Source organism: Microcaecilia unicolor, chromosome 11, assembly GCF_901765095.1.
Source record: "Microcaecilia unicolor chromosome 11, aMicUni1.1, whole genome shotgun sequence".
In the NCBI taxonomy this organism is placed as follows: Eukaryota; Metazoa; Chordata; class Amphibia; order Gymnophiona; family Siphonopidae; genus Microcaecilia; species Microcaecilia unicolor.
In genome coordinates this window covers 28,239,642-28,722,130 of record NC_044041.1, presented here as the reverse complement: position 1 = coordinate 28,722,130, position 482,489 = coordinate 28,239,642, and the positions used below count along the sequence as shown (strand labels likewise).

Here is a 482,489-nt window from a genome sequence, read left to right as displayed (position 1 = left end):
ACTTTGCGGTTTGCAGCTTAAAACTCAAAACAGTTTATTCTTTGACTTGAAAGTACAGGAACATTTCATCTGCATAAACTCTCCATCAGTCGGTACAATCATTGAAATAAGTAATTATGATATTCCTTGGGGGAAATCCTGTATTCTTCCCCCTTAGCGTGTATTTTATAAAGTACTCTGAACAGGATTGTTTACACTTTGTACAGCTCCAGTCTGTGCCTATCCCCAAAGACAGTGCACCTCTTTGTACCTCCGGTTCCAGACCCTTGTGGTCTGACCTCCAGCCAGGGTGCCCTTTGTGTTGGCTCACCTTGGCTATTGGATGAGTACTCCCTGGTTGGGTCTCTCCACTGCCCATCCAGCGCTCTCCTTCACAGTTGCTGTTTTTCTTAGCAGCAACTCCTTGGCTTCAGCCAATGGATTAATTTCTTTTAAGTGGTATCCCCCTTCTCTGGTCATTTGGCATGGTCTTGCAGGCAACCAAGGAACCAATAAAGCCAACATGTCAGTCCACCTGCCTAAAGGGCAACTAACTCTTAAGACCTAACTCCACCCCCCTTCCCCATCACTCTTCAGAACTAGGGCACGTTCTCTGCATTTTATTTCCAAACTACCCCTTGGGCTGGGCTTCCTCCCACCCAAGGACCTCCCAGTCACTCCCCAGTGACTTTTCAAGAGGGATTTACAAATCCCAAACTAACAGTGGATTACAATTGAATATAATAAATAGATAATTAACTTATTTTTTTTAAATGAAAATACAGGAATACAAATTATGAAAGAAAGGGAAGAAAGCGTGCCAATAAATAAGCACATGGTTATTTTGAAGTGAAGCCTATTTCGGAACTAGGATCTCTACTACATTGAGCCTAATTATAACCTGTTTGGTTCGGTTTCTGCCAGTACTAGGTGTGTTGTTATCGTCAATTATCTCACTTCAATTATTTTTTTTTGGTCATATAGTTTATTAGTTTTATTGAATGTGCGATTATAAACGCCAAAAAACAGGACCTGTTTCTTAGGGCTGTAAAACTGTGCAGCAAAAGTACTAGTGCAGACACTAGGCAGCAACCGTATTAAATACTAGCATTTCTTCCTTTACAATACGGGCATATATTGCACAAAACAAAAAAAGAACCAGAAAAAACCAGATACGCGCACGCCTTGTTGTAACCGTAAGCTATTGGGAGGGGGGGAGGAACAGGCGGCGAGGCGCTGTATCTTAAAGGACGCCTGCGCGGACTACTTAGCTAGTTTAACTACGTGATAAACCTCCTTGAATAGAGCCAAAAAGGAGGCTACATTGGATAGAGGCAGTTATCAAGAAAGCATTCTTGGATAGAACGGAGGTTTGCGCGTGACAGACAGTCCGCGCTTGGGGGCGTCACTTTGGCAACGACGACTGGCCCATTGTTACGCGGTCGCTCCCCTCCCCGCCTCCTTAGTTGCTCGGCGGTTTGTGGGCGGGGCTGGGCTGTAGTAAAAGTTCGCTTGTCAGGGAGGGAGGGCCTCAGGCCTGGAGTTGCCCGCTGTGCTCGTGGCCTCTTATTCTGTCATCACAGTCATGTGGACAGCTTAGTCTTAGAGCCATGGCCAGGTAAGGAGCTGGACTGGGGGGGGGGGGGGGAGGAGGAATCCCTGGGGAAACACCTCCCTGCCCTTCCATTGTGGCAGGAAGGAGGGAGTGGGAGAAATGAATGCGTGGCGCTCGGACCTTGCGGAGAACATCAGATAGGAACGATTAAGTTGCTCCCCTTCAAACACAGACAGACTCTCTATTTAACTGCATGCTGTTGTCAGTAATGCCCCCTCCCTCCCTCCCTCCCTGGTGCATTTCACTGACTGACATGTCCTTCATCCTTTCTTCTCCGAAAGGATGCTTCCCATTTAAAAAGAGAAAGACGCTTCTATTTCCTTCCTCTGTGTCTGCCTTCTCGCCTCCCCCCCCCCCCGCCCCCATTCTTCCCGTTAATTCTCACCCATGCTTATTAACCAGTAAGTGACAAAACGTCATGCACATGCCAGGGACCGGGAGTTGCCTCATTCCTCTGGTACTTGCAGTTTGGTGTACACCTGTTCTGTCCCAGGAGTGTCCTCCTGAGCATCCTTGGTCTCTAGCTAGACGTGGTGCTGCAGGTTCAAGTTCAAGTTCATTTTGATGTACCACAAATACAATAGTATCTGCATGGCTCAAACGCTTAATTCAGCTCTGTTACTTGGATCAGGACCATCAGGGTGCAAGGGAAGTACATGGAAGTCTTTACAGCTTATCTTATAAATAGCATGAAAGAAAATACGCAACTTTTTTTTTTTGTAATTCTCCCCCTAAAAAATAGATCCATACTTTCACGGGAAAACTTTTTTTTATTTTCAATTTTGGGCTAGATGTACAAGTTTTCTGGGGAAGCATTACTTTTTTTTTTTTTTTTTTAGCTGTTACCTGATTTAATATTTGCTATAACTGACCATTGCACCTTATGGGGATACAAAAATACTGTATCTAAATGTGACTCATCTTGAAGCATGACCTAAGTAAAACTAGTTACTGTATGTTGAATGGGTCAATAGGGAATGTAGAGACAAGGGTGAGAAAGCAAACAAGCAATTTTGTTTTCTTTTGAGGAGTAAAAGACTAAAAACGAAGACACACCAGGCCTGTACCTAAAAACTTAATAGTGTCATTTGCACAGCTTACTCGGAATGTATCTTTAAAATCCTTGCCCTTCTTCCCTTGAATGTGATTATTTATTCTTAACATGGCCAAGTTTGAGGCATGGGTTATAGTAAGCCAAGTGCTCCTTCAGTTCTATTAGTCTTGGAGGAAATAAAATCCTTTTTAGATTGACAGTTTTAGTTGGCACAACGTCAGAATTATTTAAAGATGTGAACTTTTGAAATGGCATAGGTCCTTTCTTTGGAGGCAGCACGTGGGGAGTGAAGTAGAACACTACTAAATGTTATTTTTCATAGAACACATTTCCATATTATGCAGCTTAAATGTACTTGCAAACCTGCTTTTTAGGCTGGTCTGCCTTTGGAAGAATTTGAAGCAGTGCACTAAACATTATTTTAGAGCAATTTACACTGTATGTTTACAAATTTTAACACCTTGTGGTTCTGTAACCTGTCTCAGGACAATATTGGAGTAAGTGTGGAATGAGAGGGAACACTTATTGTAGGACTGTCCAGTTGCCCAACAGTAATGGCAATGGGTATGGAATAAGGTTCGCCTTTGGACATAGGAAGATTGGTCCCAAAATAAAAAGGCCTGTTTGTTAGGCCTTACACTGGAGGGTGGACCCCCCCAAGGGAGTCTCTCACCTTCTGATCTTAGCTGCAAAGATGGGTAGTATAGCAAGATCTTAGAGAGTTGAATTGAGCCCTTTTCTGTCTACTAGAGAGTTTCACGAGGACAGCAATCTTATCCATCCCTGCCCATCCCCGCTGGAATCGTATCCATCCCTACCCGTCCCCCACCCCCGCAAGACTTTAATCTGGCCCCACTCAGTCCTGCAAGAATTTTATGGTACATATGAAAATATTCTGGTTGGCTCTCTGTCTCTCTCTGGGTTCAAGCTGCAGCACTACAGGCAAGGAAGGAACAGAAGTTGGAACGTGGTGTGCACATGTAAGGCTTGTGTCTGATCCCTTGGCATTGTGTGGTAAGAGGTCACCGCATGCACACTAAGTAGGTCAGGTGACATCTGATGCTTGTGCCTGTGTCAGAGCTGAGGTCTACGCACATCAGCCCGGGAGCAGAGAGAATTAATAGTAACATAGTAAGTGACAGCAAATAAAAAACTTGAACAGTCCATCCAGTCTGCCCGATAGTCACACCCATTATCAGTTCATGATTAAATCAACAATGAACGTGATATATACTTGATTATGGTCTTTCGTTGGCGTTTCTGAGACAAAGACCATAGAAGTCCGCTCGGCCCTATCCCTTATGTTCCAACTGCTGGAGTTGCCGTTGAAGCCCACTCTAGCCTATTTGTCTTCTCATTTACGGGACACAGACCGTAAAAGTCCATCCAGCACTCTCCTCATGTTCCAGCCACTAAAGTTGTTTTTTTTTTTTTTTTTTGTAACATTTGTACCCCGCGCTTTCCCACTCATGGCAGGCTCAATGCGGCTTACATGGGGCAATGGGGAGGGTTAAGTGACTTGCCCAGAGTCACAAGGAGCTGCCTGTGCCTGAAGTGGGAATCGAACACTAAGTCCTTTCCAGCCCATCCTAAACTAGATTGCCATATATGAGAGACAGACATTACAAGTCTGCCCATTATCAGGCCTAGTTTATCACAGCCGGAGTCACCATCTAAGCGTCACTTGACACATCCACACACACATGCAGCCATTTAAGTTTAGTATTTTTATAACTTCCATTTTCTAATTAGAGGTTCTCTGTGTTCATCCCACGCCTTTTTGAATTTCATCACCATTTGTGTCTCTACCACCTCCTTAATGGAGGTGCATCTGTGCTGTTAAAACGAGGAGGAGGAGACGGCACTCAAAGAATTTGGTACTTGGTAGGTGAGAGGCTGGCAGAAGTGCAGTGTATACTTCGGGAACCCCACGGGATCCCCGTAGAACTTCAGTCCCCATGGGAACCCCGTTCCTGTCAAGTCTCTATACATTGCGGTCTACCATTAGAGAACTTCATATCCTATATAATAATTTGCACCTCCAACGTTCCATCGCTGACTGGCTGCCTGGGTTCGTAACATCTTATGACGTCAGCCAGCCTCCAGCGTTCCATTCCCCCTCACTTCCCCACCCTCACGTCAAAACATAATGACATCAGAGGGCAGAACAGTGAGAGGGAACGCTGGAGGCGCGCTGACGTCAGGATTTTTTTTTTTTTGTTACATTTGTACCCCGCACTTTCCCACTAATGCCAGGCTCAATGCGGCTTACATGGGGCAATGGAGGGTTAAGTGACTTGTCCAGAGTCACAAGGAGCTGCCTGAAGTGGGAATCGAACTCAGTCCGCTGCTTTTGACACTGTCGATCACAGCATACTTCTTGATACCCTGTCCTCACTTAGATTCCAGGGCTCTGTCCTTTCCTGGTTTTCTTCCTATCTCTCCCTCCGCACCTTTAGTGTTCACTCTGGCGGATCCTCTTCTACTTCTATCCCTCTGCCTGTCGGCGTACCTCAGGGTTTTGTTCTTGGTCCCCTCCTCTTTTCTATCTACACTTCTTCCCTTGGTTCATTAATCTCATCTCATGGCTTTTCCTACCATCTCTATGCTGATGACTCCCAAATCTACCTTTCTACCCCTGATGTCACGCCTTGCATCCAAACCAAAGTTTCAGCGTGCTTGTCTGACATTGCTGTCTGGATGTCTCAACGCCACCTGAAATTAAATATGACCAAAACCGAGCTTCTCATTTTCCCCCCCAAACCCACCTCCCCGCTCCCCCCGTTTTCTGTTTCTGTTGATGGCTCTCTCATTCTCCATGTCTCCTCAGCTCAGAACCTTGGGGTCATATTTGACTCTTCTCTCTCCTTCTCTGCTCATATCCAGCAGATTGCCAAGACCTGTCGTTTCTTTCTTTACAACATCTGTAAAATCCGCCCCTTTCTTTCCGAGCACTCTACCAAAACCCTCATCCACACCCTTGTCACCTCTCGTTTAGACTACTGCAATCTGCTTTTTGCTGGCCTCCCACTTAGTCACCTCTCCCCTCTCCAGTCGGTTCAAAACTCTGCTGCCCGTCTCATCTTCCGCCAGGGTCGCTTTACTCATACTACCCCTCTCCTCAAGACCCTTCACTGGCTCCCTATCCGTTTTCGCATCCTGTTCAAACTTCTTCTACTAACCTATAAATGTACTCACTCTGCTGCTCCCCAGTATCTCTCCACACTCGTCCTTCCCGTGCACTCCGCTCCATGGATAAATCCTTCTTATCTGTTCCCTTCTCCACTACTGCCAACTCCAGACTTCGCGCCTTCTGTCTCGCTGCACCCTACGCCTGGAATAAACTTCTTGAGCCCCTACGTCTTGCCCCTTCCTTGGCCACCTTTAAATCTAGACTGAAAGCCCACCTCTTTAACATTGCTTTTGACTCGTAACCACTTGTAACCACTCGCCTCCACCTACCCTCCTCTCTTCCTTCCCGTTCACATTAATTGATTTGATTTGCTTACTTTATTTATTTTTTGTCTATTAGATTGTAAGCTCTTTGAACAGGGACTGTCTTTCTTCTATGTTTGTGCAGTGCTCCATATGCCTTGTAGCGCTATAGAAGTGCTAAATAGTAGTAGTAGTTCCTCAGTTTCCTAGGACCAAGGTCCAGCACCCTAACCACTAGGCCACTCCTCCACTCCAACGGAAGGGAAGCCAGCTAGGCCAGCCAGAAAACGAGGTACAAAGGAAGAGAGAATCGCGGCACATTGAGGGGACAGCAGAGCAGAATCGATGGATGGGAGGAGAGGACAAGCGAGAAGAGAATCGCGGGACATGGATGGGAGGGCAGGGAAGAGGAAAATCGCTGGATATGGAGGGGAGGGCAAGGGAGAGAAAAAATTGCTTACAAGAGAGCCTTTCTAGGGCCCGTTTCATTGTTGAGGAAACAGGCTGGGTTCCACTTGTCCTATATAATAATTCTCACCTCCAACAGGATGTGCTTGGGACCGTGCCTGCCGGAAGTGGTCTGCTAGGCAGGCATGCACTGACCTCAGTGACATCAGTGACAGACAATTTGGCAAAGCAAAACAATCTGAGTGCTGGCCATTAGGAGACAGGGTTGATAGGAGAGTTTTAAAAGACTGAAGGAACTGAAAGTGTTAAATGGGGGGAGGGGGAGTTCTGAACTACTGAAAGACATGAACATTTGGGAAAGGAAAACAATCTGAATACTGGCCATTAGGACACAGGTTAGATAGGAGAGTTTTAAAAGACTGAAGGAAACGAAAGTGTTAAACTGGAGAAGGGGGGTGGGGGGGGTTGTGAATGACTGAAAGACATGCAAATTTGGGACAGGACAATTTGGCAAAGCAAAACAATCTGAGTGCTGGCCATTAGGAGACAGGGTTGATAGGAGAGTTTTAAAAGACTGAAGGAACCGAAAGTGTTAAATGGGGGGAGGGGGAGTTCTGAACTACTGAAAGACATGAACATTTGGGAAAGGAAAACAATCTCAATGCTGGCCATTAGCACACAGGGTACATAGGAGAGTTTTAAAAGACTGAAGGAACCAAAAGTGTTGGGGGGGGGGGCAAGTTCTGCATGAATGAAAGAAATGAAAATTTACGAGAGGAACACAATCTGAATGCCGGGCATTTGTACACAGGGTAGATAGGACACTTTAAAAAAAAAAATGAAGGACATGAAAGTATTACATCTTGGGGGAGGGGTGAGGAGGAAAGCGGTGGGGTATCTGCATACTGGGCGTTAGGGCCAAGGGGGTACATAGACTTTTGAAAACCTTAAGGAACCCAAAGTGTGGGAAGGAGGAGGAAAAGGAGGGGAGGGAACGGGGTGAGGGGCATTAGGAACAGGGGAGGGGGCCCTGTCACTCACTCTCATTCTCACACACACACACTGTCACACAGACAGTCTCACTCTGTCACAAACCCGCACATTCACACTGGCTCTCTCAAACATACACACTCCCAGGAAAACCTTGCTAGCGCCCATTTCATTCGTCCCAGAAACGGGCCTTTTTTACTAGTATTTGATAAGATCGTTAGAGTTGTGTAGAAAAGGGGCAAGATCACATTCGGTTATGTTGAACGTTAAGGTCAAACTTACCTGTATATTTTTTGATACCAGAGCGAGAGAAACTTGATTTGCCCACTCAGAATAAATTGCTTTTGTGTATTTGTACTTTGTTGTGCAAATTGATTTGCTTTTGTGTATTTGTACTTTGTTGTGCAAATTGATTTGCTTTTGTTCGGTTTTTGGTATTTAGGCAAACTTGTGCAAGTTTTAACTCGGTACAAAACTTTTCACTGCACTGTTTACAGCTGGGATGCTACTTGTGACTGAATGTTTGTAGACAAATAGGAGAACAGCCCGGACACGGTTCACTCTGGGTGAGAGCTGACCTTTGTCCCACATTGGTGTACTTGCTCCAACGGAACACTCTGCAAATGACTAGCATGCCAAATCTGGGACTCATGCTATGGGTATAATCAGCCTCTGGCAGTGGGCAGTGGAAGCTGAAAGTACGCTGTATGCTTGATTTCTTCATTGCAAATAAGTTGATTACGGAAAGGGGTACGTCCTTGTGGCCAATGACATTTCACTAATGTTAAATTGGTGTTTATCTTCTGACAGTAATTTTCCTAAGCAGAAGCATTTGAGTGTTTTTTTCAGTTTCTTTAAGGGAAATACAAGGTAAGCAGTCTTTTCTTTTAGTATTTTTGTGAATACTTGATGGAAGTGCTGTCAGCTAGACTAAAAACAGTGCTGTACTCTCATTATGAAATAAATCCTGTGAGTGTTATTTTGTAGTCCGTGTTTATAGAATTCAACCTACAAAATTCTCCCGTGCCATGTAATATTGAATCGAGGCGTGCCCTCAGTTGAGAACAGCAGCTGCCTTTTTTAAATTGGGAAAATGTTTTATTCTTAAAACATGCAGTTTTCTCAAGTAATGCATGCACACACTATATTGAATTTCTTTACTATGGCTGGACTCATGATGCCAATAACATAAGCATTTCCATATTGGGACAGACCGAAGGTCATCAAGCCCAGTGTCCTGTTTCCAATTCCTGTTTCCAACAGTGACCAATCCAGATCCAAAAACCTGGCAAGATCCCAAAAGAATAATATAGATTTTTTTTAAGCGCCTCTTTAAAAACTGTCTCATGGCTTATGTGCAGCTACAAAATATTGTTTCTGGGGATGGGGTTTTGGTATTCCAGGGGAGGAGATGTGTATTGGCATTTCTGCACTATTGGTTCTGGGTGCATGTTTTGTAGTGACACATAGATTTTCTGTTATAAAATGAGGCCCATAATGCCCTTTGTCTTCCCATAAACCTGCTTCTGAACATGTCACATGGAGCAGTTATTGTATCATGTATCAAATAGTACTTGTCCAGAGGTTTGAATTGACACCCTAAGCATTTTGGAATTTGTAGTAAAAACATTTTGTCATCCAGGTAGACTGACTCCTAGTGGGGCATCCTGATGCACTGCCATGGGCAACCTACCAAATAAGGCAATGCTAGGTGTCGGGTGCCGCCATTTTGAATGATGTTAGTGCTGGAGGCTGGAACAAATGTGCATAGCTCCTGCCTTTTGACTTTTGAGGCAGGTGGTGAGGGTCTGGGAGGGGGGTACACTACAGTACCAGGGACTGGTCGGGAAGAAGGAAGGGGCTGCCAGATTACCAGATTTTTTTTTTAAGTTGGGGGGGGGGCGGGAAGAGATCATGTTAGGAGGCCCTTAGACTATTAGGGATTTAATTTGTACGTTGAGTATAGGGAGGGAAGGGGGGGGGTCCATGACTACCAGGTAATTTTGTGGTGGTAGTGATGCAGACCAATGGCTTTTTTTAATGGTGCCCCTTCCTATATCAGTGCATGAGCCAATTGCCGGTCATGGATGGCCATTTTTGTAATGAGCTGTAGATTACTGCCAGGATGTGCCGTGTTTTCTGATAGTGCACATGGCAGTTATTTGCATGCTCATTGATGACTTCATTGACACGTGGCTCTCTACCATATGGCTTTCTGCATATGCCCCTCTATCTCTTGCTGAGCTGCCACATAAAAGTAGTTGGTGTCCTAGCACAAATGTTTGGAGGTGTAAGATTAATTCAGGAAGCTGATAAGACACCTAGTTTGTGATACAGAAGTGAAGTTTTTATTTTATAGTACATTTTCTGCATGTCCCAACTGCTCTAAAAAGGTTTCTCTACAACAAATTACGTACAAAGGGCCTGATATTCATGTTTTAAGCTGCTGACACTGTACTGAATTAATCCAGAGATATTCAATGCTGGGCTATATCTGGACTCCAGCATTGAATATCCGGGTAAGCGCGGTCGCTTGGAAGGTAACTGGGCATTGGCTAGTTTTTGACCGGTGCACAGTTAACTCAGTGGATAAAGTTAGGACATCCTTTCTGCTGTCCTAACCTTGTGCACTTAACTGGTTAGCAAACTTATCACCGCTAACTGGTTAAGTACTAAGCTCGACTCCTGCAGTAACTGGACAGTGCTGTGGCAATCTGAGAAATATTCAGCAACATTACCCATTTAAGTGCTGTTGAATATTAGTGGCAGCGGGGTTTAACTATTTTGAATATTGGGCCCAAAGAGTCCTTACCCAGAAGAGCTTAATTCTTAAGTAGGTACTTGAAGCAGAAGATATGGAAAAAAGTTATTTGATAATTTCCTTTCTTTCCTTTAGCCCCAAAGAATTAGTCCATTAGCTCATCTACCAGCATATGGAGATAGCATAAATTAGAACTTTGCTACATAAGGCTGCTGTGCAATAGGTTCCATTTGGTATTCGAATAGCCAAGCAGTGAGAAGTTAATGGAAAGAAGTAGAACTTCTTCCTCCTTTTAAAATGTTTTATAAACTTTGAGGAACAAACGCCACTAACCTTGTGCCTAAGAAACAAGAAAATCAACACGTAATCAAACAGAAGAAGAGAAGGGTTGTTATGGACTAATCATTTGGAACTAACGGAAGGAAAATTTATCAGGTAAGAACTAATTTTTCCTTCCTTAGCGCCTCCAAAGGATTAGCCCATACTTGTGAGATGTACAAAAGCAGCCCCCAAGTTGGGAGGGAAGGGGACGTGATTTAGGCGATAGTGCTTAGAAAATGTGTGGACTGTGGCGGCCCTTAAATTTTCATCTACAGAAACAGTATGGGCTTCCACAAAGGATGTAGTTGGTGACCTCGTAGAATGAGTTTTAAGATGGAAGGGCGTTAGTTTTAGACTTCATTATTTATAATCTGCCTTTATCCAGAGCTACATACAATATACAGTCATAAAAATATATAAAACGTACCAAACAAAATTAAAACGTAAACTGACATAAAAATTCATACAGTTCTTTTCCCTGCTAACAAATAAGCCAAGGAGAGAGTGCACTTTAAACAATAAATTATAGTTGATTTAGCAGCGCTCAAACCCTTTTTGGGTCCCAAGAGAAGAAAGAAAATAGTGCCTAAAATCATTAGTGACCTCTAAATAGCGTAAAACTTATTCTTATCCACAACCATCTTCAGAAAAAGAGTGTAAATACAGAGTTTGATTAACATGAAAAGCAGAAACCACCTTAGGTAAAAAGGAAAAGACTGTATGGTAAGACACCCCAGCTTCAGTAAAACACAGAAAAGGGTCTGTACAAGATGAGGCTGAGGCTCTGAGAGACTTCTGGTTGAAGACATACAGTGGGGGAAATAAGTATTTGATCCCTTGCTGATTTTGTAAGTTTGCCCACTGACAAAGACATGAGCAGCCCATAATTGAAGGGTAGGTTATTGGTAACAGTGAGAGATAGCACATCACAAATTAAATCCGGAAAATCACATTGTGGAAAGTATATGAATTTATTTGCATTCTGCAGAGGGAAATAAGTATTTAATCCCTCTGGCAAACAAGACCTAATACTTGGTGGCAAAACCCTTGTTGGCAAGCACAGCGGTCAGACGTCTTCTGTAGTTGATGATGAGGTTTGCACACATGTCAGGAGGAATTTTGGTCCACTCCTCTTTGCAGATCATCTCTAAATCATTAAGAGTTCTGGGCTGTCGCTTGGCAACTCGCAGCTTCAGCTCCCTCCATAAGTTTTCAATGGGATTAAGGTCTGGTGACTGGCTAGGCCACTCCATGACCCTAATGTGCTTCTTCCTGAGCCACTCCTTTGTTGCCTTGGCTGTATGTTTTGGGTCATTGTCGTGCTGGAAGACCCAGCCACGACCCATTTTTAAGGCCCTGGCGGAGGGAAGGAGGTTGTCACTCAGAATTGTACGGTACATGGCCCCATCCATTCTCCCATTGATGCGGTGAAGTAGTCCTGTGCCCTTAGCAGAGAAACACCCCCAAAACATAACATTTCCACCTCCATGCTTGACAGTGGGGACGGTGTTCTTTGGGTCATAGGCAGCATTTCTCTTCCTCCAAACACGGCGAGTTGAGTTCATGCCAAAGAGCTCAATTTTTGTCTCATCTGACCACAGCACCTTCTCCCAATCACTCTCGGCATCATCCAGGTGTTCACTGGCAAACTTCAGACGGGCCGTCACATGTGCCTTCCGGAGCAGGGGGACCTTGCGGGCACTGCAGGATTGCAATCCGTTATGTCGTAATGTGTTACCAATGGTTTTCGTGGTGACAGTGGTCCCAGCTGCCTTGAGATCATTGACAAGTTCCCCCCTTGTAGTTGTAGGCTGATTTCTAACCTTCCTCATGATCAAGGATACCCCACGAGGTGAGATTTTGCGTGGAGCCCCAGATCTTTGTCGATTGACAGTCATTTTGTACTTCTTCCATTTTCTTACTGTGGCACCAACAGTTGTCTCCTTCTCGCCCAGCGTCTTACTGATGGTTTTGTAGCCCATTCCAGCCTTGTGCAGGTGTATGATCTTGTCCCTGACATCCTTAGACAGCTCCTTGCTCTTGGCCATTTTGTAGAGGTTAGAGTCTGACTGATTCACTGAGTCTGTGGACAGGTGTCTTTCATACAGGTGACCATTGCCGACAGCTGTCTGTCATGCAGGTAACGAGTTGATTTGGAGCATCTACCTGGTCTGTAGGGGCCAGATCTCTTACTGGTTGGTGGGGGATCAAATACTTATTTCCCTCTGCAGAATGCAAATAAATTCATATACTTTCCACAATGTGATTTTCCGGATTTAATTTGTGATGTGCTATCTCTCACTGTTACCAATAACCTACCCTTCAATTATGGGCTGCTCATGTCTTTGTCAGTGGGCAAACTTACAAAATCAGCAAGGGATCAAATACTTATTTCCCCCACTGTAGCTACTAAAAACTGTTTTCAAAGTAAGATCCTTAACAGTAGCATTGTGTAGGGGTTCAAAATGGAGCTTTTTTGAAGGACCTTAAAAACATGATTGATTCCATTCAGGACAGACCTGTCTAGATGGAGGCCTAAGCTAATTGACACCCCTCAAACAACACACATCATCTGAATGTGCTGCTAGAGAAGGCTGTTAGATATGACCACAAAAGAGCTGCTACCTTAACTTTTAAGGAGTTTAAGACCTTCTTGAATAAAGGCTAGACTTTGTGGCAGATATGCTTTAGATGAGTTTCTGAACATCAAGGCTGAAAGATTCATACCTGAGCATATGTAGCAGAAGTAGATCTTTTTCAGGCTTGCAGAAGAGTAGCAATAACTTCCTCCAAGTAACCATTCTTCCTTAGGCATGTCCTTTCAACAGCCAAATGGGGAGGGATCGTCCATTGGAATTGAACCCTGAATCAGAAGATCTCAGTAATTGGGTAGAGACAATGGAGTAGCAACCTTCAACCGCATCAGATCTGCATACCAAGGACATCTGAGCCACGAGGATCGTTTTCTCTGGACGACAAGCAATGCGAAGAAGATTTCTGCTTAACATTGGCTATGGAGGAAAAACATATAGGTGGTCTGTTTGCCACTGTTGTAGAAGAGCATCCAGATTCTCCGTATTGGGGTCCTTCCAATGGCTGAAGAATCTCTGGATTTGAGCATTCTTCCTGGATGCCTTTAGATCTATGCTGGGACTCTCCAACATAATGTAATCAGATGGAATGGTTTTGTCAATAACTACTTCCCCAGATCCAGAGAAAGTTTGCTGAGTAAATCTGCTTGAGTATTCGGCGTTCCTGCAGCAGCAGCTGCTGAAATTAGCCCAGTAGAAAATAATCTGTGCTGCTGTGGCTAGATGAACACTCCTGGCTCCCCACTCCCTAGTGACATAGGAAACTGCTGTCGTGCTGTCTGAGATTCTTCACTGGCTTCCCTCAAAGATGAGCAAATGAAAGCAAGGCTTTTCGAATGGCTCTAAAATCTAGACACTTGATGTACCAAGAGGCTTTGATTGGAGACCATCGACCTAGGACTGACAGAAGCAGACAGAGTTCCTCAGCCCAATAAGCTGGCATCTGTTTTGACTACAAACCAATTCTGAATTATTAGAGGAAGGCTGTGCTGAATCCATCAGTTGAGGCTGAGTTTGGCTTGGAAGTTCCAAGAGAGATGGAGATGAACCACTGAAGTGGTCTGATGTGGAATCTGGCCCATGGAAGAATGTCCAAGGTAGAGGCCATTGTGCTCAGAACTTGAACATAGTCCCAGGAAGGGAAAGTAGATACTGACTTGAGTGTGAATTGCTGATGAGCAACAGGAAGAAATGCCTTCTCTAAGCTTATGTTGAATGTCACTTCCAGATACTCCAATTTACGTTGGAAACAACCAGCTGTTGGTGAAATTGATTATGAATCCTAAGGACTAAAGAAGAGTAGCTACCTTGGATGAAACTTGCAGAGGTGCACATCAGCCAATCGTTGAGGTATGGGTAAACCTGAATTCCGACCTTGCAAAGGAAGTTTGCCACTACTACCATGACCTTGGGAAAATGTCCTTGATGAAAGGCTGAATGGCATGACCATAAATTAATACTATTTTCTCCAAGGAGTGCAAATCACAGAAATCTTCGGGGGGGGGGGGGGGCAAATGGGAATAAGGAAGTACACTTCCTTGAGATTAAGGGAGGTTAGAAACTCTCCCTGCTAGTCTGAAAGTATTAGACTGTAATATTGCCATTGTGAAACGTTGAACCTTTTAATACTGATTCTTTTGCGGTCCAAACCCAGGTGGAAGGAATCCTCCTCCTTTGGAACTACAAAGTAAATTGGAATAATTTCCCGTTTCCCAGTCACATCTGGGTATAAGCTCTACTTTGCTTAAATGAAGAAGTGTTTGCAAGGTGTTTTGAACTGCTTGACATTTGGCTGGCGCTTTGCATGGAGATTCCAAGAAAAAAATCTGCAATGGAATGGGAGAACTCCCAGTTTATAGCCCTGCTTTATTATTTCCAAGACACATTAGTCTGAGATAATTTTGGTCCACTTCTCATGGAACCTGGAGAGGCGTCCTGAGCTATGAGGAAATCTGAGTCACGGAAGGCCTTGGTAAACCTGAAGTTTGAAGCAGAGTGCTTTCTCTCAGCATGAAAGAAGGCTTGTCTTTGTTGGAAGTGGGAACACTGAAAGTTAGATCTGCCTGGTCTGTAGCACTTGGCCTCACGAAACGTGAGATGAGACTGAGAGAAACTAAAATAATCTTTAGGCTTGTCCTTTGACAATGTCTGAGACTTGGAGTCACCCTAGGTCTTTTAACCAACTTTACATCTTCTCCAAACAGAAATTTAGCTCTAACAGGTAGCTTTATTAAACATGACTTAGAAGCCACATCAGCTGTCCAATGACAGAGCCATCTTGTAGCTGAGAGTGTCAAGAGCTGGCCAGCTTGGCTGTGCACTACTGGTGGCTAAAATTCTATAATATCACTAGCTGTCCAATACAGTTCAAGGTGGAAAAGTGCAATAGAGGCATTGAGATGCTATGGCGTACAGCTAGTAGTGCCACTTAACAGTGGTGGCTGGAGCTGGTATGCAGTAGTTTTGGCCACTGTCAGTGTGTAATACCAGAGAGTAGAATTGCTATGGAAAGCCAACATAGCTAACCTGGTTAGTGTAGCGGACTTTGATCCTGGGGAACTGGGTTTGATTCTCACTGCAGCTCCTTGTAACTCTGAGCAAGGCACGTAACCCTTCATTGCCCCAGGTACAAATAAGTACTTGCATATACTACATAAACAGCTTTGAATGTAGTTGAAAAAAAACACAGAGAGTCAGTATCAAGTCCCATTTCCCTTTTCCTTTAGCACTGTAGCATAGTGTTAGCTGTCCCAACCATGCAATGAATTGCTTGTCAAGACAAGCAACATGGGAGAGTGAAGTAAAATATGCTCCATTTGGAACAGAACTGAGTTCCACAGCTTCTATTATGATGCACAAACTAGCCTTGAACCTTTGACCTTCAGGTCCAGAATAAACCATTCTGCCTTTCAAAGAACTGTAACATTGCACCTGCAGAAAATCCCACCATGGCAGCACAAAGCAGCATGGGAATAGAGCACTACCTTCAGAAAAAAAAATTCATGATGTAAAACTTCTCACAGAAATGTGGAACCAATAGCACTAAGCTTGATCTTTGTAATGTAAAGGTGTTGAAAGAAGGAATACTTGTAGTTCCAATATAAAGAAAATGAAACTTTCAGGGGGTGTTAGTTTTTTTTGTTGTTGTTGTTGCTAGTAACTGTCCTCTGTCAAAAGACTCAAGCCCTCTAAATGAAAGGTATATAAGAATATGGGAACACTAAATAAACAGCTTCAGAGGACCTAACGCACATGGTTTACTGCTCTGATGCTGCTCGTTGGCTTTCACACTGGAAACGGCATTTATTCAACTCTGTAACCATAAGTAAAATCTAAATAACTCACCACGGTGAAGAAAGGAGAAATCAGGTCTTACCTTCTAAGTTGTTTTCCTTTAGTCCCTCTGGACCAGTCCAGACTATGACTGATGGGTTGTTCACGCCTTCCAGCAGGTGGAGACTGGCTAGCTAGAGAGAGTTTCACTATGACATTAATAAAACAATACAAAAGCAGAAAGAATAATGCCTGTGCAACCGGCAAACTTGAACAGGCACCATAGGACACTGACACCTACCCTTAGTAGGTGAATCACTTTGAATAATGTGTGTCTGGAAATCATGTCTTTTTGTCTTCATTTATTTTTTTAAACTGCAGATAAAACACAAACACTAGAAGCAGCTGTATGCAAAATCAAAAGAATCTGAACAACATGAAACGAATGAACCAGAAACAAAAAAACACAGAATCTCATGGAGGGATCTGGGCTGGTCTGGAGGGACTAAAGGAAAGCAAATTAGTAGGTAAGACCTAATTTCTCCTTCCTTAGCGTCCCTTTAGACTGGCCCAGAATATGACTGATGGGAAGTAACAGAACAGTGCATTCAAGGGAGAGACCCTAATAACCCCGCTGCAAGCATAGTCCCACTGAAAAACGCATCCTGACGACACTACATCAATTCAGTAATGCTTGGAAAAAGCATGCAAGGAAGACCATGTCGCCGCTCCAAAGGAGGCACCAAAAAACGCTCAGCCCAGAACGCAGACTATCCCTTAGTAGAGTTTGTTTTCACACCTTCTTTAACAGATTTACCAGAAAGCAGAGGCAATCATCTCCTTAAACCACCTAGAAATGGTGGATTTAGGCACCACCAGTCCTTTTTGGGAGCCACCAAGAAACAGAAAAAGACGATCTGATAGTGTAAAGTTATGCAAACGCCGCTGTTCTTCAGATCCTGAAGAAGATCCAAGCACTGACAAAACCACTGCATAGTTTAAATGAAATCGCAACAAGGAAAGAAAATATGGGGCATAAACTTCCCGCTGTTTAGAAAACTCCAGAAAAGGAGAATTGCAGAAAAATGCTTGCAATTCCAATACTTGCCTGGCAGAGGCCAAGTAAGGACCGAAAGTAACCAAATTGAGATCCTAGGCTGGGAACACGGATCTAGAAGGAGGACGGATCAGACCCACTCCTTGAAGAAAATGATCTACATCTGGATGACTAGCTAGGGACTTTTCTTTTGATACATCGATGAAAATAGGACAGCGCTAAGCCTTTGTCAAAACTGGTCTTCAAAAAATCCAATACCTGAACCACTGAAGCTCGAAGCGGAAAAACAGCTTGATTGGCACGCCAAGTTCAAATACGGTTTAGAGAAGTGGATTGACAGTGCGAGCGAAGCATTGTGACTTAGATTTGCTGAATAACCTGTGTTCGTCAAGCGTGCCCTTTCAAGAGCCAAGCCATAAGACAAAATTGAGCAGGCTGTGGGTGAACTACCAGCCCCTGGACCAGGAGCCCTGGAGACTGTTGTAGCTTTAGAGGAGTGTTCACTAGAAGATGCATGATATTGGCGTACCAAGGCAATCCCCATTCCCGTCTAGCTGTCTAGTCGGGGGCAGCAACTGTCAACTGGACATAACAGTGTAAATAAGATTCAATACAGTTTCACCGAATGGACTAAATAAAGAATCAGACTTAGGTTTTTGTTTTTTTGTAATATCAAGTATTTGACAGTGGCATGTCACTTTTTGAATGTACAGTCAGTATGCATGAGATAGACTTGCATACAATGGAGGTAGTATACATGCAGATCTTTCGTGTGCATATTAGGGGGATCCTGAAAACCTTTTGAATATAGCCATTAACATACCATACTATTTCACATTTATATGGTCAAGATCACATATGGCGGTGTTTCTGCTGGCAAGAAAGAGTAGGGTAAGCTGGCTGTTTCCAAACAGTGAGGGAGACATATGTATAGTTCCAGATCTTTATTGAAAAACACTAAACAACTTGACACAGCTGCTGTGTTTCGTCGCCAAAGCACCTGCCTCAGGAGTCTTCTAATATAGTCAGATGAAGTTTCCTTGTTTCAGGTTATTAATGCAAGAAACAAAGCTAATGTCGAAAATCCAAAAATCATTCGATATACTTCTGGGGTCCGTCGTCAAGGAGGTCTGATTGAAGTATAAAAAGCGTGTTTCGGCTGATCATAGCATCACGGATCCCCATCTTTGTTCTGTTCCCCTTAAGCTTTCTCCTTTCTTATGGAGATGCATCTAGCCATTCAGGTTTTTCAGGATTATCACACAGTATGCATGAAAAATTTGCATATTTTGGAGGTTTGCTGTATGTATATTGTTTTTCAGGATTACCACGTTTAATCTCTTGCATATTCAAACTGGTTGCCTTTGCCTTTAGGAGAGGCTTCGAAACACACTGCATCTAACCACCAGTACGGTGGTTCTCAACCCAGTCCTCAGCACATACAGATAGTTGGGCTATTAGGATATCCACAATGACTATGCATGAGAGATATGTGGCATGCACTGCCTTCTTAGGATGCAAATCTGTATAATGCATATTAATTGTCAATCTCATGCATATTCATTGTCGATGTCCTGAAAACCTGACTGACTGGATGTGTCTTGAGGACTGGGTTGAGAAGAATTGCACTAGAACACCCTTTCTCCCACAGTTGCTGGAGCAGGACGAAATACCGTGACGTCAGATCACCAGGGATGAAGGTTGAGCGAAGTAGAGACCAAAGGGGTGATAAGGTAGTATTACTGTCTCCTGCTCCTCTGTAAAGGGTCCCAGTATCTTAATCTACACCTCAAAAGCCATTAAATAATGGGGTCTGCAATAAAACAAAAGGGATGCTAGCCAGGATTTTAAAATTACACAGTAATGTAGTATATAGTAACAGATAAAAACTGAAATTGCCTTTTGCTGTGAAATTTCAATTGCCAGATTTTCCAGTTTTTTTGGGCTTCTAGCTCAGTTGTTACCAAGGCTGGGATCTGGTGCCATGAGTATTAATTTGTAGCTTTTAAGGGATTTTTTTCCCAACTTATGCTAAAAGCAGCCATTGTTGTAATGGTACTTGACTGGAGGGTAGTGGAGACCCAAGGCTGCTTCTGGGACCCTAAATCTGGCAGTTGTATGAAGACTCCCTCCACCATCAAGCTTTACTTCAAAATGTGTAGCATTCCCAGCCCCAAATCAGGAATGGAACCCAGATCCATTCACATGGGAGTGCATAGTACTGCCTCCGAGTCAGCCTTGCTGTGAAATATCTAAAGGATGGACATACAGGACCAGATTCAGCAAATGGTGCCCTAAGAGCAGATTCTCATGCCCAACTTGGGTGTGAGGACTTAGCCTACTGAAACCTGGTATAAATCCTTCCACTGAACTGATGGCAGTTGGGTGCTGAAATCCAGGTATGCTATAATATGGTGCCCATGCCCCTCCCATGGCCATACCCCTTTTGAGCTGCACGCTATCAGGCTTATTTTCGAAAGAGAAGGGTGCCCATCTTCTGACACAAATCGGGAGATGGGCGTCCTTCTCTCAGGGTTGCCCAAATCAGCATAATCGAAAGCTGATTTTGGGTGTCCTCAACTGCTTCCCATTGTGGGGACGACCAAAGTTCACAGGGGCGTGTCTGCACCGTAGCGAAGGTGGGACTGGGGCATGATTTAAGAGATGGGCGGCCTCAGCCAATAATGGAAAAATGAAGGGCATCCCTGACGAACACTTGTCCGACTTGGTCCATTTTTTTTCTTGCGACCAAGCCGTGAAAAGGTGGCCGAACTGACCAGATGACCACCAGAGGGTATCGGGGATGACCTCCCCCTACTCCCCCAGTGGTCACCAACCCACCCTAAAAAAAAAACCTAATTGGCAGCCTCAAATGTCCTACCCAGCTCCATGACAGCAGTATGCAGGTCCCTGGAGCAGTTTTAGTGGGTGCAGTGCACTTCAGGCAGGCGGACCCAGGCCCCCCCACCTGTTACACTTGTGGTGGTAAATGTGAGCCCTCCAAAACCCACCCGAAACCCACTGTACCCACATGTAGGTGCCCCCCTTCTACCCTTAGGGCTATGGTATTGGTATACAGTTGTGGGGAGTGGGTTTTTTGGGGGGGCTCAGCACCCAAGGTAAGGGAGCTATGCACCTGGGAGCAATTTGTGAAGTCCACTGCAGTGCCCCCTAGGGTGCTTGGTTGGTGTCCTGGCATGCGAGGGGGACCAGTGCACTACGAATTCTGGCTCCTCCCACAACCAAAGGGCTTGGAGTTGGTTGTTTTTGAGATGGGCATCCTCGGTTTCCATTATGGCTGAAAACCGGGGACAACCATCTCTAAGGTCGACCATCTCTAGTGGAGTGGAGGAGTAGCCAAGTGGTTAGTGCCGTGGACTTTGATCCTGGGGAACTGAGTTCGATTCCCACTGCAGCTCCTTGTGACTCTGGGTAAGTCACTTAAACCTCCATTGCCCTTGGTACAAAATAAGCACTTGAATATTCGTAAACCGCTTTGAATGTAGTTGCAAAAACCTCAGAAAGGCGGTATATCAAGTCCCATTTCCCTTTCCCTAAGGTCGACCTAAATGTTGAGATTTGAGCATCCCCAACCATATTATCGAAACGAAAGATGGACGCCCATCTTTATTCGATAATAGTGGTTTCCCCACACTTTCGTGGGACTTGTTCGATTATGCCCCTCCACAAGATTTAGGCGCCCATGATATAGAATAGGATGTAGGGCAGATGAGTGCAACTGTGCCAATTACCTCCAGTTATTGGCACCTAATTGTCTAGTTTCTGCACACATCTGGGCTCCATGCCCAAATTTGGGTGCTCAACTTTAAGCAACCTTTATAGAATCTGGGGGACAGTGTGAGATCTTTTTAATATTATGCTAGGTGTTTTGGAGCTTGGGCAAAGCTCCTCCTCTAAAGCACCTGCTCTCCTTTCTGCCAGGCATAACTACTCACTAGAAAAGGGCGGACAAATAACACCACTTTCAAGATGTATATAGTAATCATGCCTGTTTTCTTTGTGTCTTGAAACCAGTGCGAGTATCCCCGATGACCTTGTTTATAGTGTGTGTGTTCAGATCTTGATGCATGAAGTGAAAGATATTTGTCACATGGCCAAAACCAGAATGATTCTGACCTTGGATGAGTACTATGAATGACTTGCTGGCCTGTAACAACAAAATTCCTTTTGCATAAAGAACAAATATCTTATTCAATGCAATGATAAACCTATTCAGAGAGAACTGAGCCCTTTTTTTTTTTTTTCTTGTTCATAGTTGGTTGTATAGCAGTATTTGGCACAGTAGGCTGACCAAAAGTTTGTTATTTACATCCCTGGCTAGATGAGTTTTTTTTTTTGTTTTTTGTTTTTTTTAGCAAAACATGCAGTACTGGAATGCAGTCTTGAGATTATTATTTTTGTTTCAATGGGATTTACTTGAGTCCATCTACTTTATAGTGGAAAGAACTTTAGTTTATTTGGTGTTTGATTATGTTTTCTCAAAGGTGGTGTCTGAAAGCATTTTACAATAAAATTAACAAGAAATGTATAAGAACATAAGAGTAGCCATACTGGGTCAGACCAATGATCTATCTAGCTCAGAATCTTGTTTTCCAAACAGTGGCTAAGCCAGGTCACAAGTACCTGGCAGAAAACCAAATTTGTGGTAACATTCCATACTACAAATCCCAGGACAAGCAGTTGCTTTCCATGTCTGTCTCAATAGCAGACTATGGACTTTTCCTTCAGGAATTTGTCCAAACCTTTTTTAAAACCCAGATACATTACTATTATCCTCCAGCAAAGAGTTCCAGAGCTTAACTATTCATTGAGTGAAAAAATAAATTCTTTCTATTTGTTTTTAAAAGTATTTCCATGTAACTTCCTCTAGTGTCCACTAGTCCTTGTACTTTTGGAACGAGTAAAAAAAATTGATTTACTTCTACTCATTCTACACCACTCAGGATTTTGTAGACTTCAATCATATCTCCCCTCATCTGTCTCTTTTCCAATCTGAAGAGCCGTAACCTCTTTAGCCTTTCTTCATATGAGAGGAATTCCATCTCCTTTATCATTTTGGTTGCTCTTCTTTGAACCTTTTCTAACTCCGCTATATCTTTTTTTTTTTTTTTTTTTTTTTTTTGAGAAATGTTGACCAGAACTGAACGCAATACTCTAGGTGCGGACGCATCATGGAGCAATACAAAGGCATTATAGTATTTTCGGTCTTATTCACCATCTCTTTCCTAATAATTCCTAGCATCCTATTTGCTTTTTTGGCTGCTGCCACACACTGAGCAAAAGATTTCAGCGTATTATCTACAACGACACCCATATATTTTTCTTGAGTGCTGACCCCCAAGGTGGACCCTAGTATCAGGTAACTATGATTTGGATTATTCTTTGCAGTGTGCATCACCTCGCATTTGTCCACATGAAATTTCATCTGCCATTTGAAAAGTGAAAAGAACTACAAAATCTTAAAGGATAGGGGGCATGCTAGGGAGAAAAGCAATACAAAAGAGCTAAAATAACATGTACTAAGTAAAAGCTGACTGCTGAGCGCCCTTCCTCCTAAAAATTGGGAAAAGCTAAGGACACCAAGTGGGTCTTAAAGCAGCGGTAGGAGTGAAGTTCAGTGGGGAGGGAATAAAAACATTTGGAAACTCTGCTTAGTCCCATGAATTATCACTGAGCTGTTTTCAGGTGAAGTGTGAACATGCCTTTAAAAAAAAAACTTTTTTTGGGAGGGGGGCGGGGAACGGGGCTTTTATTCAGAAAAATCAACAAGAGAACACAAACATTGCATCCTGTGCATACCATGATCTAGGAGTGGCCATCCAAAGTTGAACTGTCAGCTATATAATACAAACTCAGAAATGGACCCCAAATCCGCTTATATTCGGCCCTTAACTCTTGCAGTCAAATGTTCAGTGTCTGCAATTGTAGCTAGTGGGCCTTTCTAGGAGTTCCCTTACTATAGTGATTCTCAAACTGGGTTCCACATAAAATGAAATTGCAGAATATGCTTACATAAATTGAGGCTTCCTCAGTGTATGACAATATATTTTAGGGGTTTTGCCATAGTAAATAGCTTAGGAGTCACTGCTTTAGTAGCTGGCATTTGTGAAATATTTTGTTTAGAAAAAAACTAGACTCTTGGGGTCTTGGTAGGTCCTCACTTTCAACTTGAATAACTTAGCTGTATTTCTACTATGAAACTTTTAAACCAGTGGCCATAATGGGGTAGATATTCTGTGGAATGTAACCGGTTAGGAAGGCTCCTATGTGATTAAATGCCTCTGGCCTGCTTTGTGCTAACATTCAGTAGCACTTAATTGGACATGACTGCTGAATATTGGCACAGACTGCCACAACACGCCCCAGTTAGTGCTAGGGTGGTCCATAGGCAGAGCTGGGACTTAAATGGCTAGTGGTGACTTTTCAGTCCGCTAACCAGGTAAGTGCTGGATAAAGTTAAGACAACCTTTCTGAATATCGGCCGGCAACCAGAGACCTGGATATTTAATGCTAGTGCCTGGATTAGCACTGACAACTGGGTTATTTTCTGCTGGAGTGGAGTGGAGGAGTAGCCTAGTGGTTAGTGCAGTGGACTTTGATCCTGGGGAACTGAGTTCGACTCCCACTGCAGCTCCTTGTGACTCTGGGCAAGTCACTTAACCCTCCATTGCCCCTGGTACAAAATATGTACCTGAATATATGTAAACTGCTTTGAATGTAGTTGTAAAAACCTCAGAAAGGCGGTATATCAAGTCCCATTTCCCTTTCCCTTTACATTATAAACCATACATGTTACATTTCTCTGCTAAGTATTGCCCAGTTTTATTTTGGCTTAGTACCTATGACTACGGTGGTTGTATTGGCTTTTTCTTTTTTTAATAAGTCTAACGAAAAAAAACCTTAAGAATACACTTGAATTAGAAATGTGTTCCAGATTAATACTTGAAAAACTATATGTCAAAAGAACAAAAAAAAAGTATTATGGTGCAGTCATTAGACTGACTAAACAGAGAGGGAGTAAAAAATAAAATGGTGGTATATTATAGAAGGAGAACGTGAAAAAGAAAGGTGTAATCATGACACTAAAGGGAATTTACCACAGTCATGAACATTCTTAATTCAGAGAAGAAGTCTGTGAGACATGGCTTTGGGCCCTTATTTACCTCCTGCCCTGTGGCATTTTCGGGGCCTTCAGTGGGCTGTCTGCACAGCCATCTGGTGCCCTGTGGCTCTTCTTTGGCCAGGCAGCGCACTCTCGTGCTGCCTTTCCAGCGCTGGATGATTTTTGGCTTCCTTAGGCATGCATGTGTGTGCTGCTGTAGATTGTTCTTAAAGGGGCAATAGCCCAACAGTTCCAGGGACGCTGGTGGACGTTTTACTTCTTGTCTGGGGTATTATTTCCTCTCCAGTGCCTTTGCAACAGGTCTCCTAAGTGTGGTGTTTCCCAAGTCCGGTCCTGGAAAATACCCCTTGCCATTCAGGTGTTCAGGATATTCACAATGAATATGCATGAAGAGATCTGCATAATTGAGACAGTGCATGTAGATCAAGTTCATGCATATTAATTGTGGATATCCTGAAAACCTGACTGGCAAGGGGTACTTCAGGACTGGACTAGTATGTAAGTGGCAGCCTCAACCCCTGCCCTGCCTGGCTCCCTCTATCCTTGATTCTTGCCTTGCTCCAGCCTTGATCCCTGCCCGATAGTGCATAGGGTTGGCCAGATGGCCTCAACTCGGCTGTGGCCAACCCTCCTGAACGGTTGCACACAGAAGATGTCCCCGGAATTACTTTCTTTAAATCCAGAAAGCAACGTAGTTCTGGGTCAAAGAACATTTATTAACTCTCAAGTACTTAATACATTTGCACAGATTTGTTAGCACCTAAAGATAGTTTCCTGCCTCGAGGAATACTTTTTGCTTCTCTCGGTTAGCCCGAGCTACATCAGGAAATATCCAAACTTTGTCCAAAAATTGAAATTATGCATTTGTATTTCTTCAACTTACAATCACATTGAAGTCCTGCTCAAAAACAAAATGAGCAGGGTTGTTGAGCATTTCAGGATGTGTAGGCTCATAAGAGGTGGATGCCAGTTTGAATGGTAGTGCTAATGAGTTCATGGTTAGGGGAGGAAGTGACGTCACCAACCTGAATGGCAGCTTGAGTATGGAGCTCCCGATCTCTGCTAATTGTTGGCATCCTCTGCAGTCCTCCTCGATAGCAAAATAGCAAAATCTTAAAGCTTAAGCAGTGGGAGAGTGGAACTGGTTTTGACAATGGCAGTGCCCTGCTCTAAGGCAGTAGATTTACACTTTTATGCATATCAGCAAAGGGCAGTGGCCCTAGGTTTGGACCGGGAGGACCCCTGTGGACATGCAACAGAGGTGCAGTAGACGATGGGAAAGCCCCCGCTTATGGACTCCAGGCCAATATTATCACAACAAGACTTGATGGCAACAATCTGCTCTTGGCTTCAAGATATTAAATCTGATCTTAAAGCTGTTCGCCAGGAGTTTGTGGTGTTGGATGCGGATCTCCACGGTGAAATAATAGAGCTGGGACAACGCGTGGCTGAAGCGGAAGTAGGCCTGGAAGAAAGCTGTAGAGTACCAACAGAAGAGGGCACTTTACATTCTTTCTTGTTTTGACAGTGAAAATTTATCATATATAGAGTTCCTGAAGAAGTTTTTCGAAACCCTGCAGAGTCGGACTCATGATTTCACTTTGAAAGTACTGTTACATCTAAGAAGATTGGAAAAAACGCTGAAAACTTCGGACTCGTGTTTTCGTTTTGAGAATTTCATTGTACCTGGAAGTGAGAGGAATACGCTCGATATTTTGCTACAGCTCTATTAACATATATTTTTTTGCAGCGAGTTGGGACTGCTTTGGGGCTGTTGGACACACCTGTATATGGCGTTGGTGACATTACACGGACCAAAATTGTATCCAGTGAGAACGTGGTATCCTGAATTACACAACGCTAAGTGCCTTTAAGATTTCTTTACATTTGTTTAGTAGAGTTACTCTTTTATAGTAACAGCATACAGTGGTGGAAATAAGTATTTGATCCCTTGCTGATTTTGTAAGTTTGCCCACTGACAAAGACATGAGCAGCCCATAATTGAAGGGTAGGTTATTAGTAACAGTGAGAGATAGCACATCACAAATTAAATCCGGAAAATCACATTGTGGAAAGTATATGAATTTATTTGCATTCTGCAGAGGGAAATAAGTATTTAATCCCTCTGGCAAACAAGACCTAATACTTGGTGGCAAAACCCTTGTTGGCAAGCACAGCGGTCAGACGTCTTCTGTAGTTGATGATGAGGTTTGCACACATGTCAGGAGGAATTTTGGTCCACTCCTCTTTGCAGATCATCTCTAAATCATTAAGAGTTCTGGGCTGTCGCTTGGCAACTCGCAGCTTCAGCTCCCTCCATAAGTTTTCAATGGGATTAAGGTCTGGTGACTGGCTAGGCCACTCCATGACCCTAATGTGCTTCTTCCTGAGCCACTCCTTTGTTGCCTTGGCTGTATGTTTTGGGTCATTGTCGTGCTGGAAGACCCAGCCACGACCCATTTTTAAGGCCCTGGCGGAGGGAAGGAGGTTGTCACTCAGAATTGTACGGTACATGGCCCCATCCATTCTCCCATTGATGCGGTGAAGTAGTCCTGTGCCCTTAGCAGAGAAACACCCCCAAAACATAACATTTCCACCTCCATGCTTGACAGTGGGGACGGTGTTCTTTGGGTCATAGGCAGCATTTCTCTTCCTCCAAACACGGCGAGTTGAGTTCATGCCAAAGAGCTCAATTTTTGTCTCATCTGACCACAGCACCTTCTCCCAATCACTCTCGGCATCATCCAGGTGTTCACTGGCAAACTTCAGACGGGCCGTCACATGTGCCTTCCGGAGCAGGGGGACCTTGCGGGCACTGCAGGATTGCAATCCGTTATGTCGTAATGTGTTACCAATGGTTTTCGTGGTGACAGTGGTCCCAGCTGCCTTGAGATCATTGACAAGTTCCCCCCTTGTAGTTGTAGGCTGATTTCTAACCTTCCTCATGATCAAGGATACCCCACGAGGTGAGATTTTGCGTGGAGCCCCAGATCTTTGTCGATTGACAGTCATTTTGTACTTCTTCCATTTTCTTACTATGGCACCAACAGTTGTCTCCTTCTCGCCCAGCGTCTTACTGATGGTTTTGTAGCCCATTCCAGCCTTGTGCAGGTGTATGATCTTGTCCCTGACATCCTTAGACAGCTCCTTGCTCTTGGCCATTTTGTAGAGGTTAGAGTCTGACTGATTCACTGAGTCTGTGGACAGGTGTCTTTCATACAGGTGACCATTGCCGACAGCTGTCTGTCATGCAGGTAACGAGTTGATTTGGAGCATCTACCTGGTCTGTAGGGGCCAGATCTCTTACTGGTTGGTGGGGGATCAAATACTTATTTCCCTCTGCAGAATGCAAATAAATTCATATACTTTCCACAATGTGATTTTCCGGATTTAATTTGTGATGTGCTATCTCTCACTGTTACCAATAACCTACCCTTCAATTATGGGCTGCTCATGTCTTTGTCAGTGGGCAAACTTACAAAATCAGCAAGGGATCAAATACTTATTTCCACCACTGTATATAAGAGTTTTTGATTATCATACTTTTTACGCAGGAGGTTTGTTGGAGTCAGTGAGAGGATTGACTCATTTCATATTCAGTGATTAAGAGAGCATTCATGATTATTATTTTTGTCAACTGGGAATTATTTACAGCACATGGGTGCATTTTATAACTAAAAAATAGAGAGGTTCCATGATCGAAAAACTTGTCCACCCTTAGAGACGTCAATCACTTCGGTGTAGCCTCGCTTGGGTGAGTTTATACTCTGAGAACTTCTCATGATCCTCATATATTAACAACTTATATATATAGAAAAACGTTTTCAAAAAATTTATTGTAGAACATCTTTTGGGTCAGTCCTTTCACTGGTTGTAGTCTCCACTATATTATGCCCTACACAAGTCAACCAGAGAATATCTGGAGGTCGGAGATCTTCTGCAGGTCAACTGTTACCACCAGTGTATTGGATATGGAAACTAATATAGCAGCAGTGCTAGCAAAAAACCACAGGCATCACATGCTGCCAGCTGACGATTATGTGAAGCTTCCTGGAGCCACGCTGGTATGACTTAATGTAGCAGAGGAGGAAGAAAGGCCTATTGTAAGGATCTTGTGTGAGTAGAAGTTGCCAAGCTAGATGAGTTTGAAGGACTATATCCTAGCAGTAAAAACTGCAAGAATGTTATTTTCCTTTGTGTAGCTTCTCACTATTCCAGAACTTGTCTGGGATAGTTATGTTCAATGAACCAGCAGGTGGAGATAGAGAACTGAAAAACTGAGCTGAGACATACTGCTCTTGTCATCCAGCTCAGTTCCTCAGTATTTTCTATGTCTAGCAGGTGGATGGACACACGTTTTTCAGCTTCTGGTTCCGGGTGCTTTGCTCCTGGTCCCTGGTAAAGCTTTGCGGGTGGCTTGCATCTGCAGAGTCGTATGCGGAAGTCTTCAGATACCTGTCTTTAGTGACCCAGTAATTTACTTCTTCCCTCCCTTCACCTCTCCCCTGTTTCCTGTGGAGCTCTCCTTTTACAGTACAACAACCTAAAAATAAAAAGAAAAGAGGTTTACTGGAGAGCGTGGGACAGAGTATCAGTCTGATTCTTCCACATCTGGGGTAAGATTTGTGGAGACAAAGTTTGGTGGGGAGCAGCTGACAGTGGTAAGTTCGACTAAAGTTTGACTCTGAACCGCTTGGAGGGCTGCAGGTGCATGGGGAGGGATCCTGACTCACCACTTGGGACTGCGTTGTGCTGCACTTGTGCCAGTCAGGGTGAATGGCAACTCCTGTGGAGGCAGTTTTCCTGCTGTGAGATCTGGCTGTCTTCGGGGCGTTGCAGTGTGTGGAAGCTGGGAATCCTGCAACACATCTTCGGATTTGGCGCAGCATTTGAATATGCTGGGACTTTGGAGCCATCGTCAAAGGAGCTTTTGAGGAGGAAGAGCTCCCTCCTGTGGAGGGGGATGACCTGAATGTGATGTAGTTGTTTCATAGAAGACCTCGGTACTCTTCTTTCTGAGGCATTGGTGGTGGTTTCCATTAAGGAGCATTCTGCTTCGGCTCAAGGAGTTCCATCTTGGTTGATCATGTGGGCTTAAAAGACCTTCTAAGGCCTTCCTGATGTATACAGACATTCAAGACCTGATTACAGCAGACTGGGTTTCACCGGATGCGAGGCTGAGAGTGGGAAGAGCCATGGCTCACTTCTACCTGTTGGTTCTTGAGAAGAAAAAGAAATTGCAGCTTCAATGAGTGAACTCCCTTACTGTTGGAAGCTACAGGATAGGAAGCTAGAAGGCTTGCTGAAACAAGCCTTTCAAGTGGCCTGTTTGGGCCTTCAAGCAACAGTGTGCAGCTCATTTGCAGCTAGAGCATGCCTGAAGTGCCATCGGTGGTCAGCAACACAAGACGGGCGCCATAAAGCCCAGCTGGAAGTGAGGTTGGTGTACTTGGCATGTGCTGTTTGACATGTTACAGGTTATGGCCCACAGTATGTCTTTTGGCTGTCACGGCACGTCGGCAACTTTGGTTGCTACATTAGGCAGTGGGTGCAGTGTCAGTTGCATCAAGTTAAACTGCCTTTCGGGGCAAATTGCTTTTTGGAGAAGAAGTCAGTAACTTGGTGAAAGAACTGGGGGAAATTAAGCCAGAGTGGTTACCACAGGATAAGCTGAAAAGCCTCTGGTCATCCATCTTCAAGGGGCTCTTAATCTCTATTTCGGGACAGCAGATGGTACTGGCCTGGTCATCAGCAATGTGGTCAAAAGCTCTGCTGTCAGGCATGCCAAGCTTCCTTTTGTGTGAGCAGGAAGTCCTCCTCTGACGAGAGTGCCCAATGCCTCCCTAGATTCGCAGTGATGTGAGGCTGGTCCACGCTTCTCTTGCTCTGGTAGACTTTTTCAGAATTTTGGAAGGTGTGGGTCAAAATCGCATCAGACCAGTGGGTTCAGGATATTCTTACAGAAGGTTAGAAGTTGGAGTTTCCTGCCAAGTCACTCCTCTTCTTGAAGTCTCCTTGTTGACAGGAGGAAGGCACCTTTTCATCTGGTCTTAGATCTCAAAGGTCTAAACTGCTGCCTCTGAGTATCCTGCTTTTGCATGGAAACACTAGGAGCAGTCATAGCCATAGTTCAAGTGGGAGACTTTCTCATGACCCTGATCTCAAGGAGACGTACTTGCATATACCCATGTAGCCACCATGTCAGAGGTTTCTACGCTTTGTGGCACTGGGCTGTCATTTCCAGTTCGGGGCTTTGCCCTTCCGTCTCGCCATGGCACCAAAAATATTTACTGGACTAGTCCAACATTGTGGAACACCCCTCCTTTGATAATTTGATCAGAGGACTCTCTTTGCATTTAAAACTCAATTGAAGACTCATCTGTTTTGTGTTGCTTTTTAGTCCCGAACTTAGGATAAAGTGGTAAGCCACTTAGTCTCCGGTGTGCTATTGGGGTTCAGCAAACATGTTATATTTGGTAAAACTTGTTGGTATTTTTGAGAACTGTATTTGCTATGTTTGTGCTTTTGTATTAGAATATTTTTTTATAATTTGTATTTTAATTGTATTACTATATTGATTTTATATGTACACCACTTTGATGGTATGTCCTTAGGTGGTTAAATCAAATTAATGTACCTTTGTATCTCTGTACTAAGGTTATGGTGGTGGTGCTTTCCTTTGGCGCCAGGGAGTCACCCATATCTTGATGACTAACTCATTCATGTGTTGATGGACAAAGTTGTCGGTCTTCTGCAGTCGGGTTGGGTGATTAATTTTGAGAAGCGCAGACCAACTCCATCGCAAAGCTGGAGTATCAGCGTTCTATTCAACACAGCAAGGAGAGGATCTTCCTCACCGTATACAGGAGGTAAAAGCTGGTTCAACAGATTTGTCTTCTCAGTCAAGTCAAGCCCAGGTTCTGGGGTCAATGGTGATGGTAGTGCCATATGAACCCATGCCCATGCGGCCATTACCGGAGTCTCTTCTCAGCTGCTGATCTCCAGTGATGCAGAAGTATAACCTTTATCTTCCTTGGACTTTGGTTGCCAGTATGCAGTGGTTGCCGCCCAGGAATTTGACCATTGGAGCTCCCTTTCCAATAGGAGTGGAAAAGTGGCCTCTAATGGTTAGAGCACCAGTCTTGCAATCCAGAGGTGGCCGGTTCAAATCCCACTGCTGCTCCTTGTGATCTTGGGCAAGTCACTTAAAACTCCATTGCCTCAGGTACAAACTTAGATTGTGAGCCCTCCTGGGATAGAGAAATATCCAGAGTACCTGAATGTAACTTACCTTGAGCTACTACTGAAAAAGGTGTGAGCAAAAATCTAAAAAAAAAAAAAAAAAATACAATGGGAGGTACATAAGCATCGCCATGCTGGGACAGACCAAGGGTCCATCGAGCCCAGCAACCTGTCACCAACAGCGGCCAAAAGAACAAGCAATTTGTCCCGCCCATCCTAGAAATACTGTATTCCCTCATTCATTCAATAACATTCTATGGCTTTTTCCTCCACTAAGCCGTCCAACCCTTTTTTGAAGTCCGCTAAGTTAACCGCCTTAACCACCTTTTCCGGCAGCGAATTCCAGAGTTTAACTACGTGTTGAGTGAAGAAAAATTTCCTCCGACAGATGCCAGCAAGTCGGCTTGGGGAGCTTATTACAAGTTGCACAGGGTACCTGGATGAAACAGTCTTGGTGGTCAGTAAATTGCTTGGAGCTAAAGGAGGTTTAGAATTCCTTAAGAGACTTTGCTCCCTTTCTTGCGGGGGCACCGGACTGAGTTTTCTCAGACAATGCAATGGTGGTGGCTTATTTCAACAAGCAAGGTGGGACCTGCAGCCGTCCGATACCAGTGGAGGTGGCCTCCCTCAAGAACTGGGTGGAGAAAAATCTCTGCTTGTTGATGGCTCACATTGCTGGCTCCTTGAAGATGGAGGTCACTTTTCTCAGCAGGCACTCCTTGGACCGGGAGGATGAGAACTATCCAGCCATGCATGGTAACATTTGTTATTTGACCCATTACTTTGCACGGACTAAGGCCCAGATGCACTAAACGTTTTTCATTGTTAAATGAGCCCTTAAGGAAGAATTTCCTATCCTTTCCATGCACTAAAGCCTATTTTCCGACGACAGTAGCAGCTAACGAAAACTGAATGCAGATGAGCAATTCTTCTACAAATCCGATTGAAATGACATGCACTAACCTTTTCCGATTCGTTTAACGCAGGAAAACACCGTGAAATCTAACGAGAGTCTGTACCTCTCGTTAGGGCTGTCTGCTAGAAGTTTACAAAATCCATTAAAAAAAAAAAATAACTGGGGGGGGGGGGCGAAAACGCGTCAGGGGCGTCCTTTATTGACGCCCCAGGTCGCCGCTGCTCCCCTCTCCCTTAGCACCAAAAAAGAAAAAAAAAAAAGGATCGGGAGGGGGCAAGGGCGCTCGCCATGAGCGTTCTGAATGGACGCCTTGGCCCCCCCCCCCCCGCTGCTCCCCGCTTCCCCCCGCACGAAAAAACTCCAATTTTAGTAGCCCCATCCCCGGGCCGGCCCTCCTCCCTTCCTGTGTATTCTCCCACACTAGCTCCGCCTCCTGCCATGCTCCGGTCCCGCCCCCGCTGGCCCCCCCTTTGGTCGTGGCTGCCGCTCCCCCCTCCAACGACCCCCCCCCCCTTTGCCTTACCGGCCCGTGCAGCGCCTCTCACCTCTGCTGCACGGGCAAGAACAGCTGATCGGCGATTCTGAAGGCCTCCTCAGACGTCCCTTCTTTCTCCTGGGCCCGCCCTCCTCTGACGTAGTTTTTTCGTGCGGGGGGGGGGAGCGGGGAGCAGCGGGGGGAGGGCAAGGCGTCCATACAGGACGCTCATGACGAGCGCCTTTGCCCCCTCCCGAAACACACGTGTTGGTTTTTTTTGTTTGTTTTGACAGCTGGGCCTTTGTGGCATGCACAGAGCAGCCAGCATAACGCTTGGCTGCTCTGCGCATGCTTTAGGCGCTGATTAACGACGGGTTTAACGATTCTGTGATACATCCTACTTTGCAATACCGATCCGAACATTTCTGGAGTGTTTTTGTAGTGCATTCCTCGTTTTAAAAAAATCGTTAAGCACTTTTACGTTTCTTATTTTTTAACGTTTGGTTGATGCATCTTGGCCTAAATCTTAGAAACCTCAGGTGGGCCTCTGAAATAGTAGGAAGGACAATTATCACCTTTAAGTACGTTAACAGATTGCAATTGTTATCATACATTTTGACTTTGTTTTTCTTTCTGTAGGATCTAGCTCTTGTCAAGCTTTATTATGAATAAACAAGGACATCAAGTGGTGAGCTCAGGGTATAACACAGGCTCCTAAACCAAGATCCTTGAAACTCACTCAAACATGTCTTGTTTTATTTCTATTTATTAATTTTTGATAGGCACCCTGAAAACCAAAGAGGAAAATAAGCTAGTTCCTTTTTTATTGGAATAACCTTTTAATAATTTTTTGACAAGCTTTTAAAGGCACATCTGCCTTCAGGTCAGTTATGAGCAAAAGATGATAAACAGAAGATATATATAGTGAAACATGAGACCTTTTGAAGTTTAAACTGATGAAACTGACATCCACCAGACTCCAAGGATCCGGGTTTCCTAAGTCCTATCACATTACAAACCATAAAATTATACTTCTTTGTCATCTTCTGATAACCCATCCACCCCTCCCTGTTTTCTCACTGTTTTTCCTCCCCACCAGCCCTCCCTCTCCTTCAATACTGTCATTGGAATGCTTTTCATGTTTCATTATTTATATATATATATATATATATATATATATATATATATACACACACTTTTTTTCTTATAATTGACCTGAAGGCAGCTGTGCCTTCAAAAGCTCATTAAAAATAATGTATTTAAGTTAGTTGGTTTTCTCCTATTTATTACCTTTAAAGTAGATTAGCATGGCAGCCATACTACTTTTTACCAAAAGATTATGCATGGTATATATTTGCATACATTTGGCCCAATGGCGTAGCCAAATGTGCCAATTTGTGTGGGCCAGAGCAGGACCTTTTCAACTGGTGGAGCTTGGGGATCCCCACCAGCCTTAATAAGGGTATCACAATTTTTGGTGGGCCTAAGCTCAAAGTGGGTGGCCCACTGATTTGGCCAAAGAATTGGATTAAAGTGTATAGTTTAAGTAACCTGCACTTTTGACCTCTTGAGCTCTCACAGATCAAATGTAGGAAGTACTAAGCACTTGTCCTATGACTTCTGACCATTGCTATCATCTTGGTGCAGTGCCCTCTGCTGACTTGCTCCACATCATTTGCCCTATGCTTTGATAGTCACCTCATCAGGGTACTTTTTCATAATGCATGGATGCTTTGTTCTAGATATAACCAGTAGTTCCTGGAATCTTTTAATATAATCTGTGTAACTATAAAATGACAGCAGATAAAGGCCACATAGTCTATTCAGTCTGCCCATTCATACTATCTACTATCTCTTCCTCTCCTTAAGAGATCCCATCCTGCACGGAAGAGAGGATTTCGGCTGGCGGGGGCTTGGGGTCCCCCGCCAGCAAAGATCGGCGACGGGTTGGTGGCGGGCGGGCGGGAGGTGGAGAGGGTCGGTGGTAGGGGGGTCCAGGGCGAAATCTGCGGGGGCCCAGGCCCCTGTGGCCCCACGCAGATACGCCCCTGCTTGGGTTTCTGCAGCCCAAATGCATGACCTGCATTTTTTAAGCATTAAATCTTAGCTGCCAATTTCTGGACCATTCTTCATACTTTGCTAGATCCCTCCTCGTGCTGTCCACACCGCCAAGGGTGTCTACCCTATTAGAGTTTGATTTAATTTGCAAAAAGGTAAACCTTACCAGACACCTCTTTCGCAATATCACTCTCAATGTTAAAAGAGCTGGTGCAAAGACCGATCCCTGTGGCACAACACTGGTAACTTCTTTTTCTTCAGATTGAACTCTATTTGCTACCACTCTGTCTTATTCCACGCACTCAGTTTATTTCAGTTGACTATGAGGAACCCTGCCAAAGGCTTTGCTAAAATCTAAGTGCACCACATCTAGTGCTCTTCCTCCTTGAATTTGTCACATAGTCAAAGAAATTTAATCAAATTTGTCCGACAAAACCTACCTCCAGTAAAACCATGCTGCTTCATGTCATGCAATCCATTTTATCCCAGAAACCTCACTATCCTCTGTTTTTAGAAGCATTTTCATTAATTTACTCACCACAGAGGTCAGACTAACTGGTCTTTACTTCCACTTTTGTGGAGATGGACCACATCCACCCTTCTCCAGTTCTTTGGGACTACTTCCAACTGTAAAGCATTGAAAAGATCAGATGGTGAAATTGCCAGAGCTTTCTTATGTTTAAATCTGTTTTATTGGTAGTAATAGTAGATAACAAACAGTTTTATCAGAGGAACAACATTGTTACCGAATACAACATATACACGTACATCAGTATACATTTTCACATTTTCTCCCTGTCTCCCTCCCCCCTTCATCCTTTTTCCCTACCTCCTTTCTATTTCTTAGTCCCATCTATGTGACTTGGTCGTGTATTAGGAAACTATTTATTTGTGTTCAACCCATAACAACAATCAGCCAAAATATGAACCAACCAATAACAGTGAGACAGAGTAGCCATCTGCCTAATCGCCTCTAGGGCCTTGTGCCAGAGCTTTCTTAAGTTCCTTTATTATCCTTGGATTTATGCCATCCGGCCCCATGTTTTTTAGTAGTTAGCACTTGAAACAGCCTTCTGAAAATCAGTCAAGGTCTCAAATCCATTCCTATTTGTATTTGTCATCTGTGGTCCTGCTCCCGGCTCTTCATCTGTGGACACAACAAATATTTGTTAAGTAATTCTGCTTTATCCTTACCAGCTTCTATGTATTGCTCCCATTCACCTTTGAGCCTCACAATACCACTTTTGCACTTCTATCACATATCTAAAAAAAAGTCTCCCCAATTTTACCTTATTGACTAGTTTTCCTTCTATTTGCATATTTGCCTTGCAAACTACTTTGCCAGTTTTTGTTGGTATTGTAACCTGTTTTCCTCCTTTCTGTGATGTCTGCTAATTTATGAATGCCAACCCCTTTTTTCCCCACTTTCCAGCTACTACTTTTGAGAACCAAAGTGGCCTCCTTTTTCTCTTCAGTTACTTTTCTAACAAAAAAAGGTTTGTTGCTTTTAAAATGTTTATTCATTTTTGCCCACTGCTTCTGGCTGCTAACTACTTTAGGTATTCCCCATCTTGACAAAGTTGGTTCTTTTGAAGTTTTAGAACCTTCAGTTTTGAATAAATCCTCTCCATGTGTGCCTTAATATTGAACCAAACCATCCAGTGATTACTAGATGCCAAATGATAACCCACTATTACATCAGAAACACTCTCCATTCGTAAGTATCAGGTCTAGTATGGCCCCATTCCGTGTGGCTTCCATTACCACCTGCTGGAACAGTTCTCCCTGTATAGAATTCAAGATCTCCCTACTTCTAGAAGACCCTGCAATAGGGACTCCCCAATCAACATTGGCATATTGAAATCACCTATTAGTATTACCTCCCCTTTCATTGCTATCTTATGAATGTTTTCAATTAAATAAATGCAGAATGATACACATTGGGAAGAATAATCTAAATCATAGTTACTTGATGTTAAGGTCCACCTTAGGAGTCTGCACTCAAGAAAAGGGTCTAGGTGTTATTGTAGACAATATTCTGAAATCTTCTGCCCAGTGAGTAGTGGCAGCCAAAAAACCAAATGGGATGCTAGGAGTTATTAGGAAAGGGGATACAAAATAAGACCTAGAATATTATAATATCTCTGTGCAACTTCACCTTGAGTATTGTGTTCAATTCTGGTCACCATATCTCAAAAAAAGATATAGTGGAATTAGAAAGGCTCAAAGATGAGCGACTAAAATGATAAAAGGGATGGAACTCCTCCCATATGAGGAAAGGCTCTTCAGCTTGGAAAAAAGACAGCTGAGGGAAAATATGATTGAGGTCTATAAAATCCTGAATGCTGTAAAACTGGTAAAAATGAATCCATTTTCACTCTTTCAAAAAGTACAAAGACCAGGAGACACTCAATGAAATTACATGGAAATACTCTTAACAAATAGGAGGAAATATTTTTTAATTCAAAGAATAGTTAAGGTCTGGAACTTGTTGTCAGAGGATGTGGCAACAGCGGTTAGTGTATCAAGGACATGGCAACAGCGGTTAGTGTATCTGGGTTTAAAAAAGGGTTGGACAAGTTCCTGGAAGAAAAGTCCATGGTCTGTTATTGAGATGGACAAGAGGGAAGCCACTGGTTGCCCTGGGATTGGTAACATGAAATGTTGCTACTAATTGGGTTTCTAATAGGTACTTGTGTCCTGGATTGGCTACTGTGGGAAACAGGATACTGGGCTAGGCCATTGGTCTGACCCAGTGTGGCTATTCTTATGTAAATCTTGATACTTCTGACTGTGAGGGAGGGAGGCCTGTATATCACAGGAATGTAAATAAGTTGTCTGTTTGCTGTTTCCAGATTAACTCGTTGCCTTTTCCTTTCCTACCATGTTTCTGTGACCACCACTAAATCCAAGTCAGCCTCTTCAATTACAGCTTCTAGATGTAGAACGTGTATTCCCCTACTGAGGCATTGGTATACAAAACTCTACAGATATTGCCCATTTCTCCCCATTTCTCTAATACAGTAAATGATGTAAAGATAATTGAATGGATTGGCTAGGCCAGCTGATTCTTCCCTTCCTTATTAGTTCTGTACCACCCAGGTAGATGAATATATAGGGGATGATTTTGTAAAATAATTTGTGTGTAGGTGACAATATAAGTGTGTAAATTGGCTCTTACAGCACCAGGTGTAAAACTATGCACAGTAGCATGAACACACATTCTTCTAGCATAGGCATTTCTGGGGTGAGGTTTGGACAGTTTGTGCAAGTATGTACATTAATTATAAAAATGTTGATTTATACAGATACTTCTGAACTCCACACACAAATATTTACACTCCCACCCCCCACTCAAGTATTTGTATGATGGGTCTGAGCCCACATTCAAGATGAAGTTTCTGTGATCTTAATGTTTTTCTGTGTCTTTTTAAAATGGTGCTCAAGTAGGCATCTACTTGGCCTTTTAACCTAGGTGTTCATAAAATTATCCTCATAACATCTCCTATTAAAACCAATGCCACTGTCTCATGCTTTTACCTAACTTCTCAACCCTATTTCTGTTGCTGCCATCTGTTGGTTGATATGGTTATTGAAGCAAGATGTAGTAGAAATACTGTTTGAAATGCCAACAACTTTTGGTTCTTTTCTTTTTTAGTGTTACTGAATGATACTCGTGTTTGCCTCTCTTGTGACTTTGCTATGGTTGATTTGGAAAGCCATGAAGAAGATTCAGCTAGCAAACCAGGAGTCCAAGTGCACAAGTCAAACCTCAATTCCAGCCCCCCAAAATGTAATACCCGAAGAACTGCCCCACTCACAGGATAAAATAGATGATGGGTCACCATCAGTAAGCCCCCACAAAGCGGCCACTGTTCGATGCAAGTGTCGGCGAGCAGACCCCGACTTGCCTCCTACCTCAGTGCCCTTACAGCAACAGGAAAATCAGGCTGTAGGTGCAGCTGCATCTCTGTCTCAGACTAAGCCTTCGTCTTCAAGCCATTTGCAGCAGGTTATGTCCAGTCCCGTAAATAACGAGTGTCCAGGCAAAACAGCGACGACAACAACAACGTCAAAACAGTTACTATCAAGATTTATTATAGGCTCCTCAGAAGATAACTCTTCAGATGATGAGGGATTGTATAGAGCAGCATCCAACTGCAGATATTCTCCATCCTCTTCATCTGTTTCGCTGCCGGAATCAGGGGGCTCTGCTTTGAGTATGAGGTAAGATGCATGGATACATATTACCCCAGTGCAAACACAAAACATCCATATTTGTTACTAGTTCCCCAGCTCAAACTCAACCTGCAGTTCTGCAGTAAGATTTACTGGCTGCTGATTGACAGGTAACAGCTGTTCTCCAAGGACAAGCAGGCCAGTTGTATTCTCACAGTTGGGTGACGTCATCCAACGGAACCTGTTGCAGACAATGACTAGTGAGAAAATTGTAGATGTTTCTGGCAGTGTCCCACAGAGCATGCGCTTTTGCCATCACGCCTGATAGAGTGCAGGTTCCCCAGTCTTTGTTTTTCAAAGGAGCAGGGAGGACACATCATTGTGCTTTCCTCACTTTGTGTGTTATTTGTAGTACCTGCCCTTGTGGTTTGCTTTATTTTTGTTTTTATTTTAACGGTATTTTTATGTATCTCTCCTGGGATGGGGAGCTCATGTAGTTGGGCTTCACACTCAAGGAGTTTGATCCTCCCAGGAAACGAATCTTCAGATCAGCTTCTGGCGATCTGGAACGCTGTAAAGGCTTTCACAGATCGGCTGTGTTTACTATACTACTTATTATTTCTATAGTGCTACTAGACATATGCAGTGCTGTACACTGGACACAAAGAGACAGTCTCTGCTTGAAAGAGCTTACAATCTGAGTAGGACAGACAAACAGGACAAATAAGGGAATTACAAAGGTGAGAATGATGAAAATGGATGCTGAACAAGTGAGTAAGGGTTAGGCGTTAAAAGCAACATAAAAAAAATGGGCTTTTAGCCTAGATTTGAAGACAGCCAGAGATGGAGCTTGACCTACAGGCTCAGGAAGTCTATTCCAGGCATATGGTAAAGCAAGATAAAAGGAATGGAATCTGGAGTTAGTGGAGGAGAAGGGTGCAGATAAGAGAGATTTACCCAGTGAACGGAGTTCCCGGGGAGGAGTGTAGGGAGAGATAAGAGTGAGAGTGGAGAGGTACTGAGAAGCTGTAGAGTGAATGCACTTGTAAGTCAATAAGAGGCGTTTGAACTGTATGCGGAAATGGATAGAGAGGAGAGGGCTAATATGAGCATAGCGACACTGGCAGAATATAAGGCGTGCAGCAGAATTTTGAACAGATTGAAGGGGAGAGAGATGGCTGAATGGGAGACCTGTGAGAAGCAAGTTGCAATAGTCTAAGCGAGAGGTGATAAGAGTGTGGATAAGGGTTCTGGTAGTGTGCTCAGAAAGGAAAAGATGAATTTTGGTGATATAAAGAAATGAAAGGTTTTAGCAGTCGGTTGAATATGTGCAGAGAGGAAGAGAGAGGAGTCGAAGAAGATGACCCCAAGGTTACGAGCTGATGAGACAGGGAGGATGAGAGTGTTATCCACAGAGAAAATGGGGGAAGAGGAGAGGTTGGTTTAGGGGGAAAGATAGGAAGTGCAGTCTTGGTCATATTTGATTTCAGATGGCGGTGAGACATCCAGGCAGCAATGTCAGACGGGCAGGCTGATACTTTGGTCTGGGTTCCTGCTGAAATTTCTGGTGTGGAAAGGTAGATCTGGGAGTCATCAGCGTAAAGGTGATACTGAAAACCATGGGATGAGATCAGAGTACCAAAGGAAGAAGTATAGATGGAGAAAAGAAGAGGTCCCATGATGGATCCCTGAGGTACACCAACTGATAGTGGGCTAGAAGTGGAGGTGGATCCACCAGAGTATACACTAAAAGTACGATGGGAGAGATGATAAAACCAGGAAAGAACATAGCCCTGAAATCCAAGTGAGGACAGCATTTCAAGGAGTAGGCAGTGATCAATAGTGTCAAAAGCAGTAGATATGTCGAGAAGACTGAGGATAGAATAGAGACCTTTGGATCTGGCCAGGAACAGTTCATTGGAGACTTTAGCAAGTGCTGTTTCAGTTGAATGAAGAGGGTGAAAGCCAGATTGAAATGGATCAAGAATAGCTATGGATGAAAGAAAGTCAAGACAACGGCGGTGAACAGCATGTTTAAGTATCTTGGATGGGAAAGGGAGGAGGGAGATGGGGCGATAGTTGGAAGGACAATGAAGGTTTTCTGAGGAGTGGTGTGACTATGGCATGTTTGAAGGCATCAGGAACAGTCACAATGGAAAGTGAAAGATTGAAGATATGACGGATAAAAGGGGTGACAGTAGTAGAGATCGTGCTAAGTAGTTGGATGGGAATAGGATTAGAGGAACAGGTAGAGAGCTGCATGAGAATGGGGATTGTGGGAATTCCGTGGAACCCGTGGGATTCCTACGGAGATGAAAGAAGTTGACTTGGGATTTCCACGGGATCTGTGTTGACTAGAGAATGAGGTTTGGAACACAGAGAGGTATTTGGAGCACCAGAATGAGGCTTGGAACGTATGGAAAAAAGCAGTTGGAGTGCTAGAATGAGCCTTGGAATGCCAAGAGGTGCAGCTGGACCACCAGACTGAGGCTTAGAACATTTATTGGTTGAATAGTGAATACCATCCAAAAACCACAGGAGGCTGTTGAGGTTGGGAGGAAACAGAGGACTGTGAGGAAATACATAGTATTGACTCTTTTGGGTACGGGTGGGGAGATTAATTGTGGGGATGGAATGGATCTTAGCGGGTACAGGTGGGTATGGGTTAGATTCCATTGGGAATGGGCGGGAATGGGTGAAATTTCTATCCCTGTGCAACCTGTTGTTCCTCAGAATCAGTTTAATTTGGTATACTTAGTTGGCCACTGTGGACAGTCATGAAACCTTGTTGCCTCCTTGTGCTTTTGCTGTCTTTATTTCTCAGAGGGCAGGCAGGATGTAGATATTCCCACTAGTGTGTGTGACGTCATCTGATGGAGCCTGCTGTGGTAAGCGCTCCCCAGCAGTCTCAAAGCCTTCAGAAGTGGTCTGGCGTCATTGGGCCAGGACCAGCTCGGTCTTGGTTTTTTTGTTGTTGTTTTTTGTTCCTGCACAGTAGTAAGGATGCATTTCTCACTTTCTCTCCACAGCGTGTCTTACTTTTTTTTTTATTTTTTATTTTTAACTGCAGTTCACGGTATTACTCCAGAGTGCCTTTTTATTTTTTTTTTTTGACATGCCTATTCTGTGGAATGCTTTGCCTGCCTTAGGGGCCCTTTTACTAAGCTTCGGTAAAAAGTGGCCTTAACACATGCTTACGTCGTGTTTTTCCTGCGCACCAAAGCCATTTTTATTGCATGGATAAAATGGCCGATTTTCCAGCATTAATGGCCACCTGCTAATTTTTCTGTTAGTGCGTAAGCACTTACCAACATCTATTTTGTAGGCAATAAGGGCTCACACTCTAATCGGTTAGCATGTGGTGATGTAGCTGTGCTGACCAATTAGTGCAGTACACACCTACTCTCTGTCCCCTGACCCGCCCCCAGTGTTTAATAAATTTAATTTTTTAGTGGGTGGCTAGCATGTGTACATGTAGAAGTTACCGTGGGAAGCTTGAGTGTGCCCCGTGGTAAGCATCTTAGTAAAAGGGCCTCTATATTAGGTTAGTGGGTCCTTGCAGAAATTTAAAGCATTATTGGAAGCTGTATATTTTATGAAAGCTACTACTACTACTACTACTATTTAGCATTTCTATAGCGCTACAAGGCATACGCAGCGCTGCACAAACATAGAAGAAAGACAGTCCCTGCTCAAAGAGCTTACAATCTAATAGACAAAAAATAAATAAAGTAATCAAATCAATTAATGTGGACGGGAAGGAAGAGAGGAGGGTAGGTGGAGGCGAGTGGTTACGAGTCAAAAGCAATGTTAAAGAGGTGGGCTTTCAGTCTAGATTTAAAGGTGGCCAAGGATGGGGTAAGACGTAGGGGCTCAGGAAGTTTATTCCAGGCGTAGGGTGCAGCGAGACAGAAGGCGCGAAGTCTGGAGTTGGCAGTAGTGGAGAAGGGAACAGATAAGAAGGATTTATCCATGGAGCGGAGTGCACGGGAAGGGGTGTAGGGAAGGACGAGTGTGGAGAGATACTGGGGAGCAGCAGAGTGAATACATTTATAGGTTAGTAGAAGAAGTTTGAACAGGATGCGAAAACGGATAGGGAGCCAGTGAAAGGTCTTGAGGAGAGGGGTAGTATGAGTAAAGCGACCCTGGCGGAAGATGAGACGGGCAGCAGAGTTTTGAACCGACTGGAGAGGGGAGAGGTGACTAAGTGGGAGGCCAGCAAGAAGCAGATTGCAGTAGTCTAAACGAGAGGTGACAAGGGTGTGGATGAGGGTTTTGGTAGAGTGCTCGGAAAGAAAGGGGCGGATTTTACGGATGTTGTAAAGAAAGAAACGACAGGTCTTGGCAATCTGCTGGATATGAGCAGAGAAGGAGAGAGAAGAGTCAAAGATGACCCCAAGGTTTCGAGCTGAGGAGACAGGGAGAATGAGAGAGCCATCAACAGAAATAGAAAACGGGGGAAGGTGGGTTTGGGGGGGGGGGGGGGGGGAAATGAGAAGCTCGGTTTTGGTCATATTTAATTTCAGGTGGCGTTGAGACATCCAGACAGCAATGTCAGACAAGCACGCTGAAACTTTGGTTTGGATGCAAGGTGAGATATCAGGGGTAGAAAGGTAGATTTGGGAGTCATCAGCATAGAGATGGTAGGAAAAGCCATGGGATGAGATTAATGAGCCAAGGGAAGAAGTGTAGATAGAAAAGAGGAGGGGACCAAGAACAGAACCCTGAGGTACGCCGACAGGCAGAGGGATAGAAGTAGATCCACCAGAGTGAACACTAAAGGTGCGGAGGGAGAGGTAGGAAGAGACCCAGGAAAGGACAGAGCCCTGGAATCCAAGTGAGGACAGGGTATCGAGAAGTATGCTGTGATCGACAGTGTCAAATGCAGCGGAAAGATCAAGAAGAATGAGGATGGAATATTGACCTCTGGATTTAGCCAGTAATAGGTCATTGGAGACTTTAGTAAGCGCAGTTTCGGTTGAGTGGAGAGGGCGAAAACCAGATTGTAGTGGGTCAAGAATAGCATGTGAGGAGAGAAAATCAAGGCAGCGGCGGTGAACAGCACGCTCAAGTAATTTGGAGAGAAAAGGAAGGAGGGAGATGGGTCGGTAATTAGAGGGACAAGTAGGGTCGAGTGAAGGCTTCTTAAGGAGAGGTGTGACCACAGCATGTTTAAAGGCAGCAGGGACAGTCGCAGTGGAAAGTGAGAGGTTGAGAATGTGACAGATAAAAGGAATAAGAGTAGGAGAGATGGCATTAAGAAGGTGGGTGGGAATGGGATCAGAGGAACAGGTGGTACATTTTGAGGAAGAAAGGAGAAGTGTAGTTTCCTCAATAGTAACTTCAGGAAAGGAGGAAAGGGAATGAGGGGAAGGAGAGAGAGGGGAACGGACTAGTGGAGGGAGAGCTGGTGAGGTAGAGAAAGCAAGGTTTATCTTTTGAACCTTGTTGTGAAAGAATTCAGCAAGGGTCTGAGGAGATAATGAAGGGGGAGTTGGGGGAGGGGGCACCTTGAGGAGAGAGTTCAATGTGGTGAAGAGAAGTCGAGGATTAGAGCCAAGAGAGTTGGTCAGTTGGATATAATAATCCTGTTTGGCACGTAAAAGAGCAGATTGGAAGGAGGTCAGCATGAACTTAAAGTGTAAGAAATCAGCAAGGGCCCGAGATTTCCGCCAGAGGCGTTCGGCGGAGCAGGTACAGGAACGTAGGTAGCGGATATTAGAAGTCAGCCTAGGTTGGGGTTTTGTACGCCTTACAGGGCGGGTCATCAAAGGTGCAAGAGTGTCTAAGGCAGAGGATAGAGTATTGTAAGAAGAAACAGCCTCGTTGACAGATGTGGATGGTGCCACAGAAGAGAGGAGGTTTGAAACATGGGAGGATAGAGATGAAGGGTCAATATCGTGAAGATTCCTAGATAAATTAGATAGGATAGGACGGGACTGGGAGGGAGGAGATTTAAGTGTGAAAGTTATAAGATGGTGATCAGAGGCAAGGAAACTAGAAGGTGAACAGTTGGAGGAGAAGATGAGATCAAGGGGGCTGGGTTGAGGGGATGAGTTAGAGGGTGCTCCAGGAGGTGCCTTGGGGTTGGTTTAATTGCAGCTGGGGGTGTTTTTAGTGGTGGTCTAAGTGGTGTTCTGAGGTGTTTTATGTGATCTATTCCATTTTTAATGGAGTTCCAGTCTTTATTTGTTTGTTTTTTTGGTTATTTTAATGTAAACTGTGATCTATTTTTAGCTTTTGTGGTATAGCAAATTTGTTAAACCATACTTGGCTTACATGTTCTATGTAGGTGTCGTCTTGTGCGGGGCCAGTGCTCCTCTACTCATTTTATTTCTTTGTATCTGGCACTTTGGAGGAGTAGCCTAGTGGTTAGTGCAGTGGACTTTGATCCTGGGGAACTGGGTTCAATTCCCACTGCAGCTCCTTATGACTCTGGGCAAGTCACTTAACCCTCCATTGCCCCTGGTACAAAATAAGTACCTGAATATATGTAAACCGCTTTGAATGTAGTTGGAAAAAACCTCAGAAAGGCGGTATATCAAGCCCCGGTTCCCTTTCCCTCCCTTCTGTTTCTTCATGGTTAAACACTGAAATACTTAATCTCCATCTCTCCCTGCCAATTTGGGATAGAAAACGTAGAAGTCTGTCCAGCACTTTTCCTGCTTCTAGTGTTAATTGATTTTTACTGCCTTATTAACTTCACCAAAGCGGTGTATAGCAAGAATAATCTGGCAAAAACATTTATGATGGTTTCTCTGGTCTGGGCACCCTACTCCCAATGATTCAGGAACAAGATTGGCTATGCGCTCTGAAGGAAACTTATACCCACATACAGATGCTTCCCAATCACAGAAGTATGTGAGATTTTGATTGGGAAAACACTACCACCAGTATCACATACTGCCCTTTGGCTTTGCTTCAGCACCCAGGGTTCTGGGTGGCAGTTGCAGCATTGTTATGTAGATTGGGGGTGCACTTCTTCCCCTACCTGGACAATTGGCTAGTTAAGAGCACATCATAGGAAGATACAAAAGAATCAATGTGCATAACTTTTCAGATGCTGGAGTTACTAGGGTTGGTGATCAATTATCAAATGTCCCATCCCAGCAATTGGATTTCAAAGGAGCCCTGAAACCGAGCAAAAGGCTTTCAAATAATAGATGCTCTCATCTCGGTGGCCCAGTAGTTCAAGAGTCAACAAGTATCAGGTCTGCAAATGTTGAGATTGCTAGACCACATGGCCTCCACCATTCAAACTGTACTCATGGCACATTTCAATCTGAGAACAGCTCAATGATCCCCGACCAAGTGGTCTCAGGCCAAAGGGGATCTTTAGGATGTCATCATTGTCGTGCCTTCCCTCAAGAGCGCGCCATCTTGGTGGCTAATTTGAAGCAATTTACATAAGAGACTCCCATTTCAAATCCCTCAACACCAGAAGACACTGATGATAGGTGCATCTAACAGGGTGGAGAGCTCATGAGGAGAGGTTTCACACTCGGGGTCAGTGTTCTGCTCAGAGAGAGGCAGCACCAGATCAATTACTTAAGAGCTATGTGGAATGCTTTAAAGGCTTTCGTAGTTGGTTGGAGAACCAAATTATTCTAATCCAAACAAATTGGGTTACAGGGTTCTGTCTTACAGGGTTCTGTCTTGGGCTTCTCTAACCTATGGCCCGCTGGACAGAACCTGGCCCACCAAGTGTTTTTTTTTCCTGGCTCTCGGAAGCTTGGCAATGATTAGAGCAGAATTCCTTCTTCTCCACCACAACTCAGCTCTCTGTGAGCACGAACTGTATAGTGCCAGAAGTTTTGATTAATCTCACGGTTTTAAGTCTTGCAAGACTTGAAACTTTGAGATCAACCCAAGCTTTCAGTATGGCTTAGCTCAAGATTGCAGAGAGCCAAGGCGTGATGGGGAAGCAGGAACCCCACCGTTTCTTCTGCAGCTGAAGATAGGTGAGAGAAAAGAAACTGGGTGAAGGCTGAGGGTAACATGAACAAGAGAGACTGGGTGAAGGCTGGGGAGTTACATAAGCAAGAGCGAGATTTAATGAAAGCTGGGGAGGGGGACGATGCACTGTCATATTCTACTAGTATTTGACAAAACATGTGGTAAAATACGATGGTTCATGTTTTGGCCCTCCGAATGTTACAAAATATAAAATGTGGCCCCTGATAGAAAAAGGTTGGACAAACCTGTTCTATGTCATTCTATGTCATCAAACAAGAGGCATGGGTTCCTACTTTCTTTGTCCAGGAAATGGTAAGGATGTGGCAATGGGCCGTCTCACATGAGATGGTGCTCAGTCACTTAATTGGCAGGGAAAAAGAACTATCTGGCAGACAAACTGAGTTGGGTCATGCAACTGCATGAGTGGTCCTTGAACATGGGTTTGTCCACAAGATCTTCTGAAAGTGAGGCACCCTCTTTTGGCTACTCAGTCAAAAGGTTTTGCTCCAGACTAAGCTCACATGGCAGACTAACATCGGATTCTTTCTGTCTTGATTGGGAGATAGGACTTCTATCATTTAATGCCTTTCATAGAGAAAATTCTCATGAAACTCGAGCAGGACTAGGGAACCATGATTCTCATTGTGCGTTATTGGCCAAGATATTGTTCCATGATTCCCTCTATTTCTGGAGTTATCCTCTGAAGATCCATTGAGACTGGAGTGTCTTCTGATCCTCATCACTCAGAATGAAGGGTCCCTTTTGCATCCTGATATCCAGTCTCTGGCCCTCGTGGCTTGAATGTCGAGAGGTTAAAAGTGGATTCCTTGAACGTACTGGAGGGTGTCTCAGGGCCCTACTTGCTTCCAGAAGAGATTCCATTAAGAGGTTGTACAGTTGCCATGAATTGCGAGGCTAAGACCCTAGACCATTTCTCCTGTCCTACACAAAAACTGCTTGAATAACTTCTGCAGTTGTCCAAGTCAGGTCTTGAGACTAAATCTGTAAGGGTTCACCTCGGTGCAATTGGAGTTTATCATCACTGTGCAAATGGTAAACTCATCTCTGCTTAGCTTTTAGTTCACTTCATAAGGGGGCTTGCTTTTACTGAATTCCCTGGTGCCGAGATTCAGGATGTAGCAGAAAGTTTACCGAAACTCATCAAACCTACTGACCGCTACTCTGTGTTGCTCATCTGTGTTGGCACAATTGATAGGTATCCTGCTGAACATATCAAATGTGACTTCATGGCTTTGACTGAGGGTGAAGCAGTTATGTGCACAGGCGGTGTTTTCATCAATCCTTCCTGTTGAGGGTAAATGAGGGAAGCTCACATCCTGGTGCTGAACGTGTGGCTGTGTGAATGGTGCCAGCACAAGTGCTTTTGTTTCCTTGACCATTGGCTGCTTTTCCAAGACCTACTGAGCAGAGATGGCATCCATCTATCATAGAAGGGATGAAGTGTGTTCCGTAACATACTGGCTAATGTACTATAGAGAGCTTTAAACTAGATTCGATGGGTATGAGTGAGAAAAGCCATTAACAATGCTCAGGAATGTAAAATATCTAATACTTCATAGCAATGGGGAAAAAAGAGCAATATCTATAGAGCTGTGTATACTAATGCCTGCCTGTAGTATGGGAAACAAATTTCTAGATCTAGAGGCGGTATTAGTAGAAGCCGACTTAAATTTGGTGACTGTCACAGGGGTGGTGTGGTTCACGGAGAGCCATGACTGGGATTTAGCTATACCTGGCTATAATCTATTCAGGAAAGACGGGGTAGGATAAAAGGGTGGAGTAGCATTATATGTTAGGATTAATATTAGTGCTAGAATTGTAGGACAAATGGGGTAAGGAAGAAGCTCTGTGGGTTAATCTTGAAAGAGACAATGGAAAAAGTATTTACACTGGTGTGATATACAGGCCTTCCTTATAATAAAAAGAAATGGATACAGATTAATTGAAGACTTATGAAAGGTGAAGTACTACTGATAGGTGATTTTGATATGCCAGACATTGATTGGGGCATCCCTGCTATGGGGTCATCTAGAAGCAAGGGAATCTTTGATTCTCTACAAGAAGAATTGTTCTGGCAGTTGGTAATGGAACCTACACGGAATGAAGCTATTCTGGACCTGGTGCTTACAAATGGGGATAGTGTGTCTGGTGTTACAGTGGGTGATCATTTGGCATCTAGCGATCATCGGATGGTGTGGTTCAGTATTATGAGGGAACTTATTTAAGATGGAACGATGGGGGAATATCTTGAGGAAGAGTTAGTTGGATGGGAACAGCTGAAGGAAGTACAAACGGCAGTAAGCAAAACTGAAAGGAACTCTTTTTTTTAAAGGAGAAAAACCTTCATGTTAGAAAAGTATGTAAAAGTAAGAGGAAAAGACAAGCTGCATTGGTTCTCAAATGTATTAGCTAAAAAGGTAAGAGAGAAATGTTTAGACTTCATAAGTTAAAGATGATGCAGAAAGAGGAAGACAGGCATAGCTAGAAAAACTGTCAGAAAACCAAAGATACAAATGGAAGAAAAGATGGCCAGTACGATAAAACCGGGAACAAGACATCTTTTAGATCTGTAAGTGATAGGAGGAAGTGCCAAAATGGCATAGTGAGGCTCAAGGGTGAAGGGGGGGGGGGGGGGGGAATATATAGAGGCTGATAAGGATGAAGCTGAACTGCTTAACAATTATTTCTGTTCTGTGTTCATGGATGAAAGACTGGGGGTAGGACTACAGAAATCAAATACTAATGGGAATGGACGTTCGGTAGATCAGGACCGATTCTCCGAAGACTGTGTTCGTCTAGCTGAACTAAAAATAGACAAAGTGATGGGGGTCTGATGCGATACATCTAAGGTTGCTCAAAGAACTCAGGGATGTTTTGGTGGCTCCGTTGATGACCTCTTCAATGCTTACTTAGAATCTGGAGTGGTCCTAGAGAACTGGAGAAAGGGCGATGTGAACCCTCTTCTCAAGAGTGGTAGTAAGAACATAAGAATAGCCATACTGGGTCAGACCAGTGGTCCATCTATCCCAGTATCCTATTTCCAGCAGTGGCCAATCTAGGTCACAAGTACCTGGCAGAAACCCAATTAGTAGCACTATTTCATGCTGCTCATCTCAGTGGTGAGTAAACTAATGGAAATGCTTCGAAAGCAGAGTATTGTGAGGTTTCTAGAACTGAATGGACTGCAGGACCTGGGACAGCATAGCAGGTCTTGTCGGTCAAATCTGATTTCTGTGACTGGGTGACCAAACAGTTGGATGTGGGAGGGGCGCTAGGTGTGGTTTACTTGGATTTTAGCAGAGCTTTTCACACTGTTCCGCACAGGTGACTGATAAACTGAGTGCCCTCATTATTGGCGTTAAAGTGACTGATTGGATTAAAGACTGGTTGAGTGTCAGGAAGGTAGTGGTACATGGAATTTTCTCTGAGGAAAAAGGTTATCAGTGGCGTACCGCAGGGCATCTTTGAGAGTGATATTGCAGAATGACTGGTAAGGTTTCTCTTTTGAGGACGATACCAAACTTTGTAATAGGGTAGACACCACGGAGGGTGTGGATAGCATGTGGAGGGATCTGGCGAAGCTTGAAGAATGGTCCAGCAATTGGCAACTCAGATTTAATGCTAAAAAATGCAGGGTCATACACTTAGGTTGCAAAAATTCAAGGGAAAGGTATAATATAGGGTGTGAAGTACTTGTGTGTATGAAAGAACAGCGAGGCTTGGGGCTGATTGTGTCTGATGATCTCAAGGTGGCCAAACAGGTAGAAAAGGTGATGGTCAAAGCCAGAAGGATACTCGGGCGCATAGAGCGAGGAATGGTGAGTAGGAAAAAAGAGGCGATGATGACTCTGGTGAGACCTCATTTAGAACACTGTGTGCAATTCTAGAGACCGCAGCTACAAAAAGACAAACAGGATGGAGTCTGTCCAAAGGGTGCCAGCAAAACTGGTCAGTGGTCTTTCATAAAGCTTATGACTTAAGGCTTTCAATATTTACTCTTGAAGAAAGACAGGAGTGAGGGAATATGATATATAATCTAAGGAAATTTTTTCACAGAAAAAGTGGTGGACACGTGGGGTCACCTCACAGTGGAGGTGGTGAAGGCAAGGACTGTCTGAATTTAAGAAAGTGTGGGACAGGCACATGGGATCTCTTAAGGAAAGGAGGAGATAGTGGTTGCAGTGGGTGGGCCATTTGGTTCATATCTGTTGTCATGTTTCTATTCAATTTCTAACCTTTTATGGCTGCTGCAAAATACTTGTCAACATGGATCTTGAGGATGAAAAAGTTACCAAACCAGATGCTTATTCCTGATTTCAGCTGAGATGGAGAGAAGTCAGAATTTATCCCCTTTTACTCTGTCTCCCACATTCAGCCCCATTTGCTGTACTTCCCCTGCACCCATCCCTCTTTTTTTCACCCTGTTTTGAGCTTCACCTTCCTTAGGAGGTTGGTGCCCTGGCTGAGAACCTGGGTTTAATTCCCACTGCAGCTCCTTGTTGTGACCCCTGGCAGGTCACTGTCTGTCGCGTAACTCTCCATTGCTTTGGGTATAATAGACTGTGAGCCCACTAGGGACAAAGTACCTGACTATACTATGTGAACTGCTTTGGTTGTACCACAGAAAGGCGGTATATCAAATCCAAATAACTTACAGGAATCACAGCTGTAACAGGGCGTTTACTAATCATATTCTGTCCCCTGGCTGTCCTGTGGCAGCAAGAAAAAGGAGATGGCGCTGGAGCTGATTTGATAGAAAACTGCTTGCACTCTATTCCAGCTCTTCGTTTATATCTGTGTCCCCTTTGTCCAGGAGGAGGGGAAGAGGACAGTGGAAAAGGCAGACAGACTGGTGCTGCTCTTTGCTTGCAATTTCTGCACTAGCCACAGGGCTTCCCAATGAGGAGGGAAGGGCTAGTGGCTTTTAGAGTTCTACCGTTTGTTTCATGCAAACAAGCAGGGGCTGTTCTGTGCTGCTGCTTGAGATCTCGCCAATCTAATAGGTTGGGGCAGGACTTCTATGGTTCTTTGTTTGTTTGTCTTGAATATGTATTTGTCTCTACTACGGGTAACTTGGGGTCACGATGCAGTCTTCCAGCCTTGAACCGCGCGCTCCGCCTCTTGGGCTGGAACAGGGTGTTTCCAGACCTTATCTAGACAGCGCGCTGGTATCAGGTCCGGCCCTGGGGGAGGGGAGGACAGAAGGAAAGAAATGGAGGCAAGTCAGTTCTTTAGAGCAATGGAAATTCAATCTCAAACTTTCTAACAGCAACACAAGACGCATACACACGTAGATCGGTAGCGACCAAGATGAGTTTGCTAAGAGGTTAGCATTCTTTTTTTTTTTTGTAAGGACTACCTTGGAGGGAGGGGGGGAGTGTAATGCGACTTTCCTGAGTTCCTGCAAGTTTAACTTCAGACCCGCTGCTTCCTGTGACTGATCGCTTGGCTTCTATTTGCTCAGAAAAAGTACACCTCGGCGGGTTTTGAGGAGTTTTTTTTTTTATTATTATTTTTGCAATGGCCCTTAAATTTAGGTGACCGACCGTCAGCTCGTTTGCAAAAAACAGAGCGGTGCATGCTGAGTTCACTACCCTAGAAAGCTGCAAACCCGCGCCGTGAGTGCAGATGACCGTCGCTTGGTAGTTTTTCTCCTTTGCAAAACTTGACTGCCAGTATATAGGGTTTCTTTTTGATGCAGTTTCAGATGCAAAATTAAAAAAAAAAGTTAAAGGCTGGAGTTTTTTTTAATCGCTAGAGCAAAATGCAAATTGAACAGGGTAACAAGGTGACTGGGAACAACAACGGCAAAATAAAGAGGTAGGTGGTGCAGTTGTTTTTTCTAATTTCGGGACGGAAATAAAGGGCATTGAAATTATTACTTTTTCTTCTATTAAACTTAGGGTTTCCATTGAAATTTGGTTTAAAACGATACCTTGGTTCTGTAGCCAAATGTATTTCCACAAGTGGTGTAAGAACTTTCCCACGCTTCCACCCTCCTCCCGCACTTCCTATAGTTGTCTCTTATGGGCAGCCTTGCCCACTTTTCAGGAATAACAATATAATATCTTGTTGCATCCTCTGCCTCTACTTGTCAGTGTTTACCAAATGTCCGCACAGGGTGCCAGCATGCTTGAGATTACCAAAGCCCACCAGTAGATGTATTTTCTTCAGATTTAGTCAGGCCTGGGAGCCTCCTGGCAGCCTGAGGTTGATCTTGCTGCTGCCATTCCTTAACTTTTCCTGACCCACACAATTTTTTTTTTTTTTTGAACTAATATTCACTTATACAGAGGAACAGACCTCTTGTAAACTTGGACTTCAAGCTCTGCACTGGCTGAAAACTTTAAGGCTAGAAGCTTAACTGTTTGTTACTGTGGCTTGAAGTTTTAAGGCGGTGTTAATCATACGGATAAGTTAGTCTGGATAAAGTTTTTTTTTTTTTTTTTGTCAGAGAATGCGAAAATGTTAGTTGTAGACCTTCAGTGTTTTTTTTTTTTTTTTTTAAATTGGGCTATCGTTTTAAAAATACACTTGTTGATGAACTTTCCAGAGCTGGCATTCCCTTACTCAACATAATAAACTTGGGTTCAAAGTAATTTATCTTTTTTTTATATATGCACTTTAAAATGCTATAAATATTATAAAGTGTTTTAAATGTGCTCAGACCACACCATTTACACCCATTATATCCCCAAGAGGAATATGTGGTGGTGTCACAATCAGTGGCGTAGCCAGTCAGCCAGTTTTGGGTGGGCCTGAGCCCAAAGTGGGTGGGCACAAAATTTTCTCTGCTCCGCCCTACCTCCACCTCAAAATATAAATACTTTAGCTAATGAGGATCCTCAAGCTCAGTCAGCCGAAGACTTTCTCTGAAGGTGGCCAGAACTCTCTTTTACCAAGCTTGGCAGGCAGCAGCAATGACCCTAAGCCACTGATGCCAGCACCCCACACATGCTTAGCTGTCGATGGCTCAAGGATGCTGTTGCCAGAGCTTGGTAGAAGGGAGTTCTGGCTGCCTTTGGAGGAGGTCCTTAGCTGGGGATGCCTGGGAATCCTCACCAGCTATACAGCAAGGGTTAGGACTGTTGTTAGACCTACTTGGCCCAGGTCAGAAAATAAAGGAGGGCTCCCCTCCCCGATTCCCTCTCCTCTTTGCCTCCCTTCCAATTTTCCACCTGCCATTACTATCACACCAACAGAACCTCACCAAACACAGAACAAGGGATCACAAATTAGAAATAAAAATATTTAGACAAAAATTGAAAAGGAACCCCAAGAAGTTAAACATAGCATTACTGCAACACTGGAGACACAAAACATGCATTTCCTTTTCTACAGAACACAATACAAAGACATTTCCAATGCACATTTCCAAAAGCTAACATATTCTATTTAAAACATTTGAAATAAAATGCTTTGTTTCTACCTTTGTTGTCTGGACATTTTATTTTTCCATCTTGCTGGTTCCAATTTCTCTTTTCTGCTTTCCTCTCTGCCGTCTGCTAATTCTTCTTCAAGCGGCTGTAGTCCATTTGTCTTGTCTCCTCTCTCCTGTCTGTTCCCTCAATATTCCTGCCTCTGACATGTTGGTCATTCCTTTGTAGCTCTTTTCTGCCTCTCTCTCACCCTTCTTTGTCTCCTTTTTACTTTTCAACTACCTATCAAATTTTCATCTTCTTCTTTCACCCACTAGCTCTCCCATTCCTCATCTTACTCCTCCCCATCCCTACTTTCTCTTTTATCTTTAATCTACTCCCCATTACCATATTTCTACCCTCTGTAATCACTATCTCTCATTCATTTCCTTGCCACCCCCTCTTGCCCTCTCCCACAGGGTTCCACCATTCCCATCATCTTCTCCCTCCACCCTTCTAACCAGCATCTGATCCCCTCCCCACCCCACCATGGTAGCCTTATATTTTCCTGCCCCTTCTCTCTTCATTCCTGTTAAATAGTAATAGTAGTAGTCCTCTCCCCCATGGCCCAGCATTTCCCCCCTCACCACCTACTGTGTACCTCTCATCCACCTCCATGTCTATCTCCCCCTCTCATTCCCACTGTCCAACGTTTCTCTCTCCTTCCCATACAGCATATCTACCTTCCTCCCCTCTACCAGCATGTCTAACATTTCGCCCTCCTCTCCACCCCTATGTTTAACATTTCTCCCCCTCTCACCACCTATCCCCTCTCTATGCAGCATGTCTCCCTCTCCTCCACCTCATATGCAGCCAAGACTTCTCCCTTCCTGACCCCTCCACCCCTTTACTGGATCTCTCCCTTCTTCCCCATGCAGCTTCTCCCCCACCCACCATGCCTCATCATTCCATCTTCCCTCCCCCATTCCAACATCTTTTCCCCATCTTCCCTCACCCTCGCAGGCCCGCCCAGCAGTGATTCCGATCGCAGGCAGCTCCTTCGACTCGCACACGCTGCCTGCCGGCTGCCGCTCAAACCTCCTTGCAGCTACTAGCAGCGCTAACCTGGAAGCTCAGAGGAGAGGCTTCTGGGTTAGCGCTGCTAGTAGCTGCAAGGAGATTTGAGCGGCAGCCGGCAGGCAGCGTGTGCGAGCCGAAGGAGCTGCCTGCGATCGAAATCGCTGCTGGGCGGGCCTGCGAGGGTGAGGGTGAGGGAAGATGGGGATGAAAGTTGCGGCACGCCACGGGGGAATGGATGATGATGGGGACCGGAGCCTCCGGTATCGCTGTGCTGCTGGGCGGGCCTGACCCCAAATTGGGTGGGCCCAGGCCCACCCGGGCCCACCCGTGGCTACGCCCCTGGTCACAATGGAACCATCATTGCACATACGATGTTCCGCCTCCTAATATTTGTGTATGTACATAGGGAGCAGTTATTGTGATGGCAAGATTGGAATGGATGAATGATATGTGATTTTAATGAAGCACGAGCGCAATATACCCCAAGGGAAGTGAAATAACTGTGTGAATATATGTGTATATCGCATTGTGGGTTGGTTTATGTAAGATATGTGGGGGAAGTGAGATCAGGGTGTCATGAATTAACATATACCTCCTTTAGGTTCAAACAAATGTTGTGTTGTATGTTCTATTATCTATGTATCGGATGGTAATATGGATTGCACCATAATGTATGGGCAGAGGTTTGAGCTCAAGCCTAATAGTATTTAATGTGAGTAGTCTATGACCTATACATATTTATTATAGATATATGCATACACTGGTGATAAAGATCTACTTGGGCTCAGCTGTATGTACATAAACAAATATTAGGAGGCGGAACATCGTATGTGCAATGATGGTTCCATTGTGACACCATCACATATTCCTCTTGGGGATATAATGGGTGTAAATGGTATGGTCTGAGCACATTTAAAATACTTTATTTATAGCATTTTAAAGTGCATATATAAAAAAAGATAAATTATTTTGAACCCAAGTTTATTATAGTGAGTTTATGGTTTAACGTGGTTTGTTGGATTTGTTCTTCCTGATTTTTTGTAATTCCCTTACTCAAGTCAAAACATCTTGAGCAAAAAAATTGACATCAGAAAATGTGAATCTCAAAATGCATTCTGGTGGTAGTGTGAAGGGTAAGGGGCTGATAAACAAACATATAGATGAGAAGGTGGCAAGCTGTGGAAATTTATGGTTCATAGTATGTAAAGAAATCTACATCTGAGACCTTGGTCTCTTACTAATGAGCCAAATTCTGAAATCTGAACCCCAGCTTTATCAAAAATTTCCTAACAATATCCCAAATATGGATTCAGAATCTCAAGTTTTTCAGAATAAATTTAATTGAAAATGTTTTCAGAATTGTTTAAATCTTTTTGTTGAAAGTGTTAATATTGAAACAAATACCACAGATGAAACACGGATAACCATACTCATTAAGTAGTGGGTCAGTCAGAACAGCTACACTTTGAAAACTTGAAATTATACTCGTACAACATTTTATCATCCCCACCAACCTATTTTCATGATTGACTGACTGCAAAAAATGAATTCCGAGTCTCAATGTGATTTAAATGTTCAAAAAGACTGTGTGCCAAAGGAGTGAGAGTGGCTCAAAAATGTTCCCGTTGAAATAAGACACTAGGGCAAGATTCCAAAGCTTGTACTGCCATCCACTCCATTCATATTTAAAGAATCATGTGAGAGCGCAGGCAGAAGTCCTACCATCGAAATAGTTTTTATGGCCAATAAAAAAGCTCTTCCAAAATATAGTGCCCAAAGAGCAGCATGGGATCCGAAGGGTGTGTTTAAGACCAGAGATGCGATGCAGCAGCTAGTAGCCAATTCCAAAACAAATGGCCTAAAGCTGCATCTTCATCTTTGCACTTAGGACAGACGCTAGAGCTGGAAAAGCCCAAGCCCACCTAGTCCACTCACCGGAGCAAATTTCTAAGGTGTTTCCCGGTGAAGTACATGAACCGTTGTTATAATAGATGTTACGAGCACCTGTAACTGTGTGCTTTGCATTGCGGTTTGTAATTCCCTAAGCCTAGCATAGTTAATATCTGTAGTAGATTCCTGAAGCTACTTGTGGTGATAAGACAAAGGCACTTTCATTTGTAAACCCATTGTTTAGGCTGTAGACAAGATATCCTGAAAGACTAAGGAGGCTAGGCCTTTTCAGCTTGGAGAAGAGCCGGCTGAGGGGAGTCATGATAGAGGTATATAAAATGAGTGGAGTGGAACAGGTGGATGTGAAGCGTCTGTTCACGCTTTCCAAAAATACTAGGACTAGGGGGCATTCGATGAAACTACAGTGTAGTAAATTTAAAACAAATAGGAGAAAATGTTTCTTCACCCAACGCATAAACTCTGGAATTCGTTGCCGGGTAACGTGGTGAAGGCGGTTGGCTTGGCAGAGTTTATAAAGGGGTTGGATGGTTTCCTAAAGGACAAGTCCATAGACCGCTACTAAATGGACTTGGGAAAAATCCACAATTTCGGGAATAACATGTATAAAATGTTTGTACGTTTGGGTAACTTGCCAGGTGCCCTTGACCTGGATTGGCTGCTGTCGGGGACAGGATGCTGGGCTTGATGGACCCTTGGTCTTTTCCCAGTATGGCATTACTTATGTACTTGCCTTCGTACAAATCCTCCTATGGCAAACTGGACACACAGTGATGAAATTGCATGTATGCAAAATTGCCTGCAACAGTGAGTGAAAATTCCTGCTGTAAGTCTGCAGAAGACTTCACCTTTCCTTTTGTCGGTCACTAAATTAAGTATATACTTGATTCCCCAGGATACTACACAGATTTCTGCAGTGGAGCTAGAAAGGAAAGTAAGATAAGTAGAGAGTCACTTTAGCCAAAAAATGGTGTCTTAATCTACTGCCGTACTGCTCTATAGGGCTGTAAGAAAGGGTATGCCTTGATGATTGTAGAAGGGACCCCCCCCCCCCCCCCCCCCCCCCCCCAAGAAGAATGCAGTAGACAAGTGAAATGCACTTTGGGTGCCAGTTGTATTTTAATGTCTAACAGAGAAGTAGTGAGAATTGTGGAACCAATTGTTTGTGTCTCATATCACACACTTTAGTTGGGTACCTCATATCTGGTAGGCCCATACCTCTGAGCCACCAGGGTTTGTATTATATTAATCGCCAGGTGAGCTCTCTTCCCTCCCCACAAATAGAGCTGCAGGGCCCGGTGTAGAGCCCTCTCATCTCTCAATTTAAAGCAAGAGGAGCGTTTTGAAAACATAAAGCCAACGGGGTACTTGACTCATGTTATACAGATGTATTCTCCTCAAGAGATAGTGGATATGCCTGTCAGGCATTTAACTTCAAGAAAGTGTCTGTCAGTAAAGGTCTCACATTTTTATCATATAGAGTGGATAGGTCTGCCAGAATATAGATACCGAAATATGTAAGAACTCCATCCTCTCAGGTCAAGGGGAAGTCTCCCTCCCAGTGTGTTCGCACCTGTGGAAGTACTTTTTATTTTGCTAGATTGAGGCTGAAACCAAATAGGCAACCAAATTCTGCTATTGGAGTCCATGATCGTTTTTGGATCTGTTAAAATGACAAGCGAGTCATCTGTAAAGGCCCAAGGCTTTAATTTGGTGTGTCTGAATGACCACCTCAGTTACCTCATTTGCCGCTTCAGAGGACAACCTTGCCGTGTACCACACTGAACCTAAAAGGATGGAGTCCTCACCCCATTCATCAACAGTTGAGCCATAGGATTAGAGTATAAAGTTTATAGCACTCATAAACCATCCCTTAAAAACCAAATATAGTACCTGAAATAAAAAGCCTTCTCTGCATGTGGACTGACATTCAGAGAAAGAACTCCACAGGATTGACAATAAGACATAACCAACAAAGTTTTTTTTTTTCTTAATTTAGTACAGATTGTCTATTTTTAACAAATCCCACTTGCTCTTCTGCCACCAGCACTGGCAAATGTTCAGCCATGTGGTCTGCCAATACTCTAGACAGAAGCTTTAACGTCTGTGGATTATGTATGTTCTAAATTGTAAACCGCTTAGGTTTAAGTGGTGTATACATTTTATTATATAAATACATTAATGAGGGAGATGGTAGGAATCTGCCAACTCCTGAGGCCAACAAGGTTTAGGCAGAACACCAGATTTACATGTGTGTGTGTGGGGGGTGGGGGGGGACCCTGGTCTATGACCTCTGAATAATATGAGAGTAGAGGGATGATGGACTTGCACTAATTTATAAAATTCTCCAGAATATCCATCTGATCCTGGGGCACAGAAGGACATTAGAGCTTTGGCTTGCTGGAGCTCTTTAGCCTGCAGAGGTTTAAGGCTGCCAATGCCTCAGGGCACGTGGGTGATGGCCCAGACTGTTGCAGATAGGAAATGTTTGATTCTTGTGGTAAGTGTCCCCCTGCATACAGCTGCTGGAAGTAACCTAAAAAGATGTGTTCTATCTCCTCACTTTTATTCGCAACTATCCCTTTGGAATTTTTAAATGTAGAGAGCACGGGAACCCCCCCCCCCCCCACATCTTTACCATTTGGGCCAAGAGCTTTCCAGATTTGTTGCCATAGCTGTAAAATTTATACTTCCGGTAGAGCAACATCCTGGATGTTTGCTTGTGAATTAGAGTATTTAGAGTTGCTTTAGCAAGCCGGGTGGGCTTTTTATATAAGCACATTTGGCTTTTTTCAATTGTGCTTCCATATGTATAGTTTCTGCTGTTAACTTCTTTTTCCTAGTATTAGTATATGCAATAACATCTATCCGCAATACAGCTTTAACTATGCTCCAAAATAGAAAGGAGTAATCCAAATGCTGCTGCTAGTTATAAGTCACAAATGATTCCCACTTAGCCATTAAGTACGCAATAAAATCCTGATTTTGAGCAAGGTAAGCGGGAATCTTCACCCCTCAGAAGATCTATAATATGCAGAGGCCTCTAAATCCACCTATACAATCGAGTGGTGTGACGCCTCTCCAGGACCAATAGCAGCTGATGAGATGCTGAGAAACGATGATTGCTGGACTGATATGTAATCTGAGTACAGCAGTGCTTCATGTGTCTTGGAGAGGGAAAGGAAAATGGGACTTGATATACCGACTTTCTGAGGTTTTTGCAACTACATTCAAAGCGGTTTACATATATTCAGGTCCTTATTTTGTACCAGGGGCAATGGAGGGTTAAGTGACTTACCCAGAGTCACAAGGAGCTGCAGTGGGAATCAAACTCAGTTCCCCAGAATCAAAGTCCACTGCACTAACCACTAGTCTCTCTTGGTGGGGTGAAGTAAGCGCTAGGGATCCGCTAGGTCTAGAATAGTGGCAAAGGTGTTAAGCGCACCCTCCCTGATGCCCGGTGCCCAGCCCCCTACTTGAGGAACAGTCCATACCATGGTCCATCACTAGGTTCGTGTCTTCCACCAGCAACAGCTCAGAGAGCAATAAAAACACTCATCACAGGGTATGGGACCCATACACCACCAGGAGCATAAACTCTCTACTTCAATAAAATGCCCCTTTTCATCCATAAAGATGACCTGGGCCCTATATTGCAGTGCCTCTTGGAAAAGCACTGCTACTTCACCCCAACATCCCTCTGATGAGCAGGAGTAAAATCTCACCCACCCAAGTTTGCTTAAGCTTCAGATGTTTTATGTCCATTAGACTGGGGAGAGGTCTAAGAGAATGCTGAATAATATTTATTGTATTTGTTTCCCACATTTTCCCACCCATTGGTAGGTTCAATGTGGCTTACATGTTACAAGGGGGGCAGTTATAGAATTCAATTCCATTGACATTTAGTTCTAATGCAATGGATATCATAACTTAGACTGTGTTTACAGGTATTGTTTAGGAATGGGTAAAGTTTGTGAAAGTGATGCATGCTTCGTTGTTTCCTGTACTGAGGTTCATGTTGGCAAGATTCAGTGTTTGTTTGAAATTAGCCTGAGCTGGTGGGCAAGAATTTTGTAAACAGGTGTGTTTTTAGGTGTTTCCTGAAGTTTAGGTAGTTATTCTTGAGTTTCAGGTCCCCTTTGGCAGCGAGTTCCAGAGTTGGGTGCCTATAAAGGAGAAGCTGGTGGCGTAGGCAAATTTTTATTTCAATCCTTTGCATTTGAGATCGTGGAGGATTAAGTATGATCTGTTTCTATAGGGGAAGTGTGCCCTGAATCTAAGACCTACACCCCCCCCCTTTCTCCCTCCTCCCCCATCTGAATTCCTCCTTCATGGGCTGTGGACTGGAGTTTCCTCCTGCAGCTCTGGGATTGGCTGTTTTCCCCACTGGTGGGAATCTGGCTGCAAAAGAAATACCAATTACCCAGCAGCACAGTAAGAAGAGAGACCAGCTCTTTTCACAGCACGGTGTCAGCGGGCAATTTAACTGCAGCCAACTTTTATTTTTCAATGGCATGCTAATTATGTGACCTCAAGAGTGGGGAAGGGCTCTTTTTGCCTGCTTGTGGTCAAATGTCAATGGTGCAAGTGCTCAAAACAGATTACTGAAAACCCAATATGTGAAGACTCTCAGTATCTCCAACATGCCTTTGATTAACCCCGAGCCTACTGCACTGCAAAAGGGTGTTTACCCAGCCTCACTGCCCTCCTATACCAACACAAATACCCAAAAATGAGAAGGAAGCTGGTGGCACCTCAAACTAAATGAGTTATTGAGGCGTGAGCTGTGATGACGAGAGTCCTCAGCAATTCCTGTTGTTTTCATAGACCAGAAGTAGCACAGTCAGGTTTGGAAGCTGTTTATTTTGGATAATACTCGGACATCAAGCTTTGTCCTGGTTTAGAGAGACCTGCATGGAACGTGTAAAGTTCTGTAATGGAGAAAGGAAGGACAAGTCTGGCCAATTGTGATATTCATTGCTATCAATTTAAGAATTATGTATTTACTTCAGAGCATTTATAAACCAAAAACCTGAAAATTCATTCAATGTGGTTTACAATAAACAAAATCATATCAGCAAAATCCATTAAAAGCAAGATACCACCTTGACATATCATCTGCTTTGGAAAAGGGGCATACAAGCAGTGACTTTTCTCTTCAGTACTGAAGATAGGTGGGTAATCTGCATGGCATAGCAGGTATAACCCTAACCACCTTACAGAGCAGACTACACTAGCAATTTTGGTCTTAAGTGGCATCATCTGCTCTGCTCTTATATTACTACTAGTAAAAAAGGCCCATTTCTGACACAAATGAAACGGGCGCTAGCAAGGTTTTCCTCGGAGTGTGTATGTGAGAGTGACTGTGCGAGTGTGTGTGTGTGACAGAGAGAGAGTGAGACTGGGTGCGAGTGTGTGTGTGAGAATGACTGTGTGCGTGTGTGACAGAGAGAGTGTGTTTCACACACACTGTGTGTGAGAGAGAGCGATTGTGAGAGTGTGTGCGATACACAGACTCTTTGTGAGACCGAGAGTGTATGAGACCGAAAGTTTGCAGAACCCCCCTTCCATCCCTGTCCGAGTTCCAGGACCCCCTCCCACTTCTTCCCAATCCCCCTCTTCCCTTCCTGCTCCGCCTCTCCCCCTCTCCGAGTTCCAGGACCCCCTCCCCTTCCAGTGGATTTCCAGTAATCCCCTCCCCCCCGTGTTGTTTCAGGACCCCCTTCCCCCCCTTTGTAGTTTCAGGACTCCCCGTGTCGTTCTTGACCCCTCCCCCTTTTGTTTCAGGACTCCCCTCCCACTCCCCACCTGTCTGGCCCTCCCCTTCGTAAGAGCTGTCTGCTTAAAAGTTTTTACCTCCTGCACGCAGGGACGCCGCTTCCCACAGCTTTTTCTTTCGCTTGTGTTTCAAGAGCGGGACCACAGGAACAGCTGACACATTTCCAAGAATCCTTCTCTTCATTTTGTGTCTATTTTGAAACATATGACCATCATTTTAGTTTACAGGGTTGCAGGTTCATTTGAACAATTGTTGTGGGGCTTTCTGAGGGAAAGACAAGGGTGAGGCACACTTGTTTCGCAAAATGAGTCTTGTTGCAAGGAAATACAGTGGGGGAAATAAGTATTTGATCCCTTGCTGATTTTGTAAGTGTGCCCACTGACAAAGACATGAGCAGCCCATAATTGAAGGGTAGGTTATTGGTAACAGTGAGAGATAGCACATCACAAATTAAATCCGGAAAATCACATTGTGGAAAGTATATGAATTTATTTGCATTCTGCAGAGGGAAATAAGTATTTGATCCCCCACCAACCAGTAAGAGATCTGGCCCCTACAGACCAGGTAGATGCTCCAAATCAACTCGTTACCTGCATGACAGACAGCTGTCGGCAATGGTCACCTGTATGAAAGACACCTGTCCACAGACTCAGTGAATCAGTCAGACTCTAACCTCTACAAAATGGCCAAGAGCAAGGAGCTGTCTAAGGATGTCAGGGACAAGATCATACACCTGCACAAGGCTGGAATGGGCTACAAAACCATCAGTAAGACGCTGGGCGAGAAGGAGACAACTGTTGGTGTCATAGTAAGAAAATGGAAGAAGTACAAAATGACTGTCAATCGACAAAGATCTGGGGCTCCATGCAAAATCTCACCTCGTGGGGTATCCTTGATCATGAGGAAGGTTAGAAATCAGCCTACAACTACAAGGGGGGAACTTGTCAATGATCTCAAGGCAGCTGGGACCACTGTCACCACGAAAACCATTGGTAACACATTACGACATAACGGATTGCAATCCTGCAGTGCCCGCAAGGTCCCCCTGCTCCGGAAGGCACATGTGACGGCCCGTCTGAAGTTTGCCAGTGAACACCTGGATGATGCCGAGAGTGATTGGGAGAAGGTGCTGTGGTCAGATGAGACAAAAATTGAGCTCTTTGGCATGAACTCAACTCGCCGTGTTTGGAGGAAGAGAAATGCTGCCTATGACCCAAAGAACACCGTCCCCACTGTCAAGCATGGAGGTGGAAATGTTATGTTTTGGGGGTGTTTCTCTGCTAAGGGCACAGGACTACTTCACCGCATCAATGGGAGAATGGATGGGGCCATGTACCGTACAATTCTGAGTGACAACCTCCTTCCCTCCGCCAGGGCCTTAAAAATGGGTCGTGGCTGGGTCTTCCAGCACGACAATGACCCAAAACATACAGCCAAGGCAACAAAGGAGTGGCTCAGGAAGAAGCACATTAGGGTCATGGAGTGGCCTAGCCAGTCACCAGACCTTAATCCCATTGAAAACTTATGGAGGGAGCTGAAGCTGCGAGTTGCCAAGCGACAGCCCAGAACTCTTAATGATTTAGAGATGATCTGCAAAGAGGAGTGGACCAAAATTCCTCCTGACATGTGTGCAAACCTCATCATCAACTACAGAAGACGTCTGACCGCTGTGCTTGCCAACAAGGGTTTTGCCACCAAGTATTAGGTCTTGTTTGCCAGAGGGATTAAATACTTATTTCCCTCTGCAGAATGCAAATAAATTCATATACTTTCCACAATGTGATTTTCCGGATTTAATTTGTGATGTGCTATCTCTCACTGTTACCAATAACTTACCCTTCAATTATGGGCTGCTCATGTCTTTGTCAGTGGGCACACTTACAAAATCAGCAAGGGATCAAATACTTATTTCCCCCACTGTATATTTTGCAGTCTTGGACAGTACCTGAGCCCCCAGCCTATTGGCAATGGAGAAATCAGTTTCATTTGTTGCTCCCCTGGGAGGAGAGGGAGGCACGTGCCCCTCCTCCCCCCAACCAAATGTAAAAAACAATTTTTAATGATATGAGAATCTTGTATGCAAAACCTGAACCCAAAAGGGAGAAGTTTAATTTGGATGGAACAGATCTAAATAAGTAATCAAAGATGCCTCACCTAGGTGCTGTACACATGGGAGGCAGGGTGATGGGGATGTGTGCTCAGTATTTCATAGTTTCAGGGGGCCTTAAGAACAAAAGCCACTTGGCAGATGATGGGTTTCTGTGGGAATTATAATGATAATTGATGTAAATATTTTTTTTTCTGTCTTTATGGGCTATATTTCAATAAAAATGTTTGCACCACAATAACCAAAAAATGATGGGTAAAGCTATTCCAATATAGCTGTACAATTTTCAAAGATACCTCACTGATCACAGCTATGTGCAATTCATTTTTTTTATTAATCCACTTATAACATACAATACAATTTTTGGTGTTATAAGTGGATTAAATTTTTTTTAATTGCACATAGCTGTGATCAATAAAAATGTTTGAACATAAATGACCTTGAAGATGTGCAGGACCATTTTCCCCTGTGTGTGTGGTTGGGAGCTCTTCTGGTCACACCTAGGAAGTTACGTGGTGGTGGTGGGTTTTGACCAGCAGAGTTAGCAGTGGCACACGCAGGCAGGGCCGGTCTTAGCAAGTGCGGGGCCCTGTGCAGACCAATTTGGTGGGGCTCCGCCCCCCACCCTAGATCTACCCCATTCATAAGATTATTCCATTTTTAGAAATTTTTTTTTATTTATGAAATTTCAAATAAAGACAAATGAAGCTAAACTTGTACAAAAAAACTGATTGAAATAATAAGCACAATGTTATCATCATGAAACCTCCCCTCCCCAGAAATTATTCAGTTCAAGTCCACTACAATTAGTAGTTTCAATTCTCTTAACAAAGGAGAAAATAAGGAAAAATATTAAGAAAAGATCCAGCACAGTGCTACAGTGTACAAGGTATGTGTAAATTTACGTAGTAATACAGGGTCCCTCTCTACGTCCCGGGGAAATTCTTTTCCACGGAAGTGTAAAGAGGGTCTGTGTTTTTACTACCTGTTGGAACGCCTCCCTGAATTCCATTGATATTCCTTGCCAGGGATATCTCTGTTGTGGAGGCATCAGAAGGCGAAGTTCAAAAGTCATTCCCATAATCACGGCTTTCTGTCTATTAGGATCTAGGTGAATCTTTGGCCATTTATGTTCCCACATAAGACCTATTAAGAATCTACCTAAGTTTGTTCAAAGAGTGAGTGTCACTTGTATGTGATCTGCCTTGTAGGATAAATGATAGGTAAAGAGTAAATAGAATAAATAGAAATAAAGACAAAGATAGTTTCCAGGAATAAAGTATTTATTCTCACCAATATAAGATCTTCAGTACATTTATCAGACTCAAGGTTCAACAGCACAGAGTTCTGCGTCCGGTCAAGTGTTGGGGTGACTACCAAATTTCTGTCTAAATCTCATCCCTTTTATAGTAGTTGGTCTTAATAGAAGTCTATGGCAGGCTTAATATTGCACAACCTCTGAGGTGCCCATCTGTGCTTCCGTTTTTGTAAACAACTTGTTCCTTAATACCAAAAATATCTGTTCTAGCTATTGCAAATTATTGTGCAACTTCCCTTTTTGTAAATGTTTCCTTAGATACGGGTATCCAAACATCCAAACATGAACAAAACAACTTTTTTATGAAGATATCTAAATTTGGATATATCAAGTTCATATTATCTTGTGATCTGACTTAGCATTTTAGCCATCAATTCCTTGATCTTGGCTTTTGCACTACTTTTGAATGTCACACCAAATTCTAATGAGGCCTAGTCAGTGCCTTTTAGCAGTTTAAGCTGTTTAAGGTATGTAAATTGACCCACCACTATTCCAGTGGATGGATCCCAAGCGGGGACACATATTAACTTACAGGAAAAGCAAGTCCTTGCTCAGCCAGTCATAGATCTTTAAACCTAGCTGGTATTTTTACAGCCTGAGTCCTAAAATCTGGTCTTCCACCCTTCCGGTGGGCATCCAGTGAGGGCCTCTTGCTGTAGTATAATTATACATATGCCAGGAATGCTTTATCTGCCTATGGCTGGAGAGAGGTTGAGTGACTCGATGCGGTCCCGGTCCGGGTCGGAGCGGAGGCACGAGGCAGAGTTGAGGCACGCTGAGCGGGGCCCCCTTAGGCGCGGGGCCCTATGCGTCTACCTTGGTCGCCTTTGCCTAAGACCGGCCCTGCACGCAGGGAAATGGTCCTGTGCATATTCATATTCCTGACACAGTTTTGTTTGGGGAGGCTGACTTCCCAAGCCTCTTATATGGGGCTTCTGTGATGACAGACTGTGGAATGGAGGAATAGGGAATGATCTGGGAGTGACTACTACTACTTTATCATTTCTATAGCGCTACTAGACGTACGCAGCGCTGTACCAGCAGTGGCACAAAATGGCATGCCCTTTGGCTGTTTTCTACCAGGGGGTTCTGCATACCCCCTGCTGATGTTTTGCAGACCTTTTGGGGTACGTGACCCACATGTTGGGAACCTATGATGTTGAATACTGTGTACGCTTTTGGAGATCGCACCTTCAAAAAGATGTAAACAAGATGGAGTTCAGATTGCGGTTACTAAAATAGTTTGTCATAAAGCATATGAGGATAGACTTAAAGGCGGAGAAAAAAGAGAAACATTTAAATACCTCCAAGGTATAAATGCACAGGAGGCAGACCTTTTTCAGCTTAGAGGAGGCTCTGTAATGAGTCATAGAATGAGAGTGAAAAGAGTAATCTAAGAAAATATTTACAAAAAGAATAGTAACTGCATAGATAGAACAGCCTCCCAATGGATGTGATGGAGATAAAAGCTTGGGTTAAGTAAAGAGGAACTGTGGGGGAGAGGACAAGATTGTAGAACTGAGCAGATGGTTTGGCTGGGCAGATTAGATCAATAGGCTGTATGCCTTTTTTCTCCAATTTTTTTTGTTTCTGATAATCGTATATTGTGTACTGTTCTGGACACATCCTAGCTTTGCCTTGGAAAACAGTATATTAAAGGGTAAAATATGTTTGGATTCTGATCTTAAGAGAATAGTCTGTTCTTGGTCCTTTAGCTGTGATTGGGAACCTCTACAACATGGGGGGTGGAGAAGAGGAGTTCTGGCAATCGTCCCCAATGGAAATATGAATGACTATTGCCAAAGCGAGAAGATCAAAGCTCAACTGCCCTTTTGCTCATATCTGCTAAGTTTCTGCTTAAAAAAAAAATAGAAAATATGGGCATTAAGTACAATAAGGCCTCTTGAAGTCCATATTACTTCCTAGTGTAATGCCATTGACCCTTGGTCTTCACTCCCAGCCCTTGAGGGCCACCAACAGGCCAGGGTTTCCCTGATGAATATGCATGAAAGATTTGAATACATTGGGATTAGTAGGCATACAGATCTCACATGTTTTTTCATTCCTGAAAACCTGGCTTGTTGGCCCTCGAGGAGTGGCAATGAAAACAAAGGTGGATCCAAGTTGATCTGACTTCACCTATGCTTATTCAAAGTTTATTTAAAATTTGATATACCGCCCAATCGTTTACAAAATCTAAGGTTAAAAGAAGTGAAAGGAACTCCCCAATTCTATATAAGACAGAAGAAAGTGTTAATAAAGCATACAAGCATATATCCAGTGATGTTCAACCCAATGCCCCGACAGTTGGGGACCCAAAATTTTCCTGCATCATGATAAAATCAGGCTCTGAACACATCTTGGAATAGGAATGATTTTAGTTAAAATTATGCAAGATTCCTGCAGACAAAGTGATAATGAAATAATGTTTCAAAGAGGAACTAACATATCATAATAAGTTCATAATTCTGAACTGTGAATTATCTTCTAGTGGACAGTAATTGGGGGGGGGGGGGGTAGCAAACTCAGCAGACAATGAAACTGAACAGAGGCAATCCGAACATCTTTCACAACATGATGAAATGTCAACATGCAATTATCAAAAGTTATACATAAAAATGTAATGAAGTCAAAATATGATGTATAGGGAACCTTAAATGATTTTGAATGCTTGATGTAGTGGAGTCTTTACTTTTTCTGGCTCAGGCATGTCTGGTAGAATACCAGTATTTTAGCTGTTCCCAAGAGTTTGGTTTTTTTTTTCTTAACTCTCCCAGGGTGTGAAGGTTTGTTAGTTTCCTGGCATTAATATTTGAATGGGTCTCTTTCTTTTTGGTGACCTTTTTGATTTAGGTATTTTTTGTGGTGTTAGATTTGAATTAAAAATCAAATTGTACACCAGTTTATTATGATGTTTATGGGTGGTTTCCAGTGTCTTCTAAATGAGTGTTCCTAATGAGTGCATATTTTTTTAGGACTTATGCAAGAGTCTGTTTTTATTTTGGCAGAGAATAACTTTCTCAGTTTTTGATTATTTTGGTCGTGGGGCCTCCCTTGAAGAGGTCATGGTTGCTGTATCTCAAAAAAGATATAGCGGAATTAGAAAAGGTTTACAGTAGAAGTGTTTTATCAACATGGGCTACCATTAAGATGTGTTATTTTGTGCAGCATTTTAGAAAGGTTCAAGGAGGAGCGACCAAAACGATAAAAGGGATGGAACTCCTCCCATATCAGGAAAGTCTAAAGAGATTAGGGCTGTTCAGCGTGGAAAAGAGATGGCTGAGAAGGGATATGATTGTGGTCCATGAAATCCTGAGTGGTGTAGAACGGGTAGAAGTGAATTGATTTTTCATTGTTTCAAAAAGTATAGAGACCAGGGGACACTCGGAAGTTACATGGAAATACTTTTTAAACAAATAGGAGGAAATAATGTTTTATTCAAAGAATAGTTAAGCTCTGGAACTTGATGCTGGAAAGTGTATTAACAGCGGTTAGCATATCTGGGTTTAAAAAGGTTTGGACAAATTCCTGGAGGAAAAGTCTATAGTCTGTTGTTGAGATGGACATGGGGGAAGCCACTGCTTGCCCTGGGATTGGTAGCATGGAATGTTGCCACTATTTGGGTTTCTGCCAGGTACGTATGACCTGGATTGGTCACTGTTGGAAGCAGGATACTGGGCTAGATGGACCATTGGTCTGACCCAGTATGACTATTCTTGTGTTCTTAATTTCACCCTTGTCTGGATCATTGCTTTCTTCAGTTTTTCTATTATCTATCAAAAAACATACTCTCTCTCTCTCTTTCTCTGCTCCTTTGGCCACAATCAATGCTAACAGAATAGAGGCCATAGTTAGCGATGAGAGTTTATGCAGCTTTCCTTAAAAGGGTCAGATCTTGGTATAGGGGGAAAAAAAAATTAAGGACTACGCTAGACCAGGTGGAGCCAATACAGTTCGTCCAAGTTCAGTTTCTTAAACAAGTTTGTCTAGTTTTACTCCAACTTACCAGTATTAAATTACTAAACCTGTCAAATCAAGCGTATATGGAGAGGATTTCAATTTGTTTGGTATGCTGCCCATAAATATCTGAGAAGTTTGATCTCACACTACTTTATCAGATCAAATGCTGCAAAAAGAGAAGTTGACTCAAAAGCCTTTCCTATTCCTTTCCAAAGGAAAGGAATGCTGTTGTAGCTCAAGACAAGTTACATTCAGTTATAATAAATATGTTCCTGTCCCTGGAGGGCTTGCAATTAAGTTTGTACCTTAGGTAATGGAGGGTTAAGTGACTTGCCCAAGATCATAGGGAGTGGTGGTGAGATTTGAATTGGCCTTCTTGGATTCTCTGCTTCTGCTCTAACCATTATGCTACTCTACTCACAAGATAGACTTTACCACTTCTAACAAGGCTGCCGAGACAGTTTCCTTGCTAAATGTCTTTCCAATCCGGATTATGTGGGATCTAAAAACTTCTGTAAGAAAATAAGAGTAGCCATACTGGGTCAGTCCAGCGGTCTATCTAGCCTAATATCCTGTTTTCCAGACAGTGGCCAAGCCAGGTCACAAGTACCTGGCAAAAACCCAAATTGTGGCAACACTCCATACTACAAATCCCAGGGCAAGCAATTGCTTCCCATGTCTGTCTCAATGTCAGACTATGGATTTTTCATCCAGAAATTTGTCCAAATCTTTTTTTTTTTTTTTTTAATCCACATACGCTAACCATTGTTACCACATCCTCCAGCAAAGAGTTCCACAGCTTAACTATTCATTGCGTGAAAAAATATTTCCTCTTATTTAAAAGTAGTTCTATGTAACTTCCTCAAGTGTCCCCTAGTCTTTGTACTTTTGGAACGAGTAAAAAATTGATTTACTTCTACTCACTCTACACCACTCAAGATTTTGTAGATCTCGATCATATCTTCCCTCATCCGTCTCTTTTCCAAGCTGAAGAGCCCTAATCTCTTTAGCCTTTCCTTATTCGAGAGGAGTTCTATCCCCTTTATCGTTTTGGTGTCTCTTCTTTTGAACCTTTTCTAATTCCGCTATATATTTTTGAGATATGGCAACAGAACTGAACACACTACTCAAGGTGTGGACTCGCCATGGATCGATACGAAGGCGTTATAGTATTTTCGGTCTTATTCACCATCCCTTTCCTAATAATTCCTAGCATCCTGTTTGCTTCTTTGGCCGCCACCGCACACTGAGCAGAAGATTTCAGCATATTATCTACAACGACATGCAGATCTTTTTCTTGAGTTCTAACTCCCAAGGTGGACCCTAGCATCGGGTAACTATGGTTTGGATTATTCTTTACAATGTGATCACCTTGCATTTGTTCACATTAAATTTCATCTGCCATTTGGATGCCCAGTCTTCCAATTTCCTAAGGTCTTCCTGCAATATTTCACAAACTGCATGTGTTTTAACAACCTTGAATAGTTTTGTATCATCTGCAAATTTGATCACTTCACTTGTCGTTCCAATTTCCATATCATTTATAAATATGTTGAATAGTACTGGTCTCAGTACAGATCCCTACAGCCCACCACTGTTCACCCTCGTCCATTGAGAGAAATGTCCATTTAACCCTGCCCTCTGTTTTCTGTCTGATAACCAATTCCTAATCTGCTCCAGAACCTTGCCTCCTTTCCCATGACTTTCTAGTTTTCTCAGGAGTCTCTCATGAGGAACTTTATCGAAAGCTTTCTGAAAATCTAGATACATTACATCAACTGGCTCATCTTTATCCACATGTTTAAGACTTCCCTCGGCTGAACCCATTCTGACTCTGTTCCATTATGCCATGTTTGTCTGTGTTCTGTAACTTTTATTCTTTATAATAGTTTCCATTATTTTGCCTGTCACCTACATCAGGTTTGTCAGGCTTTCACACGGAAACACTGGGTTTGTGAGCCCTTGGACCACTGCCGTGGAGCGGCAGTGGCAGGCAAAACCACCCCCAAACCAGAGGCAAGGCAGAACAGGACTGGAACCCCGGACTGGAGTTGCAACAGAGGCAAACACGCTGGGACAGGCAGAGCAGGAACAGCTAAACTTCACCTGCGCTTGACCGCCGTTTCCCAGGAGTTGAGCCCCTGGGTGCAGGCGGCCGGCAGGACTTACAGGACAGGGCAGGAACTGGATACCAACAGGAAATGCACAACAGAGTCAGGACTAAAAGCTGCCAGGCAGCCACTAAGACAGAAGCACAGACAGGTGAGAGTCAGGACAGAAAGCTGACAAACAGCAACTAAAAAGGAACACAGACAAAAGACAAGGAAATGCAGACCAGAAACAAGACTAGGAACTAAGCAATAAAACCAAAGCTAAACTACACACAAACTAACTAGAACCAGACAAGGAACTCAGACTAGAAACTGGACTAGGCAGAAGTGCACAGAGCACACCCACATACCAGGGACCTTAGACGATGCAAAGGCAAACACAGAAGTTTCCAGGTGGCTAATAAAGCCCATCAGCAGCTGAAGTTCAGCTGCAGGAATCACAAGGCAGCTACGGGTGCTGTTCCGGCACAAACAAGAAAAGCAAGTCTGGCAGCCTGGAAGATCCGGACTGGACTGGGCTGAAGTCTGGAACGTGTGACAGTTCATAGCAGCCACCGGTTCAGGCCACCAGAGGGCGAGGTGAGCACAGACAAGGAAACAGTCACCATCGTGACAAGGTTTACCAGTCTATAATTTCCTGGATCACCCCTAGAACCCTTTTTAAAAATCGGCATCACATTGGCCACTTTCCAATCTTCACGTACTACGGACGATTTTGATTGGTACATATTACTAACAAGCAGATCAGCAATCTTTTTAAAGAGCTTTTTAGCTTGTGTTGAAATGAAAAAAAAAAAAAAAAAGCTTTTTTTTTTTTTTTTTGTCATTTGAAAGCACATCCCTACAACGTATTTGTTACAGCCTGACAAATATTACTACATGCACCCATAAAGTTGATTCATTGTTGACACTCCATTAAAATGCCTTTCAGGCACAAATATTCTCAGAAATACACAAATACTGTCTATTCACTTCCAGGAACCTTCAGACACGTAAACTAAAGGCCAACCAAATTTCAGTTTTGCTGCCAGAACTTGGACTAAAATTCAAATTCAGCCATGTTTTGATTTCAGCTGAAAATGCACTATTATTTTCAGCTGATACCAAAACTCCCCCTCCCTCCAAACAAGTGTGGCCCCTCTCCCTCCCACCCCCAGAAATAAAGCAGGCCCTACTTCCAACCCCCTTGAACAAAATCCACCCCCCCCACCTCCAGGCCTATCTTACAAAACCTAGTGGCCTGTTCAGGGCAGGAGCGATCCCAGTTGCACCTGCCCATGCCGGCCCCGCAGTGTAAGTGGCTGTCACAATTTTGTTCAGGGAGGTCAGGAGTGGGAACCACTTTTGTTCCTACTCCTGTTTTGTGTAAGCTGGCCACATCCCTCCACAGATGTAAAACATTTGACACTAAGGAAAACTAAGAAATTTAACTGTAACAAGCCCTAGTCTTGACTCTTTCATGCAACATCTCCAAAAACTTTAGCAGCCTTCCCAGATTCCAGTTCTGTCTGAAATAGTTGTGATGCTTGTTATTTTTAAAGCTGGTTCGTCACATACAAGCAGCTTGAGCTTTTAAGTGTATGGAAAGCAAGGGCAAGGGTTTGTAAAGAAGCAATTGTTAGTCCCCCTCCCCCAAATGCAAGAAATCATAGGAAGCTGTGAATAACTCTGTTTATTTCTACCAGTGTTAGACTTTTGTTTCAGTGTTTTTTTTGTTGTTGTTTTATACTGTTTCTATCAATAGGTGGGATCAAAGTGGCTTAGATATAAATATTCATACTAAACCATATCATAAAACATACCATACATATCAAAACAGATAAAACTACTTAACCATAGGCTAATAAAAGATGAATATATTGTAATTTTCTTCCTAAAGGTAGCAGTCTAGCTACATCTGAATCTCAACAGGAAAATCTCAGTTCCTTAATGTCAGCAGCAAATGAATCCCGGAACACATGGATTATGGCTATCTACCAGAGGAAAGCACACTGAACTCTGCTGTATAGGACAAGATGCATCCTGGCCAGTCAGTATTTTTCTCTTCAGGTAGTGGATGGTCTCTCTGGTGCTCCTGTCCCTGGTTGCCTGGTTCAGTTGAGCATGGAGGTATTAGGCTAATCTTGGGGTGAGCCTTGGGGGGGGGGGGGTACACATGTTGGTGCCAGGTTCCTCCCACTTTTTCCTTCCTGCCACCTCTTTCCCTTATTTTCCTTACTCATATTAAAAAAAAAAATCTTGGGAAGAGAGCAGTTTTTGCTTGTGGTAGTTTGCAGTGAGGATTCCAGCACAGTTGTTGCTGCCTGAGATCGACAGCCCGGTCAGAGTGCCGTTGTTATGGGGGTCCTGATAGTGCTGGTTTTGGGGTGAGTGCACCTTTAAGTTTCTTCCTTTGTCGGGCCGTTGGGCTTTCCATGGGGTTCCCTGCAAGTGCATGGTGGCAGAGACTGTGAAGCGATGCCCGCACTGTTGGGTGTGCAGAACAGCTTTAGGGCAGTGCACAGCTTGTTCGGCAGCACAGGCAGCTTCAGAATTCAGTGGAGATGGCGGGTGGTCTTTGCATGGGTGAATTTTTGGCATATTCACTTCTGCCTTCCTGCGCTGCAGTGTGTCATCAGCTGTGGCATGTTTGATTTGGCTGCTGTGGGGCTGGATGTGTCAGGAGCACCTCTGTCTTTGGGGGCACCATCAAGGGCAATGCCTTTGTGCCTGGTTGGTGCTGAATCTGCGCCCTTCTGTGACTGAGCCCCAGAATGCTGTGCAAGCAGCTGCAGCAGGACTCTTAATGACAGAGAATGCATCCCCCCCCCCCCCCAAAAAAAAAAAAAAAACAACTACTTTGTTCACCAAGAACCCTGCCCCCTAAATCCCCAGTACATCCATCTTCCCAAAGATCCACATGCAGTCGCTGACCCAGTATTGACCTAGATAATGAAATATGTCATGGAGAGTTGGTTTTTAAAACTCCCTCTCTTCCGGGATGGCTGTTGCAAGTTCAAAATCTAAGCACACAGTGGTGTGGCCTGTTTTACAGCAATGATGTCAGAACTGTTCTATTGTGGTTTATTTTGATTTGATGTAGTTCCAATCCAAAAACGGGTCAAGGTGGTTTACAATCAAGAACAAAAAAAGAGAAATAAAAACAGAAAAGCGCAATTGCATTCATCCTGAAACATCCAAGTAGGTCAATCATATTCAGTCATAAAATCATACAATCCTTGAGTCATATAATCATACACGCAACTACCCCCTTAAATAACTCAAAGGCCCTTCACCCCCCCCCCCCCAAGGCATCATGAAAAAAATGGGTCTTCAGAAGGGACCTAAACTTCTTGCAAGACTTACTCTTGAATCTGGAAGGGTAACTTCTTCCAGAGAACTGGGCCAGCTAAAAAAAAAAATGCATTCCCCCTTCCCCCCCGGGTAGAAGCTAATCGAGCTGGTTGGTGACCTTACTGAAAAGCAACAACAGAAGAAACACAGTAGGCTTTAGGAATGGATGTGAAAAGCAGCATTTAATTCAAGACCAGACACCAGCGTTATGCCTGTGGTGGGAGTTTAAAAAAATTAAAAAATAAGAAAAAAAAATTATGACATTATAACGTGCATAAATGTACTATAGAAACAAATTCTTTAAATAAGCTTCATATTAAAGCATAAAAACGTGATACCAAAAAACTTCACACACAAGTCAAAGTCATGATGGCAGCGGCTCTCAGAAAAGAGGGCTATTCTAATACATCCTTACATGGATGATTGGTTGTTCAGGGTGAATTTGTATCAGGAGAGCTTGGACATCACGGCTCAAGTGGTCCAGTTTTTTCAGCCCCGCGATTGGGTGGTGAACTCTCTCAAGAGCTGCTTAGTACTGTCCCAGACTCTCAGACTCTCACCCTGTCTTGGAGTCTCCTTCGATACCCTTCAAGGTTGGGTGTTTCTTCCACAGGTCAGGGTTGACAAACTTCAGAATCAGATTTGTGCTCTGTTACTTCCTATCAGTCATATTCTGGGCTGGTCTGGAGGGATGCTAAGGAAGGAGAAATTACATCTTATCTGCTAATTTGCTTTCCTTTAGTCCCTCTGGACTGGCCCAGATCCCTCCCACTATGAGATTCTGTGTTTGTTTGTTTCCGGTTTGTTCATTTCGTGTCGTTCAGATAGATTTCACATAGAGTTGCTTCGAGTGTTTGTGTTTTATCTGCAATTTTAAAATTAATAATAATAATTAAATAAAATGAAGACAAAAAGACTTGATTTCCAGACACACATTATTCAAAGTGATTCACCTACTAAGAGTAGGTGTCAGTGTCCTATGGTGGCTGTTCAAGTTTGCCGATTGCACAGGCCTTATTCTTTCTGCTTTTTTATCCTGCTTTGTTAATGTCATACTGAAACTATTTTTAGCTAGCCAGGGCTCTTATTGGCTCTCATGAGAGTCAGAGTGCTCAGTCTCCATCTGCTGGAAGGCGTGCACAACCCATCAACCATATTCTGGGCCGGTCCAGAGGGACTAAACGAAAGCAAACTAGCAGGTAAAACCTAATTTCTCCATATATGCCATCCCTAATGTGGTCACACTCTTTTAAAGGCAAATTTCTCACAGTGGGACTTATAGTGACACAATTCGAAATTCTATCTCATACCAACCAACTTTTTAAAAAAACGTTTTCTCTGAAAACCTCAGCGGTGTTACTTGCCAGCAGTTTTTCAGTGCTGCAAGACTTTACAACACCAACCTCTTCATTGGTATTCAGATATTTTTCTAAACAAAACTTTGTTATATATATTTACATTCTAATCTTAATAAATATTACTTTTTTCCAAATATTTTAGCAAAGTAAGATATCAGTCAGATTGGGGACTCAACGTCCAACATGATCATGTTTCACCTATCCAGGCTGTCTCAAGGACCGTCCCCTGAATCGCCTTAAGCGCCAGCTTACCTCATAAATAATAATGATTCCTCCTGCCAAGGTCACCTCTAATGTGGTGTCGCCTCCATTTGCACACACAATTTCTGCATGGAGAGAATGATACAACATAGCACCCAAACTATGCCCCTTCTCTAGTATGTGCCCTGGGGCAATTAGCTGAAATTGGGCAATGCTGTCAGTATTTTCTGATAACATTTTTGCAGTGATTCTAGCTGCCCACTTCAGACTTCAAAATGAAAAGTTGGGTTTCCACAGAAGCGCTTGGGCTTATCATTAGATATTATCCTACATGTGCAAAGTACAGTGTAGCTCTGAGGGTGGCATGCCATCTCTCAGATGAGACTTTAAACTTTGGCCTGCTTAAGTAGTTAGTGTTAAAGAACTCTTTCACTTTTGCAGAATTAGAGAGGGTACAAAACTCATGATCATGGCCAGAGTGTACCAACTCTGATATTAGTCTCTTCATGCAGAGTGGAATTTATCTCTTAAAGCATGTTGCGTATTGTACCTGTAGAGGTGGGAGCTTTCATGTTATATGGTGCTGTTTCTGTTTTTTTGAATTGGCAAACGCCTTTACGGTACTATGTAAGCCACATTGAGCCTGCAAATAGGGTGGGAAAATGTGGGATACAAATGTAACAAATAAAACAATTTTTTTTGTATGATGGTCATTTTTTATATAGCATAGCAGATGTCCATAGTGCTGTGCAGTGATTAACTAACAGACAGTCCCTGTTTCTTGGAACATAGTCTGGTCAAGATGGTTAGATGGATGAGGCTTTGGCTTTTATGGGAGATTTTGGGTAGGAATAAACCAGGTTGGGCTTCTGACTTTGGGTTTTAATCAGTAAATGCCAATAAAACACCTTGATGCAAGAAATAAAATGATGGATAAGTAGAAGAAAAGCACCACTTCCTCTCCATAGTCTCTGAGCTCTCCCCTGGCTTGTCTTATACCCTGCACTCACTCATGTTTATTCCTTGTCTGCAGTTGACAACTCCTTAAGTGACCAAACATACATGTTTGATTCTACTGGAACTGTGACACAAAAATGCTGATAAAACTTGTTTTTTTGTTATAGCTCGAAAAATAAACACCTAAATTTTATAGCTGTGTTAAACACCTAAGAACAGAAGGTCCTAATTTATAGGTGGGTCTGCTTAGAGGCTGACTGAAACTGCTTTTCCATTATGTAGCTTTCCACTATTCCAGAATCTGTGGGACAAGGCAGATAACTCCATCCACTTCATTGTCTCAAAGAAGGAAAGCATCTTTTTGCCCAGTCTTGGATCTTAAAGGTCTAAACTGCTGCCTCTGAGTGTCCAGCTTTCTTATGGAAACACTAAGAGCAGTCATAGCCTCTATTCAAGCAGGAGAATTTCTCACCTCCTTTGATCTCAAAGAGGCATATTTACTTATACCCATATGGCCACCACATCAGAGGTTTTATGTTTTGTGGTGCTGGGCTGTCACGTCAAGTTCAAGGCTTTGCCCTTCAGTCTTGCCATGACACCTAGAACGTTTGCCAAGGTTATGGTGATAGTGGTGGTGGTGGCGGGCTTTCTTTGGTACCGGGGAATCAGAGTGTGTCATTTGTGTGTCCTATTTTTACACGTGGTGTGTTCTGCAGTTGGGTGATCAATTTTTAGAAGAGCAGATCAACTCCATTGCAGATGCTGGAGTATCTGGGCATTCATTTGTACACAGCAGGGGAGAGGATCTTCCTCACAGAATGTAGGAGATTGAAGATGGTTCAACACAATTCAACAGATTTTGTCTTATCCATACTCAAGGCAGGCCCAGGATCTTGGACCATGTCCAGATTTTGAGGTCAATGACTGGCGATGGAAGTGGTGCCATGGGCAATGGCTGATATGTGGCCATTATAGGAGGCTTTTCTCAGCCATTGGTCTATGGTATCACAGAAGTACAACCTTCATCCTCTGCACAATGGTTACCAGACTGAGTGTGCAGTGGTGATTGCTGCCCAGGAATTTGACCTTCTGAGGTCCCTTTCCGATAACACAATAGGAGGTGGTGACAATGGATGCCAGCAGGTCGGGTTGGGGAGCTCATTACAAGTTGGATCTGGCAGAGGGCACTTGGAAGAACAGTGGTTGACAAACCACTTGATACTCAGGGCTCTGCAGAATGCCTTAAGAGACTTTGCTTTCTTTTGGGGGGGGGGGGGGGGGGGGGGGGCTGGTCTAAGTTTTCTCCAACAATGTGATAGTGGTGTTTTATATCAACAGGCAAGGTGAGACCCGCAGCCATTCAGTGGTGGTGGAGGCGGCCTGTTTCATGAGTTGGGCAGAGAAAAATCATCTCTGCTAGTTGGCTGCTCACATCACTGGGTCTTTGAATGTGGAGGTGCACTTTCTCAACAGGCACTCCTTGGACCTGTGGAATGGGACTATCCAGCCAGTGTTTTTAACTGATGGTGGATCGATGGGGTTATCTGCTTCTGGACTTGATGGTGATGAAAAAGAATGCCAATGCCAAAAGTGGCCAGCTGTTTGGAAGAACTGGGCTTGATAGGGATTGATACCCTACTGTAGCTGCAGTCCTGGCCGGAGACATATCTATTGTATGTCTTTCCTCCTTGACCCATGGTAAGCAGTGTGTTGAAAAGGATCATATTGCACCAGAGTCGAATAGTACTGGATTGGCCATGGAGGCAGTGGTACACTTACCTGGTTCGACTGCTGGATGGGGATCCCCTCCATCTTCCGCAGGTACACAGCTTCTTGAAGGAAGTTCTGGTGTCTGTGGATTATCTGTGCCTCGTTGGTCTTATGGCTTGGCCATTGAAAGGCTCGGTTGAGACTAAATGGCTATTGTAATTTGGTCATTACTACCTTGCTTCAGGCTCAGAAATGCTCTACATCTATGGCATATGTGGAGTGTGGAGGATGTTCAATGGCTGGTGTTCTGAACGTGTACTTTGTCCCTTCTGCTCAGATTACGCACATCCTAGTGATTCTCCAGGCAAGTCTTCAGAAAGGCTTGGTGTTTGGTTGTCTTTGGCCTGTTTCAGAGGTCAACTACAGAAGACATTTCTTGTGGCTCACTGGAATATCATTCGATTCTTTCGGGGAGAGGGCACCCGACAAAAGAGCCTGAGTCTCCGAAACCTTACATGCCGAAGCCTCCTTTTGAGCCACTCCAGAAGGTCAGCTTAAAAGATCTTATGGTAAAGACAGAGTTCTTGGTGGCATTTAAGCTTTCGGAGATTCAGGCTCTCTTGTTGGGTTCCCATTCTCCACTTTTCAGAGGTGGGGGGTCTCCCTGTGCATGGTTTCTTCTTTCTTCTGAAAGTGATAACAGCATTTCATTTCAGATCTGTAGAGCTTCCGGCCTTTCTTGGAGAGGATGAGGAGGCTCGGTATTCTTCCTTGAAGCGTAGAGTCCTCATTAGATACCTGGAAGTCACAAATGAGTTTTACAAATCGGACATACTGTTTGTGCTTTTTGGTAAGCAGAGACTTGGCCTCATGGCTTCCAAGCCCACAATTGCTAGATGGCAGAAGAAGATTATCACATCAGCTTATTTACTTGCGGGGAAGCAGGCTCCTAGAAATGAGAGAGGTCAACACATGTTTGCTCGTCTGGTTAGTGTTCGGTTAGCGAGTTGTTTAATTTTGTTGTCTTTATTCTGAGTTTCTCCTTAACTGCTTGTTTACATAAATAGTGAGGAGCTGGACTCTTCATCTCCATGTGTTGGTTGATGGACACAAGTATCCCACAGGTTCTGGAGTAACGGTAAGGACAAATGGGAAGAAAATTATCAGGTTAGACACAATTTCTCTTTTCAGTTTTGTCCAAAGCCGAAACTGCAATCAAAACTGAAACCAAAAACTCAAGCTTTGGTTGTGGGAATGCGGACCAGTGAGGGCCACTAGGGGATTCTTGGAGCTTGCAGTCTGCTAAACCCATAGTATCCAACTCAGAATATAATTTAAATAATGAAAGACCATATTTTACCTCCAAGAAAAATAGTATGCTTGCACATGGACTGCAGGTAATGAAAACTGAAACTAAAAGCCACAGTGCTTTTACACTGAGTAACTTTTGCACCATACTCAAAGTGACAGCTGATGACCTAACTCCACAGAGACAAGTTTTTACATAACTATTTCCTACTAAAATTTTGTATCAGAAGCATTTATTTGGAGCACTATATTTACAATATAAGCTATTGTGTAAGATCAGAACTGTGAGACTTGCAATTGCAGTACCAGAAAAAGCAGCCATGTTTAGGGCAGAGCCAGAATGGGTAGGAGTAACTGGGATTGCTCTTGTCCCAACTACACCTTTAGAGTACCAGGTTTTATATGACAGGCCCAAGAGGGCCTACTGGTGGAAGGGGGGGGGGGGGGATCTGGGAGGAGGGTAACTGTTTGAGGGAGGGAGAGAAAACACACATTTTTGTTTTCCAGTAGAAAATTAAAACAATCTCAGCTGAAACTGGGCAGAAAAAGGATTTTGGGCAGATTTCAGCACCGTAACCGCAGTTTGGTTGGCCTTTAGGTCTATGAAGTGACTTATAAAGTCAAGCCATATGAAACTTTGTCATGAACCATGTTAAACAGTACTATAGACAGTATTGCTGTGGGTAGACAGAGGCTGGTTTACCTGAGGTGCTGGTGCTGTACACAGCGCTTCTATTCTGCTCCCTAGAGAAGGGAGAGTAGAACCTAACCTAAAATTGGGAGATAGCAAAGCAAAAATAAAATGAAAATTGAAAGTCTTTAGGATGTAGGGTCTTTTTTTCTAATTCTTATCATGCTGGTGTGAGACTGTCTATCATATATTGCAGCCTCCCAAGCCAGTTCCCACCACTGGCCTCTGGATGTCTCACAGTACTGTGTTTTGCTATCTCTGCTAATAGGCTTACACTGAACTCCCCCCCCCCCCCCCCCCAAAAAAAAAAAAAAAATAACTAAGTGGAAAAGGAACAGTCGGACACAGAGCCACCGTCACAAGAAAGAGATTAAACTCTTTCAGAATTGTCAGTCGTAAGTCCCAAGAAATTTGCAAATACTCACATGCAGGGTCTGCAGTGTTTTATGTATGTGATAAGCCATTTGTTGAAGGAAACTCTACTATATCTGTTATTTCATAAGAGGGGTCAGTGAATGTGGGTTCCTGAGGCAGTATCTACGAAACTAGGTATCTTGTTGGACTGTATAGCATTCCTAGATTGTACATTGTTTTTATACCAGATAAATGAATTTTCACTTTTTTTTTGTTTAAACTGGGAAACTGGAACAAGATGGACTGTTAGATTCTTACACAGATACCACATACCAGCTTAGAATCCTTCATCTCTGTTGCAGATGCAGAACATACCTGGTACAAAGTAGGGAACCGCCAAAAACATGCAGACAAAAACGAAAGCAGATACACCAGACTCTGCATGCTGTATAACGCCAGAGAAATAAAGACATGTATATCCTCTGTACAGTGCAAAATAAAGCTGAAAGATGTAAATTCTTCACACCCTGATACAATTCAATCACTAAACTGAAAATAAAATCATTTTGCCCACATCTTGTTCCCAATCTTTGGTTCTGCTTTCACCTTTGTGTTCTCAACTTTGTTTCCAGGGTCTCCTTTCTGTTTGCTATTTCTTTTCTCAACTCCTGCTCTGTCTTTTTGACACTGATTTTTAACATTCAGCTTTCTTCAATTTCTCTGCTGCCTCCTCAAATCTCTCTTGTTTTCTCTTTCTTCCCTTCATGTGCGGCGTCTCCTCCCTTCACTTCCCTGTGTGTGCAGTCAGTCTCCCCCTTCTCTTCCCTGTATGTGCAACATTTCACTTAATATGTGCAACATTTCACTAGGCCTGGAGGAGTGGCCTAGTGGTTAGGGTGGTGGACTTTGGTCCTGGGGAACTGAGGAACTGAGTTCAATTCCCACTTCAGGCACAGGCAGCTCCTTGTGACTCTGGGCAAGTCACTTAACCCTCCATTGCCCCATGTAAGCCGCATTGAGCCTGCCATGAGTGGGAAAGCGGGGGCTACAAATGTAACAAAAATAAATAAAAAATTTCCTCTTGTATTGTCTCGCCATCTCTTTTCCCTACAGGTCCTGGCACCTCTTCCCTGTCAGTGCCCCCTCTCTTTCTCACCCACCTCATTGGAGATCTCTCTTCCCTAACTGACCTCCCTGTCCAGCACTTCTGTTCCTCCTTGCCCTAGTACAGAATCTCTCTCTCCTTTTTTGACCCGCAGAACCCCCTCTCCTTCATTCTCACACTTCTCCTCATTGTCAAACCTCCAGCCCCAGTCCAGCACCTTCCAACTTGTCTTCAATGTCGCCCACGACAGCCCCCACAGTTTCCTTTCTTCCGCATCCCCCCACCATGATGCAATTTCCTGTTGTTGCTGTCAGGGCAGGACACTGTCGAGGGAGAGAAGTTGTGTCAGAGGGGGTGGGACTTTGGATGAGGAATGCTGCGGGGGACCTCGGTCATGAGTTTGATGAAGGTAGGATGGGTGGGTGGGGGGGGGAGTTTGAGATTGAGGGGAGAGGTGCCAGATCGTGGATGGGGAGGAGAGAGGGAGATGTGGCAGACCACGGGGAGGGTACTGGTCTCCGAATGTGTGTGAAGAGGGATGTTCAGTGTGTGAGGGCAATTGAACGCTTGTTGACTTGGTGGAGGGGATTCCCGCAGCACACTGGTTGAAAAACACTAGAGATTACAGCTTGTTTCCCAATAGCACCTTTATTAAAAGTTAGTGAACTTCTGTGTCTCTAGCTGCTCTTTAATTGCCAGGGGTATGTTGTTGATAGAGCTATGAGCACCCCTCTAGATTTTCTGTGTACTCGATTGGATGATTTTTGTGCGTATGTTACATTCTTTTGTAAATTGGAGAATGCTTTAATACTGTACTCCAGTGGTTCCCAAACCTGATCCTGGAGACATCCCAACTGGTTAGGTTTTCATGATATCCACAATGAATATTCATGAGAGAGATCTGCATGCAGTGGAGTGACTATTCATTGTGGATATCCTGAAATCTGACTGGCTGGGGTGCCTCCAAGACTAGGTTTGGGAACCACTGCTTTACTCTCTCCTTGTAATAACTCCCCCAACACCTCCTTGTTGAACTTGGGCATTGTGGGTATATTTTGGTGTAAGTGAGCTTAAGGAACTCTGGTCATTGAGGTCCAGATAAGGTGACTAACTCTGGTTCTCTTACTAGCTGTACCAATCTGATGAGTTCAGTTGGATTATGGGTGATAGCTAATAGGTCAGTAAGGGTATCTCGTTGTTACAGTGTAGTGTGTTAATCTAGCCAGCCCAGGGGAGTCCCCATTTCCTAACTCATCTTCTTTGCTGTGTTGTGTACAGACCCAGTATGTCCGGATTACACCTGATGAAGAAAGGAAGGGATCAAAAGAAGATGGATCTGCACAGGGACTTCACTGTTGCTTCTCCTGCTGAGTTTGTCACTCGGTTTGGAGGAAATCGTGTAATTGAAAAGGTAATAAATGCAGATCTACCCAGACTGCTCTTATTAGAGATAACAGCAGCTGAACTGTTGACTAAATAGCTTAGGAAAGCAAATCCTTATCACAAATACTTTCACTGATCTTAAAAGCTTTCATTGTTTTGAAGAACAGCAGTTGAAATGTTAACATTCTGTCTTTATAACTTAAATAACTTTTGAATTTGAACAACAAGTGTAATTATGCTGTCATTGGTTTTATGTGATTGCTGGACACTTAGCATTCTTTGCCAGAGAATGTGGTAAAGGCAGTTAGCATAGAGGGGTTTTAAAAAAGGTTTGGCCGGCTTCCTAAAGGAAAAGTCCATAGACCATTATTAAAACAGACTTGGGGAAAATCCACTTCTTGTTTCTGGGATAAGCAGCATAAAATGTTTTGTACATTTTTGGGATCTTGCCAGGTATTTGTGACCTGGATTGGCCACTGTTAGAAACAGGATGCTGGACTTGATGGACCTTTGATCTGTGTCAGTATGGCAATACTTATGTACTTTACCATCCCACCAGCAAGTGAAAATAATTTACTGCAAAAAGTATTACCCCCCCCCCCAAAAAAAACAAAACAAAAACAAAAGACAACAAAACAAAAAAATTCAGCATAGACCATCTACTGTTTTGCATCCTTGAGCTTCCCTTAGATCTATATTCAGTTCTGTTTCAGCCAAAAATGCTAGTGTGTGTTTTACTGAAATGAAAACTTCTGTATCCCTCAAACAGGAGCAGACCCCACTCCCCCCAGATCTACCCATACCTTGTAGGTCCCTGGGCCTACCTTTAAGTTTGTTGGTGGTCTAGTGGTGCAGTTGGGGCAGGAGCGATCCTGAGTCACTCCTGCCCATGCTGGCTCTGTTTTCTAAATGGCTACACTGAAAGGCAGGGGAGGGAAAATATGATAGAGATGTTTAAATACCTCAATAGCATAAATGCACATTAGGCGAGTCTTTCAATTGAAAGCAAACTCTGGAATGAGGGCGCATAGGATGAAGGTCAAAGGGGACAGACTCAGAAGTAACCTAAGGAAATTCTTCATGGAAAGGGTGCTAAATTTGTGCAGTGGCTTCCCAGTTAAGGTGGTGGAGATGAAAACTATCTAAATTCAAGAAAGCTTTGAGACAAGTACATAGGATCTCAAAGGGATGATAGATGACATGGATTGGCAGACTGGATAGACCATATGGCCTTTATCTGCCTTTCTTATTCTATATTTCTATGACATGGAACAGGCACGGGCAGGAGCAACTGGGGATCACTTCTGCCCTTACTGTACCACTGGACCACCAACGATCATAAGGCAGGCCCAGGGGAAGCTACTCCTATTTGAAGGGGGGCAGGAGGGCAGCTGCTCTTGTATGGGGGGGGGGGGAGGCCATAGTACTGATTAGGAGTGGGCGATTTCGGTTTCATTTGAAACCGATTGACAAAATTTGGTCACAGATTTTGTTTCAGCCAAAACTGTAAAAAGGGGTTTTTAGCTTCTGTTGCCATACACTTCTGACTAACAAAAACCCTGCTTGAGTTTGTCATTTTGAGCATCTTTGCTTGTCCTTCTGCCAACAAAAGTTTCATTTCTCTGAGTGGAAAATTTAAAGTCCTGTTCTAGATGTTGAGTACATGAAACGTTTCTTTTACATCTTTCTGGTCATTTCATGCAGCTGTTTATCTGGTTTCCAGGTTTTGATTGCTAACAATGGTATTGCAGCTGTGAAGTGCATGCGGTCGATCCGTCGCTGGTCCTATGAAATGTTCAGAAATGAAAGGGCAATTAGGTTTGTTGTCATGGTCACACCTGAGGATCTCAAAGCAAATGCAGGTGAGTACAGTCTTTATTAACCAGTGTGTATCTGGATTGGCCTCTTGATCCCCCAGTTTGACCTTTCAGGTCAGGTCTTCTACTCAACCAGCTGGTGTAATTAAAAATTTGGTCTTTTTACCACCATCCCAATAATCATACATACTATTGGAATGATTGAAAAGATTGGAATGATAAAAGACCAGGCCACGTAACGTATGAGAAAAGTAATTTATGAACTTACCAATAGAGTATACAGGAATAAATTTTCTCATAGGAGTACAGTTCTGCTTTTACAAAAGTATTGGCTAGGAACTGTCTCAAACATTCACTAATCATGCTGCTTCTTATATGCTGTTTCTACACAAAGCCTTTTCATAAAAGACATTACTTCATTTTTTTCACTTATCAACTTTTTCTCTTATGTTGTACAGCCAAAAACTTCCTGCTACTTTATTACCTCATGTTTTGTTTCCTGAACTCCTGTTCACATATCATACTTAACTACAGTCATGTCTGTTAGTTTCGTCAGCCTTCACCTTTAACAACATCCCTTGATCCATAACCGTGCTGCTATCTCTTCATCTCCCCCCTGGAAGGGCTTCCTGGAAGGGCTTCACATTGAACTTGGGAAGTGGTCCTTGCTCCCTCTGGCTATGCAAAGAAACCCAATTTTGTTATCTGTGTTTGGTAAAAAGTTGCGACTTGTAAGTCGCCGGAAACATGAACCACAGCCTAGTCCTGCACCTAGTATCTCTCTCGCCTCTGTTTCTGTACTGGACTGTACCAGTTACCATATTAACAAGATATGGTATTAGTGTCCCGGTAGTAGGCTGTCTTAGGTGATAGGCCACTCAAGTCCCATAAACAGGGTCCCATAAACAGGATGGGCATCGGACCCTATCTAACCCGTCATCGCCATACTACCTCATGAGCACTCAATATGGCGAGTTCAGTTTCCTGCATAAATGGTGTATAGCTGGACAAATTTAAATATACAGAGTCAGAATGAATAAGGTGGGCAGAAACAACTAACACGGTCAGGCACATATCTGGATGTTCGTAATACATTAATGCTATAGTATACCTAAACTAAATATCCAAAAATGTTTAAAACACATGTGAACAACATCTTTAATTATCTACGAGTGTGCAATGGTTAAATAGTTGTTAGTGATGATATCTCTGTATAATGTAACTATCAGTAGCTCTAACATTTAAATGCTCATACAATACATAAGCAGGTTCTGCAGTCATTTTCTTGGTTAATGCAACTTCAATAAGGCGTTGCACTAAACTATGTACACATGGTGTGATATAACAGCTGAATAGAACAAAAATAGCAAGGACAATAATAATAGTGGTTAAACCAGACAAAATAAAGTTTTTCCATTTTCCAAATGCATTGTCCATCAAAACGTTGTTGATTATAATATATATAACTAATCCAATAAACATTTTTATTTATGGTTGACCACCAAAACAGTGAGGATTCAAATCCTGCAGCAATCTGGTTTCTAGCTTTAAACTCATCTGGCACCCCCCTTGAGACTCCTATAGCATCAATATAGTATTAATAATAGGTGAGTTGCTGAAAAGTGATAGAATACAAAGCATGCCATTAGGATTGTTATGCCATGGAAGTGGAAAGGGAACAACATGAGGTGGTACATATATAACAATCAGAAAGGTTTAAAGAATGAGTGGTACATCTAACCCAATCTAACCAACTGTTCGTGTCTCCATAGCCTGTTACTAAAAAGATTGTCTCCTTTAAAGTAGTTACATTAGGAGGTCACGTGACGCTGTGATGGAGAGAGGTCACGGGTGAACTCCTCTCTGTCACCAACCCGCTGGTTTTAGAATCTGCAAGTGAATAAACTCCCAATATCGAAGGAATCCATAGAGCGAGAACTGGAGAGCTAGGCTGATAGTTTCAACGACTCCAAAGTTGGTATGGCGGCGTCGCCTCCAGCTACTGGGCCCTCGGTATCCTCTGCATGGGTGGCAGAGATCACGTCGGAACTCTCAGTCGTGATTGAGGAGCTACTGGATTGGAGACTGGGGCCGATAGAGCAAAAGCTCGACTGTAAGCTGGAACAGCTAAATACTAAACTTGAAGATCTGACAAAAGAGTGTGTAGCGTTTCAGACGCGAACTAGTGAGGTAGAAGAACGAATGGCGATCATGGAGGGTACTCAGAAGGACATCAAGAAAACTGTGCTAGAATTGGAAAGCAAAATTGAGGACTTGGAGAATCGATCCAGGCGGAATAATATCCGTCTGGTGGGATTACCTGAAGCTCTGGGTGGACGACTGGAAAAAGTTTTGGAGCAATGGTTTTCGAAATTGATTTGATTTTCTAACAACTTTGGGGCCTCTGCGAATAGAGCGCGCTCATTGTCTGGTGATGCGGCAGCCGGAAAATAATAAACCAAGAGTTGTGATAATGCAGGATATTAAACTTTATGCATAAGCAATACATCCTGCAGGCAGCACGATCCACTACAGCATTAACTTACAAGAATAAGAAGATATTATGTTTTCAGGACTATTCAGCTGGCATTGCAGCAAAGAGGCGGGTGTTCTCGCCAGTGTGCTCTAAATTATTTGCTTTGAGGATCCGATTTTCCCTCCAATATCCCGCCACGTTAAAAATAACCCATAATGGAGAACTGAGATCTTTCACCTCAGAGAAAGAAGCAAGAGCATATGTGAATAAGCTGGAGCGTCTTGAGACACCAGAAGCAGCCGAGACAGAGCCGGTATGAAACGGCATCGAGGGAGTCAAAGAGCTGGAGTGATTCGTAGTGGAGGGGTGCTGATAACATGGAGGATGAGAGATGGCGGAGGCTGCAGAAACTCGAAGGAAGTTCCACGTTACAGGTTTTTGAGGAACTGATCTAAGCAGCAGCTGTTGAACTTTAATTTGAAAGTTGATCGTTGGTTAAATATGTTGTTAGGAACTCGGGTGAGGTATAAATGGGGAGATTAAAGGCTATGAGTGATTGGACAAATGGAGAAATAAATAAGGGACTCAGTAATGTGAGCATGACTGAGTGGGAGTGTGGAAGATATATAATACTTGATGTTGGCAGGTTATAAGGGGAGAATGTGGTATATTGGGTGAGACTGAGCAGTGGGTGGGTCAGCGTTGTGGAAGTGACTAACCAAATGGGGGGATGGTTTGGTGGGATGGAATTGGGGGGATGGGGGAGGGGGGGAGGTAAATTCACAGTCTTGCACATATCAGAGCATATTCAAAATACAAGGACGATAAGACACATTCAATATGTACACAGGCTGATACTATATGGTGGGAGTATTGGAGTTGTGGGGCTGCTGCAGCTGGGGTGACAGTCCGATGAAGGTTTGCAATATATTCTACTATTAGGAAGCAAAACAGGAGGGATGATGAGGGGGATATGATCATATATTCTTGGAATGTGGGAGGCATTGGATCACCTATTGGGCGAAATGGGACCCCAGGAGTAACAGATAAGTGTTCCTGATGTTTGGAGTACATATGTTTTAATTATATAAAAAGAAATAAAGAAACTTACTAAAATATGGGCTGAGATGTTTCACAGAAGGTGTAATTAAATGGACATATTGAAATATTTGGAGTTTTTTTTTTTTTTTTTTTGTGTGGCCAGTGATGGAATCTGGGATGTGTTCATGATTGTACTGAATGCATTGATGAACCTCAGACAGTGCATGAGGCCTTTTTCCTTGATTTCAGGTGAAGCCAAAACTAAAACCAGCCCAGCCTCTGCTTCTGTTCCCCCACCAATTCCCACCCCACTCTGGTGGTTTAGTGGCTTATAGGGGCAGGAGTGATTTTCATTTGCTTCTACTCATGCTGTCTCTGCAGTCAAAATGGTTGTTGCATGGGATTGGAGCTGGCAAGGAAGTTGAGCTTCGTCAGTTCCTGGGAGGGAGGGGGAAGGTAAGGTCCTTCGGTTCTGCTGGAGTGGAAGAGAGCCACGGGCATAGGTCCAAAAGCTTTGTACATTAGTATTGCCATACTGGGACAGACCGAAGGTCCATCAAGCCCAGCATCCTGTTTCTAACAGTGGCCAATCCAGGTCACAAGTACCTACCAAGATCCCCAAAAAGTATAATACATTTTATGCTGCTTATCTTGGAAATAAGCAGTGGATTTTCCCCAAGTTAATGGTCTATGGACTTTTCCTTTTAGGAAGCCATCCAAACCTTTTTTAAACCCCATTAAGCTAACTGCTTTTACTACATTCTCTGGCAATGAATTCCAGAGCTTAATTACACATACATTTTCTCTGATAAGTACATAAGTATAAAAAGCAGATCCCTTATTTATTTATTTTTTGCTCACAGGTTTTTCAGTAAATAGTGCAAGGTGAATTACATTTAGGTACACTAGATATTTCTCTGTACCTGGCGAGCCAATGGAGGGTTAAGTGACTTGCCCAAAATTATAAGGAGCAGTAGCGGGATTCAAACTGGCCACCTCTGAATGTCAAGACTGGTGCTCAAACCACTAGGCTACTCCTCCACTCCTTTGGTTTCAGCGAAAAATTCAGTGACCTTTTTGGCTGAAACAGAAACAATGCTGAATTCAAATTTTGGCCGATTTTTGGTGCCAAAACCAAAATTGGGTCAGTCTCTACCCTGTACTGCCAATCATAGTACTGAGAAAAACAGTCAGAAAAGTGGCAAGAGATGTGTGCACACAGTTCTGAGAACAGCTTAGTGTAAAGTGGTGACTGAGATGGCAGTTAAGTACATAAGTACATAAGTAGTGCCATACTGGGAAAGACCAAAGGTCCATCTAGCCCAGCATCCTGTCACCGACAGTGGCCAATCCAGGTCAAGGGCACCTGGCACGCTCTCCAAACGTAAAAACATTCCAGACAAGTTATACCTAAAAATGCGGAATTTTTCCAAGTCCATTTAATAGCGGTCTATGGACTTGTCCTTTAGGAATCTACTACAGTAGGTTCTGTCATTTTGTGCATAGACAAATAGTGTCTCCCCCCACCCCCCCATATAGGTAGTTTTTCATACAGGTAGTATACGGAGAATTTTTGTCCATATCTGGGGGAAAAGGAAATTTGATATAGTCTTAAGGGTCCAGTCTTGAGTCATTTCAAGACTAGCATAATCCCTGATAATCCGATCTGGACCTTTATCATTCTGATTGAAGTGCATTTTCCCTGTTGTGTTTCATCTCTTTCCCTTTTTCTCAATCCATGTGTGTTCTTGCATTTTAGAATTGTGCCAGCTAGGTCTCTTCAATCAGCTTTTGATGTTCTTTTATATGCTTCTTCCCCAAGCATGGTTAAGTGCATAATCATGAAGAGTACTTTTTTTTTTAATTTTTTTATTATTGGGCTGTCCCAAGTTTATGAAATTTGATTCTAGAGGAGCTGTGTTTTTGATGGATTTGCAGTGTTCAAAAGGAATACAAATGAGGCATATTTTCAAAGCACTTAGCCTTCCAAAGTTCCATAGGTTTCTATGGAACTTTGGAAGGCTAAGTGCTTTGAAAATATAAAGTGTTTTGCCAAATGTTTTATATGTGAATTTTTTTGTTTTGGTCAAGTTGCTTTTAAGTGTGTTATTGTAAATCATTTTGAGTCTAACTGGATTGGTGGTTAAAAATCAAAATAGCAAAAAAAGCTGGCAGTCACTAAAAAGGGTATTCAGATGTTGGATGCTGAGAGCATGCTCAACATCTGACCATGCCATTTTCTCACTGTTGCGTAGCTCTTCCTCCTGGGAGTGTTTGGAGCAAGCCACTTGAAGGTTTCCCACCTTGCTGTTTCCTGAACTTATTTTCCGCCCCCCCTCCTTTTTTTAATTCAGAATACATCAAAATGGCAGACCACTACGTGCCTGTCCCTGGAGGACCTAACAACAACAATTATGCCAATGTGGAGCTGATAGTGGACATTGCCAAGCGCAGACCTGTGCAGGTACAGTGATTACTGAAGAACTCCATTTTTTGTTCTGGAAACTTAAAAAAAAAAAAACTCCTGGCAGAATTGCATTAACAATGATGCCAAGAGAGCCCCTAATTTCTTCTTTAATACCAGTAGCTCTAAGTCTTTGTTGCAGTACTAGGGATGTAACTGCAAATGGGATATTAGAATATCTGATGACTCACTTGTTCTCGTAACCTTCAGTGATCTGTCAGTTGCCCCATCTAATATAATGATATTTTGTACAGTGTTCATTTGCCAATAAGTACTAGTGTCTTATATTACTGTGCTTAATGCAAGAAAGACATCACTTCCCAAGTATGGAGAGACCCAGTCAGGCCTGTTGCATGTGTATAAGTAAAAAGACTTGGAGAAGATGCTGGTTTAACACTTTTAAACGTCTGGTTACTTTTGTTATGGAACAGTTACATTATTGAAAGAATAAGTTCACTTGTTGCATAGCAGGGAGAGACATTTCAGCCTTTACCGGCATGATATTTTACTTGCGGATATACAGAAATAGACCTGCTTATCTAACTGATTTCACAGTTTGGGAGGGGGAAACTTAGAATAGCTTGCAAGTGCTACACAGTGGGAATGTTAAAGAATTACCAGAATTTGCTACTTTTGTTGTTAATGCTTTATTTATAATACTGGCATATGCATAGAAGACACAGTAATTCTGATGATACTGTAAAATCTTGCATTAAAGCTGGGCAGAGGAAAGATGTGTCAGAGTATGTAGTGCCGTTCAGACTGCTTAAGATGTTTTCACCTTTATTTGATTTTTATACCAGGCGGTTTGGGCAGGCTGGGGGCATGCATCAGAAAACCCCAAGCTTCCAGAGTTGCTGCGGAAACATGGAATTGCTTTCTTGGGTAATACTTTTGCTGTTTTTGAACATAAATGGAAGAACAACGTAACCTGCTTGTCTGCACAACAACATAAAATGACACCAGTTTTCAAAATATAAGCATGCACATATATTCCCTTTGAAAAATACCCCGAGGAAAGTATACACATGCACATTTTACACCTGTTCTTTGGTACACATGCATTTCCTGTTTTATTTTGCAAGCATAAGTCCAATCCTTGCCCCTAGGACCATCTCTACTCAAGTTAGTTAAACTTCCATTTCATCTTTCTAGACCAGTCAGTTGTGTCCCCATGCCAGCAGATGGAGGTAGAGAAACTGGAAGAGCCATTATATTCTGGAACTCTAAATATTTCTCTACCTCTATCCAATGGTGCAGGTTGGACTGGTGGAGCAGGTTTTTCTTTGGATAGGCCTGATTTTCTGGGATGCAATCCATGTCCCACATCCTTAGTGGTCAGGTCCTTGACCAAGTCTAGTTCCTGGGCCATAGGCCTGACCATCATAACCTTCTTTGCCCCACTGGCTCTCTCGCATAGTGAGGCTTGCTGGCAGAGGTCTTCATGGGGTGAAATTCATACCTGTTAATTTCCTTTCCTTGCATCCTGCTACATCCTGAAAGACTACATAATTGAAGAATGTCCTCTGTACTCTTCTCTCTTGCTTATTCCCTAAATTGAAAAGTTCTATAACTGCTGCTGTTTCAACAGTTACAAACCAAGGATGAATCACTTGTATGAAAATACAGAAATAATGAATATAACAGGAAATAATTACTTACATCTAAGTCCACGACGTGGGGAAGAGGATCAGTTGTAAATTAAACGTATTAGAGATAATTAAAAGACATCATCTTGATCTAAGAAAAAGCGGCAAATGTTAAGGTGTTCTTGTCTAAACTTATTAAGGGGGTCAGTTCTGCTGCCTGTTCCAATGGATTGGTCACAATGAACATTGCGAGTTGAGAAGGCTCAAAGAAAACACACTTCAGACTTCAACTTAATGGTACATTTACAAGAGTATTTTAAGAAAAAAAAAACACTCTCAACTGGAGAACTCCAGGTTTAAGAAGCAAAAAAACATTGTCCTTTTTTTCTGACTCTTTAGTCGGGTCTGGAAACATCCTGAACTGGGAACCAAGAAAAGGGTACATCCCTCTTCTTGAAAAACACTTGAAGCACCCAGTCGTGATCTGAAGGAAGTAATAAGTTCTGTCTCTGATGTGTCCAGTATTTCTGCAACATTCGAAGCATCAACATGAGTTCCCAAGTCCCCTTGAGTTATCAAAGTTTTGTTTTTTTTTCCATGAAGGCAAATAAATCTCTGCATTGGAGGAAATGTCTCTTCAGGGACTTGGAGTATTTCTTTCATTTATCGCTTAAACATATCTCTAGCAGCGGTGACTTGAGCTTTCAGAAAATTTATTATATGAAGGTTAGAGTAACCATATTTTCCAGGTTCCCAACCTTGTCTCAATAATTTATTCTCCAATATCAAGGAAGAATTAACTGATTAAATTTACCATTTGAGCCTGGATTACCTATATATTAGAAGCATTACTTTGTATATTCTGATTCATTACACTTCAACTATAGTGCTCTTTAAGATTCTAACAATTAATACCACTAAGGCACTTTATTATTGTCAACACAGTCTTTTAAATCGATCTAATAATCAAGACTTCAGATTTCCGGTGTGTTTATTTTATTTCATAAACTGCACCTCTCCGCCGTATCCGTTATTTTAACAGCGGGAATCCTCATTAGTCATGATTGATGATTTTTTTGCTTTTTCACTTTTTTAACTTAGCACTTATCTTATTTTCCCGGCTTTCACCCTGGTTAGCTCTACAGTGCGCTTCTGTTTCGTAACGTCTTCTTCTGAAGCTATGACTTTTAAATGCCAGTTCTTGTACCAGTTATGTCTTTTCGCTACTTAGCTTTTCCGTCTCTTTCTTTGCATGTATAAAGAGACGGAAAAGCTAAGTAGTGAAAAGACATAACTGGCACAAGAACTGGCATTTAAAAGGCATAGCTCCAGAAGAAGACGTTACGAAACAGAAGCGCACTGTAGAGCTAACCAGGGTGAAAGCCGGGAAAATAAGATAAGTGCTAAGTTAAAAAAGTGAAAAAGCAAAAAAATCATCAATCATGACTAATGAGGATTCCCGCTGTTAAAATAATGGATACGGCGGAGAGGTGCAGTTTATGAAATAAAATAAACACACCGGAAATCTGAAGTCTTGATTATTAGATCGATTTAAAAGACTGTGTTGACAATAATAAAGTGCCTTAGTGGTATTAAATATTCTGATTCATTGTAGTAAATTGGGCAGAAAGCCCTTTACCTAGCTCAGAGACTGCTGCCTATATTGACTCAAGTGTAAAAACCAGAGGATGCTGTAGGGTGAACGTGGCAACTCCTGAATTTGGTAGAGTCATCCCTCAGCGTTCAGCAGGTCTTGCCTCCAGCCCTGCAGTAGTCATGGGGTTGGTTCCACATGTTGGGGGACAAAGATCTCTGAGCTGAAGTCAAATGTCACTCCTCCTGGCAGCGACGTAGAGACTACCAGCAACTCCCCAACTTCTGATGAACTGTGCTGGACAAAAGTATCCATGGTCCAACAACCAAAGTTGAAGGTGTAGACTGGGGTTCAGAAGGATAAACCCATAGTTTTCCTTTCTTTATCAGCCCCCAGAAAAACACTTTATCTTGATTTCTTGTCATCTTTTTGTTCAGCCCGAAAACCCCCCATTAGTTTTTTCTTTCTTTATCATAATCAACAGCAAATGGGAGCTATTCTTCACACTGCCGCCATCTTGATTCCTTCCGGATTTTGAGCTGAGCGTTGTACTTTTCCCATTGAGCTGCTTTGGCAATGGTCAACTGAAGCATTTCAGGCTGCACCGGTTTTTTCTACCAGTGATTTACTGAAACGTAGAAACAGAGAAAAATGTAAGCAGACAAAGACCATATGGCCCATCTAGTCTGCCTATCCATTCCATCTATTCTTCCTTAGAGATCCTGTGTACTTGTCCCAGCTCTTTTGAATTTCAATACTGTTTTCGTCTCCACCACTTCCACTGGGAGGCCGTTCTACAAATTCACTACCACCCTTTCCTTGAAGTACAGTGCAATCTGCTTAAGTGCAGGGGTCTGGGACCAAAGAAATGCATGCAGTTAACCGGAGCGTGCATTTAACTGTTGTGACCCAAAGAAGCTTGACATCTGATAAATATATGTACAGTACTGTTTATACGTACAGTATACAGTCTCCGTTAACTGACGTTAGGCTTACTTGAAGTAATCAGTTATAGTCCTCTGTACATTATTGGGTCTGTGAGTTCCATAGACTATGTCTGCCAGACGGTAAAAACTGTCATAGCAGTGACATCCAGTGGCCTCCAGATAGGCTTACATGGTGTTGACTCTCCAGCACTGTTGCAAAAGTGACAGGAGGAGGTTGTTGAATTTCGTCAGCACGTGCGTCGCTGCTCATTTCATCCTCTGTTTCATCATCAGCCGTTGTTGCCTGCGTGTAGGCGCATATCTCTACATCAGTGCTGTTGTCAGCTGTTTGTAGATCGTAATCAACAGCTACGTAGCGATGAAATTCCTCTTTAGTAACACGGCTGGGATGTCAATAACCTTGTTCATCTGACGTGTTTGCAACAGCTGCATCTGTTTCGTCCCTCTCCACATCCTTAACAATGTTTGCCCGCTTGTAGCAGTTCACAATGGTTGCCTGTGTAACATGATTCCAGGCTTCTTCCTGCATATGTAGGGAATCCAACAGTGATAGATTATGAGCCAGTTCAACAGCACGTTTATCCTTGCCAGTCTGGCCATCCATAACGCTCATCAGATGACGTAACACAAGAGCCCGATAAAGTTGTTTGAAATTGGCTATTATGCCCTGATCCATAGGTTAGATCACAGAGGTAGTGTTTGTGGGCAGGAAGACCACCTTGACGTTAGACAGCCTGAGATCATGCCTGTGTGCAGCACAATTATCACAAAGCAACAAAATTTGACGCTTTTGAGCCCACATTCTAGTGTCTAACTTCTTTAGCCACTGCTTCCAAATTTCCCCAGTCATCCATGAATTTGCGTTAGCCTCGTATGACACAGGGAAGTCGCTTAACTTTCTTGAAGCAATGGGGCTGTTTGCTGTTTCCAATGATGAGGGGTTCCAACTTCTCACTTCCAAGACCTACTCCTCACTTCATACCGCTGCTTGATGCACCCTCCCTGGCTCCTACCCTGCTAGTTCACCCTGTTAGAGGCTTCTCCCCCTGCATACTCCTTGTATACTCTTCTAAGTTTTCCTATTCTTTATTTTATTTAATGTTTGCAAGCCACAATGTGCCTGCATGAGTGGGAAAATGTGGGATATAAGTGAACAATAAATAAATAAATAAAATTAAATAAATATTGCAGCAAAGGCGGATCATCAGTCGGTCCTTCGATGTTTTACCTCCAGTAGTTTTGGCATGTTTGAATGCAAGTGTTCCACCAGGAACTGCTCGCCAGTAGAGACCGTTTTCGTCAGCATTGAAAATGTCACGAGGTGCAAACTCGTTCAAGATGGTAGGAAGAACTGAAACAACCCAATTTTCAGCACCAAAGTCATCAGCGTCTTTTCACCATGCTGTTTCTTGAATTTTATGTTGTTCCTCTCCTTCCATCTTACAACCATCCAACAGTAGCTTTGAATTCAATTAGTCCAAGACTTTCAGCTAACTGGTTAGCTTTCTCCATAAGCAGTGGACCACTGACAGGAAACTGTCTGCTCCTGACTCGACAAAACCACCGAAGAAGAGCATCTTCTACCTCCTTAACTTTTCCTGCCCTTTTACGTTTCCGTTGTGGATTTGTATTGTTTTGCCAGTCTTCCAGAAGGTGATCTTTCTGCTTCAAGACACGTGAAATTTGACTGGGATTGACACCATATTCTTTAGCAATAGATGCTTGACTTTGTTTTCTAATTTTTTAATAACTTCTATTCATTCAGCCAGTGTTAGCCTTACAGTTGCACGACGACGACGACTCCTCCAGTGTACACTCTAGCAACATTCTTTCACTTATTCTACCTGTGGCAGTTAAAGGGGTGGTAAATTTGAAATCTCGGTTGTCACGCGTCAGTCGGCTTCCATATTCCATGCAAGCGCTTATGCGGAGTCTTTCCTGCAGAGGAGCGGTCTTAAACCATGCATATAAGTGAATCTTGTATTTATCAGTGGTGCGCTAAACCGAAGTTTGTCCCCATAGAAATTGATGGGGCCAAAAACGGGACCGAAGTACGGCATGCAGTTAAACAGAGCATGCGCTTATCCGACATGCACTTAAATGGAGTGCAGTGTATTTCCTCAGGTCACTTCTGTGTCTTATCTTTCACCTTCATCCTATGCCCCCTTGTTCCAGAGCTTCTTTCAGTTGAAAGAGACATGCCTCCTTTGCATTTGTGCCGCTTAGGTATTTAAACGTCTTGATCATTTCTCCCCTTTCCTGTCTTTCTTCAAAAGTATACATATTGAGATCTTTGAGTCTGTCCCCCACGTGCTTTATGACAAAGACCATTGATCATTTTAATAGCTGCCCTCTGGAGCGACTTCGTCCAGGTTTATATCTTTTTGAAGGTGTGGTCTCTAAAACTGCAGACTATTCTAAATGAGGTCTTACCAGAGTCTTATACAGGGGCATCACCTTCTTCTTCTTTCCTACTGGCCATTCCTCTCCCTATGCACCGAAACATCCTTCTAGCTTGTGCAGTCACCTTTTCTACCTGTTTGGCCACCTTAAGATCATCACATACGATTACACACAAGTCCTGCTCTTTTTGTGCACAAAAGTTCTTCACCTCCTAAACTGTACCATTCCGTCAGGTTTTTGCAGCCCAAATGCATGACCCTGCATTTTTTAAGCATTAAATCTAGGCTGCCAAACTCCAGACCAGTTCTCTAGCTTCACTAAGTCCTTCCTCATGTTGTTCATACCAACAGGGGTGTCTACTGGCTTGCTTAATACATAAATCTGCATGGAGATAATTCTAGCCATTTTGTCCATTATCTTGATTTCTTGTCATCTTTTTGTTCAGCCCGAAAAAAACCTCTAAAGTTAAATTACCTATTTGTTAGGAAGATTCAGAAGAAATCTTAGTCATCTTTTCTATATCGGGGAATGAAAACTTGGAACACCTTTTGAGGATTCAGAAAATTCAGACATATATTTCTTTTCAAAAAGTCTTAGACTTATTTGTTTTCTGAAAACGTATGAGCTCTTATGAGACAATGCAGATTAAGTGTTGTTCTGTTACGTGGGATCTCTTTTTGTGCAATCCACTTTGAATCTAATTGGAATTTAGTGGACTATAAGAAACATATAGCATAGCATATGGTGTTGCAGAGTTTGGTATCATCCGCAGAGAGGCAAACCTTCAGCAATATTGCTTAAAAAATGTTAAAAAGAACCGAAGCTTGTGGCACACCACTGGTAACTTTTCCTTAGAATGAGCTCCATTTACCACTAACCTCTCGTCTTCTACTCAACCAGTTCCTAACCCAATCGGTCACTTTAGGGCCCATACTGAGAGTTTATTTATTAGTCTATGCAGAACTGTGACTGGAAGAGTTCAGTTTCTCTATCTCCATCTGCTGATAGGGGGACTCAACACATTGGTGTAGACTGGTCTAGCAGGATTCAAGGAAAGGAAATATAATAGGTATGTGTTATCATTCAATTTATTCTAGGGCTGTTCACCGATTAAAATTTGTAATCACATGATCAATCACTATTAAAATTCTTAATCGTACGATTGAAAGCTTAAAGTGTCCCCCTCACATTTTTGCCTGTATAGTGCGAAATATAGACTGCAGACTGACATATTGTATTCAGTTACTAAACTGAAAATAAAATCATTTCTCTTACCTTTGTTGTCCGATGATTTTATTTTTCTAGTCATCTTATTCCCTGTCTCTGGTTCTGTTACTCTGTCTGTGCTCTGAACTCTTTTCAGGGCCTCCTCTCTCCTCACCATTTCTTTTCTCTCTTCCTTTCTTCTTCACTTTTTCCCCTATAACATCTTTCACATCTGACTTTCTGCTATTCTTCCTCCTTATATCTGTCTTGTTTCTATCCCTTCCCTTCCCCTTCATCCATGGGCACCATCTCCTTCCATCTGTCCTCCCCTCCTCGCCTCTCCATGGGAACCATCTCCTCGGGTCTCTCCTCCCACCCCATGGGCATTGTGTCCTCTCTTCCCTTCCTCTCTATGGGCACCATCTCTCTTCTCTTCCTCTGAATAGGCAGCATCTCATCTCATTCCTTCCCTTCCTCTCCTCTTCACTGGCACAATCTCATTTCTTCCCCTCCCACCCCCCCACCCCCCCAGGAGCTCCTTTAGCTTTTTCTCTGCAGCTGCCCCGCATTCTCTCCTACCCCCACCCACCGACAACCTTCTCTCTTTCTTTCTTTTCTTTCCTACCATCCCGTGACTCTCTGACTCCCCTTCCTCTCTGTGAGCACCATCTCTATTCTCTTCTCATCCCTTTCTTGCTATAGGAAGCATCTCATCTCATTTCTTTCCTTTCTCTCCTCTCCACTAGCACAATCTCATTTCCCATCCCCCCGGGAGTTCCTGCAGCTTTTTCTCTCCAACTACCCTGCATTCTGTCCTAACCGCCCCCCCCCCCCCCCGACAGCCTTTTCCTTTCCTATAACCCTGTGACTCTCTGACGCTTCCTCCCTTCATATATTTTTTTCTCTCCTACCGCTGTCCCCTCCCTCCCTGACGCTCCTGCAGTATGTTCACTCCTGTCTGCCGCTCACCCTCCTACCACACACTTGGCAGCCTTTTTCTCTGCTTCCACCATGCTCTCTGGCATCTCATCCCACCCCTCACCCCCACCGCACGTGGCTCTCCAACCTTGCCTTGTACACATGGTGGCATTAACCACATGCTGCTCCGCTCCTCTCTTTAACCGGAGCCCTCCCTCTCTAGTGTCCGACTTCTGCAGCAGGAAATAGAAAGTTTCATCAGAGAAGGTGGGACGCTAGAGAGGGAGAACTATGGTGACAGAGGAGCGGAGCAGCATGTGCTTAATGCCACCATGTCTACAGGGCAAGTTCGGAGGGTGGTGGGCGAGTGGAATGAGGTGGCAGGAGAGAAAAGGCTGCCGGTGTATGGCGGCGGGTAGGAGAGAACAAGCTGCAGGAGCACCGGGGAGGGAGGGGGAGCAGCATGATGCAATTAATTGCATTAAAATTATTAGCGCAAGTTAAAAATTTTAATGCATTAATTTCATTAAAACGCGTTAAATGAACAGCCTTTAATTCATAACAGTATGCCATTGACAATTTTAGAAAAGTTTGGTTCTGCATGTAAAACACTGTTTATCTTTAGAAATATATTTTTAACGGGAAAGGATGACAGCTGGGCAGACTGGATGGACAACTTTGTCTATGTGTACTGTTGTTTACTATGTGTCACTGTGAACTACAGAAGTCTATTGTGTGGCTGTTTTCAACCTTCCTGTTGGTGTTTTTCATTGTTTGAATAAATAGTAACCTGGCACTTACATTCTGATTTACTTAAAAGGTCCTCCGGCTGAGGCTATGTGGGCATTAGGAGATAAAGTGGCTTCCACCATTGTAGCTCAGACTATCCAGATTCCAACGTTGTCCTGGAGTGGAAGTGGTACGTTACTGTCTCTTTTGAGTCTTGGGTTACTTTTGTTGCTGGGTAATGTGCTGCTGTTTCCATTTGTATTCCTCCATACACTCTTTCCATTAGCACTGTATTATTTTTGATCAGACATTGGCACAATTGGTCCCTGACATGTTTCTTCTGTGGACGGTGAAAATCCTATTAAGTCGCTGGGAGCTCCTGGTAAGTCCAGTAGAAGAAAATCCAGGAGCAAATGATCTTTTGACACCAAGAACCTGTTACCGGAAAATGACATAAGTTTTTTTTTTTTTTCCTCTCCTTTTAAGTGTGTTGAATATAAATATTTCAAGTGTTTCTTTCAAAATAATGCCCTGAAAATGATTGGATTGATCTGTTTAAAAACTAAAGGGATTAATATTCAACTTGTAAGCCGCTCACAGCCATGGACAGAGTTAATCCTGGATATTCAATTCTCTGAGGACAAGCAAGCCATTAATATTCTTACATCTGGGTGAAGTCATCCAGCAGAGCATGGTGCGGGTGCTGCCCAGCATTTACAGCAAGTAGAAAATTCTAGCAGCATTGCACCGTGCATGTGCAGGTGCCCTTCTGCCCAACACACCAAGCACAGGTTCCTCAGTCTGTTTTTCTTCGTGGAGCTGAGAGGTCATGTCTTCACGGTCTGTCTTCAGTGCCTTCCTGTGTGGTTTTTTCCTTAATTTCTTTCATTTTCTGAATAGTTTTTATTTTCAGTACCTTCCTCTTTATTAGGTTTTTCGGCTTTTCAGGTTTTCTTTATTGCACACACCTCTTTAGGCCTCTTTTAGGCCTGAGCATTGAGCTCAGTTTGAGCCTTGTCCCTTTTTAATGCTTAAGATTGAGGAATTCAATTGGCTGCAGTTTTTTTTTTTGTGATGTCTAGAAAGACCCCCCAGTGGCTTCAAAAGATGTGCGCAATGTGCCATGGACCCACAAAATTGGTGCATCAGGTGCTTTGGGCCTGACCACAAGCCTGGTTCTTGTTCTCTCTGTTTACAAATGCAGCTGAGGACACAGAGAGCACGTCAGGTCCAGCAGGAGAAACTTTTTGGCTCCTTGATAGCTGGTCCATTAACATTGGCACTGGCAGCATCAACCTCAGTGGCTGCTTAGACTTTATCTACCACTGGAAGTGCACAGCCATTGAGGAGGTCTCCACCTCCCTCAACATTGGGTGCCGATTAGTAGGCCTTGGGACTGGTCAGCATCGGACCCGACACTGAGGACATGTATGGGTTCAACGTTTTCCTCATTTGCACCAAGGGACAGTGATGCTGAGCATTGAGAAAAGCCAAAAGCACAAGCATTGGGCCCCTTTTGAAGCACGGTGCTGGGAGCGCCAAGGCATTAACATCGCTGGTGCCTGAGAAGATAGCCCCCCACTTTGGTGGAGGTGCGCCAGTCTTCAAGCAGTCAGGTTCCTGCTTCTGGTGTGACACTGGCTGTTTCTCATGTGTTTGTGTACAAGCTGCCTAGTCTTTGTCAATGCCTGCCCTCGATGAGTGGTACCGCTCCATGCTCAGGGAGGAGCTGGCACAGATGTTTCAGCTGCATATCACTCAAGCATAGAGGGTGCTTGTGCCAGCTGCCAACTCCTTCTTGAGTCCCCTAGTCTGCCTGTGGAGTGGTCTTCGGTGCCGCGACAGATATCAATATTGACCCCATGTGTTATTGCTCTCCATCGGGAGGAGGAAGTTTCTCCAGAGTCTGAGAGTAGAGCTCTACCTTGGTGCCCTCTGGGTTGTGGATATGGTTCCACTGAGCTTGGGACAGACAGAGACTCTCGCTGCCCAGTTGGAGTATGGCAAAGAGTCTACAATGACATCTAGATCTCTTCCTTGAGAGCTGACTCCCAAAGTGGACCCTAGCATCAGGTTTTATGATTTGGATTATTCTTCCCAATGTGCATCACTTTGTTTTTGTCCACATTAAACTTCTCCTGCCATTTGGATGTCCAATCTTCCAACTTCCTAAGATCTTCCTGCAATTTTTCACAGCCTCCATGTGTTTTTAACAACTTTGAATAGTTTTGTCATTTGCAAATGTAATCACCTTGCTCGTTCTGATTTCCAGACTGAACTAGGCCCTGATGTGCCTTCTAGAGGCTATCTATTAATGCTGTAGGCAGGACATAGTAACATAGTAGATGACGGCAGAAAAAGACTTGCACGGTCCATCCAGTCTGCCCAACAAGACAAACATATGTGTAAACCTTACCTTGATTTGTACCTGCCTTATTCAGGGCACAGACCGTACAAGTCTGCGCAGCCTAGCAACCTTCTCGCTACAGCCACTGCCTTGTCACACTGTTTCGCCTTCAGATCCTCGGATACTATCACCCCAAGATCCCTCTCCCCCTCAGTACCTATCAGACTCTCACCGCCTAACACATAAGTCTCTCTTGGGTTTCTACTCCCTAAGTGCATCACTTTGCATTTCTTCGCATTGAATTTTAATTGCCAAACCTTAGACCATTCTTCTAGCTTCCTCGGATCCTTTTTCATGCTTTCCACTCCCTCCTGGGTGTCCACTCTGTTGCAAATCTTAGTATCATCCGCAAATAGGCAAACTTTACCTTCTAACCCTACGGCAATGTCACTCACAAATATATTGAACAGAATTGGCCCCAGCACCGATCCCTGAGGCACTCCACTACTCACCTTTCCCTCCTCCGAGCGAACTCCATTTACCACCACCCTCTGTCGTCTGTCCGTCAACCAGTTCCTAATCCAGTTCACCACTTCGGGACCTATCTTCAGCCCATCGAGTTTATTTAAGAGCCTCCTGTGGGGAACCGTGTCAAAAGCTTTGCTAAAATCTAAGTAGATTACGTCTATAGCACGTCGATGATTTAATTCTCCAGTTACCCAATCAAAGAATTCAATGAGATTCGTTTTTGGCACGATTTCCCTCTGGTAAAACCATGTTGTCTCGGATCTTGCAACTTATTGGCTTCCAGGAAATTCACTATCCTTTCCTTCAGCATTGCTTCCATTACTTTTCCAATAACCAAAGTGAGGCTTACCGGCCTGTAGTTTCCAGCTTCTTCCCTATCACCACTTTTGTGAAGAGGGACCACATCCGCCGTTCTCCAATCCCTCGGAACCTCTCTCGTCTCCAAGGATTTATTAAACAAATCTTTAAGAGGGACCCGCCAGAACCTCTCTGAGCTCCCTCAATATTCTGGGGTGGATCCCGTCCGGTCCCATGGCTTTGTCCACCTTTAGCTTTCCAAGTTGTTGATACACACTCTCTTCCGTGAACGGTGCTCTATTCACTCCATTCTTAGGTGTACTTTTGCCAGTCCCTCTCGGTCCTTCTCCAGGATTTTCTTCAGTGAAAACAGAACAAAAGTATCTATTTAGCAAATTGGCTTTTTCTTCATCATTATCTACATAATGGGGCAAGTTTAAAACTATGAGGAAAAGGGTTTTACACTGTGGAAACTAGTTAATAAAGTTTGCTTTTCTATATTCAAATTGTTATTATTAATAAACCTACAATTCCTCTTATGGCTTCTTGTCTTATAGTTATGCAGATGACATCACAGTACTTACTTCTTTGAGTTCTAGTTCAGAGATTGATTCCCCTAGGATTCAAAGTGAAGGAAGCTATTAGAGCTAAAAGAAAATCCTTCAGAACATGGAAGAAGGATCTGACTGAAAATAATAAGAAACTGCACAAAGAATGGCAAGTCAAATGCAGAGCGCTGATAAGGCAAAGAGACTGAAAAGAAGATGGCGTTGGAGGCAAAAGTGCATAGTAAAAACTTTTTTTAGGTATATTAAAAGAAAGAAAGGGGAGAGGGAGAAAATGTTTAAAAAATTTGATGACGACATTATAGTTGAAAATTGTTAGTATGAAAGTTATATCAGAATGACTTATTTGTAACATGCGAATGTTGTTTGGATATGAAATATCAACAGTAAAAATTATTAACCATAAAAGAAAGAAACCGGCAAACAAATCGGGTTGACCATTAGATGACCAAAGGTAAAAGGGGCACTCAGGAAAGACAAGGCATAGCAGAGAGAAAAATGAATTCTTTTCTTCGATGTTCACCGAGGAAGATGTGGGAGAGATACCAGTGCCAGAAATAGTATTCAGTGCTGATGAGTCAGAGAAACTGAATCAAGTATTTGTAAACCTGGAAGATGTAATGGGGCAATTTGACAAATTGTAGAGTAGCAAATCGCCAAGACCGGATGGTATACATCCCAGAGTATTGATAGAATTGAAAAATGAACTTACAGAGCTATTAGTAATATGTAATTTATCTTTAAATTAAGCATGGTACCGAAAGATTGGAGGGTGACCGATGTAACTCCGATTTAAAAAATAAAAAAAATAAAAAAGAGTTACAGAGGTGATCCGGGAAATTACAGACCGGTGAGCCTGATGTCTGTGCTGGGCAAAATGGTACAAACTATTTTATAAAGAGCAAAATTACAGAGCATATTCCAAAGCATGGATTAATGAGACAAAGCCAACATGGATTTAGTGAAGGGAAATCTTGCTTGAAGGGTTGAACAAACATGTGGATAAAGGTGAACTGGTTGATATTGAGGGGCATAATCGAATGCGAACGCCCATCTCCATGGGCGTCTATGTCCGAGAATGGGTACGTGAAGGGGCGGGACAGACCGTATTTTCGAAAAAAAATGGGCGCCCATCTTTTTTTTCGATAATACGGTTTGTGCTGGGCAAATGCATCGGATATGTGTGGATTTGAGCTGGGCGGTTTAGTTTTTCAGCGATAATGGAAACCGAAGGTGTCCAGCTCAAAAACGAACAAATCCAAGGCATTGGGTCATGGGAGGGGCCAGGATTCGTAGTGCACTGGTCCCCCTCACGTGCCAGGACACCAACTGGGCACCATAGGGGACACTTCTAAAAATTAAAAAAAAAAAAAAAAAAGTAAAATACCTCCCAAGTCCATAGCTCCCTTACCTTGGGTGCTGAGCCCCCCCAAACCCCTCCCAAAACCCACTCCCCATAAATGTACTACACTACCATAGTCCTTATGGCTGAAGGGGGGCACCTGCATGTGGGTACAGTGGGTTTTGGGGGCGGTTTGGAGAGCTCCCATTTACCACCACAAGTATAATAGGTGGGGGGGGGGGGGGGGGAGGGATGGGCCTGGGTCCAGCTGCCTGAAGTCCACTGCACCCACTACCAACTATTCCAGGGACCTGCATACTGCTGTCATGGAGCTGGGTATGGCGTTTGAGGTTGGCATACAGGCTGGAAAACAAAGTTGTTAAAGTTGTTTTTTTTTTTGGTGGGAGGGGGTTAGTGACCACTGGGGGAGTCAGGGGTGGTCATCACCGATTCCCTCCTGTGGTCATCTGGTCATTTAGGGCACTTTTTTGGGACTTGTTCGTGAAAAAGGTCCAAGAAAAGTGACCTAAATTCGCGCTAAAAACGCCTTTCTATTTTTGATTATCGGCCGAAGGCACCCATCTCTCTTCGGCCGATAACACGCCCCAGTCCTGCCTTCACCATGCCTCCGACACGCCCCCGTCAACTTTGTTCATTCCCGCGACGGAGTGCAGTTGAAGACGCCTAAAATCGGCTTTCGATTATATTGATTTGGGTGCCTTTGCGAGATGGGCGCCTGTCTCCCAATTTGGGTCGAAATCTGGGCGCCCATCACTTTTGAAAATAAGGCTGATTGTGTGTCATGATTTTCAAAAGATATTTGACAAAGTACACTATGGAGACAGCGAAGGTGACACAATAAAACGATGATGCTGTATTGTCTAGACAATTTATTGGTCAGCAAGAATAACTCGACACGCCTTGTTTCGGCCCAGTGGCCTGCCTCAGGAGTCTTATGTCGTATAGATAAGTCTGCCTCCCACCTTTTTTATGAACGATAAGAGTTTGAAATTCTCTTATCACAAGTGATACTGGCAGACTTATCTATACGCCATACGACTCCTGAGGCAGGCCATTGGGCCGAAACATGGCTGTGTTGAATTATTCTTGCTGACCATCTTCTAGACTATATAGCATCATCGCTTTATTGTGTCACCTTCGCTGTCTCCCAAACTTGAGAAAGTACCCCACGAAAGAATCAGACAAAATTGGAAAGTCATGGGATAGGAGGTGGTGTTCTATTGTGGATTAAAAAAACTGGTTAAAGGATAAAAAGCCAGAGTAGGGTTAAATGGTCAGTATTCTCAATGGAGAAGGGTAGATAGTGGGGTTCTCCAGGGGTCTATGCTGGGAGCGCTGCCTTTTAACATTCATAAATGATCTAGATATGGGACTGAGAAGTGAGGTAATTAAATTTGCCAATGATACAAAGTTATTCAAAGTTGTTAAATTTGTAAGAGGATTGTGAAAAATTGCAAGAGGACCTTATGAGACTGGGTAGCCAAGTGGCAGATGACATTGAATGTGAACAAATGAAAGGGATGCATGTGGGAAAGAGGAACTTGAGCTATAGCTATGTGATGCAAGGTTCCGCTTTAGGAGTCGCTAATCAGTAAAATGATCGTTGATGATACTTTGAAACCCTCTGCTCAGTGTGCTGCAGTAGTAAAGAAAGCAAATAGAATGTTAGGTATTATTAGGAAAGGAATGGGAATACTGCGTGCAATTCTGGTCACCGCATCTCAAAAAAGTTACAGTGGAATTAGAAAAGGTATAGAGAAGTTTTTTTTTTTTTTTTTTTTTTTTTTAATTTTGCAAAATTTTTCCATTAGTATACAAAGTGAATACTTAAAGCAAAACAGACATATATTTTCTGTATTTAAACAGCAATTAGTGGAATAAAGCAATAGGGAAAAAAACATTAATAGTCTTCTTTAGACCACAAAAATGGAGGAGGGGTTAACAATTGTTCAGAAGATTTTTTTTTTTTTTTTTTTTTTTTTACATTTGTACCCCGCGCTTTCCCACTCATGGCAGGCTCAATGCGGCTTACATGGGGCAATGGAGGGTTAAGTGACTTGCCCAGAGTCACAAGGAGCTGCCTGTGCCTGAAGTGGGAATTGAACTCAGTTCCTCAGTTCCAAAGTCCACCACCCTAACCACTTGGCCACTTCTCCACTGTTGCTGCTATTTGAGATTCTACATGGATCACCAATGTGGCCGCGCAGGCTTCTGCTTCTGTGTACGTGCAGGACGTCAGACTCACAGAAACAGAAGCCTGCGCAGCCTTCTACATGGAATGTTGCTAGTGGAATAGCAACATTCCATGTAGAATCTCCAATAGTAGCAACATTCCATGTAGAATCTCCAATAGTATCTATTTTATTTTTGTTACATTTGTACCCCATGCTTTCCCACTCACGGCAGGCTCAATGTGGCTTACATGGGGCAATGGAGGGTTAAGTGACTTGCCCAGAGTCCCACTAGCAACATTCCATGTAGAAGTCGGCCCTTGCAGATCACCAATGTGGCCGCGCAGGCTTCTGCTTCTGTGAGTCTGACGTCCTGCACGTACGTGCAGGACGTCAGACTCACAGAAACAGAAGCCTGCGCAGCCTTCTACATGGAATGTTGCTAGTGGAATAGCAACATTCCATGTAGAATCTCCAATAGTAGCAACATTCCATGTAGAATCTCCAATAGTATCTATTTTATTTTTGTTACATTTGTACCCTGCGCTTTCCCACTCATGGCAGGCTCAATGCAGCTTACATGGGGCAATGGAGGGTTAAGTGACTTGCCCAGAGTCACAAGGAGCTGCCTGTGCCTGAAGTGGGAATTGAACTCAGTTCCTCAGTTCCCCAGGACCAAAGTCCACCACCCTAACCACTAGGCCATTCCTCCACCCATTGGAGTTAAACATGTTAAACTACCAAATAATATTCTTAAGCATATATAGCTTTGCACAATTTATCCAGACCTTAATTTCATAATCTCAATCACTGACGTCAAGGTGTCACCAATTTCTTGGATTCTACAAAAATTCTTAATTGATCAGGATTGAAGAAGATATATTTAATTCCTAAGTATTTTATAGCACATTTACAGGGATAGTTTAGAAAAAATGAGACACCTAATGCCAAAAAATCTTTCCTAATAGCAAGAAAAGCTCTTTCCTGTGTTTGTTTAGTTATAGCCATATACATCCAGATCTTTTCACCATAGAATAGGGATTGAGAATTTCTAAAGAATAAGCGTTTGACCGCTTCTAGGTCTTGTTCAAATATAAAAGAAACAAATAGTCATACGATCAGAAGCCTCTGACATAGATAATTCTAACAATTGAGTTACATCCAGATTTAATTGTTCTTTTCTTTGTTTTTGAATTTCTGCTTCAGAATCTGCACCCGTTTTTTTCTTTTTTTGGAATGTAATATATTCTAAGTGGTGGAATATGTTCAGGGGAGTACTTCAATTAGGTATTTCTTAAATGCATCCAGGGGAGAAATCCCCAAAGATTTAGGGAAATTTAAGAGACGCAAGTTCAGTCTGCGGTTATAGTTTTCCATCTGTTCTATTTTCCTATGAATCAAGTGTTTGTCTTATAGTGATAGTGGAAAATTCTTGCAATTTTTTAACTTCTTTCTTAATCTCTAACATTTGGTTATCCGAATTTTTCTTAATTCCATCTAAAGATTTGGAAAGTGTATCGATAGTACTCACTAATGCAGCAATTTCTCCAGTTGAACTAGTGAGCTTGGCGTCCAGATGTTGGAGAGCTTCCCATATGCTCTCAAGTGTAACCTGCTCCGGTTTTGTTAACAAAGCTCCTGGCTGTGTTTGGTAAACAACTTGTCCCAAACTTCCGCTGGCTCAATTTCCCTCAACGTCTCCTTCCTGTGTTCCCCCTCCTTCGATTTTCATAAGGGGAGTTCCCCCCTGAGAGAGCCAACGGGTGGAGGCAGTGGATTGAGCTCCGGGGGTGACAGAGTAATATTCAGCTCTAAATCTTGGAGGTCTCCTCCCTCCGAGATAGCAGGGCCCCTCCCGGAGTCTTTGGCGTTTTCACGAAAACTGCTCGATGGATTGTTGCATAGGAGAGGAAGTTCTGGGTGCGGAGGCTACACCTCTGACTGAACCTTTATGCTTGGTATGTGGCATTGTGGAATCAAGTTTAGTACGCTTCTCCTCGAGGTAAGTTAAGCGTGATCACATCGTGCCGCCATCTTGAAACTCCTCCTTCGTCAAGGTACAGAGAAGTTCAGCGAAAATGGTAAAGGACATGGAACGACTTCCCTGTGAGGAAAGGCTAAAGCTGCTAGGGCTCTTCAGCTTGGAGAAGAGATGGCTGAGGGGAGATATGATAGAGGTCTGTAAAATAATGTGTGGAATGGAACGGGTAAACATGAATCGCTTGTTTACTCCTTCCAAAAGTACTAGGACTAGGGGGCACGCAATGAAGCTACTAAGTAGTAAATTTAAAATGAATCAGAGAAAATATTTCTTCCCTCAACATGTAATTAAACTCTGGAATTTGTTTCCAGATAATATGATAAAAGCAGTTAACTTAGCAGGGTTTAAAAAAGGTTTGGATAGCTTTGTAAAAGACAAGTCCATAAGCCATTATTAAAATGACGTTGGAAAATCCACTGCTTATTTCTAGGATAAGCAGCATAAAATGTACTGTTTTGGGATCTTTCCAGGTATTTGTGACCTGGATTGGCCACTGTTGGAAACAGGATGCTGGGCTTGACGGACCTTCAGTCTGTCCCTGTATGGCAGCACTTATGTATTTATATAACTTGTTTGATAATTGACAAGCCTAAATTTCAGCTGATTGATAACAAATCAGATCTCATTTCTAAATCTATTTGTATCGGTCAAGCAAAATATAAACTTTAATGGTTAAATTTTAGGTGTCCTGGTTGTTACATCTGTTTCCATGGAAGCTCAAATTGCCTCTTAAGTGAAGACATCGTTTCTGCTGATGAGAAAAACTTTTGCTGTATTTGTAATTATGGTGTCAAATGTTTAGCCTCCCACCTGGGGTTACCCCGCAGCCACTTAGAGGTCTGTGCCCAGCACAACTCAGGTCCACCTGCACCTGCCACTCATGCTCTACACTAGCACCCTCCTCTCACCAACTGGGTCACAGCCATCTCTGGACAAGTTTCCCACTTTCAAATTATCCCCAGTGATTTCTAGGTTACTGGACCCACACTCCCAGTGGTCCCACAGTTCCCAGAAAGCACTCACCGACTCAACACAGAAACCACCAAGATTATTTATCAGTCCAGATAGGCAGAATGAAGAAACAAATGTTTATTCTTAGAACTTGGAACAGTGGACAAAAAAAAAAGTGCAAATAGCAAACAGTAGCAAGTAACTGAAAAATGGATCAGTTAGAAAACTAACTAAACATTTGCATACTTCTTAGAAAGTATCTGGGGAGATCAGGGCATATATCTGTTCAGCAAAGAGATATCTCTCTCTTCTCCCAGGCTGAAACTGAATCAACAGCCAGCAACAACTGCTGGGTAATTTGAAACTCCAGGCCAATCAGAGCCCAGTCAACAAGTTTTCAGATGTGCACTGCTTCTTGCTTCCTGATTGTGTTAAAAGAAAAGAACAAACATTCAGTTTCCTATAAACAACTTTACAGCAAAGAAACACCACCTGCTGGCCAAATAGGAAAAATACACTTCAGAACATGATCAATGCAGGAAAATATCAAATACGTTTTACATTCTTAAAACACACTGTTTCTTCACATATGGTATTTTGAATTAAGATCAACTTAGACAAGTTTTACTGCTGGCACAATTAAATTACTGTAATTTGGCTAGTTAGTTTGTACTAGGCATCGGTGAAAAAGGCTGTAGACTGTACGAAACATGGTAGTTTGTTTGATTATTGGTTTGACTGACAGTTTCATCTTTTTATGTCAGACTTCATTGGCTTCTTGTTGAGGGAAGAGTTTTATTTATATTAGCTTGGTTTTTTTTTAATATAAAATGTTGTATGATTTTGCACCAAAATACTTATATTATCGCCTCATCTAGAAATAGAAGGCCAAATTGTACTACTTTATTACGTTTCCTTCATCAAGAGCCAGGAGAGGTTAATATTGGAGCTGATACTGGCGTTTCAGGCTGTGAAACACTGGAAGGACTTCTCTGGAGTATTTTGGTCCTCCTACTCTTACCTAATTTTTAGAAAGAATATTAAGGCTTTGCTCATTTAGAAATTTGTAGTACACAATGATCTATAAGTTATAATCTTTATGGTTTTTATATATCGTTTTCCTAGAGGATTGTTCTGGCTCTTGATGATTTTGTAACCCGTTCTATACTACAAGGTGTTAGAGTGGGCTGTAAGACAAGATGTTATGTTACCCCAGATCTTTAAATCACCAAAGCACAGAGCAAAATAATGTTCGCTTACCCAGAGAAATGTCCTCTTCGCTTAGAACTTTTCACCCATCTTTTTGTTGTTTGACCCAAATAGGATGAGGGTAGCCATAGGCAAACGCACTATTTTCGAGTTGGCTAGCAGATTGCATCTCCTGTACTTATGCCCAGGCTGGGCTGAATCTAGAGGGTCATGTTGAGGCTCATAATGTCAGAGCCATTGAGGTCGGCCTCCATCGAGGAGATTTGCAAGGCTGCATTGTGGTCTTTGGTCCACACATTCTCATCTCACTACTGCCTTGAGCAGGATACCTGACAGGATAGCTAGTTCGGTCAGACAATTTTGCAGAATTTAGTGTCTAGAATCTAATTCCACCCTCCTAGGCTCAATTTTGATGTGTTCCAGGCTGCATCTTCAGGACTAGCTTCTATATAGTTAAAAGTTTGTATGACTTCATGGCCTGAATGTTTCGAGTCTCTTGATGTAGCATTGTTGTTTTTGGTTAGCCTGGTAGCTAGGGACTGTTATGAAATGCCTAGCACCCACCTAGGATTAACCCTACAGTCATCTGTAGGGTCTGTCCCCAGCACTGCACAGGCCCGCCTGCACCTGGGCACATGCTTTCTACTAGCGCCCTCCTCCCACTGACTGGGTCCCACTTGCCTCTGGGCTAGTCTCCCACTCAGATTATTCCCCAGTGATTTCTAGGACACTGGAACCACACTCCAGGGGTCCAAGAGCTCCCAGAAAGCACCCACGGAACCAAAATCACAAACCAGGATTCTTAGTCCAGCACAGCTGAGTCAATAAACTAAACAAGATTTATTGTCACAGAACGAACAGTGAAGAGAAAAAGGTGAGATCAGAAAACAATAATAGGTAACTGAATATGGATCAATTATGAAACTTATCTAAACATTTTGTTTACTACCTCGGCAGTTCAGGAAATATAGCTACTCAGGTGATAAAATATAACTGCTCATAGGGCCTCAGTAACGAGATCTTTCTTTGCTTCCTGGTTGAGACTGGGGAAAATCCAGTACCTTCAGGCTAGATTTGAAATCCAGGGCCAGTCAGAGCCCAGGGCATCAATTTTGAAAGTAGCTGCTTAATGGTACTGAAGATTGCCTTTCCATAAGCTTAAACTGGAAGAGAGAGAATCTTTTTCTGCAACAGCTTTAAAACTAAAACAAGTGCCATTTGCTGGCCAATTAGGAGAAATATATGTCATGAAATAATTCAGTTTTCAGGCCTAGAAACCCAGTTTCGTCACAGGGATTCCTAGATGTGAGAATATTAATGGCCTGCTTGTCCTCTGAGAAAGTGAAGTTACTCACCTGTAACACGTGTTCTCCGAGGACAGCAGGCCAAGTATTTTCATGTACCCTCTCACCTCTGTTCCTTCAGCTATGTTCTACTGAGGAACATGTGTTCGCATATCGGGCGGGAAGGCACCCATGTATGCGCAGGGGGACACTGCTAGAATTTTCTACTTGCTGTATACTCTGGCTAGCGTCCTCATTGGGCTTAGATGTCGTCACCCAGATGTGAAAATACTTGGCCTGTTGTCCTTGGAGAACAAGTAACTTGCATGTTTGGCCTCTGGCATTGAATATCCAGGTTAGTGCAGCAACCCAGAAGTTAACCTGGCAACTGGTGCCCAGTTAACTTGGTGGATAAATTTTCAGCTGCCCTAACTTTATCTGCTTACTTAACCAGTGAGAGGGCTGCATATTACTGAAGCCAGCATTTAACTGGTTAGCACTCAGTCTCTGAACCCAGACCTCCCTTAACCTGGCCAGTTGATGCTTTGGTGATCCGAGGAGGATATTCAGCAGCACTTAACTGGTTAAGTGCTGCTGAATATCCAGGCATGGCCAGTTCTGCAGGGTTTAACCAGGCAGGAGCCTCTTCTGCCTGGCCCCTTTTGAATATCGACTCCTTAACTGCTTAATTATTGCATTAATTTATTGCTTACTTTATTTTTTGTCTATTAGATTGTAAGCTCTTTGAGCAGGGACTGTCTTTCTTCTATGTTTGTGCAGCGCTGCGTATGCCTTGAAGCGCTATAGAAATGCTAAATAGTAGTAGTAGTAGTAGTAGTAGTAGTAATATCAATAGTTATAGAACTGGACTAGTGATGACGTAGTATATATTAAATGAATCATGTGCAGTGTTTGAAATAGTCCTCCAGGATTTAATTGACATGTAATGTACTCCCACTTCTGCCATTAAATTAGGGTTGTTTTTAAAAATTTTGAGTATATTTTTCTTGTACACCTATAAGCCCGAAAGCTATTGAAGTGGTGTATATTCAATTGCATTAGGTATTTTTCTGTCCCTGAAGGTTTCACATTCTGAGTTTGTATCTGAGGCAATGGAAGGTTAAATGACTTGCCTAAGATCACAAGGAGCTGCAGTGGGATTTGAACCTGGCTTCCATGGTTCTCATCCTGCTGCTCTAATTATTAAGCAGCTACTCCTCGCCAGGGTGGCAGGATTATGTATAGTGAGTGCATTTTTCCTTGAAATACACACAACTCTTGACCATCTCCTCCCCAGGCAGACCCCTTTCTCTCACCTCCTCTGCTAAGTGCATCCCACTTAAATATAGTCTTTCCTCTTCTGTCACCCCCCCCCCCCAAAAAAAAAAAAAAATCTCATTCTCTGCTTGTTATCTTTTGTCAGTCCCAATTGAGTTCCTAGACAATTCATTCTGCTCCTGGCTGCTTGGGGGTAGGAGGGCCTGCTGCTGCATGTCTGCTTTTTAACAGTTGTTTGCAGCTACTGGGAACCTGGCTTTTTGGTACCATGCCTACTTATTTCTTGACTTGGACATGTTCCATGTAGCCCATCCTTCTGTGTTGCTGCTTCCTGGTAACATTGATGAAAGGGTTATGCTACCTGAGTCTAATTCACTGCCCAATTGATTTTGAGCTGTGGCAGGGGGGTGCATGTTGATTTCACCACCTACCTTCTGGTTCTGCCTCTGTTCATGTCGGCATTGAAAATTGGCTCTTCTGAGATGAGTAGGTGGTTTAAAAAAATTTTTTTTAAACCATAATCGTATGATAGCAGTGACCTTGCCCCCAAAGAACTACATTTAGGCAAAGGGTTGTTAAGTGACATATTCCAATTTTAAGGAATAAGGGGTGAATAATGATCAAAATGGATTCTTGTGGTTTGTTCTGTGCTATAAGCACTAAGCTACTACTACTACTTATCATTTCTAAAGCGCTACTAGATGTATTCAGTGTTGTACACTTGAACATGAAGAGACAGTCCCTGCTCGACAGAGCTTACAATCTAATTAGGACAGACAAACAAGAGATAAGGAAATATTAAAGTGAGGATGATAAAATAAGGGTTCTGAACAAGTGAATAAGGGTTAGGAGTTAAAAGCAGCATCAAAAAGGTGGGCTTTTAGCTTAGATTTGAAGATGGCCAGAGATGGAGCTTGATGTACCGGCTCAGGAAGTCTATTCCAGTCATATGGTGCAGCAAAATAAAAGGAACGGAGTCTGGAGTTAGCGGTGGAGGAGAAGGGTGCAGATAAGAGAGATTTACTCAGTGAACGGAGTTCCCAGGGAGGAATGTAGGGAGAGATGAGTGGAGAGGTACTGAGGATCTGCAGAGTGAATGCACTTATAGGTCAATAAGAGGAGTTTGAATTGTATGCGGAAACAGATGGGAAGCCAGTGAAGTGACTTGAGGAGAGGGCTAATATGAGCATAATGACACTGGCGGAATATTAGTCATGCAGCAGAATTTTGAACAGATTGAAGAGGTGAGAGATAGCTAAGTGGGAGACCTATGAGAAGCACGTTGCAAAGCAAGAGGTGATAAGAGTGTGGATGAGGGTTCTGGTAGTGTGCTCAGAAAGGAAAGGGCGAATTTTGCTGATATGATAGAGAAACGACAGGTTTTAGCAGTCTGTTGAATATGTGCAGAGAAGGAGAGGGAGGAGTCGAAGATGACCCCAAGGTTACGAGCTGATGAGACAGGAAGGATGAGAGTGTTATCCACAGAAATAGAGAATGGGGGAGGAGGAGAGGTTGGTTTAGGGGGAAAGATGAGAATCTCAGTCTTGGTCATGTTTAGTTTCAGATGGCGCTGAGACATCCAGGCAGCAATGTCAGACAGGCAGGCTGATACTTTGGCTTGGATTTCGGCTGAGATTTCTGGTGTGGAGAGGTAGATTTGGGAGTCATCAGCGTAAAGATGATACTGAAAACCAGGGGATGAGATCAGAGTACCAAGGGAAGAAGTATAGATGGAGAAAAGAAGAGGTCCCAGGACAGATCCCTGAGGTACACCAACTGACAGTGGGATAGAAGTAGAGGAGGATCCACTAGAGTATACACTAAAGGTACGCTGGGAGAGATAAGAAGAAAACCAGGAATGAACAGAGCCCTGAAATCCAAGTGAGGACAGCGTATCGAGGAGTAGGCTGTGACCAACAGTGTCAAAAGCAGCAGATAGATCGAGAAGGATGAGGATAGAATAGATACCTTTGGATCTGGCCAGGAACAGATCATTGGAGACTTTAGCAAGCACTGTTTCAGTTGAATAAAGGGGGCGAAAGCCAGATTGAAGTGGATCAAGAATAGTTTGAGATGAAAGAAAGTCAAGGCAACGGCGGTGAACAAGCAGGGAGATCTTTAGTTCCCTGTTTTATGGAAAAGGTTTGGTGTTCAGATTATTTTTAATTGTTCAGGGGGACTGTTTAGGTGGCATGGTGTTCTGGCTTTTCCTGTACTGCTGTCTTCATGAATACAAGCTTTACCTCTTATGATTTTGTTCCAGTACAGTGAAAATTCTGCACATAGGACAGTCAGGGCCTCCTTACATGGGAGGAAAAGCAAATAATTTTGTTTATGTATCATCTTGAACACAAATGTGTTCCAAAATAATGTAATCTGGTAAAGGGTAATAGGATTTGATATACTGCTTTTCTGTGGTACAATCAAAGCAGTTTACATTTATTATATGCAGGTAATTTCTCTGGCCCTACCTGCGGCAGTGGGTTAAGTGACTTGCTCAGAATCACAGGGAGCTGCAATGGGGATCAAACCCAGTTCCCCAGGTTCTCAGCCAACCACATTAACCATTAGGTGGTTGTTCCACTCCTGCATGCATGCATTACAAGGCCAAAGAAAAGCCAAGGATATAAAATGAAATGTTAAACTATGTTTTTAAGGTCTTAGTGTATATCTGAATCCTGGGATTCCAGTACAGGTCTCAGATATACATATTTGTCCCATTTTATTTACCTTGTTAGCCTTAATGATGAAACTACCATCAAATTTCTCAAACTTTTATCTATTTGCATATCCTGTCCAAATAAGAACCCACTCAGATGTGTACATCATTATTTTTAGTGTTTTGTGGGTTCAGTATCATACACAGATCAAGGGATGTTTTAATGTAAAACACGTTACTTCCTAACAATACAGACTGTTTTCTGAGACAAAAGACATCCTATGTTTGCTTTTTCCATGTGTGCTCTTTCTTTCAAAGCCACTAGGCCACTAATTTTGACTTCTCGGGGTGAAGCAAAAAAATAATAAATAAATAAAAAGGTACTGATAATTTCTGTGGAATTCCCATGTCATGAGGGAATTTTCTCTGTCACATATTTTTAAATTTATTTTAATGTATTTATTTATTTAGATTTTGCTCACACCTTTTTCAGTAGTAGCTCAAGGTGAGTTACATTCAGGTACTCTGGATATTTCTCTGTCCCAGGAGGGCTCACAATCTAAGTTTGTACCTGAGGCAATGGAGGGTTAAGTGATTTGCCCAAGATCACAAGGAGCAGCAGTGGGATTTGAACCGGCCACCTCTGGATTGCAAGACTGGTGCTCTAACCACTAGGCCAGTCCTCCACTCCATATGCCTAATTATTTTCTGAAATATTTGATGCATAATTTTGGAACCTTTGGACTTTTAGCAGCTTGATAGGATAAATCTTTATGAAAACTATAGACCTGTCTTTTGGGTTTGACGCACTGTGTATTAGATCATTTCACAAATATAAGTACATAAGTATTGCCATACTGGGACAGACCAAAAGTCCATCAAGCCCAGCATCCTGTTTCCAACAGTGGCCAATCCAGGTCACAAATACCTGGCAAGATCCTAAAAAAATACAGTACATTTTATGCTGCTTATCTCAGAAATAAGCAGTGGATTTTTCCCCCAAGTATATTTTAATAATGGTCTATGGACTTTTCTTTTAGGAAAATATCCAAACTTTTTTTAAACCCCACTAAGCTAACTGCCTTCACCAAATTTTTCTCTGATTGGGATCTTTTACTAAACTGCAGCAGAATTTGGATTTAGTGCGTACTAATGTGGGACTTTCTCGTGCTCGAGGTCCAAATTTACCGCTGTATAAAAGTTGGATATATATATATATATATATATATATATATATTATTTTTTTTTTTTTTGGTTCATGTGCTCATCTTCACGTTAGCACGTGGTGCTAGCATTTATCATCCTATTTAGGAGGTGCTAAGAGTTCCTGTGTTATCCAGTTAGCACGCACTACTGTGAATGCATTAGCTTGGATAACACTTCCACGCTCATTGTCGACCCATTGACATGCCCCCTGCAAAAAAATATGTTTAAAAAAATTAATACGTGATTAGCGTGTGGAAAAGGGGAAATTGCTGTAAAATGCTTTAATGTGTTTTCTGGTAAGTGTTTTACCGCATATTAAGTCCGCATTAGGGCTTAACGCCCTTTAGTAAAAGGGCCTCTTTGATTGGTGTGATAGGAAACAATTGAATTCTGTTGTAGCACAGAAAATTCTCAGTTTCAGGGACTTAAGAAATGAAGCTGCTTTTTGTTTTTTTGCATTTGCTTGAATTGTAGCTGCTCCTCTGCTGCATATACAGTAGTTAATTGTTTAATATGATTATGTAGGTTTGACAGTGGACTGGACCAAAGAAGATCATAAGCAAGATAAACTTATCAGTGTTCCGTCTGAGGTGTATGAACAAGGTTGTTTGAAAGATGTGGATGAAGGTTTAGAGGTAATACAGGTGTTGGTGTTTTAAAACCTGGCCTTATTTCACGTGTTAAGACATGAAAATCAATTGAAGGGGGTTGAATCTTGTCCTTTCATGTGTTGTGTATTCAGGCGGCAGAAAGAATTGGCTACCCTGTGATGATAAAAGCATCTGAAGGGGGTGGGGGCAAAGGCATACGACGAGCTGACGGTGCAGAGGACTTCCCCAACCTCTTCAGGCAGGTAAGTTGCTGCTCCCGTTGGGAAAGTATTTCTCTCTTACTCCTTCATTCCTATTAGACCATGGGTTCTCAACCCAATCTTTGAAACACATCCAGCCAGTCAGGTTTTCAGGATATCCACAATGAAGAGATATGCATACAGTGGAAGCATTGAATACAAATCTATTTCATGTATATTCACTGTGGATATCCTGAAAACCGGAATGTGTTGAGAGCCCCTGTGCTAGACTGATTGTCTTGAGTACTACGGTTGTGATGGTATAATTGAGTTAATCTTGTTGCTTCAAAATTTAGTCCAATTATTTCTAGTCACCTATTCACATTACTAGGTGGAATATGATGTTAACGTGAGAAATAATGGAACAAATAAGATAAAGTAAACACAACACATGATAAAGCAATAGCCAATAAAACAGTTTATCAGATCCCATCATGACTTGCACCACTGCATATAAAAACCACTTAAAACCCATAAAATAAGACAACACAGTATCACTCCAGTCATCACAAGAGGAGTAACCTAGCGGTTAGTGCAGCGGCCTGAGAACTTGGGGAACTGGGTTTGAATCCCACTGCAGCTCCCTGTGACTTTGGTTAAGTCACTTAACCCTCCATTGCCCCAGGTACAAAATAAGTACCTGTATATAATATGTAAACCACTTTGATTCTAACCACAGAAAGGGGGTATATCATGTCCCATCCCCTTTCACCTACATCAGCAACCACATACATACTGTAAAGCAACATCCAACAAACAGCAAATCATATGGACTGCTCTTATCTGTTGAAGCTCCCAAAAAGAACAGGGCTTAAAGTGCATCAAAGGTCAGTGCAAACAAGTGAGCCTTTACCAGTTTTTCCAACTGATGGTTGAAATGAGAGAAGTGTTCCAGTGCTATAGGAGAATTCTTGGCTAGTCCCAGGATCCCTGAAGATTTTACTACCATTTATTTGCTGACACTCCGTTGCAAATTTTAGTTTCCACTTCTTACCCCTATAGCACTGCATCCCACTAATTATTTACTGAACATGCTGTACTTTTGCACAGTGACTTCATTCCTGTGCATGTCTGCTAGAGCACTGATTACAGTTAAAAGAAATTTCTCTGAATACCACATCCCAGGCACCATAGTAAGTGACATTTCGCTCTAATCCAGTGGTGTTCGACTTGGTCCTCGGGACACACCAAACCAGTCTAGTTTTTCAGAATATCCACAACAAATATGCAAAACAGACGTCTGTACACACTGGCGGCAGTGAACGCAGATCTATCTCATATGTTCCTTGTGGATATCTTGAAATGCAGACTGGCCAGGTTTGCCCTTTAGAAAGGGAAGGGATTTTGGATTTAGCTCATACCTTTTTCAGTAGTAGCTGAAGGCATTACTTTAGGTACAGTAGGTATTTTTCCTTTCTCTTGGTGGATCACAGTCTGTCTTAACCTAAGGAAATAAAGGGTTAAATGTCTTGCCCAAGACAACAAGGAGAAGCAGTGGGATTTGAACTGGGCTCCCCTGGCTCTAAGCCCGCTGCTCTATCCATTAGGACTGGGTTGATAAACCATTACTTTAAACAACATATGTTACTAGAATGTTTTTGTTTTCTCCCCTCTTACATTTAACAACCACTCATAAAACAGCAAGAGAGAAGACCCTAGGAGTACTGTTCTTAGTAGTTCCCTGGGAAAACATTGGTTAACTACATTTGACAATATGCTTTATCCTCATTTTACTTTATGAAAACACTTATATCCCTGGGTTTTCTAAGAAGCAGTCCACTAGTGTAGACTTGATATTTGGTTAGTTGACTACCCCTTTTCTCTGGGTTAATGTTGATACAGTTTGATGTTGTATAGCGTAGTAGCAGATGTGGGGGAGATAATGAGTTGATTTCTGGTTTCTGATCTTTCTTTCCCCACTACTATCAACCCAGGTTCTGACAGAAACCCCAGGGTCGCCAGTCTTTGTGATGAAACTTGCACAGCATGCCAGACACTTAGAAGTGCAGATCCTGGCTGACCAGTATGGGAATGCAGTTTCTCTCTTTGGTCGTGACTGTTCTATTCAACGGCGCCATCAGAAGATCATTGAGGAGGCCCCAGCAACAGTAGCAGCCCCCTCCATATTTGAATATATGGAACAGGTAGATACTATGCTTCTGAGAAGTTGTGCACCTTGTTTTCCTTTTGCAATCTTTTCCAGTTCAGACTGCAGTCCTTCCAGGAGCCTAACATTGCCCATTACTAAATGAGACCAGGGAAGTGTACATCATTTCTGTGTAGTTTTCTCTATGCATAGATGCTACCTTGTTTTACTGGTCTTCTGAAGGTCTGAATTGCAAAGACTATATTTGGAAAGAGCAGCACTGTATGAAAAGTGAACAGCAGATTCTGTAACCCTAACAGGTGTGAAGGACAACAGCCCAAGCAAAGATACTGCACAAATCCAGGCCTCTTGTGTCATGGTAAATAGCCCTGGTGATGTGTTCTTTCCTTCTGTTCAGTGCCTCATTAAGTTGCCAGGTTGTTCTTAATGGTTGAAGGTTTGTTGTATATCTGTGTGTGTTGACAAACCTCTTGGTCTTTGTCATGATCTGAATTGGATAAGATGTTTATGGCAGTAATAATTTATTGCATACACACTGTACAAAAAATCTTACCTGCCTACTCTGCATATGTTTTTAAATGTATTTGAGAAATGTTACTTGTTTTGATTTTAGTATAGGTTTTGTTTTCAATCTGGAATACAGACTGGTAAAATTTCAGGCTTCTTAAGCTGAAGATGTGACAGTTGCCGTTCTGTTGCAAACATTAAGAGAATGAAAATACATCATACTGTGTGTTCTAAACCGTGCACGGTAGTATAGGATCAGTGTATAGCATGAGTTCATTACAAAAAGTTTCAGGAGAGAGTGCACAATCTTCCCCCCCCCCCCACCCCCTGCTGTGTGGCAGTACATGAGCTTTGAGCACTTCCTTTTTGGTGCTGGCATTTCAGCACTGCTGTCAGGGTGCAGAACTATTGGGCACTGGAATTTTGGATGTCCAAATAATGACATCTTAAGGCCTCCCCCCTCCCCAACGCAGTGACCTTTGGTACTTGGGAGCAGGGCCCGTGCCTTCTCACTGCTACAGCTTAGGGTTCTTGAGCAGAAGGGAAATATGGACTACCCCAAGTGTTGCCTGTGAGGAAGGACAGAACAGACTTCCTGAAGAACTGCCCTTCCTCACAGGCACCACTTGGGGCAGAGCAGGCATGGACCCTGCTCCTGAGTACCAGACGTCAGTGCATTGAAGGGAGGAGGGGAACTTTAGGGCATCCAAAATTCAAGCGCCCAAAAGTTCTGCAATCTGGCAGCAATGCTGAAATGCCAGTGCCAAAAGTCTTGCTTTGCTTAAGGAGCGCTGCCACCTTGGTACATTTTCAGAATTGCTGTTTGGCTGGAAGCAGCCATCACAATAGTGGCATGTGTCTGGTTTCCTTTTCTGGGTCTAAGTGAACCACCCTTTTGTGCACAGGCCTGACTGGCCCTGATGGATCCAAACCCACCATTTCCTCCTCCACTGTATTGCGGTGTGCAACCATATGACCGAAGCCACAGGACCAGTGTGTACAAACTTGTAAGCATTTTATTTTAGGTATATTTGAAATTCAAAGCTATATGTTGTTTTAAGTGTGCAGTGTGTCTTGCGAAGATGGTGGGCTATGTGAGTGCAGGAACCGTTGAATACCTTTATAGTGAAGATGGTGACTTCCACTTTCTGGAATTAAATCCCCGTCTCCAAGTGGAACATCCCTGTACGGAAATGATTTGTGATGTGAATTTACCAGCTGCCCAGTTACAGGTATGTCCAAGTTCATGATAACTGTTTATACATAGTAAGTAGAAATTCTTACCTGATAATTTTCTTTCCTTTTCTCCTACCAGACCATACCACTGGCATAGTTGTGTCCGTTGAATGGCTAATAGAGACAGAAAAACAAAGAAAGTAGTTCTTAGCAAGTCATTTCTTAAGAGTGTCGTGCAGCCATGGAATGTTCAGTATGTCGAATACCCAAGCAATGCTGCTCATGATTACTTGCCATCAACCAGCAAGTGGAGATAGAGAACTAAAAACTGAGCTGAGACATGTCTCTTGGCATCCGATCTGCCTCAGCCACACTAAACAAAACCAATGCACCCCCACAGAGAATACTGCAGCCAACGAACGTAGGGCTACAAGGTAGTCCCAGATGTGTCTCACCACCACGTAGTCAGGGGACAGAATTATAATTCTTGTTTCTTGGTTTTTCTTTTTCTTTTTTTTGTTTGTAAGTTATCGCTGGAGAAAGAAATGTACTATGGAAGACCATAGTCAAATTCGTGCTCCTTACCTGGAGCGAATACCGTGGTGGACTGACAGGACAGAGTATGGACTACAAAGCACAGCATATATAAAAAAGGAGATTTTCACTTCCATACCTTCCCCTGACTGCAGCAGAATGAGCAGCTACCCGCTTCCATGAAGGAAAGCCAAAATTTCCACCTGTACATGAGGGTAGAATGAAATAGTCAAGCCCAGTGGTGACAATATCCCTCAGAATGCAGACAAATAAGACCTCGAATAGTAAGCATGTTCCCCGACTCAAACCAAGAGCCCTGGAAACAGTAAAAATGATACCGTGGTGAAATACTGCAAGCCGGCGATAATGAAAACCAATTGAGTCGCAAGTAACATCTGCCAAAAAGGGCGCCAGAAATAGGGAGAAATTTGCTGCAGCAGACAATATGCACTCTTATCCGTGAAGGGAGCCTGAAAAAGACTCGCCTGGAAAAGTGGCTCCTGCAGTTATGTTGACTGTTCAGGGACAGAACTCCACAACTCCCTCCGAGTGGAGCAGAACTTAGTTTCATTAAATAAGACAAACATGAAGCAGCAAGTCTTGCCATAAAAATGTCTGACTTGCAGAAAGGTATTTAACCTTAACTTCTGCAGCACCTGGAAGGGGAGGGGCAGTGGAGGAGGAACTCAGCACCACTGTCACCCTGGCTCAGGTATATTTTAAGGATTAAGCCAAAAAGGAGCCAAATCAGATCTGCATGAAACCCCACCTGCTCTACTGACATCCAGGTACCATCTGGGACAAGAGCTGACTAAGAACACCAAAGAAGAGCTGCACAGGTAGTAACCATTTTTTTGGAGATTTAAAAAAAAAAAAAAAAAAAGTACTCAACATTCCATGGCTGCACAATACCCTTAAGGGGTGACTCACTAGGAACTACTTCCTTTGTTTTTCTATTTCCATCCACTAGTCCATGGACATAACTATTCCTATGATCTGGACTGACCTAGTATGGACACGAAGGAATGAGCAGTGACTGTGTTAACCATAAAATCTGTATTTTTCAAAACTGCTGAGCATTGGAACAGTGACTTCCCATTCAGTGAACCACTGTGGTGTTGAAAGCCCTGATGGCATTCTCATTTCCCAACTAGCAAAGGGGACATGCTCAGAGAAAAGTCATCTGGCCAGCATAACACATTTTGTTTGGGTTGCCTGCATTTGACTTTCAGGTCAGGCCTGTTCAGCTTACTGTTTTTAAGTCATCTTTCCTTAGCGTCCCTCCGGACCAGGATTGGACTCTTGGGTTGTGCTCGCCTACCAGCAGGTCCGGTCCGGAGGGACTAAAGGAAAGCAAATTAGCAGATAAGGTCTAATTTCTCCTTTAGCATTTCTATTTTGCTGATTTGAAATCTTCGTCTTCAGTGGCCTGTAATATATGTAAGACTAGAGGCGGTGCTTTTTTTTCGGGGGGGGGGGGGGGGGGGGGGGGTTGTTGTCCTTCTTGAGCTCTGCTTTCCCTTGCACCAGAAGAGCTTTGTAAATGTCCCTCAAAATGACAGTTTATTGCTGACAGCTATTGTCACTCTATACGTAGTAATATTGGTGTTAGACTAGCACTAGAAGAGTGCCATACTTTAATGGTGTCTTGTTTAACAATCGAGTATCTTCTTACCCCGAGTTTTCTTCCGAAAACTTCACTAACGTATTGCCATGTTTGATATTCTCTAAGTAGTTTGCTTTTCAGGCCCTATAGCAGCGGTTTGTTATGCTATTAAATGCATGCTTAATTTCGCAAAACCTGAACAATAACTAACTGAGAACCACTGTTACTGGCATTTCTCCCAATTTGGCGGCTGGCTTTCCAGTGAGAAATCCAGCTTTAGATAGGTTTGTACTTAGAAGAGGGGGGTGGAGAAGGGGTACTCATGGCTATTTTTAACCTACTCAGCCTTTCATTAGAAAATGAAATGGTAAGTCTTAAATTTACGTATTAGATCTGTCTGTCTGGACATCTAAAAGATTTCCCATGCTACTTGCTAATGAATTGCATTCTCTGAGAGCTCAAAAATCTATTTGATGCTAAAACCTTTTTTTTTTTTTTTTTGAAGCTTTCAGAACTGTATGTGTTAGCTCTCTGAGCATTGTAAAACTGTAGCATAGGCACTATAAGTTGGCTTCAGCTCACCCCCTTTAGACCACTGCTATTCATGTGTAGTAGAAAGTAAAATGGCCACAGCTTTATTAACTTAATGTGACACTGTAAATTAAACATCCTACACTAACTCCCAGGTTCAGCTTTATGATACAGTTAAGAAACTTCGCTTCCTGACTTGCTTGATTGGAATTGTAACAGGAGTTCTCCATAGACAGCAGGGAAGTGCAGCCACATTTGTGGTGACATCCTGATCCACTGTGCTGGAACTCTCCTTAAGCTCAAGAGAAGCTTTTTGGCTGCTTCTGTGCCCCCCCCCCCCTTTTTCCCCGCACTGGCAAAGGTTCCTCCTCCCGTCAGTCAGTATTACAGCATGCAGAGTTGTTCTTCAAAAGTTGAGGGGTTGGAGGTATGTTAAATGTGGCCATATTTCCCTGATGTCTATGGAGAACCTCTGTTACAGGTAAGCAACTCTGCTTTTTCCACAGACAAGCAGGGAACTTGCATGCATACTTATGGTGATTACTCAGCTGAGGGTCACCAGACTCCATAGAGTGTGTGTTGCAGGTGAGCGACCCTAAAAGGATGAGTGGAGGGAACTAGTAGGCAGAGATTGCGGAGAATGGCTTGCCCCATATACACTGTCCCTTGTGGTTAATATGTGGATGGAGGTCCATGTGCAGCTTTGCAAATGTTTATGATTAAAGGTGGAGCAGAAGTAAGCTGCAGATGTCGACTGATCTAATGCATTGTGGTGAGGGTTCTTTTGGTCAGACAGTAACAGAATGAAATACAGTCAGAAACCCAAGAAGAGAGCGCACTTGGAGGCTGTTAATGCCAGGATAGTTGGGTTATATGTGACAAAAAGTTGAGAAACGTGGCAGAAGTCTTGTGTAGCTCCATGGTAGAAGAGCAGGGCCCTCTTGCAGTTCAGCTGGTGATGTGTGGGGAAAAATGTGCGCAGCACGATGGATAATGAAGGTGAAAGTTGGAGACAACTTTTGGAAGGAATTGAGGATGTGTGTAGGCCATTATCTTGATCTTATCCTCTTCTCAAACTGCTCACTCTCCAGTTTCTGTGCCTCAACTCTTCCCTTCTCTGACCATCATCTGATAACTTTCACACTTAAACACCCTCCTCCCCAGTCCCATCCAATTTTAACCAATGCATTTAGGAATCTTCAGGCTATTGACCCTTCAGCTCTGTCCTCCAGTGTTTCAAATTTCTTCTCTACCATTATGCTATCCAAGTCTGTCAATGAAGCTGTCTCTTCCTATAATACTATTCTCTCCTCTGCTCTGGATACTCTCGCTCCTCCCATTCCCCGTTCTGTAAAACGTACCAATCCCCAGCCTTGGCTGACCTCTAGAATAAGCTACCTATGTTCCCGTGCCCGGTCTGCCGAACACCTTTGGCTGAAATCCTGTGCCCATGCTGACTTCATTCATTTCAAATTCTTGCAGACCTCCTTCCGGTCTGCTCTTTTACTTGCCAACAAGACTGTTACATCCAGTTAACATATTCTCTTGGCTCAAACCCTCGACATCTCTTTGACACACTGAACTCTCTCCTCAAAGTGCCTTCACCTCCAACTCCCCCTTCATTTCCCCCCCAGGCTCTGGCTGAGTACTTTCACGATAAGGTTCACAGGATTAAACTTGAATTCTCAACCAGGTCACCTCCACCTCTCCTTCCCTTAGTCCATTCTCTCAACCCTCCAACCCCTTCCTCCTTTTCTTCATTTTCTGAAATCACTGAAGAGGAAATTACACATCTTCTTTCCTCCTCGAAACTACCTACCTGTTCCTCTGATCCTATTACCACCCATCTACTTAACACTATCTCTCTTACTGTCATCCCTTTTATCTGTGATATCAATCTTTCACTTTCCACTGCGACTGTTCCTGATGCCTTCAAACATGCCGTAGTCACACCACTCCTTAAAAAAACCTTCATTGGACCCTACCTGTCCTTCCAATTATCGCCCCATCTCTCTCCTCCCTTTCCTATCCAAGATACTTGAACGGTGCTGTTCACCGCTGTTGCCTTGACTTTCTTTCATCTCAAGCTATTCTTGATCCACTTCAATCTGGCTTTCACCCCCTTCATTCAACTGAAACAGCGCTTGCTAAAGTCTCCAATGATCTGTTCCTGGCCAGATGCAAAGGTCTCTATTCTATCCTCATCCTTCTCGATCTATCTGCTGCTTTTGACACTGTTGGTCACAGTCTACTCCTTGATACACTGTCCTCACTTGGATTTCAGGGCTCTGTTCCTTCCTGGTTTTCTTCTTATCTCTCCCAGCGTACCTTTAGTGTATACTCTAGTGCATCCTCCTCTACTTCTATCCCATTGTCAGTTGGTGTACCTCAGGGATCTGTCCTGGGACCTCTTTTTTTTCCTCCATCTATACTTCTTCCCTTGGTACTCTGATCTCATCCCCTGGTTTTCAGTATCATCTTTACGCTGATGACTCCCAGATCTACCTCTCCACACCAGAAATCTCAGCCAAAATCCAGGCCAAAGTATCAGCCTGCCTGTCTGACATTGCTGCCTGGATGTCTCAGCACCATCTGAAACTAAACATGACCAAGACTGAGCTTCTTACCTTTCCCCATAAACCAACCTCTTCTCCTCCCCCATTCTCTATTTCTGTGGATAACACTCTCATCCTTCCTGTCTCATCAGCTTGTAATCTTGGGATCATCTTCGACTCCTCCCTCTCTTTCTCTGCACATATTCAGCAGACTGCTAAAACCTGTTGTTTCTTTCTCTATAATATCACCAAACTTTGCCCTTTCCTTTCTGAGCACACTACCAGAACCCTCATCCACACTCTTATCACCTCTTGCTTAGACTATTGCAACTTGCTTCTCACAGGTCTCCCACTTAGCCATCTCTCTCCTCTTCAATCTGTTCAAAATTCTGCTGCACGACTAATATTCCGCCAGTGTAGTTATGCTCATATTAGCCCTCTCCTCAAGTCACTTCACTGGCTTCCTATCCGTTTCTGCTTACAGTTCAGACTCCTCTTGTTGACTTATAAGTGCATTCACTCTGCAGCTCTTCAGTACTTCTCCACTCTCATCTCTCCCTACATTCCTCCCCGGGAACTCCGTTCACTGGGTAAATCTGTCTTATCTGCACCCTTCTCCTCCATCGCTAACTCCAGACCTGTTCCTTTTATCTTGCTGCACCATATGCCTGGAATAGACTTCCTGAGCCGGTACGTCAAGCTCCATCTCTGGCCGTCTTCAAATCTAAGCTAAAAGCCCACCTTTTTGATGCAGCTTTTAACTCCTAACCCTTATTCACTTGTTCAGAACCCTTATTTTATCATCCTCACTTTAATATTCCCTTATCTCTTGTTTGTCCTAATTAGATTGTAAGCTCTGTCGAGCAGGGACCGTCTCTCCATGTTCAAGTGTACAGTGCTGCGTACATCTAGTAGTGCTATAGAAATAAGTAGTAGTAGATCCAACTTTGTTCCTCTGTTTGATATTCCTGTGCAATCGCTTGCTTGACCTGGCTATTTTTGCTGCCCTAACACTTAACCCTTTCTGGTTGAATTGAACAAAGGCAGAATATATTGTCGTGGTTGGATAGGATGGTGCATGCATTGTTACAGTTGCTGAAACATGAGGCAGAAGGCAGCCTGGGTGTTGTGTTTAGTCATCTGCTGGCATGCACTTCCTTCTGGCCTGTTGCTTCCTGCACCTATCTCTACTCCTTCTATTGATCTCCCACCCTCTACTATTCTCTGGAGCTCTGAACTTCACTATGTGGCCATATTATAGCTGCCTTGCTTGAGTGCTGGAGATTCATCTTTCTTTTTTAAATTTACTTTTCTGTATTTTCCTTCATCTGTATAGATCGCTATGGGAATTCCCTTGCACAGGATTAAGGATATTCGTGTCCTCTTTGGAGAAAAGCCCTGGGGTGATTCCCTAATATGTTTTCAGAATCCAGTAAATGCTCCAAGCCCCAGAGGCCATGTTATTGCTGCGAGGATCACCAGTGAAAATCCTGATGAGGCAAGTTGTTGGAATTTTAATTTAAGTTTATACTGCTGGAGAAGTTTGGCAGGTATGGTAGAAACATTTATGTTTCAACATTTTTTATTGATGAAATTGAAAGTAAATAACCAACAAGCTCTACAAATTGCATATTACAGAGCCAAATCTTCCAAACATGAACATAAGAACAATCATATCATCAACAGTTTTTTTTTCCTTCCTACCCGTACCCCTCCCTACCTTCCACTTCTAATTATCAACAATTTTATTGATGACACATCATAAGAAACAGCCACCCAATTCAATATACAATGAAAAGAGACAGCATAAGCTAAGTACAAACGAAATACTAGGTTTGTCGTCAAGCGCTGTTTGACCGTTTTCTCCCCCCCCCCCCCCCCAACTTACCACCCAATCCCTCTTCTATACACCATTCTTCAAACAGATCAACAACAAACAAACAAACAAAAAAGGTGCAGGGCATGTGTTATCCAATCATACTTCTTTGCTCATATCCAAAAACCTCAAGAAACATCCAACCCATTCTGAGAAGAGTCTCCTCGCACCACCCAACACATCATATATAGTCAATTTGAATTGAGAATCAGGCTCCTGGCCCTATGCGGCAGAGAACGAATGTACACATCCCACACTTCACGAAACACCTTCAAGCGTTTGGGGGAGCCCCGGGCATCTTGACGCTCCAGAAGCATCAATGCATGCATACGATTTTTCCAAGCCCAAAAGGAGGGGCGGGGGGTAGAAACATTTAAATATCTGTCAAGCTTCCTTTAGGGACGGGGAACTTTTGGACTAGGTTATAGACAAAGTATGACTCAGATTAAATGTGAGGAAGTATTTACTGATGTGGGTAACTGAAATAGTGTACCTGATGTGCTATCAACCAAAACCATGACTGAACTTGAGCATTTTGTGGACAGATACAGAGAGCAGTGGTAAGAGCCAGAGAGGGAATAGATGCAGGTTTGGATAACTAGAAAATCTCAGTCTGCTGACAATTACTAAATTTCTGTGCTTTTACTGTATGATATGATATACAAACAATATCTGGTCATTTACTGATTTAAAGCAACCTGGTATTGTACTACTTATTTCTATAGCGCTACTAGATGTACGCTGTGGGTCCATATAATTAAAAAAAAATCTGTAGATAAGACAATTAGATGTTTGCCAACTGCCAGTGAAAGCAAAATTAACTTTTGAATATCAGCTTCTATAGATGGGCTGGGTTAAGGGCAGGACAAAAGAGGCCCAAAATATCTGGATAACAGCTATATTCAGCAGCTGTCTGGATAAGTTGGTAGTCCTGACATAACCACACTGCTAACCTATATGGATAGCAGTGCTGAATATATATACTAAAGTGCTAGACCTTAGAACAGCCTTCCTTGGTTGAATATTGACCCTATTGTCAGAGTGGAAGATATCAAAGGGCCTGATTGCCTAGGCACTGCCCAGTTAGGGCCAGGTCAGTCTGGAGGCAGAGCTAAAACTGGTTAGCGGCGATGCGATAGTAAGTGGATAAAGTTAGGACAGCAAAAAGGTTGTCCTAACTTTTTCTGCCAAGCGAGCCGGGCACCAGTCTGAATATTGACTGGGTCCTGGTTAACTTCCAGGTGGCCACACATACTCAGATATTCAATGCTGGAGCCTGGTCATGGCCTGACATTGAACATTTGGGGTTAATTCAATGTAAGTGGCTTAAACTCTGGGTGCTGCAGGCTGAATATCTACCTCAAAATGTGTTGAGCATGTTGAGAGTAATCACTGAGATGATTCTCAGAAAACTCCTTTTAATTGACATTGTTTAATATGTACATGAACACTCTTTCAGAGTCATTTAAAAAACTAGTGAAGTTTCAGCAAAGTTTCAGTAAGCTTCCTTTTGGCATACACGTGGACACTGCTTCCTCTGTGTGGCTTTATTATCAGATTATATACAAGTATGAAAGAGCCTCGGGCATAGTTGCCAGCTCTGTGGGTGCTTGGTGAAGAAGCCACATCCAGTGTTGAGCAAATTCCTTCACTGTGCCCAAGGAGGGGAAATTCAAGTTTAGCACTCCCAATCATTTTGAAAAAGTTGGTTCCTATGGTCTCAGGTTGGTGGTATCTCAAGTTGTACCATATCTCACAACTATAAAAGTTTAACATTACTTGCCTTCGAAGTCTTCACGTTTGTATGCATTTCCCTTCTTCCTCTCCAGGGTTTCAAGCCAAGCTCAGGGACTGTTCAGGAGCTGAATTTTCGTAGCAGTAAAAATGTCTGGGGTTATTTCAGCGTAGCAGCTGCTGGCGGCCTGCATGAGTTTGCCGATTCTCAGTTTGGACACTGCTTCTCCTGGGGAGAAAACCGTGAGGAGGCAATCTCGTCAGTATTCCTCTCTGTTATTTATAATTTTTCCACCACCTCCCCCCCCCCCCCCCCCCCCCCCCACAACCCTGTGTGTCTGCATGATTTTGCTTTTTTGAGGAATGGGCAAAGAAAATAAATCCCAGGTGCCACCATAGATGAGGAGTTGTGTGAAGCCTCATATACCATTGAGATTTGGTAATTTGGACTTCTTGTTTCGTTATTACACTGTTTTTCTGTGAATTATTTTTCTTTTTATGCTTTTGGGAGATTTCTGAATGCAGTTGCAAGCACACACACAGCTCTGTCTTGCTGACAGTGTGTTTTTGTGTATATCTTTTAAAGGAATATGGTGGTGGCCCTGAAGGAACTGTCCATTCGTGGGGATTTCAGAACCACAGTGGAGTACCTCATCAAATTGCTAGAGACGGAGAGTTTTCAGAATAATGATATCGACACTGGATGGCTGGATCTTCTTATTGCGGAGAAAGTGCAGGTAACAACATTGGCCTAGTTTGTTCAAACCTGTGGGGGCTTTTTAAATCCAGTTTTCTTCTCTGCTGACCCATAAATTCGTTTCCAGGCTGAGAAACCGGATACCATGCTTGGGGTGGTCTGTGGTGCTTTGAATGTAGCTGATGCACTATTCAGAACCTGCATGACGGATTTCTTACACTCTCTTGAAAGGTAAGTCATGGATTGGTATCGGTGGGTCTGGGTCATAGTGCTACATTTGGAGAGTCTGTAGCATCCTTGCAAGTGTTTTGTTTACTGTTTCTTAAAGGTATCATTTAGGTGCTCATTTTCAAAGCACATAGACTTAGAAAGTTACATAACAATTTATGTAATATTGTAAGTCTGTGCTTTGAAAATGAGCCTCCAAGTCTTAAGAATGCAGAAAAGCTATAGGAATGTAGACTGGCATGTAGATTAATGTTTTTCTATATGTTGCCATTCTGTGCAGTCAGCAGAAAGATAGAGGTGCTTGAAAAAAGCATTACTTCAAACTTTTGACTGAAATGTCTTCAATTCAGGGCTTTTTTTTTCAGGTGGTACTGAGTACCTCACCTTTTCCATTGCATACTAAAGTTGACCCATTGTCCCTAATGAAAAAGCCCAGGCTCTGCATTTAAATTCTGCCTTTTCATAGATTCTTGTGTCTGGTTGCAGGACGCCTGGTAATCATGGTGTAGGTCCTTTTGTGATTGCCCCACTCCTAAATGGTAGCCTGGCATTTGGGTACTGGCACTTTTTTTGCTAGAAACAAATGCACTGCTTAAATTCATTTATGTTTAAATCTGTTTTGTTGATGGAGTTAATCAGATACAACAGTTGAAATCACGATATAACATTCCTTAAACATGTAGCTCCATACAATTTTCCCCCCCCTCTTTCCTCCCCCCAACCCTTCCCTTCCCCGTACCCCATTCCCATTCCAACCCCAACTTTATGCAATAACTCCAACAAGTGCTTACCAATATTAAATCTCCAACCTGCTTATTCCTTTATATAGCATAAGGTCACCCCCATAACAAACACCACAATGTCATCAGTAAGCTCCCAACAGTACCCCACTCATTTAATATCATGCAAACAATGATGCGCAAGGGGCTTTGGCTCTTATAGCCCCCCGTCGCAGTATGTCACCACTGTGGAGTACATGTTCAGGGGTCCCTTGTTAAAGTTTGCTATTAGGATTTACGCATATTATAACGTATACTTGCAACAAATCAAGCTCAAAGCATAAACATACCTTACGATAGCACTCCCAATGCCAACTAAACATTATCCCGTATCTTTTCAGCCTTTTCTTCCCCCCATATGCTTAAATTCATTTAAAAATTATATATAACTTTAAGAAGGCGAGAAAGTATAATCCCCATTTCCTGGAAGTAACCAGCATTTCTTGAGCATCACCTTCAGTTGAGGGGATTGACAGGAGTGATGATAAATGAGTGAGTACAGTGGCCTGCTCTTTACTCCAGTGACAGCCTCTCCCCTCTTTTCTCTTGAAGGGGGCAGGAGGTGAGATGAGCTTGGAGAAAAAAAAAGACGATCACACATTCAAAGAATGGAAACAATCGCAAAGAAAATACAAAATCAGACAAACCAAAAGAACGCACTACAGAACTATAATAGGTCCAAACTACAAGGACACGCATAAACTCTTTTCACTTGTAAACAATCTCCTAAATACCACACCGGTCACCTCAAATAGTACAGAAACCGCATCGGCAACTAACCTAGCGAACTATTTCAGGGAAAAAATCATAAAGCTCCGACGCATGATACCAAGCAATACAACTGAGTACACAAGCATCCTTGAATGCTTAGATCCGAAACCTGGGGAATATCCAGCTGATCGATCATGGACCAACTTTGACCTGATTTCAGTAGACGAATTCACACACTGGCTCGGAAAATACGCCAAATCTCAATGCAAACTTGACATCTGCCCCATTAGCCTATTAAAAGCTGCCCCCAAACAATTCAAAAAAGACCTCATGAACCAAGTAAATTATAGACTCTTAAATGGTCTCTTCCCCACGGACAAAGGAAATATCCTTCTCACACCGCTGCCAAAAGATGCCAAGAAAAGCACAATGGACCTAACAAACTACCGACCAGTCGCTTCTGTCCCGCTCATAACAAAACTGATGGAGGGCATAGTGACAAAACAACTCACGGACTACCTAACCAAACACTCAATTCTACATGAGTCTCAATCAGGATTTAGATCAAATCATAGCACTGAAACTGTACTTGTGTCTGCAATGAATTCATTCAAAAAAACAATTGCAACCGGTAAAAACATACTCATACTACAATTTGACATGTCTAGTGCCTTCGACATGGTAGACCACGGAATATTACTACACCTGTTAGAATACTTTGGAATCGGAGGCCCAGTTCTCAACTGGTTCAAAGGCTTCCTCACCACCAGGTCCTACCAAGTAACAACGAACAATGATAGATCACCACCCTGGACACCGGAATGTGGAGTTCCTCAGGGATCCCCCCTTTCATCAACTATTTTCAACCTAATGATGATACCACTAGCCAAACTACTAGCCAATCAGAACCTTAACCCCTACATATATGCGGACAATGTTACGATCCACATCCCGTTCAAAAGTAACCTAAACGAAATAACCAACGAGATCAATCAGAGCCTCCAAATCATGCACTCTTGGGCGGACTCATTCCAGCTAAAACTGAACGCGGAAAAAACTCAATGTCTAGTTCTCACTTCCCAATACAACACAAACTACCCTACCATAACCACACCTTTCTGCCCTCTCCCCATCTCAGAAAATCTAAAAATTATTGGAGTCACTATTGATCGAAACCTCACACTTGATACCCACGTGAAGAACACAACGAAAAAAATGTTCCACTCGATGTGGAAACTCAAAAGAATAAAACCTTTTTTCCCCAAGATACGTCTTCCGCACCCTAGTACAGTCACTAGTGATAAGTCACCTGGACTACTGCAACGCTCTGTACGTAGGATGCAAAGAACAGACCATTAAAAAACTCCAAACAGCCCAGAACACTGCAGCCCGACTCATTTTTGGAAAAACCAAATACGAGAGCGCAATGCCCCTAAGAGAGAAACTGCATTGGCTCCCACTCAAGGAACGAATTGAGTTCAAGTTCTGCACGACCGTACACAAAATTATTCATGCAGATGCCCCACTCTACATGCTAAACCTAATAGACTTACCACCCACAAATGCTAGAAGATCAGCCCGCAAGTTCCTCCATTTGAACTTCCCCAACTGTAAAGGAATTAAATACAAACAGGCATACGCTACTACCTTTGCATACAAAAGAACGCACTACCCATGACCCTGAAAACCACAGACAACTTAACCAGCTTTCGCAAATCTATGAAAACACATCTCTTCAACAAGGCATACAAAAATAATCCTTAATGAAACAAATCACTCCTTACACCACCCAAATGCTTTAAACACCCCTCACACAACCTTACCTAACACCTTCTAACTAATTATTCTTTTACCTCCAGCCTATTACCGAATGTATCTAAGATTATGTAATATTGATATCATATTAACACCATGTAAGCCACATTGAGCCTGCAAAAAGGTGGGATAATGTGGGGTACAAATGCAATAAATAAATGCTAAGAAGGGGAGGGATTGGATTACGGAACAGAGTAGCTCTTTGCTGTGCTCTGTGTTCGATTTACTCTAGCCTCACCCCTTCCCTTCTGTAACCTATTCACTTGAGCAGTGGAAGGCATTTAGTTAATTGGCTTTTTTAAACATTATCTGGTGTTGCATATTTTCTGTACATACAGGATAATGGGGATTTTACTGTATATTGAAGAGGATCACAAAACTAACATGCAAATTGTTGTTCTCCACTGGAATATCCTTTGGTAGGATGTGGGATTTAGGTGCCACCATCATCTAAGGAAGGTCATAAATGTTTTTTAATGACCGGACTTGACTGTGCTGCGGTATGGTGCCTTATAGTGTAAGAGACTTGATCTGTGTACTAAGCTTAGTGGGGCGTAGGTATTTCACAGGAGTATAAATAAAAGCACTCTTTCAATAGATGCTTCAGAGATTTTTTTTTCTGTTATATAAACCAAATGGCTGTGGCTTTTCACTAGAGTTAACGTTACTCTGTAATAACATCTGTTGCAGCTTATCTTACTGTTCAGTTGATGTGTGTCAGGAAATCTTCATGTTAGGGGGGAAATCCAGTTGGTGGTGCTCGTATAACAATGGTATTTCTTTTTGTAACATGAATGCCTGGCTCCTAGCTTTGTAGAATGTAATCACAAAAGGTTTGGTATTTCTTTAGAAAGCTAACAGACATTTTAAAATTAAATGCTTTCTTGCCCCCTTCTCCCCCAGCCTCAGTAACTCCTGTGATGACATTGAGGGATGACTGTCGGTTTCTAATCCTTTTTGCTTTTTGGGTTCTAATTGTCTTCCAGAGGTCAGGTTCTACCAGCAGATACTTTGTTGAACATTGTAGATGTGGAACTCATTGCCGAGAGCATTAAATTTTCTCTCAAGGTAGGAACTGATTTGGAAGGGGTGGATGGGTGCTTAGACCTACCTTTTTCATCTCTTATTTTTCCCCTTTGTGTCCAAGCCACTTGCCTCCCCCCCCCCCCTCACCTTATCAGTGATCTTGGCCATCTTCTGCCTTTTCCTAAATTCTTTATTCTTGACCTTGTCATTTCTTTGTCATCCTGAGCATGTATCTTCTATCTGTCACACCCATTTCTATAGAAACATAGAAAATGATGGCAGATAAAGACCATATGGCCTATCCATTCTGCTCATCCATACCATCTACTTATCCTTTCCCTTGGAGATCCTCTGTGCTTATCCCATGGTTTCATCAGTTCAGATGGTCTTCATCTCCACCACCTCCGCTGCGAGGCTGTTCCACGAAGCCGTCACCCACCACCCTTTCTGTGAAAGTATTTCCTTAGATTATTCCTTACTCTATCCCCTCATCCTACACCACTCATTCCAGAGCTTTCTTTGTTGAAAGAGGTACACTTGTATGTTTATGCCATGGAGGTATTTAAATACATCTCAGATCTTCTCCTCTGCCACCTTCCGTTATTCATTCTTTTCTGTTCTGTTGACTAGATGGTCTTTAGTCCCCTGTTTTTTTTTTTAGAAAATTGATTCCCTTATTACAGATACCATTTACAGCTCATTACCATATATTTTAAGTCTTTTGAGGTTTTATTTGATGGGGGGGATGACTTCATTTTGCATCATTTTCCCCTTCCTTCCCCCCCCCCCAAAAAAACCAAAAAGGCCAGGAATGTGTGTACTTCTGTGAAATAAACCCTTTATGAGAGGGGTGTAAAAGGCTACATCTGTATTTTTTCACCAGGTGGCTCGTCAGTCCCTCACTACATATGTGATCATCATGAACCACTCTCACATAGAGATTGACGTTCACAGACTGAGTGATGGGGGTCTTTTACTGTCCTATGATGGAAACAGCTACACTACCTATTTGAAAGAAGAAGTTGATAAGTATGCTATGTGTTTTTCCTCTCTTGCCCTTCCATGGTTTAAAAATAAATCTTTAGTCTTGTCTGACTTCTGGCCACTCTTCTTTTCATTGTCCTCTTGAGGCCAGGGAATAAATTTAGACATCTGACAGATTCCTCCTCAGTGTGAAGGTCATAATGTGTTGGCACACACACAAGGTAGGCATTCTTTCCCAAGGCCTGAAGTGATCACGGGAGAGCATAGGGGGAGAGGGAACCTGCTCAGCAGCAGCCATGGGGACAGAGAGGAGAGCGAGAGAAGGGAGGACTAGGGATCGTTAGGATAGAAGGAACATTTTTGTAAGACTTAGAGCAAAGAGCACACAAAAATGAAATTTGGTGAAAGTTAATAAATGATTCTGATGTAAATGATGGGAAGGGAGACAAAGGCAATTGGAGGGATGAAAAATGAGGGAGAAACAGGACAGAGTAAAGAAAAGTGAAATAGGTTAATAAGTGTGAGAAGGTAGAAAGTGGCATAATGAAAAAAAAGGGGAAAGAGTAGCTAAATTATATAATAATTGGGGGGACATTTTCTGATATTTGGTGTGCCTGGGCTGTTCCTATCCACTATAGAGTCCATGTTTTGTTTTGTTTTTTAAATTTACTGGGCAAAGGAGCTTGGGGGGAGGGGAGGAAATGCAGAGGCCAGGAAACATCTGGTGTGGCATTAATGCAAAATTTCAGCTGGAGGAGAGTGTGATTTCCCCCCCCCCTCCCCCCCACACACACACTTACATTGGCTTAGCATTAACACCAGGAAGCAACTGTTCTAGATTTTGTATTTTAATTGGAAGTTGCCTTCTTTGACTTAATGAATGTTAAATAACAGTACGAACTTCTGAGGGTGGTGCTTGTGACGTTTTAAGTTCTATAGGTTTGTATAGCCAGAACTGATTTTGTTTACCCTGTGACTTTCATATAGAGTGCTTATTCCTTTTGTCCATACCAGACTGTCCAGACCAATGGGCTATGTCCATCAACCAGCAGATGTAGACAGAAAAAATGTAGTTCCAAGTAATTTGCACTAAAGGGTATTATGCAACCATAGGATTTTTCAGTATTCTCCGTCTCCAAGCAGATGGTTGATGGACTCTGCAGCTCTTACTTAGTGCTTCTTAGCCAGCTCATGACCCAGTGTTATCTGGATGTCAGTTGAACCAGCTCCTAACCTAGTACTATCTGGGCATCAGTTGAGCAGGGAGTGTCCTCATAGGTAGTTTTAACTCCTTTTTAAAGATTTGGCTGGACCTTGGGTGACACTCAGTGGCACGGTTGACAGTTGGAAGGAGGAGGAAGGGAATAGTTACCGGTCTGTATAGGGTGGGAGGGGGGAGTAGAAAGATGCCGCACCTGATAGGGCAGTATGACTTACAGAACTTGGATTGCTCCTCTTTCAAAGAGTCTTTTTAAAGACTATTTTATTTACTTGATGTTCAGAATCACAAGGTTGTTTACTATATACAATCCAATAAGACTCCTGATTCAGGCACATTAGCCAAAACACGGTGGCATGTCGAGTTCATTTATGCGGGAAACTTGTGTAGAGATATTATTGTCCACATGTCTTCTTCTGGAAGTGGCCCGCTGTTGCTCAGATGACATGAGAATCGGAATATATTTTGTTTAGTCACTTCCAAGGAGAAATGTTCTACCTGTTGGGAACAGATTGGATTTTTGTGGATACAGAGCAGGGTTGCCAGATTTAAATAATTTTTCCCACCCCCAAACCAGTTGTAAAGCTGCCCAAAACCGCACAGCCCCGCCCCTGCCATCATAAGCTCCACCCCTATGTTAACAGCTCCACCCCCCAACGTCAACAGCTCCTCCCCCTACGTCATTAACCACGTCCCCGCGGGGCGAAAACCACAGCCGGAGAAGGAAAAAAACCCGCCCAACCGAAAGTGAAGCCGCCCAAAAAACCGCGACCCGCAGCGGTCAAACATTTCCCACAGCGGGTCACGGAAAGCTGCCCAATTGGGCGGGAAAACCGCCCATCTGGCAACAATGATACAGAGCAGAGCATGTTTACATTACTCATAAAAACTGTTATACTGTGTCAGACCAAAGGTTTTTGGAAATTTAAGCATTCCTCTGCCCCAACCCAGCTACTCTACCTTGCAATGGCAAAAGGAAGCAAGTGCTCCAGTAAAAATAGACACTTAATTCCTTTTTTCATTGTAGGGCACTACTCTCTCATGCCGAGAGCCTCAGCTCCTCTTCTCAGGACCCTTTCATTTCTCTACAGTAGGCGTTTGCAGTCTTGACTACAAGCTCTCGAGGAGGGGTATTTTTTTGGCTTAAATTTTGAGCCCTTCCCTTGTTGGACAGTGCTTTGCTACATCCCATTAGTGTGGACTGGTCTGGTATGGACAAAAGGGAAGGAAAAATTATGCCTTACCTGATGTTTTTTTTTTTCCTTTAGTCCTATACGAGACCAGTCTAGAAACCTTCCCTGTTCTTTTGTATGATTGACAGTCATTGTTGCCCTTCTTTTCCTTTTGCAGATATCAGTTGTGGCGAGCAGGGGATTAATGTCTGTGATTTCTTATGTAAATGTATGACATTTGTTCCAAGTGCAATTCCCTTGTTTGACTTTGCTTGTAAAGCTGTTTCAGAAGTAACAGTATTGTTCCCGCTAAGCTCTGAGGAAAAAGTAATCTGCTGCTGTTGGCCAGAGGCCCCTCAGTTTTTATGCTCTGGGCTCTGTCTGATTGAATCTTCTGGAAATCTTTAGTCTGAGTGGGAGTGTGGCAGGTATAGACCTCTATACTGAGACCCTATTCAAAACCTGTGAGCAGTTAATTTTCCTGAGCTCCTCAGGTACTACTCAGGTAGTGAATCAGTATTAATCTGTTGTTGCTGGTTACACCTTTTTTTTTTTTCCACTGTTCTATTTTTCCATGATAATAAATCCATTTATTGGCTCTGTTTGTTCTGTATTAACTAAGAATCCTGGTGTTTGTGTGCTTGGTCTGTGGGTGCTTTCTGGTAATTGTGGGACCCCCAAGATTGTGGCTCCATTGTCCGTATAAACCAGAGCTTGAGAGACAGAAGGGAAGGCCGAAGGCGTGCCGAGCAAAGAACACGCGAACACACTTTTAGCTGCTGACGCTGCCTTAACCCGGTGGTATGCCTTTTAAATTTCGGAGGGGGGGGGGCCTTGGTGCTGGGAGGGAGGGAGCGCGGGCGGGCGGCCTGGTGCTTCCTTAGTTGGTTGGAGGGAGGGCGGGAGGGCAGGCGGCCTGGTGCTTGGTTGGTGGGAGGGAGGCCGGCCTGGTGCTCGGAGGGAGGGAGTGTGGGCGGACCAGCGATGGCGCGCGTTCCAACAGAGAGGGCTCTGCGTGCCCTGTCTGGCACATGTGCCATAGGTTCGCCATCACTGGTCTAGAGGAAAGAAAATTAGCAGGTAAGGCCTAATTTCACCTTTCAGTTTATATAGTGATTCATAAGCTTTTTCTTCTCATGCACGCAAAGGGCCTGATCTACTAAAGTTTTTGTTTCCCATAGAGACAAAATGGGGAAAAAAGTTTGTTAGTAAATTTAGGCCAGGAAGGGGAAAAGGTCTTTGTAGATCAGACCCATAATGAGTTTACGAACCAGTACTTTAATATTGATCAGTATACAGTACTGCTTTCACCTTAAAAGAACATGCACCCAGTGTATTTAAAAAGTTATTTTTTTTCCTTTAGGTATCGGATTACTATAGGTAATAAAACCTGCGTCTTTGAGAAAGAGAAAGATCCCACTGTGTTGAGATCCCCCTCAGCTGGTAAACTACTTCAGTATGTAGTGGAAGATGGGTCCCATGTCTATGCTGGACAGTGCTTTGCAGAGATCGAGGTAATGTTTGCAGAAATACAGGTTATGAGTAATGTGTGCTTTGTTCTGTGCTGTTACTTTAATTCCAGTATATACCTTGCACAATGTGCTTTCATACAAGTGAATGCTTTGTGCCATCTCTTAGTAATGCAGTGGCCAGGTGTGGTAGTTCAGGAATGTTTGGACTTACCTGTTTTCTTTCCTTGATTCCTACCAGACCAGTACAGATGATTGAATTCTGCTCCCCTGCTAGCAGATGGACATAGAACAAACATTTGTGCAACCTGTCCAATATAGGGCACCATATAGCCACACACCACTTAGGTTTTTCTATAACAGAAAAGGTAGAGCTGCCACTAAAACCCCTACTGCCAGGAGGATAGAGTCCCCTTAATCCTCAAGGGAGAGCTTCATCAGGCAGAAAGAACCAAATACTAAATGTCCTAGTTGCTGGTTTTAATATGTCCTATGTTCATGCTGGAAACAAGAGCCTGTCATGGGTGGGAGATTGGACTGGCTTGGTAGGACTTGAGGAAAGAAACCTAGCAGGTAAGGCCAAATTATACCTTCCTTACCATCTCGTAGACCAGTCCAGACAAACGAGATGTAATAAAGTACCCCTTAGATTGGGCAAGTAGGAGTCATTTCTGTTCTGAGAATGTCAGCCCCAAAGGATTGGTCCACCCTGGCTTGGATTTAAATCTGTAATGTCTCAAAATGAACACAAGGAAGACTACGCAGGTACCATGCAAATCTCCACAAGAGAAATGCATAAGCCTCAATCCATGAAGTCACCACACGTCTTGTCAAATGCGGTCTTAGCCTCTGGGGTATAGGGTGCCTTTTGAGATTATACACTGATGCTATTGTCTCCTTTGAGGTGGTATCCCCTCTTTTTTTGGCCTCCAAAGAGGACAAACAGCCTATCAGACTGCTGACACATGTTTGTAATTTCCAGATAATGGCACAGTTCCCTGCACACATCTAGGGAATATAAAATCCTGAAATCTTTCCTTCCTATGAAAGGAAGGCATGGAAAAACGCCTGATTCTCATGAAATGGTGAAACCACTTTTGACAGAGACAACTTGTCTGTACTAAAAGGGGGACTTTGTTGGTCCTTGTCTAGGGGTTTGTGATATTTGGGAGTGGGGTGAGGGGGGTGGGATTATGAGTAAAGTAAGGGGGGTTTGGGGGGGGGGTCTTTGAAATGGGTGGGAGGGGTTGTTTTCTTTTCCCCTTTTCTTCTCTGTTGCTTTTCCTCACCTTTCAACTGCTGGGTGGATCTGTGGTTTTATGCTATGATTGGGCCTCACATTATGTGGTATGTGCAATAAATGAGTGTTGATCTTAAGTTTTTGACATAACATCAAGGGTCTCAACTCCCCTCAAAGGCGTCAAAAGTTATTTAAGGAATTGCTGTTACATACTCCTCACATGATATTTTTGCAGGAGACCCACTTTAGGAGGGAACACGAAAAATTTCTGTTCCATCATCAGTACCCTAATGTTTTTTTGTGCTTCTGATGCTAGTGCCTCGAACAAACGGGGGGTTGCGATCTTGCTTCAGTCTTCCCTGCAGGTTCAGGTGCAGAAAGTTAAGCGTGACCCTGGGGGTCGTTTTTTGCATTTGCATGCGCTTTTGAATAATTCAGATTTTTCTCTAGTTGCTGTCTATGCGCCTAATGAATCTCAGGGGGAATTTTATGTTCTGCTTGGAAAAGTGGTGCAAGCTGACCCGTTTGGTGTGTTGGGGGCGGGGGGTGACTTTAATGCAGTGTTTGATCTGGTCATGGATAAGTCAGGTGCAGTCTCGAGGATTGACGTTAAAAATTCTAAGGCTTTGGTTGCTCTAGCCCACTCTTTAGCTGTATGTGATGTGTGGCATCTACATCATCCTAGGAAAAGAGATTACTCTTTTTATTCTCATTCACATGACTCTTTCTCTCGTATTGACCATCTACTCCTTGATGTATCTCTGACTAAGGGCGGAAGTACTTCAGGTATTGGATCAATTACCATTTCGGATCATTCCCCAATTTGGTTTCATCTTTCTGTGAGGCTGATAAGGATATTAGGTGGACTCTAAATGTCTCCTTGCTAAGGGACGAGAAGTTGTTAGCTGCATATCGCACTCTCCTGAGGGAATATCTTGATATCAATTTGGATTCCGGTCCTCCTATGGGGGGATTATTTGGGACGCTTTGAAGGCTGTAACGAGGGTTTTTTTTTTTTTTTTTTAAACAGGCTAGTTTCCAGGCCAGGGCTCGGCGACAAGAGGTGGCTATGTGTATGTCACAGTTATCTTGTTTGGAGGCCCGGCATAAGTCCTCGCACTCGGTGTCTATTTTGAGGCTAATCCAAGCTCTTCACCTTAGATTGGACAATATATTACTGTATTATATTGTATTAGTACTAATCAACATTGAACTCCTTAATCTGACTACTTTAATTTCACTATTATCATCTGTTACTCTTGATCCTACATTTTACATACCTAATATGTATTGATTATTTCTTTACTTCTAATTTTTCGATATCTTATGTACCTTAATTGTATATTATTCTGTTCTCTCATTCCGTAATTGGTGACATGCCATTACGGCATAATGTAAGCCACATTGAGCCTGCAAAGAGGTGGGAAAATGTGGGATACAAATGCATCAAATAAATAAATAGAACAATTACAGTTTATAAGAGGTCAGCAACAGCTACATCAGTACTGTACTCAGAATAAGCGTGGTCACTCTTTAGCTCTTAGATTGAGGCAGCAGAGATTTGACCGTACCATTCTGTGGATTGGAGATGGTAAGAATAAGGTGTTGACTCAGTCTTTGATCCGTCAGCGCTTTCAGTCCTTAAGTCCCTATACTTGGCAGACTCTAATATTCATCATGATGCTATTGAGGCCTTTCTTTCCTCACAGAGCCTTCCCTCTTTGTCAGATGAGCAGCGCTCCTTACTTGATAGTGACATCAAGGTAGATGAAATTGTTTCAGTTATTAAGGATTTGCCAACAGGAAAGGCTCCTGGACTAGATGGTTTGCCGAATGATTTTTATAGGGTGTTTAGGGGAGAATTGGCTCCTCACCTAGCTGAGATTCTTAATGGTGTTCAGGAACGGGAAGCTCTTCCTCCATCTATGATGGAGGCTTGGATAGCAGTGATTCCAAAGCCGGTTAAGGACAAGGTGGACTGTGCCTCATATTGCCCCATCTCCATTCTTAACTCTGATGTTAAAATTATAGCTAAGGTTTTAGCGAATCGATTAGCTAAAGTCCTTCCTGACCAAGTTGGGTTTGTTCCCCAAAGGCAAGCTAAAGATAATGTGCGTCATATGGTCAATGTGTTGCATGTAGCTACCAAGTCAGTCCTCATTATGTCGTTTGGGTTTGGATGCTGAGAAGGCCTTTGAATCGTGTTCATTGGCCTTTTATGATCAGTGTTATGGAGAAGCTGGGGATTGGGTAGGGCCTTAGAGGCTGGGCTGAAGGTCTTTATAATTCTCCTAGAGCATGTATGCGTATTAATGGGGGTAACTCTCCTATGTTCCCTTTATCTAGGGAGACTAGGCAGGGGTTTTCCCTTTCGCCTATGCTATTTGCACTGGTCATGGAGCCTCTTGCTAATGCTATTCGTGCTAACCCTAATATCTCGGGGCTTCTGGTTGCTGGCCAGGAATATAAACTGGCAATGTTAGCTGACGATATATTGCTCTCTCTAACTAAAATTTTAATTTCATTGCCTAATCTGATTCAGCTTTTAGTGGAATATTCCTCTGTCTCTGGTTTTAAACTTAATATGTCTAAATCGGAGGCCATGGCAGTGGGTATTCCTGGCCCGATTTTAGCGTCATTACAAAAAAGCCTTTTCATGCTGGGTGACCTGAGGCATTAAATATTTGGGGATTACTCTTACTAGCATATTCTTTGATTTATTCTCAGCTAACTATCCTCCCCTTTTGAAGGATTTATATAAAGATTTGGAGGCTTGGGGCCCCGTTGAGTTATTGTGGTTTGGAAGGATTGCTACATTGAATATGAACATGATGCCACGCTTGATGTACCTCTTCCAAGTCCTTCCTCTACGTTTGCCTCGCTCCTTTCGGGTATCCAGAATCCCCTTTTTTGTTTCATCTGGTCCAATAAAAAGCCGCATCTTTCTAGAACGTTGTTATATAGGGACCAAAAAGAGGGAGGGTTAGGTGTTCCAAATGTGTACTGGTACTACAAAGCTGCTCAGGCACAGGTGACCATTGAGTGGTATCATGTGAGCCCCCATAAGAGGTGGATTGGTTTGGAACAGGATTCGGTTGGAGCATGTCAGTTGCATTCTTTGATATGGCTTCCTCGGAGGTATAGAATGATGGATAAGGAGATTTGTCCCTCAATTTTGACAACTTTTCATTATTGGGACATCTTATTTGTTACACCAGTAATTAACAATCCACTTTTCCCTCCTGGCCTTGAATCTGGGACTTTTACGAATTGGTTCTCAGTGGGCCTGGAGTCCTGGGACCAATTTTTTGATGAGGGTGCATTTATTCCGTTTCATAGATTGACCGAAAACTATGCAATTTCACCTAAGGATATTTTTGCTTATACACAAGTGAAGCACTTTCTTTCTGCTGGGGAGATTAAGGCAAACGTTTTGCGAGAAGATTCTTTCTTGGAAGACTTGTGTGAGGATTCTAAAGGGACGAGGGGTTTGATCTCTTGTTTGTATTCCTTTCAGCGTCAGCGGGTCCCTGTTGAGTATCGAGTGCGTTGGCATCGGGAGCTGGGGGTGACTTTGGGTGATGATGATTGGAACTTTATGGAATGTGCTTTGTCTAGGATTTCTATCTCTGTACCGTTTAAAGAAAATGCACTAAAAGTCTTGTACAGATGGTACCTGACTCCTGCACGCCTTCATCATATGTTCCCGCAGGTGTCTTCGTTGTGGTGGAAGAGACTGCAAGGAGACCTCCAGGTTCATGCCCCCACCCCGCTTGAGCTATAGTTTAGATACAAGAGGAATGCTTTGTGCAGAAGATGGTACAGACTGAAATGGAAAAACAAATCCCCTATGGCCCCCTTCATTTTTATCCACCTTCTCCCACCTCTTTCTGGAGCCAGGCATGAAGTATAGGAGAGGTCAACATTGCCAGTGTTCCCATGCTTTTAACTGCCTCTGTTAGTGGTCACAGTGTTCCTTCTTCTCTCCCATGGTCAGAAATTGAAATTGCATTGCCGGAACATGTTCTGCATCATCCCGAGCTGTTTTTGCGGCTTCCACATCAGGGACAGTGGTTGATGTACTTGGCAGCAGCCACCACAATTACCACATGATGCTGCTACTGCTAACCACCCCAGTGTCCACTTGCTGCTTTTGTGTGCCACTCCCAGTGGTCACTCCATTGCTACCACTGGCCGAACCTTGAGAGCTTCTGTCGGCTCGCGGCTAGCCTTACCCTACAGCCCTTGACCCTAGACAGATATTGTGTACCTCATCCTGCTGTCCACTCCAGACCCTTGAAGCTCTGGCTTTTTAATATAGGTGGTCCATCAAATATAGGCTTCTCTACTCCTTTCTTTTCTTGTTTCTTTAACTAGAACAAACTTTATTAAACAAACCAAAAAGAAAATCTCCACAAATCTAACTGCGTAAAAAAACTGAGCCTGGCTAAGAGAAGGCTGCCACTTTGGGGGTTGCTAGGGAGGGACCTAGACTCCTTCAGGTATCTCTCCTGGTGCCATGCATAGACTCTGAGGGCCCAGGTCTTCCCCTGTCTGCCAGTGCTCAACAAGGTAAATGGTTCTCCTACTGGGACCAGGAGCCAGTACTAGAAATCCAGTGCTATACGGTGCTGTATATCGGTCAGATTGTATGAATGCTTGTCCTGAGTCTCTTATCTGCTGGTGGAGGGCAGAATCTATTTGTCTGGAGTGGTCCTTCAATTGGACATACACAAACGAACCTGACTGCATTCCTTCTAACAGAAAAAGTCTGTAAACATGCTTCCTGGAGCTTCTTTCTCCCTCTTTTACATAAATGCTATCCCAAAGTGGCAAGCCCTCCTTTAACCAGAGGTTTCTGTTTCCTGTCTGCTAGCTCACATCCACTTCCTTTTCCTCATAAACAGGTAATGAAGATGGTTATGACTCTGAATGTGCAAGAATGTGGCTACATACATTATCTGAAGAGGCCGGGGGCTGTATTAGAGGCAGGCTGCATAATAGCCAGATTGGACCTAGATGATCCCACTAAGCTGCACCCAGTAAGTAGCACTACAGGATAAGTATTGTGGGCATCTACAGTGTTGTTTTTCAGAGTTACAAGCAGATTATCCAGCCTCCCGCAGGGATCATATGACCCTTGTGTAACTGGTGGTTGGTTGTGTTCAGAGATCACCTGTTAGAGGTAAGTAATTTTGCTTTACATGACTCTGTTGTTGATATTCATGGACAGGTAATACCTGGCCGTAGCATGTGGCATAGAGAGATAGATGATGTACACCTTGGCTGGGAGTGTCTGTCTTTGCAGTAAATAGGAGGTAATTCTGTGAAGGTCAGCTAAAGTTGGGTGCTAGGGTGATGTGCACTAAGCACGAATTCTATATCAGTTAAATATGTAATTGCTGTTATAGAATATTAGAAGTTTGTATTTTTAGGTGTGACCACTTAATGCCATGTCAAAGGGTGGTGTAAATGATTTCACCTAAATGCCATCAATTTATGCATGCAAGAGACAGTATTCTAAGAGGTTAGCATGTAAGAGCCATGGCAAGACCTTAACCCACCCATACCCCTCGCATATATACACCCCCCACAGTTATGTGCTGTAGCACTTAGGAACTAAGTGCAGTTACATATGTAACTGCAAATTAGGGCCAATTAACTCCAATTGCTGATTATTGGTGGTTAGTGTCAATTCACACCTATTTAGCCAAGCTATATGTGTAACTGGCACTGTTCTGTAACTTGCATGCAAGATTATAGAGTGATGGGATTTGTGTGAAATGTATTGTACAATAATTGTTTTCATAAAATCACTCTTTTGGCATGATAAAGGTTATGCTTCTTTGTCTGTTTTGGTATTTATTCCATATCCAGTGGAATGGATCTGTCATATGAATAAACTTTTCTTTTTAATTTTCACTGTCATTGGACTAGTTGAAAGAGAAGAGAGAGTGTTAGTTCAAAGTTCCTATGAAAGCACCAGATTAAGCGAAGGATTTGTTTAACTGTTAATGTCTACTTGTCCCTGTTTGGCAGTCCAGGTATTCTGAAGTACAGAATAACAATTGGGGTTCTGGATTGGTAATATTTCTTTAGAAAATTGCTCTTGTTTTTGTAGGGAATTTATGAGCAAGTGATGGATTCAACTTGATGTTTCTTCCTTTTGTTATAATTGTTGACTGCTCTTTTTTTATTATTATTATTATATTTGTTTATCTTTGTTGCTAGGCTCAGTTACACCTAGGTGAGCTTCCTTCCCAGCAGACCTTGCCGGTCATTGGTGAAAAACTGCACCAGGTGTTTCATAATGTCTTGGAAAACTTGATCAACATCATGAATGGTTACTGTCTTCCAGAGCCTTATTTCAGTACAAAGGTAACATACATAGTAACTGTACAGAGGACACTCTCTTTTAAAAAGGTGATTTACAGAGACCATGTCAATTGGTCTGAAAATTGCCCACTCTTAGTGTGGCAGTAAGGCCCAGTGCACAAAACCTAACGAGCCAGCAGTGTGGTTTTTACACTGGTTCTAGCAGGTTTAGTGAGACATGCACAAAAGGGTTCTCTGAGCTCTTTTTCTATCAAAGTAGCAGCTAACGAAAACGGAATGCAAAGCTATTATAATGAGCTAATTACTATACAGATGTGCATGCAAAGTGATGCACGTCCAAGCAGTCCCTACCTTTACGGTGGAAAAGTTAATGGGTGGTCAGAAGCTGCTGGTATTGCCTGGTGGCTGACTGAGGAGAGCTGTCAGAGCTGCGGACTGGCCAATCCTGCCAGGGAAATGTACTATCCCCCCAAAAAGATAGGATGCTAGTAGGGTTCTTGAGGCTGGCGAGGTGTGCTCATAAGATCTCTGCTGATTTGTCAGTACACAGCTACAAATTCCCCTCCCCCCCCCCCCCCCCCCCCCGGAACTCTCTGCTTAAGCTGTTCCAGTCTGGTCACACTGACCAGCTTTTCATGTGCAGATCTCTGTTGATTTGTCACTACACGCAACTACAAATCCCCCTCCCCAGGAGCTCTGCTTATCACAATGTGATTGGCAGGCAGGCACTTCTGTGGCAATTGATTAGCAATTGGAGACTTCCTGGGAAAGGAGGTGGAGTGTGGCTGGAGGAACAAGCGTCTTGCTGAAGTGTTTATTAATCGTGGCTTGAATGTAGACAAAGGCTGTAGACTGCTTTTATACACGCAGCTTATCTGCGTGTATGAGGCCATCTGTGGCATGCGCAGCTGACCGACTTGCTTCCCCCATGAAGGAAATCACAGGCAAATGAGCGAGCAGCTGATTTGCATGCTGTTTCCTTCATGCATGCTGGCTTTTTCAAAATCGGTAAGCGGCAACGAGGATTGGTAAGGGCTGTTGGCATGTTTAGTGCTTCTGGGTCTAAATCTGCACATTGTTCAACAATATGCCATGCATTTCTGGATGCATGGTTAGGTTAGGAGAGGGGAGAGTGCATGCATAAATTTCATGTTCAAATCTGTACACGCATTTTTTTTCCCAAACAATTTTCTACCCACATAAAAAGCAGCTGTAAATGGCTATTCATACTTTGCACCTGGTTTATTGCTGCGGACACAGACTGGGGGCCTTGGTGCATACAGTTTGAAAATTGCCCCACAGTGCATAATGTGGTGTTCTCTGTGGTGAGCCATTTTGTGCATTTCTACATGGATGAAATCTGATTTTTTTTTTCTACCATTCTAACTGAGCAGCAACTGTTGCATATGTACTGTCTTAGTTGGAGGAGAAAGAGCATTTCAGGTTGGGCCCTAAATTATCCTAGTACTGGATGCATTCCCTCAAGCCATGTGACTCATATTTGTGTGCCCAGTGATGGATACTTTTGCTGAGATGCAATAATGAGCGATGTATCAGGAAATATAATTTCTCTACTTATTTAGGTCAAAGAGTGGGTGAACACATTGATGATGACCCTTCGAGACCCCTCCTTGCCACTGTTAGAGCTGCAAGAGATCATGACCAGTGTGTCTGGACGAATCCCAGCGCCAGTAGAGAAATCAATCAGAAAAGTAATGGCACAGTATGCCAGCAATATTACCTCTGTGCTCTGCCAGTTCCCTAGTCAGCAGGTGAGCAATCACTAATGCAACAAGTTAACCTAACTATACTTTGTATATATTTTTGAATACTTTTACTGTAAGTTGTTTATATCGACAAACTACTGTTTATTTCAAAATTTGTATCCCACATTGGCTGAAAACTGTAAGTAGATAATGACAAAACCTACACAATTTTAAGAAATATATGTAAAATACAACACACAAAAAAAATGAAATTCACATACAGTCAATTCTATTCTATATGGAGATTTATAAGCCGCATTTGAGCCCTAAGATGCAAAGCGGAGAACAAAATCAGAAATTTCCCAATTGGAAGGAATTTCCCCCTTGAAGTCAATCTGCAGGTTTCATTCAAAAAGAAAAGCTTGTAAAAATGCTTTCAGTTGTCTGCAAAACATCCCAAATTCATGATTTGACTTAACTCATTAGATAGGGTGTTCCATAACAGTGGTGCTACAACGACAACAACAACAACAATATGTGTGAGTGAACGATTCTCTTCCATTCTACTCTGCTGGACGGAGGAACCTTGGTGTCCTCATCAAACCAGTCCAGGACCTGCAGCTCCACTCAGTTACACCTATCTCCACCTGCTGGTAAATGGTCATAGATTTACTGTGAAAGTGGAGCTGCACAGTGCCCTCAAGGTAAACAGAGAAAAATGAAGGCAGATAAAGATCATATGGCCTATCCAGTCTTGCCCATTCATGCCATTTACTTTCCCTTCCTTTCCCTTAGAGATCCTATTTACTGGTCCCAGGCTTTCTTGAATTCAGATAGCTTTTGTTTCCACCACCCCCACCAGGAGGCCATTCCACAAATTCGCCATCCTTTTCTTTGAAGAAGTATTTCCTCAGGTTACTTTTGAGTCTGTCCTCTTTGGAGTGGAGGAGTAGCCTAGTGGTTAGTGCAGCAGATTTTGATCCTGGGGAACTGGGTTCGATTCCCACTGCAGCTCCTTGTGACTGTGGGCAAGTCACTTAACCCTCCGTTGCCCCAGGTACAAAATAAGTACCTGTATATATGTAAACCGCTTTGAATGTAGTTGCAAAATACCACAGAAAGGCGGTATGTCAAGTCCCATTTCCCTTTCACCTTCATCCTGTACCCCCTCATTCAAGTGAAGGACTCGCCTCCTGTGCATTTATGCCACATAGGTATTTAAACATCTCTATCATATCTCCCCTCTCCTGCCTTTCTTCCAAAGTACACATATTGAGATGTTTGTCCCCATACGCTTTAATGCAAAGACCACTGACCATTTTAGTAGCTGTTCTGTGGATTAGCTGCATCCTGTTTATCTTTTTGAAGGTGCGATCGCCACAAGTCTACACAATATTCTAAATGAGGTCTCACCAGAGTCTTATACAGGGCATCATCACCTCCTTTTTTCCTACTGGCCTTTCTTCTCCCTATGCACCCAAGCATCCTTCTAGCTTTTGCCGTCAACATTTCTACCTGTTTGGCTACCTTAGGGTCGTATTACTTTTCAAATGTATCAAGAACTCAACCACCTGGATCTAAGAACTAGTCACAACTAATCAGTAGTTTTTCTGCTATGTAGCTTTATTGTAGGTTCTTCTTAAATTCTTCTGTAAAAACGGAGATTAAAAAAAAAGTTTAATTTTTAATTCATAATTTTACCTATTCTCTTGAGGAAATGAGATTTCAAAGAGGGAAAATGCCTCGGTCGGTGGTCTGAATGTTATTGCATTTACAGACTTGCTAAACAGCCTCTCTTCATTGGCAAAAATCCCTCTATTTTGGTTTTTTTTTCTCTTGTCTTTAAAAATCAATGTGTATAGCGTATACAGTGCAATCCACTTAAGTGCAAGGGTCTGGGACCAAAGAAGTGCATGCAGTTAACCGGAGCGTGCACTTAACTGTTGTGACCCAAAGAAGCTTGACATCTGATAAACAAATGTATAGTACTGTTTATTTTATACATACAGTATACAATCTCCGTTAACTGACGTTACGCTTACTTGAAGTAATCAGTTATAGTCCTCTGTACACTATTGGGTCTGTGAGTACCATAGACTACGTCTGCCAAACGGTAAAAACTGTCATAGCACTGACATCCAGTGGCCTCCAGATAGGCCCGCACGGTGTTGAGACTCTCCAATGCTCTTGCAAAAGTGACAGGAGGAGGTTGTTGAATTTTGTCAGCATGTGCCTCGCAGTTCATTTCATCCTCTTTCATCATCAGCCATTGTTGCCTGCGTGTAGGCGCATATCTTGACATCAGTGCTGTCGACAGCTGTTTGTAGATCGTAATCAACAGCTACGTAGCGATGAAACTCCTCTTCAGTAACACCGGCTGGGATGTCAATAACCTGTTCATCTGACGCGTTTGCAACAGCTGCATCTGTTTTATCCCTCTCCACATCCTTAACAAAGTTTGCCTGCTTGTAGCAGTTCACAATGGTTGCCTGTGTAACATGATTCCAGGCTTCTTTCTACATATGTAGGGAATCCAACAGTGATAGATTACGAGCCAGTTCAGCAGCACGTTTATCCTTGCCAGTCTGGTCATCCATAACGCTCATCAGATGACGTAGCACAAGAGCCCGATAATGTTGTTTGAAATTGGCTATTATGCCCTGATCCATAGGTTGGATCAGAGAGGTAGTGTTTGGTGGCAGGAAGACCACCTTGACATTAGACTGCTTGACATCATCCCTGTGTGCAGCACAATTATCACAAAGCAACAAAATCTGACGCCTTTGTGCCTGCATTCTAGTGTCTAACTTCTTTATCCACTGCTTCCAAATTTCCCCAGTCATCCATGAATTTGCGTTAGCCTCATATGACACAGGAAGTCGCTTAACTTTTTTGAAACAAAGGGGCTGTTTGCTCTTTCCAATGATGAGGGGTTCCAACTTCTCACTCCCATCCATATTGCAGCAAAGGCGGATCATCAGTCGGTCCTTCGATGTTTTACCTCCAGTACTTTTGGCATGTTTGAATGCAAGTGTTCCATCAGGAATCGCTCGCCAGTAGAGACCGTTTTCGTCAGCATTGAAAATGTCACAAGGTGCAAACTCGTTCAAGATGGTAGGAAGAACTGAAACAACCCAAATTTCAGCACTAATGTCATCAGTGTCTTGTTTCTCACCATGCTGTTTCTTGAATTTTATGTTGTTCCTCTCCTTCCATCTTTCCAACCATCCAACAGTGGCTTTGAATTCAGTTAGTCCAAGACTTTCAGCTAGCTGGTTAGCTTTCTCCATAAGCAGTGGACCACTGACAGGAAACTGTCTGCTCCTGACTCGAGAAATCCACCGAAGAAGAGCATCTTCTACCTCCTCAGCTTTTCCCGCCTGTTTTTGTTTCAGTTGTGGATTTGTATTGTTTTGCCAGTCTTCCAGAAGCTAGTCTTTCTGCTTCAAGACACCATGTTATTTAGCAATAGATGCTTGACTTTGTTTTCTAATTTTTTAAGAACTTCGTTCAGCCAGTGTTAAAGTCTTACGGTTCCGCCATGACGACGGCGAAGACCCCATTGTACGCTGTAATAACATTCTTTCACTTATTCTGCTTGTGGCAGTTAAAGGGGCGGTAAATTTGAAATCTCGTTGGTTGTCACGCACCAATCGGCTTCCATATTCTGTGCGCGCGCTTATGCGGAGTCTTTCCTGCAGAAGAGCGGTCTTGAGCCATGCATATAAGCGACTCTTGCTCTTACCAGTGGTGTGCTAAACCGAAGTTTGTCCCCCATAGAAATTGATGGTGCCAAAAACGGGACCGAAGTACGGCATGCAGTTAAAACAGAGCATGCGCTTATCCGACTTGCACTTAAATGGAGTGCTATATATGTGTGTGTGTGTATATATATATATACAGTGGGGGAAATAAGTATTTGATCCCTTGCTGATTTTGTAAGTTTGCCCACTGACAAAGACATGAGCAGCCCATAATTGAAGGGTAGGTTATTGGTAACAGTGAGAGATAGCACATCACAAATTAAATCCGGAAAATCACATTGTGGAAAGTATATGAATTTATTTGCATTCTGCAGAGGGAAATAAGTATTTGATCCCCCACCAACCAGTAAGAGATCTGGCCCCTACAGACCAGGTAGATGCTCCAAATCAACTCGTTACCTGCATGACAGACAGCTGTCGGCAATGGTCACCTGTATGAAAGACACCTGTCCACAGACTCAGTGAATCAGTCAGACTCTAACCTCTACAAAATGGCCAAGAGCAAGGAGCTGTCTAAGGATGTCAGGGACAAGATCATACACCTGCACAAGGCTGGAATGGGCTACAAAACCATCAGTAAGACGCTGGGCGAGAAGGAGACAACTGTTGGTGCCATAGTAAGAAAATGGAAGAAGTACAAAATGACTGTCAATCGACAAAGATCTGGGGCTCCACGCAAAATCTCACCTCGTGGGGTATCCTTGATCATGAGGAAGGTTAGAAATCAGCCTACAACTACAAGGGGGGAACTTGTCAATGATCTCAAGGCAGCTGGGACCACTGTCACCACGAAAACCATTGGTAACACATTACGACATAACGGATTGCAATCCTGCAGTGCCCGCAAGGTCCCCCTGCTCCAGAAGGCACATGTGACGGCCCGTCTGAAGTTTGCCAGTGAACACCTGGATGATGCCGAGAGTGATAGGGAGAAGGTGCTGTGGTCAGATGAGACAAAAATTGAGCTCTTTGGCATGAACTCAACTCGCTGTGTTTGGAGGAAGAGAAATGCTGCCTATGACCCAAAGAACACCGTCCCCACTGTCAAGCATGGAGGTGGAAATGTTATGTTTTGGGGGTGTTTCTCTGCTAAGGGCACAGGACTACTTCACCGCATCAATGGGAGAATGGATGGGGCCATGTACCGTACAATTCTGAGTGACAACCTCCTTCCCTCCGCCAGGGCCTTAAAAATGGGTCGTGGCTGGGTCTTCCAGCACGACAATGACCCAAAACATACAGCCAAGGCAACAAAGGAGTGGCTCAGGAAGAAGCACATTAGGGTCATGGAGTGGCCTAGCCAGTCACCAGACCTTAATCCCATTGAAAACTTATGGAGGGAGCTGAAGCTGCGAGTTGCCAAGCGACAGCCCAGAACTCTTAATGATTTAGAGATGATCTGCAAAGAGGAGTGGACCAAAATTCCTCCTGACATGTGTGCAAACCTCATCATCAACTACAGAAGACGTCTGACCGCTGTGCTTGCCAACAAGGGTTTTGCCACCAAGTATTAGGTCTTGTTTGCCAGAGGGATTAAATACTTATTTCCCTCTGCAGAATGCAAATAAATTCATATACTTTCCACAATGTGATTTTCCGGATTTAATTTGTGATGTGCTATCTCTCACTGTTACCAATAACCTACCCTTCAATTATGGGCTGCTCATGTCTTTGTCAGTGGGCAAACTTACAAAATCAGCAAGGGATCAAATACTTATTTCCCCCACTGTATATGTATATATATAATATAATATGAATAAAATCACATGGTATGTGTCTTGATATGATTGAATTAGGTACTATGTAATTGTGCACCCACAGTGTCAGTTTTATTCACTTAACTCTTACAGTTTGAGTGCAATAACCTGGCAAATATTGCTGATGTGTACTACAGGTTTTACAGTACTTGTCCTAGTGACCCTGTGCCAGTCTGGTTTTCAGGATATCCACAATGAATACATATCATTACATATCATCATCACCACCAGGGACCCTGACCTGCGGGGTACTACAAGGATACTGTCACCTATTCTGTTCAATATCTACCTCAAGCCACTAGCTGAGCTGATTCGGTCAATGGACACTCAGTTCTACATCTATGCAGATGACGTGCAGCTACTCATACCCATTGAACCTGACTTACCTACAGCCCTGAATAAACTATTTACCTGTCTAACATCAATTCAAGAATGGGCTAAACACAACAAACTTTGCCTGAACCCAAGTAAAACTGAGCTTCTATGGGTCCCTAACACAAGTGGATACATACCTGACATCAAAATCCTTTTTGGGAAGTACGAATTCCCCCCTCAAATCACAATTCAGGAACCTTGGAATAGAGTTAGATTCAGCACTTACTCTGATTCCCCAAATCCAAGCAACCTTCAAGAGCTGCTTCTACTATTTGCGACAGCTATGCTGCTTCTCCCTTATGTCAAGAAGGTAAATCTTATCCCAGTTGTATATGAAATGATAACATCAAGACTGGATTACTGCAATGCACTATACAATGGTCTGACTACAAATGACCTGCACCAGCTCCAGTTGATTCAGAATGCAGCAGCAAGACTCAGAAGTTTGCAAGCGACTTGACCACATCACACCATTTTTTTTTCAAAAACATCATTGGCTACCAGTACAATACAGGGCTAAATTTAAAACTCTATGATCTTCAAGACCCTGAAAGGAAATGGCCCTGAGTACCTGAAAAATAGGATGAACCGCCACACCACCGCCAAGGACACTAAGGTCCTCCCAAGGACTTTCACTAACCACACCCTCACCAAAAGACATTACACGAGGTGATACCCGCAAGCGAGCCTTCTCCGGAGTAGCCCCCACACTCTGGAATGCACTGCCTGAAAGGTTCCACCTAACACAAGACTATCTGTACCTCAGAAAGCAGGTGAAAGCTTGGCTCTTCAACCAGGCCTTTAACGGAAGAACTAACTGACTTCTTATTCTCACTCACATACACAAGGAATGAGTCGGGCTGCATATACTGCAGCAGGACATGTTTATCCACTCCTACCCTTGCTGAGATAATATTTAACCCTCTCTGACCTCATGCGCAACTTTCTTTAAATCAGTCACCTTACTTTCTAACTCTTCCTACTTTCTTACCTATCTATATGTTACATCTTTGCTTTACCCTTCACTGTCAATTATAGTGTTCTATTATGTATTGTGTTGACATTGTGAGTAGTATACCATGCCATACTTTGTATTGTTTTTGAATATTTTTTACTGCTCTAATTGCCTATTGCTCATGTTTGATCTATGCTTACTGTACACCGCCTTGAGTGAATTTCTTCTAAAAGGCGGTAAATAAATCCAAATAAATAAATATGATACATCTACGTACGCTGGAGATTGTCAAGTTTGCAGGATATCCATCGTGAATAACTATAGGGCTGCTAGGATGTTTCTGAGGAAGCCCTATACTATATTGTATTTATAGCCAGCCTTCTTACAGAATACTCTGGAGAATAATATCTTTCATATCAAACATAGAGTTCTGTTTTGCAAGTTAATGCATTAGATGTTAAATGATATGAAGCAGTGTTTGCTTTACAGTTTCAGTACCAGTATGTGGAATGGAGGAATAGCCTAATGGTTTGTGTGTTTCATATTTCTGTCTGCTTAGATAGCCAATATCTTGGATAGTCATGCTGCCACGCTGCAGAGGAAGGCAGACCGAGAGGTGTTCTTTATGAATACCCAGAGCATTGTGCAGTTGGTGCAACGGTGAGTACTCAAATATCTGTGGCCAGCTACAGTTTGTACTTCTTTTTTCATGTGGTGCTGAGTTCCCCACAAGCAAGCAGGGGATATATGTAGCCACACAAGTGATGGTGATCTGACAGATCAGAATACGGACTTCTCTCCCAGAGCCCAGGAAAAGCTTTCCTGAGCATGCATGGCAGTTTGTATGCTGATGCAGCTACTTGTGCTCCTCTGTAATCTTCAGGCATAAAACAGAGAACCAAAGAAGAACCTCTCGCATATGGTGTTCAAAACAAAAACTTCTTTATTACAATAATCTTCAGAAACAATAAAGGTTATTGTAATAAAGAAATTTTTGGACACCATCTGTGAGAGGTTCTTCTTTGGTTCTCTACTGTTTTATGCCTGGCGTCTCCATCCATGGAGTTTTTCCTTATGTTTGTGACTGACCTCTGTAATCTTCATCAGCTTGGAGTGAATGGATATGATTTGCTCTTCTCACACAGACCCTCCAAAAAACCTAAAATCTTCATTCCTTTTCAGCTGACCTTTGGGTTATGCTCACCTACCAGCAGATGGAGTCTGAGAACACTAAAATTCTCAGACCCGTATATTAGTATTGTGCCAACCTTCAGCCATCCAGTATGTTGTCAGTCTCCAGCAGATGATGGTCGAGCAGCCTGAAGGGGGGATTGCCCGGAGGAAAAGATCCTAGTCCTTATTTTAATATGGCTTTACATGAAGGAAAAAAAAAACAAGGTGGCAGTCTAGGGCTTTCAGTAGTTACTTGCCTGGCTGTTCTCTGCTTTATTGAGATTTGCTTGGGGTTGTTGGCCTGCAAGGGCCACAATTACTCCTGGGGTGCACACCTGGGTGGCCGGGTCCCTCTCTCTGTACCACTGACTGGTGGGAGGATCTTGGTTCCTCGGCCCTGGTTTCCGCACTTAGCAGCAACCGTTCCTAAAAAGACAAAAAAAAAGAAAATGGAGCAAGTAGCTTAAGGGGTGCCTTTATTTTGTGACTGCTGCTGCTCCTTTGCGTCCTCTGTGTTCTCCTTACCTTTGGTGCAGGCCGTTTGGAGAGCATTTGTGCACTGGAGCTCTTCGCGGTTGGTAGTGCGGCATGACTTCCCTGTTGCACCTGTGTCAGGCATATGGGCATTGAGGTCTGGAGACTCTTGGTACGAGGTGCAAACTTTGAAGGGAAACCAAATCGCCTGTTCTGCGGGAGTCAGAGGGCCTCACTAAGGATTGCCCTGGTGGCTCCATTTCCCTTCCAGGCACTGATGAGGGAACGAGTACAATGACGGTTACTTTTTTGGAAGGAAATGCCACCATTGACGGGCCATCATGCACCTCAGACCAACCACCTCATTTGAACACAGAAAATCCCCTCTTGGGATCGTCTGCGGGAGACTGGCAGGTTTTGGGGGGCTACAGGTTTTCCTCCAGATTTTATTTGGACCCTGTACCAAGCTTGGAGGTCAGGGAATGCCACAGAGGCATTCTGCAAGAGTTGCCCCTGCAAGAGTTGCCCCTGGGCCTCTCAGAACCTGCTGCCGAGCTTCCTTAGTGGCCCAGGTTGAACTGCAGAGAGGATGATATTGAGGACTTTGTTTCCAGATTTTCTGAGGAGAATTTCTGCGATCCAGAGGATGAGTCTCCCTCCTAGATTTTAGGGACGAGCAACTTCCCCCTGGTGGAGGATCCTGCTGTGGTTCGTATTTTCCATAGAGAGGAGCGCTCAACTCTGTTCTTAAGTTTGAAGGTGAGTCTCTTATGGTAGGTAATATTCAAAAGATGGATCCCTTTGTTAATGGGATTAGGCGGTCGCCTAAAACATTTCCCATGAATCAAGATCTCCGAGAGATGGTTTATGCCGAATGGGACTCATCTGATACACCCTATAAGGTGATTTGGGCGATGATTAAGGTTTACCCTATTCCTCCCGCAGACAGGGAGTTCTTATACCCGCCTACTGTGGATACCTTGGTAACAGCGGTCACCAAGAAGGTCACTATTCCAGTGGACAGCAGTGCGGCTCTGTAAAGTCCCCAAGATAGAAAAATTGAATCTCTGTTGAAGTTTTGATCTCTTTGCGTTTGTTCTGCATTCAGCCTTTTATGACAGTCTTGTGGATAGGGCATGTTTCCATTGGTCGGAGAAAGGTGCTGGATGACCCCTCCGGGGAAAGAGGTTTGGTGGACCAGGAAGTTTGAAAGTTAGAGATGGGTTTTTCCTTCTTGGTTGATGCCCTTGATGATTTACTTAAGGCTTTAGCCAAGAATATGGCCTTGTTTGTTGTTGCCCAGAGAGCCCTTTGGCTTTGTGGTTTGGGTGGCAAATGCAGCTTCTATATCTAAGCTCTCCTGCTTTACTTTTTGGGGCTCCATGCTGTTTGGTGAGGAGCTGGATAAGCTAGTTAAACGTTTGGGGAAGCCAAGGTTCCACGATTACAGGAGGATAGAGCCAAAGGAATGGGATGTGGTTTGTCTGTGCAAGTTAGGCTTTGAGATGCATGGTGCTATATGCTGGGCAGATCTGGTAGAAATCAGTATGGTTACATTGTCCAGAGGACGCAAACCTTTTGGTGTAATCACCGGGGGGAGGGAATTCCAATTCACTTAATACGGGTCAGTCCTGCTCCTCTGAGAGTTGCACGGGAACAGGGATAGTGGGGATCCCACAGGGATGGTCTGTGGACAGAAAGATCTCTTTACTGAGGCTTTGCGAGCAGTTACATTTATTTTACAACCTGTGAACAGCTATGTTTCCTGAGCGCCTCAGGGTACTACTCAGGTAGTAAACAAATATTTAGTTTTATAACTGATTTATTCAGTTTTGCTGATTTCACCTTTTTCTGTTCACTGTTTAAGTTCTGTCAGAGTAAACATTATTAGTTTATTGGCTCTGCTGTCCTGGACTGATTAAGAATCCTGGTTTGTGTTTTTGGGTCTGGGTGTGCTTTCTAGGAACTGTGGGAACCCTGCAGTGTGGCCTCAGTGTCCTAGAAATCACTGGGGAATAACTCGAGAGTGGGATAGCCCAGAGGCAGTTGGGACCCAGTTGGTGGGAGGAGGGTGCTAGTATAGAGCATGTGCCCAGGCTTCAGGTGGGCCTGACCAGTGCTGGGGAGTAGATCCTCCAGGTGGCCGCAGGGTTAACTCCAGGCGGGTGCTAGGCGTTTCATGACGCATCCGCTATGCCATCTTCTCTATCCTTCCCTTTTGCCCACTGTGTTCCCACCATGCTCCTCATTGCTGTTCTTTCTCACATCTTTATATACACTAAACATGAGCCGACAAGGACTTCTGAGAATATTGAAATACCTCAGAGCTTCCACTTAATAGATTTATGCACTAACAGCAGGGGGTGACCACTGGAAGCTGTAGCTGAGGTAGGATCAAGCTGTAATAGGATAGGGAAGGTAGTTTTGGAAAGGCAGTTGTGCACTGGGTAGGGGGATGGGATTTGGAGAGAGGTTAGCTGAGTGTTATGCCTTAAAGAGCAGTGACCAGAGCAGTAGTTTTAAACCCAGTCCTTGAAGCACACTGTCCTCCTCATACATAGTCATTGTGTATATCCTGAATACCTGACTTGACTGGGTGTGCCCCAGGGACTGGGTTGAGAACCACTGGACTAGAGGATATGAGGGTTGTGGATTATTGACTTTGGATAGCTGTCAAAAGGAGCCAGTTTGCAAGTTTTGCAGAAGGTGGATTCCTCGGCAATATTTGCAGATTTGCAACAATTCTGTGGCCCTGAGTTTGAGCCTGATAAAAATGACAATTACACAACAAGAATATAGTACTGCATGAATATCAATGTGAAGTCCCAGGTCTGCTGCCTTTATAAACACTGAATAGCAGTCCAGAAAGCATGCATTGTCTGAAAACTCAATGAGATATTGGGAAGAGTTGCCCAACTTAAAATTTGTAGCAAGATGACCAAGCCTCATTAGACACATGTGAATAATTCTACAATGTAGGCACTAACATTTACATGTTAGTGTAAATGCTTGGCTCTCTGTTTTTCTTGAACCCTCATCTCCGTCCCTCATTCTCGGAGACTTTAACATTCATGCTGATGATCCATCCGACCCTCACGCTTCTAAGTTCCTCACCCTAACATCCTCCTTCAACCTCCAGCTGTGCTCTACCACCCCTACTCACCGTGACGGCCATTGTCTTGACCTCGTCCTCTCCTCCTCTGGCTCACCCTCCAATTTCCAAGCTTCAGCTCTTCCTCTCTCCGACCACCACCTGATCACATTCACACTTCTTCACCCCCCCCTCTGCCCTGTCCAACTTTAACCACCACCTCCAGGAATCTCCAGGCCATTGACCCCCCCCCCCCCCCACCTTATCCTCTAGTATCTCTAATCTCGTCCCATCCATCATGTCCTCCGAGACTGTCGACAAAGCGGTCCGCTTACAATGCCACTCTCTCTCCTCTGCTCTGGACACCCTCGTACCATCCACCTCCCGTCCCACAAAGCGTACTAATCCCCAGCCTTGGCTGACCCCTTGCATCCGTTACCTTCGCTCACACGATCTGCTGAACGCCTCTGGAGGAAATCTCGTACTCATTCAGACTTCCTTCACTACAAATTCATGCTATCCTCCTTCCACTCCTCCCTATTCCTTGCAAAACAAGACTATTACACCCAATTGACCAATTCTCTCAGCTCCAACCCTCGTTGTCTCTTCGCCACCCTTAACTCTCTCCTCAAGGTGCCCCCCGCTCCCACTCCCCCCTCACTCTCTCCTCAATCACTGGCTGATTACTTCCGCGACAAGGTGCAAAAGATCAACCTTCAGTTCACTACCAAGCCATCACCTCCTCTTCACCCATTAACCCTCTCCCTCAACCAACCAACCCAGGCCTCCTTCTCCTCCTCTCCTGAGATCACCGAGGATGAAACCTCCCGCCTTCTTTCCTCCTCGAAATGCATCACCTGTTCCTCTGATCCCATCCCCACCTACCTACTTAACACCATCGCCCATACTGTCAACCCCTCCATCTGTCGCATCCTTAACCTCTCTCTCTGCACTGCAACTGTCCCTGACACCTTCAAGCACGCTGTAGTCACACCTCTCCTCAAAAAACCATCACTTGACCCTACCTGCCCCTCCAACTATCGCCCCATCTCTCTCTTACCCTTCCTCTCCAAAATACTTGAGCGCGCCATTCACAGCCGCTGCCTCGATTTTCTATCCTCTCATGCCATCCTCGATCCACTCCAATCCGGCTTTCGCCCTCTCCACTCGACAGAAACAGCACTCTCTAAAGTCTGCAATGACCTGCTCCTGGCCAAATCCAGAGGCCACTACTCCATCTTCATCCTCCTCGATCTTTCCGCCGCTTTTGACACTGTCAATCACGATTTACTTCTTGCCATTCTGGCCTCATTTGGGTTCCAGGGCTCTGTCCTCTCCTGGTTCTCCTCCTATCTCTCCCACCGCACCTTCAGGGTATACTCTCATGGATCTTCCTCCACTCCCATCCCGCTATCTGTTGGAGTTCCCCAGGGATCTGTCCTTGGACCCCTTCTCTTCTCTATCTACACCTCTTCCCTAGGCTCACTGATGTCATCTCATGGTTTCCAGTATCATCTTTATGCTGATGACACCCAGCTCTATCTCTCCACACCAGACATCACCGCAGAGACCCAGGCCAAGGTATCGGCCTGCCTATGCGACATTGCTGCCTGGATGTCCAACCGCCACTTGAAGCTGAACATGTCCAAGACCGAGCTCCTCGTCTTTCCACCTAAACCCACTTCTCCTCTTCCTCCACTCTCTATCTCAGTTGATAACACCCTCATCCTCCCCGTCTCATCTGCCCGCAACCTCGGAGTCATCTTCGACTCCTCCCTCTCCTTCTCTGTGCATATCCAGCAGACTGCCAAAACCTGTCGCTTCTTCCTCTTCAACATCAACAAAATTCGCCCTTTCCTCACTGAGCGCACCACCCGAACTCTCGTCCACGCTCTCATTACCTCTCGCCTTGACTACTGCAACCTACTCCTCACTGGCCTCCCACTCAGCCATCTATCCCCCCTTCAATCCGTTCAGAACTCTGCCGCACGTCTTATATTCCGCCAAAACTGTTGTTCTCATATCACCCCTCTCCTCAGGTCACTTCACTGGCTTCCGATAAGATACCGCATACAATTCAAGCTTTTCCTCCTTACTTACAAATGCACTCAGTCTGCTGCTCCTCACTACCTCTCTACCCTCATCTCCCCCTACCTACGTTCCTGCCCGTAACCTCTGCTCACATGACAAATCCCTCCTCTCAGTACCCTTCTCCACCACTGCCAACTCCAGGCTCCGCCCATTTTGCCTTGCCTCACCCTATGCCTGGAACAATCTTCCTGAACCCCTGCGCCAAGCCCCCTCCCTACCCATCTTCAAATCCTTGCTTAAAGCTCACCTCTTCAATGCTGCTTTCGGAACCTAACCTTTCGAACATATAGGCTGCCCCAATCTGTCTGACCTATCAGATTGACTGTACATTTTGTCTTTTAGACTGTAAGCTCCTTGAGCAGGGACTGTCCTTCCATGTTAAATTGTACAGCGCTGCGTAACCCTAGTAGCGCTTTAGAAATGTTAAGTAGTAGTAGTAGTAACTATGTTCATAAACGTTTAGAATACCAGCATATGCGTGTGTCTGTGTTCACATATAATACAGATGTAAAAGTTGAAAATCTGCCAGAGTGCAATTCTTTAGCTACACATATCTAATATAGCATATATTTTTCAAGTAGACATAAACATAGGTAGAGTCTGAATGGGACTCGCATGTACACATATAATTTATAGAATACCTAAGTTACTTGTATATCTTCAGCAGTTAGGTGTGAGCACTTACATTATCTCTATGGCTGGTGTAAGTGTTTGTGTCTAACTGCATGTACACCAATATAACTGGTAGGAAAGTAGGCATCTGTTCTATAGAATGTGCTCCTATCAGGTGCCCTCTAGGCGCCTACTTTATAGGTGCACTTTAATAGAATTACCCCCATGATGGTGCTGAATAAGGTGACCTGGCCAGTTGGGTTTTCAGGATATCCACAATGAATATATATGAGAGATTTCTATACCAAGAAGGCAGTGCGTGCAAATCTCTCTCATGTATATTCATTGTGGATATCCTGAAAACCCGACTGCCCAGGTGGTCCCTGAGGACTGGGTTGAAAACTACTGCTTTAATGTGTGCAACAGCAGGGCCGGTCTTAGCAAGTGCGGGGCCCTATGCAGACCAATTTGGTGGGGCCCCATCCTATCCCCGCCTACCCTATCCCCGCCCCCACCCTAGCTCCACCCCAGTGATACGATTATTCCATTTTTAGAACATTTTTTTTATTTACGAAATTTCAAATAAAGACAAATGAAGCTAAACTTGTACAAAAAAAACTAACTGAAATAATAAGCACAATGCTATCATGAAACCTCCCCTCCCCAGAAATTATTCAGTTCAAGTCCACTACAATTAGTAGCGGACCCAAGCCGGGGGTGGATGCCGCGCCGTGGGGTGGCGGGGAGCGGAGTGGCCGAGCCGCAGGAATGGGGATCATCTCAGACGACTAAGGCGAGCAGCGGCGGAGGTCGGAGCGGAGGCACAAGTGAGGCAGAGTTGAGGCGCCGTGCGGGGCCCCCTTAGGTGCGGGGCCCTATGCGGTCGCCTTGGTCGCCTCTGCCTAAGACTGGCCCTGTGTGCAAGCATGTTCTACCTTGCCATTAGCTAATACCTGCTTGGACCTATTGATCTGTTTTCATGGTTCTTGCCAGTGTGGTTTTCTTAAAAGTCCATCTGTAAAGAAAGAGTTGCCTTTGAATACTAATCATTTAATACATTTATAGACCACTTTCCTGGTCATAAGGCCATTCAAAGCAGTGAATAAAGTTAATGCACCGCTCTATGGCACTTAACGTAGGATTTTTCTTTTATGGTACATTTATACAGTACTTCCAGCAGCGAGAACAGAAAGGAAGGGCAGTCTGCTAATAGAAAAGAGAGGCAAATGTCAAACACTTTACTGTGAGTCACAGAAACTTTTGTAGACAAGAGTCTAGTCCTGTTTAATTAAAGCATTGGTTTGACCATTTACGTATGGAATCTTTATTAAATGCATTTGGCCCAAGTTGAGGTTCCTGGTTGCACTGAAAGTCTTCTATAAGTTCAGTCTGCATAAAATACGCCTGAATAAAATATGCAAAATTGCAGATACTAAAACTTCTTTTCCTAGATGCTCAAACTACTTGCTGTGATAGTGTTTTTGTGTTTCCTAGGCTTAGTTGTTAGTATTGTTCTGCTCTGTGTTTTTAGTTAATATCTTCTGTGAAAGCAGTGATGACTTCCCTCATGTAAGCTATGGGTTGTTTTAGTTTTGTTCACTAATAGAAGGGATTTCTTTTTAAGCATCCCATTGAACCACACCAGCCTTTACTAACAAACTACATTCCTGGCTGGGATAGCCTTATGCTCTCTTGAAGCTCCTAGTGAAGGCTGGAATGACTCAAAAGGGGGGGAGGGGGGAGCATTAAAGAATTTTATTTCACAGACTGAACCCTTGGTGTGTATGCCAGAAGGCTGTGGTTTTTTTTTTTTTTTTAATGATGATGCAGGCATGAAATTCTTGCAGTGGTACCTGTGCAGGATTAATGCACTGCAGTAATATGAGCAGCTAAGTTCCCCTTTTCACATTATAGCAAGAAGGTCCATATAGAACTAATGGAGTTCTGCTTTCCAACACATGTATAAATGTGTGTCTCCCCTTCTACATGCCCTCTTCCTCTCTTCCCCCCCCCCCCAAAAAAAAATCTGTCTTGAAATGCTGTTGGATCCCCTGACATGCCCTGGAAATCTTGGGTGAGGAGAGCACTAAAAAGTAATTAGAGAGACTTGTTCACCTATCCCAGTCCCTTCTGAAGATCAGCTAAAAAGGTGGAGTAGCATCCTAGAGGTTGGAACAGCAGTCTGAAAACTACGACAGCCAGGGTTCAAATCCCAGTGATTTGACTGCTCCAGGGCACAATAACTACCACCATCCACTGCTTCAGGTACAACTAACTTCAATTGTAAGCTGTCATGTGAATATATAATAGTATAACTTACCTTTAGCTTGGCTTTGAAAAAAAGTGAGTAAATATTAAAAAAAAAGAACAAGAAAATTAAATGAATGTAGTTTCCAAAATCACAGCCTTCTACAGTATCAGTGATAGGTGTGTGTTCACAGTAGTGCCGTTACCTGTGCCAAATTTTTTGTTTTTTTGTGATTTGGGCATCTGTCCACTCTGAACTGGACAGAGACCACAGACTCGTTTCACTTAAGCCCAGAGGTGTAGTGAGAAGTAAATTGGGGGAGGGGGGACCACACATTTCCTCTCTGCCACCCCTTCTTCCTGGGGGGGATCACCAAGCCTTGCCAGCTGCAAACATCCTCTGTCCCTTGGGTTAGAGAAGTCAGTGGCACGTTTTCACTTGCCGATATTGGTACCTCCTCCCATACATGCTCAGTTCATGCACATGAACTGAGCATACGTGAGGGGAAGGGGGGAGGATGAGGAGTACCGGTGTCGGCAGCTAGTCAGAAAGCCTGGATGGCTCGCAGATAATGTCTTCAGCTGATAGGGCTTGGGGATCCTCACTAGCAGTGCCAATGTGTGCTACTGCTGGGTGGGCTCCTGCCCACTCATGATGTGCTGCTGCCTAAACCACCAAATTATTTTTAAGATGGTAATGACTTTGCCATTACCAGACTGAGCCTGGATTTGAACTGGTGATCCAAAGTTCAGACACTGAGCAATGAATTTATAGATGTATTATCTGATTAAGGTTGCTGTGTATACAGTGATCATTTCTTAGTTTTCTCCGTGTAAACAGTTATGAAGAAAATTTCAAAGTAATTGAACTGCTGTGGTTGAAGTGCTAAACAGATCACCTTGCAAAGAGTGTAGCTCTTGTTAAGAGGTTAAAAAAATTTTTTTTTCTACTTCTCCAGATTTCGGAGTGGAATTCGGGGCTATACGAAATCGGTGGTTCTGGATCTATTAAGAAGATATCTACAAGTGGAAACACAGTTTCAGCAAGGCAAGATATATAGAAAATGAATCATTTCAACATGTCAAATCCAGTGAATGTGACATGATGGGATTCAGAAGCAGTAGCAGTGGTTTGGAGGCACTCAGTGATAATTTTTGGAATTGGCACGTGGCGAATATTCTGCACAGGTCAAGCGTTCTTCTAAAGCTTCCATGAAAAATGAAAGCTGTGTTCTGTTTTGTTCTTTCATTAGCTCACTATGATAAATGCGTGATAAACCTACGCGAGCGGTATAAACCAGATATGACACCAGTGCTGGAGTGCATCTTCTCTCATGCTCAGGTGGCAAAGAAGAACGCCCTGGTGACCATGCTGATTGTAAGTAATTATTGTAGGGTTGGTGGAGTATGCCATAAATTGAGGGAAGCTTACAGGAATGCTGACTGCAAAAACAAAAACGGGGGGGGGGGGGGGGGGGGGGGGGGTGTTATTCGTGATGATAAAAAGGGAGGATTTTGCTGACTCAGTCACGTTTGGGATTAAATAACATGCTGGTGGTTGTGCCTAGACTTTTAAGCATATGCACTACTGTGGGCATAGTGATAGTTACCATCTGACTCCAAACTATCAAGGACTTTTTTTTTGCCCTATTATGTGTGTTGTGAGGCTTGTTCTTTTTGTTGTTTTTTTTTTTTTTTTTTTTGGGGGGGGGGGGGGGTGTTCTGTTTTGGAGAAACTAACCAAAAGTCCAGAGACATGGTGGGACAAGTAGGGAAGCAAAATATTTGGTAACTAAATATTCCTTAGCATCTCTCAAGGCCTCTCTAGACCAGTGTTCCTCAAGTCTGGTCCTGGAGTATCCCTTGCCATTCAGGTTTTCAGGATATCCACAATGAATATGCGTGAAATAGATTTACATATATTGGAGGCAGTATATTCAAGCCAAGTTCATCTATATTCATTGTGGACATCCTGATTTCCTGACTGGCAATGGTGCTCCAGGACTGGACTTGAGAAACACTGGTCTAGATGCTTGGGTTTATGCACTCCTACCAGCAGATGGAGACAGAGAACTGATTTCAGAACGAGTCTTCAGCAAATGGTAGATGTAAGCCTGTGCAGCTGAGTTTGTCCAGGTAGGCCAGCTAGTTGTAGGGATCTGTTTAGAGGTCCAGGGGAAGAAGATGACCCCCCCCCCCCCTTTTTGTGTTTTATCCTGTTTTTTCTAGTGTGGCAAGGGTTCTCTAGGCTCTATAGCTTTACTCTGGGGTGTTAATACCCAGATAGCTGGGTCTGTCCCTCATGCCCTCCTCCCATGCTCCCAGTTCTCTCTTAGGAGCTGCTGTTTAGTGATAATTTGTGCTTTGGCTTCCCCACCTGGTGCAGGAGAGAACAACTGAATGCTGTTTGAACCTAGACTTAACAGACAAGAAAAAAAAAATAACTGTTAATATTTGCTGACGAGTTCAAGACATGACTTCAGATTTTCCTTTCTCAGCATGCCATGTGTATCCTCATGTTGGGCTAGCTAACATAGTAACATAGTAGATGACGGCAGAAAAAGACCTGCATGGTCCATCCAGTCTGCCCAAGACAAACTCATATGTGTATACCTTACCTTGAATTTGTACCTGTCCTTTTCAGGGCACAGACCATATAAGTCTGCCCAGCAGTATTTCCTGCCTCCCAACCATCAGTCCCGCCTCCCATCAGCGACTCTGGTACAGACCGTATAAGTCTGCCCTCCCCTATCCTCGCCTCCCAACCACCACCCCCTCTCCCATCAGTGGCTCTGGTACAGACCGTATAAGTCTGCCCTCCCCTATCCTCGCCTCCCAACCACCACCCCCTCTTCCCCCAACTGCTCCGCCACCCAATTTCAGCTAAGCTTCTGAGGATCCATTCCTTCTGCACAGGATTCCTCTGTGCATATCCCACGCATGTTTGAACTCCGTTACCGTTTTCATCTCCACCACCTCCCGTGGGAGGGCATTCCAAGCGTCCACCACCCTCTCCGTGAAAAAATACTTCCTGACATCTTTCCTGAGTCTGCCCCCCTTCAATCTCATTTCATGTCCTCTCGTTCTACCGCCTTCCCATCTCCGGAAAAGATTCGTTTGCGGATTAATACCTTTCAAATATTTGAACGTCTGTATCATATCACCCCTGTTCCTCCTTTCCTCCAGGGTGTACATGTTCAGGTCAGCAAGCCTCTCTTCATACGTCTTGGAACGTAAATCCCATACCATCCTCGTAGCTTTTCTTTGCACCGCTTCCATTTTTTTAACATCCTTCGCAAGATACGGCCTCCAAAACTGAACACAATACTCCAGGTGGGGCCTCACCAACGTCTTATACAGGGCATTAAAACCTTCTTTCTTCTGCTGGTCACTCCTCTCTCTATACAGCCTAGCAATCTTCTAGCTACTGCCACCGCCTTGTCGCACTGTTTCGTCGCCTTCAGGTCCTCAGATACTATCACCCCAAGATCCCTCTCCCCGTCCGTGCCTATCAGACTCTCCCCGCCTAACACATACGTCTCCCTTGGATTTCTACTCCCCAAGTGCATCACTTTGCATTTCTTCGCATTGAATTTTAATTGCCAAACGTTAGACCATTCTTCTAGCTTCTTCAGATCTTTTTTCATGTTTTCCACACCCTCCGGGGTGTCCACTCTGTTGGAAATCTTGGTGTCATCCGCAAAAAGGCAAACCTTACCTTGTAACCCCTCGGCAATATCACTCACAAATATATTGAACAGAATCGGCCCCAGCACCGATCCCTGAGGCACTCAGCTAAGATGCTATTGGCCAGTCTAGAGGGCAAAAATGTGTGGGCATCTGAGATCCCCACCATGCACCACATTCTGAAGCTGCAGGTGGCGCTTCCACATATTTAGCCTTCAAATAATTAAATAGTTGAATTTCAGTAGTTTAAATTATTTTTTTCCATTACGTAGCATCCCACTATTCCAGAACCTGTGGGATATTTGTGGGATAATTGTCCATCAGTCATCAGGTGGAGATAGTGAACTGAAAACAGAGCTGAGACATCTCTCAGCCTCCAGTCCAGATCCTCAGTATTTTCTATCTTCAGCAGGTAGATGGGGACACTTTTGTTTTGTTCAGCCTCTGGTTCTGAGTGGTTAGTTGGTTCTCATTTAAGCTTTGCAGGTGACTTGAGTCTGCAGTGTCATATCTGAAAGTCTTTATATCCCTGTTTGTGGTGCCCTGCGGATTTGCTGCTTCTGTCCCTTCACCTCTCCCCAGTTTCCTGTGGAGCTCTCTGTCAGGAGTGCTGGACATACTTAAATTAATATGAAACCAGCTTCCAGCTTCTGATAACTCCCCCTCCCTCAGGAAGCTCTGAGGATGGCAAATGGATCTTTGATAACTCCCCCCTCCCTCAGGAAGCACTGAGGATGGCAAATGGACCAAATGCTTCCCTGCTCCCAGATGCCCAGAGAGGACAATCAGCAATCATTGTCTAGGTATGGTCCTGGGTCCAGTTCACAGAGGCAGTGGGTTCCCAAAGAATACACAATCCACACAGGTTTGGATATATATAGAAAGTATATTGTATTTACATATATAGGCTCACAGCACTTAGTACAGGTAAATAGTACAATGCTGTATCTGTGTGTGTGTGTGTGTGGGGGGGTTTAGATGGGAATCAATGAGAGAAAAGTAAGAATGGGGGGGGTGTGCAGAGAAAGAGAGAAGCCTTGAGTTAGGGCTGAAGGTATGTGTGTGCAGAGAGTAGGGCTGAAGGTATGTGTGTGCAGAGAAAGAGCCTAAGAAAGCAGAGCCATGTGCTCTGAGTAGGGGTGAAGGAGAAAGGGGGGGGTGTCAGGGGCTCACTCTGGTGGCTGAAGATGTGTGTGTGTGTGTGTGTGTGTAGAGAAAGAAAGAAGAAGCAGAGCTGCCCAGAGCCATGTGCTTCTCCTTTTTATACCTCAGGAACAGAAAGGGATCAGATAACTTCTTTCCTTCCCAGCCAAACTCCAGTTTAATTTCCTTGATGCAAGGAGGGTGACCATTTTCACAGGTTCTACTCTTTGAAGTCCCTAGTTTTGGAGCCTATCTGTCTGGCTGTCTTTGTTCTCACAGAGAGCCCTGCTCCCAGATGCCCAGAGAGGACAAAAGGTATGTTAATTGAGAAACAAAAGGGCTAGCAGGCAGCTGGGCAGCATTTGGTCCATTTGCCATCCTCAGTGCTTCCTGAGGGAGGGGGGAGTTATCAGAGGTCCATTTGCCATCCTCAGAGCTTCCTGAGGGAGGGGGGAGATATCAGAAGCAGGAAGCTGGTTTCATATTAATTTAAGTATATCCAGCACTCCTGACATCTCCACCAGTTTTTTTTTTTTTTTTTTGTGCATGGAAGCAAGATGGAAGCAAACCTAGATACCTGATCTGTCACCGTAGTGACGACTGTTCATGTTCCCATACCTCCAGTTATATTGCTCCTGCTAGTTCTAGCAGGTCCCCTGTCCTGCCTATTCATATCTCCACAATAGTGAGATGTTTAAGACCCCTTATGCCTTACGAGCCCAAGCCTCGTGCCTTAGGTTGGGCAGTCACTAGTGGGTGGGGATAACCCAATATGCCACCTCTTACCCATCTTGGAGAATGGACAGTGTATATGGGATGCAGGCATTTTTGGAGGTTAAGGCCTACAGGTACCAGGATACCTGGAGACGACAAAAACATAGTAACATAGTAAATGACGGCAGAAAAAGACCTGCCTGGTCCATCTAGTCTGCCCAACAAGACAAACTCATATGTGCTACTTTTTGTGTATACCCTACTTTGATTTGTACCTGTGCTCTTCAGGGCACAGACCGTATAAGTCTGTCCAGCACTATCCCCGCTTCCCAACCACCAGCCCCGCCTCCCACCACTGGCTCTGGCACAGACCGTATAAGTCTGCCCAGCACTATCCTCACCTCCCACCACCGGCTGGCTCTGCCACCCAATCTCGGCTAAGCTCCTTAGGATCCATTCCTTAGGAGCTTAGCCGAGATTGGGTGGCAGAGCCAGCCGGTGGTGGGAGGTTAATTGAGAAACAAAAGGGCTAGCAGGCAGCTGGGCAGCATTTGGTTCATTTGCCATCCTCAGTGCTTCCTGAGGGAGGGGGGAGTTATCAGAAGCTGGAAGCTGGTTTCATATTAATTTAAGTATGTCCAGCACTCCTGACACTCTCCTTTTCCAGGACAACAAAAAAAAAAAATGAAGAGGTTGTCATGAAACGCCTAGCCACCTGCCTGGGATTACCCTGCAGCTACTTAGAGGGTCAGTGCCCAGCACAGCTGAGGTGCCACCTGCACCTGTCACTTGTACTCTACATTAGCACAGCTGCCTTCTGTGGTGATCTTGAACATGTTCCCTCAGCTCTGAATGACAACGCTGAAGAAACTGCTGCAGGATCATCAGGTTTTGGCAGTCCTCCAGGGTTTTAACCAGTAGTGTGCTGGAGCTGGTTCGCACTGGCTCGCCAGAGCCGTTTTATTTTTTTCCCAAAATTTGGGCTGGGGTGGATCAGGTCCCTTCCTGGCAGAGTCAGCTGCAGCTGTCCTGTGGCTGGATGTCTCACTCTGAGTCCGGCCCTTGCGGCAGAACAAAAAAAAAGCACAAAACTGTGTGCAGGGCCGTAGCCCTGCCCGCTCCCTTCCTCCTCCCTCTCCAAAACAGGAAGTTACATCCTGAGGGGAGGGAGAGGAAGGAAGCCGGCAGCGGCGTGTGCAGGGCTACCCTGTGCACAGTTTCATGCTGTTTTTTGTTTTGCCTGCCGCAAGCATGAGGATCGCAGCTCATGGTTCTTGCTTCAGGCTGCTGAAGTACCAGCCTGGGAGGAGAAAGGAAGCTGGCAACAGCGCATGCAGGGCTGCAGCTCAAAGAGGTTAGATTTAGAAGAGAAGATGCTTTAAGTCAAGAATCCTCGGAGGTTTGTCTCTTTCCCCTACCCCGTGTAGTCATCATCCCAAACAAAGTAAACAGTCCTTTGAGCTGCTGCATCCATGTTGTCATTCTTTAATATGGTAGCATTTTTATTTAATCTCACTTATATGTTCAAATATGCCAGCTTTTCATAAATAGAGTAGTAATTTGTTATAAATCATAATTAGGGTGCCATTTGGAGGAGGGGCTGTTAATAGGGACACTCTAGCACGTGTTGTATTCATGCAGAGATTTTTTTCTCCTGGTAAAGAGCCACTAAAACAGGCATCATGTTATGAGAATCAGGTGCTCAACATCCAGAGCTTCTATCAATTTATTTACTTATTTTAAGTTGTTCATGACATTTATATCCCACATTAAACATGAATTAGGTTGAAACCTGGGATCATTTAAAATCTTTCTCTTTTGATCTAGGCACAGGGGGAAAAAATAGTCAGTATCCTTCCAGCAAAGGTATGCCTAGCATGCCCGCATGGGGGGCGGAGGGGAGGGTGAGGAGTGCGTTGGTACGAAGAAGAAACAGCTCTGTAACAAATTAACAAACAGTCACCATCTGCTGGCCAAACAAAGGAAATGCACATCATAATCAATAGCTATACAATTTACAAGCAGGAATATTCCCTGTTTTGCTACAAACTATTATTAAGATGGACTTATCCACTGCTGTTGTCAAGAGCTAAGTGGAATGGATATAAACAATGTGGGAGCAATACCAGTACAGTGAGCAAGATCTTAGGTATGTGGTTCTTACTTGGGTGAACATGAATGAAGGGGGTAACGTGAGTGCAGTATTATTATGAAAAGAACAGCGTTTTATCTTCAAATGGCAAACTTTAGTACCTAAGGGTTTAAACAGAGAGAATGGCTGTTACAGACATGCACCCTGAAGGGCTTTAAAAATGCAACGGAGCTCTGATAGGGGAGTTTACAGCGCATGCGCCGGCGTTCTGCCAATGTTTGAGGAAGAGAGATGGTAGCAATCACCGTCACAGGTCAGACGATTTTATATTTGATAATTATTGTTAAGGATAGGAATTTAACGTATTAAGAATGTAGTGGATACTAAAATGATTATAATTATTTTTAGTTTGTTCTCCTGATGACATCTTTATGGTGAAACATGCCAGCATGTAGAGAACAAGAGGACTTTCACGGACTGAGCACATAACAATTTTGGGGGATTTTATTGGAGAGCTAGTAAACCCATGATTGATGAATGATAATACGGAAGCATTCAGTTTATGCCAAAGGGCTAATCTGCTGTACAGATAAGTTGACTGTTTTGTATTAGAAAATTCAATCAAAAGTAAGAGAACCAACAAGCTCATTGCACCCCAGGAGCGTATTGAAAGAGTTAAAATTTAATGCCAAGAAGTGCAGAGTGATACACTTGGGATTCAGAGACCCAAAAGAGAGATAACGGATAGGAGGGGAGAGAATAGTAAGCTCGACTCGGGAGAGAGAGACCTTGGGGTGTTGGTGTCCGAGGATATGAAGGTTAAGAAACAAGGTGTCGGCCGTGGCCAGAAGGATGCTAGCCTGCATAGAGAGGGGTATAACCACAGAAGAAAAGGAGGTGTTGATGGCCCTCTATAAGTCATCGGTGAGACCCCATTTGGAGTATTGTGTTCAGTTTTGGAGTCCGTATCTTGCTAAAGCTGTAAAAAGACTGGAAGCGGTGCAAAGAAAAGCTACAAAAATGGTATAGGATTTGCATTGCAGACCGTATGAGGAGAGACTTGCTGACCTGAACAAGTGTACCTTGGAGGAAAGGAGAAACAGGGGTGACATGATACAGATGTTCAGGTATTTGAAAGGTATTAATCTGCAAACAAAACCTTTTCAGGAGACAGGAAGGTAGTAGAGCCAGAGGACATGATTTGAGGTTGAAGGGGGAGCAGACACATGAGTAATGTCGGGAGGTATTTTTCACGGAAAGGTTGTTGGATACATGGAATGCCCTCCTGCAGGAGGTGGTGGAGATGAAAACGATAAAGAAATTCAAACATGCATGGGAATCCTGTTTAGAAGGAGTGGATTCACGGAGTCTTAGTGGAGATTGAGTGGCAACACCGGTAATGAGGAAGCTAAACCAGTGCTGGGCTGACTTCTACTGTTTGTTCCTTGATCATGACTGAATAGATATGGATGGGCAGGAGTGTAAATTTTAAGGGGTTTTGACGTTAGTTTCAGAACTTTTAGTACAAGAACAGGGCTGGGCAGACTTCTATGGTCTGCGCCCTGAAAATGGCAAGTACAAATCAAACTCGGGTATACATATAAAGTTATCGCATACCATGTAAAATGAGGTTTATCTTGTTGGGCAGACTGGATGGACCATACAGGTCTTTATCTGCCATCATTTATTATGTTACTATGTTTGTACTATTTAAACATATGGCATTAGTGGAATAGTGCTCTATGGTGCATTGCATAGGTAAAATGGGGGTAATAGAAGCATTGCCCCGTATAGTGACTAAATTATATGGTGCATACTTGAAATGGCTCATCGCAAAAAGTGTGGCGTATTGGGAAACATATAAATGCAGTGAGGACTGGAAACATGCAGGTGAGTGGTGGTAAACTGTTAAAACTGAAAATACATTTAAAACTTTAGTGCATCTACTCCTCTTTTTTTATAGTTTAAATACAGCTAACAGTACAAATTGTATATCTCTCTGGCTTTCGTTGTACACATCACTAGCTGAGAGATTAGTTTAATTCATATACACTACTATAATTCATCATTAGATCTGTCCCCAATTCAAAGAGACAGATTCCTTGCAGGCTTTGATACATTCATACTTTACTCGCTCACATCAAAGCATCTCTCAAGCTAGATTCTACACATTTTACGTTTGTTTTTAAAATAGTGTGTGTGTGTTGCTTTGACAATGTTTTAGACATATTTTCCTTCTGTTAAATATGTACTGATATATCTAGTGATATGCAGACGTTTCTATTACATTTGTCCATTTATCTTTTTGTTTACACAGTTTCTTTTGGAAATGCATGCTTTCACCTTTTTTTAATGCGATGATTATACAGCTCTTCCGAAGTCATGCATAAGTACCTCTTCACATACAGTGCATTTCATTTTTATATTGTACCAATGATTACTGTTTTTCAGCATAATCGGTATGACACAATTTGCTGTATCCCCATATCTGTCGTTCCCTCACCTTCCTCATACTTTCCTATAACTCTCATCATTCATTTCCCACCTCCGCTTACTTAGCACCTTTATTTCTCATGCATTCCTATTCATTCATTTTCTCTACATTTTATCACTTACAGAACGACCATAAATTTTATACTGTCCATGCAGCAGCTTTTTGCCTCCTTTTAACCATATCGCCTTAATGCCACCCTCTATGTTTTAGGCACCTTTTTCCGTTTCAAATACACTTTACATCACACCCACCACTCATTTCTGCCAACAGCAGAGTTCTGTGTTTCGCATCTACGGGTTACCACCCAGCCTAATTGATCTAATGACATTTAGCACTGTTCAGCTAATAGTTTTAAATGTATTTTTAGCTTTGTTTAACAGTTTACCACTGCTCACCTGCATAGAGAACTGCTTCTATTACCCCCTTTTCACCTACGTGATTCACCGTAGAGCACTATTCCGCTAAGCCGTATGTTTAAATAGTACAACCATTTGTGCACTCACTTCTGTGAAACCGCAGTGTTTCCCTTCTTTATAGTGTTTCTTTCTAGAAGACAGTTGTATATCCTTTTTGCAAGTAATAATCGTCCTCTTTGGGTGTTCACTCATTATTTATCCTAAATGCCTTTAGCCTTTTATTGCTCTTTCAATTTGGCTTCTTTTGCATCACTGTTGTTGCTCCAACCCTCTTTGACATCGTTAGTCTTTTTAAAAAAGTATGTTGCATATTCCATTCCTATTTCAAGATGCACGTTTGTTCACAATCACAGGATATTATTTCCTCTCTCACATTATATGTAACCCTCTTTATAATGTTATCCCTCACATACTACTCTTTCCTGGTGCTCCCTTTTTCAACACCGATACACGTAGCACACTTTTTCAGTTACTACTTTAGATTTTCTTTCCTTTCTCTCCTCATCCAGTTTAGGATGCACAGTGATACTCTTCTTTTGCTATTCATCAGTTTCAACTACTTTCTTGTTTCGACACCATCACTTTACAGTCTTGTTTGCAATCATTTTTCTTCTCACTTTGACATTTCAATCCAGCCCTTCCATTTCTATCATGTCGACATAAATCCAAATGCATCTGCAATGCTTTTATCTATAGATGCTGCTATTATGTTTTATTCCTTTGTTGTAGACTTGATTCTGTTTATTGCCTTTTGTACAATTCCACAGTTAAACTTGAAGTTATAACAATATAAAGGTCAGCTTTCCATCCAGTTTTTTTGTGTCAGCAATTCAGATTTTCATATACATGTTTCTCTGTATCTAATATATTTTAGATAAATATATTTTTAGCTTTTTTTGTATTTTCTAATCTATTTTGTGACTAATGTTGGCTTAATCATGACTCCTTGTCACATAAAATATCTTTTTAATATATTTTTTAATCTTCATTTTTAATTTGTTAATATATTTTTGTATAACTGTATTAGTTTTTTAAAATGTATGTTAATATATTTTTGTGTAGTATTAGTTTTTATTGTAGTTTTTAGATGCCCGAGACAGACAGGCACTTTCGCCAAAACACAGTTCTGTATCTAGTCCTACTCTAACATAGAATAACATATTTCTTCATTCCGTCTCCCTGGCTTTTTGGAAGAGTCTTGTTGATCACGCTACTCCCCTGTCTTAGAATATTATATATAGCAATTTTGTACAACTTTTTTTAACTACATTACAAAATGTCTTTGTTGAAAGTTTAATTGTATGTTGTGTGTTAGGGATATTGTGAAGGCGAACCTAGCTAGAAAGATTTCAAAGTGCCTAGAATGCAGATACACAAACCTGACAAATGTAACAAATGTTATGGACAGGCTGACCCTTGTTTCTTAAAAAGGATCAGCTGTGTGGTCGTGATCCCACCCTGACTGATGAGCTGATGGCGATTTTGAATGAACTGACGCAGTTGAGCAAAACAGAACACTCTAAAGTGGCGCTGAGGGCAAGACAGGTAAAATGTTTAAATTGTTTCTTTGTCATACAGACCTATTTATGCTGCAAGTCACACACGAGGTATTAATGTCTCGGTCCTACAGAGACAAAATCAACAGATGTCGACTTGTTAAAATATGTGAGGACTCTGTTCCACCTTGATTAGTATATAAATTTGCAGTGATGATTTTAATATTTAGTATAGTCTTTCAGAATGCTTTTCTGTATTCTTTTGCATGTTAATGGGGCAGTTTTATAGCTGAGGACTTGTATAAATAGTGTATGCGACTATACTGTTTTGAAAATTACCCCAAGAAATGTATATACAAATTTTCCGGGTCATTTTACGTGTTTCTGTATGTATTTTTAGAATGTTATACATAAATCATATCCCTCTCTAGCCCTGCTCCCAGGAATATTTTTGCTTAGTTCAGATAGTTATGCATATATAGGCTATAGGTACAGTTTTTATAAGTGCTTATTTCCATACATAAAGCCCTGCTTAATGCACAGAAATGGCTTAGCCAGTGCTCTCTTCATGTGTAACTCTTACATGCATCTTGGTGTTATATGCATCATTAAGATCTGGGCTTTTGACTTACGCATGCCAGTTTAAAACATTAAGAGGGTTATTTTATAGATGTCTAACTTGTTTAGTAAGTATGCACATATTTTCTATAGGGTAACTTTTAAAAGGGAACATACCTGCACATGTGCAAACTAGCTATTTAGTATACCCAAATTTTCCTGGCTGCTTATGTTTGTATACAGTGGGGGAAATAAGTATTTGATCCCTTGCTGATTTTGTAAGTTTGCCCACTGACAAAGACATGAGCAGCCCATAATTGAAGGGTAGGTTATTGGTAACAGTGAGAGATAGCACATCACAAATTAAATCCGAAAATCACATTGTGGAAAGTATATGAATTTATTTGCATTCTGCAGAGGGAAATAAGTATTTGATCCCCCACCAACCAGTAAGAGATCTGGCCCCTACAGACCAGGTAGATGCTCCAAATCAACTCGTTACCTGCATGACAGACAGCTGTCGGCAATGGTCACCTGTATGAAAGACACCTGTCCACAGACTCAGTGAATCAGTCAGACTCTAACCTCTACAAAATGGCCAAGAGCAAGGAGCTGTCTAAGGATGTCAGGAACAAGATCATACACCTGCACAAGGATGGAATGGGCTACAAAACCATCAGTAAGACGCTGGGCGAGAAGGAGACAACTGTTGGTGCCATAGTAAGAAAATGGAAGAAGTACAAAATGACTGTCAATCGACAAAGATCTGGGGCTCCACGCAAAATCTCACCTCGTGGGGTATCCTTGATCATGAGGAAGGTTAGAAATCAGCCTACAACTACAAGGGGGGAACTTGTCAATGATCTCAAGGCAGCTGGGACCACTGTCACCACGAAAACCATTGGTAACACATTACGACATAACGGATTGCAATCCTGCAGTGCCCGCAAGGTCCCCCTGCTCCGGAAGGCACATGTGACGGCCCGTCTGAAGTTTGCCAGTGAACACCTGGATGATGCCGAGAGTGATTGGGAGAAGGTGCTGTGGTCAGATGAGACAAAAATTGAGCTCTTTGGCATGAACTCAACTCGCCGTGTTTGGAGGAAGAGAAATGCTGCCTATGACCCAAAGAACACCGTCCCCACTGTCAAGCATGGAGGTGGAAATGTTATGTTTTGGGGGTGTTTCTCTGCTAAGGGCACAGGACTACTTCACCGCATCAATGGGAGAATGGATGGGGCCATGTACCGTACAATTCTGAGTGACAACCTCCTTCCCTCCGCCAGGGCCTTAAAAATGGGTCGTGGCTGGGTCTTCCAGCACGACAATGACCCAAAACATACAGCCAAGGCAACAAAGGAGTGGCTCAGGAAGAAGCACATTAGGGTCATGGAGTGGCCTAGCCAGTCACCAGACCTTAATCCCATTGAAAACTTATGGAGGGAGCTGAAGCTGCGAGTTGCCAAGCGACAGCCCAGAACTCTTAATGATTTAGAGATGATCTGCAAAGAGGAGTGGACCAAAATTCCTCCTGACATGTGTGCAAACCTCATCATCAACTACAGAAGACGTCTGACCGCTGTGCTTGCCAACAAGGGTTTTGCCACCAAGTATTAGGTCTTGTTTGCCAGAGGGATTAAATACTTATTTCCCTCTGCAGAATGCAAATAAATTCATATACTTTCCACAATGTGATTTTCCGGATTTAATTTGTGATGTGCTATCTCTCACTGTTACCAATAACCTACCCTTCAATTATGGGCTGCTCATGTCTTTGTCAGTGGGCAAACTTACAAAATCAGCAAGGGATCAAATACTTATTTCCCCCACTGTATAAAATATATGGAATGCTAACCCCACTCTCTTCAAACCCTGAGAACATATTTGCTCATTTTTGGTTTGCTTACATGCATACTTTTATCTGAGCAATTTTAAAAGAAGCCATTCTGCACTTAAACTTCCTTTTTTATATGTGGAATCCGCTTTCAGAATTACCCTTTAAACGCCATACTTAAGATTATATGTATTTCTTTTTATGCATTTAAATTTCTGCACATGGCTGGTTGAACATATAAAAAGGACAATAAGAGAAACCTATTCATTTAGGCTCCTAGTAAAATTTGGTATAACTTAAACAGTAATAAAGTGTTCTCTACAGGAACTTGGCAAAGCATGTAGTAGAATTGCTCAACTCAAGAAGACTGTCGCACCTCACAGAATGTACATCTTTGTCATGCAAGGTCTTAGCTCTAAAGAGGTTTGCGTTTTAAATGTGGCACTTTTAAATTATTGGTGTGTTTCTCCAGCATGCACTTCATTATTTGTCATTTAATTTTTAGGTTCTGATAGCATCACATCTTCCTTCCTATGAACTCCGGCACAACCAGGTGGAATCTATATTCTTGTCTGCCATTGACATGTATGGCCATCAGTTCTGCCCCGAGAATCTCAAGGTTTGAATTGTTTCTTGAAAAATAACTTGAAAAACTGTTTTGTTTCTGAAACATGTTGTCTGTGGACCATGTTGCTTGAAGTTCGTAATGCATTTAAGTTGCATTCCATAGCCAATACTGAGTCATTTTAGTAAGGGTTTTTTTTCTGCATATAAAGTGTGTTTTACATGTGTAAAAATGGCTATTGGAAAATTGCGCTGAGGTATACACTGCATAGTGTTGACCCAGTGCTAAGTTTTACATATGTGATAATTCCTGGGGTTGTAGTTCAGAACAGAGACAGAGTTGGAGGTATGTGCAGTGCTTTATTAAGTATCTACATGCATACTTAGGGCCAGATTCAGCAAAGCACGGGAAAAATCTGTGCTTTAAAGGGTGCTCTGGGCTGTGCTTCTTTTATAATATAGTGCTTAGTTCGGATTCCTGCGCCCTTGGTGTGAGGACTTACGCCTGCTGAAACCTGGTGTAACTCGTGGTGCGCAAGTTGGGCGTGTAAACCCAGTATTCTATAACACTGTACCTCAATTTTTGGAACACCCCTGACCCACCCATGGACATACCTCTTTTGGATTATGTGCGAGACACTTTGGGTGCACTGTGTTATAGATTAGCACGTAAGTCCAAATTAGTGCCAGTTAACTGCAATAATTGATTAATGGCTCGTTAACTAATTTGCACGTGGATCTCAGATCTGTGCCCACATTTGGACAACCTGTACAGAATCCGGAGGATAGAGTACACACATTCTTGAACCTGCCTGGGAATAAGTGTGAATTTGTGGGAGCATTTGTGTACTGTTAGGGAGCTTTTTTTTTTTTTTTTTTGTAAAAGCACATAGGCCTATGTTGCCTTTCTAAAATATAACTGAAAAAGTCCTGTATCTTCTCAGGTGTGTAATTATATAAACCAGTCAATTAGCCAGCACAGTATGATTGGGGTGCGGGATGGGGGCAGGGAAAATTGAAGAGGAAAGAGGTGAGTGCTGGGAAGTGCATCTGCTGCAGGGCCTGAGGCATGCACATCTTAATGTCTAGTAAACTGTCTGCAGGGCCTGAGGCATGCACATCTTAATGTCTAGCAAGAGTGGTATAAACACTGAAATTGTTTAGTGTCCCTCCAGACAGAAATAGAAGAATGGGTTATGCACTCCTACCAGCAGGTGGAGACTAAGAACCACTGAATTCTAAGTAACCTACCGTGTTTCCCCGAATATAAGACACTGCCTTATATTAATTTTTGCGCCCAAAAAGGCGCTAGGTCTTATTTTCAGGGGATGTCTTAATATTTCGGGGAAACACGGTTGGCCCGCCCACCTTCCCTCCGTCGCTCCTGCAACTACCGGTAACCCCCCCCCCCAGGTCGCCCCCCCCCCCCCCCCACCCGAGATGGCGCTCCCACCCGAAGTCGCCGGACCCCATCCCCCTCCGTCGCTCAGAAACTAACCTGAACTTAAGCCTCCTTTCACTTTCCTTCCAGTTCGCAGGAGCAGCAGGGCAGGGCAGGCCTCTCCTTCCTTCCGAGCCCCACCCTCGCCTGACGTTACGTTACGTCAGGCGAGGGCGGGACACGGAAGGAAGGAGTGGCCTGCCCTCCTACTGCTGCTGCTTGCTGCGAACTGGAAGGAAAGTGAAAGGAGGCTTAAGTGCAGGTTAGTTTCGGAGCGACAGAGGGGGTTGGGGTCCGGCGACTTCGGGTGGGGGCGCCATCTCGGGTGGGGGGGGGGACGACCTCGGGTGGGGGGTTAGTTTCAGAACGACGGAGGGGGGCCCGGCGATCTCAGGGGGGGGGGACCCTACTTACCGGGAAAAACAAAACTTTGCTAGGCCTTACTTTCGGGGGAGGCCTTATATTTTCTAAGGGCACCAAAAACCTCGGTAGGTCTTATTTTATGGGGATGCCCTATTTTCGGGGAAACACGGTATAAGTGGGCTGTGAAATCCCCTAGAGCCAGCAGATGGTAGAGATGGTAAGTGTGCATTTTTTTCTGGTAGTGATGCCTTGGGTTGGGGGGGGGGGAATCTTTGTTTGCCTGGTGAATTGATTCCTTTTTCTGGCTTTAACAAAAAATAAAAAAAGAGAACAAGCTGGTTCTGCCTTTTCTCAAGACTTGTTCCACACAGGGCCAAGCTTCCTTGTGAGCGGAATGTTCTCTGGTTCCACCTCAGGAAATTTGTAAAGAGGCAGTGTGATCATCCTTGCATACCTTTTTGCATCACTACCGGATAGATGTGCAGGTGTGTCAGGATGAGACTTTTGGGGCATGAGATGGTCACTACTTTGGTAGGTATGTCCTCCTACGTCTGTGCCAGTCTGGAGGGATGGTAATTTTCTTTTTCTTAAGTCCACCCTTAGTCGAATCTTTTTTGTATGGGCGAGGCTGAAGTAGAAGTGGAAGAAGAAGTGTGTGTTTATGCTGGTGGTCTAGGCTGTGAGTTGTAGATGTTAAGGTCTGTTAGTGTTTGGTTTAAAAACAAAACCTAGAGATACGAAGAAACAGGCCTCAGTAGATTATGTTGTAGGTCTGGGGAGGCTTGGTTTCATATTAAGGACAGCAGTAGCACATGATCCTCTGGGTTAGCTGGTGGGTGGTCAGCGCTTAGAAGGTAGCGGTGTACACAGTAGGATTCTTTATGGGGACATCTGCTTGGCTATTTGAGGACTGACTTTAGGGGGGACTACACACCCCACTTATAAATTACTTAGAATTTAATGGTTCTCAGTCTCTTATCTGCTGGTAGGAATGCATAACCCATTCATCTATGCCAGTCTGGAGGGACTAAAAAAAGAAAATTAGCCCTAATTTCTCCTTAAATAATGTATAACCTATAATGTTCGCTTAATGAACTGTTTTTCAAATCTTGTTCAAAGATTGAGAGGAAAGAAAAATCATAAATGACCAAAACACATTTCTCATGCTTCATTTGCTGAATCTTTAGAAAGCAGTACAGTAGCAAGTGGTTTCAAATCCCATAACATTTATTTTATTGGGATTTATCAGCCGCCTTTATGAAGAGATTCACCCAAGGTGGTTAAACTAGGTACAGTTTAACATAAAACTTATAATTTTGTTAACAGCATAACAGTAGTAAAATAACCAAGATTAAACATATATACAATAAATGAGGTAAACTTGAAAACAGTAAATTTAAACCTAATAATAGAACTACTGTGAAACAGTATCAAAATGTTACACATTTAACAGCACTGGAATTCAAATAAGTACATAAGTATTGCCATACTGGAACAGATCGCAGGTCCATTAAGCCCAGAATCCTGTTTTCAACAGTGGCCAATCCAGGTTAAAAGTACCTGGCAAGATCCCAAACAGTACAATACATTTTGTGCTGATTATCCTAGAAATAAGCAGTGAATTTTCCCCCAGGTCCGTTTTAATAATGGCTTATGGACTTTTCTTTTAGGAAGCTATCCAAACCTTTTTTAAACTCCGCTATCAGAGATATAATACAATGTTAGCATAATAATGCTGATACACCTAATAAACATGCATTAAAACATTCAACTAACATAGATATGATGCTAAAGAGTTTCTACAATTCATCTTACCATATAGCTGAAGGACGAAGAGCAGATATATGATGGGAACAAGATGCATGGTACAGAGTCAGTTGGACTAATTTGATGGTTAATTAAACTCAAGGCAATTTTGTTGCATAGTTAATTAAGATCTAAGTTACAGTGTGTTTCAAGCTAGTCCAGGTGCAGAATGAGTGTATAGTCAGTCACCCTATGTATTAAAGGCTTGGGAGATGAGCCAGACTTTCACCTGCTTCCTGAAGTAGAGGTAGTCTCGAGTTATACGTAGCCCCTCTGGAAGTAAATTCCAGAGTGTAGGGGCTACTCAGAAGGCTCACTGGAGGGTATCGCATTGTACAGTTTCTTTTGATGAAGGTATGGATAGTGATGATCCTTGAGAGGACCTTAGAGGTCTTTAAAGGTGTGTAAAGGTCTAACATATTCTTTAAGTACTCTGGCTCATTTTGTCTGAGGACCTTGAAAATCAAACATAATTAAATTTGTGTTAAGTGGAGCCTTTCAGGCAGTGCATTTCAGAGTGTGGGGGCTACTCCGGAGAAGGCTCGCTTACTGATATCACATCATGTAATGTCTTTTGGAGAGGGTGTGGTTAGGGATACCTCTTGCGAGGACCTTAGTGTCCATGGAGGTGTGTAGAGGGTCATCCTGTACTTCAAGTACTTGGGGCCATTTCCTTTAAGGGCCTTGATCAGACATAAAGTTTTACATTTAGCCCTGTATTGTAGTGGTAGCCAATGAAGTTTTTGCAAAAATGGTGTGGTGTGGTCACGTCGCTTGCAGCCTTCTATGAGTCTTGCTGCAGCATTCTGAATCTATTTTCGGAAAGCACTAAAGACAGACCTGTTCAGAAGAGCATACCCCACCGACTCAACATAAAAATACTTGGTCACTTGTGATACAATATAGCCAAAGACCGTAATGGACATTACCTGACTCTTCCCCATTTCCCTGTCTAAGTTTTCCCCCAACTGTTCCTACCATACATGTACCTCATTATACCACAATATCACTTTATATTCATTCATACCATGTATTTGTTCAGACCGTAATCAGCTAACACAGTTAACGGTTATATGTAAGCCACATTGAACCTGCAAAAGGTGGGAAAATGTGGGATACAAATGTAACAAATAATAATAATAATATAAATTAGAACATAAGAATAGCCATACTGGAGCAGATCAATGGTCTATCTAGCCCAGTATCCTTCTGGCCAATCCAGGTCACAAGTACCTAGCAGAATCCCAAATAGTAGTAAGATTCTAACTCCGGGGCATTAAGGCAACGCAAAAACATCGGAATAGCATTCACTTAACATTCATGAAATACTTTCTCCGAGGACAAGCAGACTATATTCTCACATGGTCATCCACATATGGAATCCTTAAAAAAGCGTAATACAGCTTTAAACACACATGACAGCATCCCTACTGTGCATGCACATGTCTTTCCGCCCACTGTGAGAGCGTTGGGAGCAACAGTCGTCTTCCATCTGCTGTGAGAAGATGTGCTGCTTCGCGGCTTCCTCACTGCACCTGGTGCAGTTTGATTTCTCCTTTTGAGAGTTTTTCTCTCCGCTTACTTTTTAGTTCATTTTTTCTCACTTTTTTTTTTTTTTTGTGCTCAGTAGGCCCTCTTAAGTCTGTGCTCTGATTGGGCTTTCTTCTTTATTTTTCTTGCGCATCACAAGTTACACCATTGAGTCATTTGATTTGGCCATGGCTGTTTTCCCTTTCATGTCATCGAAGGTGTCCAGTGACTTTTTGTGCTGTGGCTGGTGCAGTCGGACCATCTCTGGTAAGGACACCCATTCTTGTTGCCTCCAGTGTTTGTGGCCTGAACATACTCCTTCCAGCTGTATTCTTTGAAGGACCCAGTTGGCCAGAGAGAGAGAGAGAAACTTTTTTGGAGTCTAGTCCAAATCCTCAACATCAGCATCAACGTCAAGTCTTTCACCAGCATAGGGTGCATCAGTCCCTATGGCTACTAGGCCCCTATCAGACACTGGGAGTGAGTGTGCATTGAGCAGGTCTTCACCTGCCTCAGTGCTGACTTCTGTGCAGGGTCATCGTGACCAGTCAGCATTGGACCCAACACTGAGGAGATGGGAGATTTGACATCATCCTCTTCAGCACTGAGGAGTATCGATGACCAGCATCGGGTGAAGGCCAAGAAGCATCCACATCAATCCTCCTTGATGCATTGGGGGGGGGGGGCACTGAGGGATCTGGTCAGCATTGGACCCGACACTGAGAAGATGGGGGATTTGACATAATCCTCTTCAGCACTGAAGAGTATCGATGACCAGCATTGGGTGAAGGCCAAGAAGCATCCGCATCAATCCTCCTTGATGCATGGTGTGGGGAGAAGCGACGGCACTTAGAGAACCACTCTCCCTCCATTGTGGAGGTACCAACGTGTGGTTTTCCATGCAGCCAGGACCAGGCACCTGCACCAACCCCGACAATTCAGCAGGCTGTTTCTTTCCTGATGCCCCAGCCTTTCCCAATGAGCGCATCCAGGCTGTGCTCCATGAGCATTTGGCGGGGCTCCTTCAGCAGATTACATCAGCATCTGGGGTGTTTGCACCAGCCATGCTTCTTCCTGCTGTACCACAAGGCCCTTTGCTTGCAGTGAGGTGTCTGTCCCTGGTTCAGAGTGTGGTAACAGTATTGACAGCCTCCTATCCTGGCACCCCCTCAACATTGGTGGAGGAAGCTTTGCCGGAGTCGCAGGTGGAGCCTGCATCTTCATGTCCCTCCAGACAAGGACGTAGTTCCTCTTTCTTGAGACAGGCTCAGTCTCGGACGTCTCATGAGGAGCTTTTTGCTGACACCAATGAGGAGCACTCATGGACATCTGAGGACCCTAGATACTTTTCCATTCAAAATTATTTGTGATTGAGTCTTCTGTAAAAAGCATCTTCAGTAAGTGATAATGGTAATTTTACTTTAATATTATATTTAAATCTTTTTATTGATAAACGGCATCAGAAATACTTAGCTACAATGCTCATCATGAATTACAAAACCATATGCCCTTCGAGAGGCTAACATCGTGTAGACAGCACAGTTATATAAAATTCTTCCCCTTCTCCCTTCCGCTTCCCAATACTATACATTGTGTTCCGATATGCTGTAATGATTATCAAATTAGTTAACTAAATAGAACTCTTTCAACAAAAAACCTACACAATAGCAAAACCGCCAATCCCTCCCTAATTCCCCCCCTAAATCCCCCCCTCTATCCTCTCCAATTTCCAAAAGTTCCTCAACAGTCAGTAAACCAGAAGATAACACAATCTGAAACATGAAAAATATTTGGACTCTATGGCAGAGACCCATTGGTCTATATATCATGTATATTATACCCGATATAGGAGCCCCCCATCCTATCATATTCCCGGCCAGGCCAGAAGCCTTGTCTCTTATAACCTCCAGCCTGCCCTCCAAATCACCGACCATAAATGGCTGGTTCCTAATGACTAAAGCCCGCGGCATACTTCTATCCCCAATACCGAGGGCACCCAGCATCAACCAAGTGCTCTAGAGAGAGCCCAGAGCCCGATATTCCCTAAACCCAACCTATCCCTCCCCTCCCCCTCCGAAGCCCCCCCCCCTCTAAACAAATATAACGCTATGCCTCACCCACCCTATCTCGTACTACCCAACCCCCCCTCCCCACCCTACATGTGTGATAACTAAATGTTCAAAATGTAACTTCTTCCTTTCGGGGGTAATGTCATCCACAATGGCTCCCACATTTCCCGAAGCCGGGTTCCCCGGATACTGTCCATTTTCTGAACCCCACACCTATCTAGTCTCATTTGTTGGATTAACTGCGTTCTCCACAGCAAAATATTAGGGCCCTGAGACGTTAACCAGGAAGTCAAAATTGTGTTGATCCCGAAATAAATGGCCAAAGGCATAAATCTCTTAAATCCCACTGGAGGTCGTGTCGTAAATTTAAGACTATTAAATAACATCAAGGGGTCACAGGTCAGAGTACATCCCCACCACGAGTCTATAGTCCTAAGCACTTCCATCCAGAAGCTCTTCACTTGCGGGCAGAGCCAGAACATATGCCCTAAGGTAGCCATGGCCCCTCCACACTTTGGGCATGCTCCTGAGCTAGAAATCTTTGCTTTAAATGCGCGACGTGGAGAGATGTGTAATCTTAATAGGAATCTATATAGTTTTTCACGCTGTATTACCGACAAACGCCGCTTATATAAACCTTTTAGGTATGCTTTACACACCTCCTCTGTTACCTCACAGTTTAAATCTTTTGACCAGTCTGCTGCCAAAGACGCACAGTGGAGCTCCGTGGTCGTATCCTTTAACTGCTGATGATGAAATTTTAAAGGCACACACAGCTGAGCTCCCAACGTATAAGCCTCAGAAAGAATATCAGTGACATCCTCCGTCAAGTCCGTCCAGGTTAGAGTCTTGACATAATGTCTTAATTGGAGGTAAGCAAAGAATTGTCCCGCTGGAATCCCATACTGTTGTTGCAAATGAACAAAGGGGCGAACCTGTCCTTCCTCATTTATGACATGCACCAAGTATATAATACCCCTCTTTTCCCATAGCTTGAATACGCTAGCTCCCTGGCCCGGTGGGAAATCCGGATTATTACAAATAGAAAGATACGGCGTGGCTTTAGCGGATAACTGATGACAACGGCATAACCATCTCCAAGTCGCCCTTAAAGAGCCCAGCAATGGATGGCGTTTCAAAGCATCCCTCGGCAGTCTACCCCCTGAGTGCAACAAATGGCTAAAATGGATCCCCGGGAAAAGAGAAGTCTCCACGGCTGTCAAAGAGAAGTCCGAGGAGCCTCTGAACCAGTCGTTTATGTGCCTCATGGAACACGCCGCTGTTAACGACCGAAGATCTAAAAGTCCCATACCACCATGTTCTCTAGGGGTGGAGATCATCGACAGCTTGAGCCTTGGGCGTTTCCCTCTCCACAGGTATGTCTGCAACATCTTCCCCAGCCTCCTCTCATCCCTCCTTTTAAGAAACAGAGGGAGTTGTTGAAAAACATATACCCACTTCGGTACAACCATCATGTTGAACAGCGCTATCCTTCCCCATAGCGATAAAGGCAACGCTTGCCACACCGTCAACTGCTTTTCCGTCATCTCCAAGAGCACCTTAACATTACGTTCGTATAGTGAAGCTAAGTCTCTAGGGATAAATATCCCCAAATATTTTAACGCTTCAGCTTCCCATCGGAGCGGAAATTGACTGTCCCATGCCTGCATCACCTCATCCTCCAACGCCAGTGCACACGATTTTTGAAGATTAAGTGAGAACCCAGACAATGCACCATATTGCGCCATCTCCGTTAAAACATGCTCTAGGGAAGACTGAGGCTCCGCAAGCAGCAGCATGATGTCATCCGCATATGCCAGTGCTCTAAGCTCCTCCCCGCCAACATTAACACCCCGGATCTCCGGTATCTTGTTGATGATCAGCAACAAGGGTTCCAAGGAAAGGTCAAATAAAAGTGGTGATAAGGGACAGCCCTGCCGTGTGCCACGTTGCACTACAAACGATGCTGACCGACTCCCATTTGCCACAACCTGCGCCCTCATGCCAGAATAAAGCGCCTGTATAGCCCTGAGAAACCCTTTAGGGAATCCCACCCATTCTAAGACATGAAACAAGTACCCCCAGTCTACCTGATCGAAAGCTTTAGCAGCATCCAAGCTGGCCACTAACAAAGGTGACTGAGTATACTTGCTATGTGCCATAGCCAGTAGAATTCTGCGGACGTGTATAACCGACTGCCTACGAGGAATAAACCCCACCTGTGCGGCACCAACCACCTCTGTGACCAACCCAGCCAATCTAGTGGCCATCATCTTCGAGAGGAGTTTAATGTCTACATTGATCAGAGAGATTGGTCTGTACGAGGCCGGATCATCTGAGGGTCTGCCCGGCTTTAGTATAAGCGAGATAAGAGCCGTGTTTTCCCTTCCTGGGATTGCACCCGCCTGTATAATCGCCTGTAAGTAATCAAGCAACGCGCCTCCAACATGAGCCTGCATCAGTTTGAAGAATTCTCCCGAAAAACCATCTTCTCCAGGCGCAGTATGAGGTCACAATCCCTTAATTGCTCTCTGTAGCTCTCTCATCTGAAACGGCATATCCAACTCTGCCACCGCCTGCGCTGACAATTGGGGCATCCCCGCCCGAGCCAAGAATTCCTTCACTTTATCTTTATCCACTGGCTCTCCCTCCCTATAGACAGTCTGAAAATGCTCCTGCAATATCTGAAGTAATCGCTCAGGTCGGTTTACCACCACTCCCGTGGCATCCCTCAGGGCCGTGATAGTCCGGGAGCCCCCCTTGGTCTTAACCAAGCGTGCCAACAATCCACCCGTGCGATTCCCAAATCTGTGGAAACGATATTTTTGATATAGCCATCCACGCTGTGTGTGCTCTTGCAGTAAAGTGTTAATAGACACTTGCAGTGCCACATATGCGTCTTTGTTAGCTTGAGTCGGAGAATGAAGACTTAAAAACTTGGCCTTTCTCAATTGCCCCTGTAAATTTATGAGGCTAGCCGTGACCTTCTTACGCCGCGCAGCCATATAGGATATTATCTCGCCTCGCAAAACAGCCTTAGCCGCACACCAAAACAATTGAGGCTTAGTTTTGTGCTGCTCATTGTGGGAGACGTACTCCCCCCACCGCCCCCTTACAAACTCCTGAAACTCTGTGTCCCTAACCAGGTAACCCGGGAATCGCCAGTTCAGAACAGGTCTAAAGTTACCAGGCGATTCCAATTCTACCCAAACAGGGGCGTGATCTGCAACCACCACTTCCTCCAAGTGAGATTTCAAAACAAAGGGAAAAAGCGATGTAGATGTAAAAATATAATCCAGTCTTGCCCAAGATCCATGAGCCCGAGACCTGTGAGAGAAGTCTCGCTCCCCAGGATGTAGGACCCTCCAGGCATCCACTAGATCTAGTGTAGCCGCAAACTCCTGCAATACCCCCCGCTCCGGTCCTCCCACATTCCCGGAGCTGCGAGCACCCGTACAGTCCAGTTCGGGATCAAGCAGTGTATTCATGTCCCCCGTAAGAATAAGGTTTTTACCCTGATATGGTAGAAGGGCCCTTAATAACTCCGGGAATAATTTCTTATCATAGGGGGTTGGGGCATATATGGTCAGTAGATACACTTCCCTGCCTTGCAACCACAACTTTAGTAAAATATATCTACCCATGGGATCCTGCAATAGTACCTCCGATGTTACTACCAACTTCTTGTGAAATAAGATAACCACACCGCTCCTTCTACCTCCTGATGATACAGAGTGAACTTGCCCCACCCAGGATCTGCACAACTTGGCATGTTCTTCCCCAGACAGTCTGGTCTCTTGAAGACAGGCTATGTCTGCCTTAAGGCGCTTTAAATGAGACAGTATTTTAGTTCTTTTGGTCGGAGATGTGATGCCCCCCACATTCCAGGTGACTATTTTACAGTTAGACATCCCAGCCCATGAAGTGTTAGATAGCCACAACCATTCATTTCGGTGAATCCAGGGGCCCAGCCTCCCCCCGGATCCCATCTAAAGAACATATTCAAGCCCATTGGTAACCTAAAACTGACCCAACGACCAGCCTGTACAACTTCCCCCTGAGAAGCACAACACACACATGTTCCTCTACCCACCCCCAACCCCCACAAATGAACTCCCCACATCCATAGTACAGTAATCCCTTTACACTCATCCCCATAGCCCCCCCTCCAGCCAGCCCCCCCGCCCAGCCACATCCTTCCCATTCCCCCTCCCCCCTCCTCCCACCCTCCCTCCGCCCCCCCAAACCCCCATGACTACCACCCATAACTGGAATGAGACACTCATCCAGAAGAGTCACAAAATGCTGAAGTCCCCACCCCATCCCCCGCCATACTAGATCCTTCAGATCCCCGTTCGCTCAAGAACTGTTCATAGTTCATGTAGTGTGAGCTCCCATTAGTTGCAAATACTTATCGTTCGTGCACATTACTGCCAAAATTGTCAAGGCACTCCCAGTTCATCTCTTGATTGCATCCTCCGGTGCAGCCACCTTCCCAGTACAATTGAGAAACTCCGTTGCTCCCTGCACCGAATCAAATGAGGACCATGTGCCTTCATGCAGCACCTTTAATGTGGCAGGGTAAAGCAGCATAAATCTGATTTTCTTTTCCACCAGAGAGGTGCAGAGAGGGTGGAAGCAGCGTCTCCTCTCCTGCACCCCCGCCGAGTAGTCCTGAAAAATACGGATCTGCGCACCATCATACCTCAGTGTGTCTCTTTTTGCTCTGTATCCAAGCAATATCTCTTCTTTGTGGGAGTAGTTGTGAATCTTAATAATCACAACGCGTGGCTTTGTACTCTCCAGCTTCAGTCGGCCCAGTCTGTGCGCTCTCTCAATGCACAGTGGACCGTAACTATCTGACAGGGCAAACTCTTTAATGAGCCACTGCTCTAACAGAAAACTTAAGTTCTTCTCTGGTAGCTTTTCTGGCAAACCCACAATTCTTAAATTACTCCTGCGAGCTCGGTTCTCTAGATCCTCTATCTTGTCTTGCTGTGTCTGCAGTTTCTCTTTCAAGTGGACGAGTTCCGGCGCCACGCGGGTCCAGGTGTCTTCCATGTCAGAGACTCTCCGCTCCACCTCTGTCAGCCGCTTGTTAGATTCTAGCAGCATGGTATCCAGCTTTTCAAATCGCCCATTCAGCTCTGTAAATCTCGGCTCCAGCGCTGCTCCCATTGCAGCTGTAATCTGCTCCATTTGTTTAGCCGAGAATTCATCTCCCGCACACGCGGCGCCGCTCGCCATCTTGGATTCTCCTCCCGCCAACGCCACCTTCTCCCTCTCCGCTTTCACAGTCTTTTTTTGAGCTCCCTGCAGGCATCGATATCATGTATTTGTCCATACGCTGTTCCCACAGCGCATCGGAAGAAAAAATCCTTCGCTACAGGCAGCAATCAGTCACAAATGGCAGTAAACGGAGCGGGGACCTCGGAGCGAAGCAGCGCTACACCCTTCACTCGCAACGCATCCTTTACTTTAATATTAAACTTGAATGCGCTGCTGCCAGCAATATAATAGAAATTCATTTGCCCAAGTGAAATCTCCAGGTATTGGTCTCTTAGTTTGAAAGGACATCTATTTATTTATAAAAATGTGTAGTCTTCAATGGCATCACAAAATGCCAATCAAGATGGTGTATAATCATAAAATATCAAAAGCGCCATAACATCAAGGAAACAGCAGCCCTTTCACTGCTTTACTGAATTGCAAGCCAGACTCCTTCCCCCTAAGTATATCAGGCAATTTATACAACTCCCAACACAGCCCTTATCCAAATTCCTCCTTTTTCCATACTTCCTTTCTCATAACAGCTGCATTAGGAAGCACCATAAGACCTCTAGAAGAGGACCGAAGAGGATACAAAGGCACATACTGCACTAATCGAGATGCCTGCAACCATGGCCGATCACCGTTCACATGCTTAAATGCCCAATAGCTACTCACACTGAAGCAAAAGGCTCCTTTAAATAGTGCAAAATGTACACACATTTTATCAGTAAAGCTTTAAATGAGAACTGATCCAAAACCAGCCTTGTATGAATCTTCTGCAGTGTTTTGTGCATAGGATGTTTTCTGTACTCATACAGCTACCTTTCCTTCTAATGTTTTTCTTTGAACAGAAGCTCATCATATCAGAAACCTCCATCTTTGATGTTCTACCCACTTTCTTCTATCACAGTAACCAGGTGGTGCGCAGAGCGGCTCTGGAGGTAAGGAGTTTGGAGAACACCTATATGGTTTACATTCACAATATACAGTAGTGTCAGGGCTATGCACAATAACTGGCATTTTGCCATTGACATTTCTGAGACAGCCGCCCCCTCACCCAACACTGGAAATCTTGTGTTAATGCAATTACCCCCAAGCCTGGACACCTCTGTGCTCCCCCTCACCCCCAGAAACTTCTTTGCCTGGAGGCACAGATACTTGCTCAAAATCACAGAGAAAAGTCTAAATGATGTCCCAGTCCAACCTTTCTACTGTTAGGCTGAGCTGCTGAGCAACAGTTCTGGCTAAGCAAGATAGAATAAGACCCATTCCAAACTGTGCCAGTTGAAAATCTTATAAACTGCTGTATTGCATCAATGATTCCCGAAAACATGGTGTACAAAAATACTGCAGATGCAATATGATCAATGTAATTATTTTTTAAAGTAGTGATTTGTAATAGCCTACAATACCCAATAAAATGGTTAGTGCCCAAAAGAGGCTGCTGAACACAGAATATAGTGTGTTGGTTTTTAAAAATGTTTATTTATAGCTCACTTTATTTGAGGTGTGTAACAAACCAACATAATCTGAAATACAGAATACAAACTCACCAAAATACAATAAAAAAAAACCCAAAAAACTAATACAGCACAAAAAAGAGCAGTCCAGATTTCGTAAAGCATTACAACTCAGTTTATTGACGCAACAAAAAAATGCTTCAGTATTAGCTTGAACAATGCAATATTCTGCTTGGACTTCAGCTCCAGGGGTAATTTATTCCATTCCAAAAGTCCAGCCATAGATAAAACGTAAGTGGTAAAAGTATGGCCGGTTATCCTGCTTGCCACATTCTACAGCCTTCCTCATCTCGGCAGCCTGATATTCAGCGGCACGTATCTGATTAGCAGGTGATGTTACCTGGATAAGTGTCACTGACCAGGGCCATACCCAGATTTTAAGTGGTATTATCTGGATAATATTACTGAAAACCACTACCACCCTGGTGCTATCTGGATAACATCAGGGCAGTCTGGAGGCGATGCCAGAAGAGAGATGGTGCTGGGAGTTACCCGATACCATTATCTGAATAATTTAGGATAGCAAAAAATCTGTCCTACGTTATCCAGATGGTTATCAGAGTAGAGGTCAACCAAATTTTGGATTCGGCACCAAAACTGACCTGACATACGGGTTCAGGTTTCTGCTGAAAATGCCACATCATTTTCGGCAGAAAGCAATGCTCTCTGTGGCCTCTGGGGGCAGGAACGAATCCACTCGTTCCTGCCTGGTGCTGCTTCTGAATCAGAATGACTGTTGATACTTTCCTTGGCAGCATTTTGGTTTAGCAGTAGCAACAGGCAGGAACGACTGGGCTTTGTCCGTGCTCCCAAAGAGGCCATTAGACCACCAGGGCTTGTTAAGGTACACCCGGGGGAAGGCGGTGGCAGCCGAGAGACCTGGAGGGTCCCATTTTTCTGTGGCGGGTGGGTGACTGTTTGGCTCAGGCCGGGATAGAGGCAGGCATGGTGCTTTCAGTTTCAGCTTCAGTTCTGGCCGAAACAAGAGTGGTGCTGACCTCTATATCAGAGTAATGGTGCTGAATATTGCTGCTGTTTCGGTAGCTCCTGGTGCTACCTGTTATACCCGCATATCCAGCGTTGACAAATACCGTGTCGCTGAATATCCTGTTACAACTTAAGTATTGTGTCTAGTGTTTAAAACACAGTTTGACTGAATATCCAAAATGTTTCTTGATCGAGCTTCCTAGTAAACTCGCAATGTCATCCTGCTGTCAGTAATTGATGCTTTGGTTTTAACGTGTGAGAATGTGGCCTGTGAGCTGAGGACTCAGCCAGTTTGTAACCCTCTAGGCCTGAAGGAAAAAATGTCAACCTATGCTGTTTGAGACCTGTTGTAACTCTTTTGCCTCCTTTTAGGTTTATGTGAGGAGAGGGTATATTGCATATGATTTAAACAGTTTACAGCACACTCAGCTGCAAGACAGCACTTGCGTGGTGGAGTTCCAGTTCATGCTGCCCTCTTCTCACCCCAACAGGTATTCACTACTGGGAAGCATTAAATAACTACAGCAATCTTCTGGGTTTTGTTTCTGAGGGCAGTTCTGTAAAGGGGCACATATGCAGAATTTGGAAAGTATTGCATTATTCTTAGTTTACTACTATTTTTCTTCTCTGGTTATATAGCCATTTTGTTTATGCTACTGATTTGACCTGCCCTGCATCTCCTTTATGTTTTGGGATTGGGGGGGGGGGGGCTGCTTTGGTGTTAGAATGTATAGTTTTGGAGGTGTATTAAAAATGGGGGGGAAAGCCTTTCTATTTAGAGGTTTGGAGAGCCTTCTCCTGGTTTTCTTGTTCATTGTCTCTTTATTAATACTTGGGAGCGGAAGTTGGTAACTTTATGCCTGTATTATGCAAAAGTGTTTTATTTTTATGATACTGTCGCTGTTGAACTGTGCTTGTTTGGTTCTGGCATATTGTTTAATAAAGACCTGTATAAAGTATTTAAAAAATGTGTGTATGTGGAGGGGGGTACCTGTATAGAGCCTATGCTGTAAAAGTAGGCACCCACTTTAAATTTTCATAGAATACTAGCCTAACTGGGTATATATGTACATATGTACTTAGTTGTAAGCACTCATACCAGCCAATAGTTGGTGTAAATGCACTTAGTAGCCTAACTGGGTATATATGTACATATGTACTTAGTTGTAAGCACTCATACCAGCCAATAGTTTGTGTAAGTGCACTTAGATTTGGGAAATACGCATATAACTTGAGTAGCCCTGGGATAAAACGTATTATAATTCCGGTCCTTGAAGTCCACAGGCAGACCAGGTTTTCAGGATATCCCCAATGAATATGCATGAGATTTACATGCACTGCCTCCTTGGTATGCAAATCTTTCTCGTGCTTATTTATTATAGATATCCAGAAAACATGGCCTGACTGTGAACCTTGAGGACCAGAATTGAGTAGCCCTGCTGCATCTGAATCTTCCCATATAAACACTGTAGAAGATGTGTGTATTTACAGAGTAGTGCGTTCTTTTATTTGTGTCCATATATGTGCATGTATTCTAGTCGCTCACATATGTGCTGTGTAAATGTTAGCTTTTTGGCTTTGTGTGTGGATCTTTTCATGTGTGTGCTTTTGAAGAAGATACTTTTGCTAGCTTGTAATTGCAGTCTTAATAAGGTCCAAATAAAATAGAAATGACTTTGATTCTAAAAAGTAGTTTTTACAAATCTGGGACAGACATTGCCTTGTTAATATTCTTTAACTTTGGCATCTGTTCTGCAGAAGTTGGAGAAGATACAAAGAAATTTGTATGCAGGGGTAAATCTGTACGTCACAGAGGCTGTTAATCCACTTTGCCAGCTAAGAAAGTCTTTAATTTTGCAGTAGCAGAAAATATACCTTTTGGTCATATACCTCCGTATGTTGTTTGTGTAGCTTAGCAATTTTGCAAAGTAGATGTCTGAGATTTTAAGAGAACTTTCCAAAAAAAAAAAAATCAGCGTTTCCAGATTGAAAAGTTGTCAATTTGGTTGACTGTAATTTCTATGTAATACATTCTCACTGTCCTGTTGTCTAATAATTTGTTTTCAGAAGGAGCAGCCTTACCCTGAGCAGGTAGCGTGGTGTGTTTTTGTATCTGAAGCATGAGAGCCAGTTTTCATGATTAATTCTTTGCTTCTTATTTTTTTTACTTGGATCCAAATGCAAGCTCTGAGCCATATTCTGAAGCTAATCTTTTTTTGGCCTTTTGAATGAGATTAAGAGCCTATGCAGTATGTGGGGAAAGCAGGTGGTTAATTCTTTTGCCCACCCATTCCCACCATGGACTTGATGCATGACCAGTGCCAAAGCAGGAAGATTTCGGGGCATATTTATGAATGTGTGCTACTGGTAAGAAGTGCTGTCCTACACACATCCCATTTTTTGGAGTGAGACTTAGTTATTAATAACTGGGGTTGACAATAGAATACATCATAATGGTAGCCTATGTTGATAACTTGTTCCCTTTATACCTTGTTAAAAATGTGCATATATTCATAAATTTGCATCTGTTCATTGCGAGGTTATCACATTTATGTTCTAATTGGCTGTTGGCTTCTGTGATGCCTATTACGTGTTAACTCTTGCTTTGAGTGGAGGAGTGGCCTAATGGTTAGTGCAGGGGGCTTTGATCCCAGCATCCTGGGTTCAATTCCCACTGCAGCTCCTTGTGATCCTGGGAAAGTCACCTAACCCTCCATTGCCTTGGGTAGAAAACCCAAGATTGCGAGACCTCTAGGGACAGAGAATCTGCTTATAATGTTTCCTCCTCCTTCAACAAATTGATGGTTAAGTGGATTATAAGTGCCAGTTTTAAATTAAAAGGTGGCAGCTATCTCTGGAGCTTACATATTTGGTGCTCTAGAGACAGAGACGTATCTGCTTATAATGTGCAGTTGGCTTCCTCCTTGAACTTGAATAGTGGCATCTATCTCTGGAACGTATATATTTGATGCTTTCTGTAGCTGCTGATAGACTATCTTGTAATACAAGTAGAGTAAATTCCCTCCATAGCACCAAAGTCTGGAAATCTAAGTTGCTGAGCAATTGAAACTTTGTGGTTAAGTAGCTGTGAATTACATTAACTGGTTGTCGTTTTTTTTTTTTTATAAGGTTGTTTATTATTGCAGAAAACCACAGATAGACTAGGTGAATAATGACCCTAGGAAGCAAAATTAACAACTCAGTATTTTGTTACTAGACTGCTAAAGTAGTTTTTTGTCAACTCAGCCAGTTTTACATTTTGCATCTATAAATTTTAATTTGATGATGTTAATTTGGATTGAGGGCTGCTTTCCTTGAAGCATAAGCTTCCCCTGTCCTGATCAACAGCTAAAGTTGCACTGAGTTTTAGTTACCATAACTGCACCCCCCCACCCAAAAAAAACAACAACAAACTTCTTTTTTGGCCTCCCTTGCCTCAAACACTTAGACTTTTATATTGTACCTCGACACTTTCTCTTGTGCTTACAAACTTTGTAACCGTTCAATTTGACCCTTCTTTCCAGCAGTTAAGGATAATAGAACTCCAGGTTGTGATCACTTTGCTTTTTGGTAGATTCAGGTACCAAATATACCAGTGATCTTTTCTATTTTTCAAGCAGAGGCCACACTGGCACAAAGTTTGGTGTGAGAGCCAGAATTGTTGCCAGACAATGGTGTCCAGTGCTTCAGGCCGGCCCCACGCAGTGAAGCAAAAGTGAGGTCCCCCTGCAAAAATGCATCCATTCTGGCTTTTGAAGCACTACCATCTCAACATAAGTAACTAAAATGAAGTTCAATTCCCCAGACTTTCTCGTCTGAGCTCATCTCCTCTCCCCCAACATACTATTCCTCCCCCCCCCCCCCCCCCCCAAAATTTTTTTTTTTTTTTCCCAAATACAATCTCCCAACCACTACTACTACTACTTAACATTTCTAGAGCGCTACTAGGGTTACGCAGCGCTGTACAATTTAACAAAGAGAGACAGTCCCTGCTCAAAGAGCTTACAATCTAATAGACAAGTGAACGGTCGGTCCGATAGGGGCAGTCAAATTGGGGCAGTCTGGATTCACTGAACGGTAAGGGTTAGGTGCCGAACGCAGCATTGAAGAGGTGGGCTTTAAGCAAAGACTTGAAGACGGGCAGGGAGGGGGCTTGGCGTAAGGGTTCAGGAAGGTTGTTCCAAGCATAGGGTGAGGCGAGGCAGAATGAGCGGAGCCTGGAGTTGGCGGTGGTGGAGAAGGGCACTGAGAGGAGGGATTTATCCTGTGAACGGAGGTTACGGGCGGGAACGTAAGGGGAGATGAGGGTAGAGAGGTAGTGAGGGGCAGCAGACTGAGTGCATTTGTAGGTAAGAAGGAGAAGCTTGAATTGAATGCGGTATCTGATCGGAAGCCAGTGAAGTGACCTGAGGAGAGGGGTGATATGAGTATATCGGTTCTGGCGGAATATGAGACGTGCAGCAGAGTTCTGAACAGACTGAAGGGGGGATAGATGGCTAAGTGGGAGGCCGGTGAGGAGTAAGTTGCAGTAGTCCAGGCGAGAGGTAATGAGAGCGTGGACGAGAGTTCGGGTGGTGTGTTCAGAGAGGAAAGGGCGAATTTTGCTGATGTTAAAGAGGAAGAAGCGACAGGTCTTGGCTATCTGCTGGATATGCGCAGAGAAGGAGAGAGAGGAGTCAAAGATGACTCCGAGGTTGCGGGCAGATGAGACGGGGAGGATGAGGGTGTTATCAACTGAGATAGAAAGTGGAGGAAGAGGAGAAGTGGGTTTTGGTGGAAAGACGATAAGCTCGGTCTTGGACATGTTCAGTTTCAGGTGGCGGTTGGACATCCAGGCAGCAATGTCGGATAAGCAGGCCGATACCTTTGCCTGGGTCTCCGCGGTGATGTCTGGTGTGGAGATATACAGTTGGGTGTCATCAGCATAGAGATGATATTGGAAACCATGAGATGAGATCAGGGAGCCCAGGGAAGAGGTGTAGATTGTCTTAGTTTGTCTCAGCCAGTCTTAACTCCCACGTCCTGTCTTCTTTCTTCTTCAAGCCTGATCTCCACCCACTTTAATGTTCTTTCATCTTCTGTGGAGTCTTGCTGCTGGTGCCTCTTTTGAGACAGCTACTCTGTTTTCTTTCAGCATCATGTTGCTCTAGGTGAGTTTGAACCATGCTTCATGGTTCACAACGTCTCCTGAGAATAATATGGGCATTTGGATGCTATATGCCTCAAATTCACTGAGAAATCCACTTAACAGGTAAAGATCCACTGCTGGACTCATGAAACATTATATAAACTCCCAGCACTAGTCACATATAATTTATTTTATCACAGTGGCAAATTATATACATATATTCCTGAAAGTAGGGGACAGGCATGTGAGATCTCTTAGGCGAAGGAGGAGTTAGCAGTTACTGAGGGTGGGCCATTTGGCCCTTATCTGCCATCATGTTCCTCTGTTTCTAACTCACTGTGGATGGTTTATAGGAGGTCATAGTAACATAGTAAATGACGGCAGAAAAAGACCTGCGTGGTCCATCCAGTCTGCCCTACAAGATAAACTCATATGTGCTACTTTTTGTGTATACCTTACCTTGATTTGTACCTGTCCTTTTCAGGGCACAGACCGTGTAAGTCTGCCCAGCACTATAGTAACATAGTAAATGACGGCAGAAAAAGACCTGCTTGGTCCATCCAGTTTGCCCAACAAGTCAAACTCATATGTGCTACTTTTTGTGTATACCCTACTTTGATTTGTACCTGTCCTCTTCAGGGCACAGACCGTATAAGTCTGCCCAGCACTATCCCCGCCTCCCAACCACCAGCCCCACCTCCCACCACTGGCTCTGGCACAGACCGTATAAGTCTGCCCAGTACTATCCTCGCCTCCCACCACCGGCTGGCTCTGCCACCCAATCTCGGCTAAGCTCCTTAGGATCCATTCCTTCTGAACAGGATTCCTTTATGTTTATCCCACGTGTGTTTGAATTCTATTACTGTTTTCATTTCCACCACCTCCCGCGGGTGGGCATTCCAAGCATCCACTACTCTCTCCGTGAAAAAATACTTCCTGACATTTTTCTTGAGTCTGCCCCCCTTCAATCTCATTTCATGTCCTCTCGTTCTACTGCCTTCGCACCTCCGGAAAAGGTTCGTTTGCGGATTAATACTTTTCAAATATTTGAACGTCTGTATCATATCACCCCTGTTTCTCCTTTCTTCCAGAGTATACATGTTCAGGTCATCAAGTCTCTCCTCATACGTCTTGTAACGCAAATCCTTTACCATTCTCGTAGCTTTTCTATCCCCGCCTCCCAACCACCAGCCCCGCCTCCCACCACCGGCTCTGGCACAGACCGTATAAGTCTGCCCAGCACTATCCCCGCCACCGGCTCTGCCACCCAATCTCGGCTAAGCTCCTTAGGATCCATTCTTTCTGAACAGGATTCCTTTATGTTTATCCCATGTGTGTTTCAATTCTGTTACCGTTTTCATTTGCACCATCTCCCGCGGGAGGGCATTCCAAGCATCCACTACTCTCTCCGTGAAAAAATACTTCATGACATTTCTCTTGAGTCTGCCCCTCTTCAATCTCATTTCATGTCCTCTCGTTCTACCGCCTTCGCACCTCCGGAAAAGGTTCATTTGCAGATTAATACCTTTCAAATATTTGAACGTCTGTATCATATCACCCCTGTTTCTCCTTTCTTCCAGAGTATACATGTTCAGGTCATCAAGTCTCTGCTCATACGTCTTGTAACGCAAATCCCTTACCATTCTCGTAGCTTTTCTTTGCACCGCTTCAATTCTTTTTACATCCTTCGCAAGGTACGGCCTCCAAAACTGAACACAATACTCTAGGTGGGGCTTCACCAACGACTTATACAGGGGCATCAACACCTCCTTTCTTCTGCTGGTCACACCTCTCTCTATACAGCCTAACAACCTTCTAGCTATGGCCACCGCCTTGTCACACTGTTTCGTCGCCTTCAGATCCCTCTCCCCATCCGTACCTATCAGATTCTCCCCGCCTAACACATACGTCTCCCGAGGATTTCTATTCCCTAAGTGCATCACTTTGCATTTCTTCACAAAGGTCGATATCAAGAATGAGGAGTGTTTTTTTTTTTTTTTTCATAAGTTTTTATTATTTTCCAAAATAACCAATGCATATGGATTTACAGTAAAGAATGACAACAAAGTGCTTCAATACAGATAACCAGAATTCAGCAAATACAATTTCCCATCTACCCCATACCTCCCAAAATCAAGCCCAATGCAGGGTCCTACCTTAAAAACTATAACATCTATGTTGATCCATCGTGCCATGTTGTATAAACATCCCAAATTTTGTGATATTGCAGGGCATGGCCATACCTCTTAGCCTAGGTGGGACATTAAATAACAGTGGCCAACCTTTTTAAAAACATTCTTCAAGGGCTGAATTGTAGATTCTTTCCAATGTTTTGCCAAAGAATCAGGGCAGCCGTATAAATGTGAATCAAAAGCTGTTGAAGTTCTTTTTTGACTCCTACTGTCTGGTAATTCAGTTGACAGCTAGCAGCCTGGAGAATCTGTAGCCTCAAAAATCTGTACCTTAGGACAGGTCACCATATATGATAAAAAAAATGCCCACTTCCCCACATTGTTGCCAAAACTGGGCTGACCCTGTTTTAGATATCTGCAATAATTTTTGAGGAGTATAGTACCATTGATAGACTGTTGTCCACTGTTGAGTTTCACAGTGGAGATTTAAGGCTGATTCCCCTTGCCACTTTAGAGGATATGGGTCAGTCTCTATGCAATAACGCTTTATATATCCTAGAAATCCCTCCCTGTTCTGTGCCTGAACATGTTTCACACTCCAGTTCTGTTTTTGCAAGGCTCAACTCACTTTTGGCTCTACGAGAGATAAAATCCTTCAATTGGCTATATTGAAAAACATCTCTTATCAAGTAGCCCACATTCATCTGAGAGAGAAATTCTTCCTCTTCCCACAAGTGTCCCAACGTAGATAAGCAATATCATATCCTCCAGGTGTAAACCTAGAGGTGTGTAAAATAGGTTTATGTAGATGATACTGTTGATCAGGAAACATGAGTATCTTCTTGAGTAGGTCAAATGATAGAATGAACTCAAGACACAAAGTGTGAGAAAAAAAATCTTATTTGGAAGGGGAGCACAGCTGTATTTAGTTGTGTGTGCCACCAAAGGTGCAAGAGTTTTCGTCATAGCCTCTGCTTCCTCTCAGCAACATTGTCTCCTTGTTTTGCTTCCCCAGTTCTAAGAACAAAGCAGGATATAAACATTAAATCATGGAATCTTGCTACTCTTTAGGTTTCTGCCAGGTACTTCTGCCCTGGATTGACGCCTGTTGGAAATAGGATACCAGGCTAGATGGAGTATTGGTTTGACCCACTATGGCTGTTCTTATGATCTAGCATGGAATCTTACGATATGTAAGCGATGTGCTGAGGAAAAAGGTTAAGGATAATTTAGCAGTGGATCAGAAAATACTTTGTCTATAAGTGACCCTCTGTCCTGCCTTTCTGGGGTTGGGAATACAAGAGAGTTCTTCCCATGTTGTCCGTGGAGGTGTATAGAATTGACACCACTTAAGTGTAGTTGGTGACAAAATAAGAGAGAGGAGTATCCTCATGGTTTTCTAACCCACTAGCCTCATAGTGACCTTAACAATAATGAAGATCAACTCCCGGGGGGGTGGGGGGGGGTTACATAATACAAAAGTCAAAGAGAAAAGAAGCAGCCATTGAACCTTCTTGGTGGTGTGTGTGCTGCAGAAATCCATAACCACTTAAAGAACAAATATCTGAAAAATTTTGGCCTGGCCAGACCAGCCTGATGTTATTTTGGTACTTGTGAACTGCTATACGGAAAATCTAGATTTTCTGAGGCCAGAAAATTCTATGGAAGGAATCTTGGCTCTTGCTTAGCAGTGACACCAGGTGACCAGACACAAGGTCCATATTAACCTGATTCTAAAAAGAGGCATGGTTAATGCATATGATTTTAGTAACCCATGCATCTGGATTGAATTAGCATAACTTTGAACCTTGAGAGTAGTAGCATCCAGATTTCAATTCTGACTAATGTCTTGTATTTTAGCATATTTTATGTCGCTGAATACTTAATAAATGAATTGTTTGATTTAATGAAAGAGCCAGTCCTAACACAATGAGCTTAAAGATTTGTCTTTTATGCAGACGTTCTAGTACAAGCTGACACCCTTTTTATTTGTCATTGTGATTACTTTTGTTATCTTGTTAGTATAAAAGAGAGCTATTTTGCAGTTTTGCAATGTTACCAATACTGAATACTGTAAGTTGGGTTAAAGTGTAATGTAAGTATAAATACACAAGGCTAACTATACTTTACCTTCTATTCTTCTCATTTTGAGGAATTTAATGTGTACCAGACAGGTACTATAGCAAGGGAGAGTGAAACAACTTAACTTGCCTTTTCAGTAGGTTGCTACCAGAATGCAAGAGATGAAAAGTTATGTTGACTAGAATCTTGTGCAAAAATCTTGGAAAAAAGGAAGATCCAGTATTTTTGCTTGCATAGCATGCCGTGTCTTGGTTCCTCTTTATAACCAGCAAGTGAAAGCCCCAGAATAATTTGGCTGCTATAGGAGTATAGTGTAGAAACATTGCTTTAAGGGGCAAGATTTCAGTTTTGTCCTTACAACTGCCTTCTTGGTTGTAGCATACTGTAATCGCAGTCTAGAAGCTCTTTTCATAATTGCATTACATGACAGCATGGATAAACCTTGTCTTACCGTGTTGTTCTATTTATTTTATATAGAATGTCTCTACCCATCAGTGCGTTGAGTATAGAGTTAAGTCGCCAGAGCACTGAGCTGTTCATGGACAGTGCCTTCTCCCCACTGTGTCAGAGAATGGGTGCCATGGTTGCATTTGACAAGTTTGAAGACTTCACTAGGTATGGAAAATACTGCTGAGATGTAATGCAACTCCTTGGGATCCTGTGCTTTATGCAGTCGAGCTTGCCAGAGAGAATGGAGCTCTGACAGCTAAATGTAAAATGAACAGGCGCTGTAGGCTGCCTGAGACTGTTCCCTTTGGAACAAATCAGCCGATTAAGTAGAACATTCTCTTTGTCTGTTCCAGGGAGTCACTCCTGCATCTTGTCAAATCTTTGTTTTATTATGTATTCTAATGGTTTATAGTTATTTATATACTCTGAGCAATTAGGTGGGTGTTCAAGCATAGCAGGAGCTTGACCTTCTCAGTACCTCTGTTATCTATTGCATTTCATTTTCCAGTCATACAATGTGTCAGATATTGGTCAACAGATGTTGATTAAAATGGTGGTGTGATCTTTCATCCCTTAGCTGCTGCTTCTAGCCAAAAAAAAAAATAAAAAATCCTAAGAGCTGGGCATGTGAGCTTTACATTCTTTTTTGGTTCAGTTTTTTACTGATAGAAGTACTAAAGATTTCCTTTTCACTGGAGCTGCGTTGGCCGCATCATTAATGACTTACCTTTGGATTGTAAACCGCTTTGACTGCTTGTTGAAAGGCAGTATATAAATACAGCAATATCCATAAAGTATGGGCCTAGTTGCCCTGCCACTTTGAAAGCACTACAGTAGCGGGTCTGTTGTATATCAGGTTTCCTTATCAGTTCATTACTGTGTAGGTACATCCCCGTCTAGTACACCAGTTGAAACAACTTTTGTGACACTGTAAATTGCTGAGCTTTTCATAGTGTTGGTCAAACAAATACATTCTTGCACAGAACCTACCCTAACTAATGCAATATATGTTTGCCAGAAACTTTGATGAAGTGATGCTCTGTTTTGCTGACCCGCCCTCAGACAGCCCACTCTTCAGTGAGGCCAGATCCACGTTCTATGATGAAGAGGACAACAAGGTTGGATATTCCATGTGTGCTTTTTTGATAAGGTGACTTCAGAAAACTTGAAAGCATTGAGGTCTGACCAGAGAACGTTGTTTTCAGAGCATGAGGGACGAACCTATTCACATTCTCAACGTTGCCATCAAGTTAGCTGATCACTTGGAAGATGAGCGGCTGGCAGCAGATTTCAGGGCATTTGCTCAGTCAAAGGTTTGTACTGTAATTTTGTTTATACTCCAGCTTGTAGGGATCATCACTGTCAGAATGATAGAGGTCAATTGTGACCGTCTCTAGGAAAGCATGACTAAAGGTTTCAATAAATACTATTACAGTGAACAATTTGTAATAGAACAGTCCAAACCTCATCCTCTTAGGTGAAAAAAGTTACGGAAGATCAAGCACATGACTGCTTAGTCATTTTTTAAGAAATTGAGCGTTATCCAAATGGATCCGTGACTTTAGTCATGTTTTCCCCAAGGAGGTTGTCACAATTTTCAGGACTCAGAGGTTGATATAATAAAACAGGAGTAAAAACTGCTAAAATGTAGCATGCTTTTTTTTTTTTTTTTTAATGTGCGTAATACAACAAGCAAATAGTATGCAAATACATGATGAGTTAAACATAAAATCACACTAATAAGAAAATGTGCACAGAAGAATGAGTCGAAAGGTACACTGAACTTAGTGAACATTTCCTCAATCAGAAGAGATTATAAAAATGGTAGTAAAGTTTCCTAACTTTGCTAATTTTTTTATTTAAATTTAACGTTTTATTGACAATCAGCAAACATACATCATAGTTCAGCATACCAACCATCCCTCAAACTTAACTCTCCATCTCCTCCCCCTCTTGATATCGCCAAAGTGTTACATAATTCCCTCCTCCTCCTCTCATACAGTGCAACTTGTGAAAGCCTTAACCATCAACAGAGCCTCCAGATTCCTCCTCAGGAGATTTGCTCAACTGCCATACCCTATTTTTATCCGATATCTTATGAAAAGAGTTCAGTTGGCCATCAGTTCTGCCATAAGGTGAAGGTTAATCCAGTTTCTTAAGATAGATGTAGAGGGAAGCAATGTTCTCTTCCAAGCAGCGGCCAAAGCCAAGCAGGCTGCTGTAAACAATTGTATAGCCCAACAATGATATTCTAATTTTATACCAAAAGGTCTGTGGTGCAATAAGCAATGTTCTGCCTGCAGGGGATATGACACCCCAAGTACCTGCTGTGTCAAAAGGTTAATATCCTGCCAATATTTCTGCACAGCAGGACATGTCCACTATATATGGTACATATCTCCTGACATCCCACACTGTCTCCAACATAATCCCGTTCCTGCTTGAAACATATGAAACAATCGTTGTGGGGTATAATACCATCTATATAACATCTTATGACCATTTTCTATTAGTGTGCTACTAATAGAGGATTTAAGTAAATATTTAAAGCCCATCTCCCATTTCTTTACCTCTATTACCTTCCTCCAATTTTTTTTCCCAACGTTGCATATAGGGAGCTGTGGGTGAATAAAAAGTAAAGCCTGATATATTTGTGACACACATCCCTTACCCCCCCCTCCCCCCCCCCAATTGCTCTTTCTAAAAGTGTCTCGGGTAAGTTAAGTTCCTCCTTAGCTTTACGTACTATATAATCACTTATTTGTCTATAATGAAAATTATGGTGTGATGGGATACCGTATTACCCTTGTAAGTCGGTGTATGAATGTAGCACACCCGCCTCCCGTATTTGTCCTAAAGACCATTACCTCCCATTGTTTGTAGACTGTCGCCTCCCATTGTGCTTGAAAGCCCGGGGCATAAGAAATCATAGTATGGAGAAAGTATGATCTAGTAGGGAAGAATTTTTTTTCTAACCATATGCCAAATATGGAGTGGGGCCCTGTACCCCCAAGGGTATTTGCTTCATACAACTCAAAAGTCCAGTCCTTGGCAGCCAAGGTATCGCTCTCAGTGGCACCGGGTTTAGCCATTTTTGCTCCATCCGGACCCACACCCTCTCTGAGTTAGTTACCCATGCTGCCAAAATACAAAGTTGTGAAGCCTGATAATATAACAAAAATGTTTGGTACTGCCATACCTCCTAGGTTTCAAGGATGACTCATTGCCCAAACTTGGACTCTTGGTGGACGTTTGTTCCAGATGTAATGAAAAACCCTTCTTTTAAGCCTTAAAAAAAATTCTGGTATTTGAAGAAGCAAGGCCATAAACAGATATAACAGTTTGGGTAGTAGCATCATTTTAATGCCATTATTCCTTAGCATCCCTGTGGATTGGCCCAGAATGACTGTTGGGTTATGTACGCCTACCAGCAGGTGGCGACTGAGAAGACTGATTTTGAGTCAGCCAATAAGAACCATGCTCAGCCCCTTGGAAACCTCAGTATTCTCAGTCTCCAGCAGGTGGTAGATGTGGTGAGCCCCTTCAGGATACCTATTCTGTTGTTTTTTTGTTTCTTTTGTTCTAATTTCTGCTAGCTCAGGTAGAAGTATCTAATACATTTTACAGGCTTAAAACACACTGTTTCTTCACACCTTACTTTTAAATTCCACTATGGGGACTAAACACATTTATCACCAAATCCAAAATGGAATTGGTATGGATGAGAGGAATAAGGTATTTTTAGTACTCTGGAAATTAATCTAACTTACCTCTCCCTTCAGTCTGAACTCACAGTCCACAATTATTATTATGCACACTTATACCTATACCTTATACTGAGAGTAAGACACAAGGCTCAGATGTTATAAAAGGAAAAGCTGTTTATTGTACCATATTGGCAGCAGATAATTGTAGATGTACTCAGAGACAATGAATTATGCTAACCCAACATGATAGTAAAGGGTCTCAGTGAAGCCAAGATAGCGCACACTCAACCTAATCCTAAAATTAGGATATCTAACAACCCCAAGCACTCATAGGCACTAAGGAGATAACAGTTTAGACCTGATAGATGGTATCGCTCACAAACACTGGATCTGCAAGCATCATAGGCACTGATGGTCGATCAGGATCACCGGTACATGATGATGAGTCAGGATTTGGAATTCAGGCAGTAGGTGGACTTCCTAGCCGGGAAGACTCGGGCAGCAATGCCACAGATCAATGAGCCTTCATTGGGGTGGCAGGGCTTGGAGCCAGCTCATGGCTGTTATTGAGGTTCCAAGAGAACAGCTTGCATGCCAGCTAACTGATAACACCTTCAAAGAAGGGGTCTTTATACCTTTTGTTAGTGCCAGATGGTCTGGAACATGATGACCTGAAGTCCCTGTAGTGACGTTCATGCTGATAACAATATAAATAAAAGTTGTTAATGTCCAAGTTGTTTTGCTTATATCAGACTGGATGGCTCCTTATGCACCTCGAGGCCTTTACACAGTACCAAGTCCCTGCATTAAGTCTGAAAATGGTCAAGTCTGTAAAAGCCAGCAGGCCAGTGCTGAATTGTAGTGCCTTGATTCAGAGTTTTAGCCCTACACCACCACATTTTTTGGAGGGGGGGATGGGGTCACTAGAACTGCACAAAATACTCAATGTAGCCACACTGTGGATTGATAGAGGCATCATGATTTTCTTTTAGAGGTAGATAATTCAGCCAGTGGCAGTGAGCATTGTTCTTATCGTCCACCAGCGTTATCCCCTGATATTCAGTGCCTGGCCATGTTGGGGCATTGACATTGAATATCTGGGTTTATGCAGCTGGCTATCTTATGTGGTTAAATGTGATATTAGCACTTAACCGCCTAAGTGACACTGCATAAAGCTAGGACTGATGCATATGCAGTCTGATTTGGCCGCTTAACTTAGGCGGTTAAGTACTGAATATTGGCTTTCCTTTTATAGGGTATTAGATAACTCTTGTGAGGAACATTACTTGGAGCCTTCTTTGTGTTTTTGTTTGGTTTGCGTAAAGAAAACTGTACATTAAGTCCTGAACTACAGTTTTTGAGGACTCCTGATGCAGGCGTTAGAGCAACACTGCCTGTGTTGAATCCACATTGACACTTGGGAGCTCCTACATGTGGGGGTGTTCATACTGTTTTACCATAGAGCGGGCGTTAACCCAGTCCCAAGCCAGTCAGGTGTTTGATATCCATAGTAAATATGCATGAGATTAACTGTATGTACTTCCTGCATTGTATGTAAACTTCTCTCGTGCTTATTTGTTGTGGGTATCCTAAAAACTTGACTGGCTGAGAGTATCTTAAGGACTCATGGAAACAAAATTTTAATTACCAGTATACTTGTGCTATCTGTGGCAATCAGAGTAAGTAGTTTCATGTACCCATCGACCTACCCTCCCTTAGATTTCAAACATAGCTATACTATGACTGAAGACACTTCACCTACAGCTGCTTCATTTCTGCAATAGCTTTCTGGGCTTTGTATTCAATGCTAGGACATCATTCATATATGGCTCCATATGGTCACATCATTCACATGTAATACTGATCATTCTGCTGTCCTCAGAACACTAGCTACAGCTCTATCAAGTTTTCACAAGGGCTGATTTAGAAATTTAACTCTATAAACTAAGACCCAGATTTTGTTGCAAAGGAGAGAAAACAGAATCATGCAGTCATTTTCTATTGGTACTTTTGTGTGTTAATCATTTATAGATCACTTGTTTCCCAAAGTGCATGGCTTATTCGGGTAAATATTATACATACGCAACTGACAAGCACAGTCCAGACATACAATCAGCTAAATTTGAAGGGTGTTTTCACTCTCAAAATGTTATATTTATCACAAATATTTGTATTGTGGATTCTAGTAGTGCAATTAAGGGCTTTTTTTCTGAATTTTTAAATGCAGAAAACAATTTTGGTTGACTACGGATTACGGAGAATCACGTTTCTGATAGCACAGCAGGTTGGTAGAAACACTTGATGACAGTATGTATCATTTTCAACACACCCGGATGAAGGTACAGTGAATGAACTATAGTAAAACACATCAGTTTACATTTTCAGTACGGTGCAGGCAGTTTAGAATATCATAACCTAAACAGCTGCCCTCCTCTAGGGTGCTCTTAATTTTTAAGCTTTGTTATTGAAAAGGCCTCTGAAACTAGTTTTCAAGAGAGAGCTATCTAATGTAGATATAAAGTGAGGCCTAGTGGGACTGGCCTAATGGCTTTATGGGAGTACTGCTTCATGTCATGTCAGAAACCTGACTTCGTATTCTGGAATTTGGGTCTCACTCATTAGAGCAGGAGTGGGCAACCATGGTCCTCAATGGCTGCAACCCAATCGGGGTTTCAAGATTTCTACAGTGAATATGTACGAGATTGATTTGCATGTACTGCTCCCATTTTATGAAATAAATCTCATACATATTCATTGTAAAAATCTTGAGAATCCATCTGGGTTGTGGCCCCTTGCTCATCCCTGCTTTAGAGGGTTGGAGTTTCTGCAGGGATAGCACTTACAGCTCCTAAGGAGTAGAAGTCTGCTCACAACAGTGACAGTAACCAGATGTGTGACATACATCTGTACCAGGTTGTTGAGGGAGCCACTACTGGTAGCCCCTGATAGAGATCTAATTCAGCCATCACACTGATAGTTAAAGTGGAACTGATGAGTGGAGGAAAGGGTTAAGAATTGGGTGGAGGGAGGGAAGGAGCCTAGTCAGTTGTAAATGAAGACTGGCAACATTGTAACCCCAGTCGAAACTTGATTCTAAATGAGCTGGAAGTTCACAGGAGCAGAAGAAAACCACTTGACCAAAAGTGTCAAAATGTGTTCAAAAATCCTGTTCAGTGTAAGCTAGTTTCTTTGAACCAATAGTTGTCAACTGACTCATATATTGGTTACTCCTATCTAGCAAACATAACTAAATCTATAAATGGGTGGATAAATGAAGCAAATGCTGCCAGGGAATGTTATACTGGTGAATTTTGTCCGAGTAGTAAAATCTTACCACAAATTAGAACTCTCCGAAATAACTTTTTTTGAATATTTGGTTTTGATTGCTACATGATATTTATGAAACTCTATTTTTGGGTGGATCCACTAGGGTCTTTTAAATAGAATACTATACAGTATATTTATACCAAGACTGTAGTATAATTTTTTTTTTCTTTTCCTTTTTCAGAGGGAATTCCCCAAGTTCTTTACGTTCAGAGCAAGAGACGAGGTTTGGACATGAGCTATTCTTGTATCTTTTTTTTTTTTTTTTTTTCAGTTTCTTAAAGTGGGTGTTTTGTGACTTGAGAACTTTGTGTGAAAAGGAGACTTTCAGCTGTCCTACCTGGGGTTATTCTACATTTGTATTAACTAGCTTCCTGCTATTCCAGAAGCTGTGGTATAGTTGTCCATCAACCAGCAGGTGGAGATAGAGAACTGAAAACTAAACTGAAAGATAGATATCTCTGGCATCTAGTCCAGTTCCTCAGTATTTTCTGTCTCCAGCAGGTAGATGGATAAACTTTTCAGCCTCTGGGTCTGAGTGATTTGCTCCTAGGTAGTACTTCCCAGACAATCATTCTGGATAATGGTACAAGCGATGATACTATCACAACTAGACTACTGCAACGCGGCATACGTATGATGTAAGGAAAACACGCTAAAATCACTACAAACCGTCCAAAGCACAGCATCAAGACTTATATTCAAAAAGTTGAAATAATGAAAGAGCTACCCCACTACTCAAAACACTACACTGCCTACCAATCAAGGCTAGACTACTCTTTAAAGCTAGCACCCTCATCTTCAAGATTAGTATTTGGAATGGCACCTGAATACATGCAAAATATGATCGAATTATGCCCAAGAAATCAAGCCCAGAATCCAGAACCTACTGCTGCTCCACCTACCCAACTGCAGGAACATAACGTACAAACAAATCGCCCGACACAGGCCGTGTTTTGCCCACCTAGGGCTGCGTCAGGGGCTACAATGAACAAATACATAATTATCATAGATCATAATAAATAAAATATAACACACATACGAGCATAATATATCAAATATATAAATTGACAAAAAACAATAAAATATGGAATATTACTAAGTATACATAGAGAGTATACTAGAATAATTACATGAATAAGCATATCGCTACACATTGTCCAATATAAATAATGTGTGTGTGTATATATATATATATATATATATATATATATATATATATATATATTTCTCTGAGGACAAGCAGGCTGCTTGTTCTCACGACTGGGTGACGTCCGCGGCAGCCCCCACCAACCGGAAGAAGCTTCGCGGGCGGTCCGCACGCAGGGCACGCCCACCGCGCATGCGCGGCCGTCTTCCCGCCAGTCTTTTCTTTTCCGCGCTGGAGAGAGTCGTGCGTCGCCGCTCTCTCTTTAGTCAGCCCCGGAAAACCGTCGCGTTGTCCGCGAATCTCGCTTATTTTCTGTTTTTGGTGTCGCGCGCCTTCAAAACTTTTCCTTTTCTTAAAAAAAAAAAAGTAGAGAACGCACTGAATTTTCCCTCGTTTTCTAGCGGGGGCCTTGTGGCTGCGCGGTCGATTTATTTTTCGAGGTGTGATTTACCGCCACCATCGACGACTTTAACTTCGCCGATGCGATTTTTCCGTCGATGTCCTCGAAGGTCCCGAGTGGATTTAAGAAGTGTGGTCGGTGCGGCCGGCCTATCTCGCAGACCGACACCCACGCTTGGTGCCTCCAGTGCCTCGGGCCGGAGCACGATATCAAGTCGTGTTCTTTGTGTCTTGGTCTCCGGAAACAGACTCAGGTTGCGAGGCAAGTTCTTCGGGACCGTCTTTTTGGAACTTGCGCCGGCCCCTCGACGTCGACCTCGATGGCATCGGTATCGACGGCCGGTTCTTCGGTACCGGTATCGATGTCCGCGAAATCGGCACAGATGGCATCGACCCCAGGAGTACAGGTCCCGTCGGCCCGCCGGTCCTCCGGTGACGGTAGGGGTGAGAGGCCGCGTGGGCAATCGGCCCCGGTCACTCCCTCTGCTCATGGCCCTCGGGACCGAACCCTGTCTGACCCGGCTCCTCGAGATCGAGGGGGATCGACCTCCTCCTCCTCCGTTCCACCTGGCGCCGATGACGGGCACCGCAAAAAACAGAAGACGCACCGTCATCGGTCCCCATCGGTGCACCCGGCCCTCGGTGCCAGAGAGGAGTCGACGCCGAAGCGTCAACGTCGAGAGGAAAGGTCCCCCTCGGTAGTGGAGGTACCGACGTGTCAGGGCCCCAGCACTTCGGTGCAGTCTCCTGGACCCGAGCAGCTTCCGGCACCGACGCCTCTACCGGCCCCCCCGTCTTTCCCGACAGCGGGCCTGGACGAGTGCCTCCGAGCCATCCTTCCGGGGATCCTGGAAGGGCTGATGCGCCAGGCTGTGCCGGCGCCGGGGGTGCTTGCGCCCTCGACGCCGTTGACTGTGGCGCCGGTGAGCTCTAGCCCGGTGCCGAGGCCTTCGACACCGCCGCCGCTTGCGGCGCCGGTCTCGACCGCCACGCAGGTGGAGTCCCCGTCGACGGAGGGAGCCTCGTCCCCGCCGGCGCGGGAGTCCACCGCTCGACGACACCGAGGCCTCGGTGCCTCGACGTCGAGCCGGGCCCGGTTGAGGACTCAGCTGCATGAGCTTATGTCCGATACCGAGGAAGAGGCCTCGTGGGGGGAGGAGGAGGACCCCAGATATTTCTCCTCAGAGGAGTCTGTGGGCCTTCCCTCTGACCCCACGCCTTCACCAGAGAGGAAACTCTCGCCTCCTGAGAGCCTCTCCTTTGCCTCCTTTGTCAGGGACATGTCTATTTGCATACCCTTCCCCGTGGTCTCTGTGGATGAGCCGAGGGCTGAGATGCTCGAGGTCCTCGACTATCCATCACCACCTAGAGAGTCCTTCACGGTGCCGTTGCACAATGTCCTTAAGGAGACATTGCTTCGGAACTGGACGCGACCATTATCTAATCCCACCATCTCCAAGAAAGCAGAGTCCCAGTACAGAATTCACTCGGACCCAGAGTTAATGCGGCCCCAATTGCCTCATGACTCGGCGGTCGTGGATTCTGCTCTCAAGAGGGCACGGAGTTCGAGGGATACCGCCTCGGCGCCCCCGGGGCGGGAGTCTCGCACTCTGGACTCGTTTGGGAGGAAGGCCTACCAATCTTCCATGCTCGTGACCCGCATCCAGTCTTACCAGCTCTACACGAGCATCCACATGCGGAACAATGTGAAGCAACTGGCGGACCTGGTTGACAAGCTCCCGCCGGAGCAGTCCAGGCCTTATCAGGAGGTGGTCAGGCAGCTGAAGGCGTGCAGAAAGTTCCTGTCCAGGGGTATCTATGACACCTGTGACGTGGCATCTCGTGCTGCGGCCCAAGGTATAGTGATGCGCAGGCTCTCATGGCTGCGTGCCTCTTGAGCTGGACAACCGCACCCAGCAGAGACTGGCCGACGTCCCTTGCCGGGGGGATAATATTTTTGGTGAGAAGGTCGAGCAGCTGGTGGACCAACTGCATCAGCGGGAAACCGCCCTCGACAAGCTCTCCCACCGGGCGCCTTCAGCATCCACCTCAGCAGGTGGACGTTTTTCCCGGGCCCGGCAGGCTGTGCCCTATTCTTTTGCCAAGCGTAGGTACACCCAGCCGGCCCGAAGGCCTCGTCAGGCACAGGGACAGCCCCAGCGCGCTTGTTCTCGTCAACAGCGTGCGCCTAAGCAGCCCCCTGCGCCTCCACAGCAAAAGCCGGGGACGGGCTTTTGACTGGATCCACGGGAACATAGCCGCCCTCAAAGTGTCCGTACCGGACGATCTGCCGGTCGGAGGGAGGTTAAAATTTTTTCACCAAAGGTGACCTCTCATAACCTCCGACCAGTGGGTTCTCCAAATAGTGCGGTGCGGATACGCCCTGAATTTGGCCTCCCTGCCTCCAAATTATCCTCCGGGAGCTCAATCCTTCAGCTCCCATCACAAGCAGGTACTTGCAGAGGAACTCTCCGCCCTTCTCAGCGCCAATGCGGCCGAGCCCGTACCACCCGGGCAAGAAGGGCAGGGATTCTATTCCAGGTACTTCCTTGTGGAAAAGAAAACAGGGGGGATGCGTCCCATCCTAGACCTGAGAGGCCTGAACAAATTCCTGGTCAAAGAGAAGTTCAGGATGCTTTCCTTGGGCACCCTTCTGCCAATGATTCAGAAAAACGATTGGCTATGTTCCCTGGATTTAAAGGACGCATACACTCACATCCCGATACTGCCAGCTCACAGACAGTATTTCAGATTCCGCCTGGGCGCACGGCACTTTCAGTATTGTGTGCTGCCCTTTGGGCTCGCCTCCGCCCCACGAGTGTTTACAAAGTGCCTCGTGGTGGTAGCGGCGTATCTACGCAAGCTGGGAGTGCACGTGTTCCCATATCTCGACGATTGGCTGGTCAAGAACACCTCGGAGGCGGGAGCCCTCCGGTCTATGCAGTGCACTATTCAACTCCTGGAGCTGCTGGGGTTTGTGATAAATTACCCAAAGTCCCATCTCCAGCCAGCCCAGTCTCTGGAATTCATAGGAGCTCTGCTGAATACCCAGACGGCTCGGGCCTTCCTTCCCGAAGCGAGGGCCAGCAACCTCCTGTCCCTGGCTTCACGGACCAGAGCGTCTCAGCAGATCACAGCTCGGCAGATGTTGAGACTTCTGGGTCATATGGCCTCCACAGTTCATGTGACTCCCATGGCTCGTCTTCACATGAGATCTGCTCAATGGACCCTAGCTTCCCAGTGGTTTCAAGCCACTGGGAATCTAGAAGATGTCATCCGCCTCTCCACCAGTTGCCGCACTTCACTGCACTGGTGGACCATTCGGACCAATTTGACCCTGGGACGTCCATTCCAAATTCCACAGCCCACGAAAGTGCTGACGACGGATGCATCTCGCCTGGGGTGGGGAGCTCATGTCGATGGGCTCCACACCCAGGGACTGTGGTCCCTCCAGGAAAAGGATCTTCAGATCAACCTCCTGGAGCGCCGAGCGATCTGGAACGCACTGAAGGCTTTCAGAGATCGGCTGTCCTGTCAAATTATCCAAATTCGGACAGACAATCAGGTTGCAATGTATTACGTCAACAAGCAGGGGGGCACCGGATCTCGCCCCTGTGTCAGGAAGCCGTCGGGATGTGGCGTTGGGCTTGCCAGTTCGGCATGCTCCTCCAAGCCACATACCTGGCAGGCGTAAACAACAGTCTGGCCGACAGACTGAGCAGAGTCATGCAACCGCACGAGTGGTCGCTCCATTCCAGAGTGGTACGCAAGATCTTCCGAGAGTGGGGCACCCCCTCGGTGGACCTTTTCGCCTCTCAGACCAACCACAAGCTGCCTCTGTTCTGTTCCAGACTTCAGACACACGGCAGGCTAGCGTCGGATGCCTTTCTCCTTCATTGGGGGACCGGCCTCCTGTATGCTTATCCTCCCATACCTTTGGTGGGGAAGTCCTTACTGAAGCTCAAGCAAGACCGCGGCACCATGATTCTGATAGCGCCCTTTTGGCCCCGTCGGATCTGGTTCCCTCTTCTTCTGGAGTTGTCCTCCGAAGAACCGTGGAGATTGGAGTGTTTTCCGACTCTCATTTCGCAGAACGACGGAGCGTTGCTGCACTCCAACCTTCAGTCCCTGGCTCTCACGGCCTGGATTGTGAGGGCGTAGACTTCACTGCGTTGGGTCTGTCTGAGGGTGTCTCCCGTGTCTTGCTTGCCTCTAGGAAGGATTCCACTAAAAAGAGTTACTTTTTCAAGTGGAGGAGGTTTGTCGTCTGGTGTGAGAGCAAGGCCCTAGAACCTCGTTCTTGCCCTGCACAGAACCTGCTTCAATACCTTCTGCACTTATCAGAGTCTGGTCTCAAGACCAACTCAGTAAGGAATCACCTTAGTGCGATTAGTGCTTACCATTATCGTGTGGAAGGTAAAGCCATCTCTGGAGAGCCTTTAGTCGTTCGATTCATGAGAGGCTTGCTTTTGTCAAAGCCCCCTATCAAGCCTCCTGCAGTGTCAAGGGATCTCAACGTCGTCCTCACCCAGCTGATGAAACCTCCTTTTGAGCCACTGAATACCTGCCATCTGAAGTACTTGACCTGGAAGGTCATTTTCTTGGTGGCAGTTACTTCAGCTCGTAGGGTCAGTGAGCTTCAAGCCCTGGTAGCTCATGCTCCATATACAAAAATTCATCACAACAGAGTAGTGCTCCGCACTCACCCAAAGTTCCTGCCGAAGGTGGTGTCTGAGTTCCATCTTAACCAGTCAATTGTCTTGCCAACATTCTTTCCCAGGCCGCATACCCGCTCTGCTGAACGTCAGTTGCACACATTGGACTGCAAGAGAGCATTGGCTTTCTATTTGGAGCGGACACAGCCCCACAGACAGTCCACCCAATTGTTTTTCTTTCGACCCTAACAGGCTAGGGTTCGCTGTCGGGAAACGCACCATCTCCAATTGGCTAGCAGATTGCATTTCCTTCACTTATGCCCAGGCTGGGCTGACTCTTGAGGGTCATGTCACGGCTCATAGTGTCAGAGCCATGGCAGCGTCGGTGGCTCACTTGAAGTCAGCCACTATTGAAGAGATTTGCAAGGCTGCGACGTGGTCATCTGTCCACACATTCACATCACATTACTGCCTCCAGCAGGATACCCGACGCGACAGTCGGTTCGGGCAGTCGGTGCTGCAGAATCTGTTTGGGGTGTAAATCCAACTCCACCCTCCAGGACCCGCTTTTATTCTGGTCAGGCTGCACTCTCAGTTAGTTGTTCTTCGTAGGTCAATTTTCTGTTGTATCCTCGCCGTTGCGAGGTTCAATTGACCTGGGTTCTTGTTTTGAATGAGCCTGAGAGCTAGGGATACCCCAGTCGTGAGAACAAGCAGCCTGCTTGTCCTCGGAGAAAGTGAATGATACATACCTGTAGCAGGTGTTCTCCGAGGACAGCAGGCTGATTGTTCTCACCTACCCTCTCTCCTCCCCTTTGGAGTTGCGTTTCATCATTTTTGCTTGTCATTCAACTGGCGGGAATGGTCGCGCACGGGCGGGAAGACGGCCGCGCATGAGCGGTGGGCGTGCCCTGCGTGCGGACCGCCCGCGAAGCTGCTTCCGGTTGGTGGGGGCTGCCGCGGACGTCACCCAGTCGTGAGAACAATCAGCCTGCTGTCCTCGGAGAACACCTGCTACAGGTATGTATCATTCACTATACACACACACATGTACATAAAAGAGCATATATAAGAAAATCAATATATATAAAAGGCGAGTGTCGTACTCACTCGCAAATGCGCAGTAGAGACCTTCTCTGCCCCGCTCCCACGTCAATACGTGATGACAGGGGGGTGGAACAGAGAGGGTCTGTACTGCGCATTTCTGAGGGAGGGACACCGCCGTCTAACGCTCCCCCCACCCGAGTCGCCGCCACCCACCTTCTACCCAGTCGGGTCCTCGCTCCACTATTGAAACAGCGAGGGTCCGGGAACGCAGCACTGAGCTCTGCTGAGCTGCCGACATCGCCCTTCCTTCTTCTTCTCTGCCTCTGTCCCGCCCTCGACGACGTTACGTCACACGAGGGCGGGACAGGCAGAGAAGAAGAAGGAAGGGCGATGTCGGCAGTTCAGCAGAGCTCAGTGCTGTGTTCCCGGACCCTTGCTGTTTCAATAGCGGAGCGAGGGCCCGGCCAGGTGGAAGGTGGGTGGTGACGGCTCGGGGGGGGGGGGGGGGGGCGCGAATTCGGACGGGGAGGGGCAGTGGCGAACTCGGCGGCGGGGGCGGGCCTTTCAACCCCCCCTTCCTATAATAGCCCGTTTTTACGGGCTCAAAGGCTAGTATATATATAAAAGAAGTCTATGTAATGCAACAATTGTATGACAGTGCATATAAACATATATATAAAAGCATAATAAGATCTGACATCACATAACAGCAAAGCAAGGGCACTGGTATAGGTTATGAACTTCAATACAAATATGTATAAAAAAATGTATAAATGAGATAAAAGGGCACATAACTTATTTGAAACCTTCGTAAAGGGGCAACTATAAAAAAGTGAGCATGGACACAATCAAATAATACTCTATGTTACCAAAAATGAAAAATGGGGTAGTATGTATCGAACTAAAAAAAAAGAAAAATGAATTAAAAATAAATAAGAGAAAAATTATGACAAAATGAAAATGAAAGATAAATAATGAAAATAAAAATAAATGAAGATAAATGTAAACAAAAATGTTACATATGGTGCATAAAAGTCAAGAAAAAACCAGCTCAAACGGGAATCCCTATAATCATAAATCAAAAATAATTGATAAAAAACAAAAAAATAAAATGTATCAAGACTAATAATATGACATTAGTTTAGGTATCATAGGGTGTACACCCTATGATACCTAAACTAATGTCATACTATTAGTCTTGATCCGCTCTAATTTTATTTTTTGTTTATCAATTATTTTTGATTTATCAAGACTTATATTCAAAAACTTGAAATAATGAAAGAGCTACCCCACTACTCAAAACACTACACTGCCTACCAATCAAGGCTAGACTACTCTTTAAAGCTAGCACCCTCATCTTCAAGATAGTATTTGGAATGGCACCTGAATACATGCAAAATATGATCGAATTATCCCCAAGAAATCAAGCCCAGAATCCGGAAGCTACCTGCTGCTCCACCTACCCAACTGCAGGAACATAACGTACAAAACCATCTACACAGCAGGTTTCAGCTAACTGAGATCCAAATGATGGAACTCAATACCAAAAGCCATAGGAAGCATCACTAACTACCTCCATTTCAGGAAAGAACTGAAAACATACCTCTTCAAATAATTCTATAGCTAATCACACAGGCCACAAATGACCTTGTCAAATCACAGCTGTAAAACACTACTACAATTTCAGTGTAAACTCTAAGCCACTTTGAACCGAAACTTGTTTTTGGATAACAGTGGGATACAGGATTGCATAATAAATAAATAAGTCTAATGTAGACATGTATACCCACATTAATTGTGTGGTGTGTCTGGTAGTCGGCTGTTTTTGCTGGCTTTCAATGATCTCTGAGGGCATTCTGCTAAAAGTGGATGCCCTCAGCACTTCTGTTTCCCTCCCTCTTTTCTTGCTAACCTTGTTATCTTTGACTTTTGCTATGGATGATCCACTATCTTCTAGATTATTGGCGTTCCTTTCTTTTTTTTTTTTTTTGCTTATTTATGTAAACTGCTTTGATGTTTTGTATTGAAAGGCAGTACAGCAAGTACTCAGTAAACATAAACATAGTTGGAATAATGGTGGTACAGACTAATACCTTCTTGACTGGTTCCTCATTCCCATGCAGTTTGCGGAAGACCGGATTTATCGCCATTTGGAGCCAGCACTAGCATTTCAATTGGAGCTGAGCCGAATGCGCAATTTTGATTTGACTGCTGTGCCTTGTGCCAACCACAAGATGCACCTCTACCTAGGAGCTGCCAAAGTTGAAGATGGAACAGAGGTTACAGACTACAGGTTTTTCATACGTGCCATCATTAGACATTCTGATCTAATTACAAAGGTAACACGTTTGACTAATCTTTTTACATGCAATATCCTGTATGATTTGGCTACAAACATCTTGTCGACCTATTAAGTATTGACAAGGTTGAATACCATATAACATTTATTTTATAATTTTCTAGTAAGTGAAGTACAAAAATAAAGAATACTTTTTAAAAACTAGTTGGTGGGGAATTGAAAGTTGATACAAATGTATTGTAAATTCACAGTGAGAATGATTCATTTAGGCATCAAAACATGACTTATAAATGGGGTGGCAAGAGAGATCCAGTCTGAGCCTGTCTTGGTTTTATATCATTGCGTTCAGGGTGATATAGTTCTGTTTTTCATAGTGAAATCAGTAGGGAAGCCAGAATGACAAATTCCTTTTTGCAGAGAAGTAAAACCAGGGCAGACTCAGTCTGTCCTCTAGGGCAGGGCAGGATTAAAATGTAGATTGAGGGTGGGCAACCATGGTCCTTGAGGGCCACAACCTAGTTGGTTTTTTTAAAGAGTTCCACAATCAATATGCATGAGATCTATTTGCATACAATGGAAACAGTAGATGCGAATGAATCACAAGCATATTCTTTGTGAAAATCTTGAAAAAATCCGGGGTTGAGGTCCTTGAGGACAGTGGTTGCTCACCCCCTGGTGTAGATGGACTAGATATGTGCCTAGAGCTCAAATGTTTAGGAGGGACCTCTCAGATATACTAATTGACTGTCCCAGGGCAGATTTTTTTACCCTGGTAAGTGAGCTGCTGTCAGAAAGAAGAATGGGGTTAGGGGAATGGGGAAGACCAGAGCCATTGCTATCCATAGAATCCTGTCTGGTCTCCCCACACCTCTGTGCATTGTCCTAGTTGGCAGGGTTTGTTGGTAAATAGCACTTGTTACCTGCTGCTTCCTCCTCTTTCTTCTGCAGTCATAACCACATAGGACTTACAGAAGTTTTAAAATCTATTTGTTATAGTGGATCTCAATAGGCTTGGTTGTGTAGGGCCTACCAAAGGATGAATCCTGACGTTTATAGTTACCCTACTCATTAACAGATAAGAATGAGACTAGGACTAAAGTTTCAGGAACTTGTTCAGAAGCTCATGGCAGATATATTTATTCTGAGTTCTGGTAGCCACAAAGATCTCTTCAAGTTCTGGAACCTTCAGATAAAAGCTCAGTAAACCTGGAGCTGCAACAAAAGGGTTAGTTTTTAAGTAAAAACTGAATATCAGATGTCAGCAATCAGTAACTTAGTACGTGAAAGTAGTTGTATCATCTGAGGTCAATTTGCACACACACACACACACATGGAAATACCCCAGCACTAGGAAGCTGATATTAATGTTTGTATTAATTTACAATTTTATTCTAGCTAAAGATGGTCATGAATCAATTGTAAATATATAACAGAAAATGGATTTTAAAACGTCTTTTTAGGTGTCTTTTGAAGGCATACTCATCATTGGGTGTGGGTTTTAAAAAAAAAAAAGTTTTCTTGCAGCTGCTTGATGGCACCAATTCATAGGTATGTTGCCTTGTTTGCAGGAAGCTTCCTTTGAGTATCTTCAAAATGAAGGTGAACGCCTGCTTCTGGAAGCCATGGATGAACTGGAGGTGGCTTTCAATAATACCAGTGTTCGTACAGACTGCAACCACATCTTCCTGAATTTTGTGCCTACAGTAATCATGGATCCCTCCAAGGCAAGTGAAACAACCTACTTTGCAAAATAGCTGTTCTTTGTCCCACAACATGCGTAGGACAAAGTACTGTATTTTATTTCAGCTTTGTATGATGTGCTGGCCTTGGCACCTTTTAAAATTAAAGTAAGAGACATAAAAGAGAATCATAAGGTAAACAGATCAGTATACAAGATAGTAGATCAGATTCTATTGGTGGAGGCAAATTGGAGAAAAGATGTTTCGGTTTGCACTTAAGAGCGGAGAGTGAGGTAATGTCTGGGAGTAAGAGATGTGGGTTCTAGAGTGCTACAAGTAGTGCAAAAGCACAGAAATCAGATTTCTTGTCTGTGTGTTCCTTATTGTCGCACTAGATCAGTCTAGATCAGCGATGGGCAACCTTTTGAGCTTGGTGTGTCAAAATTCGCCAAAAAACCGAGCATAACTCGGGTGGTGTGTCACTTCGAGAAAAATCTACTAGGACCGCCCCCGGGCCCCCCCCTACCCGAGATCGCTGCCCACCCGAGGTCGCTGGGGCCCCCCTCCACCTGCTACCGGGCCCAGAACTAACCTTAAAGCCTCCTTTCACGTCGCAGCAAGCAGCAGCAGGGCAGACCTCTCCTCCTCCTGTGCTCTGCCCTCGCGGACGTTACGTCAGGCGAGGGCGGGACACGGAAGGAAGGAGTGGCCTGCCCTGCTGCTGCTTTCTGCGACGTGAAAGGAGGCTTTAAGGTTAGTTTCCGGGAGCGAGGAGGGAGGGCGGACCACACTGCGGCGGCGCCGCGTTTCATCGAAAATGGCTACGCGTGTCAGTGCTGACACGCGTGTCATAGGTTCGCCATCAGGGGTCTAGATGCTTGGGTATGCCTTGGGTTGCCTGTGGCCACTGGTGGTTCTTGGGATCTAAGAATTCCTCACTATAAATATCCTGCTCAAAATCCACCAAGTCCTCAGCCCAGTTCACCCTAGGAGGTTTGGCCAGTTGAGGAGCTTGACCCTCCCCTGGAGTGGCTGCCTCATCCCACAGATCCCCCTGAGTGCCAGGCCTTGTAAAGGGTCCAAATGAACTCTGAGGGAATTCACCCCCCCCCCCCATTCCACATACACAGTAAACTTGTATCACCAGCAACTGCAGGAACCAGGATAGAATCCTCTGGGGTTAAATGAGGAGGGACATCCAAATGCTGAGCCAAATCCAAAATGGCAGCTGTTCCTGCCATAGATGGATCCGGAATCAAGGGGCCTGCCGTAACTTTACTAATGGTAGCTGCCTGTACCTAACTTTCCACTTGCAGTACCTTGGATATGCAGCTGCCACTACTACTGACTATGGCTCCCCGCAAAGTCAACAAAGGAGCACCAAGCATTTCTACCGCCCTGCTTCCCACATGCACTGTGTTAACAGCGTGGCTGTCTAAGTTGCAGGTACTAAGGCCGAGGTAAGGAATTAAGTTGCGGGTGGGAGACTCACACAGAGGCAAGCTTAACCCAGCAGGTGGGAGGGAAGGGTATGCCAGAGTAGAGCACGTGCACAGGTTGTAGTGTCCTGAGAAGTTCTGGGACAGACCCTCTAGGTGGCCGCTGGGTTAGCCCCAGGTGGGTGCTAGGTGTTCCGTGACAGCCACTAAGGAAGGAGAAATTAGGTCTTACCTACTAATTTTCTTTCCTTTTAAGCCCTCCAAGACCAGTCAAGAGCCTACCCAGTGTCTAGAAGGAAAACAGGGACAAGACTTGAACTTGTCGTTTGGGAGATACCAGACACTTGATGAAATTCTGGCTTACAGTGTATCTTATTTGGTTTAGTTGTTCCTTGTTGTTCAGCTCTTTCAGACTGTTAAGGTTTATTCTAGTACTTTCCAAAAAAAAAAAAAAAAACTAAACAAAGTGAGACCTCCATGCAGTAGAACAATATGAAATGATATTTGGCTTCTGGCAAAGGGAAAGGGCTTTTTGTCCTACACAGGATTCTTAAACAGTTCTCAGAGTTCAGTGTTCTCAGTCTCCATCTACTGATAGGCATGCATATCCCAAGCATCTTGAGCAGTCTGGAGGGCCTAAAGGAAAGAAAATTAGCAGGTAAGACCTAATTTCTCCTTCTCAGTGGTGGAGCACATTGTGCAGTGGTATTCCCCTGACTTTGTGTTGCTCATGTATAAGGTTTTCTGCTTGAGCAAAGGTCTGGTGGCTGAAGGCCAGTTGGAGGCAACAAGGGGACAAAATCTCCCCCCTCTCCCCAAAGGAAATGCCCTCATTGGCAGAAAATAAAGCCTAAGTTAGGCCTGGATGAGAAATTTCTGAAGGCAGAATTATTGAGATTGGTGGAACCTTGTCTGGAGAGCAGGAGGGATAGCTAGAAGAAGAGGAAGTTCCTCCAGGGTGGATGCCAATGTGGTCAGGATCTTTTATAGAGACTAGCTGTCCTCCTTGATAGCCCAGGTGCTTACAACTTTGAAGATTTCAGAGATGAAGCTGGCAGAGAGTGCAAAGGGAAAAGGTCTGCTACTGGAAGGTTTTAAGATGCCAGCTCAGGCCTTCCTGATGCATAGGGTGATTTAAGGAGATAATAGCAATAGAGTGGGACACCATGGATGCTGTGTTGAAGGTGATGAGATTGATGGCAATGTTGTATTCCAGCTTGGTGAAAGGGAAATATTGTGTCTCTCAAACGTAGATGCCCTGGAATTGGCAGTTAAAAGAAGACTACTCATCCAGTGGAAGGGGGTGCAGCCCTGAAGTATCTGCAGAACCATCATATGGAGATGTTGCTGGAACAAGCCTTTGAGGTGGACAGAGCAATTGCCTGAGGGGTCACTGAAAGCAGTTGAGCAGGACTCTTGGGTGGCTAGGCCAGAGATGGAGCTAGCCTTCATAACCTTATTCAGACATCTCCTTAGAATATGGCCCTTTTGGTAGCTATATGCTGGTTCCTTTAGCTGAGGAGTTGGATGGCAGATGTGGCCTTCAAGGGCATCTTAGTAAACTTCCCTTTAAAGAAAAATTGCTGTTTTTGAGAGGACTTCAAGAAGTGGGTGAAGAGTTTGGTGGATTTCAAGATACCCAGGCTGCCAGAGGATCACTCTAGGGTGCTGCATATTCTGTCAGGTAGGGTCCACTTTAGGGATGCCAGAAGGTATAGGCCAGGTAGGGTGAGAAGTTCCCATTGGGGTAGGTTCCCATCCCAGGGCCAGTGTTTTTGGGGCAGTCACAGAGAAATCTGAGACCCTGGAACTGGTAGCTCAAGTTGGATCAGAGGTCCACAATGAGGTTTGGGGTCCTCGAAGTAATGTGCAAAGATTACACCCTTGAGTTGGCCAGTCCTCTCTGACTTTTTTTTTTTTGTGTCACCTTCTGGAGGTGGTTGTCCACGCTTGACAGGCGTTTGCAGTTAGAAGTGATTGTCCCAGAGCTTTGGGACAAGCAGGGGGTGGGATAGTATTCTATCTGCTTTGTCGTGCCCAAGAAGGAGGGTATGTTTCAGCCTATCTTGGATCTCAAGAAGGCAAACAAGGCTTTAAGAACTCCAAGGTTCTTCACAGAGACACTGAAGTCCCTGATAGTGGTAGTCCGCTATGAAAAGTTCCTATATTGTTGGACTTGACGGAGACCTATTTACATATTCCTATTCAAGCAGAGCTCAAGCAGGTTTGCTGTTCTGGGGCAGCACATGCAATTTTGTGTGTTTCCATTTGTTTTGGTTATGACCCCGAGGACTTTCTTGAAGGTGAATGTAGTTATGACACCAGTATTGATCTATATTTGGACTACTGGTTAATTGGAGCAAATTAGTTCTAGGAGAGTCAGAGATCCATGACTTATGTGAAACGGTTTCATTGAGGAGCTGAGCGGTCAACGCAGCCAAGAGCAAGCTGATACCATTGCAGATGAAAGAATTTGGGAGCCTGATTGGATACCTGTTGGGGAAGGTGTTTATGACTATGGAAGGGAAGAGCATATTGCAGGGACAGATCAGGAGTTTGTGTTAAAAAAAAAAAAAAAGTCACGCCAGGGGCCTGGGATTATATTAACGTTCTAGACTCAATGGTGGCCACTTCGGATTTGATTTCATGGGCTAGGGCTTATATTCGTCTCTTGCCGAAGGTATTACTTTTCTAATAGTCTCCTCAGAGTCAGGATTGGGATGCAGTTCTACCCCTAGGGAAGTAGGTACAACTGCATGGTGGCTTTGGTTGTTGAACTTGAGAGAATGACTCGTAAGCTCCAGATTGGATTTTGGCATTAACTGATGCCAGTCTCAGTGGTTGGGATGCCCATTGTCAGAGAAGCCCAGGGATGTTGATCAGAGATGGGGCCTTGTTGGGCATCAGTTGCTTGTAAACAAGGGCTTTACAGGTGTTTTTTTTTTGGCCGCTGGTGGAGCACAGGTCATTACGGATGATTATATACAACGCTAGGGCAGTAGCTTATGTCACTTGGCAAGGAGAGACCAAGAGCCAAGGAATGTTGAAACGAAGCTATTGATAACCTGAGTGGAGTGGTACCTCCTGTTGTTAGTGATGCATGAAAGCAGTGTTTCCCAACCTCAAGCCAAATACCCCCTAAGTCTAGCAAATTTCAACCGAGTACCCCTGACTACTGATCAGTAGAGATTTTGAAATGGGCATTTTATTATTAAACAGTTAACTAACTTGGCAACATATACAATATGTACACATCTTTGGAAATGGCATTCAGAACAAAAGTTATTTTTCACTCCCATATAAACTGTCTGGCCCTTGTCTGGTGTGGTGTTCTTACAAACTGAGTAAAAATGAACAATGAAACTTACAGATGGGTCTATTATTAATACAGGAGAAAAAGTTCTCCACAAAAGTGAATAACTTCCCCATAGTGACTAGTCAGATTCCTTGTTTCATTTTCCCAGACAATAAAAGATGAACTTGATTGGTCACGATGGGCTACTTGCCCACTTCTGTGAAGAATTTTTTTTTTCTTAAGTATTCCCCAATGAACCAAGGCACTTTTCTAAGCACATAACAAATAAAAACTAAAATAAGTAGCACATATGAATGAGAGAAGTGCAAACCGTCTTCTGAATATGAAGGAATGCAACTGCAGCCACTTAAATGCAGAGTGGCCTGTTACCTCTTTTAGTATTATGTGCTTAGAAAATCAGCACAGTTAGCGTTATTTCTTATATTTCATGCTGTTGTTTAAACACCAGTTCTGGCAAATGAACATTCCAAAAACTAGTCCAGCATCTCTTCCCCCCTCCCCCCCACCAAGTTCAGTCTCTCTCTGTCTTTCTGTCTCTCTCAGTGGGGGAGGGGAAGACATGGTGTAGTGATATTGTATTCCAAGATCGCATCATATATAAATCCCTTTATATGATTATTATGGTGAATTGCTGACTGCCATGTTTGTGATATAAGTGTTTAACCAAGAAGTGCAACCCACACAAAGTGGAAGGTGCAACTCTGACTGCCTGGTTGGGAAGACTGGATGGGCCATACAAGTCTTTAGCTGCAGACATTTACTATATTACCGTGTTATCAAAATACTGACTGGTAAGTGATGCTTGTAGGACGGGGCTCTCAACCCAGTCTTCAGGACACGCTTAGCTAGTCAGTGCCGCAAAACGCCTAGCACCCTCCTGGGATAACCCTGCAGCCATCTGGAGGGTCTGTCCCAGCACTGCTGAGGCCCGCCTGCACCTATGTATGTGTTCTACACTGACATACTCTACTCATCCGCCTGCTGGGTCCCACTTGCTTCTGGGTGAGTCCCCCACCCACAAGGTATCTCCCTGGTGATTTCTAAGGACATTGGGGCCACAACCCCAGAGGTCCCACAGCTCTTAGAAAACACCCACAGACCCAAAACACAAACCACCAGGATTCTTTGTCAGTCCAGGACAACAGAGGTAATAAACTAATTGGTTTATTATTAGAAAAAGAATGGAACAGTGAACTATGGAAAAAAATAGATGATATTAGCAAACGATAACAAGTAACTGAGCAAGGATCAACATTAAACTATCTAAACACTGTATTACTTACCTGTGTAGCACCTGGGGAGTTCAGGAAAATTAACTGCTCACAATCTTTGAACAGGGTCTCAGTGTAGAGTTCCTTACCTTACTCCCTTGCTGAGTCTGGTGGAGATCCATTACCTTCTGGCTGAATTTTGAACTCCAGAGCCAATCCAAGCCCAGAGCATTAACTTTTAAAGTATCTGGCCAATGGCACTGCAGGTTACTTTCCCTCAGGGCCTCCCTCTCTTCCTGTGGAAGATAAGGTGAAAGGAAAACAACTGTGGCCCTAAAGCATAGAACAGGCACCATCTGTTGGTCAGTTAAGGGAAATACATATCAAAAAAATAAAAAACTGATATAGATCACAGGCATAAGTCCTCTTTCGCCACAGTAAGGTTTTCAGGATACCCACAGTTAATATGCATGAGAGAGATTTGCCTACAGCGGAGGCAGTACATGCAAACTTATCTCATGCATATTCATTGTGGCTGTCCTGAAAACTTGATTTGCTAGGTGTGTCCCGAGGACTAGGTTGAGAACCTCTGTTGTAGGATGCCGCTAGTCAGTGGTCCTCAGTCTCCATCTGCTGGCAGAGGAAGACATACATAAGCATCTGGATTGGCGGGGGGGGGGAGGGGGGGGCGGGCGGGGGGTGAGGTGAGGATTCATGGAAAGAAAATTAGCAGGTAAGATCTAATTTCTCCATTGTGAACTAAGAGAGGGGAAGAAGAGCACATCGGGATAAATCTGCAAGATAGAATATGCAGTATAGCAGTGGTTCCTAAACTTTCATCCAAAATGACCCCCTTTTTAACCCTTAAAAATATACGTGATGCTACATGATGTTAAACACAATAGTAGACTTCCAACTTCCCTCCCCTTCCCTTCTCTCATCCACTTCCTCTTACCCCTACTAGCAGCTATTAGCACAGGATCCTTAGTGTCAGTGTGCACACACAGACCCCAGTATTTGGCGAGGTTTCCAGATTAACAGGAAGCCCATGCTGGAGGAGGGGACAGGATATGTGAACATTCTCTGATTTGCTGCTGGGCATTAGCTCACAGTGGAGGCCCAACGGAAAGGGAAATATTCCTATTTGGGGTCTTGACCAACAGTTGGGGAATCCCTGAAGTAGAGAGCTCCAGCTTTGAAGGAAAGTTTTTTGAGGTGTTCAGCTTAATGTGTTTTTCCTTAGCATCCCTCCGGACCGGCCCAGGATTGGACTGATGGGTTGTGCATGCCTACCAGCAGGTTGGAGACTGAGAAAAAAACCTCTGACTCTAGCAAGCCAATAGGAGCCCTGGTCATGTGACCCTAGCCTCAGTATTTTCTCAGTCTCCCAGCAGGTAGGAGTGAGCCCATTAGTCTCTATTGTCTTTCAGCTTTTTCTTTATTGTTGGCTTTATTCTGCCTTTATTCTGCTTTTATTCTGTGCCACAGGAATTCTTTGAGGCTTGTTAGGTTTTCTTTTCAGCTTGGTTGACTTTCAGCCTCAGGGGTGAAAACTCGGGTGCCCCGGGTCCCTCCCCCCTTTTTCCTCCCCACCTCCCTTATTATTTAATTCAATTTCTAAGGGAAGGGTTGCCCTTTGATTAGCAAGGGGATTTTACCTTTGAGAGAGGCAGCCAGATGTGAAAAGAAGCTAAATTTGTTTTAATGCCACGGACCTCTTAAGTCCCCATTGATTAAATGAGCAGGCAGCTCTGTTACTGTCAAGTGTGTGTGGTGTGGCTGGTTAGCGTTTCCATCAGCAGGGAAACATAAAAAGTACAGTTTTCTTTACCTGGTCTGGCTCCCATCACTGTTTGTTTTCGGGGGATTTGTGTGTTTAATTGGAGCGCTATTGGAAAAAGAAAAAGTACAGTTTTGGCGCGAATTGGGTACGCGCGTGCACGCGCGCATCAGTGATGTCTGAAAAACTTAAGCGCTGCTCCGTTTGTCAGCGTCGGGATGTTTCATCTTCAGGCATTTGTAAGTATTGTACAGCGCTAGCGGGAGCTTCGGGTCCGGTTTTGCCTGCAGCGGTTCAGTCAGCTGGTTCGGTCTCTTCACCGGCACGCTCCGATCCCGTGGTTGCTGAAGGGTCAGGCGCGCCCCCGGACTCTGGAACGGCGGTTTTAGCGCGAACGGTGGCCATTTTGAATTCGTCCTCCCAATCTCCCTTGCAGCCTGCAGATCTTTCGTTACCTACTTCGGATGTTTTTTCTTCAGGAGCACTGATGCAGGCTGGGCCTACTCAGGCAGGGGGTTTTCCTCCTGAGTTTGTGCTCCAGATGTATCAGGCTTTTTTGCTGCAGAAGGGGGATTCTTCAGCTGAGTCAGGTCCTTTGAGTATGTCTGCTCCCCCTCCCCTTAAGAGATCTAGGGAGGGAGATTGGCGGGAGCATTTGGAGTCAGTTCATGATCAGGAAATGCCCTTCTTAGAAGAAGAGGAAGATCTGGCGGAACATATCTGGGAGGATTCTTCTTCTCCAGATCCTGAGGCTAGTTCTTTTGCTCAAGGAGAAGATCCTTCTGTAGCCAGAGTTTTCCATAAGGATGATTTGCAGGAGCTAATTTCTATGGTGTCTTCTACTTTGAACTTTGAAGATTTACAGCCAGCTTCGGAAGTCCGTAAGGTCGATTTCTTGATTAAAGGCTCTAGGTCTGCTTCCAAGACTTTTCCTATGCACCAGGATATTTGGGATGTTATTAAAGCGCAATGGGAGTCCCCAGATGCGGTTTTCCGGCAGTCCAGATCTATGTCTCGTCTCAATCCGGTTCCTGAAGCGGATAAGTCTTTGCTTAAGGTGCCGGTCGTGGATGCCGTGGTGTCGGCGGTGACTAAGTGTAATACGGTCCCCGTGGATGGCGGAACAGCTCTTCGTGATGTTCAGGACAGACGTCTGGATTCTCTGCTCAAGAATAGTTTTGATGTTTCTTCCTTGGCAGTGCAGGCAGCCATTTGTGGTTCCTTAGTGGCTAGGGCCTGTTTTAGGTGGGCAGAGAGAGTTTTGGACAGGACTTCGGATGATCTTCAAGCTATTGATCTAGAGGTGGCTAGGATTGAAACGGGAGCGGCGTTTCTGGCTGATGCCTTGTATGATTTGTTGCGAGCATCTTCTAAGTCTTTGGTTTTGGGAGTCGCTGCTCGCCGATCACTGTGGTTGAAAGGTTGGTCGGCGGATGCGGCCTCCAAATCCAAATTGAGCAAGTTTCCATTTAAAGGTTCTTTTTTGTTTGGGGAAGAATTGGATAAGTTGGTTAATTCCTTAGGAGATGCTAAAGTTCCTCGTTTGCCACAAGATAGACCTCGCCTGTCCGGTCGAGGTTCCTTCTCTGGTAGAGGTTCAGGTAGAGGTTTACGTAGGTTTCAGACTGGTCGGGGTTTTCAACCTCACAAATCTCAGTTCTACAATAGGACAGTCCTTTCGGGGTGCTCGCAGAGGAGCGAGTTTCTCCACTCCAGGTTTTAGATCCCAGACCCGTCCTTCCCAGTGAAGGGGCGAGGGCCTCTCCTCTGATGCCTGTCGGAGCTCGTCTTTCTCAGTTTTATCAGAGGTGGGCCCACATAACTTCAGATCAGTGGGTCTTGGAAGTTATACGAGACGGTTATGCCTTAGAGTTCGCAAGGCCTATTGCAGACGCCTTTCTGGAGTCTCCCTGTCGTTCTCCTCTCCAGGCGAGGGCGGTTCGGGATACTCTACAGAGGCTGTTAGATCTTCAAGCTATCTGTCCAGTCCCTCCTTCTGAGTACAGGCAAGGCCGGTATTCCATTTATTTTGTAGTTCCCAAGAAGGAAGACTCTTTTCGCCCTATATTGGACCTCAAGCCTGTCAATCGTGCTCTCAGAGTCACAAGTTTTCGTATGGAGACCCTGCGATCAGTCATAGTCGCAGTGCGCCAGGGAGAGTATTTGACAGCCTTGGATCTCACAGAGGCTTATTTGCATATTCCCATTCGTCCGGCTCACCACAAATTCTTGCGCTTTGCAATTCTAGGGCAGCATTACCAGTTTCGTGCTGTGCCCTTCGGTCTTGCGACGGCTCCCCGCACTTTCACCAAAGTTATGGTCGTGGTGGCTGCGGCCCTCAGGAAAGAAGGGATTCTTGTTCATCCATATCTAGACGACTGGTTAATCAGAGCAAAGTCTTATCAAGAGAGTTGTCGCGTCACAGAACGAGTGATGCAGTTCTTGCAGTCTCTAGGTTGGGTAGTAAATGTGTCCAAGAGTCGGTTGGTTCCGTCTCAATCTCTGGAGTATTTGGGCGTCACGTTCGACACGACACGAGGCAGAGTCTTTCTACCGCAGGCCAGGATTCTAAAACTCCAGTCTCAGATTCGGGACTTTCTTCAACAGCAGCGTCCATGTGCTCGAGATTATCTTCAGATTCTCGGATCCATGGCAGCCACCATAGAAGTAGTACCCTGGGCCAGACTCCATCTGAGGCCTCTTCAGTGGTCTCTTCTATCTCGTTGGTCCGCTCAGAGGGAGTCACTATGGAGGCGTCTGCCTCTCTGCAACAGAGAGCGCAGCTCGCTGTTTTAGTGGCTGCGGATGAAGAATCTCACAGTAGGCATGCCTTTGGAATCTCCTTGCTGGATACCGTTAACGACAGATGCCAGTCTCCGAGGCTGGGGAGCGCATTGCCTGGGGCAGTGGGCCCAGGGTCTTTGGTCTCAAATGGAAGCAGTTCAATCAATCAATTTATTGGAGACCAGAGCGATCCGGTTGGCTCTACAGCACTTCAGGGCTCTACTAATAGGCAAAGCGGTCAGAGTTCTTTCGGACAATGCCTCGGCAGTGGCCTATGTCAACGTCAGGGGGGAACGAAATGTCGTCTCTTGTGTCGGGAGGCGGAGAGTCTCCTCGCCTGAGCGGAGATTCACCTCTCGGCCATTTCAGCATCGCATGTGGCCGGAGTGGAAAACGTTCAAGTCGACTTTCTCAGTCGCCACACTCTCGATCCCGGGGAGTGGTCTCTCAGCGATCAGGAGTTTCGGTTGATAGTGGAGCGCTGGGGCACTCCAGTTCTAGATCTGTTTGCCTCCAGTCTCAACACGAAAGTCCCTCGTTTCTTCAGTCGTCGAAAGGATGTAAGAGCGTTTCCTCCGTGGCCGCTAATAGGCCGTCTCCTACAGATGATCGAGGATCACGGAAGACTGGTAATTTTGGTGGCACCGGATTGGCTGCGGCGTCCTTGGTACGCAGATCTACAGCGTCTATTGGTGGCGCCTCCTCTTCGGCTACCAGTTCACAGGACTTTGCTGGTTCAAGGGCCAGTTCCACATCCAGATCCAGGTCGATTTTGTCTTATGGCTTGGCTCTTGAACGAGCCCGTTTAGCTAAACGGGGTTTTTCAGGACCGGTGATTTCCACCATGCTTAGGTCTCGTCGGCGTTCCACTTCGCTAAACTATATTCGTACTTGGAGAATTTTTGAGGCCTGGTGTGCAGAGGCTGACATCCTTCCATTTCGGGCATCTGTGCCTCAGATGTTGGATTTTCTACAGCGAGGGTTGGATAAAGGGCTGTCTCTTTCTTCTCTTAAGGTGCAAGCGGCAGCTCTTTCCTGCTTTAGAGGTCGGATTCGGGGTAAATCTTTCTCCAGTCTTCCTGAGGTGGCCTGTTTTTAAAGGGAGTCAGCCTTTTTTGTCCTCCGGTAAGATCAGTCTTTCCATCTTGGGATCTTAATCTGGTTCTTTCGACTCTCACGAAACCACCTTTTGAGCCTTTGCAAGCATGTTCTTTGAAGGATCTGACGCTTAAGACAGTGTTTTTGATGGCTATTGCGTCGGCTCGGAGAGTCTCAGAGTTGCAAGCTTTTTCATGTAGATCTCCATTTCTGCAGTTTTCCAAGGAGCGAGTGGTTATTCGTCCGGTTCCCTCCTTTTTGCCTAAAGTGGTATCTCGTTTTCATCTGTCCCAGTCAGTTTTTCTTCCTGTTCTGGGATCGGCCTCAGGGACACAGGAACAGCGACAGTTACATACTCTGGATGTTAAAAGAGTGCTTAAGCGGTATCTCGCAGTTACTGAGGATTTTCGGCGCACGGACCGTCTTTTTCTACTGTTGGCCGGTCACCGTAAGGGGTTGGCGGCTTCTAAGCCCACATTGTCTAGGTGGATCAAGGAGATGATAGGGTCAGCCTACCTTTCGGCAGGTAAAGCTGTCCCGGACTCTGTTAAAGCTCATTCAACTAGAGGGCAAGCTGCGTCCTGGGACGAGTGTTCATTGGTTCCACCAGCGGAGATTTGTAAGGCAGCGACTTGGTCCTCTCTCCATTCGTTTTCTAAACATTACAGGCTTGATGTGCCGTGTCCGCAGGAGGCGATTTTTGCGTCGCGAGTGATTTCAGCGGGTCTGCTGGGGTCCCTCCCGTAGGACTACTGCTTTGTTACGTCCCATCAGTCCAATCCTGGGCCGGTCCGGAGGGATGCTAAGGAAGGAGAAATTAGACATTACCTGCTAATTTGCTTTCCTTTAATCCCTCCGGACCGGCCCAGGTCCCCTCCCATGTTCTGTCTTTCTGTCTAAGTTTCTATGTTCAATTGTTGGTTGCAGAGCTGTTTTGTTTGCAAGTTAAAAAAAAAAAAAATGATGGATTTTCTATTCAGGCCATACTGCTGCTCTGGTTAGAGTATGTGGTGAGCCACAATGATTGGGCCATACCGATGCTCTGGTTAGGGTATTCGGTGAGCCACTGTGATAAGGCCATACCGATTCTCTGGTTAGGGTTTTCGGTGAGCCATTGTGATAAGGCCATTCCGCTGCTCTGGTTAGAGTACGTGGTGAGCCAGGATAATCTGGCCATACCGATGCTCTGGTTAGGGTACTCGGTGAGCCATTCTAATAAGGCCATACCGTTTCTTTGGGAAGAGTTGTCGGTGAGCCTTTGTTAGAGCACGTCCTTATTAGTGCTCTCTGGCTGCTTGAATTCCTTGAGGCACAGACTGTTTTTTCTTTCTGCTTTGTTATTCAAATACTGAGGCTAGGGTCACATGACCAGGGCTCCTATTGGCTCGCTAGAGTCAGAGTTTTTTTTCTCAGTCTCCAACCTGCTGGTAGGCGTGCACAACCCATCAGTCCAATCCTGGGCCGGTCCGGAGGGATTAAAGGAAAGCAAATTAGCAGGTAAGGTCTAATTTCTCCTTATTTTTTTTTCTTTTCAGATTGAAGAGTCTGTTCGTTCCATGGTGATGAGATATGGCAGCAGGCTCTGGAAACTCCGGGTGTTGCAAGCCGAAGTGAAGATTAATATTCGTGTAACGCCGACTGGCAAAGCTATTCCAATTCGCCTCTTCCTGACCAGCGAGTCTGGCTACTATCTGGACATTAGCCTCTACAAGGAAGTAACAGAGCCTTCAACAGGCCATGTGTGTAATTTCAGGGCTTTGGGTTTTAACACATTCAGTGGTATTGAACCAGAGGTGGAAACAGCATTGGATGAAATCTTGAATTTCATGCTGTTGATGATCGTTCATTGTTGCAATTCATGTACTCAGAGCTGTTCAGAAGTAGAGGCATCATATTGCTCTACCTCAGTGAACTGAACTGTTAGTATTATCTTCCTATATTTTTAAAATATTAAAATGTAATTTTGTTCCATTGTTCTTGTATGAAGCAATTTTTGGTGAGTTTGAAAAGAGAATATCTTTTAACCTGCAAACTTTGTAGTCCTTTATAAACAGAGCTCACAAGAAGCATCTAAGGCAGTAGTCTTCAGTCCCAGGCCTTGAGGGCTACCAAGGAGTTAGGTTTTCAGGATATACCTAATGAGTATGTAATGAAATAAAACAGGAGTAATATGCATGCAGATTTAAGCAAATCTCTCATTCATATTATCAGGATATCCTGAAAATGTGACCTCTTAGCAGCCCTTGAGGATTGGAAATGAAAGTAGAGTTTTAAGGGCTTTGTGAAAGAAAGAAAAATGTTTAATTTTAATTGTTATCCCTTTACTTATTGAGCAACCGTAACTTTCCGTTTAATCAAATCTTTATACTATTTCTGAAAACAACATCCTTACCACCATTTTACCCTGGAAGCCAATTCTCAAAAGCAGAGTTGTTGCAGCTTTCCATGCCTAAAGTTTTTATTCATTTGCACCTAAACTTCCATAACCCAGAGTGGCCCTTATTAGATATTCCATCTGAAATTCAGCGCTATTTAACTGGCCAGGCAGCTGCTGACTGGTAAAACAGCACTTAACTGGCTATTGACCAATATTTAGTGGGGGATAACCGGCTATTCTCCAAGGACAAGCAGGCTGTTTGTTCTCAAAATTGGGTCGTCCACGGTGGCCCAGGAACTGTGTAAAAAATTTTTCCAGCAAAAAAAAAAAAAAAAAAAATGAAGATTTTCTGGAATGTTCTGTCGCGCGAGCAGCTTCCCGCCTGCCATACGAGCATATCTCCTTAGTCTTTTTTTCCTCCACGGTTAGGTGCGGCAGTGTTTTTAGCTCCGCTCCGTTTGACCCAGGGCGAAGACTTCGTGATCCTTGTTTGCTTTCTTTTTCTTTTATTTCAACATATTAAAAAAAATTATTAGTTTCCCGTAGTTTTCTTATTCTTTTTTGTCCATTTTAAAGTTTCCTTTTCTTTTCGACGCGGCTGACCTTTAGGCCGCTCAGTCGGGTTCTCCCCGTTTTGTGCCCTTCCTTTTTGGCACAATAACGTCGTTTGATTTCGCCGAGGCTGTGTTTTCTTCCAAGTCATCGAAGACACTCAGCGGCTTCAAACTTTCTACTCGGTGCAACCGGACCATCTCAGGTACCGTTACCCACGCTTGGTGTATCCAGTGCCTTGGGCCCGACCACAGCCCAGCCTCTTGTAGTCTGTGTCTTTGTATGAAGAAACGGACCCAAGCATCTCGAGAGGTTCAACGGAAAAAACCTTTTGGAGCCGGGTCCGGTCCTTCAGTGTCGACATCGGGGAGCAAGGTAATGGCTGCTGAGAGACCAATTCGCGCTGGGAGCAGTGAGATGTCGAGTGGGTTTCCACCTGTCTCTAGGCCTCCTGCTATGCAGGCCCCCCGGGACTGACCTTCGTCTGACCTGGCCCACAGGAGACGTGAGGATTCCACGTCTTCCTCGTCGATACCAAGGAGTCTCGATGACGGGCGTCGAGCGAAGGCTAAGAAGCACCGTCATCGTTCTCCTTCGACGCACGGTACCCGGAGCTCCGGGGTGTCGAGAGAGTCGGCACCCGAGAAGCGTCGGCGCGAGAGGACCGCACCCCCTCGATACAGGAGGTGCCGATGCATCGGTCTTCAGGCAGCCCGGTACCTGCTCCCGAGCCTCCACGGATTTTGATGCCTGTTCCACCGGCCCCACTGTCTTTTCCGATGGTGGCTCTTGACGAGCATATCTGGGCCTTGTTTCCAGAACTTCTGGAAGGCTTACTGCGACAATCAGCTTCGATGTCAGGGGTGCTTGCGCCCCCTGTGTCATTTGCTGTAGCGGTGCCTGGCCTTTCACCTGTGGTCTCCGACCTTGGTGCCGCCTGCGGCATCTGCGTCAGCTGCCACCCAGGTCGACTCCCTTTCGACGTCGGTGGAGGAAGCGTCGCCGCAGTCGGATCGGGCGTTGACTTCTCGACATCGCCACGGAGGACATCATTCCTCGGCGTCAAGACAGGTCCAGTGTCAGAGTACTTTCACTCAGGTTGCGTCTGACACTGAGCAGGAGCGCTCATGGGAATCAGAGGAGGATCCCAGGTACTTCTCTTCCAATGAGTCTCTTGGGGTTCCCTCTGACCCTTCTCCTCCGCTGGAAAGAGGATTATCTCCACCAGAGAGTCTTTCTTTTTCCTCTTTTGTTTGGGAAATGGCTATGGCTATTCCTTTCCCTGTGGAGGTTGAGGATGAGCCCAGGTCTGACATGTTGGAAGTCCTGGATTATTCTTCTCCACCTAAAGAAACTGTGACAGTCTCTCTCCATAAGGTACCAAAGGAAGTCCTTATGAGACACTGGTCCGCCCCTGTGTCTGGCCCTGTGGTTCCCAAGAAAGCAGAATCCCAATATTGGATCCACGGTGAACCTGGAATGATGAGGTCCCAGTTACCCCACAATTCCATGGTGGTGGATTCCGCTCTCAAGAGAGCCAGGAGTACTAGGGACTATGCTTCGGCGCCCCCAGGCAGAGAAGTTAGGACTCATGATTCTTTTGGGAGAAAGGCCGTATCAGGCCACTATGCTCACGTCCAAGATCCGATCATACCAGCTCTTCACGAGCATACACTTGCGGGACTCGATTAGTCAACTGTCCAGCTTGGTTGATGCACTCCCTGCGGAGTTGGCCGAGCCTTTTTGCCAGGTGGTCAGGCAGCAGAAGGCATGTCGCAAGTTCCTGGCCAGGAGTACTTTCGATACTTTTGACGTAATATCCAGGATCGCTGCTCAAGGTATAGTGATGCACAGATTCTCATGGCTGCGTGTCTCTGACCTGGATCATTTGGTCCAGCAGTGGATGGCGGATGTTCCTTGCTGGGGGGGGACAATCTTTTTGGAGAAAAAGTAGAGGATCTTGTTAACCAGATTAAAAAGCATAATGATGCTATGGATTCTCTCTCCCACCGGGCGCCTTCTGCTACAGCCTCCTCATCTAGGAAGATTTTTTGGAGGGAAGAGAATTGCTCCCTATTCCTACTCTAGGCGTAGGTACACTCCTGCTTCTCGGCGGCTTGCCCAGGCTCAGCCAATGCGCTCGTTCTCGTCAACAGCGTGCGTCTAAGGTCCATTCTGCTCCTCAGCAAAAGCAAGGGATGGGCTTTTGACTGGCTCCAGTTCAGCATAGCTTCTATCAAAGTGTCCATGCCAGAAAACTTGCTGGTAGGAGGGAGGTTGATGTTTTTTCATTCTTGTCCTTGTAGATGGGCTTCAAACTCAAGGAGCTTGGGTCATTTCAGGAAAAAGGTCAATCAGGTTGCCATGTACTACACCAACAAGCAGGGGGGCACCGGATCTCGCCCTTTGTGTCAGGAAGCCGTCCAGATGTGGCTTTGGGCACGTTGTCACGGTATGTTTCCCAAAGCCACTTATCTGGCAGGCGTAAACAACAGTCTGGCCGACAGGTTGAGCAGGATAATGCAACCTCACGAGTGGTCACTGAACATGGGTGTAATCCGCAAGATCTTCCGAGCGTGGGGCACCCCCTCAGTGGATCTTTTTGCCACTCAAATCAATCACAAGGTCCCTCAGTTCTGTTCCAGACTTCAGGCCCACGACAGACTAGCGTCAGATGCCTTTCTCCTACATTGGGGGACAGGCCTTCTGTATGCGTATCCTCTCATACCTCTAGTAGGGAAGACTTTGCTGAAACTCAAGCAAGACTGAGGAACAATGATCCTGGTTGGTCCCTTCTGACCTCGTCAGATCTGGTTGCCTCTTCTTCTGTTGTCCTCCGAAGAACCGTGGAGATTGGAGTGTTTTCCGACCCTCAGAACGAGGGGTTGCTTCTACATCCCAACCTCCAGTCTCTGGCTCTCACGGCCTGGATGTTGAGGGCTTAGAATTTTGTCTCCTTGGGTCTTTCAGAGGGTGTCTCCAGAGTCTGTCTTGCTTGCTTGCTTCCAGGAAAGATTCCACTAAGAGGTGTTATTCTTTCAGATGGAGGAGGTTTGCCGTCTGGTGTGACAGCAAGGCCCTAGATCCTCTTTCTTGTCCTACACAGACCATGCTTGAATACCTTCTACACTTATCAGAGTCTGGTCTCAAGACCAACTCCATAAGAGTTCACCTTAGTGCGATTAGTGCCTATCATCGCCGTGTAGAGGGTAAGCCTATCTCTGGACAGCCTTTAGTTGTTCGCTTCATGAGAGGTTTGCTTTTGTCAAAGCCCCCTGTCAAACCTCCACCAGTGTCATGGGATCTCAATGTCATTCTTACCCAGCTGATGAAAGCCCCTTTTGAGCCACTGAATTCCTACCATCTGAAGTACTTGACCTGGAAGGTCATTTTCTTGGTGACTGTTACTTCAACTCGTAGGGTCAGTGAGCTTCAGGTCCTGGTAGTTCATGCACCTTATATCAAATTTTTATCATAACAGAGTAGTCCTTCGCACCACCCTAAGTTCCTTCCTAAGATGGTGTCAGAGTTCCATCTGAACCAGTCAATTGTCTTGCCAACATTTTTTCCCCGTTCTCATACCCGCCCTGGTGAAAGCAGTTTGCATACCTTGGACTGCAAGAGAGCATTGGCCTTTTACGTGGAGCGGACGAAGCCCTTCAGACAGTCCGCCAGTTGTTTGTTTCACTCCCAACAGGAGGGGAGTTGCCGTTGGAAAACGCACAATCTCCAATTGGCTAGCAGATTGCATTTCTTTCACTTATTCTCAAGTTGGGCTGACTTTACAGGGTCATGTCACGGCTCATAATGTTAGAGCCATGGCTGTGTCAGTGGCCCACTTAAATTCATCCTCCATTGAAGAGATTTGCAAGGCTGCAACGTGGTCATCAGTCCACACATTCACATCTCACTACTGCCTTCAGCAGGATACCCGACGCGACAGTCGGTTTGGACAGACGGTACTGTAGAATCTGTTCTGGGTTTAGAATCCAACTCCACCCCTCTAGGCCCATTTTGATTCTGTTCCAGGTTGCACTCTGTTAGTTCTTTTTGGTTTCAGGTCAGTCTTTATGTCCTCGCCGTTGCGAGGTCCAGTTGACCAATGTTCATTGTTTTGGGTGAGCCTGGATGCTAGGGATACCCCAATTGTGAGAACAAGCAGCCTGCTTGTCCTCAGAGAAAGCGAAGATACATACCTGTAGCTGGCATTCTCCGAGGACAGCAGGCTGATTGTTCTCAGAAACCCGCCCTCCTCCCCTTTGGAGTTGTTATTATGTTTGTTCTTGTTTATATGCTTTTTGATTAAACTAAGGAGACACGCTCGTGTGGTGGGCGGGAAACTGTTCGCTCATGCACAGTCCATCCTGCTCGCGCGACGGAACGTTCCCGAAAATCCTCATTTTTGTTGGAAAAATTTTACTTCCGGTTCCTGGGCCACCGTGGACAACGACGACCCAGTTGTGAGAACAATCAGCCTGCTGTCCTCGGAGAATACCAGCTACAGGTAAGTATCTTCGCTTTCCCCACTGAATATCCCCAGTTAGCAGCTAGCAGATAGCCGGTTATATTGCCCAATCTAACTGGTTATCTGCTTGTTCTTAAATCCGGTTTAGGGGGCATATTTCGCCACATGAAAAGATGGGATAGCTTTGTCCAGTTTAAAGATAACCGTCTAAGTCTGAGTATTGACTTAGCTGGTTATATTTAAACTGGCCAAAAATAAACCGGATATTCAGTGCCGGTCGCCAGAAATGGCCCAGCATTGAATATCCGGGCTCAGTGCCGACTCTGGGAGTTAGGCGGTCTAATTCCCTTGGTCTGAATACCGACCCCAGTGTAGTTTAATGTCACATTATGTTCTTCCATTCTGATTAGATTATGTTCCACTCTTACGGTGATAAGCAAGGACACATGCACGGAATGCTGATAAACACTCCGTACGTCACCAAGGACCAGCTGCAGAGCAAGAGGTTTCAGGCACAAACCCTGGGTACCACCTATGTGTATGATTTTCCAGAAATGTTCAGACAGGTGAGTGTTGCGTTTAATCTTAAAATATTTAAATGCAACATTTTTTTTTTGTCTTGAAGGGTTGCATTGCCAGACATTGGGTTGGTCTCATGCCTAGGTTTGATCATCTGTAAAATGTGTTGTGAAAGTTTTGTGCAAACTTTAAACTGATATAGTAGTCACAATAAAGTAATTGATTATCTATTCAAATACTCTTCATGGAAACTACTTCAGTAGGTAAAACCAAAGTAGATAGTAATCCTAGTGAAATGGTAGCTAGATAGTTTTATATAGAAAGAATAAATTAGATCTATTTTGTTTTATATTTAGAATATTGTGTGTCTTTAATTATAAAATACAAAGTACTATATCAAAATCCACTTGTTTTGCAGGCACTCTTTAAATTGTGGGGTTCTGGCGAGACGTGCCCAAAAGATGTACTGACTTACACAGAGCTGGTTTTAGACTCTCAGGGGCAGCTGGTACAATTGAACAGGCTGCCAGGAGGCAATGAGGTATGAGTTAGACAAGAACTGGGATATAAAAAATATATATTATTTCACAGTACAGTGAACAAATTGGTGGTGTTACTCATGTTCTGTCAAGGGAGTAAATATACAGCCAATGATGGTCAGCATTTATTAAAAAAAAAAAAAAAAAAAGAGAGAGGCTAATGGCCACTGAAATTATGCCTGGATGTATTCAGTGGTGGACAATGTCGGATACAGGCATTAAATATCCTGGCAGGGCTGGCTTAGCCATTGCAACAGGTGAGATGCTGGCTCAGGGCACCGAGTGATCAAGGGCATCAAAATCCCCAGCCTTTGTCGTCACTGCCAGTGCCTCACATGGTCTAAAGGCTAAGCCTCTTTATCCCTCCTCCCTGCAAGTTTGGCATATCTCCTCCCGTTTTTCCACTGCGATCCTGTAAATGTTACTTTGGTGGTTGATAGCGGCAACATGAACCAGCAGGTGGCTTTCAGCCTGCTCCTGTGTCTTCCTTCTGCTACATTGCACCCACAGGAAATTGCATCAAAGGAGGCAGGACGTGGCAAAAGAGAGAGAAAGGCATGGTTTGGGCTGAAAGCCATCTGTTCATGCTGCTGCAGGTAATCAAGTGTACAGGACCATGGTGGAAGAGGGAGGGTGGGGAAAGACGCTGGTCTGAGTAAACAAGAAAGATATGCTGAATCTATGGGGGAGGGGGGGTGCTGTGGATGGAAGCAGTGCAGTGGGAGGGAGGGCTGAAAGAATTTGGCTTAGGGTGCTATAATTAATTCCTTCAGATAGCCCTATATCCGAATATGCATGGATGAATGGTTCTTAACTGGTTAAGTGCTGATATTCAGTTCTTGACTGGTTAAGTTAAAATGGTCCAAAATAGGACCACTAGTTATGCAGTTCTATTTTGCCAGTGAACTTAATTGGTTAAAGGCTGAATGCTTATCCAGTTAAGTATTGACTCACCCCTGGACCACTTGCACAATAGCTGGTTTTGGGTTTAATGGTTAAAGGGGATATTCAGTGACACTATTCCGGTAAGTGCTACTGAGTATTTCCTCGAAGCCTGCTCTGCATCAGTTAACTGGGCAAGAGGCTCTCTTACCCACTGGCTTTAAACATTCTCGGTGGCTGATACTCGATGACAACATTCTAAAAGAGCATTCCTGCACATATTTTGGTGGTCTGCCTTTGTCAATACTGTGGCACAATTCATGCATGCTTGGGACTGATGTAGAGGTACAATTGCAAAGGCTTAATTGCTTTATGGACAGGTAAATGGCTAACTTTTCTATATTGCCTATATACAGATTTTTGTAGCTGTCAGAGCACGTGTGTACTCATGGCAATATAGAAAAGAGGAGTTTCTAGGGCATGTAACATAGTAACATAGTAGATGACAGCAGAAAAAGACCTGCACGGTCCATCCAGTCTGCCCAACAAGATAACTCATATTTGCTGCTTTTTGTGTATACCTTACTTTGATTTGTACCTGTGGTCTTCAGGGCACAGACCGTATAAGTCTGCCCCGCACTATCCCCGCCTCCCAACCACCAGCCCCACCTCCCAATCACCGGCTCTGGCACAGGCACAGACCGTATAAGTCTGCCCAGCACTATCCTCACCTCCCCACCACCAGCTCTGCCTCCCAACCACCGGCTCTGGCACAGACCGTACAAGTCTGTCCAGCACTATCCCCGCCTCCCAACCACCAGTCCTGCTTCCCACCACCGACTCTGGTACAGACTGTATAAGTCTGCCCAGCCCTATCCCCGCCTCCCAACCACCAGCCCCGCCTCCCGATCTTGACTAAGCTCCTGATGTATTTGGAGTGTTTGGAAAATACACATGTATGTTCTCCTTTCAACAAGTTGAATGAATGTTCTTCCACTGGGTGTAAATATGCAGGAGTGGTGTTTTCAGTTTGCGTGGCGTGTTGCAGTGTGTTAAGGGGCTCTTCCCACGTCCCTGCAGCAGCAGAAGATCTCACTTGCTGCTGCTATTTGCCCCTCTCCCCATTCTTGCTCTCCTTGTTGGGTCTAGCATTTTGCCATGTGATTAGTAGGGATTGTGGCTAATTTCAAAACAGAGAAAATCCTGAGTGGGACAGCAAATAGTATTCATAGTCAAAGAGCAACACAATTCCTTCTCCCATTTAGCCACTAAAACTGGTCACAGATGGACATTAACTCACTGCTTAGGCATGCTTTTTTTTTTCGTTACTTTGTAAACAGCATGGTTTGGAACACTTAAAAATGTATATGCATAATTAGTACACCATTAACGTGTACTTTCATGCCATTGTTTAACTCTACAGAAGTGTGCATGCATACTCTTATCTTCATAGCATGTTCATGTTAAGTATGAAAATGTTTTACACTGTTCTGTTATGGGTAAATCCTTTGATAATTAAGTTAAATCTGCACATAGGAAAATCCAAAATGTTAGTCTTCAGGTGTGCATGGGCAGAGACGTGCTTTGTTGGTTAGGGTGGTGAATCAGAGAAGTCTTGGATGCCCATCTCATTCTTTGACTCTTATATGCATGTGACGTGGTTTACTTGACTATGCCAAGTTACTTGTAATATTGAGATCACTCCTTTTCTTCCCTCTTTCCTTTAGAAGTTTTCCTGTAGGTTAAGTAACAAACTTAGTGGGATTTTCTACCCGAGAGGTGACTGTATATTGAATTGACCTTATTTCTAATCTGCCATTGTCCAGTGTGAAGTACAAACATATATACATAACATCAAGAAACACAAAAACCATAATAATTACAGTTACAAAAAAAATCCAACAATGCACAGTTCCAGCAGGGAGTCCAGTCAATCTACACCATTTCTTCAAGTGAAATTAGCAAAAGCTGTATACAGTAAGTTTCTCAGACATTTCTTAAATGTGGACAAGGGGTATTCTCGTTCAATCTGCAATGGCAATTTACTCTCTGCAGTAGGCCCATAGATGGAAAATGTGCAAGTCTAAGCTCTAAGCATACATGTTGAAGCGCAGGAGTGACAAGCTCACTCATGATGAGATCTCAAGGATCGAGTCGGTAAATACCATTTCACAGCATGCTTTAAAAGTAAGTGGAATCATATAATAGAGAGCCTGCTGAACCATCAATCACAGTTTGTATAAGATCCTAAGTTAAGTGGTGTGGTAGCCGTGTTAGTCCACTTTTAAAGGTAATATCATATAATAGAGAGCCTGCTGAACCATCAGTCACAGTTTGTATAAGATCCTAAGTTAAGTGGTGTGGTAGCCGTGTTAGTCCACTTTTAAAGGTAATATCATATAATAGAGAGCCTGCTGAACCATCAATCACAGTTTGTATAAGATCCTAAGTTAAGTGGTGTGGTAGCCGTGTTAGTCCACTTTTAAAGGTAATATCATATAATAGAGAGCCTGCTGAACCATCAATCACAGTTTGTATAAGATCCTAAGTTAAGTGGTGTGGTAGCCGTGTTAGTCCACTTTTAAAGGTAATAAATAGAAATAAATCAAAACAGAGAAAAGAAAATAAGGAATTTTTTGTTTAGCCTTCAAAAGGTAACCCTTCCTCTTTAGATCAGAAATAAACAAATGTTACAAATAGAATATGTAAGTGAAACACCAAAGCATTCCAATGACAGTCTCACAGGAAGAGGGTGAGGTGGGCTAGGTGAGAAACGGGGAGAGCTAGGTGGGTGAGAGACGAGAGATGAATGGCTGATAAGAGGGTGAAAAAGCAGCATAATTTTATGGTTTATACTGGGATAGAAAGCCCAGTAAGTCCTGTCTGGTGGTTGAACATTGTAGAGAGCATAAACACAAATTTACAGATCTGCGATGTTTTTCTATAGATCATATATCAGTTTGGTTAAGAGGTGGCAATAGATATAGAAGGTTGCAAAGATGTGAGATGAGGTGGATCAACAGATTGCATGCCTTGGAACCTAATGGATTAAATCATGAAGTAGATTGGACTGTATTTTTGTGAATTTATTTGAACTAATTTTATTAAGAACAAGCAGTGAGTTTTTTGTCATTAGGAAATTATGCAAATAATGTTTTTTCATTATGTTCTGTACGACCAGGTGTGTTTGTGGTGGTTGTGTTCTTGTATAATTATACATGTTGACGTTTGGTCTGTAGCGCTGAATACAACAATGTTTTTGATAAAATTATTGTAATTTAAAGTGCATGTCTCGCCGTTTTCTTGTCAGAAGCGCCATTTTTGAATGACGAGTCTACATAAGTACATAAGTATTGCCATACTGGGAAAGACCAAAGGTCCATCAAGCCCAGCATCCTGTTTCCAACAGTGGTCAATCCAGATCATAAATACCTGGCAAGATCCCAAAAAAGTACAAAACATTTTATACTGCTTATCCCAGAAATAGTGGATTTTCCCCAAGTCCATTTAATAACGGTCTATGGACTTTTCCTTTAGGAAGCCGTCCAAACCTTTTTTAAACGCCTTTAAGCTAACCGCCTTTACCACATTCTCTGGCAACGAATTCCAGAGTTTAATTACACGTTGAGTGAAGAAAAATGTTCTCCAATTCGTTTTAAATTTACTACATTGTAGCTTCATCGCATGCCCCCTAGTCCTAGTATTTTTGGAAAGCGTAAACAGACGCTTCACATCTACCCGTTCAACTCCACTCATTATTTTATAGACCTCTATCATATCTCCCCTCAGCCACCTTTTGTCCAAGCTGAAGAGCCCTAGCTGCTTTAGCCTTTCCTCATAGAGAAGTCGTCCCATCCCCTTTATCATTTTCGTCGCCCTTCTCTGCACCTTTTCTAATTCCACTATATCTTTTTTGAGATACGGCGACCAGAATTAAACACAATATTCGAGGTGCGGTCGCACCATGGAGCGATACAAAGGCATTGTAACATCCTCATTTTTGTTTTCCATTCCTTTCCTAATAATACCTAACATTCTATTTGCTTTCTTAGCCGCAGCAGGACATTGAGCATAAAGTTTCAATGTATCATCAACGACTCCTAATGTGGAACCTTGCATGACGTAGCTATAATTCGAGTTCCTCTTTCCCACATGCATCACTTTGCACTTGCTCACATTAAATGTCATCAGCCATTTAGACTCCCAGTCTCGTAAGGTCCTCTTGTAATTTTTCACAATCCTCCCGCTATTTAACGACTTTGAATAAGTTTGTGTCATCAGCAAATTTAATTGCCTCACTAGTTACTCCCATCTCTAGGTCATTTATAAATATGTTAAAAAGCAGCGGTCCCAACACAGACCCCTGGGGAACCCCACTAACTACCCTTCTCCATTGAGAATAATGACCATTTAACCCTACTCTCTGTTTTCTATCTTTTAACCAGTTTTTAATCCACAATAGAACACTACCTCCTATCCCATGACTCTCCAATTTCCTCTGGAGTCTTTCATGAGGTACTTTGTCAAACGCCTTCTGAAAATCCAGATACACAATATCAACCGGATCACCTTTATCCACATGTTTGTTCACCCCTTCAAAGAAATGTAGTAGATTGGTGAGGCAAGATTTCCCTTCACTAAATCCATGTTGACTTTGTCTCATTAATCCATGCTTTTGAATATGCTCTGTAATTTTGTTCTTAATAATAGTCTCTACCATTTTGCCTGGCATCGACATCAAACTCACCGGTCTATAATTTCCCGGATCTCCTCTGGAACCTTTTTAAAAAATCGGCTTTACATTGGCCACCCTCCAATCTTCCGGTACCACACTCGATTTTAAGGATAAATTACATATTTCTAACAGTAGCTCTGCAAGCTCATTTTTCAGTTCTATCAGTACTCTGGGATGAATACCATCTGGTCCAGGAAATTTGCTACTCTTCAGTTTGTAGAACTGGCCCATTACATCCTACTACTACTACTATTTATCACATCTTCCAGGTTTACAGAGAATTCATTAAGTTTCTCCGACTCGTCAGCTTCGAATACCATTTCCGGCACCGGTATCACTCCCAAACCTTCCTTGGTGAAGACCGAAGCAAATAATTCATTTAATCTCTCCACTACGGCTTTGTCTTCCCTGATCGCCCCTTTTACTCGGTCATCTAGCAGTCCAACCGATTCTTTTGCTGGCTTCCTGCTTTTAATATACCTAAAAAAAAGTTTTTATCTTGTGTTTTTGCCTCCAACGCAATCTTTTTTTCGAAGTCCCTCTCAGCCTTCCTTATCAGCGTTTTGCATTTGACTTGACATTCCTTATGCTGTTTCTTATTATTTTCAGTCGGTTCCTTCCATTTTCTGAAGGATTTTCTTTTAGCTCTAATAGCTTCCTTCACCTTACTTTTTTACCATGCCAGCTGTCGTTTGGTCTTCTGTCCTCCTTTTTTAATACGCCGAATATATTTGGCCTGGGCTTCCAGGATGGTGTTTTTGAACAGCATCCACTCCTGATGTAATTTTTTGACCCTCGCAGTTGCTCCTCTAAGTTTTCTTTTCACCGTTCTTCTCATTTTATCATAGTCTCCTTTTTTTAAAGTTAAACGCTAATGTATTTGATTTCCTATGTATACTTACTTCAAAGCTAATATCAAATCCGATCATATTATGATCACTGTTATCAAGTGGCCCCAGCACCATTACCTCCCACACCAGATCATGCGCTCCACTAAGGACTAGGTCTAGAATTTTTCCTTCTCTCGTCGGCTCCTGTACCAGCTGCTCCATAAAGCGGTCCTTGATTTCATCAAGGAATTTTACCTCCCTAGCGTGTCCTGATGTTACATTTACCCAGTCAATATCGGGGTAATTGAAATCACCCATTATTATTATGTTGCCCAGTTTGTTTGCATCCCTAATTACCTTTAACATTTCTGCATCCGTCTGTTCATCCTGGCCAGGCGGATGGTACTACACTCCTATCACTGCCCTTTTCCCCTTTACACATGGAATTTCAATCCACAGTGATTCCAAGACGTGCTTTGTTTCCTGCAGAATTTTCAGTGTATTTGATTCAAGGCTCTTGGTAATATACAATGCTACCTCTCCACCAATTCGATCCACCCTATCACTACGATATAATTTGTTCCCTGGTATGACAGTGTCCCACTGGTTATCCTCCTTCCACCAGGTCTCAGAGATGCCTATTATATCTAATTTTTCATTTAGTGCAATATATTCTAACTCTCCCATCTTATTTCTTAGGCTCCTGGCATTCGCATATAGACATTTCAAACTGTGTTTGTTGTTCCTATTTGCATCATGCTCAGTACTTGACAGTATTAATTTGCAATCTTTTGTCTGATTTTTAATTTTGTTTAAGGACACCTGATCTACTAGTCTCTTTTGCAACCTCACTATCAGGATACCCTATCTTCCCTGTTTTGGTGATATCTTTGAAAGATACCTTATCCCAAACCATGCGCTTTTCGGCCTTCCCCCCCCATTTCTAGTTTAAAAGCTGCTCCATCTAAATGCCGATGCCAGCAGCCTGGTTCCACCCTGGTTAAGGTGGAGCCCATCCTTTCGGAATAGGCTCCCCCTTCCCCAGAATGTTGCCCAGTTCCTAACAAATCTAAAACCCTCCTCCCTGCACCATCGTCTCATCCACGCATTGAGACTACGGAGCTCTGCCTGTCTCTTGGGCCCTGCGCGTGGAACGGGCAGCATTTCAGAAAATGCTACCCTATAGGATCTGGATTTGAGCTTTCTACCATGTCAAAGCGCCATTTTTTAATGACGAGTCTGTTTCATGGCCATTTGCAGTGTTTGTAAGTATATTTTTAATTGAATATTTTGTGGATCTTCAATATTAGATTGTATTTCAGTCCTTTTTTTCTATTTATTACAGTATAATGCTGTTTCTTCCCTCCTTGACCCTGATGAAGCCTCATTGAATGGCGAAATGGGTCCCATCGGCCAAGGGAGTGTTTGCTTTAATAGTGACAGAGTTTTGACTGAAGGCATTTTAAAGTTCAAAGCTGACAAGTTGGTTAAGAAGATTGAATGTTGTTTGCTTTGAAGTTAGAAGATTGTTGATTGTGAAAGACGAATATATTTAAGACAAGTACATCTTTTCAGTCAATTTCTTTGTGAAATTTGCATTTGGGACTGATTTTTTTTTTTAAATTTTGTGTAAAATAAATGAAACATTTTTTCTACTTGCAGTATTCTTGAGAGATCTTTTTTTGAGAATTTTCTGATTGGTGTTCTCTCAGCTCATCCTTTTTGATGTGTATTTCTATACCTGGTAAGTATGACCTGAGAGAAAAGAAGTGAACCAAGAAAATACAGATCCTGATATCCCTAGTGCTGCCAACTGTGAGAGTAAGAGAGAATGATTAACCAAATCGAAAGCAGAGGACAAATCTAGAGATACAGCCAGGACTATTGTCTAGGTGCAAGTGGATTTTGCTCAAAAGTGCTGCCAGAACCATTTCAGTACTTGCATAGGGCCTAAAACCAGACCGTCTTGGATGTAGAACCAGTTTTATCGATGAACGCGGAGAGTTGAATATAAACCACTTTTTCTAATACTTTAGATAGAAAAGGAAAGATTTGATATTGGATGGAAGTGGACTTGAATCTGGAGGTCAAGTGAGGGCTTTTTCAAAATAGGACGAACAATAGCAGATTTCCAGGAGTCTGGTACTTGGCCAGATGAAAGACTATTATTTACTATGACAAATCATTGATCTTTATCCATGTTGAAGGGAGAGGGTCAAATAGAGCTGTGGTAGTATGTACAAAAGAGAGTATTTTTGTTAGTGAGTGAAAGGTTTGAAGCTGGAAAGAAGTCCACAAGAATGCCCCTGAAGATAGAGAAGTTGACAAAACCAAATCAGGAGATACTGAAACAAATGTAGATGAGATTTGTACGTTTGCAAGCTCAGTAATAGGAGAGTCACCATCAGAGGGAAAAGAATTTATTAAATCCTGGACTTTAGTAGTGAAATATTGAGAGAGGAGTTCTGCTGATGGAAAGAGATATGAACCAGTGAGAGAATTACTAACAGTTGGAAGAGATGTTAAGTTCCTTAAGATGAACAGCTTCCCAGTTGGGTTGGCAGCCTTCTTAACACAATCAGTGTAAAATTGAGACTTTGCTTTTTTAGCTGATAATTATAAGCCTTGAGTTCAGTCCTAAAAAGCAGTAGATCAGAAACAGATCTGGTCTTTTTCCATTTGCATTTTGCATGGTGGTGATTGAAGGTGTTAGAAAGCACATTATGGAAGGTACTTGCCTGATTATCCAGACTTAAAGACTCAAAATCAGATGGGAAAATGAACATAGAAGAAGATAGAATGGACAGATCAATCCGGGAGATATGTCTGGAACACTTTTGAGTCTGAGGGCATAAGGAGGGATAAGGACAGGGGAACTGAGCAATGATTGAGCATATGGTCAGACCAACAGATTGGCGTAGGAGAGAGAAAATGGCTTGACCATAGAATCCGAGGGGGACAAAATTAAATCCAGTATATGACCACCTTGGTGGGTTGAGAGAGAAATCCATTGAGTGAGTTCAAATCAGAAAGGAGATTAAGTTCTTTGATCGAGGAAGAGATGGCACATCTACTTGGACATTGAAATCTCCTAGGATAAAGAGATTAGGATAATTTTATCAAAGCATCTATGAGAGCCTAAGAGCAAGAGTCCCATTGAGCTTGGGTCAGAGAAGGAGCACAGTAGAAAAACAAAAAATGAGGGAAGGTAATTGTGTCTTAGAAGACTGGACAGCCAGTACTGCTGGCAATGACGACTGAAGAGTTATTTCTATAAATATATTAGAGGAGATGATTGCAAGACTTCCACCAAGCTTAGAAGGTCTAGTTACAGAAATAGCATTAAAGCCATGGGGCAGACAGACCTTTAGAATGCCTTCTTCCCCTGGTTTTAACCAAGTTTCAGTTAGAGAATTTCCAGATGAGACTGCAATATTAGATCATGTATTAAGGTTGCCTTAGAACGGATAAACCTACAGTTTAAAATACCAATATTGGTATGCGCTTGGTGATCAAGAGTAGAATCTTTTAACAGAAGGTAGAGAGGAAAGATTATGTACCTGTGCAAATGGATGTGGTTTCAGAAAGGAATCTCTTCAGTTACTAGGTAGTACTGGAATGGGGAATTTTTGCAGTGCTAGTGAATGACTAGAAACGGTAAAAGCAGAGCAGCTGTTGAAAAAAGAATGGCTGCAAAAGGGAAATGGAACTTGATGTATCGCCTTTCTGTGGTTTTTGCAACTACATTCAAAGCTGTTTACAAAATATATACAGGTACTTATTTGTACCTGGGGCAATGGAGGGTTAAGTGACTTGTCCAGAGTCACAAGGAGCTGCAGTGGGAATCAAACCCACTTCCCCAGGATCAAAGTCCATTGCACTAACCACTAGGCTACTCCTCCACTTGAAAACAAAATAAAACAGACAAAATGACCAAAATCTGTCCATAGTGAAGGGGTTCAAAACAGTGAATAGTAGTGACGAAATGGGTTTTAGTCAAAAAATATAGCGGCATGCACCATCCACCGACTACAAATACCACTAGGTCCAGAATAAATACTGGGCAAAAAAACCAAGACTTCCTGAAAAATGGACTTGAGGCATCGAAAGTCACGTGACTGGGTTTTCTGGAGTGTAAAACTTCCCTATTGTGCGTTGTGGGTCTGTTTGACTGCTACTGTCAAACCTTTGGCAACCATTTTGACTATGGAGCCAGCATGGGCAGGAGTGACTGTGGATTGCTCCTGCCCCAAGGCTAATAGACCACTAGGGCTTCTCAGTCCCTGGGAGGGCCTATGGGTGGTGGTAGGGCAGTGGGTTTCAGTTGGGGGGGGGGGAACCATAGGGCCCTGTAGCCCTCTGTTGCCCCTGTGGTTATGACTTTGGTTTCAATTGAAACTGTGCAGCAAATTTTGGCTGCAGATTTGATTTGTCGCCCGCTACTCAAGAGCAGCAGTTCTCAGGACACACAGCCAGTCAAGTTTTCAGGATACCCACAGAGAACATGCATGAGAGAGATCTTCATACACTGATGGCAGCGCAGGCAAATTTGTCAAGTATGTTCTTTGTGGATATCTTGAAAACCAGACTGGCTTGATGTGTCCTGATGACTGGGTTAAGAGCTCCTGCTCTAGAACGTTACTGATGGAAATTGCTGCATGAGGGTGATGAAATGTTATGAACTTCAGGATGCTAATCTTTGCATAGAATTTCTTGCTCTTGAGTGTTGTGACATTTGACTTCTTTTTTTTTTTTTTTTTTTTTTTTAACTAGGTTGGAATGGTAGCTTTCAAGATGAAATTGAAAACACCAGAATATCCCAAAGGTCGAGATATCATTGTTATTGCTAATGACATTACGTATAAAATTGGATCTTTTGGACCACAGGAGGACCAGTTGTTCTTGAGGGCCTCTGAGCTGGCAAGGATGGAAGGAATTCCAAGGATTTACATTGCAGCAAACAGTGGAGCCAGAATAGGTCTTGCAGAGGAGCTCAGGCACATGTTTCAGGTGGCCTGGGTGGACCCTGTAGATCCTTACAAGGTAGGTCAATTTTGAACCCGTGGTACTGTGAGTGATGGATATGCATAGAGTCCTCACAAGATACGGTCAGAGCAGTGCAATGTTAAAAAGAAAAGCTTAAAAAGAAAGCTTGCAATGTTAAAAAGAAAGCTTGTAATGTTAAAAAGAAAAGCTTTATTGCACACAAAGGCAAATAACCAGGCCTGTTTCATGACAGGCTTTTCACTGTCTCTTAAACATAAGCCTGGAACCTTGTCCTTGACAGGTTCCACACTTCAATATAGATCTCTTCTCCCTCTTGGTTCAAGGTTCATACACCTTGTTCCTGACACAGGTTTCACAGGTTAAATACACAGTCACCACCACTTTTTTTTCCCTTCAAAAATGTTTTTATTAGAGACAGTCACCATTTCTCTTTTTTTTTATTTCCCCTCAAAATTTTTTTTATTAGATTATTAAGCACAGAACAATAAAAGCATAACAAGAACAGCACCCCGGGGCAAACCACCAGGTCTCATAACCACGCCAAACCTTTTTCAGTCACCACTTCTTAGCTTAGGCTCTTGAAGTGTCTCTCACTCTCTCTGATATAACTTCACAGAATAGGTATTCACAGTCAACATTCACTGTTAGCTCTGATGTTTCAAGGAAACTTTTCATATCTCACTGTAGCCTCTGCTGCTGGCAATTACAGGGTGACAGTCTCTGTTGAGGGATGCTCTTCTTTCCCCAGGCTCTCCTCAAGTACTGCAGCCAACAGGAACACCCTGGAAGTCCTCTGCACTTGGGTTCTCTCTCTCTCTTGTATTAGGGCCTCTCTTGGAAGCTTCTATACTCAGGGCCTCTCAGATTCACTGTGCTTTAGGGCATTTAACCACCTCCCGGCTGTCAGAGGTGCGGCCTGAGCCCCGCACCTCTGACATCTTCTGACAGGTTTAGCGCCACCTGCTGTAAGGTGGCTAACCTGCACCCTCAGTGAGGGAGTGTTCCTAGGGTCAACCTAGAAGAGTAACAGATTTGAGGTGATTCGTCCACAGTGGGCCTCCACTCACCCTTTCTGCAAGGATTGAAGAGTGAGGCATTTAGGAGTAGGCTAATGGTTATTGCAGTGGGCTGAGAACCAGGGTAACAGAGTTCAATTCCCACTGCAGCTCCTTATGACTGGACAAGTCACTTAACCCTCCATTGTCCCGGATACAAAAAAAACAGATTGAGTTCACTAGGGACAGTTTGCATATAATGTAAACTACTTTGCTTTTATCACAGAAAGACGGTATATCAAATCCCCTTACCCCTTGTCCTCATTCCCCCCCCCCCCCCAAGATATTGAAGATGAAGAACACCTGTACCTTCTGCTGCATTACTGCTCCTGGCCTGCTGCCACTCTTAAGCCAGGAGCTGGGGGAGGGGGGGGGGGAGTAAGGCTTCTGTGATGGCACAGGACCCAGGGCAGTTAACCTAATTTCCTTCTGTCCTAAGCGGCCCTGCCTGTTGCTGTATCTAGGAAAGACATTACGTTTGAAGAGGGGGAAAATGATACTTCATACCAATGTGAGCTAGAAAATCCACTGCCTATTTCTAGGATAAGCAGCTTAGTTTGTTTTACTCTTTGGATCTTGCCAGCCAGGGACTTTGACTTGAATTGGCCACTGTTGGAAACAGGAAACTGTGACTTAATAGACCTTTGCTCTGTCCCAGTATGGCCGTGCTTATATTCTTAATACTATATAGTGATCAGTGTGTAAGTAGGATGCCTGTATAAAAGAATCAGCTGTAACTGATTCCAACTAGTGACCATTGTAGCTCTGTATTTTTCTTCCCAAGGGATTCAAGTACCTGTACCTGACTCCACAAGATTACACCAGAATTAGTTCTGTGAACTCTGTGCACTGCAAGCATGTGGAAGAAGGGGGAGAATCCAGGTAAATTGCCTCATTGGAATGGGTGTTTTCTTGGCATTTGAACAGGCATGGGTGACTTTTTTTTTTTTTTTTTTGCCATTGCTCTGACTCCCCACCTCCAAAATAAGCACTAAACACCACCTTGGTAACTTCTGATGACAAGAAAGTTTTCTTCCTCTCCATGGAGTTTGTTCTGCAAGTGCTCTGTACCCACAGGAGTTTCCCTTTGAAAATTGTGGCCAGAGTGCAAAACCTGCATGCAGAAATACTTGTGTACTTGCACCTGCATGAAAGCAGAAGCAGCATACATGCTAGAAAGCACATACAGAGATGTGAACATGAAATCACTGTTAGAGGGCAACCTAATTTGGATTTGGCACCAAAGTTGACCCGAAATCTGGGTTCGGTGGCTGATATGGAAACTCGGCCTCCCCCACCCCCTCCCAACACTAGTAGACACTCTCTGGGCCTACCTTATGAAACCCTGGTGGGCTACTAGCTTTTTCAGGGAGCAGGAACAAACATCACTTGTTCTTTCCCCGTGCTGCTGCTCCAATGGAAATGACTGCCGAGACTTCCTACAGTAGCCTCACAAAACTGCTGCAGGAAGTCCTGGTAGCCATTTCCATTGGAACAGAGCATGGGGCAGGAATGAGTGGGGTTTGTTCCTGTCCCTCATCACCCCCTGAAGAGGCCACTAGACCACCAGGGCTTCCAAGGAGGGCATGCCGGTGCCGACTGGAGGTAATTGGGGGTGGGGGTGGAGGATGGGGGAGTGACATTTTATTGTTTTGAATTTAGCCGAGACAGAGTGGCCCATTGTGGTCACAGATTCGGTTTCGGCAGAGACCAAAAATTCTGGGTTCGGTTGGGCTCTAATCAATGTGTGTACTTCATTCCTTTTACCTGAGTTCTCCCCTCCCCTTTTTTTATGTGGGTGAAAAAAGGCAACCATGTTAGGGACAATAATCCAAGCTTCCGTTGTGTCCTAGAGATCAATCCAGAGACTTGCGGGTTATGTCCATCTACCCACAGGTGGCGATAGAGGGACTAAAGTGCTCTGTCAGGGTCCTGTGCCATAGCCCCTCTTCAGTATCCTCTCTATCGTAGCAAGTGGATAGACGAAGCTCTGGTGCTTGCTCCTCGACTATTCCCTCAGTATCAGTAACATAGTAGATGTCAGATAAAGACCGGTACAGTCCATCCAGTTTGTCTAAAGAGATAAACTCATTACATAAAGTACGAGGTGAAACAAGGTGATACATATACCTAGTGCGTTTTTTCTAGCAAAAAAGGTGCCGGTACTCAAATGCCAGGCCACCCTTCAGGGGTTGGGTGATACATATACGCTGATGATGTAACGATCTAAATCCCATTCAAACAAGACCTAAAAGAAATTTCCAACGACATCAACCAAAGTCTACATATCATGCATTCCTGGGCAGATGCATTTCAATTGAAACTTAATGCAGAAAAAACCCAATGCCTAATACTCACCTCTCAACACAACACAAACAAATTTACCACCATCAACACACCTAAACTAAATCTACCAATTTCAGAAACCCTAAAAATTCTTGGAGTTACCAATGATCGGCACCTAACACTTGAGAATCACGCGAAAAACACAAACAAAAAGATGTTCCAATCAATGTGGAAATTAAAAAGAGTAAGACCTTTCTTCCCAAGAACCGTCTTCCGTAATCTGGTACAATCATTAGTAGTCAGTCATTTAGACTACTGCAACTCACTCTACGCTGGATGCAAAGAGCAAATACTTAAAAAAAACTCCAAATAGCCCAGAACACGGCAGCCAGACTCATATTTGGAAAATCAAGATACGAAAGTGCAAAACCCCTACGTGAGAAGTTACACTGGCTCCCACTCAAAGAACGCATCGCGTTCAAAGTATGTACCCTAGTTCACAAAATCATCCACGGCGATGCCCCAGCCTACATGTCAGACCTGATAGACCTACCACCCAGGAATGCTAAAAAATCATCTCGCACATTCCTTAATCTTCATTTCCCCAACTGTAAAGGTCTAAAATACAAATTAATGCACGCATCAACCTTTTCCTATATGAATACGCAATTCTGGAATGCGTTGCCACGCAACCTAAAAGCGATCTATGAACTGACCAACTTCCGCAAACTACTGAAGACCCATCTCTTTGACAAGATATACCACAAAGATCAACATACGTAAAACTCCACACATATATCCAGAAATGTTTAATAATGTATTCTGTTATATTAGTATCGTGTATTCTATTACCATACAACCCAATATCCTTTTATAACACCAAATGTATATTCTCTTCTTCTTTCCATTATCCATGATGTATTGTAAGCCACATTGAGCCTGCAAAGAGGTGGGAAAATGTGGGGTACAAATGAAATAAATAAATAAAATAAATTTAGGGACCCACCCCACAATAGCCAGGCCCCCTACAACCAGTCACAGAATCTATGGCAAGGCAGAATTGGTGTATTGAACCTGAGCTCTTTCATTATAATTTGGGGACCATGGGTCAATTTTAGCAGACAATGGAAAAGGTGCTGGTACTCAGTACCCCCTCTAAACAAGCCCTGCATATACCTGAACTTGATTTATCCATGCTATTTTAAGGGCAAGGACCGTAGAAGTCTGCCTGGCACTGTCCTTGTTCAAAAACATTTGAAGTTGTTACTTGATAAGCTCCATTCCAGCCCATTCAAATCTATCCAGCCACAATCAAGACATAGACCGTAGCAGTCTGCCCTATACTGACTTTGGTTCCCAATTACCAGTGTTGCCACCTAGTCCTTGCTAAGCTTCTTTGGATGGATTCCTTCTAAACAAGGTTTCTATGTGTTTATCCCTTGCATTTTTGAATTCTGTTACATTTTGAATCTTCACTACTTGCTTCAGTAGAGCATTCCAATTATCCACCACCCTCTGTGAAAAAATACTTCCTGAAATTATTCCGGAGTCTTCTTCCCTTCGATCTGAATTCATGTTCTCTAGTTCTATCACCTTCCTGTTTCTGGAAAAGTTTTATGTTAAACAGAATCGGCCCCAGCACCGACCCCTGAAGCACTGCACTGCTTTACTTTTTTCAGAGTGGGTTCCATTTGCCACCAGCTTTTCTCACCTGTTGATCAACCCGTTTACAATCCATTTTACCACTTTGGGTCCTAAGTTCAGCCCTCTCAACGTATTCATTAGTCTTCTGTGAGGGACTGCATCAAAGGCTTTGCTGAAGTCCAAGTAGATTACACCTAGCGCATGTCCTCCATCCAGTTCTGTAGTCACCCAATCGAAGAAGTCAGTCAGATTGTCTTGTAGTGCTATAGAAATGATGATTAGTAGTAGTAGTAGTAGATTCGTTTGGCACGATTTTCCGTTGGTAAATCCATGTTGACTTGTCCTTGTTGGCTTCCAGAAAGTTAACTATCCTTTGCTTCAGCAGTGACTCGATTATTTTTCCTACCACTGATGTGAGGCTTACCGGCCTGTAGTTTCCCATTTCTTTCCTGTCCCCACTTTTGTGAAGAGAGACCACATCAGCTCGTCTCCAGCAGAGGGAGACTGAGAAAACACTGAGCTTTTGATACTGTATATATAACCTGTGCAGCACCTCAACTAGCCAGTATTTTCTCAGTCTCAGCAGAGGTGGAAGTACAGCCTGTGCAGTCTTCCAAATAGTCTGTTGAGGTAGTTTAAACCCCCTCTCCCCCCCCCCCCCCAAAAAAAAAAACGTGCTTTGGGGGTCTGGGTCCAGTGGGGACCCAGTGTTCCCCTTGGGGTGTCACACCTGCTGGTCGGGTCCCTTCCCTTGTGCTGCTCTCTCATAGTGGCAGCTTTGTGCCTTGGCTTCTTTCTCAGTGCTGGAGCCTTGAGTGCCTTGCAATCAGCAGCTGCCAGGCTTCCTGTTTCTTAAAAAAAACCCCAAAATAATAATTGGAGCGAATGGGGAGTTCAGTTTCGCTTTGCCTAGGCAGGAGAGCAGTGCTAGTATTATCTCTGGAAGGGAGGTCGGCACCTTTTTTGGGACAGCGTTTTCTTTCTCCCTTGGGCAGTTTGAGTATGTTCGGGAAGCTGCTTCGTTGCTGCGCATGCTCGCACCGGGGAGTAGAGACGCTGGGCGGTCAATGTCGGCTATGTGGGGAACCAAAACAGCTGACCGCGGCTCCTGTGTTGATTGCGGAAGTACCGGCAGTGGCGCCGGTAGCATTGGGCTCCGTCAGCGGCGGGTTCAGTTTCGGCGGGAACGGCCGCCATTTTGAATCCGGTCCGGGCACCGGAATCAGCTGTGTTGGGGCCTGTTTCGCCTTTGGCGCAGAAGGGGCCAAATGAAGGTACGGGGGGGGGGGTCGGATTCCCTCTGGATTTTGTGTGGACACTTTATCAGGCCTGGAAATCGGGGCCTCCCCAGGTGAAACCCTTGGCAGAAGGGGGTAGTCCCTTTTTCCTAAAAGACCCTATCTAGGGTGGTCAGAAGACGTGGATTGTTTTTCTCATGTGGGTTCTGACGGACCTCTCAGTGATTTTGGGGAGACCGATGTTTTTGAGGGCTCTCAGGAGCCAGATTGTCTAATTCCTGGTGAGGATCCCTCCATGGTCCTCATTTTTCATAGGGACGAACTCGCGGAGCTTATAGATCAGATGACGTCCACTCTTAAATTTGAGCAGGCAGAGGTTCCCGTGGGAGAGGTTAGACAGGTGGATCCTTTGGTTAAGGGAATTCAGCATAAAGCGCGGTCTTTTCCCATGAATAAAGGTCTCCGGGATATGATTTCTCAGGAGTGGATTTCGCCTGATTCTCTGTGTAAGGTCTCTAGGGTAATGGCGAAGCTTTATCCTGTTCCGCAGGAGGATAGGGAGTCTCTTAAGGCTCCCACAGTGGATGCGGTGGTTACTGCGGTTACTAAAGCTATGGCTATTCCTGTAGACGGCGGTGCTGCACTCCGTGATCCCCAGGATAGGAAAGTGGAATCCTTTCTCAAGCGTAGTTTTGATTTGTCAGCTCTAGCACTCCAGGCCTCAGTGTGTGGGGGTTTGGTAGCTCGAGCTTGTTTTCCCTTTAAGGGATCCATGCTCCTTGGTGAGGATTTGGATAACCTGGTGCGTGGTCTTAGTGATGCTAAGGTTCCTCGTCTTCCGGAATTTCGTCCCAGAGTGGGGTCCAGGGTTGGTTTAAGGAAGGCCGACGGTATAGACCGGCTAAGTCTAGTGGAGTTTCTAGAGGTCGTTTTTTTTCCAGCGCACGCAGTCCTTTCGAGGAGGCCGTCATGGGGGGCGTGATACCTCCTCGGGAGGTCTGAGTTCGGGACGCAATACCCAATGAATGTGTGGGGGTCCAGCCTCTGATATGTGTAGGGCCTCGGCTGAGTCAGTTTTAGTTGGGCCCAGATCACATCAGACCAGTGGGTCCTCGAGGTGGTTCGCGACGGTCATGCGTTGGAGTTCGAAACCTTGCTTCCTGAGTTTTTTCTGGAATCCCCTTGTCATTCTCGGGCCATGAAGGCGGCAGTTCGGGACACTTTGCTTCGATTGCTCAAGCTGGGAGCAGTGATTCCCGTTTCCCCCCCCCCCCCCCCCCCCTTCCCCGGTCAGCAAGGCACAGGGTGTTATTCGATCTATTTTGTGGTGCCAAAAAAGGAGGGTTCCTTTCAACCTATTTTAGATCTCAAAAGAGTCAACTCAGCCCTAAAGGTTCCCTCCTTTCGCATGGAGACGTTGCGGTCGAACATTGTCGCAGTTCGGAGTGGCGAGTTCCTCACTTCGCTGGACTTGACAGAGGCTTATCTCCACATACCCATTCGGGCGGCACATCAGCGTTTTCCTCGTTTTGCCGTTTTAGGGAAGCATTTTCAGTTTTGTGTGCTGCCTTTCGGTCTTGCTACAGCTCCCCACATCTTCTCCAAGGTCATTGTAGTGGTGGCGGCGGCATTACGCAGGCAGGGCATTTTGGTACATCCTTATCTTTGACGATTGGCTGATTCGGGCCAAGTCAAAGGCAGAGAGCGAAGTGGCTACGGCTTGTGTGGTACATTGTGTGGAGTCCCTTGGTTGGGTAATGAATCTCAGCAAGAGTAATCTCAATCCGTCGCAGTTGCTGGAGTATCTGGGAGTTCGGTTCGATACGTTAAAGGGTCGGGTGTTTTTACCGTCCCTTCAGATTCTCAAGTTGCAGAATCAGATTCGTCAGCTTCTTGCGGAGCGTATGCCGTTGGCTCGTGCTTATCTTCAGGTTCTGGGTATGATGGCGGCGGCCATAGAGGTGGTGCCTTCGGCCCGGGCAAACATGCGACAGTTAGTCAGCTCTGCTCAGTCGGTGGGCACCCCAGTCGCAGGAGTTGCGTTTACCGTTGACCGCAATCTCTCGTCGCAGCCTCCGCTGGTGGCTACACACACGCAACCTGGAGAAGGGTATGCCTTTGGAGTCTCCAGAGTGGATAGCTCTCACTGCGGATGCCAGTCTGTCGGGCTGGGGAGCTCATTGTCTCGGTCAGGTGGGCCAGTGGTCTCGGGAGGAAGCACAGTGGTCCATCAACTGGTTGGAGACTCGGGCCATTCGTTTGGCCCTTCAGTTCTTCCAGAATCTGATTCTCGGTAAGGCTGTCAGAGTGCTCAGCGACAATGCCACAGCCGTAGCTTATGTCAACCGGCTCTTTCGGCAGCACATGTAGCCGAAGTAGACAACATGGATGCAGATTATCTGAGCAGACATACTCTAGTTCCCGGAGAATGGGCTCTACATCAGTCGGTTTTCGATCGCATTGTGTCGGAATGGGGCCTTCCGGTGATGGATCTCATGGCAACGGCAGACAATGCACAAGTCCAACGGTTTTTCAGTCGCAGAAGAGACCCTCGGGCAGAGGAACTCGATGCTCTTCTTCTACCCTGGCCTCAGGGGTTGCTGTGTATTTTTCCTCCGTGGCCTTTGATCGGTCGAGTAGTCCAGCGCATCGAACGTCACTCGGGTCTGGTGATTTTAATAGCTCCAAATTGGCCGCGTCGTCCGTAGTACGGCGATCTGGTGCGTTTAGCGGCAGCGGAGCCGATTCCTTTGACAGAGGCGGTATTGTTATGTCAAGGCCCGATCGTAATGCCAGATCCGTCTCCGTTCTCGCTTATGGCTTGGCTCTTGAGAGGCACAAGTTGAGGAAGAAAGGGTTTTCTTCTAGAGGTATCGCTATGATGTTAAACTCCCACAAGCAATCCACTTCTCTGGCGTATATTCGAGTCTGGAGGCTTTTTGAGCACTGGTGTCAAGATCGTGATATTAGCCCTTTTTATACTTCTATTGCGGAAGTGATGGATTTTTTGCAGGATGGTTTGGACAGGGGTTTGGCTTTGTCTGCTTTGAAGGTGCAGGTGGCGGCCTTCTCCTGTTTCCGCGGAAAGGTTCTGGGGAAGTCTTTAGCTTTGGCACCTGATGTGTTTCGGTTTTTGAAGGGTGTTAAATAAATTGATTCGTCCTCCAGGTCGTCGGTTGCTTCCTCCGTGGGACTTGAATCTTGTTTTGGGTGCTTTAGTCCGTCCTCCGTTTGAGCCTTTGATTTCGGCTACTTGCAAGGATCTTTCTTTGAAGGCGGTGTTTTTGGTGGCCATTACATCAGCTCGGCAGGTTTCAGAACTTCATGTTTTGTCTTTTTCTAAAGAAAAGGTTTATCTGCGTCTAGTGCCTTCTTTTTTTCCCAAGGTAGTTTCCGATTTTCATGTGAATCAGGTCATTTCTTTACCAGTTTTAGGAGATTTAGCAGGGGATGCAGAGCAGCGTCATCTTGCAAAGCTAGATGTTTGGCGGGTTTTACGTTGTTATCTGTCAAGAACTAAGCAGTTCAGAGCCTCAGATCGTTTGTTTGTTCTTCATGGTGGACCGAGGAAGGGGGCAGCCGCTTCCAAGGCAACTATAACAAGGTGGTTGAAGGAGGCGATTGTGTCTGCTTATCTGTTGAAGGGTCGTGAGGTTCATCAGGTTTTTTCAGCTCATTCTACTAGGGGAGTGGCGGCTTCTTGGGTGGAAAATGGCATGATTCCTCCGCTGGATATTTGTCGGGCAGCGGTTTGGTCTTCTTTGCATTCGTTTGCGAAGCATTATAGGATTAATGTTCATGCAAAGGAAGAGGCAAGTTTTGGTGCAGCAGTTTTGACCTCTGGCCTTCGCAGGTCCTGCCCATAGATGTTTACTGCTTTGGTATGTCCCACGCGTCTTGACCGGTCTGGAGGGTTGCTGAGGAAGGTGAAATTAGATCTTACCTGCTAATTTTCTTTCCTCTAGACCCTCCAGACAGGTCAAGAACCCGCCCCGTTTATCGTCAAGGCCAGGAGGTGTTCTTTGAGTTTTCCTCGGCAGCTGATGATTGTTGTTCAAATACTTTCAGACTTTTCTTGCCAGGTTCTGATGCTGGTTTGAGTCTGATGCAGGTGTGGCTCTGTTTGTGGCCTGTCTGGGGAAGCACATATTTCTATAGTATGGAGCTCCCACGTACGGGGCTCTGTTAGGTTGTTTGTTTTGTTCTCTGCTTTGTTATCGTTATACTGGCTAGTTGAGGTGCTGCACAGGTTATGTATACAGTATCAAAAGCTCGGTGTTTTCTCAGTCTCCCTCTGCTGGTAGGAGTACATAACCCATGCATCTTGACCGGTCTGGAGGGTCTAGAGGAAAGAAAATTAGCAGGTAAGATCTAATTTCACCTTTCTTTACTGTCCTCACTTTTGTGAAGGGGGACCACATCAGCTCGTCTCCAGTCCTCAGGATCTTCTCCTGTCTCTAAAGATCTATTAAATACATCCTTAAGAAGACCCACCAGACTTCTCTGAGCTCCCTCAGTATCCTGGGATATATCCCATCTGGCTCCATAGCTTTGTCCATTACCAGGTTTTCAAGCTGCTTATAAAGACTTTATTCTGTGAATGACGTAATATCCACTCCATTCTCCAGATATACTGTCGGTATCCAACCACGGTCCTTCTCCAGGATTTTCTTCCGTGAATACAGAAGAGAAGTATTTGTTTAGCACATTAGCTTTATCCTCATCACTCTCCACATAGCTATTCTCAGCATCTTTCAGTCTTAATTCCAAACCTATGTTTTCACCAACCCCAATATATCTGAAAAACGTCTTGTCACCTCTCTTTTCATCTTCAGATATTTGTTCGTCTGCGTGTGCTTTCGCTAGCCATATTTTTCCTCTTGGCTTCTTTGAGTTTAAGCCGGTAATCTATTCCTTGAGCCTCTTATTGCGTTCTTCTGTATTTCTTGAACAAAACTTCTTTTGCCCTTATTTTTTCAGCCACCTGCTTGGAGAACCATATAGGCTTCCTGTTTCTCTTGTTTTTGTTTACTTTTCTTGTGTAAAGATTGGTTGCTATACTTACAGCTAATTCCATGAAGGAAAGCCCATTGCCATATACCTATCGCTTCCTGACACAAGGGGTAGGGTCCCGTACGCCCCTGATTGAGTACCTCCTGTAGTGTCATAGGATCTCAACATAGTCCTCACTTAGCTGATGAAAGCTCCTTTTGAGCCTCTGAATACCTGCCATCTGTTTTTGACCTGGAAAGTAGTTTTTCTGGTGGCAGTCACTTCAGCTCGCAGAGTCAGTGAGCTCCAAACCCTAGTAGCTCACCCACCATATATTAAAGTAGTCCTCTGCCTACACCCTAAGTTCCTTCTTAAGGTTGTGTCGGAGTTCCATCTTAACCAGTAAATTTTTCTTTCTCTGGGACTTTTTTTGGACAGGTATGTCCTGACAGATATCATTGGGAAGGAAGATGGAATAGGTGTGGAGAACCTGAGGGGGTCCGGTACTATTGCTGGAGAGTCATCCCTTGCCTACGATGAGATCGTTACCATCAGCATGGTATATTTTTCTGTTTTATACTTGTGAAAACATTTTAAACAGTTGTGCTGATTTTACATCATGCTGTTGCTTTGATTGGTATACATTTTAGCTATTTCTTCCATCCCTTGAAAGTATGTAACCAACTTGCCAGGTGTGTTTCCTCAGGTTACGTGCCGTGCTATCGGCATTGGGGCTTACTTGGTGAGGCTGGGACAACGGGTCATACAAGTGGAAAATTCCCACATTGTCCTAACTGGAGCCAGTGCACTCAACAAGGTAAATACAGAGCTTCATGTTTCAAGTTTAGTTGCACCAGCACTGATTAATGGGAGGGAATGGAAAACCTACTGGGCTGGCAGAACGCAGCAATCTAGCACCATGCCAACTTTTTTTTTTTTTTTTTTGAAGTGGTGGGGGTAGATTTTCCTTTAGCAGCCAACAATATATAATTTCCTGTCATTAGGGTCTTTTCATACTTGTCTTCTATGGACCATTGAACAACACAACCGAATTTATTAGAGAGAGATTTTTTGGGTCACACAGTAGTACACCGAGGTCTCTGAAGAACATGATGTGCTTTCATTTACAGCAGTGGTTCTCAAACCTGTTCTGAGGACCATCAGACAGTCAGGTCTTCAGGCTATCCCTAATGAACATTACTCCGTCTCCAGCAAATGGTGATTGTGCTCTGTGCTGTCTCTTGGCTTCTAACTAAACCCTGTTGGCTTCTGATCTACTTGATTTCTGGCTACCAGAAACTTAACATTTTCTGGCCTTGTAGGAAATCTGCACTTAGGAAATACTTAGATGTCTTCAAGTCCCTTTCCTATTTCTTCTCCTACCCTGTTCAAGTGTACAGCGCTGCGTACATCTAGTAGCGCTATAGAAATGATAAGTAGTAGTACCCTGAGAGGAGTCTGGGGTTGAGCTGTCTTCAGACTTCATGTGTGACTAACTCCTGGTCCAGTTTTCTGGCTGGAAACCAGTTGAATAAGTGGACTGCTGTATATGCCGTGCTTTACTGGAGATGGTTAATACCAGAGGGCATCACTTGGTGCCGATCCCTTCCCTTCTCCACAAGCTACCACAATGACGCCCGGCTCTCTGGAGGCTTCTTTCTACAGACAGCAAGTATATTTTGTCTTTGCTTGAGTTTTGAATTGGACTGGAAGACTGGAGCAGGCTATGGCAAGACACTTCTGGATGGTTCAGAGGGTGGAATGGTGGAAGTAAAATAAAACTATATGGAGACTAGAATATGCTGGAAACTTGCATTTGCTTTTTGTTTTTCCACAGGTGCTGGGCCGTGAAGTATACACATCAAATAACCAGCTGGGAGGTGTACAAATCATGTATAATAATGGAATTTCCCATGTTACTGTTCCAGATGACTTTGAAGGCGTTTATACTATCTTGGAGTGGTTGTCCTATATGCCAAAGGTGCTGTCCTCTGCATAGATCAGCAAACCATCAACTTAAATGCCATTCTATTTATGCATCACTGTTAAAGCAGGTTTAAAGACCTGTCTTTTCCCCCAGGCCTTTAACAATGTTTAGCTGCTTTGGTATTTAGTAGCAAGCCTGGATTGCTTGGTTTGACTTGTGGCGAGGGCTTTGGGATACTGGTTTCTTGGGCATAGTCTTTTTATTTATTTATTTTAATATACAGTACTGTGCTTTCTTGGCCATTATTCTTTTCCACTCTGTGTTAGTCATTTTGTAACTTATAATTTGAAATTGTAAACTGCTCTGGTGCTTGCAAGTAGCATTTTAGAAAGCTCTGCTGTTTTAATCACTATTAACATTTGCAATTAATGTGCAAAAAATAACGTTTAAAATTAACACCATTAACACTAACGGACGTGATGGGAGCACATCCACCCTTCTGAAGTGCCCTCCCAAAGGCTGTCCCCAGTTCTACCTTAAGAATGCCCTGGTAGTTTAAGACAAGACAATCAGGAGCAATCCCTAGTTGCTGCTCCTACTGCCATCTCCAGTATTCAAATGGCAGCCGTGACCTGACATGGTAGTCTTATGGTACTACCCCTAGGATTCTGACTCTGTGTTAGTACCTCAAGATTATCACTACAGGTTGTGGCCAACATTTTAAACCTGCGGCCAGTATGGGCAAGAGCGACTGGGGGATACTTCCTTCTACTCCTCCCTTAGACCACCAGGACATCTTAAGGGGTGGGGGATGGAGGCTTTTGGAAGTGTCTTGGATTGGGGGATGTTTGTGGCCATGGTTTTGGGAAGGAGAATGCACAGGGAAGCTTTGGGAGGCGGTTCTAGGGAGGAGGGAGGCTTTTCTTTGGGGGGGGGGGGAGCATTGGGAGGGAGTGACTTTTCTGGGGAGGAGAAAGGCTTTTTTTTTTGGGGGGGGGGGGGGCATCAGTAAAACTAACCAGCCCTTCCTTCTGTAGAATAACTTCCTACTCAGCTAACTGTGTAGTGGGTCTGTATATCACCACTATCTGATATAACTGCTCGGATAGTGTTGCAGCAGTCAAAGGGGATATTTTGTGGCACTAGCCAGGCAGTGATTAAAAGTACAATTAACAGCAATTGAGATTTTCTATGTGATAATTAATCATGATTAAAATTTTGATCGAGCAGTGGCTATAAAATACAAACATGTGACCCAGCAGAATATTCATCCAGGTAATTCAGCCTCAAAACTGTACTGAGCTCTGCAATCTGGAACAGGGCCGGTCTTAGACCGAGGTGGCCGCATAGGGCCTCGCGCTTAAGGGGGCCCCGCGTGGCGCGCCTCAGTCAGCCTCCTCCGCTCCATCCCGGCGCTCCGGTAAATTTACCTCGCTCCCAATGTCGCGGCAGCTGTGCAGTGTCAGTGAAAGCGTTGCCCGATGTCTCTAACCTTCCCTTCGCTTGTTCGTTCCCTCTGTGTCCCGCCCTCGAGGAAATGACGTCAGAAGAAGGCGGGGCACTGAAGGAACACACGAGTTTAGGGAAGGCTGGTGGAGAGACGTCAGACAGTGCTTTCACTGACGCTGCGCAGCTGCTGAAACGGAGGTAAATTTAAATACTAGAAGATTTGAGAAGAGGGGAGGGCGGGCAGGTGGACATGGGAGCAGGAGGGATGGGGAGAGAGGAGCATTGATCGATGGACATGGATGGGAGGCCAGGGCCCAGGGAAAGAGGAGAAATTGCCGGACATGGAGGGGAGGGCAGGGGAGAGAGGAGAAACGTTGGGCAGGAATGGAGGGAAGGAAAGACAAAGGAAGGAGATGCACATGGATGTAGGGGAAGGGAGAGAGAAGAAATGCTGGACATGGATGTAGGGGAGGGGAGGAAAGTAGATGCACATGGCTGGAGGGGAGTGAAGAGAAATGCTGGATATGGATGGAGGGAGAATTGCTGACTTTAAGTGCTGGTTCGGAGCACTTTGAAGGCAGATGCTGAAACTGGAGAAAGGATAGGGACAGGGCTACAGATGGGTAGACAGGACACATAAGGACACAGGAGGATGGTGGACATGGTGAGAGAAAAAATATCAAATAGAAGACTCTGCATAAAACAGAAGACACTGGGACTAAAGCGAATAGAAAAACTAATTGATAGACAACAAAGGTAGAAAAAAGTATTTTATTCAGAATTTATTAATTGGAATATGTCAGCTTTTGGAAATGTGCATCTGTGATATTTTGCATGTAAGTTTCAATTTTTCTAGTATTGCTGCATGCTGAGTCTGACTTCTTGAGGTAACTTTCCAGTTCAGTATTTTAAGCCTTCATATCTGTTGTGTCATGTGTTTTTCATGTGTGATCAGGGTGCAGTATCCTGCTAGCGTGTAGTAGTTTGCATCCCTTTTTTTTTTTTTTTTTCACGAGGTAGTGTATTGTTGTTTTAGAACCTGGTGTAATTACAGTTCTGCCTTTTCACGCATAAGGTTGTAGCTTGTCCTGTCCTTGGAATTAGTGCTGTTATGGTTTGGTAAGGTTGAGTGTGTTTTTGCACAAGTTTGTGTATAGTGTTTTGCAGTGGAGAGATTGTGTGTCCACACCTCTGACCCCCCCGGGGTTATGAGAATTGGAACTACTAATTTTAGTGGACTCGAACTGAATAATTTCCGGGGAGGGGGGGGTTTCATGATAGCATTGTGCTTATTATTTCAATCAGTTTTTCTGTACAAGTTTAGCTTCATTTGTCTTTATTTGAAATTTCATGAATAAAACATATTCTAAAAATTGAATAATCGTATCAATGGGGTGGAGCTAGGGCGGGGCTAGGATGGGGCCCCACCAAATTGGTCTGCACAGGGCCCTGCACTTGCTAAGACCGGCCCTGATCTGGAAAACCCCATAATTTAAAAGTAACACCAGAGCATCTCTGTGAACTTTAAACTTGGTTTCCAAAAAACAGCAGTGATGATGTAAGCAACAGGTAACCCATGAATTCCTCCAGCAGAGTGTTTTTGCAGGGAATCTTTCTGTTCAAAAGACACAGTTAAATTTACCAAGAAGGTTAGAAAGGTTCTTTGAAGGAAGCTAACTATCAAAAAAAAAATAGTAATGTTTGTAAATAACAATACATGTATTTTCTATCCAACATGATATATTGCAAGTTTTGTGGTAGTTTTCAGGGGAAGGTGAGAGAGGCACATATATTTTCTTTTTAGAAATGTTATAGTCTGCCTTCCCAGATCTTCGTAGAAATGCCTATAATGGTGCACAGCATAAAACCAGTATTAAGAAAAAAATGCTAAAATACAATCATTTTTGTTCCTTTATTAAAATGTTTAGTTTTCCATTTTTTGAACTTGACTTTCTGTCCTCATTTCTCAGGATAAACGCAGCCCTGTCCCTGTCATTACTTCCAGTGACCCCACTGAAAGAGAAATTGATTTTGTCCCTACGAAAGCTCCCTACGACCCCCGATGGATGCTGGCTGGAAGACCACACCCCAGTAAGCAGCAGGAATATCACCCTTTCATGAATTTCTTATGGGAGAAAATGGCGTAACTGTGGTCCCCAGCCCATTAGTTGCCCCTGTTTCACACGTTTTCTCTGTTTGTCTTGTTCCTAGTTCTTCTGCTTCCCACAGCTCATTTGTGGCTATGTAAAGACATTGTATCCTCTGGGTAGAGTTTCTCAAATCTGGGCTGGGGCCCTTGCAGCCAGTTAGTTTCAGAATATCCACAATGAATATATGCATGAGAGAAATGTACACATAAAATATACTATAAATATAATCCTCAGTCAGATTGTGGAGGAGTGGCCTAATGGTTAGTGCAGCAGGCTTTGATCCTGGCAACCTGGGTTTTGATTCCCACTGCAGCTCCTTGTGACCTTGGGCAAGTCACTTAACCCTCCATTGCCCCAGGTACAGAAACATAGATTGTGAACCCTCTAGGGACAGGGAAAGTACCTGCATATAATGTGTACATTGCTGAGTACGTCTAGTAGCGCTATAAAAATTATTAGTAGTAATTAGACATTCGCTGCAGGAGTAACAGCTAAGTTTTCTATTGTTTTGAATGAAAAGTCCCGACCTTGAGACAGCAGCGTGAAATGCTGGCTAGTGTCAGTCTGGGGGGACTTTTCTGTTTAAGCTGGAGGAGGCAACATAAGCGCCCTTTGATTATGTCTATATTTAGAAAGTTGCAAATTTTCATTGCCTATTTAGACTGTGGCGATGGTTTTTAGCTCTGAAGGGTTTACCCTGGAGCTCTTTACTATTATTATATTAGTGGATGTCTAATTCAGATTGCAGTCTGATTGAGGATTGTAATTATAGTATATTTTGTGTGATGATTTCATCCTCTACCCATACATTGTTTATATGAGAGAAATGTGCAGACGGATGTCTGGGATATGCAAATTATTCATCAGGAACATGCACGAGATGCTGAAAGCCTGACTGGCACTTGAGGGTTCATTAGGACAGGTTTGGGAAGTCCTGCCTTAATGATTAAGATGATGCACGTATAGACACCAAACTTCACTTTCTTCTTCTTAAGAAAAGATCAATATTTAATTTATTGGGATTTATGTAACCACCTTTATGAAGATTCAGCCAGGTGGTGTACAGTAGGTGCAGTTTAATGTCAAACCTACAATTTTGTTAACAACATAACAATAGTAAAATGTACAAGTACAAACTTAAATACAAAGAAAGAGGAAAACTTGAAACCAGCAAATTGAAACTTAATACCATGAAACGGGATAAAAATATACATACATTTAACAGCAGTGAAATTCAAATCGAGATATAATACGATGCAAGCGTAATAGTGATGGAATATCTAATAAGCACACAATCAGAACATTCAAATAACATTGCTATGATAACCAATGCTTTCCTACAATTCAGTTTAGTATATAGCTGAGGGGCCAAATGCAGATATATAGATGAGTCCTGCAAGGCCACTCAAATATGGTTAAAGGGATGTACATTGTGGACCCCACACATCCTTGGAGGGTAACTTTCAGCCTGCCAATAAGTGGCTTTGGAAATTGTTCTATAAACTATTTTGAATATATAATTACAATTTTGACCATACATCTTGAGTATACACTATATGCAGATGCCACCATTGCATGCAGCTCATTTCAGCTGGAAGAATCAGTGGTCCTCTCTGCATTCCCTCTCAAGACCTACACCAACTTCTATACCTGTTCTCAGCTCTGCGTCTTAGAGGACAAAGATTTCTCCTTCACTGAAGCAGTCACTGTCCTCAACATCCATCCGTTGACTAGACTGTAAGCTGAATGAAGGGACTTTCTATGTCTGTGCAGTTCTGCATACACTTTTTAGTAGTATATAAATGTTTAGTAGTAATGCTTATTCCTTTTAAAAGTGTATAGATGATTTAGTGCTGTGTGTCCACACCAAATTGATGTTGTGGCGAAACGGGGGATTTTCATACCTGTGATTTGTATTACTATTCTTATGACATGCATTTTTCTTGATTGGCCAGCAGGTGTTGTCTGACCTCTGCATTTTAGCAGTAGCAGGAGTGTTTAATTCTTAGCTTGCCTTCCCTGAGGAGGAAAGGAAAACCTGAGATAAAGTAACCGGCAATGCTGCTGGCTAGATACCTTCAAAGTTAATGCTCTGGGCTCTGATTAGCCCTGAAGTACAAAATCCAGCTAGAATGTGCTTTATTCCCTCGGTCTCAGAGAGGGAGTGTAGAGAGTAAAGATCTCTGCACTGAGACCCTGTTCAAAACCTGCGACCAGTTATTTTCCTGAACTCCCCAGGTACTACTCGGGTAGTAAGAAAGTGTCTAGTTTGTTGATACCTGTTAATTTACCAGTTATTGTTTGCTATTTCCACCTGTTTTTTCACCGTTCACTGTTCTACTTTTCTGATAATAAACCTATTAGTTTACTAGCTCTGCTGTGCTGGACTGACTAAGAGTCCTGGAGGTTTTTGTTCTCGGTCTGTGGGTGTTGTCTAGGAATTGTGGGACCCCTGGGATTGTGGCCCCAGTGTCCTTACAAACCACCGGGGAAATAACTTGTGGGTGGAAGACTCATCCAGAGGCAAGAGAAACCCAGTGCGGTGGGATGAAGGATATGCCAGTGTAGAGCACGTGCATAGGTGGAGGCGGGCCTGAGCAGTGCTGGGTGGACCCTTTAGGTGGCCGAAGGGTTATCCCCAGGTGGGTTAGTCGTTTTGACAGATGTGTGCTTCTAATATGATATTTATATAAATATCCCAATGCTCAATCAGTCCATGTCCTATTGATTGGTGAGATGGACTGTCAGAAGGTAATGCAAACACTGTATTCGCTTATAATAGTGAAGGCACCTTTAATTGGTCATTGGTCCACATTATTTTCTTCCAAACACTATTTCTCTAATAGTTTTTAGCGCTCACTTGTTCAAATTTTCAACCCCCTTAATCATATGAGGCAAACTTAATGGTTTGCATCTTCATAAATGTGCTTCGGTAACCAACTGCCGACATGAGATATGTATCACATTTCGATATCCTGCATCAGGGTAGTCGTTGTCTTAAGTTTCACGCATAATCTTGCAGGTTAGTTAGAAACTTAAAGCTTGTTAAGGTGACCAATTACCCTGATGCAGGATATCGAAATGTGATACTTGTCTCATGATGGCAGCTGGTTACTGATGCATATTTATGAAGACGCACACCATTAAGATAAGTTTCCATAGCGTCCCTCTAGACCGTCACAGATGGGTTATGCACTCCTACCAGGAGATGGAGACTGAGAACCACCAAGTTTCAGATATAGGTATAAGTGAGCTGTGCAGTCCCCTGAAAATCAGTCTGTTCTCAGTCTTGGCAGATAGTAGCAGTGGTAAGGCTGTGCATTCCTGTTTGGAGTTTTAGTCCCCGGGGGAGGGGGTGGTGGTGATGGTTTCCCTTTCCAGGGTTTTTATGCCTTTTTGGGCCCCTGATTAAAGAGCTATTATTATAAAACAAAGTTGATCCCAAGATCCTTCCACTGCTGCTGGACTGCATTGAAGCCTGTTGGGGTCTCTGTGTGCCCAGGGGGTTTCACACTTGGGTGGCTGAGTCCCTTCTCCCTCCATGGTTTCAGGTTTAAGAACCTTGGCTCTCCTTCTCTACCTGGCGATGGACAGGCAGTTGTGCCTGAGGTGTCTGCCCTTGGCCTTTAGCCATGCTTGTTGGAGATCTTTTCTACAACTTGATGTAAAAACAAACAAACTGCAGCCTGTTTTGGGGCTTTTGAGCTGTTTGGCTTTGATTAAAAAAAAATAAATAAAAAAGGAATACTGGCAGAGACCCATTAGTGTGAACAGTGCAGGGAGTTGTTCTCATGCATTTCCCGAGGCCATTTCAGTTTTGTGCTGCGTGAGTGTCCCGGCATGGTGGTGTGCTCTGTGGATGTTGCCATAAGTTTGCAGTGCCTGAAGTGCTGCGTGGATGTTGGTGACGTGCTGTAGATTTGGCGGGGCACTGTTTGGCCTGTGCCAGCAAGGACTTGGGGCTGACAGCAGAGTCACAGGAAGGTTCTTTTGGTGTGGTTGCAGCTGCGTTGGGGGAGAGCACTTGATGGCTGTTCCGATTTTGGTGGGAACCCCCGCTATTTTGCCATATGCTTCGGCTCCCGATCAGCCTCCGTGGTTGCTGCCCATGGCTTCTTCAGCACCTGGCCTGGGGTCTGCGATGGTCCCTCAGGTTTCTGGGGTGGTTTTTCCTCCAGACTTCGTGTTGTCCATGTCCTAGGTCTTCTGCCTATGTTGAGAGGGTGGCTAGTCTCTTCAGGGTCCTCAGCTGTCGTTCCAGGGGGACCTGTTGCTTCCCCTCTCCTTCTCTTTCTCCATCTCCCGTCAAAATGCAGTGGGTGGACGTGAGTGTGGAGGAGCTGTTATATTTGGGTAACAGTTGAGTGTCTTGTTTGACTCTAGCTGTTGTTACAAATAGAATTCCAAAAAAAAAGGGGAGCAGAGATACATCTCAGAGGTCTCTTTAGTTCCTATCTGGTCCTCACCCAGATCATTGATGCCTCCTTTAGTAGACAGTGTGGTGAGTTTGTGCCATGTTCTGTTCTGACATTTTTTGCTTCCCCGTCCCTCATTTAGTTTCTCTGCCATTCTGAGAGTGTGCCCCTCTGTCCTCTTTCAAGCACGAGAACAGTTTATTTTCCATTTTTTTCGTTTTTGCAGTCTTGGTTGTTGGTATAGGTCAATACCTCCCAAAGCCCTCTGTCCTTTGTGGTAAGGTATATTTTCATTTAAACTGTGTAGAACTCAGCTGTAGTTTATCACTACATTATTTCAGCTTTGCAGTGGTATTTGGCACCTGTGAGTGAGTGCATGGAGTTCTAGAATTTTCAGGTATCCATGGTAACCATTAGCAGCCCCTCACCTTGAGTTGCGCATGAGGCTGGAAGTTTGATGGCGGAAGGGGGAGATGGAGGCTTCCACAACAGTCTTTTACTTATGCGGAGTAACTTTTAGGCTGCTTTCTGAACACTGATAATTGGGATGTGCAGAGTGCTTTAGGAGCACCCCAGCTTTTGGATTTCTTGCAGGCAGGGCTGAACAAAGCACCGACCTTGTCTTCACTTAAGATGCAGGTGGTAGCACTGTCCTGTTTCAGGGGACTGGTCCATGTTAAGTCTGTGGCTGTGCATCAGGACGTAGTCTGTTTCTTGGGGGGAGAGCGTCTTTTTCGGTTGCTGGTGCGGTCCATTGTTCCTCCTTGGGATCTTAATTTGTTTATTGTCTATGTTGGTTTCCACTCTAAAGGAGTGCGCTGAAGGATTTGACCTTAACGGTGGTGTTCTTGGTGGCTGTATCTTTGGCTCGCAGGATTTGAGTTGCAGGTCATGTCAGGAAATCTTTTTTTTTTTTGCTGTTCTTTGGAATAAAGTGGAGCTCAGGTTTGTTCCTTTCTAAGGTGGTATTGGTGTTTCATATCATTCAGTTAGTCTCCTTGCCTGTGCTAGGTGATCGGGCCAGTTTGGAGGAGTTACGCGTTACTCAGGATTTTAGATGCTCTGATCATCTTTTTGTGCTCTTTGGTGGCCATCAGAAGGGGGAAACAGCTTCCTTAGGGTACTGTTGCTCGGTGGATCAAAGAAACGGTCGCATTCGTTTATTTGCTTAAGGGCAGGCCGATTCCGGCCTTTTTTGCAAGTGCATGCCACTCGGACTCAGGTGGCCTCATAGGCAGAGCATTCCTTGGTGTGTCTGCTGGACATCTGCAAGGCAGCGGTGTGGTCTTCGTTTCATTCCTTTGCCCATCATTATAGATTGGATGTGCACGTGCAGCAGGATTTGGCGTTTGGAGCTAGAGTGTTGGAAGCAGGGTTTCGAGGGTCCCTCCCATGATGGTCGCTGCTTTGGTACTTCCTGTCTGTGATAGTCTAGAGGGGACGCTGTGAAAAGAGAAATTAGGTCTTACCTGCTAATTTATTTTCATTAGTCCGTCTAGATTGTCAGAGCCCGCCCAGCTCTATTCTGTCTCTGGAGTATGTTTGTAGGCTGTGTTCACAGGTCGGCATAGTTTTGGGGGGTGGTATGTGGTGTTGGGTCCTGTTGGCCATGTTCCGGTTGTGAATGTGTTGGAGGGTTTTAGGATATGTTATTTCTTTTCTCTCCTCTTCAGTAGTTCTGCTTGGCTATTTGTAGACTGATTTTCAGGGGACTGTATAGCTCACTTATACCTCTATATCTGAAACTCAGTGGTTCTCAGTCTCCATCTGCTGGTAGGAGTGCATAACCCATCTGTGAGGGACTAAAGGAAAGTAAATTAGCAGGTAAGACCTAATTTCTCCTTGCCTGATATTAAAAAGTTTGCATTATCTTCTAATGGTCCATCTCACCAATCAGTAGGACATGGACTGAGCGCTGAAATCTTTATATAAATGTCATGGTTATTCTCCTGCTAGAATTTAATGGTCCCTGATTAATGTTGCCTCTAATAATGAGTCTGCTTTATATGCTGTCAATATTTACCTTGTATCTTAGTGTGTTTTAAAGTTGTGCAGAACTTGCAGAGTTCATTCTATGTATGTTCTCTTTATTTTTGGGGCATACCTTTTCTTGATGCCACCTTGCAGATTGTATATAACTTGTAAATTAGGGCATCAATAGTTTATATGGGCTGGAGATGCTCTTGCCCAGATAAACCCCACTGATCTGGCCGACCACCAATATTCAGCAGTACTTAACCGGATAGTGCTGCTGAATATTGGCTGTAACCAGGGGCGTATCTGGGGTTCGGCGGTAGGGGGGGCCAGAGCGGGGGGCACATTATAGCCCCCCCTGCCGCCATTGCCATCCCCTCCTGCCGCCGTTACCACCACCCCCCTACCGCCGCCAACACCTACCTTTGCTGGCGGGGGACCCCAACCCCCGCCAGCCGAGGTCTGCTTCCTCTAAAATTATTCCTTGAGCTGAGGTCTTTCAAGTTGTTCGTCCTCGCTCCCACTCCTCCGTGCTGCTGTTCAAACTCTGCGGAATCCAGTTTCGGAGTCTGTCTGACGTCGCAGCACGTTGTACGTGCAGGACGACGTACAACGTGCTGCGACGTCAGACAGACTCCAAAACTGGATTCCACAGAGTTTGAACAGCAGCACGGAGGAGTGGGAGCGAGGACGAACAACTTGAAAGACCTCAGCTCAAGGAATAATTTTAGAGGAAGCGGACCTCAGCTGGCGGGGGTTGAGGTCCCCCACCAGCAAAGGTAGGTGTTGGCGGCGGTAGGGGGGTCCAGGGCCCTGTGGCCCCACGCAGATACACCCCTGGCTGTAACTGGCTAGATTAGGGATTGTCTGGGGTGGAGATTGGGTGGAATCACTACTTAGCTGGTTAGCAGGGATATTTGGTCAGCTAATCAGCTAAGTAAGTGGGAAAAGTTAAAATTTCTAAACAGTTTTCCTGTCTTTACCCATCAAGTTAACCAGGCACTGATCTCAACATTGTCCAGTGCCCAGTCAACTTCTGGATTGCCATACTAACCCAGATACTCATGCCAGAGGCTGGACATGCCCTTTGGCTGTGAGTGGCTTACAAGCAGACTGAATTTCAACCCCCAGGGTTTTATGTATTCATTCAGCATTTTTTAAAAATCCACTTATGTGCTGTACTGTACATACTGAAATGTATTTGTTCTTTGCTGGAGCTGTTTTTATTGTTCTGATAACACTAGCTCTGCACTTTTTTTTTTTTAAATATCTCTAGCTATTAAAGGAGCCTGGCAGAGTGGATTTTTTGACCATGGGAGTTTCAAGGAGATCATGAATTCATGGGCACAGACTGTTGTAGTTGGTAGAGCCAGGTAACAAAAACACAGCTTTTTTTTTTTTTTTTTTTTGACACACTAGAAATATGTATTTTCTTTTTTTGTACTGGTCCTGCTCCTTCCCCCTCACAACTCTCATCCCATGCATCAGCCATCCACTGTAATCATGTAGCCTTCATGTCACCACCTCCCCTTCTGGAGGATTGCACCTCGTCTCATGTTTCAGAAGCAACTTAAAGCTTTATTTTTTTAATAAAAGTGGTCAGGGACCTGTACTAACAACACTCCATAGAGGCAAGTAGATTTCGGAGCTAGAATCAACTGAAATGGTGGTAGTGGCAGTGAAAGGGAACTGTTTGGAAGAGAGATGGGACAGGTCAGATGGTGAAATAAAAGGGCATGTTTAAGATGTTTTATGTTAGGCGTATTTGTTTTATGGTTTTATCATTATATATATATTTTAGGGCTGTTGATTAATTGCATTATCTAACAGGATGAACATGCGAATTCTTTTGTGTGATGAAAAATTTTAGTCATGATTAATGAAAATCTGGGACTGGCGCTGTACCCTCTGACTCCTCCTTCCCACCCCCTCCAACAGGTCTCTCTCTTTTCCCCCCTCCTTGTCTGGCTGTTTTTTTAAAACTTGCCTGGGTTGGGGGCAGCACCTGTAATGCAAGCAATCTTCCTGTGCCAGCCCTGAGAACCTTCCTGCAGCTGTGTCCTGCCTCCTCTGATGCAATTTCCTGTTTCGGAGAAGGCAATGAACGGCTGCAGGAAAGCTTGTGGGGCCAGCGGAGGAAGCCTGCTTGCATTGCATGCACAGCCTGAGGCCCAGGCACGTTTAAAAAAAGAAAAAGGCTTTAGGGGGAAAAAACGGAAGGGAGAGGCACAACTGCCAGGTCGGCTAGGGGATGGGAGGAGGTTATCTGAGGTACAGTTTAACTCAACATTAATCATGATTACAAATTGTAATTGTCCAACAGCCCTAGTTTCATTGTGATCCACCCAGAACTGTGGATAGTTTATAGTAAGTTCTCTTGAGTGATGAGTGTGAAACATGCGTGGAACAGTTTTGATTTTACTGGGGTTTTGTTGTTGTTTTCCATTAAAATTGTACTTGCTCAAGTTGCAGGAAACCTTAGGAATGAAAATTGTCAAAATCCTGCACAAGAAAGGCAGTGCATTCACTTTACTCACCAAAAGCGAGAGGAGTTCTATGTAGTTTAAAACCCCTTCCCTTTCTGATAGGAGATTGGGTGGTTTTGGTTCATAATCAACTTTGCGCTTAAAGCTGGAAGCATCATGGCTTTAATATTTCTGACTCTTCTGCTTCCTATATTTTTACTGATTCCAGATTAGGAGGGATACCTGTTGGTGTAATCGCTGTAGAAACCCGCACCGTAGAAATGGCAGTACCTGCAGATCCAGCCAACCCTGACTCGGAAGCAAAAGTATGATATGAAAAACAATAACACTGTGAATTTTAGAGTGGCACTTTGAGAACATGATCTTGAATTTTAGAGTGGCACTTTGGGGTACATGATCTTGTGGCCGGCTTGGCCTAGGAAGTGCCCATTATTCTTCAGGAGTACCTTGTATTACTTTTCTGTACATAGTTCAAGGGAAGGGGGAACTTGTTCTGTGGGAGTTAAGGACCAACTGGGGAAGTAGCAAAAATTAGGAAAAAAAAAAAAAGACTACGTTGCTTCACTTTGATGAATGAAAGGAGCGGCAATGACTAAGGGGAGGGATGATTGACTCAGGAGTCCACCAGATTTAAAGATTTAAGAAAGTAGAATATTCATACTGGATCTGACTAATGGTCTATATAGCCCAGTATCTTGCTTCTAACAGTGGCCAGTCCAGGCTACAAGTACTTGGCAGAATCCCAAATAGTAGCAAGATTCCATGCTACTGATCCCAGGGATAAGTACTGGCTTTCCCTATGTCTCTTAGTAACAGATTATGGACTTCTCATCCAGGAATTTCTCCAAACCTTTCTTTTAAACCCATATATGCTAACTGCTGCTTACCACATCTTCTAGTAACAAGTTCAAGAGCTTAGCTATTGAGTGAAAAAATATTTTCTCTTGTTTGTTTTAAAAGTATTACCATGTAACTTAGTGGAGTGTGCGATAGTCTTTGTTTTACTCTTTCAAAAGATACATCAATTCATATTTACCTGTTCTTCTCCACTCAGTATTTTGTAGACCTCTATCATATCCCTCTCTCAGCTATTTCTTTTCCTAACCTCTTAAGCCTTTCATGAGAGGTGTTCCATCCCCTTTATCATTTTGGTTGCCCTTCTTTAAACCTTTTCTAATTCCTCTATATCTTATTTGAGATGCAGTGACCACAATTGCACATAATAAGGTGTGATGTCGCACCATGGAGCGATACAGAGGCATTATAATATTTTTCTTATTTTTTGTCCCTTTCCTAATAATTCCAGTGAGTTCATAACATTCACAGAGGCCTGACATGAACTGTTTTGGCATAGTGTCTGTGTTCAGGGTCTTCAAACTGTGATATGCCAAATTTCTGCTTTTGAGTAGTAAAAAAATTCTTGACTGTCCATAAACTCCACTATCAACACTCATACTTCTGAGATGCTATTTCTGATAGAATCCAATATTCAAAGCTGAGTAGTAGACTATCCCAGAAAAACAACTTAGTAACCACAAGAAGCGTATCAGAAAATCAATAAGAACCTCTAACAGGTTATTAGGCCTCTTATGGGACATTCCATTACAAGTCCCCACCTTCTTCAATCATTTACTCTTCTGGGTTTAGCTCAGATATGTATCTTTATACCAATAATTTTTTTATTTTCAAAACACTATAGATTAAATATCTATTTATCTATCTTTCTTTTACAATCCAAGCGATCTCAAAACAAATACTTAACTTTAGGAGTCAGGCAGCCACTATCACATTGAATCATAACTGCTTGACGCCCACACTCACTGGATCAACATCGGGCATGTCATGTAACACCTAAGCGTTAACCCTAGCACCCACCTGGATTTAACCCTGCGACAACCTACAGGGTCTGTCCCAGCACTACCCAGGCCCACTTGCACCTGCTCCTACACTGGCATACTCTACACCCATCGAATGGATTCCGCTTGCCTCTGGACGAGTCTCCCACCCGTAAGTATTTACCTGGTGGTTTCTATGGACATCAGAGCCACATTCTCAGGGGTCCCACAGTTCCTAGAAAACACCCACAGACCGAGGACACAAACCACCAGGATTTTTAGTCCAGGATCTAAGAGTTAACAAACTATTAGGTTTATTATCATGAAAAAGGTGTAAACAGCAAACAGTAACTGGTAAAATAACAGGAATCAGCATTAAACTAACTAAACACTTTCTTACTACCTGAGTAGTACCTGGGTAGTTCTGGAAAAATAACTGCTCATCGAATTTGAACAGTCTCAGTGGAGAGGTCTTCACTCTCTACACTCCCACTCTGAGACTGGAGAAATTCCAGCACATTCTGGCCAGTCAGAGCCCAGATCACTAACACTAAGGGAGTTTCTGGCCAATGGCAATGCAGATACTCTCCTAGAGTTTTCCTGTGCTGTAACGCAGAGGACAGACACCACCTGCTGGCCAAACAAGGGAAATGCATTGAAGAGGAAAAATAAAACATTACAGGTCACAGAAAAGAATGTTGCCTGTTTCACCACAAGGCACAACTGCCTTTATGGCATTTCGGCACCACTTTGTGCCTGCTTCTGGAGTATTCCTATTATCATTTCACAGATCACCAGACTCTGGCGTTCTGGTTGTTAAGAACATAAGAATAGCCGTACTGGGTCAGACCAGTGGTCCATCTAGCCTAGTATCCTGCTTCCAACAGTGGCCAATCCAGGTCACAAGTACCTGGCAGAAACTCAATTAGTAGCAACATTCCATGCTACCAGTCCTGGGGCAAGCGGTGGCTTCCTCCATATCCATCTCAATAAGACTATGGACTTTTCCTCCTGGAGAGTGCGTGTTTGTCTACTAAGTTTTGAATATTTGATTTTGACCTGAGAGTGACAGTGGATTTTACACTACTTTTTGTGTTGTTCACTTCTGACAGATTGGCATGAAACCCATAGTGCTTATGCACTTAGTTGGCATGTGCCCACTTTCACTGTGTCGTGAGTGTCTGTCAGAAGTAGCACCTCAGTAGTGTGAGTGTTGATAGTGGAGCTTAAGGACACTCAAGAATTTTTTATTGCTCAAAACACGGTCCTTGTTACATCTTCATGAACACCATGAATTCATTGTTGTGGGAGTTATAATAAACCTTTAAATTCACTGGACTCCTGAGTTATCAATCATCCCTCCCCTTTGTCGTAGCTGCTCCTTTTATTCGTCTTGCGTTCTGTGGAAGACTTCTTGCTTCACTTTGACCACATGCTTTAGATACCAGAGTAATTTTATAATGGTATTTGTGAATGAAAAAGCACATATGTATCTTTTCACTGTATGCACTTTGCTGGTTTTTCAAAGTGAAGTATGTATGTACTCTCATACTATTTCCATCAGTAATGAAGTGTTTTACCTGCAAGAAGTGGCTTTGAAAATTGCACGCCCCATGTGCAGCTGACCTTTGTATTTACAGCTTTTTACTTCTGAGAGTCTCTTTTAACGAACTTGTATTTCTGGTCCAGATAATCCAGCAAGCTGGACAAGTGTGGTTCCCAGATTCAGCTTTTAAAACAGCCCAGGCTATAAACGACTTCAATCGAGAGCGACTGCCTCTTCTGATCTTTGCTAACTGGAGAGGATTCTCAGGTGGCATGAAAGGTAATTTTGCTCAATTGTTTGCCTGGGTTAGGGCAAGCAGGTGGGACCTTTTCTGATTATCACAGCAGAGCAGGTATAGTTTGGAAGTTAGTGAACAGGGGACTCAAGTTAAACCAGCAGCTGCTGCCCATTTCGCCCATGTTTATCTACAACGAGGGTTCTTAACCTTTTTTGGTTCCTGCACCCTTTAACTGATCAATGAAACTCTCTTACCCCTTTCCTAAACTATTTTTTATTTTTTTTTCTTACATTTGTACCCCGCGCTTTCCCACTCATAGCAGGTTCAATGCGGCTTACATATTATATACAGGTACTTATTTTTCTCCGAGGACAAGCAGGCTGCTTGTTCTCACGACTGGGTGACGTCCGCGGCAGCCCCCACCAACCGGAAATAAGCTTCGCGGGACGGTCGACACGCAGGGCACGCCCACCGCGCATGCGCGGCCGTCTTCCCGCCCGTGCGCGACCGCTCCCGCCAGTTACTTTTTTTCCGCGACTGAGAGAGTTGTGTTTTCCCCTCTCTCTCGTTTCAGCCGCCGGATTTTTTCGACCGCGTTTACGCGGATCGTCGCTTTTGGCCTGTTCGGCCTCTTCTTCTTCTTCTTTCTCTTTTCTTAAAAAAAAAAAAAAAAAAAAGAATTTTGCGCGTGTGGAGCACGCGCTCCTTTTTTTCCCTCGCTTTCTAGCGGGGACGCCTCGTTGCGGCCTAGTGGCCGCTCGGTCGGTTTCAGTTTTCGTGGTGTGATTTTAGCCACCATTGCCGACTTTGACTTCGCCGACGCGATTTTTCCGTCGATGTCCTCGAAGGTCCCGAGTGGATTTAAAAAGTGTGGTCGCTGCGGCCGGCCGATCTCGCAGACCGACACCCACGCTTGGTGCCTCCAGTGCCTCGGGCCGGAGCACAATCTCAAGTCGTGCGTTTTGTGTCTCGGTCTCCGGAAACGGACTCAGGTTGCGAGGCAAGTTCTGCGGGACCGTCTTTTTGGAACTTGCGCCGGCCCCTCGACGTCGACCTCGACGGCATCGGTATCGAAGACCGGTTCTTCGGTACCGGTATCGATGCCCGAGACATCGGCACCGATGGCAGCGACCCCAGGAGAACAGGTCCCGTCGGCCCGCCGGTCCGCCGGCGAGAGTGGGGTAGAGAGACCGCGTGGGCAGTCGGCCCCGGTCACTCCCTCAACTCGTGAGCCACGGGACCGAACCCTGTCGGACCCGGTACCCCGAGACCGAGGGGGATCGACCTCCTCCTCCTCCATGCCCTCCGGCACCGGTGACGTGCACCGGAAAAAAGACAAGAAGCGCCGTCACCGGGAGCCCTCGGTGCACCCTGAAGAGGAGTCGACGCCGAAGCGTCATCGCAGAGAGGAGAGATCTCCGTCGGTGGTGGAGGGTACCGACGCGTCGGGGTTCCGGCACCTCGGTGCCGTCTCCTGGCCCCCAGCAGCTTCCGGCACCGACACCCTTACCGGCCCCACCGCCTTTCCCGGCAGCGGGCCTGGACGAGTGCCTCAGAGCCATCCTTCCGGGGATCCTGGAAGGGCTGATGCGCCAGGCTGTGCCGGCGCCGGGGGTGCTTGCGCCCTCGGCGCCGATGACTGTGGCGCCGGCGAGCTCTAGCCCGGCGCCGGGGCAGTCGACACCGCCGCCGCTTGCGGTGCCGGTCTCGACAGCCACGCAGGTGGAGTCCCCGTCGACGTCGATGGAGGGAGCTCCGTCCCCGCCGGCGCGGGAGTCCACCGCTCGATGACACCGAGACCTCGGTGCCTCGACGTCGAGCCGGGCCCGGTACCGGACGCAGCTACATGAGCTCATGTCCGATACCGAGGATGAGGACTCGTGGGGGGAAGAGGAGGACCCGAGATATTTCTCCTCAGAGGAGTCTACGGGCCTTCCCTCGGACCCCACGCCGTCACCGGAGAGGAAGCTCTCACCTCCTGAGAGTCTCTCCTTTGCCTCCTTTGTGCGGGATATGTCTATAAGCATTCCCTTTCCCGTGGTCTCTGTGGAAGAGCCGAGGGCCGAGATGCTCGAGGTCCTCGACTATCCATCACCACCTAGAGAGTCCTCCACGGTACCGCTGCACAATGTCCTGAAGGAGACGCTGCTCCGGAACTGGGTGCGACCACTAACTAATCCCACCATTCCCAAGAAAGCAGAGTCCCAGTACAGGATCCACTCTGACCCAGAGCTCATGCGGCCCCAGTTGCCCCATGACTCAGCGGTCGTGGATTCTGCTCTCAAGAGGGCACGGAGTTCGAGGGATACCGCCTCGGCGCCCCCGGGGCGGGAGTCTCGCACTCTGGACTCATTTGGGAGGAAGGCCTACCAATCCTCCATGCTCGTGACCCGCATCCAATCTTACCTGCTCTATATGAGCATCCACATGCGGACCAATGTGCAACAGCTGGCGGACCTGGTCGATAAGCTCCCGCCGGAGCAGTCCAGGCCTTATCAGGAGGTGGTCAGGCAGCTGAAGGCGTGCAGAAAGTTCCTGTCCAGGGGGATTTTTGACACCTGTGACGTGGCATCTCGTGCTGCGGCCCAAGGTATAGTGATGCGCAGGCTCTCATGGCTGCGTGCCTCTGACCTGGACAACCGCACCCAGCAGAGACTGGCTGACGTCCCTTGCCGGGGGGATAACATTTTCGGTGAGAAGGTCGAGCAGATGGTGGACCAACTGCATCAGCGGGAAACCGCTCTCGACAAGCTCTCCCACCGGGCACCTTCAGCACCCGCCCCCACGGGTGGGCGTTTTTCCCGGGCACGGCAGGCTGCACCCTATTCTTTTGCAAAGCGTAGGTACAACCAGCCGGCCCGAAGGCCTCGCCAGGCACAGGGACAGCCCCAGCGCGCTCGTTCTCGTCAACAGCGTGCGCCTAAGCAGCCCCCTGCGCCTCCACAGCAAAAGCCGGGGACGGGCTTTTGACTGGATCCACGGGAACATAGCCGCCCTACAAGTGTCCGTACCGGACGATCTGCCGGTCGGAGGGAGGTTAAAATTTTTTCACCAAAGGTGGCCTCTCATAACCTCCGACCAGTGGGTTCTCCAAATAGTGCGGTGCGGATACGCCCTGAATTTGGCCTCCCTGCCTCCAAATTGTCCTCCGGGAGCTCAGTCTTTCAGCTCCCTTCACAAGCAGGTACTTGCAGAGGAACTCTCCGCCCTTCTCAGCGCCAATGCGGTCGAGCCCGTACCACCCGGGCAGGAAGGGCAGGGATTCTATTCCAGGTACTTCCTTGTGGAAAAGAAAACAGGGGGGATGCGTCCCATCCTAGACCTGAGAGGCCTGAACAAATTCCTGGTCAAAGAAAAGTTCAGGATGCTTTCCTTGGGCACCCTTCTGCCAATGATTCAGAAAAACGATTGGCTATGTTCCCTGGATTTAAAGGACGCATACACTCACATCCCGATACTGCCAGCTCACAGACAGTATCTCAGATTCCGCCTGGGCGCACGGCACTTTCAGTATTGTGTGCTGCCCTTTGGGCTCGCCTCTGCCCCACGAGTGTTTACGAAGTGCCTCGTGGTGGTGGCGGCGTATCTACGCAAGCTGGGAGTGCACGTGTTCCCATATCTCGACGATTGGCTGGTCAAGAGCACCTCGGAGGCAGGAGCCCTCCGGTCCATGCAGTGCACTATTCAACTTCTGGAGCTGCTGGGGTTTGTGATAAATTACCCAAAGTCCCATCTCCAGCCTACTCAGTCTCTGGAATTCATAGGAGCGCTGCTGAATACCCAGACGGCTCAGGCCTATCTTCCCGAAGCGAGGGCTACCAATCTCTTGGCCCTGGCTTCGCAGACCAGAGCGTCTCAGCAGGTCACAGCTCGGCAGATGTTGAGACTTCTGGGTCATATGGCCTCCACAGTTCATGTGACTCCCATGGCTCGTCTTCACATGAGATCTGCTCAATGGACCCTAGCTTCCCAGTGGTTTCAAGCCACCGGGAATCTAGAAGATGTCATCCGCCTCTCCACCAGTTGCCGCACTTCACTGCTCTGGTGGACCATCCGGACCAATTTGACCCTGGGACGTCCATTCCAAATTCCGCAGCCCACGAAAGTGCTGACGACGGATGCATCTCGCCTGGGGTGGGGAGCCCATGTCGATGGGCTCCACACTCAGGGTCTGTGGTCCCTCCAGGAAAAGGATCTGCAGATCAACCTCCTGGAGCTCCGAGCGATCTGGAACGCACTGAAGGCTTTCAGAGATCGGCTGTCCTGTCAAATTATCCAAATTCGGACAGACAATCAGGTTGCAATGTATTACGTCAACAAGCAGGGGGGCACCGGATCTCGCCCCCTGTGCCAGGAGGCCGTCGGGATGTGGCGTTGGGCGTGTCGGTTCGGCATGCTCCTCCAAGCCACGTACCTGGCAGGCGTAAACAACAGTCTGGCCGACAGACTGAGCAGAGTCATGCAACCGCACGAGTGGTCGCTCCATGCCAGAGTGGTACGCAAGATCTTCCGAGCGTGGGGCACCCCCTCGGTGGACCTTTTCGCCTCTCAGACCAACCACAAGCTGCCTCTGTTCTGTTCCAGACTTCAGGCACACGGCAGGCTAGCGTCGGATGCCTTTCTCCTCCATTGGGGGACCGGCCTCCTGTATGCTTATCCTCCCATACCTTTGGTGGGGAAGACCTTACTGAAGCTCAAGCAAGACCGCGGCACCATGATTCTGATCGCGCCCTTTTGGCCCCGCCAGATCTGGTTCCCTCTTCTTCTGGAGTTGTCCTCCGAAGAACCGTGGAGATTGGAGTGTTTTCCGACTCTCATTTCGCAGAACGACGGAGCGTTGCTGCACCCCAACCTCCAGTCTCTGGCTCTCACGGCCTGGATGTTGAGGGCGTAGACTTCACTGCGTTGGGTCTGTCTGAGGGTGTCTCCCGGGTCTTGCTTGCCTCTAGGAAGGATTCCACTAAAAAGAGTTACTTTTTCAAGTGGAGGAGGTTTGTCGTGTGGTGTGAGAGCATGGCCCTAGAACCTCGTTCTTGCCCTGCACAGAACCTGCTTGAATACCTTCTGCACTTATCAGAGTCTGGCCTCAAGACCAACTCAGTAAGAAATCACCTTAGTGCGATTAGTGCTTACCATTATCGTGTGGAAGGAAAAGCCATCTCTGGAGAGCCTTTAGTCGTTCGATTCATGAGAGGCTTGCTTTTGTCAAAGCCCCCTATCAAGCCTCCTGTTGTGTCATGGGATCTCAACGTCGTCCTCACCCAGCTGATGAAACCTCCTTTTGAGCCACTGAATACCTGCCATCTGAAGTACTTGACCTGGAAGGTCATTTTCTTGGTGGCAGTTACTTCAGCTCGTAGGGTCAGTGAGCTTCAAGCCCTAGTAGCTCATGCTCCATATACCAAATTTCATCGCAACAGAGTAGTGCTCCGCACCCACCCAAAGTTCCTGCCGAAGGTGGTGTCGGAGTTCCATCTTAACCAGTCAATTGTCTTGCCAACATTCTTCCCCAGGCCGCATACCCGCCCTGCTGAACGTCAGTTGCACACATTGGACTGCAAGAGAGCATTGGCCTTCTACTTGGAGCGGACACAGCCCCACAGACAGTCCGCCCAATTGTTTGTTTCTTTCGACCCTAACAGGCTAGGGGTCGCTGTCGGGAAACGCACCATCTCCAATTGGCTAGCAGATTGCATTTCCTTCACTTACGCCCAGGCTGGGCTGACTCTTGAGGGTCATGTCACGGCTCATAGTGTTAGAGCCATGGCAGCGTCAGTGGCCCACTTGAAGTCAGCCACTATTGAAGAGATTTGCAAGGCTGCGACGTGGTCATCTGTCCACACATTCACATCACATTACTGCCTCCAGCAGGATACCCGACGCGACAGTCGGTTCGGGCAGTCGGTGCTGCAGAATCTGTTTGGGGTGTAAATCCAACTCCGCCCTCCAGGACCCGAATTTATTCTGGTCAGGCTGCACTCTCAGTTAGTTGTTCTTCGTAGGTCAATTTCTGTTGTTTCCTCGCCGTTGCGAGGTTCAATTGACCTGGGTTCTTGTTTTGAGTGAGCCTGAGAGCTAGGGATACCCCAGTCGTGAGAACAAGCAGCCTGCTTGTCCTCGGAGAAAGGGTATGATACATACCTGTAGCAGTTGTTCTCCGAGGACAGCAGGCTGATTGTTCTCACCTTCCCTCCCTCCTCCCCTTTGGAGTTGTGTATTTCATATTTTTTGCTAGTCATTCAACTGGCGGGAGCGGTCGCGCACGGGCGGGAAGACGGCCGCGCATGCGCGGTGGGCGTGCCCTGCGTGTCGACCGTCCCGCGAAGCTTATTTCCGGTTGGTGGGGGCTGCCGCGGACGTCACCCAGTCGTGAGAACAATCAGCCTGCTGTCCTCGGAGAACAACTGCTACAGGTATGTATCATACCCTGTACCTGGGGCAATAGAGGGTTAAGTGACTTGCCCAGAGTCACAAGGAGCTGCCTGTGCCTGCAGTGGGAATTGAACCCAGTTCCCCAGGATCAAAGCCCACCACTCTAACCACTAGGCCACTCCTCCACTCTTGACTACTGACAGCCACATAATGTCGCTGTTAGCTGCAAACAGTGTTAACCGATAATATCACTGAAATTATAGTGGTGTAGCTTTATACTGCCAAAGAAGTCACACTTAAAGCTATAATGCTACGTAAATTGCATATAATGTTCTTGAATAATATACCTGTGTAAACATTAAGTGAAGTTTTCAGCCTGAGAATTTACGTAGCTAACTATTAAGTTACCTGGGCAATTTGTTCTAAAAACTGCCTTCACTATGTCTAGAAAGATAAATGGTCTCAGATTTCAAGACCCTTCTCCATATCCTGTTTGACCTCTCCCCTCGCCCCTGGGCACTACTGGGGTGAGGGTAATGAATTTGATATACCTCCTTTCTGTGGTACAACCAAAGCGTTTTGCATATTAAATAAAGGGTGGTCTCACAATCTACTTCTATACCTGGAGTAATGGGGGGTTAAGTGACTTGCCCAGGTTTACAAGGAGCCACAGTGAGAATCGAACCTGGTTCCCCCTGGTTCGCAGCCCACTGTACTAACCATTAGGCCTCTCCTCCACTCCAGTGGACCCTTGTTCATTTTAGTGAGCTTCCAGGGGTCGTTGTCCATTTACTCCTGTGTGATATTAAAAAAAAATAATAATTCCAGTGAGCCTTTCAGGATGAAATGCTGTGAAGTTCTACACTGGGCTGCAGCAAACGTAGGCAGCCATTTTCCCATAAGCTATGACAGTTTGCTGTTAGAACAGGTGGTGACGGTGATGGGGGATTTCATAGCCAAATAGTTGAACATTGTCATGTGAGTCTGATATGCAGGCATAGACTGAAGGGAGGTGGCACATGCAGAGTACAGTGTGCATGTGATGTGACATGGTGGTTTTTAGGATATTTGTAATATGCATGAGAGAGATTTGCATTCACTGCCTCCATTGCGTGCAGATTTCTCTCATACATATTTATTGTGGATATCCTGAATATCGAACTGGATGGGGGTTCCTTAGGACTGGTTTGGAAGCCATAACATAGTGTACTCTGAAGCATATCCCTGGGATTTATTTTGCAGAGGAGCTGGGGTGTGAGGTTCATACAGCAAATAATCAGTTAGTGTTCGGAGTTTTAAGTGCTCCCAACTCTTTCCCCATTCATCTTGGAATTCTTCCGTTTTGTTTGCAAATTGTTGTTTTTCCCTTTCAGACTTTAATTTTTGTTTAGCAAGTGATGGTGTTCAAGCAGAAGATTGCATTTTCATAAATAAGATTTTTTTTAACTGATATAATTTTTGTGTTGTGGGGTTTTATGGACCATGCAGCCCCCCTCCTCTTGTTGGGTTTTCCTTAGCCTGAACTGACTTTTTTTTTTTGTCTACAGTACTTTGAGTCTTTATTCACAGACCTGGTGGTAAGGAGAGGTTTTTCCATATTTCTATATCCCACCCCCAGTGCTTGCCAGTGACATTCCTTGGCCAGGGGCAATGAACCATGGGTTTTGCTATTGAGCACTTTGGGTGGGACTCCCTCCCCTTCCCCCTTCAAAGGCTGTGAATATATATTTATTTTTGAGGCACCCCAAAATTAACTCTTTGTTGTTCACAGACATGTATGATCAGGTGCTGAAGTTTGGCGCATACATTGTTGACAGCCTGCGGGTGTTCAAACAACCTGTCCTGGTTTATATTCCTCCGCATGCTGAGCTTAGAGGAGGCTCTTGGGTAGTTATCGATCCTACCATTAATCCGCTCTACGTGGAGCTCTATGCTGACAAAGAGAGCAGGTATATATGTAATCTTTTTTATTATTATTATTAATAGTTTCTAATATACTATGTTCGTACCAAGTGAAGTTTGCAGGAGTTTTAATTGTACAGAATCTGAGACTTTGATTAAGGCTTTCAGTGGAGATCCTTGGATAGGTTGTTCCCTGAACTGATGATGCAACTGAGTGGAGCCATCACTCGGCCACTGTGAGTATGGGAGTTACTCATACATCGATAAGAGTAACACAAAGTGACATTACCATGAAGGGGACCGAAAAGGGAACCATCATAGGGACTCACAAGCTCACTCACATGAGTGACAGTCATTTTCAAAATGTAGTTTTACAAAAAGCAAAGTGGATTGAATTGTAGAGCTGTAAAGTTGTTGGGATAAAAAGGTTAACAGTAGCTACATCCATTGTAGTTACGGTTCTTTTAGAATGTTAGGTATTAGGAAAGGAATGGAAAACAAAAATGAGGATGTTATAATGCCTTTCTATCACTCCATGGTGCGACCGCACCTCGAATATTGTGTTCAATTCTGGTCACAGCATCTCAAAAAAGATATAGTGGAATTAGAAAAGGTACAGAGAAGGGTGATGAAAATAAAGGGGATGGGAAGATTTCCCTATGAGGAAAGGCTGAAGCATCTAGGGCTCTTCAGCTTGGAGAAAAGACGGCCGAGTCGAGATATGATAGAGGTCTATAAAATAATGAGTGGAGTGGAACAGGTAGACGTGAATTGCTTGTTTAATCTTTCCAAAAGTACTAGGACTAGGGGGCACGCGATGAAGCTACAAAGTAGTAAATTTAAAACGAATCGGAGAAAATTTTTCTTCACTCAATGTGTAATTAAACTCTGGAATTCGTTGCCAGAGAACGTAGTAGAAGCAGTTAGCTTGAGGGGTTTAAAAAAGGTTTGGATGGCTTCCTAAAGGAAAAATCCATAGACCATTATTAAATGGACTTGGGGAAAATCCACTGCTTATTTTAGGATAAGCAGCATAGAATGTATTATACTTTTTTGGGATTTTGCCAGATACCTGTGACCTGGATTTGCGCACTGTTAGAAACAGGATCCTGGGCTTGATGGACCTTTGGTCTGTCCCAGTGCGGCAATACGTATGTACTTATGTACTTTATTTTACTTACACTTAAGTACATTTTTTAATGTGTTTTTCACTGTACTTTTATTTTTACTTTAGTACTTTGACATAATACTTTGAACAACACTGTGAGACTGATTGATATATCAGGTCTATTCTTTTTTATTTTTTTACCTCATTCTTGATCTGGCAAGGTTGATGCCTTGCTTAACGAGCAAAACAGAATATTACACTTGGTGAAGCTTGTGTGGTTACATGTCTTTTTTTTCTTTTTTTTAATTTTTTGTGTCCTGGAACGATATTTGTGGAAAAGTGTGGACTATGTATAATCTAGTCACCAGAAATGTATTGACTCAGGAGAATAGCTATAGTTTTACGAAAATGTTAGGACTTTTCACATTGCAGGCAAAAAAATCTTGCTGAGAAAAAAATATATTGTACAATTTTTTTTAGTTGTTAGAATTAATTGTACTGGTTACAGATCTGAATGCTCTTGTCTCTTCCTCCAGGGGAGGCGTATTAGAGGCTGAAGGGACTGTGGAAATCAGATTCAGGAAGAAAGATCTGGCAAAGACAATGAGGAGGATTGATGCAGTGTATGCACGAATTGTTGAACAGCTGGGTAAGAGGAGTAGGCTTGTCATTTTTGTATATGTTCACTGATTTCTATTATTAGCCTGGATTAAGCATCTGGTTCTGGTGGTGTGATAATTTGATTCAAACAGTAGCCAGGCAAACTTTTGCTTCTGAACTTGAACAACTCTTTGTTGTAGAGAAAATGTGAATGTACTTATTGCAATTTTTCCAGTGCATATTTCAATTGGAGGAAGTTGCATTTTTGTTTCTGAAATTCAGCTTTGTGTTTGGTTACCTCTAAAAAAAGAATCCCTGCAAATAGAACTCTTATGTTGTATAAAAACTGCAGTGTGATTTACTCCTGAGCTTACCTAACAAGCTCATGCTGTGCTGTAATCAGGTAAAGGGCATTAGTGTGACATCACAAAACTTTCTAATTGAAAAAAAAATATATCAGTGAATGTGATTTGCATCAGTATGATTGTTTTAGCAAGAGTGGCTAATTTTTTTGAGGGCCCGATGATCAAAGCTCTGGTGCTGCATGGAACAGCGCTGGAGTTTTGATCATCGAGCCCTCTGAAAAATTTTTTACCGCCACAGCAGCACCCTAAACTAACTCCCTCATGATCAAAGCTAATAGTATGCAAATGATATGCACGCTATTAGCTTCCATCATGAGGGAGCAAAGCAGGCAGATGGCGCATGCGTTCAAAATTTGTGCGTAAAGCACAACTTTTAAATGCATGCCCGGGCGCAGGCTGTCAGCCCTGGGGTCCTTTGGATCCCCCCCCAATTGGTAAGGCCACCGGACCCCTGAACCCCCCCCCCCCCCCCCCCACACAAATACAAAAAAACACCCTGCTGGTTCAGTGGGACCCCCTGTCCTCCTGCCCCTTACTCCCCCCCCCCCCCCCCCCACAGGCACTGGACCCTTGACAGGAGGCCTGACCTTACCTCACCCCCCCACCCCAAAGGCTTGCCCTGGTGGGTTAGTGGTTGGGGGTCCCCCAACCTAACCCCTTCCCCAGTACCTTCAAAGTTGGAGGAGGAGGGACTAGCAGTCCCTCCCCCCTCAGCAGGCACCACCTCAAAATTGCGGTGACCTGTCCGGTGCATCCTGGGATGCACTGGACGGGGCTTAGCTTCCATATAAAGGATGGGGCGGAGGGAGAGGGAGCATCAGAGCGCAGCTCCTCTGATCATGAGGGGGAATACCAATGAGCTCATTTAAATGTCATTTAAATTAACTCTGCAGTATTCCCTGGTGCGCATGTTGTTTGCTGCACTAGAGCCCTTTGATCATCTCCCTTGAGTTCTTACCTCCAAGATCCAATAAACTAAATGCAAGGACATCTAGCCATTTTGTGAACCAAAATAGCACATATCACGAAACGCCTAGCCACCCACCTGGGGTTACCCCGTGGCCACTTAGAGGGTCTATCCCCAGCACAGCTCAGGTCTGCCTGTACCTGTTGCAACAGCCAGCATCTGCTGGGTAATTTAAACTCCATGCCAATCAGAGCCCAGAACAGTCAAGTTACAAATAAAAACTGGTTACATCGCTACAGGAACTTCCTATTATCTATGTGCCAACTAAAAGAAAAAGCAGTCAGTCCTCTCTTACCGCTTTAAGCATAAACATGCACCATCTGCTGGCCAAACAGGAGAAATACACTTCAGACATATTTAAGGCAAGAAAATATCCAATACATTTTACAGGCTTAAAACACACTGTTTCTTCATAGCACAATATTCTCTTTGTGGTGGGTACTGCTCTATTATAAGGCTATGAGGTCAGTAGTACTGACCATGTACCACAATACTTATCTCTTGCAGCCAAAGAACAGTATACCAAACAGTGATAAGTCCCAAAATGTAATGTGGCACTCGCAACCAGTTCCCCCTACTCCCTTCCCCCTGCCCCCCAAAAATAGCTGATCTTGATATTTGCCTATTAAAGAAACTGGCATTTCAGTTTCACCCTAGGAGCTGAATATTTAACAAGGAGAGAGTTCTATCGCTTCTGAATTGCTGATTTACTGTACTTTTTATGTGGAGGTTTACAGGTTTTTGGAACTTTTTGATTGACACCACTAATCAATCAGTTCTTCATTGTCCCTCTAAATCATTCCAAATGTGTTGCCAGCTGGTGGTGAATGAGAATTACTGCCTTATGACTTCACACTATAAGTATGCTGTGTGGCTCTCTTGTCAGCCAGTATTTTCTCAGTCCCATAATGTAGTATGCAGCATACCCTGGGCAGCCTAGTCTGCAAGCCGATTCTCTAAACCTAACGCTGGTGTGAAGCCAGTTAGCGCAGGAATAGTGCGCATTTTAATCTGCACGGAATGCTCAGAAGGTTTTACCACAGAAAACAATGTGCACACCAGAGATGCCCGCAAATTATATTTAAATACAGGGCCGCCGGAGCCACGCCCGGGACAAGGCTGTCCCGGGGCCCCCCCCCCCCCCCCCACCCGAGGTCACCGCCCACCCGAGATCGCCGGGCCCCCCTCCACCCGCTATCGGGCCGGGCCCTAGGAACTAACCTTAAGCTTCCTTTCACTTCGCAGCAAGCAGCGGCAGGGCAGACCTCTCCTCCTTCCTTCCTTCCGTGCCCTGCCCTCGCGGACGTTACGTCAAGCGAGGGCGGGACATGGAAGGAAGGAGTGGCCTGACCTGCTGCTGCTTGCTGCGAAGTGAAAGGAGACTTAAGGTTAGTTCTGGGAGTGACGGAGGGCAGGCCAGGCGGCGACAGAGGGCGGACCAGGCGGCGGCGCCGGGCCCCCCTGGAGGCTCGGGCCCCCCTGTCCCCCCCCCAGGGCCGCCGAGAGGGGGGGACAAAAGTCAAATGTATGTTAATAACAACGTTTGCTATGCCTTCCCAGTGCTCAGAGAACAGCGCACAAATCAACCATGCTTATACTGCTGGAAAAATAACACCAGCTAGGACCTGGCGGAAGGTTGAATAGAGGATTTCTTTTGATTTCCAGTTTAAAATTTGCTGGTTTTGATTTCTTTTGGAAGTAGAAGAAAGCTTGTGCAAGTCTGTAAGCACCGGTACTGAGAAAAAATGTGCACAAGTCTGAGCAAACCTAAAAGTGAAAGCACACATTGGTGCCTATTTTCTCTGCTTAAATATAAGCCGTCCAAGTAAAAAGAAAAAATTGAAAAGCTTATATTTAAAGGCACAGAAGTGCGGCGCCAATGTATGCTTCACGGTTGGATTTGCCTGGTGCATGTGCACATGAGCTGTGCTTACTGCAAAACTCTTCTGCACATGCATCAAATATATCCCTCCCTCTTGCTTTTGCTTTTACAGTGTGTATATAATTTGAGTATCATTTCCTTTTAGCATTGGAGAGCTAGTTTTCGGCACTGTTTCAGCAGTATTGGGTGTGTGCTGTTGGCTTTACCTCAGGAGTTCTGAGAATCAGCCTTGTGGTCAGGTATCCCATGAGATTCTTTTTTAGGGAATTGGGATTAGGACCTCATATTTAGAAAGAAAGACCATGAAGGAAATGTAAAGGTTGCGGGTGGGTTGACTTGCCTATGCCTCAGTCCCTTTTCCAGGGAACCCGGCAGCAGACACTTGATTTAAAAAAAAACTTGAAAAGAGCAATCTTGCTCGGGTTTTTTTTTTTTTTTTTTTGAGATCTCTTGTGTAGGAGTGTTGGCAGTTAGAGCAGAAGAGGCCCTGAATCGTTAGAGGAGGAGGGAGAGAAGAATGTGAATTCTTGTGGAGGGGACTGCATGCTGCACTGGGTTAGAGTAGGCTATGCTTGAGCATGATTGCATCCAGAGATAACACTAGATGCTGTACTTTGGCTCGTGGCTGTATGGAATGACCACAAGTGACTAAACAATAGTAGGTGAATCACCATAAAGGACTCCAAGGTATAAGGTCACCAAACATATAAAGAGGAATCCAATAAAATGTATATGGAAATATGATGTTTAATTTTGACAAAATATTTCTAAAAAGCAAGGAAAAGACCTCAAAACGCCCGACCACTTACTTTCAGTTTTCGGCGGCTTTAACTGGGAGGCGTGGTGTTCATCACTGGTCATAAAAACCTTGCTTGGAACAATTATTTTAACTTTTAATTTATTTCCAAAAAGATTTTAGCAATTTTACTCTTTTTTACAAAAAAAATTTTTTTTAAATATATTGACAGTATATTGACAGTATCAATGCTAATTTTATTTGATTGACAATATCAATGCTCAACTTTACTTTATCTATGCAAAGCTGCTCTATAACACTTCATGAGAATTAATGAAGGTTTTTATGAACCAAATAAAATTTGAAGTTAGCATTGATACTGTCAATATATATTAAAAAAAATTTATAAAAAAGAGTAAAATTACTAAAATCTTTTTGGAAATAAATTAAAAGTTAAAATAATTGTTCCAAACAAGGTTTTTATGACCAGTGATGAACACCACGCCCCCAGTTAAAGCCGCCGAAAACTGAAAGTAAGCAGTCGGGCGTTTTGAGGTCTTTTCCTTGCTTTTTAGAAATATTTTGTCAAAATTAAACACCATATGGAAATTTATTGGATTCCTCTTTATATGTTTGGCACAAGTGGCTAATGTCACTGTTGTAAGGAGGAGCCCACCTGAGTAGTTCCTACAGTCTCCACAGCAGATCTGTGTGTGCAGCTTGGTGAGCAAGGCGAGTGTAATCTGGGGGACAAGATGCAGTTGGAGGAGACAAGGGTTCCTGATCTTGGCAGGAACAATTGCCGTTATATCCCCTGCAGCTGTTCCCCATAAGGTCAGAGGATATTTAGTTAGACTTGGGGCTCTGGGAACAGTTCAGTAGGATTGTCCCCCAATTTGTCCTGCTGATTTATCACATGCTTTGTTTGAAGCAGGTTGTGACAGTTGCTGGACGTATGTGGGCATTCACGGGTGGACTAAGGCCAGCAGATGCTACCATCCACAGGGGAAGCTACATCACAGGATATAGCTTCCATTGCTCAGAGGATTCCCTAGGTCCAGTGACATAGGATGGAGGCCCAGAAGGAGGATCTGAAAGACAATTTGGTGGAGGAAGAGGTTGCCTCAGGAGAGGGTATCTCTGTAGTAAGGATTTTACCTCAGGACAAGGTTTCAGTTGAGTATCCAACAGACATTGCCTCATAACATAGTAACATAGTAGATGACGGCAGAAAAAGACCTGCATGGTCCATCTAGTCTGCCCAAGACAAACTCATATGTGTATACCTTACCTTGAATTTGTACCTGTCCTTTTCAGGGCACAGACCATATAAGTCTGCCCAGCAGTATTTCCCACCTCCCAACCACCAGTCCCGCCTCCCATCAGCGGCTCTGGTACAGACCGTATAAGTCCGCCCTCCCCTATCCTCGCCTCCCAACCACCACCCCCTCTTCCCCCCAACTGCTTTGTGGATATCATGAAAACCCAATGGGACCAGGTGTGCCCCAAGGACTGGGTTGGGAATGGCTGGTTTAGAGAAAGGCTGTTCGGTGAGGTCCTGGAAGAGTTGGTGAGTAACTTCAGGGATTCTAAGGTGCCCAGACTGCTGTGGGATCAGTCTATGGTGTGTGGCTGGAGGTGAATGCTAGGGGGCACTAAGAGAGTCCTGAAGATATAGGCCTAGAGGGTAACTGATATACAATGGTCTTGTTTTGTGACCAGAGGCCAGTCCTTTTGGAGTGGTCACAGAGATTGCTGGGAGCCAGGACGGGAGTATAGGAGCCTCCAAGGAGGTAAAAAACTTTCAAAGAACCGAGCTATGGACCTGCCAGTGGGTAGTTTTTCTGGAGATTGGGTCCAGATAGCATCAGACCAATGGGTGCTCAAAGTAGTCTGTGACAGATATGCCCTGAAGTTTGCTTGTTCTCTTTCTGATGCATTTGTGGAGTCCTCTGCTGATCTCAATTCAAGAGTTCAGTGGTCTGTGCAATTCTGGACATGTGACAGTCCAGAACCCACCCAGATATTGTTTTCAAAGGAAGAAAGGATGGCTGTGTGGAAAGGGGCGAAGTGTTGATTCTCTCCTCCCATCTGCCATACTCTTCAGTTCTGTTGCAGTTATTTCTGGGTTGCCTGCCGTTGGTTGTCCTTCATTTAAATGGGGGAAGTTCCTTGTTGCTGCTTTTACTAAATATTGGCTGACAGAGGACTTTGTAGTATATGTATAGTGTAATGTCAGAAGCCAGTAACTGGCTTCCCTGGCTGGGAAGAGAATATATAACCATGCATCTGGATTGGTCTGGAGGGATTCGAGGAAAGAAAATTAGTAAGTAAGATCTAATTTCTCCATTATATACTTAAAAAAACTGATTAATGTGCTCCTGTGAAGCTCTAGGCTTTATTACCACAGAAGTTTAATATATACATATTGCACTCAAATCTGTCACAGAAGAAGTATGTAAGGGATGAGGATGAAAGCACCTGTATAGGTAATATCAGTGAGATTTTAATTTTTCTAAAGATCTGAACATGCCAAAAAAGCAACTGAAGATCACATTGCAAGCAAGTCATCCAGCCATTTGTCAGTTTTGTTCACTCTGTCTTGTTGGTGTTTATTTTTTAATGAATGAGTCCTGTTCATTTTTCATCTGTGGTTTTTCTCTATGGATTGGTAAAAGAAAAAATAACCCAACATCTATCATTTCCTGGGGGAAACAAAAACAGGTTCTCCAGAGCTGCCTGAACCGGAACGAAAGCAGCTAGAAAGTAAACTGAAACTTCGTGAGGAGATCTTGGGGCCTATCTACCACCAGGTGGCAGTGCACTTTGCAGATCTTCACGATACACCTGGGAGGATGCAAGAAAAGGGCGTCATTACAGTTAAGCATTAGTTTCTCTTTTGGAAGTACTTTTTTATTTATATTTATATAAAAGGTTTAAATGGAGCCAGTACTATAGCAACAAAGAAGTGGATAATGAAATCACTTTGAGTAACTTGGAGAGTTATCTGGTCAAATTGCTTGTTTTCAATTTTCTCCCCTGCAGGAATGGTTATTTTTTTAATTTGCAGTTTTCTCATTTAGATTTACATTAGTAAATCAAGAAAAGAGCAATGTGTCAATGCAAAAGAAACAGGAAAATATACTTCCTATATAGTCAATTTTCTCATCAACTGATCTATTATTAAAAAAAAATAAAATAAAAAGTAGAACATTTCAACACAACTTTTATTAGTAAGAAAAGACCTAAATGTGTGTGTGTCTAGGAGGGGGGCAGGGGTTAACAGCAAAGTGACTATTTCCCTGTTAATAACAACATAGTCCCTATTGCTTCTGGACAAAAGCTAGAGAAAGGCCTTCCATTGAGTCTAAGCAGTCTTAGCCACATCTGGGAGCATAGTTACTTTTTGCCTGCAAAAGAAGCATCTTTAAATTTGAAATAACTTCTAACTGTAACAGATTTGCAAGATTCCAAATACCAATCGCTAAAGTAACTATCACTTGGATTCCTGAAAAGCAGAGATATCTAAGCTGTTCATCAAGATGAGCGAGTCCAGTGCCTTCCCCCCTCCTCGTTCTCCTTCTGCTTCTCTGTCACTAGATAAAATATTTTGTATGTTGCAGTTTCCTCAGGTCTTGTTATATTCATTATGTCTCTCAAATATATACGTCTGATGAGCTTAAACATCAAATTCAAGCATTTTCTCTTTTGAAAAAAGGGAATAATGGGCTCATATACTTTGTGTGATGCTATAATCAAAACTGCAAGCTAGCTATCATTAACCAGTGAGTTCATTGTTCCCAATATTCCCAAAAGATCTGCCTTTTTTAATACAAATTAAAAACAGTTCATCAATTATTTGTAGAACAGTAGACTACTGTATCCAAATATCTTCAATGTTCTATTCCTCTGCATAATGCTTGAACTGATGTAAAAAAAAACAAAAAACAATTCAGCATCCAATGATTTTTCAAAGCCCAATTAAATGTTCACAGTGCGATTTTACAATCAGATGGTTATTCGTCATATGAAATCAGTCAGCTCCTTCTTTATTATTCTACTAGCCGTTAAGCCCGTTAAAACGGGCGAGGATTGGTATGGGGGTTTTCCAGGGCCCCTTCCCCCCCCCACCTTGCCGCTGCAAGGCCCCCTGCCCTCCGAGTTCCAAGGCCCCATTCCCTCCCAGCTCCAAAGGCCCTCCTCCGTTCCTTCTCCCCATCCCAGCTCTAAGGGCCCTCCTCCGTTCCTTCCCCCCATCCCAGCTCTAAGGGCCCCCCTCTGTCCCTCTCCCCCTACCAGCTCCAAGGCCCCCTGCCTGCCGTCCCAGCTCCAAGGGCCCCCCTCACTCCCTCCCAGCCAGCTTGAAGGCATCCTTCTGTCCCTCCCAGCTCCAAGGCCCCCCTCCTTCCCTGCCAGCTGCAAGGCCCTCTGTCCCTCTCTCCCAGCTCCAAGGCCCCCCTCCGTCCCTCCCTCCTTCCCAGCTCCAAGGCCCCCCTCCTTCTGATACCTCCCATGTCCAGCATTTCTCCTGCCCTCCCCTCCCCTGATGACATCACAATATATATCCCATACAAACACGATCTGGCAGAAATCACCAGTGAAATCAAGCTCAGTTTAAACATCATGGACTCATGGGCAAACGCATTCCTACTAAAACTCAACACAGAAAAAACACACTGCCTCATCACATCATATCCCACAACACATATAAACCCACAAACATCAACACCCCAGGTTATACCCTTCCTATCGCAGACAGCCTGAAAATTCTCGGAGTAACAATCGACCGGGACCTCTCACTAGAGAACCAAGCGAAATCTACCATAAAGAAAATGTTTCACTCAATGTGGAAACTTAAACGTGTGAAACCATTCTTCCTGAGGGAAATATTCCGCAACCTAACACAATCAATGGTACTAAGCCATGCAGACTACTGCAATGGAATCTATGCGGGTTGCAAAGAACAAATTATAAAGAAACTTCAAACCGCTCAAAACACAGCAACCAGGCTTATATTTGGAAAAACGCATTTTGAAAGTGCCAAACCCCTCCGAGAAAAACTGCATTGGCTCCCAATCAAAGAACATATTGCTTTCAAAATCTGCACCCTGGTTCATAAAATAATCTATGGCGAAGCCCCGGGATACATGAAAGACCTCATAGACCTGCCAACCAGAAACACAACAAGATCAGCACGAACATACCTAAATCTTCACTACCCAAGCAGCAAAGAACTCAAATACAAATCAACGTATGCAACCAGCTTTTCCTACTTAAGCGCACAACTATGGAAGCTCTGCCAAAAGTAGTAAAAACAACGTACGACCACCTAAATTTCCGGAAAGAACTATAAACAAACCTGTTCAGGAAGGCATATCCCACCGACCCAACATAAAAGCCTGAGTACCTGCAACACAACAAAACCATAGATCGTAACGAACACACCCAACTTCCCTCTTCCTCTCTAAGTTTCCTGATATATCTACCACAATAACACCTTGTATTTGTTCATACTGGAACTGGCGATTGCCATTTCCGGTACTAAGTAAGCCACATTGAGCCTGCAAATAGGTGGGAAAATGTGGGATACAAATGTAACAATAATATCCTGGTCTTTGGAAAATTTAAGAAGTCTAAAATTTTTGATCTGTTCATATTCTCAAGAGATTGTGGCTTTAAACGCAAAGCCATGTTGTCTTTAATAAAGATTATTCTCTCGTTGCCCAAGTTTCCAAATTTCTAGCTGATATTCTGTGTCTTCCAATCTACACACACACACTCAGTTTGGTCACTGTTTGTAAATTCAGAAGTCAAAGTAACCAGATCTTGGAGTAGATGATAACTTGTATCCTCCAGGGCTGTCCCCCCCCCCCCCCCCCCCAAAAAAAAAAAAAAAACAGTTTCTGACCCTTGGCTGCACAGGTCTAGAACCAATTTAGGAAGCAGCCAAAGCTTTGGCGGAAACAATTTTACCAATATGACCAATAGCTCTCACTAGCTTGATATGCAAAGATCCTGCTGCTCATTTATGAACTTCTACAGCAACACACAAGCCCTGAGTTACATCTTGTTGGTGTCTACCAATTCTGCCTTATCTGGAGCTTGGAGACATTGGGGCAAAGAGATTTCCTTATAATCTGGAACAGAGTAAGCCTGGAGTTGTGGGTAAGCCTGTGTACCAGCAGATGGAGATAAAAAACTCAGAATTGAGTTGTGCCATAAGAGACAGTGAGCAGCTCTCCGAATTCAGTATTCCTCTGTCTCCCTGCAGTTGGAAGCCATGTAACTGAGCAGCTCTTGAATTGATTTTGTGATTCCTGCTCCTGGTTCAGTTCCCCTGTTACCAGTTGAGCTGGGGGTGTAGGTAAGTGTTGGTAGCCTCAGGGTACCTGGTGGTTCTGAATACCTTCCCCTGCCCCCCTCCGCAAGCCTCCTTGTCCTGGTCATCTTCCTTAAAAAAAACAAAAAAAAAAACAAGGGCAACTAAACAGAAGTTACCAGAGAAAGGGTAGTATTTCTGTCTTGGGGTGTCCTCATAGAAGTTTCTCCAGCACTTCAATTGGGAGGTGTCTTGCTTAGGACCAGTGAGTATAACCTTTCCCTGCTCTGCACATGGTGACGCCAGTAGAATTGATATAATACTTTTCTTGCTGTTTAGCAATGAAAATGGCATCAGGGCAGTGTGCGACCTGCTCTTTCTGTCCTTGCCGGAGCAGACACACTTCAGAGCATGTGGAAAGCAGACCAGGTTCAGTTTCAGTCTCTGACTTCAGCTTCAGAGGAGCTGCTGTCTCTGGTGGCATTTTGGATATTCGCGCCTCTGAGCCCATGGCCCATGGATTCTGCGGAATCTTTTTCTGCTACTGATTCTGCACCCTTTCTGCCCTTTGGTTCCTCTCCTGGGCCTATTTCTGACCCATCTTTTGGCGTCAGGGCTTCATTAGGATCCCACTGTTCCTTTTCTCGTGAGTTTGACTTACTGCTGCATCAAATCTCTTTACCGAAGCTCTCTCAATCTTCTCTCCAGCCTCAACTGTCTGCTTCTCCTGCCCAGGTGGCATGTCTTGTAAGAGGAGAAGGTTGCAGTCACCTTCTGACTGGGACATGGAGTCTTTGGCTTCTGATTCCCCTTTGGTCCTATCTTAGTCCCTGATTTCTGATCACTCTGTTAACGGGGACCCTTTGGAGGAGGGGGAATTTCCCAGTGAGGAAGGGAATGGTCCTTCAGTCTCCCGTCTCTTCCGCAGAGAGGAACTTCTGATGTTAATCATGAAGGCTTTGGGTGTGCTCCATGTTTCTTCTTTGCCACCTTCCTAGGCTGTGATCTCAGATCCCATGATATTAAAGACCAAAAGGCCTTCCACATTCCTGAGGCTATATAAGAGCTCAGCTCAGTAGAACACCCCGGATGTCGGGCTGAGAGTGGCATGAGCTATGTTCATGCTTTATCCTTCTCCTTCCTGATGATTTGGAGAAGCTCAAGCTGCCTACGGTAGACTCTTTGGTTACAGCCATTACCAGGAAGACTATCATGCCTGCAAAGGGTGGTACCACCCTTAAGGATATGTAGGGTTGCAGGCTGGCAGCTGCACTGGAGTCTTCTTTTGAGGTTGCCGTCTTATGCTACTGTATTGGCCTCCTATGTGGCTTGAGCCTGCCTCGAGCTTGTGTAGCAGGCAAGCGATGCCTCCCTCAACTTAACGTTTCTGTCTCTGGACTTTTTTTTACCCTGGAAGCTGATCTGGTTTATTTAGCAGACAATCTCTATGATCATCTCTGAGCTTCTGCTAAGGACACAGCCTTGGTGGTTTTAACATGGCATCTTCTGTAACTTAGAACATGGGCAGCTGATGTGGCTTCCAAATCCACCCTCACCATGCTTTTCTTTCGGGGCCACTTATTGTTTGGCAGAGATATGTAGACATTGTCAAGGACTTGGGAGTCTGACTCGCCATCTGCTGGAAGACAAGCAGAAGTCCTCTTTAAGGACTCACGCATGCTTTCATGATGCTAAGCGATATAGGCCGGGGCATTTGGCCCTCTTTTCTAGGTCATACCATCAGTCCAAGCTGTCTTCCTTTCAAGGGGATGAGATCTGGAGGTAAGTCTTTCCATCCATCCTCTTCTACCCATGCTTCCCAGTGAAGATGTGCAGGTCCACTCTGCGGGACTTCTCCTATGCGGACACTTATCTGGGTTTTACAAAGATTGGACCAAGGTAAAGTCAGATCAGTGGGTCTTGGAGATTATCAGGGAGGGTTGCAAACTAGAGTTTTTCCTCCCCATGCAGATTTTTTTCTTGGAATCTCCTTACAGCACTTCCCTCAAACAAAAAGCAGAAAAGGACACCCTGAAGGATCTTGTAGCTTTAGGAGCAGTTTCTCCAGAACCACCTCTAGAGTAATGCCTTCCAACCCATTCTGGACCTCAAGCATGCCAGTCATGCTCTGAAGACCACTCGTTTCTGGATGTAGACTCTGCGATCAGTGATTGCTTGAGTGCGACTGGGAGAGTTTCTTACTTCCATAGACCTCAAGGAGGCCTACTTCCACATTCCAATTTGTCTTCTGCATCAGCAGTGTCTTCATTTTATGATCTTGGCAAGGCACATTTTCAGTTTCAAGCCATGCCATTTGGCCTGTCCACAGCTCCCAGAATGTTCTTCAAGGTGGTGGTAGTGGCAGCCTTTCTTCATCACCAAGGAATCAGAGTTCATCCTTAATTGAATGATTGGCTGATCAGATCCTCTTCCTTCCAGGACAGTTTGCAAGCTACGGCCAGCGTGTTAGTTGTCATTTAGGCTCTGGGTTGATCAGTTTCGCTAAGAGCCACCTGACTCCCATTTGCTAGAATACTAGGGAATCCGGTTCAACATGTGGTTTGGAAAAATGCTCCTTCCAATGCCTGTATGGTCATGCCACTATTTTGGCATCCTGCCTTTGATCTCGTTAATCATTCTCTGCTCTTGTCACGACTCTTGTCTGTTGGTATTTCTGGTACGGTTCTTTATTGGTTCACCTCTTGTGGATAGCTCCTTCTCTTTTTCCTTACTCGGTACTTGCTCTCAGTCTTATCTTCCACATTGTGGTGTTCCTCAGGGTTCTTTACTTTCTCCTGTGCTTTTTAATATTTTCTTAGTTCCTTTAGCTACCTTGATTCAATCATTTTCTATTAGATTTTATATCTACATAGATGATATCATTTTAATTTCACATCATTGCTCTTCCAGTCCTGATCGTTTCCTTCTCTAGTAATGTCTGCAATCTCATCCCGGCTGACACCAAATCATCTTGTGTTCAACTCTACAAAATCTGTTGCTGTCTGGAGACTGTTCCCCTCCTACTGCTGTCCTGTCTTTCTGGCACTCCCCTGGTTTTGGTAGATTCGCTTAAGTATCTTAGTTACTTTTGACTCTCATTTTTCTCATATTTCTTCTACTGTGAAGTCTTGTTTCTTTTTCCTTCATCTGATTAGATCCATTTGCGACTACCTTGATTCTTTTTGTGCTACCCTTCTTTTATCTCTAGTCCTTTCTCGTCTAGATTATTGTAATGTGTATCTCACTGGTCTTTCCAAAGTTTCTCTTTCTCTCATCTACAGACAGTTCAAAGCACTGCTATCCGTCTTCTCAGTCATGCTCACATATCTGATCATGTGTCTTCTCACCACTGGTTTCCTATCTATTACTGCATTCAGTTCAAGCTGCTCACTCTGCTTTTAAGGTTCTCCACCTTGGTACTCCCTCCTGCCTTACTGCTCTGACCTCTCCTTATCTTCCCTCTTGTCCGATTCGTTCCCTGTCTGCCTCGCATCTCTCTGTACCTCCTGTTCACCACTTGCGCCTTCTTCTTTTTGGTCCCTTTTCTGTGGAATGCCCTTCCCCTGTCCCTTCATTCTGAGCAGTCCCTCTCATGGTTTAAATCGCTGCTGAAAGCCCACTTTTTCAAATTAGCTTTTCCTTTAACACCAGATTCATTGTCACCCTAGTTACATAAGTACATAAGTAATGCCATACTGGGAAAAGACCAAGGGTCCATCGAGCCCAGCATCCTGTCCACGACAGCGGCCAATCCAGGCCAAGGGCACCTGGCAAGCTTCCCTGTTTTGTTTTCCCCCTTATTTCTTTTCCAGCAGTCCCAGATCAGAGCTCTGCCTCATGTTTTTTTTTTTCTCTCTCCTTTCCTATGAAAATTTTTATAGTTCCTTTCTGGCTTGTTTTATAAATATATTTTATTGTACATGGATCTGATTTGCCTCTGAAGGACAGTATATCAAATTTTTAATAAACTACAGTTGTATTATTTCAGCAGAAATGCTGTGGATCTGGGTGAATGGGAACTTTCTGATCAGGCCTTCTCGCTCATAACCTTGAGGTGGGGGCGGCCTCTCCTGTATCTCATGGCCAGGAGAGCCAATACCAAGCTCCCTCTGTTCTACAGCAGATGAGTTTGGTTTTCAGGAGTTGGATTCTCTCTTCCAGCTGTGGCCTCTGGATGCCTTCCTTTGTCTTTCCTCTGTGTCTGTTTATAGGCAGAGTTCTCCAGGGGATAGCTGTTCACAAGGGATGAATGATCCTAATGGTACCAGCTTGGCCCAGTAGGCTGTGGTATGCAAATCTCATCTGGCTATTGATAGACATGCCTCTACATCTTCCGATGTCAAAGGGTGTTCTGCATCAGAGCCAAATTCTAATGGTCTTGGCTCTTGAGGAAAGGTTATCCTGAAGATGTCATCACTACATTTCTTCAGGCCAGGAAACATTATGCCTCAACAGCTTATGCTCAAGTCAGGAGAGTTTTTGAGGCATGGTGTTAGGAGAGGGCTCTCTCCTTTTAAGTCATCTCTGGTTCATATTCTTGCTTTTCTTCATGGAAAGATTCAAAAAAGGTCTAGCGTTGAACTCCCTGAAGGTGCAGGTGGCAGTGCTGACCTGTTTTAGAGGTCACTTAAACGGTTTTTCCATAGCATTACATCGGAATGTGGTGCAGTTTTTGAGAGGGTTGAATTGTGTCCAACCTCCCTTGTGTCCTGTGAGCCCACAATGGAACCTAAATTTGGTGCTTAGAGCTCTTCAGAATCCTCCTTTCAAGCCTTTGAAGAAGGCTACTCATAAGGGTCTCTCACCTTAAAGACTGATTTCCTGGTTGCCATAGTTTTGGCCAGGACAGTGCCAGAGGTTCAAGTTCTCTCCTACAGAGATCCATTCCTAACTTTCATGGATTCAGGGGTCTCAATTCATACTGTCATCTCTTTTCTCGCAAAGGTTGTTTCTCTGTTTCATGTTAACCAGTGCTTCTCCCTTTCTTCTGCAAAGAGGAGTGCAGCACAGTCTTCTCTGCCCTCAAATTGCTTGACCTCCACAGAGTTCTGCTCAGGTATCTGGAAGTCACTAATGAATTTAGGCCAAATTGTCTCTTTGTGCTGTTTGCAGGTCCTTGGAAAGGCCTTTAGGCCTCCAAGGCCATGGTGATCCTCTGGGTAAAAGTGGTTATATGATCAGTTTATATCTTGGCAGATAAGCGATCGCCTGCGTCCTTTACCACTTACTCTACTAGAGGGGTTACTGCTGCTTCTTCAGCCAAAGCTAGAGCCATACCTTTGGATGAAATTTGCAGGTTGGCTATGTGGTCTTTGTTCCACGCCTTTTCTAAGCTTTACAGATTAGATTAACACATCTGGGACACTGATGTTTGGAACTTCTGTCTTTCTCTTGGGGGTTTCAGAAATCCTCCCTACTTAAGGACTGGTTTGGTACATCCCACAAGTGCTGGATTGATCTGTTCCAGGCGCTAAGGAAGGAGACATCAGTTTTTACCTGCAAATTTCTTTCCTTTAGTCTGAACACATCAATCCAGATGCCTGCCCTTCTTTGTTGTCTCTTTGTGTGTTGTTTCTGTTGAGATTCTGTCTTCAGGTGTTCACCAGGTTATGCTGTGTGGTTGTGTTCTTACCATAATGACAGTTTTCTATGAGGACTGGGACCTTGAAGTTGATATATTATTTTTTAAACTTTGATTACGTTGTTCCAAACTGCTCTGTTATCGAAGTACTGAATAGGGAGAGCTGCTCACTTCCTATTATGGCACAACTCAATTATGAGTCCCCTATCTCCACCTGCTGGTAGGCAGGCATAACCCATAAGTCCTGGATTGATCTGTTCAGACTAAAGGAATGAAAATTAACAGGTAAGAACTAATTTCTCCTTCCACTGGTTAATGTTGCCTCAGATGAGGCATATTGCTACAAATCCTAATTTGGTAGAATGTCCCTTGATAGTTCCTAGCCATCTTTTGAGATAATGATGTTTGAATCATCAGTGTTTAGGTGTGGGTGCGATGGATGTATAGGGCTATCTTTAGTAGATCACTGGATGAGAAACAGAAAATTATGTTAAAGGCCATATGGCCTATCCAGTCTGCTCATCCATACCACCTACTTGTTCCTTCCTCTCCATAAGAGATCCCACTTGCTTGTTCCATGCTTTCTTGAATTCAGATGCAGTCCTTGTCTCCACTTTCACTCATCTACTGCCCTTGTCTGACTGTGCTCTGTACATGTAGCTATTGAAATCTGCATCAGGTATTGGTGATATTTACTGTACTCCAGTGCGTCTGCATGAGATGGATGCTTGGAAATCAGATGACTGTTGGCAAGGATGTGAGGAAATTTGGCCCATGTTTTACCAGTGCACCGAGTTGGGAAACTATTGAAGAACAAAGGATGATATATTTGTTCAAACTTGATATACTGCTATTACTTTTAAGCAAGGTCAAAGCAGTATACAATAATACAATAAAACACAAAATGCAATAATAAAATTCAATAAAAGAGCACCATTAGTATTTTTTTTTTGTTACATTTGTACCCCGCGCTTTCCCACTCATGGCAGGCTCAATGCGGCTTACATATTGCATACAGGTACTTATTTGTACCTGGGGCAATGGAGAGTTAAGTGACTTGCCCAGAGTCACAAGGAGCTGCCTGTGTCTGAAGTGGGAATCGAACTCTGTTCCTCAGTTCCCCAGGACCAGAGTCCACCACCCTAACCAGTAGGCCACTCCTCCACTCCATAGATAGGAAAGATTAACTACATTCATACCAGATAAAATGGAGATTGCAGTAACATATAAAATCATTAATACACAAATACAAAAATAATGAATACAGACTCTCCATTCCGCCACAGGAGACCTCTACGGCATTAGGACCCAAAAGCCAATTGGGTCCTAATGCTATTTTTAGTTTAATTTTGAAATTGGGTAGGGATAGTTTGTTACGAATATCCAGAGGGAAATCATTCCAAAGCTTGGGAAAGAAAAAAAGCAGATGATCTCGTTGATTCTAGATTGGCATGTCTAGACGAGGGTAGAGTAAGTCGGTTAGAATTAAGAGACCAAAGATTATGAGTGGAGGTGTATGGGATAACAACTTTAGACAAATAAGGTGAATCATCAGTATGTAGAACTTTGTGAATCAAAAGAAGAACTTTAAATTGGATGTGGAAAGACAACAGCAGCCAATGGAACTTGGAAAGGAGAGGAGTGACTGAGTCACAATGTCTAGCCCTGAAAAGCATTCTGACTGCTGTGCTTTGAAGTGTCAGTAAATGCCGCAGTGGTAATGCTATCTACGCTGGACTCAATGCATGATAAGGCAAAAGCGTGTAGAAGAGTGTGAACAGAAGCAAAGTCCAAATAATATCTAACAGAGCGGATCCTACATAACCAAAAAAAAAAAATCCTTTCTTATTAATCCGCAAAAAAATCTTTTCCGGAGATGGGAAGGCGGTAGAACGAGAGGACATGAAATGAGATTGAAGGGGGGCAGACTCAAAAAAGATGTCAGGAAGTATTTTTTCACGGAGAGGGTGGTGTATGCTTGGAATGCCCTCCCGCGGGAGGTGGTGGAGATGAAAATGGTAACGGAATTCAAACATGCGTGGGATGTGCATAAAGGAATCCTGTGCAGTAGGAATGGATCCTCAGAAGCTTAGCCAAAATTGGGTGGCGGAGCAGGTGGGGGAAGAGAGGTTGGTAGTTGGGAGGTGAGGATAGTGGAGGGCAGACTTACACGGTCTGTGCCAGAGCCGGAGATGGGAGGCGGGACTGGTGGTTGGGAGGTGGGAAATACTGCTGGGCAGACTTGTACGGTCTGTGCCCTGAAAAAGGCAGGTACAAATCAAGGTAAGGTATACACATATGAGTTTATCTTGTTGGGCAGACTGGATGGACCATGCAGGTCTTTTTCTGCCGTCATCTACTATGTTACTATGTTTACCACTTGAGAAATGTGTTTGTCAAAAGACAGCTTTGATTCAATGATAACCCCAAGGTATCGGAAAGAAAAAAACTGGAACAATCGATAAAACCTCACAATATCAATGGTAGAGTAGGAGAGGGAATTAAAGTGCCAGTAATCCAATATGTGATTGTTTTGGAGGGGTTCAAAACAAGTTTGATTATCCAATCATTGTGTGAGAACAAATAGTACATTCTGTAGAGGAGTCAAATTGGGAGAGAGTGGAGAAGTAGGATAAACAATTAGAATGTCATTAGCATAAATGAAGAACTGAATATTGAAGTCCTGTAGAAGCACAGCCAATGGGTTAAGAAAGATATTAAATAATAAAGGAGATAGGACAGAACCTCGTGGAACTCCACACTGAAGTGAGATATCAACAGAACAAGTACAGTGATTTGAAACGGAGAAAACATGGTCAGTTAGAAATGAAGTAAAACCATGTAAGAGTGAGCCCAGATAGTACAATAGATTGTAGTTCAGAAAGCAAAAGAGGATGATCTATAAGATCAAATGCGGCCGACAAATCTAGTGAGATCAGGAGAGCAGTCTGTCCTCTCCCAAGAACTGAATGCAGCTCGCTGAGTAATTCAGTCATGGTTGTTTCCGTGCTGTGGTTTGTACTATAGCCAGTCTGGGGTGAACTTTCTCAGTCAAAGAGTAAAGTTGGTCCAAAACGATTTTTTCTGCAGTCTTAGAAGCTATACAAAGATTTGAAACTGGGTGATAGTTGTTTGGATCTAGTGCATCACCAGAATTATTCTTGAGCATTGGCTTTATTATTGCTTTTTTCCATGGTAGTGGAAAGACTAGTAGATATCATGTGGAATAGAAGTGAACTCAGTCCATGGCGAGCAATTTTAAGTAGTGGTGGGCAATGATGAAACATTTTAATTGTGATTAATCATCTCGTCTTCCGCCAGGGTCGCTTTACTCATACTACCCCTCTCCTCAAGACCCTTCACTGGCTCCCTATCCGTTTTCGCATCCTGTTCAAACTTCTTCTACTAACCTATAAATGTATTCACTCTGCTGCTCTCCAGTATCTCTCCACACTCGTCCTTCCCTACACCCCTTCCCGTGCACTCCGCTCCATGGATAAATCCTTCTTATCTGTTCCCTTCTCCACTACTGCCAACTCCAGACTTCGCGCTTTCTGTCTCGCTGCACCCTACGCCTGGAATAAACTTCCTGAGCCCCTACGTCTTGCCCCATCCTTGGCCACCTTTAAATCTAGACTGAAAGCCCACCTCTTTAACATTGCTTTTGACTCGTAACCACTCGCCTCCACCTACCCTCCTCTCCTCCTTCCTGTACATATTAATTGATTTGATTTGCTTACTTTATTTTTTGTCTATTAGATTGTAAGCTCTTTGAGCAGGGACTGTCTTTCTTCTATGTTTGTGCAGCGCTGCGTACGCCTTGTAGTGCTATAGAAATGCTAAATAGTAGTAGTAGTAGTAGTAGTAGATATACATTTTGGCCCATAAAGTGTAATTCCAAGAAAATGTAACTTAAACTTTCAAAAGTGTCATATGCCTTTACAACATGTACTAATGAAATGCAATGAGGAGAAGGAATAAAAAGGGGGAAAATAAAGCAGCAAAAATATATTTCTTCAACCTGAAAAAATTGTAGAAGGGAAAATGTGTTATGGGAACGAGTCATAAAAGATCCCATTTGGGAATGCTATATGAAGTTCTGGTATTGATAGGCAAAACTGTCATGCATGCACCATGCAAACAGTGCAAGGATGGAGACTGGTTCATTCTCAGCAAAGGCAGAATTAGTTGGTGATATTCATCTACCATCAGAGAGCTATGCAGACACCAGGACAGCAAAAAGCCTGTCCTACCTTAAACCGCTGCGCCATCCAGAAATCGCCGCTATTTATTAGCGCTAGTCACCCAAGTAATGCTAAGCATAACTGCTGCGGGGCTCGACTCAGCTCCTACCCCCCCCCCCCCCCCCCCCATGTTTACCATTACAGCTGAGCTCCTGATTTTTCTCCTTTTTCGCTGCCTCGGTCTTTGTCTTCCCCTTGCGTGACCGGGCTCTGCAGATACTTGAGCTGCACCATGCAGGAAGATGGGAAAGTCTTGCAATTTCAAGTCCCACAAGACTTCCCCCAACTTCCTGCACAGCTTAAGTATATGCAGAAGAAGGCAGACTTTGAGGCAGTGATGAAGGAGAAAAATCCAGAACTCAGCTGTAAAGGTAAACGTGGGTGGGTGGGGGGGTGGAATGTGTAAAAAAAATGTTGTGGCATGAATTACTTGCTGTGTTAAAAAATTAATGCATTAATTGAGTTAACACATTAATTGCTCACCCCTAATTTTAAGCCAAGAAGATGGAAAATGGTCTGAGAGAAGTAGTCAAGTTCATATGTTGAAGAACTTTATCAAAAACGGTAAAGGTCGGTAAAGAGAAAGTGTCCCAGGAGGTAGAACAAGTTAAAACATCAGGATTAGACAACGATGGAGGTGTAAGGGCGGCAGACTTGTTAGTAAACTTATTCTTCAAGTTAAGAATTTTATCACAGAAATGAAATGCTAGGATGTCCACAGAGGGATAGTGAGAATTCTGTGTTAAATTGGCGCCGCAGAGCTCAAGAGAATGCGCGGAACAAAATCTTTGCGCGATTATTCGAGCAACTAATTATCTTAGAATAGTAATCTATATTTGCCTTTTTAAGATCATGGTTAAACTGATTAGCCTATTGAAGTCAGGGTGAAGGGGTTTGCTGATAGGTATTGCTTCTTCCGAGCACCCTGCTGTATATATACTGTACTGTATGTGGAGGAGAAGGGCAGGTTAGCTAATGAAATGACAGCTTGCAGAGAGAAAGGTCATAATGTCACCTTGGGAAGGGTGAAAATGGGCCCCTGGTATGAGGTGCAAATGTTGTTTTTTTTTAACTCTACAAATCATTAATTGATGTGATATTTATTGCATTTGTATCCCACATTATCCCACCTCTTTGCAGGCTCAATGTGGCTTACAATTTGTCGTGGATACTGGAAATAGAAGAGAATATACATTTGGTTTTACAGAGGGTTTTGGGTTACATGGTGGTGAAATACATGGTTATATTAAAGCAAAAGACATTATAAGACATTCCTATATATATGACAGATTGTACATGTGGTGCTGAATGTGTCAATCAGAATTAAATTTGACCAAACGACGGAGATGGGTTTGGTTGGGCTTATGTGTAAGAGGATGGGGAGGGGGAGGTAGGATAATAACTTCTGTATTGTTTCTTGCATGGGGGAGTGGAAGGAGAATAAGAATTTTTGGATGTTAATGAGGAAATCTGTACGATGGCTTATTTTATAATAAGATATCAGTTACAAAAAAAAGTTTGCCTATCTCTGTTAAGGAGCTCTAGAGTGTGTCTTCCAAGGACGGGACTATTCTGTTGTCGATGGCAGCTTTTCTTTCTTGTGGTGTTCCTTCACCCCCCCCCCCCCCCCCCCCAATTGTATATGTTTTCCCAACTTAACTTTAGTCCAGTTATTTTATAAACAGTTTTTGCCTGGGACTGTGTAGCATGGTTCTACCAGAGCTCTATAATCAGAGGCCCTTTCCCTCCAGGGGCCGTGAGTGTTGCCTCTGTAGCATCTCTGTTCCCTACTGACTTGGGGAGCAGAAGCCCTTTGCTTGGCAGTGTACCACACTGCCTCTGAGCCAGTAGCCTGGATGTATCTCTTAATTTTGAAACTTCTTTTGTAACTTGATGTCATCAAGCTTTCTGTCTGCCATCCACTGTCTAGGTGTCCACTTGTTTTTGACCAGGCTTGTAATTAACAGTTTTGTTTTATTAGAAGGAGGCTTTATTGGGCTAGAGCTTGATTCTATAACTTGTATGGAACAAGAATTAATCTTGAGACCTCCTTTTAGTTTAGCAACTGTCGTAAGTTCTTGTTTGAGACTTAATCATTTGTGGGACTTTGTAATTCTCTATCCATCTTCCTATAAGAAATAGAAATGACCAGCAGTCTTGGCAAATGAAAGTCCTGGCAGCTGTCCTGACTTTTAAGCTAGAGTGTAAAGTTGGATAAAATCTGCCTAAACAGGTGTTTGTTCTCATGAGAAGTCATTTCAGAGCTTTGACAAATTAAGGGGCCATTTTGGGGACAAAGTCCACGGATACCTCTTAACCACAGACTTTAGGTCAATTTTCAGAGAGAAGGTGTGCAGGAATAAAGTTCCAGCAGCGGTGGAATTTTGATAGAAAAGATGTGTGTAGAGTTCAAAAACCCAATCTACATGCATTCCCCACCTAACTCAAACATGCCCCTGAAAATGCTCCCTATCAGTGTGGCTGAGAGCACATATGTTGTAGAAAAACGTGTACACGGTTCACCTGGGTAAATTCCTTTTGAACCCACATAATTGTTCTTTTTTTTGTTGTTGTTGTTTTTTTAAATTGCCCTCTTAAAATAGATTTTTTTGGGATACTGTTAAGGTAGAAACCAATTTAGTGTCACCTCTCTTTTTTAAGCAATGATAAATGACCTTGCAACAATTGGAAGAATGTTTCTAAAGTGAGAGCCAAGCATGTTTGAAACTGCAGGCAGTACAAGAGAGACATCAGTCTGATTAATGGAATTCAGGCAAGTGTGTATGCTTGTGTGCACCAATAGTAGAATACACAATTTTATTCAAGTACTTTGGGCCTCTTTTACTAAACCACACTAGTGATTCCTGGTGTGGCAGTGCTGACAAACCTCATTCACTTTGAATGGCCTTCATTGGCATTGCTGCGTGGTTTGGTAAGAGTGGCCCTTTGTTTCTCGAGAAATTGAAAATTGTATAAATGGACGGTGTAAGGTGGTTGTACAAAACAGTATATATGTAACCTCAGTTATCTTTTCCCAGAGATGGTCACATGAGAAAAGTATTTGATTGAATTTTTTTTTGTTTTAAAATAAACTGTATCCCTCCCCCTCCCTGTTTATCTTGTACAAGACAGAAGTTATTGATGCGTTTTTTTTTAAACTTATCCCAGGATATCCTGGATTGGAAGGATGCCCGCACCTTTTTGTACTGGCGACTACGACGTCTCCTGTTGGAGGAAGTGGTTAAAAGTGAGATCCTGGTTGCAAACAGCGAGCTGAGCAATATCCACATTCAGTCCATGCTGCGGCGCTGGTTCATGGAGACGGAAGGCGCTGTGAAGGTGCTCTTTTATCTAGAGCCCTCATGGAAATGTTTCTAGTGTTCTTCCGTTACTGTGCAATGTTACACATTCTCTGTGTGTCTGTTTTGCAGCTTCCTGTGCTCAGTCTGCATAGTTTGCCGTTTAGTAAACATATAAGAATTTTTAGTATCTTACGCTTTCTCTACATCATACAACTGGAAAATTCTGGCTGAGCTTATATTGAGTGAAGGAGTTGCCTGTGGTTAGTGCAGTGGACTTTGATCCTGGGGAACTGGGTTCAATTCCCACTGCAGCTCCTTGTGACTCTGGGCAAGTCACTTAACCCTCTATTGCCCCAGGTACATATAAGTACCTGTATATATTATGTAAACTGCTTTGAATGTAGTTGCAAAAACCGCAGAAAAGCAGTATATCAAATCCCATTCACTTTCCCCTTCTGTGCTGGCCCTCTAATTTTGTAATGTGAATAAAATTATGACCAGCAGCATCTTAAACCCATCCTAATCACAGAGAAAGAAACATCATGAGCTTTTTATTCCATCGTCACTCTTGTACTTGAGTACTGCATAAAAAAAAGATGTTTCTCTGGTTGCTGCAAGGGGATACCACAAAGGTGGGCAATATATGATTTTTCAGTATTATTTAAATTAAGACTTCTACACCTCCCCCTTGCACCAGTGCTTGCGTACTGCAGCACAATGGTAGTTCATAATGTAGCTGTATTTCATGTTCTGGTTAAGTGAGGTTGGGAGAAGATAAAGTGTGAATGTGTTCTTCTGCTGTCTACAGAAAACCTCTGTTAGAGGTAAGCAACTTTGTTACCTTGTACTTTAGTGACCAACCATTACGTAGCTTCCTACTATTCCAGAACCTCTCCAGCAGGTGGCGATAGAGTACTGAAAACTGAGCTGAGATGTATCTCTCTTGACATCCAGTCCATCTCCTCAGTATTTTCTGTTGCTACCAGTTGGATGGACACACTTTTCAGCCTCTGGTTCTGAGTGCTTTGCTCCTGGTCCAGTTGGTCAGCTGGTGCCCAGATGAACTAAACATGTATACTCTGGAGGAAAGGAGAAACAGGGGTGATATGATACAGACGTTCAAATATTTGAAAGGTATTAATCCGCAAACGAACCTTCTCCGGAGATGGGAAGATGGTAGAACGAGAGGACATGAAATGAGATTGAAGGGGAGCAGACTCAAGAAAAATGTCAGGAAGTATTTTTTCACGGAGAGAGTAGTGGACGCTTGGAATGCCCTCCTGCGGGAGGTGGTGGAAATGAAAACAGTAGCGGAATTCAAACATGCGTGGGATAAGCATAAAGGAATCCTGTGCCGAAGGAATGGATCCTCAGGAGCTTAGTCAAGATCGGGAGGCGGGGCTGGTGGTTGGGAGGCGGGGATAGGGCTGGGCAGACTTATACGGTCTGTGCCAGAGCCGGTGGTGGGAAGCGGGACTGGTGGTTGGGAGGCGGGGATAGTGCTGGACAGACTTGTACGGTCTGTGCCAGAGCCGGTGGTTGGGAGGCAGGGCTGGTGGTTGGGAGGTGAGGATAGTGCTGGGCAGACTTATACGGTCTGTGCCAGAGCCGGTGGTTGGGAGGAGGGGCTGGTGGTTGGGAGACGGGGATAGTGCTGGGAAGACTTATACGGTCTGTGTCCTGAAGAGCACAGGTACAAATCAAAGTAGGGTATACACAAAAAGCAAATATGAGTTATCTTGTTGGGCAGACTGGATGGACCGTGCAGGTCTTTTTCTGCCATCATCTACTATGTTTTATAGGTGGCTTGAGTCTCCAGAGTCATATATGGTGGTATTCAGATCCCTGTCTATGGTGTCCTGTGAATTTACTTCATCTCTCCCCTGTTTCCTGTGGAGCTCTCCTTTTCCAACACAACCTTCTTAAAAAAAAAAAAAAAGAGAAGGAAAACAGTTGAGCGTGGGACACGTCCTGATTCTTTCTCAGCTGGGGTAAGACTTGTGGAGACTGAGCTTGGCAGGAGCGGACGACAGTGGTAAATCGTACTGAAGTCTGGCTTGGAGAGGCTGCAAGTTCTGCTTGGTGCAGGGGAGGGAACCTGACTCACCGCTTAACTGCTATTCACCTCAACTGGCACAAATGCAGCCCCTAAGTGGTGGTCCCATTGTGAGACCTGCAGGCTGTTGTCAGGGTGTTGCAGTGAGTGTGAACCGGTAATCCTGTGGGACACAGAGGAAATGGCAGCAGCAAGTCGTCAGATTTGGTGCATCATCCAAATATCCTGGAGACTTCGGGCTGTCTGGCAGGGCTGCTGTGCAGTTTGATGGAGGAGAGGGGGGAACGGGCACCATTTTGTCGGGGTCAACTGGCAGTGAGGAACAACGTCTGTCTTATCACATGCGGAGCATAGCCGCTAATTTACATCCTCGGGCCCGACAGCATTCAGCTGCATCAGGATCTCTGTTTTTGCTAGAGTTTATATTGCTCTTACACCAGGCATACTTACAAAAGCAAGGACAGTTAGAGTTGCTGCAAGGTGCTTCAGTTTCTCACCCCGCTGCCTCTCTGGCTTTAAGAGATCTCGTTTAGACCTCCAGGAGTGGGCAGATGAGGCTATCTCTGCTTCTCCTTCCTTATCTGATGTGGCTTCGGTCTGTTTAGAGGAGCCATTGTTGAAGGAGCCGTTAAAGGAGGGAGAGCTCCCTCCTGAGAAAGAGGATGGTCTGAAAGTATTGAGGTTGTTTCATAAAAAGGAGCTCAATACTCTTACTTCTGAGGCACTGATGGTGCTTTCCATTGAGGAGTCTTCTGCATCAGCATCAGGAGTGCCATCTTTATCGATCATGATGAGGCTTGGAGGGCCTTCTAAGGCCTTCCTGGTGCATCCAGACATTCAGGACCTGATTACAGCAGAATGTCTCTCACTGGACACGGTGCTGAGAGTGGGAAGAGACATGACATGCCTCCACCCATTGGTTCTGAAGGAGAAATATTAATTGCAGCTTTTGTTACGGTGGTGATTAAGACGACCGCCTTACCAGTGGAAGGGAGCATTGCTTTAAAACACCTACAGGGTAAAAGGCTCGCTGAAACAAGCCTTTGGAGTGGCCTCTTTGGTCCTTCAAGTGTGCAGCTCATTCATGGCAAGAGCATGCCTGAAGTGGCATCAGTAGTCTTCAGCACAAGACAAGCGCCATAATGCCCGGCTGTAAGCGGGGTTGGCCTACTTGGCGGATGCTATTTATAACATATTACAGGTTATGGCCTGCAGCATGTCTTTATCTGTCCCGGCAACTCTGGTTGTGACATTGGGCAGCGAACACAGCGGCAGTCATGTCTAGTTAAACTGCCCTTTTGGAGCAAGTGGGTATTTGTAGAAGATCTCAGAAACTTGGTGATTGAACTGTGGAAAACTAAGCCACAGCAGTTGCCGGAAGATAAGCCAAAAGCCTCTTGTTGTTTATCTTCAGAGGCTCTCAATCTCAGTTTTGAGAAGGCAGACAGTACCGACCTAGTCATCAGCAATATGGTCAGAGGTCCTGCTATCAGGTACACCAATCTCCCTTTTGTGCGGACAGATAGACCTCCCAGGGCTGCCCAGAAGGAGGGGGGGCAGGGGGGCAAGATTCCCTGGCCCAGTCTCCAAGGGGGCCCAGCGCTGGAGTCTGTCTTACTCCTGCTCTTGACAGGTCCCGAGTGATTGTGTCCTGACAGGAGCAGGACAGAGAACTCCAGCGCCAGGCCGCCCTTAGAGGCTGGGGAGGAGCAGACACAGAGCTTCGGGGCCTCTGGTTTGGCTGGCGGGGGTCCCCAAGCCCCGCCAGCAGAAGCCTTTCTCCAGCTCTATTCTCCGCCCCATTGCCTGCCCTGCGCCTGCTTTTCTCCTCTCGTGCATGCTCAAGATCATGCGCTACGTGAGAGAGAAAAGCAGCTGCAGGCAATGTGGTGGAGAACAGAGCTGGAGGAAGGCTTCTGTTGGTGGAGGTCCCCAGCCAAGGTATGTGGAGTTGCGGCAGGGAGGTGGGGCAAAATGTGCGCCCCCCCCCCCCCACACACTTTGGGCTTCCCCCCTCCCCCATTTTTGTAGTCTGGCTAAGTGGGGGTCTGGGGTGGCAGTGGCGGCCCTGGGCCCAGCTCAGTCTCTCGGCGGCCCGTCTTCCTCTTGGTTAGGTAGAGTTCTCAATGCTTCCAGAGCTTTGCAGTGATGCAAGGGTGGTCCACTCTTCTCCTCCTGTGGTGGGAGGATGTCTTCAGGAGGTTCGGGAGGAGTGGGACAAAATCACGTCAGACCAATGGGTTCTGGATATTCTTACAAAAGGTTACAAGTTGGAATTCCACCTGGCCACTTTTCTCTTCTTGCAGTCTCCTTGGCGAAAGGAAACCAAGGCAGCCAAGGTTCAGGCCACCATAGATTTCTTGCTGGCGCTCCTGGCCATTGTTCCAAGGACAAAGCAGATACTCCATCTACTTCATTGCCCCAAAGAATGAAGGCATCTTTGGTCTTAAATAAGGTCTAAATTGCTGTTGTTTTTTTTCTTTCTCATGGAAACACTAAGAGTAGGCATGGCCTCAGTTCAAGCAGGAGAATTTCTCACCGCCCTTAATCTCTCAAGAGGTGTATTTGCATATACCCATATGGCCACCACTGCATCAGAGTACGTAAGTACATAAGTAATGCCACACTGGGAAAAGACCAAGGGTCCATCGAGCCCAGCATCCTGTCCACGACAGCGGCCAATCCAGGCCAAGGGCACCTGGCGAGCTTCCCAAACTTACAAACATTCTATACATGTTGTTCATGGAATTGTGGATTTTTCCCAAGTCCATTTAGTAGTGGTTTATGGACTTGTTCTTTAGGAAACCATCTAACCCCTTTTTAAACTCTGCTAAGCTAACCGCCTTCACCACTTTCGCCAGCAACGAATTCCAGAGTTTAATTTTGCGTTGGGTGAAGAAAAATTTTCTCCGATTTGTTTTAAATTTACTACACTGTAGTTTCATCGCATGCCCCTTAGTCCTAGTATTTTTGGAAAGCGTGAACAGACGCTTCACATCCACCTGTTCCACTCCACTCATTATTTTATATATCTCTATCATGTCTCCCCTCAGCCATCTCTTCTCCAAGCTGAAAAGCCCTAGCCTCCTTAGTCTTTCTTCATAGGGAAGTCGTCCCATCCCCGCTATCATTTTTGTCGCCCTTCGCTGCACCTTTTCCAATTCTACTATATCTTTCATGAGATGCGGCGACCAGAATTGAACACAATACTCAAGGTGCGGTCGCACCATGGAGCGATAAAATGGCATTATAACATCGTCACACCTGTTTTCCATACCTTTCCTATTAATACCCAACATTCTATTTGCTTTCCTAGCCGCAGCAGCACACTGAGCAGAAGGTTTCAGTGTATTATCAACGACGACACCCAGATCCCTTTCTTGGTCCGTAACTCCTAACGTGGAACCTTGCATGACGTAGTTATAATTCGGGTTCTTTTTTCCCCACATACATCACCTTGCATTTGCTCACATTAAACGTCATCTGCCATTTAGCCTCCCAGTCTCGTAAGGTCCTTCTGTAATTTTTCACAATCCTGTCGCGAGTTAACGACTTTGAATAACTTTGTGTCATCAGCAGATTTAATTACCTCGCTAGTTACTCCCATCTCTAAATCATTTATAAATATATTAAAAAGCAGCGGTCCTAGCACTGACCCCTGAGGAACCCCACTGATGACGCTTCTCCATTGTGAATGCTGCCCATTTAACCCCACTCTCTGTTTCCTATCCTTCAACCAGTTTTTAATCCACAATAGGACATTTCCTCCTATCCCATGACCCTCTAATTTCCTCTGTAGCCTTTCATGAGGTACCTTGTCAGATGCCTTTTGAAAATCCAGATACACAATATCAACCAGCTCCCCTTTGTCCACATGTTTGTTTACTCCTTCAAAGAATTGAAGTAAATTGGTCAGGCAAGATTTCCCCACACAAAAGCCGTGCTGACTCGGTCTCAGTAATCCATGTCCTTGGATTGGATGTGCTCTGTAATTTTGTTTTTGATAATAGCCTCTACCATTTTCCCCGGAACCGACGTCAGACTCACCGGTCTATAATTTCCCGGATCTCCCCTGGAACCTTTCTTAAAAATCGGCGTTACATTGGCCACCCTCCAATCTTCCGGTACCACGCTCGATTTTAAGGATAAATTGCATATCACTAACAGTAGCTCTGCAAGCTCATTTTTCAGTTCTATCAGTACTCTAGGATGAATACCATCCGGTCCAGGAGATTTGCTACTCTTCAGTTTGCTGAACTGCCCCATTACGTCCTCCAGGTTTACCGTGAAGTCAGTAAGTTTCTCTGACTCGTCCGCTTGAAATACCATTTCCGACACCGGTATCCCACCCAAATCTTCCTCGGTGAAGACTGAAGCAAAGAATTCAGAGGTTTTTATGTTTTGCAGTGCTGGGCTGTCATTTCCAGTTCAGAGCTTTGCCCTTCGGTCTTGCCACAGCACCTAGAACATTTGCCAAGGTTATGGTGTGGTGGCGGCCTTCTGTGTAGGGAGTCGGAGTTCACATATATCTTTGACAACTGGCTCATTCATGGATCGTCCTATTTGGACAGTGTAGCGGAGATGGACAAAGTTGTCCATCTTCTGTAGTCATTGAGCTGGGTGATCAATTTGAGAAGAATAGATTAACTCCATTGCAGATGCTGGAGTATCTGCATGTTCTTTTTGACTCAACAAGGAAGAGGTTCTTCCTCATAGAATGCATGAGATCGAAGCTGGTTCAACAGATATATCTTCTCCTCAGTCAAGGCAGGCCCAGGGTCTGGAACTACATCCAGTTTCTTGGGTCAGTGATGGGGGCAGCGATGGAAGTGGTGCCAAGGGCAAGGGCTCATATGTGAAGTCTCTTCTCAGCTGCTGGTGTCCAGTGTCACAGAAGTATGACCTTCATCTTCCTTGGATGCTGGTTGCCAGATGGAGTATGCAGGTGGTTGTCACCCAGGAATTTGACCATCAGAGCTCCCTTTTCAATAACACAATAGGAGGTGGTGACAACGGACACCGGCGAGCCTACTGAAGTAAGGTCCGGTGCTCATGGAGGATCTGTGCCCCAGGTGTCTCTGTTGAGAAAGGTTATTTTGAGTGTCATTGCTACTTTGCTTCAGGCTGAGAAATGCTCTACATTCATGGCATATGCAAGGGTATGGAATACATTTGAGGGCTGGTGTTCTGAATGCAGATGTTCTCGCTTCTCTACTCGGATAACGCACATCGTAGCATTTCTCCAGGCAGGTCTTCAGAAAGAATTGTGTTGGGTTCACTGAAAGTTAAGGTTGTGGCTTTGGCCTGTTTCAGAAGATACCTCTTGCGCCTTACCCAGATAATCGTTTGATTTTTATGAGTTGCTTGTGACCTTTCTTTCGTATACTGTGTCCAGAGTGGAACCTTAATTTAGTGCTTTGGGATCTTCAGAAGCCTCCTTTTGAGCCACTCCGGAAGGTCTTTTTGAAGATCTTATGCTAAAGACAATGTTCTTAGTGGCTGTTGCATCGGCACATAGGGTTTCAGAGCTTCGAGCTCTCATGTTGACATCCCTTTCTCTGCTTTTTGGAGAAGGGGGTCTCCCTGAGCACAGTTTCTTATGAAAGGTGTATCAGCACTTCATCTCAACTAATCTGTAGAGCTTCTGTCCTTTTCCAGAAAGGGTGAAGAGGTTTGGTATTGTTCCTTGAAGCGTAGAGTCCTCAGGTATCTGGAAGTCAAAACAGATTGCTTTTTGGTAAACAGAGGCTTGGCTTCATGGCTTCCAAGCCCACAATGGTTGAAGGAGACTGTATCACATCTGCTTTCAAGGAAGCAGGCTCCTCAGGCCTTGCAGGCTCATTCTGAGGCGTACGGTGACATCCTAAGCAGAAACTACCTTTCTTTTTCTGGCAGATACTTGCAAGGCTGTGACGTGGTTGACTCTGCATACCTTTGCCAAGCGCTACAGGGTGGATGTTGTGGCACACTTGGAAGCCAATTTTGGGACTTTGGTCATCAGAGCAGTGGCGCCAGGATGCTACCCAGTCTAGGGATTGCTTTTAAACATCCCACAGGTTCTGGAATAACAGGATGCTACTTATTGGAATGAGAAATTAGGTCTTACCTGATAATTTTCTTTCCATTAGGCCTTCCCACAATTCCAGAGGCCCGCCCAAGGTTTCTGAGATGTTTAGTCGGTGCAGAGTAATGAGTCAAATAATGGTTGTCACCTTGCATGATGCTTCTTGCACATCTCTTGCTGTCTAGAGATGAGAGAGGTTCACACCTGTTTTCTCATCTGGTTAGTGTTAGGTTAGTGAGCTATTTAAGGTTGTGTTTATTCTGAGTTTATCCTTACTGCTTATCTAAGTAAATACTGAGGCGCTGGACTGGATGCCAAGAGAGATGGCTCAGCTCAGTTTTCAGTTCTTTATCTGCACCATAGTTTCTGGAATAGTGGGAAGGATTAATGGAAAGAAAATCGGGTAAAACCTAATTTCTTCTTTATGCAGCAACAAACATCAGTCAAATGGATGGTCTTTCAGACAAGTGGGCTAACCCTTAATTTTGCCGTTTTACAGCTTGTTGGATCTAGTTATGAAGACATCAATATTTACCTTTAGACAAGTTGACTATTATAAAAGCCAGTGAATTTTTTCAGATTTTTGTAGGTGATTAAAGGGCTATCCCTACTGGCCACATGAACAACTGGACCAACCACCTCAGGTATGAAAAATGGGTTAGCCCATTTTCCCACTTGTCCATAAGACCACCCAAATAACAAGTGAAGCAAGGAATTGCACGCTCAATTTTTTTTTATTTTTTTCATTTGTTTTTGTTTTGATTGACATTTTGATGTGTTTTGGTCTTCATTGCCCAAAACTGTGGATGTGGTAGATTATAAATGTTTCAGATAAATTCTCTATAAGATTTTAATTTAACTTATTTAAAAATAAGTGGCTGCTCTTCTGTAGGAATTGCAAGATCCATGCAGGGTCATTGCGAGTTGTAGAGGAGGACTTAGGATAGATCAGGCGCAGCTAACACAAGGATGTCATGAAAGGATATGAACCAAGGGGACATCAAAACTTCAGTTTATGATGCCTAAGAAAGGGTAAAGCATTGCTGGAGAGTGTGAAGAAAAAACAGAGACACATCTCCATAGCCACAAACTGTGAAACTATATTTTAACGTCTTATCACCAGTAAATATTTCTAGGTCAGTGTTTAAGCTTTTTTTGCCTACTGCTGAGGCTAGTAATAGAGCAGGGATTCCCCCCCCCCCCCAGTCCTTAGGTCACACCCAGCTAGTCAGGTTTTCAGGATACTCACAATGAAATGAATATGCATGAGATAAATTTGCATACAGTGAGGTAGTGCATGGTGTCTCATGGATATTCATTGTGGATATCCTGAAAACCTTGACTGGCTGACTATGTCCTGAGGACTGGGTTAAGCACCCCTTTACTAGAGGTTTCTAGTCTTCATGTATTCTTTCTTTCACTGTCTAGGCTTACCTTTGGGATAATAACCAAGTGGCTGTGGAATGGTTGGAGAAGCACTTAAAAGAGGAGGATGGAACCCGCTCTGCCATTCGGGAAAATATTAAATACTTGAAGCGAGATTATGCGCTCAAACACATCCGAAGGTCAGTTATGTTTTGAGGGAGATGAACTCTTCAATAATAATCAAACATATAAATGGCGAGTGTCGTACTCACTCGCAAATGCGCAGTAGAGACCCTCTCTGCCCCACCCCTGCGTCAATAAGTTATGATGGGGGCGGAACAGAGAGGGTCTCTACTGCGCATTTGCGAGGGACGAAACCGCCGTCGCTAACGCTCCCCCCACCCTCCACCTGGCCAGGCCCTCCGCTATTGAAACAGCGAGGGAACACAGCACACAGCTCTGCTGAGCTGCCATCCTTCCTTTTTCTTCTCTGCCTGTGTCCCGCCCTCGACGACATTACATCACACGAGGGCGGGACACAGGCAGAGAAGAAGAAGGAAGGCCGACGGCAGCTCAGCAGAGCTGTGTACTGCGTTCCCTCGCTGTTTCAATAGCGGAGCGAGGGCCTGGGCCGGATGGAGGGGTGGCGGCAACTCGGGGGGTGGCGGTGAGCTCGGCAGCGGGGGGGGGGCCTTGCAGCGGCGACGGGAAGCGGCTTTCAAACCCCCCCCCTCCCTTTCCTATACTAGCCCGTTTTTACGGGCTCAACGGCTAGTACTATAGTATAATGGGGGACTGTGTGCTAGTCTCTTTTTACTGCCTGAAGAATTTGAAGTCTGTATTTATTTAATTTGAAGCCCATTTGTTTACTGCAGTTCTTATAAACAGTATCCTGTATGGTTTACAAAATTACATGCCTAAAAACGTATTACTCACACTAAACAAAAAAGGGAGACATGCAATAAAAATACATTCATAGCTAACAAGGATGAAAAGTTGTTTTTAGCAGTTTACCATTTGATGTCCTACTTTGCCTTGATTTTGAGCAGCTACTGAGAATGCGTTCTACAGCTGTCTGGCAGTTTGCAGTGATGGCACCTCCAACAGTGCCTCATTCTCAGAACGCAAGTGGTGAGCATGAGAATGCCCACCCCATTAACTTCAAATAAATGGAGAAGGCAAATCATTTCTTGTCCGCTTAAAATTAACTAGCATATTTTGAAGTTTATTTGCTGCATGACCTGTAACCAACATAAGGAGTGTAAAATCGGAGTAATATTGCTCGCAAGCTTTACAGCCACTCAGTAACATAGTGCAGGGATGCAGGAGTTCAGGGGTCAAGTGCTGCATACAGGTCAGGTTTTCAGAATATCCCCTAATGATTACGTATGAGGTAGATTTGCATACAATGGAGGTAGTATCTGTTTCATGCATGTTCATTAGAGATATATGAAGACTTGTTTTCTCTACTTGAGGCCTGAACTCCATCCCTGTAGTGGTCACATTTTGAATTGATTTTAATGATTGAAGATCAGTGGATGGGAGACCCAAATATATTTCCTTGCAATAATTGAGACCATTAAGGGACCAATAAAAAGTTCAGTTTAATTATGTAAAATTGAAAATACATACAAGAACACAATTTGAACAATGAGTTAACAGTAAACTGAGAAATGGAAAGAAAAGTATAATCAAATACCAGCAATGACAGCAAGTGAGACGCTGTAGATGAGCATTTATAGGTTAGAGTTTAAATTAACTTCGTCTTTTATATAGATTGATGAAAGGAGTCTAATGGGGCCCAGACTTTTGAAATATCTGATTTTTACCCCTAGACGTATGAGGAGAGACTTGCTGAACTAAACATGTATACTCTGGAGGAAAGGAGAAACAGGGGTGATATGATACAGACGTTCAAATATTTGAAAGGTATTAATCCGCAAACGAACCTTTTCCGGAGATGAGAAGGTGGTAGAACGAGAGGACATGAAATGAGATTGAAGGGGGGCAGACTCAAGAAAAATGTCAGGAAGTATTTTTTCACGGAGAGAGTAGTGGATGCTTGGAATGCCCTCCCACGGGAGGTGGTGGAAATGAAAACGGTAGTGGAATTCAAAAATGCTTGGGATAAGCATAAAGGAATCCTGTGCCGAAGGAATGGATCCTCAGGAGCTTAGTCAAGATCGGGAGGCGGGGCTGGTGGTTGTGAGGCGGGGATAGGGCTGGGCAGACTTATACGGTCTGTGCCAGAGCCGGTGGTGGGCAGCGGGACTGGTGGTTGGGAGGCAGGGATAGTGCTGGACAGACTTGTACGGTCTGTGCCAGAGCCGGTGGTTGGGAGGCAGGGCTGGTGGTTGGGAGGTGAGGATAGTGCTGGGCAGACTTATACGGTCTGTGCCAGAGCCGGTGGTTGGGAGGTGGGGCTGGTGGTTGGGAGGCGGGGATAGTGTGGGGCAGACTTATACGGTCTGTGCCCTGAAGAGCACAGGTACAAATCAAAGTAGGGTATACACAAAAAGCAGCAAATATGAATTATCTTGTTGGGCAGACTGGATGGACCGTGCAGGTCTTTTTCTGCCGTCATCTACTATGTTACTATGTAATTCTCCCTTTTTTCTCACCCTCTAGTCCTTTGTCTCATTCTTTTTACCCTCATCTCCCTACCAGCTTTTCCAATCTCCCTCTCATCCACTCTGCAGGACTCCCATTGCCCTCTCTGTCTTTCTTCTTTCCCAGTTTCCTCTCTTTCACCCACTCCCTAGACCCCCATTTCCTTCCTCTGTACTCATCCTTGCTGCACTTACCTACCCTCCACTGCCTCTAATCTCACCAGCCCTAGCTCCATCCCTGTCTCTCCTTCCTTCCTTCCTTCCTTCCTTCCCTCCAGGCCATTCTGTCTCCTGCTGCTTCTTTCATCATTTCCATCTTCATTCAACCTCTTCAAAGACTCATCCCCTTCCACAGTATCCCCATACCTTTTCAATATGTCTCATCAGTCATCCAGGTCATTCACACTGTCTTAATACTTCATCCCCCATTTCAAATGCTCACTCATACTATTAACCCATTTAGCACACCCCAATCATTCCCAGCCCCTCGAAATTCCTATCAGTTTCACCATTCCCTAATACATACACACCCCTTACTATCCCCTCCAAATTCCCACTCAGTCTCTCCCCATCTATAATTCCCTGTTCTGCCGTCCAACACACTCTCATTCAACCACTGTCCCAGTTCTTTCAATTCCAATTTTACTGCTTGGAAAATTGGAATTTTTCCCCTTCTCCCTTTCTAACCCCATCCAGCTTCTGCTCTAGACTGTTCCATTCCCTACCCCTTAAGTCACATCCGGCTTCTGTCTTGTTCCCCTCCTAGTCACGTCTAACTTCTGGTGTACTCTCTACCCCACCACCCCCAGTCATATCCAGCTTCTGCCTTGTTCCCCTCCCCCACCTCTTAATCGTATCCAGCTTTTACTGTGTTCCCTTCCTCCCCTCCCCCCATTAGTCACAGCCAACTACTGTTCTGCTGTCCTTCCTCCCACATCCCAAGTCCCATCCAGCTTCCCCTCCCCCCCAGATCCCCTTGTCTAGGCAGCCTGCCTGTTTTGTGGGAAGTAAGCTGGGCTTGGCTAGGGAGGCTTCCTTCCTCTTCCTTAGCAATGGCAGTGATTCCTACAGGCTGCCTGCACCTGACCTCGAAGCCACCTTTCTGCCACGTTCTGCCCGGACTGAAATAAGAAATGGTGTCAAGAGGGGTGGCAGGACACAGCAGAGAAGGTTTCCTGATCAGTTGCAGGCAGCCTATTGGAATCGCTGCTGTGGGAGAGAGGTAGGGTGCTGCAGGACTGTGAGAGCTGTTGCAAAGAGGTCAAGTCGGGCCATTAAACCTCCTTGAGTCAGGTAGCTGTGAGCCATGGCTTTCAGTAGGGGTGCAATGATTTTTGGGGGTGCATTTACATCCCCATAGCGATGCCTGTGCTCGCACTGGAGGAAGTCAGAACAGTTGGAGCTGGCGGATGTACATTTAGAGACCGCTCCTCCACTTCTTCACCGCCTCAATTGTTAGCTCGGCTGGGAGCGCCAAACGGCAGACTGAGGGAGAGAGGAGGCACTGAGCGCACACTGCATGCCAGGGTGCCCGTGCGGGGGACAGCCGTTGGAGTGATGTGTGGGACGTGGCCGGCCCGTGCTCGCCCTGGACCTCACACCTGGGAGTGCCGGTCAGCCAGACAGAAAACGTGGGCAGACGTCATGCGTACATTGTCTACCGGGCACTACCTATCCAACAAAAACAGTGCTAGACTTGCTACAGATGGACAAACAATAAAAAACAACAACGTGGTTGCAGCAGCTCATAGGTTTACCTGCTGTGCTTTGAGTGTACATCAATGATGGCTGCCCGGAGCAGCGGAAACAGAGATTAACCAAATGGCTCCCTTGCTTACAGCGGACTGGATAGGCTGGCTTCCACTCCAGTCTATTAAACCTCCTTCAAGATTCGCCAACTCATAGGTTTACTTGCTGTGCTTTGAGTGAACACCAAAGATGGCTGCGCGGGGCAGTGGAAACAGAGATTAACCAAATGATTTCCTTGCTTACAGTGGACTAGATAGGCTCACTTCCACTCCAGCCTATTAAACCTCCTTCAAGATTCGCCAGGAAAGAGGAGAATAGAGAACAGCAGCGCTAGGTTATGACTAGTGATCACTGCATACTATAAGCAGCATCGGCCGTCAAAATAAAGAAGCGCACGCTCTGTCACTAAACTTTTATTATCCCGAGAACGCTAGATCCCGCTAAGTCACGCCACTTTGACATAACATTATTGTTGCACGACGGAGGCTTTGCAACTTTTAAGGAGGTCAAGATTGCTATGCAAATACGAGGTTCTGGGAGAATATTCTTCAACGTTGAATACAGCAATTGTTTTCTTTTAAAAACAATACAGCAAAAGTCTTCTTTTAAAAACAATTGAATTAATACCATAATGAACACCGCCATACTGCTCCTTGCAATCTACTCCTTATCCCTGATCCACCTAACAATGACCACCCCTCTCGCAGAAATCAATATACCCATACTATTCAATAACCGAATACTGACCAGACACAGCACATCACACCAAACCGACATTAACCAAAACAAATGAAGAGAACCAACAAGCGCACATCCTCAACAAAACGAAAAGAAAAGTCATAAAAAACCCACACAAACCAAGAAACGACAACTAACAAAAGTCCACATAACACCGAACGCAGAAGACCATACCAAACAAATATGCTACGTCAACGCCAGATCTATAGTAAGCAAAACAACAATAACAGACTAGATCACGTCAGTGGAACTTGGTCTACTCTTCATCACTGAAACCTGGATCCATGATCAGAAAGACCCTATCATCTTAAACCTATGTCCTCCAGTATATAAAATCACACACTGGACCAGAAAAGAAAAAAGAGGAGAGGGCATAGCGCTTATATACCAATCTCACTTCATGATTGAAACCACCGCGGAATCTATAACAACCCACCTCGAAATAGCCTCAATCAGAAGCTACCATAAAACCCTGCTCGACCACCTAGATTGCGTCCTATTCTACAGACCACCATGCAACTGGAACGAAAGCCAGGTGGACTTCATGGACTTCGTTTCAAATATATGTGTATCCAAATCCAATACACTAGTATTAAGAGACATTAACCTTCACCTTGAAGACCCAAATTCAACCAATGCACGAGAATGCAAGGACTGGAGTGGAGGAGTGGCCTAGTGGTTAGGGTGGTGGACTTTGGTCCTGAGGAACTAAGTTTGATTCCCACTTCAGGCACAGGCAGCTCCTTGTGACTCTGGGCAAGTCACTTAACCCTCCATTGCCCCATGTAAGCCGCATTGAGCCTGCCATGAGTGGGAAAGCGCGGGGTACAAATGTAACCAAAACAAAACTATAGGATCTTACATGGCCACACCTGCAAACAACTCACTCGAAGGGTCATACACTCGACCTCTTCTCATTCAAACTGTCCACTGATCAGAACCTAACCATAACACAAACTAGATGGACAGAAACACCATGGACTGACCATTACAAACTAAACCTATCCCTAAAATGTCGAAAAAGTGGCGCTCTCCACACACGAGAACACACAACTCACACCCTGAGAGGCCAAATAGATCCAGATACTTTCTGGCAACAGATATACAACAACGATTGGACAGCACAAACGGAATCCATATATTACCTCTCAGAATGGGACAAAAGATGCAGACACATACTAGATGAAATAGCACCCTTACAAACAAGGACGTCCCGTAGACACAACTCAATACCGTGGTTCAATGAAGAATTGAAAAAACTAAAAACACAATCTAGGAAACTGGAACGCACATGGAAAAAAATAAACGAACACACACTCAATGCATAGAAACAACTACAAAGGAAATACAAATACGCAATAAGGCAGGCCAAAAGGTCGTACTACAAAACTAAAATTGGGCCGGACTACAAAAACACGAAGAAATTATACCATCTCGTGAACGAACTACTACACACAACGCCGGTCACCACAACCAACACTGACATCCCATCTGCAGACAACCTTGCTAAATATTTCAACAAAAAAATCGTAACCCTACGCAAAACCCTACCTCAGAACTACATGGACATAGAAAACTTCATTAATGGTCTAGACCCAACCCCCTGGTGAATACCCTGCTGACCGAATATGGTTAAATTTTGCTTTCCTCGGCGTCGGCACAGTTACCCAGGCGATTAAAAAATACTCCAACAGCCACTGTCAACTGGACACCTGCCCCAGCTATCTAATACAATCTGCCCCCCATCGCTTCATAACAGATCTCACATCCCACTTAAACTTCATGCTTCAGCTACGGTATCTATCCTAAAGAAAAAGACAACATCCTGCTCACCCCGATACCAAAAGACACCAACAAAAAGAAAACAAACGACATTACCAACTACCGCCCAGTAGCATCTATCCCATTAGTAGTCAAACTAATGGAAGGAATGGTGACCAAACAACTCAATGACTACGTAAACAAATTCACTATACTACATGAGTCACAATCAGGATTTCGACCCCTACACAGCACCGAAACAGTACTACTTACTCTCCTAACCAAATTCAAGCAGGAAATAGCAATAGGCAAGAGCATCCTCCTCCTCCAATCTGACATGTAAGACTCCTAGAATACTTCGGAATCAGTGGTGGCACTCTCAGTTGGATCAAGGGTTTTCTAACCACAAGAACATATCAAGTGAAATCAAAAACAAACATATCATCACCATGGAAACCAGACTGCGGAGTACCGCAAGGATCACCACTATCACCGATCCTTTTCAACCTCATGATGACTCCACTAGCCAAGACCTTATCCACCCAAGGCATCTTATCTACGACAACAACTGGACGATAGACCCAAACACAAACCACTTCCTTGCAGATTGGGACAATAGATGCAAACTCATCTTAGATGAAATTGCTTCACTACACTCCAAAACCCTACACACGAAAAAAAACCCTTCCCCGTGGTTCAATGAGGAGCTAAAAAAACTAAAGAAAGAAACCAGAAAACTTGAAAAAACCTGGAGCAAATCAAAAAACGATCTCACCCTGAATACATGGAAACAAACACAAAAGAAATACAAGAATGAAATTAAACGAGCCAAAAGAACGTACTATACAAAACAAATCACAACCACCGGAACAGACATAAAAAAGCAATACAAAATCATAAAGAATCTTCTTAACACGAACCCAGTAACAACTTCTTCCTCAAACTGCCTATCTGCTGACCAGCTGGCCAAACACTTCAATGATAAAATTACTAACCTGTGCAACACAATTCCCCATGATGATACCAATATTGACAATTTCCTTGATGAATTAGATCCCGACTCTGAAGAGATCCCGGCAGATCGCTACTGGACAAACTTCACCCCCCTCAGCCCTACGGAAATCTCCTCAGCACTCTCCAAACTTTCCAAGTCTCACTGCCACCTGGACCCATGACCCAATTATCTTATGAAAAATGCCCCAGAACGATTCATTACAGAACTCACCACCCACTTAAATTTCCTACTTCAACAAGGCTCCTTCCCCTCTGAACACAGCAACATCCTACTTACACCAATACCGAAAAACCCTAAGAAACGTGTGGATGACATCACTAACTATCGACCTGTGGCTTCCATCCCTCTTCTAATCAAACTGATGGAAAATAGAGTGACCTCCCAACTCAACGAATTCACTCAAAAATTCTCTATTTTACATGAATCACAATCGTATTTCCGACCTGCACACAGCACAGAAACAGTACTGCTCACCCTGATATCCAGGTTCAAACAGGAAATTTCAATTGGCAACAAAATACTTCTTCTGCAGTTCGACCTATCTAGTGCATTCGACATGGTAGACCATACTATTCTCACAAAATTACTGGATAAACTAGGGATCGGCGGAAACATCATTAAGTAGATAAAAAGTTTTATCACCACCAGATCATATCAGGTCAAATCAATCTCATCAATATCGCCTGCGTGGTCATCAAAATGCGGAGTCCCCCAAGGCTCACCTCTATCCCCAATCCTCTTCAACCTTATGATGATTCCTCTGGCCAAATCCCTATCCAAATTCGACCTTAACCCTTTCATCTACGCTGATGACGTCACAGTATTCATCCCTTTCCAATCCAACCTTACTGAAATCTCGGAGAAAATAACCTCTGCCATGAACATCCTATCATCCTGGGCCAACGCTTTCAAGATGAAAATGAACAAAGAAAAGACTCAATGCCTGATCCTCTCATCACAACACGCCACTCTGCTCCCAACCACCCTGAACACCCCAGATGTTACAATCCCAATTTCTGACAATCTAAAAATCCTAGGAGTTACTTTAGACAAACACCTAACTTTAGAAACTCATGCAAAAGCCACGACTAAGAAGATGTTCAACATGATGTGGGTACTGAAAAGAGTAAAACCATTCCTCCCACAGAAAACTTTCCGCAATCTAGTACAATCCACAGTACTCACCCATGCCGACTACTGCAGTCAAACTTACTGGTGACATTCTTCGACTACAGCTCAGAGAATCTCTTTTTAATTATAGGTATGGAAGAGAGTGGGATGTTTGACCACGGAAATACAAGACCTGGAAAGACGGATCTTAAAAATACTTGTTTATTGAAGGAGCCACCATTCCTAGCATCTCCTCCCTCTTTCTCTGCCCACCACATGCTTGAAGCCTGATCTCTCTCTCCCTCCCCCCAAAGTCCGACATCTCTCCTTCCTGCCCTTCCACCCCCTCCTCCCAAGTCAGTCTTTCTCCCTCTTCCTCCCTAAGTATCTCTCCTCTCTCTCCCCCCCCCCCCCATTTGACATATCTCTCTGCCTTCCCCTAAGTCCATCTCTCTTTTCCCTTCTGCTCTGAGACCATCTCTTCCCATCCATCTCTCACCTCATCTTTTTCCCCCACTTCCTCTTCTGCCCACTCCCCTGAGTCCATCTCTCCCTCCCCCATGCTCCTTAAAAAAATGTGTCCCTCTTACGCCCTCTCCCCTGAATGACACCTCCTCCCCTCCCTTGCATTACCCCACTCCGTCTGACTTCTCTCCCCCCTTCCTTTCTCAACCCCTTTCTCCATATCTACCTTCCTTTTTTTGTTTTCTAAAAGGTGGCATCAGCCGCATTTCCCATACGCAGCTCTGCTATCGGCACTGACCTCTCTACTGTGGCCTGCTTCTGAGGAAATAGGAAGTTACTTCAGAGAGGCAGGCCCACAGTAGAGAGAAGCCACCGGTGCCAGCAGCAGGACAGCGTATGTCACAAACTTTTGGAAAAAAAAAAAAGAAGGTAGTCTCGGGAAAGTGGGTTGGAGAAGTTAGTGTTCCTGCATTTTCCCTGCTTGTCGACTGAGAAAGCATAGTTGCTTACCTGTAACAGGTGTTCCCTGTAGACAGCAGAGGAATGCAGGCACAATGTTCATTATCATGGGAATGTACGCACATACTCAACCTATAATTAAAAAGATATTCTCTGAGCTGTAGTCGAAGAATGTCACCAGTAAGTTTGACTGCATTCCCTTGCTGTATATGGAGAACACCTGTTACAGGTAAGCAACTACGCTTTCTCAATGGTTTCCTAGTTCCATGCATTGAAATTCTTATAGAACATTCCCTCAAATGAGCTACAAATGTGTTTCATTTTTGGTTCAGGTATTGCTCAGGAGAATCATGTACTGCCTTGGGTGAATTTCTTTATTAATTTGCAGCTCTGTATAAAATGTATTTCTAACTCATTTGAGGAAAAGTTAAATGAAGTTGTACTTTTCCACGTTACACTGAAAAAAAAGCATGTGTACGAATCCTGTCGAGATTTGTTGTCTGTTTTCATTTTTTACTTTTTTTTGTTTTCTTCCTCGTATAGCTTGGTTCAAGCAAACCCTGAAGTTGCTATGGACTGTATCATTCACATGACGCAGAATATCACACCAGCCCAGCGAGCACAGATCGCCCATCTTCTGGCCACAATGGACAATCCCTCTTCTACTTGACTACTGCCCTTCCTCCCACCAAGTGCAGATCGTAAGAGGAGGGAATGGACATTGCATCCAGGAACCTGACCACAGAGCGTGAAACACTACTGACAGCAACCCACGTCGGTTCTTTACCATCATTCTGTGGATCAGCCAGGACTTCTTGTGCCTTTAAATAAACAAAGCCAGTGCTGCATTTTTAAGTTGAAAATAATTTTTCTTGTATTTACACTATTTGATACCAATGCACAATTCACATGAGGTGTTATTTATAATCGTGTATGGAATTTTTTCCAGAGGGGGGGGGGATGAGGGGAAGGGTGTTGTATGTTAGAGTACATGTGCATTTTGCACCTCAAAGTATCTCTTCTATTTTGTTATGCATTTTGATAAGCATCCACTTTTGGATGAAATTTTATTAAAAACATTTGACTGGTATGAGCAGGTCTTAATGATGATCTGTGAAGCACAATCAAGATAATGTGAAATCATTTTTTGGTTTACTCTTCAACCCACTAAACAGGCTTGGATGTTGTTCCATCATATGCACTTTGTCGTGGTCATTCAAGATATTTGAGATATTTGATAAATTCCAAGCCTCCTGCTATCATTAAGTGTCCCTCCCATTTCATGTGCAAACTTGCTCACCATCTGTACGGTGGAATCCCTCTCCCAATTAAAAAAAAAATATATATATCCACATATGCTCTTCTTATGTGGATTCTTACAGTGTTCTATTAGCCACAGTGTGTCTGGGTGGGGGTTGGGAACTCTTTGCTTACTTTGATAATTGACATTGGGGCCTACGTTTAGAAATGTTGAAAGATGATTTACACGGGCTTTCAAGACCAGTGAAAAGTGCTGCACCCACAGGGAATCCATTCTTTGATATACTGACACCACTTCTGCTTCACAGATTAACATATTATTGCCCACAACCATCTTTTTGTGTGTTCTGATAACGTTGAACTGCTGCTATAATTAAGAAAAGAAAATCATTCTAGAATGTCGACCCCTTCATAAATGTCCTGGTTTCTGTGGTCTGGAGATGATGTAATGGTATTTCAGTAGGTTAAGAAAATAAAATGTGTTCACTATTTTAGTGGATATCCTTCGGTTGAAATTATGCTTTCTGTGGTTCAAAAAAAAAAAGTTTTAGTGGGCTGTATCTTCTAAATTCTCTTTTCTAAAACCAGCTATCTCCATGGCAGAAGGCTTTACCATCAATCACCATGCTTGTCTGTCTGATAGATAGTCATCAGGACTCTTGAGTGAACTTGTTGAACAGCACCTAGTTATGAGGTCAGAGGATAGTCTGCAATTGTGGTATTCTTACACCTTTAAAGATGTTACAATGTAGAAAGCCTGAGAGCATTTAAAAATGTGAGCTTAGAGAGAGTTGGTGGTTTGTTTGTTTTTTTTTTTGCAGAATGCATAAGGTTTTGATTTAGCAGTGTTAAAAAATGTAAAACACATTTACTATGCTGCTGTGAAAGGAGCTAAATTGATGAAATGAGCTTTGGACCAAGAAATCATTCATACACCATCTTGATGTTTAAGGGAAATGAACTGTGTTGTAATTAAGCTGTGTTGTTAAAATGAAGATGTTTACTGTGGTAGACATGGAGTAAAGAAGCACCTTGGCCCTCCTTCCTTGTATATGTTAATGTACTTAGGTGCACATTTAACCTCTGAGAGGGGCTTATGCCAGTAGTTCCCAAACATGGTCCTGGAGGCACCCCAGCCAGTCAGGTTTTCAGGATCTCGACAATGAATAGTCATGAGACAAATTTGCATGCAGTAGAAGCAGTGCATGCAAATCTCATGAATATTCAGTGTGGATATCCTGAAAATCTAACTGGCTGGGGTGCCTCCAGGACCAGGTTTGGGAACCATTGGCTTATGCTATCCATGGCTTAGTCATTTGTGTGCTGATTTGAACAGCCCACTGGGCTATTTCTAATAAATTGATCACTTATTTCTGTCATGGGTGTGCGTTTCATTGATAAATCTAGACAGCAAATTGAGTCTGTTGTGAGTGGCTGTAGAAGGGAGTCTGAAATTAATTTACTTTATCCATATGTTCACCCTGGAGTTGGGGAAGGGGATTTGAATTTCTCTTGCCTTTTCAATAGCAGATCAAAGTGACATTCAGGTACAGTATGTATTTTCCTTTTCTTGGAGAACTTGTTTGTACCTCAGGCAGTGGAGGGTTAAGTGACTTGCACAAGATCACAAGGAACCATGGTGGGTTTGAATCTTAGCCTACTGCTCTAGTCTAGCCTTTTCAAGTTTGTTTTGATCTTGATTGGAGAGGGGGAATTTTCTTAGTCATTCAGTGGATTCTATATTTATTTATCACATTTGTATCCCACCTTTTCGCACTTTATTTTGCGAACACTGGTGCTACAGGGCTTTGGCTGAACTCAGCCAAGTTGACTCATCCCCTGTGGATGTGTTGTACTTAGACATTTTTGAAATACACATTCCAAAAAAAAGAGAGAAAATTGAAACAGCAATCTCAAGGTACATTTAAAGGGAAGGAGGGATATTCACTACCTATTTAACAATGTTCATATAGCCCACATCCACTGGTATCAAATGGAAAAGGCAAACCTTTAGGCTTATGCACTTTGCCCCCTGTCAATTAACTTTCAGGCTACTAGCTCCCTCCTGAGATTTTGACAAACTTCCCAATCATTATCCCAACGCCATCCCTCCCACAACAATTGTATAAAAATGCACAATTGGACATCACATGTACTATTTGACAATTGTCCACTGTCCTGTTGTCCCATTCCCCCCCCCCCCCCCCCCCCCAATAGACAATGATTTAAGCTGCAGACTTCCTAACTGACAATATTCAGCGGCACTAAACCAACCAGTGGTGCTGAATATCGTCTTTGATCGCTCAGGTCAAAAGTGGGCAGGTCAGGGGTGGCACTGGGGAGGAGTATGTGCCAGGACCTGCTTAGGTAGGCTGGACAAATCAGGACAGCTGAAAAGCTGGCCAGTCTAAGATGCTGCGTAACCCTAGTAGCGCTTTAGAAATGTCAGTTAGTAGTAGTAGTAGTACTGTGCAGGTCCCAGCACTGAATATCTGCCAGGACTCAAATAACCAGGCTGTTCAGATCATCTGCAGTTCTTCCTTGAGTTCAGCAATCGTTTGCGGCTTTGGGTGGAGCTTGTGATAGGCCTCCAACGTTGCTCCCAGACAAAAGTATATGTCACTGTGACATCATTAAGCAGGTATCTTGTTTTTTTTTTTTTTTTTTAAATAATGATAGTTTTACCGTGGAAACCTTTTGAATGTGCAAAAATTGCTGGATGGCCACGCTAAAAAGTTTGTATCTTTGCCGTGTTCAAAGATAATCTCATCCTTGAACAGGGCACACAACAAATAAAGCTGTAAAACATTTTCAACGGTTCCTGAGAAAATGGGGAGGGGGGGTATGTTTTCTTTTTTGCCTCACCCTGTAGTGCTATTATGTTGCAACTATGCAAAAAGTCCTAGACCAAAAATGTCTTGAGTAACACCACTCTCTACATGAAGAGAGGAAAGGTTGAGAGGGGTGAGGGAATGGAAAGAGTGTGCCACCTATGCACTCCTGCATCTGAAAGGACAACCAACTGCTGAGAAATCTGTATATATTATTGACGTATTTGCTATCTACTCTTCCCCCTCTGTCTTCCCAGCAATTTAAGTCATTGGGGGGGGGGGGGGGCAGACATTCCTGCCTCCACCTACTTACTAATGCTAATATTTGAAGGGAAAGGGGTAGCCCCTTTGCTGATTTCAAATGTCTGTGACCCCTGCTGTAGATGCAGCATAGGAAAAAAATTAAACTGGGCTCATCTGGTGGCTCAGCATTAAACATATTTTATCATGACTGTTTATGCCAAGTGTAAGTAAGTACTGTTATTTCCTTAGGTATACACAAAAATATATCTTTTAATGGTTGTATATTTTTAAACATACATTGGAACCAAATATATTTTATTTGATCATACCACATATAAAGGCTTTTCAGATATTTAAAACACCCCACTATATGGGTAAGAGGCTTTTTTTTGGTCTTTCCCCCATGAAGCACTTTGTTATACACCACATCCTTCAAATTTCCCTAATGAATGAATGACCACGTAAAAAGTGCATACTGGGAAATACTACAAAGTGGAAAATATCTACAGGGCATTAAAGTTCAGAGAACTGAATACTACTTTTCAAGTGAATTTTGTTCCTATTGAACTTCACAACTTTCCTTGTTTAAAGGTAACATTAGATATGTATGTGGCTTGAGTTATGCCATCAAACAAAAGGTGGAAGAGAACCAAGTCCACGTTTTTACAACGTATTACCTTGTTTTTATCTTCCTATCACATATTTTTCATGTTTATCTTTTTGATATAATATAAAAATAAACATGAATAAATAAAATTTAAATTTGATCTTTATTTTTATCTATGGTTTTTATTTTCATTTTCTATTTTTATATTTATTTTCAATCAGTATTATTTTAACTTTTCATTATTTTTCATTTTTTCATCCATTTTTATTTCTATTTTTAATGATTTTTGTTTCATTATATATGTAGATCCTTATCAATATAGGTTTATATATATTTACTCATTTTTGGTTTTTATTCTACTTTTAAGTGTTGTTTACATTTGCTTGAGCGTGACTGCTACACATCCCTATGCCAATTTCACGGATCTTTATCTTGTCACGTACGTCAACGATTGACGCCAGCTACGTCACTCGGTTCCTTTATTTCCCGTGTTTTTTTCACGGGGCTTTTTTGCCATTTTTGTTTTCTACTTTTGGCTAGCTTGACTGTGTCCCAGCTCGTGGACCCAGGTAGGGTTCGGATCAACTCTGCCTTTTTGGTGGTTGCACTTGTGGCTTAGCATGGAATTCACTTTTGTTACGGTTCTTTTCTGTCCCCTGCGGGTTTTTCCTTTCACTTTTACTTCCATCAAAGTTTTTAGTGTGTAGTGCCAGCGATACTCTGTCTCCTCTGCTTTTATTATTCCGTTTTATTTTGTTTTCAATATTCTGATCTCATTGCCAACCTTTTTAAAGTATTATCGTTATGACATTTTACTTTCACTTCCAGCACTGTTATACTCGTGCACTACTAGTACTCAAGGTTTGGTCTGATATTCAGCAGAAGATTTATAGGTATGTTTTATTACATTGGTTTTTAGTATTTCAATTCAGTACAATTTACCTGCAGTACAATCTTGCTCTCATGACATCAAGGCACTTCACTTTATATGGTTAGATCATATACATTCATCTTTTGATCACTGGATCATGAAAATATGGGATTAATAATTTTTCAAAATAAGTTTTGAAAATATAATCAGGATACTTTACATACTTGCATTATGTTGCTTCCATTTAGCAATTTTGTTCATTAATATTATTAGTTGTATTATCAATATGTTTTTAAACACATGCTTTCAGGATTTTTAATATATGTTTGATTTTGTTGGAACTTGTTTTTAATTTTATTTATAAGAATTTAATTTTACAAGCACTAAAATAACTTGCCAGAAATACAGACAAAATAATACAAGAATTATTTCAATCAGGTAATTATAAACTCTTCCTTAGACCACAAAATAGGGAGAGTGAAACAAGACAAGGTGATCAATTAAACAACAGTAAACAAAGAAAACGTGGTATTAACCTGATTATCCCCAGTTATTATTTATCTGAATCATTATTCCACATTGATCGTCTGGTTGGCTTCTTCAAACCCAAAACGGTGTATAGTCAATTTATTTCATTGGAAACATACTTATTGTCCAATATTAGTGGAAATAATACAACTAATTTCATTTTTTTCTCTTTTAAAACCAGAAATGATTTTGTTGAATTTATACTTTGAAATTTTGTGCATCATTTACCATATTTGTATTGATGTATGGTTTTAAACACGTCTTTTGGATTTCTTATATGTGTGTTTTTATCTTTAATATTTTGAGTTCTTAAAATTCTTTATTTACATTTTGTAGTTTTCTAATATTGTAGTCTCATTGATTTATTTTTTAAATTTGTTTATTTTCATTGCTATCTGTATATTGATTTTAAATTTTGTGTTTTTAGACACCTGAGGAAGGCATTCTTGCTGAAACACGGGCCGTGTAGGGTCCTAATAAAACCTTGCTTAGAGCTCTTACTCCTGTGTTTTTATTGGCTGGTCACTTGGACTTGGTTCTCTTCCACCTTTTGTTTGGTGTACTTGTGTTTCTGTGGCAGGAGTGCCCCCCCACCCCTTCTCTCCTTCGTTGAGTTGTGCCATAGCAGTGAAGTGAAAATACTGGATCCTTCAATCTTTAAAACATTGATCACAGTCTTCCATTTGACTAATCAGGAAGAGTGACAGATGTGGATGCTGGAGAGGTGTGCAGTATTTGGTCCCAAAAATGCCTAGTCATATTTCATACAGAAATCAAAGTAGGCAAACCTAGTAAATGTGTTTTAGCATAGGCTATTGCAGGAAGCTCAATTCCTAACCATTACTGAAAAATGTACAATATACATTCTCCTGACTGCCTTTTGCTCCTATGAAATAGATTGTTGATGGTAATATTTCTCACATTGTTTCCCCTCTTTTCTGACATAAGATGCACCTGTATAAATTCCTATAGTACAGGTTGTAGTCTGTTATGACTAGTCATCAGTTACTGCAAAGGTGAAATTTGGTCTTACCTACTAATTTTCCATTCCTTGAACCTCTGCAGTTCAGTCCAGACAAATAGTCCATTCCTATCAGCAGCTGCAGACAGAACTACTGAGTCAGGACATCATCTAATTGTATCCTGTTCAAGCCTCTGACAACCAGTATTTCCTTATCAAGGCAGGGACAAGGGCTTTCCACCTATAAATAAGGAATCATTAACCCCAGGCAAAACAGCCATACCCTTTAAACTTGAATGTTATTCATAAGAAAATAACTTTGTACAGGTGAAGCCTGGAACCAGAGAGCTCACTGCTGTTCAAACATTTGCCTCAACCACCATATATACATAGTAGATACATCTTCAAAACTCTCCTGAGCTGCTCCTGAACTGGGCTGGAGCCACTCAAGAAAAAACAAAAATTAGCAGAGACCTAATTTTGCCTCCTTTATTGTCTCTCCAGAGCAGCCCACATGAGTGGAACATACCAAAGCAGTACCTACTGCGGGCAGGAAGTGAACAACCTGCAGGAAGCACACTAGTCCTAAAAGCTGCCAAGGTCCTCCAGAGCTGGAGAGACCACAGACCCAACAGATTCCAAGTCTTTCTCCTTGTCTTCCCAGGCCAAGCTGGGGCACTTGGCTGCAGACCTTACTTCACCAGAGAAGTAAACCAACCCTGCATTTAAATGGCTTCCTGTACCTGTTCTCTGCTTCATGCAGAAAGGCCTGTGTGCATCAATAACATGAATTCAGGGGAAAATACCAAAGTACCAGTTCCAGTGTTCAATCCAGCCAACAAATCTGAAGACTGCACTGGCAATAATGTTGGGGGACCCTCCATAGCTCCAGGCATTGTATTAGACAAAATGGCAGTAGTTACCAACAATTTTGGGTCTGCTGCCATCTCTAAACTCTCTCCCCTACATATTGTGTCGATGACTCCCTTTGGACTCTGTTCCCCACTAGCCTATGTTCCCACCAGTACTGTCCCAGTATAATCCTCATCACATATGCGACATTTGCTGCTGACAATCTAGTTGCTCCCACACAGCAGGCAGCATGAGGCTTTGTCTGTGTATGCTGCCATGCTTCAAAGTAGCCTGTGGCCCTACAACTCATGTAAACACCCCTAAGAGGGAGCAGAGGTTTCAAGGGCCTGTCTAGCACTCATCCCAATTTCCCTCTGGTTAATAAGGCTGCCCGGCACCTCAAACTATCTTATAACATTGCTGCTCCTGTCCAGAACTAATAGAAATACAGTTATTTCTTTTGTAATTCCTTGGGTTTTTTTTTGCTTTGTCTGTTGGCAATGCCTCCCAGAAGAGTACATGTACACTCAAGCACCTCCACCCAGGAAACAGGGAAGGCACAGATCATAAGCCCTTAAAGAATTCTGTGGTCAGGGGTGGGGACAACGACGACGACGACGACGACACCACCACCCAGGTGTGACACCTCAAAATTCCCCTGGGTTGCTGAAGCAGTTCAAAGCTTTGCTTTGCCTCAGAAAGTATTTAGGTTTTTTTTTTTTGGCGCAAACTAGCTAGAATCTTTGCCTATTTTGCACCATGTCCTAGCACCTGCTGGAGACTGAGAAATACTGGCTAGCAGAGGACTACACAGTATACTTATTAGATGATGTCATAGCTCAGTAGTTCTCAAGCTCCACCTGCTGGTAGGAGTATGTATACCAACTTGTCTGGAGAGAGAAGGACGGACCAGTTTTTAACGTTGGGTAGCTCAGTAATTTGGTTATTAGATTTTCAAATAGGGTTACTGCAGCTTTTGAAAAACACAAATTGTAAACATTGCTTAGTTTATGTAATTTCCTCTCATTCTTGACAATAATAAATATAAATAAATTTACAAATAGTAATACTGCCTAGTGCAATAATTAAAAAAAAAAAACACAATACACAGAAAACTAGTCTGATATTTTACCTAAGATGATATAAAATTTGTAATTCTACAATCTGTATGCCGTGATAGATTTTAAGACCATTCAAAATAATGATGCCTAAGAGCCTGCAAATAGGTGAGTTACAAAAAGGTTTTTCCACAAGGCTCTTTTTTCTTATAAATAAGTTAATACAGTTACTATCATAACAAAGGTGAGCTAGTGTTCTGCTGAAAAATTGTCCTGATCAGCAGGACCTGAATGTTCTCTTCATCTGATCCTAGCAGTCATTTGTTTCATTGACAAAAGATAGAAAAAGAAACTCAACTTCTAAGACTCGTGATTCTGTCTGTATAGATTAAACAGCAAAGTGAAAAGGCTACTCTGTAGTCATATAGTTATAAGCAAAACTTATCTCAGTGCTTGGTTTCTAGTCTGAATACATCTAGCATTGAGTTTAGTAGTCTTGTTGTACAAAGTGACCAGCAGTTCTAAAAGACCTTTAAATGAAAGACTTCATCTGTTGCAGTCCTTTCCTGCTGATGGTATTCATGGTGATCTCAGTCTTGGTACAGCTGCTCAGAGCTGTCTGAAATCACAACACTGTACTTTCAAATGAACACTGTTGATTAGGGATGGGCAGTCATTTACAATGACATTTCCTCTGTTGTTTCCTGTTATTGGCAATCAAAAATGGGAAGGATTTAATTTGTGAACGACCGGTTTGGCAAATGAGACACTCCCCTCCCTGTGGCCACACGGGTTGCTCTCCCCGCAAAGTCACAACACCCAGGGATTTAGGTAGACCCAGGGGCCATTTGGGAAGTGAGGAAAGGGGACACTGTGAAGGTTGGGGGGAGGGTCTGCAAAGGTGGCAAGAAAATGTTTATTTTTTTGTCATGTCCTGTGACAATGGGGGGTGGGGAGCATTTCCCTAAATGACACAAAACAAACATTTTTGGCTGCCCATCCCTATTGTTGATGTTGTCTTTTTTGCTTCTGTGACCACTCTTCTCTCTTTCAAAGCTAGCTTTCAGTAAAGAAGCTCTCGGAGGCTCCTGAAAGTGCTTGAATCTTAAAGCAGGGCAATGGGCTTGTTGCCTTGAGTATTCAAATACTGGGATGATGACACATTATCTAGTGTGGTATAAGTGGTATAGAGGCCAGAAACCTGCAAGTCTGAGAAAGACTGGTCACTACCACTTGAAACAGGAGTGAGGCTTGCTGTCCCAAGGTCACAGTCTGAGAGTTGGAGAGGAGAGTTGCTGAAGGCAGCAAGGGTATCCAGATTGAAACTGTCATCCTTCATTTCTTCCCATATGTTTCCTTAAAAAAAAAAAAAAGGCCTGTCATGTTATTTTCTATTCATATGCAGTTTGTCTCAGAAGAAAGAAAATACATAGCATTAAATGGTGTAGTGGTATGTATTCATGTATTTCAACTAGATTTTAATACATGAACCAGTTTTATTTGGTTTGGTGGCCAGCTGTTGACCATAGGGTTCTGTGAAGCACAACAAGCTTATTGTATCTTCTCTTTTCTTTAACATATTGTATTTCTATTTCCTCCTTTGGATATTATTGTAACTTGGAGTCTAAGGGTATGAGAGACAGCACATTCAAGCACTTGGGCAAACTATTGTTTTTCCAGGATCAAGCCATGCTATGTGTGTCATTTATATGCAATTATGGTATGAATTAACATGCTATTTAATCTTCTGTGAATTACAGTTATAAGATTTTTATTTATATATTTATTTATAACAATCAGAACAAACCATCAGACGTCAACATCTGCAAAAATAGTTATACAAAACAACATCAATTACACATTGATTATATGCTTTATCTGAAACCACCAACCCCCCCCCCCCCCCCCAGCAAAATCCCCCTCCCCCCTCATGTACTCTCATGGCCTATAAAATCAAAAATTTAACAAGTAACTTTGTGCTGATGGTGATAAAGTCATCCAAATAGGTTCCCATGTCTCTTGAAATTTATGACCTAGGTCATCCTCCAGTGTCATAATCCTTTGTCGCTCCATGCGTAATTGAGTCAATAGTAATGACCTCCAGTGTTGTAGCATGGGGGCAGCATCTGTCAGCCACAGCAGTAGGATTGATTTAATACCAAACAACATAGCCATTTGTGTGAAGTGTTTAAGGCCTGCAGACCTCCGCTTGACAAAGTGATAGCATCCAAACAATTGTTGGGGTTCTTGCTTGACCGTACATCCCCAGTAACTCTCGATCGCCTTAAGAATCTTAGTCCAAAAGTGGTATATATTAAGGCATTGCCAGAACACATGTCCTAGTGTTGCAGGTGAAAACCTGCACTTGGCACAAACTGCATTAGCTTGGATATTCGTCCTATTAGCCCTGTAGGGAGCCATATGAAGTCTTAAAGCAAACTTATAGAGTAGTTCTCGATGAATAATAGATATGGACATAGTGTGAAAATGCAATATAAATGACATTACTTGCTCTCTCGTTAAGGTACAGTTTAAGTCTCTAGCCCATTTATGGGCCAGGATTGCATAGTCCAGATCTGGAGTACAGTCTTTAAGGTACTGATGGTGATAAGCCAATAGCACATGCCTTTGAGAGCCTAATGTATATGCTTCACCCAAGGTCTCTTTTATGTCTTCAGTAAAATCAGTCCAGGGAAAAGAAGACATATAATGCCATAGTTGATAATAGTAATGTTTAGGATGGATATGACATTCCATTTGCAGAGTGTTAAAAGACTGGTAATCCCTCATCTGTTACAGCTTGTGAAATATATTGGAGGTTGTTAAGAGGGAAAGGGAAATGGGACTTGATATACTGCCTTTCTGAGGTTTCTTGCACCTACATTCAAAGCGGTTTACATATATTCAGGTACTTATTAAGAGCCCAGACTGCATACATCCCCCCCCCCCCCCATCCTGGAGGAAATGCGGGATTATCCGTTAATGAGAGATACAGTGTCACCTTAGGGGAGAAATGTGAGAGCCGCCAAATCCAGTGCCATACCTCTCGCAAAGTTTAGAGTAATGGATGGGAGGACAGGATATTAGGTGGCAATGTACAGGAGTTATGTAAAATATGACTGAAATATACTCCAGGAACCAACTTGATCTTTAATGTAGTAAGTGAGAAATGTTTAGTATCTCTAAACCAGTCATAGTGTCGCATGCTGCTGGCCAATGTGAGAGTTCTAATACTTAGCAACCCCATTCCACCATGAAGTTTAGAAGTACGGACCAATGGCATAAGAAGCCTCTTGCCCCTCCATATTTAGACTTGCAAGTATTTATTCAAAATCCTTTTCTCTTTCATAAAAATAGGGGCAGTTGTTGAAAGAGGTAAAGCTACTTAGGTGCAAGAAGCATGTTAAAAAGGTGAATATGACCCCATATTGAAAGGGGATAAACTTGCCACAAGGACAATTTGAGTTTAGTTTCCTCCAACAAAGGAATCACATTTACTGGAAGCAAACCCCCCCAAATAACGCAATGCTCGAGTCTCCAATTAGAAGGGAAAGTCACCCCTCCAGCCCTGCTTAACTGAGGGATATAACTACATAAATTTAGATTTATCATAATTGATGCGGAACCTTGATAATGCCCCAAACTGTTTAATAAGTTATAAAAGTGGGGGTAATGATTGTTCTGGAGAAGTCAAAACCAACATTATATCATCCACATACGCCATAACTTTAATTGAATGGCCAAGTAATGTAACCCGGAAGGCTAGCAGTCTTAAAAAGGGTTCTAAGGTGATATCAAAAAGCAAGGGTGAGAGGGGGCATCCCTGACTGGTTCCCCTTTGTATATCTGTAAGAGGTGACCTACCTCCATTTTCAAGTAAATGGGCCTTTGGAGACTCATATAACACCTTAATTACTTCCAAATACCAACCCCGAATACCTAACCTGTCCAAAACTTGGAAAAGATAATTCCAATTTACTTGCTCAAAGGCTTTTGATGTCCAAACTGAGCAGCATAGCTGGTATGTTCTGTACTCTGCAATGAGAGATAGTAAAGAGAACTTTACAAGTATTTAGCACTGACTGTCGCCTTTTGATAAATCCTGCTTACGAGGAGGCAATCAAGTCTGGGAGATGACAAGACAGCTGCTCCGCCAGTATTTTAGTAAACAATTTTATATCTACATTTATTAAAGAAATAGATCTATATGATGCTGGATCATCCTGTGGCTTCCCTGGTTTGGGGAGGAGAGACACTAAAGCGATATTTTCATGCAATGGTAAATTTTTTCATCTATAATAGATTGATGATAAGCTAAAAGTAGATAAAGATGCAATGACATGAGTTTATAAAATTCTCCTGTGTACCCATCTACCCCTGGGGCAGAACAAGATTTTAAACATTTAATAGCCTGCTGCAGCTTTTTAAGTTGCAGAGGGGCTGTTAAATATTGAACGGCTTCTTCTGATAATTGAGGAAGATCTGCCTTGTCTAATAAGGTCTCTAAAGTCAAAGTATCTATGGTAGGGTTCTGTTGGTATAAATCTTGAAAATGATCAGCAAGTATTTGTATGATCTTATCTGGCCTATTGTGTACTCTAGCCATTGAATCCCATAAGGCCCCTATAGTTTGTGTGCCCACCCCCCCAAGACTTAATGACCCAGACCAATAATTTCCCTGGCTTATTCCCATACGCATAGAATCAATATTTTTGGTAAATAACACTATGTTGTGTTTATTCATGTATAAGGGTATTCAAAGCTATATGGGCTGCCCTTCCTTCACAGTACGGGAAGGGTGCGCAAGATATCTACGCTTTGCCTTATGCAATGTCTGTTCTAAATGTTGTATGCTTGCTGCTAAATTTTTACATCTACCTGCCGTGTAAACTATAATCTCTCCCCTCGATACCGCTTTAGCTATACACCATAGCAACAGTGGCTAATCAACATGTTCATGATTATAAGAAATCCTTCCATTTAGACAGCAAATAATTGTAAAAGTCCTTATTTTTCACCAGGTGAAGTGGAAATCTCCACTATGGAGTGGTCTGATATGCAGGAGTGGAGTCTAACTTCACCCACATCATAGAATGATCTGAGATAGCTTCTATTACATTTCTTTGAAGGGGTGAACAAACATGTGGATAAAGGCGAGCCGGTTGATATTGTGTATCTGGATTTTCAAAAGGCGTTTGACAAAGTACCTCATGAAAGACTCCAGAACAAATTTGAGAGTCACAGGATAGGAGGTAGTGTCCTATTGTGGATTAAAAACTGGTTAACGGATAGAAAACAGAGAGTAGGGTTAAATGGTCAGTATTCTCAGTGGAGAAGGGTAGATAGTGGGGTTCCTCGGGGGTCTGTGCTGGGACTGCTGCTTTTTAACATATTTATAAATGATCTAGAGATGGGAGTAACTAGTGAGGTAATTAAATTTGCTGATGACACAAAGTTATTCAAAGTTGTTAAATCGCGAGGGGATTGTGAAAAATTACAAGAGGACCTTACTAGATTGGGAGACTGGCAGGCTTATTTTTGAAACAGAAGGGCGCCCATCTTTCGATACAAATTGAGAGATGGGCGTCCTTCTCTCAGGGTCGCCCAAATCGGCATAATCAAAAGCCGATTTTGGGCGTGCCCAACTGCTTCCCATCGCGGGGACGACCAAAGTTCCTGGGGGCGTGTTGGAGGCGTAGCGAAGGTGGGACTGGGGCATGCCTAACATATGGGCGTCCTCAAGCAATAATGGAAAAAAGAAGGGCGTTCCTAACAAACACTTGGCTGACTTTACTTGGTCCTTTTTTTTTACGACGAAGCCACAAAAATGTGCCCTAAAAATGACCAGATGACCACTGTAGGGAATCGGGGATGACCTCCCCTGACTCCCCCAGTGGTCACTAACCACCTCCCACCCTGAAAAAAACAACTTTAAAAACTTTTGACTATTTTTTTTAGAGTATGGGTGAAGGACCTCCTTCGCTATGCCTCTGTCCCTGCGACGGCAGTTGAGGACGTCCTTCACTATTTATTTAGATTTTGCTCACACCTTTTTCAGTAGTAGCTCAAGGTGAGTTACATTCAGGTACACTGGATTTTTCTATGCCTCCGTCCCTGCAACGGCAGTTGAGGACGTCCTTCGATATGCCTCCGTCCGTATGACAGCAGTTGAAGACATCCAAAATGTGTATGTTTCTGTGAGAAGGATGTCTATGCCTCTGACACCCCTTTATTTATTTGGATTTTGGATCACAAGTAGCAGTAGTGGGATTTGAGCCGGCCACCTCTGGATTGCAAGACCAGTGCTCTGGCCACTCCTCCATGCCACTCCACTCCCTTGAAATTTGGCCATTCCTGTGGGGGGACAGTATGCAGGTCCCTGGGGGGGGGAGGTATGTGTGTGTCAGCGGAGGCATAACGAGGGCATGGACGTCCTTCTTTCAAACATTTTGGTCGTCCTCAACTGCCCTCCTCACAGGGAAGGCCAAATTTCAAGGGAGTGGAGTGGAGGCGTGGCCTAGTGGTTAGAGCACTGGTCTTGCAATCCAGAGATGACTGGTTCAAATCCCACTGTTGCTACTTGTGATCCAAAATCCAAATAAATAAAGGGGGTGTCGGAGGCATGGCAGGCATGGACATCCTCCTCACAGAAACATCCAGGCATGGATATCCTTCTCACAAACATCCACATTTTGGACATCTTCAACTGCCGTCGCAGGGACAGAGGCCCATCAATGGACATCCTCAACTGTCGTTGCAGGGATGGAGGCATAGAAATATCTAGTGTATCTGAATGTAACTCACCTTGAGCTACTACTGAAAAAGGTGTAAAATCTAAATAAATAAATAAATAGTGAAGGACATCCTCAACTGCCGTCACAGAGGCATAGCGAAGGACATCCTTCACCCATACTCTAAAAAAAAAAAAAAAGACAAACGTTTTTAAAGTTGTTTTTTTCAGGGTGGGATGTGGTTAGTGACCACTGTATGACTTTTTCCATTCAGTTAGTGCATCAGTTAGCCCATTGCAGTGCCTCCAAGGGTGCCCGGTTGGTGTCCTGGCATGTTAGGGGGACCAGTGCACTATGAATGCTGGCTCCTCCCATGACCAAATGACTTGGATTTGGTCGTTTTTGAGATGGGCGTCCTCGGTTTCCATTATCGCCGAAAACCGGGGATGACCATCTCTAAGGTCGACCTAAATGTTGAGATTTGGGCATCCCTGACCGTAATATCAAAACAAAAGATGGATGCCCATCTTGTTTTGATAATACGGGTTTCCCCGCTCCTTCACCGGGACGTCCTTAGAGATAGGCGCCCTTAGAGATGGTCATCCCCGTTCGATTATGCCCCTCTAGGTGTCTAAATTGCAGATGACGTTTAATGTGAGCAAGTGCAAAGTGATGCATGTTGGAAAGAGGGACCCGAAATATAGCTACGCAATGCAAGGTTCCACGTTAGGAGTCACCGACCAAGAAACGGATCTTGGAGTCGTTGTTGATGATACGTTGAAATCCTCTGCTCAGTGTTTGGTGGCTAAGAAGCAAAAAGAATGTTAGGTATTATTAGAAAAGGAATGGAAAACAAAAGTGAGGATGTTATAATGCCTTTGTAACACTCCATGGTGTGACTGCACCTCGAATATTGTGTTCAATTCTGGTCGCCGCATCTCAAAAAAGATATAGTGGAATTAGAAAAGGTACAGAGAAGGGCGACGAAAATGATAAAGGGGATGCGACGACTTCCCTATGAGGAAAGGCTCTTCAGCTTGGAGAAGAGACGGCTGAGAGGAGATATGATAGATGTCTATAAAATAATGAGTGGTGTGGAATGGGTAGATGTGTTTCGTTTGTTTACTCTTTCCAAAAATACTAGGATTAGGGGGCATGTGATGAAGCTACAAAAGTAGTAAATTTAATGCGAATCAGAGAACATTTTTTTCTTCACTCAATGTGTAATTAAACTCTGGAATTTGTTGCCAGAGAATGTGGTAAAGGCGGTTAGCTTAGCAGAGTTTTAAAAGGGTCTTGACGGCTTCCTAAAGGAAAAGTCCATAGACCGTTATTAGCCTAACTTGGGGAACATCCACCTCCTATTTCTGGGATAAGCAGCATAAAATGTATTGAGCTTTTCTGGGATCTTACCAGGTATTTGTGACCTGGATTGGCCACTGTTGGAAACAGAATGCTGGGCTTGATGGACCTTTGGTCTGTCCCAGTGTGGCAATACTTATGCACTTATGTACTTCTACTTCAATTTGTGCCTCTGTCACTGAGGGAAACAAATTGAAGAGATCAACACATAATCCAATCTGGATAGGGACTCATGTGCTCTTGATCTATGTGTAAAATCAAATTCAGTAGGGTGTAACAACCTCCAAGCATCTACTAAATCATACATTGTATTGAATGCTTTAAGTATGCCTCTCCCAGTTCTATGCTGAGCTCCATTAATTAACCTTTGTGAGCAATCTAAGTTTTGATCTGCAAGCACATTCATGTCTCCCAACACTATCATTTGCTTACCCTAATAGGGTTGTAGTAATGCCATTATTGAAGGATAAAAAGTGGGGTCATATAGAGTGGGAGCATATAAAGTAAACAGATACAATTCTCTCCCCTGTAACCATATTTTAAGCAATAAAAATCTGCCATTAATAACTTTAATCAACACCTCTGTCTTGCAAGCTAAATGTTTACCTATCAATATAGCCACCCCGCCAAGCCTGCCCCACAAGGAAGCATAACATATTTCACTCAGTAGCATAAGAGCTTTTCATGTTCAGCATCTGTGAGTCTAGTCTCTTGGAGACGTGCTATATCCGCTTTTTTACGTTTAAGGGCCGTTAAGATTTTTTTCTGTTTAATTGGTGATGTTATGCCTCCCACATTCTAAGTATTTATTCTGCTAACTAGCATTCACAAGTCTCAGGGCTAAATGGAACACTCGAGCAATGCTTATTATATTGGCCCCAGTGCCCAACCACCATCAGAGCCATGAGAATTCACAGAACGAGGGGGAAATCACAGAAAACAATAATACACAGGAGGAACCTTCCCTATCAAAGTTTCAAAGCATTTGTAGACATGGTCGCACTTTACATACATTTAGTCTGGTAACCTTAAATGGCCTGAGAAGTATCTCTTTCCCTCCCTTCAACATCCTCCCCACAAATCCCATCATTGTCATCCACTATCAGTTAGTGAGAACGATTGGGGGCACTAAAATGCATAGGGTCCCCATGCCCACTATTCCCCCCAGTTCTATATGAGTATCAAACATGACTGACTAAACTCTCTGAAATTAATGATTAAGCAATACCACTTTAAACCGTATGCTGAATAGGGACTCTATATAGTCGAAGACCCAATGTACGTTACAATCCAATTCACTACTTAGGAACCTTCACGCAATACCATCATGTATTATTCTTTACCATGTATGTATGCACATGATGTACATATACAACTTGATCCATTCTAACTATGTTATGTTACATGTTTAGTACCAAGTATGTATGCACCTTAACGCAATACTATTTTAACTCTGTTATCTGGAAATGGCGATGGTCTGCAAGGCAACCGCCATTACGGCAAATGTAAGCCACATTGAGCCTGTAAATTGGTGGGAAAATGTGGGATACAAATGCTACAAATAAATAATAGTTCATGCATCCCTAACACTAATTTTAAAGAACCAAGGAGATAAGGATATGTATTACTATGAGATCAGTATATAGTCTCTCTCATTGAACTTAAACTTGGTATTGCTTCTCTCCATTACAGTCAGGAAGCTGCACATATACTTGCTAAACACCACTAGCAACCAGTAGAAAAAACTCTAAAGAAGTGTTGTCGTTATTCCAGTAATGTACACAGACTTTCTTGTGCTGGAGACACCAAGTCGCAGGATATCCAGTTACCATTAGCATGAACTTTAAGACGTGATGGATAGAGCAGCATAAAACACATTTTCTTTTCATGGCGTCTTGCACCGATTGGTATAAAACTTCTCCTCTGCTCTTGTACACCTGCTGAATAATCCTGAAAGAGTCGAAGTGGCTCCTCATTATAGATCAGTGTGTTCCATTTAAGTCTATAAACCTTGCTTAATCTCCTGTTTATGAATATAATTAAGGATTTTAATAATAACCACTCTCGGATTTTGTCGGTCCTCTTGGGGCCTGCCCAGCCTGTGCGCACACTCAATACACAATGAACCAACACTGTCTGTGAGAGCAAATTCTTTCTTAAACCATTGCTCCAAGATAACCGCCACATTTCTTTCAGGTACCTGTTCTGTAAGACCTACGATTCTCAAGTTGTTTCATTGGGAGCAGTTTTCTAAGTCTTCAATTTAGCATCTTCTGCTTTTAGTAAGTGTTCCAAATGTGCCATCTTGTTTGTATGCTGAGAGGCCTCATCTTCAATATTGTAGAGCCAGTTTTCCATCTCTGTAGTCCTTTTATTAGTTTCATCCAGCTGTGCTTTAGCAATTGCCCCACCAGAGTATCAAATCTAGGCTTCAGCGCCTCACCAACCACTCTAGTAATCTGTGCGAGCTGATGATCCATGAAGGCAGGTACCTGAGGTGTAAGTGGCTCCACCATTTTAGAATCAGCGTTTTGTGGCTTTTCTTTGTCAGTTTTTGTGTCTCTTTTTGACATTCCAGTAGACAAGGGCACCATGTATTGTTCCATACAAGCTTCCGATCGCTATATTCATAAATTATGTCCCGTTTTAAACAAGTTGAAGCAGTTTACAGGCTAGAAAAGGCGCGGGGACCCTGGAGCAACTCAGACCTATGTCTGATGCTCAGAGTGCATCATGTGACCCCTAAGATTTTTTTTTATAAGATGAGATCTAAAAATGTACCTGTTGTCTAAGAAGCAAAATATGCTAATTTCCAAAAGTGAGATGCAAATATTTTTAGCAGTTGATTAAATTAAAACCAACAAAGTAGCTGGGTAGAGATTGCTTGAAACATTAGGGACTCTTGGGTTCTTCAAGTTTGCAGTTTTGAATAGTTGCTAGCCTAAGGAAGGCATCATGTCTATCAATCATTTTGTTTGTTTTCTTTCAGTTGTTGGAAGTGAAATTTATCACTTTGTTACTTCTAAGATTCTGTCCTCCCACTATGGAACTAGTGATAAGCTGCTTATTACATTTATTGCCTCACTTTCTTAAGAGACTCAGCAATGTACAAAACTACATTATGATAAAAACAATAATACGCTTTTATTAATAATTTTTTAAGTAATAAGCAGAATTAAATCTGTATTATACTTTATTTTAGATTATTTAAAGGTTGGAGAGCTACATTTACTCTTACTTTTGGAATCCTATTCACTAATTGATAAACATTTTACCCATATGAGAAAAGGAGAAATTAGGTCTTACCTGATAATTTTCTATCTATTAGTCCTTACTATTCCAGAACCTGTGGAATAGTTGTGTCGATCAACCAGCAGGTGGAGATAGAGAATTGAAAACTGATAAGAGACACATCACTCTTGGTATCCCGTCTAGCTGAGAAGCTGCAATTTATCTTTCTCCTCCAGAACTAATGAGTAGAGACGAGCCATGGCTCGTCGCACTCTCAGCCCTGTGACCCATGAGACCCATTCTGCTGTAATCAAGTCCTGAATGTCTTGCTGCATTGGGAAGGCCTTAGAAGGACCTCTAAGTCCCCTCATGATTGACAAAGAAGGAACTCCTGACGTCGAAGAAAGCTCCTCAATGAAAGCACTGCCAGTGCCTCAGAAATGATTACAGAGCTCCTCTTTATCAAACAAACTCAGTACATTTAGATCACCCCCCTTCAGAAGATGGAGCTCTCCCTCCTCTAACGGCTAAGGTGACATCCGATAAGGAGGGAGAAGCAGAGATAGCCTCATCTGCCCACTCCTAGAGGTCCAAATGAGATCTTTTAGGAGCTGCACCTTGCAGCAACTCTTTCCCTACATCAGTAAACAAGCCTGGTGTAAAAGCAATATTTTATTTATTTATTTATTAGGATTTATTTACCGCCTTTTTGAAGGAATTCACTCAAGGCGGTGTACAGTAAGAATAGATCAAACATGAGCAATAGGCAATTACAGCAATAAAAATATTCGAACAACAATACAAAGTATACTACATAAGTACATAAGTAATGCCATACTGGGAAAAGACCAAAGGTCCATCGAGCCCAGCATCCTGTCCCCAACAGCGGCCAATCCAGGTCAAGGGCATCTGGCAAGCTTCCCAAACGTACAAACATTTTATACAAGTTATTCCCGAAATTGTGGATTTTTCCCAAGTCCATTTATTTTTATTTTATTTATTTATTTATTTAGTAGCGGTCTATGGACTTGTCCTTTAGGAAACCGTCCAACCCCTTTTAAAACTCTGCCAAGCTAACTGCCTTCACTATGTTCTCCGGCAACGAATTCCAGAGTTTAATTACGCGTTGGGTGAAGAAAATATTTCTCCGATTTGTTTTAAATTTACTACACTGTAGTTTCATCGCATGCCCCCTAGTCCTAGTATTTTTGGAAAGCGTGAACAGACGCTTCACATCCACCTGTTCCACTCCACTCATTATTTTATATATCTCTATCATGTCTCCCCTCAGCCGTCTCTTCTCCAAGCTGAAAAGCCCTAGCCTCCTTAGTCTTTCTTCATAGGGAAGTCATCCCATCCCCACTATCATTTTTGTCGCCCTTCGCTGCACCTTTTCCAGTTCTACTATATCTTTCTTGAGATGCGGCGACCAGAATTGAACACAATACTCAAGGTGAGGTCGCACCATGGAGTGATACAACGGCATTATAACATCCTCACATCTGTTCTCCATACCTTTCCTAATAATACCCAACATTCTATTCGCTTTCCTAGCCGCAGCAGTACACTGAGCAGAAGGTTTCAGTGTATTATCAACGACGACACCCAGATCCCTTTCTTGGTCCATAACTCCTAACGTGGAACCTTGCATGACGTAGCTATAATTCGGGTTCTTTTTTCCCCACATGCATCACCTTGCACTTGTTCACATTAAACGTCATCTGCCATTTAGCCGCCCAGTCTCCCAGTCTCGTAAGGTCCTTCTGTAATTTTTCACAATCCTCTCGCAAGTTAATGGCTTCGAATAACTTTGTGTCATCAGCAAATTTAATTACCTCGCTGGTTACTCCCATCTCTAAATCATTTATAAATATATTAAAAAGCAGTGGTCCTAGCACTGACCCCTGAGGAACCCCACTAACTACCCTTCTCCATTGTGAATACTGCCCATTTAATCCCACTCTCTGTTTCCTATCCTTCAACCAGTTTTTAATCCACAATAGGACATTTCCTCCTATCCCATGACCCTCCAATTTCCTCTGTAGCCTTTCATGAGGTACCTTATCAAACGTCTTTTGAAAATCCAGATACACAATATCAACTGGCTTCCCTTTGTCCACATGCTTGTTTACTCCTTCAAAGAATTGAAGTAAATTGGTCAGGCAAGATTTCCCCACACTATAGCCGTGTTGACTTGGTCTCAGTAATCCATGTCCTTGGATGTGCTCTGTAATTTTGTTTTTAATAATAGCCTCTACCATTTTCCCTGGCACCGACGTCAGACTCACCGGTCTATAATTTCCTGGATCTCCCCTGGAACCTTTTTAAATTTGGCGTTACATTGGCTACCCTCCAATCTTCCGGTACCACGCCCGATTTTAAGGATAAATTGTATATCACTAACAGAAGCTCCGCAAGCTCATTTTTCAGTTCTATCAGTACTCTAGGATGTATACCATCCGGTCCAGGAGATTTGCTACTCTTCAGTTTACTACTACTACTACTTGCAATGACAACACAATATGCACTAGAACATTATTTATTTATTTGTTACATTTGTATCCCACATTTTCCCACCTATTTCCAGGCTCAATGTGGCTTACATAGTACCTTAGTGGCTATTGCCAGTATCGGTAGAACAAATACAAGGTAATACGGTAGTAGAGTAAAAGTTCATGTGTGACAGACACATTGGGGAATTATCAGGAGGAGGTTAAGTTATGTCCAGTATGAGCTTTGGTTTCGTTAAGTTGCAGGGTTCAGGCGTTTAAGATGGATTGTTAGGGTATGCCTTTTTGAATAGGTTGGTTTTCAGTAATTTCCGGAATCATAGGTGGTCATATGTTGTTTTCACGGCGGACGGTAATGCGTTCCATAATTGTGTGCTTATATAGGAGAAGCTGGATGCATAGGTTGATTTTTATCTGAGACCTTTGCAGCTTGGATGGTGGAGATTTAGGTATGTTCGTGTGGATCTTGTTGTGTTTCTGGTTGGTAGGTCTATCATGTAACTCGGGGCTTCGCCATATATAATTTTATGGACCAGGGTGCAAATTTTAAATGCAATAAAAAGTTTTGAACCATATCACTGATTGATCTGCTTTGTTTGTCTCCCTGCTCCATGTGTGATCAGACAGAGGCTGCTTCTGACTGCCAGTCGGCCTCAACAAAATGGTGCAGTTCCCGCACTCCCCTGCAGCAAACTGAGCACCGGTCCTGCTGGAAAGCCTGAAGACACACGGTATTTTCAGATGCTATGCCAAATCTGAATATGTGCTACCACTGACCATTTCTGTTCCATGTCCTGCGAGATTCCAGGCTTGAATGCATTGCAACCCCTGAATACTGGCCGGTGTGTTTCACAGTGGGAACACCGCTTAAGTGCCTTCCCGGGAGTTGCTATTCACCCCAACTGTCACAAGTGCAGCACAACATGTCCCAAGCGGTGAGTCAGGATCCCTCCTCTGCACCAAGTAGAACTTGCAGCCCTCCAAGCAGTTCTGAGTCAAACTTTAATTAGACTTACCACTGCCTGCTGCTCCCCCCCAAGCTCACAGTCTCCACAAGTCTTACCAAAGAAGAGAAAGGCTCAGGACTGCTACTCTGTCCCCCCGCTCTCCAGCAAACATCTTTCCTTCTCCCTTTATTTTTCCTTAAAGTTTATTGTGCTGGAAAAGGAGAGCTCCACAGGAAACAGGGGAAAGGTGAAGGGAGAAAAGAAGTAAATTTACGGGGAACCACAGACAAAGATCTGAAGACCTCCAGATATGACTCTGCAGACTCAAGCCACTCGTAAAGCTCAACTGGGGTCCAGCTGACCATCTGGACCAGGAGCAAATCACTCAGAACCAGAGGCTGAAAAGTGTGTCCACTCACCTGCTGGAGACAGAAAATACTGAGGAGCTTGTATGGTGCAGCTTGGATGGTGGAGATTTAGGTATGTTCGTGTGGATCTTGTTGTGTTTCTGGTTGGTAGGTCTATCATGTAACTCGGGGCTTCGCCATATATAATTTTATGGACCAGGGTGCAAACTTTAAATGCAATAAAAAGTTTTGAACCATATCACTGATTGATCTGCTTTGTTTGTCTCCCTGCTCCATGTGTGATCAGACAGAGGCTGCTTCTGACTGCCAGTCGGCCTCAACAAAATGGTGCAGTTCCCGCACTCCCCTGCAGCAAACTGAGCACCGGTCCTGCTGGAAAGCCTGAAGACACACGGTATTTTCAGATGCTATGCCAAATCTGAATATGTGCTACCACTGACCATTTCTGTTCCATGTCTCAGCTGAGTTTTCAGTTCTCTATCTGCATGTGCTGGTTGATGGACACAACTATTCCACAGGTTCAGGAATAGTGAGAAGCTACATAATGGAAACAAATATAGCAGCATGTTAACAGTGGACAGCAGAAACACAAGTGCCATTGTTGTCCTTCTCTTTTTGTCTTACCTTGCAGTGCAAAGTCCATTATGCTTGGATCCAGAGAATCTATTTCTGTGCTCATTTCTGTCATCATGTTCAGGAAATCTGTGCTTGCTCGGCTTATTGCATGCTGATGAAGAGGATTGGGATTGACATCAGGGAGGGTGTGCAGTGGAGGGGTTTGGGCAGGAGCTGGGGACCCTGGAGCCATAACAGCCTGGGTCTGGATATGATGATGTAATGGTATGGACTGTATAGATAATGTCATTATAGGCTGAGCATGCAGGTGATGGATGGTGATTCTTCCTTGGCCTGTTGCCATGTGGGTCATCATGGGACCTTCTGGATTTGCTTGCTTGGTGGGTAGTCTGCAGGTTTCAGGCCTGTCTGTGATGAGTTTGTCTAATTCATCTGTCAGAAAAGCATTTAGACTTAGAAAGAAGGTTGAGTCAGCCTTCAATGTGTAATAAAAGGATATTGATAAAGTTAGGATTTTGTAAACACTACTTTTTCTACGTATGAATGACATATTTCTAGATTATTTTCATTTTAGAGATTAAATATGTGAAATTAGTTCTTACCTGTCCTTCTAGCCCAATTCAGATGCTTGGGTTTGTGCTGTCCTGTCATCAGGTGGAGACTGAACACTACTGAGCAATGATATTATCACTTAAGAACCCTGCACAACCTCCTGGCCAGTTAGTATTTATCATAACAAAGTAGAAGGGTACAGGTAATTAAAAGGAGAAATCTCCGTTAGGAGCTAAATAACCGCTCAACAGAGAACCACTAAAGAAGGATAAAACCCTCCAGACTAAAGATTGAACAGGAACTAAAAACTAGCCATAATCAAAATCTTTATGCTTAACAAACTGATGCTAAGAACCATAAGTGGGTTCTGGATTGGCCCACAGAGACTCAAGGAATGAAAATTAGCAGGTAAGAAGTAAAAACTAATTTACCCTTCCTTATTGTTCCACAAGACCAGTCCAGATGCTTGAGAAGTACCACAGCAATACTTACTGAGGGTGGGACACCAAAATTCCTGCCGCTAACACTTTGGCCCTAAAGATTGCATCACTTTGAGCTTGAACATTCAATCTGTAGTGACGAACATAGATTGGCAGGTTGCTGCTCTGCAAATTTCATGAGGAGAAATTAAGAAGTGCTCTGCCCAAGAAACAGATTGACCCCTTGTAGAATGAGATTTCAAAACTTCTGGAACTGTTTGACCATGCAGAATATAAGCAGAAGCAATAGCATCTTTAACCCATTAAGTGAATGTTGCTTTTAATGCTACTTCCCTTTACATATTTCACCAAAAAGAAAAAAAATCACTTATTTGATTTCCTTATTGCCTCTATACTCTTCAGGTACTTCTTCAATATGCATCCTACATCTCATTTCTCCAAGGTTAACTGCACTACCCTCATTTTTAAGATCCTGAAAAACAAGTAAAGAGAGAGTTTGACAGAAGGACAACATCACTTTGGGAAGGAAGAATGGAACTTGTCTAAGCACAACCTTTTTCTTGCTAAATTTCAAAAAAGTTCTCTAGAGGACAAGGCCTGTAATTCTGAAATTTGCTTAGCTGAACACATAGCTACATGAAAAACCATCTTAAGGGTAATATTTTATAAGGCTGAGGAATTCAGTAGTTCAAAAGGAGGCTAAACTAAGGCAGACAAGACCAAGTTTAAATCCCAGGGGGGAATCAATAGACGATGCAGCAAATTGATAAGTGCAACCCTGCATAAAGAACATACCACGACTAGATGCAAAACTAAGCTCTTTCCTTCACTACACTTCAAAAACAAGACAAAGCAGCCAAGTGTACCTTCAATGAGGTGAATACCAGCCCCCTTGTTCAAACCATCTCACAAGAAATCCAAAATATCTGGAATAAAAGAATGCAGAGGAAAGCAAAATTAGGTCCTACCTGACAATTTTCTTTCCATTAGTCCTTCCCACTATTCCAGAACCTGTAGGATAGCTGAGTCCATCAACCAGACATATATCCCTTGGCATCCAGTCCAGCTCCTCAGCAGACAAGCAGTAAGAAGAAACTCAGAATAAACAGAACTTTAAACAACTCCCCAACCTAACACTAACCAGATGAGCAAACCTTGTGGACCTCTCTCATCTCTGGACAACTTATAGAGAACAAGAGATGAAGGAAGCACCAGGCAAGATGGACAGAAACCAGAGCTGAGACATATATCCCTTGGCATCCAGTCCAGCTCCTCAGCAGACAAGCAGTAAGAAGAAACTCAGAATAAACAGAACTTTAAACAACTCCCCAACCTAACACTAACCAGATGAGCAAACCTTGTGGACCTCTCTCATCTCTGGACAACTTATAGAGAACAAGAGATGAAGGAAGCACCAGGCAAGATGACAGTTGTTATCTGGCCCATTACTTTGCACCAACTAGATGTCTCAGAAACCTCCTCAACATCTGCCTCACATATAATTTATCACACAGGCACTGGATAGCTGTGGTAAGTGGAGGAGTGGCCTAATGGTTAGAGCACCAGTCTTGAGATCCAGTTCAAATCCCACTGCTGCTCCTTTTGATCTTGGGCTAGTCACTTAACCCTCCATTGCCTCAGGTACAAACTTAGATTGTGAACTACTACTACTACTTGACATTTCTAAAGCGCTACTAGGGTTATGCAGCGCTGTACAATTTAACATAGAAGGACAGTCCCTGCTCAAAGGAGCTTACAATCTAAAGGACAAATGTACAGTCAGTCAAATAGGGGCAGTCTATCAGTCCATCAGGGACAGGGAAATACCCAGCGTGCCTGAATGTAACTCACTTTGAGCTACTACTGAAAAAGGTGTGAGCAAAATCCAAATAAAAATAACTGTCGGATGTGTGATATGATGGTATGTGCAACAGAGTTTGTGGACCCTCAGTCGAATAAGAGATATATTTTAAGATCTAGAACCTCATGCACTTCAAAATACGTTGTGTACTGTATCCAGTGCCCTTGCGATAAATTATATGTGGGGCAGACATCAAGGAGACTTTTAACCCACCTGACAGAACATAAAAGTAATGTAAACATCAAGGAAGTGGGAGCACCGCTGGTAATGCACTGCAAAAAAGAGCAACATGAATTTGAAATTCTATGCTGCATTGTTTTACAGCAACTTAATCTAAATGCAAGAGGTGGTGATAATAAACAACGCCTTGCCCAACTGGAACAAAAATGGATTTTCGTCTGCGGACACTACAACCAATAGGCTTGAATTTGAGATTAGAATGGAATCATTTTTTCTAATATATATATATATATATATATATATTGTACATTTTTTGGACTTTTTCCTATAAATGCTATGATTGGGTATATTGCAGTGGTGGCTACTGACATCAGTCTATAAGTCAAAGCGCCATATTTCAAAGGGTAACATTAGAGAGCTGCAGAAGTAGTGCACCGGATGCCAGAACAGTGAAGTGAGAAAGACGGGGTTTAGTTAATAAGTTGTTTTGTTCATGATGATTCAACTTGAGCGGTGCTATATTATTGAAGTGCTGTTTTGTATTTTGCAGTGAGACCCGCCACGGACCCTGAAGAAGGTTCGAAACTCTGGTCATAGTCCGCCGTGGCGTTTGGATAACACTGAGCATCACGCGCAGATAAGTTTAACCAAAAAGCTCAGCTCGATAAAAAGAAAAAATTATCTTTTGATATATTAAAATACTATAGTATACTGAAATTATAGAAAAAACAATAAGGAAGATGGAGGTTTTTTGCCAATGATGAGAGTGAATGCTCCCTGATAAAGTAGGCTGTGCCACAATTAGTGGGGGCTCTTTTGAGGCTTTTTCCTCCTCTCTCCTCTGTTGAAGGATTGTTATATATGAAATACATGGTTTGAGTCAACTGTTAAAACCGATAATCTGAGAAGGGGACCACTGCCATCACTGATCCCAGAACCTGGACATAGTCCCAGACCTTGGGCCTGACTTGACTGAGTAGAGACGACTCTGTTAAATCAGCTTCAGCCTCCTCTGCTCTGTGAGGAAGATCCTCTCCCTTGCCGTGTGGAATAGAAAGCCTAGATACTCCAGTGTCTGCGATGGAGTTAGTCTGTTCTTCTCGAAATTGATCACCCAACCTAATGACTGCAGAAGACAGACAACTTTGTCCGGCATTGCCATACTGTCCAAATAGGATGACGCACAAATAAGCCAGTAATCACAATACACAGAAACATAGAATCATGACAGCAAATAAGGGCCAAATGACCCATCCAGTCTGCTGTTTCTCAATAACCACTAGCTCCTCCTTTTCCTAAGGAATCTCACATGCCTGTCCCATGTTTTCTTAAATTCTGATACAGTCTTCGTTTCCACGACCTCCACCGGGAGGCCATTCCACGTATCCACCACCTTTTCCGTGAAATGCCATTTTCTTAGATTCTTCCTAAACCTATTTCCTCTTAACTTCATCCTATGGCTCGCATTCCAGAGTTTTCCTTCATTTGAAAAAGGCTCACCTCCTGTGTATTAACGCCACTGAGGTATTTATAAGTCTCTATTATATCCCCTCTCTCCCTCCTCTCTTCCAGCGTATACATGTTGAGGTCCATGAGCCTGTCCCCATATGCTTTATGACAGAGACTGTTTACCAATTTGGTAGCCGCCCTCTGAACCGACTCCATCCTGTTTATATCTTTCTGCAGGTGTCGTCTCCAGAATTGCATGCAGTACTCCAAATGGGGTCTCATCAGAGACTTCTACAAGGGATTTATCACCTCTTTTTTCCTGCTGGTCATCACTCTCCTTATGCACCCAAGCATCCTGGTTTTGACTGTCACCTTTTCTACCTGCTTGGCCACCTTAAGGTCTTCGGACACAATCACCCCCAAGTCCTGCTCTTCTTCCGTACACAGAAGCACTTCACCGCCTATACTGTACTGCTCCCTTGGATTACTGTAACCCAAGTGCATGATCCTACATTTCTTAGCATTAAATCTAAGTTGCAAATTTTCAGACCAGTCTTCAAGCTTCGCTAGATCCTTCTGCATGCCATCCACACCCTCCGAGGTGTCCACCCTACTACAGAGTTTGGTATCATCTGCAAAGAGACAAACCTTATCAGACAGCCTTTCTGAAATATCACTCACAAAGATGTTAAAAAGGGCCGGCCCAAGGACCGATCCCTGTGGCACACCACTGATAACATCCTTTTCCTCAGAGCAAGCTCCATTTACCACTAACCTCTCTCCTCTCCCATTTAACCAGTTTTTAACCCAGTCAGTCACTTTAGGTCCCATCCCAAGGGCACTCAGTTTATTTATCAGTCGCTTGTGCGGAACCATGTCAAATGCTTTGCTAAAATCCAAGTACACCACATCTAGTGCCCCTCCCACGTCCAACTGTTTAGTCACCCAGTCAAAAAAATCAATCAGATTCATCTGTCACAACCTGCCTCTAGTGAAGCCATGCTGCCTCAGATCCTGCAGTTCATTCAGTTCAAGAAACCTCACGATCCATTGTTTTAGTAGTGTTTCTATTAGTTTACTCACCACAGAGGTCAGACTGACAGGTCTGTAATTCCCAACCTCCTCCCGCTCTTGTGCAGAGGGACCACATCCACCCTTCTCCAGTCCTCCGGGACCACTCCAGACTCCAATGAGGCACGAAGAGGTCAGACAGCAGAGCCACCAGAATATCTCTGAGTTCCTTGAGTACCCTTAGATGTATCCCTTTAGGCCCCATTGTTTTGTCTACTTTTAGTTTAGCTAGCACCTCATGAACACAGTCTTCTGAGAACTGGTCCCAGTCTACCATACATCCAACCCCCTTAGAATTTGTTTTCTGCAGTTCTACCCCCGACTGTTCATCCATGAATACAGAACAGAAATCATTGTTAAGCAGTTCAGCTTTATCCTTATTGGCTTTTACATGTTTCTCCCCATCAGCTTTGAGTCTCACAATGCTATTTTGGCACTTCCTCCTGTCACTTATATATCTGAAAAATGTCTTGTCCCCCAATTTTATCGTATCAGCTATTTTTTCTTCCATTTGTCTCTTCGTTTTCCTGACAGCTTTTCCAGCTTCTCTTAGCTTTTCTAAGTATTTTTGCCCGTCTTCCTCTTTCTGAGTCCTCTTGTAACTCGTGAAGGCTAATCTTCTTTCCCTTACCTTTTCAGCTACTGAGTTCAAGAACTAGAGCAGCCTTCTTTTCCTCTTACTCTTATGTAATTTTCTGACATAAAGGTTAGTTGCCTTTAAAACATCTCCTTTGAGTTTTGCCTACTGCTGTTCTACTTCCTTCAGCTGTTCCCATCCAACCAACTCTTCTTTGAGAAATTACCCCATCTCAGCATAGTTAGCTCTCTTGAAATCTAGGGCCTTCAATATCGAATAAGCTCTCTCCCCTTTTGTCTTAATATTGAGCCGTACCATTTGGTGATCACTAGATGCCAAATGATCTCCCATAGTAACATTAGAAACAATGTCCTCGTTTATATGCATGAGGTCTAGAATAGCTCCATCCCACGTCAGTTCCATCACCCACTACTGAAACAATTCTTCCTGTAAAGAATCCAAGATCCCTTTGCTTCTAGTCAACCCCGCAGCAGGGACTCTCCAATTGATATCTGGCATATTAAAATCTCCTATCAGTAGTACTTCCCCTTTCCTAGCTGATTGTAGATTTTAATGATCCTTTCTGCCCGGGGGCCCAGATCACTGTCAATCCACCCCTGGACACAAGTACCTGACAGAAACTCAAATAGTAACCATATTCCATGCTATTAATCCCAGGGCAAGCAGTGGCTTCCCCCCATGTCTATCTCAATAGCAAACTATGGACTTTTCCTTCAGGAACTTGTCCAAACCTTTTTAAAATCCAGATACACTACCTGCTGTTACCACATCCTCTAGCAACGAGTTCCAGAACTTAACTATTCGTTAAGAGAAAAAATATGTCCTCATATTTCTTTTAAAAGTATTTCCATGTAACTTCATTGAGTGTCCCCTAGTCTTTGTACTTATTTTGTAGACTTCAATCATACCCCCGCCCTTAGAACTGGGCTTATCCACCAAAATCTTAAGAGTGAACAGAACCTGGGAAATTAAAGAAGCCAAGTCCTCCTTACCAAAAGTACAGTCCAAGGAAGATCTTGTCCCAGTGGAACTTTATCCTACCCCACCTCCCCGAGAAGATGTCTTCCTCTAGCTCAGACTGCTACTTTGCCACATTTAAATTTAGCTCCTCCTCTGCTCCAGAGACTACAGAAAGTCTATCATACTGATCTTTTACCCTTTTCAACCTGGGCCGCTTAACCACTACATTAAAAAAAAGCAGGGATATGTGGAGGGGCATAATCGAATGGGGCACCCAAGTTTTCCTGGGGCTGTCCCCATGAAGGGGCAGGGAAACCCAAGATGGGCGGCTTCGATAATACGGTCGGGGACACCCAAATCTCCACATTTAGGTCGACCTTAGAGATGGTCGTCCCTAAAGGTGGTCATCCCCGATTTTCGGCAATAATGGAAACCGAGGACGCCCATCTCAGAAACAACCAAATCCAAGCCATTTGGTCATGGGAGGAGCCAGCATTCGTAGTGCACTGGTCCCCCTCATATGTCAGGACACCAACCGGGCACCCTAGGGGGCACTGCAGTGGACTTCACAAATTGCTCCCAGGTGCATAGCTCCCTTATCTTGGGTGCTGAGCCCCCAAACCTCCCAAAAAACCCACTCCCCACAACTGTACACCACTACCATAGCCTTAAGGGGTGAAGGGGGGCACCTACATGTGGGTACAGTGGGTTTCTGGTGGGTTTTGAAGGGCTCACATTTACCACCACAAGTGTAACAGGTTAGGGGGGATGGGCCTGGGTCCGCCTGCCTGAAGTGCACTGCACCCACTAAAACTGTTCCAGGGATGCCCTTCTTTTTTCCATTATCGGCCGAGAACGCCCATGTGTTAAGCATGCCCCAGTCCCGCCTTCGCTGCGCTGCCGACATGCCCCTGTGAACTTTGGTTGTCCCCGCGATGGAGAGCAGTTGAGGGCGCCCAAAATCGGCTTTCGATTATGCCGATTTGGGCGCCCCTGAGAGAAGGACGCTCATCTACCGATTTGTGTCGGAAGATGGGCGCCCTTCTCTTTCAAAAATAAGCCTGTAAGTAAAGCAAGGGAAGTAGAAGATAAATCTCTGTCCATACAAAAGGCTCTAGGCAACAAGAGAATAAATTCAGATGAGAAAGTTTCAGTAAAATCTAAGTCCTACAACCTACCCGTAATAGAAGGACCTGTTGTTGCCAGCAGGGAGAGAGACAACTGAAGAGGTTAATCTTTGGCAACAACCGCCACGGGCACTGCAAACATGATGGCGGTTCCCACCAAGACTGGGTCTGCTGCTGGTTTGGTCACATTGTTAGGTGTACTAGGTTGGAGGAAGCACAGTGCTTCTCATCTGACACCAAGATAATGACACCTTTGGCACCAAGAGAAAAGGAAACCACAGCTTTCTCCTCACACTGTTGGAATTTTCCCACCACTGTGATAGCTGACCTTTGTGCCTCACAAACAAAACAGTGCTTTCCTGCAGCTCTGCTATAGTGAAAGCACACCAGCGACCCTAAATGGAGGCTAGTCTGATAAACAAAACCAATGGAGTCAAAATCAAAAGCCTTTCCAGAGCAGTCTTTTTTCAAGGTAAACTGGAAAATGAAGACTAAAGAAGCACTTACAGGCTAATCATACTGTCTGTTGAGCACCAATCAAGTTCAAGTACTTAAGATTTTCCCACAAGGGAAAGGTTTAAAGCATATGAAAAAAACCTTAACCCCTTAAGAGAAGGGTTGGTTGGAGAAAGGGGGGGAAGGAACTGGGACCCCCACCCCCCCCACCCCGGGTGTTACATTCTTAAAATCTTTTATTTTATTTTTTTGTTCTTTTTTTAATATAACTGAACAAGGAAATGGAAATAATGTCCTACCAGACCACCAGAGGTTGCATTGAAAGGCTATCACCTGCTGGAGACTGAGAAATACTGACTGGTTGGGGGTTGCATAGGGTTCTTAAGTGATGACATCACAGCAAAGTAGTTCTCAGTCTCTGCCTCCTGGCAGTACAGCATAAACCCAAGTATCTGGACTGGTCTGGTGGAACGATAAGGAAAAGAAGCACTGTAATACACAAATTTCTTACATAGATGTCTAATTTCTGTTTTGTTTTGTTTTTGGTAACGATTAGAGACAGGGTTAGATAGTTGCTAGGGTGGTAATTTCTTGGGAGCTGCTGTCAAAACAAAGCAATATGGCCTGAGTGCCATATAAGCTAAAAAAAAAAAAACACCACCAGTGCATATTTTTGTACTGGGAGAGAGGGTGGGTAGTTTTGAAATAGCCCATTTACCAGTTAAATGGCTTTGGGAAGCTGTCTTCATTGGGGATAATTTTATACAGATTTTCTACATTTACAACCAGCTTTATATGGAGAAAAGTACTTATAAACAATTGCATGGCTGTTTATATGCATAGGTATTCCGAGGGCACAGTTTAAGCCGACCTGTGATTAACATGTGTATTTTATAAATACACTGGTGCATACTTAGAGTAAAAGCACACATTTATACCCGTGTTGGACCAGGTGTAAACGTGTATTGGCATTTGCATACTGTTCGGGGTGGTTCTGGGTGCTTGCTTATGTAGGCATTTATGTTGCATTTGCTAAGATTGCATGATCCAGAAAGCCCTGACTGTCTCTTTACTACAGTATGGAGGCAATCCTATAACAGTAGACACCTACTTTCCCTTATAGAATACTAACATAACTATGTATGTATATGCCTAGTCATTAGGTGCGAGCAGTTATGCCAGCCACATAAATACTGGAGATACATGTGTAACTTATAGCATTCTATAAGGTACACGTGTAAGTATAAGCCCTGCCCAGACTCCGCCCCGTATATGTGCTATGTGAGATATTCACAGTGCTTAGGCATCCATTTGGCACACATGCACATATGTGCTAGTATTCTAAACATTTGCATATGTAATGTGTGCATAAATGTTAGTGCATGTTTATAAAATTGCCCTTAGTGTGCACAGAGTAAGTATATGTGCCCAAGCCTTCTCAATCGTAGACTTGAGTATATGGAATATTCTACCAAGCCGCATCAGACTGGACACAGATCAGGAATTGGTGCATATTGTTTGTTATATTAGTTAGATTAATATTATATTTTTGAGTGACTGTTTTTACTTTTGTATGTAATTTTTATTTAATTATGTTTTGATGATATTATTTCATATGTTTTTTGGATCCACCTAGAACCATAATGCCTGATGGAACAGAAGTGTTTTAAAATAAACAGCCCTTATGAAACTAATTGCCGCAAATCTTCAAAATTTATGACTATAGTGGTGTCAGAAGTATATTTATAAATCGCTTCATGTAACTATCTGTCACAAAGACAAGGCCATTGCAAGAGTATTAGGTGCCCTAGCAATCATTCAGCCTTGTGCCCCTTCACCCCACCTGATTAATTTTCAGGTTCCTTTGGTTCCTACCTCCAACACCAGTCTCTTAGAACAATCTTATAACAACATATAATTGGATATAATTCTTTTAAATATTACACTAAATTTCATATAAAGCCATACTGAAAGCAATTTCAAAAGCTACTTATCCAGTTAAATTGGTTATTAGGCATTAGGAGAAAGCTACATGTTGATGTTTCTTTGAGTTTGTGTGGCTGTCAGGATTTATTGTTTTGATTCCAGCTGCTCTTTGCTGCACCCCACAAGCTGCCACCCTAGGTAATTGATGCAGGTGGAAACAGATGAGGTATATACAATAAAAAGATGAATATATGCATTTACAATTACACACTATATTACACAATAGAAGGAGCTCCCAATTTACTCCTGAAGTAGCAACTCAGGTAGTATCTACATAGTAGGGCTTAGCACAAGTAAAGTATGAGCCATTGTGAACAGCGCTAGCAATCTATACATTTAGCATTCTGTACATGCTACCTTCCTGAATTTTGAAATGAACCATACTGAGAACTCCACATTAGATGTCAAAAAAACCTAGACTTCTGGTTTCCGTTGCACATAGCCAACAAGTCACATGAGTTCAACTTGGTTCAAGGAAGCATGACTCTACAAAGAAATATATTCTACAGAGAGCGATATTTACATTGGAAACATCCCTAGGGACAGGATCTTCAGTACCTTCTCTCCCAATGGTAGAAGGCACCCAGAGAGAACTGTACTGACATGCTGTCAAAGTATGAGGCCCCCAAACTTACCCATAGGGTGAAAGCATCCCTAGCCATACACTTTCTGTTCCTGATGAGAAATCCGGCCCTGACTCTGTGAATCCCTGTCCTACCTGGATTAGCCATGCTTCTGCGAATTGCTTGCAGGTCCTTTCTCTTCCATTTTTGCATTTCTTCTTCCATTTTATCAATTTTTGCTGGGTTTAGAGCCCAAAGGCACCCTTTCCGAGAGGACCCACTCATTTTATTTTCTACTTTCTCAAAGCATTTGTTCAGTGAAAGGTTATGTCTGACAGAATTCTTCCATCCATCAGGTGCTGTCTAAAACACAAGAAGCCATTCAGACAGCTGTGGTTTTAATAATTTGTAAGTTAAGCAGATAGTAACTATAATTTACAGTATCTACACTTAATGTTCACTGGCTGAACTTTTTTTTTAATTCAATGTAGCCTTTAAAGTCAGTCAAAAGCCTTACCTTGAAATATGGAAAGTGCTCCTTCATGAAACTGTAGATTTCACTCACAGGCAGGCTGCCTGTTTTACTATTCTTTAAGGCCATTGCAATCAGGCAGCTATAATTGAGAAATATGAAATAAGGATAGACTCCCACTCAAGCAGCAGAGGCCTCATCAGGGTCAACTTTAACTAAATGAAAAAATAAGCTGTGCATTTCTGTGCCACACAAAACTCATGGGCTTTCTACTATTAAATGGCTGTTCACTGATTTATACTGGCAGGATAGTGTTGCAGACAGAGAAGTAAAGATAACTATCAATCCATTATATAAAATAACCAAATATTTCTCATCTACCATCAAACCGGTGATGAGGCATGCTAAAAGAAAATGAAATGGTGATGAAGTTTTGGTGGGGAGGGGACGTGGCTTTTAACAACATTTTACTGTGACTATTTTAGAACAGCATGCACTAGAAAAAAAAAACTAAACCCAAACCCCACCAATGGCACAAAATAAAAACACAACTAAAATCCTCCCTATTAGCTATGATTTGAACTCATGATCTAATTATCCAGTTGCATCTATTAGGATTTATGAAATATTATACAGTTGCTTTTTCCTTTTGCATTCTTTAGTCTTTGGAGTGTCAGTGGCATCTTTCAGGTTTAATATGAATTGCTGTACTGGGGATCAGCAATTCCTGCATATCTTGTGGCACATGAAAACATTTGGCTCGGCATCCTGCTCCCTGATGTCAGAACCAGAGAGCGCAGCCTTAACGAGGCACTAACTTAAACCTGGTCCTGATCCAGTAGCACATACTGCCCTCCACAAGGCTTTTCACACTTCCAGAAAATGGGATATGACTGGATGGCACATGCATTTCAGGATCAGACCAGGTAGAAGGTACATTCCCAGAGTCTGTATGTCATCCCGTAGAGTAGACACTATTGAGTGAGCACCTCAAGGAACTGGAAGCTGCCTACCACTAGGTAAGACACATTTTTGGTTGTACCCAATTTGGGTAAGGGAGAGAGGAAGCAACAATAGTGGGGAGTTGACTTTGCCACTTTCTAATCTCATTCTTCAATCAGCCCATGTGGTTGGGTAGCAGGAGAAGCAAACTGCAAACACATCATATCCTGCTGCCAGGACCAGGTCTCATGATATTTGCTGTATGATTTGACAGACTCATGAGGTGAAAGTGAAAGTAAAGACAGGGAGAAGTTATGAGAGGGAATTAGATAAGGAGTGAGTGAGGAACTGTGAGGGAGAGAGAGATCCTAATGTACTTCTCCCCACTTCCTTTTTCCTTGGTTCAGTGCACCATCTTAGACATTAGATGCTGAAGGTTTTTTGGCAGCCATTCCAAAAACATTGCTAAAGCCATGTTTAATAGAGTAGTGTGACCAGTACAGACTCAATTTTAGATTGTGCTATATCACCATCTGGAGTTGGCATGTGGTGAGAGTAAATTCTTCAGCTGTAATTTATAGCAAAAATCTGATCATTAAATGGTTAAGTTCTAGGAGCCATTAAATAGCTCTTATCAGATCAACAAGAAAATATTGTTCCCCTATGGCTTCTCTTTATATATTCTGCACAGGGAAAAGGTTGTGACATATAGCAGGTGTTCTCCAAAGACAGCAGACCAGGTATTCTTCATCAAGTTGGTGATGTCATCCGTGCAGACACTGACTAGCAGTATTAACAGAGAACTTTCTAGCAGCATCCCACCATGCATGTACTGGTGCCTCTTCTCAGTCATTGCAAAAAGCTAAAGAATACAACTCCAAGGGGAGGTAGGAGGGTATGTGAGAATACTTGGCCTGTTGTCCTCAAAGAAAATGAAGATACTTACCTGTAGCAGGTATTCTCTGAGGACAACAGGGTATATATTCTCACATATGGGTAACACAGTGAGGCCAAGAGCGCTGGGCCTGGGGCTGCTGGTCAGAGCAGGAAGGTGGCAGGAACCTAAGCCTTTGAAAGTAGTAGGGTCAATATCTACGCCTACTTGGAAACCTCCATGAGGAAGAGGAAGCAGCTTGAGGGTGCTGAGACAGAGTTTGGATGGTGTCCATATGCTTCTTTATGAGGTCGGTGACCTCTTCCACCTTATCTCCAAACAAGTTGTTACCTCCGCAAGGAACATCCACCAACCTCTCCTGCAACACTGGTTCCAGGTCAGAGATGCACAGTCATGAGAATCTGTGCATCTGCACACCCATGGCGGAGAATCTGGATGCTATGTCAAAAGAGTGGGAGGCACCCCGGCCATATATTTTCTGCACTCCAGCTGCTTACTGGCTAGCTGGCAAAGCTCTGCAGCCTGCTTCTGTGATATGATAGATGTCTATAAAATAATGAGTGGAGTGAAACGGGTAGACATGAATTGTTGTTTACTGTTTCCAAAAATACTAGGACTAGGGGGCATGCAATGAATCTATAAAGTAGTACATTTGAAATGAATTGGAGAAAATGTTTCTTCACTCAATGTGTAATTAAACTCTGGAATTCATTGCCAGAGGAAGTGGTAAAAGCAGTTAGCTTAGTAGGGTTTAAAATAAGTTTGGATAGCTTCCTAAAAGAAAAGTCTATAAACCATTATTAAAATGGACTTGGGGAAAAATCCACTGCTTATTTCTAGAATAGGCAGCATAAAATGTTTTGTGCTGTTTTGGGATCTTGCCAGGTACTTGTGTAGGCACGCCCAAAGTGTAGGCGTGTAAAACCGGAATTGAAGAGAGAAGTGTATGCTAGGGGAAATCCTCTGCCTCCACATCTGATGTTCCAGGTATGTGACACCTGAAGGTACAGACTCCCTTTCTTAGGAGAAGACTCGCAGTCAACTTCTCTGCCCTGGGCTCTTCCTCTATTTCCAACTTAAATGGGATGGCAGAAGCCATTCCCCTGATAAATCCAGTGAAAGAGAGACCCTCAGGTGGAGATTTTCATCTCACGAGGTAGTAAGGGATGAGAAGATATCCCATTAACCTCCTCCTCCAAGAATAATGTGGGTCCTCTTCTGAATCCCAAGAGCGGTCCCATTCAGACTCTTCATCATACTCAGCCCTATTCTGTGACTCCAGTGAAGCTTCCTCCACCAACGTCGAGAGCAGTACTGTGTGTGTCAAGGTCAATGTCAGAACCCTGTGAGGTGTCAGTGTCAAGGATCTCTGCACCAGTATGGAAGCAGCCTCAGGAAGAATCTGGGCTGGATCCACAGTTGGTGCAAAGGCTGTCAATGCCTGAGCAGTTTGCAACTGCAGAATCTATGCAGCTCCTGAGCATGGCTCAGAACAGCTCATCAAAGGAAGGCATTGGCAAAGGTGGGGGAGCCGGACAGGAGGCAGACTGAGAAGGTGTCAGTGTCGGATTGGTAGTGGGGACCTGGCTGTGGGAAGAATTGAACACCGGCACCTCTTCCAAGGAAGGAGCGTGCTCCTCTTGGTGCTGGCACTTCTCGAGTACCGGCGATGCCGATGCGCTTGTTATCCCAGCACTGTGCGTTGAGGGCTGATGCTTATGCTTCTTGGGCTTCCCCTGATGCACATCACGATCCTTCAGTGCCAAAGAGAACAACGTCAAACCCATACATGCCCTCGATGTCAGGTCTGATGCTGACTGGTCCAGGGGCCTACTCTCAGTGCCCCATGTCAATGGAGGTGAAGACCGCCTAGATGCCAGTGCACTTCCAGTGGATGCTGAAGGCAGCCATCGAGGTTGATGCTTCCAGTGCCAATGTCAATGTATTGGCCTTCGAGAAGCCAAAAAGCTTCTCATGTTGAACCTGCCACACCCTCCTTATCCTCGGCTGCATTTGCAAACAGAACAAGAGCTAGGCTCATGGTCAGGTCCAAGGCACCCAATGCACCAGCTGTGCAGGTCCATCATTGAAATCACCCAATTAGACTGGGCACACCTTTTGAAGGCAATACGGGTCTTCTTGGACATCGAGAAAAGGATCACAGTCAAATTAAACTCCTCAATTTTGAACAAGAAAAAAGAAGCAGTGTTCAAATCGAGGTCAGGGCTCCAGCCTAAAAGGGCCTAGCAACACAGAAAAATCAAGGAATATTTAAGGGCCAAAAAACTAAAAGAAATTAAAAGGGTAACTGAAAAAAGGGGTAAATTAAAGGAAAAAATAATCAGAGGGAACCAAAGTCCATATGGGAAGGAACAAGAGAAAAATATATGCACTTGAGGAAAACATGAAGACGCATCCTCCCTGCTCTGCAGAAAAACGAAGACTGAGGGACCCACACTTGCATGTTAGGCGGGAAGACACCAGCACATGCACGGTGGTACACTGCTAGAAAGTTCTCTGTTAATACCACTAGTCTGCGTCCGCACTGGAATCTGACAGATGACATCATCCAGCTGTGAGAATACGAAGGCCTGCTTGTCCTCGGAGAACCTGATTTTTAAATGGTAAACAAAATGTCAATGATAAGAAAAAAAAAGACTTTCACATGAGAAAAACAGCCACTTTTGTCATCATTCACAAATGAAGGAAGCTAATCTGACATTTACCTATAGGAATAGATAGGTTTGGGATAACTTTTCATGTGCAAATCCTGAACACTGTGAGAAGTAAGCTGTGGATCAGAATACTGAGGCTCAGTCCCATATCCTGTGGGTGAACTCTGGGGAAAAAAAATATCAAGTGGTCATTGATGCAGGAATAACAAGAATTTTTCTCAAATGGTATAATAACACCAAAAAACAAAATAATGATATGGGGTACACCAGAAGATATACTCTCTGATCTCCGAGTTTTATACCAAGCATTATTCTATAAATGGCACTTCGAGTTGGGTGCCGTTTATAGAATAGCCCCTAGCATCAGGAGCTGTGCCTAACTTTTTTTTTTTAATTCTTTATTTATATCTTTTCCAATTTACATACCCAAAGCTGAATTTTGTCAAGAAATATAAGAAATTTCAAAGAAATATACATATCATTATGGAAATACCATAAAAAGAAAATAATTTCCTTATTACATAGTCCTTTAATGTGGGAGACTGAATATACATAAACCTTATATAGAGGATAAGGATATCTCACAAAGAAACATATAAGGCTTCAAGAATGTTACATCTCATAAATCAAAGTCCTGTGTTAGATACCTAAGGGGGTTTTGGAACTCTCACATTTAAAAAGGATCTAAGTTGTATTGGATCAAAAAAATGGTATGTCTTATTTTCAAAAAATACAACACATTTACACGGAAATCTTAACGGAAATTTAGCCCCCAATTGTATTGTCTCGCTGCGCCTAACTTTTAGGCATGAGGATTTACACCAAATGAAACCAGGTGTAAATTCCTGTGCCTAAATTAGGCGCAGATCAGGCATATTCTATAACAGTGCATGCAAATTCTAGGAATGTCCATGACCCAATTATGTCCCTCCCATGGTCACACCTCCTTTTCAGATCCACGCATTAGAATTTATGTAGGCAACTTTATAGAATACGCCTAGCAAAACGCACGTGTAAATTCTAATTGTTGCCAATTAGCATTGATAATTGATTATTAGCACCCAATTATCAGTGCTACTTGGTTCATTATTCAATTAAATTGTGCATGCGCCCAAATTTGTGTGTGCAATTTAAAGTATTAGTTATAGAATTCAGGGGTTAAATGGTAATTTATAACAAGTCTCTTATAGTTATATGCCAATTACTTGCCTACATGTTCAAAATGCTGACATTTGGCATGTCTATGTGTACACTTACCTGTGAAAATGGCAGTCACAGCCTCCCCAGGAGGACACTCGTAGTCCAGGACCTCGAGCATCTTAGCCCTGGGCTCATCCTCCACTTCCAAATGAAATGGAATAGGCTCAGCCATTTCCTTCACAAAAGAAGGAAACGAAAGGCTCTCTGGAGGAGACTTTCTCCTTTCAAGCAGAAGGGAGGATTTAGAGGGGATGCCATAGGACTCATCCTATGAAAAGTACTGTCACGAAATGCCTAGCCACTCTCCTGGGGTCTCCCCACAGCCACTCAGAGGATCTATCCCCAGCACAGATCAGGTCTGCCTGCACCTGCTGCTTGTGCTCTACACTAGCACCCTCCTCCCATCAACTGGGTCACAATGGCCTCTGGGCAAGTAGTCTCCAACGCTCAAATTATCCCCAGTGATTTCTAGGTTACTGGAGCCACACTCCCAGTGGTCCCACAGTTCCTAGAAAGCACTCACAGACCCAATACACAAACCACCAGGATTCTTTATCAGTCCAGACAGGCAGAACGAACAAACAATTGTGTTTATTCTCATTATTTGGAACAGTGGAGAAAAATGTGCAATTTGCAAACAATAACAGGTAACTGAAATATGGATCAATTATAACACTAACTAAACATTTGCATACATATAATTCACTGAGCCTCAGCAAAGAGATCTATCTCTCTTTCTTCCTGGCTATGACTGAAGCAACAGCCAGCATCTTCTGGGTAATTTTCAAAATTCCAGGCCAATCAGAGCCCAAAACAGTCAAGTTTCAAATAAAAACTGGTTACATCACTACAGACACTTCCTATTATCTGTGCGCCAAATTAAGAAAGAGAAGTCAGTCCTCTGTAACAGCTTTAAGCATAAACATGCACCATCTGCTGACCAAACAGGAGAAATACACTAGAACATAATACAGGAAAATATCCAATACATTTTACATGCTTAAAACAGACTTTTTTTTCACAAGTACCTTGGATCCTTCTCTGACTCCCATGAGCATTCTTCATTGGTGTCAGACAGAAACTCCTCATGAGAGTGCTAAGACCGAGCCTGCCTCGACTTTGAGGAGCTATGTTTCCATGAGGGGCATCGAGGAGTTGGCTCCTTCCTCGACTCCGGTGAAGATTCCTCCACTGATGTCTAGGGGGGTTCCGGCTTGGGTGGTAGTTGACACTGGGGCCGCACGTGGCGCTGGAGTCAGAGGCCACATTGCAGGCTGGGGCCAAGCGAGACCACAACAGGCGGCATGGTAGGTGCAAGCACCCTTGATACTGATGTACACTGTTGCAAAAGAACATCCAGCAGCTCAGGGAGCAAGGCCCAAATATGCTCATTGAAGGCTGACACCAGGAAAGACTAGGGTACTGGCTCCGAGACGGGCTGTGATGGGGCTGAGACAGGAGTTGGGTCCTGGCTGCTTAGGAACAGATGCATTGGTACCGCTTGAATATAGGGAAAGCGAGCCTCCTGGTGCCTATGCTTCTCAGGTGCCAAATCCTCTGATGCCCCAGAGCTCCTGGCACCATGTGTCAAGGACGACCGATGTTGATGCTTCTTGGCCTTTGCCCAAAGCTCAGAATTGAGACTCCTCGGTGTCGATGTTGAATTCTGACGTCGCCTCGTGGTTGGGTCCGACACTGGCCGGTTCTGGAGGCCTGTCCAGCAGTCGGAATGGAAACAGGTGGAGACCCACTGGACACATTACTGCTCCCAGTGTCCATGGGTCTCAAAGCAGCCATATGGACTGATGCTCCCAATGCTGATGCAGACGTCGATTCCGACGACGACGACCTCAATGCCGATGCTAAGGGCTTGGACCTGGCTCAAAAAATATTCTCATGTTGAGCCACTCTGGAAACTCGAGTCGTCTTCTTCATCCGAAGACAAAGGACACAATTGGCAGGGCTATGGTTGGGCCCTAAGCACTGAAGACACCACAAATGGATGTTGTTGCCAGAGATTGTCCAATTGCACCGAGTACAGCGCTTAAAGCCACTGGGTACTTTAGTGGACGTGGATGCAACAACTTCCACAGCCAAATCAAAAGAAGCAATGGTGCCCCCCCCAAAAAGGCAAGCAGGCTTAAACGCAGCCTAGGTCATGAAAAATAAAGGAAATTTAAAATAAGGAAAAAAAAAAAGAACTAAAACTATACAGGAAGAGAAGGGGACCAAAGCCCAGAACAGGCAGAGCAAAAAAATTGCGAAAAAGCTGAAAAGGCACCAACAAATGTAGCTCTTCCAGACCGGGAGTGGACAGAAAGCACAAACACAACCTCTCCTCACCACAGTAGAAAAACAAATGTGGTAACTGCGCTCTTGTGGCAGGCAGGAAGGCACCTGCGCATCTCCTGCTCCACAAAGCTCTGTTGTCAGTGGTGTTTCTAGGTCGGTGTGCCCCCCCCTCCCCGGTGCATCACCTCCACCCCCCAAGCGCATAGCTTTTACCTCCTGAGGTCTTTGCTTATCAGACTGCAGCCTCCCAACTCTGTGAGTGCGCTCAATACACAGTGGCCCGTAACTGTCTGAAAGGGCAAACTCTTTACACAGCCATTGCTCTAATATATGCCCCAATGATTTGTCCAACAGTTTCTCTGGTATTCCCATAATTCTTAAATTGCACCTCCGCGATCTGTTCTCGATGTCTTCAAGTTTTTCATGCTGGGCCTTTATCTGTTCTTTTAGGCGCGAAATCTCCGGGTCACATCAGGCCCACATGTCTTCAAGCTTCGATACCCTCTTCTCTGCCTCGGTCGTCTGTTTCACTGTTTCAGCCAACACTGCATCTAGCTTTTCGAGTTGCCCAGTCAGCAAGTCAAATTTTGGAGTCAACGCCGCTCCAACCGCTGCGGTAATCTGAGCTAACTGCTTATCTGTAAACTCGCCACCGCCGTCACACTTCACATCCGCCATCTTGGAATTAGCACTAGGCGCTGGGGATTTTTCTTTTTCGGTTTTTACTCCTCGACGTGATACTCCTGACGGCATCGGAATCAGATACTGGTCCATGCACTGTTTACCGCAACTACTGAGATGAATACTGCTCCCAGAAGAGAATTGAATTTAGCGCTATAGATAGAAGTTAGGAGCGGGGACCCTGGAGCAGCGCTGAAACACAGCTACTACTCACAGCGCATCACGTGAACTCCTCTTACCTATCTATATGTTCCATCTTTGCTTATACCCTACGCTGTCTATTAAAATGTTCTATTACTTATTGTGTTGACATTGTAAGTAGTATACTATCAGCCTTATTTTCGAAAGTGTTGGGCGCTCATATTTCGACCCAAATCAGGAGATGGGCACCCATCTTGCAAAGGCGCCCAAATTGGTATAATCGAAAGCCTATTTTGGGCATCTTCAACTGCAATCTGTCGCGGAAACTGGCAAAGTTGACGGGGGCATGTCGGAAGTGTGGTGAAGGCGAGACTGGGGCGTGCTTATCAGCCGAGGAGAGATGGGCGCCTTCGGCCGATAATCAAAAAAAGAAAGGCGTTTTTAGCGTGAATTTGGGTCCTTTTTTTAGACCCTTTTTTTTTCACGAACAAGTCCTAAAAAAGTGCCCTAAATGACCAGATGACCACCGGAGGGAATCGGGGATGACCACCCCTGACTCCCCCAGTGGTCACTAACCCCCTCCCACCAAAAAAAAATGAACTTTAAAAACTTTTTTTCCCAGCCTGTATGCCAGCCTCAAATGTCATACCCAGCTCCATCACAGCAGTATGCAGGTCCCTGGAGTGGGTGCAGTGGACCAGGCAGGTGGACCCAGGCCCATCCCCCCTACCTGTTACACTTGTGGTGGTAAATGGGAGCCCTCCAAACCGCCCCCAAAACCCACTGTACCCACATGTAGGTGCCCCCCTTCAGCCATAAGGGTTATGGTAATGGTGTAGAGTTGTGGGCAGTGGGTTTTGGGGGGGGGGCGGATTTGAAGGGCTCAGCACCCAAGGGATGGGAGCTATGGACTTGGGAGGTATTTAATTTTTTTTTAATTGTTACAAGTGCCCCATAGGGTGCCCAGTTGATGTCCTGGCATGTCAGGGGGACCAGTGCACTACGAATCCTGGCCTCTCCCATGACCCAATGCCTTGGATTTGTTGGTTTTTGAGCTGGGCACCTTCGGTTTCCATTAGCGCTGAAAAACGAAACCGCCTAGCTCAAATCCGCACAAATCCGATGCATTTGCAGGGCACAAACCGTATTATCAAAAAAAAAAAAGATGGGCGCCCATTTTTTTGAAAATACGGTCTGTCCTGCCCCTTCACGTACCCGTTCTCGGACATAGACGCCCATGGAGATGGGCGTTCGCGTTCGATTATGCCCCTCCACGCCATACTTTGTATTGTTATTTGAATATTTTTACTGCTGTAATTGTCTATTGCTTATGTTTGATTTATTCTTATTGTGCTTTGAGTGAATTTTTTCAAAAAGGCGGTAAATAAATCCTAATAAATAAATAAACAAACTTGTGCAAGTGGTAGCAAATACAATGAAACGGTAAGGACAGAAGCAAAAAATTAGCAAAGATCAATAAGAAAGTCATTTACTAGTGGTTACCACATAATCTGCCAGTGTCTTATTTTTCACCTCCCACTTTCGTGTTTTCTTTTTCACACTGTATGTCCTGGTGCCACTAGGAAACCCTCAATGGCTGATGAGCTGGGTCCTCTGATGTACACCTTCAGTGCCACTTGTTGACCACCAGGGATCGCCATTGTGGTAGCAGCAGTCTTCCCTCCCTCTCTAACTAGAGAGCACCGCTTCCGCAATGCAAGTGAACCCAACCGCCGCCAACTGTGGAAGGGGCCAATGTAGATGCTTGCTGCATTGCATTATAAGAGGAGACCTCTATGAAAAGTAATTCTGAGAGACTAATACTGCAAAACTAATGTGGTAGTTAAATGATTGAATTGGTTTCCACCAAGTAAGAACTTCAGTACAATATATTTAAAAAGCATTTTTAAAAATACTTGGTTCCAACAAAAAACATTTTCTAACACAGCACAAAGCAACTTATGCAACTCAGCTTGAATTTTAAAACATCTAAGGTGATGATTCCGAAATTATACAACTATCCTAAGCACTCCCTTCCTTCTTCCCTCTTCCCTTCCTTGATCGCTACATATTACTAACTGTATCAGATATCCTGATATGACAATGTCAACAAATTTATGTAAGCCACATTGAGCCTGCAAATAGATGGGGGAATGTAGGATACAAATGCAATAAATAAATAAATAATGTATTAAAATGTGTGCATTATCATAATAAAATGGAATTATTATAGGTTCAGTTGAGAAAGTAGCAACCTATTCTGGGCACACGGTTTGATTTATCAATAATATTTCCAACAGACACAGAATAATAACTCAGACCTTGAGTAATTAGAAGGCATCAGGCCCAATAACTAAGATTTCAGACACATCAACAATAATTTGCTTGTATGTTGATTTGGCTGTGCAATGTTTGGGGCAAAATTTTAATATTTACAATGTCTCAAATCCATTACTCTACCCTCACTAAAGTAAGTATTGGCCTGATTTTCTTCAAATAGTGTAGTAATCTTGTTCCTGATTCCTGGCTTAAACTGAACATCTATAGCTATCTATCTGTTTAAATACATACAAATCCTTTTCTCTTCATCAAAAAGCAGAGGTACTGATCATGCTGAATACAGCCCTGGCATGTTTGTTTCAAGACAAGTTCTCTGCAATCAGACCTATTTTACCTGTTGTGCAGCTTGGGGTAGAGCATACATCTGTGGAGAATGAGATGTGTACAAAGGTTGCTGTGACTGTAAACTGGGTGATAGATGTCCACCCACGGTGTACTGGTTCATCTGGTTGTATAGAAAATCAAAACATGAGTCAATAATTCAGTGAAATACAAGGAACTTAGTAAAATGTCTCTTTTATTTTGTTAATAAGCTACTATTTCAATGGCTGGTAATTGATCTCAGCACTATACTATAACAATCTGGCAATACGCCTGAGATTCAGCAGTGCTATTAACAACTACTGCAAAGACCTCAGCTGTGCAACTCAATGGAAAATTTTACCCATCAAGATTTAAGCACTATCCTCTTCATCGGTCTTTTTAACATATTTTTTTCTTTTATCTATTCCTTTTTACGTTATTTATAACTTAATAGATAACATTAAACTTTATACTTAGCTTTGTCGGCTCAGGGGTAATTTATCCGACATGGCACATGTTTCGCATTTAAGCTTTATCAAGGATCTACCCCCTGCTGTCAAGCCAGTCCCATCTTGCTGACCTAGTAACATAGTAACATAGTAGATGACGGCAGAAAAAGACCTGCATGGTCCATCCAGTCTGCCCAACAAGATAAACTCACCTGTGCCATTTTTTGTGTATACCTTAACTTGATTTGTACCTGTCTTTTTCAGGGCACAGACCATATAGGTCTGCCCAGCACTATCCCCGCCCCCAACCACCCGCCCCGCCTCCCACCACCGGCTCTGGCACAGACTGTATAAGTCTGCCCAGCACTATCCCCGCCTCCCAACCACCAGCCCCGCCTCCCACCACCGGCTCTGGCACAGACCGTATAAGTCTGCCCAGCACTATCCCCACCTCCCAACCACCAGCCCTGGCTCCCACCACCGGCTAAGCTTCTGGGGATCCCTTCTTTCTGAGCAGGATTCCTTTATGTTTATCCCACACATGTTTGAATTCCATTACCGTTTTCCTCTCCACCACCTCCCGCGGGAGGGCGTTCCAAGCATCCACCACTCTCTCCGTGAAAAAATACTTCCTGACATTTTTCTTGAGTCTGCCCCCCTTCAATCTCATTTCATGTCCTCTAGTTCTACCGCCTTCCCATCTCCGGAAAAGGTTAATCTGCGGATTAATACCTTTCAAATATTTGAACGTCTGTATCATATCACCCCTGTTTCTCCTTTCCTCCAGGGTATACATGTTCAGGTCAACAAGTCTCTCCTCATACGTCTTGCAAAGCAAATTCCATACCATTCTCGTAGCTTTTCATTGCACCGCTTCCATTTTTTTAACATCCTTCGCAAGATACGGCCTCCAAAATTGAACACAATACTCCAGGTGGGGCCTCACCAACGTCTTACACAGGGGTATTAAAACCTCTTTTCTTCTGCTGGTCACACCTCTCTCTATACAGCCTAGCAATCTTCTAGCTAAGGCCACCGCCTTGTCACACTGTTTCGTCGCCTTCAGGTCCTCAGATACTATCACCCCAAGATCCCTCTCCCCGTCTGTACCTATCAGACTCTCACCGCCTAACACATACATCTCCCGTGGATTTCTACTCCCTAAGCGCATCACTTTGCATTTCTTCACATTGAATTTTAATTGCCAAACGTTAGACCATTCTTCTAGCTTCCGCAGATCTTTTTTCATGCTTTCCACTCCCTCCGGGGTGTCCACTCTGTTGCAAACCTTGGTGTCATCCGCAAAAAGGCAAACATTACCTTGTAAGCTTTCGACAATGTCACTCACAAATATATTGAATAGAATCGGCCCCAGCACCGATCACTGAGGCACTCCACTACTCACCTTTCCCTCCTCCGAGCGAACTCCATTTACCACCAGCCTCTGGCATCTGCCCGTCAACCAGTTCCTAATCCAGTTCACCACTTCGGGTCCTATCTTCAGCCTGTCTAGTTTATTCAAGAGCCTCCTGTGGGGAACCGTGTCAAAAGCTTTGCTGAAATCTAAGTAGATTATTATTAATATTATTAATAAATCAAATCCTGTGCCCAGAATAACATAGTAACATAGTACTATGTTACTATGTTATTCTGGGCAAAGGGTTTGATTTATCAATAATATTTCCAATAGACATAGAATAATAACTCCGACCTTGATTAATTAGAAGGCATCAGGCACAACAACTACATGTAAATCTTGATGGGTAAAATTTTCTATTGAGTGGCACGGCTGAGGTATTTGCAATAGTTGTTAATAGCACCGCTGGATCTGAGACATATTGCCAGATAGTCTTTTGTTTTTTTGGCACTTCCCTCCCACCCTCACCCAATTCAAGGATGGGGCAAGCTCTTCCCATTCAGTACCATCTTTGAGCTAGTACTGCCAATTTCCCTTCCTTTTCCAGGGACCTTTCCCAATGTACGAGAGACTCTGAATTCTCTTGTACCTTACTGAACCATGCAGTCTGTAAGATCAAATAATATTTCATTTTAATAACAGTAACTGATTCTTAACAAATAAATAGAATAGGAATGTACACATACACTTCCTCTATGTGATTCCAGAGTATGTAGACCAAGAATTCCCTGCTGCATGTTGGCTTGTACATGAATCATGTTTCCAGTTGACTGCATGTAATTGACCATAGGTCCTGCAAGGATATATGAAAAAAGATTCTTAGCCCAAGATGCAGTTCAATCAAACACTGAACACAATTCAAATTGTCTATGAGGGGCACTAATGCCAGTTAGGAAAAGATTTATATGTCACAAAAAGCTGAAGTGATTGATCTGACTAGCTCATACCCTCCTCTTCCTCCAAAATGCATATCCTCTCTATGGGCAAATATACTATAAGTGTTTTCCTATAGGCAAATAGGAAGTAGCCTAGTGGTTAGAGCAATGGGATAAGAAGCAGAGAAACCAAGGTTCAAGTCCTGTTTCTGTCACTGACACTCTGTTACCTTGGGCAACTCACTCTATTGTAAGCTCTTTAAGACAGGAACATATAAGGTGATCTATAAATGGTGCTATCAGATTAGATTAGACATATCACACCTAAATACTTATCACCACAGTATAGTGCTGCATACATCCAATAGTAGTATACAAATAATGAGCATTATTTTCACATCTGGCCCTGTACTGCCCTGCAACTAGTTGAAAGCATAAAAAGAGTTTAGGAGGTAGACATTTATATCAGACACTTTCTATCAGTCTTATCTACATTCTCTGTTCTTGAAATAATGCATTAGCTATTCTGCTTACAGTGGCCTTATACAATCAACAACCATCAAAAGATGGAGATGGAGCGTTTGACAGCTTTGAAAAAGAAGACATTGCCTAAATGGGAAATGGTGTGGGGACCCTATTTGAATGAGAGTGCTGCTTGATTGTGGACAAAATGTGTGTATGGATGTTAGTGATGGTGAAGGGGGAGGGGGGATGGCTGAGGGTTGGGTTGGGGGGGGATAGAGAGCCAGGGGGGGTAACATTTTGTTCTTAATCTCGATTATAAAATATGGAGACTGGTGATATTCTCGTTAATGCAATGCAGCTTTGCAGGTTGTAAGAGCGTGTGTTTTTTCTATTGTCAGTTATTGTTTAGCAATTGTAACCTGTATATTTTTCAATAAACAGTCTCTGCAAATTAAAAAAAAATACTGACTTTTCAAAGGCAAGGCTCTCCCTTTATGTTTGAATCATTCAAATTTGTGTCTTAGAAGAATATAAAGCCAAAGATATTCAACTAGTTGTGCATAGAGATAATTATACACAATTTTAAATTAAAACCTTAGACAGACTTTACATATGTTGCAAAAAACATGTTAGGTTCTGATATTTGGGTTTTAAGCTATGACCAGAGTTGGTCCAACAGGCATGCCTAGGCAGTTGCTAGGGAAGCTTCTGGAATAAAATTCCTGCCCTTCTTCCCCTGGTGGAACGGGTTCAACTGCATGGGCCTTTAGAAGGGTGGAGAATTCCTCTGCTTGTGTTGAGAGCTGAAACAATGGGCTCTCGGTGGGCAATTTGGAGGTTTGGAGAGCAAATTGAGGGTGTATCCAATCCGGACTGTTTGAAGAACCCACTGGTCGGAGGTTATGAGAGGCCTCCCCCCAACCAGTAAGTCATCTGGGATGGACACTTTTATGGAGGCTATGCTCTGCTGGAGCCAGTCAAATGCTTGTCCCTTGCTTTTGCTGGGGAGCAGCAGGGGCCTTGGGCGCATGCTGTTGACGAGAACGAGCATGTGGGGCTGAGTCTGAGCAGGTTGGGGAGCTGCAGGAGTGTACCTACGCCTGGCATAGGAATAGGGACTGCTCCATGACCTACCAAAATACCTCCTAGAAGATGAACTTGGGAAAATCCATTGCTTATTTCTAGGATAAGCAGCATAAAGTCTGTTGTACTGTTCAGGGATTTTGCCAAGTACTTGTGACCTGGACTGACCACTGTTGGAAACAGGATACTGTGCTTGATGGATCTTCAGTCTGTCCCAGTATGGCAATGCTTATGTTCTTATAGCGCACAATTGCAAGGGGGCATGCATGTGGGAGGGGTACAGGCAGGTCAGGGAGTGCCCAACATCTATGCCCTAAGATTCTAGAATACTATAAGTTTAATTACATGCTAAGTAAAGAAATATTTTCTCCAATTTGTTTTACATTTACTAAGTAGCTTCAATGAGTGCCCCCTAGTCCTTATATTTTTGGAAAGAGTAAACAAGCGATTCATATCTATCCATTTAATTTTGCATGCTAAGTTTCAAGAATAGTGACTAAGTGTAGTTACATGTACAACTGCAAATTAGTGCCAATTAACTCCAGGTTGTTAGTGTCAATTAGTGCCTCCTTTGCCAATTAACTTATGAATGTAACTGTCTGGCACTATCCTATAACCTACATGTGCAATTTTGCACGCCAAGTACAAAAACATGCATGCAAGATTATAGAATGAAGGAGAATTGTGTATGGGCATCTGCATTACTTGCAGACATGCAATACTGCTATGGGGTCCCTGCATAAGCAGAACTAAATCAATACGAACATCACTCTTCTTAAACCTGATATGAGCTTAGATTTCCAGAGTGCTAATGGAAAATGTAGCAGATAATTAACCTGTCAAATAAAGAGCTAGAGATCACAATGTATATAGTGTATTAGAAAGGAAGGAGGGAGAAAAAGCACTGCTGTAAAGCAAAGTTACTCAGCTGTAGCAGGTGTTCTCCGAGGACAGCAGGCCAAGTGTTCTCACTGCTGGGTGACATGATCCAATGGAGCCCGGTGCGGTCACTGACTAGCAAGATTAGCTTAGAACTTTCTAGTAGCATCCCACCGCGCATGCACTGGTGCCTTCCTGCCCAACGTGCGAGCACGGGTCTCTCAAAGTAATTTCAAAAGCTAAAGAATACAGCTCCAAGGGGAGGTAGGAGGGTATGTGAGAATACTTAGCCTGCTGTCCTAGAACACTTGCTACAGGCGAGTAGCTTTGCTTTCTCTGAGGACAAGCAGGCAGTTGTATTCTCACAGCTGGGTATCTCTAGCTACCAGGCTCACTGAAAACAACAATGCTAGAACAATAAGAACTTGAAACATCAAGGTCTCTACGTCAATTAACCTGAAACTATTTACATACTAGTGAAGATGCAGCCTGGAACTAAAGAATACTGGGCCTAGGGGGTGAAGTTGGAATCTAGACACTGAACAAAATCTTCAGGACTGCCTGCCTGAATTGGCTGTCATATCAGGTATCCTGCTCAAGGCAGTAATGAGATGTGAATGTGTGGACAGATGACCGCGTCACAACTTCGCAAATCCTTGTGGGTTACCGACATAGCCATGGCTCTAACATTATCAGCCTTGACATGACCTTCAAGAGTCTGCCCAGCCTGGTAGGATCCCATAAGTAAAGGAGATGCAATCTGCTAGCCAAATAGAAATTGTGCATTTGTCGATGGCTACCTCCAATCTGGTTTGGGTGAATAGAAACAAAAAGCTTGGTGGACTGTCTCTGGTCTTTAGTCAGCTCCATATAGAAGGCTAAGGCTCGTTTGCAATCCAAGGTATGCAGTATACTCTTGCCAAGATGGGCATGTGGTTTTGGGAAAAATGTTGGAAGGACGATTGACTGATTAAGATGGAACTCCAACACTACCTTAGGAAGGAACTTAGGGTGTTTGTGGAGAGCTACTCTACTGTAGTGAAACTTAGTGTAAGGTAGATCAGCTACTAGGCCTTGAAGCTCACTGACACTGAGAGCTGAAATGACCACTACCAAAAACACAACTTTCCAGGTCAAATACTTCAGATGAAAAGGAACTTTCATCAGCTGGGTGAGGACAACATTGAGATCCCATGACACAGCTGCAGGTTCATTAGGGGACTGCTAATAACAAACCTCGCATGAAGAAAAACTAGAGGCTGTACAGAGATGGGCTAACCTTCTACATGGTGAGGATAAGCACTAATTGAACTTAGATGAACACTTGCAAAGTTGGTTTTCAAACCAGAATCAGAGAGGTGCAAGAGGTATTCAAACAGTTTATATGTAGGACAAATGAGGGGTTCTAAGCCATGCCCTCACACAAGACAGCAAACATTCCCCACTTAAATGAGTAACACCTCTTAATGGAATCTTTCCTGGAAGCTAGCCAGATGCAGAAGACTCCCTCTAGAAAATCTATGGATTCAAATTCTGTGCGCTCAACATCCAAGCCGTGAGGGCCATGGATTGGAGGTTGGGATGTAAAAGAGATTCATTATTCTGAATGATGAGGGTTAGAAAATATTCCAATCTCCATGGATACTCAGGAGACAACTCCGGAAGAAAAGGAAACCAGATTTGCCTCGGGCAGTAAGGCACCATTAGGATCACAGTTCCTTTAGATTGTAAGCTCTTTGAGCAGGGACTGTCCTTCTATGTTAAATTGTACAGCGCTGCATAACCCTAGTAGCGCTTTAGAAATGTTAAGTAGTAGTAATAGTCTTGCTTGAGTTTCACCAAAGTCTTCTCAATGAGAGGTATTGGAGGATAGAACAAAAAGAGAGTGTATACAGCATACACAGAAAGTATACAAACAAAAAAAAGCAACACTGGGCCTTCAAGACTGAGACAACAGGAGTATTTTATTGACAAATGACCCGACACGGGCCGTGTTTCAGCGTAAAACAACACCTGCCTCAGGGGTCCGGTTTTAGTAGCAAAAAATGTGTATGTATATATATACGTCCAATGCCTCTAAGAATTAATAGAGGAAGGCTTCCTGTCGAAGCAGACAGCCACGATATAAAAGGTAAACGCCTGTATTACTCTTGTCTTTGAACAAAAACAAATATATATATATATATATATATATATATATATATGTATATGTATATATATATATATATATATATATATATATATATATATATATATACATGCACACACATTTTTGCTACTAAAACCAGACCCCTGAGGCAGGCGTTGTTTTACGCTGAAACACGGCCCGTGTTGGGTCATTTGTCAATAAAATACTCCTGTGGTCCCAGTCTTCAAGGCCCAGTGTTGCTTTTTTTGTAGGTATTGGAGGATACACATACAGAAGTACTCCCCAATGTAGGAGAAAGGCATCTGATGCTAGTCTGCTGTGTGAACTGAGCCTGGACCAGATCTGGGGGACTTTGTTGCTCAGATGAGTGGCAAAATGATCCATCGAGCAGGTGCCTCATTCTCAGAAGATCTTGCAGGTTACGCCCATGTGCAGTTGCAAAACCCTGCTTAGTTTTTCCGCCAGGCAGTTGTCCTTTCCTGGTAGGTATGTGGATCGGAAAACCATTCCATGAAAGAGGGCCCACTGCCACATTCCCACTGCTTCCTGATACAAGGGGTAGGATCCCATACCCCCCTGCTTGTTTATATAGAACACTGCAACCTGGTTGTCCTTTTGAATGAGAATAAGGTAAAATTATGTATCATACCTGATAATTTTCTTTCCATTAATCATAGCTGATCAATCCATAGACTGGTGGGTTGTGTCCATCTACCAGCAGGTGGAGATAGAGAGCAATCCTTTTGCCTCCCTATATGTGGTCATGTGCTGCCGGAAACTCCTCAGTATGTCAATATCAAAGCTCCATCAGCAGGACTCAGCACTTAGAGAATTACACCCACAAAGGGACACTCTGCCCAGCTCACCACCGCCGAAACGGGGGAGGGGAATCAACCCAGCTCATCCCCACACAAGTGGGGGAGGGGAATGCGTCCAGCTCATCCCCGTGGAGCGGGAGAGGGACACCACACCCGCCGATGCGGGGGGATCTGGCTTATCCTGCAAAAGCAACCGCGGGAGGAGTTGACTGACCCTAACACCGCCAAAGCGGGAGGGGTACAAAGCTGCCCTACAGCCGCACGAAGCGGGAGGGAGCACCGGCAGAATTTAGGTCTCAATCCAGCCCCGTAAAACGGAGGGGAGAGGAATGCAGCAGCTCACTGTAACACAAAATCGTCTCAACTCCTGAAGAATCCAATTGAAAAAACTTGAACACGAAGTCCTCCTGAACAGGAACTGAAGACTAAACTTGAACCTGAAATGCAACCAGAATATAAACAGTACAGATATCTGGGAGGGGCTATGGATTGATCAGCTATGATTAATGAAAAGAAAATTATCAGGTATGATACATAATTTTACCTTCCATATCATCATGCTGATCAATCCATAGACTGGTGGGATGTACCGAAGCAGTACTCACCCAGGGCGGGACACAGAAATCCCTGACCGCAACACTGAAGCTCCAAACCGGTCCTCCACCCGAGCAGCCACAGTCAAGCGGTAATGTCTGGAGAAGGTATGAGCCGATGCCCAAGTTGCCGCCCTACAAATCTCTTCCAAGGAGACGGACTCGGCCTCTGCCATCGAGGCCGCCTGTGCTCTAGTGGAGTGAGCCTTCAGCTGGATAGGCGGCACCTTCCCTGCGGCCACATAAGCCGCTGCAATGGGTTCCTTGACCCATCGTGCCACTGTAGGCTTGACAGCCTGCAGACCCTTATGAGGACCTGCGAACAGCACAAACAAATGATCCGACTTCCGGAATCATTGGTCACTTCCAAGTATCTGATGATGACTCGTCTCACATCGAAATATTTGAGAGCAGAGTACTCCTCTGGGTAGTCCTCCCTACGAAAGGAGGGTAGACAGAGCTGCTGATTCACATGGAAGCGAGGACCAATCTTGGGCAGGAAGGAAGGCACTGTGCGAATAGACATTCCTGCCTCAGTGAACTGCAGAAAGGGCTCTCGACATGATAGCGCCTGGAGCTTGGAAACTTTTCTGGCTGAAGTGATAGCCACCAAAAGACTGCTTTCAACGTCAATTCTTTCAGAGATGCCCTCGACAAGAGTTCACAAGGTGGCTTCTGCAAGGCTCTTAGCACCAGATTGAGATTCCACGCAGGTACCACTGCGTGCAGAGGAGGGCGCAGGTGAATAACTCTCTTGAGAAAGCGCACCACATCTGGCTGCAATGCCAGGGAAACACCCTTCAGGTGACCCCTGAAGCAAGCAAGAGCCACTACCTGGACCTTAAGGGAACTGAGCAGTGAAGGGAGAAAGTGAGCCTGCCTCACACCACGATGCAAAGGTACGCCAAACCCTGGCGTAATCAGTAGAAGTAGAGTGCTTCCTCGCTCTCAGCATAGTGGCGATGACCTTGTCTGAGAAGCTCTGCTTGCTCCGACGCTGCCGCTCAATAGCCAGGCCGTAAGACCAAAGAGGGAGGGATCCTCCATCACCACGGGACCCTGATGCAACAGGCCCCGCTCCGCTGGCATCTGCAGAGGTCCGTCCACTGAGAGCCTGATCAAGTCCGCATACCAGGGACGTCTGGGCCAATCCGGACTCACCAGGATTATCTGGCCCGGATGCTTTGCCACCCGGCCTAGCACACTGCCCAACATGGGCCAAGGCGGGAACACAAAGAGGAGCTCCTGTGTCGGCCACTGTGGGAGAAGAGCATCTACTCCCAGAGATCGAGGGTCCCGTCCTCTGCTGAAAAAGCACGGCACTTGGCAATTGGCTGAAGACGCCATCAAATCTAGGCTAGGCTAGCCCCAGCGCTTCGTGATGACCAAGAACGCCTGAGCAATATTCATGACTACCGCAAAATGGGCCGCCGACAGCTGTTCCAGGTTTGCTTCCGCCCACAGGCATAGCTTCATGGCCTCCTTGGCTAGAGGGGCGCTCCTGGTACCTCCCCGGTGATTGACATAGGCCACAGCCGTGGCATTGTCCAACAGGACCCGTACTGGCTTCAGCCCCAGGCCCAGGAGAAACTCCAAAGGCGCCAACCGAATGGCTCTGAGTTCCGGGAGGTTGATAGACCACTCTGCCTCTGCAGGGGACCAGAGCCCCTGCGCTGTCCTTCCCAAGCAGTGGGCTCCCCAGCCCCACAAAGAGGCGTCCGCCGTGACGAAAACCCACTCCGGGGTCACAAGAGGCATTCCTGCGGACGGCTTGTCTGGCCTCAGCCACCAGCTCAGCGCCTTGCGCACCGCTGGATCCAAGGGAAGGCGCACAGCGTAATCCTCCGAAGCAGGAGTCCATCGCTGCAGCAGAGAGAGCTGTATAGGTCTCATATGGGCCCTGACCCAGGGCACTACTTCCATCGTGGCCGTCATAGAGCCCAACAGCTGCCCATAGTCCTGAGCCCGAAGAGAAGAGGCTGCTAGGAACTTGTCCACCTGAGCCTGAAGCTTGACAATCCGATTGTCTGGCAGGAACACTCTGCCCACTTGGAGGTCGAATCGAACTCCCAGATACTCCAGGGACTGAGTCGGGCGCAGCTGGCTTTTCTCCCAGTTGATGATCCACCTCAGGGAGCTCAAAAGAGCAATCACCCGGTCTGAAGCTCTGCCGCACTCTGCATAAGAGGGGGCTCGGATCAACCAGTCGTCCAGATAAGGTTGGACTTGTACTCCTTTCTTGCGTAGGAAGGTTGCGATGACCACCATAACTTGGAGAAGGTCCGCGGAGCAGTAGCCAACCCGAAAGGGAGGGCTCTGAACTGGGAGTGTCCTCAGAACTGCAAAACGCGGAAAGCGTTGATGAGGAGGCCAGATGGGAATATGCAAGTAAGCTTCCTTGATGTCCAAGGATGCCAGGAACTCCCCTGCCTGCACTGCCGCTGTAACAGAGCGGAGAGTCTCCAACTGGAAGTGCCGAACTTCCAAGGCCCGATTGACCCCTTTGAGGTCGAGGATAGGCCGGACAAAACCTCCTTTCTTAGGTACCACAAAGTAAATGGAGTAACGTCCCTTGCCAGGGTGACCTTCTGGCACCGGAACGACCGCACCCAGGCGGATCAGATTGTCCAAAGTCTGCTGCACTGCCACAGCTTGACCGGAGACTTGCAGGGAGAGTGCACAAACCCGATTCTTAAGGGTCGGCAGAACTCTAGCTTGTAGCCGTCTCTGATGACTTCCAGCACTCAAGCGTCTGAAGTTACCCTGGTCCACTCGCCCAGAAACGAGGATAGGCGTCCTCCAATCTGCTCTGGGCCATGGACCAGCGCCCCGTCATTGGGTACGAGACCCTGGGGAAGGACCGGAGGAGGCACCTCCGGGACGGTGGTCTCTGCGAAAGGAATGCTGCTTGGGGGAGAAATTCCTTTTGATGGAAGAGGGAGCAGAGGAGCTCGACTTGCCCGGGCAGTACCGACGGGCTTCCTGAAACCGTACTTTGGAGGAACCGGGGCGGGCACCATTGGCCCGAGCCCTGACCTCCGGTAACCTCTTGCCCTTAGATGTGCCGAGATCGGTCACAATCTTGTCCAGCTCGACCCCAAAGAGCAGCTTGCCTTTAAAAGGCAACTTAGCCAGGCGAGACTTAGAGGCATGGTCAGCAGACCAATGCTTCAGCCAAAGCCACCGCTGTGCAGAGACTGTCTGAGCCATACCTATAGCCGAGGCTCTCAAGACATCATACAGCCAGCCTGCCAAGTAGGCCAAGCCCGATTCCAGGGCTGGCCAATCAGCCCTCAAGGAAGGATCCAAGGGGGAAGCCCGCTGCGCAAGCGTTAGGCACGCCCTGGCCACATAGGAGCCACAAATTGAGGCCTGTAAACTTAAAGCAGCCGCCTCGAAGGACGACTTTAAAGCCGCCTCCAAACTCCTGTCTTGGGCGTCCTTTAGGGCCGTGCCACCTTCCACCGGCAATGCCGTTTTCTTAGTCACCGCAGTGATTAAAGAATCCACGGTAGGCCCAAGAAAGGCCTCCCGTTCACCTTCAGGCAGAGGATAGAGGCGGGACATAGCCCTAGCCACTTTAAGGCTCGCTTCTGGGAAATCCCATTGAGCCGAAATCAAGGTGTGCATGGCTTCATGCACGTGGAAGGTTCTAGGCGGGCGCTTAGTTCCCCGCATAATGGCAGAGCCAACAGAGGCTGAGGGAGAGACGTCCTCCGGAGAGGAACTCTTCAAAATGCTCATGGCCTGCACTAACAGGTTGGGCAAATCCTCTGAGCGAAAGATCCGTGCTGCAGAGGGGTCATCCGCTCCATACGAGCGGGAATCCGTCTCCTCCAAGGAATCCCCAAAGGACCGTTGGGAGAACTCAGATACGCTGCCCTCATCTACATCAGAGGAGACCGAGTCCTCTAGGGCCTGGAAGTCCACCCGAGGGCGGTTGCTTCTGGAGGCCTCAGCCCCTTGATCAGAGGGGGGAGCCGGGGCAGCGTTTATCATAAGAAAAGCCTGATGCAGCAGCAACTCAGGGGAGAAACCCCCTAGACTGTGCACTTCTGCTGCCTGGGCCACGGCCCTAGACGCACCCTCAACCGGAGCTCACAAGAGCGGGGGAGAAACATGCTGTGCATCCAAAATGGCATCCGGCGCGAAACTCCGAGAAGGAGCCGCGTGGGAAGAACGGCGCTTAACTTTCGCCGCTTTCTTGCCGTCGCCCGAATCATGGGCGACCATAGCATTAACGTCTCCCAGCTCGAGGGCGGCCCAAGAAGAAGCCGTCCGAGCAGAGTGGCCGGCCAACATGGAGTGGGCGAGCAGCGGGGGATGGGCGCTTATGGCGGGAAAAACCGCTGCACCGGAGGAAGAACCGGGACACTGACCGGACTCCAAACTGATGCCCAACAAAGGCGATTCAGGCTTTGAAACCCCCGCATCCCCGCTAGACGCACACACGCGGTCCAGGGAGCGAATCCTCGCGCCCTCACCCTCTGACGCCATAAGCCACGTGGAGACCGAATGGGGAACTCCCTGCCCGCTATAAAAAGGTAAAATTACCTGCTTCTCACTCTGAGCTGTAACGAACTGGTGTCCCAGTGAGCAGCTGCAATAAACGCTGATATAAACGTTGAAATAAACGCCCTTAAAGGACGTCCAAAAAAAATTTTTTTTTTTTAACGGAGCCAGCGGGAGGGGGGAGAAAAGGAGGGACCTGGCACCACCAGGTTTGCACTTGCTCAAGAAGAGCCCTCAACCCCAGGTACTCAACAAAACCTAAGAATTAGGCTTGGAGACCTAGCCAGAGCTGCTGCTGTGTGTGACCACCACCTGCTGAGATAGAGAACATACTGAGGAGTTTCCGGCAGCACATGACCACATATAGGGAGGCAAAAGGATTGCTCTCTACCTCCACCTGCTGGTAGATGGACACAACCCACCAGTCTATGGATTGATCAGCATGATGATATGGAATTTGGTTCTGTAGCTGATCTCTGAAAGCCTTAAGAGCATTCCAAATGACCCTCAGCTAGAGGAAGTTCATATGGAGTTCTGTTTCAGGTGTAGACCAAGTTCCCCAGCTGTGAAGCCCCGAGAAGGGCATGAGTCAACTCAATGTGAATGACATCTGCTAGATTTCCAGCCACCTGAGACCTCTGGGAAGCTAGGGTTCATTGGACCTCTCTTAAATGGAGATGGGCCAAGGGAGTAAAATGCACGGTTGAGACGTTGTGGCCTATCAATCACAACATTTGCAAAGCCGTGACCTGCTTGCTTCTTCAGACTTGCAAGACAAGTGTTGATAAGGTCTCTGCTCTCGCTTGTGGAAGAAAAGCCTGAGCTTGCAATGTATTAAGCAGGGCTCCTAGTTCCTGAGCAAGTGGCTGAAAAAATAAAGGCTAAAGAGTTAGCGTTCCTGAAGTACAAAAAAACTCAAGAAGAGGAACACAGAGAGGAATACCGGATAAAACTGAAAGACGGCAAGAGAGAGATACGTCTGGCGAAAGCGCAAGCAGAAGAACAAATGGCTAGAAATGTAAGGAGGGGTGACAAAAATTTCTTCAGGTATATTAGTGAAAGGAGGAAGACTAAAAAAAGAAATTGTGAGACTGAAAGATGCTGCGAACTGCTATGTAGATAATGATGAAGAAAAAGCAAATTTGCTAAATAGATACTTTTGTTCTGTTTTCACAGAAGAAAATCCTGGAGAAGGACCGCTATTGACTGACAAGAGTACATGTGAAAATGGAGTAGATATAGCACCGTTCACAGAAGACAGTGTGTATGAACAACTTCAAAATCTAAAGGTGGACAAAGCCATGGGACCGGACGGGATCCACCCCAGGATATTGAGGGAGCTCAGAGAGGTTCTGGAGAGACCTCTTAAAGATTTGTTTAATAAATCCTAAGAGACGGGAGAGGTTCCGTGGGAGTGGAGAACGGCGGATGTGGTCCCTCTTCACAAAAGTGGTAATAGGGAAGAAGCTGGAAACTACTGGCCGATAAGCCTCACTTCGGTTATTGGAAAAGTAATGGAAGCAATGCTGAAGGAAAGGATAGTGAATTTCCTGGAAGCCAATAAGTTGCAAGATCTGAGACAACATGGTTTTACCAAAGGTAAATCGTGCCAAACAAATCTCATTGAATTCTTTGACTGGGTGACCGGAGAATTGAATCATGGACGTGCTATGGACGTAATCTACTTAGATTTCAGCAAAGCTTTTGACACGGTTCCCCACAGGAGACTCTTGAATAAACTAGACGGGCTGAAGATAGGACCCGAAGTGGTGAACTGGATTAGGAACTGGTTGACGGACAGACGCCAGAGGGTGGTGGTAAATGGAATTCGCTCAGATGAGGGAAAGGTGAGTAGTGGAGTGCCTCAGGGATCGGTGCTGGGGCCGATTCTGTTCAATATATTTGTGAGTGACATTGCCGAAGGGTTAGAAGGTAAAGTTTGCCTTTTTGCGGATGATACTAAGATTTGTAACAGAATGGACACCCCGGAGGGAGTGGAAAACATGAAAAAGGATCTGCGGAAGCTAGAAGAATGGTCTAAGATTTGGCAATTAAAATTCAATGTGAAGAAATGCAAAGTGATGCACTTAGGGAGTAGAAATCCACGGGAGACGTATGTGTTAGGCGGGAAAGACTGATATGTACAGACGGGGACAAGGAACTTGGGGTGATAGTATCTGAGGATCTGAAGGCGACGAAACAGTGTGACAAGGCGGTGGCCGTAGCTATAAGGTTGCTAGGCTGTATAGAGAGAGGTGTGATTAGCAGAAAAAAGGAGGTGTTGATGCCCCTATATAAGTCATTGGGGAGGCCCCACCTGGAGTATTGTGTTCAGTTTTGGAGGCCATATCTTGAGAAGGATGTAAAAAAAATTGAAGCGGTGCAAAGGAAAGCAACAAAAATGGTATGGGATTTGCGTTACAAGACGTATGAGGAGAGACTTGCGGACCTGAACATGTATATCCTGGAGGAAAGGAGAAACAGAGGTGATATGATAAAGACGTTCAAATATTTGAAAGGTATTAATCCGTAAACGAACCTTTTCCAGAGATGGGAAGGCGGTAGAACTAGAGGACATGAAATGAGATTGAAGGGGGGCAGACTCAAGAAAAATGTCAGGAAGTATTTTTTCACGGAGAGAGTGGTGGATGCTTGGAATGCCCTCCCGCGGGAGGTGGTGGAGATGAAAATGGTAACGGAATTCAAAAATGCGTGGGATAAACATAAAGGAATCCTGTTCGGAAGAAATGGATCCTCAGAAGCTTAGCGGAGATTGGGTGGCAGAGCCAGTGGTGGGAGGCAGGGCTGGTGGTTGGGAGGCGGGGCTAGTGCTAGGCAAGACTTCTACGGTCTGTGCCCTGAAAATGGCAGATACAAATCAAGGTAAGGTATACAGAAAAAGTAGCACATATGAGTTTATCTTGTTGAGCAGACTGGATGGACCATGCAGGTCTTTTTCTGCCGTCATCTACTATGTTACTATGAGGCAGATTTTCATGCGTGGGATAAACATAAAGGAATCCTGTTCAGAAGAAATGGATCCTCAGGAGCTTAGCTGAGATTGGGTGGCAGAGCCGGTGGTGGGAGGCGGGGCTGGTGGTTTGGAGGCGGGGATAGTGCTGGGCAGACTTATACAGTCTGTGCCAGAGCCGGTAGTGGGAGGCGGGGCTGGTGGTTGGGAAGCGGGGATAGTGCTGGGCAGACTTGTACGGTCTGTGCCCTGAAAATGACAGTTACAAATCAAGGTAAGATATACACAAAAAGTAGCACATATGAGTTTGTCTTGTTGGGCAGACTGGATGGACCGTGCAGGTCATCTACTATGTTACTATGTGTTGGTAAAACTTCAACCTCCCACCTACTGGTAAGCCGTCCGAAATGGTTATTTTGAGTACAGCTATGCTCTCATGGAGTCAGTCAAATGCTCAAGCCTTCAACTGGGGAGCTAGCTGAGGGTTCTGAGGGTGGGACTGCTAAGGCCGAGATTGCTGCGCCTGGGGGTTCTGGGCAGAGCAAGAAGGCGGCGGAAACCTATGCCTTTGAGAGTTGTAAGGTTGCCACTTAGGCCCACTTGAAAATACCCATGAGGAAGAGGTTGCAGCAAGGTGCAAAAGATCAACCTTGAGTTCACTAGCAAGCCATCTCCGCCTCTTCACCCTTCAACCCTCTCCCTCAACCAACCAACCCAGGCCTCTTTCTCCTCCTTTCCTGACATCACCGAGGAGGAAACCGCTCGCCTTCTTTCCTCCTCAAAATGCACCACCTGTTCCTCTGATCCCATCCCCACCAACTTACTTACCACCATCTCTCATACTGTCACCCCCTCCATCTGTCATATCCTCAACCTCTCACTCTCCACTGCAACTGTCCCTGACACCTTCAAGCACGCCATAGTCACACCTCTCCTCAAAAAACCATCACTTGACCCTACCTGTCCCTCCAACTATCGCCCCATCTCCCTCCTACCCTTCCTCTCCAAAATACTTGAGCGTGCCGTTCACAGCCACTGCCTTGATTTTCTCTCCTCTCATGCCATCCTCGATCCACTTCAATCCGGTTTTCGCCCCCTTCACTCGACAGAAACAGCACTCTCTAAAGTCTGTAATGACCTGTTCCTTGCCAAATCCAGAGGCCACTACTCCATCCTCATCCTCCTCAATCTATCCGCCGCTTTTGACACTGTCAATCATGATTTACTCCTTGCCACACTGTCCTCATTTGGGTTCCGGGGCTCTGTCCTCTCCTGGTTCTCCTCCTATCTCTCCCACTGCACCTTCAGAGTTCACTCTCATGGATCTTCCTCCACTCCCATTCCGCTATCTGTTGGTGTTCCCCAGGGATCTGTCCTTGGACCCCTTCTCTTCTCAATCTACACCTCTTCCCTGGGCTCCCTGATCTCATCTCATGGCTTCCAGTATCATCTCTATGCTGATGACACCCAGCTGTATCTCTCCACACCTAACATCACCGCGGAGACCCAGGCAAAGATATCGGCCTGCTTATCCGACATTGCTGCCTGGATGTCCAACCGCCACCTGAAACTGAACATGTCCAAGACCGAGCTCATCGTCTTTCCACCAAAACCCACTTCTCCTCTTCCTCCACTTTCCATCTCAGTTGATAACACCCTCATCCTCCCCGTCTCATCTGTCCGCAACCTCGGAGTCATCTTCGACTCCTCCCTCTCCTTCTCCACGCATATCCAGCAGATAGCCAAGACCTGTCGCTTCTTCCTCTTCAACATCAGCAAAATTTGCCCTTTCCTCTCTGAACACACCACCCGAATCCTCGCCCACGCTCTCATTACCTCGCGCCTTGACAACTGCAACCTACTCCTCACCAGCCTCCCACTTAGCCATCTATCCCCCCTTCAATCTGTCCAGAACTCTGCTGCACGTCTTATATTCCACCAGAACCGATCTACTCATATCACCCCTCTCCTCAGGTCACTTCACTGGCTTCCAATCAGATACCGCATTCAGTTCAAGCTTCTCCTTCTTACCTACAAATGCACTCAGTCTGCCGCCCCTCACTACCTCTCTACCCTCATCTCCCCTTACATTCCAGCCCGAAACCTCCGTTCACAGGACAAATCCCTCCTCTCGGTACCCTTCTCCACCACCGCCAACTCCAGGCTCCGCTCATTCTGCCTCGCCTCACCCTATGCCTGGAACAACCTTCCTGAGCCCTTACGCCAAGCCCCCTCCCTGCCCATCTTCAAGTCTTTGCTCAAAGCCCACCTCTTCAATGCTGCCTTCGGCACCTAACTCTCACCTCTCAGGAAATCCAGACTGCCCCAATTTGACTACCCCTATCGGACTGACTGTTCACTTGTCCTTTAGATTGTAAGCTCTTTGAGCAGGGACTGTCCTTTATGTTAAATTGTACAGCGCTGCGTAACCCTAGTAGCGCTTTAGAAATATTAAATAGTAGTAGTAGTAGTAGGATGCCAAGACAGGGTATGGATGGTATCAGTATGTTTCGTTTGTTTATGAGGTCAGTGACCTCTTCTACCTTATCTCCAAACAGATTGTCATCCCAGAAAGGAATGTCTGCCAATCTCTCCTGAACCACTGTTCTAGGTCAGAGACACGCAGCCATAAAAGTCTGCGCATCCTCACACCCATGGCACAGAGTCTGGAAGTTATGTCAAAAGAGTCATAGGCACCTCTGGTCAGATAGTTTCTTACTCCAGCTGCTTACTGACCAACTTGTAAAGCTCTGTGGCCTGCTCCTGTGGCAGAGAATCTTCAAGACTTAATGTACTGCAGATCAAAAACTGCAAGTAAAGGCTTGTGTAGAGCTGGTAGGACTGGATGCGGACAATGAGCATTGAGGCCCGAAAAGCTTTCCTCCCAAATTAGTCTAGTGTCCTAGCCTCTCTAGCTGGGAGCAATGAGACATGAGTCCTGGAGCTTCTAGCTTGTTTGTGGGTGGATTCGGCCACCAGAGAACGGTGTGGCAGTTGAGCCCTTTCGAATACGAGAGCCTTCTGGATACGATGCTGTGTATCCACCTTCTTAGGTGAGACATTACTACTACTACTACTATTTAGCATTTCTATAGCGCTACAAGGCATACGCAGCGCTGAAAGGGGTGAGTCCCAGTTCTTTGTCAGTTCATCTAAGGATAGGGTACAACGGTACCAAGACCCCTTCCTTAGGAGGAGACTCGCAGTCCAGGACAGTTAGCATTTCTGCCCTGGGCTCTTCCTCTATCTCTAACTTAAATGGGATGGCAGAAGCCATCTCCCTGACAAAACTCTCTTCTGTGGTGAGGAGGAATGAGAAGGTATTCCATAGTAACATAGCAGTCTGCCCAACAAGATAAACTCATTTTACATGATATGTGATACTTTATATGTATATCCGAGTTTGATTTGTCCTTGCCTTTCTCAGGGCACAGAACATAGAAGTCTGCCGAGCACTGTTCTTGTACTGAAGCTAACGTCGAAGCCCCTTAAAATTTACACTCAAGCCCATCCCTATCTATTCAGTCATGATCAGGGCATAGACTGTAGAAGTCTGCCCAGTTCCCATTTTGTTTCCCAATTACCGGCATCGCCACCCAATCTCCGCTAAGATTCCGCGGAACTATTCCTTCTAAACAGGATTCCTTTGTGTTTATCCCATGCATGTTTGAATTCCATTATCGTTTTCATCTCCACCACCTCCTGCAGGAGGGCATTCCACATATCCACCACCCTCTCCGTGAAAAAATACTTCCTAACATTAGTCCTGAGTCTGCCCCCCCCTTCAACCTCAATTCATGTCCTACCACCTTCCCGCCTCCGAAAAAGGGTCATTTGCGGATTAATACCTTTCAAATATTTGAAAGTATCTTTACTAAGTCAAGGTAAAGTTACATTAACCAACAGGATTTTCTTAGATATACAAACTATCCATCTTAACAAGCAAAAGAACAACAGTGTTTACAAGGGATTCATAACAATGGTATTTCCCATCATACAGTTCAACCTTGACTCATTTTTCTTTATAAACAGTTATCTATAATGCTCCCCTCCCTCCCCCCCAATCCCTCCCCCCATAGCCCTCCCTTGCTATTGACCATAGTACATTGGTGCCTCCTGTGGTAACTAACTGGCATATACCTTAAAGGATTCTTCCATTACTCACCAACGTGCACACCACTCCCCTGTTCCATAACAGGTCTGTATCACGTCACCCCTGTTTCTCCTTTCCTCCAAGGTATAACATGTTCAGGTCAGCAAGTCTCTCCTCGTACTGTTTGCAACGCAAACCCATACCATTTTTGTAGCTTTTCTTTGCACTGCTTCCAGTCTTTTTACATCTTTAGCAAGATAAGGCCTCCAAAACTGAACACAATACTCCAAGTGGGGCCTCACCAATGACTTGTAGAGGGGCATCAACACCTCCTTTCTTCTGCTGGTTATGCCCCTCTCAACGCAGCCTAGCATCCTTCTGGCCACGGCCGTTGCCTTGTCACATTGCTTCTTCACCTTTAGATCCTCAGACACCAACACCCCAAGGTCTCTCTCCTGAGTCGAGCTTACTAATCTCTCCCCTCCTATTCGGTATCTCTCTTTTGGGTTTTTGCACCCCAAGTGCATCACTCTATACTTAGACTCCTCCTCTGAGAAGTAAGGAGGATCTTCTTCTGAGACCCATGAACACAGTAACATAGTAGATGACGGCAGAAAAAGACCTGCACGGTCCATCCAGTCTGCCCAACAAGATAACTCATATTTGCTGCTTTTTGTGTATACCCTACTTTGATTTGTACCTGTGCTCTTCAGGGCACAGACCGTATAAGTCTGCCCAGCACTATCCTCACCTCCCAACCACCAGCCCTGCCTCCCAACCACCGGCTCTGGCACAGACCGTACAAGTCTGTCCACCACTATCCCTGCCTCCCAACCACCAGTCCCGCTGCCCACCACCGGCTCTGGCACAGACCGTATAAGTCTGCCCAGCACTATCCCCGCCTCCCAACCACCAGCCCCGCCTCCCGATCTTGACTAAGCTCCTGAGGATCCATTCCTTCGGCACAGGATTCCTTTATGCTTATCTCACACATGTTTGAATTCCGTTACTGTTTTCATTTCCACCACCTCCCGCGGGAGGGCATTCCAAGCATCCATGCCATCACTCTCTCCATGAAAAAATACTTCCTGACATTTTTCTTGAGTCTGCCTCCCTTCATTCTCATTTCATGTCCTCTCGTTCTACCACCTTCCCATCTCTGGAAAAGGTTCGTTTGCGGATTAATACCTTTCAAATATTTGAACGTCTGTATCATATCACCCCTGTTTCTCCTTTCCTCCAGAGTATACATGTTTAGTTCAGCAAGTCTCTCCTCATACGTCTTGTAACGCAAATCCCATACCATTCTCGTAGCTTTTCTTTGCACCGCTTCAATTCTTTTTACATCCTTAACAAGATAAGGCCTCCAAAACTGAACACAACGACTTATACAGGGGCATCAACACTCCCTTTCTTCTGCTGGTCACACCTCTCTGTATACAGCCTAATAACCTTCTAGCTATGGCCACCGCCTTGTCACACTGTTTCGTCACCTTCAAATCCTCAGATACTATCACCCCAAGATCCCTCTCTCCACCCGTACCTATCAGACTCTCCCCGCCTAACACATACGTCTCCCGTGGATTTCTAATCCCTAAGTGCATCACTTTGCATTTCTTGGCATTGAATTTTAATTGCCAAACCTTAGACCATTCTTCTAGCTTCCTCAGATCCTTTTTCATGTTTTCCACTCCCTCCTGGGTGTCCACTCTGTTACAGATCTTAGTATCATCCGCAAATAGGCAAACTTTACCTTCTAACCCTTCGGCAATGTTACTCACAAATATATTGAACAGAATCGGCCCCAAGCACCGATCCCTGAGGCACTCCACTACTCACCTTTCCTTCCTCCGAGCGAATTCCATTCACCACCACCCTCTGTCCGTCAACCAGTTCCTAATCCAGTTCACCACATGCCATTCAGACCTCACCATACTTAGACCAAGCTGAGTGAGTCTGTGCCTGCCTCAGCTCAGTGGAACCATGTCCTTGCCTCGAACAGCACTGAGGTACAGCCTACCCTCCTACTCCTGGGAAGCTTCCTCCCCCGACATCGAGAGCGGTATTGTATGTGTCAAAGTCGACACCTTTCAAGATGCCGGCATCGAGGATTTCTGCACAGGCATGGATGGAGCCTCAGGAAGAATCTGAGATGATCCACAGCTGGTGCAAGCGCCCTCAATGCCTGAGCGGTTGCAGATTCAGCATCTGCGCCAACTCCTTCCATTGACGGTAGACATTGGTAAAGGCGGGGAAGATGGGAAAGAGGCAGCCTCAGAAAGCATCAGTGCTGAACCAGTGGTGGAGACCTGTCTGCCCAGAGACTAGTGCACCGGCATCTCTTCCAATGAGGGGGAGCAAACCTCCCAGTGCCGGTGCTTCTTGAATACCGGTGATGCCGATGCCCTGGTGCTCCCAGTACTGTGCGTCACATCGATGAGGACCAATGCTTATGTTTCTCAGGCTTCCCCCCGATACTCAGCATTATGGTTCTTTGGTGCTGATGAGGATGTCAAACCTGTATGTGTTCTCAGTGTCGGGTGTGATGCTGACTGGTCCTGGGGCCTACTCCCAGTGCCTGATGTCAAGAGAGGTGGACCATCTTGATGCACTCCCAGTGGATGCGGAAGGCAGCCATCAAGGTTGATGCTTCCGGTGCTGATGTCGATGCACAGGACTTCAAGGAGCCAAAAAGTCTCTCCTGTTGGACCTGCCATGCCCTCTATGTCCCCAACTGCATTTTCAGACAGAGAGAACAAGAGTTGGGCTCATGGTTAGACCCAAGGCACCCGATGCAACAAGAGTGTGGGTCCGTCACAGAAATCACCCGATTACATTGGTTGCACCTTTTGAAGCTAGTGGGGGTCTTCTGGAACACTGAGAAAAGAATCACAGCCAAATTAAATTCATCAACTGTGAGCAGCTTTCAAACTGAGGTCAGTGCTCCGGCCTAAATGGGCCAAGCAACTCACGAAAAAGAAAGGAAACCTTAGAAGCCAAAAAAAAAACTATGACAGTAAAGGAAAACAAAACAAAATAAAAGAAAGAAAGAAATGAAAAAAAAAACTAAAAAAAAAGACAAAAATACCCACACAAGAAGGCACTGTGAACGAGAGAGAAAATACGCACTGAGAGAACCTGACGATGCGTCTTTCCTGCTCTGTGGAAAAACAAAGACTGAGGAACCGCGCTCATGCGTTGGGTGGAAAGGCACCACTATATGAGCGGTAGGATGCTACTAGAAAGTTCTAAGTTAATCTCATTATTGTCGGCGTCCACACAGGGTTCCATCAGATGATGTCATCCAGCTGTGAGAATAGAAAGCCTGCTTGTCCTCAGAGAATCATCAATAAGGTTTATTCCTGTTAAGTTTTAACCATACTATATAAGAAAATGTTATCTACTGCAGTGAACACCTACCTGTCTGCACTGAATTTTGGGAGCTAATGCTGAAGTCCATTCTTCCACTGGCCATCTGTTGTAAGCGAGGAACATCAACAGATGTCAACCATGACAGTGACTGTAAATCGCTGGGAAGGTCATCTTCATTTAATTGGGAGGGGTCGGAAGTCAGGATTCTGTAGGTTATGACAAAATGAGTTAGTAAAAAGTATGCAAGACTCTGGGATCACATTGGATTGTTAGTATAACAAAAAAAATGAAGGGGCAGGCACAAAATTGTATTGCATTAATTCTCATTATAAAGCAGCATTCTGAACAATTGTCATAATCTGTTCTAGACACACACTCACAATGAAACAAGCTGTCATACAATACCATTATAAATGTGATGAGGAGGAGGCATAATCATTTTAATAATTCTGAGTTGCTAATCACAAATTAGAAATCCAGGCTCATGTTCTGGTTTGTAAGAAAAACTTTCCAACATGTTTGGCCCCATAAAGCTACAGAGTACAAACTATTTAGTAACATGTTTTGATGTGCAGGTAATGTCTTCCTATCTATGTTTGCCCCTACCCCCACAGCAGTCTGTGACTTTTAAAGTGCTGATTGCTGAGGTCTGAATTAGCCCCCTATATATCTGGGACTTTCACAGCCACCAGAAGTTATCCAGGCCTGGCCAATATTCAGTGTTGGTGCCTAGATAAATATCCAGCAAAGTTAGGCTTGCAAGCTATCTGGATCTGCTCCAACTCCCCCCCCCCCCCCACAGGCCACCCCAGCACTAATCAAAGAGTGCCATGGCAGTCAGAAAAGACCCAGACAACATGGTTTGACTGGGCAGAAGCATTTCCTGTCCAGTTAAACTAGGCTGAATATCTACCCCTAAATTGTAAAACAGAAATTAATATCAACTGCTGTTTCAAAACTATAGTAGAAGATACAAACCTAGGCGTATATAAGTTTTGAACTGTTTTAAATGTTTCCTTGTGATGCCCCTGACCCCCTGGGAGTAGACATGTTTGAAATAATGCCACAAATGACCTCACATGGAGCATGGCCTCCTTGGTTTATGCAGTGTGTGACAGGATCAGTGGAACACCTTTTTTTGGTTGTGGGTGGGGAGAACCAAACAAGCCAACCCTGATTCTTCCCCCAGTTGCTGATGCCGAATTGGGGGTGGGGGGGGAGTTGGTGGGCTGTAGTCTACCCTTTTTCACATCCTATGATGTGAAATATCTTTTGTGATTTCACATGGGTTTATTTGATTGTGCAAAGCAAACAAATAGGGGGAGAAACACCCCTACATGAACCAAACACAAAAATACTAGAGTAGGGGAATGATGATGTCCTTCCAGAAAAAAATCCACAAGGCTCTGAAGATGGTTGCAGAAATAAACTTTATTAAAACACCAAACTGCACAGACTCAACATGGTGCCATGTTTCGGCACAGAACGCCTGCATCAGGAGTCATAAAACTACATAGAAACAAAAAATACATGTATCAGTATGCATGCAACAGCAATAAAAAAGGGGAAACGTCTGGAAAGCAGTATATACTAATGCCGAAAGTATGAGAAATAAGGTTTTAGATCTTGAGGCTATGATGGAAAAGGCTGATTTGGATTTAGTGGTGATCACAAAGACATGGTTCACAGAGAACCATGACTGGGATATAGTTATACCGGGCTATAATCTGTTCAGGAAAAAGGGGTAGGAAGAAAGGGAGGGAGAGTTGAATTATATTTTAAAGATAATATTAAAGCCACAAAATTGCAGGGCCTACAGAGTAAGGAAGAGGCACTATGGGTCAATCTGGAAAGAGGGAATGGCAAATGTATTTATACTGGTGTGAAATACAAGCCTCCTTCACAGACAGAAGTGGACAGAAATTTAATTGAAGACATTCAAAATATAGCTGTGAAAGGGGAAGTACTACTAATAGGTGATTTGATTTGGGTATCCCTAATGCAGGGTCTTTTAGAAGCAGGGAGATCCTGGATTCTCTACAGGAGGAACTATTCCAGCAGTTGGTAATGGAACCCACGCAGGATGGGGCCACACTGGACTTATCTATCTATCTATCTATCTATCTATCTAGATGTCTACCCAGTGGTGTGCTGGAAAAGTTTTAACAACAAGCTCTTTCTCCGGGCATAGCCAGCTGTACAATTTGAGGGGGGGGGGGCCTGAGGTGAATTGGGGGGGGGGGAACACATTCCTCACTCTCCTGTCCCTCCCCCCAATGTGGGCATGCTAGGCATACTTTTGCTAGCAGGGAAGCCAACTATCTTTCTCTTTTGATCTAGGCACAGGAAAAAAAAAGATTTAAAATGCTCCCAGATTTCAACCTAATTTATGTTTAATGTGGGATAATATAAATGTCATAAATAACTTAAAATAAGTAAATAAATGACACACTAATTACAATTTTGTAAAATTAGTTCTTACCTGATAATTTTCTTTCTATTAGTCCCAACAGATCAATCCAGCGACTTGTGGGTTATGTCCCTCTACCAGCAGGTGGAGATAGAGAGAACTTCAGAGGTTTACTATAAGTGTTCATGTGCAGTCACCTTAACTTCAGTATTGTCGATACCAAAGCAGTGAAAGACGAAAGAGGAAGTCCTCTCCTGCCTGCATAAAGCCCATGTAGGCTCCTCAACCACTCCTGCGGGAGGGTAACAGAAGGTTTCCTTTATGTTTTGATTTGATTTGTTTTGCCTTTTTTTTTTTTGTAGCCAAAAATCAAATGAAGGAATCTGATGAAACTGAGGCAACTAGAAGAAAACACTGAACCCAGATCAATAAAGGGCGGGCCTCTGGATTGATCTGTTGGGACTAATGGAAAGAAAATGATCAGGTAAGAACTAATTTTATCTTCCATAGCGTCCCACAGATCAATCCAGAGACTTGTGGGATGTACCAAAGCAGTCCTCAAGTGGGTCAGGGTACTACAACCTCAGCAGGCTGGAGCAATGACACACAGGCCGTGGTTACATGCCCTGCCACGTCAAATCTGGAATGCCTAGCACTGCCACGCCAAGCCTGCAAAGCCTGGCAAGGGAAGGACAGCAGATCAAGTGGGCGATCTGCAAAAGCCATTCACGGCAGGACAGAAGATCAAGTGGCCGAACTACAAAGGGCAGCCATGGAAGCCAGACGGGACATGAAAAAGGAAGTCAACTGCGCTCTGGAAGAAAGCGCTGCCACCCACAACGGGACAGACTGTCCCATACAGAGGCCAGCTGAAGAAATTGCCTCTCTCAGCCAACGGCCACTGCAGATCTTGAAGCCAGATCCCCTTTCTTGTGACCAGCCAGAGGACAACATGAGGGTATGCCAAGAGGCATTTCTGCTCAGCAGGTCAGGAATCTGATGATCCTACCACAGTGTGGGTGTTTCGTAAGGAACCTTCCTATATACCTAAGGCTCTCCAGGTTCTGAATTTGTCTGCTTCTGATCCTGCCACCGCTACATCTGCTAATCCGCTACAGTCTTTAGCAGTGCATAAGGCTATGTAGGAAGTCACTTCTGCTCAGTGGGTCATCCCAGGCACTGCCCCACTATGCAGAGACGTAGCTAGGTGGGGTGCAAGGGGAGCATCTGCTCTCCTAAAAGGATTTTGAATAAAATGGCACTTATGTGGAACAGCTCTTCAGCTTCACACTGACGCCTATTCTACAAAAGGTCTACTCCTTGAAGAATTATGAGCATAAGTTATGCATTATGGAATGGGTTAAAAGGTCAGAGACTGATAAAGTCTGTATGACTCTGGAATCTATCAGAGATTGACGAGCTTGCATGACTTTGGGATTTATGATCTCTGGAATTTATTATACCCTTAGGGGACAGGCAAGCAGGCCTGGGAAGGAGACTAGTGTAAACGAGCAGATGAATGTTGTTTTAACAGCTTAAGAAAACCAGATGTTGGTTAATCTGTGAGAAGGACATTTTGCAGAAAGAGAGTCATGTAAATCATTGTTTGAAACAAACGATATAAGCTGCCGTCTCAGAAGAATATTTTGGAGATGCAGACAGAAAACATTGTTATGTTACTGTTTTGATCTCTCATGAGAAACTATTGTATTTGGTAAGTGAATAAAAATTGACTTTCTCATATGCAATTAGCTTTGGTTTCTTTTACTCCTCCCAGTTGAGAATGGCTGGTTCATGCTAATTTGGGAAGGGATACAAGCAGCCTAAAAACATCCTCCTGACATCAAAACCGCTATGCCCACATCTGCCAATCTAAAAATGGTGAGCCTTCTTCTGGTACCTTCCTATGATCCCGAGCAAAGCAAGAAGCAAAGAGTTGACCAACGGAACTCGCTGGTGACTTCCAAATAGTATAGGAGTATATGGTGAACATCCAAGAAACGGGAAGAGAAAAAGGTGGAATGGGATAGAAGGCAGAAACCACAGTATGCAGAAAAGACAGGACTGTGTGCCTGTCACCAGTAGAAATCCAGAGGATCTCAAATGAATGGGAGTTCTGAGAACCTGCCTGGACTGGATTGCTAAAGAAAACTAAGCTGCCCAGGACGATAGCCCTGGTGTCATAAAGATAAGGGCGAGCCTGACCCAACCAAAAAGAACTTGTAGACATGTCCTCAGGAAGATGCTGAGTCTATAAGTCACCCAGGTCTTCCACGAACTTCATGGAGTCCTCAAACAATAGTTGCCCTGAAAAGTGAGCTGAACCAGCCATCGTTAGAAGCTGCATTCACCACCCAGCAGCGCAACCACATCAAATAACAGGCTGTGACCGCCAAAAATGTCTGTTTGATGCCCAAAACAAATCATAGAAGAAAACTGGCAAGAACTGCCTGACAGTGTTTGAGCTTGCATTTAGACTCCAAAAAAAATCTGTAGTGAAGTCCAGGTGCGATAGAAAAACTAAGACACATCTGAGCTGAGGTAATCTTGGTCCACTCCTCCTGAAACCACTACAGGAGTCCTGCCTGAGCAGTGAACTGAGACTCCATCATTGGAAGATGCAGCAGGCATAGGTTGACCTGGAGTTGAAACAGAGTTAATTCTACCAGCAGCAGGTGGCTTGTCGTAATGGAAGTGGAAACCCTGAAAGTGGTTTTCCTGGCCCCACAAAACCTATGACAAAACCAAGCGGATTAAAAATCATCCTTAAACTCGTCCCCTGGCAATCTCCGAGAGTTGGAAGTCCCTCAGGTCTTTACCCAACTGCCCTAGATCTTCTCCAGTCCCAAGATTACTTCCAAAAGGCAGGTTGCCAAATGTGACTTGGAAGCCACAGCAGTAGTCTGATGCCTAAGCCAGCGCTAACTTCTTGCAGATAGGGACAAGAATTGGCTGGTGTGACTGTGCACTATAACTGCTGCACATTGGCGCTAACAATTGTGGCTGAGAACCAGAGACAGATGGTGTAGCAGAATATGAATGTTGCACCATTACGTACTACAGATAGCAAGCTGCAGTGGGTCATGAAGCAGCACCCCTAGAGCTCTGTGCTTACTCTCAGCTGATTGCAACAACTATTAAGCTACCTCTTCACTGAAGCAGTTCCTGGACCTCTCCTCCTGAAATTTAGGTACCTCATACCATGAAAAGATGCCAAAAATGCCATAGAAGCAATTAGAGGTACCTGGTACGCTGCAGATACAAGGGTAGCTGAGGCTAGTATGCAAAGGTGTGGCCCCTCAGTGTGCAAAGAGAGAGAAGGGCAATCTTTAGTACAAACTACAGTAGAGTTCTGATAACTGTTCCAGTCGTGCAAGAACTGCTTGGCCAGGCAAGCAATAAGAGAGAATGAAATAAAATATTCCCCACTGGAAACCTAGCTGAGCCCACAGTTTCTAATAGGATGGATAAAACCAGCCATGAACTTGTAACCTTCAGGGTGAAAGGCCAGCCACCCTCCTGAAAACTAGTTGATGTAAACAGTACACACAGAGCAAATGCCACCAAGGCAGCACAGAGGGTGCAGGATTACCATGGAAACCGAGAGAAACCTGAGAGGCCTGCACTAGCTTCAAAATGTAACATTTCTCACAGAAACATGGAGTCAACAGCCCTAAGCCTGACTAGCTAAACAAACTGTATACTGCCATGCTCTGAGAAAGGGGAAGAGGGAAAGAGTGAAAAACCTAGAGTAGGATCCCTAATCCTGATCCCTTTCTCCCCTCCATTAATGATGTACACACACCCTGAACCTCCTCAAGGAGGGTCCAGAAATATTCTTAGTGTAAATCTTCATGTTCAATTGTAAAGCGCTGCGTACGGCTGGTAGCGCTATAGAAGTGATTTATAGTAATAGTAGTAGTAGTAAATCACCTAGTGAAGGACAGGCATCTTTACCAGAAGACTTTCAGATAGTCAGTACTTTCCAAGCTGCAACTTAAGGCTCTCGCTGCCACACAACAGCTGCAGGGGACTAATAGGTCTCCGACCTCACCCCTGGAAAGCTACAGGAGACTCAAGGCTGTGGGAGACCCGAGGACTCCCACAGGAGTCTGCAAACCACCCCAGGCCTCCTTTCTTAGAAGCCCTTAAATATCAAATATGAAGAAACTGGGAGTGATCCACCCCAGTTCCCCTGTCACATTTCTGAAAAGCCTACATATAAAACTGCCTGAATCGAAAGCAAATCAGGCCCTAGGGGAGCACTGGGGCTTCAGCATTGCCATGTGGAGTGGCAAGAAAGATGGCGCCCTCAATCCTCACTGCCCTGTGCCTACTAAAATGAGCCAGGAGGGAAGGAGCACACCACTCCACGGAGTTGGACTATACTGTGGATCTCCAACATGGGAAACTGCAGCAGCCCACTGGCTCCCACACTGAGAGCCGCTTTTGCTGTGCCCCACCAGCACAGATAGGATAATGACTACTCACCCCCTTGGGAATCGCTGTCGCATGCCAAGTCGGTCCTCACACCATTCAGCCGGTACTGCAAACCGGCATGAGCTTGCTGTGCTGGACAAATCAGACTGAGAAATTTTTTTTTTTTTAAACAGTGCTCAAACGGCATTTTTTTTTAAGGCAGGAGAGGACGCTGGAGCAAAAGAAATCTCAGACTCCTTTTAAAGTCAGGAGAGTGAGAACCACAAACACCAGTCAGGCAGAGATGAGGGGTTGATGGGGGAGGAAGGGAGGGACCTGGCACCACCAGGTGTGCACCCAAGACCAAGACACCTAAGATCCCAGAAGCTCGAGTAGACCCAGGGGACCAGGCCAGGAGCCAATCAATCCAGAGCTGCACAGATATGACCATCCACCTGCTAGTTAGAGACAATACTGAAGTTAAGGTGACGTGACTGCACATGAACACATATAGTAAACCTCTGAAGTTCTCTCTACTATCTCCACCTGCTAGTAGAGGGACATAACCCACAAGTCTCTGGACTGATCTGTGGGATGCTATGGAAATTACTACTCTACCTATGAAAAGTTATTCCACTATTATACTTCCTCTATGTACATCTGTATGCTGCACAAGCTGGCATGTTTGAACATATAAGTGAGATCAAATAAAAATGCTACCAACATTAAAAAATGACAACATGGATGCAGCAGCTCAAAGGACTGTTTGCTTTGTTTTGAATGTACAGGGATGACGGCTGCGCGGGACAAGAGAAAGAGACAAACCTCTGTGGAATGAACTTGACTTCATGAGCCTCTTGTTTTCAATATAACCTTGAGCTGCAGTCCTGCACCTGCTGCTGCCGGCTTCCTTTCTCCTCCCAGGCCAGTACTGCGGCGGCCTGAACGGAGCTACGAGCTGCGATCCTCACGTTGGTGGCGGGCAAAACAAAAAATAGCATGAAACCGTGCACAGGGCCATAGCCATGCGCGCGGTGCTGCTGGCTTCCTTCCTCCTCCCTCCCCCTCCCCGCAGGATGTAACTGCCTGTTTTGGAGAAGGAGGAGGAAGGGAGCAAGCACTTCAATGCACGTTTAAACATTAAAATATTAAAAAAAGAATGAAGACTAACAAAAAAATTACATGCTCTATATATCCTATATTATATTATTATAAATAGTACTGACTGGTGGTTATTATGATTAAAAAAAACAGAGAAATATGATGATAGATGGCCACCTGAAGGGTCTGCCCAGCCTCGCCTGCATTTGGGTTCATGCTCAATACTAGCACCCTCTACCCACCGACTGTGTCCTGCTTGCCTCTGGGCAAGTCTCTCACTCTCAGGTCATTCCTCGGTGATTTCTAGGACACTGGGACTACACTCCAGGGGTCCCACAGCTCCCAGAAAGCACCCACAGATCCAAAAACAAAAACCAGGATTCTTAGTCAGTCCAGGATAGCAGTCAATAAACTAAAAAAGGTTTATTGTCACAATACTTCAACAGTGAACAGAAAAAGGTGAAATTAGCAAGCAATTATAAAACTATCTCTGCTCCCTGGCTGAGACTGGGGAAAATCCAGTATTGTACCGAGGGCAGGGCGGTGGGTGCGTTTCGCCCCAGGTGCTCGCAGCAGGAGGGGTGCAGGGAGCAGCCGCATGGCTGTTGGCTCCGTTGGTTCCCTGCTCCCTCTGCTGTTACTTCCTGTTCCGGGGAAGAGGGAGCAGAGAACCAGCAGAGCTCACTCCCAGCAGGTAGGAAGAATGCACCGGGGGGGGGGGGGGGGGGGGGGGGGGGTCGTGCAGCACCTGGGAGGGGGGTGCGGAGCGGTGATCCGCCCCGGGTGGCAGCCGACCATGGAATGCCACAGGGAAAATCCAGTACTTTCAGGCTAGATTTGAAATTCAGAGCGAATCAGAGCCCAGGGCATCAATTTTGAAAGTAGCTGCCCAATGGTACCACAGATTATCTTTCCATAAGCTGCAACAGCTTTAAAACTCAAAACAAGTGCCATCTGCTAGCCAATTAGGAAAAATACACTTCATGAAATACAATTTTCAGGCTTAGCAACCCACTATTTCGTCACAGACATCAATTCCAAAACAATAATCTTAAAGATATGTGGTGCAGAGACGATGGACTCCTACCTTTGGATGTATTGCTTGTGGTAAATAGCGGTATCTGAAAGAATCAGTGTGGGAAAATTGACACACGCACAAAAGCTGTTCTTATATTGAAAGAGAGCCTCATTATGACAAAAACGCAGAATAAAAAAAACGTATTGGAAAGAAACTAGTAAAAGTGTGATGATGGGAAACTAGGTTACAAAATATAATTAAATTAGACAGTGCGGGATCACAAAATGATAATATGCTAATGGGAAACAAAGGAACAATAAATTTACTGCATGACCATTTTATGTAGTGGACATTGCAGTACTATAAATTTAAAAACACAAAAATAAAAATAAACTGAAACCATGAGAAAGTGATTATATCAACATACTATTAAGATCATACAGCAATTAAATCTTATTAGTGCGATTGCTGCTGAGCATATATGATACATCAAAGATTTTAAAAATATATATAAGTACCACAAAATAGATGAATATTGAGACCATAAGAAAAAGGTGTAAAAATAATAGTGCTCTTAAATGCTATGTATTCCAAAATAATAATATAATCACCATGCAAATTTGACAAATAAATAAACCATGTCCTTGTGGGGAAACTAGGAGAGATGTTGGCATGTAAATATGATGTGAATACAATTGCTCCTAATCGCTATATAATTGGTGTAAAATAATATGGGAATATGCAGAATAACACTCTAATAAAATAAGGGGAGAGAAAAAAGAGAAAAAAAAGGAAAAATGGAAAAGGAGAAGAAAAAGGTGCAAAAGAGAACACAAGGAGGACAAAAAAGGGAAGAAAAAGAATGGAAAAGGTCACATTAGTGTACCTGCATAGTAATGAGATCCAAATCATGCATTTGTAACATACGTGAGTAACATAGTAGATGACGGCAGAAAAAGACCTGCACGGTCCATCCAGTCTTCCCAAGATAAACTCATATGTGTATACCTTACCTTGAATTTGTACCTGTCCTTTTCAGGGCACAGACCATATAAGTCTGCCCAGCAGTATTTCCTGCCTCCCAACCACCAGTCCTGCCTCCCATTACCGGCTCTGGTACAGACCGTATAAGTCTGCCCTCCCCTATCCTAGCCTCCCAACCACCAACCCCTCTTCCCCCCACCTGCTCCACCACCCAATTTCAGCTAAGCTTCTGAGGATCCATTCCTTCTGCACAGGATTCCTTTATGCATATCCCACGCATGTTTGAACTCCGTTACCGTTTTCATCTCCACCACCTCCCGCGGGAGGGCATTCCAAGCGTCCACCACTCTCTCTGTGAAAAAATACTTCCTGACATCTTTCCTGAGTCTGCCCCCCTTCAATCTCATTTCATTTCATGTCCTCTCGTTCTACCGCCTTCCCATCTCCGGAAAAGATTCATTTGCGGATTAATACCTTTCAAATATTTGAACGTCTGTATCATATCACCCCTGTTCCTCCTTTCCTCCAGGGTGTACATGTTCAGGTCAGCAAGCCTCTCTTCATACATCTTGGAACGCAAATCCCATACCATCCTCGTAGCTTTTCTTTGCACCGCATCCATTTTTTTAACATCCTTTGCAAGATACGGCCTCCAAAACTGAACACAAAACTCCAGTTGGGGCCTCACCAACGTCTTATACAGGGGCATTAAAACCTCCTTTCTTCTGCTGGTCACTCCTCTCTCTATACAGCCTAGCAATCTTCTAGCTACGGCCACCGCCTTGTCGCACTGTTTCGTCGCCTTCAGGTCCTCAGATACTATCACCCCAAGATCCCTCTCCCCGTCCGTGCCTATCAGACTCTCCCCGCCTAACACATACGTCTCCCTTGGATTTCTACTCCCCAAGTGCATTACTTTGCATTTCTTCGCATTGAATTTTAATTGCCAAACGTTAGACCATTCTTCTAGCTTCTTCAGATCTTTTTTCATGTTTTCCACTCCCTCCGGGGTGTCCACTCTGTTGGAAATCTTGGTGTCATCCGCAAAAAGGCAAACTTTATCTTGTAATCCTTCGGCAATGTCACTCACAAATATATTGAACAGAATCGGCCCCAGCACCGATCCCTGAAGCACTCCACTACTCACCTTTCCCTCCTCCGAGCGAACTCCATTCACCACCACCCTCTGGCGTCTGCCCGTCAACCAGTTCCTAATCCAGTTCACCACTTCGGGTCCTATCTTCAGGCCATCTAGTTTATTTAAGAGCCTCCTGTGGGGAACCGTGTCAAAAGCCTTGCTGAAATCTAAGTAGATTACGTCCATAGCACGTCCTTGATTTAATTCTCCTGTCACCCAGTCAAAGAATTCAATGAGATTCGTTTGGCACGATTTCCCTTTGGTGAAACCATGTTGTCTCGGATCTTGCAACTTATTGGCTTCCAGGAAATTCACTATCCTTTCCTTCAGCATGGCTTCCATTACTTTTCCAATAACTGAAGTGAGGCTTACTGGCCTGTAGTTTCCAGCTTCTTCCCTATCACCACTTTTGTGAAGAGGGACCACCTCTGCCGTTCTCCAATCCCTCGGAACCTCTCCCGTCTCCAAGGATTTATTAAACAAGTCTTTAAGAGGACCCGCCAGAACCTCTCTGAGCTCCCTCAGTATTCTGCATACTTTATTTGCATACTTTACATTTCATTACTAACTAACCCACAGCGATTTAAATATCACCATGGTATATTAAGTCAAGAATCATTAGAGCCCTTTAGGTCGCATTATGGGCTAAATAACGAGTGCTAAGGCCCTAATACCACTAAATGAATTGCCCCCCCCCCCCTCCATGTGCCAATTCTGTAATGGCAATTATGTGTGAAATTGCCATATAGAATAGAGCGCAAGTTGGCATTTGTGCATCTAACTTTAGGCAAGAGCACTTATGCCATGTCAAAAGTTTAGTGTAAATGCTGGCGCCTAAAGTTGGCAGTTGTGCGCATTAGTGATAGTATTGCACAACAACAACAAAATTTTAGTGTGCTACTGGGCAAAAACCATTTGTCCTATACTAAATTCAGTGTGCGTATTCCAAATCCAAAGTCAGAATTGTTGTAACACATCAGAAAATTTTGTTATGCATAAGTTTGCCCAAATGAATTAAGCACTTGGAAAGCATTGAATCATTTTTTACAGAACGAGTGTTACTCCAACAATTACCTGATCTACATCAAAGTTTTCGTAGTAAACAGTATATGAAAATGTAATGGAATAACAAAATTTCAAAAAAGTCTCGTATTCCAGTTTAAAAGTCTTACTTCAGCAAGGCCCAGTACTGTTAAAAGTGCTTCAGGCATCTGCTTTTGCGGTTGTGACCGGTCATATTTTCCTGTTGCAAAAACCAGCAGTAGTCCCCTATCATGTTGGAATTCTAGCGGCCTTGATATCTGTTCTCCATTGTAGAAATGTCTTTATGGAACCTCTCTCCATGTTCGTCACTTACGTGTCCCAAATTGGGTGGGAAAAAGTCAAGATGGGAATGTAAGAAATGCATTTTCAATGACATTCGGCAGCCAAGTTGTTCATATGCTTTTTAAGCATGTTGTCTACTAGTTCAGCATAGTTTTCAGCTCGTCTGTTCCCAAGGAAGCTCTGCACTACTACCACAAATGCATCCCAAGCTGCAAGTTCCAGAGGGCTGAGTTTTGTTCTGAATGTGTCATCATGCATTAGTTTGTTGATTTCATGGCCAATAAAAATTCCGGCCTCTATTTTAGCCTCAGTTTTCAGCGTGCTAAACATCTTCTTCAAATACTGGAAACCATTTCCATCACGATCAAGTGCAATTACAAAATTTTTTATTAAACCAGGTTTAATGTGAAGTGGTGGAAGATAAACTTGATGAGGATCGACCAGTGATTTGTGTTGTACATTGTACCAACCAACTGTGTGCTCGACTCTGAGAGGCCATTATCTCATTTTGTAATGATTTTTGTCATCACGACTGTTCCATAGGCACAAGAAACACATATGCTTCGTGTACCCTAACTATAGGCCAAACAGCAGTACTACCACTTTCAGGTCAGCACAAATATTCCATTTATGTTCAGAGTATTTGATCATTTTCAAAATTAACTCCATAGAAGCATGGGTCTCTTTCATTCCAAACCCATCAGCCAATGGAACAGATGGTTTTTCGTTACCATTGTGCAACAAGACAGCTTTCAAACTAGTTTTGCTAGAGTCTATGAATAGCCTCCATTCATCGGGAACATGTGTACCATCTAACTCCATCATCAGACCATTTACATCAGTACAGAAACAGACATCGCTTTCCATTGAATTGTGTGCAGCTAACTTGGTTTGTCAATGACGAAAGTGTGAAGTTGTGGTGCTTTGTTGTAGCAAATTCCATTCCCGAAGTCTAGAAGCTACCGTGTTTCCCCGAAAATAGGACATCCTCCGAAAGTAAGACCTAGTAGAGGTCTTGCTTAAATTTGAAAATATAAGGCATCCCCCGAAAATAAGACCTAGCAGGGGAGGCCTTATTTTTCGGGGAAACATCGGGGTCACCCCCCCACCCGAGATCGCCGGCTCCCCCCCTCGATCAGCGGCTCCCCCCGCCCTCAGTCACTCCCGGAACCAACCTCTTAACCGCTTCCTTTCACCTTCGCACTCGCCGCAAGCAGCAGGGCTGGCCACTCCTTCCTTCCGTGTCCCGCCCTCGTCTGACGTTACGTTACGTCAGGCGAGGGCGGGACACGGAAGGAAGGAGTGGCCTGCCCTGCTGCTTGCGGCGAGTGCGAAGATGAATGGTGAAAGGAAGCATTTAAGAGGTTAGTTACTTCCGGGAGCGACTGAGGGCAGGGGGAGCCACCGATCGAGGAGGGGAGCCGGCGATCTCGGGGGGGGGGGGGGGGGACCCCGATGTTTCCCCGAAAAATAAGGCCTCCCCTGAAAATAAGACCTAGCAGGTCTTGGGGAGCAAAATTTAATATAAGACAGTGTCTTATTTTCGGGGAAACACGGTAGCAGTTCTGACTTTTCTTTAGATAATGACAGATCTCTTACCACATCATCTAAATCTGATTGGCTCAGCAAGTGCGGCTGACCCTCCAGTTGTTCTGGATCAGGAAATACATCATGCCAATCATCATCTTCTTCTTCATCAGGATCAGAAGTGTCAGTTTCAATTGCCGTTCCTGCTGTGGGAGGGGCAGGCACTGGATTCTCTACATCGTGTGGTACTGGTTTAAGAGCAGACTCACAGTCAGGATACACAATTTGTGACTTGTTTCTCTTTGAATATCCGGTGATTTTAGTCATGCAAAAATAACAGTCTGAATGGTGATTCTTCTGCTCACGCCAAACCATCGGCACTGCAAAAGCCATTCTTCTCCTTTTACCATTCAACCACAGCGTTAGCCAAGAGTAACACACAGTGCAACAAACATGAGGTGTCCAACTTTTATCTTGATCTCCAATTTGACAGTCAAAGTAATACTTGTAAGTAAGGCGCACTCGCTTTGTCAGATTCTTGCACTGATCAGTGTATTTGCCACATATGTAGCAGAAATTGTCCGGATCGTTAACACATTTACGTCTATCCATCTTGCCTTATATATTTACTGCTGACATCAGCCAATAGACCTGTCTGAGCATTTCCGGACAGGTCTGGGCATGTCTGTTGGAATATTTCCAATACATAATGCATTAATATTATAAGTGAATAGGCTTTGCATGTATAACTTAAAATCTAGACATCTCAGGCAAATTCGGAGTTCATATTTGGAATCGGCGGGTTCAATTTAGTATAAATCACATGTTTTTCTCTCAGTAGCAAAATCATTGTTGGGTGGAACTATAAGACATGCCCATGGGAACACCCCCCTTTATAACTCCACACTACAGCATTTAGGCACTAATTCAATATATGGCGCCTTAAATCGGTGCTGTAAAACCACGCATTTAGCATGATTCTATAAACTATGCCTACAGTTAGGCGTACTTAATAGAATATGCTTACATGCTCTTTTTGTGTCTAAAATTTAGGCGCACCATTTAGGCCATCTAAAACCAGGCCTAAATATCTGTACCTAAGTTAGGCGCAGAGTGGGTGTATTCTATAATAGTGCGCATAGTTTTTTTAAATATCCACAACCCGCCCATTCCACGCCCATGGCCAGACTCCCTTTTTGACTACACACATGAAAATTTATACGCACTGCATTATAGAATATGCCTAGAAAGTTATATGTGTAAATTCTAATTAACGCCAATTAGTGCCACTAATTGCTTGTTAACATCCAATTATCGGTGCTGATTGGCTTGTTAAGCAATTAAGTTGTGTATGCAATTTGGCAGTGCATCCAAATTAGTGCACACAACTTAAGGCGCCATATATAGAATTTGGGGGTATATTTATAGAATAGCGCAGTGGTTCCCAAACCTGGTCCTGGAGGCATCCCAGTCAGTCAGGTTTTCAGGATATCCACAATGAATATTCATGAGAGAGATGTACATGTACTGCCTCCACTGAATGCAAACCAGGTTTGGGAACAGCTGGAATAGTGCCTAAGTGCAGCTGCATGTGTAAATGCTTTTTGCTAATTACACAATATTTGTTTTTTCAAAAGAGAAGTTTCATAGTGAACTGGAACTGAAACTCTCTGACATTCTGTAATCTGTTCTTCAATATACTTATACTACTTTGTATGCTATCTTAATAAGTGAGAGCTCAAAGATCAGGTTTGTAATTTGGCATTTTGATGGATTCAAACCTTTACATGGAGGTTCATGTTGGTCAGATTGTTCAGGCAACCTATTTTAAGCTACAGTTATTACAATGACTGCTGTTATTTGAGGCTTGAAGACCTGCATACAGTGGTTCAGTTCCTGGTGCTCTCTTGACTACTGTGATACAGTTTATCTAGGACTGTCATTGGCAACTATGGGAGTCTTTTACTAAGTGACGGTAAGTCCAATACCAGGTTAGCGCAGAAGCCCTTACTGCCACCTCAATGGATGGTGGTAAGTGCTCCCCCCCCTCCCGAAATGGACACATGGCAAGTGCTTCACTTACTGCAAGGCCATTTCTTTTTTTTTAAACAGCTTTTTACCCGTTGCAGTAAAAAGAGGCCTCAGACCACATCAAAAACACGTGCTGAAGCCAACCCAGGCCCCCTTTTGCCGCAGCTTAGTAAAAGGACCCCTATGTGAGTATTGCAACTAATTAACATTTGGTGACATATTTGCTCACTGGCTGCCATTACTATGAGCATATAACCCCACCTCTTAAGACTTTATTTTGGTTTCCTATAGGAAGTCAGGTAAAGTTTAAAATGCTAATGTTGCTATTTTGTATTTCACATGCCGAAGCTCCTTCATATTTAAGAATTTACCTTGGATTCTATAAAATTGGGCGCCCAAATTTCTGACTAGTGTGCAAATTTGGGAGCGCAATTTATAGAATAATGCCAGTTGCATGTCAAACTTAATTGTAAAAATAGATGCCAGTTGACATTAAGTACTAATAGTAGTCTTTAATTGGTGTTAATTGGTGCTAATTAGCACTAATTTGTAGATATCTATGCACACATGTATATGTGTTTCAGAGTTAAAGGCTAACAGTGTTTTATCCTCTTAGGGTCCCTTTTACCATGCTGTGGTAAGGGTGCCCGAGGTAGCGTCAGTGTACGGGTTTGTCACTCGCCAAGGCCCCCTTTTACCTCAGCAGTTAAAAGGCGTTTTGATTTGTTTTAAAGGAAATGGCCATGCGACAAATTAACTACCTGCTGCATGGCCATTTCCCAGGGAACCCCTTATTGCCACCTATTTAGGAGGCGTTAGGGGCTCCCGCGCTAAACCAGTAGTAACCGGGCAGTGAATACCTCTGGGTAAGCCCCCGGTGTAAAAAATTTTCATGAAAGGCGCGCCGAAAATGGCGCACAGAGGGGGCAGGCACTTCCACCAGGCTCCTGAGGTAGCCCAGCGGTAGTGCCTGATTGCCACTTGCCAACACCGCAGTAGTTGTAAAACGGCCCCTTAGTTTGCTACCTCCAAACTACACTTTAAAATATGTTAATTAAAATATACTTAGAAAAAAAATAAAGCTAGGGGATAGTGTTCCTGAATAATCCACATAATATGATAAGAACTGAAGTAGGTCAACTATATTTGGTCTTTGCTGAAATATGTTGAATAGTGTTTTCTGATTTACAGGAAGCTAACTGCAAGCCATAATTAAAGTGTGGAGGAGTCCAGGCGACTGCCAGTAATTTTTGTTTCTAGATTTTCAGAAGTGTCTCAAACTTGACAAACTACTGTTTCAGGATTCTTTAGAGCAGTACTCTGAAATGATACTTTTGATCAATACTCAAAACTAGAATGCTTGGCAAAGATGATCAATGCTCCCCTCTCCTCAGTAGTTACAGAGCAATAATTAGAGTTGCCATGGTCACTAACACTGTTCAGCTATTTTGCTGTGCTAGGGACTTAAATACAAGGAAGGACATCAGGTGACTGCCTTCCTGGTTGCTATTGGTTGAATTGTAAGTAAACAAGGACATTAAATAATTTGAAATCTGGGCAGGCCCAAGTTGTTTGCAACAGTTGGCCCATATTGTAAAAAGATTAGCCCATTGAGTTTCAAACGACTGTTGCCCAGTGGCACGTGGCCCCATTGTTTTTGGTCGCCTGCTTAATTGGTTTTTTCTTCTTCGTTTACAAAGTTCACATTAATCTGGCTGAATGACAGCAGACACACAGCCCATGAAAAGATGCCATCTGGCACCCTAGTGCCTGCCAGTCCTTCCAGACAAATCAGCCCCTTCAACAACTAATGGGGTCATATGGGCGGTGAGGTCAGAACCCACTGCACACGCCTCCTGTCAGGAAATGAATCTTTCACATTTGCTGCTTCTACTCCACAGCATGTGCTAAAGATGGAAATCCATTCATATTAATATTCTAATTATCTTCAAAAACAAAACAAAACACACACACATAATAATACTTCAGTTTTTCTAAAGCAGTTTAAAAAAAAATCCACACATGTTGTTGTACTATGAACAGACTTTAATGTTCTATCAGCATGTAGAAAGATGAATAAATAATCCCCCTGGTACGATAAGAGACAACAACATCACTGCCCTTACGATGCGTAAACTATAATTGGACCACTGTGCAGTCTGCTGTCAAGTTCTGAATTCTTTCTAACAGTCTGGCACATACTGTATGGTATAAGTAAAGTCAAATTCAAGAGCTTTTGTACTTTGTGTACACTTACATTGTAAGCTAATTAGTTCTTTTTTAAATATTTTTTTTTATTTATGCAATTATTATAAACAAAAACATAGAAGTATACAATAGCTTAAGAAACAACAGCAGGTTATTACAAGTAAATAGAATTATATAAAGACAAAAAGAATGTTTAATTTATACAAAATAAACGTTGCTCACTAAAGACCACAACATTAGAGGCAAACAGCTAAATAAGGAAAAACACCAAAGTAAAAGGATACTCTCATACCACAATAAAAGCAAAATGGACAAATATATACATATATGCACAACATTTATAATAGCAGACATGATCCTGAAAAACCAGGACCAGGGAGGTCAAAAAAGTAGCAACAGGGGCTTTACCACTAAGAAAAAAATGATAAGCGAGATGGCTCCAAAAAAGATATTTCACATTCAAGTAACAAATTACATATTTGCAAAGAAATTTTAAAAAAGAAATTGAGACTGCTGAATTTGAGACATTAACAACAGAACTGCTTTCTCTGCTTTTGAGTTGCCCTCAAAACATCTGAAAAGAGCCAAAGTTTAACTCCATGGAAAATTTTATACTGATTCCTGAAGAACTTCTTCAGGATAAAATCCTAGTCTGTAACTGAAGCAAAAGTGATAACCAATATAGACACACTCATAGTTGTTACTGATGCTTCAGAAGTAGATGGGATATTAAATTATCCAAAGATACTAAAGAATCTTGTGTACGATTAGTATCTGAAGCAGCGGTACATAGAACGTTCTATTAAATGCAGACATCTTAATTCCCAAAATTTCAGTAAGATACTTTTTCAACATCTGCACAGGTGAGAGGGAAATTTTAAAAATCTCATGTCCTTAGTCCTCAAAATGTTCTCAAAGCACCTCTAATTTCTCATGTAATATAGCAATAGCAGAATCCAACAATTCAGTCTTAGAAAGGTTTAAATCCAACCCCCCCCCCCCCCCCCCCCCATATTCAGCCAGCAGCAGTCAGTATTTTTTTAAATGCTGATCATCGCTGGATAAATTATCCTTCAATATTCTGTGCCGGGCCATGTCTGGGGACCAGCACTGAATATCGGAGGATAATTTGGAGTGAGCAGGCTGCCAGAGGTTATGCGGGCCTGGTCGATATTCAGCCAGGGCCGCATAACTCATATGCGGCCCTGGCTGAATATTGGGCTTCTCCGGCCTGCATAACTTTTTTGTTGTTGTTTTAAAACAAAAAAATAGCTCCCGAGCCCCCTCCTGCTCCAATGTCCCCTTTTTCCCTCCTTCCCTCCCCCTGTGCATTAAGACACCCCCTCTCAAGCCCCCCATCCCCTGCCACCCCCAGAAGTGAGGGTAAGCCCTCAGGTTTACGCATATTCCTGGTGCTCCAGCAGGGTCATGGAGGTCAGGAGTGCAGCCTCCCTCGCTCCTGCCCCTTGCAGCACCTTGGTAAAATGGATGCTATGACCTCTTGCGGAAGCTTATGGTACTACCACAATCTGCCACGAGAGGGCGCAGCACCCATTTTACCGAGGTTCTGCAAAGGGCAGGAGCAAGGGAGCTGCGCTCCTGCTCCCAATGACCCCCCTGGACCACCAGAGATGTAGGTATGCCCGGGGGCTTACCTTCATTGTTGGGGGAAGGCGGGGGATAGGGGTCTTGTGGGTGGGTATCTTAATGCACGGGGGGAAGGGAAGGAGAGAAAAGGAGAAATTAGACCTTACCTGCTAATTTTCTTTCCTTTAGTCCCTCCGAACTGGCCCAGAATGTGACTGATGGGTTGTGCACGCCTTCCAGCAGGTGAAGACTGAGAAAAAAACTGTGACTCTAGAGAGAGCAAATAAGAGGCCTTGGCAACAAGAGAAAGATCCAGTAACAAAGTACCAAAGCAGAAGGAAGTAAAACAATAAGTAAATGGTCTGTGCATACGAAAGCCTGAGCAGCCACCGGCACATTGCCAACACAGGGTGTGTGCCACCAACAATAATGTGACTAATAACATGCCCCTGCATATCATGCACAAAAGGTTACATACTGAACCATAGAATTTGTGTGTGTGTGGGGGGAGGGGGGGGGGGTTAAACAATGAAACCAGAAACCAACAACACAGCTCCCAAGAAAACAATACCACTTAACTCTTAAAGACACAGAATACCTAAAGGGAGAGATCTGGGCTGGTCCGGAGGGACTAAAGGAAAGCAAATTAGCAGGTAAGGTTTAATTTCTCCTTCCTTAGCGTCCCTCCGGACTGGCCCAGAATGTGACTGATGGGAAGTAACAAAGCAGTAAGATTATGGGAGGGACGCTAACAGCCCCGCCGTCAAAACATGTGCCCCGAAAACAACTTGCTGATGACTCAGAAGGTCCAATCGATAGTGCTTAGAAAAGGAATGCAAAGAAGACCAAGTCGCCTCCATACAAATATCCTCCAGAGGCACCAGACAACACTCTGCCCAAGAAGTAGCCTGACCTCTGGTAGAGTGAGCCTTAACTCCTTCCGGAAACAGCTTTCCCTGAAAGAACGTAAACTGATGCAATAATTTCCTTAAGCCAACGAGAAATAGTGGGCTTAGAAGCCATAAGCCCTTTGCATGAACCTCCGATGAGAATAAACAAACAATCAGACCGACAAATCTCCTCCGTAGACTTGACATAATGCTTCAGAACTCTTTTGACATCCAGACGCTTCAAGTGAAGCTGTTTCTCCGACCCAGAGAAAAAACCTAGGACAGGCAACACCACCGGTTGAGATGAATGAAAACGAGTCAATACCTTGGGCAGAAAAGAAGGAACTGGTCTTAAAATAACTCAATCCAAGCTGAATTCCAAAAACAGAGACCTACTGTCACGTTTTCAAGGCAGACACTAGGTTCGTGAGCCCTTGGGCCACTGCCGAGGAGCGACACCAGAGGCAAGGCAGAACTCTGACAGGAACAGCTAGACTTCACCTGCGCTTGACCACCCTTCCCCAGGAGTTGAGCCCCTGGGTGCAGGCGGCTGGCAGGGCTTACCGGACAGGGCAGGCACTGGACCCCAACTAGGCTGAACAGGGAATGAGGGTCAGAGGGGAAAGGAATATACATGGGCAGCAAGGCAGGAAACTGGGCTAGGACTCACAGACAGACAATACTACACAAAGCAGGAAATGGACACGCTAAAGGGCAGGAACTGAAAGCTGCCATGCAGCCACTGAAACGGAAGAGAGGACCTCGGCTGGCGGGGGTTGGGGTCCCCCGCCAGCTTTGCAACGGAAGGACCTCAGCTGGTGGGGGTTGGGGTCTCCCGCCAGCAAAGATAGGCGACGGCGGGTTGGCGGCATGAAGTGGGGTGGAGAGGATCGTCAGCAGGGGGGTCCAGAGCCAAATCTACGGGTACAAACACTGACAGACAAGCGACAGGACTGAAAGCTGCAGAGCAGCCACTAAGCAAGAGACACAGACAAACAGAAACTAGACAAGGAATACAGACCAGAAACAAGACTAGGGAAATAAGCAAATAAACCTAAGCTAAACTACACACAGACTAACTAGAATCAGACAAGGAACAATACAAGAAACCAGGCTAGGCAGAAGTGCAACAAAGCACCAACAAACCAGGGACCTTAGACGATGAACTTCCTGTTCTGAGTCTGACGTCCTGCATGTACAACGTGCAGGACGTCAGACTCAGAATTTGAAACTGAAGGAAGCTTTGCTGCAACGGAAGAGAAGACCTCGGCTGGCGGGGGTTGGGGTCCCCCGCCAGCTTTGCAATGGAAGGACCTTGGCTGGCGGGGGTTGGGGTCCCCCGCCAGCAAAGGTAGGCAACGGCAGCAGGGGAGGGTTGGTGACGAGAGGGGGGTGGAGAGGGTCGTTGGCGGGGGGGGGAGTCAAAGTTGGCGGCTGGGGGGTCCGGCAATGGTGGGGGGGGGGGGGGTTGGCGGCGCCGAGGGGGGGGCTAAAATGTGCCCCCTCACTCTGGCTCCGGCCCCCCTCCTGACGAAGTCCAAATACACCTCTGGGCTGAACCCATTTCTAACTTCACCACTTCGGCATCTATCGCTGAAAAATCATCAGAAGAATGGTCCAACAAAAACAGGCTCTCACCAGACAGCAGCCTGCACTGCCAGAGCAGAAACATCAAAACTATTCTTTAACAAGGATTCTATACGGCGATCCTGGACATCCCACCATCCACGGGAACCGTATTTCATTTAGTGACTGTGGACACTACGGCAACCACCACTGGAGGGCGTAAAAGATCCTTGTCTGAATCCGGAACAGGATAAAGCCTGAGCATGGATCTGGCAAGATGAAAGGCAGAATCCGGCACCTCCCACTGTGCCTGAATGATGTCTCTAATATCCTGATGCATTGAAAAAGTCTTACCTGGCCTATGAATACCTTTCACCAGTAAATCCACTGGAGTCTACTGCTCCTCAAATCGCAAGGTAGTGGAAACCTGAAAAATAAGCTCCTGCAGGTCATCTTTATGAAAAATTCTCACCATTGAAGGATCCTCCCCTGCCTTCTGATTACCCGCCCTCGATGTCATCACGTTTTGACACGAGGGGGGGCCACAGAGAGAGGTTACACACTTACGAACCTTACGAACCCTTCACTGAAGCCAAGGAGTCAGCTTCAGAACGTTGGAGGTGCTTTTTATTATAATAGAACATGTATATAAAATAAAAAAAAGAATTTCAAGTCCATGCCCACCCAGGTCCACTAGTGTCTACGTCTCTGGATCCAAACTGATAAACAATCTTCACACAATTTTTGTGATGTGGGCACAGCTTATTGCATTGTTTTCTCTGAATTCCACTAGATACATTACTGCTTACTCTGTTTCACATTTGCTTGAGGTACAGTAACCTGATCCAGGTGCTGACAAACTCTGATCTAATAAATCCTAAATGTTTACACAGGGATAAGACTGAATAAGACAGACCTTACCAACCCTCCTTTTATCAGGAATATGCACCCCTGCCAATCCATTAACTTTATTTAAAAGTCAAGCCTCTGTTTTAGACTGTGATTAAACACATTCCTTGATTTTAGAAAAATTAAAAAGTAAAAGACAGTTCCTGGCAAACTTCGCTGGACATAGTATTCCATGTTAGTGATGGCCTGCCACTATAGTATAGTAATACAACATCAGGGTGAGCTGTAAGTTTATTTTATATGCTCCTTGCCAGTCTCTGCCTGACATTTTTATTAAAACACAGACAGCAAACTACAGCATGCAATGTCTTAACAGGCACTTTGGCCTGGAAGTTTTTTCTTCGATCTGCCTTCAATTCAACACATCCACATTCTTATCTACAAACAGACACTTCAAGCTTCACATTCTGGGTGGCATGAGGAATACAATTCCTCCTCACCACCACACTAACCCAAATATATACCCCTTTTGTGCTACATTCAAAAATATTATCAACTTATCTATGTATATTCTGAGATATTTACACAAAGGTTGGCACAGCAAAACAAATTCCACTTTTTTTGATTTTCCTTCTTCAGCAATTTTTGTTCCCTTGGGGAATTCATCAGAAATGATTAGTCTGGAAAAGGTTTATAAGGGGATTGGAGGCTTTCATGATGATGATTGTTAGATGCTGGGAAGATTTTGGGGCCCTTCTACTAAGCTGCGCTAAAAGGGGTCATGTGCTATGTGGGTTTCACCTCATGCTGAGGTCACTTTTAGCATGGCTGTAAAATGGTTGCATTTCCATTTTTCCTATTAATGGCTAGACACTGATTTCCAAAATTCCAAATTAGTGCATGGTCATTAGCGTGTGAGCTCTTATGACATCTATTTAATAGGCAGAAAGGGCTCATATGCTAACCATGCGCTAATTGGTTGGTTTGTGGCAATATAGCTGCACTAACCAATTAGCACTGGGCACACCTCCTCGCCACCCCCAGCAGATGCCAGAACTACCACAGGGTACCTGAGCACACCCCACGGTAATGCATTTTGGCGTGTGGGAAGCACACAGTAGTGCTTACCACTGTTTAGTGAAAGAACCCTTTTAGATTTTAGGAATTGTAGGGAATACTGTATATAACTCCAAACCCAGTGTGAGATGAGGGATATGGGAGAAGGTAGATTATTATGGGTTTGGAAAGAATTGTGTTTACTGATATTATTTTTATATGTATCTTGATATATTTAATTTGTTGTTGTTTTTTATATTGCGGTAATTTTTAAAAAAATTATATAGGGATCCTTTTACTAAGATGCGCCGAAAAATGGCCTGCGCTGGTGCAGACGCGTGTATTGGACATGTGCAGGTCCACTTTTCAGCGCACCTGCAAAAAAGGTCTTTCTTTTTTGGCCAAAAATGGACATGCGGCAAAATGAAAATTGGTGTGCATCCATTTTGGGCCTGAGACCTTACCACCACCCACTGACTTAGCAGTAAACGGTCAGTAATCGTCAGCACACGTACAATGCCGATTACTGCCTGGTTAGTGCCGTGCGCCGGAAAAGTTTCCGGCGTGCATACCAGATGCTTGTAAAAAATGAAATTACCGCCCGGGCCACGAGGTAGCCAGGTGGTAGTTCAAAATTGATGAATGTGGAACATGTGTACATGGCTTAGTAAAAGGGCCCCATATTTAGGGACTCTTTTACTAAAGCTTAGCACACACTAACAGAATTAGTGCATGCTAAAATGCAAAAACCCATTTTATACCTATAGGCTTCTTGGCATTTAGTACAAGCTAAGCTTTAGTAAAAGGGCCCCTTAATGATTTGTTGATATACTGAGTTCTCTTTAAGGACCTGTCCTCAGCTAATAGCTGAGAGCATCAGTATCATACATCACTGGTGATATGACCCGATCTGTGGGCACACATGTGATTTGTGGTGGTGGGGAATAAAATGCATTAATTAACACGCAATGTTGTGATGTGCTTATAATCTAAAACAAGAGCTGAAACTGAGTAGTAAGCTGAAACTATCCCGAATCATGTTTAAAGCACACTATCAATGCTAAAATGATATTTATCCTCTTTGTAAGAGAAATGCTTTGATCAGGGTCTAGATGGACTGTTGACTATGGATTCTTTGTTTAGTTTAGTTTTTCAGTTTAGGCCACAGCTTTTGTCAGGAAAAACCTGACTCAGCACATGTTAAAAAGCACAACAAAAACTTTTATAACATGAAAGGTAGTTACTGCCCTGCCACCCAACCCCACTGCGGACACAAAACTATATAGACTCTGCCCCTACTGGGAATATTAATAATGTGCATTTTGCATATTAGTCCTTTTAACAAGCATATCAAATATATAATAAACTTGAAACTTGAACTGCTGGAAAATGGCTGACTTTGACATTTCTGCAATAATGGCCATGTGCTAATTTTTCCATTAGCATATGGCCATTAGTGCCTGAGCACTTACCAACATCTAATTTTCATTGTGGATATCCTGAAAACCTGACTGGCTTGGGGTTCCCCCAGGACAGGTTTGGGAATCACTGACCTACTTTATATAGTTATCCCCATAGAATATATGCAGAAATGTATACCTTTTTGGTAACAGATGTAAATTGTGCACTGTGGAGGCTGAGTCTGGGAATCTACTCCATAAAGATATTTATGCACCTACTACTACTACTACTTAACATTTCTAAAGCGCTACTAGGGTTACGCAGCGCTGTACAATTTAACATAGAGGGACAGTCCCTGCTCAATGAGCTTACAATCTAAAAGACAAGTGAACAGTCAGTCCGAAAGGGGCAGTCAAATTGCGGCAGTCTGGATTTACTAAGCGGTAAGAGTTAGGTGCCGAATGCAGCATTGAAGAGGTGGGCATTAAGCAAAGACTTGAAGATGGGCAGGGAGGGGGCTTGGCGTAAGGCCTCAGGAAGGTTGTTCCAAGCATAGGGTGAGGCAAGGCAGAAGGAGTGGAGCCTGGAGTTGGCGGTGGTGGAGAAGGGTACTGAGAGGAGGGATTTGTCCTGTGAACGGAGGTTTCGGTGGGAACGTAAGGGGAGATGAGGGTAGAGAGGTAGTGAGGGGCGGCAGACTGAGTGCATTTGTAGGTAAGAAGGAGAAGCTTGAATTGAATGCTGTATCTGATAGGAAGCCAGTGAAGTGACCTGAGGAGAGGGGTGATATGAGTAGATCGGTTCTGGAGGAATATAAGACGTGCAGCAGAGTTCTGAACAGATTGAAGGGGGGATAGATGGCTAAGTGGGAGGCCGGTGAGGAGTAAGTTGCAGTAGTCAAGGCGAGAGGTAATGAGAGCGTGGACGAGAGTTTGGGTAGTGTGTTCAGAGAGGAAAGGGTGAATTTTGCTGATGTTAAAGAGGAAGAAGCGACAGGTCTTGGCTATCTGCTGGATATGCGTGGAGAAGGAGAGGGAGGAGTCAAAGATGACTCCGAGGTTGCGGGCAGATGAGACAGGGAGGATGAGGGTGTTATCAACTGAGATAGAAAGTGGAGGAAGAGGAGAAGTGGGTTTTGGTGGAAAGACGATGAGCTCGGTCTTGGACATGTTCAGTTTCAGGTGGCGGTTGGACATCCAGGCAGCAATGTTGGATAAGCAGGCTGATACCTTTGCCTGGGTCTCCGCGGTGATGTCTGGCGTAGAGACATACAGCTGGGTGTCATCAGCATAGAGATGATACTGGAAACCATGAGATGAGATCAGGGAGCCCAGGGAAGAGGTGTAGATTGAGAAGAGGGGTCCAAGGACTGATCCCTGGGGAACACCAACAGATAGCGGGATGGGGGTGGAGGAAGATCCATGAGAGTGAACCCTGAAGGTGCGGTGGGAGAGATAGGAGGAGAACCAGGAGAGGACAGAGCCCTGGAACCCAAATGAGGACAGTGTGGCAAGGAGTAAGTCATGATTGACCGTGTCAAAAGCACCTAAGTAGCCTTTGTAAAATAGGCTTAAAATAAGCACCTTTTAGACTTCTTACATAGGTGACCTGTTATAAAATCAAGTCCATAGTGTTGCCTAATCATACAACTTGCTTTATGTGTTCTGCCAACTTACATATTTTTCCCATTTCACTATTCTATCTAAATGTGTGAAAAGTTGGTTCTTTGACTGAACAAAGGATCCAATAATGACATGGTAACACAATGATCCCTGACAACAGATATGACTTAACAGTTGTCATGCAATAAACCATAAAAACTCATATGTTCATTCTGATTTGTACAGCATCATTCCAGCACAATAAAAAAGTAAGCTATATTGAAATGAGCCATGGTATAATGCTATGTAATATATACCTTGTTAAGGAAACAACCTTTTAAAGTATTTTAAATATATAACATACGAAAAGCCATGCTGAATCAGACCAGGTCACAAGTGTCTAGCAGATCCCAAAAAATAGATTCAATTTCTCAGAGCTCATTTCAAGGGTAAACAATGGCTTCCCCAACTCTGTTTGGCTACTAATTTTATGGACTTTTTCTCCAAATCTCTTTTGGACCTTTCTATCTTAGTCACCCTGACCACATCATCTGGTAACAGATTACAAAGCATAATTATGCGCTGGGTGAAAAAAAACAAAATCCTATGTTTATTTTCAAACTGCTGGCTGTTAATTTCTTTGTTTAGCCTTTCAAACAATGCTAAAATATCTTTCTGAATTTAATTTTTTCATTGTACTCATGATTTTATAAACTTCTATAATATCCCATCTGAGATGCCTAGTATGTTTAACTGTTATTTATTGCTATGTGTTTGAACTTTCCCATTTCATTTTAAGCTTCTGGCATTCACAGACATTTACCCCCTAATTCAATAAAAGCCACCACAAATTGTGTGCACAAAGTTGGGCACGCCCAACTTTCATGTGCAATTAAATTGAATAGCAAGCTAATTAATGCCAATAATTGGCTTTATAACAAGCAATTACTGGCACTAATTAAATTTAATTGAATTTTATGTGCATCTGGAAGGGTCATGGAAGGAACAGGGAGCATTCCTAGCATTTACATGGGATTGTATAGAATAACAGGGATACCCGCCTACTTTAGGCATGTACATTTGCACCACGTTTCAGCTGGTGCAAATGGCCGCGCCTAAACTTAAATGCAATTCCTGGGCATAAGCGGTATTCTATAAACTGCACCTAAGTTTAAGTGCAGCTTATAGAATAATGCTTTTTTTCTGCGCCAATTTTTTAGGTACCATATATAGAATCTATCCCTTAAGGTATGTTTATTTTTGTTTACAATCTACATAGCAGGTGATAGGGGTAAGCTGAAATAATTTATCTCTGTTCTTTATTTAAATACACATGGACTACATCAGCATTTACTTCAGCCTCTCGGTCGAGATATTCTAACTATAGACTTTCAAACCATACACTGCTGAGTGACTGCTGACTTCCCTCCAAGATCTAGCTTACAAGGAGCTTTCTTTCTTTGTTAAAAGTTAGTGCAGAAGTCCGGTTCCACCCACACTAAGGTGCAGCTCATCCTTTCAGAATAGCCCCCCCCCCCCTTCCCCAGAATATTAACTCACCTTGAACAACCCCTGGAAAGGTATGTGAGCTAAATACTAAATAAACTTTTAAAAATTAAATTTTATTTATTTGGATTTAGCTGACACATTTTTCAGTAGTAGCTTTAGGTGAATTACATTCAGGTACATTAGGAATTTCCCTGTCTCCAGAGGGCTTACAAGCTAAGGGATCCTTTTACTAAGTGACATAACACGTGCTTCCCATGTGCCAAAGTGTGGGGTTAACTCAGACATCCTGCAGTAGTTCTGACATCTGTGCACGCTTCCCTGGTGCTAAAAAAAAACACACCGGGGGCGTGTTTGGGGGGCGGAGAGTAGGATTGTCCTGCATTAATTGGTTAGTGCAGCTACATTGCCACACGCCAAACGATTAGCACATGGTTAGCATGTGAGCCCTTTCTGCCTAATAAATAGATGTCAATATGGGGTCACACGCTAATGGCCACTCGTAAATTGATAAATTAGCACCTGGCCGTTAAAAGTGGCCTCAGGCCTGGGGATACCCATACGCTACTCATAGCATAGGACACTTTTTAGCGCAGCTTAGTAAAAGGGTCCCTAAATTTCTACCTGTAGCTATGGAGGGTTAGGTAATTTGTTCAAGATCACAAGGAGCAGCAATGGGATTTGAACTGGGGCTCCCTGGTTGTCAGCCTAGTGTTCTAACCACTAGGCTACTCCTCCACTCCATTTATTCCATATTCCTGCATAAGTACTATCAGGACGCCTAAGCACTGTTCTGCTAATACCCACTTAATTACACTCTGCGTATTTGCAATGGTGTGTACACAGGGGTGGAGCATGGGCTGAACATAGGCAGGGCTCCCACTTAACACACATAACTTATAGAATACTGTAACTTAGCCATGTCCCTGCTGTATTTAGGTGCCCATACTTACACCTGGTTTGTGACTGGCATACATGCAAACACCTAAATTTTAAGCATGCCAATACCGGGTTACATTAGTACTCTATAACAGAACCTAGGCTCCTACTACACAACTTAGATGCTTAGAACTGCCCTCTATATTACACCTGTGAAAGTACAGCTTGGTTGCTTCTGGTCAGTTATGTTAAAATAGTTCTTTAAACATGTTATAGAAAACCTGTCTGAGGTTAAAAATTGACTCATCACCAATGTAGCTGAACATAGGAGCCAGCTCTGTGGCTGCTTAAGTACCCCAATATTGAGCAAACTCTTTGACTGTGTCCTGGAAGGGGTAATTTCCATTGATACCTCCAATCATTTTGAAAAGTTGGCTCCTATGTAGCTGATGGATATTTATACATGGATGGCTTTGTGGAATAAACTCAGCATTATAGAGCCTTGGCCTCTAGGCCACAGTCTAAACCTAGCTAAGGTGCCTTAAGTGAAATGAAACAGTTCTCAGTTTAATTCTAGAATCCACAGTATAAGCATTCACATCATGGATGCTGCCTCATTCCTATCAATCTGTGAATTCTGCTGTACAACTTATCACTGACTTTTGACAAGGACTTTTAACAAAGAGAGACCAAGTGAAAGAATTTTGTATTAATACTAATTAAAAATGGATATTTTAAAATTGTGTAAGAATTGAGATAATCAAATTAAATTAATTCAAAGTTAACTGAACTTGACTGAAACTTAGGTAGCATAAAGTAGTGTAAACCCCCCGGGTGGCGGAGGAAGGTATTACAATGATGGTACCAAATATGGCACAGTGTTTCCCCAAAATGACTCAACGCCAACCAGGGAGTTTAATAATAAAAAGAAAATATTTTTTTTATTATTTGAATTATATCTAAATGTTAATGAAATTTTATCAACTTGCAAATTTAACATATGTATTTCAATTACAGGTTTGCAACACAAATCAGTTTAGTCTCTAGAAACATTGAGAGCATTTTCAGATGACTATAAATATTAGTTACATAAATCATTTAAGCACATTAAATTTTACAAAACACTAGATTCTTTAAAGTTTCTTTTCTCCTATCTTTCAGATTTCCAGAGACCTTCAAGGATCTCAACAGGTAAGTTTTCCTATACTGTTTCTTTTTTTCTTCAGGTTTCCTTTACTATTTTCTCTTGTGTGCACTTTTGTAATAGTTTCAGTCACTTAGCTGTTCTCTTTGTTTTCTCTCTGGCTCTCTTGAACGGTGGGCGCCTTTTCTTTCAGGTGATGATCTCCAGTATCATCTTTTTTCAAGTCTTTCCCTAGAAACATGTTCTCACCAGTACAGCAACCTCCCAACTGCCAGCCTGGGCTGTTTGTCACTTCCTGAGAGTTCCATCAACCTTTTGGAATACTCAGCGCATGCACACAGACTACTCATCTTCACTGCACTGCTCACTGCCTCTACACCAGATCTACAAGGAGCCAGGTAATCTTTTAAAATGTAAGCCATAGGGTTACAGTAATGAAATCTTTCTGACAAATATAGACACTAAGACTAACAGTAAAGGAGAAGAAAGAGGCCAACTGAGGCCTAAGGCAATTCAACAAGAAATAAGTGGCACCACTCAGGCTGTCTGGTCTTTATCTGTCATCATATTCTATTTCTTAGGTGTCATTCATTTTAATCAGAATTAAATAGATAATAAATGGGCAATACCAAACATTAAAGAGGAGTTTCATGCTAAGCCAAAGCATTTTTTTTACTTTATTCCCAGTAACATTGCGATTATTGTGTATATTTAAATATTCTCCAAATAAGTGTTGCTTTTCCAAAGCCTAAAATGAGCAACAAAATCTAACCTTATGAAGCTGCTGTACAATAAGTGGCGTTCCTGCTTTCTTTCTCCTCAGAGTCTAAGAATGCTGCCTCTGCAACATCCACGCCCCTGCCAGGAATAGCATTTTTGATATTTCCAGCTTTCTCTTAGCATATGTCATTGCTATAGATATTTGAAGATCATGTCACGGCTTTCTCTAAAAGGGTGTAGTAGGTTCAGGTCATAATCAGCCTAAGTGTAAAATTATGATTGCCTCTCTCCCCCTAAAGAATAATTCTCTGTACCCTCCCCTGCCTGTCTTCCGGCAAAAAACTCTGCCCTGAGCCATGTCAAACCGGGCGTTGAGATAGACCAAAGCCTGCGAGGGAACCAGGTGACTCTTAGGAAGGTTCAAGACCCATCCCAAAGACTGCAAAAGCGAAACCACCCGATCGGTGGCCCGGCGACTTTCCTGCTCCAACTCAGTTCTGATGAGCCAGGGTCTAGACAGGGATGCACCCTGATGCCCTCTCACTGTAGGAACACCGCTGCCACCACCATGACCTTGGAGAAGGTACAGGGAGAAGCAGACGGGACAAAAGGCAGAGCTTGAAACTGAAAATGATGACCCAGAATGGAAAAACACAGAAAACGCTGATGCAGGGACCAAATGGGGATATGCAAATAAGCCTCCTCTAGGTCCAAAGCTGTGAGAAATTGCCCTGGCTGAACCACTGCCAACACTGACCACAGAGTTTCCATGCGAAAATGTTGAACTCTCAAGTGTTGATTGACCTTGCAGAGGTCCAGTATGGGGGTGAAGGGAGCCCCCCTTCCTGGGAAAAATGAAATAAATGGAATAGTACCCCCAGGTCCAGGAGGGATTGCAATATGACCTGTACTGCAGCCCGCTTGGCAGCCATGGCACACCGGGAGTCCAAAAAGGTGTTGCCTATGGGCGAAGAATACTTCACCTTGTAGCAATCTTTGATGATATCCAGAACCCACTGGTCTGAGGTGATCTTGGTCAACTCAACATAGAAGAGGGTCAGCTGACCCCCTATCCTTAGAAATAAAGAGTGGACTGGTACCCCATCATTGGGAGGGGCAGTTGGACGTCCCCAATCGTGCCGCTGAATCAACGAGTCACTTATCCCCACAAAAGGAAGAATGCTGTTGAAATCTGGGGCGCCGGAAGTGGAAGCCCAGCCCAGACGCTCCCTGGGGAGCTGTTGTCGTTTAGAATCACCCAAATCTTTCACAATTTTTTCCAGGTCCTCCCCAAAGAGAAGTTTGCCCCGAAAAGGCAGTCTAGTGAGGCATTGCTTGGACGCCATATCTGCTGCCCAATGACGAAGTCACAACAACCAGTGGGAAGAAATTGCCAAAGCCATCTGCTTGGCCAAAGCACGGACCAGATCATGAAGGGAATCTGCCAGATAGGCCCGTCCCAATTTCACGTGGGGCGCAACGGACCCCAAAACAGGCACCGCATCCTGTTCTTGAACTAAAGCCTGTTGAAGCCAAGAAAGGCACGCCCTGGCGGCATAAAATACATTGTCTCATCCTCACATCCCAACACAGCGTGGACAAACCCACAAGTATCAACACCCCAGATTACACCCTCCCTATCTCAGAAAGCCTAAAAATCCTCGGCGTTACAATGGACCGCAACTTAACCCTAGACAGCCAAGTGAAATTCACAACAAAGAAAATGTTCCACTCAATGTGGAAACTCAAATGCGTGAAACAATTCTTCCCGAGGGATACATTTCGCAACCTGATACAGTCAATGGTACTAAGCCACGTCGACTACTGCAATGGCATTTATGCGGGATGCAAAGAACAAACCTTAAAGAAACTTCAGACCGCTTAAAACACGGCAGCTAGACATATTTGGAAAGACACGATTCGAAAGCGCAAAACCCCTCCGCAAAAAACTACACTGGCTCCCAATCAAAGAACGTATTGCTTTCAAAATCTGTGCCCTGGTTCACAAAATTATCTACGGTGAAGCCCCGGGATACATGACAGACTTTGATCGACCTACCAGCTAGAAATACATCCAAGTCAACACGAACATATCTAAATCTGCACTACCCAAGTTGCAAAGGACTAAAATACAAATCAACTTACACATGCAGTTTTTCCTACATAAGCACACAACTGTGGAACACATTACCGAAAGCCCTGAAAATGACTTATGACCACCTCAACTTCCAGAAAACACTAAAAACTAACCTGTTTAAAAAGGCATACCCTAATGATCCAATTTAAATGTCTGATCTTTGCAACACAACAAAACTAAAGTACATAATGGATATAACACAACTCTCCCGTTGTACGATTCCCTAATGTGGCTGTGCCACATGAACTTTACCTACCAAAACATCACTTTGTATTTGTTCACACTGGTGTCGGCAAACGCCTCTCCGGTACTATGTAAGCCGCATTGAGGCTGCAAGTAGGTGGGGAAAATGTGGGATACAAATGTAACGAATAAATAAATAAGAGCTTCAGGAGTGTCAACACAGAAACTTCAAATATACACTTCAAAGAAGCCTCAAGACGCTGATCTTGCATATCCTTCAGTGTCACCCCACCTTCAACAGGCAGAGTAGTCTTCTTGGTGACCACCATCACCAGAGCGTCCAATGTAGGAAGGGCAAATTTATCCACCTGGTCCATGCCCATGAGGTAAAGGCGAGCCATCGCCCTTGCCACCCTAAGCACCCTCTCAGGGTCTGACCACTGAGTTGAAATAAGCTCTTGGATGGCTTCATGAACAGGAAAGGATATGGATGGCTTCCTAGTGCTGGTCATCTTAGAATTGACCGTGGCTGCAGCCTGGGTCTCCGGATTCGCAATATTCAGCACCTCTAAGGCACTAGAAATCAAGGAGGGTAACTCGTCCATATGAAAAAGGTGAACCGCGGAAGGGTCATCAGATTCCCCCTGGAACAACTTGCCCTCCTCCAATTGATCAATGTGAGACAGTTGGAGGGAGTCCCCAGAGAGTGCCGCCAGCGAAGGAAAGGGGGAGATGATGCCCAAAGACCACCCCCCTTCAGAGAGAGAGGTCAGGCACCTCCTCTTAAGAGCAGAATCCTCAATAGGGGAAGGAATCATGGATCCCAAATCCCCAGAATCCCCTGTAGGTTCCAACAAGGAGTCAGACTGAGGCAGAGGCAAGGACCGCTTCAGAACGTAGACTTGGTGAAGGAGCAAAAGAAACTCTGGGGGAAAACCTTCCCTTTTGCCTGCAGACCCAGGCAAGAGCCCTGGAGGAGCAGCACACGTTGGACCGGAGCCCCTCGCTGACGTAGTGCCAGACTCCACCAGCAGGCGGAAGGAGTCCAACCCCGCCAAAAACTGCAGAGCAGGAACCATGTTGGCGGAAGCAGGTAAAATGGTGAGCGCTCCCGCCGCCTCCACGTGGGAAGAAGATTCCTTGGGAAGGGAAGCACTTGCTGCTAAAAGCTCTGCGCAGCCTGCCACACCAATTTCCATTGTGGATTTCCTCTTCGCGCAGCAGGAACAACATTTAACCTCTTCCGCCGCCATAAACGTGCCTCAGAGCAAGATGCAGAAAAAAAGTCAGCAGTACTACTCACCACATGGCCAGCAGCAGTGGTAAATCACAACACAGGGTGCCTTAAAGGTTCCCCAGGCGCAGGCTAATCTCCCTCAAGCAGCGGTCCCACTGTGTGTGTGTACTCCATGCTGTCTGTCGCTTTTTTTTTTAAGCTGGGAGACAGGAGAACTAAGGGGTGAGGCAGGGACCTGAAAACCAGGTATGCCCCCAAAGATAGTACCGCTCAGCCAATCGCCACCCAAACTCAAATGGCAAAGGCCCAGGAGCTGCCCCACAGAAGAAGAATGCAGGAGCTGAAGAGATGTCATCCACCACCTACTGGAGATAGAGATATACTGACTACAGAAGGGGCTGGTCGTCTAGTATCACTATCTTCAGTCTAGTAATCTCTATCTCCACTTCCTCGTAGATGAACACAATCCACCAGTTTCTGGATTCATCTGCTGCTGAGGCTAAGGAATACAGAATATGATTAGCATGTAGTGCGCATAAATCCTAATTAATGTCAATTAGTGCTGATAATTGCTTGTTAACGTCCAATTATCAGTGCTGACTAGCTTGTTAACCAATTAGGTTATGCACATTCTTATGGAATACACTTTGATTTCTGCGTGGAAATCTCAGAGCGATATATATAGAATCCAGAGGAGTGCCTCTTATAAAACAGATGCAGGATTACAGAAGCAGCAATTTTGAAAAGTGGAGGGGGGATGTGCAAATGCCCCCTACATATGCATATGAGCAGATTTTCAGAATTACTGATCCCACATAGCCCTTGCCTCCAGAACAGTTCCCCCTCCCACAATCACACCTGTCAGCCTCTGAACCTCCACCTTCTACACATCTGACCCCCATCCCCTCACATCTGATCCCCTTCCCAGTTCCTCATGAGATCCAATCACCTACCCGACCCACAATCTCTCTAGCTTGAAAACCCTCCCCCTAACTCCATCAAAAGCATTGAACCCTCCCCAGACTCCCTTTGGAAGACTCTTCACCTGCCGATCCCCATCCCCTGCCTTACTGGTGTCCCTAGTGACTAGTGGGAGCAGGAGTGATGCCCTCTTGTTCCAGTTCTTATGGTCTCTGTTTCCAGAAAGTGGTAGTGTCATGTTATTATCACTAACATAGTAACACAGTAGATGATGGCAGATAAAGACCTCTATGATCCACCCTGACTGCCCAACAAGATAAACTCATTGTATGTGATACTTTATATGTATACCTGTCCTTGATTTGTACTTGCCATTTTCAAGACACAGACCATAGAAGTCTGCCCAGCACTGGCTTTGCTTCCCAATTACCAGTGTTGCCACCAAATCTCCGCTAAGCTTCTGAGGAACCATTCCTTCTAAACATGATTCCTTTGTGTTTATCCCAGCATTTTTGAATTATGTTACAGTTTTCATCTCCAGCACCTCCTGCGGGAGGGCATTCTAAATATCTACCACCCTCTCCGTGAAAAAATACTTCCTGACATTATTTCTGATTCTGACTCCCTTCAACCTCAATTCATGTCCTCTAGTTCTACTGCCTTCCCATCTCTTGAAAAGGTTTGTTTGAAGATTAATACCTTTCAAATATTTGACCATCTGTATTATATCACCCCTGTTTCTCCTTTTCCTCCAGGGTATACATGTTCAGGTCAATACGTCTTGCAACTCAAATCCCATACCATTTTTGTACCTTTTCTTTGCACCACTCCTTAGCAAGATACGGCCTCCAAAACTGAACACAATACTCCAACGTGGTGCCTCACATCGACTTGTAGAGGGGCATCAACATCTCCTTTCTTCTGCTGGTTATACCCTTCTCTATACAGTCTAGCATCCTTCTGGCCATGGCCACGGCCTTGTCGCATTGTTTCATCACCTTCAGATCCTCGGACACCATCACCTTAAGGTCCCTCTCCTGAGCTGAGCTTGCTAATCTCTCCCCTCCTATCTGGTATATCTCTTTTGGGTATCTGCACCCCAAGTGCATCACTCTGCACTTCTTGGCATTAAATTTTAACTAACGAGTCTGATCCCACTCCAGCCAGGAGCCTGGATGATGTAGACCTCACAGCTCTAAGGACTCTTGTTAGCTTTTGTGCCTGGTTTGATACAATAGTAGCACTTGTGACCTTGATATAAGTAGGCTCCACCATGTACAAGCATCTGCAGTCCAGATTTACTGATTATATGATTCCTGAAGCAGACAGTTATCTGCCAAAACACAGCTTCATGTCAAGTCATTTGAAACTTCCTTCAATAAACTCTGTGATCGCTACTTTCTGCTGGGATTCTTCTTTTTGGACGGCCATTGTCTAATCCCTACTTTGTAACTTTTGTTTGATACATGTATGTCAATCCACACACGTATAAGCTGCAATTTGCATGCAGGGTTGCTTCTAAAATAAGGACCACAATCACAAAAGAGCAATATATTTTTCCTTATTTCAGCTAGATTTTCAGAAAGCTTTTCACAAAGTTCCTCATGAAAGACTCCTGAGAAAATGGAGGCAATGTCCTTCTGTGGATAAGGAATTGGCTACTGAACAGAAAACAGAGGGTAGGGTTAAATGGCCATTTTTCTCAACGGAGGAGGGTGAATAGTGGAGTACCACAGGGATCTGTACTGGAACCAGTGCTACTTAACATATTTGTAAATGATCTGGAAATTGGAACAAGTGAGGTGTTTAAATTTGCAGATGACACAAAACTATCCAAAGTTGTCAAAACACATGCCGATTGTGAAAAATTGCAGGAAGACCTTAGGAACTGGAAGACAGGGCATACAAATGGCAGATGAAATTTAATGTGGACAAATGCAAAGTGATGTACATTGGGAAGAATAATCCAAATCTTAGTTACCTGATGGCAGGGTCCACCTTAGGAGTCAGCACTCAAGAAAAAGATCTAGATGTCATTGTAGACAATATGCTGAAATCTTCTGCCCAGTGTACGGCAGCCGTGGCCAAAAACACAAACAGAATGCTAGGAATTATTAGGAAAGGGATGATAAATAAGATCAAGAATATTATAATGCCTCTGTATGGTCCACGGTGCGACCTCATCTTGAGTACTGCGCTCAATTCTGGTCACCTTATCTCAAAAAAGATACAGTGGAATTAGAAAAGGCTCAAAGAGCGACCAAAATGATAAAGGGGTTGGAACTCCTCCCATATGAGAAAAGGCTAAAGAGGTTAGGCCTCTTCAACTTGGAAAAGAGATGGCTGAGGGGGATATGACTGAGGTCTACAAAATCCTGAGTGGAGTAGAACATGTAAAAGTGAATCGACTTTTTACTTTTTCAAAAAGAAAAAAGACCAGGGGTCACTCAATGAAATTACATGAAAACACTTTTAAAACAAATAGGAGAAAATATTTTTCACTCAAAGAATATAAGCTCTGGAACTCGCTGCTGGAGGATGTGGTAACGGCAGTTAGCATATCTGGGTTGAAAAAAGGTTTGGACTTGTTCCTGAAGGAAAATTCCATAGTCTGTTATTGAGATGGACATGGGGAAAGCCACTGCTTGCCCCAGGATTGGAAATATGGAGTTTTGCTACTAATTGGGTTTCTGCCAGGTACTTGTGAACTGGATTGGCTACTGTTGAATCAGGATACTGGGCTAGATGGACCATTGGTCCGACCCAGTAAGACTATACTTATGTTCTTATGTACTATTTATTGATATTCAGCCAGGAAATAATATAATCCATCATAATTTAGCATCTATTTGTTTTATCTAGTTACCCATTTTATCAGAATTAGTTTTTAGCTATTTTTTAAATCTTAATACAGGATCATGAGCCTTTTATAGCAAATTATATAATAAAATGCTATTTACTTCAACTGAATGGATATCGCATCTCAGTTAGCTTCCATACACAACAATTTAGCAGAAATGAATAAAACATTGCAAAATTACATGAAAGCCTTCTGACATGTATATAATGGAAATAAATTGTGTTCCAGAAAAGTAGATCCAGGTCAGGAGCATATCTAAGTAACATATCTCCTACATCCATTAAAGTACTGAAGAGTGTTATAAATGTGTTGTTTTAAACTATAAGCACTGTAACATTGATAACTGATAACATTGATAAACAATTCATGAGGAATGTGTCATGTTACATGCAAACTATTAGGTTGGGAATGGATACTTTTCAGTTTGTGAGTTTTTATCTTTTCTCTTATTAGGGGAAGACATAAGGGTATATCAACAAAACAGGTGCTTTAAGTGGGTATTAGTGCCTAGTCATTCTGGAGAGCTAAATCAGCAAAGGAGAAATTAGATCTTACCTGCTAATTTGCTTTCCTTTAGTCCCTCCGGACCGGACCAGGATTGGACTGATGGGTTGTGCTCGCCTACCAGCAGGTGGAGACTGAGAAAAAACTCTGACTCTAGAGAGCCAATAGGAGCCCTGGCCATGTGACCTTAGCCTCAGTATTTGAATAACAAAGCAGGAAAGAAAGAAAGACCTTCTGTGCCGTATGGAATCCTAGCAGCCACAAAGCACTCGGCAATGCCAAGTATCAGAGCTCACCAGCAACTCTCACCAGAGAAGTGGTATGGCCCGATATGTATTACAGCTCACCAGCAACTCCTAGAGAAGTGGTATGGCTCACTTGTACTATAGCTCACCAGCAACTCTCCCCAGAGAAGTGGTATGGCTCACATATAATATAGCTCACCCGCAACTCTCACCAGAGAAGTGGTATGGCTCACTTGTCTTATAGCTCACCAGCAACTCTCACCAGAGAAGTGGTATGGCCCACTTAAGATTTTATATATATTCCATCAACTGAGCTTACCAGCAACTCTCACCAGAAAAGTGGTAAATCATATTTAAGGTTTTATAGATATTCCAGCAACTGAGCTCAGCCACAACTCTCACCAGAGAAGTGGTATGGCGTATTTAAGGTTTTATAGATAGATTCCAGCAATTGAGCTCACCAGCAACCACCAGAGAAGTGGTATAGACCACGAAAAGTTCTGTATATATATAGTATTGTTCCACGAATCGTAAAGGAATGAATACACTTCCTACTGAATACACTTCCTACTTAATAAAAGAAGCTAAAGAGTAGAGAGAACATGGGAGGGGCCTGGTCCGGTCCGGAGGGACTAAAGGAAAGCAAATTAGCAGGTAAGATCTAATTTCTCCTTCCTTAGCGTCCCTCCGGACCGGACCAGGATTGGACTGATGGGAAGTACCAAAGCAGTAATCTGAAGGGAGGGACCTTATGAAAACTGCAGAGAAATGTTCATGCTGCATAGGCCACCTGGCGACAACTAACATGTAGTGTGTCCCAATGAGCAAAATAAAATGAAACTAGGACTAAGTTGCCAACTTACCAATGTGCACCGAGAGCACCAAAAATCGCCATAGTAAGAATAGAGCCCACTTCTGAAGTTGTGGAATATGTTGTAATACGCTGTGGAACTGCCCTCTCAGCGAGAAGAGAAATAGACATTCTCATTTCCTTGATCCTTCGCGATATAGCGGGTTAGAAACAATGAAAAACTTTTACGCCTACTGGCTAGAAGGACAAAACCAATAAGAAAAAAACTTTAAACTACAGCAGACCGAAAAGAAGTTACCAACCGTAGAAGTATTCCACACATAGATCTACTTGCTGCAATGGCTACTGGGAAACACTGCTTGAAGAGGAAAACTTTATAGAAAAAGTTATGGCTACTAGAAAACAGAACTTTAAGAGTCTGTTCACCTAGTTCACCTATCTGGTGGACGAAGCGGGAGGTACAGGTGCAGGACTCCTTTAAGAAACCGCTTTGACAGTGGATGCTGCATAAGCGTGCGGTTGTCAACAGTATCATGCATCACTGATAGAGCTGCCAAATGAACTCTAATGGATGAGTAAGACAGACAAGATTTCGCAAGATGCAGAAGATATTCCAAAACATGCAAAATGGATACTGTTTGTGGAATGAAGTGGCGAGAGGAGTACCACAGAGTGAACCGTCGCCACTTTGATTCATAGGACTTTAATGTAGATTTCTGTCTGGAAGCAATTAAAACTTGAAGTACTTCCTGCGAAAATATCAAAGATGTTGCAGACCCAGTAACCACGCCATAAGTTTGAGTGACTGGGGGTCCGGATGTAGAAGGGTGCCTTGGTTCTGCGTAAACACCTAGTGAGATGATGGAAGAAACGCATAAAGAAGGCTGAAAAACCCCTGCTGGACGTTGGCATCTGTCCCTGTCTCCGTCAAGACTGTTGCTGAACGGAAGAAGCAAGAAATGTTCGTGAGCCTGAAGGCAAAAAGAGATAGCCCTGAAGTGTCGCAGTGAGGAAGTAAGGCTGAAAAAATGAGAGTCCATTCACCTAAATGCAGGGTGACACAACTAAGAAAAAATGAGTACAAACTCAAGAGTATACTCTTAACTCCTCCTTGGCGGATGACATAACCCATTGCCATGGCAAGGACCAACATAGCTCTCTCCGCCTTGTTTGTCAGTAGGGAAAACAAAATTCACCCGAAGGTAAAACGAATTGCTGAGGTCCCCCAGAAAAAAAATATATACAAACAAGCTTCTGCCAAAAAGTGTACTGCACGAAGCATCCCAATGACAGAACTAAGGTTCTTGAGATAACTAGATGACACTTAAATAGCGCGATTGATGACCCTGAGATTCGCAATAGGATGAAGGAAAATTCCTTCTTGGGCATTAGAAAGTAAAATTGCATTCTGCAGAATAGAGCGAGGAAATGGCCGAAGGCCCAAGGTCACCAAGAAAAATATAAACTGGGATGATTGCAGAGGAGACAAAAGACTGTGCGCCAACCTGACTAAACAAAGAGAAAATCAGAGATATCTGATGAGAGATCAAATGAGAGGCCTGGCTACAATCACCACCCAACCTAGAGACTGTAAGAAATGCAACACCCGGTGCGTGACCTGAGAACTCTGCTGATAAGACTTTCTCCAATTAGGCAGTCGTCTAGGTAAGAATGAAATGACCCTAAGAGCGCAATGAACATCCTCTTAGATCTATAAAAGAACGGAAGAGAGAGTACTGCTGAAAATGACCGGTTAATGCATAAGCAAAAAACTAGCCATTCTCTGGATCCTGAGGAGAAGAGGAAGGGTGACCAAGGACACCAGTTAAATAGGGCTACAAACTCCAACCCTATCTCTATGGCGTTCCATAGTTGGGTAAGTTCTGAATATAGAAAGTTCTGAATATAGGAGTCCACCAGCTATGGTAGTACGCTCCGGACAGAAAAAAATTGTCCCAGTATGAACGTCTGATTCACCGGCCTGTAATTTCTTGGATCTCCCTAATCCACATACCACGGTCATGCGTCCTCCCTCACTGAGATGTAGATTGTAAGCTCCTTTGAGCAGGGAACGTCCTTCTTTGTTAATTTGTACAGCGCTGCGTAACCCTAGTAGCGCTCTAGAAATGTTAAGTAGTAGTAGTAGTACCAGACTCACACCCAATAGATATGAATGTTGAGCTTGTTTCAGGTTAAAACACCGAACCTAGGCCCAGGGTCCCCGGTGTTCCTAGTGGTGAACAGCCATGGCAAATATTGTATGCGTTAGTTTGCAGAATTACTGCAAAGCCTTGCTTTTGGAGCAGAGATTTCTGTTCGATACTCTCGTGAGAGGTTTGTTTTTTTTTTTTTTATGCTGTTCTGGCTGTAGAAAGGTGGACATTTGAGCTTCCCCAGAATGGCAAAACTTATGTACCTATGCCCATTAGATATGAATGCTGGACTTGATGGACTTTAGGCCTTACCCAGCATAACCATACTTATGTACCTATGGCATAAATACACAGGAAGTGAGTGAATCCCCTTCCAATTGAAAGAACACTCTGGAGTGAAGGCGCATAGAATGAAAATGAAAAAGGACAAACTTGGAAATTACCTGTAACGAAAAAAGTGAAGTTGTGCCACAGCCACTTGGTGAAGGCAGTGTAGACAAGACTGTATCTGAATTCAAGAAAGCTTGATATAACATCAGGTCTCTAAGGAAGAGGAAGAGATAGCAGATGGTATGTATAGGCATACTGGACCAAACTAGGATGTTTATAATCTGCCAATGCTGAACTGATAGAGTAGAGACAAACACGAGTAGATGGTTTGAGGACCGTCCACTATCTTTAAGTGAAAGGATGACTTTATTCTCTAAGTGACCATATGTCCTGTAAAAACCAGAAGAAAGCTAAAATGAAATATGAGAGGCTTCAAGGCAGTTGGAAAAGAAGGGAAGACATGAATAAAGCATGCCTGCTAAGGCAGCTGAGTGACTGGGAGCTTGATAGACAGGACTGTCCCTCAGAGAATATGAAAGAGCTGATATATCCCCATGGCATCTGAACAATATACTGTATGCCTCTAGAGAAGGCTTCTTAAAGTCGGAAAAAGAAAACACTGTATAACACTACAGCCATTGAGAGTGTCTGTTAAGTTCTTAAAACACTATATAACATCATAGGCATGGAGTAAAATGCTTGAAAGAAACTAAGATATTATGGTCAGAATTGCAAAGTACCAATCAATTGACTCTTAGACAATGTAGTCCTATTCACCAGGGAATGAGAAAGACAGATATTTACTCTATGCCTATAGAGAAAGTTTCTAAAGTTCTTAAAACACTGTATAATACTACAGCTATTGAGGAAAATGCTTGAAATGAATTATGATATTATGATAAGATGTAGATTTTCCACCAGGCAATGAAAAATGACTGAGCACCAGAAAAAACTAGTGTTAACAGCCCCGTGATACATAGAAATTTAAAAGAAGAAAAGCTTGTTATATATCCATATATGAAAGGAGCCCCCTTTCAACCAAATATTGCCTGCTGATGTGAAGAGCATTTTAGAATACGCCGTTCAGCACATACAAAAGTGTACACATCTTGGAGCCGAACTGCTCTATGAACTGCAGGCCTTACCTTCAGCAGAGAGATCCCCGACTGATAAGATGGAGGGAGAAACAAAATGGCCGCCGTTCGCTCCACTGGCCCTGTGGCGATCGTCGACAGCGCGCCCGACACCTCCGAACAAGCGGAGCCCAGTGGAACGGCGAAGAAACAACAGCCGGCGAAAAAGGCCCCGAAAAAACTGGAGGCAGCACCGGACCCGAAGAAACCTTGAAGGGAGAGCAAAATTTACACGTTCCGGCTGCGTGAACTGCGCGATGCTGACCGACAGCAGCTGTTTGAACTTTTAAGCCATATCGGAAAAAACAGGTGGCCGCGCTTACGCGGTTCGCACCTTTCTTTTTTTTTTTTTTCATTTGTTTAAACTGCCGCCGCCAAAACGCAAGAAAATGGAGGAAATTAAATCTGACGAGAAAAATCGCTGTTTAAAGTCACAGATACTGAATTATTTTCTTCTGTTTGTTTTTTTTTTTTTTTTTTATAACCCCTCAATCATAATAAAACACTGGAGCTGCCTGCTCGTTAGAAGTCTGGGGAAAGAAAGGCTGCTTCTTTGAATTTCCTTTTATTTGATTTAATTCTTTTAAAGCAGCTACCTGTTAAAAGTGGCTACCTCTCCCAAAGACGGTACACCTTTCCAGAGAAAGGGACGGCCCTTCCCTGCTAAGCCAGGGAGATGGGGAGGAAGGGGGGTGGACTCGAGACACCCAAGTTTAACACCCCCGAGGCTGTCAAAGAAAGAAGAGAAAGGAAACCCTGTCAAGCCTCTAAATAAGATTCCAGGCACAGAAGAATTATCACAAATATCTGTAATATCTAAAGAGAAAAGGAGAGAGACTAATGGGCTCACTTCCTACCTGCTGGGAGACTGAGAAAATACTGAGGCTAAGGTCACATGGCCAGGGCTCCTATTGGCTCTCTAGAGTCAGAGTTTTTTCTCAGTCTCCACCTGCTGGTAGGCGAGCACAACCCATCAGTCCAATCCTGGTCCAGTCCGGAGGGACCCTAAGGAAATCATTATTATCGCAAACTGTCTGCAACATTTCATGGTAGGTGGTACCAGAGGAAAGCCCATAATCTCTTGTATCAACAAATTCACTTTTTAAAAATAATTTTAAAAGGACTTCTGCAGGAAAAAAAAGGTGTTTTCCCCCAGAAATGCCCTTTGAAAACTGCACACCCACTATAACAGCATAAAACTATATGCCTATACTCTTATAATATTGGGCTTATACAGTTTACACACTTTGGATATGCACAATTTTTATGCACATGGCAGAAAGGTGTTCCAGGAGGAGGATGTGGAGTCTGGCTGAGATTAGAGTTTATGTGCATGCTGTTTGAAAGCATACACATAAAATTAGCTCACACACCCAAAGTAGCAGGTGTAACTTCGTACAGGTAATTTTTCAAGATAATTTTCAAAGTTAATCTATGTGTATAAGTTCATTTTTGAAACTGGTTAGGTTAGAAGAGTAACAACCTGCCAACATATACAGTCTGTTATAAAACTATCCCCTCTATGAATGGGATACTAACATATCTAGGCCCCTGTTTACTAAGCTGCGCTGTAGGCGCGCTAGAAATTTTAGCACACACTAAAAATTAGAGTGCCAATGCTAGACACCCACTATGGGTATCTCTAGTGTTAGCATGCACTAAAAACACTAGCGCACCTCAGTAACAGGGCCCCAAATATGTAAAAAGTCAACCTATTGTATCAAAAATAATGTATTTAAACATACTAGATATGGTATGCTAATCAATACCCACATGTGTTATAAAATATATCACTTTCTCACTGCTCAGGTCCTATGTTCTTAAGTTTAATCAGAAAGCCTTTAAATGTATCAAATGATTTTTAAAGGTAATAACATCTTAAAATTCATAATGTGCACTGACTATTGAGGCTAGATAGCTTCATTTAAATCTATTCATTTAATACTAAAACCCCTTTGAAATATTTCCTTTTAAGCCTTACTGGGAAGCCAAGTGCCTGCTCAATAAAGTACAACTGTAGAATGGAAAAATTCTAATGCAGGCAGAAGAGTGTTCTCAGAAATGGTCAGCAGCAGCCTCTCTCTCGCTAATTGGAGGCTATTTCCCGTTATAAGGAGCCTCGATGCTCCCCCATGGAGAACTCAGGACTGTGGGTTCCAGTCCGCGGCTATGATGACAGCAGGAGAGTAAATAGAGCTGATAGAATTTGACAGGCCTATTCTTTTCTTAAAATCATTCAGTCTGAAAGATTTTTTTTAACATAATCCAAAGTGTTTTCTCATGAACTAGTACACATACCAGTGATAGTGTTTCAGCTCTGGGTTCCCATGTTTACAGAATACTGCAGCTTGTATCAGATTAAAAGTAAGTTATCTTAGAATATTGATAAAACATAATTTCAAGAAAATCTGCCATGTTAAAAGCATTGAGTGAACTTAAAGAATGCAGTAAAAACTGTTGGACCTCTTTAACAAATGAAGTAGTGTGAAATAGCATCTAATAACAATAAAACAGAAAAATAAACATTCCAATTGCTTTGAATAAAAAAAGAATAAGAAGATATCTCTTCCTCTCAAAAACATCTTGGTTAGGGTGCTATATTTCACAGAGCTCTAACACAGAATTGCCATTCAAGACACACACTTTTTATTAATAACTGCATCCTTTCTTTATGAACACAGCTCAAAAAATTGCTAGCGTGGAAAATACTTTATTGAGGAGGAGTCATTCACAAACTTTCTTGCTATAATGACTTCTACAAAGTGTATCTCTCATTTGTTTAGGCATTGATGAGATATACATGAGAAGTCTGCAGTTTCAATAATTGCTTGCCCTCCTTAGAATACCTGACACTTCTTCTTTCATCATTCACTAACCAATCATGTTAAAAAAAAAGAACAGCTACTAACTGTGGGTGATCAGCTCCTTATTTAAATAAAGACTGGCAATACATTATGGTACATGCACCATAAACTTAAAACTAATACATATTATACTTTAATGTGACCTAACACAGCTGTGCTGCATTATTTTAATAATTTTGTTTCATAATATTTTGTTACCAAAAGTAACAAAATAAAACTGAACCAGTTAGCAAAAATTACATGCCCACTGCTAATTAATTTAAAGGAAAGTAGCCAAACAAGTTGTTTTATAAGACACTTTTATGCACTAAGCAATTTTATATTAGAAGGATGTTTCTAATTGCTATTTGATAGTCTATTACCTCACACAAATGTATACAAATTGAAATGAAACAGAAGAAATGTGTTTTAAATGTAATAATTTGTCACAGCATTATGAACTGTCTGGAGATAGTACTCTATGTTGCACAGAAGTGACTTCTAAAAAAATAAGATTTCAGCCATGAAATGGCATTAATATCATTAGTCACCATAAAAAGAACTTGGATTTAAAACATTGTTTATTTATAACTATAATAAAGGCTTTGCTTAATTCTGTTCATATATTATATATATACATAGCTACACTGTTAATATCATTGTGGTTAATATGCTTAAATAAAACAAAATTGCTCACCTATACTCTTGACCTGAGGAGTGATGAGTTTGGCCTGAATTTCGAATTATTCCTGACATTATGGCTGATATATCGCTCTCTATCATCTCCTTCAGGGAAGAGGAGAAAACATTTTAAGTTGGAAAACTGCTATCCAGCATTTCAGCACTACTAAGAAATGACACAAGTATGAATGATGTAATAAAATACGATTTTTACAGTGCATTATTGAATGTTACATTGCACCGTAAGTTAATAGGATGTTGCATTCACCATCAAGGGGAATCAAAATAATGCATTATTATTTGGAAATTTGCATAATAAAAATGTTTTTTAAAAGGACATGGCAGAATTCTGATGAAAATATGAAATGGTCTATCTTGATTTAAAATGTTTAAACTGCAGTAAAACTTTTTTTTTTTCCAGTTCAGATATATGTATGACAACATACAAAGATTTCTTTGTCATACGTTAAGACCTGCACTAAAAAGCAACACTGTTCAAAATAAAACTGTAAAAAAAACCCGATACAGCTCCCAAAACCACTAGCTAAATGATCACACTGTGGAAAAGGTGGGGTTTTTCATTTGTATGATTTTGAAACACATAAAAAGGAAACCTGTAAAGGAAATAATAAACAATAGAAATACAAATCCTAAGTACCTGGAGTAGATGTGCTCTTCTCTTCTACTACGGGGATCTGCCTTTGTAATTTAACTGCAATCTGTCTGCAAACCGTTTTTAAATTTCCCTCTCAGGAGCTGTCCAGCCTGGAGCATGCGCAGTGCAAGCGAGGACTCTTAACAGGGGTCAATTATAGGGCAGGGTCAATGGGATTTGAGAATTCCCCAACCGAGGAACGATTATTGCTCTTGCGACGCTCTGATCAAACGTGTCCCACAAGCCCCGATGCTTCGTCACAGGCTGGGTGAACTAATCTGTCTGCCATCCTGTCACTCCTAACGTTTCACGGAGATGAAAAAAAATTGGCAGATATTGTTTTACTTTACACCTGAGACCCTCCCTCCCCTTTTTGGGCCAAATAAGGCCCTTTTCAAAATGATTTTACAGTCCCCAAATTCTCCATTCACACCAAAGTCCAAATCAACACCCTCAGCCCCATCAACATATATCGTCGAAAGGGGAAAGGCAGCAGAGTTCTCCGACAGACGGTCAGTTTTTGTTGATTCACCTTAAAACAAAACAAAACCAGAAGGTGGTATTTTATGGGAGGGGGTAGAGAACAAGGGAAATCGTCCCTCCGGTAGCGAAAACCCCTCGTAATAATAAAAAAAGTGAGAGGAACATGCAGAGCGGTCAGACCCAGCAGCCGGCGTTACTGTTCCTTTAAGAAAGTTTTCGCAGCTGCTCCCTCTCTCACTCAGTCCATCGGGTCCCTCCGGGGCGGCGGAAGGGTGGGGGGGTCAGGGGAACCGATCTCTCCACAAGCTGGCGAGCCGCGAGGAGAACGGAGGGGGAGGAGGGGGGACCGTTGCACGCGCGCTCCCCCTCCTCCTCCCCCCTCCCAGGCCACCGTCAGTCAATGAAGTGATGCTGTGCTTCGGGTGCTGAGCGCGTGCAGCGGGGCTTTGGCAGGAGCCGTTGGAACTGTCAGTTTGCAGTTGAGCGGGCGACCGTCCTCGCGCTCTGAGTCGCAGTGCGCGAGGGCTGCCTCGCCTTTTCCCCTCAGCCAGGGAGGGTCCGCTGGCGTCGCGGGTGGCAGCCGCGTAGCTTGGCCTCCAGATTTTAGGTTTTCTCCCTTCCTCGGTGTCGGGCCCGTGTGCTGCTGTCTCTTCCTGCGCGGGCTGCACCGAGTGGAGAAGTGTTTGGGAAGTGCTAGAGCTCTGACGGCGGAGTGAAGCCCGCCCGACTCGTTCCTTGTCATCCCGCCGCTGGGCCCGCGCCTCGGCCCGGCTGCTGGGTCGCCCTCGCGGGAAAGGTGGCGCGGGGTGGGGGAGGGGTGGGGGCAATGTGTGTAACACATTCATTGTTTCAAGGAGAAAATAAAACCACACAAGCACTCAAAATAGTGCAGTGACAGAGCCAATGACAAGCCCCCGGCTCCAGCGAGTGCAAATAGAAAGAAGTGAACTAGTGCCACTGAGCTCCGATTCACATTCACTTTCACATTATTTGCCTTAGCATAGATGTGCGAAACGTCTCTGACTGATTGCCCCCGACATCACTTTCCTGTCAGGCACTTGGGTAATTGGGGGCTTATGATCTTTTATTATGCCAACATAAAGTTTATATATCTGTGCCTTTGCTGCCTGCAGCTTTCTTCTTCCGACGTTTCAAGGCATGGTTCCGTCTTGTTTTTCTTAATAAATGCATGGATACTGATTTTTCATGGGGCCGTGAGTTTAAGCCACAGTTTTATGTTTGAAATATTAGCAGTTGCTACATAGAACTGCTACATTATCTAATTGTAACATGGCCCCTGCTGATAAATCACTAGGGTCCTTTTACTAAGTTGCACTAACAAATGGCCTGACCCCAGCTGAGGACCTCCTCCAAAGATGGCCAGAACTCCCTTCTACCAAGCTCTACAGTCAGACAGGCATCCTTGAGCTTGACAACTAAGCATGGTGGGGTGCTGGCATCAGTAGTTTAGGGATGTTGCTGCTGCCTGCAAAGCTTCGTAAAAGGGAATTCTGGCCACCTTCCCAGAAGGTCTTCAGCTGCACCCACTTTGGGCTCAGGTGCACCCAAAATTAGCTGTGTGGCTAAGCTATTGTGGTGCTAAGGCTATTTTTACCACTGCCATAAAAACCCCAATTTCTTATTTCATTAATGATCAAATGAAGAGTGGGAAGTGGACCAATGACTCCAGGGAAACAGGGTTACGATAGTAAAGAGAATAACTTTATTCACAGACTTATTCACATACTAAAGTTATTCTCTTTACTATCGTAACCCTGTTTCCTTGGAGTCATTGGTCCACTTCCCACTCTTCATTTGATTGTTTTGACTTTCGTGGGGGTTTGTGTTCATCCACTTCTGTGGATTGTCTGCTCCTATTTCATTAATGGTCATGTGCTAATGTTAATACATGATACACAAATTTGCTTAAATTAGCTATGAATAATACAGTTACTGGACCAAACAATATATCTTAGAAAATAAACCTCAACTGCCCAAGAGGGACTATACAGCCTCACCTCCTATAAAGACTACTGTCACAGGTTTCAGTGGAAAAAAGACCCAGAACCAAAGAGCAATAGAAAACAACTCCCTAAGGAGAAAGAATTATTGCTCCCAAAAAAACTGGGCACTATAGATCACTTGGTAACTAATTATTTCAATACTTAATCAAAAATGCAAGGCCAAAAAATGACATCATTAACTCAGGTTAGTAATACTGTGCACAATAAATCAAAATGACTTAAGAACCAAGTTCCACTATCTTTGGAGAGATTTTAATCCAAAAAGACCCAAATGATGTGCCACAGTAGTGCACTAGCGCACGGCCATTTAAAAAAATTACCGCCGGAACACTTACCGCCACCTATTTTGCATTATCCTTGCTCTAACCAGTTAGCATGCAGTTATGTAGACACACTAATTAGCACAGGAACGCCTACTCTCCACTCCTGATGCCCCCTCAAAAAAAAAATTAGCACCCGCACATCCCAAAACTAATGTGGTACACATTAGCGTGACCCGCATTGGGCTTAATGTGTTATATTAGGCTTGCCTTAGCAACTTAACACAGCTTAGTAAAAGAACTCCTAGGTAAATAATGATGCTTGTGGGTTGTTTCATAGTGTTTATGTGCTCATGTCCTGAATTCAAGCACTTTTTAGACACTGACAAAATGCAATACGAAGCTCAACTTGGACAAGGTGTAATAATATCACTTTTATTACACAGTTCCATAGCATCCTGTTAGACCAGTCCAGACCATTGGGTTGTGTCCCTCTACCAGCAGATGCAATGAAAAATATTCTTAAATGCCATCTGTGCTTGAAAATGAGCACAGATGACATTTAAGAAATACAGTGGAACACTCACTGCTCTGATATCTCCCATTGAAAATCATTGGATTTACAGATAAGTGCTTATTACAATAAGTTTATGATTGGTAATATTAAGCCCAGAGGTTATAACAATATTTGGTGATTGACCTGATTTCAAGATTTTGATTGGAGAGACTAACTTTATATTTTTGGTGACCAGCATTTATCAACAAGAGTGACCGTTTTCATATTTCTGGCAGCATCACTATCAATAGACAAGACTGATATATAGACTTTATTACCTTTCAGTGTACAATGATGGGAGTGGTGGGTGCTGCCTTGTTTAGGTAACACTCAGACTGGGTTCTGAGCACACAATATATATTTAAAATAGTTTTTTACTTAGAAGGTTTTTCATTTGTTCAAAACAGTGACACCTAGATCTTATTTTTTATCTACCAGCAGATGGAAACAGAGCAAGAAAATATTTCTTGTGACTTGTCCATAGAATGTTCAGTATTTCTTCTGTCTCCCAAAAGAATGGATGAATGGTTATCAGCCTTGCTCCTGATCTGGTTTCTAATTAGTTTCTGTTGAGCTTAAACTACCCTTTTGGGGGTTTCTACCCCTGAGCCAGTTTTATACTGAGATTCAATTGAGTTTGGAGTGTGCCTATTTGACTTGTTCTCCTGAACCAGCTTCTCAGCTGTGTGCTAGTTGAGTTGGAGGTGCCCTCCTGGGCTTGTTCTCCTGACTCAGCTTAATGCCTGGGGTTCAGTTAGGTTGGGGTGCCTTCTTTGGCATAAGTTCCTGTAAAAAAAAAAAAACAGCTGTTCTATGGAGATGAGGTATATCTCAGGAGTCTCTGAGATCCCTATGACCCCCCTCCCCACCACCACCGGACCCCACAACTGGACCATTGGACCACCAACATCTCTGGTGAAAGTCAGACTGCATTGGGTGATCCTGTGTTCTGATTTATTTAAGTTACTTCAGTACTCTGGTGTTTATGTCACTTTTCCTTGTTAAGCTCTCTCTCTGGTATCAGGCTTGACTTTTTCTCATAGGATCAGTAACAGAAACCTTTGTTCTTCTGGTTTCAAGAAGTGAACATTTCTTTGACTTTCTTATGTGGAGGACTAACTACTCTTGTTTCTGTGTGACATAAAATTTTCCTCAGTGTTCCAGACTGTTACAGTTTTTCCCGCCAAAATTCTTTTTCCATTTCTTTCAGCTGGTGTTTGTTTTTTCAAATGTTTCGTGGCTGTTTGATTCACAGTAAGCAAATCCAGACATTTATTAGCGTGCCTCAAGTTAAAAATATATTTTACCCCTTACTAGGACATATGCTCCTATTTGGTTCATTGCTGTATACTGTAATTTGATTTAATATTGTAATTTCTGGTGCAGTCACCTTAATGGTTGCAGTAGCTACCTGAATAGTAGATAAAGATTCTACTACTTTTCTTTGTGTTTAATTTGAATATCAACTATTTGCAGCAGTCAGTCATTAATTGCAGTTAACTGCATTTCGTTTTCTCCGAGGATAAGCAGGCCAGTTGTATTCTTACAGCTGGGTGACATCATCCAACGGAGCCCAGTGCGGACGCTGACTAGTGAGATTAATACAGAACTTTCTAGCAGACACCTTGTCAGCACTAGCCTTGCAGGTCTGCAGCAGCAAGCAGATCACAGCTTGGGAAAAGTTGAGATTGAAGGCCATGTGACCTCAACAGTGCATGTCACTTTCATGGCATGGCTCCATTTGAAAGTGGCCCAGTGGACCCTAGCTTCCTTGTGGTCTTTGGCTGCTCAAAATCTCGTGGATGCAATACAGATTCCACCAGAGTTAACTCATGCCCTTCTCTGGTGGACAATTTTATTGAATTTGACTGTAGGACTACCGTTCCAAATTCCACCTCCTCTGAAAGTGCTAACAATGGATGTATCTAACTTAGGATGGGGAGCTTATGTAGATGGGCTTCACACCCAGGGAACCTGGTCTGCTCCAGAAACAGATCTTCATATCTATCTCCTCAAGCTGAGGGCCATTTGGGACAACTGCCTGGAGGACAGACTGAGCAGGGTTTTGTAACTGCTTAAGTGGTCTCTCAACATGGGCATAACCCGCAAGATCTTCCAAGCATGGAGCATCCCTCAGTGGATCTTTTTGCCACTCATCTCAACAACAAAGTCCCCCAGTTCTGTTCCATGCTCAGATCACACGACAAACTAGCGTCAGATGCCTTTTTCCTACATTGGGGGAAGGGTCTTCTGTATGTGTATGCTCCAATACCTCTCATAAGACTTTGCTGAAAGTCAAGTAAGACCATGGAACTATGATTCTCATTACACCTTACTGGTTGAAGCAGATCTGGTTTCCTCTTTTTCTGGAGTTGTCCTCTGAAGATCAGTGGAGATTGGAATATCACGTAGAACATCCAGCCCTCATGGCTTGGATGTTGGGAACATAGACTTGAATCCTTAGACTTGCTGGAGAGAGTCTCCTGCATTTTGCTAGCTTCCAGGAAAGACTCCACTAAGAGGTGTTACTCGTTTAAGTGGAGGTGGTTTGCTGATGTGAGGGCAAGGCCCTAGATCCCCTCACCTGCCCTATACAAAAAGTGCTTGAATACCTCCTGCACCTTTCTGAATCTGGTTTGAAAACCAACTCTGTAAGGGTTCATCTAAGTGCGATCAGTGCTTCTCATCACCATGTAGGAGATAAGTCCATCTCTGTACAACCTCTGGTTGTTCACTTCATATGAGGTTTGCTATTGACAAAGCCCCCTATCAAACCTCCAACTGTGTCATAAGATCTCAACAATGTCCCCATTCAGCTGATGAGAGCTCCTTTTGAGCCACTTGATTCCTTTCATCTGAAATATATGACCTGGAAAGTTGTGTTTTTGGTGGTGGTCAGTACAGCTTGCCGAGTCAGTGAGCTTCAGGCCGTAGTAGCTGTTCCACCTTATACAAAGTTTTACCACAATATTCTCCCCAAGCACCCTAAGTTCCTTCCTAAGGCAGTGGTAGAGTTCCATGTTAATTAGTCAATTGTCCTGCCAACATTTTTCCCAAAACCACATGCCTATCCTGTCAAGAGTGTACTGCATAACTTAGACTAAAAGCGAGCCTTAGCCTTCTATCTGAAGTGGGCTAAAGTCCATAGAACGTCCACCCAGCTTTTTGTTTCTTTTGACACAAACAAGATAAGGATAGCCACTGGCAAACAGTCAATTTATAATTGGCTAGCAGATTGCATCTCCTTTACTTATGCACAGGCTGGGCTGACTGGATGGTCATGTGAAGACTCATAATGGTCCAACTTGAGATCAGCCTCCATAGAGGAGATTTGCAAAGCTGCGATGTGGTCATCTATACACACATCTATGCATGTACTGTAAGCCTGAAGGGATGAGAAGGTTAACATGAAATTAAGAGGCAGCAAAACTAGCTTTAACAGAATGTGAAAAGCCAAACTCTCAATAAGTATATATGGGTATGGACAATTTGACTCAGTACCATCTCTGATTACAGTCAACAGTCTAACGAAAGCTCCTTACTCTGATGAAGAGACCCTGTTGATGTTGTAGCTTCAGATTGCAAGCCACCTATGGAACCTGAATAAAACTCCCCTTGAAATGGTACTGGAAAAGGTGAAAGCTGAGAAAAAGCAGTGTAACTAAGAACTATAGCTCAGCAGTTAAAAAACAACAAAAAACCCCTAAGTAGAAGCTAACCTAAGAAGTTTGTACCTGCTTGTACTTTATATTTGCTGCATCTGTGCAAAATCCTGGCCAACTTTATATACAATGAATTACTTTTGGCACTTACTGAAGAAAGCTGTTATGATCATACTGGGACATACAGGGTAGCGACTGGGTCTCGCTCCTGATTGGTCATGTTAGGGATTGGGCTGAGGCCTGAGGCAGCTGATGTCAGATGCCAGACCCTATTTAAGTCCGCTTCTGCCTGCATAGGATGCTCTAGCGTTACTTCCTTTATCTGTGAGCTTACCTTCTGTGCATGTGGCACAGTGTGATTTCTCCTTGTCTGTGTTTGTGTCTGTAGGAGTCTACTCCCTCTGATTAATTTGCTGTTGTTCAGCTGTGTTCTGCTTCTCAGTGTGCTCGGCTGTTGTTCAACTGTGAGCTGCTTCACTGTGTGCTCTGCTGTTACCCTTTCCTGCTATGTTTGCTGGGTGAGTCCTTGGGAGCTTACTTCCTTCATTTGGGTTTCTCTTTAACCCTTTACTTGCTGTATCTGTTGGTTGGTTTGTGAGAAGACTGCTCCCCCTTTAAGCTGTGTAGCTCGAGCAGTTTCTCTATGTAGTCTGTCTTAACCCTTTACATGCTGTATCTGTTGGTAGGCTTGTGAGAAGACTGCTCCTCCTCTATGCTGTGTAGCTTGAGCAGTCTCTCTGAGTAGTCTGCTTTTACCATTTACCTGCTGTTTCTGTTGTTGGTTCCTCTGTGGACTGCCGCTTGTCTAGCTGTGTGGCTAGAGCTGTCTCTCTGTGTGGTTTCCCCTTTTTCCCTTTGTTTGCTGTAGCTCTTGTTTGAACCCTGTGGAGGCCGCTCATTCGTTTGGGCTGTGTGGTACAGCTTGGGCTGCCTCTCTGGGTGGGTTCCCTTATTCTGGTTGTTGTTAGTATCTGTGTGTTTGGTCTTGTGACCTTCGTTGATGACTGTGTGTGGTGCAGCGTGCGCGACCTGAGTGCCGGTCCCTTGCGAGACTTCTCTCTGTTCTTTTTCCTTTCCCTTTTGTGTGTTTGGGTTCCAGTTCGGCGCGTACATTTGGACTCTATACATGTGAGTTCCAGTTCGGCATTGCGGCCCGTACAAGTGGTCTATCTCCCTTTCTGGTGGTGCACACTGGTCTCCCTGAGTGTGCCAGGCATCATAGCCCTTTGTCTATGTATAACGTGAGCTTGGTCTGCCCTAGGCCTTGGCCTAGGTACAAGGGCTCACGATCCTCCTAACTAAAGCAAGTGTGACATGGTTGGGAGAAAATTCTTGCTATCCAGTGAACTACTCATGTCCATTCATTAAAGTTGTATCCTCCGAGGACAATCAAGCCTTTGTATTCTCACAGCTGGGCGATGTCATCTGACAGAGCCCGGTGCGGACTCTGACTAGCAACATTAACAGAGAACTTTCTAGCAGCGTCCCACCGTGCATGCGCTGGTGCCTTCCCACCCGACGCTCGAGCGCAGGTCTCTTAGTCTTTGTTTTTCCACAGAGCAGGGAGGAAGTGTCTTTGTGTTTTCAAGTGTGTATATTTTTCTCTTGTGCCTTACCGTGTGCATTTTTGGCCCCCTTGGATCATTTTTTTCAGTTAGCTTTTCATTTCTTTTGGTTTTTCGGCCCTTAAAGTTTCCTTTATGTTTCCATGTTGCCCCGACCTCGATTTCAACACTACCCGTTTTTTCTGGTTCAAAATTGAGGAGTTTAATTTGGCCGCAATCTTTTAATTGAGTGATTTCAATGTCAGACCCACACAACTGGTGCTTGGTGTGATCATGAGCCTAACTCTTGTTCTCTCTGTTTGCAAATGCAGTCGAGAACACAGAGGGTTCAGCAGGTTCAACAGGAGACGTTTTTTTGGCTCCTTGAAGGCTGATACATTGACATCGCCACCGGAAGCATCAACCTCAATGACTGCCAAGACTTCAGCATTCACTGGGAGTGCACCTGCATTGAGGAGATCTCCATTTCCCTTGACGAATGCTGAGAGTAGACCCTGGGATTGGTTAGCATGAGCACCAACACTGAGGGTATATATAGATTTGATGTCATCCTCATCAGCACCAAAGGACTGCTAAGCTGTGCATTGGGGAAAGCCCAAGAAGCATAATCATCAATCCTCCTTGACACATGATGCTTAGACCGCCAGGGTATTAGCATGACCAGTACCCAAGAAGTGCCGGCACTGGAAGGAGCACTTCCCCTCCTTGCTGGTGTAAAAGTCTGCCAGCAGCCATGTCCTCGCTACCAGTCTGACACCGACACCTTCTCAGGCTGCCTCTCTTCTGGCTCTCTTGCCTTTGCTGATGCCTTCCTTTGAAAAGCACTCAGGCATCAAGGGTGCTTGCGCCAACTGTGGATCCAGCCCATATTCTTCCTGAAGCTCTTTCCATGCTGGTCCTGACCTTGACCTCAAACATACAGTACCACTCTTGGCATCGGAGGAGGAAGCTTCCCCGAAGTCAGAGAATAGGTCTGTGGCTTCATTCTCTTCAGGGCATAGACATAGATCCACTGATTCGAGGCAGGCACAGACAGACTCATTCAGTACTACCTGAGAATGGGACCTCTCATGGGATTCAGAAGAGGACTCTTATGGGATACCTTCTGGTCCCTCACCACCTCAAGAGAGATGAAAATCTCCATCTGAGGGTCCCTCTTTCACCTGTTTTATCAGGGAGATGGTTTCTGCCATCCCTTTTAAGTTGGAAATGGAGGAAGAGCCCAGGGCAGAGATTTTGACTATCCTGGCAAAAACACATAGTAAAACTTTTTAGGTATATTAGAAGCAAGAAGCCAGTAAAAGAATCAGTTGGGTTGTTAGATGACCAAGTGATAAAAGGAGCACTCAGGGAAGTCAAGGCCATAGCAGAGAGATTAAATGAATTCTTTGCTTCTGTTTTCACCGAGGAAGATGTGGAAGAGATACCAGTGCCAGAAATGGTATTGTGCTGATGAGTCAGAGAAACTGAAACAAATCTCTGTAAGCCTGGAAGATATAATGGGGCAATTTGATAAATTGAAGAGTTTCAAATCGCCTGGATCGGATGATATATGTCCCAGAGTACTGATAGAATGGAAAAAGGAACTTGCAAAGCTATTGTTAGTAATATGTAATTTATCTTTAAAATCAAGTATGATACCGGAAGATTGGAGGGTGGCCAATGTAACGCCAATTTTTAAAAAGGTTCCAGAGGTGATTCTGGAAAATATAGACCTGATGTCAATGCTGGGTAAAATGGTCGAGACTATTACAAAGAACAAAATGAGGAGTCAAGATGGCGACAGGAGTAGATGCAGTGGAGTGAGCTCCATTGGTTTGAGTCATTAATCTATGGAGCTGGACCCGGTGGGGAAATGGAAGGGCAAGGCATCCCATTGAAGATGGTGCTGGTGCCCCTACCGGACAACTGACCTTGGACCATTATGTGGTTCCCACATCGGAGGTTTCCTCAGTTTTAGCACACAGTCCTGGAGAGACGAAGGAAGTGATTATTCTTTAAGCCCTCCAGGTGCATAGCATTCCCCCCGCCATCCATAATTGAAGCCACCAATGATGATTGTGGGCCTGGAGCTCTGTTGGAAGGTGTCGGAGCACTCGGCTTGGATAACAGGACAACCTTGGGGATGGGAGCAACTTCAGTTACTGATCATGTGCTGCCTGTGACGTCTACTCCTGGAGGTGGTGTATCTTCCAGGAGTGTACAGGCTCACGGCATTGCTGGGTCACAGCCTTTGGAAAATTGGGCAGGAGTGTCAGGTGCAGGATGGAAGGAAGTTATGGCTGCCGTTGGGAGGTTGGAGAACTTGATGTCGGATCATTTGGATAAGTTTGGTGAGAAAGTTTAATTGCTGCAATCACAGATAATGGAGTCCAAGGCTGGTGAGGTGCTCACCCATGCAACTTTAATATCTAGCCCTTGAGCCTGACCATAACTGAGTTTTGATCATAAGTATTATTTGTTTTTGGGTCGCAGAATTTTTGTATTTCCTGATTTCTTCTGAGCCACACAGGCAAGGCGCAAGGCCTTTTTGGCTTTGAGATAACAGGTTGTGACATTGGAGGCTAATTTTTTCATACAATTTCCCTGTAAATGCTGTATTAAATTTGAGGGTAATAATTATGTCTTCTTCGACCCTAAGCATTTGAAGAATTTTATTGATGACAAATCTCCTTCTAATATGGTGGTAGCTATTTCTCCTTCATCATAAAATGCTGTTTATGGAAATTCCATCTCTGGATATATGATATGCTCCTGTTTAATAAGTTTCCTTACTTTCTTTTCTTCCTTTCCTTGGGTTCTGTTGTTCTCTCCGAAAGGGAGCCTTTTTCTTCTCCTCTCCCATTTCTTTATTATATAATATTGTAATTGTTTTCCTGATTGTTTATATGCAGATTCGATTGTGTCTTGCTACATTATTTTCAGATTTAAGTTTATCTTGAAATGTTGTATATGAAAATTATAAATAAATAAATAGAATACAATTACAGAACATATACCTAAGCATGGATTAATGAGACAAAGCCAACATGAATTTAGTCAAGGGATATCTTGCCTCACCAATCTACTATATTTCTTTGGAGGGGTGAATAAACATGTGGATAAAGGTGAGCCGGTCGATATTGTGTATCTGGATTTGACAAAGTACCTCATAAAAGACTCGTCAGGAAATTAGAAAGTCATGGGATAGGAGGCAATGTCCTATTGTGGATTAAAAACTGGTTAAAAGATAGAAAACAGAGAGTAGGGATAAATGGTCAGTATTCTCAATAAGGAAGGGTAGATAGTAGGGTTCCCCAAGGTTCTGTGCTGGGACAGCTGCTTTTTAACATATTTATAAATGATCTAGAGATGGGAGTAACTAGTAGAGGTAATTAAATTTGCAAAGCTAGTCAAAGTTGTTAAATTGAAAAAGGATTGTGAAAAATTGCAAGAGAACCTTATGAGACTGGGCATTCAAATGACAGATAACATTTAATATGAGGAAGTTCAAAGTGATGTATGTGGGAAAGAGCAATCCAAACTATAGCTATGTGATGCAAAGTTCCGCTTTAGGATTCACCACCCAGGAAAAGGATCTAGGTGTCATTGTTGAAACCATCTGCTCAGTGTACAAAGGTGGCTAAGAAAGCAAATCGAATGTTAGGAATTATTAGGAAAGGAATGGAAAACAAAAATGAGAATGTGTCACGCTTAGGAGGGTTAGCAGCCGAGTTGACTCTACCCGGTCAACCTGAGGATTAACTAGGCCCCGACTGGTGACGCACAAACCACTCAGACTAAGCAAAGGACAGGTAAAACTAGGCACAAATGGCTGGCCAGAGTCAGGGTAAACTAGAACTGATGACAAGGCTTGGTTGGCACTGAAGGCTAGGCAAGGCTGGCGCTAAAGTCAGATCTGACTCAGGCAGGAGACTAGGCAAGACAAGTTGGACAAAAGGCAAGCTGGAGACAAGGCAGGGCAAGCTGGAGGCGAACAAGGCAAGCTGGAGGAAAAAGCAACAACTAAGTAAGGCAGTCTAGGCACCTAAGGAGACCTGTTGTGAGGGTGAGGTAGCAGAGTTCCAGACACCCTAATAAAGGGCTCAGCCTCCAACGTGATAGGAAGGTGTACACAGAGTTTCCTGCTGCTGGCTCTTTAAAAATAGGGCTTTCTGTGCGCACGCGTGCCTAGGCAAGCCAGAACAGCGGTCCGATAGGTGCTCTGGAGCACCCGAAGCAGTGCCACAGGTGAGATGCCGTGCTGAAGACAAGGCCTCATGCCCCAGGAAAGGCTGCGAAGTCTGGCCTTAATGCCTGCTGGAACCAACAAGTGAACTGGGGGTGCGGGGAACGGTTGTGGCTGTGACAAAATGTTGTGATGTCAATGTATCGCTCTATGGTGCGACTGCATCTTGAATGCTGTGTGCAATTCTGGTCACCGCATCTCAAAAAAGATATAGCAAAATAGAAAAGGTACAGAGAAGGGCGATGAAAATGATAAAGGGGATGGGACAACTTCCCTATGAGGAAAGACTAAAGCGACTAGGGTTCCTCAGCTTGAATAAGAGATGGCTGGTGGGAGATATGATAGAGGCCTATAAAATAGTGAGTGGAATGGGTAGACGTGAATCACTTGTTTACTCTTTCCAAAAATACTAGGACAAGGGGGCAAGCAATGAAGCTACTAAGGTAAATTTAAAACAAACCAGAGAAAATATTTCTTTACTCAATGTGTAATTAAACTCTGGAATTCATTGTTAGAGAATGTGGTAAAAGCAGTTAGCTTAGCAGGCTTTAAAAAGGGTTTCCATAACTTTCTAAATGAAAAGTCCATTATTAAGATGGGCTTGGGAAAATCCACTGCTTATTTATTTATTTATGACATTTATATCCCACATTTTCCCGTAAATTCAAGTTCAATGTGGGTAACAAGTAAAAGGAATCAATACAAATACAACATAGAATTCATAATCAGTGCAATCCAGTAATGTAGAATGAAAATAGAGAACCACAAAATGCAACGCCAGGAAAAAAGTGAACAAGCAGGGAAGAAAGGAAGTGGAGTATAAGCAGCAGCAAATATATCAAGTTAGAGTAAATTAATCATAATCCATTAAAATGAATTTCTTGAAAAGGAAAAATTTTAGAATCTTGTGGAAAACTAAGTAATTTTCCACCTAGGGAAATGGAGCCATATTAGTTTCTAACTCCAAAGGTTGCATTGTTTTAAGGTAGATTAATAAGGGGTTGCAAGTAGTCTGGGGCAGTACCATATAGTATCTGAAATATAAGAGCACAAAGCTTGAAAATAATCCTGGTTTTAGTGGGAAGCCAATGTAATGGAATCAGTAGTGGAGTGGCTCTGCCAAAGCGCAACACACGAAGGACAAATCTGGCTGCAGTATTTTGGGCAGTTTGTAATTTCTTTAAAATGCATTCATTGCAATCTGCATAAATGGAATTACAATAATCAAATTGGTTCAAGATGAGATTGTACAAGTAATCTGAAAATGTCAGTTGAGAAGAAGGACCTAATACGTTTCAATTCCAGAGATAACTAAATGATTTGGTGATAACAGAGGATACCTGAGGTTCAAAGGATAGGTGACAATTTATAATAATCCCTACTACTTTGAGAACGGTATCAAGGGGATACAAGATGTGGTCAACAATAAAACTGCTATAAGAAGATCGGTCAAATGGATTTGATATTACTAAGAATTTGTTTTTTTTTACTAATTTTAGTCTAAACTCTGTCACCCATGACTGCATAGAGTTGAGGCCAGTTTTAATTCTAGTGAGAATCTCATGGATGCCACTCTTAAAAGTTATACAGTATAAATAGTGACATCATTGGCATAGAGTGGAATTCCTATGACAAGTCTCCCTCCCAAGGAAGCCAGCATAACATTAAATTAAATTGGAGATAGAGAGGAGCCTTGTGGCACACCACAACCAGGAGACTAGGGTAATGAAAGGGAACCTGACAATTTTACTTTGTTAGACCTTAATTTCAGGAAGCCCTGGAACCACATCAGGACTTTCCCCACAAAGCCCAAACTGGTCTAGTTGATTTAATAATAGATCGTGATCCACTAAGTCAAATGTCCTGGAGATGTCAAATTGCATTACAAGAATCTTATTACCTAAACTAATTTCTCTCCTGAAGGTAGAAACTAAGGTGGTTTGGACAGTTTCAGTGCTGTGTAACATGATCTGATCTGAAGCCAGACTGGGATATGTGTAGAAGGAGGAAAGGTAATCTGGAGTTGAGCTGCTACAATTCCTTCCATCACCTTGACTAGCAAAGGAATGGAAGCAACTGGTCTATAATTAGTAGGTCACAGCTCCGCAAATGTTGAGGTTGATGGGCCAGATGGCCTCAACAGTCCATGTCACTCCCATGGCATGTCTGTACTTGAGATAAGCCCAGTAGACCCTAGCTTCCCAGTGGTCTCAGGCAGATAGGAACCTAGCAGAAGTCATCCAGATTCCTTCAGAGTTGACATGCCCTTCTCTGATGGACCATTTGTATGAATTTGTCTGTGGGACTACCATTCCAAATTCTACCTCCTCAGAAGGTGCTGACAATGGGTGCATCCAACCTGGGATGAGGAGCTCATGTAGATGGGCTCCACACACAGGGGATTTGGTTGGATCAGAAAACAGATCTCCATATCAACCTTCTCGATCTCAGGGCCATTTTAAACACTCTAAAGGCTTTCATAGATCGGCTGCAAAACTAAATTATCCTCATCCAAACAGGCAACTAGGTTACTATGTTTTATGTAAACAAGTGTGTGTGGGGGGGGGGGGGCAGGGGTGCAGGATCCTACCCCTTGTGTCAGGAAGCAGTGGGGATTAATCAAAGAGCCCATAGTTATTGAAAGCGAATGCTACATACCTGTAGAAGGTATTCTCCGAGGACAGCAGGCTGATTGTTCTCACTGATGGGTGACGTCCACGGCAGCCCCTCCAATCGGAAACTTCACTAGCAAAGTCCTTTGCTAGCCCTCGCGCGCCCGCGCGCACCGCGCATGCGCGGCCGTCTTCCCACCCGAAACCGGCTCGAGCCGGCCAGTCCAGTATGTAGCAAGACAATACACTTCAAGGGAAGACACAACTCCAAAGGGGAGGCGGGCGGGTTTGTGAGAACAATCAGCCTGCTGTCCTCGGAGAATACCTTCTACAGGTATGTAGCATTCGCTTTCTCCGAGGACAAGCAGGCTGCTTGTTCTAACTGATGGGGTATCCCTAGCCCCCAGGCTCACTCAAAACAACAACATTGGTCAATTGGGCCTCGCAACGGCGAGGACATAACTGAGATTGACCTAAAAAATTTACCAACTAACTGAGAGTGTAGCCTGGAACAGAACAAACAGGGCCCTCGGGGGGTGGAGTTGGATCCTAAAGCCCAAACAGGTTCTGAAGAACTGACTGCCCGAACCGACTGTCACGTCGGGTATCCTGCTGCAGGCAGTAATGAGATGTGAATGTGTGGACAGATGACCACGTCGCAGCTTTGCAAATTTCCTCCATGGTGGCTGACTTCAAGTGGGCTACCGACGCAGCCATGGCTCTAACATTATGAGCCGTGACATGACCCTCAAGAGCCAGCCCAGCCTGGGCGTAAGTGAAGGAAATGCAATCTGCTAGCCAATTGGATATGGTGCGTTTCCCTACAGCCACTCCCCTCTTGTTGGGATCAAAAGAAACAAACAATTGGGCGGACTGTCTGTGGGGCTGTGTCCGCTCCAGATAGAAGGCCAATGCTCTCTTGCAGTCCAATGTGTGCAGCTGACGTTCAGCAGGGCAGGAATGAGGACGGGGAAAGAATGTTGGCAAGACAATTGACTGGTTCAGATGGAACTCCGACACAACCTTTGGCAGAAACTTAGGGTGAGTGCGGAGGACTACTCTGTTGTGATGAAATTTGGTGTAAGGGGCCTGGGCTACCAGGGCCTGAAGCTCACTGACTCTACGAGCCGAAGTAACTGCCACCAAGAAAATGACCTTCCAGGTCAAGTACTTCGGATGGCAGGAATTCAGTGGCTCGAAAGGAGGTTTCATCAGCTGGGTGAGAACGACATTGAGATCCCATGACACTGTAGGAGGCTTGACAGGGGGCTTTGACAAAAGCAAACCTCTCATGAAGCGAACAACTAAAGGCTGTCCTGAGATCGGCTTACCTTCCACTTGGTAATGGTATGCACTGATTGCACTAAGGTGAACCCTTACGGAGTTGGTCTTCAGACCAGACTCAGACAAGTGGAGAAGGTATTCAAGCAGGGTCTGTGTAGGACAAGAGCGAGGATCTAGGGCCTTGCTGTCACACCAGACGGCAAACCTCCTCCAATGAAAGAAGTAGCTTCTCTTAGTGGAGTCTTTCCTGGAAGCAAGCAAGATGCGGGAGACACCCTCTGGCAGACCCAAAGAGGCAAAGTCTACGCCCTCAATATCCAGGCCGTGAGAGCCAGGGACTGGAGGTTGGGATGCAGAAGAGCCCCTTCGTCCTGCGAGATGAGGGTCGGAAAACACTCCAATCTCCACGGTTCTTCGGAGGATAACTCCAGAAGAAGAGGGAACCAGATCTGACGCGGCCAAAAGGGAGCAATCAGAATCATGGTGCCTCGGTCTTGCTTGAGTTTCAACAAAGTCTTCCCCACCAGAGGGATGGGAGGATAAGCATACAGCAGACCTTCCCCCCAATCCAGGAGGAAGGCATCCGACGCCAGTCTGCCGTGGGCCTGAAGCCTGGAACAGAACTGAGGGACCTTGTGGTTCACTTGAGATGCGAAGAGATCCACCAGGGGGGTGCCCCACGCCTGGAAGATCTGTCGCACCACACGGGAATTGAGCGACCACTCGTGAGGTTGCATAATCCTGCTCAACCTGTCGGCCAGACTGTTGTTTACGCCTGCCAGATATGTGGCTTGGAGCACCATGCCTTGACGGCGAGCCCAGAGCCACATGCTGACGGCTTCCTGACACAGGGGGCGAGATCCGGTGCCCCCCTGCTTGTTGACATAGTACATGGCAACCTGATTGTCTGTCTGAATTTGGATAATTTGGTGGGACAGCCGATCTCTGAAAGCCTTCAGAGCGTTCCAGATCGCTCGCAACTCCAGAAGATTGATCTGTAGATCGCTTTCTTGGAGGGACCACCTTCCTTGGGTGTGAAGCCCATCGACATGAGCTCCCCATCCCAGGAGAGACGCATCCGTGGTCAGCACTTTTTGAGGCTGAGGAATTTGGAAGGGACGTCCCAGAGTCAAATTGGAGCAAATCGTCCACCAATACAGGGATTCGAGAAAACTCGTGGACAGGTGGATCACGTCCTCTAGACCCCCGGCGGCCTGATACCACTGGGAGGCTAGGGTCCATTGAGCAGATCTCATGTGAAGGCGGGCCATGGGAGTCACATGAACTGTGGAGGCCATGTGGCCCAGCAATCTCAACATCTGCCGAGCTGTGATCTGCTGGGACGCTCGCACCCGCGAGACGAGGGACAACAAGTTGTTGGCCCTCGCCTCTGGGAGATAGGCGCGAGCCGTCCGAGAATCCAGCAGGGCTCCGATGAATTCGAGTTTCTGCACTGGGAGAAGATGGGACTTTGGGTAATTTATCACAAACCCCAGTAGCTCCAGGAGGCGAATAGTCATCTGCATGGACTGCAGGGCTCCTGCCTCGGATGTGTTCTTCACCAGCCAATCGTCGAGATATGGGAACACGTGCACCCCCAGCCTGCGAAGCGCCGCTGCTACCACAGCTAGGCACTTTGTGAACACCCTGGGCGCAGAGGCGAGCCCAAAGGGTAGCACACAGTACTGGAAGTGGCGTGTGCCCAGCTGAAATCGCAGATACTGTCTGTGAGCTGGCAGTATCGGGATGTGTGTGTAGGCATCCTTCAAGTCCAGAGAGCATAGCCAATCGTTTTGCTGAATCATGGGGAGAAGGGTGCCCAGGGAAAGCATCCTGAACTTTTCTTTTACGAGATATTTGTTCAGGGCCCTTAGGTCTAGGATGGGACGCATCCCCCCTGTTTTCTTTTCCACAAGGAAGTACCTGGAATAGAATCCCAGCCCTTCTTGCCCGGATGGCACGGGCTCGACCGCATTGGCGCTGAGAAGGGCGGAGAGTTCCTCTGCAAGTACCTGCTTGTGCTGGAAGCTGTAGGACTGAGCTCCCGGTGGACAATTTGGAGGTTTTGAAGCCAAATTGAGAGTGTATCCTTGCCGGACTATTTGGAGAACCCACTGATCGGAGGTTATGAGAGGCCACCTTTGGTGAAAAGCTTTCAACCTCCCTCCGACAGGCAGGTCGCCCGGCACTGACACTTGGATGTCGGCTATGCTCTGCTGGAGCCAGTCAAAAGCTCGCCCCTTGCTTTTGCTGGGGAGCCGCGGGGCCTTGCTGAGTCGCACGCTGCTGACGAGAGCGAGCGCGCTGGGGCTTAGCCTGGGCCGCAGGCTGTCGGGAAGGAGGATTGTACCTACGCTTGCCAGAAGTATAGGGAACAGTCTTCCTTCCCCCGAAAAATCGTCTACCTGTAGAGGTAGAAGCTGAAGGCTACCGGCGGGCGAACTTGTCGAATGCGGTGTCCCGCTGGTGGAGAGACTCTACCACCTGCTCGACCTTTTCGCCAAAAATGTTATCCGCACGGCAAGGCGAGTCCGCAATCCGCTGCTGGATTCTATTCTCCAGGTCGGCGGCACGCAGCCATGAGAGCCTGCGCATCACCACACCTTGAGCAGCGGCCCTGGACGCAACATCAAAAGTGTCATAAACTCCTCTGGCCAGGAATTTTCTGCACGCCTTCAGCTGCCTGACCACCTCCTGAAAAGGCTTGGCTTGCTCAGGGGGAAGAGCATCAACCAAGCCCGCCAACTGCCGCACATTATTCCGCATGTGTATGCTCATGTAGAGCTGGTAAGACTGGATCTTGGACACGAGCATAGAGGAATGGTAGGCCTTCCTCCCAAAGGAGTCTAAGGTTCTAGCGTCCTTGCCCGGGGGCGCCGAAGCATGTTCCCTAGAACTCTTAGCCTTCTTTAGGGCCAAATCCACAACTCCAGAGTCATGAGGCAACTGAGTGCGCATCAGCTCTGGGTCCCCATGGATCCGGTACTGGGACTCGATCTTCTTGGGAATGTGGGGATTAGTTAATGGCTTGGTCCAGTTCGCAAGCAATGTCTTCTTCAGGACATGGTGCAAGGGAACAGTGGACGCTTCCTTAGGTGGAGAAGGATAGTCCAGGAGCTCAAACATTTCAGCCCTGGGCTCGTCCTCCACAACCACCGGGAAGGGGATGGCCGTAGACATCTCCCGGACAAAGGAGGCAAAAGACAGACTCTCGGGAGGAGAAAGCTGTCTCTCAGGAGAGGGAGTGGGATCAGACGGAAGACCCTCAGACTCCTCGTCAGAGAAATATCTGGGATCTTCCTCTTCCTCCCACGAGGCCTCACCCTCGGTGTCAGACACAAGTTCACGGACCTGTGTCTGCAACCTCGCCCTGCTCGACTCCGTGGAACCCCGTCCACGATGGGGGCGTCGAGAGGTAGACTCCCTCGCCCGCATCGGCGAAGCTCCCTCCGCCGACGTAGTCGGGGAGCCTTCCTGGGAGGTGGCCGCGGTCGGCACCGCACGCGGTACCGACGTCGGGGACCTCAACCTGGGCGATGGGCCAGCCGGCGCCACGCTCGACGGTACCGGTGGCGCAAGCACCGCCGGTACCGGAGGGGTAGGGCGCAACAGCTCTCCCAGAATCTCTGGGAGAACGGCCCGGAGGCTCTCGTTTAGAGCGGCTGCAGAGAAAGGCTGAGAGGTCGATGCAGGCGTCGACGTCAGTACCTGTTCCGGGCGTGGAGGCTGTTCCGGGCTGTCCAGAGCGGAGCGCATCGACACCTCCTGAACAGAGGGTGAGCGGTCCTCTCGGTGCCGATGCCTGCTGGGTGCCGAATCCCTCGGCGACCCAGAGCTCTCGGTGCCGACACGGGGAGGAGACCGGTGTCGATGCTTCTTCGATTTCTTCCGAAGCATGTCACCAGAGCTCCCCGGCACCGACGAGGAGGACGTCGAATCCATCCGTCGCTTCCTCGGGGCCGAGACTGAAGAAGGTCGATCTCGGGGGGGCTGTACCGCAGGAGCCCTCAGGGTAGGAGGAGACCCACCCGAGGGCTCACCGCCACCAGCAGGGGAATGGACAGCCCTCACCTGCACTCCACCCGATGCACCACCGTCCGACGACATCAGCAGACGAGGTCCTGGTACCACCGACGTCGATGCAGCTATCCGATGTCTCGGCGCCGATGCAGAGGCCCGATGCCTCGATGCACTCGATGCAGGGGCGGCCGAGGAAGATGGTCTGGACGCTGACGACGTCGATGCACTCGAAGATCCCGGTGCCGATGCCGACGAAGAGCCCGAGAACAACACGTTCCACTGGGCTAGTCTCGCTACCTGAGTCCGCCTTTGAAGCAGGGAACACAGACTGCAGTTCTGAGGGCGGTGCTCGGCCCCCAGACACTGAAGACACGACGAGTGTCGATCAGTGAGC

General features: G+C 44.1%; 2 protein-coding genes and 1 long non-coding RNA gene across 5 annotated transcripts; 1 reads left to right on the top strand and 2 right to left on the bottom strand.

The window, feature by feature from the left end:
- Positions 1–1,515: 1,515 nt before the first annotated feature.
- On the top strand, positions 1,516–342,881 carry ACACB (acetyl-CoA carboxylase beta). Of its 2 annotated transcripts, XM_030220272.1 has the most exons (54): positions 1,516–1,597; positions 38,978–39,546; positions 85,392–85,524; positions 87,220–87,358; positions 93,185–93,294; positions 94,098–94,179; positions 102,772–102,870; positions 121,105–121,214; positions 121,322–121,432; positions 123,364–123,573; positions 125,105–125,275; positions 131,782–131,943; positions 134,151–134,314; positions 134,642–134,792; positions 134,880–134,983; positions 139,272–139,353; positions 140,195–140,340; positions 144,050–144,200; positions 150,303–150,437; positions 151,627–151,773; positions 153,315–153,503; positions 160,848–160,948; positions 170,936–171,024; positions 171,230–171,354; positions 181,954–182,067; positions 184,916–185,029; positions 198,306–198,395; positions 200,334–200,452; positions 202,029–202,052; positions 209,781–209,918; positions 210,772–210,871; positions 210,959–211,066; positions 215,688–215,744; positions 216,969–217,010; positions 226,159–226,374; positions 227,903–228,058; positions 241,177–241,380; positions 247,446–247,601; positions 247,973–248,095; positions 259,314–259,583; positions 261,387–261,484; positions 271,201–271,321; positions 271,469–271,579; positions 272,600–272,743; positions 276,109–276,229; positions 283,954–284,050; positions 285,372–285,468; positions 288,688–288,823; positions 296,926–297,103; positions 298,701–298,813; positions 305,439–305,593; positions 322,027–322,197; positions 331,709–331,845; positions 342,095–342,881. In XM_030220272.1, exons 2-54 carry the CDS (start codon positions 38,987–38,989, stop codon positions 342,219–342,221), a joined length of 7,308 nt encoding a protein of 2,435 aa, XP_030076132.1. In that variant the 5' UTR covers positions 1,516–1,597; positions 38,978–38,986; the 3' UTR covers positions 342,222–342,881. The 2 variants fall into 2 exon arrangements, with proteins under 2 accessions (XP_030076132.1, XP_030076134.1); XM_030220274.1 differs by lacking the exon at positions 202,029–202,052.
- On the bottom strand, positions 329,669–334,631 carry LOC115481191. Its single transcript, XR_003943900.1, has 3 exons — positions 334,621–334,631; positions 330,095–330,098; positions 329,669–329,753 (listed from the first exon to the last, which is right to left on the bottom strand). It is a non-coding gene; the product is annotated as an uncharacterized LOC115481191 (long non-coding RNA).
- Positions 342,882–351,760: 8,879 nt separating the features above from the next.
- FOXN4 (forkhead box N4) lies at positions 351,761–461,564 on the bottom strand. 2 transcript variants are annotated; one of them, XM_030219100.1, is made up of 10 exons: positions 461,405–461,564; positions 460,763–460,851; positions 413,396–413,553; positions 392,224–392,330; positions 389,703–389,813; positions 382,766–382,878; positions 378,248–378,344; positions 377,886–378,093; positions 366,536–366,919; positions 351,761–352,118 (listed from the first exon to the last, which is right to left on the bottom strand). In XM_030219100.1, exons 2-10 carry the CDS (start codon positions 460,846–460,848, stop codon positions 351,868–351,870), a joined length of 1,515 nt encoding a protein of 504 aa, XP_030074960.1. In that variant the 5' UTR covers positions 460,849–460,851; positions 461,405–461,564; the 3' UTR covers positions 351,761–351,867. The 2 variants fall into 2 exon arrangements, with proteins under 2 accessions (XP_030074960.1, XP_030074959.1); XM_030219099.1 differs by lacking the exons at positions 413,396–413,553; positions 460,763–460,851; positions 461,405–461,564 and adding an exon at positions 397,638–397,674.
- Between the last annotated feature and the right edge of the window lie 20,925 nt (positions 461,565–482,489).

Coding starts and splice junctions, on each gene's coding strand:
- ACACB (XM_030220272.1), top strand. CDS start 38,987: ATGATACTCGTGTTTGCCTCTCTTGTGACTTTGCTATGGTTGATTTGG. Junction 121,215..121,321: donor ATGTGGATGAAGGTTTAGAG/GTAATACAGGTG, acceptor TTGTGTATTCAG/GCGGCAGAAAGAATTGGCTA. Junction 160,949..170,935: donor ATTGTGCAGTTGGTGCAACG/GTGAGTACTCAA, acceptor CTACTTCTCCAG/ATTTCGGAGTGGAATTCGGG.
- FOXN4 (XM_030219100.1), bottom strand. CDS start 460,848: ATGATAGAGAGCGATATATCAGCCATAATGTCAGGAATAATTCGAAAT. Junction 413,554..460,762: donor TCCTCAGGTCAAGAGTATAG/GTGAGCAATTTT, acceptor CATAACCTACAG/AATCCTGACTTCCGACCCCT. Junction 378,345..382,765: donor AAACCTATCTATTCCTATAG/GTAAATGTCAGA, acceptor TCTCAATTATAG/CTGCCTGATTGCAATGGCCT.